Source organism: Neodiprion virginianus, chromosome 6, assembly GCF_021901495.1.
Source record: "Neodiprion virginianus isolate iyNeoVirg1 chromosome 6, iyNeoVirg1.1, whole genome shotgun sequence".
Classification (NCBI taxonomy): Eukaryota; Metazoa; Arthropoda; class Insecta; order Hymenoptera; family Diprionidae; genus Neodiprion; species Neodiprion virginianus.
In genome coordinates this window covers 7130404-7701655 of record NC_060882.1, presented here as the reverse complement: position 1 = coordinate 7701655, position 571252 = coordinate 7130404, and the positions used below count along the sequence as shown (strand labels likewise).

Below are 571252 nucleotides of genomic sequence, written 5' to 3'. Positions count from 1 at the left end.
ATTTTTATTTATTTATTTATTTGTTTATTTTAATTTTTTTTTCTCTCTTTCTTTCTTTCTCACAAAGTCAATCGAGTAAACGGAAGAGGCCGCAGATCCTTAGAATGTAAACGGACCGTAAGTTTCCTTTTGATCTCCGTCCTCCGAGTACAAGGTAGGTAGAATAATTTGAAAGTGAAAGTGAGGAAGAGAATAAAAAAAAAAAAAAAAAAATTCAAAGGCGACACGATAAGGTATACATATATCGGAACTGATTTTATCCCTCTTTTCCAGATCTTGGTTTATGAAAAATTTCCTTTTCCGTGACCCTTCCGAGAAATCGATCGCTTTATCGTAATATTCCGATAGATCAGGTTAACTAACCAGGCCGAAAGCCTGAAAAAATAGCGCACAGTTTACTGTCAGTCACTTGGAAACTCCGAAATTACTTGCACGAATAAAGCTAGTAAATTCCATGCTAAAAGTACATCAAACAATTTCCGAGTAGAGAATTATCCAATAATAGAGATCATTAGTTGAGCGCGCATATATTCAGGGGGTGATTAAATTACTAGGGGTGGGAATGGGGAAAAGTTTCGGGGCTTCTCGCAGCTGCGCGAACTCGGTCTCGGTCTCGTTTCAAAAGTTTTCTTCTCAAAACGAATTCGAAATTCACGGCCCTATATACAGGATTATAAAGTTGTCGGCTATACCCGCGTTTCTAATTCGAGGGAATAAAACGCGGTCGTTCAAAATTGAAGTCGAGTGAGTTTTACTGCGAGGTGATAATTACTGAACGGAATTAATCCCGAGTTGGTTTTTTTAAGTCATGCATCATTGTCGTTATGAAATTTCTACATTACAGAGCATAACGACATATATACGATTATATATCGAAATATTGTCACACCGTTATTTTAACATTTGAATAAATATGTTTTTTTTTTGTTTTAAACATGAAAATAATAGAAATAAACTCATCATTTGTTATTTTTTTCAGCTTTGAAAGATGGATATTTTCTCGACGAACATGCAACAAATACGATCACGCACAGTAGGAAAGAAAGGCAATTCTAGGTTTGTTGTACGCAACTAGAAGATACAGTCCGCTGTGAAATAATACAATAACAAAGAAACCAAACGGACGATGCCGGCGTCAAGTCCACCAGGCCAAGTTGATGAATAATAAACAGACGAGAAATGGCGGGGAAATAGAACAACCGCTTCCATTCCTGATATAACTTAATACCGTGGTATGCAAAAGCAGGCAGAGCCGCGCTGAATTCGCACAAGAAATCTGACAGTTTCGCAAATTCGTGCCGCACGCTTCGAGCAGCCGACAAACACGCGAGATTAACTGAGGATGATAGAGTCCCGATGGTCTGAAAACCGTACCGTTCGTTCTTTTCCGTGCTTGGAAGCTACGTAAAATAGTGTGGCATGCCTTTCGAAATAACCATACAGAAGTCAGACGCAGGTTTAAAGTACAGGGTAAACTCTCCCATCGGTAGATAACTTCACCCTTTTAACCCTATGAATCGCACATTATTGTGCTGTGATAACTTTTACAACAAGATAGTATTCTACGGTTTTTGGGGTCGCTGATTACGAATCTGAAATCAGATTTAAATAGTTCAAGATGGTGGACGGAAATTTCAAATTTGATCGAATACGGTCGAAAAACTCTGCGCAGGGGTTTTCAGGGTCGCTGATTAGTTTCGCCGTAATGATTTTTCAAAATTTGATTTGAGATTAGTAATCAGCGATCCGAAAAACCCTTGGACAGAGTTTTTTTCTTCAGATTTGATCGAATTTGAAATTTTCGTCTGCCGAAGAAAGATGGAAATTAACACTGAAAGTCTGCGCGATGTGCGAAAAACTGGATGGAGAAAATCGTATACCAATTTTTAAAACATCCGAATTTACGATTTCGCGTGACTAATGCCAAAAGGGCGTACTACAGCAGTTAGATAGGGATCCATGCCAAAAGGGCGTATAAAAAAATTTTTTTTTGCCATTCGACTTAAAATCACTCGAAACGTAAAGATCTGCAAAAAAAAATTTTTCGATGTTCTAACGCCAAAAGGGCGTATCTCAAGATATACGCCCTTTTGGCTTTAGGAAATTGCCGGCCTAAAGCCAAAAGGGCGTATAAAAAAAATCAAGATTTTTCAAAATTTTGAATAAAAATTGCATATTATTGAGTAAGGAATAAATTAGAAATTATTATCAAAAAAATAATACGCCCTTTTGGCTTTATAACTTGAGATATACGCCCTTTTGGCTTTGAAATTTTTTTTTTCATTTTTAGGCTTAGAATATATTGACAAAACGATTGGCACAAAAAAAAAAATTATACGCCCTTTTGGTTTTGAAAAGCCAAAAGGGCGTACAATTTTTATACGCCCTTTTGGCATTAGTCACGCGATTTGTTTTGCGTTCTTTACAGTTGTTCTTGTTTACATGCACTAAATGCAACAAATTTACCCAGTTTATTTACTCGCCGTAATCGTGCATTAGTCACGTGAAAGAATTGCTAATGTGATACGAATCAGCTATTTCTGTCAACAATTTGATCAATGATTACGGGTGTATGGGACGTACAGTAAGGTCGAAAGTGTGTCATAAGAAAAATATGACAGAACAAAGACTTGGAACGCACGATTGAAACTATATTTTTTTGAAAACATTGAATTCCTACTGTAATAAATAAACAAGCTTGTCGTTAACAAAGTCAAAAAATTTACACTAGTATAAAAAAAATTTACCGAACAATCGATGAAGTTTGTTCGAAATCCTAATGAAAGATAACAACTTTTTCATTTGTAAATGATTTTACCACAATTTATTTTATGTTTAGGAAATCTAGTTATTTAGAAAGTTTTTCCTATATCACGGTCATTTATATCTTATCGATAGTTCGATATAATAAGATTAGATTAAGGGAGATTTTTTGAACCACTGGTTCCTCAAGTTTCTGTTTAAACAATTTTTTTACCTGACTGTACGTTTCATACACGATCCTCAATAGTAAAATTACGTCAAGTATATAAACTGCAAAAAATAAAATACCGTAAAAGGTGGCATTGTAGTCTATCAACAAGTATACTCCCAAAGTTTCCAAGTATATTCTCGAAATCGTTCGTATTTAAATTGATGTGAAAATTCTAGTGAAATAAAAAAAAAAAAACCAAGTGGCTAATTTGGCCGACCTTAATGAACTAGCCAAGAACTTCCAACCGGGATGCGTTTCGAGCCTATAACATATTAAAAAATGAATTTTCTGTTGTTACTCAAATAACTAAAAAATCGCATGACTGATAAAATCCAAAATTTAGTCAGTTATGAGATAAAAAAAAGCCACGATAATATAATTAAGATTAAAATTAAAAAAAACCTTCGATCCACTTCGAGATATTTTTTTTTCGTGTTCTTAATCGAACGACTCGACAGCTGTTCAAGCGATGGTATCCAAAATCTAATCAGTACCGAGTCGAGCAAATCTCCGGTGACCGAGGCCGTAATCACCCAAATCCTTCGATTCGTTCTCCAGATATATTTCGACAAAAAGCGTATCAGACAGACAGACAGGCACACACACCACTGACATCGAATGAAAATTGAGCTTTTCATTTCCCGAGGATGATTATAATAACTTTCCTCGTTCCGAGTCTCGTCTTCCCTCGCAAGTTAAAAAAAAGAGCTAAAAACAAGTTCTATACCCTCAGGGGGATTTCCTCGAGACGTTTTACATCATCAGTATCAGGCAGGCAGGCGGGCAAAGAGGGTCTGAACTTTTCCTCCGCAGTCAGAAACGGAGCGAGTTCTGGTTCGGGGTCGTCGAACTTTAGCTGCAGGAAAAAGGATCCCGTCAGGAGCCGATGCGGAAAGGTGGAATAGTGGATCACGTACGTCACGACTAGGCGACTATACCCCGTGCGGCGAAAATATCGGCGGGGAGCCAAGAGGATGCCGGAAAAGCCCGAAGGATCCCGAATTCCAAACACGGCTGAGCAATGCCTGTTCATCAGCCTTATATAGTTGCACCCTGTTGGATGGCAGCTGAGGATCACGGGAAATCTCGAGAGACCCGCCAAGATTCTGCGGAGATATGCTGACGCGAAGGGCGCCGATCTCTCTCTCTCTCTCTCCTTTTTCTTCCCCCTTTTTCTATCTCTTCGAAACATTGTCCGACTGAGATCTCGAAAGAAAAGAAACCGGTATGGACAAGAAGTCGAGGTGGCGTTGAAATTCCGAATTTGATATGTTCGGAAAGCGTCAAGTTCCAAAATATTTGGCGGCGAAACTTGAAATAAAATAATCAAACTTTTGTGAAACATCGAAGTATAATTTTTAGAATCTCGCATTTCGGAACTTTGAGCCGAAACTTTGTTGTTTCTTCAAAGTTTGATTTCTTTACTTCAAGTTTCGCCACCAAATAATTCGAAATCCGGCGCATCGGGAACTTTTCAAATTCGGAACTTCAAACCCCGCCCCAACGATCCGAAAAAACCGCTTAGCCAACGCATCGCAGTTTTTGAGGAGCAAGAAAAAAAACCCCGGATCCGTTTCACCGGTATCTCGTTATGATCGATCGTTTCCCTCGACGAACAAACGGTGGGGGGGATGAAGGACTCGGTTAACGGCGTGGTCAAACGCAAATTCGGTTGGTCTGAGGGGCCGCTGCAGGGTTATCTCTGAAATTCAGCTCAAGATTTTTCCCAGGCACGTCCGAACCGACACATCGAGATTTCGTGGTAGCTGAGTAAAGATGAGGTTGCAACCCCTCGAAGCAGAGATACTCGTAGGATAGTCGGATACTGTCTTTTGGGGAGAGAATTAGGCGCGGAACGTTTCTCGAGCGACGTTTTCGAAATACCTAATCGAACTTCGATCCTTCTCTCCGGCATCGTCGAAGGATCTGCGAAATTGGGTTTCTGGATCGATGATCATGCAGGCGAATTTTAACGCGGATCACCTTGCTTCCAGTGATTGTGATAGCACATCCGGTTCAACGTACATATATTATGAACCGATGTTCAAGTATCGCAGGGGAGAGATCGGATGGAAGCCACTCTGACTTGCAGATTCCAAGGGCCAAGGCGGGATTCGCAATTGGCATGAAATTAGAGGCGACGATTATAGGTTGCGGATGTCTCCAGATACCCTCGTCCTCTTACCCTCGAGCAGACTCCTTTTCTCAGTTTCCCGAATCCGTTTCACCACTCGCTTATAGGTAATCGTGCAAACCGAAAACGACGTAGTCTTCCTTTCCATCCCCAATTCCCAGCTTTGCCTCTTGTTGTAACAACGGCGCATTTTCCTACCGAATCGGAAATTACGACTGACGAAATTGACGAGCTTCTCCCGCAGTTTTCGACTCGCGATATAAAAACCGTTGGGAAATTTTCGAACGGTCGTCGTCTCTCGAGTCGCGAAATTTCGATAAAAGAAGAAGAAGAGGAAGAAAACGATAAATAAGAAACCACCGAACGAAAACGAAAAAAGACAACTAACTTGACTCGCGAGATTCGTAAAATTTTTCTCACACCTTTTGAATAACAATTGCTGTTCTCGCTCTATTTTACACGATCCGATTCGATGAGAAACAGCGAAAACACCGTAATATACAAACCTAAAACTTCCGGGGTGAATATAAACCAAAAGTATATCGAACGACGGATCGCGAAATAAAATGCATAGAAGTAGAATTTGAAACGGTTGAAACGGGGGTGAGAATGTTGCGTAACAGGAACAAAGGGGATGGATAGATTCGCGACAGGGGTCGCGAAAACGGCGGTAATATCGAATTGCTGGCTCCTTCGGTGTCCTGGCTCAACGCCATTTGACCCAGCTTATACCTCATACATTGACTGCAGACGTCGGTCGAAGAGGAGCTCGAGATTCTCAAAATCCCGGACCGTTCTCAAATCCGGCATACGTGTAATAAATAGCGACGTTTACATTACACCGATACGCGTGAGAAAGATCATTTCACCCTATCTAAACATCCACAAATGTTACATATTTCGAATCACGTACCGCAATTTTTTTTTCTCAAATTATGTGTCAATTTCTTTATCACCCGTCAAGAATTGACCTGCTGTGTATACAATGTATTTTTTTTCTTCGTTTTGGAGGTTTACTTACGTTTCTGGATCGCACTGCGATTAAAGGTGTAAGTTTGATCATGAGATTGGAATTGTTTCTTACCTGAAACATAAAAGGAAGGTATTTTTAGGTAAATTTTTTAGGAAGGTAAATTTTATTTGCCTCATTAGAAGTATTCAGGTAATTTCAGATTCATGAAAAACTGGATAAAGAGAATGAATTTCTGACGGTATTGAAATTTCAGATTAATCAAGACGACGCTTTGATCATCTTCGCGGTACTGAATCTCAAGTTAAAATACGTCAACCATGCTTCTCGCGTTCTCTTCTCAGCATACCGATAAAGATATTTATTAGAAACGGCTGGTTTACAATCCGAGTTGGAATTAGTATTCGATTAAAATCTGTCGTGACGAAATTATCGTACCTCGAGTAATCGCAAGTGACTCTTAGGTCCTAGAAAGTCGAGGACCGCAATTTTCCAGGATTCTTTATCATAAAAAATTTCATAAAATCTGAAAGGATTGTACAGCAGTATTTCAGGAACTTGGAGAGATTCTGCGTAGGTATGGAATAATTTCTATGGACGAGGATTTCTCGGGTCGCATGGTGTAAAGATTCGCCATGCCTGTTCAACGTATAAACTGAATTTGAAATAGGCATGCGAGTATGTATAACATTCGTTCGGGTTATCCGGGCTCAACGAGATCCCCGGGGCACCATTCTCAAATATTATCAAACCCTACCGAGCGACGGACCGAAACCGCAGATCGCAGATTAAGTCCACCGTGAAGAAAGAGATGTACGATACAAATTGGGAAGAGAGAAAACGCCGTTTCAAAAAATATGCGAATCTGAAGAAGTTTCAACAACACTGGCTAAGGATATCAACGATTATTTTGAAAAAAGATTAGAAACAATTTTATAACAAAAACCCTCAAAATGATTTAAAAACTCACATTTTTCCTCACTGAATAAATTCCCCGTAAAATGTCTGGATTTTACGTCAGAGTAAACGAATATGCGTATTTATTGAATGTTGAGATAACGATTCGTGACATTAACTTTTTCAAAAGCTCCTCTCAACCCGTCGTTTTCTCACATTGTCATTCGAAATTGCACGCAACGTAAGATCAGAGAGTTTTCGTGAATGACGAGGATATGTAATTTGGAAACAGTAGCTGCTGCCGGCTGCGGGTGAAATTTCATATATTTAATTACTCGGAGGGTTGTAGGGTGGCGGGGAGCGCAGGCGGCAGGTAGGAAATGGCGAAATATCCGGTAGCCTGCAACAGGATATTACCTTGCAGGAGAGCATGGAGCAGAGACCCAGTAGCTGCGGGAACGAGGACGCGTGCAGCTTTAAACGTAAAAACCGTAAAAACATGCCCCGTCTCTCCGTGAACTTTAAGGTGGGATGATTTGGAAGAAAAGTGTTTCGTCCGTCCAGCTTCTGCGACTTTCCCTGCGTGAAATGCGTAAAAAATTCAAAAACCGGAACTGCGGGTTGTGCAGGAAGAGTTCACAGAAGCTGGTGGATGTTTCGCTTGAACCTCGCGATGTTGCATATTTTTCTCCTTTTATTAGCCTGTACGTACCGCGTGCGTGACGAAGAAGGAGATAAACAAACGAGCCTTTCGCCTAAAAGAATTCTGCGGTACGATTTGCGAGTTTCAGTGATCGCCGAAGGACCTCGTCTTTTTTATTTATAAAAAAGCGGGGATTCGTTCCGGTGCAAAGAGTGCTGGAAGCGGATAGCGAGGAAATACGCAACCGAAACACCTACAAGAAAGGACAACCCGTCATCTTATGAATATAACAGTAAGTCCGGGAGTCGTTTTGCAGTGTAGAAAATCCCGTAGTCCGTACCAATTTACCCTCTTTATCGCACCCTGGAAATTCTCTCTTCTCTGCGAGTATATAACAACGCTCGCCGTTGCCGGGGGAACAGAATATAAAAACTTTCGTTCTCTTGCCTCTCTTCGGGCCGAGTCTGATTGCGAAGAGAGCTAGCTCCGTGCCATTAAGAATTCTCGAAATGACGAGCAGCGTTTGGGTTAAATAATTCGTCCGCGTCTGTTAACCTCTGGATTGGCGGAAAGTCGTACGTTATATAATTATATATAAATATTTTTGAGACCTCCTAAGGTGAATAAAGCTCTCAAAATCCCGGCAGTCCAAAGATTAAAGACCGCGTGAATTTTTACATCATTTCATTATCAGCTCCTCGTGTACGTTTTTGCTACGATGAATGTAGAAATTGAATTTCTCGATCCTTGAGCTCGGAATTTAACGAAAGCTTTGCCAAATTAGACGTTCTTAATTCGTGCTCGAGAAAACCGCGGCCGAAGAAAAGAATCGTCGACGATATTCGATCTCGTCATTAGCTCTCTGGCTTTGCCAGGCCACGAAATCTGAGCAGTTTACGTCGCACGGCTGCCTTCGCTCTTGGCTCTAGAAATTATCTGCAGTCACGAAGGACGCGAGGAGCGGTGGCTTCTGGTTCCTCCGTACCTACTTCGTGCATAATTACTCGTAAACAACGTCAAATCGGCCAGGGAGAATTGGGATCGGATTTCACCGTCTGGCGAACATTTCTCACGATTCAACATCGCGGCCAGAATTCTGTCGTATTGTTTAATTAATCGAAACGTGAGATTTCTGTTTTGCGATCCAAAAAGTCGAGAATTAAAAGCAGTCGAGTAGCATTCTTTCTGAAAAAGAAAATAAAAAAATTTCCATCTATAATTCTAAAAGAATCTTTGTTCTCACCCAGCATTATTACACGAAAATTTTAAAGTAAAGCAGATCCAGGAAACTGAGACAATTTTATAAAACCGTTATACGTTAACGGATCTCGTGTTCATCCAGGCGTGGGTACAACTATTATATTGATCAGCGTGCCGATTCCGTGAAAAATAAATGATTAAATAAGTGGTAAAAATACACCTGCTTGAAATAGATCTCTATCCGGAACGTGGGTTAAAAAAAATGTTAGAAATATATTTTACAGTGGTTGCCGAGTCAAGAATCAATTCTTTGCTGGTCATTTTGCTACAAGGAAGTCGTACGTTCGTTAATTATTCATCAATTTTGTGTATTCGTAAGCTACAAAAATTTCCCTGAAAACCCAGGAGAAAGTATTGTAATAAAATTATGAACAACTGCTAATTTGATACCAGTTTTTTTTTTCTTTTTTCTTTTTTCTCAACTCGTTTGCAAATGGTGAAAAAAAAATCCAGCGTATTCGTTTGTATAAACTCTGCAGCGAATGGTTTTATTCCGAAAACTATGCTCTACAGTTCCACAGTGACGCTTTTTTCATCACGGTTAGTATTGGAAAATATTCAATTAGTCAATGTCAAACTATGAAATCTACTGATTTTTACTGCACCGATATTAATTGTAAAAGAGTACCGAAGAACCGACGTTTTAGAAAAAATTAGCTTCGTTGAATTTGTGAAATAAATAAATAAATAAGTAATCCGGTATCGTGTAGTGAAATCCAACGGATCTGCTATATTTTTCACAATTTTGAACAGACCTTAAATGGAAAACCAATCGACAACATCCAAGCTCTCGTTCGTGAGAATTCGGTATTTGCTTTCTCTTTCATAAGCATACTGATCAAATAAAGGAAAAATACTGATTTCGAGAATGTAATACAATACAAATCCGATATGAGAATTTACACGCATCCCCTCGAACAATGATCCCAACTTCCGTAGACAATTCCGCAGCTTCTTTTCGATCGACGAGAATCACCCCTACAGCCTGTAGAGCCGTGAGAACGAAATTTATGGCCAATCGGAAACTCGTCTCCTCGTCGTCGATTTTTCCTACCCTGCAGCGAATGTTTTCACGGTTAAACCATGACCGTCTTTGTCAATGTCGGCATTCTTATCGTAATTTTTCTGTACCTGCAACTCCGCGAGGATCGATTCCTCCTGCAAGTATCGGATGGAATTGTGCAAATAATACACATTCTCGGTAAAGATTGTTAAACACGGTACCTACCAGTGCTACACGATTAATCGATTAATCGTTTTTCCGAACTACGGATATTTCAATTAATCGATTAATCCCAGCTTTCGATTAACCATCTTTCCGATCAATCGCTTAATCGACGTTGCCTCGTAATAATTCTACAGATTAATCGGAAAAGCGATTAATCGATCAATCGCACAGCACTGGCACCTACATGGATGTACTTAAAAACAGCGTTACGGAAAACGTTACCTTATACCGCAATTTTCCACTCGACTTACAAAGACTACAGCAGAAACTCGCCAATACGTCGAAACAACGTCAGGTCATTTCTTCCCCGGCAATCAAGGTCGCTCTTTTTACCCTTGGTATCAATTTTATCCATGTGTTTTACACTTATGTGCATACAATTATACATACACATATGTATTCATATACATTATATTTACTGCACGCGCAGCTGCAGCAGAGATGACTTGCACAACGAAAAACAAACTGCAAAACTCAGCTCGACTCCGCTTCAAGTTCATTTATTTTTCAACTGTGTGTTCAGCTTGTCGAACTTGTCGCAGCTACACAATGTACGTATAAAATACGATGATGAATCGGATCTGCGTAGTTGTCGGAGAAAATTAGGCCGTCCAACGAATGTCGCTTCGGTTTTGAGAAAGACGACACTTGTACGTAATATATAATATAAGTATACACGGATAGGCGAATACGAAAATCGTATTCTACAGTAAAATTATCGTCGGGCTGACTCGACGATTTCAGATGATATACGTAATTATGCATGAAATATGCGCCGGAAGTGAGAGAGAGAGAGATGTTAATAAATTGCTTCATCCCCACGGGGATGATGAAACTCTTCGAGAGTTCCGAAATTATGCTGACTGAAGTATTCTCGAGCGGAAAGTTCGAAGGCTTGATTTCCCTGCACTTTGGTACATGCGGAAAATAGTCGGAGTGATAATTGTCGAATATACGCTTCGAGACGATCTGCGGATGATTGACTGAAGACGATTTGAGACGATATTCCGATAAAAAAATTTGTACGCGACTATTTGAGAGAATTCATGGCGGGATTGATATTCCGAATTTGAAAAGCTCCGAAAGCACCAAAATCTGAATTTTTTGCTAGCCAAACTTGAAGTAAAGAAATGAAACTTTAACGAAACGTCAAAGTTTCGAATGCTCTGAAACCCGACGCTCAAAGTTTCGAAAGAATTAAAAACTGATAGACCGAAATTCTGAATGAGACAATATTTTCAGTTCCGTGAATTTCTGACTTGGAGAAATTTCACCACCAATTTGATCTTTCTTTGTTTTAGATTTTCCACGTTTTTACGTCCGGTATCCTCGTCATTTCGGTTTTCGGTTTTTCTGATTTTTTACACCCACTCTGTAAGTAAGCAACGCTGAGTGAGGATACTTTAACTTTTGGAATTTTACTCACCCCAAACTTTATTTTTCGGTGTTTTGCTCTATCGGAACTTTTCGGAACTTTGTTCTATCGTAACTCGAATTTTCGTAATCCTGCGTTTCCAAATTTCGAGCCATCGGGTTTCCGACCATCCGCAACTCCGTTGTTTCGTCAAAGTTTCATTTCTTTGCTTCAATTTTCAAATTAGGAACTTCAACTCGGCCCCGAAAACTGAGCCGATGAATGTGGGGGATAGAAATTTTTTTTATCCGTCTTGCTTTCGCGTATAATCGGTAAGTGAAGGAGCATCGGAAGAGAAGAAGAGACCCTTCGAGTTTTATCGTTTCAATTAGAAACTTGACAAGGTCCTTTGTCTCGGATTACTTTATAGAAATTTAATTCTCTTCAACACAAGGTGAAACAACCTCTTGTATAATTTCCCAAACGTATAGCCAAAGTTACACTTCGCGCAGAAAAGCTGAATTATCAAGCCCGTGAAAAGACCCCTCGAGTTCTCAATAATATCACGAAGAATATCCTCTTCCTCCTCATTTTCCTCTTCGCGATCACTAGATCTCGGAACGACATAGTTGATCACGAATCGCTAATTGCGCGGTAAAAAAAAAGGAGGAACATCGATACTTGGAGAAGAAACTTTACGTGACAAAGAAAAAAAAAAAAAACATAACGATTCGCGAATAAATGAGTTGAGCTAGTTATTCGTCGAATTCATAAAATGGTAACGGAAGTTAGTTGTACAATTTTAACTAACCAGAATAATTTCTACGTGTGAACTTCTTTCTTACAATTCTTTGTTGCTCCATCGATTTTCCGAATAGTAACTGTCATATATTAAAAAATAACTAAATAATAAAAAGCTTGAGCGAAGAAAAAATTCAGTAATTCAAACTAGTCCGTTTGATTAAATATAAAAACCGAGACGTAATCTATCGCGTTTTTGCATTCCTCGCGATGCATGTGTGAAATGCTTTTGAAATCGACCTGAATCACGCACGTCGTACACGATAACACGGCGTACAACATACCGTCTATACGCATAGTACGGAATTTACCGTAACGCAAACCGAGAGAGAAAAGAAAACCCAACGAACCGTAACGAACAACTTCGTCACGTGTAGTCCCCACTTTTCATCGGCGTAATACAAATGCGCCAGTAATTTTATACGCCTGTACTTTTGTGTGGACAGAACGTCGTCATCGGTAAAAGCACGAGGATAAAACAGCCAGAGCAGTTCTCTCCTGGCCGTAGAAGTCATCGGTTCGCAATAAGACGTATCCGATTCAGCCGAGCCAAAACAATGCAGCCTCTTCGGATTCATTTACGAACATTTTGCTCCGTCGTTTTTATGACGAGTTTGGCTGTCGCCTCATCAGGTGAGAGAGACGCTGACTATACAACATAGTTTCATTGTGCTGTGCGTACGATATTACATTTTTTTCTGTGAGGTTGAAGATCGCAAAGTTATTATTGCAAGTATTCAGTTTTAAGGAAATTTGTTAACTATTGTCTAAACTTTAATCGAGCATTAATAAAAAGTCATACTGGGTAAATTTACCTCCAGTAAAGTTTTTTTATTATCAAATTGCAACAAAGTAAAATGACGATTCTTTCAACGTTTCGTTTCAGTCAACCTTCAATTTATCTAATCATCGACCTGTCGCGTTTCATACTTTATGTATGTATACTTGTTTGTTATCAATTCGACTCTATTAGAATTTATACCGCAACATGAGTGCCTCATACAATTTCTTGCTTTCGTCTACACGCACAGCAATATCATCTGATACGCGATTATAATGTTATTTACGCGAGATTTCATTCGAGTTCAACGTTACGACTCTTGCTACGATAATCGTTGTTTAAAAAAACGATCAGGAATAATTTTTTTTTTCGATACCCACTCGCAAATGTCTGAAAAATTTTCCTTTCCACATTCAATCCTCACCCCGAATCGAACTTACAGTTTAGCAACCAAGCACGATGCAAAAAAAAAAAAAAATGTAATCCGATTCGTGTTACTTGCAACATATCGCGAATAAAAGTATTTGTAATTCCAGTGTACGAGAAGAAATGCAACGATTCGAGAGAGTGCGCGGTCTATCCGAAAATCATCCAGGGTCCAGACACAAATTGGATACCGTTTTTCTGCAACGAGAATAATTTATGCGTATGTCCAAACGGATGGATGCCGGAATTGAATCGGAGCATTTGCATCTCTCGAATATCAGGTTAGCATACAGATTTCCAGCAGCTGCAATTATCTGTAATACGTGTACATGAGGAGGGGGGGGGGGGGGGTTGGGCTGGATACCCATGGATTCAGTAAATGCCGCTGCAGTGGGTGTATAAAACATTATACGTACGTGCATAACGCGTAAGATAACCTGAAAGGTGAAATATTCCGTTTCATCCCCCCCCCCTCCCCCACAACCCTTTACGCCGCGCGAATTCTTCTCCGTGTATAATTTTTTCTTTTTCTTACATCGCACCGCAGGTTCATTGACAGCAGATACGTGCGCTGCTTACGTCTGGACGATCAGCCTGCTAATCTTCACTCTCCTAGCCCTCATCACCTACAGTTTCGTTTCTCTATTTTCTTGCAGAACTCCCGTTTCACCGAAATATAACAATCTTACCGAACCGATGAAATATTACCGAAATTTCACCATCGCCGACGAGTTTTTAGAGAAATTTTAAAATTTCTGATAAATTTCCGACGAGTTGTACGCATTTCAAGCTTTTTCTTGGCTCTCGTTCACCTTCCGTTCTTTCTTTTTTTTTTTCTTTTTCCTTTTTCTTTTCTTTTCTTTTTTCACAATTTTTTTACAGGAAACGAGAGTTTTATTGGAAAGGCCACGAGCGAAAGTATTTATACAACTTCTCGGTACAATAGAGACGATATGTTTGTAAAATAATACCGTTAAACTGTATTCTGGAGGAGAAAAAAAATTTGGTGTAAGCTTATGGTTAATAAGAATATTCATGTATATAATACGTGTGCCTATATAGGTATAATATGCATCCATGTTAGTAATATCAAGCAATGTACCTGTACTAGTTATGTGATAATATATTTGTCTGTATAATATTTTAGTCGGTTCGTAAGAAGTAAGCCTTGGTGTACCAATAAACGAATGAACAAGAATAAACATTTGTTCGTCGGGAAAAATAATCCCAGTAATAATGTGCGCCAATAAACGATAGTCTGCAGTGTTAGACTAGAATACGATGTCGAATTTCGCTATATCTCTCAAAAAATGATATCAAATTATGCAATTGGCTTGTTGCAAAATCATTCGTGCAAAATTGCCAGATACTTTGTGGTTCTGAAGTTGCGTTGATATTTTTAGAACAAATATCTGTACAAACATAAGATACTTTACGAAAAAATGAAATACATTGAATCGTAAAATCGGGCCATAAAGTGACGTTTTGTACAGATATCGGTGTTTATTTGCTTATTCAGAAAATCATTTTCCGCGGACTTCCCACGTACGAAATATTTGCGAAATTTCGTGCAACACGCACGTAGCCTTCCTCTCGTCTAAAGGGCGTCGATTCTCTAAGGCTTCGTCGAGTGCACGGAGCGAGAGTCGACGAGGGTGTCTGGCGAAGGGGAAAAAAGAAGGTAAAAAATCGGTACCAATTACGTAACGACACGTTGAGATTACACGCGGGCAGCGACTGCGCCAGTAACAAAAAAAAAAATGAAAAAAAAAATTAAAATTATGTCTCGCTGCCCAGTGGCCGAGTTTGGCTTCTCTGACACCCTATAACCCAGCTAAATTGTACCTATATAATATACCTGCAGTGGACGGACGATAATGTTGAAGAAATTTTCGTGAGGATCTCAAATTTCTCTCACCGAAGGATGAGAGATATATTTAACTTCCCACATTTTTCCTAATCTGGATATAAAAATCTTTAGAAACACGTTTAGGCGTACACGCAGAAAAGAAAAAGAGTAAATCTGACTGAAAACTGCAGGAAATAAAAGGGTTTTTTGGTAAAATATACCCATGTCAACTATCTTTTATACTATAAATGTATCGGATATTATTTTGACACAATGATTTTTACCATTTCTAGAGTATATTCCACATTTTACGATGCATATATATTACCAAGAAATCCTGACGTGTCCCTCTTATTTCCCGCAGCTCTGAAAAAGTCGTTTTTTTCTTCTATTCTCTCCGTACGTAGAGGCGAAAAAAATTACCGCATAGCCGGGAAAATTCGTGTCAACTTTTTTGGGATCTTACATAAGGTCCGACGAGAAATTACGGGTGGGGGTGGTTTTGAAACCATGAAAAAACGAATTTAGTCACGTGCGTCGTTGCCGTCTACATTATAGGTAGCGTGAAGAAAACGGGTTTGCTGCTATATATATATACATATATATACTGCAGGCAAATTTACGAATCACGACGTGGAAACGTAATCGTAAATCGTTGCCCATTTTCTGCTTGCGGTAATACTTGCCGAGGGTCTACCACATGTATAACATGGTATGTACACATTCGTACATCTATGTAGAAACCGTGACCAAGCCGTATATGGAAGAAACTGAAAAGGAGAACTTTACCCTCGGAAATTACGAGAGGGTCAAGAGAAATTACGTATTACGCGATGTGTGTTACGCGTGTGTAACACGAATGAAAGTTAGACGTATCGTAAAAGGTGAGATATATATGTGCGTGTGTGTACTTGGGTGGGAATATTGCGTTTATATGTATTATATATATATATTTCGTAAAAAAATGTTCGCACCTTTTATCTTTCGCACGGATAAAGCGCTTGCAAGAAAAACTCGAGCAGCTAAAGCGAAGATTGAATGAATAGGGGAGAAATGTAAAGAGGAAGAAAATGCTGAAAAGATTTGGCAATGTTGTCGCTGAGGTTTTGACTCTCCGAGCTTTGGTAAGCCTCGACCCCGTTGAAGAAACGCAGCGAAAGGCAAGCATGGAAATACCGTGTGTGTACCAACCACATGGTAAAAAGTTCCTTTGAATTAGAAAAACACATTCAAGCCCCGAGTGGTTGGTTGGGAGGCGAGTGTGGCACACTTTGCGTATGAAAGAGGGCTTCGGAGCGTTTTTTAAAATAGCTGCCGTTGGTTTTTCCATGCGACGATGCGAGATGTTGAAAATGTTGAGTGCACAAAAACAGCCTCATCATCGTGCTGCACCGTGGTTTGAGGCGCGAATTTACTACTGCAAGAAAATCTCTCTCTCTCTCTCTTTTTCTATACACTGAAACTTTTACCACACGCCGTTATTATAAGCTTCGGCAATCAAAGCCTTTTACAATGTTGGAAAAATGTAAGATTGCAACTGTCAAGTTTCGAGATAAAGTTTTCGTTGAAAGGCTCGATACGATGCGATGCAATTTCAAAATTGACGCGTAACTTGGTCAAGCAATATTAACACAAGTCTGAAGTGTAAGGGTGGAGGATGATGGGCGTAATTAATCAACTCAGTCGCGCAAAAGCTGCAATGATAAAATCAACTTATCGTCGATCGTTCGCGTATTGATCCGATACAGACAACGAGCATAAGAGCGTGTAAAAATATTTTCAAACATGATTACCTTACCGTAAGATATAAGGAAGCTATTTAATTATTAAACGCTGAAACGTCCGGAGACCTCGCGCTAATGAATTCACTCCGAGCTTGCCGGTGCTTTGTTGTGGCTTTTTCTCTTTGTTTCCCGGGGTGACACATTATGCGCGTCGGGAAACGACGCGTAAGTCGGTGGGTGGGAAACAGATAACGTGCAAGGCGGGGCCCCCATTTTCTCTGATGAGAGAAAGAGAGAGAGAGAGAGAGACGACGCCTCTCGAGACACGCGGCATCAGCAGAAATGCGCTTTGCACCTTTGTAACTTTCCGAAATTTAATATACCGTTGTAAAGAAAATATACACTGATTCTGAAAAACCAACTATCCTTGAAAGTCGTCAGAAAATTGGCCAATGATGATTTTTCTTTCCTGACGCATCGTTACGATGACGTTACTAACTTCAGCCTCGTGCTTTACGCCGTTTAAACATCCGTCATCTATGGCTTGCCTAGCAAATTTCGAATGACGATGATGATCGTGGCTTTCCAAAATCTAAGCAAATTTCGATCATTTGTTACAGTTTTTTTTACGCGAGTTTTGACGATACTCAAGTTACGAAATATCAATTTTTCCTCCATTGACATAACCAACTACAATGTCGTTGAAAATTTGACCTTTGCTAATTGTAAGATAAATTAAGCCAAACCTGTTCACCGAGTTTCAACCAAATCAGTCTCACTGTTTTCGAGTTTTATCCGACAAAAAAGTTACATGTTTGCAGATAACTCAGAGACGACTAGACCAATTTTGCTAAAAATTTAACCAGTTCCTAATTGAATAAAACCGAACCAATCGACTAATTTTTAACAAAATCGTTTTATCCGTTCTCGAGTTTTCGCAACTAGAAGTTAAGTTGTTGGGAATAAGTGTGCCGGTTTCATTCAAAAACTAAATAAGTCCTGAGTTAAAAAGATTCACATCGTTTCGTACCAAGATTCATTCGATTTGCTAATTTTCAAAAAATTCCGGCCGTGATTTGAATGAGAATAAAATGTAAAAAAGAAGTTCGTACGAAAATTTCGAATTCCTCATATAACTATAACTATTTTCGTACGAAGATGAGTATCTCCTTAGTTTTTATGAACCAGGAGACCATCAAATTTGGCCGATAACAACCGGATAACGTGACTCTCCCCGCGGCGAAGATAAGCCGAATTAATCCCTCTCCGATTCGTAAACTTATCGCCTATATTATATAGGTATGTACATACGTCGCGATGCATCTGGCCGATGTGTTATTTCAGCCTCAATTCGTTACTTTGTGTAAGTATGTACGTCTATAAATACACCGCAAACACGTTTTGTCTCTTATCTTTCGCTAACGGCTATTTATATCCCCGATATACGTACAATATTGATTATCATTTTTATCTGTCACGCAAAATTCGGTTCTTCTCCTTCTGTGTACGTATAACTATATGAAAATCGATGTCCGTTGAAGCGATAATTTCCGTTCCTTGTTCCAATCGCATGATTACACACATAATTCCTTCGACTGTTTCGCATCTAGACCATGATCAAGCGGACGTTTAAACGTTTTGAAGTCACACGTTATTGCGCTGAGTCAACTTTTATACCAAGACAGTATTCTATGGTCTTTGGGATCACTGATTACAAATCTGAAATCAGATTTAAAAAATTTTAAATGGTGGATCTAATATGGTGGATGAAAATTTCAAAGTTGATCGAATACGGATATTGAAAAAACTCCATACCAGGGTTTTTGAAGTCGCTGATTGGATTCGCCGTACTGAATTATAATCAGCGACTCCAAAAACCCGTGGACAGAGTTTTTTTATGCGGATTCGATCAAACATGAAATTTTCATCATGTTGGATCCGGTATCTTAAATTTTTTAAATCCGATTTTAGATTGGTAATCAGCGATCTAAAAAACTTATAATCTATGTAAAACATGTATATGTTTAGAGGAGTAACTTTCTCGGAAATGAATTATTGCTTCAGTTCTCACGATTTTTTTCAAACAATTTGTTTCTAACGATAATAATTTACATTATATCGCAATAATTACTCTCGAGTACTGAAAACCCATTAGTATACTATCAAAAACAGTAAAAAACTGCAAAGAAATATATTGAAAAGTTCTCTAAATGTACAAAAAAAAAAAAAAAAAAGGAATTGAAAATAGGTGATAAGAATACTTACTACTATGACTCAAAGGGTTAAACAGGCGGTATAATTTTCAATAGATCAGAAACACGTGATTGCTGCGGGAATTATTGTTGGTACCCGTTGGAAAAAACCTATGATTCCAGCATCCCTTTATTTTTATTTTATCTCTTTTACAGATTACAAGCGTAAACATGAAACGTTTAGCTTCCTAACCGCACGGGACAATTTCCCACCCAGCTGTGATTTACGCGTTTAAACATGTTTAAACATTATTGTAGGATCGTGCAGAAAAAAAACGAACATTAAAAAAAAAAAACCTACACGGAGCGGTTGAGATAAAAAAAAAGTATACCGAGGTTAATTAAAGTCGAACGTGACTTTGAGCGGGACATCTCTTAACCCCTATAATTCTCTACGTGCGTTATACAACGACTTTTTCCGATCTTAAAAGACTCTCAAATATCAGGCGTGCGTCACTATTCGCTGTGACAAAGATCGTTGCACGCTGAGGAGCCATTACAACTGCAAACATACTTCGTCCCAAGAGACTAAAGCGAGCCTTATATAGTTACATAGTGTCAAAAGTGAAAGGACAGAGATTCTGTCATCGCTTCTTTTCTCCTACGTTACATCGTTTCTCTTCTCATTTTTATTTCTCTCGATCTAAAAATATTTCAGAGTAACCACGCTGAGAAAAATTTCATTTGTTACAGTAACTAGAAAAATCGAGTAAAACAGGTATGGTTAAAAAAAAAACTGAAATATTGTTGGAATTACGAAAAACTAGGTACGCCTAACCATTTTGCGCTATTGTCGATCCTTTTTTGGTAATTGCAACGCTAAATCAATACTTTTTTAGTTAAACAAGGCTTTAACATCGATTTATCGTTGCACGAGCATTAAATTTTCCCAACAGTTGCGAGAAAATATAGTAAGAGTGATCGTAATGAGAAAGAATAGTAACGGATACTAGACTTTCCGGTAACAGCTAGAAGAGTAATTTTCATTTTCTACCTAAAACTATATTTTTCGATTGTGGTAAAAAATGAAAATAGTTAATAACTGAACGGTTACCGGAAATGAAATTTTCTCTCGGTGCACACCGGTTACAAAAGGAAAAGAAAATATTCCAGTCCTTTTTTCCTCTGGTTTCATTGAATAAAAATCGATAATTTACCTGGTCAGTACAACAAGAAATCAGAACAGATACCAACAACGAAGTTGAAACATTTTCAAATTGTCGATATCTCAGCTTACGCGATTAGAATTTCTCTTTTTTCTTTCTTCCATCTTTCGACTCGAAAAAAAAAACAAAAAGGAGCATATCAACGAGTAGAAAATCTTGATTAAAAAATGAAGGGTAAAAAGTATTAAAAAAAAAGAAAATAAATAATTAAAAGCTAACAAACTACATCCAGAGCCAGCCGAGCGCTTCCGTATTCCAAAGTTTGATACATTGGGACTCGACTCGGGCGTATCCAGCCATCAAGGCGATAACTTGGAAAAGTTGTAATCGAAGTTGCAACGGGCGGCCGACTCTGTTCGTGTTGCACGTCGACGTTCCCGAGGTTCGTGCAAATTGACCGTCGACACGCCGGGCGCGCAATTCCTCGCATAGCTTTCGGCTTCCTCCGCTTAGCCTTGCAGATCCCTTATACACTCCGTGCTCCGATATATAACCGATGCCGCCGCACGTACCAGCCTCTGATAAGAACGTGCGAGTGCCCGTTAAACTCCGCGAGCGATGATCGAAAGGGGCGTGTATCAACCCCGATTTGGCAAATTTGCATTGCCCGAAAATCGGCGATTTTTGATAGACATTTATTTCCGGTATCGAGAAAATTATTCGGGAATCTATTTAGAGCAGGCTCGATTCGGACGTTCCGAAGACGTTTTCAAAGCCGTAAACACGCGTTCAAACATTCGTAACGACTCGCTTGCGAGGATTGAATTTTTTATTCAACATTTTGCAGTTATCAGCAAGAGGAAAAATGTCGAACAATTGAATAAAAAGGAAATTGTTCTCTTCGAGTAAATCCGAATGTCCGGATTACGGGATTATATAATTATATGATTCCTTGTCGCCTCTTGGATTTTGCGGCCCGCATTAGGGCGTGATAAATAAAGAACCCTGTATTATCAATCGCGTTCTTTTTATTTATACCAGTAATACGAGAGTTTAGAATTTTATCAAATCCAACCAAATTGTCGAGCACATTTTTTGGGTCCGAAAATATGCAATTTTACAGATAATCAAACAATAATTATCTGTTTTCAAGGATTGAAAATACTTGACCGACTTCTTTTCGTAATTTTGATTTTGAAGTAGAGTTCCACCAGGTAGCGGACCTGGAGCGCAGGAACCAGGAGGTAGAGAACCCGGTACTCGAAATTCGCGGAGAGCGATTTTCTGTTTCCAGACTGAGGAATTCGGCTGGCTGATTTTCCTCGTCGACGATTACTATAGATCGATGACGTCGAGAAAAAAAAATTTTGGGTCACGTCACTTTCTGAACATCCAAACTTTGGGTTCGAACTTTAATACTATGTAATATGATGCGTGATGTATGATGTAAGATGTATGATATTCCTGATCTAAACGCGACCAATTCTCGGCCCCTCTTCGAACTTCACGAAAATTAATCTGCGGTTTGAGAACCGCGAAACCGCTAATTCCTCAAGCAATCAGATTCCATCCGACGATCGGACAATCGGATAAATTACGGAGAAATAAAACACGAGTGTATGTCAGAAATGTTTTAGGTACGAAAATTATTCAATTGGCTTGAAATTTAGGGGATTATACATGTTTGTTTCTTGGTATATTTATTTATTTTTTTTCATTACTCGACGTTCGATAATTTCTGGATTAACAATCGATCGATCGAAATTTCGATGATTCACCGGAACTTTCTGATTCTATCTGAAATTCGTCATTTTTCACGAATATATGACACTGCAATGTACAGCGATTTAAACCGAACCACTGCCAGCTACCATTAACAATATTGGCAGTCCAGCTCTGCAGATGTAGAAAAAATCGTATCAGACTGCATGAAAAATGCGCATTGCTAGTAACGTATCGAGTATAACACGTATTTCCGCATTCGCATAAAGCAGCCGGGAACTCCCGATGCATCAAAGGTCCGATGCCTCGCAGAAAATGCGGCACTGGTCGTAAAATCATATACCTGTACAATATCTAGATATATACGCATATGCATTTCTGAAAATTAGTTGCAGGTATGATACCTCGTCCGATTGCACCGATCTTTTATATTCAAACACGCACGGTACGTTCCACGATTTTGAAAAATATCGTATCACGGATGTAAAGTTGAATGGGACGAAAAAAGAAAAAGAAATAATACGTAATATTCAATAAATATAATAAAAAATAGAGATTAAACTATAATAATGCAGCCGTGAAGAATGTATGGCGTGTATCGATTTCAATAAACCGGTGAAATATTTATAATTACGATTTATTTGGTTCTTCCGATACGTGATTTAATAATATAAATTGTACACGTGTAAATGTACAATTTCACCGCATTTACAGAGAGAAAAATTGTTATGTCGATCGAACATTGACAGTGATAATTTTGGTCAGTTTTAAAGAATGGCCTGCATTTTTGAAACGACACCGAAGAAGAAGAAGAAGAAGAAGAATTACGGATCATTTTAAATTCCCGGCTTCTTACCTCGATCTGTTATCCAGTGTAGTAAAGTGTACTGGAATTCAAACCCGCAGCCTGTAGCCTCAAGCCTGCCGTACACTTTCGCAAATATTTTTCACTTTCACCTGCACCGTAAAACCCGAGGCACGAAACCTGAACAACGATATCGAAGGTAGGCAAGTCGCTCACCGCGGTTAAAGTATAATCGCAGGTTTATCCATCGATTCTGCCGCATCCAGCCTGACGACGATGACTCCGAGACGCCGCCGAATTTCCGATTAGAAAAATTCACCAATTATTCCCGATCACTGTTGCAAATTTTCACAAATTTTTTTACCTCGCTTTTCACGCGATTGGAGTGATGGGGGTTTATTTATAATTATACTGGCGAAGTTTCCGTTCAAACGAATTGCTTCGAGAACTCGACTGAGACGGACGATTTTGAGTGAAAATTTGTAAGGAAAAAAAAAAATAAATAAAAATACGCGTCATCGAGAAGTTGTATAACGTGAAAGTGTGACGTGAAGGAGAATTTTCCTCGCTTTATGCGAGAAATAACGAGACGAGAGGTTGTGTATTATACATTATCCACAACGCGGATTAAAGTAGATGATTGAACCGAGAATTGAGAGAGGCAATTTTCCCAGGACATTATAGGTATATGCATAAGCTCCTTTGAGTATCACAAAGGCTGTGAGGAGGTTTATTAGATTTCATGGATACAGGATGAATTTCCAAAAGCAATTACACCTTTCCTCTTACCCATCGCGAATTTCGCTTCTTCGGAGATGAAACTTTACGTTAATTATACATATAAATTATACCTCTCACGTATAACATACAAATAAATCTGTAAAAGTAACCGTCGCGATAAATTATTACATTGTAAATTGTAGCACGAGAATGTTGCACGAAACTCGTTCAAAATAATAACCCGGTTATAAACATGACGTATATAACGCACATAGATTTACCGCACTTTATAACGACTTAGGAAAACTCTCACTCACTCACTCATTCACTCACTCACTCACTCACTCACTCACTGATTCGATATATTCCCTCTATAAGTCCAGTTACGTTTGTAAGAATTTCTCTCTCTCTCTCGCACGTCAGGTTTCCGCATGCGGTTGACAATTGGCGATGCGAAATCCCGTGCAATTAATCCGGGTGATTCGGGTCACACCCGAATTGCACTTGTTCGTCAAATATACGTGTGCGGTATGCAATTTGTAGGCGAATAATTTCGCGGTTGCAAAAACAATTCCGCACTGTATTCGAATGTCGCTACTTCTTTCGCCGTTTTGACAAAATCCTGCGTGCTGCTTGAAAATAAAAAAAAAAAAACAACGAAGAAGAAGAAGGAGAAATTTCAGGGCGGTGTTCAGCGCGGTTTCCGATACGGCCGCCTTCGCGCGACTGAACTAACTCGAGGAAGCAGCAGAAAACGACACGCGACAATCGAGTTCCTGGAGCTCGGGGCCGCTTTCTGCGCATGCCGCAACCCCCAGAGAGCGAGGGAGAAGGGAGATCGAATTGGAGAACGAGAGAGAAAGAGAGATACGTGAATTATCAGCCCCGGCTTGGCTGAAGTCTCGTATTGCACGAATATACGCGGTTACAGATTAATTAAAATTGTTGTTGTTTCACGGATTTTCAACGATTTTTTATTGTTGATTTATTATTTTTTTGCTTCGTCACTTCGTCATCAGGTCGCAAATTTTTCCCGAAAGATAAGTATCACGTAAATCTGTAAAATGTGATTCTACTGTTTTAGGGATAATCGTCTAAGAAAAATGTGCAGAAAATATGCGAATTAATCTGGCAATGATTTACTTTTTCGGAGAACAGAATACTTTTGTTTATTCGTTGTTTTTTTTTCTGGACAGAAGATTTCACATTTTTTTTTTTTTTTTAGATAAGTGTAAGGTGTAGATCCGGTTTTTAATTATTCTTTGAAATATGGTTATTGCCGAAAATTTGGCACGCTTCTTCGGCGAAAATGTACGATTTTTATTCAGACTCTACGGATTTATACTGCAATATTATAGATGTACAATTGGCACGTGGCTCGGATCTTTTGTTGAAACTGCCGTCAGATGCTGCTGCTGAGGGAAGAAAAATAAAGCGACGTAACAACGGTTTCTTACACTCGTCGAAATCGAAGTGTTTGGGGATTTATGGGATCGAGTGTAGAGAAGAAAAAAAAACTGTAAAGGGACGAAAACTGTTATCGAATTCAATGTCAAGTGAAATTTTATCCTGACAAATGCCAGCTTTGAAAACCTGGAATCTGACGTTGGTATTTTACCGTGAAAAAAGAAAAAAAATGAAAAATTCAGAACTCTGATAGTTTCAAATGAATATTCATTTTGTTTATATAAATAAATTCACTACAAATCGCGTCATATAAATTGTTGCTCAAATCCAAAATAATTTTACAACAAAGAGATTCTTTGTGTAATTTTTTTACGCCTGCGCATGTAATTAATGAACTAACATACTTATTTCAGATTTTGTAAATTTAAACATTTAAACTAAAAATCTAAAAAGCGTTTAATCTAAATACGATGTTCAATCGCATTGCTGTTTTATTCCCTCACTGTGAAAAAGTATTTTCTTCGTGCGTGTAACACGTTACCTTGCGTACAGAGGATATCCCCGCGAATATACCATAGAGGGGAGGAAAAGTTTTTAGGGCGTGGAAAAAGTTATGACGCGAAGAATTCAATCGTTGAAGAAAAAGCGATGAGTTGAAAAGTCGGCGAGGCGGCGTGTAACCAGCTATACAGAGGGATCGGTTTTCCTGAATACAAAAAAATTACGGGGATAAAATCCAGACACAGAAAGCGAGCGCGAAAAAACGAGGGAGTGGCAAAGACGCATCAATCTTCGAATCTCCGACCCAGGATCGAGTAAAATTCCTTTTCCGTCATCGAGAGAATTTTGTTTGAAAACCAAAAGAAATGTCTAGCCGTAATTTCAGCAATATTCCACCGCTTAACGTTACCTATAAGCAAGAAACAAAAAAATTGATTTTTCACAATGAAACGAAGCGATATTAAGTATTGAGCTTCTATCGTTGAAACGAGGAAATATTGGAACCGGTAACGAGGACTCGATTATAGCCGGGATCGCTTCGCTCCCTCGGGATTAGCAAGCAGCAGTGAGGTAAGTGTAAATTCTGTATCGTCGTTAACGGCTTCTCTGGTGCAGGTAAGTAGGCAATAAGTATTGCTCAACGAGAATCCCGTCTTAGGTTACACACACACACACACACAATGAACGCGATTCCAATTTGCATAAGCCAATAACTGCACCGGAATTAGTTCGTTCTTATCACCCTGGCGAGATTCGAAACCGCGTTTATTTCAACAGCCACACGTATTCGACCCTCAGCTGCGCGCGATGCGTTACAAATGGATAATTAGGAAAATAGTAAACGCCCAATCGCCGTGTCTCGATAAGTGTGCAATGGCTCCGTATTTCGATGAATTGTAAAACAAGATGAAAAAGAAAAACATGCATCACGCATACAACGATCGTAGTATTTGCAGAATTATAACGAAGGGTTTTAGATTCAAGAACCCCTCTGGGTATAAGAAATAACTTCAAGTTCGCAGATTGTAAAACGGCGACAATTTTTCCTCTGCGTGGATCAAAAAGATGTGTCTAAAAGCGGATTTAAAACCTGAGCATAGATTAGGATTGGAATATAGATATAAGGATGCTAGCCGAGAAATATCCTTAAAGTAAAAGTGAAGTGACAAAATTCTGTATTATATTGCACGTTGAATTTACACACACGTAACTACATACATATATAACCGATCAAATCGAGAATTATGTAAATTTGCAAACGGTTCGAATTGCGACAAAATAATTTATACTCGTGCATAATAATATATTTAGGTATATCTATAGATATACAACTTTAGGAAAAATCATATTATACACATTTAAACATACATACGTATATACATGTATATGTATATGTATGAAGCGATCACCCGACATTAAGAGTAATTTATTGCACAAAAGGAACGAAAAGGAATAAAGGATCCGCGATATAATATCGAGAAGATATTTTTATTTCACACATGTAATACACACATTGATGTAACACAGCGGTTATGCTGGCCGTTGAGCTTATGTTAATTATCCCATCGGTCGAGGCTGCGAAATATTCTTCCCGGATTCTTCATTAACCGATCGAGAAACTCGCAAGCTGGGAAAATTATCTCGCCTATATTATAACGCCTTTCGCGGTACGATTAATTATAGTTGAATTACAGTTTTTCCCGTACTGTTATTTTACCTGTGTACCATTTACCGAACACTCTACGCGAATTATCCACGCGAAAAATAATTTCAAGCTTTTTTCCGCGTCCGTAAATCTATTCAAAAAAAAAAAAAAAACATCTACTCGGTCTCGTACAAACGAGCAGCAATAACCCAACGCCTCATTGATCTTCGGGTATCTGTCTTATCGATTATCACGATCTCTCTCTCTCTCTCTCTCTCTCTCACTCTCTCGCACGCGCCTAATCGGGTGAAAAAATACTGTCAGATAAAAGAAGAATACAGGAAAAAAAAAAAAAAAAAAACACGAATACGCGCGGGTCGCGACGAAGAGGTGAGTAGCTGAGAAAAACGGCTGACCAGGCGAAGGTATGGCCGTTTTTATACATATTCCTTATCTCTCGAAGCCGTTCTTCGCAATCATCCAAGAAGCTGACCGCCCCTCCCCCCCCCCTGCCCCGCCCTCGAAAAGGGGTCAACGAGATAATAAATGCAGTCAATGTGCAAAAAAATTGTATGGAAAAACTTGCAATATATGTACATATTAATATACAGCTGCAAAACTTGAGACGACAGCGACGAAACTGAAGAAAAAATGTATAATGCGCTGACAAAAAATAAAAGAAAAAAAAAGAAAAGTGACGAAAATTTGTCGACATATTTTTGATTATTGATCGGACGGAGGTTGGAAATGCGAGTGGCGACATCAAAGTGAACGGAAAAAGACGCCGCCGAATCGTAGAAAAATTCTGTGGCTTACCAGACTAGGATTTAGAGGCAACGGTATCCGTCGAGAGTCTAGACGTTATAAAATCCGCAGGTCAAGTTCCAGGACACGCCGCCATATACGTCCTGCAGGACGTTCGAACGCGTTATACGTATAAGTTCATGGCTGCTGGACCTTATTTCTTCGTTCGATTCGATTTCCGTTTAGTCTCTGCTCGCGACTGCAGCCGGCCGATAAATCTCTGCACTGCAGTCTTATAAGCAGCACGGAAAAGATCCCTCTTCTCTTCTTCTATCTTATTCCAATACTTCCGACGTATCGAATTACCGTTTATAGTGGAATAAAGCGAGGAGGTGGAACCGAAGAAGCCGATTCGACGGTGATCGGTAAAGAGAATCCCTTCGTCCTGATCCTGATGCACATTCCTCGAGCCCAACTTCGCTTCCTTGATCCCTTCAGTTTCTATCCAGTTTCAAACTCGATCCGTACGATCGAACAAAACGCGAACACTTGGATGCCTCGGATATAGAGAAGTCGACAGACGTTGTGGGACATCTAATCCTGCATTCAATTGAGGACGCACAAAGTGCCGGTCAACGTTTTCCCTTTCATTATTTCTCAAGGGAACAGCTCTATGTGACAGCGAAACTCCAAAGTGTTTCGATTTATGTGATATTGATTAACCTGTTTCGCGAGACAAGTGTTAGATAAGTTTCTGCGGGTTAGTAGTCGAAGTAACGTCCAAGATTGGTGGGCTTGAGTTACCGGTTATGATGTCAAGGTCAATCGGAGAGAAAGAGGTTCAAATTTCCCTGACATTCAGATGGCGTGTCTAATGGTATAAGGACGTATGCGCCATTGTACGAATTTTCGCCACGCCTAAGGGTAAGAAGGCGTATTTTTTCCCCTTTTATATTGACGCGAAAAATATGAGGATACATTGGAAAACGTTGAAATTGAAAAATGGATAAATAAACGGTAAAAGGTCGTAAGTACTGACGGTTTTGCCCTTTTATCGCAAACTTTATGAAAAATAATCACGTACACTTATGGTGCATGTGACCTTGACGTCCTTATACCATCAGACAGGCGATGCAACACCACTCGTAAAGAGACGAAATTTCTCCGAGTATCAATCCGTTCGAGAGAATTTTCCCTGATCCGGTCCCTCGCTTGATAAGAATTAGAACTAATGACGCATCGAACTAATCAATGGTCCGTGAGTCTCTCCTATCAAGGGGATATTTTGTCCGATCGAGGCATTCGTTCGCTGAAAAGAGGATCGAAGGTCGACCTGTCCGAAGTTTAGAGTGGGCTCGAGGTTCAGCCACCCGAATGGAATCCGACCCGGCTAACCGTTAGCTAATACCTAACCCTAATGGTAGGTGTAGTCGGTGGGCACTGGTTATAAAAGGAGTATCGACGGTTACCTCTCTTTCCTGCCGCAGGGTCTGACCGCGTCGTAGCGGACGCTGAGCTTCCTTGCGTGATCCTTGGGCGTCCGAGATCCCTCGGCTCTTGTCTGAATGTGCAGATCCTTGAGGAGATTGGTTGGCCAACAATCGACGATGTTCGGTCATTTTATTTCAGTCGTTATGAAATTCTTATATTCGTAAGGTACGTTGAGAAAAATTTCATTTGTTACATTAAGAAAACTGTTTGAATATCGTTGGAATTACGAGAAACGAGTTACGCCTAACCATTTTGCGCTATTGTCGATCCTTTTTTGGTTATTGCAACGCAAAATCAGTTTCTGAGGTTTACTCTACTTTTTTAGTTACGCAAGGCTTTAACATCGATTTATTCCTGCACAATCGTTAAATTTTCGCAACAGTTGTAAGAAAATACAGCAACGGTGATCGGAATGAGAAAGAATAGCAACGGCTGCTAGACTTTCCGGTAACAGCTAGAAAACTAATTTTCATTTTCTACCTGGAACAATATTTTTCCATTGTGGTAAAATATGAAAATAGTTAAGGACTGAGCGGTAACTGCAACTTAAAATTTCTCTCAGTGTAAGGTTTTAAAGGTTTGTTTGAAAATACGAAAATAGAAGGTATAGGTACTGGAATTGTAAACGAAAGCTTGGATGTCGTTGCTTCATTTCGGATAACTTCAAAGTTCATAAAAATCTAGTAGATTCGTTCAACTTCGCTCTGCGATAGCTAGTGTCATTCTGTAATAGACTATTTATTGCAAGTTCACTGAAGCATGTTTTTTCATGTTAATGTTACAAAATTAGAAAAAAAAAATCTGTTTCGGTAACATTGCAAAATGAGTCATGGTATAAATTCTCATGATTTCTAAGATTTCATATAATTTCTTAAGATTACAAAGAGATTCCTGTAATCCTATATGATTTTTCATAACTACCAATGAATACCTTGATGATTACTAATGCGGAATTTTATTTTAACACTACTGATTTAAATATAACTACGAAGATTACGATATGAAACACCCCTTGATAGATTAAGAACGAACCAGATTAACTAGATTCTTAACAACTTTGAAGGGATTTGGAACGAAGCATAAATATCTAATTATAAACTTTCGTTTATCGTAATTTCAGTACTTTCTATCTTTTGACGTTCGATTCTCGTGTCTTTGGAAGCCAACAATTTGATCAATACTCAGTGCAAGACTATGTGGGAATAAAATTGATGACACGCATCGATATTTGGCCGACCAACCTCCTTAGCTTCGAGGGGTTCGTACGACTTGAAGAAGAATTCGTTTCCACCGACCCTTCGACGACTTCCAAGGCACTCGCAGCACCGCGGCATCCTGATCCTGATGTCTAATTACGTATTATCGCTAAGCACAGCACAGTTTCCGTCCCCTTTTCCGTCTCTCAACCGATCATCATCCACCAGCAGATGTTGTTGCAGACATTTCGAAGTTCGTACACGTTCTCGGGAAAAATAACTGCCACGTTACTCACGAGAATTCGGCTCCGTCCTTCGGCCACAGCCTTAGATATATAGCTATAATAATTCACCAGCTCGAAACGCTGGGGTGTTTGCTTCGAGTAAACGTCTCTCTCTCTCCTTCTCTCTCGCTCTCTTTTCCCGATCACGAATCGATCTTTGGCAAATTGGCAAACACTCTCTATTCCTTTTTCTTTTCTCGAATTGCTCCTATCGCGGAATCAAATTGTTGACCGTCTGTTCGGAAAATGTAATAATATATTGACAATGACATGTACTAATTCTCTCCGTCAATCCAGCCGTTCACTTTCTTCGTCAACACACATCGGCTTCCGGCTTTGTAAGAATCTCCAATAAGCTTTACGGAGTTGTTTATCAAGTCAACGAAGACCCTTCAACGGAATCATAATAAGTTGAACTCCAATTTGTGAGGAAGGAAATTTTGTATCTTCGACAATTGCAATATTCTCGTCTCTCGTACGGTTCAGTTTCTGACAGTTTCCCGAGTAACTCCCAACTCCGGATGACAAGATCGATTACCTATTAGCGATGTAAAAAGCTCGTACACAAAAATCAAGCTCAACTCGGCTACTGCAAACTTCACACTTCACAATATCGCCAATTACTCCTCAGCAATGACCTTCGAAACCGTGCAACAATAAATTGTCCGCACGAACGATTTCGCCGGTTCGAATTACCCGCGTTCCAATTCGGAAGTTAAATGGAACAAATTCGTTAGTTTCAGACAGTAACAGGGTCGCGTCATCCACAAAATTGATGAGAATCTTCACCGCAACCGGATGTACCCAGAGGGTATATTATAATAAACAGAAGGATCTCCCCCCTGTCTGCAGTGACTTGACTTTCCAAGACCAGATCCAAAGTGCTACTGAAAGGGTTTCTGCTCAAGTACCGAGGAGTCTGCTACACGTGTCACGTCGTTCTGTCCTTCTCGTAAAATGGTCTTCTTCCTCTTCTTCTTCCTCTTGTTCGTCTTCTTCTTCTTCGTCTCGATGAATGTTACATAGAATTTAACGTGCAGTCTGTACACCGTACGCCCTAAGAAACCAACTTGAGTGCTAACGGATAAGTCAACAATTACTATTCACCAACAAATATGCCCCGTTTTATTTATGAAACCGGTTGTCTTTACGCGGCTTCATACGATGTAAATACATCGCATTGAATGTGCTGGGAAAAAAAAAAAAAACTACGGACGAAAAATCGGAATGGCAATGGTAATTAAAATTGTCAATTTCTTATTCTCTATTTGTTGCGAAGTGGGATTTGAATACAGCAAATTTTGAATAAATATCCAGGAAATTAGAAGTGTTGGTAAATTTTCGTGAGTAAAATCTCACTCGTGTCTAGAAAATTGTGAATTTTTCATTTTTATTCTTAGATAAAATCTGTGAGTAGTTTTGTCCTAAAAAAAAAAAAAAGTATCATTTCAGTCCAAATAATTTCGAGAGTATCGTACGTTTGCGACGTCTTTGTCAATTCCCATTTTACTTCGAAATAGCGACGCTTGGCGGTAGCGATATTTGAGAAACGTTATTAATCAACATCGTAATAAAAGCACGAAAGCGTCTGGGATAAGATTAGTTATAGAAACTTGGGCCTTATCGTGGGTCCCGAGTGCTGTTCCGATACGCGGAGGAAGAGCGAAGATCAACAACCCAAGAGTGTATTTCTTATCTCCGGATGCGGCGGCGGCTGCTGTTGCTGCGTATAATAGGATATAAGTGGAGAAGACGCGGCGCCCCGAGATATTCGCTAATATGAACAATGTTGAGCGTACATCTTTGAGTAACGGAAAAGCGTCTCGAACAATGTGTGGAATAATGAAAATTTGGATAATCCCGAATTGCGAAATATGTAAGCAGCAGCAGCAGCAGCAAAGCTCGCTCTCGGTACACGCTCGTTAAAAATGGTCACGTATATTAAACTCCTCGTTCTCGTCGGCGTCGATGAGAGGAGATGCAGCGATGCCTGCCGTTTCAACCGCGTGCAGACGTTAAAATTAGTTTTTGCCAGGATGCTGCAGCAACGGCTGCGGATCGTCGGGCGCCTCGGCCGTCTGCATACTTCCAGTGAAATCTTTTATACTTTTTCTCACTGCTGTATGTTCAGTCAGAGATATGCCTCGCGAATGTGCGTTATACTCCGTAAATAAAACGGAATTTATACACGCATGCATGTAGGTACGTGTAATGTACCTAAATTTGTAGCTTGCTTCGCATCTTTATTGGATGATGGCTTATGGATCACTGCAAGGATTATCGGATGGCTGTTGTTCTAATATTCATACTGCGGTTGGGTTCGTAAAAATTTTTATACAAATATCTTGCGTCAAACTTAAAAGTGACTACTTTGATCCTACACTGTGAACAACAACTTTCCGGTTCTATCAGCTTGAGAATGTATACAGAGACGTATAACAGTGGGAAAACAAAAATATGGCAAACCGAAGCTTGAACAAAAAAGATTCAATTGAATTTGATTGAAAAATTCCTCGTACAAATTCCGATAAAAATGTTTAAACATCGTCACGGAAATGACATTCTTATGTTGTTTTTTTTTCACCGATACAATATATGAGGCGTTCCACCCCAAACCGATCTACGTCTGGCCCTGTCCGTCGACAATTTTATTTATTTTTAAATATGATGTAAAGAGTAGAAAAAAATCATCTGTCACTGAGTTGGGGCTTTTTGTGAACCACGGGTTTGATTTTTACTGCTCCCAAAACCTCGAAAACCTAATTCCCCAACGAATAGCCCCCAATCGATTGGCTTTGAATGTTTCTCATGAATTCCTTGTTGAATAACAAAACGACAATTTTCAGACCAAGGTGGAATCGCTGCGGGAAAGCTTTCGGTTTAAAAGCTACATTAAAAACCAGTCACAATCGAATCTAATAACAATTTAAACACTACAATTATTCATATTCAATCCGATTTTTCTCACTTTTTAATTACTGTACTCGTAGTTACATCGCTGAATTAGAATTTCAAAGAACATTGTTCCGGATAATGACTACACCTAAGCGTATCCGTCATTGCATGCATATACATCCGAAACGCACAATGCGTATGCAGCTTCGCGTGCGCAATATCGAAAGCACGATTCATGCATAGTTAGAACACATCGCGAGGTATGCATAGGTAGGCGCATACGTATATAATAAGGTATCCTCGCACCGGAACTCCCGCAACGGAACATCTGTTTATCATTGTTAACGGGTTAAGTATAATGTCAGTGCATGCGGCAAGACGGACGATCCCTGTTAAGAGTTCCGGGTTTAAAGACCCCCCGGGGTTACAACTTACACCGGTGCCCTGCACCCTTTCCGCTTATCGCTGCAACGTCGACAATTAACGCACTGCACGCGCCCCGGTGTAATTACAGGCATTACAATCCCGACTGCGTCGCAGCTGGGCATTTGGTCTTGTCCGTACGTTGTAACGATTCGAATATCCCCGCTTCGAACCGAAACAAGTATCTACTCCGTTGAAATTGACCCTGATTGTAGGTCACGTGGTGTAGGCCTTCATTGTTGGAACACCGCGTGTAAAATTGATTATCCCGATATGTATCTGTTAGTTTATGTTTCTTGGAGAAGAGTTCAACTTCTATAACGAATGAAATAATTTATCGATCTGAAGATTCCGTTTCACGTTATCAAATCAGATTTGTAAAACATCGAATATACGAGGTATCTTCGACTATATAATTACACGGATACGCGCTTGAACCAACCTGACACCGTCATTGGTAACATCGATTGAACTGCTCTGCTGATAATAAATGATTAGTGAATAAAAATACTCGAAAATGAATGAAGATAAAGAGAGTATTTGAAAAGGAATAAAGAAAAGTTAGCGAAACAATTTTAATGAAAGAAAAACGATTTCTATTTACGATATTAACCAATCGGTGATACTTGAAACTATAACGATGGTAAATTTAGACTAACTCGTAGAAAGAAACAGGAGCATTGACAGAAGACAGTGTAATCGTTGGAAGAAAAAATTATTATCACTCAATTCAATTAATCAAAAACCAGCAGTTCTCAAGATTTTGCCGCTAATTTTTATAACTGCGAAACGATGATGGAAAGAAATGTGCCTGAAGTTTCGAAGGTTCGTTCGAACGAAAACACGTAAGCCACTTATTATACCAAATGAGTTTTCGTCGTTGAAGTTTTGCACGAGTAAAATGATAAATTTATATATAAATTCGTACGTTAGTTTTTGAGAAAACTTGTGTATATACTAACAACGACTATGTGATCATGTTGTATAAAACCATGTTGAGGGAAAAAGTCATCATTTTGCGACTTTAGTATTGTCTAAAATTCGGTAAACCGTAAAAAAATTTAAACAATCTCTGTATAAAAATAACAAATCGTCGTTTAGAATTGATTCCAATAGCCGATAAGAAACAATTGGAACTGTAAATAATTATTCCACCTGCCGATGCAAACTTTGTTAAATTCAACAGATTATTCTTTCTCTGTGCAATTGTTTATTTAAACGCGTGCGTTACAAGACATTTGCGTACATTACGCAGCATCCTCATAACTATGCGGGAAAAGGACGACTACTCTCTTACACGTAGAGACCGGAGAGCCCGGAAAGCCAGAGAATCATTCCGCTGAGTGGTTTTCTGGTTTTTAAACGTTGAACGACTGCAGCAGCATCAGAAATACGAGATAAAATCTTATATTTACATTCCCCAGCGATCTTTGGCCATATTTTTTACAGATAGACACGATTTGTTTATGCCGCGGTCGAGAGATCGCGAATTATTCTCCCGACATCCCCTAAAATCGAGGATCCGAACCTCGATCTTCGTACTTTCCTTTTTCGCAGACGCTCCGTGAATTCGGCATACGGAATGCGCCGAGTTTTCGCGGGGAAAAAGTGAGGGAATAAATAAGCAAAAATTTATTCCGTATCGCGAATACTAAGCACCGCGTTTTCGCAGATTTAAGTCTTGCATGCATGGCCAAGAAAATTAAGAGGCACAACTTTTGATCGCCTGCACGAATCCTGCGAGACAGATCGTTACCTTTAATCCTGATGACCAATTTTTAATTTAAAGAATTGGGAGAAGGATTCAGTTACAAAGGTACACTCACAACATGATTCGAGTCCAATAAATCATGTAATTGGTTTCGGAAAACTGGTGACATTTTTTCAACAATAAACCTAATCAGCGAGTATCGTGCAATTTTTGTTGAGGAAATCCCTATTAGAGATTTTACCGTTTTCAGCTCAGCAATCAGAGATAAACATGGTTAAATCTACCGGAAAATGAAGGGATGAAAAAAATCCGCGCTTCTGCAATTCTATAATTCCGCGGCGTAATTCGCACGATATATTGTTTTCTCCGTTTTTCCAATCAGCTTACTGAGCCAGAGGTAGAAATATTTCGATATATGCTGCGCCTGAATCAACGAAGGTATTATAGCTCTATATGTGCATATTGAATGTATACCTATACTCATAGTACGTGTACAAAATATAATTCACAAAGAATATTTATAAGTATAACAGATACACATAATTCTCAGAATAAAATACAAACCACAAATTCACCTTAATAAACATAAAAAGCAATAAGGAAAAAAATGTACAAATAATGAAAGAAAAATCATCCAAAAAAACGATATTTTCAGCAATTAATTTGAAGAAACAACGAGGTTGAAAAATCGATCAAGACTCGCGCGATTCTCAATTTACGTTCATGCAAATCAGCTATAACGATTCAGCTGAATGGATAACTTCCGGCTGATTATTGTCCACGACAGAAATTCCAGAGATGGTTAATCTTTGGCCATATGCGTAGAAGATTGAGAATGATGGAAAAAAAAATTAGACAATTTTCCCGACGCGAAAGCAAAAAAAGTAGAGAAAAAAAAGGCACATGTCAGGCAGAATCGTACGCTGTGATGCGTCGATTAGCATTGGAAATCTCGTTACGGACGACCAGCAGGCCGTAGTGACTAGTCGAACAATGCCTTTTTTTTGGGGGGAGTTTTCCCAATTCCGACGGAATTGTCATTGATTTTCGGTAAAGAATTAATTACAGTCATTTAATATGCATGTTAGTTATATCAATGACTGAACATCGAAAAACGTAAGTCAAAATCGGTCATTTTATAAGCCACATATTCTTTTCTTTCAAATCCTTCTTCTTCTTGTCATATTTGAAATTTTCTATAATATATAATATATATATATATATATATATAGTATTGTATATACTTCATAAAAATTTGGTTAAGGGGGGATTCCGGTGAAATTTCGATAACATCGAATTTGTCGTTTTACAAATTGACTGAAAAAAAATGTGATCTGAAATTCCTTCCAGCAAAATGTAGATTCTGGTAGTACGTGTTCGGAAAAAAAATTTCATCGCGGAAGATTGGAATTTCTTTTAGAATGTGAATTTTTTATCCTATCTTTTACAGTCATTTAAAAAATGAAAAACACGATATGATAAAAAGTTTCACCGGATTCCCCTCTTAATGAGAGTCCGTACTACGAAAGTTTCCATGGTGTATAAAATCATTTTTTACTTTCTATATATTCTCAAGTTTCTTTTAGGGCCTTTCACATGTATCATTATTATTATCATCATAATTAATTTTTTTTTTTTTGCAACAAACCCAGTAGGTTTAACTGGGTCCACAGAAATAATGCCCATGTTGATAGAACTCTGTTTAAACCCGACGACACAGTTTCATATTTTTCTAATTTGTAATGCCAACTTCAATTTCCATTTCTATTATTATCAACTTACTGCTTCCTTCAATGCACACCTTTACTCATTACGGAAGCAATTCGAATCAACATAGATTCAGTAGTTATAAACAAGTTCTGAAAACTGGTAGAGAAACGAAACACATAAAAAAAACAAAAAGAAAAAATTGAAAAACCTCTACGAATAAATCATTTACGGAATAAGTTTAACGAACTTTTTCCGTACAGGTATGGTTAATTTAAAATTCAGAACACGGCGTGGGATATCCGTGGAAGGACACAGTATTTCATCGCTGGTAGTACGTATCAGCTGCCGCTGCTGCTGGTTTTACCGATGCTGGATGTAATTTCAGGCAGCAATTGCAGCAGCTGCATCGCCTCTGAAACGGGGATAGTCGATATGGTCATTGACACTCGTTTTCCTTCTTCACTGAACTTCGCGCTCGCGCTGCACAAGCGATTCTTGGATGTAATTGCCGTACGGACCCGACGTACGCTGTCACATGCGTATATAATAGGGCATTCCGTCAGCTAACTCGGCCGGAACGTAACGTTATTGTCCCAAAACTCTTGAAATTTTTTTTCTCGAAATACGATTCGTTTGTAAATTCTACCGTTTAGCTGAAAAATCTACGTTTGTTTAAATATTTATTTATTTACTTTGTATTTTTCTCGTGCTTAATTTTAGGTACCTAACGACTGTACGATTTATCCAACGATTTCCAAAGTTAAGAATAATATTTTATTCGATTATTCCATGCAAAGTTTCGTTCGTGTGTAATAAATTCAATACGCACTACCTACAATAAGCCCATAAAATTTTGCAACGTGCATGATTCATTAATGCTATTTAATGATCAGTATTTGTGGTAAGAATTTGACAAAATAAAAAGAAACCAAAAAAAAAAAAAGCAAGAAACAATCGTAATACATAAAACAGAATAAGACTGCGAAGTTGAATGAAACTAGCGTGGAATATCCCATATTTAACTATACATATGCTTAAGTTATGAGATATTTCAACTGAACAACTTTTATTTCCCTTGCGATCTGCGAATGCTTCTATTGCTCGTGTACTAAAAATCCAATTACACGCGGAAATTAAAAAAAAAAATCATGATAATAAAATATACCATGTACGCGACTACATAATCTGATCTAGAAATGCGAAGGGACGTGTTCGTTTTTAACAAAAAAAAAAAAAAAAATTAAAATAAGAAGGCTGCATTAATCAAAATTCAAACCGTCTTTCCGTGCAGTCCGTTGTATATAATCTGCCGGTATAATTACGAAATTATACGCCGTTGGCAAGGACAGCCACTTCGTTACGTCTGTGTGCGAATATTCTTGCACACAACTCGTAAACTTTAACTATAAACATAACATATATATGTATATAATATATGTATACATATACATATACATATACACGTGCATCGGCCGCGTTAATTATTCCTTCCCAGGAGAATATAACTAAAAAAAAAACAAAAAATAAAATGAAATAAAAAAAAATCCAAAAGCACGAACGGTCAAAAGAATTTGACTCACACTCGAGCGTCTACCTACACCTACCTAAACCTACACTCATCTATCGATGTAAATTATGCAATTTGCAAAAGATGGGACATGTCACCTGCCCGGAGATTTTGCAAGGGTATTTTCAACATCCACAATAATAGTACCTGAGTGAATCATCGAAATTGCGTGAAAGAAAAATGTTTTTGCTCTATGAAATTCTATTCGACCATTTTTTTTTTTGCATGGATTATACAGGGATCTACGGATAAAAGGAATGAAAAATCAATGTCGGGTGTTTTGAACACCAAGATAAACTGTCCTCGAATCTAGAATTACTGTGTTACACGATTACACAACGACCGCATCTCTTTTGTACACACGATTATAAAATAACGTAACGAAATTCATAACGTATCTTCGATTTAGCGCACATCCGGTTCGCGTAATGGCATTGATCCTACACGGAAATACTTGTTATTCGTCACCTTTCGATGGTCAATGGCTCTAACAAAAACGGACGAAATTAACATAACAAGCCGATTTTATCGACTGTTTCCGACCTTATCCGAGACAAGATAGGATTTTAGACCATCTTGAGTCCGGATATCGATTTACGATAATCGCTGCGAAAAATAATTATCTATATTTCTCAATGTGTATAAGATGTAAATTGAATCATTAATCGCAGGATATCCGAGATGTTAACAAGTATTGTTTTCGTTTTATTTAAACACGAAAGGATTTCGTACAATACATCGCATGGTTCGACAAATTTACAACTGATTTTTGCGAAAATTGGTCAAACTTTTTATCCAGAATAAATTATACCATAACTTTCCCTGATTTGATCTTCGAGCGGGAAGTTTTGAAACGTCTTAAAGTCAGCTGATGAAATGTGATTTTTCGTAAAGGAGAATAGCGAAAGAGAGTCTTTCGAGGCTGAGAATCGGTCGAGAATAAAATTATTCAATTAATGCGTTGATGAAAGGCGATGGATGGAAGAAGCCGAGAGACGTATTATTTACAGAGTATAATATTTAACGTACTCGCTGAGAGAACGAGAATATTACACATGCGCGATTTCGCGGGAATTCGCGATACGTATCAAAGAGGCGTCAGGATGCCGGGTACATAAAAGAAGTCGTTTTCAACTTTTTACACATCTTCTATTTTCAAAGCGATATCGCAGGAAGTTTACGCACAGTGATACACGGTGTGTATACGTATACATATAAACGAGCGGAAGTTCGCTTGACGCGATGAATTTAAAATGCGTGCTGCTGCTGCAGCGATATAATTATAACTTGAATAAAAACTAGCGAACAAGTGGATGACTGTTACAAAAAGATGGCACAGGCAGGAAATAGATTTTAACGCCGATTCGCAAAATAAATACTTGTATTTTTGATCACAAAAGATAACAAAAAAAAAAAAAAGAGAACCTCCCATCCTTGCAGAGTGACGCGGAGGTGCAAAATAACGGGAGTTGATTCTCTATAAGCTTAAATTGTATATGACCTGTAACATCTCAAGCTTTTCCGAGTTTTTTATGCGTACATCTTCTTATATTAAATTTCTCTAGACGAAAGCACACAGAGAGAAGAAGTTCGCATCGTGCGATATAGATAGAAATAAAATTTACAACAAGGAAAGTTTGGTAATTTTGAATGCGCGGCATTATTGTGTAATAACAAGATTCTTTCAAAGTGGATTATACAAAGCGGCTCTCTGTGTGGTGCGGTGCCAGCCTATTTACGTTTCGCGTTGTATGCCCAACACTATAATAACGAGGCATAGAGCATTGTACCTGCAGACATCCGTGCTGCAAATAAGAAAAGACGATGATGAAAGAGATGAAGGGATATGACGGAACCAGCTCTTGCGGAATATCCGCGAAACACAGAAGAGAGATAAGCGTTGCGCGACTTTTTCTGATGCCGCAAGCTAGGGCGTTGAATCATTCTCGGAATTCACATCTCATCGTCATCGGATCGTCGTTTCTTCACAATTTTTTATCACATGCAAACGAATCATGCCCGGCACCGACGCAGAAATTACACGCAAGATTGAAACATTGAACAAGTATAACGCTGTATCGACTTACACGACCTTTCACCAAGCGTAAAGGTAAAAAGGCGTATTTTTTCCCCTTTTGTAGTTACGCGAAAAATATAAGGATGCAGTCAGAAACGTTGAGATTGAAAAATGGATCCATCAACGACGAAAGGTTGTAAGTACCGATGGTTATGCCCTTTTATCGCGAACTTTATGAAAAATAATCAGGTATATTTATGGTGTAAGATCGCATGTGCCCACATACGACCTTGCACCGTTACGTTTCATGTTACTTTTTGAGAAGATAAACAATTTTCAACATTTTTCCTAAAATCGCCGAATCCTTACGTTTCAAAGGTTATTAAAACGTTTGCGACAAAGAAATTGGCGGATACGACCCTTTACTCTTACGTTCGATATCATTTTTTGAAGAAATATAAAAAAAATTTCGATTCTTGCCGAAATTGATAAATCTTGATGGTTCGAAGGTTTCCGCATCGTTTACGATAAAAACATGAAAATGGCGAATGCGACTTTATATCATTTATAAACGCGACGAATAAAGATATATTTTGGTGCTGAAAAGGCGTATCCACCAAACGTAAGACCTTTTATCTTCATTTGGTTTTTCGGCTAATTTTAGTATAGATACGCGTTCTGAGTGCTTTCCTAGCGAATGTCGCGAAAAAAAAAAATTTTACGCCCACTTGCCACCAATTTCGCCTTCTCAGCGAATACGTCTTTATACCATTAGACACACGACGCATAAACGACTATTTAGCAACTTCGGAGATGAGGATGAAATTAGTAAAGTTACTGTAACTGCGAGTTCATGAAAAATCTTTACTTCGCACCTTCGGGAACATCTAAAATTTCGTGAACCATGACAAATAATATATACTCATATTTTTCAAAAACAACTCGTTGAAAATCATTCTAAAATTGCGCTATAACGATTTTTTCCTGATGTTTCGTTACGTTAACGTTATACTGATTTCCGACTCCGAGTATAACCTTCGGAGAGAAGACCTTCCTTTATTGCAAGGCTTGCTGAACTTTGATTACAAATTTCGTTTTCCCCTAAAAGTCCACGGTTACATTTAACTACACTGCAGTGTCCAAATTTGGCAACGATTGTCTTACCGAAAACTTTTCTCACAATTATTTGATGTTACAAGTTAACCAACTTGACGGCGTGGGTGCCTAAAAAGTATTTGTATGAAGGCCAGTAGGTTGCTGAGAAGCAACCCACGCATAACGTTCAATTCAAAGAGAAGAGATAACACGGCCCATACATGCATACGTACGAGGATCGTGGTTTTTCTTATCCATTCGTTTTCTCGTTCCCGTCGTTCCTCTCTCTCTCTCTCTCTCTCGCACTCTCTCTCTCTCTCTCTCTCTCTCTCTCTCTCTCTCTCTCTCTCTCACGACGAGCCTACACACAACATTCCAAAGAGGGCGGACACTCACCTCGGCCTTCTTACAGCGTTGCATCTTCCGCTCTCATCCCCGGGATCGAGTGGGTACGATACTCTCTACTCGGTCCGTTCCATTCAAATTGTTATGGGTGCGCGTCCCTCCGACAACCTGCAACGTGGAATGCGGAGGATTTGAGCGTAAGGAGAGCCGATTTCAAAGTCGGTGTCACATTGATGTTACGGAAAATCCGAGAGAAGAAATCAACGTTCTCCTAGTGTTTGATGATTTGGCCAGAATTCAATCGGTAATATACGCATTTTTAGGTATAACTATTTTATTATTGAGATTTACTGATTTGGATATGCAATCCTAGAATCGCGAAACAACGATTTTTCACATAGGTACGCATCGCGTTACGAAATTCATGATCATTCAAAAAGTGCACTAAAAAATTCGGATGAAATTTTTTCTATACAAACTCCGGCGTCCAGAATGCGATTTAAAAATTTATACATCAATTAGGCGGTGTACATTTCAGTTGTAGAAAAATAATTTATTACCTCAACGATATGATAACGAAAATTGAAGACTCGATTCAGTTGAATTTTAGTGTAAAGAAATATCTCTTCATTAAACTTGGGAAAACTCGATCGCGTTATAAGGTCTAATTTTTTTTTCAATAGTCATATCGTATAGTTTGTACAATATCAGTAAATCAAGATTTATTTCGATTATATTTGAATCTATTCACTAGAAATCGTCTAAAATTGTAATAAACAATCAAGTTGGCTTTTTCAATTAAAATTCACAGATTTAAAATTGTTTCTCAGCTACCCTAAAAAGATGATTCGCTTCTGGCTATCTTCACGATCTTATTTCATTCGGTATATTCTTTCTTCCCGAAAAATTCCCAATTCTTTTAAAACTGGAGAGTAGATTTTCTTCCCGCGTGACGTTTCGAAGCCTCGATTATCGGACTGAGTATAAACCTCTTTACTATGTTTATTTTTAACAAGTACGCGGGGGAATGCGGGCGAACGAGAGGCAAGAAGGATAACGCCCACGTACTCGCCATGTGTGTTGCTGATCGGAGAACGAGAAAGAGAATAAGAATGAGAAAGCGAATGAGAATGAGAATGAGTCAGTCAACGTCAGTCGACGAGCCTCGCCGTCGCCGGGAGTTTATAAGCTTTGTCGCTTTGCGTTGCCGGACCTTTTCAACCTCTCCGACAACTCGAACCCAACGAAAACCTATCATCGAACATATTTAAATATACCCAAAGACACGCGGTACAATATTATCCATCATGCGATAAAGTAGTACAGCCTTTTGTTTTGTACAGCAATCGAACTCTTACTGCTTCAAATTTTGGACGAATCGACTCTACAGGTTGAAGAAAAAAAACCTCGCATTCGTTTTTTATCTCCTTCTCTCGTCGGATCATTGGTAAAAGCTCAATTTTTACGTCGATTCGAAAAAGAAACCAAGTGTTGCAGTAGGTACAGGTACGCGTAAGGGGAACAAAAACCGGATTTCGAGGCAGTAATTGTATGTCATTAGAAACCGGAAGTCAAGAATAACAACGAAAAACGTACACCAGCCAGTGAAATGTAGTAGGTATGTTCTAACTCACCATAAATAGATAGAAGCGAAGCGGCGTCTTACTAACGAAGATAGCCAAGCGAGAGGAGTTTGGTCAACACGACACGCCCGGCACACTGTTCGAATCACTCTCAATATAAACAAACATTGAACCACATCATCACCGTAATCGAATCACAAACATCATCATCACACGTTGAATATAAATAACCATATACATCGGCGTATCCTGGACGATTATCGTCGAGTTTCTTCTGGTATGATACGTAAGACGAACTATGAAACACTGAAGAAAACCACGAGACGTTCAACGGCTTTAACACACCGCGTATAGATTTACGGGAACAAAGAGGATAACGAGAAAGGATGTGGAAAGAAAAGAAATAAGGGGGGATAGGTGAAAACAGTCGAATACGCGTACTCCTTCCGCTTTATAACGAAAATAAATGAGATAACCTAGGCGGTGGTTGTTGCAGAGCGAGGAAAAACCGACGCGCCGCTCCTCGTAAGCCGAAGACGCCGAAACGGCGTTTGAGACCGGAAAACTGAGATAAACTACTCGGCGCGTTCAACCTTGCACGGGATAAATTATCCTCGAAAAACACCTGCAGCTATCGGTGTAGCATGGCTGCTGCTGCCGCGGCGATACTGGATGCGAGAATAGGCAACAGGTTCGTCGGAGGGGGGAGAGAGAAGAGAAGAGAAGAGAAGAGAAGCGGCGGTGGTCAGCGGCTCGGCAGGTAGATCGCCCGCCATCATGCCTTCAGTTCCTGCCCCAGCATCCAGCAACAGGTTGGCGGGGAAAGAAGAGGCGAGGAGGGCGAGGGATCACGGAATGAACAGAGGACTCGCCTGTAAGCCGGGCTCCTAATCCATATCCGACAATATTACACTGCAGCGTGCGTCACAGGACGGTTGTCGAAGGGCTTCGTTTACGATCACGCCGCGCAGCTGTCGTTATTACACTATTTCTCAACTTATTTACTGATTCTTACGCCGAGTATGTAATGGCAGGCGTCGCCTCCTTCGATTTTTCGCTGGGAAACAAATGAACGCTTACCGACTCGTATCTTATTCAGCTACGTTCAGGCGTTCGATTGCCTACGTCACAGCGACGATTTTCAATTGTTCGTAACGCTTTTGTATACCGATATCCGTTTGTTAACATTGCATCGTAATTTTTCCCCGCATGGAATATGAGTCATGAGGACTAATTTATTAAATCATCGGACGAACAACGATACTCGAATTAGCCATCGTGTCCGATTGATCTAGTAATACACTCGCTTCGAGGAGCACGACTTTGATGCGACATCCAGATTCCTAATGTATTTAGAAATTCTTACCAATTTGTACTCTGAACTTGTCGATTCCGTGTGGCAAGGAGACGTGGATGTTCTGTAATTTCATCACAGGCTATGAAGGAAGTTTTCCATTCACAGCTAATCCCTCATTGATCGTAAAGAGTTTCAGCACCTTCTTCAGCGTTTATCAGCACTGAAAACCAACGCAACAAGTGCCGCGCGACGTGAAGTTCGAAGCGGAACAGGATGCCGAAAATTCGCGAACATCTCGCAACTAGTGCCACCTGCACGTCAAAATGTAAAAGCGAAGTGAAAACAGATAGTGGCGTTGTCTAGCGTCGAAGAATAAAACAGTTTTCGCTCAGTATCGTCATCCTGTTTGCTCTGCGGTTTCTTGACTAACTTCGTCTCGCTTGAGATATAAAAACGAGGGGGAAAAAGATATACCAGGCGACGTCTTGTGCCGTTCGTTGGGAGCTGTCAATTTTGACAAAGCACGGAACGAGATGTCTGACGTTTGTAGATAACAGTTTAAAATTGCAACAGTTGACTGATTTTCTCAAGCGTGAAGATGTGCGATTCGAGTAATAAAAAGCGATGACGCTTCTACTTCGCGGTAGATAAAAAAAAAAGAGAAGAAAATGCACGGTGCAACGAGGTTTTGTTTGTTCGCGAAAAAGATATTGCTACTGTTGCTGTTCGTCGTCGTGCGATAGAAACTGGCTTCATTCCCTTCTCTACGCTCACCGTTCTTCCAACGAGCTCGGAGGGATTATTTGAGTCACTTTGTTTAACAGGCACGCCTAACCTTCGCGTGACTTACAAACTCGTTAACGAGGTTTCTTCTGTTACCCGAGAAATCGGAACGCGGCTGTGATCGAAAATGGCATGTGTACTGCTCAATCAGGACAATGTTCGCATAAAAATACCGTCCTCGGAGACGATCGAGAACGTGACCTACTACGAGATTGAAGTTATGGTGTCGTCGATCAAATGGACTCTGAGGCACAGATACAACGATTTCGCCGAACTCCACGAGACCCTCGTGGCCGAGCACTGCGTCGAGAAGGATATTCTGCCCCCGAAAAAGTTGATCGGCAACAAGAGCGAAGGGTTTATAGAGAAGCGGAGAATCGCCCTCGAGACCTATCTCAACTCGGTCTACACCTACCTGAAAAAAGCTATGCCGAGGGAGCTCGCTTTGTTCCTTGAATTTCACGTATACGACATATTTTTTCTACTGCAGAACATGGCGCTTCGATTCTTCAACGAAGGTGTTACCATCCTTGAAAATTCACAGTTTCACACCTTTGATCTAGTCCAGGTATTGTAATTTCTCTCTTGATTCTGCTACTCGCGAGCCAAGATATGGAGCAATCTTGAAATTATTAGAATTTGTGCACAATCCGCTTAATTATGAGAGCATTGTTATTCATTTAATGGAACTCACCTCCTTTCATCCTGATTCCGCATTTTTTATTGCAGCTCTACGCCATCAGCAAAAGACTGAAGCAGCCTCGTTCTCCCCTCGAAGTTGTCGATCGAAAGTTCGACTTTAGCCATGTCTTGGACTTCAATTCGCACTTAAGAAGCCTCGTGGTTGAAGGGAGCAGCGCTCCTTACGGTACAAGCAACATTGTGCCGTGTACTCTTCCAGTGGAATTTTCTACGTTTAGGAGCGTCGAGAATCTCACGATCGATGGGTATTCTGTGAACAGGATTTACAACATGGGAAATCTACGAGACACTGTGAAGGTTTTAAAGGTCCACAATACCTCGTTGAAGAACATCGTCGAACTTGCGATGTGCGAAGAGGTTCACAGGCACATTGCTAATGCGAACGATTCTCACCTTTGGTTAAAAGTCACGCAGTTGGATTTAAGCAGAAATAGAATCGAGACTATCGACGAAGCGATTAGACTTCTGCCCCACATCGAATCTCTGACTTTAAACAACAATGCGTTGTCCGAAATATCGAATGTTACCCTGCTCCCAAGATTGTCCGAGCTTCACTTAGCATCCAACAATTTTACGTCGTTACCTGACAATCTGCATACCAAGTTGGGGAACATTGTTTTTATTGACCTTTCGCAGAACAAATTGAGCTCCTTGTCCGCCTTCGCAAAATTGTATTCATTAGAGGGATTGGACATTAGTTGCAACCACATCGAGGACATTGAGGAGATAAAATACGTCGGGTGTTTGCCCTGTTTGGAGAATTTGATGCTCACAGGGAATCCGGTTTCGACTATTGTTGATTACAGAGTCAAAGTATTACAGCCGTTTGGCAAAAGAGCAGCTGAAATTTGCTTGGATAATGAAAGACCAAACCAAAAGGAATTGGACACTGTTTCTATTTTACAAGCGCTCAGAATAGCGCGAGAAGGTAAACCTGTTGTCTTTAATGCCAATGACGAAGCTTTGTTCTCAGCGCAAGTTCCGAGCAGTTAGATTAAGCGTTACTTCGAAGTTAAGTGCACATGCAACACGCACTTGTTGTAAAAGTGTCCAAAAAGAAGGAAAAAAGCTAAAGAAAAGAAAGAAATGCTTCGTCACTCAAAATTAGACAATATTCAGTGCAAAGAGACGACTTTCGTATGTTGTAGTTGGTAGATTGGTCGAAAGTTAGATTTTTAAGTATTTTTAATAACGATGAGCAATTAGCATTTTTACCAATTTCGACATGATCAAAGGCACTTTGTCCAGGTTTGTACCTTTTCATGACCCATTTTCTAATTCGTACCAACGTTAAGGTTGTATTCAACGACAGGAAACTTTCCCCAGAATCCTGCATTAGTATTCTGCATAACTGTCAGGTTAGTCTAGTCGCAGCTGATTTTTAAACTACTCGTTACCAAAGGTTAGGAACCAAGTTTGCGAAGTGTATCAGACTTCTGATAAACATTGCAGAACTTATAAAATGATAAATAAAGTTCTTTGCGAGGCTCAGTCCACTTAGTATTTATTAGGGTATTTTCATTCTGTGTTTAGCGAGGATTTCCTTCTCTCTGACTCACCGCATCCCATCTAAAGTAAATATTAATAATTGTTTATTACATTGAATATTGAACACGATCAATTTTCGCATGTATGTACATAGTGAGAGATGTGCATTGAAAAGTTTTGTTTCTTTACGCCAACTACTTACAACAAGCAGGTCATAACTTAGTAATGTAAAATCTGATACAATAATCCATCAGTATGGGTACAATGTTATTTTTCTGACCTTGCAGTCAATTTTAATTAGATCGATAGTTTGCACGAAGTTATTCTATTTTATTGATTTATTTAATTTTTCTTTCAATACAATTCGGTGATATCTATTCAGTATGCTATACCAAAACTCAGTAGATAATAAGAATGAAACAGGAAAAGAAAACCATTGAAAATAAAGAATTAAATGGATATCGTTTTTACGACTACAAAGCTTCGGCTGTGTAGACTGAATTATATTACTCACATACAATATCCACATATAGTCACGTATACGATATTTACACGCAGTCGGTTATAGTTAGCCAGGGTAGGTTTGTAGCAGGCATTCGAAACAATTCACGGTAAACTCCCATAACACTGTTCTCCATTATTCTTTTTATACTCAATACTAAGACTAGAATTAATCTCCAATATGTATATTTACCACAAATTTGATATTAATGATGTCTGAAGTCGTTGTAATCACACAATGGAAAAACAAGAACGGAGACTAAAGACGAATCGAATATAATATATTATTTTAAAATTGAAATTCTAAAGAGGAAGATAGTCGAAATGAGATATAGTGTAAGATGAATTACTGTACATGAATATTTTTATTAATATATGTGTACCTATATATATATTATATATATGTATAAATAATCTGAATCTATACATGCGTCACTATTATTCTGTACATAAAACGAATCACTATTTTGTCAATAAAGTGAAAATCTGTGATATAAAACGGCCTGACTTTTATCGTAGGGATCAACACGCGAATAGAATATTGGTATAACAACGATATCGCGCATGTAACACCGATATTTCATGATGCTATTGTGGCGTATATAAATGTAAGTACTATGACCGATGAAAATTAAATTCTGAATATGCCGTGACGATTTTATTCTTCGCCTTGAAAATAAGGACAGAAAACAAAAAAACATAATAAATTATAGATCACCGTCGTTTTATCTTAAACACCAATTGACAATCAGTAATTAATATCGTAATTGTACAGCGTTTAGCGGATTTTGTGGAAACAAATGGAAGAAGCATGCATATCCATAGACATGTATTATACGCATGTAACGATTTTCGGTAGAAGCACTAATCGGCGATACGACCGAAAACTCTCATCAGTAACATGACATTCCACAAATAACTTCTTTCTTCTCTTGCATATTTCGCCGAAGCAGAAACAGATAACGATTAATCGTAAAACTAGGTAATAAATGATGTTAATATACGTGTACACGACTAGAAAAAAAAAAAGATTTACAGTTGTTTCGTTTGAACTCTAATTTTATTCTTCGTATATGTATATATATATATATATATGCCATTTTGAAAGTATTAAAATATTCATAAATAATATTAATAATGATATAATCGTATAATCTGTTTACATATAGATATACATTTACTAGGCACTGTTGTTTTTTTTTTTCTTACATTTTCTCGTTTATTAGTCTTTTGAGTTACACCTACACTATATAACACGTGTGTGGTTGTGTGTGAATATATAAATTACACTTTCGTAAATAAAATTCTTTCAACTCGTCAACACGTATATAAAGAGGATTGCCAATCGTTATGCTGCAGTTGTTATTACAGTTTCCTCTGGTCACGATAATTAATCAAACAGATAATTAATTATGCGTCGGAACTTTCTTTTCGAGTATAGCCGTTCAGTTGTCGTCCTGTGAGTGTATGCAGACAATTTCTCATCTATAATGTTATATGTATCGCAAATTATCCATACCGAAAAACCCGACGATATTCCGAATCTTGTTTTTTTATGAGACGCGATTATGCATCGAGAATGTACCATGTACTATACTCGAAACTAAATATTTGCGATTCCCTCTGGCTCTGCTCATCGACAATTAGCTATACTTCGTTTCTATTACACATATGCATAGGAGTATAATACAGTTGAACAGATATTCAAAAGCAATCCTGTAATATTTAATTGCACATAGCGTGACGCTTAATATCAAATTATTACTATTATTATTATTTTTTATTTATTTCTACCATTTCAAGCACAGGGTCAATAATAACGCAACGATTTCATTCAATTATATCCAAATTTTTTTATTCTCTTGTTTGCAGTTAATCTTGTGTATATAGTCTTGTCGAAAATTATCAACGAGTTTAAATTCACCTCTGCGGGAGGAAAAAATTTCGATAACATTTATGCGATTCACCTCCAAACATGTACATATATAATATTACAAATAAAGGGGGAAAAAAAAGTAATATCTTTTTATTTTTATTTTTATTCTTTTATTTAAACAAATATTCAATTTTTAACGATCTATGAAAACTTGAAACAATAAATACTTTTTTGAGTCATTCGGCTTTCTGTTTAATTTTCCCTCTTCTTCTTTTTGTGCGAAAAATTTAATTTAATTTTTCGTCTTTCCGAAACCTACGTTTTTCTTTTGCCTTTTTCATCTTCTTTCTTTGAAGCACGATATTACAATGTATCAATATTTCACCGTGCAACAAACCGAAACGTTATGTAAATAAATATCGAATACGCCGAAATAAATTTTAATCGTTACACCGGATTGACATTATACTAAGTGTGAAAAAAAGTTTTATAATATCGCCGGTAGTCAGCAGGTGGGGTGAAAAAGGAAATTTATAGGCATATATCAGGAAAGGTTGACAGGAACGCTACTGCGACGCAGCGTGTCAGGATAGGATAATGAAGAGGAGAGGGAGGAGGAGGAAGAGGAGGAAGAGGAGGAAGTGGATTTATATAATCGTTAAATAAAATAATATACGTAAATAAATATATGGATATTTATTTATGCGCAATCGGGATGAGTGTTTCTCCTGATCCTAAGGGCAGAGGTGCTTCGACCGTTAGAACACCATCTTTGCTCAGCGATGACTTGATGCTTTCCGGATTGGTGCCTTTGGGCAGCAAGAACTCCCGGTTGTATTCCCTGTAGACAGATTTGCTCTCGGATTTTTCCTCGTGTTTAGCGTGAACCTGAAACAATCGAATAATAACCATCGTTTTAACATCATTTCTGCATCGTTACATACTTCACGATTATATATTTATACAGGAACAAATTATGAGCTGAATGTATTTCTACTGTACGACATAGCAAATCGAACAGACATACCAGTTGAGTGAAAAATTGGGAATTGTAAGACCAGAGTATGAAGAATATGAAGAATAACGTTGCTCGACTCAAACCGTTGGAAGATAACAAATATTCGGATTTTTAATTTAAATATTAATGTTCAAGTATAAGAATTGCGCTGACACTTTTCTGCTTCGACTGTACTTCGTACACATCGTTAATTAACAACGTGTAAGCGTCTGCCTCTTTCGGATGCGTCTACACTCAGGCCGTATCGCAGAACGTCATCGAAGCGTATAAACTATAATATAATACAATCTTGTGGGTTTTGTGCTTGTTATATATGTACACATACCTCTTCACCCACACGACGTCTATGCGTATAACAACGCTTACAAATACAAGCATATAAGCTGAGTTTACCTATGAAGCTGGAAAAGAAGACGCCTGTTAAAATATATGCTCGAGAAAAAGAGATAAAAAGAAATACGTATCTCCTTCTGTATTTGCCTACGCATAGGTATACGCTTATACGGCTTATAAGTGTGCGAGCGTTGGGCCGCGCAGTTCTCACCGTCTAACCAAACGCCCCTCAGGCTATAACGCACACCGAATGACGGAATTTCTATAAATACATACTATCCCGTTGTCCTGCTGCATCAGCAGCAACAGAACCGCGGTTGCTGTCGATATTCAATTTTGTAGTAACGCTCGAAAAATCGTACGAATCAATGATAACGAAGCAGCATTAATCGCGGCTGTAGGCGTTTCATTTATCTATCAATCGATGAACAACGATATCAAAAATCCGAACACAAGAGATGAATTCCTCTCGTTACTGTTCTCCATTATTTTCTTACAACACGTATAATGCGCACAGAGATAAAGAAAACGGCCTTGAATATAATTGTAATTACAATTACACAATATCTGTAATGTAAGTTTTCGTGCCGAGAATTGCTAAAAATTTTCACACGTCTGTGGTACACCTGTGCAAATAAACGGCAATGCCGATGGTAACGACGTTTAAGAGAACCTGATCCTCCGTGTCGCTCGGGGCTCGAGTTGAAATTCGTCATCGCTTGACCCTAGGACATAACGACAATGACTAGAGTATGGCTAAAGTCTGGCGTTTGACATTCTCCTGTGACTAATTCATCTAGTTCCAGTCGCCTGTACATGGATCGTATAAGAGAATATCCGAAAGTCTTTAACGGTACTTTTTAGAAGGAGAAGTGTTCGAATTCAAACAAGTGTAACTTCACTTCAAGACTGATTCGAGAGTCGAGGAAAAAAATGATCGAGCGATTAGCTCGTAATCTCTAAACTTTAAATCGGGCATGAATAAGGATTTCTGGATCACGTCTCGATGCTCAAGCTCGAAACTGCGCACGCGATGCACGCGAGCTGCAATGTCGACGTCGGCAAACGTGACGTGACGTTAACTTGTCCCGGGACTCGATTAAACGCTTGACAAGTGGCGTGAGAAGTAACGGAGCAAAACGGAAGGCCTTACAACGATATCGAAAATCAATTTGCGAATCCCAAAAAAGACACGTTAAGCGTGTGTCCTACAACCGGTAGCTTATTTTACTCGGTCGTACGGGAAATCGCGAGAAACTGGAACAGCATCGATTTATCATCGAGGGTAGTTTTTCGCGAAGACGAGGGCAGCCGGACAAACAACGTCGGCGTCAACGAGGCTGACGCCAGAGCTCCTGCTCTATATAGAGGTATAAGGACCTCTGTATACCTATATGCACGAGAGACGTCCTGGAAGATCGATACACGCCACCAGAATGGACTCTCTTACATTGAACGTCCCACCGTCGTATCTACTACCCCAGTTTCGAAAAACAATCTCCGAATTGAAGGTATTACACGATTGTTTCTGCTGAATAATAAATTTAAATGCCACCTGGGATATTGCAATAATTAATCGGTAGTTTGAAATACCAGTGTTTGAAATTAGTTCAATTGTCTGATTAGTAGCGGTGTAATAAATTGTACGTTTTATAAACAGCAGAAGCTGAGGAAACCCGGTGGTCCAAAATTCCGAATTGCAAGATTCCGAAAATTCAAGTTTCGGTAGAGTAAAACTCCGAAAGTTAAAATACAATCGGAGAGCATAGTTTATCCAACAGAAAAACCTAAAACCAAAATGACCAGGATTCCGAACGTAAAAATATCGAAAATCCAAAACAAAGAAAGACCAAAGTGGTGAAATTTCACCAAGACAAATATTCAAAGAATTGAAAATCTGGATGATTTGGAATTTCAATTTTCAGATATTTAAAGTTTCTTATTTTTGCACTTTCGGAACTCTGACTTTTCGAAGTTATGCCCCCTCAGAATTTTGTCCTTTCGGAACTTTGAACGTCGGGTTTCGTTCTATCCGAAATTTTCATATTTCGTAAAAGTTTGATTTCTTTGCTTCAAACTTCGCCATAAAAAAATTCGGAATTTCAACCCCGCCTCGAAATTCCGTGGCTAATCGTGCGAGAAAAAAATGACGTACGTAACATGTGAACAGGTTGAAGATTCTCTAGCAGATATTATTATTTAACGGACGATGGACACGCGATGGTGTTGTTTAACCGTATGACGTTTTAGCCTCGGTTAGCGCAAAGCGTCCGTGTAGGTATGATGTAAATGACAAGCGTCTGTCAGCTTTAACGAGTCTCGTGTGTACATATGTGCGTGTATATAGTCGATTCGGGCCAGCTCAACTTATGTGACGCTGTTCCACACGTGCTAATTATCTGGTTGGTCAATCCTTGCCACTAATGAGTTAACGTTGTTAACCACGTTTCGACGAGCGTTTGACACTCTCTTAAACTCATACTGTATCGGTGTATTATGCATAAATCGGTTCGGCCAATGTCCCTTAATGATGAATGTTTAAGTTTAAAATATATGTCCAGCACTGATATTTTCGCCAACGACGTTAACAGGAATAAATCCAAGCAGATTCGTGTAACAGAAGCTAAGATGTCGAAAATTTGACGAAAGGTTTCATGATTAGAACACGTTCAAATCGACTAATTATAGACTCTGGCATTTTAGATCAGATTTCAATGCTTTTTGTCTCATTTTCGTCGCTGTCCGAAAAATGATCAATATAACACAGTTTGAAATTGTTACAACTTTTCGGAACGATTGTTTTTTATTTTATAATTATTTATCCAGATAACGCGGCGACTAATTCTCTGTGATTTTCACCGTCAATCGAAACTGTTCAACGAGTGCGCAAAAAAGAAAAAAAGAAAAAAAGAATAAAAACGCGGCAAAATTTCAAAGTAAAACGAAAATTTCTCACGATTGAAACTTGACACGTACATTGGTAACATGCAGGTTGTATCTTCTGCCCAGAGTCTAGGGAGCTGAGAAACTGGTATTAAAAGGTTATAGACGACGAAGGGAAGTGGATTTTTGGACAATGTCCAAAGAAATGGATGCTGTGCTTCTGTTTGCTTGTTTTATCTATTTCTACGTACATTGCGTCAGGTTATGCATGTTCGAGGCAATCCCGCTGTTTCTCTTTTCTAATACAGAAAAGAGAGGAAGAAGGAAAAATAAATTTACCGCGTATTCGATCACCGGTTAAAAAAGCTCATTCTTCGCCCTCGTCTGTGGTGACAATAAATTCAATATTCCGTTCAATTTTGCAGCTCAGTTGCGAAATTATACATTACACAATCTGACGGGTGAAATTTTCATGGGATTTCGTAATGGACCCGACGGATATCATTTTCATACATATCTACGTACAATTGAGCATCTCGCACGAATCGAAACGATAGTAAAGAAGAAGAAGAAGAAAAACACGTTAGCGATATAAACGCGGAGCAGCAACTAGTTCGCGTATTATTTCTGGAAATTCTGTATTGCCGTCAGCTTGGCAACGGTGAATTACACAACTTATAACAGGAGAGTTCTACTTGCTTCTTCTTCTTCCTCTTCTTCTAGTTTCTCTGTCGCCTTTACATTACATATATTTGTTGTGTAAAAATTTTGGATCCCAATGAGAGATTTTGCCGATCGAAATGGATATCCGAAATCATTGATTGATTTTACACGATGCAAATTAAGACGATCGCAAAATTTTACAAGTGGAATCGAGTTGTTCCATCGCGAATTCGTCGAATTAGAACTATCGACAAGTATCTGAAACCGCGAACGCTACTTAATAATCAATTTATTACGGTCGAAAGATTTATATCACAGGATGATTCATCGACTCATGGCTGAATGGGGATCGTTATTTTCGGTCACCTTTAACAAATGACGAAAATAAATTGGGACAAAAACGATTGACATACAGAGTTTCAGGACTCCCGATGTTGAATACCTACGCCTCGTTTTTATTCGTTCGTCATCGAGCTTTATGGTGTAATAAAGATGTCTACAACTTTTCAGCAAGGTATAAAATACGCATTTTTTTTCTACATCGATTTTTGGAGAAGTTTCTACATTATTCGATCAACAATACCAAAGTTTGATACCTGCATATCTATTTATACCGAGAAATATTTGATTCCCTGCGTCGGAATAACCTGCATAAAAACCGAAATAGATAAATCGTATACTTCAACTCCTAGCCTACTAAAAAACAAATTTTCTTATCAGGCAATAATATTCCGTATTTTCCATAGGTGTCAAAATTGCCCACGCGTATTATAAAATAAATAACCAGGATCGATCGGTATCAAATGTTTTTCTATTCCTCTTGTCACAGTCCAGTCTTCGATTCTACCTTTCGAAATATTGCGGTTGAAAAAGTGATCCGAATAAAAATAACGTCGACCCGATCAAGCGTAAAGGAATTTGCATTAGCGAGGTGGTGGAGACCGTAATATTACGTACAACGGGCAAGTCTGTCGGTTAACAGAGGAACCTGATACGACAGGAGAGGAGAGAAGAGGAGAGGAGAGAATTGGCGAAGGCGTGCAATGCGGAGCGTAAAAAAATCCGTGGGCCGCACCCTGAAAAAGTAGGAAGGAGCGAAGCTTGCAAACTCTGCAGTTATTATACATATACAGAGAACATAGCCTAGTTGGCGTGATAGTAAGTGGGCAGGTGGGTGGGTGGGTAAAGCGTACAATATCGATCTCTCGGTCTTTCTATAAAAGGCAAAGCACCTCGGAACTCGTCACTTCGTCATTCTACACCCACGCGTCCTACTCGTCGAAGAACGTCGCGTCGTCTCGTTTCCTCGCGTGTCGGTAATTCGATGCATTTCTGTGCAGAAGCCCGTATAAGGAATCCGGGGGTACCGAAACCGGCATGTAAATTTTAAATTAAAACGGGTTGCCGAGTCGGCGCGGAATTAACACTCGCCGAAAATTATTCAAGTATAATTTATCCCTCGCTACCGACAATTTTTATAAACTCATGCTAATTCGTCGGCATTTCAATAATTTTTCATAATTGACTGCAACTGTTTATGAAATTTTAATAAAATTCTGTATCCTGCAGCTGACGGGATTTTCTGAATTCTCTTTGCTTCCTGTTTTTATTCTGCAAAAAAATCCAATTTCAGAACGATCGTGTAACTGTTATAAAATCCATTGAAAAAAGATTGTCGAAAATTCGCAAAAAATTGAAAAGAAATCATACTAGACCATACATGTAAATATACAATGTCCAAACGTGCAAAGCGCGAAAATTTGTTCGCATGGCACTGCGTGACGTTGAATTCGCGTTGGCTTGAAATATGTACGTGTAATGTAGACGCGGCGTAACTCCGCAGGTCCGTACGTCCGTTTCTCGTGCGATGAGTCATTCGCTAAATATAAAGCCTTACTCTTTCAAACGATATTCAAGATATTTCACCAGCTTGTTCCGTCGAGAGAGTTTTACCAGTGATTTCGATTATGTATACGTACATATTCGCGTATGATGATACAGTTCCGAGGTTACTTTTTATCTATGTGCAAATGTTCGGTTCACTTACCCTTCCGAGATTCGGATGATAAAAATAATTTTTACATCACGTTGTACAGTCTTTTAAAAGAATTTTTTAATTTATTATTCCATCTCGTATCAAGCTATTTACTCATTATTCTAATTATCGGTACAACGAACGCGAATTTTATTTCTACATCGACCTTCGAATCATCGAAATTTTGAGATTAAGTTAAAATCGAGTTAAAAATAGTGGAAATGAATCGAGGATGAAAGATCGTTGTGTTTATAAACCGTAAACCTCGATGTAAATTTGAGATCAAGCCAGTCTTTCATAATCGACTCCGATGCGCGTCGTTGAATTTAGGACTGTTTAAAAAAAAATTCAACAAACAAATGAATCGAATTAGGAGAAATTTTTGCGAGGAATGTAAAAGACTCGGTATCAGTGGCGAATTGGCCTTAATTGTATTACGCGACGTAGAGGCGAGAAGTCGGTTGTAAAACGAAATTGCTCGCGTGCTTAAGGACTGAATATATTTTCTGGCCCTTTTATACGAGGACAACGGACCAGTTGTACCTGACCCTAATTCGGTCAACCTTCACCACGATATCTACAATCTTTTGTGTACTTTAATACACCAACGCGTGACAACTGAACAATTAATACCGTATTTACTCGGTAAAATTTCAACAATTTCCGCTAATTTAGCTAATAATCCAATTATAACAACAGGATAGAAAAGTCTGGTCTCAATTTTCTTTTACTTTTTCAACAAGCCCCTTAGAACTAGAATCAAATTTCTAACCTCATACAATAAAACTGTTCATTTTTCACCATATTTATTTGGGACACGAAGAATAAGGATTAGGCTGATGGAAAAAAAATAAATAAAATGCGACACGTCGAAATCTAGAATGAAATATAAAAAAGTAATAGAAGGAAATATATGTAAAAACCACGAGAACGTTACAAACAAATGATTACACTACGAGGGTTTGTGTATCTTTGAAATTCCTCGAAGTTGGAAAACTAGTCCATATCCTAGGTAAACTTTCCCCCCATCCAACCAATCTCATACAACTTTTCGAGGTAAAAAAAAAAAGTCTGTTCAAAACCGATATCGAGATAGATTGAAAAAGCAATGAAAAAAAAAATGTCACCTCGTTAGGACTCTCATAGACAGCATTTCGTTTCACGCATTGTCCGATAGTTCAACATTACACATTCTATACGCGAAATATATTCGTGCGACAAAACAATTTCTTTGACACACCTTTATAATATATATATATATATATATATATTGTACCTAGGCGCGAGCGCAACGCGGAGAATTACATGCAAGGCACATCCGACTCTGCAATAGTGTAGGTAAAATTGTAAACGTGACTTCTGCCTTTTTTCTCCTTCCTCTCTGCCGGTACGGTGGCAACAACCTCGTAAGCTCGTATACACGCAGAATTCATCCATTAAACAAATTTTGTGAGCTGACCTCCCTCGCAACTCGCCGATTGCACAACGGGATTTCAAAGATAACAAAAGATTAGCAAAAAAAAAAAGAAGAAAGGCAAATTACGTTACGCAGAGAACGCGGCAAGACTCTCTAACGGTTATCGTGATTTAATTAAACCGGAAGCGATGTGAAATTCTCGCTAAAGATGAAAGATACTCCTTTTTATTCTTTACTTGTAATTTTTGTTTTTTTTTTTCGTCCAATTCACCCGCAGCAGCACGATTTTTCTCATCACTCGGCCCGGCCCGATTGTAGAATTCGAAGATTATATTCCGGGACGGAATGATGGCAGTGCGACGAGGCCCGTCGTTACGATATATTTTTGGAACGAGTTATTTCGGAGTCCCCCGCTCTGCTTTTCTCCTCACGTCGACGTCTTTTAAGACGTCTTATACACTACGCGGTTGCAGGAAATCAGATGAAAGGAAAGATCGTATCCTTTGAGAGAGACGCGGCTTTTCCTTCATGCCCCGAAGATTTTCACGCGCATCGACACGTCGCAGACCTGGAACTCGCATTTTCAAACTTTCCCGATTGTAGTAGCGACGAGTAATTATCCCCCGCCGAAAAAAAAACAAAAACAATTCGTTTAATTTTTTACTCGCTTATCTCCCCTCGTCAGGGAAAATTATGTTAATAAAAATTGGGCCATAACCCAGAATGATAATTAATTATACCGTGTATTATCGAAATGGCTTCTGTTGTGAATTTCGTGAATTTCACAACGTTTAAAACGTAACAAAACCGTCGACATCATAGACAGGCCAGCCGGGATCAGCGGGATGTATTATTCGCGAGTTATTTTAGTGTGGGCTCGTCGTTAACCGGGCAAAATCGCGTGGCAGCGACGGAAGTTACGTCAGAGACGCGCGGTTATAAACACCTTTGGCAAAGCCGGAACGTCATCGCGTTGCGTTGGAAATTTTCAGCACGAAGAGAGATTCAAAGCTTGCGTATAATACGGAGTGAGAAAACGGTGCATCGAATCAACGAAAAATTAAAAAAAATTAATAAAAATTGATACTCGTCGACTGATTTTTAATATACCTATGTAACTAACATCTTACCAGCAGTTTGTTGTCGACGGTTTTAACGACGATTTCCTCTGGCGTGTATTTCGATACGTCGAAACGGAGCTTCAGCGATTTGTTGCCACCTTCGTCCTGGATCAGGGGACTGTCGAGACCGTCCAGCCATGTGTTAGAGTCGTGATGCGGTGTCAGCGAGCTGTTCTGTGATTGTTCTTGCGTCGTTTTGCTGAAACGAGAGAATTTCTCATAGTTATATACTGCCGGAGTCGCGGGGATTTCTTTCTTTTTTTATTTTTATTTTTTTCTTCTTTTCTTTTTTTACTCCTACACACCGAAGAATATTACACAAGTATACCTCTACATTATCTGTACGTGACATAAGTATTGGCAAAAATCGCAAAATTCTGGGAGATCTTTCAGCGATTCTAAAATCGCGAACAGCGCTCTATACTAAATAATCTACGTATAATGCGGTGTTGTATATACAAGTAATTAAACTATATTGCGTGTAAGAAAAAAAGTTGCGCTCTAAAGTTCAAAATCTCGTTGTTTTTTTTTTGTTACAGTTGTGTAGCAGAAAAATTCTACATACGAATAAAATCGGAGATTTGTTTCAACTTTTCGGATTATGTGATCGGTACAAAGAAACGATTTGTGATTCATAGTACGAACGATCCAAGTTATACACGTTTATTACACAATCAGCGACGCAGAAGAAGAAAAAAAAAACAGAATTTAATCCTAACGTGCCTGTAAATAGGAAGACGATTACAGGTATAACTTGTTGTATTTCCTCCGTAATGTAGAACGAGAAATCGAAAGTATATAAGGCGAGTTTCGACACTTGTACGACAAACAAAGCTGAAACTACATGAATATTATTATATGTAGAAGGCACGATGCAAAGGCGAGCAGAGAAGCAGCTGTCATGCGAAGAAGAGACTTCGGTCGGAATTAGTTATTAGAGGGTCATGCGTGGCGAGTTAGCGAATAATATGCGGTAAAAAATCATGCGAGAGATGCGTGAATATCACGAATATCGAATACAGTGCAGACAACGTTGTTGCAAGTGAGCGGCAAAGTCCGAGAGAGTTGAATGATTTTTCACTTTCAAAGCGTTAGTCATTTTGAATATTCGGTATTTCCGCTTCCTTTGGTGACGCGATAAGCGTCGCCGTTGTAACGTACAACTATAGTCACAGCAAGAAGTATTTGGTACGACAACAATTTTTATTACGGGTACGCGTTTGAAAGAACCGTCGAGGTGAAGATAAATAGAAAAAAATCATTCAACACAGATATATAATATAATATAATATGATGTGATATGATATAATATAATAACGATAACGATGATGATAAATAAAACGATTAACTGATCTGACGGAGAAAAAAAAGAAATAAAAAATAAGTAGCCAAGTACAAGAATTTTGAAAAATAAAGCACGACTATGTAATAATAAATTTGCTTGCGGTTAGGGCGGGGTTGAAGTTCCAAAATCACCTAATTTCAAATTATTTTCCGGCGAAACTTGAAGCAAAGAATTCAAACTTTAACGAAACAACGAAGTTTCGAACGGTCGGAGAGTCGACGGCTCAAAGTTCCGAAAGTTAAAATATAGTCAGACAGCGTGGTTTATTCGACGATTGGTTGTAAAAAACAAAGAAATAACAAAGTGGTGAAATATCGCCAAGCAAAAAATTCAGACAACTGAAAATCTTGGATCATTCGGAATTTCGATGTTTCAGATTTAAAAATTTTCACATTTTCGCACCGTCAGAACTCCGAGTTGTCGGAGCGATGTCCTTTCGGAACTTTGAGCGTCGGGTTTCGGATGATTCGAAACTGTGATATATCGTAAAAGTTTGATTTCGGAATCAGGCGCTTTCGAAAATTTTCAAATCCCTAATTTCAACCCCGCCCCTTGCGGTTCGACTGCAGTCAGTAACGTATACGTACGTCCACGTAGACGCGACAGCAACAGACGTACGTATGCGACGTGTAACGTGGAAGCGACGCTTAGTCAAGCATTTGTGTTGATTATTTGTTCGTTTGTCACCTGGAGAAGGTATCGAATGCAGACTTTGTTGTCGGCGCGGCGCTATCCAGGCTCTCCCAATCACCGGTTGTGGACTTCGAGGTTCGGTGCTCGCTTGTCATGTGGTGCGTACTTCGAGGTTAGTCACCGTATGCAGTAAGACGCCAATTGCCAATCAGCCCGCGATTCGCGAGATAGGGATGCGAGTGGGGTTAACGTCAACACGTGTTAATGTTAGTCCATTACGCATACTTTCGATGTACGTTAGGGTCGTGATTCTCATTTTGAACTTTCGCAAAATTTTTATTCATTCCAAATAAATAAGTAATCGCTATCTTTTTCGCAAGTCTCAACTTTGCATTTAAAATGTACCTGTACACATTTTTACTCAACTTTTAATAAACCTATATTTTATCGTGTGACTATATATTGGGGAGAAAAAAAAATAAAAATATCAGCATCGTTGATGCAAGATTTCATGTCAATCGTTTGATATTAAACTCACAAAAACTTAAAATTCTATAGATATTGGAATGAATGCTCACTGATTTCTCACAGCGACAGATTGCTTTTTTTTTTTTGCAAAGGATATTTTTATTCATTTATTTATCTGGAACGAATTTGGAGGACGGCCAATTTAATATTCTGAAAAGTCCAAAATAAAAACCACCCTAGTACACGTACAATACATACGTATTACATGTAATAAGTATAATCATTGTAATCGGCTGGTATTATACTTTTATCTAGACACGAAATTTGCATTGCATAACTACCCTGGCACAGAAATGAAATTACACTGCATTTAGATAAAAGTTTATTTATCCACGGATCGGATTTCATATTACATGTGTACGATTCCTCAGATTCATCGGTTTCTTTCTTATATCAAAACAGAGATGAGAGGAAAATTATAAGAACAACCAGCGGAAATCGCAGATTAGGCTTCGTCACCGAGCATATTGTAAAATTGTTGTAGAATTATTTCGCTTTATCTTCCAACTAAAAAAAGAGTTGTGCATGTCAGTGCCGGTGGCTTCTGACAAGTATAAAAAAAAAATGCGAAAGACTTTATAACAAGAATGTTAATTATTTCAAGTCGTTGCATAAACGAAGAATACTGAAATACCAGTTTTCGTAAATGTTATTTTATGTCCGTGTACAGGGTACGCGTATTGCAAAGATCGTATCTAAAAATACAGGATTACATGAGAACGAGTTTTTTTCCTCAAGCAGCTTGTGTTTTTCTCATCTTTATTCTTTTCCTCGTTTTTGAAAGATGGATAAATTGTTTTCGCCTCGCCTCTTATGTGATCCTGTAAATTTTACGTCAGATTCTTTTTTGTATGCGAATCCACCTTACACCTTTACATTATACACCGTAGCGTGCCGTATAACATATATGTATAAGTATGTAACGAGGCGCAATCCGATCGTCATTTTCTTCGCAATAACCCTAATTTACAAAATAAGAAAACAACAAATTGAACACCGTATTAAACGTGTAATTATTACAAATTAAGTGTATACGTACAAAGGTTTTTGGAGTAGAAAATGCGCGATCAAACGGAGCCGTTTGTTTTTTGTCTTACTGTTAGCATACGTGTATAAATATTCGGATAGAGCAAAATTAAAAAGATAGAAAAATTACAGAAAGAGAAGAAAAGAAAAACCGTAAACGATAGTAAACAGGATAATGCAAATATACAGTGTAAATAAAAACCAAGAAAGCCACTTTACCAGCAACAAAATTGTAGATATAATAATATAATAACACAACATTAAAGAGAAGTCGCATAATTGTTGTAAAAAAATAAAAAAAATAAAAAAAATTGTAAATAAACGTTGGTTACGCTTAAAATGTTAAACCTAAATCAAAGTTAAAAAAAATCATATGAAAAATCGTTAATAACAATTAGCGATCACTGTGCGCAAGATGTTTGGGAGTTGTTAGTAATTTGGCCACTTAACAAAACAACGATACTTTGTGTAAAAATTCGATGGCGCGAAAAAACGGGAAGAAATTTTTCATCGACCGCGTATAAGGTACCAGGTATACAATGTATGCGTACAGAATAATATATTCATGTATACACACGCGTTCGTAAAATTTATCGCTATTCAGGTGTTGGCAAACCCTCGCTCAGCTGATCCTTCGTGGCGTGTCAATTGGCAATAGAAACTCGCAGACTTTTACATACTTTCATATACTTTCATGTATGTAAAATGATGTATAAATATGCTCCGAAGTGTCTCGGCATAAATCAAGACGCTACTAGACCGGAAATTACATCGTCTTAGGGATTGATAGACGATCGTCTGCCGTGGTGTATAAACTCGGTTCAATAACCCTTCGCATATAATACTTGACAAACGTCATCGAGATATCGCTGCTATCGTAACTACACTGACAATGGGAGACGTTTCAATCCATAAAAATATGATTGTTGTAGAAAATGATATTGTTACATTAAGTAAGTTCCAATTAGAAAAAGCAGTCAAGGCATAAGGTAAAAATTATTGTTGCATTACACTTTTATCCGTCATCTCGAATCGTGGAGCTAGCTACCTTTGCAAAAAGCGATGGTTCGTAAATTCGACTTGGAAAGATCGTAGAAATTATTCAACGGCGAATTGCAAATACCTCGCCTTCTCCGCTACGTGATATTCTCAAAATTATTCGGCGATGAGAAGAGAAATAAAAACCTCTTCAGGAAGAATTCAATCCCGATGATCTTCGACCTCTGCCGAACAGTTCTCCGATCAGATCGAAGGTTGCAGAATCTATCTTCGAACGTAGAAATGTGTTACGTGCTAGGAGAAGGAAAGCTCGAGACGCTTACTGGCGAGTCGAGAAGAATATAAATGCAGCCAACCGTGGCCGCGAGGATCAGCAACCCTGGGGATTTATCCGATGACGATCGTTACTCGATCCAACGGAATAACGACCTTTGCCGGTGAGCCAATGTGCGGGACCCCGATTCGTTCCCATGAAATAAGGCACGGCATTGTTGTCTGCCCCGGATAAATCCACTCCCCCCATACTACTTTTTACTCCTAGCCATTAATTCTTTCCTTCGATACCGCTGCATTGCTCTATTTTTTACAGTGTCCGAGTTGTCACGGATTTTCATGAAATAAATTTGTAACACCGATTGAAAGAAGAAGATTTTAAAATGCGTTACAGAGTTTTCGAATTCGCGGTTAAACTCGATATAGAAATTTAATAACAGTTGTTTACGCATTTTCATTTTGTATTTTTCATTCAAATCTTATGACATTACGATCTAGCGATAGGTTTCTACAACGAGAATGAAAGGGAGAAAAATGAGAAGATTGAAAAAAAAATATATGCCTATATACAAGACTTGGAAAATTAATGCCACTAATGAATTAAGGTCGATGACGGGGTTGAAACTAATAAATCGATGTGGTAAATCTGTAATCTTTTACAACGATCCAATTTTTTGCCACACCTCTGATAACCGGATGTTTAATACTTTGACAGGTATGGATCTAATTTCCATACTGCACGCAGGTAACGCGAACTGTAAAAAACCTGCAAGGTGGAAAATTCGATTGATTTACACGCTGAAATAAGGGATTTGCAAAGATCTTGAAAAGTAATGGAAATAAAAAAAGAAAAAGAAAAAAAAACAAGCTATTTGTAAAATGCAAATTTTCGAACCGATTATCCCTTCTCTCTTAGTCTGCATTCGCATAGCGAAGGATAAACGCGGTGTTCACTTGTTGTGGCTACGATTAATTGTTTCCATATATGGTTCACCCGCTGACACTGACACAGAAACGAGGCGCGAATTGTTATTATTTTTGTCCGTTATGGTGCAAAGAAAGGGGGGGGGGGGGGGGGGGGGACGGAAGGTGAAGAGAAAATGAGAGCGAAACGCACAGGGAGAAAAAACCCTGAGCCAATTCTTCATTTCACGTTTTTCGACCTCACACAGAGAGACGACACCAAAAATGGTTTGGATATATGTGGGTTAAATCGAACCGCCTTTTAGGTCGTCATGGTGACCATGGAGCGAGTTACTCATCGATTCTGTGCAGGACGCGTTCAATCTTGGATGGTTCAATCCCCCCCCAACAGAAAACGGAAATAATGGATTTGGAACGTCAGCGTAAAATTAAAATTTTCCCTCTTCTCTTTTCTCAAATATACAAAAGGAACACGATGTTTGTAACCAGACGCTTGTATCGTTTAATTCGAATATATTCCATGAGATATTTTTGTCAAAAATTTGTGCGACCTACATTCCGATCGATCGTAAATAGGTAAAAACTACGCTCCAGACGCGAGATTCAACCTCGTACCGTAGAAGATCTCAATCTCGTTCGAGACTAGGACACCGGAAGTGGCGCCAATTACAATATACCGGAAGTTATACTCCAGCCGACCGTCTACTCCATTAACTCTTTGTTTTAAATGAAACCTAGGATCTACATCGCACGGTGCGCGTTTATAGCTGCAGCGTATAACTGACTCGGCCATGCAGCAAAGTAGCACGGATTCTAATATTAGCCAGCCAGCAGCTCCGTGCGAGCATTAGACGTTCATAATTTGTGAAAGATCCACGCGTTCTCCTATGGGAGTAATAATTATTTTACCGACATAACCGGGGATCTTCGAGGATTCGAAAAAAGCTCGTCACTTCATCGAAGATTAAAAGAAACTAACCCCTGGCTAATAATGTTTCAAAGATTCTTGTGAATAAAATTGCTCCGAAGGACGAGATACGATCCTTCCGTGACTCGTTCGTTTTTCTAATCGAGGTGAAAATACGGAAAGCTTCGACTATCGGCCGATGGATTTAGCGATAAGTAATTCACTTAGTTGATTTCAAGGAGAAACTTTGGTCCAATATATATCGACGAAGCACGCAGAGCAGGAAACTAGCATCGCGGTAACGACACTCGATCGTGCCGAGCAGTTTCCGCTTCGTTAAAGGCACCAACTTCAAATGGAATTAGGTATAATCCTAGAGCTGGAAATTAGCGTCTACGATATCCAATCGTCGATTTAACGACGTCTAATCAGTCACTAATGTGTAACGACAAGTTAACATACTTTTTTCAGAACCAGGAACCAGTTCTTGTTCCTTGCTTATATAGACTCTGTTAGTAATTCGAGATCAGAAACGGTCTGAAATTCGGCGGACAAACCGAGCGGAAAAATGAAATACGTACCAGAACCGGATGACAGTTTGGTGGTGACCGGGAAATACTTCATTGTCGAGTGTCATTTTGGCAAGGAATGTTTTTTGTCGTTCAGAAAACTTGTCTCGCAAACACTTTTTCGCACCGTTTGTTACAGAACGCGATGAAATCAGGATCGATAATCGTGGAACAACGGCGAGTTGAAGAGGATTAAAAAAAAGCACTCCGTACACGTGGAGATATCGAGTGTCGGACGATTGACCACCGAGTCGCGAAATCTCGGCTATCTAGGCATATATATATACTCGCCGAATCGACAAGGACGAAGAAGTCGAAGGTGGGCGTAGAAAGATGGAGATAGATTTGAGTAGAAGGGGGAGTAGATCTTGTACAATGTACATATTATGAGTCACATTACTTCGCATGTATGGAGAAGCTGTGTCATCGCGGTCTTTGCGACCTCAGTTCGTGTGCCTTGGGTTAAGTTTCGTTCGAGAGCGATGTATTTTTTTTTCACCTCTCCCACCTGAAAAAAAGATCGCCTCCGAAGGATATCTCTTTTTAACTTTTTTGCTCTCGGTATTCGAGTATTTCCATTCAAATAACGTGGAAAATGTGTCAATTGTTTTCTTAATCGTTGAAAAATTTCATCAATTAGTGTAAATTGCGGGAAATTCGTTTGTACATCTTCTGATGTCTCGAGTGGGCAAATTATTAAATCAACGATTCGTTAGTTTGTTTCTTTGTTTTTGGCTATAGGTATGACGACTAGGTATGAGAAGAGAAAATATTGCTTCCAACCTAAACGTCCTACAATATATTACACAGCTGCACCGACTAAATCAGACGCTCTTTTCCCCTAACGATTTTTCAAAATCCGTGTAATTATCTCCGCAGAGCAGAATCCAAATATGGATCACATCGTCGATTCGCCGCGTTCGTCTTCTTCGGTCATTCCGAAAATTCAGTTTCAGCTCCCCGGCGGCGGTGCAGCTGGGACGCGGAGCAATTTCGAGTACATTAATTTTCATCGCCCTCATCCCGGGGGATAACAGGAAGTCAAAGCTGGAGCGTCGAGATGGGATTCTGCAACAACCCCCGTGCACATGGCGCTCGGTAATGCCGCGTTTCCCTTGTGCGTTATGGGTTTGAAAATGAATTAACGTAGCCGAAATTCTCGCCGCTACAGTAAGAAGAAAAATATGTACCGAACCAAGCAGTTAATTTATTTGACCACCAGTTTATTTGATTCGAACAATTTTTACTCGGATCATATCCACTTTTCACTTGAAATCTGATTTGGATTATTTAATATTTGTTAAATCTAATTACTTTCTTTTTCTCGGTACGTAGAGCCATTTTCTTCTCCGCGGCACGAGATAAAAAGATTCAACACCAAGAGCTGGGTGGTCAAATATAATTAGTGATACCGTTTCGTGTAAAAATGAGTATTGAGATCGATTAGGCGAAAGAAAATTTCATATCAAAACTTAAGAAACACTTAGAATGTCGCACAGTTCTCGGCATTGAGACAAGATAATTCATTTACGACGCATATGTTTACGTACATTCGATTCGTCGCTAGCTGTGAAAAAATTGAATCTGAAAATTTTATTTCATTTGAAACGAATACGATAAACTTACTTTTGTGGTTAGAGCAGGTAAAAATTCTTATTCACTGATTCAAGTGCAACATATACGGTGCATTAATGACAAACGAGTATCCCGCTTGGCGCAAAAACAAGCTATTCAACAAATTCAAATTCCTTTACAAATGGATGATCTTCTCGACGCGGAGGTGTGAAAAATAAATAATTAGACTCATATTTCATCGTCGCATGGCATTGTGTAATTTTTTAGCTCGTATAATAGAGACAGAAACAAACGTATAAGCCAAGGTTTAAAAAACGAAACTACACATCCTCTTTTCAAACCCACAATGCACAATTTAATATTCACAGTGGCAATTCTCACCTACGCGAGCAAACTAGCTGATCGATAGTAGGTACGTACGTATAAACGGTAAAATAATCGACGACTCGTTCACGTCGTGTTTTCTACAAGCCACGAGTTACATAATACAAGCGATTAATTTTTACATAAGGTAAAAGCTCTCAGGCTTAGGTACACCAGGTATGCACAGCCTAGACGTGAAAGGAAGCTGTCTGCTTCATTTTTACAAGTTTCTAAAGGCGCTCGGCCAAGAGAAGAGAGCGAAGGATTCATCTCGTTTCCAACGATGAGTGAACGTGTTCCCAACTTTCTGAACAGTTGCTACCCGCCTGCAGGAACGATCGCAAAGTTTCACGTCTCTGCTGATGCTTGGGTATTTGACTTCGCATAAAGTAATATTTGAATTGTTTTGTGTGTAAAAATAAAAAAAAGCAATTAAATATTAAAACCACAAGTTCTCTCGACACCGGCAGCTTATAGCGGCGGCGGCGGAGCGAAGAAGAAGACCGGCCAACGCGTCCTCGAATTCAGGACGTGAAAAATTAAAATTAGGCACTTCTCGCTGCCGTGAAGCAAATAATGAATACGTCCTTCGCTTACTGCGACACGATTTGTTTGTGCGTTACGACACATCTCGGTGTTTGTACAACGGCAATTTTTATTTTCTTTTTTCGTCAGAACGAAGAGAAAACTCGACGACAAATTCGTCTATCGAAATATGTATACCAAAAATATGTGAATTGGTAATTATTATGCATAAATTAAGAAGTTGAGAAAACAAAAAAAAATATATATATATATATATATGTATATAATCATCGCTTTTAACGAGTTTCGCTAGAGTTAAAGAGGTGAATGTAATCTATTCTTTGAGATAACTGCGGAAATCGCACGTGCATAAATCATTTCGAAGACAACACGAGGTGAATAACAATTATACAAATTATACCTAAATTTTTCCGCAACAAGGAAAAACCGCCGCATCCTCGCAACGTTTTAAACGAAGCGCACGATGCATATACATCGGGCTTTCATTATCCTCCTGCAATTCTTATCTCCCTGATACTCGTATTTTCTTGTATCCGAGTCGCTCGCGCGCGCTTCGAATTTAATATTTGCGCGGTTGAAGAGCCTGCGGTATCTGTACCGGTTCGAAAGAACCGCAAAACTCTTTTCCTCCTCTCTCAAATACACGTTACCGCTATGCGACTGACTGACTGACCGAACCTCTATAAATAGCCTCAGACTAACCAAAATACATACAACACGCCGATTATTCAATAAGGAAGAAACCTAATCAGCTCTCCTTCGTCTATTATTCGCAGATATATTATACAACATCTCGGATCACTCGAATCGTCTGAAATAACCTCAACAATCCCACGGCTGAATTCTAACTCCCGATCCCTCCCAATGTTTTAATTTTTTTATTATTATTTTTTTTTTTAAAGCCATTTCGTTCGATGCTGTCTATCAAAAACGTAGTTTCGTTACCGTGTTATTTCACCGAGAGTTAGAAAAAATAGAGCAGAAATGAGAAGAAGCCGGTCGCCGGCGCACACGGGTTTCATAAATCAATTTTATTTCTCTCATTTTCTCCATCCAGTTACACGGCACACGGGGATCGATGTATAAATAAAATAGAAAAAAAAGGAAAAAAAAGCCAGGCTTAGACTCGAACAACGTCGGAACGCGAATAGCCTCTCACGAATTTCAAAAAATTTATGCGACGTAGCCATGGAGGAGGATCGATCTGTCGCTGCTTGTGGTGGAAAACGACGGAAACATTCGCCGGGTCTAGACTCACTCTGCCTGATTCTCCTTCTTCGGCACGCGACGTATGAACTTCTATTCTACCGTCGAACCACGTTAAAATATAATATGTAGAAAATGATCGAACCGGTATATGACACAAAAGTTGAACGGCAAAAGTTGTAACGGAAATTCTGTGCCGAGATTGATTCGATTCGTTGCTTTCGGATGAAAATTTGGTTTTCGTTTGTCACTGAAAGACACAGACGTAGAAATTTGGCGAGTTTAAACTTGGAAACTATTGAAACCGTGTATAGTTTCAAAGTTGAATGTGTTTCAAAGTTGTACGTGTGAAATTTTATGCGATATCGAATCCATTTTTGCCGATGAATAAATTCAATTCGAATGGAGGAATAAAACTGCACGCACTTTTTACGAGTGTAATTAAGAGTGGAATTAAAAAAATGTCGCTAGAGTCCGCAACGAAAAATCTTAAAAGACGGAGAAAAACTGTTTTTCTTCTCTGAATAGTTATTTATGGCTTGAATTTGTTTTTTGAAACAAAATGGCACTAAAAGCCGCTTTCGATTCTCCTTTTCGATTATAAAACGCTTCTGATTACTGCGAAAAGTACAGATCAAACGCCTCGCGCAATCCGATCGCCTTGGGTCTGATCAAAGTCTGAGTGCTCCGGTTCGACGATATCAATACTTTCAAGATCTATCGCTTATCGGTCAATTCTATATATCAATGTCCTCTTATCCGACGCAACATGCAGGGGAAAATCGTTGCTTTTAGCTGCGCGAACCGCATCTGATTATTTCTGATAATCAGAATCGAGTGTTACATTGTAGCAACTGGATATTCCAGCGTTTGCAAAATTAAATTCACCTAATATTTCATTTCATCATTGGCCTGCGGCTGTTTGCCGAGGACCTTTTGGACCTTCCGCCACCGAGGAGTTGCCAACCCTTGATTAATCGATACAACTCCGGTTAATGGTGGAGAATATATAAAACCGCGACCTGCAAGTCTGCACGCGACATTTTTAAGCCCGCTTCTACCTGCCGGATCAAGCTGTATATGATACAAGAAATTTCGTTCGTTCGTATACAATCTAGAATTTACTAAATATCATCGGGTTGTAGTTTGTGACGTTGTTGTAACGGTGTATTTTTAGAAAAAAACTCGTTCTTTCGCAACTTTAGAATTTTCTGGAATTCAGTGTACCGCAATACGGCACGAACAAACTCAGGTTTGGTAAATTCAACTCCTTCGGTTATTTTCCTCGACTGCAAAATGACGACTTTCATCTCAACGTTTCGTTACTTTAATGTTACTAATCTCAGTCTCATAGAATTTTAGGATCGTATGCGCGAAACACGAGGAAAACATCAAAACTTTCGACAAACAGTTTCGTTAACATTGTGGATGTCTTTAAACTCTCCGGTCACTCTAACATTTCTGTAACTCTGATCTTTCATTGTCAATTACATTTGATTTGCACATTAACTGTGTGTACAGTCATAAGCTATCCGCCGCAATTAGAAACGCATAAAACGCGCCATTGCGTATATATAACGTCTACGTCTGTCTTGTCGAGAACAATCAAGGGGAATCAAAAAGAATTATAAAGGATTTCGAGAACAATAACTACTCACTTCTTTTATTCCTCGACAAAGTTTGAGTATCGTAATGATATTGACTAGATCAATACAATTGTAGAAAAATATATGTATAAATTCATGTTCAAACTCGAGCTATTTCTTACATGTAAAACATGGTAAAAATAAACTTCTCCGTTCGGTAAACGAAAATTTTTGCAAATTTAGTTTTTTTCATACTTCCCGCTTCACGATGTTCAACCAGTCACTTCCCCCCTCTCGCAATTATTTATCAATCGCTATTGGGCCAGCAAAATGATTGATTACCGATCGATCTTCCCAAATCACATTAAATATGTAACTTGCAACCAACGGAAAATCGGTCTCAGACACTCGCCAAACTAGTTTCGCGATCGAGACAAGAGATGAAGGGAGTGGGGAGGTATAAATCGTATTTTAAACACGACACGCCGGTTTGAATAAGGAAAAATAGAAAAAGGTAGAAGCCATCAAAAGACGTAAGAGCAAGACAAAAAAAAAGCGCGCGACTCGAAGATCAAAGATTGTTATCAAACACCGCGTAACAGGTGAAGTTAGGTTAGGTTAGGTTAGGTTAGGTTGAGGCCGTCAGGTAGATAATAACCGGGGGATAAGATAGGAACGAACGAGGAATGAATGTAAAAGAAACGAAGGAACGAGCGTCTACCTGGTGGTGCTCTTGAAGAAGTTGTTGCTCTCGCGATCCATGAGCTTGCTGCGGAACTTGGACATCTCGTCCTCCATTTTCCGCATCTCGGCGTCGAACCTTTCACGAATATTCGCAAACTCGGTATCGATAACGCTGAACTCGCCTAGCTTGATGGGAATGTCGCGCCTAATACCACCGTCGGCCATCTTGAGATCGTCGGATGTCTTCTGTTTTTACCCCGCTTCTCAAATACTCGAAACAACAATTTCGCACTCGCAGTATTATCGAGTACCGACGAATATAACGTGTTACCGTAACGCGTCGATATATCAAAGTTTCCAAATCTTTCACTCACTCAAACTCACTGATAATATAACTCAGCAATGCCAATGCCAGTGACAATAATAATAATAATAATAATAACAATATTATTATTATTATAATAACAATAATAATTGCTTATGCGTTTCTCGCCTATCTGGATCCTCGCGCTCCGACCTCTCGTCTAGCAGTTATAAACGCGGGTCGCGTGCAACGCTTTAAATACCGCCGGTGACTCCGACCGCTTCGGTAATCCTCGGCCATCGTCGGTCGTCTCCGCGAACGCCAAGCGTCGCCGAATGTTCAGGAACGATCCCTCTCATCCTCCCCCGCCCCGCCAAAGACCGCGCATTTTCAATTTGCGGGGGCGACGCAGCTACGCTGGATGCTGCCTTGCCGATGCGCCGATGATCCGATTAGCCCGGTGGCTGGGTACAAAAAAGAAGACCTGAAATTGCAGTCTATCGATACCTACCGCTATTTTCTTTTTCTAATTGTCGCGGGAACTTGTGTAAATCCAGAATTTCTAACAGATTCTGCGGTAGCTTTGACCGCCGTAATGAATTCGTCGTTCAAGTCGGAAAATATCGATGGTGGATACAAAATTGTCGTAGCCGTAGTCGTAGAGAGTTAAAGATTAGTCATTACCATTTTTAGTCAATAGTTGAAAATGGGAACGTTATTTGACGAACACAAAATTCACCATAAATTCAAGATGGCGGCAGAAGCTACCGTAAAATCTGGTCGAAACTCCGGACTTGGAATTTAAAAGTGATATCGAAAAATTGCTATTTCGTGTGCTCAACATTCCGACTGGAATAGATCCACGGATCCATCGCAGGCTTGGATTGAATGACGGACACTTGTTTCCGGAAATCGTAACTGCGGTGACGCGACTTGCCGTTCGTTTCGATGCTTCGTAATCTCGTCAGATCTAGACACACCGCAATACCTTATTCAGCGATGATCTAGAACCTGTGAATTTCTATTTAACTGAGTTTAATGAGTAGGGATGAATAGGTGTAATGCTATGCCAGCGATTAGTAATCGAATCGTCACGATTTTTTTTCTTGCATTTCGATACTTGTAGTATAAATATTTAATTCCTTAAGAATATCTGCAGAGTTAATAATTATATGATCAATTTCGATATGCGGTTTCTTAGCCTGTAACTTTATTGTACGGAATGGTGAAGGAATTAGATAAGTGTACTTTGGAGCCGGAAAATAAATTGAGAAGTGGAAGTCTGTGATTACAGCGCAATGCGAACTTCAGACATTACAGTTTCAATTCACAATAGTAACTTTCGTGTCAAATTTTCGTCGTCTAAGAGGAAATTCATTAATGTCGAAATTGCTGATTCGAATAGTGTTGGGAAATTTGAAATTTACAATTCTCAGACGTAGCAAAACACTTCGTCAGGTGTAAAAACATGAGGGTATTTATTTTTGATGATACTACTGCGTCAAAAATACCAGTGCTATCATTGTGGACATACTTATTTTGCTCGAGGTGTTTTCTATAAGAACTTTGAATATTTATATACGTTACGAAGAATACATATATTCTGAAAGATTAAAAACAAAAGTGGAAATAACGCAACCGGTAATGTAGCCGCAAAAAATAAAGTCTGCGCATTTAAAATAACAGAAATCCTGAACTCGCGACGATTGAAAGGTATCGGCGAGAAAAAGTGCGACGTCAGCTTCTTTTTGCGTTACAGCAATATCAATTGGCGGAAATAATTCGACGATAAAGTTCCGTCGTGCAATAATTTAAAATACAACAGCCGAGCAAGCCTTACATCCGTGAACGATGAGTGTACGTATTACGTGGTCTCGTTTAAATCGAGCAATTGATTAATTGGAAAATTAATTGTATCAGCGAAACTGCCGCAGGTTTCAAGACACGAAGAATTGAAATCGAGGCGAACAGGCGCGTTATATCACACAACACGTACGATAGGAAGGCCGGCATCTTACGAACAGATGAATTTACGAGTTCAAAACCTTCTAACGAGGTGTGTCCCGTTTTCGGTGTGTTAATTGGTTAATTAGCGTGTAAGCAACGGCCCGCGGTAGAAACTAAGGCGATTCCTCCTCGTCACGTCTCGTTACGGTCCGCTTCATATCATAGGTGAACCTGCACGTACGTTTCAACGTTGAAGGATGGAAAATAGGCTCTTTTCTCACGGGTTAAGATTTACGAATTTATTGGTGTGGTAATTTAATCACCGTGAATGATATCGCTCTCAAGGTGCGTCGAAGGTCAGGAACGATATCTTGATAGCTGCACTGAGAAAAATTTCATTCGTTGTAGTAACTAGGAAAATTGAGTAAAACAGGTATCGTTGAAAAAACTGTTTGAATATTGCTGGAATTACGAAAAACGAGGTACGCCTAACCATTTTGCGCTGTCGTCGATCCTTTTTTGGTAATTGCAGCGCAAAGTAAGTTTGTTCGGTTTACTCTACTTTTTTAGTTAAATAATTTAACATCGATTTATCGTTGTACAAGCATTAAATTTTCGCAACAGTTGCAAGAAAATGTTGCGAAGCTAAATTTCAGCCGGTAACAGCTAAAAAACTAATTTTCATTTCGTACCTTGGAACTATATTTTTCGATTGTGGTAAAAAACGAAAATAGTTAAAGACTGAGCGGTAACCGGAAAAAAAATTTCTCTCATTGTCAGTGTGCTTATTCTGACTGATCTTTCCTTGCTAGGAGATGAAAAATCATGAAAAAAAAAAAATAAAAATCCACCTGCATCGCGAAACTTTATACCTACGTGCAAAGAATGCGCATGGACAGGTTTTCGTCTAACACAGCTCTTGTTACTATCGCGAAAATCAGACGCGTTTCGAGTTTCATCTCGACGCTAAGAACACCGTCAGGCTTATTACAGTGTAAGCTATTATACGTGGTGCATTACGAGAAACCAAGGTTAACTTCTGGAACAATTGATACGTGCCTCTTTGGTTACGTGTTTCGAAAAGTCGTGGGAGGCGTACGTCAAGTGATGGCATCGATCGTATAAATAAGGCTCGTTGCTATCAATAAACATATGACGTATTAGTATACTGTGGGCATGTTTACATCCCGCACTATTTCCGTTCGTGCCGCGTTGAAACAATCATAGACAGGTAGGTAGGTTTATACATATAACAGGTGCAAAGGCGGAACTGCGATTTTTCCGAAACAAACAACACTGCAATTACGTGTCGTCTATTTTTGAAGAAATTTTCAAACCGTGACTGCTAATATACGTATTCTTTGGTACATCGTCAAAACTGTATTATCATGAATCATTTCGCTAAGATTTGCCAAATTTTGTTGTTTTCTTTTCATTTTTCTTCCCCTCCCCCCAACAATATTGTACTCTTGGAGTGGACTGTAAGGTTTGAACCCCTTCAACGTACATTTTTATTTGTTTAGTTCAACTTAATTACTATTACCTACAGTACAACCGTTTTAGGCAAAATTGTTTGAATTTTAATGAATAAAAAAAAAAAATCCTGCTAGCCTTATTAGAATCTGAGATATTTGACATTAATTTCCACTGGGTATTGTTTACAGTAATTGCCACGAAAGGTACAAGGTTTGGATGCTTGCCCGTCAGGGATTAAACGAGCGCTGATACTTAGAAATGTGTTCAATCCTTGATCAGTCAATTTCTTGGACTTTGAACGACCGAAATTTTGAACTCTTGCCAATGGCGCCGCGACACGGGTGACAAAATTCGGTTGAATAGTATAAATAAATGCGATCACAATCGAGTCCCAGAAATATATTAGGTTTTCCATTTTTGAGCTTAAAAAAATTTTAGTAGCGCTACCCCGAATTCGATAAATTTTTAAGCAGTACGCGTCTTACTGTCCGAGGTTTGAAAATTTGCGAAAGGTTCGAGAAACCTGGTGTTTCAGCTCTCACTCTTTTCCTGTGAAAAAAATTGAGCCCCATGTAGGGAAATCGACCGAATGACGTGTATTTCCGTCGGATTGAAAAATCGCGAGAAGCCGGTTATGAGAGAAGTCTAAAACGTCGGAACGGGACTTGAATGAATGACGTCACGGAGTGACGAGACTTTTTTTGTCTTCTCATTGTTCCAAAATAGTCCTGCGGGGGCTTGTCGAGTGGGCGGCACGAGATTCTGGATCCCCTGGGCGAGAAACACATGCTCGAATTAACATTATCACACCGTCTTATTAATATGCATCGTAGACCAGATGAATCAACGTTGACCACAGCCAAGCGGGTCGTACTTCAAGTCCGTAAAAGACCCGATGGCCGTGCTTTACACCTTTCGTAGTGTGCGTGTGCGTGCAATGCGAGTAAATAGTATCAGAGGCTCGAAGATTATTATAATAATGCAAGATAAACAAGAGTTTTGCCAAATATGATTCGACCGCGGTTTCGCGATCAGAGCCGAGAGCAAAGTTCTCTTTACCATTCGTTTGTGTTCCACGTAAAATGTAAATCATTATCCATCCACGCGGTAGGTTATATATTTATAAAGTATTGGAGGAACAATTCGAACGCCATTAAACATGCATCACGGTGTCGATACTGTGGGCGAAACGCTTCGGGGATCTAAACTCCGAGGTTAAACTCTCGGCATTCTGTGACGACTAATTTGTGCGTGACCTCAGCTACGATTCACGTCGACGATCGTGACGTCACATCCAACAACTACCAACGCGGCAGACGTTGGATCCGAAATAGTCTTGGTCGTCTTGGAGGCACGCCGATCGATCTTCGCTTCCAAAACCGTTTTGTCGGGCAAATTTTGTCGGAGTTGTTCTTTGCAGTCGCTCTGTTGCATCGATAACTAAACTACAGTCACAGACGATGATAAGAATATGAAAATTTTGCGAAGTAAACATTTCACATTGTGCGTTGATTCTCGTTTTAATTGTCATTGAATAATGGGGCGCGAGATTTTAATCCAGTCTTGAGGAAATCCGTAAAATTGGTAAAAAAATATTCTTTCTCATAACAAAGTCAAGAGTCATCCAAATATAATTAAATTCGTTAAAAAACTGTGAGATAGATATTTTCGTATATTCTTTCGTACAATTCGTGATTATCTAATCAGTTTGTGATAAACTAAAATAAAAACAAAAAAAAAAAAACCAGAGCCGTGGAGTGCAGCTGCAACAAGATTTCAAAAACTGGTCAAAAATATGGACCAAAATTAGAAAGAGCGAATAAAACAGCGACGGGTTGCGAATTACGTGGGAGAATTCTCGGGCCGTTCGTGATATCGCGTGTTGCGAGTTGAAAGCGACGGAGAACGGAATCCGAACTGCGGAGGCGTTATCAAGGAGCCCGGAGACCCTTATAAGGATCTGGGCCGTTTGATTTACTTGCGGAATATCTTGTTCGTCGCACTTTTTTAATTCGCTGTGTAGATCGCGCCTAACGGATTCGAACGTAAAGTTTGCAGAGGCGTACGAAGAGAGAAGATATTTTGCGATCCATCAGTGGCGGAATTTTGTAAAAATTAAGGGGACTGGCTGGCTGAAAGTATAAAATTTGAATTGATTTTATTACGAGATAGTCATGCGTCGAGTACTTATCAAATCATTATAATATTCCGAACTACGAAGAATTTTATAGGAAAGCTTGGATATCGATGCATCGTTTAAAATCACATTAATATTGGTGAAAATCTGATAGAAGTTTATTTGATTTCGATATACGACGATTCGTTTTATTCGGGAGACTAGTTTGTACTGTAAATTCTTGAAGTTCATTATATTTTTTTTTATTTTTTAGCCAATTTAATTGAGTATTGCCACTCGCTAATTTTAATGAACATTGGTACAATGTCACGAAATTAAATATTCAACGATGCGAATGTGATAGAAAAAGTGTCTATTGAATTTTTGGAAAATAGTGTTCCGAATAAAATGAGCCATCGTAAAATGAAATCACACGAACAACATACAATCCTAGGGTAAAAAAAATACGTCCGCGAGGGTAAATTCTACCAACGTCGCGTCTTTGGCCCGAGTTAACCCGCGATGAAGTCGAACAAAGGGCGAAAGTCCGAAAACGCGATCAATCAAACGGAGCAAAATTGGCGGACGGTAATTTCGGGGAGATTGATCGACCGCGTGGTTGTAAAAGGTGAAAATTATCACCTCGGCAGGTAGAATTATCCCGCCCGTATCCTCGGCATCCTCGTTACCCTGTATTCGGTTCTTAATTAAGATTCAAGTTACGATCGGTATCTCGCCTCAAAATCGTGCCAAAAATTCCTGAGACCCGGCTGCCGGTGCAGCCTCGCGACCTTAGCCTTCGACTCAATTTTTATTCGTCCTCGCCGGCGCAGCCAGAGGCCAGAATTCTAGCGCAGCTTTAAATGTTGCGGCATCATTTTCCGGCCAATATATCCGGCCCGATCGGAAACTGCGAGATATACCGACGAGAGAATTCCGCGATGGAATTTCAGCCGCGACCAGACGATCTTTTGCCAAATTTCCGCCGATGGAGAGAAAAATTCGCGATCGAGTGGCGTCCGATCTGATTCAAAATTTTTTTTCTATTCGCTTTTTGTCTCCTTCAAGGCGATTCGAAATGGGACACCGGCGTTTGGCATGTGCGGGAAAATAAGAACCAAACCGACTCGGGCATCGTGCAACTGCTGTATCCTCGCTGCCGCGGCTATTATTAGCTAAAGAAAATTTCAAACATCCACGAATCCGAGGCCTCGGATCAGTGCCACGTGACTTTGGTCACTTTGTACGAAGTGCGTTTCTAGGTACCATGTACTCGAGAAAAATATGTAGGTAACCATGTATCACGTAGTGCACACGAAAATAGTTGTGCGTACATAGTTTCACATGTTGCAATCTGCAGTTTGCTGATTAACCGCAGATGATGAATCCGTCTTTCATCTCTGAGATTATTTATACTTTGCTCAGACTTGTGAGAAAAAAACTAGGACTTTCACAGTAATTAATCAAAGATAATTATTCCGACCGATTGTCGATTATTGTTAGTACAATTGTGATGATTTTTGATCGATTTGGAGAAATTCCTGTCGATCGATAACGTTCAACGATAGCCGAAATTCTTTCTTGCAGAATATTGAGTTCGTTTTTCCACACGTATTCGACGTAACGCGACAAGTAATTATACAGTGATTTTACGAGTTTGAAAGTGTGCGCGAAGAATAGAACGAATAAGAAAGAAAAAAATATCTGTGACAGATGTATCGCAAACAACGTGGGTGTGAAGTTTGTCCGGTAATGCGATACACCTGAAAGCACCATATTGCACAACCCGTCCGCATCCTGAATATCTCGTGTTTGGAGCGGAGAACGTGTCATTGGATTACGTATTGAATTTATTTGCATCTGATGACATTGACCAGCCCGCATGTGTAACCCTTGCATGTATACACAGACGGACATCATATATAACGTAAAAGCGTAGCTGTTATACATTGCTGTTACACATTGCTCGCCGATTCTGTCGGTACGATCTATTGTGCTTCGTTCTGCGCAGAGCTAACGCGATGATTTACAACGTTCTTTATTGTAAATAGGCCAGCGCGATTCTCTCGAAAGAGATTTTTTACAATGCGAGTAAAGATCTTCGCGGATCTTCGAGAGGTCAAGTCTGAGGACAAACTGCGCAAATAGAATGGCGCGATATAATTGAACGATAGTTACGTACGTACGAATGCTCGGAAAGACTGTCTAGATCCTAGTTTCGGAGTTTTTTTATTTTTTATACATTGGACTTACCTACTCAGAATTTTCAGTTTGACTTCAGGACGAATTATTCGAATTATTCGAACGAATGAATTCAAAATGTGGATACCAATTCAGAGCACGCCAGAAGGTATAAATTAGCAAGGCTGCAATAGTGCAACAGTTATACGGATGACTCATGGTCAGGAAGGTTCGGTGGCGATAGTCCAACAAAAATTTAACCCACCAAATATATAATGCACATACTCCTACCTACTTTCTTACAATTGGCGCTACTTGTGTGGGATCTCAGATTTGATTACCCGAGTTGCACATCGTTAGGCGAGAACTGTTGCTCCTTGGTTTTGCGAATTGATTTGTTGATTTGCTTCATAACTTTATAGATAGCGCGTGAACAACGCTAATACCTCCGAAACGCATTTCCTCATAAGTTTTTTTGTGTATTTTTGAACGATACTGGATCGTGTATAGCCGATTAATAAGTCAATGACAACGCGTTCAGAGGTAACGAATAAGATGTTCATTGATTTCAAGGAACCGCGTTTATTTCGCGCGCTGATGGCGTGGTTTGGAAAAAGCGGTTTTAACATGGTCCTCACCTTACAGCTTCGTTTAGTGCGCCGTGTGCTAAACGACTTGTTAAACATCGTACACGCGTGTAACTACAGTTGCGTGTAACGAGTCGTGCGAGTTGGAATAAAATATAGGCAAATTTAATAAAGAGTAGATTCACAGGTTTGTATTATTTTTATATGTAAACTAATCGGTAAAACAATGTAAAATTCATTCTCATTTCTCGCATGACACCTTTCAGAACTGAATACCTTGGGGACTATTTTTTTTTTATCCAATACCACAGGTTAGTTTAATCCCAAGTCGAATGATATAAGATATTGGAAAATTATTAAAGTCGATATCGTTACGCAAGTGCAAAAGCTTTTCCTGTGGAAAGCTGCATGATAAAATTGTGATACTTACTTCAATCACAGCTGATACGGGACGTAATTAGCTTAATACCTATCCTTTTGTCAAAATTATAATTTGTTCGCGGCAGAAGAGGTTTTGTTGGATATCTACTTTTCGGAAGTAACAGGTCACTTTTAATTTGTTACTTTCGAAATTCCTGGGATTGATTGTCCGTCCGATACCGATGATCTAGTTTCACAGTCCTAATACTTGTATCACTATATGTTACGACACACTTTTTCATTCGCTCATACGCTACTGCGATATAACCGACGTCGTTCGCTACTTACTTATGCTAATGTGTAAGCTATCAATCAACTGTTTCACTGAGCTCGAAGCCAAGCTGATTTGACGCCTGCTAACATCCCGATTTTACCAGTCATTTTATGATTACAGCGTTTAACTCGCTTGAATTCGCGAAAATTTACGTGAAATATGTGAAATAATTGAAAGAATTCGAACTCACTTTATAAGACAGTGATTGATCCAGGATTTGTAAGAGGATTAGCATCACTGCGTATTAGTGCCTCGAGGGTTTGTAACGATTCTGCATAATTTCGGTTTTCACCCGAGTCTTAATAACCGTAACAAAGACTTGGGCTCGGGAGCTCGTTTCAGCCGATCAAAAACAGCTAGACTGTTAATATTTATTCTTGCTTGGTTAAGTATATACATATTCCCCTGACATCCATTTATTAATCGAAATCCCGTGAAAATTAAATGTTCGCTTTCTTAATTAACCTTATGTAACCGACATATGTATTTACGTGTAGGATTGTCGTTTATTTACTCTAAAGCCAATCTTAATGTATTGGACCAGGCAAAAAAAAAATCTTCTTGAATAATAATATTATTTTAGATCAATTCTTTCGATGAATTCAACAAATTATTACTTTCTGTGCATTCTACTGAATTTGTTATTGTTATTACGTAGGTATACGAGTTTAGATTGTTTTTTTATTACCACAAGGCCTCGCAACATTTGTCTCGTACAGTACAATTCTTTACCGTAAAGTGAACAACTATTTGTCAAATTCTGAACCAACAACTTTGCTTCGAATGAGAGGCATTATTATTAGGAATTGGTTCATTACTCCAAGTTGAGGTGTATCTAGTTCCTTTAAAGACAGTCGTTACCCACAAGCACGCAAGCCTTCAGATATACTTGTTGCCTCTCCTACTCGACGAAAAAGGGAGGCTAGAATGGCTTCAGGATAAAAGTTATTATTAAGTAGGTTTGAATTTTATGAAGTTTGGTACTGCCATGTGTGTCCATCTGACAAGTTTTCCCTATCAGCGCTGGTCTCATTGAGTATGATAAGTATATCCTTATTCCTAACAATAATAAAACAATGAATTTGGTTGAAAATGAAACGAATAACCGAATTACCCTTCAAACTTGATTCGTATCTTCTCCCAACCCGAGGGGCGGAGTCTTTCACCTAGATCCAAAAATCGTTGCAGCTTGGTATTGACGAAATCGACAACCATCGAGAGTTTCATCCCGTAGTAAATGAAAGATCTGAAATAACGAGAAATGTGAATTCAGGTACGGTGACTTGTGATGTCGATAAAGATGACTCTCATTTTCATTCTGTGGTTCTGTAGAGAGAAAATGATGGATTGAAAAAATTGGAGCTCACTTCATAAGACAGTGGTTGATCCATGCTTTGTAAGATAGCGACGAGTAGAGCCGCGGCATTTTCAGATCAAGAATTTCGCAAACGAAAAGAACGGAAGTTTCGAAGCTGATGTACGGAACAATGAATCCGAAACCATCGAATACACATCTCGTCATGTGCTCCCACTCAGGGGTCACTTCTCGCAAATTAGGCTTCACCCAAACATCGAGAAAATCATGACTCAATTGTTGAATTTCGTGGAGAGTGCCACGACAAAAGTTGTACCTAAAAAATAAGTTGCTGGCTTACCATTGCTGACGATAAAACGCGAACAGTGCATCATGTACATTTTTGCTCGACTCACTCATCTTCCGCTCCCAGCTGGTAGCCGATGCTTCTCCACAAATGACAATAAGCGTCAAGATCTTCTTCCGTCGCGTCATGAATTCCGAAATACTGAGGGTAGCAGATGACCAATCCAACAAGTTGCCATTGCGTGAACGACATTTCAAACTGATTGAAACCCTTGGGTCGATCAGGATCGTTCGGCTTCACCAGAAAAGGACACTGACCGACCGCAGGGGTTTCACAAGCCTCGGAAAAATCTTTCAGCAACATGTCACGCGACGGACACGACAGGTTTGGAATTTTTACCGCATTGTCCGTTTCTTCGGTTGTGGAAGCATCCACCATGTGTTTTACGGCAGCGTGGGACGCTCTAACAGCCAAAATATCCTTCCAAGCTTTAGTTCCTTCGGACCAGGGATCGTAACAGTACCAGTGATGAAACCGTATCGCCGCGGATGCCCACCTTGAATTTTTCCAGAAACGGGAATTAATATTATCGACATGACTTTTTTCTTCTTTTTTAACAAGCTTTTCAGCGACAGCGTTGACTGAAGAAACGCTGACAGTATTTACAGGCGGTAACTAGGAGTACCTTTTCATGGCCGTAAAACGTGTGCTGGTCTTTCCAGTCAGAATCATCAGCTTAAGTGTGTCCTGAAAGGTGTACGTGCACATCAGGGACAGCATCTCGGCAAGGTATAGTGAGAAATTGTGGTCCCGAGCAAATTTCTGACCGCGCCGTAGCTTTTCCATGTCAAGCCAGTCGGGCTTCCGGTCAGCGGGTCTTCCGCAGTCTCCGGGACGAGACATTCCCGTCATCATGTGCAGTAGTCCGTCCGGTATTGCCTTCAAAAATTCTCGCAACTCTTCGACAACCGATTCCAGGCGTTCGTCTTCGGACTTCTCGAACGTCTTCATCTCCGAAGTCTCGATCTTCGCCTGCGCTTCTCTGGCGCTGTTCAAAAGATATTTTCTCAAGCACTTGTCACCTGCGAGCTTGCGGAGTATCGCCTCTCTGTCGTACGTTTTGGTTTCCGATGACGATTTCATCGCGTCAATCCCGTTCGTCTTTTCTTTATCGTTAGGTGTCAGAGTGTCGCGATAATCTTCTAATTTCCGAGACGTCTCCGAAATGTCGCTCTCCTTCACGCCACCAGAAATCGACATTGCATCGCTTTCGAGCGACGATCTTGAATGTGCAAGAATTCGTTTCACGTAGCCGTCCTCTTCAGTATCCAAAAATTCGTTCTGCACTTCACAGTTCATAATTGACTCTTTATCCCCCTTCATGATTCTTGTTATCCTTTGACGGCTAGAAATTGAAAGCGTTTAGATAAATAATCTGTCACAGACGACTATCTATGGGCCAGTTTTTACCAGTGGTTTATAGCTTTTCTCTATTCAGCGAAACGACTTACCAATCACATTCACTGGTCGAGTTCTGTCCCAGTTTTGACGGTTTATTGTTCACAACCAGCAGTGATAATAGGCAGAGTACAAAAATTCATGCGAAGCAATATAAAGTGGGGCTGAATTTATGTATAAACTAATGTAACAGTCTTCTTGACCTTAGGCATTTCCTGTCGCTGACCCCACGGAACAAACTTCAAACTTGCGCAGCAGTCAACGCCAATTGGACAGACTTACCGTGGCTCATTCTGGTTCGTGAATTCATAATTCTGATTTATACACGTATACGTATACCAACTCGTTAGACTTGGGAGAATTAACAAATGAGCAGAGTACTAATTTATAATAATTGACGTTTTCTGGACACATGTTCTATGCTTCTTTTTCATTTCAGATACCTATTCAAATGCGCCTCTGAAATGGGAGCAATGAAAATACGTGCAACACAAGAATATATCTCCATGTAAATCAAGCACACCACACTTATTCAATTCTGCTAGGAGCACCACAACTACACTAAAGAAAGACTATAGCTAGAGGAGGGGGTTAATCAGAATCAACGTATAAATACTGTACATACATTATGGTTCTGACTTAAGCTATTCGGTGAAATACACATGACAAAACAAGACAAAGGAATTTTGAAGGGGTCAGCATTTTCTAGCCACCATTGCGTGAGCGTGACTTTTGAGTCTAATTTTTGCTGATTACCGTAAGCCCCCGCAGCATTCGTTTCATTGAGCGCAATCCTTCGTACAAAGTAACACCTTTCTCGTAATTCCGGACCACAAACCTTGCTTCACTTAAGGTATTATCACTAATCCTCAAACGATGCACTTCATTCGAACGTATATACTTGCTACACAGGTACGAATTGGGATTTTGTTATTTTATTCACATATTGTAATATATTTATCATCCGGCTACGCGAAGGCAAATAAAAATCAGCTTATGCGTGACGTATACTTGAGGGAATCGACGTATTTAAAGTAGTGCGCAATGGTACGAAGTCGCACCAGTGTACCGTTTGAGCTTTAACAATTTACTCATCGTTCCAAGTTGTGGTGTGTATAACGCTAGCAAAGCAGAGTCACTATCCAGTTGCTTCTCCTTCTCCAGAAAAAAGGGAAAGTAGCTATAAAAATTTACATCACGAACGACGCAATAGTTCGTTATGTAACAAGGGAATGGTCGACTTTTATTACCGTATTACATGTGGAACTTTTTGCCCAACTCGACTCTGGCTACATTATTGACTTAAAAAATGTAAAGGTGTGGAAGCGGGTCCAGGGCTGTAGTCCCCGGTGGGGTTGAACACAGATTTTTTTTTAACATTACTACTCTTACAATAAAATATATGCTGAAAATGTGTCCGAAGCACATGTATTTTAAATACCTTCTTGTCCCTTCTCTTTCGTTCTTTTTCTCCTCTCAAACGTTACGAAAATGTTGATGTTCGCCGTGCTTCCTGACACGCTGCAGCAAAATCGCCAATTCTAAGCCACATCGAGGAATCGTTGCAGTTAATTGAATAAATTGAATAGTGCGGGCTTCTTCCTGCTTCCTCTTGTACATTTCCGTCACATTCACGCAATTAGTCTCACCAAGTGCCATATACCGAGAGGCGAGAGCTAAGATGTTACATGAACTTCCGGAAAATATGCGCTAACATGGAATAACATGCTACTTTCGTCCCGCTCTTCTGATAAAAACAAATTAACGTTATGGTTGAGTCGGATATAAATTTTTTTAAAAATACGATTCACTCTTGTGTTGGTTTTGATTTTATTAATTTGGATATCGTCGCGTGTGCCCATCATAAACCCTTCCGTTACCCCAGCCTTGATACCATAGATTATAATAATAATACCCTTACACCCTTATATTAATAAAATGATCAACTTCTTTCAAAATTTAGCATGTAACTCCCAAACTATCCCTCAAGCTTAATTCGTATCTTCTCCCAACTCGAGGGACGGAGTCTTTCGCCATGATCCAAAGTTCGTTGCAACTTGGTATTGACGAAATCGACAACCATTGGGAGTTTCATTCCGTAGTAAAACAAAGACCTGAAATAAAGAGAAAAGTACGTTAGGATATGGTGACTCGTGAAATCGGTAAAGATGACTTTAATTTTCATTCTGATCTGTGTTTTCTGTAGATAGAAAATGATGGATTGAAAAAATTGGAGCTCACTTCATAAGACAGTGGTTGATCCATGCTTTGTAAGATAGCGACGAGTAGAGCCGCGGCATTTTCAGATCAAGAATTTCGCAAACGAAGAGAAGGGAAGTTTCGAAGCTGATGTACGGCAAAGCGAGTTTGAAACCATCGAATATGCATCTCATCATGTGCTCCCACTCAGGGATCACTTCTCGCAAATGAGGCTTCACCCACATCTCAATAAAATCGTGACCACATTGTCGAATTTCGTCGAGAGAGCCGCGGCAAAAATTGTACCTGAAAAAAATTGTGGGTTCAATATTGTCGACGCGAAAAAACGATCGATACGTCGCACACATTTTCGATTAACTTACTCATCTTCCACTCCCAATTGGTAGCCGATACTTCTCCACAAATGACAATAAGCTTCGAGGTCTTCTTCCTTAGCGTTATGAATTCCGAAATGCTGAGGGTAGCAGATCGCCAGCCAGACAAATTGCCATTGCGCAAACGACACTTCAAATTGATTGAAACTCTTGGGTCGGTCAGGATCGGTCGGCCTCACGAGAAAAGGACACTGACCGACCGCAGGGGTTTCACAAGCCTCGGAAAAATCTTTCAGCAACATGTCATGCGACGGACACGACATGTTTGAAATTTTTGCTGCATTGTCTATTTCTTCGTTTGTGGAAGCGTCCAATTTACGTTTCGCAGCAACGTGCAAAGCTCTTACAGTCAACATGTCCGTCCAACCTTTTGTTCCTTTGGACCAGGTATCGTCGCAGTACCAGTGTTGAACCTTCAACGCCACGGACGTGTACCTTGGGGTTTAAAAAAAAAAAAAACAGGAATCAATATTATGAACACGATTTTTTTCTGCTTTCTTAACAAAACTTTTCAGTGACAGTGCTTACAGGCGATGATTAAGAGTATAATTTACCTTTTGAAGGCCGTAAACGGCGTGCTGGACTTTCCAGTCAGAATCATCAGCTTGAGTGTGTCCCGAAAGGTGTATGCACACATTACGGAGACCATCTCGGCAAGGTATAGTGAGAAATTGTGTTCCCGAGCAAATTTCTGACCGCGCCGTAGCTTTTCCATGTCGAGCCAGTCGGGCTTCCGGTCAGCGGGTCTTCCGCAGTCTCCGGGACGAGACATTCCCGTCATCATGTGCAGTAGTCCGTCCGGTATTGCCTTCAAAAATTCTCGCAACTCTTCGACAACCGATTCCAGGCGTTCGTCTTCGGACTCCTCGAACGCCTTCGTCTCCGGAGTCTCGATCTTCGCCTGCGATTCTCTGGCGCTGTTCAGAAGATATTTTCTCATGCAATTGTCACCTGCGAGCTTGCGGAGTATCGCCTCTCTGTCGTACGTTTTGGTTGCCGATGACGATTTCATCGCGTCAATCCCGTTCGTCTTTTCTTTATCGTTAGGTGTCAGAGTGTCGCGATAATCTTCTAATTTCCGAGACGTCTCCGAAATGTCGCTCTCCTTCACGCCACCAGAAATCGACATTGCATCGCTTTCGAGCGACGATCTTGAATGAGAAAGAATTCGTTCCACGTAGCCGTCCTCTTCAGCACCCGAAAATTCGTTCTGCACTTCACAGTTCATAATTGACTCTTTATCCCCCTTCATGATTCTTGTTATCCGCTGTCGGTTAGAATTTGAAAGCGTTTAGATAAATAATCTGTCACGGACGACCATCTATGGGCCAGTTTTCACCAGTGATTTATAGCTTTTCTCTATTCAACGAAACGACTTACCAATCACATTCACTGGTCGAGTTTCGTCCAAGTTCTGATGTTTCACTGTTCACAACCATCGGTGACAATTGTCGACACACAAAGGCTTAAGCGAAAAAATGTTAAATGTGACTTAATTTATGTGCAAGTTAATTCAACAGCCTCCCTGACCTGAGGCATTTCCTTTCGGTGATTTCACAAAACAAACGTCAAACTTGCACAGCACTCAACGCCAGTTGAAGAGACTTACTAGTAGCTCATTGCAGGTTCATAAATACGATCGCTTGGAGCTACATTTAAAAATATAAATTGCATTAAAAAATATTGGCACGTCGTGGTTGCAGTTTTTTAATAGTTGACCAAATTTGAAAACAATAAATATTATTCATGCACGTATACGTATATCGACTCGTTACACTTGGAAAATTGAATAATTTGGCCGAGAACTGATTTATAATGATTAACTTTTTTTCTCGTATGTTTTTTCCTTGGTTCTTTCGCATTCCAGTTAACTGCTCAAATGCAGCTTTGAAACGTAACTACACATCACAAATTCGTATAATATAAGAATATTCGTAAATGATATACGCTGTAACGTTAAACTGCTCTTACCCTCAGTTGAGGGCGTACCGTTGACAGTTTGCCGCAATTCTCTAGCTAGCCTGAATTCAAATAAACAATAATAAAAGATACTCGTTGGGCGCCAGACGCTTCAGCGTCAATTTTTAGACAAAGGTACGGTACGATATAATAATAATTAGAAAATCTGCCGGTTAGGCTTACAATTAGGTATGGTAAAAGAAAGTGGTAGAGTGACGGTATTTAAAGGCAGCTAGCGATAGTTAGATAAATAAACAAATAAACTGAAATCAAAGAAAAGAACAGGTCAATCAGTCGTACAATGTCGATTGGGTTTACAAGTTTCGAGGCAGCCAAGTCAGCTTACAAAAGTTAACGATAATCCACTTGGTCTTATTTAACAAGTCAACATCAATTAATATATCGAACAATAGAATTTCGCAGGATTTGCGGGAGAATAAAGTCAAACGATAACTTTTAGCAAAGGATGACAGTTAGCAGAGAAAATTGCGCGCGTAGGTCGAATTACGGAATTTTTGTTTCTGTTTGAAAATGGGCAAAATTTACGAGGAGCAACATATTGAATTATGAAAATACCAAGAGTCAAAAAGTCGAATTTTTCAAATGTCAGACTCGTGCCTTTTTTGAAAATTTACGAACCCGAATTTATCAACAACGACAGACCAAAGCCTCGAAAGGTCGAAATTCCGAAACTCACTAACGTAAGACAGAATGGACAAAATACCGAAAGGTTGCAAGACGTGAGAAACACGTTTATTCTTTCCAAGTTGCAGCTAATAAACGGCTTTACGCGTTTGTAAAGTGACACGAGGGCGCTGTCGTGATTACGGAACGCGGTTTAATTACTGTAATAACGTCTTGAATAAATTGAACGTACGAGAAAAAAGATATACCGTGTTATTAAAAATATAATGCCTGTTCCTTTGCGTTCTTTTTTTCGTTCATGACACGGACGATTGTCAAATACAATGAGATAATCTTGATAAAACTAGCATCGAGTTGACGAATTTCACAAATTCCGAAGTCTCAGGCGATTCGGTATTTCGTCATTTTGCAGATCAAGATTTTGCTCATTCTGAAGTTTAATTTCCGACAAACAATATTTTCGTTTTTCGGCAGTTCGAAGTATTAGCTCCTCTCAATTTTTAATTTCGGAACTTTCATTATCGATATATTGACATTACCACATTCTGTGCTTTGTTCATTCGGAATGATGCCGTTAGTTCTGAAAATCCTTTTTCGGATAAAAGAGCGTTACCTTAAATGAACATTCGTGAAAACAGTTATTCTACTGGGTGATTCATCGAAATTCGGTACACTGATCATTGGTTATTTTAAAATACGTATCTCGATAACTGCTACTGGAACGATAGATACGAATGGTAGATGAATGATAGGTGAACGGTAGGTGCTTTTGAAGGCGGAGCAGAGCTTGCACATCAGGTAGTCGGTAAATGAGGCCATCGGGAGAATAAATCGTCATCAGAGTTGTCACCCTGGTACCTTGTTTGCTTGCGCCGAAGTGCGAAACACAGAGTTTATAAAGAAAGAATTGGTTACTAGTAATTTATCGTCTAGTTTGCATTCAGTTCGCTCGGAGTAACTCGCCAAGGAAAAGTAGAAATCCTATATATTGTATACGTGATTATTCTGGGTCAATCTATTCGGTGAACTCAACACTGTACAACATGACAGCGAAGTTTTAGCGGAGTCATTTTCTGTTTGTCAGTCGTTTATTAATTACGAATAACGATTCGTTCCTGTTCTTCAAATACCTGCGTTCACATTATTCTGCGATTTTATATATTGTATTGATTAATTATTTTCTGTTGATTTACAATCCTTGCTAATTATATCACAGTTTTACATTGCTTACTTTGATTCAAGTTTATGATTCATCGTTTCAGTTATCACGCTATACTATATAATACAATTTGTCTTAACCTTATTAAATATTTGTGTATTAAGTGTATCATACTTTTTTACAACTATGCGTTATGTAATTTACCGGAGTAACGCCCAGCGTGAAGAATACTTTTTTTGTAATAAAGATCCATCAGTGCTCTGCAGGATTAATATGACTCGTATTCCAAGCTCAAAACGAAATCAATGATCTTACTAAATTTCCTATAATATGTTCGCGCATCGCGGTTACAATTTGATTTGTCACATGTCAAGAATTAGTAGCGATCGGATTCTCCGCCGTTTCTACATCTGGAAACCCAGGAAAATTGGAGAGCTTGATTCTTATTGCTTCGATGTCCTCGCTCGTGTATTTTTCGGCTCGATCTAAAATTCGGTTCAACAGAACATTGAACAAACTCTTCATTCCCGGCAGTTTGATCGTGCAGTAGAAGAGAGATCTGCAACAAACCGAGTGTACGATCAGAATATGCGTTCTTTCATGAACAAAAACAGATGCTGCGGGGAAATTTGAGGGAGAATTTGTAGGGAGGAAATTGGTTCATAAACGGTTTATAAAATGTGATGAAAACTTTAAAATCCGTACTAAGAATTCGTAACTCATGACGCCGAGGGTCCCAGAAAAGAAAACAATCAACGTCTTTTGAATGGAATATTGAAATGAGTTTTCATTTCCAAAGAACTTTTTGTAAAATTTATGTGGTTTCACATACAATACATCGCAGTGGAGCTTTCGATATCGATTCAATTCCAGCGGAAAATATATTCTCTTATCTCGAGGCGATTGAAATACTGAACGTACTTGTTGAGGTTGAAGTTGATCCAATCTTTGTACGACAGCGAAGCGTATAGCCGTGGCATCTGGAGATCGAGAATTTCGGTGAGGTAAAGAAGAGAAGTTTCGTAAGTGGCACCGGGTAGATAAACGCTGACCCCGGTAAATATGCACCTCATCATGTGTTCCCACTCGGGAGTGATGATCCGTAAATTAGGCTTGACCCAACTCTCGAGAAAATCGCTACTCCGTTGTCGAATTTCTTCCAAAGTTCCACGGCAGAAGTTGTACCTGCAGTGACAAAAAAGGTCGTATTAAAAACGCCGCGCTGTGACATCTGGTGGCAAAACGACGCATCGTTCAAAATGCACCATATTTAATTTTAAAACATATTTTTTCACGTATTTTCCGCAGTCTATCGATTTCACGTTCAAAAACTGAAACACAGACAACTTGCACCGAGTTGTATCTACTTTCGTATACACGTAATCGGCGTAAAACGATCCGCTCGTAGATCATTTCTCGCCGCCATGTTGCTTAAGGGGACTTTATTGCGGTCTAGCGGGTGAGAATTTCACTGCCTTTGAAACAATTTTTTTTCAATGAAAGAAATGAACAATGTTATTTAAATTTTGCAGGTATGTCTTATTACTTATAAATTTTACAAAATTGGAAATTAAAGAAAAAAGAATAATTTTTTATTATTTAAAGAATGGCGCTGAAGTCGTCCCTTCGAAAAAAGTTGACCTTGCTGCTGTTAATCGATTTGGTTTTTCCGTTTATCTGAAATCAAAAAATTAAAAACGACCCTTAATTATTATGAGTATATCTATCGCAGGAACTGAAATGAAAGAAAAAAACAAATGACAAAATGGCGTATTGTCAAAATTAGAAGTCGGAAAACAGCCTGATTTTAACAATGTTTTGTTTATAAAAAAAATTATAAATATTTGATGGAAAATTTTCGTTTTAGCCCCTGCGATAGCTGCCAGTGTACTTAATAACATATTATAGTTTCGGGATAAGCGCGTTTAAAATTTCAAATAAGTATTTTCTCAAAAAAATTAGATTTAAACCTGTACTTACATTAATCTACAATTCCAGCACCATACAACATCCCTTCAGTCTTCTCATACTTTTCTCTCATATTTTCACTACAACTCAGGTAGCAGCTGCTTTTCTACGAACAATAAAACTATTCACCGAGTGGATCGACCCTTCTACTTACTTTGGCGCCGACCTTCAATGGGCTGTAAAACTTGAAATACTGTGAATATCATTACCAAATTTTCACAGTATATTCTTAAGATACTATACTTTCGAAATGTTGAAAAAAAAAATAGATTTTTCGAAAATTCTAGACCGCATGATCCCCCCAAACCACGTTTGCCGCCAACTTCGCGCCGAAGAACGAATAACGCGGCAAATCACGGAATCTTTCGCTACTTACTCGTCCTCCATTCCCAGCTGGTACCCGATGCTTCTCCACAAGTGACAGAAGGCTTCGAGGTCCTCGTCGGTCGCGTAATGAACGCCCAGGCACTTGGGGTAGGAAACTATCAGGCCAACAAAGCCCCATTGCGTCAAGGCCATTTCGGTCTGGTTTATGCCCTTCGGTCGATCAGGGCTGTTCTTCTCGATCAAGTAAGGACACTGGCCGATCACGGGGGCCTCGCAAGTCTCGGCGAAGTCCTTCAGCAGCATTTCCCTTGTCGGGCACCACGCGTTTGGAATTTTCGCCGCCGCGTCTATCTCCGCGTTCGTAGAAGCGTCCAGTCTCCGTTTTGCGGCACCGTGCATCACCCTCACTGTCAAAATGTCCTTCCTGGCGGCTGATCCCTTCGCCCAAAGGTCCTCCGTGTACCAATGCCGAACCCGCAGTCCAGTCGACAGGTACCTGAAATTTTTTAACGTCGAAAACCCGGTTCAAACGATTTTTAGTCAGAATTTTTGTTCATTATTACTGTTCATTATCGCCGCAAATTTTACAAATTATTTATAATCACATGTTTTTTTCTGCTCCATATAGTTTACAGATTTACTTTTCACTTGTCCGTGATTCTCTTACCCAAACTTGACTAATTTTCAAGTAGAATGTTTCCATCTTTTAGAGATCAAAGATAATGTACACCGTGAAAAATTTACGGTGTCAAATATTTGACCAGATGTGGCCGTTGTGGACTACTATAGAAAAATTTGTATGACCAATTCGGAACTTGATCGTCGAGCAGCGTTAGATTGACGTGAAATTGTGTTGGATCAGCACCAAAAAATATTCTCTAAAAGTTCGCATCGAAGTTTTTTTACAGTGTACTATTCGAAACATTTATTATTCATTTATTACGTCAGAAATTTACCATCAAATTAGAATTTATCGAAGGAGAGATTTTTTTCTCCTTGACACGTATCATGTGGTAGACTATGAAACTGAAAATGCTGAAACCGAGTTGATCCATTCGTTTGATTCAGCTACATTATTCTTGCAATTCAAATAAGATTTGGTCAAACTCAATCAATTGGCACAGGCCAGAGAACTTTTAATATATTCAATTGAATATTCGATTTCAACTTATACAAACGCAACCATAACCATATATATATATGTACATATTTAGGTCAGGCTCCGAGCGATTTCAATTTTTGGTCAAATTAGAGATAGATTTGACGGAACCTCCCAACGCACGAACATACAAACTTGCAAAATTTTTTATAAATTGCTTTACGATATTGAATAGTGACTAACATTGAAAGGAACTGCGTTTATAAGGTAATTCTGACAAAGTTTTTCGGCACAATGTCATACTTATCCTACAGCCTACAGAAAGAGTCTCAGACTCTGCGACACTTTTTCGTAGCTTCGACAAGCTTATTGCACTATCTGCGTATAAACAGAGGTAAAATAGCATATAAAAAAAAAAAAAAATTATTCAACGATTATTTTATCACCTTTTGAAAGCTGTGAACGGGGTGCTGGACCTCCCAGTAATAATGAGCGGTTTTAGTCCGTCCTCGAAGCTGAAGAGAGCGAAGAGGGAGAGCATCTCGGAGAAGAATATCGAAAACATGTGATCCTGAGCAAACTTCTGCCCTCTTCTGATTTTCTCCATGTCCAGCCATTCGGGTTTGAAGTCAGAGGGTCGGCCGCAATCGCCGGGCCGATTCCAGCCGGTCAGCAAGTGCAGCATCGAGTCCGGAATAGCTTTCGTCGCCTCGCGCAGCTTCTCGATCATCGATTCCCGGCATTCCTGGCTCAAAGTTGAAGCGTCGTACTCGAAATTGTCGGGAAAATCGGCGTATATATCTGAGGCCGATTTCACACCGCCATTTTTCATCCGCTCGACGGCCGCGATAAATCTGGCTTCCCGCGGATGGCTGGAACTCACCAACTCGTACAGGATCGCATCCCTGTCGTAGGGGCCGCTTCCGCTCGTCTCGGCGCAAGGCACTTCCGGTGTTACGGTGTCGAGGCGGTCCAATGATCCCTGGGAAACTCCCACGAACCCGCTGTCGTTGTCGCTGTCGTCGATCTCCGTTCGTTCGCCATCCGACGATGAGAATATCCTCTTTGTCGACGCGACGTCTCCGAGCTCCTCGAAGTCCGAGGATTCACTCTCCGCCTTCGAGTCCTCGGACGGGTTTCTTTCCACCTTCATTGTGCTCTTGATTTTTCGAATATTCCTCTCGTCGACGATTTATCAACGCTCTCGTTAACCATAGATCGGTAGATCGGATGATCGGTAGAAAATTTGACACCGAATGTCAATTCTGAAACACGTGCAGAGAAAATTTTTCATCACGGATTAATATTTTAGCTTCGAACAAGCTTCGAAGAAAATAATCACACCGAAGAGGTCACGTTTTTAGTTGCTTGAAGATATAAAATCCTGCCGTACTTTTATCCTTCCGTCAAATTTATTTAACAAAATCATAGATTCAACTTTTTCTTTGGTGAAAATTTTATCGTTATATTCTTATAGTTTTAGTAGTTTTTCGTATAGTAACATTAACCAGGGCTTTGCCCCCACTCATTGTCAGAGCAATGCATCGCACGCCTCACTGTCAGATATTAAAATTCAAAATCTGTTCAAAATGGAACAATGAGCCTCGGGGTGAAAGACTTGATCTGTCATTTTCTATAGTTACAAGTTGCCATAGTATTCACTTTTATTTAACAACGATCGGTATTTATCAACACGTAGAACTATGCAATTAATCGTTTTATCTATTAATCGATTTATCAACTTTTTTAGGTCAACGTTTTTTTTTTTTTATTAATTGACTCGCTGCCCATTTCAATTGATTGTTCTTTAAACTGATGAGTAAATGTTTTTTAAATTTTACGAAAGATTAATAAAACCTGATTCATTAAATGCCATAATTGTATAATGAGGTTTAAGAAAATTTATGTGAAAATGAAGTCGAGGTAGATCCGAATTTTCGTATCCTTGTATAGATGTAACGATCGACCTCATCAAAGCATGTAATAACAACGATAATTATCGTAATAATAAGATCCGGATACCACTAAAAGTGTGAATATTAAATAAACCTGATATTTCTCACTCGCTATTCCTATTCACGTCAATTAATATTTCTATGCACGATCAAGTTATACGATGTATTTTCTTTTTCTGCTAACAAATGAATTCTCGTCGCGTTAATCGCGCAGAACGGTTAACGCGACTCTCATAGCGCGAGCAAAACTGACTGTCGTTTTACTTTTGGCGAATCAAAGCCTAGCATAACTCCCGTTCCTCGCCGACTAGACACGTCGACGTTTATCTCGGAGGAAGAGATTGCGATGGATTAGGGCAGCACCTAACCGCAGATCGTTAATCGCGTTCCATGGGATTAAAATCGGGGAAAGGGTTCAAAGATCAGCTATTGATCAACCGTCGAGACCTTCCTAATTGAGAAAGAAAAAATTTAGGATCAACGAACGTCTCCATAGTTAATTGATTGGCCGATTTTCAATCGCAAGAATCGCTCTGTTTCAGCGGATCAGCTGAGATGTCATTGCTAGCAGTATCAGCTTAAAATACAATTAGCTCGTTACTTTATCTGCGCAAAGTGAGATGAGCGCGTGAAAAACATTGACACTTATAATTTCGCACGGACGATCATTTTTAGGGATTTCAAATTACCGGTCGCGATCTTCATCGAATTACGATTTCATCGGAAGTTTGAAAAAAAAAAAAATTGAAATATACGATTAAATCCTGGACTCCCGAGACATCGATCGTCCAAAAGTGGAGCTAAGACTAAATGATTTGTTACTTTTTTTTTTTTTCGTCTTGACACACTTTGATTGCGCGAGTTCTACGCTAATGCGTAGATTTACACAGAAACGAGTTTTTGGCTAGAGCGAGACGCCAAAAGGAGTGGCGGTGACCGTTCGTCGTTTGTCTTAAAAAAAAAAAAAAAAGAACAAGAAGAAGAAGGAGAAGAAGAAGGACAAAAAGAGGAAGAAAAAATCCGCATAAAATCAGCGACGCACAGAACGGATCGAAACTTTACCGTGTCAATTTCAAATGAATTTTTGAAAGTTCTTAGAGACTTTCTCAATGGCTGCACACTTGTCACGATCTTGGGCACTTGACCGATAATGAATCAAACGATGCTTACGTAGATATCATGCAAGTGTGCGCTGAGACATTGCGCAGTCTCGTTGAAATCAACAAATTATAAATCCAAACACTGAATTAATACGCATCACGGGGAACAGATTATAGTCGGTGATAATTTTTCACCTCAGGTTACTACTTGTGCATGGATTATACATCTATACACGTATTCATACACATGAATATTAATCTTCTCGTCAGACGGCCATCCCAAACTAGAAATAACGCACCGGCAGGTTGTTGGATAAAATTTTGAATACCTGATGAACCGGAAAAACCCTGAACGGATAAAAAGGGTCACAAGGCCAATGAAGTATATTGGAATGCTTCGGTGTGTGAAACCGACATAAGCGTAACTAAACTAAACCGCCTTGGATACGATTCGGTGTATAACATAACGATTCTAGAGCGTAAAGGTCAACAGAATTAGCAGCAAAAACAGTTAGCGGCGATACGAAGGAACTGAAAATAAGAGGATCAAAAACGCGTTCAATAAAACATCTCGCAGGAGGGAAAACTGGGACAAAGCGAACAAGGTGATGTGTTAACTGTTATTAACACTTCAGCTTAGTGGAAGCGAGGGGTCCGATGCAGAGGAAAAGGAAGACGGAGTATCGGATGGCAAAAGTAAATGAAACTTGGAAAACCGCGAGTCGTGACAACGACTTAAGCTAGTATGAGTACAAAGAACGCGCGGGGGTAAAAAACGGAGACGTCAGAGTACACAAGTCGGCGCTGGAAACTATACGCCATTATCGTCAGTCGTATTAAAAAATTCGTCATTATTCTACGCGGTTTGAGCCTCCATTTCCTCGAGCCCTGCAAACCTAGAAATTGTCAATTATTGAGAAACCGGAAGCCGCAGCTCCTCCTTATTTAAAGAGTATAATTAAAAGGGGCTGTAAGTGCCGGCAAAAATAAAAATTGAAAAAGAAAATGGAGGAGGACAAGTTTTTTTTCATTCTAATCGCTGGAATTCATCTCTGAAAATTGTTTTGTTCAAGATAAAGAAAAATTGAATTCACAGCCTTTAGTCCTCCTCTTAATTTTCAATATTCTTCGACACAATTGTCTCACCGCGGAAGATGATAGAGAATTGTTTTGTGATCTAGCCGAAAACTGGGTCGCGACTTTTTCCCTCCTTACTACCGTAGCGCGGTTTACGCGGTTTCGTGCCGCTGGTCCCGTTTCCGCGTTATTATACGCAGCTCGTCGAGCACCATTACGCTCACAGAAAACGCGGATCGCCGTGCGGCGTCGAGGCGGAAAATCTGTACGAAAATGACAAATCGGACTGTGTTCTCCAAAGATAATTATTGGCAAGGGGGGATAAATTTTGGAAAGACTCACGGTACTCGTGTAACGGCTACCTATCGCGGATGAAACTTGGAAGATACAAACTCTGGCCGTGTGGTCGAACTCACCGAACAGAAGTTCACCTCAGACTAGCATGCGAGGAACAAACGGATCCGGTTGAGGCTCTGACGGTCAGAAACTACGGACATCAGCCTCGCCGAAGGTTAGCAACTCGCAGAGACTGACATCGGGCGAGATATGTATCACGAATCAGAAGGCGATATCGGCAACTCAATGAATTGATAGACGAGTCTTGCGTGATTTTATTTCCTTCTTATTTTTCCCCCCTCCCCCTCACTTTTCTTTCTTCTTCTCGTCACGGTTTACACCCGGCAATTTTCGCCATTCGCATAACGCCGCTCGACGTATGTGGTGGTCGGTACCTAATGTAATATCTACTTGTACACAGTTTTTCCATTTTTTTTTTCTGTACAAACCGTCGGCGGTAATTTGTATGATTTACTACGCGGTTGGATAAGCCACGGATAACGAGTCGAGTCTGCAAGCTATTGCGAAGTCGATAACTGTGCAAGTGAAAAATTCACGAGTAAAAGAAGAAACGAATAAAAAATAAAAAATAAAAAGTTAGTCGCGATCCGTATCGACGCATCTGCATTGATACTCCTAGTTTTTCGCAAAACTTGATTCTTCACAGATCGTGAGATCGAGCAATGACTTCGTAAATTATGTAACTTTGTCCAATTCATGGGAGTCAGGAACGACCTTCCTGCGTAATGTAAAAGGTACAATAACATTCTTAATCCAGCGATGCTACGAGGTTCGAGTTGTTGCAAACAAGATATTACACCGTGTCTGATTGTGCCAGATACGCGATAGTCTTCGTGTAGATACACGAACCACGTGCGTGACGTTGGTGTCACGTAAAAACAATACTGCGTAATCTAATGACTGCGTCCTAGTGAGGAATGTCAATTAGAGCTGCGGATGTGTTTACGCAGAACGTGAAACTAGGAAAATTTTATTTCGGTTGAACAGGCAAGCGATCATGCGACCCGCACTTTGGATAGGCAGGTACGTCAACATTATCACACATACGCAGAAACCGGTTGCTGAGCCGCGACAGTGTTGTGTGAACTTAGAGTCGTGTAGTAAAAAAAACTGGATTTTATTACGCGGAATAGTTGCTAATTGCCGAGCTGACCTTCGCTTATGGATACCGCCAACACGGCGGTCAAGAGTTTTAAGACTTACAAATTACTCAGGCAAATAATAATATTTGCTCAGCCTGCTAATGGTAAAATTGAGGTCTAATTTTTCGCGGATAGGAAGGATCGATACATCGAATTTACCATTCGCTGTTAGGGTACTTTTAATCATATCGCAATTGCGAGCAGCAAAACTTCTGCGAACGGTAAAGTAGTTTTTTTTTTTTCCATTTTTTGTCATTTCATCTTCTTTCTCTTCCGTCACAGCAGGAACGCAACCGATTCAATGATTCGATTGCGAAATGAATCGCACGCAAGAATTTATACGTACAAGTGCTTCGGAAATGACAGCGGCTTCGTCTTGGAATTATTGCATTACGTAACGCGAACTGATAGCCTTGGATCGTGTGACAGGTGCTAATTCCAAACCGATTTTATGATTATGCGAGCGTTGGGTGATGAGTCCGTTGGAACATGACGAGATCACCTTTCTACAATTCGGATTCGATCTCGCATCGATTAAAGTAATCGTTCGTTGAATCGCAGTGCGATAAAGTAATCCGAGTGAATTCGCGCGTCTCACGCTCTCGCAGATCGACAAGAATTTTTAAGAACCGCGGGTATCGGTACCAGTGAAGAAAAAACCGTCCACTCGGAGTTGAAATTTGAATGTCGAGATTTTGCCGAAACGGACGAGTGTGTACCTTGTAGCTGGTACTCCGGTGAAGGACGCGTGCGTATTTTCTCTCAGCTGCATTAAGTTTTAGATTGAAATTTGTTTTTATGTTTACACAAATATTAAGTGCCCCGAACACACGCTTTTAACTCTAGACGATGATTGAATATTTCAAATTTATCACGTCACAGATCAAATATTCATTTATTTATTCGTTTCAGGTGTAACCGCTGTGTTGTGCAATTACTTTTTATTATTCATTGGAGACCGTTGTCAACAATTACGGAATTTTTGGAAAGTAAAGAACATCCGAGATTTCACGTGAAGGCAGAATCTAGGATTTTTACTCACAATCAGCTTTGTTGCAGGCAAATCATCGTTGAAATACAAACGGCAATACGTTATAACACGAACAATTCTATACCTTGGAATATTATATATGTAATATGTACACATCTTTTTGCGCAGTCGTTGACTCGACTCGGCGTGTCACTGCAAAGTCAACAAATGACAAAGAGATTTATTTCGCATTACGCACTAAGGTAGTAACAGCTGCGATCTAGATTAAAATAACACCGACGAATAGAAAAATGTCCGAGCTCTGCGAACTTCGGTGAATTATTGAAAGGGAACTTCTGACTTGAAATTTTCCATACATTTAACACTCCGACACTGCAAATATTAAGCACCACGTCCTCCTCTTCGTATTTCACGCTCATCCGTTTCAACGTTCATCCGTGAAGATTAACTTCGTAATTTCAATTTCAGTGGTTCGACATTTTCTCGGATTGTCTTGTCCGCTTTTACGAGTATCACAATGTTTAAATCGACGTAAAGTACAGCGCACGATGACAGGTTATAACGCAAGTTGAGACTAGACTTTCATCTAGCGTTATTGTATACAAGATTCGAGTAATAATTACGGGCGAGCGATAGCGGTATCGCTTATTCAGACACAATATCGCCGTAACTACTGCGTATATTATATTTTATACCTACCGGTTAACCGCGCGGAGCTTTCACAGCAGTTCGACTTCCGGTCAAAGTAGCCAATCACTTCTTGTACGACTTCCGGTCCTCCTCGATTCCTTCTTCAGTGACATTTACAAGCGAACGACGAACGCGAGATAAGAGATGGGCAAAAGCTCAGAGCCAGGTTTCGGAAAGCACTGAATCACCGTCGTGGAATCCAACGAAACGACGGAACGTATCGCGTCAAATTGACGGAAGCTAACGAGTCCGTCGACGCAGCGTCGCGTCGTTAATGCTGCTGCAACGGATCGAAACCGAATCGCACTGCAGCCAACGAAGGAGTTGAGATTGAACTATTCCGTGCCCATGCCGTGGAGAGGCGGCGCGGCGACTGGGGCGGAAAATGTATGCATGAAAGGTAACGAGAGAGAAAAGAGGGAAAAAAGGCTCGGCGAATGAACGAAGGGAAAAAGCGAATATTACAGACGGACGTGCTGCCGGATGCTGGTGCGAAGCGACACTGCAGCCTCTGGCAAGGCGATCACCGTTTTTCACTCCGTCCTCCGTCAGGTCAGAAGGGATTCCACATTGCCAGCGTTAGAATCGACCGACCCTCGTCTACTCGACGACGGCACATGACCCAGAGCATGCGCCCTGTCGGCCGAACAACAAAATTAGACTCGCCTTAAGCCTTAAATAATTCACTATGTGCTTGTGTATCCGGCACGTCTCAATACATGCATTCTACACGAGTTCCGTGTCGCAAGACCACGTGTACTCCGATTTTGTGACACCGGATTTGTACGCTTTTGTGTTCCCATTTTCTTCTCTCGTTTGGAACTAACAACGAGTTTGGTATAATTATGTTCTCTGTGATGGAATACGATCCGTCGTGTCGTAAACTGTTCCCAATCTTCTTCGATATCTGTTAAGTCGTTAAGGTTGATGGGACATATTCGTCTAGATCAATTAATGACGTTCGGCCGTATGTTTTAAGAATTTTCCACTTTGATGTATATTTTTTTTTTTTTTTGTCGCTTTACTCTCGTTAAGAAAGAGGTTCCGAGTACACGTTTGCATTTCGAACTTCGGATAGAAAGGCGAAATTTCATTAACCAACGTATCACTTACGTAGTACTTTCGTTAAATGTAAAGAAATATTGTCAAATTTTATAACCTTATGCATAGATATCCGTCGTTGACTAAGAGTTTGGAAACAGTGACAAGCAATGATCGTGTTCATCAAGAAGTGGCCACAAATCACTCGGGACAAGAAGTTATTTGTTCTGACCGGGGTAAATGCTGTCCATTTTTATCCGTATGACTTCCAGTTCATCGGGAGTGAAGTTCTCGGCGCGCTTCGTGGCTTTGTTCACGAACTTATTGAACCAGCCAGCCATTCCTGGAAGCTTTAGCGTGTAGGAAAAGTGAAACCTGTAACGAACAGAAACCGATGGTTTAAAAGCTGACTGCGAAGCAGTAACCTGAAATATCGATGAAATGAATAATTCTAATTGGTCGTTACGGAGAAACGTTTGTCCTTTCCCTGTTTCACACTGGTTCTGAAATCTTCGCTCGACTTTATCCTCTTTGGTTTATCGAATAAAATTATTCAAATCTAAGCCCCTTATAATTTGGTAAAGAATGAAACTCACTTCCTGATCTTGTGCCGGCACCATTCCGTGTAAGACAACGAAGCGTACAGTCGTGGCATCGGGAGGTCCAGCATCTCGGTAAGGAAGAGGAGGACATTTTCGTACGCGATATCCGAGACGACGGCATTAAGCCCACTCACGACGCACCTCGTCATGTGTTCCCATTCGGGACTGACGTTTCGTAGATTGGGCTTGACCCACGATTCGAGATAATCGTTAGTGCGACTCCGAATGTCCTCAAGAGTTCCACGGCAGAAGTTGTACCTTTAATTTTAAAGCAAGCAATTTTTCGCAACAACAGGACAATCGAGAATCAAGGAGAACCCGACTCACTCGTCCTCCACTCCCAGCTGGTACCCGATGCTTCTCCATAGGTGGCAATAGGCCTCGAGATCCTCGTCGGATGCGTAATGGACCCCAAAGGACGTCGGGAAGGAGACGAGCAAACCGACAAAGCACCACTGCGTCAGCGCCATTTCAGTCTGATTAATGCTCTTGGGTCGATCAAGGCTGCTCGGCTCCACGACGTAGGGACACTGGTCGATCTTTGGGGCCTCACAAGCCTCGGAAAAATCCCTGATAAGAGTTTCCCGCATGGGGCACCAAGGGTTGCCAATTTTCGTCGCGGCATTTATTTCCTCGGTAGTTGAAGTTTCCAGTCTCCGTCTCACCGCCGCGTGCATCACCCTCACCGTCGAAATGTCCCTGTTAGCTACGGACCCCTTTGTCCACAGGTCACCGGTTATCCAGCGCCGAATCCGCAGCCCCGTTGACAGGTACCTTGAATTTAGAATTGATTAATTATCGGCGAACGTGGGAACGGCGAGAATGAAAACGGCGTCAGGTCCGTTTACCAACCAGTTTTTGCATTTGTACGTTCGTATCAATCGGAGTTACGTTGGGGGTCTGGTTACCTTTTGAACGCGGTGTACGGCGTGCTCGATTTTCCGGTGATGATTAACGGTTTGAGCGAATCCTCGATGCTGAAGATAACGAACAAGGTAAGCGCGTTCTGGAAGAATACGGCGTACATGTAATTCTCTGCGAACTTCTGCCCTCGTCGCAGCTTTTCCATGTCGAGCCAATCGGGTTTCTGATCGGCGGATCGTCCGCAGTCCCCGGAACGTGTCCATCCGGTCATCAAGTGCAGGACCGAGTCCGGCACAGCTTGCAAAGCTTCTTGTAACAATTCTACCAGTGATTCCAAACTTTCTTTGGAAGGATCGACAGGTTTCGAACGCTTCGAAAATAATCCTTTGGCTTCCGAAAGAGAGGATTGGTTTTTCATCCGTTCAAAGTTACGCAGAATTCTAGTTTCGCCACGACGTTCAATCTCGGCCAATCTACGTAAGACTGCCTCTCTTTGGTACGTTTCATCAATTACTTCCGACTCTGGATTCACTTCGGCCAAACCTCCGTCGTCGCTTTCATCGGTCTTCGCTAGTATCCTCGAATTGTTCTTCAGTTTTGAGTCCAGTTTACGTTTTTCGTCAGCTATCGTCCTCTTCGTAATGCTTTGACAAAATTGTTCAGTCTCTTACGTACAAAAGTCGGGTCCGTAATTTTTATTCGGCAAAATGAAAGATACGCGCAATTTTCACGTTACGTAGTGAAGAAAACTCGTCAACAACCCCCTCCACCCTCTCCGGGAAGTAAAAAAATGACATTTTATGCATTTGATGTTTTTTCTCACGACTCGATTCACGGATTCTTACGAAACTTTTTTTACGGGTAGCTGTTACCAAAAGATCTTTTATGTAAATTAATTCGGGCGCGAGGAGCTGCTCCCAAAGTTTCGAAAAAAATTCATAAAAGTTATAAATCGTTATATTTCGAAAGACTATTTCGATGCTTGTAGACGGTACATAAAACCGAAACATTTCGATTACAGATGTTGAAAATAATTGAATTCGACACGCGTGCGAATCGCGGCAATTGTGCGAAGGCTCGTCTTTGGCGTGCCTTAATTTAGTCAGATCATAGGGAAATAATTCAAGATGCAAATCGAGAACTTAGAAACTATACCTATACACTCGTAGAAAATCGCTTCCTGCAAGTCAATGAAAGTGTAATTTTTCAGGGCCATTGGGAACGCCAGAAATGGATATAGATCGTCATGACTGTAAAAAATCTGGCCAAGTGTGACTAGTAATTAGCAGGTAAACACAAATTGTTACATGTGACGATGTCATATTCATACTTGTACAAAACATTTAACACCACCAGGTGTGAACAACACGGTAATACTTTGACATCTGCGGTGTGAGATTTCAAGCTATTAGCTATCAACCGATACAGCGGAAACGCATGTGTGCAAATTTCGTTAATGATTCACGCTCCGAAAATTTGAAGCGAACCACTGCAGCGGTAATACTTGAAAATACATGAGAACGAAATTGTAATTTTTTAAGAATTTCCAAAAAGAGCATTCCTCCTCCATTAAATTTATTCTTTAAAGCACTTACCGAGTCTTCCAATTTTGAGTTTCGAAGCTGTCAGCGACTTCGTAGCATTTTGATCTGGGAATTTCCAAGGTTCCAGAATTTCTGACCAGCGCTGTTAAGAATTTGAGATTACAAGCAACCGGTAAATCTGATAAAAAATATCCAATATGCAGAAAAACAAATTCAAATTCTGCGTACATTCCAATGCGTTTTTCTTCTTTTTATTCAAATCTGTAACGAATATAAAACAAATTAAGTTTTTATTAAGTCCGATAATAATTTTGCAAAATATCACTGACTTATTACCAAAATTCACGTCACCGAACCGCTCCAATGGCTCGAACACGTTGCGTCTGACGTTATGCAACACGACATTCACTCCCACACTCCTGATGCCGAGCATTAGGGGAGACCTGCATAAAAAAAGCCGAAGCGAATCGATGTCAACGACCTATTCAACTCATACGTAACAATAAACATACCATCCGGTCATTTAGTTCATTTATTTTACGGTAGCAATTCACGAATGGAATACATTTCCAACCAAAAACAATTCTTTTAAACTCTTCTCAGCCTCATTGTTCCTGAATAATTCTTAATTTTGTCGACGAAGGGATCTTGATCTTTAGCGGTTGAGTTATTGAGCAGGAGGTAAAAATTGAACGAATTTCGATAAAACCGTAAAACATTCTCACCCGATGCAACTACCCTCATGAACATACAATTACGTGCGAAATTCCATTACTTATATTTGTATTTAACGAGCAATTTGAGATAATTATAAGCGGGTACCTACCCAAGTCGTGCAACTGACTCGCCGCACTGGCGCAAATTGTTTTTGCAAAGCTTGTACATACCGTTCTGAATCGGCGGACCATCAATGGCTCAATATTTCGACGATACATCTTTCATATTTACTATACGCCTGCGTGAATATTATGTACATAAATTATCATACTGATTCCCCGGAACGGGTAACCGTATTTACGCGAGTGTGTAATTAATCTTTTGGTAATCGCTTGCGCTGTGTCATTAAACTCGTCCCCCGACACGTATATTACAGTTTCCAAATAATAGTTATTACACGAGAAATGCGAATGCAAAGAAAACAAATTAATCTTCTGTACCTGGGAAAAAGTGTGTTAATTTACTTCATACGTACCTAAAGCAGTAGGAAACATTTTACGAGTACACACTGAAATTGATTGCCTCAATTCACGCCGGTCCGATAGACAAATTACCGGGGATAACTGATCGTAATTATTTCATTGGTGAACTGGCGAGAAATTCTTGCCACGTACCTGGCTCCGAATTTTCCCGATGTCTTCACAACAATACCACAAATATTGCGGTTCAATTAATTACACCCTTGTTTTCTACTCTATTATCAAGTATTCAACACCGATCATTTTCATCTTCTCATCAGAAGAATTATACCGACAAAAATAAAATTGATAAAAAAACAAAACGGATTAGGACAGGACGAGAGAAATTTGCGAGGTGAACTGTTGCAGAGCAAAAGTAACGTACTTGGCGCATTAATGCGTGGCACCTAACTTGTGTACACGGTGTATACAAAGAAAGTCTTCCATCCATGGACGCGTTTGTATTTTCGCGTTCGAATGCCTATGTTACGGTTAGTCATTCGGTGAACTCGGTTGACTCTCTCAGTGTCTCGTTCCCACGCTAATTCGTTGCAATAATTCCTCATAAATCTTCCTGGTGTCGTATACAGTGAAATATATAGGTATATATATGTACGTTAGAAGCAGCCGGGAAGATAACAGTTCAGCTATGAATTCTGGCTGCAGATCCGCGTGTCCACGAATTACTTTTCCACATACGTATCGTAGATGTAAAATGGAACGGTGACCACAGGTTCGAACGCTTGTTTATGCAGCGAATGTACTTTTCTCACAGAATTTCTTTTCACAAACGAGCGGTGCAAACTCGTTGTGTACACAACCAAAGTCACCGTTTTCACATGCTGGACTTCAGGGTGCGTGAATACGTGATAATTAGCTGTAAAACTGCATGGGAATGCGAAACCGGCGATTCTGAGGATAAAATGCGTTTTAAACGTGAACTACGTTTTGGTAAAGCTGTTGTAAACGTTACTTTTGTTATAAGCCAGGAAATCGTCTAATTTGTCGTTTACTTCCACCGCACGCTTCTATTCTTCAATCAACACCTCGATTTTCTTTGTTCTTACAACACTGCGCCGCTTTCACCGAACCAGCTCAAGCCTATAATCCTATGTTAAGTGCATGCAGCGGTTCCTAAAAGCGCATACAACTGTACAAATAAGACGGAAAATACGCAGTGAAAAACTACCCTCTCTTCCAGCGTCTAAAAGAAAAAAAAATCGCAAAAACGTTGAAAATAAATACCTGACCGTGACAGTTGCTAGAACAGAAGATGACCCTCCTGATATGTTCGAGCGTATCAACGACGCGATAAGTGTACCCAAACTCGTTGTCGCGCAAAGCTACTCACTCCATCAGATTGTCATTAAGAACGAGCCCCGCCTTCGAGTCAAAAACGGCCGAGGTGATGCTGCAATTATAGCGTCCACGAAGACGAGGTCGTCCCGTACCCTGAACGATATCGCCGTAATGACGTTCCTTCAGCATCCCCCGTCCGCAAGGGGATGATTTTCCAGCCGGCGCCTTGGCCACGGCGCCGATACTTTTCACTCTGACCATCACCTGTCGGCTGTGTGGCTGTGATGACCCGAATGGCGGTGGCCATACTCTCGACTATGGAAAATTTACGGGGGATGACCTGGAGAGCAACGGGTCGACACTACTGGCTGTTTGTAACGCGGACTTCTCTCGACTTAGCAATCGGCGCAATGCAATTCGTCGTTCAGGAGGCAGAGGACACCACGCACTTGCTCTTCCGCTCGTACGAATTGTGATTAACAGCGTAGGCGAACGTCGGAGCGTCGCTCGATGGTGCCGTGATTATCGCAGGCCTGGCGCCACCCTGAATGTTCAGACTGGCGCCCTTCATGGCGAAAGCCTCCGACCCCTTGGCCACTAAGTAGATCCGACGCTTGCCCCAGTTTATCCGTTTCGGATCCTTCTCATGGAACATATAAATTCGCCACGACGTGGAGGAGAATGTGTTTCGATGCTTAGCGAGCCGCTTTGAACGTTTTTGTATCAAGCCAATCCAAAAAGGATTGATAATGATTCTCCGCTGCGTACGGTGACAGCGTAAAGTTCTGATAAAAAACCTGTGACACTGGTGTACGGAAATCTCTGACGATCACTTGCGACGTCATCCGGATATCTACCGTCGGTGGAATCGTGCTTGAAGAGGTAAACCATGAGCGCTGGATTCTGTCTGTAGAATCATTGATTTGTCCGATTTGAATGCCCTGTCTGACAGGTACGGGTGTGCAAGACGTTTCTTCATTGAGAGAATTTTTTATTTCCCGTTACCGCTCAGTCTTTAACTATTTTCGTTTTTTACCAAAATCGAAAAATATAGTTCCAAGGTACGAAATGAAAATTAGTTTTCCAGCTGTTACCGGAAAGTCTGTTATCCGTTACTATTCTTTCTCATTACGATCAATGTTGCTATATTTTCTTGTAAGTGTTGCAAAAATTTAATGCTTGTGCAGCAATAAATTGATGTTGAAGCCTTGTTTAACTAAAAAAGTAGAGTAAACCGAAGAAACTGATTTTTCGTTGCAATTACCAAAAAAGGATCGACAATAGTGCAAAAACGATACCTGTTTTACCGAATTTTTCCAGTTACTATGACAAATGAAATTTTTCTCCGTGTTTCAATCCGGTCAAAGCCCTTTCTGCGAACGGTGACCATTTCGGAAAGAAGATATGTTAATCAATGGAACCTTGCCGCTCTGACGTATGCGCGGTAACCGAAGGTGGCAGATCCGCCATCGCGACCCCGTTAACGTCATCCCCAATTAGGTGCGTGTCACCATGGGCAAAAGCCGACTGGCGCCAAGAGGAGGTAACGATCGTTGCAAGGGACCTGAAGTTAATCACTCGAGGCGTGAGCCCGTAATTTTTTCATAAATAAAACCAGCTCACGTTCGGTGGTCAGAGCAAGAGTCTGCCGTATGGCAGTTGAGTCTGCGAGTGTGCGAGAAGTGATTTAAAAATGCCGCAAGGCGTGGGTGGAGGTCTACCTGTGTGCATGGGAACGTTCACCGCTGCCTTGCCGTTTGTACTGCATTCTACATCTCAGCTGGCTCTTAACTTTTATCCCCGACTATCTACTCTTGCAGAGGCTTGGGAATGAACTGCACGATACAGTTGCCTCGTCCTGTTGTACCGTGCACGGTGTGCATATAATACTACTCGCAGTATTATCTCCGTGCCTTTCCAAACGCGGTTTTCTTACGCTTCCGGATACCCTTCCTTTACCCTCAGAGACCGATAGGTGAGACGGCTTTTCAGGATTTCGATGATAACTCGTAACGTCGCTTCTCATTTTCGTCGAATTCGTTCGAGCTTGTTGTACATTTTCGTACAAGTGATCGGTCACGATCCTAACCGAAGGGTAAGTGTATGTGGCAACTACGAGAGCTGCAGAAATCAGTTTACACTTCACTTATCTCGACGCATCACTGTTGGCCTCAGCTCGAGATAGAAAATTTATTAGACTCCAGGGATCGTGACGGACTCTGGGTGATAAGTTTTCAGAACGATTGGAAGCAGGTGGAAAATCCGTTGGAGTGAAACGGCTCGTTGGTACGAAAGATTGACACGCTTCACGTGCATGCATGTGCAACTGTGGCGCGTGCTTGATATTTTGCAGTAATAAAAGTGGCCCAACATCTCTAGATCGCGGACCGCAGCTGGAGGGATGACTTTCGTCTCGAGGGCCACATGCCGCTGGAGTTCCCATACCTGGACTCCTCGATATACGCTGACGGCAAGTCGGGGGACAGGTGTATCAGGAGGCGTAAATTCCGTCTCTGTTCAAGCCAGCCGTCTCCGAAAGTGGAGATCCCATCGGTTATGGCGAGTGGTAGGCGGCGCAGAAACCACTGAGGATAAAACGGTTATTAAAATATCCTTAGAGCCGCGGATTTAGGCCCTTGTAATACCGTGCTATCGCGCTGAATCCTTCGAATGATCGTTAAATAAAAGACACTGTGCACGCCAGGAGCTCGACGCGATCTCGGCCCAGAGTCGAGTTCTCACGCGGCGTCGCTGCCACTTTGGATAGGTCAAGGTATGCCTGACCTGCTCAATTTACTTCGATTACCTCCGTGCACTACGTACCGTAAATTGAACAACCTGGCGCGTGTCATCCCATACTCGCCGCCTTGCCTTGCAATCACGTTGCTTAACTCGCTTCGAGCAGACGCCGATGGTCGCTTCTCGTGAAAGGACCAAAACCACGCAGGAACCACATCACTGTGACCTCGTTAAGCGGACGACGCTTATCCCTGTACCGATCATAGTCCAAGATCGAAAGTGGGATTCCGTTTTTCAATCCTTCTGTACTGCGGTAGATCACGTCTTCTACACCAGCCGTGCAACCAAGCATCGATCAAAAAATCTGGAACTCCGTCCTGTCTCTTTCCAAGTTCCAGCGATTCGGTGACATTTTTTTAGGGTGTCAGGCTCGTCTCTAGGTGGGCAAAACATAGTCGATAATACCAAGGGTTGGTATTCGAGGAGAAAGGGCTTTGGCGAAGGTGGGGGTATCGGGATATCCACGTGACCATCGACCGCGTGCTCCGAGCTGCAGCCATGGAAAATCGGCTCTACAGAGTGCCTTCATTTCACTCACCACGCGGTTGTCGACGGTGTCGCACGGCAGTGAACCCGGTGCAATTTATTTTTGAACTCAAACCATGGCGCTGAGAAATATCGCTTGAATTTTTGCCCATAAGACCGCGTGACTTGTCCGATTTCATTTCTTCGGTGAAGAGTTCGAGTGAATATGTGCAGGCTTTGAAGGCTTCCGGGGTAAACCGGATGTTGAGTGTTCGCCATTCCGTCGACGTTTAAACAGCAATCACGAAGAGCCAATGTCCGATTCGTCCCAATCTAGAGGTAACCGTTGTCTTCTCAAGCCGTGAGAAGCGTCTTCGTCTCCGGTCCTCATCTCGCCCCGAAGATCCTGACCTCCGGTTCTGTTAGGACTGCGTTTTCTCCGGTACCATTCGGGAAAGAAAGATCCAAATTCAACCGCAAAACCGGTGTCTGTCATTCCACGCCAAAGTGCAGTGCCTGTGGTCTTGATACTGTCGTCAGTTGGATAAGGAGACAGAGACTTTTTTGAATCTTGTGGATCTTGCCGTGATCATTCCACGTCTGAGGGTAAAATGTTCGTCGAAAATAATCGACTGGCCATCGCTTTTGCACTGGTGGTTTGCTTGCTGGCAGCGTTATTGCAGGTGAGTCATTTTATCGACGATAATTAAATCAGTCTCGTTATAGGCAGATTACCCCGACTAAATTGGGTTCAAAAGTGAAGTAAGAAATAGTCGGGAAAACAAGAGTCTCGTACGAATCTGTTCGTTAGCCGGGTGATCGTGATTGTCTTGAATTCCCATGCTCTCGGCGATTCGTCAGCCCTCACTTCCTGTCTCGAAGCGAAGGATACTACGGGAAATTGGTCCGTTTATCGATTACTTAAATCGACCCTTTAAAGGCGCACGAGCGTCTTAAGAAGGATCTTGACGATCTGAGCCTCACGGCTAAAAAAATTGTTGCGGCGCGAGTTCGTAAGGTGAAGGAAAAAGATTTTGAAACAAAAATGAGAAGTGTATAAAAGTTTTTGTCCCGCAAGGTTTTTTTTTTGCCGCATGCTAAACGTTACGAAGTACAATTTAAACGTTGAGAAATAAGCGAAATAACAAACGTTTAACGAAAAATTACTCTCGGCATTTCACGTGAGACTACCAGAGTTATCAGAATTGCCAATTTTGGCCAGCTGTAACGATCGCACGATCTGTGATTCGTGATTGTCAGAAGCGTTCTCCTTGGGGATTAGCGGCTTGTACGGTGTATACAACGTAGGTATGAAAACAAGATTCGATTACCGATTCCAATTACGTTTACCCAAATAATTCGAATCGACGGCAGGGGATCGCAACGGTGGAAATTTGAAAGCCCCCGCGGAACTCGATGGCACGAATTGCGTACCTTGCAGGTAATTCTGACGGTACTTCATGCGGACAGGCAAGCAAGCAGGCATTATTGCTTTGCCGTACAGCGTTTAATCAGCTGATACGCTTCGCCTGGCATGGTAAATAACGCAATATACACAATCGGTTTTTACGAAGGAAATGATTTTTTCCTCTCTTCTCTTTTTTTTTTTATTCATTAACTCAAGGCCCGGTAACTCCGTTGTTCGGCGTGATTCGGCCGCGGGAATTAACTCGAGCGTAGAATTTCCCCCTCAATATACTTTGAACGATAACCAATCGGATGCAGGTGAATTAAAATCGTCGTATAATCGATGGATTTAAAACAATGGTATAATAATAATAACCTGAGGAAGAGAGAAAATCGAGCCGTGCGGAATGAACGCTTCTCGTCAACCGGTTGATGGCATGGCACAGCCAATTATTTCATCCAACTAGAAAATAGCTGGCATGGTGACGTTCGTTTATTGTTATTAATCTATCTGTTGGACTACATGACAGGAAGAATTGCGCAATAACGTAATTACCGTCGCTTCGTTATAGCCACTAGTTGCTGTAAGGAGATAAGATAGCCTTGTATAGTTTCATTGCTTCATTACGCCTCATGCCTTACCCGAAAATCTGTAGATTTCGCTTTCGGAAATAATTTGCGCAAATTAATAATTTTTGGACTGAAAATTTACGATCCGATGAATACCGATCTCGCATTTCGTATATACGTATTGTATGCATCTATGTCAATTGCTATCACAATTTTGAGTGATACGTCATTTTATTTACTTAGAACAGAAAATTCATTTTCTCTAACAATTCCGCAATAAAAAAAAAAGGAAAACCACGTTAAAAAATACATGCAATCATCGCAAAGGCAAGAAACCGTACCTGCCGTAATTTTTAGAATAAATTTCAGTTTAAAGTATCAATTTTCAAATAAAACGTCCGACAATGAGTAAGGCACTTAAAAAAATTTTACGTCTAAGAATGATGGAAATATTTTTATTGCCGACAGTTTCTTACGGCAAAAACTGAACTTGGTTTGGAAAAGCTGCAGATCCACGTGATCTATAATTTTCACGTTGAAACAACACTTCCGTCGCGCGTTAATCTAAACGCATTTTATATAAAAGCGGCAAATTTCACCGCCCATTTCCGCCAGTGCTTGTTTCTCTCCCTGTCGGCGGGGAGACAGAGATAGAAAGAGAGCGAGCTCGAAGGCAACAAGGAGATAATGGAAAAGGTAAGGTCCCACGATTAGCCACGGCAGTCGAGCAGTCCGGTAAATAGGCTGCATTCATTATTTCATTAATAATTCATGAGAGAGGAGAGCGACGAATTGTTTTACAGGAGATATAACACCTGCCAGTAAAGTAATTATAATTATAATGGTGAGGCGAACAGGTGAAATATTTTGAAGCGAAAAATTGGAACGACCGTCGATTTTAGCAGGGCTTCGATGATCGTTTTCAGAAGTTTGTTTGCCCAAAAAACAATTTTATTAGGAGAGAATTTTATTTTGAATATTTCTAAAATCGACATATTTGTGAGCTGCAAAAGTACAACTTACTGGAATCATAACAAAAAGCTGGACAGCTTGATTTCATATCGCTAAAAAATTTTTACAAAACCTAACAGATTCGTTCGATTTCAATTATTACGATGACTCATTTTATTGAGAAGACTATTTTCTACCAATTCGTTGGAACATTTTTTTTTTTCTTTTCTTTTTTGACAAATATAATAATTTGAAAAATTATTACTCAATGTGCGATTAACTCGTAACGAAATTCAGAATATGTACTAATTTTTTCTGAACCAACCTGCCGAACAAGTCAATTCAACTATTCCCGGATTATTCGCATCATATTTTAGGAATCAAGCAAACGATTGTACGACTATTATACATGCACGCGTGCAGAGATTTTCTCGTAGAACTTTTTTACCGCACTTTATTCTTCGTTTCCGCGTCCGCAGGGCAATTCAGACGCTCTCGACTTCCTCTCCAAGGGTGCAGTTCCCTACAAGCCCCGGAGTCGGAAGTGGTAATAATTTCACCGCGCAATTAATTGGAGGAGATCTTTAACCGCGATCTCAAGTCCCTCAGTCTAGTTCCCACCTGGCTGCATTTACCGCCATGCACGCAGCAAGGTTGTTAATTTTTTCGGCAAAGTTTAAGAGGTGAGCGCATATGAGATCCAGAAATCCGCATGTGCAACGCGATGTGTAAGAAAAAAACATTTTTACCTTTGATTAAGCATGCATAATTCATTAGGTTCAAAGTACTCGGCGGATCTGCAGAATTTGATATTCCAATTTAGTTAAATATATATTATTAACGAGTTTGAGCTAAAGTGCAAATTGCCGCAGAGTCGAATTGTTGAAAAGCCGAAAATTAAATTAGAAATAACGAAATCGTTTGTGAGAATTCAACCTCTAATTAAATTAATCGTTAATCGGTAGACGCGTGCAGATCGAGTTACGTGCTCTGTTCTATTCCAGTAGAATGTAACGAAATATCATGAAAGTAGGTAAAACGACCGAGGTGTAGAAATGGAAAAGGGATGGGCAGCTGTTTCAAGCGACTTCCGTTGTCGGGGGAAGGGAAGTCGGAAGTGGAGGAATGTACACGTGTATAATGTACGTGTATGTATTTAAATAATTTCAGGGTTGTGGCTTCACTCGACCCCCGATGACAGATGGAGAAAATACATACCCAGATACGTTGTACCTATAATACCTGCAGGAAAACGACAACTCGACGTTGCCTGCAATTATGCACGTGCGCTGACCGCGGTCATCCGGATTCCGGAAGCTTAAACGTGCCGGATATTGTTGCAGGCCGATGACGTAATGCACCTTCAAAACGGCATTGAAAAAAAAAAAATTGGGTAGTGAAAAGCGAATGAACCCGGATTTTTCAAAAGCGAAGTTTCATTGGAAAAAATTTTCATACCCGCAAAAAGTAGAATATTTAAACACAACACCGGTCAACGCGAATTTTGAGTCTGGATTCTAGATGTCAAATTTTCATTTCTCCCACGTAACTAACAAAAGAATAAATAGTTTTCTTAAATTAAGTTTACTTTTGTACGAAGAATTATATATATGTACTTAAAAAAATATTTATCATAAATAACAATTAAAAAAACTTCAGTTTCGCATTTGAAAAACTTTTATTCAAAATTTTAAATACAGTACCTGTATCAAACCTGTTGTATTTCCTTCAACTTTGTTTCAAATCTGAAAAGAGAACACCAAGTACACGAGCAACTTATTTTTCCCTTTACCACTGAAATATGAGATTAAAAAAAAAGTCCCAGGTTATATTTGTTTGTAAGTGCATTGTAGCGGCAGTTTGTCCGTGGAAATTTTCGCAAATATCGCGAGCGCAATTCCAACGCTTTGTCTAGACTCGAGTCGTACCTGTTGCACTTGCCGGTAGACCGCAACGCGGATTTATCGATCGATGGATCCCGCGGGTAGAAGCGTTAAAAGGATTTACGGCTCCGCTGGATCCTTCGGCTTCACAAACCGTCGTAAAATACCTCCGAGAAGGCGCTGCGGTGTCGGAGAAAAACGCAATTCGCGATTGCGCGTTCCGACTTGTTGTTATAGGTTTATTCGCCAGGTTCGAACTCTAGGCAGGAAAAAAAGAAAAAAACTGTAATTCTGGTGTAAAACGCGGCCGCGTCTACGCACTTCGGAATCAGCTGCAGGTCTGCAACTGCAGGTAAAAAGTGTAAAGGTGCAAGGGTGTCTCGGCATCAACTTTCCGAGAGTTTCGGAGCAGCAAGGTGTTCCTGCGCATCTGCGTCTCGGAGCGATCCAGGGATCGTCGATCGATCGTCGATTCATTGCGTTAATATACTTGAACGAGACGAGACGTATGATACGTGCAACTTTTCGAAAGACAAGAATTTCAAATCACGTCAAATAATATCTCTTATTAATTGTTGATTCGGCTAGCCAACGTTTGGTAAATATCTATTTTATGTGATATCTAATAAAATTTCTTCGAATCGATACATTTATACGATTTTCGACTGTATATACAGTTTTCTGAACGACTTTTACCAGTTACTATACTCGAATAAGTCATGTTTTTTCATAATCTACAAACACAAGTTATTCCTCAAATTGAACAATCAAACGTATGAAAAAATAATTCATTCTATTCGAGAAATTCATATAAATCTAACAGAAGTCGAATCATTCAGTTCGTTTGCGGGAAAAAATATTCGGCAAAATCAAACGACGCAACTGCAGTGTTGACTTGAAGAAAGTACAATACCTATATTTGGTTGCACCGATTAAGTCTAATAGGTAGTTATTTTTAACGATCTACCGGCAATGTAGTCTTATCTATATTATCTATATATATATATGTATATATAGATAATATAGATAAGACTACATTGCCGGTGTATGTATATATATATATATATGTATACACATACGTTGAAGTCCAGGTGAAAAGCACGATGGGCGGAGGAGAGGAGGAGGTCGAGAGGCCCGGTGCTAATTTACTTGACATCTGGCCCGCAGCTCCCGAAGTCCCGAATCGTTAAGATCGGTGGCGCGTGCCCACTGAAAACCGCTTTGACCAGCTGCCCGTTAAACCTGAGAAGTCGCTTAATTGGCACCGTAATTGACCGACGAGAAGTCTTGGATCTCCTCGACGACACACGCGCCGTATATAATAACAATAACAATAATAATAATAATAATAATAATAATAATGATAATAATGATCGATTACGAATTCCATGTGAAATAACGGAAACTTGGAATTCGATTCTTTGGGTAGGTTCAAAATTTTTGTTAAATCGTACGAAACACGCGCTCTCAAAGTGGGTGGGAAATGGAAGACGAGACTTTGAGAATAGCGTTGATTTCAATACCGAAAGGAATTGCAACATTTACACAAATTATACAGTCAACGGTTTAAGGTAGTGGAGAAGGGCTCGTTTGAAATCAAGTCCGAGCTGCTTCGTTCCTCGTTGCTACTTTACTGTGTATATAATTGACTTTTTTAAACTATGGTAAATTATGGTAATAAATAAGAAGGCACGTCGCGACCCGATGACTTATTTCCGCGTTAGTTACGCGTAGTGTCACGAATTGATCTGTGTACAGCATTGTTGAAATCGAACAGTAGCGTATTTACGCAAGGTCCGTGTCGATTTCTTATGCAATTGTGCGTGAAAAAAATTTTCTCCACGTCAGCGTTGAGGGGCTTCGAACGCACGCGTGAAAATTGGTCCGTATTCGTTTTTCGGATCAACGGTTCTATCTAGTATCATCAGATCGAGGATCAGATACCATGCGGGTATGTCGTGTTACGGGTATCCCATTTATTTTTTTATCTTTTTTCACATACACCGAGCAACACCCGGCCTTATTCTATCCCTGTATGGATAAAGCGTCAGCTGCAAACCCTCTCGTGCCTTCGGGGCTCGATACCTTTGTAGCGATGCAGCTTCGTTAAACTCTCGACGAACGTTATACCGAGACGACAGATGCTGCTTGTATTCAACGAATATAATTCCCGTGTTTACAAACTGTCGGTACTACGTATGATAATATGATTATTTAAACGACGATAATAATTTCTCATTTACGTCTGTGCGGCGAAGGTGAGGAAAGAACTTTCAAATCGGAATACGCAGCGATCGAGCATTTTTTTTATTCCCCTCAGGGTGCGACGAAAATTTCTTCGTCGAAAAGAATGATTAGCTTGTCAATGAAACCGAGGATAATTTTCAGGTACTCGATCCTCCTGGCGATCGTTTAACCAATTTTTCTCAAATATATTTCCACCGATTGTAAGGTACGCTGTAGGCCTCAGGTATTTCGAATTACAAAACTCGCGGCGCCGAGTTCCACCTGTTGCACCGTCGCCACGCACCTGGCTTTCATAAATAAATTTATCCGATCACCGAAAGTTCCTTACAGTAAGCTTAGCCACAAAAGCTCCGCTGGAAAAAATGCCGATATTTTAATCGTATCGGTGTGAAAAGTTTGAAAATTGACCGATTAATTCTTTTCTTGCAGTTATCGGACTGCCGGCCGCACATTCGTCATCACCGAGGCGATTCTCGGTGCAGACGTTGCGAGCCAGGATGGGGGATGACGTCGCGATGCTCGAAGGGCCGAGACACGGAATGTGGAAAATGCACGAAGGGCACTTACAGCCCTCACCACAGCGTCCACCCCTGCTGGATATGCTCGAGATGCGGTCCAGGACTCTACGAGGCTCATCCTTGCACGAGCCGCGCCGACACGGTCTGCGACTCTTGTCACCGGGGCCCGGACGAGGCCTCGGAGAACCCCGACTTCCGCCGGAAGTGCAAGGGCCTCAACTTCTTCCTGGCTCCCGAGGACGCCGCCAACACCGGGGAACAGAGCGTCCTGGTTAACGAGCCCGAGGAGAGGTTCGACATGGATGGCAGGGAAATTATACTCCGAGAGGACGTCGAGGCTGCCGCCGGTGCTCAATTGCGGAATATCAATTATTGACGGAACAGCTGCTGAGTGAGAAACTCGGCGTTTTTGATAAAAAAAAAAAAAAAGAAAAAGGAAAAACAAAAAGCGTGTACGTCGTGGCGTTACGTGACATGTATACCAAATACAATTTATAATATTATCAAATATGCGAGAACAGATCGTCGGTGCTATAATAGAGTATAAAATCGCGAGTTTGAAGAATCATATTATCTTCCCTCCGATGTTTCACGATCAGTTTTAAATTATTCGCAACAACAACAACAAGAACAACAACACAAGTAATACCTGCAGCGAACTGAATCTTATAACTATGCAGACGTTTCGTTATTACAGGATCACTTTTTGTCTACAATTTTTGATTTTAATCCTTTACTGGAATAAGAAATAAGTACGAAAAAAGATACGAAGAGCAAAGAACATGGATTTTATTTCGTACGTAAAACTAGTCAATAATATAACGTTAGATAAGTATGGTTCAAGCCGCGATAGCATTTTTTTTTATTCCTTTATTCTTCTATCATTATGTTTCTCTTTTTCTTCACTACAATCATTTCGATTCGCAGCATACCGAATATAACGAGTAATAATCGAATCTTGAGAAGAATGAACGACGACAAGCATTAAACAGCAGTGTACATGTTTATTTAATTATTGATTACACTTTACGGTTAAGGTGATAATAATGTTTATATTATATATACATATACGTGAATGTATATCGTATATACGATACGAAATATAGCACACGATACTGGCTGTACGTTCATATAACAATATTATAATCAATCAGTGTTTCTCTCAACTTATGTCTGCATTTTTGTGTGTGTCTATAATTGATGGTTCCTACAATACTATAAATAATTTCCAACTAAGCTACATAATGCATACGCGTATGTATATTACATACTCATTTTTATAGTAAATAATATTCTACAATTTACCCATTATTCGTAAATTAGTTACTTTTTTTCTTCCAATCGTGTGTACAGAAACATGCCATATAGCTCCCGATTATACATACAAATAATATTTATCTACATTCAAAGGAGACGTTGTTTACCTAGATAAAACAACGTTCTAGGCTCCTAGAGGTACATATATAGAGGTATTTATAGGGGCAGCACACTGTCGCAGTTATAATATTTATAATAGTAATTAGCTGGCAGGTTTCACGTAACTGATTATACAGGAATGCTATAAAATGAATGCTGCGAAAAATCTGTATCAGGTTGATTTGCACACATATTAACGAGTGCGAAAATGTATTGTAATAATGTCGAGTACATGTACAAAATCGATGACGTTGTTTTTTTTTTTTGCCGTTTCTTCGTTTTCACCAACGGTTTTGAAGAAAATCTACAACCGAATAACGCATATGTAAATTAATTTGCAACTATTCAGCGTATCGGGTCGGAAATATTCGTCAACTGTCTAAAGAGTAAGGATACATGATTTTCTTACAAGCGAGAATTCAAATTGCAGGGAAAAAAATCACACTATTAACTCGTCGGCGATTACAAGTGCTAGAATAAATGCTTGAATTTAATCGAATAATTCTTAGCATTATACAATTATTAATTAATACCAATATATTACTGCTTAAATTTTATTCATATAGGTATACCAATTTAATTCGTCGTTTATTTGACTCTGTATATTTATATATTATATATTTTAATTACATCGTAACATTTTATACAGATTTGGTATTACCTGTGTTGTATACTGTTGTAGGTATACGTATTATTATTATAAGTATACACGAGTGGTAAAAAATTGAAATTAAAACTGTTGTACATAAATATCCACAGATTTCACTGAATTCACGTTGTTTTTGAACACTCAATTCATATGAATAAATTTATGTATGTCAAGCTTCAGGATCTCACCGTAAATATGTAAAGGCATATATATATATATATATATATGATATTGAAAGTCGTAGATATAGGCAAATTTGAAAGACAGATAATAACTGATAACGCGTTCTAATGGGCGAATCAATTTTTGAACAGAAATAATAATCCTCAAAGCTCAATGAGGCGAAATCCTCAAGCTTCAAACTTTCAACGACACGAGAACTCGTTTCTTTCACATCGTGCGACACCGCAGCAACGTACAGCAAAAGATTGTGTCTGTTCTAATACAATATAACATAGCTAATTACAAACGAGCCTCTACACCCGTTAATTTATGCCCAGCATGTTACAACGTAATATAACATAATATATATTCGTAATATTAAACATTTCTTGCTGTTTATAAATATGCCATAATTAATAGTTATAAATTCACGCTGTTTTTCTTTTTTTTTTTCTTTTGTCTTTGTTTCTTTCGCACTTCACACCTATCTCGGTTTTATCATTTCTTTTAGGTACACTCATTCTTCGAAACATAGAATGGCCTATCGGGTATCCATATGGAATTACTTTCATTGCATTTTTAGTTCGTAAATTAATTATACGTATGTAGTACCTAATATACAGAAGCAGGTAATGAGTATTATAGATTTCTAGTCTACTGTATTACTTCCGCGAAACTAAATTTCTTCAATTTTACTTCGGGCTTTTCTGGTCTTTAATTTATTTTGTATTTCATGGTACATTTGTTTTTTTTTTTCGACTATGTAGACTATCAATATGACATATTTTAATAACAATCCGCTGCATCTGTTATAAAAATTTGCCACTACTTAGTTCCGACGTAGACAGAGAGAGATTACAATGAGCGTGTTTTTCTTATAAATAGGGTACAAGTAACTCACTATCGTTGACAACATTTGTTCAATGCATGGACCCAATTTAACCCACTTGCTTTTTCAACTACAGCGAAATATAACGTCACAATTCGACCACCGATATTACATTTACGTATATAATCTAATTGTGAAGATATTTATATTGTCCTCTCAACATTATGGATTCAATGCGAGCAGATAAATTATATTTACTCGTTATTTTACTTGATTCGTTACGTTTTAAACGATAAACACACAGCAACACTTTTTTATACATTGATTTATAGAAATATCAAGATGACGGAGGAGTGATATTGAAATGAGATTAGAGTAAGTAAGCTCGATATGATTCTGATGGATAAGTTGATATCTGTGAGCACTGAATCCATGTCTTTTAAAACAAAGCAAGAAAATATAACAAAATTAATCAAATACACACATTGTACGAGATGTTATATTGTTTAATAATATATAAATCAATGATGTCTTACAAACATGTATATAGATCTAAACAATACAAAATAATTCGAATATTACAAAAGAAATAAACGTCTGCAAAGTTAATTCTAGATCGGGGCCGATCATTGTTATTATCTTAGAATATAAAAATCAACTTTGCAGTGTTCACAAAATAACATGCTAATATGATTGACGCTGATGTAATATAATAATAATAATAATTAGGATTAATAACATAGGACCACAATGTATATGACTGTGACCGAGGTACGTAACTATTAAATTAATTAGCTATGTTTACAGATACACTTTTTTTGTACAATAAACGTGTACAAACTAGTAAGGAATAAATGGCGTTTTTTTTTCAACTTTCTTGTAAAATTATTTGATACCGTAATTTCTTAGAAATCCATTAACGGTGTTGAGGAATTTGTGACCCAAGTATACAGTCACAATGCGATATCGTACCTATTGTCGGCAATAATTCAAAAAACATTTTGCATTGATAAAGTGTACCAACGGCGAATAGGAGAAAAAAATAAATACTGAATAATAGCGCATCGTAGATCATCTGAGATTCATTATTCCCTATCTTCTACCCAGCCAGAGACGGATCCGTGCGCCATTGATCGATTAAAAAGATTTTTTCGCGTTCTAGGAATCCGTACTTTGTTGTTTTACGTGCCGAGATGAGTGCAATTTTGTCTCATTTTAGATGGGAGAAAATTCAACGTTACAACAAATTCTCCATCGTAGCGTCTGATCAAGTAGCAGCTTTGGAAATTATATACACAATTATTACTGACAACGCGTCTCTAAAAATGAGTTTTAAACATTTCAGTGGTGTGACCATATACCTGACCACACAACCAAACCGAGTATTTAATGGACATGAAATAAGAAAAAACAGAAGCACAAAAGAAAGGGAAGAAAGTAGAGTGAAAATTTACACTACCGTACATTCAAGGGAAAAGAAAATATACATCTTGATAAACATATATTCAGTTTCTAACTAAGAAATAAAAAGCTAAGGTAACAAGATCATATAGAACAGAGTTGCAATTATGGATAAGATTAGAGTTCTTATGGCTGAAAGTACCGCAATCTTGTCTCTTCTTTGGCTGATCTTGTGTTGGAAGCTAGTTAATCCAAAAACTTATTTACAATTCAATTAGATTTTACACTTTGTTTTTGTTTTTTCTAGTTTTTTTTTAAACTCATTTTCCACCTACTACACAGTAAATGTCGACTGTCGGTTATGCACTGCAGCATATCTGCATTGATATTATTCCAGAGAAAAATAGTAATAATAATAAAAGTAGTATTAATAACAATATTAAACAAGTAAGAATCTATTTTGCTGATGCCTATTACCTCTGAAATGTTATAAAGAATTTTCCTCGCGCCGGATGCTTCTTGCAGTTACCCGCTAACCATTAGTATTACCTATATTATGGTTCTAGTGGAAACGTTACTTTTGGCGACGACACAATAATTTAAAAAGAAACCTCGCGTTTAATCATTACTGATTAAAAATTTTTCGATTATTGACTAGGAGCCAATACGTAGTTATTAACCAACACTTTTTACATTGTTATATCTTGGGCAAAGAAAACTGATCGAATATCAGTATTAAATGTCGTATTTCTTTTAAGCTGAATATCTGCGAATTTCAAACGTGATACTCGTACTAAATTGGACAACACGTTATTTTTGTCACTTTGTGAGTAGAACTTGAAATAAGATTTTAATCAATGATTTTGGGTAAAGAACAGAAAAAAAATATTCTATTATGTCTAGAACATATTTCTTGCACATACAACGTCGAATTAATTTACGAAACCACTCTCGTAACTAAAGTAAATCATTTTGCAATCGTTTAATAAATTCAATTTACGATTTGTCCTAGATTACCAGCCATGGATCCACCCATTAACATTCTTCAGTTGAAACACGGGTTGGCAAAAAAAAAAGGACAATCAATTCGAAGCAGCAAGTTACAAGAAATCGTTTGAGCGTTCTTAAAGATGCATTGATGTGAATAATATCATACAGCTAAGATTGCTCACAAAGCCACACTCGCCAATTACTCGGGATTAAGCAATATGATTGAAAAGCGCAATCATTAAATAAACGATCAACGTCATATGAATTTTAATCGAAATCGATTTACCATTAGTTGTAAATCATTTGTAATGTACAAGATTCATCACGCGTGATGTATTCTTGGTGCGCAGAATTTAAATCTTATATCTTGCTTCGCGAAGGATAAATATTTTTGGAATGAAATGCTGAGTAGGAACAGTGGGACGAACTTGAGCAGGTATTTTTTCATTTATTTTTTCCCAAAATAGAAAATTTACGATAGAGCTTAGTATTTCGTCAAACATATTTTTTGATATCGTCTTTAAAAAAGAAAAAGGTACATGTATATTTTTAAATGTTTCCTTAAGGTCAGGGGTTAATACTGTCAATTAAAAGTCAACCGGTACGTAGTTTCCTTCATTGTTTTTAGCTTTCTTTACACAAAACTCTGTGGCAATACGAGTGGGACAGGCTCGTGATAAATTAGCGAGTGTGAAACTGAGAACAATGCAATCTTGTACAAATAATTAATATTGACCAAACAACAGAAAATGACCTCTAGATCAAACGAAACATCAGTGAATAATGAGTAAAGATCGAAGTGGCCTTCTTTTGCTGCTCTGCCTCTGTAAATATGTAAGATATACAAGCCTGACGTATGATCACTTAGAATTGATCCACCAGCAGGTTGCAGACCTCTATAGACATTGATTCTTTGCTAGAACGCACCGTTAATCGGAACATCTGAAAACACGGCAATGCCTATAATATCATTCACATATGAATTCCTACATATTGTCAAAGATTTGCAAATTTACCTGAGCTTGTTTATTCGGTTCAAGACGCAAAAGACACCCAATTTGTTGTGCCCGCATGTGCACGATTCCCGCACACACAAAGTTATCGGGATTCGGATCAATCCCGTCAAGCAGTTGCATTCCGAAGCCTTGCAACTTTGTGCGGACCTGTGCCAAGTCCATTGGTTGTTGAGCCTTAAATATTTTCTGCGAACGTTGCTGATTTGCCCTGAAAATCAACGTAGTTGTTACAAATTCTTAAACGAATTTTTAATTTGCTTGAAGACATTCCACGTTGTTGTTGTGACACTACTTACCCCCCAAGATTCTTCCACCTCGCAAAGAACGACTCGCCGTTCATTTCAGTAGGTTCAAAGAATTTGTTAATGGTAAGTGGTAATTTCATTGTTATTTTCTGAGGCACGTTGTTATACGAAAAACAAATTACCATGCTCGGCGCATCTGGAATGAAAAAATTGAAAAAAAAAAAAAAGTAAGTTAGAACTGACCATGAGTTAGCAAGTTTTCAGCAAAAAGCGGTTCAATTAAATCACCATTATAATCGTCGATGCATTCAGCATTAATCATCTGTTGAATTTGCGCTCCTGCTTCTAAGACCAAATCTACCGGCTTAACTTGAACAGATAGTTTAGCCTCGTCCTCCTCCGACCAGGATAATTGTGGGTGAAAGTTGTGTAACACAAATTGCGTCTTATTTCCGTAAAATAATCCAATGCGTCCAAGATTTTGTCTGAACTCAGACTTAACTCCGATTTGAATCAGATCATTTTCGAATAGCACTCCATTGTTTTTACATACAAATCTATACAGATAAATAGACGTATTATGAAAAAAAACAAAACGCGAAAATCGATACTGATAAATGATAATCAAAGTTTCAAAGTCTGTACTAACTTCTTAGGGTTATAAGTGTTTTGTGCACCATTCGTAGCACCGACATTGTTTGGTGTTCCACTATATATATCACCAAGAACGTCCAAAAGAACACCAGTGTTGCTTGTCGGCTGGGAAGATGGGGGAGTAGAGAGGCCTAATAAATCTGCCGAATTATTATTGCTGACAGTTGCAGCTGATATTGCCGAAGGGGCTTCAGTGTGATGATTCGAATTGGGTGCTGGACTTTTGCTTTCCCTAATTTCATTCTCTGGAACTCGACCTGGTTTCTTTTTTTTCAGCACAGCCAAAATGGACGACTCTCGTTCTGGGAAAGCTGGCATTTCTTCTAGAACGGTAGCCTGACGTAGATGGATCAATTCACATATTAATATTCGATAATTAATAATGTCCAGTACACGTTGTATTGTTATCACTTACAAGGACATCAGTGGAGGCAATAATGCTCAGCTGTAAGTACTCAGAAGCTCGTTGCTGTAATTCTGCGTCAGCACTGCGTAGGTTGCTGTGTTGCTTGAAAACCTCTTGAATTTGAACACGAATTTCAGGGAATAAATTGACAAATTTGATGTAAGTCGAAAGCAGCAGTGCCCTTGTCATCGGGGAGCACAAGTGATACTGTAACAAAGAAGGTGAGGCAAATATAATGAGTGTAAAAATAATCTGGATATTCATACGGCATCACACTCACTTTGGAATGTAAAAGTTGAAACTGTACTAGAGGAGACGACCGTTGATCACCGGCGATAAGATTCCCAAATTCACCCAAAATGTAGCCACCAACTTTGACCATATTTTCGTGACATGCCGGAGCCTGTAAAGCCTGTTACACATAGAGAAGATAATTAGTACAATCACAGCAGTGTTTTGCCAACTATAATGAAGACAATTTTCCAATATAGAATTCTTACCTCGAACACAGTTTTAGCAGCATAACCCTGAACGTCATCTCGATTGATAACAATTTGAATAACCCTGTACCAGACCTCCTCAGAGACATAATCACCAGCTATCCTGATTAAATTTAGGATCACATCGACATACCACGTGTAATCAGTTGCATATTTTTCAGCTAGTATAGCTACTTTTAATACCATTTCTTCTCGGATCGAATAATCCGCAGTTTCTAGGTAATTCAGCATTTCTTGGACAATTTCTTCGGCATTGCTTTTGTCGCACATCGCGTAAAGTAGATCAACGGCTTGCTGTCTCACGGAAACGTCTTTTTCCATTTTCATTGAAAGTATCACAACTTCTTGATGCTTTTTCACAGCTTCGTGAGAAAATTCGGAAGTAGCAAGATGACACATTGATTCGAGTGCTAAGTACCGTAGATTAGTCTCACGATTTGATAAAAATTGACCAAGCTGATTGCAAGCACGAACCAACAAGTTTGGCTCGCTATCGTTATGAATAATCAAACTTATCGCCTCAAAAAGAACTGCATTTTTTGCATTAGAATGCTGTACTTTCTTCGATTTTGGTGCCTCCTGAGCTTTGTTCAATATGGTTTCAAGACATTCGTTCAGTCTTCCACGTACTCCTGGATCCTCGGCTACAGAAAGTAAGTATAGATATCAAACGTTGGTTGAGTAACGTTTTAAATTAATACACTTATATTTTTTAAACTGTCACAGTTTCTTACCAGGTGGAGTATAATTTTGCAGCAAACGAAGAAGTTTAACAGAGAGCCAAGGCGCAGGTACAAAGTAGTAGGTATAGTCCTGCAAATCTGTGTAGCTAGCCGTTACAATCTATGCAAGAAAAACTCGTAATTAGAGAATAATAGCAGAGTGGTCCTCATTCACTTATAATTACAGAGTGCCCAATGAAAAAACTCGAAGTAATTACAACATTAAAACAGGTTTTCCATGAAAATTTACCCGGCTCAATCTTGAAACAGCAAGACTGACGCAGCCCTTATATTCGTCTGGATTTCGTTTAACTAACGCATCAATCAGCGATGCAGCTGCTGTGACAACACCGAGGTGTTGGTCATTCAGAAGATGAACTATGCGAGAAGTCCACTCTCCACCTGGAACCACCTCTGGTGCTGTCCTCAATAATCTCAAGAGGCAAAGGGCTGCGCTCTGTTTCACAACGTCCATAGTGTCTCTGTGGATTTACGATTTTCCCTCAAAAATTGCAGTACAATTTACTAAAATTACTTTTGTCATAATAAAGTTACAAAATCATCTTCACTGTGTTGGTGGGATTTGGATAGCGGAGTTCAATTAATACAACCGTAAATAAACAGGAAATTTGTAAGATCAATGCGTTGATATACAAAATTAAAAAGTATATTTGTTCTAGGGTACACTTTATCAAAGCATGTGCACAACAACTTAAAAAAATATCTTGATTTGACATCTACATTGGAATTGCGACTGCTGGTGTAACAATGATAGGCAGTAAATTTATCTACCGAAATAAATCCCTGAGCCAGAATTAGCGATTTACCACTAATCGACTAATGTAGCAGCAAAAAATTCATTGACCGACATTAGAATTGGAAACGAGTATGTCAATTATGGCAGAAGCGAATTCCAAGACTGTAACAAGAATTTTACATCACCTAATATCCAGTCGCCTAGATCCATTGAGCAATTTAGGGATTATGTAAAACCGTGAGAATAGTGTAGAGAATGGTGAATTGTGCTGCATCTAGACAACTTACCCTGACACAAGCAGTTTTGGAATTTCGTTGCCAAACGCTTCTGCCATTTCCTTGCTGCCAATGTTGGCGATACATTGTAAAGCAAGATTTACGTGAATTGGATTTCTTGATGCAAGATCATTCTTGATACTTTGAATAATTAATTTAATAAGATCGCTGTTTGTATTTACTAGTACAGATATGAATAGATATCCCTGAAATGAGAAATTTCAATAAATACTTCTTTGCAGAAGCAAATGAAATTAATTTTTACAGTTCAACATAAAACTAGAGTAGAAAATAATGACTTACAATTTGTTTTTCTGAGTATTTGTTCGACGAAAGAAGGTTTACAGCTTCCATATGACCAAAATCAATATCATGTCCAAGTAGAAATATGAACAGTAACTTGCAAACATATTTTTTCTTCTGATAACCATCCAGCGTTTTATCGCCTTTAAACTTACTACGGATGTTTGCTAGCTCCTTGTTTATTCTCTTGATCTCTGCCTCCTTGCTCTTGCCTGTCAATTAGATGGTAATAAAGTATTCAAAGCTGAATTGATTCAAATTGAAATATACCTAAGCAGGCACTTATCCTGTGAACAAGAGATACGTTGATGTGTGATGTAAGAGAAAAAAGAAACAGGTATGACCACAGAACAGATTTTGATACTAATTTTCAGCATCAATTGCTGTAAATTTTCTTAAAACTGAACTAAGAATTACCATCCTTATTCCTGAAGTAAGTAAATATCCCTTTTTAGGTGAAAACATACTTTATCAAAAAGTATTCAAAGCTTAATTATAGACCAGCTATGAATGGAACGATATAACGTTAATTTACTCAGACATTTTTTTTCTTTTTCTAATTCGTACAAGACAGCTATAATTATGGCTACTTCCTTCAGCTTCATATGTGAGATATATAATTGAATAGATTTCTGATAAATCTCACGTGCAGGAATAATAACAGTTTTTTGTTGTTGTTACATGATACTGGGATATATTTTATGCAAAAAATGGATTACGAAATTTTCACGCTAAATCACAAGAATACATTATTCTAATGTCCGGTTATATACCTATTTGAAAATCTCTAGTATGGTCAATGACACATCTAGATGGCTCTTGGCCAATTGGCATAGTAGATTACAAATATTGATTCATTTTCCATCAAAGCAACTTCCTCGAGGAATTCACTTTATTTGTAGCAGGGAAAACTGCTGTAAAAAGCAGCACTAACGAACGATTCAAACCGGAAAAGATCCTAAAATCCAATTCTTACAGAACCAAGAGGCCATAATTTTTCGTACTGGTTAATAAGAATTTTCGTACGAATTTTACCAAGGTAAGGAAAGCAATAAAACTTAATTAAAATATAGTAAAAAAACATTAGGTGTACATCGAAAGATAAATATGCGAGGATACGCAAACCGACGTTATAAATTTATGGAGTAAATATAAATATACTTTTGTTAAAAATTATTAATTTTTCTCAGATAGCTCAATGCCATTAATAACATGATTATTCTCGGCAGAGATGTTGAATGTATATCACAAAATACATATCACAGTAGGTGTTATATGTTTGTGGCATGAAGCTACCGGACTATCACATATGGGGCAGTATCACAGAACCGCCCCCATTCCCCCATTCCACAAAAGACTATCATGTATCTCCTTCAGTCTCAATGGCACATTATCATTTCATCGACAGAAGAAACGTAATAGCAATTGCGATAAGCGTGTATTCCGGTCTGCGAATGCAGTCTGGTCGTTGCGAATTTCAAAAAAAAAATGCCGGAGCAATAATATAGAGAGATTTGATGCATGCCCATATTAGTGATTAAATTTTTAGTGAACCTGAGGCTTCAAAGATTTAGTGAATGAGTTTAAATAACAATGAAACTCACAATTTCTGATGTCTGAAATGAACACGGCGAGACCACGCATGCCATCTCCTCGCACGGCTGGCATCTTTGCCTCCTATTGCTCAGACGACCTAGGATAAAGGTAAACTAGTCATTATTAAGTAGATTGGGCAAGTAGATTGGAAAGAAAAGGCTGATATCTGATATAGCACTGATAAAAGTGTTGCATTATTAGAACTTGAGGTTGATTTGTAGTTCATAATCGATAATTTGCTGCCTAGAATGCTGTGTGACAAAAATTTTTGATACGTAACAATTTTTATTTATTCGCAAAAGAAAACCGACAAATTAATCTTGCCTGACAAATGTAGGTCTAAGAAAAATAAGAAATCACTTGGATTAGTTAATGCAAACTCAATCAATCTTTCAACGCATAAATTGATTTGCAATTAATCTATACTCAGATATACTGAGCTGCTTCTGGCGGAGCTAGATTACTAATACATATACGATTCTTACATGTAACGCAAGAAGTGTTTCAGACACGCATGCAGGCACGTTGAGTCAATGGCAATGAAAATATTTATGCATTGTTATCAGCTGACGAAAGGAGAAAAAAAAAAAAAAAAATTAAGAACAGTGTTAGGGCTGAATTTAAAAACCACCTTGCGCAAAAATCTGTCAACGGCTACTCAAAGTTGTAATAACAATTGGCAATGGTGCCAACGACATAAATAGCGTACCAGATGGTTGCACAACGAAAACTAATGGGCCAAAATATTCCATTTGTTGTTCGTATGCGGTGATTTACTCTAATTGTGATAACAAGCGAGGATTTTGACAGCGGACTGATTAGCCCCCATTTTGCACACCCCTGGAAATCAAAGATCGGACTTATCTGGTAACTAAACAATTCTTGGAAGAGCCTTATTACGGTATAAGTGATAAGTTAGACAAGAAGGCGATGCGGTGCGATAATATTGACCGGATAATTTCTTCCGCGGGAGGGGGCGTAGTTTTGACGAATAAATAGTAAAATATTTCGATGAAACTTCGGCCCGATAGGCAGGCCCACCTCCCTTCGCTAATCGCTAATAACATTATTAAATTAACCGGATCACTTACGGTTATATAAATTGATTGCTATGGTTCTACTCACCAATATAACCGAGGGATAACCGTGCGGGTGGCGGAGTCACAGATATATTTACGACGAGAATTATACGCGAATCTGTGACAGGGATTTCGTGGCTGTCGCCATTTGCAACCGCTAAGCTGACGGCTCTATATTCTACGCTTGCTGCTCGGCCCTCGTATTTCGCTGCGCGGCTCGTGCGCCATTTTATCGTAACCAGCGCCATCCCGTGGACCGCCAAATTTCAAATAATATTACAAGATTCCGTTTTATTAGCTCCCTAATTATTCAAGCCACAGTCTGGGAGTTCTCGCAATACGTGGGACTGAATTCTGAGAGATCCGTTTCGGCGTTTTCGACAAAACACTCAAACTTTCTTTTGATTAATTCTTCGTTGATTCAAATTATTCACATGTCTTTCAGAGATTTTTATTTTTTATCCCATTATTTTATTGTTACACAAAAAATTATTAATTACACAACAATGGGCGGATATTTACAGTATGAATGAGTTTTGTAGATTTAGGACGATCAACGTCGTGATTCATTCAACTAGTTTGTTGAATCTTTTCCAGTAACATCTCAAGCCTATCTTTCATAACGGGTTGACCTTTTTTCGTTTTCTTCGACAACTTTTTGTACTTTAATGCTTTTTCTTCCCTATATTTTCTCAAGGCTTCGATCTTTTCTTCTTTTTTACGTTGAGCTTCTTCCCTTCTGTTCTTTTTTTCATCCTTTTTCTTCAAATATTCAATCTTAGCCGCATGGAAGGCATTTCCTTTGGGTTGCGGATTGCTGAAATAAGACGGAACAGTGCACATTGTGTGAATATCAAGCTTTCAATATGAAAGAAAATTGAAACAAATTATGTAAAAACTATACCTAGTCTCTGTGTCGTTATCTTTTGACTCTGTCTTTAAATGTGCTGCATTTTTTTGACCTTTTTGCAGATCTTTGTAGTACTGTCTGAGAACAGCCTTCTTTCTGCGATCCTCCCATTGGTCAACTGAAATATCATTAAATATTTAACCCAGGCATATAGGTATGTCGCTATCAGAGATATTGTTTCAAGTCACCTTTGTACTTGTTGCTATACTTTTTCAACCTGTAAGTTTTTTTGTCGAACGGTTTCTTAGTTTGCTCGTTATTATCGCCCTTCTTAATTTTCAATGCTTTATTTCTACCCAAATCTTTCCTGTTGTTCTGCATTATTCACAATTAATCGATCACCGACGGTTGACAACAACAATCAATTCTAATAGGTTAGAAAACCACTATACGTGAAACGAGTGAAATGTGAAATGCGTACACGAGGATTCTGCTTGAAAGTTAAACATAGAGTGCAGCACTATCGGGATTCACGAAATCGAACAGAGTTGAAATGTGGTTGAAATACCCTCAAAATACCGGGATGTAAATATACATCATTACGGTCATGCAGATTTACTTGCCATCTTGCAGACGACAATTTGTTGTGTTAACCTTTGATTCAGCGATGAAAATTTACGGGGCGCGGTGAATTCTCAGAAAGTAGAACAAGATAAGATAGATCTTGAACGAATTACGTTGTGCGATGGATGAAGTATAAGTACTCATACAACAAATATGTGTGTGTATTTGGTATTTGACTGTTACATTGATCCAAACAAAAAGCGCGATGTTTCATATGCAGCTGCACCTTACATTTAAACATCAGAAAATATAAAATTATTCAGGAATAATTGAATATTGAGTATATTTTTAATAAATTTTAATTCTCCGGACAATACGAATAAATTACGTGTATCCATTTTATTCTTCAGGTCCATTTATCTTACACGAATAAATATTGTATGATAGTTACAATATGATATGCATATGCGAATAATATAGTCGGCGACTAATTTTAATTAACGTGCCAGATTTAAATTTAGCTTGAGGTAAACTGCCAAAATTAAGCGTTGCTAATACCTAAGAGGCCATAGCGTTACAAAACAAACAAGACATTGAGTCGCGAGCAACAGCGATTAGGTACTCGTTTAAAAACTCTCGGAATGTATATTCGCCGTTGTGCCATGCGGCACGTCCGACGTTGGTAAACACGTGTTTTTATAGCCATAAGAGTAGTAAACTACATAGCGTAGTGAACGTTTACGCGATTTCCGGTTTCGTATTCAGAACGTCAAAATACGGGGTCGCGAAAGTATCTACAATTTAGGATGCATGCTTTTTATAATTTGTAGATAAACAGAATCATTTCGACGATATCTATCTCGACCAGAACGAATAACAAGCAATGAATAATCTAATCACGACTAATCGTTCGTCATGAGCACCGAGATGTGGCTCCATTCCATCTTTGCGCGGTGATTGGCGTAGATTTCTGTCATTCTATATGCTGTAGCCTAGGTGTTAAACGTGCCAAAGTTAGTAGATCAGCGATTCAGGCAGTTTTCGTCTGCGAAGTGGAGTTATAACACCGTATACATAGACGAGGAAACACATGCAGCCCAAAGTGCAGTTTGACCCGTTTGACCCGTATGAATTTTGACGTATACTTTAAAAGATGTTGAACGCTTTGGGTCCGGTGAAATTTATCTAGTTTTTCAGTTTACGAGAATTATAATTCTCCGGATAGGTATAAATTTACACGTTACAATCGGTTCTATAATGCCCGCAAGTCGTTTGGATGCGGTGTACAGGAGTCTTTTGCTCACAAAATTTTTCACCAAGGGCTGGGGAAAACCGGAAAATTTGAGGAGGTAAATATATTAAAACTACCTGAAATCTACTCAACCTACTTTCTATTATGTTCTCTTTATAATCTCTTTCGTTTTTACTCACAGGATATTTGAGTTTCGTAAAATTGTTGCAAATCGAGAAGCTTGCTACAATCTTATACCCACCAATTATCCCGTAACGATAACGAAGGTGACGTGTTACTATGTTTACAATTTTTTATCTCATACTTTACCGAAAACCGCTTTTATAAGTATTGAATGTTCTCATTGGAAAAAACTTTCATCGACTTCAAAATGGAACAAGAGATGAAACGAATTCTGCATTCACCAATGTTAACCTTTAAAATATAACCTTAAATAATCAGGATGAAGAATGGTCAGACTGTCACATTTTGGAGGGCTCATTTCAGTCGCCTTTTGACCAAAATCTGCCAGGCCTCATGCCGGAAGAGACGCGAACTGCTTACTTCCAGGTTGTTTTGCCACGCAAGTGGGAATCCCAGCGAGTCAAACCCATTTGCTTGCATTTGGCCGGAACAGGGGATCACGTAAGTTTAACTGAACAGCGTGGCAGCAGTTGGGAGAACTCTTTAGTAACTTTTAAATTTGTCTGTCAAGTTCTATTGGCGCCGTCGAAATCTGATTGCTCGCCCTCTGCTCAAGGAAGCTGGGATCGGGGCTATTCTACTTGAAAATCCATTCTACGGTCTCAGAAAGCCCAAGGATCAGATGTAAGAACCTCCTGTGAAATTTGTACACATAACTTTTATTTATAAATACGTTATCTGTTGATAGACGTTCGAGCTTGCATAATGTCTCAGACATTTTTGTAATGGGTGGTTGTTTAATAATGGAATCTATAGTTCTGTTAAACTGGTGCGAACAGCAAGGCTTTGGACCATTAGGGCTTACCGGACTATCAATGGGTGGTCACGTTAGTAGTTTACATGTATTTATAAAATTTTTCAATGCTTTTTGAGAGATTTTATTAATTTTTATCACCTCAGTATCACGCTTGCTATTACTATCAAACATTGTTTATCAACCTTTTCAGTGCATAGTAAAACGTATAAAAGACGGCGAAGCAATCAGAAACAAAAATATTGTACTCACTCAGGATGTACCACGGCAAAATAAAGTTTCCATCGAGATGGTTGATAGATTATGATGAAACTTTTTTGAAATAACATCTTTACCGTATCCCAGTAAATGCTTAAAACATGAAAGCATTGGGTGGCTAGTATTTATTTCTAACAGATGATGGAAAAATGTATAGATGGCCTCTCTAGCAGCAACAAATTGGCCGAAGCCAATTCCTCTGGTTCCCTGCCTTTCATGGTCTACCGCATCACCTGTTTTCACTGAAGGAGTCATGAGCGCATCCATTAATTGGCACCTCCTTGAGTCCCAGTACTTTGCAGACGAAGTCTACCAGAACGATTTAGCAAAAATGGTCAAGGTCGTCACACAGGACGTAAGCTTCGATTCTTCTCAAATCATTTTCTTAATAGTTTTTCATGCAAAATTCAAACCAACGTTTTATAAGCTAAAGTAGTTGTTATGGAATGCAAAATAAAGTGGAGCCAATAATGATTTAAGAAATGCTTGTTATAGGACGCCTTCTTGGCGGGACAACACTTCGCGAAACATTATCCAGAGAGTATGAACAGGATGAACAAATTGAAGAAGGAGTCAATTGACTCCGATCGAGTCGTAACTGCCGATTCGAAATCAGAACAAAAGATGTCAGGTGATAAGCTGTCACGAGGAGCACACAGTCTCACCGACGTTCAAAACAACAAAAACAGTACTGACCTCAGTATCGACAATAATAATGATCATTTTAAAGATAATACAGACAATAGTAAAGATAAGACTAAAGATACTGTTGTCGACCAGGCAAGAATCGATATGGAGAAAGCGGATGCATTAGTGTTTCCCTTTAACCTTATTACTAGCAAATTGAAACTCACTGACAATGATGTTTTGAAAGGTGAGTTGGGTAATTTCTATGCATTTGTAGTCAGGCATCCCATTCCGCCATCCTCTGTGCATCTGCTGAAACAATTACTCAACCCCTAGGTAAGCCTGATCATAATAATAAATGTTGACTCTTTTTTTACTTGGAAGACAAAAACTTGACAAGAACAGACAATTCGTCGTGAATATTTTTCAATTAATTCTCGCTACTTTTGTCTTATACTTTACGTTATCTCAGCATATCTTGTGCAAAGAAAAACTAACAATTCCAAGCTAATTAAACTTCTGTCACCTCCTGCATTTATGTATTACTACCTGTTATTTCCCATCCTGCCTGGCAAATGTTGATTTTCGATTGCTCTGAGCCAATCCGAGGATGAGAATATTTATAAATAACAACTCCGTTTTAGCTTGTATTGAATTGCGAATTTCCTGTACAACTTCCTCGGGCTGAATCAGCTAAGCAAGAATTAGCAAACGCGTCTATCAAGGTAGTGTTGAATCAGTGTTGTGTGACGTTAATGGGGGCCTTTTTGGAGCAGGAGTGTGCGCGTTACCCGTCACAAAACATCCCCTACTTTCAGACAGCAAGTGGAGGGAACGAGAAGCCTTGCAGTTCATGCGTGGCGTGATGGACGAATGTACTCATCTCAAGAATTTTGAGGTTCCAGTTGATACGGAACTTATAATCTCGGTATGTGCTCGAGATGATGCATATGTGCCTCGAGAAGGCTGTATGGGCCTTGAACAAATCTGGCCAGGAGCCGAAATACGGTTCATTGATGCTGGTCACGTTTCAGCATATCTTCTTCACCAGAAACTATTCAGGTACTTGATCTGAAATGGGATAGTATTTATTTTCTATCCGGGGACTTCACTCTTTAAGTCTTTGATAGTAAATTAGGAATATACATTTTTCGATCTGTTTTCTCTTACGCTTATTTCACGTAGGAAATTGTGGTAATCTTACAGGAAGATTCTTTGTTTGTCAATTTGTGCATTGTTTTTTTGGACTTTTTTTCAATAAATAGTGAAATTTGGGCTGCTTTACAAAGTAACTATATATATGATAATTGAAAACATACAAAATTACCATTGAAGAAGAAAGAAATTACATATATATTTATTTCATATACAAGATCAATTAATATTTGAATAATTATAAATAAATCTATTGTCCGATGGTTATTCAACTTACGTTTTCATCGGTTTTTTTTTTGTAGGTCAACAATCGTCGAGGCGTTCACAAGATACATGAAAAAATATCCAGTAAACAATAGCTGACAAGAGTCATATGAGTAAAAGAGGAACGCAGCCTACTCAGTGGTTCTGCGCTTCATTCTCATGTGCCCCATTAATTAGATTTAGTTAATTGTTTAAATATAGAGGTTTCGAAGCTTCGACATGCCTCATGATTACAATTTATCAATCGTTGACATCATAGCAATAAATTCTTGTTGTTTAATTCCGAATGTTTGTCAGCTTATGAAATTCACTAAGCAATGATATAATATGTCCAAATGAATTGTCTAACAATTTATTCTGTAAATAAGAATCGTCTGAACGCATTGATAATAATGTATTATAATCCATTTGGAAGTTTGAGAGTCTGACTAGTGATTTTAAACAGAAAATACTTGCACTTGTTTTAGCTGTTGTGTTGTATATAATACACAAAGCAAGAGGTTATTATCGTCTTCTCATATTTAACGATCTCTGTAACACATGTATACAGATACTGTACAATATTTATACACAATTTACAGAATTGCAAACACATATACATATTTTTCTATAAAATCGTTGTACAATTTATCGGTCTATACAATACATGTATTATATATTATAAAATACTATGCACGTGTACTTATTTATATGTGTGTACATAGTATAATATATATACAAATAAACTTACGTTATGCATATATACGTATAAGTATATATGACATGGATATGTGTGTGTATATAAATAGATATGCATGTCATATATTTATCATACAACTTACACAACCGTCTGAATAAATGCGTTGCACATCGATAAGAAAAAACGAAATAACTTTGCAATCTACGTTCATACCCATTCGAAATTTGCGCGAAGGCTTCTGCCAAGCCACGTAGCGCCTCTAGCGGAATTCATCGGGAGAATTTTGATTGTCTACTTGAAAAGTTGGCAGGAAGAACGTGGCGATGGTAGCGCCCAGAAGTTGCGGTATTACCGGCCGCCGGTTGAACCAATATGCACAGCCTTCTAGTATCTGGAATAATTATTTCAGCTCGCTCAAAGGCCAAGATTCAGCGTCGGCCACATGTGTTTGTGCTGTTTGTGGTTCAGCGTTCGTAGTAAAGGAGGATTTTAAAATGTACCGTGTTCTCTTAATCTGCAAGGATACGACAAAATTTCTGGAGAGATAAAAATTGTCGGAAGTAAAAATTAGCGGACAATACAATTTGACGAAGTGCGCGTTTTTTTTTCACTCGATATAAAATCATCTCCGCGGTACAAGGTGCTGTCTGCTAGCCAGGGCTTGCAGCTAAAGTCGGAAAAGGATATACAATACCGTTGAGGGACATTCAAATATCACGGCCAACACGAGCTTTTCTTAATTTACAGCTTAGGCGGCGACGAACGTTCGATCGTCCGACTATCTCATGGTGATATCAGACCGTGAGTTTCACCCTTGAAAATTGACCAGTGCATCGATATTTGCCAAGTCAGCGCCGCGTGCTAGCTGGAGAGCAACCGCGAGTCCCGCATGCGGCCAGCCACGCGCTCGTTCTCTCGCCTGCGTTAAACATGGACTGAGTGCGACGCATATCCGATAATTGGCTGAATAAACTCGTCTCTGAATCCGACCCGCTGAAATTCCTCGTCGATCTCAATTCACCGTAAGTGACCAGATGTCTCATATTTAATGGTTGAATGAATTGTGGAGCGGAAAGTATCGTCCGCCTCGTGTTTTTATATCGCCGAGTGATCCAATATGGCGGCAAAGGTGGCTCCGAGCATGCAAGGCGGCAGCGGCGGGGCGAGAGAGACGAACGAGGGCCAAGGCATCTCTTACGCCAGTGTACTCAACCCAAAAAACAACGACAACAATAAGGAGAACATAAACGATGCGCCCCGGGCCGCTGGGAAAGACCGGATGTCCGCCGAACCCTCATCGGCGGTCGTCCAACGCGGTAAATCGTACCAGAAATCGACGAGGAGATACAGTTCGCACTACGGTAGGTCGGAGAGGAATTTTCAGAACCCGTCCTCCAGGTCGAATCAGAACGCAGTCGAGGTTGCTTCGGAGGCGGAGGAAGCCAAGCCTCTGAACAATGGGGAGGCGGAGAGCGACAGCGAGTTTCAAACCGTCGCTCCAAAGAGCGCCCGCAGAAAAGAAAAACACAGGGAGCATCGAGAGCACCATGATCATAGAGATCGGTATCATCACAGAGAGAGGTATCATTCCAGGACTCAGCACAGCGACGCTGTCGACGAGCGAGGACACAAGGAGAGAGGCGAGCGGAACGAAAAGAGCGCCGCCGAACACTCTCTCGCCAAAGATGTCCCCAAAGATAAAGACGATGCTGGTACTGAGCCAGAAACTGATACAGAGCCGGTCAAGTACGTCGAGGCTCCTATACCGGTTGTCAATCCGTGGATGAAGAGCAAAGGCAGCGGCGGCAATCGACCTCAGCCATCCTTACCTCAGGCTGCAATCGTCTCTGCGCCGATTCCTACAGAAAAGCCGGTCGAGAAGCCGGTGGTTGCGGAGAGAGAAAAAAGGGTCCTTCAGCCGCAGCAGCAGAGAGGAAAAATTGGTAAGTTGTGCATATTATTTTTCCAGGATAACGCCAATTGAAATCGTTCAGTTTCAATGAAACAGGAATCTCTTGATAGATTTTAAACGTTGGTTTCACGTTAAAGGGATATTGTTTCAATGAAAATCAACTTGACCAATTCTACTTACATATCGAAAACTTCGATTCTCGCTTTCTTTGTTCAAACATTTCTTGAACGGCTTCTGCATCTGAGTTTCGAAGATTCGAGGAGCTACGATAGCTCCTCTCACAAAGTCCAGACATGGGTGCTTTGACTGTTTGCAATACTGCTGCATCATTTGTTTACTATTCAATACTATGTGCCATTCATGAATCAGCTTGTGCAGTCGCTGCATTTTAGACCCAATGAACCGTCGATAGTATGTTTGATTGGCAAAAATTTTATCTCTTACTACTCCATATATTCTCGATGATAGGATTCAAGGTTTTCTCCACCCCAATGTTTTCTAATGATCCCTAAAGTACTGGAAATGTTCTAGAAATTAAAATATTTTCTTTATTATTCAACTTTGTGCTTCCATAAAAACCTACCTTGATTTCTTTTTTCAAACTCATTAATAATTCCTGCTTACAAAGAAACATAAATAATCGAAACAAAAAAACGTAGCCAAAGAATAAAAATCAGTTTTCTGCTTTATTGAATGAAAAATTAGATACTAGATATATGCGTACATGTATAGTAAATCTAACTGGTTGAACACGTGGCAAAAGTCACGAGTTCTGATCTAGGTATATAAATTTGGATGATTCATTAGCATTAGCGGTGTGTTGAACAACCTGTTGACACTTATTACCTAACACCGTTTACTCGTCGTCGTCGTCGTCCTTTTTTTTTTTTTGACCATTGAAAAATATCATTACTCCAGCATAATATAAAAACCGGAACGATACTGTATTTTTCTTGGTTGTTCACATTTTTCCTTATTCTCATTAATTAGCTGGAAATTGCAGTGGCATTTGTCCTCGATAATTACGTTGCTACGTCAAATCGATCTATAACTACTGCCAATCATGGGTGGGTGGTGGTTACACTTCATATCTCTCCCAACTTCGCTGTTGTATGGAACAGGTTTTCCTCCAACTCTCACTTTCGGACGATATCACTTCGTGCTCGAATCCCCCCGTCCTTCCTTCTAACATGCTTACTTACTTACGCAGGTTTACCAATTACGTGGTTTAAAAGAATCGGTATCTTACGCAGAGCGTATTTTCATTACTATACACCTTGTACGCGTCATATACGCTACAATAATCAGCGTTTAACGTATTCTCGCTTAATTCATCTCTTTAAAGTGATTCGCCTTGTTGTAAAATTAGTTTTCGTTTTCACCATTGTCTTTTTACGCACACGCGAGCGAAATTAATGTACGAGCTTATACGTTTAATGATGCTCGGCGTGTGCGTTTGTTGTTGATACGCTGCCGGATCTAGATATACAGGCTAATATATAACGCTTCAGGAATTTCAATAGCAAGTGATGTAAAATGATATTTTATTCGATGTATAAAATTTATGCTTATATACATAACGATAATAATAATAATAATAATTTATGATAATAATACGGATAGGAAGGATATCGGGTACAGGCGAGAAGAACGAAGTTATTTTACCGTCGTCTTTTTCTGTTGGAAAAATACGGACCGATGATATTTATCTTATTGCTATTATTATTATCATTATTGTTATATTTCCTTCACCAAGATTAATTTGTCCCGAATTTATATCTCGACAACGGCCTTTCCTCTCTTTATCGACAATCTAGATCAATTAATTAATCATAAAATAAAAATCTAACAGATGAAAAACGTCAAAAGTTGCGATTAAAGAACGGTTCTTCGTCTCGTTATTGTCGTCGTTTTCAATGTAAAAGAAAATGAACGTTTTAACGCAGTAACGTTTAAATTGTTGTTACTTTCACAGCTGTGTGATTGTTCGAAGTTTATTAACCGTAAGCCGGTCATGTATTGAGAACCCAATTCTTTCGAAATCATTCTAAAATCGTAAGGTAATGATTTTTCATACCAATGTCTCGTTATTCGTCAGCCTTACTAACTCGGACCTCGTTTAACAACGAGGCAGGAGTTAGTAACGTTAACGTAACGAAACAATGACTATTCTGTAAGTTTATAACGACTTTGATGTAGTCAAGATTTCAAAATATGAAAATTGTAATTTACTGAATTTCAGAAATTCTTGCAATTGTGAAGTAACGATTTTCCGAAACGTTAATCACTCGTTACAATAACGTTACTAACTTCAATCTCATGTATGAAACTCGCGGACTTGATGCTAGCCCCGTTTTATTTACACAGTGCCGAAAGTAGGCATCTTTCCGCATCTGCACTCTTCTCCTGTAATAAGTAAAACAGCAGTCGAGAATCTCCGTCTCGAATGTCGTTGCCCTCCTCGTCATCTTCGTCACCTGTTGCATGGTTCTGTTACTGCATCTGCATACGTATTATCGCTTAATCAGTCCAATGCATGACACGCAACGTGCGTTGAATGATGCGACGAAGTATGTATAACGTAAATTATGTACGTTTGTAGTTCCGATTATGCCTCTGCGCGTATAATTAATTCGTAATCTCCGTGCGGTCCGATACGCGATCAATTTATAAACGAACGCGGAAATTTTTCTATTTTCTAAATCCCGCTTCCACACCTTTTTTTTTTTTTTTTGGATTATAATACTCGTAAGAATTGATCTGTTATCAACATGACCGATTGCGATAAGTAATACGACGCACACGTGTTTGCACCAAATATCGCGTTATACGATTATAATACATAATACGTCCAAAGCTGCAGGTTGACGTTTTATATCACCGCCCGGCAATTAATTAACTTACGCCAATTTGAATTCGAACGGTATATTACCGTAAATTTTTTTCACTCTCTTTCCTTCTCGACTTGCTACCGATAGGTAGATTAAATTTTCAATCAAATTTAATTCGTCGATTATACGTCTCGCGCTGCCTGATCGTAATAATATTCTCCGAGTGATTTTTTTTTTTTTTTATTTGTCATTGAAATTTCTTGTCGCTTTCTATCGTTTCATTTTCCCCGAGATATCGTCTCTCCATCTATCTCTCATTTATTTTTATTTTCTTTTTTTTTTCAAAAACAATTATACACGGGGGAGATTATTTGGCAAACGGAAATGGTAAACAATGTTGTTTACGTGTCCCACTGAGGGGACGAACGCCGACACATTTCTTTCTTATTCTCCGCCGTACGCACGCTCGCCTCATCCTATTTCGACGAGACCTTCTGCGTGTTGTTGCTTCTCTCGGCTCTCTTACGTGTACTTACGTAATTCGCAATCAACGCCAGCCGTGTCGATACCAACACGCTGCCTGCCGTCTATCCACAGAACGATATATCGTAAACATCGGTACAAACGACGACTGTATTTCGCATCGGAGTTTCTATATTCAAAATGATATCGTTATCCTTTTTTTTCCCCGTACTGAAAAAATTTACCGAAGACGATCAAATTCTCATTGTCAATTTTTATCCACTCCTTTGAAGAGAAAAAATCTGCCAACTTTTCGCACGGGTCAATGATTTACCCGTATGACTGAATTTTAAATGACTAAAATCCTTCAGGATTGATATTTTAGTAGCGTAAATATGCCGCCTGTGTTAGGATTGATATAAAAAAAGCAGTTGCGTACGATCGTTAATTCTTCGATTCAATTTACTCACGTCAGCTTTGTAAACGTAAGAGAGAGAGAGAGAGAGAGAGAGAAAGAGAAGTCACGGCATACAGCGAAGAACACACCGCCGTTACTAGCTGCTGTTGTTTTGGTTGAATTATATATTAACTTGCGTATTTGAATTAGGTACACAGAAATGTATACATGTATGTGCAAAATTCGCGCCAACGATTAAGAAGAAATAAATAATTTCTGCACTACCTCATTATGTACTCTACATGCGCGTAGTTATCGCTCTTAATATATTTAAAATTATACAATTTCCTAGTAGGTTTATACAAATGAATCGTCAACGATGCGGTAAGTATTCAACGTCACTTCTATACCTACAATATTGTACGTATATACAACATACGTAGACACGCAGTGTATTTAACCACCATAGAATAATAGTAACGACGACAACAATAATAATAATGTAGTATAAGAAATTAATTTCAAACGGTGCTAACCACCTAAACCTACACCTTCTCCTTCTCTCGTGTTATATATTGTACGTTTATGTATCTTTTTTTTTCTCACTTGTCCTCAACCTCTACATCGATTAAGCATTGCGGTGTTATAACAGGTGTCGTTATAATAAGGCGAATACCGATGTGCGTAATCGGGATAAAAGCATTTAATCTCTATTCGATTATCGCATATTTACATGCCTGCAAGTAAAATACGAGCTTGATAAAAGGACGGGAATGTCGGTACGACGGTGGTTAAAATCATCTATTCTCTGTGTAATATAAAGTATAGGAGTAATGAAGAAATTGGACACTCTTGTGAGGACTTGTATAATAAACTCGTCAATGATCGTCGTCGATTTATTCCTTTTACTAAATTACAATAAATCATCGTTGTAACATGCGCGCAGTACAAGTATAACGTACACGATCTTCCTTTCTTAACTTACTACTTCCGGTCGGCCGGAACAAAGCAACAACTCGCGATAAACGTCGAGCATCGTTGTATCTTACAGTTTTGTCAATGACCCGTTATATATATTCTTATTCGACTTTTGAGAACGTCGAAATTGTTCCCTATCGATTGAATTTAAATTTTATTTTTCTCTTCGATAAATTGATACATAAATTACATCATTTATTATTTTTACATCACCCGTGGAGCCTCATTTATATTATATTAGCGCTCACACGTGGATCGAAGCTGTCTGGATATTCGGATATCCGAATCACTCGGTAAAACTATCCTGACACGAAATTTGTAGTAATGTTTTTTCACGTGCCAAAAAACGGCATTGTCGGGAGATTGCGAGGTAACGCGAAAAAATATAATAATAATAATGATGATGATGACGATGACGATGATAGTTAAAAACCGCCCGAAAGTGCAGGTGGTAAAAATGTATAAATGATCGTCGTCTGCACAACTGTATAACAAATACGCGACCAAAAATTAAAAAAAAAAACTTGCAATGTATGTACCGTGACATTATTGTTCTTTTCGATATTTTGAGATGAAAAGAAAAAGGAGAAAAAAATCAATCAATGTCAAGATTGTGCGACATTTATCGTAATATTATTGCCGATAGTAATTAGGTTTGTACGTAATTCACTCACGTACTCATATTATTATACACTTTTTAGCTACAGCATAGCAAAGGGACTTATCCACGTTTTCATTCTCTTATCTTTGAAATCGGCGTGTTGCAGATATGATTATATCTTGTACCTGTACTGTAGAGCGGTATTTTATGTATATATACGCGATTCACAACGTTGTATATTATATACATATAATCAGGCTTTGATTGAAAAATTGTTCGAATTTCCAATTTCTTTTCAATAGTGCGAATCACGAATCTAAAAAAAAAAGTAATTAAAAAATATATGTATTCAATAATCTTCAAACTACCTATAATAAAACACAATATTGCAAGGCGGTTATAATATTCACCGTAGTACGGTTTATCACTTGATCACGTTTTGTTGTTTGACGTAATTTGCCTCCCGTGTTCAGGCCATTGTAGTTCAAGATATGGAGCGAGCTTATCTCGTTTTATAGGCATATGCGTGTACCTGTAACTTACAAGTTTCTGCGTGCGTGTTAAATAAAATTGATTCCATCCTGGTCATTTATTTTCTTCGAGTCTTGCTTATTTTCTTCTACATTCTGCACGTGCACGTTTTCACCTGCTGTTGCATGAGTAATTAATCATTTTACTGCCGCCTTGTCCGGAACGAGAAACGATATAAACGAGAAAAAATATATATATGTGTGTATGTATGTATGTATTTAATAAAAATATGATATAAAAAGTCACGCGTTAAAAATTATAAGTGCACGAATTGTTCGTCTGTCTCTTCTATTATCTACAAGCGTGTCGAATCTAGCCTTAAAACTTGGTCAGCTACCGGTTTTATTACACGACGAGGTATAGTTTTAGTCTTCTATTCCTCAAGGCAAGTCAACGGTGCAGTAGAATTATTGCGAGTCAGTTCAGACTTTGAGTTTTTGCCAAGAATTTAGTGCCTCGTGCAGCAGCAACCGTAGGAGAGATGATTATTATTTAGATTATTATTACATATACGATAGTTTATCGTCAGCTTCGATCCTTTTATTTTTTTTTTTATTTTTTTTTATTTGCATATTTCTAGTTGCAGCTGAACAAACGTTACGTACGCGTAACGTATTATCGTGAAGTAAACGCACGTAAATAGTTTGGAAAAAAAGAAGAAAAGAAAAAATGGAAACGCTTACCTGCAATGAGACATGTTTTAAGAAAAAAAAAAAATAAAATAAAATAAATAAAACTAGAAGAAAAAATGGAACGGTGGTTATAAGAGACGGGAAGAGAATAATAATTTATTGAATCTCGCCGGAAATGTTAAAAATCTGCAATCAGTTGATCAAGGGGGACAGAAATTCATAGATTAGATTTAGATAAATTATCAATTATTTGCACAAATGCCGAGCCACCGCTGCACATTCTCTGGGACGCGAATTAGCCAAGCGTGACTGACTTAGGTATGCGTTATATTATGTGCATGTAGAAAAATTTATTTTTTCTCATTTTTCTTATATTATATATATATATAAGTAATAAAAAATTGTACAAGATAAATGGGTATCGTTTTCACGACGTTTCAAAATCATCGTTCTGGAATTGCAATAATACGTGATACAAAACATTAAACATTATGTTTCAATAGGGTGTTTCAGAAAAAAGAATATAATTTTCCACCGCGCCACCCTCTAAAAAGTTTGCGTAGGTGAAAAGAAAAATTTTACTACAAATGAGCCCTCTACGTTGTGAGGAAAATCGCGCTCATGTGAGTTTACATTTATTTCACATTTCTTTAGATTTGCGAAGAAACACGCTCTAGCACTTCAATTATTACTTCTTTCCTGACATTTATATTCAACCCAAAGATCACGATCCGTAACACAACGATATATCACCCGGGAATCTTATTCTTCTAAACTAAAACTTCGTATCGAATTATGACTATTTCACGAGATTGGATTAATAATGAAAACGTCGTCAGATACGCTTTTCAAACATCAACTGGAGACTTGGTATTACGAGCGTGGGTCTTGTTTGTGACGTGAATTGATATTGCGATTGATATAAGCGACAGAAAAAAATATCATTCGCGATACTTGATGAATTTCAAAAAATGTATAAAATTGAAAAATCAACTGAGCGCAATCTTCCACGTAACTAAGCTTTCTTTTAACTCGAACAAACTTTTTAAGGGTTGTCGTGATGGAAAGTCGCGATTTATTTTTTTCTAAAACATCCTAACGTACGTGTATACGACATCCTTGTTACGTCTTATACCTGTGCCTGTGAACTTGCGGCTGCAATCTGGCAGGCGAACAAGGAAAGACGAGGCGAGGTTCGCAGAGTCGACGTCGTCGTCTTCATCGTAATTTTACACGTCGACTCACTTTCGAGCTCTCAGTACAACGCTGGGCTCGCATGGCAACGGATGACGCCAAGTCTGATCTGAGACACATACAGAATATTTCGAGTTATTTTGCTTTTCCCTTCTTTTTTCAAAAAGCAATTTTTTTTTTTTTTTCTTTTTTCTTCCCCCCATTATTATTATCATTCATTTTTTTTCAATCACTAATGCCAATTCGGCATTACGTAACTGTATTTTATTTTTCACACTATCGTCTCTTACAGCTGCCGTGTGAAGCTTACCGCATATTTTCATTAATTCATATTGTAAACGTTACAGAAGCATGTAAATTATATCCTTGAACTTTCAAATAGTTTGAAATTATTTTTTAGAACCGGTCGACAAAAGTAAGGAATAAATTAACGAAGACGATGTGCTTTTGAAGATTGATATTTTTGATACCGTCGTCGTCGCGGTTTAAATATCGTATATTGTTGTATTTACGGCAATTAGAGTTCACAATTTAAGCCTGTGTGCTACGACCGAGATATTTCAGTGAAGGAATATCCGTAATAAACACAGTTGATAATTTTGTGTGGCAAATACCTGCGGTGTGTGTATGTGCGTGCAGACATTATTTGAACAGTGTTCTACTGAATAAAAGTGAAAATAACGGATTATGTTATTGGAATACGAGGCATAATGAAATTTAACGAGAACGACGTCGCGCCTGCACGTGAGTTTTCGCATTTGATGTGATACAAATCTATCCTCTTTTCCTTCTTTTCCTCAAAAACATGTCGCGCGGTAATACAGAAGAAAACTAGTACATATGTTAATTTTTATGTATATACATTATTTCGGTTCACGAATATTAATCAGTACTATTCGTGTGTTAGTGACAAAAAAATCTATCTTATTAAATTATTTACCACATTATATACGTATACGGTATATTTTTTTTTTTATTTTAGAAAAAAAATAACTTGCGATTTTCCACCATGATGCGACCTCTGAAAAATTTGTTTAGGGTAAAACAACGGTTCTGTCAAAACGTGAGCGTTCCGAGTTACGTGGAATGATATATTTTTTCTATTGCTTATATCAATCGTAATAATATCAACTTACGTCACAAAGACCCACGCTTGTTATATCAAGTCTCCAGTTGTTGTTTGAGACGCGTATTTGACGACTTTTTCATTATTAATTCAATCTCATAAAATAGTTTTACTTCGATATGAACTTCTAATTTAGGAGAATAAGATTCCCGGGTGATATATCGTTGTGTTACGGATCGTGATCTTTGGGTTGAATATAAATGTCAGGAAAGAAATAATAATTGAAGCGCCATGGCGTGTTTGTTCACGAATTGAAAAAAATGTGAAAAAAAGTAAAAAATCAAACTAGCACGATTTTCCACACAACGCAGAACACTCGTCTTTTCGCAATGCTTTTCAATGGTTTCTGCAATGCTTTACGAATTATACATCGATCATTTCGATCAAATTCGCCTTGCGACAAGTATATCGGCAATGTTCGCCGGTACGTACTTCATGTTTCCGGTTTACAATTAGTCTCTTATTATGACAAACTGTAGCGATATCATTTATCGATCAAATCATTTTATTACAACGTGCAGTTGCAGTTTTAATGCTTAGGTATATTAAAGTACATACCGTGTGTACGTCGACGAACGAAAGTATACGCTGTAGAGAAAATGTTTTCGATTACGTTCGGTTATACGCGCACGTCGAGTATAGTTGAAATTTATTATACGTACAACTGAATGAATTTTTTTTTTTTTCATACACAAATGGCTGTATATGAGAATCTTGTAGGTAAATTATAATGGTAAGATAAAATTTATCTCGGTTACTTCTGTCACCACTAGTTATAATTGTATGGAAGATCTTTTAATTGTCATCCGTATTTTTTTGATTTTATTTTTGCGAATCATTTGAAATATGGAATAACGTAAGTATGTATATAATATAATCATTACATGTCACATCAGCTGCAGCGATGCGCTTTTACTTTCTTTGAGTTATATAAACGTATATATGTATATTACGTACGCAGAACATCTAAATGTCAAATAATTATTACCGCGATTCTCTTACGAATCCTGACATTCGTCTGTAACGATATTCAAGTCTTATTTCTTTGTCTCTCTTTTCCTAAAAGCCGTCGAAATCGTACCAATAAAACCCGTGAGTTATTTACTTAATCAGTTTAAAAAATTCGTCCAAGTAAAAGTAAAATCAGCTCGTAAATTTTTATGGATATGCAGGCGTCGTTATTTTTCTAGCTTTATTTATATAATTCGAAATTTATACATGTTACTGCACTATTATGCGTACAGGTAAGAGTATATTAAAAAAAAAAATAAAATAAAAGAAATCAGCTAATCGCCGCCTGTGCTAATCAGTTATGTTATTAGTTATGCGATTTCTATAACAAGGATATAATCCGAATCTGCTGCAAGATTTATCATTGTTAATAAAGATAGTTCAACGACCGAACTCCGACGTGAGGTGTACAGATTAGTTAGTTGGTATGTCGGTTATTACGTGGAGACCTAATTTCAAAGTCATCCCAGACTTTGGCACTTTCTCAAAACTCTGCCCGCTGCACACACACACACACATATGTATTAACTATAGCTTGGTCGTTGTTGTCTTTATCTTTATCTTTAGAGTTTAGACTGGGCTGAAAATAAGTTTTATACGCAACGCTGGTGCTTTTCTACCATATATTCTAGATAAAATGGGGGCAAAATTATGCGTATACAATGTATAATGCGTGTACGGATTCATCACTAAAAATTTTTATTTTTTCACCTCCGAAACACCGTTCACTTTTCTTTTCTTTTCTTTTATTTTTTTTTTTTATTTTTATTGAGACTAGAAAAGAGAGATCAAATCTTAGCGATTCGAGAAAAGATTTTTATTTTTTGGGAATCGTGATTTTTATGTCTTGTTGACCTTTAAAAATTGACGATACAGTTGTTCAGAAATATAATGAATAAATTAGAATTTTTACGCTCAATTTGAGACTGTAAAGTTGGTCTTGTTCCAATTCTTAGGTTCTTTAACTCTCACAGACGCGGAAAATTTGTACAAGGAGAAATTCTTTTATTAGATTGAGATTGTTGTTTCTTCTAATCAGCGACTCTCCGAATCATCGTTTACGATAATTGAATATTTCTTGTACTTAGTCGCGAACGTTCATTCTTTGGCTCGATATTCGTCATTTATTGAATCAACCAAAAAGTACAATAACATCGTGTCGCTGTGTTACACATCGAGTTAAGTAATCGCAAAAACTTTTATCGCTATATCGAGTTTGAACAGGTGGTAATGAATCGACGTCGAACTTCTTTCCGACATATTTTCACGCAGGCTTATTCATTCGCACACTTTTCGACGATAACGCCTCCGCAAAATCGGCGGCTTTGCCGTTTCCGTCTTCTTCAAGGTTCCGAGCTTCTATATTATATGTATACGTATAAAATTATACGAAACGAACACATGGTGAATAATAAATCAATCGTTACGTACACGTATAATATAATATTACGTGCGGTGTCGTGTATTTAATGTGTATGTATGTGACTCGACTCACTAATCGTTATAAATTTACAACAATAATTATAAGATACCAGTCAATATGTTCAATAGCCACGGCTTATGTCGTTTTTGCAATACTATGTCCAATTTCATTCTGCGGCTTGTGTAAATTTTCATTTCGTCTTTGTTAGATGAAATTCGTGTCCCTGATTAAACATTTTTTAAAAAATTTGATTGGTTCAGCGGAACTTTTTTCCTTCAAGAGGAAACTTTATTTTATTCATTAGTGAATTGGTCGAAGATTGAGTATAATATAGATCACGATTCGTGTCAGTGTCAATTCTGACTTATCCTAAACGTACCTACGTCACACGATACACGATCCAACAATCGATTTGCCATTTGGAAATGACGACGGCTACTCGTAAAAGAGGATTTGAACCTTTGCGAACCGAACCGGTTCCCCTGATCTTTGTAAAAACGAGAAGCAGAAGCCTCGTGGCGTTGCGTGCTGATGCGAAAACTTCTCGATGGCCACCCTGTGCAGATGTTCGGCCGGATATTGACGCCTGAATTCTGGTGATACTAAAATCTTTGATTCGATCTGTATTATACGTGTATATCCATACGTATAGACGGACGCATCTAATTTATACGCAAATCTGGCTTTGAAGGTTTTTGTTCATTGCTTTACTCGCCGAAACTTGTCTCGGGGGGGGGTTTTTTTTTTTTATATCCTTCCATCATCTCGTTTGTCCTTGGAATTACTGCGGAACGTCGGAAAGAATTTTGAGAGAATTTTCACATAGGAACCGATGTTGGATATAGCGAAAGACATATTTAAAAAAAAATTTTGAAAGTATAATTATGTTGTGTTAAAAGTCTTATCACATAACTGCTGCTGAGTGAGTGGGATTCACGCTTTATATAGTTGGGAATTGTAACATCGTTTTTCCTCGTTAATCAACGTATACGTTTTACATAGTTTCTTAGTCATTTTTGTTATCACGTATGTATGTATATATATGTGTGTGTGTGTGTGTAGTTCTTTAGAAATACAAGTTAAACGTCAACTATATCGTAACGAAACACCGGAAATACGTAAAAGTTCACATTTACAATACAGTTACTGTCATTTGACGCACACAGGGATAACATCCCATACAAATATACGCTTACAATATATAGACTTCCGTAACTGTACGGTGATAAATCATGGTTTTGATAAAACAACGAAATCTTTTCTCTGCTCGTGAAGAGAAAAAAAGGAGTTGTTGTTGACTGCCAAGCACAATTATTAATGTTTGTTTAATTTAAATATAAATCAAATTCGATTCAATTAATAAAAGTAAATAAATAACAATTGCAATGTTATCACCAAGTAAAAGCACAGTTATTTCAATCAGAGAATCATTAATTTGTTATTTACGTACAAAGGGCAAACTTGAGGATTCGTAGTGGTCTTTGTTCACGTGTGCTTTATATTTTCTCGCTTTCTATGACTCGCTAACAACAATCACGACAACAATAATACACGTGAGCATAATGAAACAATGACAAATAATTGTCTCTGATCAGCGGTCGATTTATAATTGCCTCCTCCCGTCAATTTCAACGGGCAGGTTGACTTTGCACCATGCTTATTTTATGTCGCAGCAAGTAACGTTATCGCAACGGTTCATGTTGAAGAAAAACCGTAATTTCGCAATTTTGAAAGTGGTTGAAATTCGTTAAACCGCAATGAAACAAATTATACTTATATTTTGTAAAACTAAGGAAATAGTGGACTTTCTCCCAATGTTTCGTCAAGATAACGTTACTAACTTCAACCTCGTCTTTCTTTGTAATCGAACATTCTCTCTATTTCGGGCTCACAAACCTATTAAGTAAGTCACCGCTGCATTGTGTCGCATTGCATTCGTGGGTATTTTAAGGCGCACGTAGGTAACTTGTATTATGTTTGAAAAGTTGAAAAATTTAAATAAATATAAATAAATAAAAATAAATAAAAATAAAAATCATCCTTTACCGCATTTACGTTTGAATACATAATCCCTATAATCAGATTCACTTTTCGTTAGAAAAATTTAAAAGTCACCATTCGTTTTTTTTTTTTTTTTTAATTCTAATTGGTACAGGTTGAAACTTGGACTGAGGCGTTCTTTCGTTCCGTCGTGTCCACCTGGTCATTCGATTGACATTATAAGCGGTTGAAATTAATCAACCAGTTGCCTGAGGCCAGGGCTGGCTGGCTGACTTGTTAAAGGTTTTCTTGCTTTCACCTTATGTTCCGGATTCGAATTTGTTTGTCGCCCTGAACCTCGCCCGAATATTCTGCCTGGCATTTCGTTTCCTTTCTCTCTCTCTCTCTGTTTCTGTATTTCTTTCTTTTTCTCTTACAACATTCGAAAGTCTCAGCTGCTGCTGATAATTTCTTTTTCGTTTTTTTTTCTGCTCCCCTTCGACGAAGTTACATATTGAGACATTTTATTACATATGTATCATGTGAAGTTGAACCACCAGCAGGCAATACTACGAGTATTATTATACGCTTGGATATATTTGACAATTATTTCAAATTGGGTGACGATAGAATTTAAACGTGTTATTTGATTTTTTTGACTTTTTTTTTTTATTATTCTACTTTCAAATTAACATTTTTTAATCTCTATTTTTGAACTCTGCTATTTTCAAAAACTCGAGTTCAATTTCAAAACAACTGTACAAACGCTTATCGTATGTTTTTTATTATCACACGTAGTGGCGATTTACCCCGCTACACGTGCACAATGAACTGAGAATGTTGGTTACGTAATCGCCCGAGGTTTAACGTTGAATTCATATCTAATCTCGATATATGACTTTAACAACTAGGAATAAATGGTTTGGGAAGCTGATCTTGAGTATCGTCGAAAAATTTCCACTATTCGTATAATGTGATACGATTTGCCTTTTAAATATATATATAAATTATATAAGAAAATTGAATTATTTTGTAAAAATTATGAAAGATTTTAAATAGATGCAGTTGCAATGGCGGTTGATAATAATTGTAGAAGAGAATTAAGAAAGGCTGCAAATTCCATTGTTTTTTTTTCTTGAAAAAAAGAAAAAAAACAAAAAGAAAAACAAAAATAATACCACAGCCGAATTCAAAGAATAAATAACCATGCAGCAAAGAAAAAACAGTTTTTCTCTCTTCTTAATTTTTTTTTCTCGAATTTCTGGCTTCAAATACTCCTCTAAAGTTCTTCTCGAACGTTTCACCGAAAGCCTATTTCATTCAGTGAATCGTGAATGCTTCGTTGTAGTCCTGATCCTTATACCTGCAGGAACAGCAGATGGGCACTGGGGATAGTAACTGTAAATTTTCCTTGTCCTCGGTTTTCCTTGAAAATAAAAATGGAGAGAGAATGTTCTTGACATTAGGATCCGAGAAGAGAAAAAAGCAAATGATGTATAACGCATGTGTCGGTAACCTTGAGTTAATTTTTTTTTTTATTTTATTTTTTTTACGAGATTTGATATTTTTCAAACTACAAAATTTTGCACCACAGTGCAGATATTCGACATTTTTCTGTACATGCATGTACATATATCTATATATTGTCGGACGCTTTTTATAAATTAATTATAAATCGCGTGAAAAAAATCAACGTACTTTATATTTGAAAAGTGATTATTATATTCTCGTTTCCAGAATATATTAAGGCAAATATATATAACATCAGGGTTCGTACGCACAGGGAAAACCGAGAAAATTTAGAAAGTTTCTTACAGCAGAGAAAAATCAGGGAAAGTCAGGGAATTTCGAAAATAAGACGGGAATTTAAAGTTTCTTGAAGAAATAAACTCGTTCTCATACGTACATTACTTGATATCGAACCTCCTTTCGTTTTTTTTCTTACTGAAAATCTTTGGCTGTTGTTTGTAAATTAGTAGTCGGACAGTAAATTAATTACTAGGTATGCAAAAAAATTGTCATCAATCAGCGGCATATTTCTTGGAAGGTTACTGAGAAAAATCCTATTTTCAGGCTGGAACACCTGGAAAAGTCAGGGAATTTCGGGTACCAAAAAGCGTACGAACCCTGAATATATTCGTACAGAAAGCACGTGTGCACTTGCATATGTTGAGTTAATAGTTTAAATTTTGATCGCTTTGGTTAACCTGTAAACCAGAGACAAGCAACGATACGCACGGCTGCCAAGGTTTTCCCTATCGGATTGCTCCGGACTGCAGACTAAAAATATCGTCAACCAACGACGATATCGAAAATTATTATAACACTTCCCTGGGAATTAATTCGTATATACACTATACGTTACGTTGATTACATACCTCATATTTATTTACGAGGAATTTTTTTTAGTACAAATCCTCAATCAACAAATAATCAATACTCTTGGGCTTTTTTGTTCAATTAATTGATTTTTTATTTGTTTTTACGGCTTATTTTAAAAATCAATATACATTACATGTATATATATATATATATATATATATATATATATATATATATATATATATATATATATATATATATATATATATATATTGATTTTATTCGTTGTTATTGTGATTTTTTCGTGGAAACAAATATCAGTACGTTTATCAGCTATTTTATTTTATAATCAAGTCTCCTGATTGGTACATGATCAGAAACAAAATTCGAACACTATATGTATATTTTTATATATATGTATAATATGTACACCTGATTTGATAAAATAGAAATTGATTGATAGGTTTAATTGTTTGACAATACAGGCTTGATTAATAAATAATCTTATTTACATTTACTTCTTACAGACAAGTTTCAAATTTTTTTTTTTTTCATTCATCCTTTCCAAGGTAACTCTTTACTGAATAAACAAGAGTTGATATATGTATCGAAATAATTCGTTAGGGCTTTGTATAAATTTAACGAATGTTAAAATTAAATTTATACAAATGGGTATATGGTCGGACATCACGATCCGAATAAACAGTCACTCGCTTTCGTCGCATCTTTGCTACATATTGTGTTACATTCGTTGCTGAGGGGAATTTTTATTTTTTTTTTTTATCCTTAACCATCGTACGATTACACACGTTCAGTATTCGCATTGCGAAATCTGTGCACGATAACAATTTGACGACGTTTGGCCAATGAATTTAATTGGATAAACATCCTTATTCAGTTCAATTCATGCATTGTGTATTTCTTTACATGCTCACGCTTACTTGGCAGAGTAAACTAATCAGGTTAAATCTCTCTGTGTGGTGATAATACCTGTTTTAATGCAAGACTAGTACAGTTATAGGCAACGGGTATATGCTTTTTCATATTTCAAATGATTTACTTATTATAATCATTTTCAGATTCAATTATTACGGCTTTTGGTATTCTCGAAATGATTCGATAGTATGAAGCCTAACGTTTGACGTTTTTCCAATTTCATATTTATCCAAATTTTTTTCCTATCTTTCAATCTTTCGAAGCAAATAATATTTTTCACCGATGTATTTGGCGCGAGGCCTGAATCAACTGGGAACGTTCGTATATTTTCGTATTTATAACAAAAATAAATATATAGCGTAATGTAACGTTAACGTAACGTAACAACGCGAAAAGATGCTGCGGCTGTTGCTTTTCGATCTTATTGTTCTCACTTGTGAAAATAATAATTATTTGCTCTGTGGGCAAGTATATATAACGTACATACGCATTATTTAAGTAACGAAAATACTTTAAATGTGTGATAATACGTGTGTAATTGGAAATGAGGGGGTGTAATACGCGAAATTAAACTCATACTATCGGGAGATGAAATATCCGTATTCTGCGTTCTTTTTTTTTTTTTTTTTAACTCTGTGCAACGCGATTGCCTCTTTTTCTGTTAAAAATATCCTATTTTTTTCTCTAGTAAGTAAAGTTACAAATGAGACGATAGTTTCTTACGGTTGGATAAGAAGAGCGTAGAATAATTTGAATCGCGTACGTTCGTATTCGTACAATAAGTAGATAGTCTGAGTTTGCTTTGCTGTCTCCGTTGAAAACTAATTATGTTCAATTAACTAGCGGTGAAGAAATATCCATGTTTGCGAAATATGAGAATTAATGCTTACTTTTCACCTATTCCAACTATTATATTATGTCGTAATTGACGAACTTGCGGCATATTTAGTATTCAACCGGAAATTCGGTGAAAAATTACTTAGCATTTCTTATTGACACTGTTGCTGATTGTACAGGTTGAATTGCGCACGTATAGTTATAAGAATGAGAATGAAAATTGAACAGACCGTTCAATTCTGCCATTGCATTTGATTTCATGCTATAATTTATTTGTACGAGTGTTACGCGATTATCTTCAAGGTTAAGCAATCGGAGTTGATAACGAGCGACTCTTTCTTAATCAATACATTATACACATAATGTCTATTCATGTTTTTTTTTAACTTATCGAATGTTTGTTGCAATATTTATTTTTATTACCAGTATTACGTTATTTATTGGTCATTAAGTATACTTGTTGTTACAAATGTTTATTCTTGTTTGCAGAAAATGGTTCTTCAACCGGTGTGCAGCCAACAATTGTCAAAGCGCCAAAAGACAGAAGAAAAATCAATCAAAAGGTAAGATTTTCATTAGAATCATTGATTATTCCAGTCTAATAGATTCCACAGGTCTTTGCAAAATTTTTGACTACATCGGTTGGGAAATTTAAAATATAATATCTTGAGTTACTGTACCAGTTCTGTGTTCGATTGAGTGAATTTTCCCGATTGCTACTCTTTTGATAAATTGATCGGATCACGATCCTGGTTTCGCTACGTGGTGATTTATTCTCAGATTTCACTCAACGCTTCAGAAACTATCTGCGGTGATAATCATTTTTAGTAAATCTATTTATAAACTACTCACCGTGTCCCAGAGTTTTTACTACTCATACTCGGTTTGGAAATTTCCATAATACCTTGGCAGTGTTTGTATAGTTACGTGTTTAATAAATTTGCCCGAGTATTGTTAGACTCAACATTTCTTTAACTCGTTTGTCATCGCAGCAAATCACCATTCCCGCTTCTATACCGTATTTGCTAACTTCTATGACTTATCACTGTTTAAATTATCTTTATGTTAGTATTAACATATACGTTTTACAATATTTCAGGCCAGTGATTTTACCGATATTGGAGACTGGCCATCTCTTGGGGCTCAAGGAGAGGTGGGTTTCGTATTTTCCTGAATTTTACCTACCATTATTTAATTTAGAAAACAGACAGTAAAATTCAATCTCAACATGAGTATCAGTGTACCTATATCAAACCTGCAAAAGCTAGAGCGTACAGATTTCCATGAAAATCTGTAGGTGTAGAACTTTTGCCAGATTAATACCGAACACCTTTATCTAAAACATGTGCCGACGCTGTATTATAATTGTCTTGGTACCAAATGTGTTCTTACATGCTTCTAAAAATCCGCTATGATTTCATTGTCTTGAATATTTCCCATGCCAGTTAGAAATGTATTACTATCGGCTTTCGTGCAAATTAAAGGAAAAAAAAAACAAGAAAACTGTTAAATGATTAGCAAATCATAATTGTGAAAAGTTTATACCATAATTGAAATCACTCCATTCATTAATTTTGACATCTTATCGATAAGTCGATAAGCAGTACGTAATCTGTTATATCATTTGGTGATCATGATATCTTATTGATAATCAGCCGTACAGTTTATGTCATTTTGGTTTAGAAGAAGCCCACAATAGCAACCCAAAAACAAAACGGCGTCATCGAACCAAACCAAACAAAGGACAACTATGCTGGTCCAGCCAGCGAAGGCAAAGGCAAGGAAAACAAAGAACAAAATCACTTCCAAGATGATAGCGACGAACACACGGACGGCAGTGATAAAAAGAAAAAAGGTAACTCTACGTTAGAAATTCCTCGGTGACTCGTGAAAGAGAAGAAAGAAAAAAAAGAAAGAGTGTTCAATTACGTTGATTGACTAAAATACAAATACGCTAGCATTTTTCTCTCGAGCTTGTGACACATTCCTACGCTCTTCACTGCTTATACAATCCATCAAGTTATTGAATAGTTCCTGATATCAAATTTCAGTCACAAAGCAGAAATGGGTTCCCCTAGACATAGATTTGGCAAAGAACAGAGGGAAGCGAGAAAGATCCCCGAAAACTCATGGACCGCGTGAGAGAAATGGAGAAGGTAAAAACTCTCGATTAATTGAGTCTTCCGTTCATTTTCGAAGAATTTTAGTATTCATCTCAACTTACCAAAACAAATTTCATTTTGCTAACTGTCAGAGGAGGAAAATTGGCGTGACAGAGATTACGACAGATCGAGGTATAGCTATAGAGGCGCACGAGGAGGCGGTAGTACTCGATACAGAGGGAGAGGTGGTAGAGGCACTCGTGGTACTAGCCGCAGTGGTTTTAAGCCTAGGCATGATCCTGAATATCCAGACTATCCTACGGACTACACGCAGGTATGTGACGTTTGTTATATGTTTGGGAGTCAATTTTTTGTTCCCTTCATTATTGAGATTAGACGATTAATTAATTTACAATTTTGCACTTGTAGTCGGAGTGAAACTCATCACAATTCTGCCACATCTAGCTGTTAATACGAATTGACAGATGTTATTAACTGTATATATTGAAATTTGGCATAAAACTTGGAAAAATTTAACTGAATGGTATTAATTGAGCCTGATATGAAGTTAACAGAGTTGAATTGCAGGTGAATAAGTTTGGCGGATCTGATGCCTCATTTATGATGCCATATATGGGTACTTTCTACTTCAACAATTCGAGCTACATCAATTTGGATATGACAACGCTTAAAGATTACATTAAGAAACAAATGTAAGTCTGATTTAATAATGCAGGCATTAATATGATTTTTATTCAGTTCCTAGTTCATTACGTATATGATGATATTACATTATTTTGTCTTCTTTTCCCGACTTAGAAAAGAAATTCGACATGCTGATAAAACTATGTCTGAAGAATAATTTGGTTTTTTATACAGAATCAAGGATTTTTCTATAACCCAAATACTAAGGCAGTATGTATTTTCTATATTCCAGCGAGTACTACTTTAGCGAAGAAAATCTGATGAGGGATTTCTTTCTACGTCGTAAAATGGATGCTGAAGGTTTTCTTCCTATTACTCTTATAGCTTCGTTCCATCGAGTACAAGCGCTTACCACTGACGTAGCTTTGGTCGTCGAGGCTATTAAAGAGTCTGACAAACTTGAACTCGTTAATGGATTCCAGGTTAGAATGTTCGATATTTTGATTTTTTTTCACATCTGCAAGGCACATTATCATCGAATTATTCGGCTAGATTCTTGATACTAGTTTAATGACGATATTGTGCCAGATGAAAGTTGAAGGATTCGCTAACACCACAAGGACCAAAAATCCAATGAGTGGGGTTTGATAGTAGACCTTCGCACAACTGTTTACGGCTTCTCTCCTCATGCTATTCGATAATTTAATGCACTCTTAATCCACCCATTTATGGAATGTAGATTTATAAATTTTAAACTCTCGACTTTCAGGTTAGAACAAAGACTGAGCCTCTGAAATGGCCGATATTAGATGCAGCTGGAAATCCCGTTTATCCTCAGGCGCATCATCATCATCAGATTCCTTCGCAACTGTCGTCGTCGCCTTCACATCCCAGTTTCTTTCCCGTCGCCGAACCCTTGACTGCTATTCCTCCACCACCAATCCCTCTAAGCTTACGTGTACGCAATAATTCTAATTCTGTACATGGGAGACTTAGCGAATCAGATAGCGTATCTTCTTCAATAGGTGATAGTCTGAACCCTGACGTACCAGAGTTTGTGCCCGTTATAGTAAACAAGGGAATTGAGTCCTTTAATAATGACAAAGAAAATGTTCGATCCAAGAAAGAAGAAGAACGTCGAAAACAGAGCAGCTCCTTACCAGATACCGGTGTTAAACCTGTAAAAATATCATCCAATTCAGTGCGATCGTCAACCTTTCAAGTAAACGGAGATGATCAGCCGTCCATGGATGACGTTTGGAGAGAAGTAAGTATGTGACGCAGTTTTAGTCGTGAAGGAAATAATTTTATAGATTCCATCATAAGCTCAATTTGATAATTCGGATATTCATTTTGTGGTAGTCGGATGATTTGAATTGCGCAAGAGTATTTTGTGAGGATTCGCTAACACCACAAGGATTATCATCCGATGAGTGGGGTTTGATAGTAGACCTCTCTACACACGCTCTTAGCAGTGTATTAACAATCTAGTAACGATACTTACCAATAATGCTGCAGACACAGTATGATATTGGGCCTCGACCGATTTTGAAAAATTGTATGCATGGCTTATAACTTCGTTTGGATTGTGCAGGTGAGAAGAAGAGTGAAACAACCACCAAAAGATAAATCTGAAGACAGAGGAAAATTAGCAGATAACAAAGAAGAAGAACGTGAAGAACTAGACTTTCAGTTTGACGAAGAATTGGATACACCTCCACCAACAGGCCGACACAATGCATTTTCCGAATGGTAAGCACCTGCAATAAAATATATGACAATTATTCAAACACTCTAAAACATGATGATTTAATCAAATTTTGTCTTCTTTTCCCGACTTAGGAAAAATATGCTGATATATTTGCATCTGACAATGAGACTGAATTTTTTTTATGTAATCCTACCTCAAAACTTGCCAATAATAAGGAATGTCTACACTTCACAGGTCTGAGGATGACGATGATTATGAGCTTTCGGATCGTGACATTAACAAACTTTTGATTGTAACACAGTCGAATCCCCAGGCAATCGCCATTACGACAAGAATTCCTAAACACGAAGGACATGATCGTACAGGTGATTGGATGACTCGTGTCAAGATGTCGCAAGATCTTGAGCAGGCTATTAACGACGGACTCTATTATTATGAAGAAGATTTATGGACTGAAGACAGACAAAGGGTAAACAACCTTTTGCATGTCTTATGGAAGTCTTAAGTCAGCAAATTTCAAGCAACTTGCCAATATTTTAGATTGGATCTGTATCTTCGACCGGAAGTTACAAAACTGTAAATTTGATTAGTCAAGAAGCTTTTGAAAAAATGGCACCTAAAGCTCCAAGAAAAACCAACCCTGAAGTTCCGCCGCCGCCACCTACCACCAGTGAAGATGAAATGGAAGTTGCTCACTCGTTGCCCACACAGGTATTTAATATCTGTCATTGATTAATTTTCGTTCGAAATTGCACTGATGCGGTTGCGAATACAGCGTTCAAATGGTTGCTTCCAATATTCAGGTTCCAAATACATCTGAAGGACGTGGCAAGCGTGAACGAGGTGGTGATAGAAGTCAAGGCAACGATGTACAAAGATCTGCTCAGACAAGCAGAGGCAGCAGAAGAGGTGGAGCATCTCGTTTCTTTGCCGTAGTGAAAGACGAGGCAGCTGTGGATCCTAGAACACCACGCAAACGTAAAACGCGTCACAGTAGTAATCCTCCCGTCGAGCATCACGTTGGTTGGATTATGGACGTCAGAGAACATCGTCCTAGAACTTATTCGACCGGGTAATTATATCAGGATATCATATATTTTCCAAAGTTCCCAAAACTTTACATTATAAATCAATAGGCGTATCTAATATCTTTCTTTTTTTTTTTCGCTTTGAACCTTGTAATATTTAGAAGCAGCGCAGGCACAAGCCCAAGCGAAAGCTACTTGGCAAGCAGCTACGGCAGTGCACCGCAGTCTTTACCAACGTTCCAACATCCAAGTCATTCACTCCTCAAAGAAAATGGTTTCACTCAACAAGTTTATCACAAGTACCATTCTCGATGTTTGAAAGGTATGAAATTCTTGAGGCTGCATGAGTAGTAAATTAATTCTATCTTTTTCTGGCTGTTTACACATGTGCAACTTTTGTTTTCACAGAACGCAAAAGATTGGGAATTGGGCAGTCTCAGGAAATGAACACGCTATTCCGTTTCTGGTCATTCTTCCTCAGAGAGAACTTCAACCGCACCATGTACGAAGAATTTAAATCCTTGGCTTTAGAAGATGCTGCTGAAGGATACCGCTACGGTTTGGAATGTCTTTTCCGTTTTTACAGTTACGGTTTGGAAAGAAAGTTCAGGCCTCAACTTTACAAAGATTTTCAAACCGAGACGATACGAGATTACGAAATTGGTGAGTCCGTATTTGAGGACGAATTTGATAAATGATTATAGTATAGATCTTATATATTTACGTATCCGATTTTTATTTGTTAATTTATTATTCATTTTTCATTTTTTAGGCCAATTATATGGATTAGAAAAGTTTTGGGCATTCATGAAATATTATAAGCATGCTGAAAAACTCTACGTTGAATCCAAACTACAGGAGTATGTTTCAAAGTTCAAAAGTATTGAGGATTTCAGAGTAGTTGAGGTGAGTCAAATTTTTATTGATCCGCCTGTATAATATATTCTTGATGAAATCTAGCATTGGGGGATACCCCAATGTTGTTGAAGTATGTATTCGAACCTCTTTCACGTTTGATATTGCGGTTGACACGTTTGTTTTGATTTTTATTGTGTATGCGAGAAAGAGGTAAATAAAGACGACTACACTTTGTTACGGTTCAGGACCGACTACCTTTATTGCCTGCCTTCTCACATTCTATACTATCGTTATAGATACACACATTCGTACACATTCGTACATCACATATCTTACACCCTTCCCCGTTTTATTCAGTTATCAAAGTTGATAGACATTATCTCCTCCTTCCTTAAATTTTATTATACAGTTTCTTGGAGGTGATTTCCTAACAATTTTGGCTTCCGACATTTTCGGGTGATGTTTTCGAAAATCCTTTGCCATTATTACGTCGCCTTCTTCAAAGTTTTCTTTTCTACTACCTTTGAAGTGCTTTTTTTGCATATATTGCTTTGATTCAACGTGATATCTCGTTTCTGGCCGTAATAATAACAAAGGAGTTTTCAGTTCTCTTTTAAACAACAAGTTGGCCGGAGTTTCATTCGTTGTTGCATGTTTTGTTGTTCTGTATGAGAACAAAAACATTTGTATAGCAGTTCTCACATCTACTTTCGAGCTTTGTACAATCGCTTTGAGTTTACGCTTAAATGTTTTTACAAGATTTTCCGCAGCTCCATTTGTCGCTGGGTGTTTCGGCGCTGAAAAATCTTGTTTTATTCCTAATTGCTTGAGAAACTTTTTGTATTCGTCGCTCGTAAACTGCGTTCCTGAATCAGTTACAATATGGTTCGGTAGCCCATGCGTTGTAAACATTTCTCGGAATTTTTCTATCGTTGCTTCTGCTGATATATTTTTCATAATGAAAATTTCAGGCCACTTAGAATAGGCATCGATGACTAAAAGGTAAGTTTGCCCCAAATATGGCCCCGCAAAGTCTGCATGAAGTCTTTGCCAAGGTTGGCTTGGCCATGGCCATGGAGTTAATTCCATTCTAATTGGATTGTCTTTAGATTCAACACACCATTTGCAATATTTAGATTTATCTTCTAAATTTTTATCTATATTAGGCCACCAAACCACCGACCTTGCCAAACTCTTCATTTTAACTATCCCAAAGTGACTTTCGTGCAATTTTTCGATTACCTTTTCTCTTAATTTAGGTGGGACGATAACTCTCTGTCCCCACATTAAACATTCTTTTTCGACGTGAATTTCGTCTTTACGCAGTGCATATGGTTGCAACTCATTAGGCCAACTTTTAAGACTACAGTCAGGCCATCCTTCTATTACCATCCGCTTCACGATGGATAGAGTCTCGTTTTTAGCAGTTTCGCGTGCTACTGCTTTGAAATTTAAACATGTTATGTTTGTTGAATATACATAGTGTAAATACGTAAATCGGCCTTCAGTTTCTAAAACATCATTATTTTCTACATAATTTATCGGTAATCTTGATAAAGTATCAGCCACAATATTATCTCTTGTACTAATGTACTCTATTTCATAATCAAATGCCGATAGAAAGTAACTCGAATTTTGCAATCTACTCGTAGCCATTTTTGGTATACCCTTTTCAGGAGAAAAGATCCTAGATAACGGTTTATTATCCGTTTTTAAAAGAAATTTACGTCCGAATAAATAATCATAAAACTTGGTTACTCCAAATATTATCGCAGCTGCTTCTTTATCAATTTGCGAGTAATTTTCTTGCGCGGCTGTCAACCTCGTTGATGCAAACGCTATTGGTCTATCGCCGTCTTCATAAGACTGGCTGATATATGCACCCAGCCCTTTTGGGGACGCATCACATGTTAATTTTAATGGTAAAGATGGATTGTAGTTTACGAGCACACTTTTTAATTCTATTTTCGCTCTTTTAAACGCTTCTTTGCAATTTTGATCCCACTTAAAAATTCTCGAATTACTGCAATTATATAATGGTGCTAGAATTTTAGTACGATCTTTAAATAACCTGCCATAATAATTGATTTTACCTAATAATAACTGTAATTCTTTGTGATTTTCCGGTTCTATGCGTACAAACTCTAGTAGTGTGACCTTTATCACCGCACGTATGGCATACTACATTTTCCCTATACATACAATCCTTCACGAAGTGTCTTGAATCCCCGCAACGGTAACAAGCAGAGCCTCCCGGTATTTGTTGTGCTCGCGCCGTTCCTCGAGCCCGGCCGAATGTTCTTCCCCTTCTAGTCCATGTACGTTGTCCCTGTCTACGATCTCTCTCATGTTGCTTTCGCCAAAACTTTCCACGACTTAGCATGTGTACCTCTTGAATTTCCGCATTTGTTTCTTGCAATTTTTCTGCGCCTTTACTAGCTGCCTCTGATGCTATAGCTTTTTTTAATGCTGTTTCCAGATCGGGTTTCTCTAGTTTTAATAATTCCGCCGTTATTGCTTTACTTTTTAAGCCACAAATCATTTGATCGAGTACTTGCTCGTCTTCGTTCATAAATTTACATTTGTCTATCATAACTCATATTCATATCTATATATGTACAAGGTATGATGCTGGCGGTTTCAAATAATCTTTGACCTTTGTTACAGTGAAACCTGGTTAATTGAGATTTCAAGGGACCATAGATTTTACACCATTTGAAGAGGTTTTCATTTATCAAGTTTTCCAATTAGACAGGTTTAAAATACTAGTTATCTCATTTACAGAGGCCCCCGCTTATAGAGGTCGAAATTTACAGTTATTCCAAATATAAAGGTGGAAATATTAATTGTAAATAAGTATGAGTATTTTTAATGTTTTGAGTTATATAATTAAATAGATTTTTTATATGAATAATAAATGAAACTAAGTGTAAGAATTTATTTATTCATTATAAAAAATAAATATATGTAGTACAGTACAGTAAAGTTTATGACTTAAAGTAATCGGTTATATTGGTTTGTATTTGATGGCTAGTTGCTAAAACCTGTTTCTCGATGGCATAAATTTGATCAAAAATTCTTTGATCGTCAATATTTGACATCTCAAAATACTTATGCAAAGTCTAAAGCTTCCATTGCCTCACGCTTTGAAATGTTTACTGAAGTTTCTTCATAAACTTCTTCTATTTCTGCTTCAGTCTCCAAAGAAGAATACGTAGAAACGATTTCGTCATCAGTAAGATCTTCTGAAATTATTACATCATCGTCCATAGAAACGAAATCCTGAAAACTCGGCTGCTGGTCATTTTCGTTGTTCCTACAGGTGAAAATTAGTTTGTTCCATTCTGGAAATCTTGCAATGGTCTCTACCTCTTCTTGTAGGTTCTCAGGTTCAGATACATTCGTCACTTTGAATCCAGCTTTTTTGTAACCATTACTTATTGTGGTTTTGCTAACTGAAAACCAAGCTTCTCTTGCAAACCTCATGGCCTGAAGTATGTTGATTTCAGGGCTTTTATCATCTTCTATAGACTTTAGAACATATTGCACAACTTCCTTTCTGTAGTACACTTTGAAGTTGTTGATAATACCCTGATCCATGGGCTGCAATTTACTTGTTGTATTAGCGGGTAAATACAATAATTTAACGTACTCCAATTTTGGCATATTGTTGTGAGCTGTGCAATTGTCGACAAACATCACTATCTTTCGTTTTTGGGCCCTCATATCGGCGTTCACTTTTTTTAACCAATCTACAAATAAATCTGAAGTCATCCAGGCCTTTTTATTATTTTGATAATTAACAGGCAACGTCTTGATACCCTTGAAGCATCTTGGGCTCTTAGATTTTCCAATTAAGAGAAGTGGCAGTTTTTCATTTCCGGACATATTTGCACACACAAGTACAGTAACCCGATCTTTACTCAATTTGCCACCATGGCAAGGCTGACCTTTGAACGTAAACGTTTTATCCGGTAGACACTTGTAGAATAAGCCTGCTTCATCGGCGTTGAATACGTCATCGGGAGTATAATCGTGTAATAAAACTGGAAGGTTTTTAATCCACTCACTACATTCATTGTTGTCCACAGAATTGCTCTCACCACAAATATTTTTAAATGCTATATCGTTTCTTTTCTTAAACCCCTCTAACCATCCATTACTGCCAGAAAAATTGATATGGAGCTTATTTGCAAATTCTTCAGCTTTTTTTTTAATCATTGGTCCGCTTATTGGAATGTTATTATTCCGTACCTGCTTCATCCACGTCGAAAGACATTTTTCGAGTTCAGGATGCTCTGCTGATCTTATTCGTTTAAGCTTCCCTTTTCCATCAATATACTGAGACCGAATATTCTCGTTGTTTTTAATAATTCTACACAAGGTCGATTTTGGTACATTATACTCCGCACACAGTTTATCACGCGACTTTCCACAATCATAGTCTGATAGAAGCTTTAATTTTTCAGATACTGTTAATGTGTTATGCTTACGTTTGGACATTTTGTACACTTTTATTCTTATGTTTGCACGTCAAAACTTGAGATAGTACTGACAAAAGAGCATGTACGTGCGAACGATGCGAAAGAAATTCAAATGTTTGTAAACAGTTTAATTGTTCATTTATACTATCTGGATCAACTATTTCGAACGTTTTTTTATCCACTATATCTGCTATCCGTATTAATTTTTGCTGGCCACACTCAGTCTTTTCTTTCACAAATTCTCGAAATTTTCTTCGTAACTCATTAATATTATCGTCTTCACCATCAATATTATTTAATTCACACAACTTTTGCAATTGGACTTTTGTTAAATTCTGGATCCATGCAGTCCCTTTTATTTCAATCAGCATTCCAACACTTTAATTTGGTTTTATTTCGTCATATGCCGACGAAGTTTCTAGAACAATGCTTTTGTCTTTGTCGCCAGTTATTGTGTATGCGAGGAAGAGGTAAATAAAGACGACTACACTCTGTTACGGTTCAGGACCGACTACCTTTATTGCCTGCCTTCTCACATTCTATACTATCGTTATAGATACACACATTCGTACACATTCGTACATCACATATCTTACAATTTTCATCGCTTCCAATCTACTGTATAATGATATGTATGTCTTTGTAGGTTTTCAGTTTATTTGCCACGGTTTCGGTGCTTAATTTATTCAAAATCAACATGTATTTCAAGACATCAAAAATGTTCAGATTTCTATTGGCACCCGATAGAAACATGCGTTCGACAATCTTGGTTGGTATAAAACAGTAACTTGAAACTGTCTGATAATTTACAGCCGCAAATAAACGAGATGCTCCAAGGATTTAGTGGAAATCTACGAAGCCAAGCTATGAAAAGGAGAAACAGAAGCGTGTCTGAAAGCGCTGGTGGCGGAGAAGCATCCCCTACTAGTCGAGTACGACGTTTATCCGGTGGTTCGAGTACTGTGACACTTTCTACCAATTCTAGTAATACTAACAATCACAAACGGTCAGATTCCGTAAATCTGTCGCAGTATCGAAATAGGGCAGAATCTTTTGGTTCGGGTAGATTGGGTCGTACCAAAAGACGAAACGATTCTGCATCTAACAGTCAACGTGATCTCACCAAGCAGCAACAACCCAGGAGTCGACACAATTCTGGCTCTTTTACTAGACCCCAAGAAGTAGCTAAAGTTCAGTCAAGATTATCCGTTAAATCTGAGCAACCTAAGCCTAGTGTTTCTAAACCTGAGACAGCGTCAGTCAGTCAAAAATAAATAAATTATCAAGGGGCCGGAGAACGGCAGAAGGAGAAAATTAGATACTAGGGACTGAGGAACTTTTATTGTCCAAACAATTACATAGTAATTTTATTGTCTTTTGTTTGCAGAATAAAACGTAGTCAGTCAAAAATGAATAAATTATCAAGGGGCCGGAGAACAGCAGAAGGAGAAAATTAGATACTAGGGCCTGAGAAACTTTTATTGTCCAAACAATTACATAGTAATTTTATTGTCTTTTGTTTGCAGAATAAAACGTTTTACTACAAAACCCATATTATACCAGTTTGAATCGGAATTACAATTGGCAAAAATTAATAGTGATTATTGTATAACTTGTTTACGTACGTAGTAGGGAATAGTCTGAGGTACTTTATCTGATAAAGTTTATCTCGATTTGAAAATCGTTGTATAGGTAGGTATGACTTATACTGCATAACATACCCTATTATTTTTATTTATCATTTTGTCGAAAAGGTAAAAAATGGTTTATAATTTTTATCAATAACGTGAGATAAACAGTCCATTGATATTTATACATTTTATGTTTTGATCCGGATATTCTGCCTTTAAACTTTTTAATACAATTATTAACACATTTGGGCAACAATAATAATGTTATTACGAAAAATAATAGATATTTAAGGGGGAAATACAAAAGAAAAATAAAAAAACTCAAAGTATAGTGCTATGAATAATTATAGATCTAATTCAATAGACGTTTTACGTAAATCAATTCTACAGATGAATGAATGGGTAAATATAATTGAAACTAAAAATAATGTATAAATGCATTACGCGCACTGATGTTAAAGTAGCGGAACGAGAATATTATTATTTTTCGGGCTTCCGATATTGCCTGCAACCGTATTTGCTGGCAAAAATAACTTTATTTTTTGTTACTGACGCTGTCTAGTGCCACGTGTTCGGCGTGTACTGTATAATAGAGAACTTTGCACATACTTAAGTATTTAATACATCTGCACTATAACATATTGCAATCTTTGAAATCCATGCTTAATTATCGTTTTGCAACGATTTGAGTCGATGATAATTGTAACTTAGTCAATCCTGTCTTGTTTTTAGAATCCCGTACGAGAAAGCTACGATCGTACTGTTGGAACAAAAACAGTTACTTTATACAAACTTTGTCTCTTAACCCAGCTGTGTTCCATATAATATATTACTCCATAAATCAGTACGATCCGGTGTAAATTTCATAATATTATGGTAGGCACATCCGAAAGAATTTTAACATTGAATTGTGTAAAATAGAAATGCAGGAATTAGGAAAAAACCACCACGACACAACAAATTAAGTTAAATCTGAGTCGTCCAAGTCGTCTCAAATTGTTAGTTTATGATTACCCACTCGTATAAAAATTATTGACATCCCCGAGATCAAGGAAAAATTTTTTTTTAAATTTGCGTCAGACAGTTTCGGAATACTGTAATGATGACTGCTGGTTTTGAAAAATTTCCTCCAAGACCGTCGTAAATCGTAATTGATAGGAAAAAAAAAAGAAAATACAGAAAACATTTCAAAACAAGAAAGAATATTTAAGTAGTAACTACACACCTAGCCATTGATCAGTGGCAAAGAAACGAGGTGTGCATGATATAATATAATTACTACTACTAAAGTATAGAATTAATTTAAACATATATGTTATACACTATATCTAAAATATAGAGCAAGAAGAAAAGAAAAAAAAAACAAAAAAAAAAAAAAATACAAATGAATTAGAACGGTTAGGTTTTCGTGTGTATACAACGGGTCTATTTTCTGTTATTGAAAGGTGTGATCCCTCTGCCCACAGGCTGTAATATATTATTGCTAAAAGAAAGGGAAGAAAAAAAAACATAACATCAAGCAAATAGCATGTTTTTTTTTTTTTTTTGTGTTTTGTTTTGTTTTATTCCTATGTTAGGGTATAGAGACAATAATGATATAATATCGTATACAATTATTAAACCATTTTTTTGCATATTCGAATATTAATTATCACTATATCTGACCATGATGTAAGGCGAGGTACTTGGAAGCGTTGCAACATACTCTTAATGTTACCCAAATATTGTTTGCATTCGGCACTTGTAAAGAATTGGCACAAAAACTACTCAAATCATTTTTCGGGTGGGAAATCTTTTAGCAATTTGCTAAAAATCCTTCAATTTATTCTACATTGCTTAATTTGTAGCAATTTTTTTTCTCGTCACATATCCAAGGATCTCAGATCACACATTTACATCCCTCGTTATAACTGAAAAATTCAAATTACAGTTTAGTTGTTTGTCTAGTTTTTTTCAAATTGTGTTTTTTTTTTATATATAAACTCATTATACGTCGACTTCTGAAAGATTTCAATTATTGTATTGACAGCCTCGTCACGCACTCGGTAACTCGATCCATAATCTGATTTTTTTAAACTCTATATCGTGAGTAATCCATGTATTTATTATTGCAGAAAAGTAACTTATTGTGCTATTTATTATGCATGAGAACGCACAAAAAATTGACTTTCATGTTTTTCTAATTCTTCTTACTACTTTTAAATTAAGTCATTTTAAAGACGTTTCATGCTAATTCTTGTATTGAACACGAGGGTAACATCGCGGCCAAGACCGTTTTAACAATAGTTCATAAGAGAAGAAATAATTTAGACAGTTCCTATGATAGTCCGTCAAATCAATAGGCATCAAATATGAAGTTTCCAAGATATTTAACAAACAGTAATGAAAAATCGAATCAGGCAAACGAATGAATAATATTCGTTTTAAATGAGATAGCGTTTTTGGTTCAAATTTATATTTTAATATGTACATTAGTCACTGTTTTAGTCACGTCACACTCGGTTCAGTGTAATCTATCTATAAGTCTATAACTTGAGTTGGCTTCGAACATCCTATTCTTTTTATGGAAATCCACGTCTTACTAAAAATTGGGTTTGTTAAGAACGGGTTATAGTCACGAAAGATATTGGTGATTGAAAATTGAAAACGTATTTGTAAGCTGACTGGAATGGGTAGGATGAAGAAGGTAATTTGTCTGCGAATAACGCGCGCATCCAGAGATCACGATATTACAGTGGTGCGAAATGGAATGATTGATAAAATTTCAAAGTAAAGCGTGACGGAGAAAGGTAGAGTATAATATTGTGCTGGCAACGAATCGGACAGCCATAAGCATTGTCACGTTTGAAAATAGTTGATAGCGCTTGAACGACTTTGCTCAGTCTTGTAAATAGAAACTAACTGCTTTGTTGGCAGCTTAGGATTAACTAGTTTTAAGCGAGTGACTACCGCATAATATCATATTATATACCCTATTGATAATATTAATGCTGTTAATTATAGACTCATAGATTCATAACTATTTGATAAGAATATATTATATGATGAAAATGCAAAATTATTAAAGTACGTCGTGGCACGTTTAGGGTAACGCAGTGTGCAAGATCCAATCTTGTTATCACTCTGGAAATTTGCAATAATTGACACCTTTCACTTCCGACTTATTATTCCGATCGACTTGATCGAGGACAAAAACGCTTTGACGTTGAAACAGGGTATTCCTTAAATGTAATAGATATTAGTTACCGTCTGTTTTTATGAAAAAACGGGAGGAAAAAAAGAAGAACATAACTTGCTGCCAGTATTCGATAAACCTTATTTTTTCACAACGTTTACAGGGTGGCCACCCGTCTGGAAAACCGGGAAAACCGGGAAATGTCAGGGAATTTTGTACGTCAGGGAAAAGTCAGGGAAATGTCAGGGAATATTTTGGTTGGTCAGGGACTTTTTATAGAACTCACGGATTTCAAAAGCCTTGTCCATAAAATTGAGATACTATCACCGCATCGTGCTGTATTAAATATCAATTTAAAAATTTGTATAAATGGTGGTGTATTCTTAACACTTAAAAGAAAAATGTCCCGTTGGAAAAAAAATTTTAAGTTTATTTTTCAAAAAGTTACACATTCGTTAATTAGTCATAATTCTTCGAACCTCGATTTTCATTGCAAACAGCATAAATGTTCAAATAATAGCTCTAAAAATATTTCGCTTCTTGGAGCCCCTTCTTAAATATATACTTAACAAGACCAAGCAAATGGAAATTTTCATTTTTTGTCAACTTTCAAAAATCACAATGAACGGAATGAACAACTTTTAAAAACTTTTACAACTTTCATATATTTGGCCATACTTTACCTAGGTTACTATAGTTGTTAGTGATTTCTGCACAAATTGTGCATCAAAATGTTAGGGAAAAATAGTGATTTTAGTCAGGGAAAACCGGGAAATGTCAGGGAATTCCGTGATCGGAATTGAGTGGCCACCCTGGTTTAGCTATACTTGCGAGGGGAGTTATGTGTAGAAACTAAAGATTGTTAATTATTGTAAAATCAGACGTGATACAGTATATTATGTATCCTACATAGAGCGTGCTTCGAAGCGTTTAAAATTTTTTTGCTTGTATAAATATACATAACTATTAATTGTAATCTACTCACACTGCTATAATCTTTAATATTAAAATTAGGGCTTATTATAACGGGTGGGGTTATAATGTTAGTAAGAACACAACAAAAAAAAAAATGAATAAATAAAAATGAAAAAATGAAAAAAACGCAAATAAAGAAAAACGTTGAAAAAAATTACCTTGCACTCGTTGAAACTGTGAAAAGGAATGAAGAAAATCAACTGTTACCAGGGATTATGATTTATCGATCATCCTGCTTTGAAGAAAAGTAACGTATGGAGATTATCTTTTTTTATTGAGCCAACATCCTTTCAGGGGGCACGCATGTGATCCCGTCTTTCGCTTACACGATGCTTAAAACTGCCAATGTAAAGCGAAATATTGAGGAACACGGTATGTTTGAAATCAACGATCGTTGCCTATCTATACAAAACATTATTACGATGAATAGGAATTCTCGACCTCGTATATAATCTATTATAGAATCTTGGTGATCGGTCAATTAAGTAAACGTATTTTTAGTTAACGTTTCGACCCGGGTATGGGCCCTCCTCAGAACGATTTCAGGGTGGCCACCCGTCTGGAAAACCGGGAAAACCGGGAAATGTCAGGGAATTTTGTATGTCAGGGAAAAGTCAGGGAAATGTCAGGGAATTTTTTGGTTGGTCAGGGACTTTTTATAGAACTCACGGATTTCAAAAGCTTTGTCCATAAAATTGAGATGCTATCACCGCATCGTCACAATTTTTCTTCTCTTCTTATCAACGATTATAAGCTTAGTTGTTGATTGTCACATGAATTCAGTAGTACGAGCAGACATCGGTTTGATTTATCTATGACCGTCGCTGCGTGTGGAGACGCAAGTTCACCGACGCCTAATAGTCTAGAAAAATCGAAGCCTCAGGTTTTTGGCAGTAACTCAAAAAGTAAAAGCGCTAGCCAAAATTTTAAAAAGATTATTAAAGAGGAGGAAATTTCCAATAAAAAAGTACAAGCACCCGGAATTCTAACTTCAGTATTAGTAATTTTAATTTAACGCTGAACGTAGGGCTCTGCGCAACTGTGACGGCACAGACGCGCCGCGTCTAGACAGTACACCGCATAAAATAATTGTTTTGCTGTATTAAATATCAATTTAAAAATTTGGATAAATTGTGGTGTATTCTTAACGCTTAAAAGAAAAATTTCCCGTTGGAAAAAAATTTTTAAGTTTATTTTTCATAATTCTTCGAACCTCGATTTTCATTGCAAACAGCATAAATGTTCAAATAATAGCTCTAAAAATATTTCGCTTCTTGGAGCCCCTTCTTAAATATATACTTAACAAGACCAAGCAAATGGAAATTTTCATTTTTTGTCAACTTTCAAAAATCACAATGAACGGAATGAACAACTTTTATAACTTTAATATATTTGGCCATACTTTACCTAGGTTACTATAGTTGTTAGTGATTTCTGCACAAATTGTGCATCAAAATGTTAGGGAAAAATATTGATTTTAGTCAGGGAAAACCGGGAAATGTCAGGGAATTCCGTGATCGGAATTGAGTGGCCACCCTGGATTTATTTATCTAATTGTCAAGAACAACAAAAAATTTTTTTAAAAATAATACTTGAAGTACAATCGGACATTAAATATTGTAGATGTAATACTCTTAGGGCTATTATATATTATTGGTTAGTGAGAACAATTTGATTAATTGAAAAAAGAAAGGCTTAGAGTGTTGCTTACCTTTTTTTTATAAAAGTAAGCGGACCAAGATGCAGTCGAATTCACAATTTACAATTTGTGGAGACAATGTTCTTTGGGTGACGGTAGTCATTGTCACTCTTCTAGTTATTTTACATGTTGGAGTCAAGTGTTGGAAGTCATTAAAAAGATTAAAGAACTATGTTTCTTCACAGTCTGTATGTCATTGTATTAAAAGGTTTTAAAGAAGGTCTTTTTAGCAGTAAAATTAGTTTGCAAAGTGTCCAAGAAGTGGAGCTAGGCTCTTTATGACTATTTTCCCATGTCTAACAAAAATTATTATTGGTCGAACCGATTGGGTCAACGGGTGAATAGCGACTGATGGGAGAAACAAATATGATCCAGAGTGAAGGTGAACCTAATATAAACAATTATACAGAAAAACAGAAAAATATTTTGTGAAAAAAAAATTATGTAGAAAAACTGTGCTATGGAGACAAAATTTTTTTATGTATCTAGTTAAGGTTAAACAATATTTGTTGTGTGGGCGGAGATTAGAGGTTTGTAAATATTACTTAAATGTTCAACATCTTGTCTAAGATTAACCGAATTGGTGTGTCCTACAATGTTGCAATGTTTTTTTTCCCAAAGTACCCCAGAAACAATAACAATAATTCAGTCACTGACAAAAAAATTCGTGATACCATGATTTTAAAAAAAAACAACCCTAATATTATGTTTTTAAAAGCGGATAAAGGCAATGCGTCTGTAGCTATGCATAGAGACTCTTACAATAACAAAATGAGGCAACAGGTTTCGGACACTAATACCTACGGAATTGCTAAATATGACCTGTGCAACTCCCTACAAACTAGGGTGAATAAACTCACGTTTAATTGGTTTAACTCCAAATTAATAAACAAAAACTTACACAGAAGCATTTCTACCTACAATAGTGTCCCCCCACGTGCATATGGGCTACCTAAAATTCACAAAGAGGAAGTCCCATTAAGAATTATTGTCTCATTTGTCAATAGCCCGACTTATGCCTTATCCAAGATAATTAATTCATGGCTCACCACTAATATCACACCTCCCACCTCTAGAGTTAAAGATAGCTTTTCCTTAGTTGACACAATAAAAACATTGATTATTCCAGACAACTATACTTTAATATCGCTAGATGTAATATCTCTTTTTACCAACGTTCCGACAGATCTTGCATTGCGCGCAGTAAACAACCGTTGGGCTTCTCTTGAAAATAAGATCCCAATTCCTCTTATTGAACTAGATAAAGCTTTAAAAATATGTTTTGATTCTGCAATATTCAAATTTAACAATGATACGTATGCACAACAATTCGGGTTGCCCATGGGATCTCCTCTCTCTCCAATCTTGTCAGACCTTGTCATGGAAGACTTGGAAAGGTCTTGCATTACCAATCTTGATTTTGATTTACCGTTCTATTTTCGGTATGTTGATGATATTCTTACTGCTGCTCCTAAAGAAAAAATAGATTACACTCTTAATATTTTTAACCGATATCATCCACGATTACAATTTACTATTGAAATAGAAGAAAATAACGCCATCAATTTCTTAGATGTATTGTTGATACACAACAACAATAATATCAAAACAGATTGGTTCCACAAAAAAACCTGGTCTCAAAGGTATTTGAATTTTAATTCTCACCACCCAATGTCCTACAAAATAGGCACCATCATTAACCTAGTTGACCGAGCCATCAAACTTTCAAGTACAGAATTCCACGTAAAAAATCTGTCACTCATATACAATATACTAAGATGGAATGATTATCCTCATGGCCTATTACATAAACATATAAATAAGAGACGCACCTACATCAGCAACTTACCTGACAATAGTATTGACTCTGCTCCCACAGATGATAACAATAGACCTGCTAATACATATATTCCCATCCCATATGTATCTGGTCTCTTTGAGTCATTGAACCGTCTATTTACCAAACATAATGTCAAGTTTGTTGGAAAAAATTCAAACGATTTACAATTAGTCTTTGACACGGGAAAAGATAAGATCCCCATCGGCAAACGATCCAATGTTGTGTATAAAATACCTTGCAATGATTACAACCAAGTTTATATCGGACAAACCGGCCGCCACCTTAACACCAGAATCAAAGAACATCAACGCAATGTACATGAGATTGAAGAACGTCACACCGCTTTAACAAAACATAGTATCAATAAACAACATACTTTTAACTACGACAATACAAACATCCTTTGTGAAGAACCCAATTATTATAAAAGACTATTACTAGAAATGTGCAACATTGTAGGTCACACCAATTCGGTTAATCTTAGACAAGATGTTGAACATTTAAGTAATATTTACAAACCTCTAATCTCCGCCCACACAACAAATATTGTTTAACCTTAACTAGATACATAACAAATTTTTGTCTCCATAGCACAGTTTTTCTACATAATTTTTTTTTCACAAAATATTTTTCTGTTTTTCTGTATAATTGTTTATATTAGGTTCACCTTCACTCTGGATCATATTTGTTTCTCCCATCAGTCGCTATTCACCCGTTGACCCAATCGGTTCAACCAATAATAATTTTTGTTAGACATGGGGAACATAGTCATAAAGAGCCTAGCTCCACTTCTTGGACACTTTGCAAACTAATTTTACTGCTAAAAAGACCCTCTTTAAAACCTTTTAATACAATGACATATGGACTGTGAAGAAACATAGTTCTTTAATCTTTTTAATTAATGACTTCCAACACTTGACTCCTACATGTAAAATAACTAGAAGAGTGACAATGACTACCGTCACCCAAAGAACATTGTCTCCACAAATTGTAAATTGTGAATTCGACTGCATCTTGGTCCGCTTACTTTTATAAAAAAAAGGTAAGCAACACTCTAAGCCTTTCTTTTTTCAATTAATCAAATTGTTCTCACTAACCAATAATATATAATAGCCCTAAGAGTATTACATCTACAATATTTTATGTCCGATTGTACTTCTAGTATTATTTTTAAAAAAATTTTTTGTTGTTCTTGACAGTTAAATAAATAAATCGTTCTGAGGAGGGCCCATATCCGGGTCGAAACGTTAACTAAAAATACGTTTACTTAATTGACCGATCACCAAGATTCTATAATAGATTATATACGAGGTCGAGAATTCCTATTCATCATATTATTACCCTGCTGGAGTTTGCTTCACTCTTAAAAAAAAAGAACCTTTTCCAATGTGCTTACAGAGCAATAAGCTTCAATTTCGGTAGACTCGGTGATTTTATATGATACGTGGCCAAAAGTAAAGTTGGATGCTTGCGAGTTTTATTCTATTCGTGAAATTCTATTTGTAGCTATGGGAATTGTTATCGTTACACGATACCTTGCACCGTGAATTGCTGGCGTTACTTACCCCTGTGATTTACAAATATACATAACCGAATGGTAAAACCGATGGTGATATGCAAAATATATATTTTTAGAAACACGATGAAAACAATCTCTCTTACTGCATAACGGCAGATAGATAATAACAAATATTTTAGTATCTATTATTTCTCCAACTGACAACTACTTCTAGTAGTTAACGATTTATGTCTTCGTCATTCTCAATTCCGATCGGCTCTTATCGAAGAACTACCGCAATTTTCACTTCAAATTTTGATCACCGTATTATCATTATAAGTCAATACATGACCCGATTTTTTTTAAATAATCAAATACATTTGTTCAGGCCTCAACTTTACAAAGATTTTCAAACCGAGACGATACGAGATTACGAAATTGGTGAGTCCGTATTTGAGGACGAATTTGATAAATGATTATAGTATAGATCTTATATATTTACGTATCCGATTTTTATTTGTTAATTTATTATTCATTTTTCATTTTTTAGGCCAATTATATGGATTAGAAAAGTTTTGGGCATTCATGAAATATTATAAGCATGCTGAAAAACTCTACGTTGAATCCAAACTACAGGAGTATGTTTCAAAGTTCAAAAGTATTGAGGATTTCAGAGTAGTTGAGGTGAGTCAAATTTTTATTGATCCGCCTGTATAATATATTCTTGATGAAATCTAGCATTGGGGGATACCCCAATGTTGTTGAAGTATGTATTCGAACCTCTTTCACGTTTGATATTGCGGTTCACACGTTTCTTTTGATTTTCATCGCTTCCAATCTACTGTATAATGATATGCATGTCTTTGTAGGTTTTCAGTTTATTTGCCACGGTTTCGGTGCTTAATTTATTCAAAATCAACATGTATTTCAAGACATCAAAAACGTTCAGATTTCTATTGGCACCCGATAGAAACATGCGTTTGACAATCTTGGTCGGTATAAAAGAGTAACTTGAAACTGTCTGATAATTTACAGCCGCAAATAAACGAGATGCTCCAAGGATTTAGTGGAAATCTACGAAGCCAAGCTATGAAAAGGAGAAACAGAAGCGTGTCTGAAAGCGCTGGTGGCGGAGAAGCATCCCCTACTAGTCGAGTACGACGTTTATCCGGTGGTTCGAGTACTGTGACACTTTCTACCAATTCTAGTAATACTAACAATCACAAACGGTCAGATTCCGTAAATCTGTCGCAGTATCGAAATAGGGCAGAATCTTTTGGTTCGGGTAGATTGGGTCGTACCAAAAGACGAAACGATTCTGCATCTAACAGTCAACGTGATCTCACCAAGCAGCAACAACCCAGGAGTCGACACAATTCTGGCTCTTTTACTAGACCCCAAGAAGTAGCTAAAGTTCAGTCAAGATTATCCGTTAAATCTGAGCAACCTAAGCCCAGTGTTTCTAAACCTGAGACAGCGTCAGTCAGTCAAAAATAAATAAATTATCAAGGGGCCGGAGAACGGCAGAAGGAGAAAATTAGATACTAGGGACTGAGGAACTTTTATTGGCAAAAACAATTACATAGTAATTTTATTGTCTTTTGTTTGCAGAATAAAACGTAGTCAGTCAAAAATGAATAAATTATCAAGGGGCCGGAGAACAGCAGAAGGAGAAAATTAGATACTAGGGACTGAGAAACTTTTATTGTCCAAACAATTACATAGTAATTTTATTGCCTTTGGTTTGCGGGATAAAACGTTTTACAACAAAACCCATATTATACTAGTTTGAATCGGAATTACAATTGGCAAAAATTAATAGTCATTATTGTATAACTTGTTTACGTACGTAGTAGGGAGTATTCTGAGGTACTTTATCTGATAAAGTTTATCTCGATTTGAAAATCGTTGTATAGGTAGGTATGACTTATACTGCATAACATACCCTATTATTTTTATTTATCATTTTGTCGAAAAGGTAAAAAATGGTTTATAATTTTTATCAATAACGTGAGATAAACAGTCCATTGATATTTATACATTTTATGTTTTGATCCGGATATTCTGCCTTTAAACTTTTTAATACAATTATTAACACATTTGGGCAACAATAATAATGTTATTACGAAAGATAATAGATATTTAAGGGGGAAATACAAAAGAAAAATAAAAAAACTCAAAGTATAGTGCTATGAATAATTATAGATCTAATTCAATAGACGTTTTACGTAAATCAATTCTACAGATGAATGAATGGGTAAATATAATTGAAACTAAAAATAATGTATAAATGCATTACGCGCACTGATGTTAAAGGAGCGGAACGAGAATATTATTATTTTTCGGGCTTCCGATATTGCCTGCAACCGTATTTGCTGGCAAAAATAACTTTATTTTTTGTTACTGACGCTGTCTAGTGCCACGTGTTCGGCGTGTACTGTATAATAGAGAACTTTGCACATACTTAAGTATTTAATACATCTGCACTATAACATATTGCAATCTTTGAAATCCATGCTTAATTATCGTTTTGCAACGATTTGAGTCGATGATAATTGTAACTTAGTCAATCCCGTCTTGTTTTTAGAATCCCGTACGAGAAAGCTACGATCGTACTGTTGGAACAAAAACAGTTACTTTATACAAACTTTGTCTCTTAACCCAGCTGTGTTCCATATAATATATTACTCCATAAATCAGTACGATCCGGTGTAAATTTCATAATATTATGGTAGGCACATCCGAAAGAATTTTAACATTGAATTGTGTAAAATAGAAATGCAGGAATTAGGAAAAAACCACCACGAGACAACAAATTAAGTTAAATCTGAGTCGTCCAAGTCGTCTCAAATTGTTAGTTTATGATTACCCACTCGTATAAAAATTATTGACATCCCCGAGATCAAGGAAAAATTTTTTTTTAAATTTGCGTCAGACAGTTTCGGAATACTGTAATGATGACTGCTGGTTTTGAAAAATTTCCTCCAAGACCGTCGTAAATCGTAATTGATAGGAAAAAAAAAAGAAAATACAGAAAACATTTCAAAACAAGAAAGAATATTTAAGTAGTAACTACACACCTAGCCATTGATCAGTGGCAAAGAAACGAGGTGTGCATGATATAATATAATTACTACTACTAAAGTATAGAATTAATTTAAACATATATGTTATATACTATATCTAAAATATAGAACTAGAAGAAAAGAAAAAAAAAAAATACAAATGAATGAAAAACAAAACTTAATACATTATTACAAATGAATTAGAACGGTTAGGTTTTCGCGCGTATACAACGGGTCTATTTTCTGTTATTGAAAGGTGTGATCCCTCTGCCCACAGGCTGTAATATATTATTGTTAAAAGAAAGGGAAGAAAAAAAAAACATAACATCAAGCAAATAGCTTTTTTTTTTTTTTTTTTTTTTTTTTGTGGCGTCGCAATGTTACCCAAATATTGTTTGCATTCGGCACTTGTAAAGAATTGGCACAAAAACTACTCAAATCATTTTTCGGGTGGGAAATCTTTTAGCAATTTGCTAAAAATCCTTCAATTTATTCTACATTGCTTAATTTGTAGCAATTTTTTTTCTCGTCACATATCCAAGGATCTCAGATCACACATTTACATCCCTCGTTACAACTGAAAAATTGAAATTACAGTTTAGTTGTTTGTCTAGTTTTTTTCAAATTGTCTTTTTTTTTTATATATAAACTCATTATACGTCGACTTCTGAAAGATTTCAATTATTGTATTGACAGCCTCGTCACGCACTCGGTAACTCGATCCATAATCTGATTTTTTTAAACTCTATATCGTGAGTAATCCATGTATTTATTATTGCAGAAAAGTAACTTATTGTGCTATTTATTTAAATATACATAACTATTAATTATAATCTACTCACACTGCTATAATCTTTAATATTAAAATTAGGGCTTATTATAACGGGTGGGGTTATAATGTTAGTAAGAACAAAAAAAAAAAAAAAAAATGAATAAATAAAAATGAAAAAATGAAAAAAACACATATAAAGAAAAATGTTGAAAAAAATACGGGTTACAATACATATTATTACAGAAATGAAACACTTTTGATTCATACAAGGAAATATCGATTCGTGAATTTGTTTTAAACTTCAGTGCCTATGCTCATTCTATTCAGATCGATTATTACTATTACGCGAAGTACAGTATAATTGATGGATAAAAGAATTTTCGGGGCCTATCAAGCAGTTTGAAATTGTACGATAGACATGTAAGCGATGATTTGTGTTAAATTTAACCTTCGTTTAATTATACGTGTACTTATAATAAATTTGAACTACCACTTGTATAAATATAGCATATTAAAACGGGATATAAACGACAGGAAAAGAAATTTTACCCATATAAATATACAGACAAATATATTTATCGACGAGTAAAGCGAAGCTGCGTTTGGATTTAACGTGATAAATAACTGAATAATCGATGATATGTACGATATACATTTTATGTAGATACAGACCAAAAATTTATAATCCCATATTATTTATCATATAGTAAACAATAGATCATTATACAGATTTGTGAAACGTAGTAACATAGCTTATTCTGAGTAACTGTTACAACGTTGCACTTAATTGGATGCGATTAACGATACTATACAATGTAAATATTATTATGTGAGTAGCAAACGTATACATTCATGTGTATATATATGCATGTGCATTGTGCATTAGACCTGTCCTTAATAAGGGTAAAATCGAATTTTAATGGTCTCACCCCCCAAATTGGTTCGAAATAATGCAAAAAAATGTCGGATTTTTAAAAAAATTTCGAAAAAAACAAGAAAGAAAAGGAACTAAGGAAAAAAAAAGCCGAAAAAATTTGCATTTTAGATAAAATTCTCGTAGTGTATACTTAAGTGATAAATAGCAAGGTATTATATGATGGGTAAATCACACGCCTATTAATGCATCTGGCTCTGTTCTCTCGATACGTTTTGAGCTTATACATACATAGCATTTGTTAATATAAAATTAATGGTAATAATAATAATAATAATGATGATACAATAAAAACCAAAAAACCGAGACTAAGGTGAGGAGATATCTCATTTTTTCATGGTTATATCAAAGCGATATTAACGGACGTTAATACTGTGGAACCATGGGACGTGTACCAGAAAATTATAATTCCGTAATATACGTCATGGAGATATGGTGTACGATGCAGGTTAACGCAGATAATAACATTGCGAGACCGAGTTTTAAACGAAAAAACTATTATCTTCCTGAGCCCACGGTTTAAAATAAGATCGAGCTTAAAATAATAAATACACCGTATAAGACATCTGGCGTATAATATGGTGTACACCCCCGATCCCGCAGGTATGACTATAATATACGTATGTACAATGTGTACGAAGTCGTTGGAAGCTTTATGGTCGCTTCAACTTCCGCTATGTAGCGTTCCCTCGAAGCTCAAACTTCTCTCAAAATTAGGACTACAGTGCATTCCGAGAAAACTTGGGGATTATTTGGTCCGGTCTCAAGATATTGCCCGAAATTTCTGTTCCACGCTAATTCGTTGTTCCGGTTTAATAATACGATAAATAAAAAAAGAGGAGAGGCGGTAGATAACTGAAAAAACAAAAAAAATGCCAAATAAATCGGTTCATCTTCCAACTATTCCAGGTTCCAAATATCGGCGAGAAATATGCAATAAACGGCGAAATTTAACGCAAAGCAAATTCGTGGGTAGTCGCTGTAAATTCACGAAGCAGGGGGAGAAACGCGTCGTAACAACTCAAGGCTCGAATAAATAAATATTGAGCTGTAAAGTATAAAGTTAAGACTTGAAATAGTAGCGAGCGCGGGGCGTGTGGCTGCCTCCTGGTATCTGTTCGTGTTGGTGATTCGTGTTTTACGGTTATGACTCGCGCCCAAAACACATGGCCACATGGCCCACTACTGCACCATGCAGTTCCGGTCCATGGATCATTTCCTACACTTTTTTTTTTTTTTTCTCTCCATTTTTTTCTTATTCCCCTTAATCCTTTCGTCATTTTCTCACTTTCATCCGCTATTTCACGTATAACAGTTTGACATTTTTTTCTTTTACCCGTGCTTGGAAAGATTTCATCAAGTTTTAAGGAATTATAGTAAAAAAATAAATTCTTGATAAAAGTTTATTATCCATAAGAGATGAGCTACATACATATATATTTATAAGTACATATTTACTTGGGTTACACAAGTCACGTTCTGTACGGACGTATTTATATTTCGTTTGTGAAGTGTGTAAAATGGTTGTTTTTTTTTTTTCTTCTGTCTTTTCTTTCTTTCAATTTTCTATTGCAATATCGCGTTTAATTATACATCGTAGAGGTTGTCATACAGGTACTTAATACGGCTAATATACAGTATAATCGTGTAATATACCATTTAATTATCGTAATTATATCAATCAATGTAAATTTATGTAACAACGGAAGTGGGCGAATGCAGGAATCCCTGGACGTGTCGACGGACCTAGACCTTCTGGAAAAGTGCTCGAAGCTCGCGACCGAGACGCGGCGAAGGTGCGAAAGGAAGACGGCGTCCAAGACGCGGCGCGAAAGGTGGAGAACGCTGCTCCATGTCGTCCTGATTCCCGTCCTGGTCGCCGACCAGCGAATTGAACCCGTAATTCTCGCCCAATTCCCTTCCCAATCTCGGTGTGAAGACCTGCAGAGCGTGACGTTTTCCTCCTGAGAAAATACAAAGTACAGCGGGAACTCGTATCACGCATCGCAACCGATCGGTTAAAGGGCGAGCGCAAGTTCACCTGGGATGGAAACCAAGGCCCAGGGCGCACCGTTTATCACGTCGGCTATGGCGTTCGTCTCCTCCGGATCCATCTCCAGCCTCTCGTCGGATCTTCGCCTGCGGCCGAGACGCGGCCCGAACCACATTGAGCCAGCAGCACCGTTCAGGGGACTTCGCTTTGCGCAGCTGGTTCCCGAGCACATGCTGTTCTCTTCCGGCAATCGGCCGCCATTTAATTCGGTTTCCCTGGTGTCTGGAAAATTTTTACCGAGGTAGGTACGTTACACGGCTTGCGAATTGCGGCAAATCAATATAAGGAATTAGTGGCTTGACAGTGGGGAGAATTTTTTTCGGAATTAGTAACGTCGTCGCAGAGACTGATATCCGTGGCTAAGGAGGTGCTAAAATTGAAAAGAAAAAACACGCGACTCTTGGTTCATTTTAGTGATAATAGGTATAGAGACTGAAATTTTTATGTCGCTGTACGGTAAAATTCATTCGGTAAAGCAGTTAAGAAGACCGCGTCTTTTATTTTGTTAAAAAAAGAAAGAAAACAAACATTTAGCATTCAAAAATTCTTGTATACAATTTTCAAGCGAGTCTACTAAATTACTTGAAATTTTCACAGTGACTTTATGATACTGAAATATTGCGGAGTGATCTTTTTCAATTACAAATCGTTACAATTTAATATTCTCCTTCTTGTGGGGAATCTCTTTTCGTGTCATCGGATGGAAGTTTTGTTTCAAATCAACGTCAGTTAACACGAGGTTTTATTTACTTTATACAGGTCTCAAGCTCCTCGACGATTCGCATGGTTTAAAATCACCCAAAATTCTAGAGCAGAGCATCAAATCCTTGTAAAAGATTTGAAATCCGTTACCTATGGATGTCTCATTGTCAAATCAATACCTCCAACCATCTGTACGATTCACTGCTTTAGCGAATTGCATCAATAGCCGTCCATTTGAGAAAGGAAATAACTATGCAAAGTTCAACTAAGTCCAAAAGTCACAGGTTTTCAACGAGGAGCTTAATTGCTTAATCAGGCTGAAATTGAATCGCCACACGATTTAACATCGTTAAACAAGATTGGAGTTACATTTCGTTAACAATGAGCACGACTCCGCGCCCTCAAGTACAAATCACGAAGCCGAGCCTGTAATTCTCGTAAGACTGATTTTCACTGCAAGAAATGATGCATGTGCAACATGTAATAAGGTTGCAAATGTGTGTAAGAGTGTCGTCGACTTGGGACTTACCGTATTCGGCCGTGACGCAGGTGACGAGGAGAGCAATGCTCGTACAGACAGAGAAATGCTTGGTGAAGAGGATCATGCTGCTGTACACTGGATTGAACCTCTTAGTCGAGTGGTGTTCGGTAAAACGAAATCCTCAGGTTATATAGGAGGCGCAATCCCACGGGGAGGATGGCCGAGGCGCCGCTTACGGGGGCAGGAAAACCACCCCGCTGACAACACCCTTCCCCCTACATCGACAATCTCGACTCAATGGTAATTTGTCTCCATTTGATCGGGACTCCGCGTCGCCCATACGGAATTAGACGCACCGAGTTTAGAACGAACCTGTCCGATAATACACCTTCGCATCACCATTCACGGACCACTCGATACCGACGAGCTGTTTTCCCCCGATACTAATCATTTTTAAAGTCAAATCGAGAGGCTTGCTTCTTCTCCTCGTTTCATAAACTAGCATTGTTTACCTTTTACACCGTACATCGCCGCGTAGCTGATAGTCAGAGGGTGAAAGGTGACTCGGCGAATCTGTGAATGTAAACTAACGTAAGTGTTTGTGACTCTGCTCCGAAACGCGTAGAATTTCATCAATAACACCGGGTTTCATTTACCGCTGATCCTTCTCGGCATCCGTTTGTACGTTGGCTTGTCTCAAAGCCCATTCATTCTACAATTCTAATCGTAACAGTTGAACGAGTGTGTGGTGCGAGTGTGTAGACAATGACGAGGTTTCGTATTAGAATCGAGGTTGCATCGAGAGCTTTTCAACTTTTGTCAACAATTTTGCGCAGTAAGGCAGAACGAACTGTTTGAAATTCACAGTGCATAGTGTTAAATGTGAACTACGAGGGAACAGAGCGTTGTAGCAAGACAGAAAGTGGATTTCTCAACATTCGGTGAGTTGTACAGACATTTTATACACACGCATTTTGTATGCTCTGTGAAAATGATCACCGTACCGACTTTCGATCGTCAGAAAATCGTACCTATTGCGTTTTGCAACTTTCAAAGGAGGAACAAAATACACCTGAAAATGGGATTGTGCTTGGGAGACGGGTGATAACGGAAACAATTGAAAGTCGGCGACGTGGATTTCTCGACGTATTCGCGTACCCCATACGGCGTAACGAATGAACAGATTTAACGTCGAGCTTCGCGCGAGGCGTCGAATTTATGCGTAACGCTTTCCCCGGCTATCAGTCGCGGGTTAAACTTGTCAATTATCCAATTCAATCTGAGGATCAACCAATCAACCCCTTACGCTATAAATACCCTTTCGATTCTCCTCGCTTGACCATTGGGTCTTGGCAGCTCGCGGAGTAAGGACGCGACGAGCGAGCTTTTTCAATACAATTCTTAAACTCTGGTCGAAGCTTCGTGCACGACTCATGTTTTTTTTTTACTCACGGTATTATTGTCTCTGCGTCATAAATTTATCGAAAATTCACTCCTAATTGTTTAATAACACGTAATTAACTTTGATGATAATCGTGGAAGACTGTTATGAGGATCAAGTTTGTAAAATAGTCGCCACAAAACGTAACCAAAAAATTACGTTGTATCGACTATTTCGACTACTCGTTTAGGAGATGCTGTAAATATGTTTAAAAAAAAAAACACAAAAAATAAAAACCAATGAGCAAATTGCTTTATGCGGTGGCAAAATTATTTTCCTGCATATTAGTCACGGTATTAACGTCAGACTGACGTGAGTTGGATTTCCCATGCAGACGGAATAAGGGATGCTGAATGTATGTCGTTATTTTGATTCGTGGGCGTAGCCGAGGGTAGGAATAAGAAGACAACCGGTATGCCGATGCAAGTGAAAATAAATGGAGATTAACGCTTTTACCAATTACGGGATGAACTTGTAGACAAGTATAGAAGCGTGAGACACGAATTCCCACCTTCGGTATTTCGGCCGGGCTTCAAAAGATCCCAGGTACCGCCCGCCGATGAAAAACTACCCCTAATTACGCGAGCAATTAAAATAACGGGAACGCGTATCCAGCGTCGAATAATCAGTATAAGGGTGGCGGTAACCCGACGACAGGAAAAACGTTACTTCTTTATCTAATAATAGCGTGCCTCGCATAGTGTCGCCCGTTTGGAATGCAGATTTATATCTCAACCCGGTATTTGAACCTCGAAGTTGAGGGTGCAGGGGTGGCCGCGATGGGATGAAGAAAAATTTCCGTCTTTTTTCCGGCCTGGAGTCTTCGATTCGAATCGTTGATGAAAACGAAAGTGCAAGGGAACAGTGAAACCGCCGTAATAATTCTCATACACTCGGAACGCCTTTTTTAACGTTCACGTTTATTTCACACACATACGCTATGTAACAATGTATACATACACATGACGCTGTTTACGCAATAAATATCAAAATAGCCATAAATGAATAATAATTGTGGAAAATAAGTTAAATAATTCTATAAATATGTATATATTATCCGCGAATATTATCACTTTTTACCGCTCAACTCTTTGCTTAAAAATTTATTAACCGTAGAGCTCCAAGTCCACGATGATATTCGGCGGGTTTCGTGCGAATTCTAGTGCCTGTATAACACATTGGTGTAAGACTTAATTGCCACTAAAGACAGATAGCTAACAATGTACATATGCGGGTGAATTTTAGTCACTAGATATTTATTGCTATCGGCATATATTACCGTATATGCAGCAGTTATACTTTAAACCAGGCGTGTCCTGGCTCTGCTTGTCGATAAAAATAACTTATAATACTTGCATAATTATATGTAATATCTATCTGCGTGTATTATATTATAACTTTACACATATTACGTAGTATTTGAAAATTAACAAAGAACGAAGAAAAATGAACTGGTGATTCCACCTTTTCCGACTCGGCACCTTCGAGAATGCATTTTATATATATATATTTTTTTTTAATTATTCTCGATGGTGATTTGTTGCTCATGCGACCGATTTTGGTTTATTATTTGGCATTTCAATAAACAGCATCGTCGAATTTTTCCTTTGATAATGTCTAACGTATTGCAATAAAATGCCAAAATATATTTAGCTTCCTAATTATTTTACCTCAGAACCGCGTGATTCCAATTCTTATTGAATAATCGTCCGGCGAGCTGATTTTTGTTATTCCAATTTTGCGAAAGTTTATTATTTTTATTCGAGCAAGATTAAATTCTATTCCGTATCAGAATTCTGCAAAAGTTCAACTAGCGAGCAATGTTCATCACGAGAAGGAGGAAGATATCAATATTTATTATAACGATAGAGATTTTTTTTTATTGCATTAAGCTTGGAAATAGCTGTATATTTGTTACTTTATACTGTAAACGATCACGAAGCTGTATAAAAGTTTATTGGAAACCGATAAATTAAACCTGAATAAATATGCTATCCATATTTGTGTATCGATAATATGGTTTTAGTATGCGACATGGTAATAAATACTGGCTTCACCATACAGTAATAAATTGTCCTCTCAGTGTTGAGCCAAAATATAATCGAAGAAATAGAATTCAGATAAAAATTTAGTTGAAGAAACGATGGAAATTAGAACATTACGTAACCCGCGGTAAAAAGTTTCGTCAAACAGTTTCAGGTGAGAAGTCTGTTTGTTGAATTTACAAAAAGCGAGCTACATATGTTTATTGCTTTTTTTAAAAGCTGAATTATTGGCACACTAAAAATTTTCATGCATGCAAATTTCCGATTCGCGTTAATTAAAACCTACAGCTGCCGTCAGCGGTGAGTCGATGAATCATTTGAGCAAAACTATACACTAAATCATGACTTGGAACGTTGCGAGACTTTTGGCGCCGTAATTACGACTCGGAGATATCGAATTTACCAGAACCCGCGCGTAATTGATGTCTCGTTGAAAAAGTGAAGAAGAAAAAGTGACTCACAGGATTTAAACCTCGCGGTATCGGGTGTCTTGCATCACCATAAACTCTGTCCCCTTCGTTAATAGTAATATTTCAAAACAGAAAGTACGCTTTACTATCGTAATAAGCAACGATTTCACGACCAATTTCAACTTGATATCCGCACACTTTTCAAATTGATGCACAGTGAAGCGGACCTGCTTGAACATCCGTCCGCTCACTTTACGAGCTTTTCTTTAATCTTCAAACCAATCGTTTGTTTTAGTTGATTTCGAGCTCGCTTTTCCGCGGTGTCTATTTTTCCCAAGCGACGCTTGCGTCGAGATACCCGCGGAAAAAGGGATTCCCTGGACCACCTAACGTTGATTCGTAATTTATGTCGCACTCGCGCTCGCCAGAGATATTTATGAAGGAAAATTCAATGACAAATGTTTCCCCGTATAATTCAACCAGCTGCCCGCGATTTCTTTTGCCACGCCGCGGTACAGTGCATTATAATTTTTCCGGACGATTCGAGTGGAAGGATCGATGGAAAATAAAAAATTATTGAACCAGCCGGGTGAACGTGAAATTTATGTATCTTCCTCCGTGAAACGCGACCTCATTGCAAAAGCTGTTCGTTTTTCAAAACTTGAGACAAGTAATAAAAATTCCTACGTCGTGACGTTGTTAAAAATCCTGGGTACAACGAAATTATAGCAAATCTTAGGACGATTGAAACTGCTCGTAAAAGTTGAAATATAATAACGACTTATAAAAAATTGTAGGCACTATGATTTTGTTGGGAATATTTTTTTTACGGTAGGTATATCGATTGAGGTCGAATTAGCTGATCTTTTTTCCCAAATTCTGCAGGGTAGAAAATTACTGACGAAACATATATGAAGTTGAAGAAAACAATTATTCTTCGAAGTGATGCTTCTGAACAAAGACAAATTTAAGAAAAAAATATGTATCAGCTTCGTGGTCGTGCTTGTTGATTTTAAATGATCGTTCGTTTCTCGTGAGAACGATTTATATTCTCCAAAAAATGGCACTCTCAGAACCGAGGCGAAAGCGTGAATGCTCTCTCATTTTTGTGACATGTCCGCACTTATCTATCACGCCACCTTGTTTGTCACATACCCAGTTCGTATAAAGTAGGATGAATCTCAGGCTGTTCGTGGTAATTAGGCTATAATCCCGGAGGCTGTTCTTGCTTTAATTCCAAGGCCCAGACGTGCTGAGGCCATCCCGTTCTTCCTTTCGTACGCCTCGTTTCCTCAACAGGTTCTTGAGATATCGCTTCCTGACTTTGATCAACCTGCAACGAGACGCATACTTTGAACTGATATTTATACGATTGGCATTTTTTTCGTTTACTCGTGTTTCAGCGTTTGACGACGAAAATAATTAATGACTTAATTTAACCCTTACGCTGCACACCTCCTGTGTATAACACTGGTGTCACACCGGGGTCGCCGGAGACCCCACGTCACGAATCAATAAGTAAAAAACGGTGATATCGATTCGGATAACTTAAAAAAATGTAGGGACACTCTTTAACTATTATATTTTGAGGAAAATTAGTTATGTTCAGCGTAATGAAATTTTAAAAATGAAAACAATTCCTTGAACAACGAAATACCGGGAAATCGATTAGTCGACTCAAAAAATCATGACTCGTTGAATTTTCAATATTTTCAGCTGAGAACTGATTGAGTAACTCTCGAGACACAGGGATTTAAAAAAAAAAAAACATGGAGATAATGCGCGATGAAAAATACATATTTATATGATTGAGTGAAGTTGAATTTTTGGAGAGAGAATGAATTAACGATTTTTACGATATTTCATTATTTCTCAAGCATCATATCAAACTGTTTTGGATGTTTTTCATGTGGAATTTACGGTGAACACGCATCGGGGTAATTTTGACCCCGGTGTGCAGCGTAAGGTTTAACTGTGATGAAAAATAATTTCTCCAAAAATTAGCTTCTAATATATATATATTGAAGTCAGAAGACCTACGATTACAAAAAATTCTATGATATGAAAGGATTTTGACGACATTCCGAGAGTTTCGCGGCAATTTGAAATTACAAAACGCTTTCTAAGAATAGTGAATAAGAATAGTAGTTTTTTTTGTTGGTATTTTACGAAACAAACAAACAATTATATATGTATAATTATTTATACATCCCCTTATTTAAGGGCCGTAAAATTTTTCATTGGGACGGCCCCCTGATCTGTTCCAAATCAATGAAAAAATAAAATCAGTGCAAAGTTTCAAGCATCTACGTCAACTGGAACACGTGCCTCTAAGCTCCGAAAGATTTAAATGTAAAATACATGTGGTTTTGAAATTTTTAGGGTTTGTTCCTATCATTATAAGCAATAACTCTGCTAAGTTTCAAATCGGTCCCTTGATTTATACCTCGCTTTACACCAAATTCATGCAAAACGTAATAACTGGTTATAACACGTAGTTTACGTTAAAAATTATCGGGGCTTAGAGGCACGTGTTTCATTTGTCATAGAGGCTTGAAACTTTACACTTATTTTATTTTTTGAATGATTTGGAACAAATCTGAGGGGCGTCCGAATGAAAATTTGTCCAACACCCAAACAGGGACCACTATAATACATATATATATATATATATACATATATATAATAATGAAAAATGTGAAAAGAAGCGTCTAGCTGAAACAACCTCGGTTTGCGCTATTTATAAATTCGTTAAACACTATCTAAAGGGTGTGGATAAAGTATATAGCGCGAGATATGCAACGCTAAAATAATATACTATATAAGGTAGTAATAAAGACGCCACATGCATTGAGTGGTTTTTCAGTGAGATCTAAGTGCGCGACTTCAATACTTATCAAAGCAAACAAACGGTTGGTTCATACTTTTTTTCCATATAGCTTAAACACGTATTTGAAATAAGTGTCGAGCTTCTCGTAGAGCCCAAGACGAATCAAGCCTCACAGCTGCCTCGGTTCGCTTCAACCTTACACTCCGTTCCCACGTTTTAATTTGAATATACGCACACGTCCATTTTCCGACTTTTTTCCTTCTTCCTATCAGGATCATCATTTATTTTTTACCATCTAATGTCTACGCGAATGATTCTCAGCTGATTGGCACGCTGTGTAGATATGTACGTTTATTTTACTCTGTTCATACGTACAGTTTGTATTTTCGAACATTCTTCGAAGATGGATCTTATCTTTTGAATCAGTCTTACTGCGTCGTATAATTGTTTTGCATTTGGAGCATTATTGAGCTGCTTCATATTCTTGAATGCAAAAATCGTTGCGTCCTCAACAGAGAAAACCACCCACGTTCCGAATGTTGGCAAAATTAATTGGATATACTTTATACACGTCTGCTTATACATGCGGTCACGTGCAACGGGGTGAAATAACAGACGTGGAAAATATTTCAATAGGGATGTATGCTACTTCCGCCGTGCGTTGGTGGCCTCTAACGACGTTTTAAGAGTAGCGTTGAACAGACCCCGCGGTATACCCTAATTTAACAACTCGAAATGACTGTACCGAATAATCAGTGTAATTTTCAAGCTGTCAGCAAACCAGCTACCATTTTCTTTCTTTTTTTTCACCCTTGTTTGACCGACGTTCATGGTCCCACTATTATCCTCTCTTCCGTTATTACCTACTTTGTAAAAGCGTACATAAACGATTTCGAGCGAACGGTGTTCATTTTTTTCTCTCCCTTCAGAGAACATCATTGAAAAATATCAAACCGGACGTGAAATGTAAAATTAAGACAATTGACATCGTAGGTACGAATAGCGGGAATTGATTTGGCAATGATACGAATTGATAAAACTGAAACATATCGCTGCAGCAATTAATTATAGAATTTATACTACCCAGCACATGGACAAATTTACGAAAGCTTTCACGAACCTAACGTGTACTTATGTACCATGAGTAACTGCTCCGCTTTCTTCTGCCAAGCTGCGGTCATAGATCAGACGATGTCTTTTCAATCAGAGCAATTATGGCGCTGGAGATGGCTAGTGATTCTGGACCGAGATATCGGTACAGCCATTGTGCGATGCGTTGAGATCGGTCAAAAGATAAGGGATAATTGTATTTGATTAGAAAACAAGATAAGATGATATTCCGGTAGTGAGTGACTCCGGCCTTCCGAATTTCGTGACATATTGCGATTTTAGGGGACATGCTGCGGTCCCAAGGGATGGAGATATTACCCTGCACCAATGAAGAGTAATCAAGAGTGCTTTTATCCATCTCTCTTCTCGTCCCTGCACGGTGTAGGGTGTTAATTGAATTATCACCTACTCGATGTTGACTTATTTCTCATGGAAGGTTCGCGGACAATACAAGAGGTACAAAAAGAAACAATTTCAACCCGGTCGTTTGACTGCGACTCAAACAATTCCCAACAATAGTACTGCATGCTGACAAGATTCTCCAAAATCATGCAAAATATGCCCCTTCGGTTACATTCGGAACAGCGCATAGCTCTATAAACTTGGGTCACGTGACACGAAACTTCAACATCCCATTGAAATTTAGGTCAATGAATTGGACCCAATCTGAATCCGATTTCAGTATTTATCTATCGTAAGTGGTGTACTTCAGGAAGTGCCAATATAGTTTTAAAACGATTCAAAGAAAAAATTGTGCTTCATTGGGTTAAATTTTTGTATGAATCCTGACTCGAGGAAAAATTTGATACTTAGAGATTACGATGCACCATCGAAAGATCTACTCAGTGAATGAATTGTGTAGTCCAGTCAGCGCGCAGGGTGATCCGCACTTTAGTTGTCTCGACCTGGTTCCACTTACCTCGCATCGCTTCTTCTCGCAATGTCATTCGTACTAATTCCAATTTCAAATTTTACAGTTCAACTCACCCCGGATTGCTTGGACCGCCTGCTGCCGGGTACGAGTTCCGCCCTGAAGGTGGCCGGAGGTTCGTCGCTGTCCAGGACCGCTGTGAGGTAGCCGATGTAGGAGCAAGCGAGCCTCAGAGTTTTGATCTTGGACAATTTGGTGTCGGCCGGGACGTTGGGAATGCAATCTCTGAGGTCGGCGAAAGCGTTGTTTATACTCTGCGTGCGTCGTCTCTCCTTTTTGTTGGCAGTGTTCCTCCTCTTGACCGGTCTCACCGGGGTCCCGAGGCTGAAGGACGAACCCTGACCCGCCGATGTTGAGCAGGGGGCGTAGTCCTCCCGGATTTGACCATCGACGACCTGGTCGTGGTACCCGACGCCGTAATGATTGTGCGAGGCTACGACGTGGCTCTGGTTGTGATAGGTGTGGAGGTGAAACGCCGCCGGGGGATCCGTTATCCCGAGCTCCTCCAGGCACGGTGGAGTGTCCGAAGTGCCCGGACTTCCGGAGCCGGAACTGCCCCCGGATATTCCCGTCGCGTCCATCGGACTCCAGTAAGAACTATCGGGAACGGCGTGACAGTCCATGGCTGGAACAACGGCGCTTCCACCTGCAACGGATCAGCCCAGGGTGTCTTTCTACGAGTCGAAGAATCGTGAGGATCGGGCCCGATCGAAGAGGGTTGGAGAATCGACCCTCGGACCTCGCATCTTTACGCTATCGCAACGGGGTTTCAACGCCGTTCGAACGGCTGATTTACAACGCCTCGTGTCGTGCAACTCTTACCGAGGTTAAACTCCGACTGGGATGATGATCGTGGCGATGTGCGAGCCGAACGTCGCTATCATGCGAAGTAAGTATGCTATACCCTACGCGTATGTATGCGGGATGGACGAGCTGATGAAGATTGGTGAGTAGGTAGGTTTAGTCAGGCCTCGACGTACGGGAGAACCGTATCTACTTCTGGCCTAAGAATAACGCTACGAAGGTGCTGGAAATCTAGCGTGTTTATACCACTACCCCGTGCAGCGAGGAAACGATAGGTGTTCTGGCCTCCGTCACTCCGAGAGTTTACAAAGCTCACCGCGCGGCTAGATATCCTACGGTAGGTATTCCGGCTGCTTTAACACCCTCGAGTTGCCTCGTGACGCGTGCCCGCGATACTAGGGGAACCGACTTTTTCTTCGTTCCGTACCTACTTCGATTGCTGGTGCAAGGAGAACGCGTCGCGAGTTCACAGCCGTAACCCCTGCTCATTTTTATTTATTTGTATATTTTTTTGTTTTGTTTCTTTTCCAGTATTTCCGTTTTTTGCCTCGCCGCGATGTAAACGAAAATTTTCAACGCTATGTGGATTACGCGATAATTCGGAATGTTAAACCTCGTTCCGACACGAGTCCACGTTCCGCGATGTCAAGTGTGAGGTATGAATTATTATTTCATGTTTTGGCGGGGAAATTGGGCTAATGACTTTCGCAAAATTTCCTTTTACTCGAATGGAAATATGTGCAGAGTATCGATTGCAAATTATTATAATATTTTCTAAACTTTATTGCAAATGTACTGTACATTCTCGTTGACGTTTGAACATCCTTCTTCTTGCTATATAATTCGCAATTCGAGCATGAAGTAAAGTTTTCATTTGACTGAAGTTCATTTGAACTGCTGTTGGCACGCGATGTACAAAATTTTGAGAACGGTATTTGACTCGACGTTTTTACGTTTATGTTAGTTACAATATCCCCAAACACTTAGCATCGATTCACCGTACTGTAAAAAAAATTATTCTGAATATCTGAACGTTCATCAAAGTTTAATAGATTTATTATCGTGAACTTTCTACGCAACGCTACCTTCAGATAACTTCGTTAATTGACCGCTATGACATTATATACACGATCTTAGGCACGTATCAGGTTTAAAATCTCTTCAATTCGTTTGAATAACACTGCTACGAATAATTTGATATCACTGTTAGGGTTTGCCTTCGTAAATTCCGACAAAACTTGGCATGAAATTTCTTGCTTCTATCCTGTACGTCACTGAAAACCGAGATATGCTTTTTTCGAATCACCCTGAAGATCGGCACCTCCCAGATTCAAGTATATTACCATCACCTTTTCTAAAACGACATTGCTAATTTATGAAAAACCAAATCACCTGCGATTTTTCATCAAAGTTGAAATTTGTTTTTCGGATATAAAAGACTCCGGGATATCGACGACAGGGTGGGGAAAAAAACCTGAACTCTCGCAATCCAACTTATCGCTTTGTACTAACCTTGGCGATGCGCAGGTACGGTATAAGCGTTTGGTTGAAAACACTGATTATGGGCGTAATAATTATCGAGCTGGTTAACGTATCCGTCCAACATGGCAGCCATTATGGTACACGCCTTTGTTCAAGAACGATCAATTACCCGGCGGCACTTGCGGGTGTCTAAAAGCGGTGCACACTGTAAAGTCACCGCAAATTCAACAGTCGTAGAGAAAAGCTGTTCGACAACGAGTACAATGGGTTCAAGTTGACCGACGGTTCTTGACCGCTGTTGCAAAGCCCAATTTATCTTCCGCTGGTCTTCCCAGACTAATGGATTCGCATATTTTGACACTTTTAACCGGAACACACACCAATCGCGCCTTTGGCGACTTGCCCGCTCGACGAGCGACGGTGACGGAAAATTAACGATACTTTAACGATTCGACTGTACCGTCGTATGCACATACGCCCGATGGCCGGAATGACAAATGAATATCCTCCGGCCGCGACCATCTGCGATGACTTTCCTGCGACACCCACACCGCGAGGTGCTGTACGCGGCTTCATTCTCAGCTCCGGCTCGTCCGCGTGCGCTTCGGAAGCTCCGCCTTTTCCCTTTATTCCTCCATATCTCTCGCCCCCTCTCTGAACATCAATTTATAGGATTAACCTTCTCCCCCCGTCTCTCCCCACCCGGGGTTCCCTCTCTCCCATGACATTCTCTCTTTGTCTTCGGTCACGCGGTCCATAATGGGTCATAACTCTCCTCCGACTACCACCCCCTGCATACCACCTGCGTATATACGATTGAGGTACCAACGATCGTAATACGCGTCGCTTCCGATGAACGGAGGGGCGAAGAACGCGACGTTTTTCAGTCGAGCTTGCGGCACGTTGGCACCAAAAGTCACATAACTTATCCCAACCGGCGACGCGGAGTTGTCGCATTAGTGTCAAATATCTTCAGAACCGTCCGCTTGCGGAACGGAAAACTAGCCATGGTCAAGAGTCCGATACTCAAGGGGTGGTTCCCTGACCGATCCGGTCAGCCCCGGAACAACTGGAGCAGAGAGAGAGAGAGAGAGAGAGAGAGAGAGGACGAAGAAGAAACGTGCATCTTCGTCGTTGACAAATAGGGACTCTTTCCGGGCTGCTGCCTTCCCGCGGGCGGGAGTGTCAGCTTTGTAATTGCCGATGTAAACTTTCCGGCCCCCTTCTCGACGATCCGAAGCCGATCGGGTTCCTCGATGAAACCGTTGACGGACCAGCGCCGATATAGGCAGGTAGTTTCGGTCTCTTGTTTGTGCCAGGGTTAAACATTCGCACGGTGAAGAAGAGCTCAAAGTCGCGATCGAATCGACTCATCGGTAAACAAATTAAAATAAAATCATGATATTATACTCTCAGGGCATTAATTGGAGACTGACAAATGCGGTCACGCGGTTCCCTAATTACTTTGTGTCTCATAGAGGATCGTTTATATGCCCTCGTACACTGTGTCGAGTATGCACACCTATATGATACATACGTAGCGCGATGTGCGACACGCTCTATAGTCTATGGTATGTATATGGCAAGACACGCGATGAGGTTTGATATATTTGGATTGGTAAGGACCGCTATCGACGACGCTCTGAAAGTTCTGCGTCAAATATTTACTCACTCCTCTGATCATGCGAGTTTTGTACGTTGGCAGGGTCGAATTCTTATCCCCCCCTCCTCCTCCCCCAACACTTTTTAAGTTCTTTTTTATTTTAACCAGTGGCACCGTCGCGTCGTCGCGTTACATCTACGTTGGTCATTTCGGTCCCCGTTATAATACCGAGGCTCGATCTTCTCAACAGTTCGTGATTCGTTCAAATGACGAGTGATTTTATTTAAATAGATCTAGTTGCCGAGCGATTAAACGGCAGTTAATCCGCAACATTCCATCTCTAAATGAGATTGTAGACTTTTTATTTTTATTCCCTGCTTGTGTTATTTGTTCTCCTCTTCTATTTGGCGAACCTTCAAAGCTGCACACACTTACGTTTCTCAGATAGTTTGGGGGAGAGAAAAATGTGCGCGCTCACACTTGTGTACGGTCCGAAAGGAAACAAAATTTCGACAGGCGCCCTTCTGCAATTGATACCCTCAATTGTCCCTTTGCGTCCGTCGGTTTTGGGTTACGTCAGAATTCTGGCGCCAGGCCATGCGCCGCAGCATGACACGAAATAGGCGTCCTAAAAAATCTCTCCTATATGCTTTCCACTCATCCCCTGACCTATAGTTCCAGTTCTCGTATTTATTCCTTACCCTTGTCTGTGAAGAACTTAGTTTTCGGTGCAATTATAGTCGCAGCCGGATTTTGTAAAATTTTGTCTAATTTTCCGCCTAGACGAAAGTCTTTTTATTCGTACATAATTTTCAAACACAACGAGCTTACTGTGTTTATCTATTTATTACCGTGACATCCAAGCCTCGAAAGCACCTTGATTTGTTACACGATGTTTACTGTACTTACATCGCGTTAATCATTTTCAGACACCTGTTAAATCTCGCCTAACTTGACGTTTCTTCAACGATTCTTCTGCAAGGTTCAGAATTCTTGATGTTAAGGTATAAACTATTATGGGAAAGAAAACGGCCGATAAACAGGGTATTTCAAATGACTTACTCACATTCGTATTAGTCTTCACTCAATAATGTATTTTTATTTGTTTTCATTTTATTTTTCTTCTGGTTTTATTTTTTTATACAAAATTTTACAAATACGTAACTCTCGAAAATTATACTCCCTTAACTCTATGCACAATCGAATCATATACAGTAATACTCTTTGGTAGGTAAAAGAATAATTCAGAGAAGAAGATAAAATGCACGGAATGAAAAAAATCGATCCAATTAACTTCTTATTTACATACATACATGTACACGAGAGCAGTAATATACAATCGGTATTATTTACAGGTACGATTACTTTTTTTCTTTTTTTTTTCTTAATTTCTTGTGATACACAGTTCGTCACGTGTCGCAAAAATTCTCTTGTTCCCGATCAATCAACTCCTCGACTCTTTCTCTGCGGCGTCTTTCAGTCAGGCCTGAGGTTCCTGCTTCAGTTCCAAGGCCCACATATGCTGTGGCCATCCAGTTCTACCCTTACCCTTGGGGCCTTCTTCTTGCACCAAGGAAGTGCTCTGACCGGAAGTCTCGATCTGTAAGACAGTTGCAAAAAACAGCAAGTTTAGCGTCTTTACGAATCGAAATAATTCACGGTTTGCCATTGAACTTTAATTTTCATGCCGAAAAAAATTTCAGGAGACGTGGGTCTGTATGTCTGTAACGCGGGTGGGCAAATCGTTGGAAATTACCAAGAGAAACCTTAAAAACGTGCTCAACAGGCTTAATCTGTCTAGCTAGGATGAGGAATTGTTACGGAAGCGGTCTGACCGTCAGGTGAAAAACACGGAAGCTAATCGCCCCCCTCCGAAGACCTCCCATGTCGCGAAACTAACCTTGCTAACAGAAAAGAGGTCCAAATTTCTGACGCGTTTATACCCATTTCTGCCGACAAATCATTCGACCGCACAAGGCGATCGTAATTTGCGATGATGCGACTTTCGAAATAAGATGCTGCGGATATATAATTCCTGACATTATCTTCATTCTGTCCTTCTCACTGGCTAGAAAACTGGATACCGTAAAACAAAAAGCTCTTCGTTAAACGAAAATCATCAACCTTTAGGCTTTGAGGCAAGGAAATTATCGTAAAATCTTGAAAGAGATTAATCGCGGAATATCGGAATTTGTGATTATTGCACGTCTAGGCACGCTTTTCGTGTTTCGTAAAACGTTATACAAAATACAGGACCGCTCCCATTTTGCATCTTTGTCAGGAATAAAAAAAAGGTTTTAGATTTATCGCGTCGAGTAGACAATCCGTCTTGAGTGCTGGTAAAATATATTTTTTGTAGCATAGATTTTTGTACAAGAGTTTATACTTTCGTTTCGAATCGAACATTCTCTTAAATTTCTTGATTCGTTCAGCATTTTTTTTTTTTTTTTTTATGTTATGTTTTCAAACTTTCGGCTTGAACTTTGAGTTGAAACATAAAGTGAACAAATGATTGAAAATTTAAATCCTGATAACGTCGTTTGTGAGACAGATGTTTCTGACAGAGCGGCGATATGGGGAATTACAAATTCGTGTTCATAAGTACGTAAGCGAGGTATTCCGTCGCACTCGTAGACAAATACTCGTGGATGAAACAGCTCGAGTCAGGCTGCGGTTCGTGTTTACTTTCGGCCAGTGTACTGCGAACGCTAGCAGCTTTATTAAGTTGTTGTAAACAGTGAAAAAAGCAAGAGGGTCACACTACTCGAGCTCGATACTTTGTTGGGTGAAGTGTTAACCAACCTTTCGTCGAATCTCGGGACAATTTTCATCTCAAATCAATCAACGCGGTTTACCGCGACAAGCACGATGCCAGAGATGTAGATAAATTTTTTTAATTACAACACGCGTCCGTCGGAATGTGGCGGTTGATCTACGCGTTTAGGCTGTATCAATAAATAATCGGCATTGTGACATAATTTTACCGACTGTAATCATCCGCAGATGGCTTTATTCTTTCTTTCCTTTTTTTCTTTTTTTTTTTTAATCACATTACACCTTTGAGCGTAAACGCGATTTACGTTATATTTCACCTTGAACGTATTTATGTTAGCCAATCGCAATCGCCGGTTTGTTTTTGAATGATTTTAACGCAATTATCTGGAAGCTTGCGCCATTTTTTACACTCGTTTGGAACAAAAACAAATTTAACGCAGCATGACGAAAGCTTCGCGATATGAACTTCTGGGCGAGAAAAAGAGCCTCACATTGCGGACATTTGCGACTTGTTATGACCCTAAGATTTTTTTTCTAAATGCGCTTTTAGATCGGAATCTTGCAGAGCATAGAGATAAAGCTGCCGTTTTATTCAACCCAGTTTATGAAATTACGTTGAAACCCAAGTCTCGTCACTTATTCATTGCCGAACTCTGATCTCGTACGCGGTATGAAGATGAGAAAAAATTTCGACGTGCTACCGAGCAGCAAGCGAGTCGAGGCGATGAGTTTTCAACTGGTTTGATTGAGGAAACGGGTAAAAAAAAAGAAACGTAGATTCTTAGCACGTTTCGACATTTTGACGCTTGGGCATTTAGAATTACAAGTTCACCGACGTCAATCCTCGGCTCTTCAATATTCTTGTGGTTTTCACATTTTGATTCTAATCTACCGAGCTGGGACAAGCTTAAATAATAAATCGTCTCGGAACGATACTACAACGTAAATTTTATCTCCTCTTCATTTCTTGAGATTTTTCGAAACTTTGTAAAGTACAAGAGTGGCGCGCTTTCTTCGCGCACCGCGTAAATCACCATTTCAACTAATCTCTTGCAACAATTATTAATTTGCGTATAAACAATGGCAGACTAATGTCTCAGATATACCCTCGGATGTTTGTTTTCACGTAATACATGCCCGTGTCAACCACTTTACTCGCTTTATCTACTACGACTACAATTTATGTTCTACTTGTCAACGCGTTAACCCATTAACACTGACGAAAAAAAAAAACTGCGTAAAGATCGGTTTCTCGTCCTAGTTTAGTGTCTAAACGTTGCCCCGTTGGCACGGCTGAATGTTAAAAATCGTGACGACGCACGTAGAGCCGAAAAGTTGATGGCAAAAAGAATTCGCCGGAAGACAAAATTACCGTGTGCACGAAATCTCCCTTGGTCTTCATCCCCCATTGACAAACTTTCGAGCCCCGTAAAAAACGTTGGATAAAATGGACTCACCGCGTTTTGTTGAGACTTGTTACGCCTGCTACTGGACAAAATTTCTGCCTTAAAACTCTGCGGTTCCTCTCCCTCGTCGCTGTCGAGAACCGCCATTAAGTACCCAATGTAGGAAGCCGCGAGCCTGAGTGTTTTTATCTTGGAAAGTTTCGTGTCGGTCGGTACGTTCGGTATGCAGTCCCTGAGATCGGCGAAGGCGTTGTTGATGCTCTGGGTGCGTCTTCTCTCCTTTTTATTCGCGGTGTTCCTCCGTTTCGGCCTTACGACCATCCCTTCCCTGACGTCGTGGACGCGTTGAAGGTGGTCGGAGGGCTGCAACGAGCCCCCAAGAAATTCGCTCTGCCTAGTCGCAGACTCGGTCTGACAAGCCTGGTACATCAAACCGGGATAAGATTGGTGCCCCGAGCCACTCGTCATCTGATGGGCGTTGTACTGTTGGTGATGATGATGATGATGGTGATTGTGATGGTGGTGGTTCGTCGTCGTCGTCGTCGTCGTTGATTTCGAGTAGTGCGAGGAATGCGACGAAGGGGAATAGTGCGACGGTTCCTGGACTCCGATCTCTTCGATCAACGGCGGCGTCGAGGCCGCCGGACTTCCGGCCCCCGAACTGCCCCCGGATATTCCGGAATCCGCCGCTGCCCAATACGTCGAATGAACCTCGACCGGGTCCGGAATTCCGACGGGTCCTGAAACGCGTACGAAATACGATGGGAATGAGCGGCGTTGCACGAATTCGAAATTCGATTAAAGATAAGTCAAACACTTGTGTCGTGAAAATTGTATGGAAAACTCACCGTAGGGCAGCTGGGTCATGTAGTTGTACGGCTGATGCCATTGAGGGTAATATTCTGCCTGAGCCTCGTAGCCTCCCAACATTTTTAACGTTCGAGGCACGTCACTGTGGCTCAAACGCGAGAACGAAGATGATTCCGCGGGGGTTGTAACCTCCCCGGGTTACCGAATACGAAGAAATTTCTTATAGCGGAACTTACGGTCCTTGAAAGCACAGTTGCAGAAAAAAAAAGTAACAAATATATGACTAAAAATTAACGAAAACTAAAAGAACAAATGTGGAGGGTGATTATCGTCACACACGTGTCAAACGGAGGCTGACGTTGCGGGATTTTTCGTTATTAATCTCGGTGAATTTTTCTACCAAAAGGACGCGTGCGCGGCGTGACTGAGAAAACGGTTGGAATGATACTGACGTTAGAATCGGGGATTAACGTCTCCGTTGCTCAGGCTCAACCCGGCTTTTTACCGACGTTGAGAGCTTGCGGCGTGGGTGGATACCTTTGAAGCTCCGCCTGCGGAGGCGGGATCTCGACTCCCACGCAACGGCGTCCCGGTGCCAGGCGTCGACGTATCGGCTGAACGATTCAATTAGTAAATTGGATCGCGTATAGCGTATACGTATATCCGTGTATACTATGTGTGTATGTCGAGTTGTTGTGCCCCCCAACGACGGGCTGCAGTCGAGTAATGCTAGAGTTGTTTTACTTTACGAGCTCGCCATCGTCATATTGTTTTCAGAAACGAGCCACCGATAATGTATTATTTTAATCCTGAAATATAACTATTATTTCACCACATACATTAGGCAATTTTAAACCTGTTAAATGGATTTTAATCAGGGGATAGCAGAGGCGAGGAAGGGCAGAAAGAAAGTCCAACTACGATTTTGGTTTAGTATGCCAGCAACAATTTTCAACACTTATCAACGTACGTTTTAACGCAACGTCACAGAAATCACTGCCCGAAGGGGCTGACGCACAGCAAATCTAATAATAAATAATTTACCTCAATTGATGTACTCGATTATCGTGATTCTTTACCTTAGTTTCAAACGGAACGATTAAGGAAATGCTCGGTTTAGCTCGAGTCCGTTCTGTCGTAGGTTTTCTTTTCTTTTAGTGAAATTTACTTATGTACTCAATCCTAAGTCTCGTTACTCTCGCCTTCGCACATACATGCATACATACCGTACGTAATTCTACGGTACGACATGCGGATTTACTCGCTATTACGCGCACAAGTTATCAGAACCATCAGGGAAAAGTACAGCGACGAATGTAAACCGCTGTATTTTAAAGTAAATAAATGAAACTGCGAGTTCTATGAAATTTTCAAACTTCACGAAGGTCAGTCATTTCAGTGAAAATTTGTTATTCGTACATTCCTACTCGGTCACTAAAACGATTGCTGATTACACATATGAAACCAATATGAACATTGATTGATTACATGGCTAATTTTATTTTTACGACCGCGAAATTAAGTCACGGATAATACTTTCAAAGCGCGCTATAAATTTGTTTATCCATTTTCACCGTTGATTAATTAACCCTGAAAATCAACTCAGACTGCGATATAATTTTCCGAGTCTCCGCGGAGAAAGTAAATTATAACGATCATGAAACATTATGAGTACGGTTTAATTTCGGGTATCCTTGAAAGTGGGTGAAGCTTGAGCGGATTTATACAAATTTGTTCGTATTACCGAGGGTTCAAAACAGGACGGGAATCTAGCGTCCCCGTAAGTAGTCACGTGTTTCCTCCGAGGGTTAAAACCAGTGTAAAAAGTGAGAGTTCGAGACCGACAAAGCTTCGCGGCAAACGGTAGCGTGAATAAAATTAGTTGGGGAAAAAAAGGCCAAACAACAAGCAAAACGGCGTGACTCGTCCAGGCGGTACAACTCGGCTTCATCCCCCCGGGGAATTAAATACCCCGTCCTGAACCTGTTCGCATAAATAAATTTCTTTCGAGAACCGAACGCGCGTCCGTTTTCTTTTTTTCCCACCACCGTTTGCAGCAAGGTTCACCCCTCGCTTCCTTTTACCTGTTTTGACGAGACTACGCGGGGTGGAATATAAGAAGAATTCGAAAAAAACTTGAAACCACCGCACAAGAAGAGACCTTCCACTTCACCGCGTGTTTTATAAGGGGACGAAATGATAAATCAGATTATGCGACGGCGTCATAAAACGTCAGAGGTTTACAATTAACGTACGTGCAGGAGTGATGAATGTAAAGACTGCAATTAGCGATAAGACGAACGAACGGCGATGCATGCCGGGCGTGTAATCAGCCAAGAAAGTAGAAACGTCTGGTATTTCGGATCGGACGTTGCCCAGGCCAGATGCCATCATCTGTAATTAATGGATTCGACGATCGTCTCTCTGAGTTTCTGCAACTTGCGTCGCGATCCTTACCTTGATCCCGGAGTTTCCTATCAGGTACTACGCATGAGACAAATAGATAGCTGGTATTGTGGTATTTATTGAGGTTCCGGGGTCAAAAGCTTCTAAGAACCGCAAAAGAGTACGGTCGGTACAACGGTGGCAATATAAATTATTCTGCATAAGGAAGAAGATTACAGAATTGCAGATAATTTAGAAAGTGGAGTAGGAATAGAAGCGAAGTAAGTTAGAGTGGGCGGAAAGATAATTGGACCGCAAAGTCCTCGAGGGTGTCGGCGTGAAAAATTCTTTTACGACCTTTTCCCATGGTGTAACAAATAAAAACTCACCACTGGCGCCTCATCCATCCAAATTCCACTCCGTTCCGTTTCTTGCGGGCTGGCTCATGGAATCTAAAACTCGCAGGTGTAGCTCCAAGGCGAGTTCAAGTCCTTTAAGATGAAACCGTCGATCTTGTTCTCCGCGAACCAATTACCCATCCCTTGACTTTCGCGATCGAATCCCCTTCGGTAATGCAGATTTCTTAGGTCGATTTTAACGGGGTGGTAAAAATGGACAAAAATCCCGAACCGCAGACGGGGAATTCGGTGGGAAGTTTTGAGTTCCAGAGGTTCTTGAAAGCCGGGATTCTCGGAGCTTTCATTCTATCCTTTGACATTTCGGCAGATGCGAGCGAAAGTGAAGTGGCTGTACGTATACGAGGTCGCAGGGTGGCAGGTACCTACACCCCGGAGAAAAGCTCTCCCTCTCTCTGTCTCTCTTCTTCTCTCGGTGTGCCTGTGTCAGCATGGATTATGTGGAGGGAGGCCGCGCAGGCGAGGGAGAAAGGTAGAGAAGAAGCTAGATATATATTCCTCGGGTAGAAAGTAGGCAGACGTGGAAACTGGGGTGTGGGAGGCGACGCGCTTCATCTCTTATCAAAGACGAAAGCCGCCTAGCTCCGTCAATAAAGACGTTTCGAGGAGCACAGCACACTTACACCGACTAATTTTTTCACTCTTTGATCTTTGCGCCTGCACGCCGTCGACTCGGAGGTGCGGCTTATAAGCGCGGTTAAATTCACATTATTAGAACTCCGATTAGGAGGCTGGTGGTCTCGCGTGTCTCCCGCTCATCTCCAAAAGAGAGAGTGAGAGAGAGAGAAAAAAGCGGGACATCTCATTAATCGTTAAGCCGTTGAATCAACGTTCGGTTCCGTTCGCTATTCTACGACAATCCCTCTACGATTGCAGGGATTTAACCATAAAAATAAAATGTCGACTATTTGTCCATAGAAATAATTGTTATACCCATCGAGACCGCTAGTAATAATAACGAAAAACAAACCATTGAAAGTAGAGTCGAGAAATTCGAGTGACAATATTTTTATACCCAAGTTATAACCGATGTTTTACCCAGGGTGAAGATGTCGCGTTCCGTTTCGATACGAGCCCGGTGTTCTGGTCCCGATGTCTGATCTGGTCCAGGGTGAGGAATGCGGCGGTGTCCTGGTGCCTCGGCACCGTGAGGATGGGGCGGGGGGAGGAGGCTTGATAACCGGCGACTATATCTCGAGTCCCCTGGGGGCCCGGTATATCTATTATGAAATAATCGCGATAACTAAGTGAACCAGGGGGCCTGCTGGAACTTTGGTATAATGTATAAGGGATGATGCAGAGGGTGCCTTCATCGAAGTGCGCGGCAAGCCGACGCGACGCAACCCAGAACACCGTGCCTTATACATACACACCGAAAACGCATCTGGACGCTACACGTTATTTGTCGGGAAAACTCTCTCCCCGCAATCAGCGAATATTATCGCGCGTTCGCTTGAATATTGCCGGAAAGCTTTACAGATGAGGCTTGTAATCGGTACCAAAGTCACAAGGTTAGATGAACCGGTTTTGGTCATTCTTACAGCGATATATTCGTCCTACGTGTGTCTATGGTTTACACGGTCATAAATTGTACAAAACGGAAAGAGTTTTTTTGCAAAATAGAAATTGTGTGATGTATGAAAAACTTAGACGTCTGAAACCGTTTAAACCGCAAAATTGAATTTTGGCAACGAAGGGAGTAATTGGATTTGATTGATTGGTCAAGTTAACTGAAAACAGTTATTCGGTAGATTCGGGGGTGACATTTTCTCAGATAAGATGACGCTCGGTCGATTATTATTACGCCCATGGTCGAATTAGCTTATCACAGCTGATATTTTGATTCCTGCTCGTTTTTCTTCTAACAATAAAAAGAAGAGAAATTGGATGTATAATATATTCCATCCGCTGCTGCGGTAGCATCACTTCTGCACATGCGGGGACGTAAACAAAAATTTTGTCACGGTGATCTGGGCTAGCTCCATCGCCGAAGAGCTTTATGAAAATTTATTTATTTTCTCAAAACGACGACACGCTTTCTTTACTCAGAGACTTTCTTCGCCCTCTAAAGCCATAGAGCTGTGTCCTTAACCCCTGCATAGTGTAACAGACCGACGATAAACCGTCGAGTAGATACACGTTGTTCCGTGTTCTTTCATTCATAATCTTCGCCACGGCTTCATTGCGAGGCCATTCGTATAGCTAAGTCGTACCTACAATTTTTACACCGAATCGCGGTCTCGCTTGTTTTCAGGCTTGTTCGTAGATTCGGAAATTAATCTACGTCGGTTGAGTATTTTCCTTTTTATCTAGCTGCTAATTTCACGCGTTGTTACTGTTACATACATATACACATTATCGTTTTGCTGATAATGGAAACAGAAAAAATTTGGTCGCAGAGGGCTCGTAAAATCGTAGCTCCTTCCTGTCTCCTTTCCGTAAAAACAGTCGTGAAGAAGAAAAGAAAAAAGAAAACACCTTCGTCAACCCTAAAAGGGTGAGAAAATATCACAGAGCTTTGTAAGATTAATCGCGATCACTCCGCGTTTGAGAAGACGACTTCCGCATTCGCGCAGTTTTCAATTCCGCGATTGATCGAGCTTAATGACAGGGACGAATATCGTACAGTCATAGAAATGAAATTTAAGGCGTAGGCGATTTATTCTCACGTACCGTTCGCAGCTGTAGCCCAGATTTCGGGGTCGAATGCCCGGAATCTTGTTGCGGGTTAGTTTCATTGAAACGGGAATTTGGCTCTTATGATTTTATGAATGAAACCCGCGACGCTGTTGAGTAGGAATAGTAAATGTGCGTTACGTGTATATGTATACGAATATACGTGCACACATGTATAGAGACGTGTAAATACGCTGTGCGCGTGCGTATATATAAGATGATTATAAAATAGAGGAGACACGTGTCCAGACAAGGTGTTTACGTTAATGTCTCGAGAAGCGAACGAGGCTGAAACCTATCCTATATGTGCATTCGTACTGCGAGGAACAGAAGCCCAGCACACGCCACCCACGCCATCCGCAGGCAACCGCTGCACCTGCCATAAATGCTTCCTTCCTGTCGTTCCGTTTCTACTCCTCCTCCTCCTTCTCATTCTCATACTTTTCAAAAGGTTGCCGATGCTGGGTTGAACGAGAAAACGAGACAAAAAACGGCAATTACCCTAACTAGCGTTTAACGATCCGTGTGTTCAAAGCGATAACCGTTTCGATCTCGAACACGGATGGATAATTTTTACAGTGCAAATAGTTGCACCGTATTTTGATAAGAATGCAGTCGGATTATAGGCACTCGATTCTTTTTTTCACGCGTGATTCGATACAGTGACATAAATTAATAAGGTAATCGGCTCTTCGTGACTAATGATTTTGGGATAAGCTACAAGCTTACAAAAAAATTCTTAATCCTGCAAAAAAGAAACGATCGAATGTAAACATTTTCATTTTTGCAAAGTTATATTTTAGATATTTGAAACATTTTCAAAAATCATGATTTTTATTATAGTAATAGCCTTGCCAAGTTGAGTTTGTGAAAGAAAAATTTCATCATGCTGATTTGACAGTTGAAGGCGCTGACAATTGGGATCTTGAAACGGAATGAAAGTATAATTCATTCAAGTTTAAACGACCGTAATTATTTACTGATTTTTTTATTGAATGCGAAATAACGAAAAAGTAATATTTTATTAAAAATAATTTTGTATTTTGCAAGTAATTGTAAATTTCAGTTTATACTTCGACCGGTTCAAACTCTACCCAGACAAACTGAGTGATAATTTTTCTCACAACTTGTTCCATAACTGTCACTTAAACGCAGTTACCACCTCGTGGCAGGCGATTCGTTGAGGAAGAGGCTAGTTATTGGGTGTTACAACTGCACATTTGTCATTAAGTTTATGCGTTTCTGAGCACGTTCTAGGTTGACGGGTACTCGAAGTTTCCTCCGAGTGGAGAGAAAAACGGTAGTAAAACGCTTGGAATCTTAAGGTGTGAAAAAGCCGGTTCCGTGCCTGTGTATTTGATCGTGATATTCGCAGCGCAGGTATTGCGGTTTATCTGAAATTCCAGCGCAACCAAAATCTTCGATAATCTTATTTTCCGTTTCGTTTTTCGAGTGAAAGACTAAAACTTGTTTCTGCTCGTAGAATGCAGAGTAGGTACGAGACGCAAGCCGTAAGTTTGGACTCGCGTTGGATCCGGAGTTCCATTAATACTTGGTAACGCAATAAACTATTTTTATATACGACGGGGTTTGCACGCCTGCGCGTATCCAGCCTTAGCTTTTCGTGGTATATGATTTGATATCTCATCCGAAAGCCACATGGCCCCCTCGATTTGCTTCCAACACATCCGTACGCCGCTGCACCGTTTACCACTCTAACAAAATGCTCCTGCATCAGCTTCCGAGTAAAGTGCCAAAAATTACCCTTCTACGTTTCGTTTGAGAACGGAACGAGAGTCGGGAAAAGTCCAGGTTCAATTTACCTGGATGCATTTCATTATCTTACGTATAACGAGTCGTAAAATAATTGCGACGCCTAACGATCAGCTCGACGTTTTCTGCAGTATTGAAGTTTTTTTTTTTTAAACCGGCGAACATGATTTCCACATACTTGGGTAAATGTTTATAATCATTTTCACAAATTTACGTTAGTTTGTTTTTTCACACTCTACGTAGAATCAAAGTCGCAGATCCCCTGTTACGCAGATGCACACTCACATTTTCGAGAAGAATAAATTCTGGACGCATCTTATTGTTACAGGGGCTCGGGCCGAAGTAGCGAGGTAACGCGTACGGGGATCTGAGATTTTGTAGAAACGGTGTAAAGGAGGTATGAAAAAAAAAAAGAAGAATACCTCGAAGCTTTGGGAAAGTCGTATTTCACTCTCGGAACAATAAACACTAACCCTTTTTGTTCGAGCGGTTCGTCTTTTCCACATAAGCCACACAGTGGGCCGTTGTTGAAAAATCATTCCTGATCTAGGTTAATAAAATTTAAGACGTATTAGGTTTCACGCGAGGCGCCGACGGGCTTAGACATCGTATACTCCTACTCTGTGAACCGAGACGCGTGTATCTATACGCCGAGCTTAACGCGCGCGTCGGTAGAAAACAGTGTATTGTAAAAAAAAACAATATTTTTCTTAATTTTCGACCTCTCTTACATCGGCAATGAGCCGCATGCGTACAAATAAATTTTTACTCACAAACGTAGGATTTTTAATTAACAACCGCGACACGCTACGTCTCGAAATAAAAAATTCCTCAAATGAGGCTGCTCGTCGCGTGCGGTAAGAACCCGTGGGTTGATATTGTGCTCCCGAACCCAGCGAAACGTTCCGATTTGAAACAAAGTCCTGGATATATATCCGATTTGCTTCCAAGTCAAATTAGCTTAGATTCTGAAGTGGGTTTATCTCGGCTTTTCCCACGGTAGCGCTCGAGCCACTCAAGTACCTTAAGCTCAGCTAGCAAAAACTTCAACATAATAAATGTACGCGTGTATCAAATGGCGCAACGACACAAGCCTGCATCAATATAGAGATATCCGTATCGGGACATCAGGCGACATGAGCGAAAATTTTCCTCCACCAAACATATTTTCCTCCATTCGTATTATTTCCAACCATTCGATTCGTCTGCCTTGGCATTTCTCGATTGGATATGTATTCGGAAATTCAAATTCCTGATGAGAACAGGAGGAAGAGACGTCGGGAAAAAAATGTAACGAAAAGCCGGGAAGCGATGGTCGACGTCGACGAACCGCTTTCGTTTTGGTCCAGCAAATCCCTGATGGGCGGAACCCACGTCACGGAGATCTCTTTACTCGCAAGCGTAATTCGATCTCGTGTTTTGTTTGCAGAGCTCACGTTTAATGCGATCCCATTAACGCTGTTTAACCGCCACCGTTCTTCGTTTAGTTGCGTATGTTGTACAGGTTTGTAACTCGTTACATGTCGCAAAAAGTCCACAAAGCAAAGTTCCTGACCGATTTTACGGTATAAAATTGAAGTGCCTGATTTAAGTTTAGATCGGGACGAACCACTTGATCCGTTCAACAGGCCCGACGATAAAGATAAGAATCTTTGAAGGGCCGTTGTAGTAGCTGATTTTCTCGTTGCCGTACTGCGCGAATAAACTCGAGTTGAATGTTCGTGCAATACCGGTGTTCATTTACCTACAAAAGATTAGCGAAAAGTTTTTACTGAGAATTCGTCCGTTCGTAGAATCGTGATTACAGAGGAACGGAATGTGCGAGTGAAGAACAATTTTAAGATTAGTAAACGATTTGCCAAACAAATTACCGCGAACGTTAATTGCAATTTTTGATGAGAAACCCTCGATGTAATTTACTCCCGTTATCATTACCTACGATGGCAATGTGAGCGAGTTTTATGATTACGATGTGTGCGAAAAGTCCCGAACAGCGAAGACACCGCAATCAGGAAGTACCCTGAAAAATTGAGAAAGAACAACGCGAAAGTATAAATAAAGAGGAAAGTGCTCGGGGTTCGATAAATCTGTCAGCAAGATATTTCTGCGTCGGTCTCTTCGACTTTGTTTCTCGTTCGAGAGTCGGGACTTTTCAGGGATAAACGGGTCTTGCCTCTCCCGCCGCAGGGATAGACACTCGGGAGTCCCGAAACATTGGCACACTTGACTCTGCTCTCACTTTGTTAGCTTATTCCCAATCCGTGAGCAGCTTTCCTGGCCTCGGTTTTCTCCGAGGATATTAGGAGTTCTTTGCTGCGTGGCGCCAGGCTTGCAGGGATTTACGAGTCTTCCTACCGCAGCATCCCTCCACCTTTTTCACGGCTTATTCTTGTGCGAAGATATCCCCGTGTTCGTGGATTCGTCTCGACGTCACGACGACCAAGACCATTTTCAACCACACGCACGACTTGACCCTCGTATCACGTGCAACCACTTGAACATCTCGCTCTCCCTTCTCGTCGTCTTTCACACCGCTTTCTTACATGCTCCACGCTCACCCGTCACCCTCGATCTCTCTACTTGTCATCTCGCGATCACCTCGCTTCATGGCGGGCTTACTTTTTCGGACAATTGTCTTGCAAAAAATCACTGTCAATAATGCAGTGGCTGCGAGGTTGGAGAAGCTTTGCCGAAAAAACATCACGGCCACGCATTCTTTATTCTTTTATCTTCGTCAATTAGATTCCGACGATCAGGCTTCGATATGATTTCGGCATCCTAAAGCTGAACAAGTTTCAAGGGAAGATTCTTATTCTGTTGTTAAATCTTTGGCGTCGCTGACTACGAGTCGCAGGTCTTAATTACACAGTTTATCCCAAATGGTGGAATAAATTTGACGAACAATTGGAGCACATGTAGCCAAAGTTTATTTTTTTAAACATTCATCCATTCATTCGAGATCCGTTGTTCCAAATCTCACGATCTTGAGCTTGCACCTATACGTTTATAATCGGTGGTTCGATTCCGATAAAATTCTCCCTGTATTTGTTTTAACGTTATTCCCATCCATCTAACTCCTATCCATAAAAATCTATAATAGATGATACAATAATTGATTCCTTTTTTCAACGCCATATTGCTCAGCCACTCTCATATGTCGTATACCACAAGCCCGACTGAGATCGTCACAGAAAATAATCCCGAACAAACGCTGTTTATTATGCATCTAAGGTGAATGCAATCAGATCAATAAATAAATATTCGAGGGTTCGAATCGTCAGAGCGAGCACGGGCAATTAAGCAAATGTGTTTTCCGGTTCCGGAGGCGCGTATCATCAGATGCACACGGGGGAGGGAGCGGAGTTGCGGTGAAGGCGACGATTCAATTTCCCTAAATACAAATCCAGTCTCCATTATTCGATCTACTCCCTCATTGCGCAAATTAAGGGTTGCTCTCTGGTCTCGACCGCGTGCACATGCCTCGACACCCCGTCGCGCCAGACAAACGCATGGATTGTATTTACGGGTGGGACCTTCGAGGTTCGACCGACATGTGCGACACCCCGTTCATCCTGGACCCCTCAAAGTCATAACGCAACAATATTCGGGGGGAAGGGAAATGAAGGGCAGAGTCGGGGGCTGAAACCGGCGGCATCGATGTCGGAACGCCGTCTTTGCCGATCTTGCTCCAGATCGGCATGTGCGTTTAAAAATATAGTTGTTGTGTTCGTTTTTCTTGCCTGGTGCAGCCTTTCGGAGGGTCAAAGGTGGCACGTTTTACGATACTTTCGACGGAGGTCTCCTTGGCGCCAACCTCCCTAGGACACCATCCGGGGTCGAACTATTGTCACCGAGTATTCGAGGGTGGCTGCCGACGCGTGCATGGATGACCGATTTTTCGAATGTTAGCGAGTCCTCGTTTGTCTTCCTGACCGTAATAAACTGTAACCGGAGATCATACGGACGCGGCGACACACGGCAAAAGGAATCCTGTGCTTCGCATTCGCGATATGGTAAGAGAGAAAAAAAACAGTTTATCATTGCGCTGTGTTGTGATGTATGCGAGCACTTTTCGTTACCGATTTGTCATCCCAAAACGGATGTGTTGAGGAAAAATCGCCCCGAATCTTTTGTAGCAGGTCTGGAATTGTTTTTTTATTCATCACATACGTAGTGTCCAGGAAAATTGGCAGCTCGTTATATTCTTGAAATATTGTGTTTCAATGTTCCGTCGACCAGTAAGGTTGAACATTCATAAAAATTGTAATTGCTTTTAAAAACGAGAAACATAAAATACCGAGTACCGCGATAAATTTTTTAATTAAGCACAAAAAAAATCTGCAGCTAACTTTAGACGTTACAAATATTTGTTTAAAATTATTTTAAAAGTTGAACTATGGAAATTTACTTGCTAAAGAGCTTGAAGAAAAGATTTACAAAGTATTCATTACTATTTGAAATTTTCGGAACTCTTGAAGTAATACCTAAAAATTTCTACGTTTACATTCCATCATATTTCGCAGGGTCGACAACAGGGGTAAACAAAAAGGACAATGTCAAGAGTGACTAAGTGAGTACTGAAAAATCGTGTCATCTCCAAGAGGGTATGCACGAGTGTTTGATTTATAAAATTTCTTCCTTGAATTTTAACATTGCGTGGAATACGAAAAAGAGGAACCGTGGTATAAATATTTACAATATCTGAGATCGAAATCCTTGACTTAGTAAAGTTATTTCATGCTATTCTCTCACTGCCCGAATAGTATAAACAACCCGTGTGTCACACTCGAGTGTCTGCGGATGTTTGAAACTCGACATTTTTCGCATTCGCTTCGAGGAAAAGGAAATGGAAAAGAAGTCGACGGGAAAGAAGTCCTCTTTTCGTATCCTCCGAATATTCTAAATCACACAACCCTGCACCGGTCTGATTTATGCCGCTACGTTACAATTATATATTATACACAGGGTTGCACTATAATATACCCAACAGGATAACCCCTTGCGAATCGTCACGCCTCGAAAGATGCGACACAACACAGAAGCGCTAGTCCAAGTTACTTCAACGATTGCAAAACCGTACCCTGGAACTTAGCCAATTCCCACGCATTTATTCAACACCATCGCCGTTGCAATTGCGGTTCACAATCGGACGCGTCCCTCAGGAGTCGTAAGGACACGCGCCTCTCGTCCCAGAGATTCCCTGAGCGAAGTTAAACGGCTCCATTAGCCGTTAACCCTGCCAGCAAGTGCTTTTCACTTATGTATTAGGGTAATATTTGCGGAGGATTTTTTTTTTTTTTCATCGTCCAAATACATTGACCGTCAACTTACAGTTAACGATCGACTTGGAGTGATTCTTTCTTATAAGCAAACGATATTCTTCTGAATCGTTATTGCTTGGTGAGAAAAATGGCATTAAAGGCAACCACAAATCTACTTGGAGTTGACTGATCGTATGCTGTTTCAAAGCTGGTCCAGGTCGATGTTTATGCAGGTTCGGTTCTCAAAGGGATATTTTAACACCTCTTTGTCACTTTTGGCTGACGTTTCAGAAGTGAATTGTAGTAGATGGGTATAGGCTGCTAGGGGCGGTTAAGGGCTTCACGCTAGCTCGGAAGAAGAGTTGCTACCGAGTGACAATGCGGACTCTGTCCCGTACGTGGAAGTAACCGATACCTCTGCTCATTCTTGAGTGAGATGTGTTTCACCATACAGGAACGAAAAGTTTGACAGTTCCTTGACCACGAGTATATTGTGCGTAAAATACTTGTACCATTCGTAGAATTTTCCAGCCTGAAAAGAGTCGAGATGGCAAGTAGTTGAGAGAGTGTAAAAATCACATGTGCGGGAAATAAAAATTAAAACAGTTTATTCGTTTGTTTGATAATATAAAAAAAAAATACACGTTGAGACAATCAAACAAAAATACTCAGCCTCACGCTGACAACTGCATGCCTGGATATAATTGGACGTATATGGATGAAAAACATCTTACGTAAGAAAGTACGAACTGCAATAACTATCTAGAATTTAACCCGGAAATCTTTCGCTAAATAGCTACAATTGGGTAATACTTCTATTTCTCTTTTAAACCACCGTATAATAGTCATATTTTATCGATCACTCAGTGCGGTATACTTGGTTAAATTTCGCGTAATTGAAACGCTAGGTACGTTATAGCATAAATAAAATCTCTGACTCTCTGCTTGAAGAATTGCTAAAAGCTCTAAAAAAAAAAAAAAAAAAAATTAATAAACTGTCGTACGAGATTTCACGTGCAGTAATTAATAACAGTTTTACAGTATAAACTATGTACACTCCTCTGCAGCGGTGTCGCCGATTTCGCTGTTCGATTTACGACCGCAAGTTTCGACCCGTCACCGCGATTACTGCTGAGCTTGCAAAGCGCACCAACTTCGCTCAAAATTCTGTGTATCCGGTCGACCCCGATTATCGTCAGACCTGATACGCCCTGTTGTCAACTCCCGTCGTCTGCTGGGTGCCTATGCTTTCGGTGAAATTGACGATATCGTCCGAGGAATCGAAGCGACCTTCCGCGGAGTTGGTCGCCCGGTTCGTTGGCACGTCGTACCTTCTTTCGGACCGTGGAGTACCGATTTGCGATCCGACTATGTAGGTGTAAACGTTCTCGGGTTTAGACGATCTGTCCACCTGGTCAACGTAGTAGCCGTTGCTCGGGTCAAAGTTCGTCACGTAGGATCCACCCACGGATTTCGCTATGCCAGCAACGTCCGTGTATATCTGCGACACCGACGACAGCGAGCCTTTGATCGATTTGTAAATTTCTTCAGTGTTTTCCAGCTTGGCAGGATCCGGCAAATTCGCCCTCGTGTCCGCCTGCCGACCCTTGATCTTCCACAGAACTCGGTCCAGCGTCATAAACGGCATCTCGAAGACCAGGCTTATCACCGTCGACAATCCCAGGACGAGGACCAAGTTGCCCAAGAAGTCGTGAACCTGTAATTTTAAGGCAGTGAAAGATCAGTGTCGCGCTTCGGTCCGGTATGAAAATCGAGGTGAAGGAGAAAGCCGCTCACCACAGTGTAGGGCGTCACGTTTCCGGGTGCTCGGGCGATTCCGGAATTGTAGAGTAGCACTATGAAGTGAGACAGATAAGCGCTGTACGTCAATCTGCTCAACGGCAGCCATCCAGTCCAAGCCAGAAGCCCGTTAATCGGACCTAGGATGAAACGGATTATCTTTGAAATCGTATCATCTGCATAAATTTCTTGAACGTTATCAACATCCCACCTGCTTTTCCGTTTACGCACGCGAATATTATCCAGGAAATTGCCAGTGCGAAAGCTGGCCTGTGAAATCCCGCGTAAAAACTCGCCTCCAGTCTGTTGTAAACGTGATCGGAGTAGTACATTCCTCGTGGTCCGAATACCGTTGTCCCTAATAGTACCGCTGTAACGATCCATCCGATTATCGCGTATGCCTGAGAAATAACGAAACGATGGTCGAGTTGCAGATCAGGATGCGATGCGTCGTACCAAATCAAAGATAGAACATTGTCGCCAACGAAGGAAATATGCCCAGGGTATGAATTATAGTTTACCTTCGGTATTTGGATGGATAGAGATTTTGATTTTGCGAGAAAGTATCCAATCCCTATTCCAATCAAGTAAGATCCGGCCCTGGCGTACGTTTTCGTGTAGATTTCCAAAAAGACATTGGCCACGTCAGTTTGGCTGATAGAAGCAACAAACGTTAAGAAAACAAATTCCTATGGAAATGTCACACGGCTACTGAGTCGGATTGCTTACTCTTTGTAGTACAGCATTGTCCCCGTGAGTTCCATCGCGTAAGTTATGCTAAAAGGAACGACAATCGCGACGGCCAAACCGATCCCAAGAACAACCCAGAAGATGGTGCCCCGACTGAACTTGAGCATCGGGTAAAGGAATATCGGTGAAAGCCAAAGTAGCTGCATGTCGACCGCCAGATACCATGACTGCGTTATACACTGAAGAGAGAGGTGAAAGATGTATTTTTAGCGAGATAACGGAAGTCTACTACTTACTATGTCTTCGACGGTGACCATGTTGTTGACGTAGAGCAAGTTGGCCCACCAATTTGCCTGGCAAGATTCTTTGGCCGCGGTGATCACAACGTCCCATTCGGGTCCGGAACCAAACTTGTTGTAGATCGTTGAGCAGAAACCAATCACCATTGCGTAAACGGGTGTTAACCTGACAAAGATAAGGAGAAAATAAACACCTGCAAAAGCCAGGGCAACGATCTGTTTTCGGGTCACCGCTCACCTCACGTAGCGATGAAGGTACAGCTCGAACAGATTTAAGGAGGAACTTCGGTTTCTTTGCTTCTGAGAATATTTTGTGTATGCTAGAAGCAGACCGCTTAAGAGGAAAAACGTGTCAGTTACGATGTTGCCGTTCAGCACCAAGAGCGTACTCCAATTCTCATGCATCTGCAGATTGATTTCACAAAATTATAGACACCCACTTTTCCTTCTGAAAATCACCGTCTTACTATCAGCGTAAACGTGGTGCGCCGGAAGTATGTACGAAAGAAAAATTTACAACGATCGAAACCGCCTCGGGTATTCACGGTACTGTTATTGCCATATACTTTGACGAACTTTGAATAGAGTAGTTATTTTTTTACTCTGATAATTTTTCGTAAAACGCCGGCCTTTCACGATTCCAACAATATTTGTGAAAATTGAGTGTTTAGTAATGTCATAAATGAACTCACGATATGTACGTTGCTGACATCCAATTGGACACCGACGATCGTGTGGTAATGCGTGTGACCGTAAATGATCCAGCATATACTGATGAATCTCAATCCGTCCAAGCACCCAATTGAATCACCGTTTCTTTTGGTGTTCAGCAAAGTCTTGCCATTTGTGTAAAACGAGAAGGAAGTGAGAACGACCTGTTTCACATCTGATACCGTGCAGAGAATTATGTAGTGCTTAAAGTAAAACGTGCGATAGGAAGGTGTGCTTTGTTTTATTACTGTAATATTTCACCTTTCCGGTTCCCCTCGTACTTGTTTCTCGTAATCAGATCAAAGGCTGTGCTGGATATTGCAATCACTGCGAATAATATCAGGAGAGTACTGTAAACCAGAAGTTGTTATTAGGGGTTACTTGTTTTCATCTTCTTTACACTCAGTTCTTACCAGTGGCGTGGTAAAAATTTAGACAAAGCGTTCCAAAGTATGTGCGTCACTGGGAGTTCACTTACACGTAAATCCAATCAGCTGTATCCAATTTCCTTATGGCGGTTTCAGCGGTGTGGCAGGAATTCTCTGTCATACTGACCTCCAGGTCAACTCTACCCTCCACCCTCAGAGGATCGAGAGACGTGTCGATCTTCTCTCGAATCTCTGCGTATGTGCAACTCGACGGAACGCACAAAGTCCATTCATATTTACTTGTAGTGCCTCCGATCCAGTCTGTCATCCCCTAAAAATCGGGACATGTCTGTAATAAGACGGTTATTTGGATCCTCGTTTCGAGCATTGGATAATCAAATTGAATGCCGTACGTACAGATGCCCGTGCGACGTTGATGAGAAGGTCCCCCAAGTCAGTTTCGTTGGAAGAATTGGCTCCGCGAAAAATCTCAAAACTAACCACAGCTGTGCAAGCCTGGCCGACGAATCCATTGGCATTTTTGACCCGAAGACACTCATCGTAGTTACCTAATTGCTTCACATTCCCGGTAATCAATCCCGATGGTATCTTCACCGAGGCGTCGTACACTGGGGACGAAACGTGGGAGTTTAACGATAATCGAGTTATATATATGACGTCAATATTTGAAGAGAAAACGCAGGCAATTAGAACAAAACGGGAACAACGTCCCGTGAGTTGTGCGATCCTACGAGTGGTGTATCTGAAAATAGAATTGTCATTACTGAGTTTCCGCGATATCGTTAATTTCTTGGCGATTCGTAGAAGAAGAAGTAAGACGGATGATATTAGATAAGGGAATCGGGAACTTCCCGTCTTTCTTTCGACGTATTTTTTTTTCCCCTATTCTTTTCTTATTATTACTACGATCTACTTCCAAGGCATTTTTAATCCGTGCACCACGAGCGAGTGCATTGACCGATAAGACATGTAACGTTTATCCAATCGCAATTGCCTTTCGTATTTCCTAAGCATATTTAGTTGGGTCGAGAAGCACAGATTTGCTAAATATGCTCGACCTTTGAAGCATGGTCAACTTGACAAGCTGAGCCAAGAATATTTTTCCATTTCGTTAATATAATAACATCATTGCGAATCAAGGGTCACATATTTTACTCAATGAGATCACGGTGCGCGTTATTTACTTTTATACAATTTATTATATATCTCAATAAATTATATACACTATAAAAATCTATAATTATTGAATAGATAGATTCTACAAGACTTTTTTCCTATTCGAAAACTGGTAATTACGAAAGTACGTGGTTTGATTTTAAATTGAGGTTGAAATACAATTTCACGCTAGAAGAAATCGACCGAATTTCAAACAGGTAAGAGCTACTTATTTAGGGTTTAATAAATATTTGCAATCGGGAATTTAAACCTGACATAAAATCACCATCAATGATAAGAGCATTCGAACGATAAGCTACGATAAAAGGTTTCCGCAGCACCTCGGCATATTATCTTGACTCCGTAATTATTTATATATATTTTTGTACTAGGAAATTGCCCGATTAGTTAGTTTTGATTTCTGTCGGATCCACCGAGATTCTCACGGCGTGTATGTACAGACAATTATTCACGGTCACACTTGAGTTTAATAAAAATGTCAAATTAAAAAATTAATAAATTTCTGTCACTATCGGCGGCTGAATGAGAGATAAAATCGACTTTCGGATTTGAACATATGTGTCTCCATATGTCCACCAAACGAATTCCAAAGTAAATTTGCTTTATTTTTTCTTTTCCCTTTTTTAGTAGGTACAGAAATTTCACGGTTCAACTTTATCTCCCTTCATCGCTAATTATTAACTCCGCTGCACCCTTAAAAAAAAAAATTTCCCGCGAGTTGCGACACTGGCAGAGCAGCAAAGTCGAGGATCGTCAAAGATGTGCATTACCACGCGTTGCTTCGAGATATCAACAGTCACAAAATAAATCGGATTACAAATACTACAATATGAGTAATTCTATCGCCACGCTTCCCAAAGCGAGATAATGTCTTCAGTGTATATGCACTGTATGATTTATATGTATGTTCGTAGCGATCTTTTATTCGATAAACATTTCCGACACGACGATATTGTGTACAGTTAGAGCAGTTACGTCAGTCATGTAGCTCTGATATTGCAACGTTGATCGGAGACGTCATGAATATCTGTGATTGATGGCCTTACAGCGGCAGAAGTATCTGCGTATGAAGAAAAAAAGAAAAAAAACAAATTAAATCTCTCTTACTAGAATGTGAAAGTTGGATACGAATTATTTTCCTGTAGGGCTATTACAAACCTGCCTTGACCGCACAACGTCATTCAAGTAACCTTTTCAAGCATGAATCCGGTGGAATTTAGGACTAGTCAGAATTTTTCAACACGCGATGTAGCCCGTCAATAGCATATTTCGACGGTTGCATAGAATAACCGGCTATCCGAGTCAGGCTTGAAAAATTGGCTATATCGAGTCAGGTTTCAAAAACCGGATATTTCGAGGATCGTTTACAAAACCGGCTATCTCGAATGTCATTACCAATTTAATGTCAATGCCAATTTAATGTCATTATACCGAAATGATAATCTTTCATTTCATCTCAACGTACTCTATCTATTATAGAGTCTTGGTGATCGGTCAATTAAGTAAACGTATTTTTAGTTAACGTTTCGACCCGGATATGGGCCCTCCTCAGAACGATTTATTTTTTTAAAACTGTCAAGAATAACAATATCCGGGTCGAAACGTTAATTAAAAATACGTTTTCTTAATTGACCGATCACCAAGACTCTATAATAGATTACATACGAGGTCGAGAATTCTTATTCATCATCTCAACGTACGCCTGATGCTTTATAATTTGATTTCTTCATTATAATTATGTAGATAACCATACAATACGTACATTCGCAAAACGGAACATGTTATGAATTTTGTGAGGCGCTGGCGAATTTCGTATTACGAACTTAATTTGCGGCCAAAAAATTTCAAAACGCGAAATAGCCGGTTTTTGAACTTTACTCGAAATAGCTGGTTACTCAAGCCTGACTCGAGATAGCCGGTTATTCTACGTAACCGTCGATTTCAAAGACTCGTTGCGAAATGTATTAGCATGGTAAACTTTTATCGATAATTGCCCGATGAGAGTCAAACGGAAATCGTGAACTTGCTCTGGTCAACTATTTACAAGAGTACACATTTGCTTCGGAAATTTCGAATTTTTCTATCCAGAGTGGTGTTTATATTATATTAATAAACGATATCGCGATCAAAGATCGTGCATCGGAAACGCATAAGCTTTAGGACGGCGAAAAATTGTTACGTACAACAGATCCAATTTATCCGGTTCACGGAGAAGGTCACTTTGTGTCGTGCGATGAGGGAAAATTTTTTCGAACAATCCAACAAATCTAGGCCAAGATCTGCGTTAATGCATAACCACACGCGATTCAAATTTAATGCGACACGTTCTTACACGGCTGATGATAAGTAGAAGCTCGTTTATAATATTCTCTGTGTTTTTTATATGCTCTCTTATTGCAGCTGACGTTTCTTCAGCCGTCACTTGGCTTATCGATGATTCGTTATTACGATGAATTCAGTTTTTCATTTACTGTAACTATAAACTCTATTGAAAAGCTAGCTCATTATATGAACACTTCATCGGACCGCGACCTACAATTTAATGATCCAACTCATTAAATCTGGTATTGAATGGCATATCGTCAAAAACAGATTCCCGGTTTCAGCTACTGTAGTGTTGCTTAATTAATTAAGAATGCCAGTATGTGTTCAGTTTTAGTTTGAAAAATGGCAGAAAGTGCAAAGTCCGTCACGCTATTGTTTTGGGTGAAACTATAATCAACGTTAACGTGTTTAACCAACAGAATCAATCGCTTGATCCGAGATCACGCGACTTCATTATATTCATTCTGATTATTCCATATTTTCAATCATACCCAATAGATAAGTAATTAATTATGCGAAATCGATATGTGGTTAGCACTCCGTATATTCTATAGGTGTTTTAAAAATGTCTTCAGCCTTGGGTGTTATGCAATTACAGAAATATCCTCACCGTCCAGAGTACGCGTAACAAATTACAATGGTCAACAAAATTTCATAACATGGAAGATGCTTACTAATTTTTAAATACCTATCTACCCTCATTATAATAACCATATTTATTTCGATTCGATCAGGTCTAGTTTTTTTGTTACAGCTATTACCAGTAAAATTGAATGTTTATTGTTTTGACTGATCTTTTTTGATTCAGGGTATTCTATTATTTACAATAAATAGCAGTTAGTTGGTTATAGTAAATAACGATACACCCTGAATCAAAAAAGGTCAGTGAAAACGATAATCGTTCAATTTTACTGATAATAGCTGTGACATAAAAACTAGACCCCATCGAATCAAAATGAATATGATTTGATAACTAGGGTAACTAAGTATTTAAAAATTAGTAAGCACCTTCCATGTTAAACCTAATTTTTGTTCACAAGAACTGTACTTTTGTAAACTCTAAAAAAATCATGTCACCATAAAAATATTCGTATCTAAAATATTATAATATCAATTCTGTTAAACTAAACCTTATTCCTAACATAATCAGTTAAAATCGTTCATGTTACACACGGAAAGTAAAATTTTGTTGACCAGTGTTACTATAGCTCTGTATCGCGACGTTATAACAGGCAATTATTTCCTCAAAGTATATGAATCTAGGAGTTGTTTCTTTTTTCGGGAAACACACGCCGCCAAGGCTGACTTCTAAAACCTTCGACATTATATTCGCGTCGGTGCGCAAACCGAACCAAGGAAATATATCGGTGCAGCGATCCGTTTATTATTTTTTTCCCTCCTCCTCAGCATACCACATGGCTTTTACAATCAAACACGGACTTTTTCCCGTCCTGGTACAATCCGCGTCTGTACCTGCACAGTTTCATTTTCATCGATCATGACGTCGAAACGGTATCGCAATATCTCAAAGTGCGCCACGCGGTTGCTGATCCGTAACCCGAATGACCCGCGACATGATTTAAACCAGCAAATGTTAAAAAAAAAAAAAAGTCAACCGGACACCGAGGACACGGTCATACGCCAATGGAACGAATGCCATGGTAGTTGATGCAAACCAGGGATAAACCCGGCGTTAGAGAAACCATCGAACCAACTCACTCTGCAAAGCCCACGGTGTGTAATTTCCCAATGATGTAATGTAAACGGCACTGTCCCTGAGACATTCGGCCGATGCTGCATCGGTCGGAACAAGAGGTTGCGCCACGACATCGAGCAGCGTCACTTCCGGACGAATTCCGTTTCCTGCACAAGACTTTGTCAGGTAAGTAAAAATCATCACGTATGCGGCGAGTATCGTCGTCGATTTAACGTGGCTCAAACGGCTGTTCGCGCCGCGTATCAATTTTCGGGTCATTTTTCGACCTCGGTACTCTTCTTTCACTTAATTTTCAAGAGGCGAGCTCTTTCATCCGTTTCCGCCTCTTTTTAGCCCACTGTATATCGATCGATTGTTCGCACGGCGTTGACCAAATATTAACGAACTTCCAACCGAACGTTCTTATTGTACTGTTCCGCGGGACAATCGGCACTGCTTATATATCGTCGACGGGACCGCGATTGCATAGACGGGGGTTTTTCATTCGTACGTTCATCGACGTTACTGGACACCAGCCTTCCAGTCGGAACGACTTCGGCAAACGCTAACGCTTATCTGGACTGAATGACTTCCCAGAGCTCATGACATCGCCGAGGATCCCAATCACGGCTTTCCACCTGCGTAAATAACTTGCCGCTAAATTATATTTGGCGCGCCGCTGTACTTGAGTTTTCTTTCTTTCGTTTTTTCTTTTTTTTTGTTGATTTTTTTTTTTTTTTTTTATGTGTTTGACGCTGTCATAACGATGGATAAGTCGGTAAACTGTAAGCCTATATTTGGATCAGCTTTGCGAATCGGCCTTTACACCCCCTTACTGTCAGTATCTCTCTCCCATTTCCGTCGATTTGTTTTAATTTTTTTTTTTTCAACGATACAGTAGACGAAAAACTAACAGTAGCTATTACTAACGTTTGACGTCAAAGTACATTGTCCAGCCTTTGGTGACAGGTCAGTGTGAAATGAACTTACACGTCATATTTCGCGGAATTTTATTACGTTGAAGACTATTATTTTATTCTTTCGAAAACGCGGTTTCATCCTTCGTGCAGCGCGGTAAATGTGTGAGTGTGTTATTCTTACAAGACAGCGGAAGTCTTGGATTAATATTGCTAAACATTTTATTTATAGACGTTTAATAATCACCCGCATATGTGGAATCTAAGCGAAATTTCAATGTGATAAATTCGTCGAACAGTTTACCGTTTTCCAAAAATGTATAATTGTCAATAGGAAGTATTAGAAAACTGGGTTAGACTCACCTAGAGCGATGTGTCAGTTCCATCGTTAACGAAGGTGCGACGTCTTGGTGAGAAGACGTTTGCAATACACAATGAATTCGACTTGTAAGAACACGGCCGGTATCCGCTCATAACATGCATGCATTAATTACGTTCGTTAATTTTAACGTGAAAAAAAACGGATGTCGAAGAGCTTCAATGCCCGAACGCTGTAGCATATTGCCTCAAGTGGACGGCTTTCAAGTTTGACAATGAGTGAAAAGAAAATATTTTCGGCACACTTCTGGAATGCTTATTCAATTGCTATAATAACCCGCTTATAGGTCACCTTGCGTTCACAGCCGATACTTTCCAAGCATGATAGCATGTGATCTCATGTTCGTTTATTTTATACAGCAACATATAATCATACATATTTTTCATATATTTATTAATCTAATTGTTTCTTATACTCGATGTTTCTTAATCACACTGTTATGATCATATTCAATTTACAACATATAAACTTTTTGTTGTAAAAGTATGCGGATGTCACGAATATCTAGCAATTCAGTAGAATAAATCAATATATCTATATTTAATCTTTACGTATATTGTGATAATATAAGAATGTTTACAATTTTATTGATAAATAACAGTTGCTGCTTACGGATAACAGGTACAATGAAAAGTGATAAAAGCGAGAGAATTTTTTTTTTTTCCCAAGAAAATCGTTATCGTTTAAGAAAATAGCAGATTCCCTCGGAACCTGTATGCCAGGGAAATATGTGCAATAAATGATTATTAGTGTTTTCGGATTCGGCTGATAATTAAACACGAAACACAGTTTCTTTATCGTTCACATATTCCGGAAAGCTTATCTTGCTTGGTATATACGGTTTCGTGGATTTTTTTTTTAATGTACGCTATTGTACTATAGTCATTTTTTACGTGGTGCTGCAGTGCGGATGTAAACGCAATTGTACTATTCACGATTAGTTGTAATTCTTTTTTGTATATAGTCGCAGGTTATTCAGGCTTGGAGTTTATGAACGGTGACTTTAAGACCGGACATTTATTGTTGAGAAATATCGTGTTTCTGTAAACGTTGCAGGTCTATGACCTCACGAACGTCTCACCACTCGCCTTCAAAGTATAGAACAAAAATATTTTTCATATGACCCGTTTGCAAATAGTACTGTATAATCGGTAATACCGTTTTAACAATTTATGCAAGTCACAGGCTTTGTGAAAATTTTCTCAGTATTCGTGAAAATTGTCTCAAATACCTACAACTTCTGCACCTATATAAGATATCTTCTCCTGGAAGTCAGTATGACTATAATTGTAAGTCTCGTAATTGTTGGGCCACCGACATGAAAAAAGTATAGACCATCAGATAACTTTCCATGTCTGCGATTTTTAAGAGACAGATTCCAGATTGAAACACCATCATGGAAATATCAGGTAAGTGAGATAAAATACTCAGCAACGAGAATTTATGACGATATGATCGTGAACATTTTTTACCTACGCAAGTTCCAATTCGACAAGAGTTCGCAAACTGGTTAAATGCCATTGTTCGTTTCATTTTATCGATATAATAGACGTAAATCAATAAACAACTGCCGTTCTACTTTTAGTTCATTTTGAACTATCAGGTAATTTGGTGAACCGTTAAATGTCATCCGAAGACAATGCACGCTAATTGCTCGACCGGTTCATTTCTCTTTGTTAATTTCTACAACAGAATCATTGTTATTCGATTTTCGGTGATGACAGATGATACTTGCCTAACAACGAATAGGGCCGTGTATCTCATTATCGAAACCGAATCTAGGCCGATTACGCCATTGCTGCCGATGATCACTTATCAGAATTATCAGTTGATAACCGATCCCTCCTTGGGATTTTAATTTTTTTTTCTGAAGCGTCGTGTAATCGACGTTGAAGTGAATGCCCTGTCATTGACTTGAACACTTGTCTCCGCGAAGAGGGTCTTGTAGTTTCTCTAAATTGATACTTTTATCTGTATAGAATATCGAGTCTGTGATTAAAATTTATACTCGATTATTTCGATAATTGTGTTTCGAAGGTTCGTCGACCGATACCACCAATAATTCTTGCGTGTTACTTGTTATTGCGGATTAGAACTGCATGTGGGGATAATCACCGAGGTGACGAGGTCGATCTCTTCCTTGTCTCATATGCGGAGGTGAACAACTCGGGTGACACAGCAATAACCCTTGGCTGTAGACATGAGAATCAACGCGATTCGCGAAACTCTCTCGAAAAGGAAAAAAAAACAGCAATTTATGTTTTGCTACAAGATGAAGTTACATCAGTTCGTAGAATTCAATAAAGTACCATGTTCAGTTTACGATTAAACGTATACGTTGAATCAATCACAGTTGATGAAATTTTAGCACTTAACAAAATACCGGAAAAAAGTACCGAAGAATTTAAGATCAACAATGCATTAGCTTAAACATTGAGCGTCGAGATGTCATTTGAAAAATGAAATCGGTATTGGAAATATATCAAAACCAAATATTTTCTGTTCACTGATAAATGCAACTCTGCTGTGTTTCAAATGGAAAAAAAGAATTAATTGATTATTTCATTATATGATTATATTATATACTGAGAAAGAGAATTGAAAACTGTCGAGTGTAAAACGATTATAAAAACAATTATTGGCTTCGAGAGATTTTATGTAAAATACCGACGGGAAAAAATGTGTTATTTGAATCACAAGACATCTAGAGATCTCTTAGTTTCTCTAAACGGTGAGGGATGACGCTACTTTCTTTGCCGGCGAGACAACACCGAGTTTTCAAGGGCGCAGTAGAACCGACACACATATTACGAAATTTCTGATATCGCTAAGGCCTCGCGTTTTAAAATAGAACAAGATCAAGATATCCAATCTAGAGCAAACATAGTTTTCACAAATGAAGTGCCTCCAGTCTAGAATTTTATGTAATGAAAAATCCAAATAGAAAATATCTTTGTTAAATAAAAAATGACTAAAACAATGATCTATTCGTTAATTTTTCTGATTTTCTATTAATAATGATATATCGACTCTCCGGTTAAAGTAGCTTTATTACAGGTGAAATACTAGTCGTACATATTATGTGTTCAAACACAAATAGTGGGCAAATTCTTTCTGCAGACCGCATATAATGCAAGGCTGGCAGTTCGTTGCATTTACATTTCATTCTAAATGAAATTGATTACACGATCGCATTACATATTCTATATATAATCATCAATGACAGTTACTAACATTGTTATTACGCAACAAGAGTATCCTGCTATATTTAATGAAACTTTTTCTACTTCTAGCATTGTACATAAATCATAAGTCATACAGCATGGTTCATCCTCCAAGATTTGATAGCGGAATGCTAACTAGATCTGCACAGCTTTGTGTATATATATAATATTAAATAATACAATGATTGGATAAATTCATTAATCTAAGCCATAATATTCAAGCGTAGTTAAATGCACTCAGGCACACAGGTGTGTATCATCATAGTTGATTAAAATTGCACCAATGTGGATTATCAGTTAGCGGCTGGTTAATGTTGAAGCCTTGCCAAGACTTTTTGAACATCCTCGAATACCTGATCCGCAGCTTTGTTGGCATCTATCTTATAGGCGAGTCCTTGGGCTTCGTAGTGCTTAATTATGGGAATAGTTGAGTTCTGGTAAGTCTGAAACCGTTTTTTCAGCGTTTCTTCGTTGTCGTCGCTGCGACCGCTGCCGGATGCCCCTCTCAACAAGCAGCGGTTGATGCAAACCTGCTCCGAACAATCGAAGAACAGTACGCCAAGGAAGTTGACCTTGTCGGACATGGCCTCGTTCCACCCGTCAAGATTGTTGGTGTTGCGAGGAAATCCATCGATCAGGAAACGGTTTGAGCCTGATTGTTCCATCGCCTGAGCCAGCAGGCTGCAGGTTATCTGGACGGGTACTATCGTTCCATTTACCATGTGGCCTTGGATCAACTCGCCGTATTTAGATCCTGGTTTGAGCTGTTCCTCGCGGAGGAGCTCGCCGGCCGAAAGATGAACATAACCGTATTTGTTTACTATGTTCGTACACTGGGTGCCTTTTCCTGCTCCTGGACCACCCAGGACGAAGATAACTTCGGGCTTCGATACGGCCGACATGACAAACTTACGTAAACTGATAAGTAGCCCCGGATGACAGAGCATGGAAAACTTAATTATCAACGATATCTGGTATGCACAATTTCCGGAATGAACACCACATGATGTCGACGAGCCTAATCTATCGAATAATACGACAGGTATTGGCGGGCCGCTTCGTTCCATATCGCATCTGTCCTCCACTCTGTCGAGATACAATCGCGTATTTACCGCTCTTCGTACGAATAACCTTAAATACATGCTTGACATATTCCTCAAAGTTGGCAAGTCGGCATTATGTTTGTCACCTCGGACAAGTGACAGCCGCTGACATCTCTTCGAATCATAATTAATTCATAATATAATTCAAGTCCCCCCCGTTCGACGGCCGCCAGTTAGTGCTTTGGAACTTGCTTACTTTGATCTTCGATAGTCGATACCATGAATATTTTCTCATTACATCGATATGCTCGAAATATTCTAATTCACCGAATATCCAGGAGAGGACGCCAAAGTATGTTAAGATCACGACTCGCAGTGCCGTCAATGAGGTGGTCAACGAGTAACTCGAAATTATGGAGAATGTGTCGGGATAACCTTGAAAATATTCTACAAAAACAACTAATTATGTAACTAATAAAGTGCACACGTTTACTCTTCGTTGCATTTCAATCGTACGATACAGATAGGTAAATTATTTCATAATAACATCATATCGCTTGTATCGTCGATGCTGCAATTGTTAGAGGTTATGTCGATCAATGATAGACCAATTAAGTTCATATATTGGACTTAATGTTTATTCAAAACTGATTTTCAAGTAAATAAATGATTACTTAACGCTGTTTACGTTGCAGATCCGGATTTGAGATGTTAGTACCTGGAAGGTGTCGTGTTGTACCTAGTCTAACTCGCCTTTTGAGATGCTCTGTTCGATCTAGTCACAAAAATTGGTTTAAATTACAGGCCGTTAGTTACTGCCCCTGCCAACAGATACACACGTCATACTTTTTGAACATTAAAAAAGAGTATAAAAAATTGTACAAACAAAATGTCAATCAGTTAAGAGTAACACCTGTACAAAATATAACTAACTGTTTACCTCCTAGTGATAATGATATCTTACAAGCGAAAAGAAGAGTGAGCTTAGCCGCTACGCTGGTAAATAAATCTCCAGTTTCAATACAGCCTTATATGAGGCTTATGAGAATAGACAAACCCATAGGTAATTAATTTATATAAAGATTCATATTTATTCAGCGAACATTTACAGCATTTTTCTTCATACTATCAGAATTAATCTGATCACAAAATTATCCGAAAAATAGGATCTTGGTTGTTATTCTGGCCTTGTGGATGGAGCATAGCACTGAGTGCACTACCTGGTATGATTCCTGACCCACAAATGCTAGCATTATTTGGGCTTGGAGCATTTATCATGCGTGGCGCTGGCTGTACGATAAATGACATGTGGGACAGAGATATAGACAGAAAAGTACGTTTGAATTTCTTTAGGGTCTGCTTTGAAATACATAGGACATTCTTAAACAAAGAAAGTTAAAACGAACAAAGGTAGCAGCAGTATTCACATCTAATCAATTGTTACTTTCAGGTAGCCAGAACGAAAGACAGGCCCTTAGTTAGCGGAGAAGTAACTCAGTTGGAAGCACTAGTTTTTCTCTCTGGTCAGCTCGGTGTGGGTCTTTTAGTTCTTTTGCAACTAAATTGGTATAGCATTCTCCTCGGTGCTAGTTCATTGGGTATGTATCATTACATCGCAAATTTGATTAATTATTTATGTATTGTTTTTTATTTATTGTTTTTATTAGTTCCAGTGCTAAAACTTTGTACTTGACTTTCAAACTACATTACAGGTCTTGTTGTCATTTACCCATTGATGAAAAGAATTACTCATTGGCCTCAACTTATTTTGGGTATGACCTTTAACTGGGGAGCATTATTGGGATGGTCTGCTGTACAAGGTACCTGCGACTGGTCAGTTTGTCTACCCCTTTACATAGCAGGTGTTTGTTGGACAATTTTGTATGACACAATTTATGCCCATCAGGTATGTTAAGTGATCACATGATTTCTGATTCATTTGTATTGACAAAAAATTTGTAGAAACACGAGAAGCTTGCCTTTAATACCAATTTCGAATGCACCAATGCTATTACGTATGAGTGTAATTTTTCTTTTTAATTAGGACAAAGTTGACGACATTTTGTTAGGAATAAAGTCAACAGCGTTGAAGTTTGGAGATAATACAAAAGTCTGGCTATCTTGCTTTGGAACTTCTATGATCAGCAGCTTACTCACATCTGGAATTATGGTGGATCAAACGTGGCCATATTATGTAGCTGTTGGAGTCGTCGGCAGCCACCTTGCCAATCAGGTAATTAATCAACAAAACTGTATTTTTCTAATCAGTAAATGAATTCCCTCCACCCACAATTTCATGCAATAAATTGGAAATTGACAGTAACCATTCGTTACTGAAAATGCTAATATTTGCTGAAGAGAAATTGATTTTGTATTCAATGTTCGTATTTTCAGATATACACCTTAAACATCGACAACCCTACAGACTGTGCAAACAAGTTTGTGTCCAACCACAGGGTCGGATTTGTACTATTCACTGGTATAGTATTAGGTAATTTATTGAGAAGTAAAAAAAAAGAAACAGAAAAGCGTCCAGATGAAACTCAGTATGCGATAAAAGAAAGTATATAATGTCAGGATATAATCTCTATCAGCCTGAGTCTAAGTCTCCGATCAACGATTAATTAATAGCACGTGCCATCGTAGCTTATAAAATAGTATCCAAAGCAGGGTAATGCTTACGAGAGGTAAGTGTCTAATTTTATTTCAACTCGGCCATGTATTTCGAAATCATACTATTCAATGAAAGGATTTATTGTCATATTATTCTTTGCATTATTGCAAAGTATTTTTTCTGGCTAACATTAGCTGTGATTCTGTTGCACGCACGAATGTAAGTGAATCCAAAGATGATAACTTAGGGTAGACATAGCATTATATATAATACAGTGTAAAATAAAAAAGAAAATAATACATGGAAATATTCCGATCTATTTATTATAGAAGAATTAGTTTATTGTATGGATTGTATGAACGTGTGGATCTTGTGATTGAAAACAGATAATAAAGGAAATTGACTCTTGCCTATTATTATTCAACATGATAAATCGTATTAATAGAAAATTATAAATCAGAATGTTCCTAATAAGTAATACTCAAGTGCCAACCATCTATACAAGTCTACAAGGTCACTTATTGGTTGCTGAACGTTGATCCTTGAATGAGAGGTAAAATTACTGCTTCCGTCGCAATAATGTTCAACAATGAATAAATGAGTGTATGTGTATTGATAATTCATAAGATAGAGAACACAGCTACACAAATTATTGCTTAAAACCCATTCAGATGACATGAAAGAAATTGAATTGATGAACGGAGGCAATCTGCCATATTACTAAGAACTAAATTTTTAAAGAAATTTTTTCGGATCAGTAAGTCATTGAACTCTAGATATAACAGCTGCGCATGAATTTTACAAATTTCCTGATGTATTCAATTTGTTTTTTGAAATTTGAGTTTTGAAGATTACCTAACATTGTGCAATTTGAAGGAGAGGAAATAGATTTATGTACAAGAAGTTTCATTCTTTCATCACGTAGCTGTTTGTCTTATGGCCATCTTGGCATTGTACCTTTCTTGGGATAGTAATTCTGTTGTTAATATTTCAAATCGATTAATATTGGGTAAAGCAATTGCAAGATACCCTCCTCTGTGTGGTGGCTCAAACAAGAGCTCTGGTTTTTTCAGCAGTGCGTCATTGATCTCCATTAATTTTCCAGTCATGTTACATTTGACAGAATAATTTCCACCATGCTCACACTCTATTGAACAAATGGTAGAAGAAGGTTGCAGGGGCTGTGCACCATGTTTACTTTTACCTGATACCTTATTCGATGCCCGATCCAACTTTTCAGTGACTTTGAAATTGATACACTTAATATTTTTCTGCATTTTAATAATATCATGACTTGGTGCTAAACTAATCAAACAAATACGATTACTGTGAACCCAAATACAAGTATCGTCACCTGGTGATTCTTCATTCACATAATAATATGGGGTCAAGTAACGTTCCGTAACATTGGGAAATGCAGGTGTCGGCTTAAAACTGTTCAAAATATGTAACTCTTTTCTATTCTCTATCGCTTCTGAATCTTCAATAGGAATTGATCGTTTTTCCTCAGTTTCTCTCACTGCATGTTCTAATGATTGAGCTTTATTCATTTCGGACACCTTTCTCCTTTTAACTTCAGGTTCCGGGCTATCAGTGGGCAGTTCATGATTCATTATATTTCGTCTTCCTGTTCGCGTAACCTTGCTTGAATCCTGGCGTGCAATACTTTGGATTGTTTCAAATTTTCAGCCTGCTTGATGCGCCTCTGTGAAAAAGATCACCGGCTCAGTTTGTATTTTCGGTATTGTGATGAAATCGGTTACAGATCCAATCAAATACATTGGCTTTTTACCTGAGATTTCAAGCACTTCCTCAGAGCGTTGTGAAGGGTTGTGCAGTAGCCGAAAAATTTGCCGACCGAGTGCTGCGGTAATAAACAAAAGTGTAGGTTATGTTTCGGTTGTAAATTGATATGATTCTAACAATACCTCTGCTTGACATTCTTGAAACTCTGCGAATATATCATTACACGCGGCATTGTGAGGGGCTAATTCACGCGGCATCGTAATAATCTGTTCGCAAATTAAGTCTATTACGCAATTATCTGAATGGAAATCTAACCTCACTCTTTTCGATGTGTTTCAAATTTCGGAAATATTCACGCATCAGTATAAACCCAGGCAAACCAAGCGAGATATCGACAACAGAGGGCGAGCATTTGTGTGAATTTCAAATGTCCATGGCAAAAGCGGTGACGGTCAAGTTACGGGTGGAGAAAACGCGGAGAAACGTAACTTGAATGAAGACAGATGGAAAGATAAAGTCACTATTGCTTCAATGATATTTTATACATTGTAGGCATGATTTTAAAACGATTAAACTCAGGTATTATTACTTTCGGTCCAGTTTTGCAAAGAAGTAATTTTGTATGGAGCCAGCGACAGAGCTGATGGTGCCTCTTGTCTCGATACATTTAACCAACCGTTTGCAAGCCTATTAGCAATATTTCCTGTATATATGGAGTTAACGATAAACCTCACATCTAAAGAGAAGGGCCTGTCAGCGATACAAGAAATTACTAATGAGAACAAATTTCTTTCGAAATTCGTAGCAAAACAGTGATTTAATTAAAGTATAAGTAACCGAGAGAAGAATGTATACTTAAATCATAAATAATAGTAGATCAGATGTAATAATAATGCAGAGAGTAAAAAGTATATATGCATGTGCGGTCCATGTATGATATTAATAAATATGATCCATTTATGGTTAATATGTGATGCATAATATAATGATTTTCCAAAAGACAAACTAGATTATCTACAATAATTGGCTATAACATGAAAATAGACGAATTATTCATTTGGAATTGGGATTCTATTCGACACGCGCTCGATGTATTTCATAACATTGACATTCAAAATTATTCCAACAAATTTTCGTTTGCTCTCTCAATCTTGAATTTTCGTAGGCATAGAATCGAAGCCTGTTTTAGCTGGTCGTAAGTGAAGTATCTACGTTGGGTAGAGAAGCAGAATTGTTTTTCGAAAAGTGTTCGTATGGAAAAAAATTCAGAGTAACTGTCTTACATCATGGATGCGCTAATTTTGATCGAGATGAAATGGATGCTCCGTATATGAGACGGTATTTAACGCAGTGTACGGATTTAAAGATCTAAAAAGGTGATTGTAGGCGATTTTTTTTTTTTTTGTTTTGATAGGAAGAGATAGAACGAAACTTGTTAAAACTTCCAGTGTAGTCGAACACATTTGAAAGGTATGAGTAAAAATTTTTATCATGCAACTGTCGCAGAACGGCAGCCTTATTAGCTAACCCGTTAGCTGAAGAATACATCTTTAGTCATCTGACCATCGAAGGGCCTAACCGCTTGAGTCGAGAACCGGCAAGAAAGATAAAGTGCGTATTTCTTGTCCGAAATGTGAAAACTAAAATCATTAAACATCATACATCATGATACATCATACATCATCATATCATACATAGCATTGAATTCCTAAACCAAAGTTTGGATATTCGGTTGTTCAGAAAGTGACGTCCCCCAAATTTTTTTTCTCTTGACGTCATCGATCTAGAATCAGCTAACCGAAATCTTCAGTTTGCAAACAACCGCGCAGTAGAGCGGACGGATGAGAGTCGCGCTCCGCAAATTTCGAGTACCGGGTTCTCAACCTCCTGGATCCTGCGCTCGGGGTCCGGTACCTGGTGAAAATCGACTTTCAGGACATGCGCTTCGTGGTTCCTGCGCTCCAGGTCCGCTATCTGGTGCAGCTCGACTTCTAGGACAAGAGATCCGGGGTTCCTGTTTCATGTTAACAATGAATTATTTCAATTCATTATTAGCGCAAGCCCAAATTCAGTAGCTGTCAGTGTGATAATAAGATTTCTACAATTTCTTATAATTTTCTCATGATCTTCTAGATGAAATGAGTTGATACAAAAATAATACTAATCCTTACACAATATATTTGAAGTGTTCTAATACTGAAAATATCTATTAGTGTTCGCGGTATAACCCGAGATCGTTATCGGTGGTTGTTGGAGGTGGTTGGCGGTGATTGGAGGTGTTCGGAGGTGGACGAGGAGAAGGACGAGGAAGACGAAGAGAATAAGGTGGACGAGGATTTGTGCACGGTGAGTAAAACATTTTCATAATATTTTGTGGCGTTTGTAATTGTATTTTATCTAAAATATTTCAAACTTTTCATGTTTACAATGAGTTATTTCAATTCATTTTTCGCACAAGCACAAACTCAATAGCTATAAATGCGCTAATGATATTTACTATATTATTAATCAATTAATTATTTATATTAATCCTTACATAATGTTTTTGATGTGTTCTTATACTGAGAATATTTATTACAAATCCAGGTATAACCCGAGGTGGTTAGCGGTGGTTGTTGGAGGAGGTTGGCGGTGGTTGGAGGTGGTTGGAGGTGGTCGGAGGTGGATGAGGAGGAGGACGAGAATTTCTACATAGTGGGTATAACATTTTTATGATATTTAATGGCTACTGGAATTATATTTTATCTGACATTTTTTGAAACTTGTCATGTTTACAACAAATTATTTCAATCCATTTTTCGCGCAAGCACATGTTCAGTAGCTTCAAATGCGGTAGTAAAATTTATTATATTATTAATTAATTAATTAATTATATTAATCCGTGAACAATATTTTTGATGTGTTCTTATACTAAAAATATTCATTACTATTCAAGGTATAACCCGAGGTAGTTCGCGGTGGTTGCGGGTGATCGAGGTGGGCGAGGAGGAGGACGAGGATGACGAGGACTTGTACACTGTGAGTATAACATTTTTATTATATTCATTAGAGTAGGAGTAGGATCAGGAATAGGAGTAGAATCAGGAGTAGAAGTAGGAGTAGGATCAGGAGTGGGAGTAGTAGGAGTAGAAGTAGAAGTGGTAGAAGTCGGAGTAGGAATAGGAGTAGTCGTAGTAGTAGGAGTTGGAGTAGAGTAGGAGTAGAAGTAGATGTATGTGGGGAGGGGATATTATCATATCAAGTTGTCAGTAATAAGCAATTGCGGGTAAAATATTAGCTTACTTTTGTAAGTATTTATGAATATAGCCTCTATGAATATTCATTGTTGGTACGTAAGGTCTGGCAACGTACCTACTTTCTGCAAGAGATGTTGAAAATTTTTAACATAATTATGTTTCAGATCTGTGCCCCACCTAGTGATCCACTAGTACATATCCTCCGACGTGACATCGCTGTGCTACGTATAAAGAAGAAAAGATTTATTAAGATGCAGATTGCTCCTCTCTTCTTGCCATTGTGCTTTCAGCCATTGTTGTGCTGTGTGTTTAAAATTTAGGACAGTGTATAATATAGAATAACAGGTACAGCTACGAATACAGCACTGCAATAAATCTTATAGAAATGAGCTCACATTGAGATTTCTCTGTATTTATAACTCGACGCGAGAAGGCAAAAATCAATGTAATACCATCTGTAAGGTAATTGAACTCGTATTTGCACTACGAGAACTCGTTGGGCATTTTGCGGTGAAATTTGAAAAATTGTTGTACAAGAAATTAAATAACTATAAAATTGGATAAAAAATATTATCTCTAATAGTGAATGTAGCTAATACAGCTTTAACCATAGATTGATTATGTTAATGATCTATTGTGACAAGATCGGAATTAGATAAGCTCTCTAAATACTCTTTTCCAGACTATTAATTTATATTATATATATGTAAATGTATATTTCTTCAGTTTATACAATCACTGCACTAGGATTACCCTTGCCACGTTTTATGGTGCGCTTGTGTAATTTGTATATTATTAACCTTACGTTTTACTCTATTTGCGACAAGTTGCGAGTGTTCCTAATTTCTTGGCAATTATTTATGTACATGTATGTGTGTATGTGTATACGTATACTTATGCATGTGTATATACATATATACACATGTTTAAAACTAGATTTTTACAATAAACACAGAGGTTTTAGTATATTCACATACGGATTTCTGTGTATAGGTATACTTGACTAAAATATCCTTATCTCTAATACGGAGTTCTTCGTAATTCGTATTTGTTCTTGTAACCCAATGTCCTACATACAATGGCAAAAATCAAGATCCAACTTGACTGAGTCTCAAAGCCCTGTTGACATAAAAGCAGCTATTCGATAGAAATTATAGTTTATAGTTTACACAGCCCATTGCATGATATTTCATTATAAATACATATGTTTCGATGTATTTAGGAATAATTTATCAAATGTACAGAGGTCATGTGCAAATAATAAATGAATTGATTCGACCGCAGTTTGATGTATTCATTAGAGCTTTAACAATAAATTTAAGCTTTGTTACTTCTTTTATTTTATTATGGATAATCAAAAATATTTCCGACTATTCGTGCTGTGGAAGCATGGGGATTAAACCAAATGTAGCGAAAGATTAGAAACAGTGTATGTAGAGTACGGGTATTTTTCTAATAATGAATATAGAATAGAATACCACGCCTTGCGAATTAGCTTTCCAGACAGAGATGAATGATGAATTTTAAGGACTGCATTATCATTGTTGAATACTCTATGCCTCATGGGAAAAGAAAATCTGTAACGATAAAATTATGCACCGGATCATCGTCGACTTTAACTTTCGAAATGTCCTACCATTTTCGAACACCTCCTATACTACCTCCCCCTGCCGCCTCCTACCATCAATGGCCACTTTCGACCACCCCCTATCACCTTCTGCCAGCGCCGACCACCTCCTACCATTTCCGAACACCTCCAACCATCCTATTTACCTATATTACTAGATTATCTATGATACGAAAAGAGAAGAATTATTCATTTCGGAATGGGATTCTATTCGACGCGCGCTCGATGTATTCCATAACATTAGTATTCATAATTATTCCAACAACTTTTCATTTGCTCCCTCGATCTTGAATTTTCATAGGCATAGAATCGAAACGTTGTTTTAGCTGGTCGCAAGTGAAGTATCTGCGTTGGGTAGAGAAGCAGAATTGTTTTTCGAAAAGTATTCGGATGGAAAAAAATTCAGAGTAACTGTAATACATCACGGATGCGCTAATTTTGAAGGAGATGAAATGGATGCTTCGTATATGAGACAGTATTTAACGCTGCGTAGTGATTTGAAGACCTAGAAAGGTGAAAGGGAGAGAAAGAACGACGCTTCTTAACACTTCGAGTGTATTTTAACACACATTTGAAAGATACGAGCGAAATCTTTCATCATCCAACTGTCGCAGAACGGCAGCGTTATTAGCCGACCCGTTCACTGAAGAATATATCTTCAGTCAACGGCTGACCATCGAAGGGCCTGGCCGCTTGAGTCTGGAATCGGCAGGAGAGACGAAGTGTGTATTTCTTGTATGAAACGTGAAAACTAAAAGCATTACACATCATATCATATCATCATACATCATACATCATACATCGTACATCATACATCATACATCGTACATCATACATCATCATACATAGTATCAAAGTTCGAAACCATAGTTTGGATGTCGGATGTTCGGAAAGTGACGTCAACAATTCAAAATCAGCTAGCCGAATTCCTCAGTCGGGAAACAACCGCGCAGTAGAGCGGACGTATGAGAGTCGCGCTCCGCAAATTTCGAGTACCGGGTTCTCAACCTCCGGGATCCCGCGCTTCGGGTCCGCTACGCGGTGAAACTCGACTTCCAGGATAAGCGCTCCGTGGTTCCTGGTTCATGTTTACAATAAATTATTTCAATTCGTTTTTCGCGCAACCCCAAATTCGGTACCTGTCAGTCCGCTAATAAAATTTCTCGACTTCCAAAACAAGCGCTCCGTGGTTCCTGGTTCATGTTTACAATAAATTATTTCAATTCGTTTTTCGCGCAACCCCAAATTCGGTAACTGTCAGTCCGCTAATAAAATTTCTCGACTTCAAGGAAAAGCGCTCCGTGGTTCCTGGTTCATGTTTACAATAAATTATTTCAATTCGTTTTTCGCGCAACCCCAAATTCGGTAACTGTCAGTCCGCTAATAAAATTTCTCGACTTCCAGGATAAGCGATCCGTGGTTCCTGGTTCATGTTTACAATAAATTATTTCAATTCGTTTTTCGCGCAACCCCAAATTCGGTAACTGTCAGTCCGCTAATAAAATTTCTCGACTTCAAGGAAAAGCGCTCCGTGGTTCCTGGTTCATGTTTACAATAAATTATTTCAATTCGTTTTTCGCGCAAGCCCAAATTCGGTACCTGTCAGTCCGCTAATAAAATTTCTCGACTTCCAAGACAAGCGCTCCGTGGTTCCTGGTTCATGTTTACAATAAATTATTTCAATTCGTTTTTCGCGCAACCCCAAATTCGGTAGCTGTCAGTCCGCTAATAAAATTTCTCGACTTCCAGGACAAGCGCTCCGTGGTTCCTGGTTCACGTTTACAATAAATTATTTCAATTCGTTTTTCGCGCAAGCCCAAATTCGGTAACTGTCAGTCCGCTAATAAAATTTCTCGACTTCCAGGACAAGCGCTCCGTGGTTCCTGGTTCATGTTTAAAATAAATTATTTCAATTCGTTTTTCGCGCAACCCCAAATTCGGTAACTGTCAGTCCGCTAATAAAATTTCTCGACTTCAAGGAAAAGCGCTCCGTGGTTCCTGGTTCATGTTTACAATAAATTATTTCAATTCGTTTTTCGCGCAAGCCCAAATTCGGTAACTGTCAGTCCGCTAATAAAATTTCTCGACTTCCAGGACAAGCGCTCCGTGGTTCCTGGTTCATGTTTAAAATAAATTATTTCAATTCGTTTTTCGCGCAACCCCAAATTCGGTAACTGTCAGTCCGCTAATAAAATTTCTCGACTTCAAGGAAAAGCGCTCCGTGGTTCCTGGTTCATGTTTACAATAGATTATTTCAATTCGATTTCGCGCAACCCCAAATTCGGTAACTGTCAGTCCGCTAATAAAATTTCTCGACTTCCAGGATAAGCGATCCGTGGTTCCTGGTTCACGTTTACAATAAATTATTTCAATTCGTTTTTCGCGCAACCCCAAATTCGGTGGCTGTCAGTACGCTAATAAAATTTCTCGACTTCCAAGACAAGCGCTCCGTGGTTCCTGGTTCATGTTTACAATAAATTATTTCAATTCGTTTTTCGCGCAACCCCAAATTCGGTGGCTGTCAGTACGCTAATAAAATTTCTTTAACTTTATCATCTTCTCATAATCTTTCTGGTAGATTATATCGATAAAAAAATTATAATAAACCTTACACATTATTTTTGATTTGTTCTCATGCTGAAAATATTTATTACTATTCAAGGTATAACCTGAGGTGGTTGAAGGTTGTCGGAGGTGGACGAGGATTTGTGCTGGGTGAGTAAAACACTTTTATAATATTTGATGGCAATTGTAATTATATTTCATCTGAAATATTACAAACTTGTCACATTTACAATAAATTATTTCAATTCATTTTTCGTGCAAGCACATATTCAGTAGCTATGAATAATCTTATACAATTTATTATATTATTAATTAATTGATTAATTACATTAATCCTTACACAATATTTTTGATGTATTCCTATACTAAAATTATTCATTACTATTCCAGGTATTACCCGAGGTGGTCGGAGGTGGACGAGGAGGAGGACCAGGTGGACGAGGAGGAGGACCAGGTGGACGAGGAGGAGGCGGGGTGGGTCGTGGGAGAGGACCTCTCCTCTCCTCAGAGGAGTGGAGGGGGAGGGGCAGGGAAGGGGGAGAGGCGGGCGGGGAGGGGAAAGGGAAGGGATGGGAAGGGATGGGAAGGGGAGAGGGGCGGGGAGGGAAGGGTGGTGGGGTTAGGGGGGGGGGGGTTGGGGGGGGAGGAAGGGCGGGTGGGCGGGAGGGAGGGCGGGAGGGAGGGAGGGAGGGAGGGCGGGAGGGAGGGCGGGAGGGAGGGCGGGAGGGTGGGCGGGCGCGGGGGGGGGGGGGGGGGGGGGGGCGTGTACTGCTCTATTAACTATAACAGGCTCGCATCGACATCCGTCCTCCACTCTCTCCCTCCCTCCCTCCCGCCCACCCTCGCGCCCGCCCTCCCTCCCGCCCTCCCTCCCTCCCTCCCACCCCCTCCCCACTCCCTCCCCCTCCCCCCTCCCCGCCCCGTCCCTTCCCTTCCCTTCCCTTCCCTTCCCCCTACCCGCCCACCTCTCCCCCTTCCCTGCCCCTCCCCCTCCCCCTCCCCTCCTCTGAGGAGAGGAGTGGTCCTCTCCCACGACCCACCCCGCCTCCTCCTCGTCCACCTGGTCCTCCTCCTCGTCCAGCTCGTCCTCCTCCTCGTCCACCTCCGACCACCTCGGGTAATACCTGGAACAGTAATGAATACTTTTAGTATAGGAACACATCAAAAATATTGTGTAAGGATTAATGTAATTAATCAATTAATTAATAATATAATGAATTGTATAAGATTATTCATAGCTACTGAATATGTGCTTGCACGAAAAATGAATTGAAATAATTTATTGTAAACGTGACAAGTTTGTAATATTTCAGATGAAATATAATTACAATTGCCATCAAATATTATAAAAGTGTTTTACTCACCCAGCACAAATCCTCGTCCACCTCCGACCACCTTCAACCACCTCAGGTTATACCTTGAATAGTAATAAATATTTTCAGCATGAGAACAAATCAAAAATAATGTGTAAGGTTTATTATAATTTTTTTATCGATATAATCTACCAGAAAGATTATGAGGAGATGATAAAGTTATAGAAATTTTATTAGCGTACTGACAGCCACCGAATTTGGGGTTGCGCGAAAACCGAATTGAAATAATTTATTGTAAACGTGAACCAGGAACCACGGAGCGCTTATCCTGGAAGTCGAGAAATTTTATTAGCGGACTGACAGCTACCGAATTTGCGGTTGCGCGAAAAACGAATTGAAATAATTTATTGTAAACGTGAACCAGGAACCACGGAGCGCTTATCCTGGAAGTCGAGAAATTTTATTAGCGGACTGACAGCTACCGAATTTGGGGTTGCGCGAAAAACGAATTGAAATAATTTATTGTAAACGTGAACCAGTAACCACGGAGCGCTTATCCTGGAAGTCGAGAAATTTTATTAGCGGACTGACAGCTACCGAATTTGCGGTTGCGCGAAAAACGAATTGAAATAATTTATTGTCAACGTGAACCAGGAACCACGAAGCGCTTATCCTGGAAGTCGAGAAATTTTATTAGCGGACTGACAGCTACCGAATTTGCGGTTGCGCGAAAAACGAATTGAAATAATTTATTGTAAACGTGAACCAGGAACCACGGAGCGCTTATCCTGGAAGTCGAGAAATTTTATTAGCGGACTGACAGCTACCGAATTTGCGGTTGCGCGAAAAACGAATTGAAATAATTTATTGTAAACGTGAACCAGGAACCACGGAGCGCTTATCCTGGAAGTCGAGAAATTTTATTAGCGGACTGACAGCTACCGAATTTGCGGTTGCGCGAAAAACGAATTGAAATAATTTATTGTAAACGTGAACCAGGAACCACGAAGCGCTTATCCTGGAAGTCGAGAAATTTTATTAGCGGACTGACAGCTACCGAATTTGCGGTTGCGCGAAAAACGAATTGAAATAATTTATTGTAAACGTGAACCAGGAACCACGGAGCGCTTATCCTGGAAGTCGAGAAATTTTATTAGCGGACTGACAGCTACCGAATTTGCGGTTGCGCGAAAAACGAATTGAAATAATTTATTGTAAACGTGAACCAGGAACCACGGAGCGCTTATCCTGGAAGTCGAGAAATTTTATTAGCGGACCGACAGCTACCGAATTTGCGGTTGCGCGAAAAACGAATTGAAATAATTTATTGTAAACGTGAACCAGGAACCACGGAGCGCTTATCCTGGAAGTCGAGAAATTTTATTAGCGGTCTGACAGCTACCGAATTTGCGGTTGCGCGAAAACCGAATTGAAATAATTTATTGTAAACGTGAACCAGGAACCACGGAGCGCTTATCCTGGAAGTCGAGAAATTTTATTAGCGGACTGACAGCTACCGAATTTGCGGTTGCGCGAAAAACGAATTGAAATAATTTATTGTAAACGTGAACCAGGAACCACGGAGCGCTTATCCTGGAAGTCGAGAAATTTTATTAGCGGACTGACAGCTACCGAATTTGCGGTTGCGCGAAAAACGAATTGAAATAATTTATTGTAAACGTGAACCAGGAACCACGGAGCGCTTATCCTGGAAGTCGAGAAATTTTATTAGCGGACCGACAGCTACCGAATTTGCGGTTGCGCGAAAAACGAATTGAAATAATTTATTGTAAACGTGAACCAGGAACCACGGAGCGCTTATCCTGGAAGTCGAGAAATTTTATTAGCGGTCTGACAGCTACCGAATTTGCGGTTGCGCGAAAACCGAATTGAAATAATTTATTGTAAACGTGAACCAGGAACCACGGAGCGCTTATCCTGGAAGTCGAGAAATTTTATTAGCGGACTGACAGCTACCGAATTTGCGGTTGCGCGAAAAACGAATTGAAATAATTTATTGTAAACGTGAACCAGGAACCACGGAGCGCTTATCCTGGAAGTCGAGAAATTTTATTAGCGGACTGACAGCTACCGAATTTGCGGTTGCGCGAAAAACGAATTGAAATAATTTATTGTAAACGTGAACCAGGAACCACGGAGCGCTTATCCTGGAAGTCGAGAAATTTTATTAGCGGACTGACAGCTACCGAATTTGCGGTTGCGCGAAAAACGAATTGAAATAATTTATTGTAAACGTGAACCAGGAACCACGGAGCGCTTATCCTGGAAGTCGAGAAATTTTATTAGCGGACTGACAGCTACCGAATTTGCGGTTGCGCGAAAAACGAATTGAAATAATTTATTGTAAACGTGAACCAGGAACCACGGAGCGCTTATCCTGGAAGTCGAGAAATTTTATTAGCGGACTGACAGCTACCGAATTTGCGGTTGCGCGAAAAACGAATTGAAATAATTTATTGTAAACGTGAACCAGGAACCACGGAGCGCTTATCCTGGAAGTCGAGAAATTTTATTAGCGGACTGACAGCTACCGAATTTGCGGTTGCGCGAAAAACGAATTGAAATAATTTATTGTAAACGTGAACCAGGAACCACGGAGCGCTTATCCTGGAAGTCGAGAAATTTTATTAGCGGACTGACAGCTACCGAATTTGCGGTTGCGCGAAAAACGAATTGAAATAATTTATTGTAAACGTGAACCAGGAACCACGGAGCGCTTATCCTGGAAGTCGAGAAATTTTATTAGCGGACTGACAGCTACCGAATTTGCGGTTGCGCGAAAAACGAATTGAAATAATTTATTGTAAACGTGAACCAGTAACCACGGAGCGCTTATCCTGGAAGTCGAGAAATTTTATTAGCGGACTGACAGCTACCGAATTTGCGGTTGCGCGAAAAACGAATTGAAATAATTTATTGTAAACGTGAACCAGGAACCACGGAGCGCTTATCCTGGAAGTTGAGTTTCACCGCGTAGCGGACCCGAAGCGCGGGATCCGGGAGGTTGAGAACCCGGTACTCGAAATTTGCGGAGCGCGACTCTCATACGTCCGCTCTACTGCGCGGTTGTTTCCCGACTGAGGAATTTGGCTAGCTGATTTTGAATTGGTGACGTCACTTTCCGAACATCCGACATCCAAACTATGGTTTCGAACTTTGATACTATGTATGATGATGTATGATGTACGATGTATGATGTATGATGATATGATATGATGTATAATGCTTTTAGTTTTCACGTTTCATACAAGAAATACACACTTCGTCTCTCCTGCCGATTCCAGACTCAAGCGGCCAGGCCCTTCGATGGTCAGCCGTTGTCTGAAGATATATTCTTCAGTGAACGGGTCGGCTAATAACGCTGCCGTTCTGCGACAATTGGATGATGAAAGATTTCGCTCGTATCTTTCAAATGTGTGTTAAAATACACTTGAAGTGTTAAGAAGCGTCGTTCTTTCTCTCCCTATCACCTTTCTAGGTCTTTAAACCACTACGCAGCGTTAAATACTGTCTCATATACGAAGCATCCATTTCATCTTGTTCAAAATTAGCGCATCCGTGATGTATTACAGTTACTCTGAATTTTTTTCCATCCGAATACTTTTCGAAAAACGATTCTGCTCCTCCACTCAACGCAGATACTTCACTTGCGACCAGCTAAAACAGCGTTTCGATTCTATGCCTATGAAAATTCAAGATCGATAGAGCAAATGAAAAGTTGTTGGAATAATTATGAATAGTAATGTTATGGAATACATCGAGCGCGCGTCGAATAGAATCCCATTTCGAAATGAATAATTCTTCTCTTTTCATGTAATAGCTAATCTAGTAATATCGGTAAATAGTATGGTTGGAGGTGTTCGGAAATGGTAGGACATTTCGAAATGTAAAGTCGACGATGATCCGGTGCATCAATTTTATCGTTACAGATTTTCTTTTCCCATGAGGCATAGAGTATTCAACAACGATAATGCAGTCCTTAAAATTCATCATTCATCTCTGTCTGGAAAGCTAATTCGCAAGGCGTGGTATTCTAGATATGTCAAAACTAAGCTAGCGGCACGTGTTTGCATTGTTAGAAAAATACCCGTACTCTACATACACTGTTTCTAATCTTTTGCTACATTTGGTTTAATCCCCATGCTTCCACAGCACGAATAGTCGGAAATGTTTTTGATTATCCATAATAAAATAAAAGAAGTAACAAAGCTTAAATTTATTCTTAAAGCTCTAATGAATACATCAAACTGCGGTCGAATCAATTCATTTATTATCTGCACATGACCTCTGTACATTTGATAAATTATTCCTAAATACATCGAAACATATGTATTTATAATGAAATATCATGCAATGGGCTGTGTAAACTATAAACTATAATTTCTATCGAATAGCTGCTTTTATGTCAACAGGGCTTTGAGACTCAGTTCAGTTCGTCCTCCTCCTCGTCCACCTCCGACCACCTCCAACAATCGCCAACCACCTCGAACAACCACCGATAACCACCTCGGGTTGTACCTGGAATAGCAATATATATTTTCAGTATAAGAACACATCAAAAACATTACGTAAGGATTCATATAATTAATTAAGTGATTGACAATATTAATAATTTCATTAGCGCATTTATTGCTACTGAATTTGTGCTTGCGCGAAAAATGAATTGAAATAATTTATTGTCAACATGACAAGTTTAAAAAATTTCAGATAAATTAAAATCAACATTGTCATTAAATATTATAAAAATGTTGCACTCATCGTGCACAAATCCTCGTCCGATAAGCCCCACCTTGTCCTCCTCCTCATCTACCACGATCATATCAGAATAACTAGTTTCAAAACACTTGCTCGCTAAAGCCCGCTCCGAGTCGGATGCCTAGTATAACTGGTTTTTGTGCTCGTGTGCTCGTTTACTCGTCGTCAGTGTGTTACCAGATAACATGTTCGTCAGGGAGACTGGGGCACGATGACTCGGCAGAAAATTCTGGTATTTGCTTTAGAGTCTACAGAATGAACACTGTCTTTGTGCATGTGACGCTAACCGAATCTGCCTGTAAGATTTTTTCCACATAATGTTACGAATCACGTTTAAACACGCATGTAAGTATAACTTATTGTGATTTTATGACAATAAATTTCGTCAAAAAATACCACAGAACAATCAGCTAAGTGCTGACAGTTTCGAAACACTACGCACGGCCAGCGCTGAATTTACCTATAGGCCCGAGAGGCCCGGGCCTAGAGCGGCATTTTCTAGGGGCGGAAAAAATGAGAGCTGGAAATTCAATTTTTTTAGTAAATCAAAATCATATGCAACTTGTAGAATCGATTTTTTGAAGTGAAACTTCTATAGCGGTGTTGGAGAATTTTGGATGGGAGTGAAATCATGAGTAGCCCTTCAAACCGCAACACTAGTATGGGGAAAAGTCATTATTATTCCAATATTATTATTATATGTATGCAGCTATATCGAAAAATATTGAATAAAATGACTGCTGATGAGCATGTGTGATACAAGTTATCAAATATTGATCGATCCTGATTGAAAAAATCCCATTGGTGAACAGATCACTAGTTAGCGGCGGGGGGGGGGGGGGGGGGGGGCGGCGGCGGCAAATAAGGCTGCAGGCGGCTTCGAGTTAAATTTGGCGCTGCGCACGGCAATTTCAGTTCTACCCAAACGACTTTATTGTCACGTATTCCTATGTATACTATGCCAACCACTCAACAAACGCAATTTGTTGATCCTGGTCGTTCGGTTTTTTTTCCTATTCAAAATCTTATCTGAAGCATGCACATTGGTTTGATAGTACAAAACATGACGTTTTCAATAATCACACTTGTAAACTTGAAAATTAGGCCGGAAGGTCAAAAATCACCAGGTCGAAAACCTGGACAGCCAGAACTACGGAGCGCTTCTCCCTGAAGTTGAATTTCACCAGGTAGTGGACCTTGAACGCAGAAATTACGGAGCGCTTGTCCTGGAAGTCGGGTTTCACCAGGTAGCGGGCCTGGAGCGCAGGAACCATGGAGCGCCACGAAAAACTGGAAAACTACGGAAAATTAGTCCTGAAGGTCAAAAGTCACCAGGTCAAGGACCTGGACAGCCAGAACTACGGAACGCTTGTCCTGGAAGTCGAGTTTCACCAGGTAGCGGACCTGGAGCGTAGGAACTACTGAGCGCTTGTCCTGGAAGTCGAGTTTCACCAGATCGCGGACCCGAAGCACAGAATCCAGGAGGTTGAGAACTCGGTACTCGAAATCTGCAGAGCGCGATTCTCATCCGTCCGCTCTACTGCGCGGTTGTTTCCAGACTGAGGAATTCGGCTAGCTGATTCTAGATCGATGACGTCAAGAAAAAAAAAATTTTGTGTGACGTCACTTTAATACTATGTACGATGTATAATGTATAATGTATTATGATGTATGATGTATAATGATTTTAGTTATCACATTTCAGACAAGAAATACGCACTTTATCTTTCCTGCCGATCCCAGACTCAAGCGGCTAGACCTCTCGATGGTCAGCCGTTGACTAAAGATGTATTCTTCAGTTAACGAGTTAGCTAATGATGCTGCCGTTTTGCGACAGTTGGATGATAACAATATTTGCTCGTACCTTTCAAATGTGTGTTAAAATACACTCGAAGTCTTATGAAGCTTTGTTCTATCACTTCCCATTAAAAAAAAAATCGACGACAATTACCTTTTGAGTCACCCAACGTAGGTGTTTGGCGGTGTTTGGCAGCGATCGGAGGAGGTCGAGGTGGACGATGACGACGTGGTCGACGAGGGGCTGATGGAGGAGGAGCAGGGTGACGAGGTGGTCGAGGAGGACGAAGGTGGTCGGTGATGGTCGGGGGTGGTCGACGGCGGCTGGTGGTGCTCGGTGGTAGTTGAGGGTGGCTAGCGGTGGACGCGGTTACGCGACTCAATCTCAAGCTTTGATACCAACACTACTCTAGCTGCTACAAATGTCGGTGCAAGCTCGTTTAGTGGAGTCGATAGAGCAAAACCCTCCTACGCTTTGAGGCCCACCTGGGCCCACTTGCCCGCCGAAAACTGGTCATAAAAATTTACCTAGGGGTATCCGTCTTTATGTTCTTCAGTCAACGTATTGTACATTAACAGTATGCCAAACAATGCCAAATACTACTTGCGAAAGACAGAAAGAAATGCGAGAGCGTGATTGACCCAGATCACTGACATGAGGTCCAATTGACCCCAAGACCATCTTTCACGTACAAATTTGAAGTCAGCGTGCTTGGATAAGGGTTGTTTGTGCAAATAAAATAAAGAACGATTGAAAATACGTTGAGGTCTCAGAGACCCTCTGAATGTAGTGCATATCATTTGACTTTTATTGCATCAAGAATTTCTCCCGTATGCTCCATCATTTTTTGCTAAAACTGAGATAAGAATGTATTTCTGATTTGTTAAATGCTGACTCGGAATCTTTTTCAAATCCTGACTGTGCATAACGTGATGTTATATACAGTAATAATAACGTTCCAATTTGGCTGGGGTTTGAATAACCCCGTGTAAGTAATCTGGGTGACTGTGGTTGGATATGACTTCAAAAATCTAACTATTATACGCAACAATGGTAAAGTGTAAACGTATAATCTTTTCTTTCTGCGTATAATACTCAATGAGATAGCTGCATTTTGTCCGTTGCTACATTGAAACAGTGCCTTAATTCCAACCATTTTCATGCGAACTGCTGAGGCTCTCTACAGCTCTCTGGTATAATGGAGGAAATATACCTACGTCCGTGCATTGACTCAATCCTGTATCAAGCACGGCACATGTTCGAACACGTTTTGTTTATTGCATTATAAACATTTGAAATGCCTGGATCGAATTTGGAACCATTTCAGCAGAGAGCTGCAGCTGCGGTAATGTAAATCCTCGACTTGTCGTAATTAAATATTGTCAAATTGTACTGAATTTCGATGGTAGTTTTATATTTCTATAATGATCTGTATGATTTGCTTCTAAGGAACTGGAAATTGTCAAATTAAAAGAAGAGATTAAATTATTACAAGGTTTCTCTAATTCGAATATTGATAATGAGGAATTGGAGAAGTTACAGACGGAAAACGTCAAGTTGAAACATCGTCTTGCCATTCTGAAACGGGTTTGTTCAATCTAACCTAACTTAACCTCTTTCCGACTTTACATTTCATTTTTGCCAATCAGAATATTTAAATGTACGTTACAAACTTACTTTGTATTTATTGTTTCTAGGCTGTCGAAAGTGAAAAATCCATTGCATCTGGAAGTTCATGCCAGAATCCTACTGCTATGTTGAGTATTATTGAAACCCTGTACAACCTGTTTGAAAAAGCCATTGGCGACGCTTATCCTGATCTAGTGGATCCCCCAGTAATTATAGCTTTGGGTGGTAATGACCCTAAATTCGGAGACTATCAATGCAACAGTGCTTTACCTCTTGCAAAACTGCTTAAAGCGCAAGGTATTTAAAAAGGATCGTATAGTATAAGTTTGTCCTTTCAACCTAATACCATCTGGAATTCATTGTTCCGGTACTCTGTTGTGACATCATTTTGCAGGAGTCAAGGCTTCTCCACGGGACATCGCCAATAACATAGTCTCTAGTGTAAAGCAAAGTCCACTAGTGGAAAAGCTCGAAGTTGCAGGAGTTGGATTTATAAACATTTTCTTAAAACGTGATTTTGCAATTTCTACCCTGGCAACTTTACTGACAACGGGGCATGTCCCACCACCTTGTACAAAGAGACAGAGAGTTGTTGTTGATTTTTCAAGCCCAAATATTGCCAAGGAAATGCATGTTGGACATCTGCGATCGACCATTATTGGCGACAGTATCAGCAGGCTACTAGAATACTTGGGTCATGATGTACTTAGATTGAATCACATTGGCGATTGGGGAACACAGTTTGGAATGCTTGTAGCACATTTGCAAGACAGATTCCCCGATTACTTGACTGTGTCCCCACCAATTTCAGATCTTCAGGTAAATTATCTAGAAGAATTTTATTCTATTGCATGATTCTAAATTTCAAACTATTATAAAAGTGTAATTGAAATTTTGTGGAGTTGATGCCATAATTATGACATTACTTTGAATTGTTCTCATCAGGAATTCTATAAAGAATCGAAAGAAAGATTTGACAAGGATTCAGAATTTAAAAAACGAGCGTATGAGTGCGTTGTAAAGCTCCAGTCATTTCACCCTGAGGTCACTAAAGCTTGGGAGATGATTTGTGATGTATCGAGAAAAGGTTATCTTTTCATATTTTTCCCCATACATTATCTCTTTAGAGAAAAAATTTTCTTTTTACGTCAACATTTGAAATTCTCCCATCATCCTATTATTAAACACATGTGTCTTGTTCTCGACAGAAATTCAGCAGGTTTATGATCGGTTGGATATAAAACTGATTGAAAGAGGTGAATCCTTTTATCAGTCCCGAATGGAAAAGATAGTCAAGGAGTTAGAAGCTCAAGGATATCTCGATGAAGACGATGGCAGAAAAATTATGTGGGGTAATGAACCAGGCAATGGTATCCCATTAACAATAGTGAAATCTGATGGAGGATTTACTTATGACACATCAGATATGGCTGCTATAAAGCAACGCATTGAAGAGGAAAAAGCTGATTGGGTATTGTATTTTCTTGAATTTGTGCCAAGCAATTTTAATGTATATATGCTTTCTATGTAGCGATTACGATAATACTTATTCTATTTAATATTTGAACACCTCCAGTTGATATATGTGACTGACGCTGGCCAAGCCGTCCACTTTCAAATAATCGAAAAGTGTGCAAGGCGGGCTGAAATCCTGACTAACAAACATAGAATGGATCATGTCGGTTTTGGCGTTGTGCTTGGAGAGGATAAGAAAAAATTCAAAACAAGGTCCGGCGATACTGTTAAACTCACAGAGTTATTAGATGAAGGTAATAACTTAACTATATAGGCTAGGATTTACAAGTAATACTTGTTTGAGTAAATTAACTTGCATATTCTAAAGCTATTGTATCAAAACCGTTTTGTGTAATTACAGGTCTAAAACGGGCTTTAGACAAACTGAAGGAAAAAGAACGTGATAAGGTACTGACTGAAGAAGAGTTGCTCGTTGCGCAAGAGTCTATAGCTTATGGTTGCATCAAGTATGCGGATCTTTCACATAATCGAAATCACGAGTACGTCTTTTCGTTTGATAAAATGTTGGAAGACAAGGGAAATACAGCCGTGTACCTCCTTTATGCTTTAACAAGAATACGATCGATTGCTAGAAACGCGAATGTTACTCGAGAACAACTGCGAGTAGCAGCTGCAACCACTTCAGTGTCATTATCACACGAGAAGGAATGGAAGCTAGCGAAAGTCTTACTCAAATTTCCGGACGTTTTGCTGAAGATTACGAAAGATCTGTGCCTTCATCAATTATGCGAATTTTGCTACGAAATTTCGACTGCATTTACAGAATTTTATGACAACTGTTGGTGCGTTGAAAAAAATCAGTTTGGTGAAATTGTGAAAGTCAACATCGATCGACTGCTGTTAACAGAAGCGACTGCCATCATCATGGAACAAATTTTTCTTTTGCTTGGTTTAAAGCCAGTTTCAAAAATGTAACGAAACTACATTAAGTTATTTGCAAGAGTTATAAATATAACCAATAGTTGAGCTAATGTGCAACTAACAATGAAGAACTTGAATATCTGAATTTTAAATATTTATTTGGTGTATTACTACTACAAATCCATTACTGCGTTGATAAGTTGGTGAGAGAAATTCTTCATCAATCTAAAGTAAGACTGATAGAAGGAGATCGTTAAGTGGTGCAACTTTTATAGCCGTCGTTTTCAAGATTTCAAAGGTTTATCTATATCGTCATAATCAGATCATACAAGGTAAACTTGGCGGTAAAAAGGAATATAAAAATATGGATGGATTGATTGCAAAACAGTTTCAATATCGCCTGGTAAAGTAAAGATTACCAAATTCTCAATACATTTTTCATCACGGTAATATTAGAACTCTTAGACAGCTGAGTCACAAAAAAAAAGCTTTGGAGGTATGTAATATAGGTATACAAGGGTTGCCTGATTCCGACAATTGAGGTTCTCATTTGAGAAGTAGTTAGAATCCCGCAACCCAAGTATACTTCCTGAATGCATTCGGTACACTCAGCGCTGTGTAATAAACAGAAGAGCTAGCAGAACACCTAATACTAGCAACATACTTAATAGTTGAATTACGTACGAATTGGTCCCTGATATTTTTTTTCCTAACACTACAATAGGTTTAAGTAAAGCGGTTATAATTAAAATCTCAATGATACATACAATTTTATTAATCTATCACTCGTATACCTATACATATAAACAAATCTTTATAAATTATTTAATGACGACGAGTATTGGGTAAAACAATTCTCACAAGTTAACGGTTAATTATACATTTAATAATTATGGTATCTATATTTCGATCCTATATACTGTAATATATTACGTTATTCGTGTATACATAATAGTTATCTGGAATAGTCGATGCGATGGCTGCACCTTGAATACACCGTAGTAAATCTTTCGCGATTAACACGAAACACCTCTAAACTTGGAAATACTCAGGTACGTCTGATCTTGAGCATATGTAAGTTCGGGTGCCATGGCACTTTTCTAAAAGTAGATGTAGGCCCTTCATCTGGCGACGGATTCTCTTCACTGGCCTCAGGTATCGCTCTGTTCACTTCCGGCCTGATCCCAGTTACGTCATTATTGAAGCTGAAAACACGTCGGCGTTTCCACTCACGGTGAAGGCCACTACTCCACGCTCTGATGCCCGGATCACTAACAACTCTCCGATGCGTTCTGTGATGGTGATGTGAACGCTGTTGCTGTTGCTGTTGCTGCTGCTGCTGGTGATGATGGTGATGATGGTGATGATGATGAGCAGATTTTCTCCGAGGTGGAGGCATCGCGTACTCTAAATTCTGAGGATGCATCACAGGGGAGGTTAAGTGGAGCACTGGTGTCGAATCCAGGTATAACCAGCTTGCGCTATCAATATACGGGCGTAAATAGGTCGCGGATTCAACAACCCCTGGTTCAATTGGAGGTTCGGACCTCTTGCATCCCCTCGACCATGCAATCGGTGCCGAATCTTCATCCCGGCCCTCGAGGTCGAGGGTCACTCTTCTTCGACAGTACGGGTGATGCGAGCGAGCATGCTTTCTGAAGAGAAAAAATTATCTAGTTCGATTGAAAAAATTGAACTCCTCCCACCAAGTAATCGGAACAAACATTCAAACGCGACTACTAACCCGGTGCGCAGGACGTGGTGAGTGGTCCTATGCTGTCAGTTGAGGGGATGTTCACCTCTCGGTATTCTGTAGCACTTATTCCAGGCTTCGAGCAGTAAAACGCAGCTGTGAAATCGGTAAAATACGAGAAGAGGTAGTCCAATTCTCGAGATAACACCCCACGCAAGAACCCCGAAGAACCTAAGTTGAAGTTCCTGTGACAGCCAGCTCTGAGTGACGACAGTATCAAAAGCCCACAAAACTGCATTGCTGAACAGCAGGAAGGTGATCACCTGCCTCGCAGGTTTAGCCATCATCTGAAAACGAGTTATACACGATCTCTTTGACGCCTCAGCGATCAGGGTACTCTGGGCGCAGCACTGGACCAGCTGCAGGATCGAGACCCCCAACAGGACGATGTATCTGCCCCTCGGGTTCTCGGACTTTTCGTCCATCGTCGCCAGCGAGCATGCGGCCACAACCATCGTGAATACCGAGTAGATCTGGACCCCGAACAAGGCCACGGTTGACAGAAGTCCGTCAAGGGCAGCCGGAGCTCTGGTGACCACAGACATTTGTCTGACCTGAACGAGGCCGCTGGCGGTCATGAGTCCACTCAATGCCAATATCCCGATTGGAGTGCCACATGTCAGCCAGGCCAGAGTCTCCGTTGGGAAATTCTTGTCGTCTTTAACGACGAGGAATATTATGATCACGACTATGCCGGCGACCATGCAGAGGATACCGAGGAATAGGCCCTTGCTGGAACCGTCACATCCGATCCTCGTGTCGTTGGTCAGATCCTTGCTCACGTGGAACTTCTGCTTGTGCGACAGACGGTTACGGCCAACGTTCTGACCCATCACGTAAGTTACGGCTGCAGCAATAAGGCTGAAATTTGAAAATTCAAGACAAAAATGGTCATGCATGCATGTATGATTATTTACTAGTGATATTTCAACCAGTTCGCTCCGGCGGCGGAAAGTTTCTATAAATACCTGAATTGCACGATGAACGGGTAAAGAAAAGGCACGCTTGATGTCCAGAGTCGACCCAGTGTGTTTGTATTCAGACAATCGTGGAGATCTACGACCTGGGATATCTGTTCGTCAGAAATTGGCTGGTAGGGGTTCAGGATACTGTTGCTTGGCACTGATTCATCTGCGAGATGTTGAAATAAATCTTACGCTATTATAACTTCAATTACAGACCATGTTTATACGCGTCCTCGTACCTATAAACTCTGTTTACAACTTGTAGGTACCATTTGTTATAGAATATGATTTCTGCTATTAATCACAGCAAATTAATAATCTTTGGGTTGTTCCTAGACACTGCGAGGAAGCCGTTATAATGGCCATGTATAATGCAAATGTGTGGCGATGAAAATGAACAGCAGAGATCAGTGTCACAATTAGCAGTGAATTTAATGGAATTCCATTTGAACCAGTCAAATCACTTGTATGATTATGCAAAATAATCTATCTTATCATGAAACAATATACACTATGCATACATATAAGGGACTGAGAATGCAATGGTTCAGAATGACGTTGGAAAACGTGACGGGTGGTCATCTAATACTAGAGCGAAATACGATTACAATGTAATTGATTACCCTGCAGTAAATCGCGAACGTGTCTAGTGATTGATCCAGGGAATCCACGAAGGTTTAGGGGTGACGTTTCGGCTTCGGGTCCCTGCTGGGCAAGATAAACTAGGTAGGTCCATTCCTGAGCAGAATCCCAAATGACGAGCCTTGCCCAAACAGCGATGTTAGTAGCTGCAAGATGCGTGAATCCGAATCTGGCGACTAGACCAAAGCGTTCGACTAAGACCTGAGAGTTTACGAAGAGAAAGTGCATCTGAAGGAAGGTGAAGAGGCCGTGGAGAACCGGATGTACGAAGACGATTTCGTTGTGGCATTTATCCCCTTGCATCATCGAGTGCATCGCCATTTCCAGACCGTTGAAGACGAGCGTTGCGAGTCCGAAAACTGGAATGAAACCGATATTGATCATTTTGTTCAGAGCTGTGAAACGATCGAAAATCGCTCGAAACTTACGCAGAGCCCCAACCCGGATATAGAAACTAGTCGGTGCTGTTCTCGTCCGAGAGATATGGGCTCGCTTTAGCGAACCAAATCTCGTTAAAGAAGCACCCCCTAATTCTGCGTCATCGACGCCACCCCCGCTCCCCATACTACTGCAGCTGTCGATAAGGACCCACAGGTAAATACTAATGATCACCGCGATGCTGCCCACGTAGAGATACATCAGAAAAACTCCCTGGAAGAGAAGAAGAAATTTTCATTTTAATCCGCATTTCATATTTAACCTTTGGATTTTCGTCCGAATAAGATTTAGGAAAAACAGTAATAAATTCGTAGAACCCTCAAGGCCTAATAAAAATGCAGCTTGCATATTCTGTAGAGTTCTCGTTGTAACGAAGATATCGAATTATAGCCGCCTGAGATACATAAAACTATGGCGAGGTCGCGGATCGGCCATGACTCGTATTCCATTTTTCAGTATAGAGTACCATAAGTTAATCTCATCCATCCATTATTTAATACACCGCGAGAGAAAAAGAAAGCGAAAATGAATGGTGATACAGTTCTGCGATCAGAACGTGTGTATTTCTACCTGATATGTATCAAGAACATTCCAATAATCAAATACAGTGTATGCCGAACGTTAAGACAATCGATATGGAAGTGGTCGTCGGAGGTATTTTCGAATCGCAAATTTAATTCATCATTTTATTTGGCACATTACATAGATATAGGTATACTGATAACGTAGTAAGTGACCAGCTGGAAGTTGGGTACCAATTGCAATCGCTTTTATGTCAGTCCTTGCATTTTTCTCACGTGTAAAACTGGCACCATTCAACATAGTCGTAAACAAATGAATCGTTAATTATACGTAGAAATTTTCCGAACAACAAAGTATCGAGTAGCTACTCTACTATACATATCAAGAAAGCAAATTGAGTAAATTATATCGTACCTAAGTTAATATTGCGAGTAGACCTAAGTGGGTATCTCATTCGAATACATACGGTACAATTGTCGAACCGCGTGACGCTAGTGTTATAAATATATTTGCATCTAATTTGAAGGGTATTACAGCCGAGGTGTAAATCGTTTTGATTGATGACTCTGCTCAAGTTAATCCTGCAAATGAATTTATTACGTACAAGCGTTTTACGCATACGATGCCCAAGTTATATGTGAACTTAAGACTAAGAAGACAGAGTTTTGATCGGGTACGTCGTAAATTGGCAATTTAAAAAATATTGATGATACTACTTTGAACCGTTCCGTAGAAGAGTAATCAATAAACGATAATAGATGAAAACGTGAACTCGTGACGAAGAGACGGGTAAACCAAGCGAGAAACAAATAGTAATCCCGTTCTAAGCAATTTCATTTTGATTTTGACGGATACGAAAGTTTCTAACACTCGTCTGATGTTACGTAATGCACAGATGTATTATACCGACGCTAACACCAGGAGGTTAACGATAAGCATATCACCCAAATTAATAACAAAACTTGGGAGTACGGACTTCTAACCGCGCTGTCATAAATTATATGAAATGAAAAATGTTAATCACGTTATTTTAAACGGGCACAGTTAAAATCGATACTCAATCAGAGGAGTAGTTGAAAATACATTGAAGCGGTTAAGGTCAAACACGTTAGAATCATGCGTGCTCACAGTTAAATAAATTGCCTCGTAGTACATGAAAAAGATAAATGAACGAGAGGATTAATCGGACAATCTATATTATAGGTATGCACACGTGCGTGTGTACGCTTCGCATGCATGAAAGATATTCGTGACTTGGTTTCCGACACTTAGAGAATGAATTTATTCTCAGCTTTTCGTGCCATCATTGTGAGTTCGTCGCGACTCTCCACGTGTGACGCGCTTCGATGATTCCGACGGTAGCAGGGAACCGGGGATCTCACTTTTCCTTCCACCAACAAACATGCGATACTCCTGTTACTTTTGATGCGAGTGAGAGAATAAAAAGCATCCAACTACGTTGTACAATTCAAGCGTCGGCGATTTCACTTGTACTCTTTTGTACTTCTAGAATAGGGAATATGAGATGTAAGCTGTACATTGTATACAGCCAACTATACTATATATAAATTCTATCACTCATTCCCGTTTGATTTTAGTTTGATATACGGACAGCATTTTATGCACGCCAGAGCACCGGATACCGTAAGCTCACATGAAACGCAATTGACTTACAGCAAAGGATAGAAGAATCATTCCTTTTAGTCATTTCACGTTATTATCCGATGGAATTTATGCGTATATGTATTTCAATCGCATGATCGTCGGAATTCTATCGTTATGGATCAGCCGTGCCTATTACGGTGAGTAATAACATCTTCTGCATCAAGACCCTATTACCCTTCATGATACTTCTTCTTCTTCTACCTACGAATGCAGTTTATGCCGTTCCTCGGCGATCGAGTTCGCGATCGGTGAAGCTACAGGTTGCAGCGGGCCCTTCCAAATAAGACTATTATAGTTGTCAGGGTCAAGGACCTGAACTGTACAGACTACACGGAAGAGTTTGATGAAAGTTTGAAACTACGGACAAACGATCATGAAAGAATACCAAGTTATATTCCCTCCTCTAATCCTCTAATAAATTGTTGCAGGACAAGCGTACGTCTTTTTGCACGGATTCAAACACTCAATTGTAATCAAGTTTTAAAACTTGAAACAATAATATAAATTGTTCGTCATCGTACGTATATGTATAGATGAATTAAAAAATTATTTTCTTGAAATACTCGAGTAAATGTATATATTTTCTACCAACTTATAATCAATAATGATTTTCGTATAAAGAATGATTTAAGCTTCTTGGATGGAAATTCATATAATAGCGTTTGCGTAAAATGGTTATCACGAAATTTTTAACGCTGAGCAAGTTCACCTCAACTAGAAAAACATCTCGAACTTCGATTATTTTCAAAATACGGTACCGCCGCACGTTCAAAAGCATAGATCGTATGAATGGCAGGATGCATTTGTGTGACGGGTGCGTCAAGTAATATGCATAAATGCATAGTAAGCAAGCTAGTGTGCGTTTTACGTTATACGGTACGGTAACTCTGGGAGAGTGGGAGAATCGAATATCGCGGAGCTCGGCGTCGACGCCCAGAGGATGACGTCAGATGAGTGGCGAGTTCTGGAACCGAACGAATGCTGCAGGCAATACGCAACCGTAGAGAAACTATAGGCAGAAACACAGGAGTTGCGGCCGAGCGTGCGCCTCAGTCGGGGCGTTAACCATGCGTTCTTAGCGCGAGTTTACAAAGTTTGTTTGCAATTTAAAAGCGATTCGAGAACAATAAAAATGGCAAGTTCTAACGCGTTTATAGCCGCGTTGGTGACGGTGCTGTTTGTAGCGAGGGGTGAGTGCTAAACGGATTAATAAATCAAACGGATGTAAAGTTGACGTGAAACGGTAACGAGTAACGTTGTTACGGGCGTTTACGTATTGCGATGATTTTGAGAAATGAAAACGTCGCTACGCCTATGCGTATCAACGATAAAACAAAAAGATTCCGTTAGTAACGCGGGACGTGAACGCGGGTGATAAGATCGATCTGACAAACATCGGGCCAAAATGAAAGCAGCGAGATGTTCATTTATTTTGATGCAACTGGCGTACATAACCTAGAAAGGTTCGCAAAGTATGCCATTCGAAAGTCGACGTGCGCGTATGTTATGCTGGCCGACATTTTATCTCACGTGATGTACCGTTGCATTCTGGGTAGATTGGGCGGGTCTTTCGTTGGTCGTTTCGTCAAAACTATTCGCGAATCCACAAAGAATTTTTAGATGAATGACGCAGTGTATTCCGCCTGGCTGTAGGCAACTCGAGTTTCTTTTTCGTAACGCAGTTTGCTATCCCAAAGGCGTCTCCGTGTTACTTGGGCGAAAAGAATTTGCCAAATTAGATTACATTTATTTACGTTAACTTGGAATGAAATGCCGACTTGAAAGTTTTAAATTTGAAAATTGCCGTTTTATTTTCAGGTTCCGAGGCTGTTAGATGCTACCAATGCAGTTCTGACCAAGATGGCAAGGGGGAGGACAATTGCGGGGCTTACAAAACATTTAACACAGAACAAAACATCGCCATCGAATGCAATAGCGAGGAATCGCACATGCCTGGTTCATTTTGTGTCAAATTAGTACAGCAGTCGCCGAGGGGTTTCATATGTAAGACAAATTATAAATTTTCCAAAATTCAAAAGTTTCACAAAGCAAAAAGAAAAAAAAATCGTTTAAATAAATTTGTAATAATCGTATAAATTGGAATGCATAGAATGAATTAATTTCGTTCCCAGCATATCTGGTATTATGTAATGAGTCATCTGAACCCAAAGTTTAAAACCGTAATATCACACTTGTCCTGATTACTTTTAGATCAAGAAAACGATAATGCATTCTTAACGTAAACAAAAATTGATAATGAAAGAATCGAATTCTTATTCGCGATTAATTTTCAGGGGATGGAAGATGGCGTCAAGTGATTCGACGGTGCGCATCGATCTCGAGTACAGGTGTAACAGGGGTGTGCAATTGGGGGGTTTACGAGAATGGAATTTATTGGGAAGAGTGTTACTGCTCCGAAGACTCGTGCAACTCGGCACCAAACGTACAAATATCAGCTGCGATCATTGGAGTCACTGTAATAGCATTGATTTCCATTTTGAAGTAGCATTTAGGGTATATTGAGAGATATACTTTGAACCCTTAACTCCATTTGCTTATTATGTACCTTTTAGCGCTTTTTACCTTTTACTAATGGTAGTATCTTTTACGTGTAATTACATCGTATGTAACGATAGATATTATCCACATTCCGTCCAATGGCATCATACGAGTACATAAAGAGTTTTTTGTTTTTCATTTTTCAAGTTTTTATATTGCATAGATACGTAAGTATAAAATTTTAACTGTTTATATTAAGAGGACCTGAGCATAGCTATTCTTTTATCGGCATTAAATGTCTATTTATCTAATTTATGATCTTAGATCACATGAAAAATGAAATTTATACATCTATATTTACCTTCATGGTATATGCCTTTAATTTAATTTTACAAATAATATATTTCTTACTTTCCATTTACACATATTATATTTTGACCATTATTGTAACGTATTCCGTCCACGAACATATGGTAACAAAGAGAAGAGACATGAAAATTTTATACATGTATATATATATATATATATACACACACATATATACACAGTCTTTTAAGAGAAAAATAAATAAATAAGCTCAATTCCTATCGTATCATTCTTTATACCTAAATCATAGTTTTATAAATAAACGTTCCAAATACAGAAAATATCCTCGCACTATATTTATGTACATTTACATGAAACTTACCCATAGTGTTTTACAGTCTTTTATATTTTTTTCCGTAAATTTTTACGGTAAAACAAAGCTTCGAACAGATTTTTATGGGTGGAACAAGTTTAAAAACTCACCTGCAGGCTATGCAAAGGGACCGGCGTGTCCATCACCTCGGCCAGACAAAAAGCCAGCATGATCACCACGACCAACTCTCCATAAACGTTCGATAAAACAACCCATAATTGAGAGCTGAAACGTGAATAAGAATTGTTTATTTCATGTTATTTTCGAAAATTTGTTACCCTACGAAAATTTTGTTTATCAATTTGTTATTGATTCGTTTGAAAACAATTGATACTGCGAACATATCGACAATAATTGCAATTCTATCTAAGTATTACGATCTATTGAAGTTGTATGAAATACAAAAATGAAAATATACGCCGAAATATTCCTTAGAGTACAATTTATTCCCTCGTAATTTATTTCCAAACTTGCGGGAGAAGACAGAACTGTACGTACAATAATAATAAACAAGTATATATGTATGCATGTGTACTCTGTAATATGCATGGTTTCTAGGAAAATAAATCGTGAAGCATATTACCCCGTAGAATTTTCTTACACAAAGCCGCAACAGCGAGATGTGAAACCTATATCAGCTACGTGAATAAGCTGGTATATAAAATACAGAAAATATGGATATGTGTGTATATACCTATTTTTATACCTATTTCTAATTTGTGAATACGCGTTATCTAGTGTGAGGTGTGCTGTTATACGTAAGCATAGATGTGAGCATTCTCGATGCGTATAATCGTATGTTTTTCAGACCGATTGTTTAAACCGCAAACTGCTGACCTTGCAGTTCTTCGTGCAAGTTTGATTTTTTTCTCAAACCGTTTGCCTGTCGTACGGTTTGCAAAAAGTACTGCGCAATATACAGCGAAACAGAATAAAAAAAGTGACGTGTACAGCAAGTTTGAGGGTCCAGAAAGAAGAGAGTAGGTATGGGACATTCCACGCTAATTAGTTCAGGTTCTGATACCCGACCTCCCAGATTTGGTACGCGATTTTTTATACGGTTGTTCCGACTATAAAAAGCACGGGTATTTGTTTAAAATTTTTTAGGGTAAATTTGTTTTCGTTTAACTATGAAAAATCTTGTGTCGGATATAGAAATTTTTAAGCTTAGACCCAGAATATCAACCGTCGGCATTGGCTAATACTCTCTTTTGAACTTTTTAAAGAAACAAAGTGCAAGAAGCAATTTTCAGTCTTTTGTGGATTGCTGCTCAAACATTTTTATAGATCACTCAGTATTTTTGCGACATTTTCCACATCTTCAAATTACGTTCAAAGATATGTTGGTTTTCGACAATCATAACTAAAGCTTTACTCCAAAAGCCTAAAAAATAAATTTTAGTACTTTTTAGAGTTGGAAATCCAAGAGGTCGAGGGTTAGACTCTGGGCGATTCGGCGTGGAATGCCCCCTATATATTACATAATATTATTCGAAACTTCGTTAGTTTTTCAAATACAGCCAAGTGGAGGTAGAAAACGCGGTGTTGACCTTTGTGGTATAAAAAAAAAGAAAAAAAAAAAGAAAACAAGTATAACTAGTTTCTGAGGATGTTACGTGCGCTTTTTTCGACGATATTTAACGGGTTTTGCACTTTGCGTCGGTCGCACTACAGTTCGTCGTCGGCCGCAAGACGTTGTAAATCCTAATCACAAGTGAAATTTTCCTGTAAAATACATTCACGGTTGATATTGACATTGCAAACAAAAAATATATAAAATGCAAAAGTCACCGTTTCCTATTCCGAGATTTACAAAAAAAGAAAATAATAAAATGATGACACGAGAAACTTGTTATAATTCAACAATCGTGTAAAAAGTGTCAGATAATTGATATTCACTGAATGACAATAATTAAAGTGATTATACATATATATATATATATATATATAATTTGCCAAGAGAGAATATTGACTCATACTATAGATAGATATTAATACCTTGCAGAAATATTCAAACAGGTGTTTACTCGATTCGAGTACATTTTTTTCACACCATCTCACACTGTAGTCGTCAAAATACGAAGGCACCGGGCATAACTCACATTGCATAAACAATGCTCGTTTTTTTGCAACGCTCCATATAGGAAGTGCCTCTGTACATAATGTTTAATAATATCAATAAACGATCGGTCGATTCAGTCGCAGGTGAAAAAATGAATAAAACCGTCAGCAATGAGGGGCTTGGCCTCATCGCACTGCAGTTAAACCCCTGTACATTACACGAAACGATGAATACGTGTACATGATGCATCATAACCGCATCGAAGCGCAGCAATAAGAAACGAAGTGTCCGTAACGACATAAACAGTGATCATTGCCGCTGGTCAATGCTCCTGAATCTGGAATATAGCTGCATGCAGCATACACGTATATGTATGTATGCTAAAAAGATGATGCTCAAAGCGAGTTTCACTTCCATTGCTGCGCACGCGATATTATACGCGGCGTGTCCGATCACAAATAACAACATCTCGATCCCGTAGGTATTATAACAAGAAATACGTGCGTGCGTCTAACGCAATGAAAATTTTCTCGCGATGCAATTCATATATGGATATAAGTGTACGTATACCTATACAAGGATATTAGGGTGGCTCATGATAAAAAATCGGCCACTTTATGAAACCATACTTAATAACATAATATTGTACCTCCTGGAGTGAAAACGTTGTGGGATTTTTTCCTAGAGGTCTCGCATCGACGTTTTCTACTCGCCATTTGTTTTTCTGATTGATCAGATTATCATTTCCTTATATTATACAACGAACGGAACTTTACATGGTAGCGTTTTGCAACTGATTTGGTTTCCATAAAATCCAGACGTCGTAGAATATTTCAAGTCCTACGATCTTCGAGGTATTCAACATGGTGTAAAACGCATTTTTTTTTTGTTTATTACCTTTTGAAAAATCGCTACCTAGGATAAACTCCCGGCTTCCTCGAACGAGCCGTAGTAAAATGTTGAATAATACATGTCAAATACATGGCAAGGAGTTTTTGGGTTTTTTTTTTTTTTTTGTAGGTACCCTGAAGTAAAATAATCGACTCTCTTCAATTACAAACGGTGCAGGGTTAAAAAGGGGAGCGAGAAACGAACCAGTAATTGTGTCACAGACATCGTCGATGGTACTCACAAGGGTTCGGCGTGGTCCAGGAGGTCGTGGGGCGATCGAGCTCCCGCCAAAATTCGCGACACCAAGGACCTGGGGGGCGGCGAGGCGGAAGCGGCGGATTGCGAAAGAGGATCGCGCTTTCCGCCGCCTCCCGAAGGATTGCCACTCGGATGCCCCTCCACGGCGCCCCCCGTGTTGCTCACCGCCTCGTTCAGGCTATCCTTGTCCTGGTGTTCATTGTTCGCTGAAACAAAAAGCATAGATTTATCGGTAGGTATAACATGCAAGCTTATCGGGAAATTAGCTTTCCCTTTTTTACACCATTTAATTTTTTCCACGAGCGTAGTTATTGGTTGTAACGTTTTTTAGGCCTTGTTAATTTACACGGGTGAAATTAAATACGTTTTGCTGATCCAGTAGTATTAAAATAGGATTGCAAATCGCTATTTAAAATTAAAATCAAGTTTGCGGTTTGCGGGTCGCCCCGACGTGTGTTTTATAAAAACAACATTGTAATTTGGGACGAAAACGGCACGGTTAAGAAAAAGCAATTTAATTTCTCCATTTCGAATGTATCGTCAAATTAGCAAATACGTCTGTATGCGATGAAAGACAAGACGTCTTGATTCACTGTAGCGGGTTGATGCTAATTGATTTGTGTCGTCTGAAAGAAACACGAAATTTCGCCGAAGAGACGATATTTCATCGACCTGCGCTGGTTCCCTTTCAGCCTGGAAATTTTACACCGCTTAATCAATCTCATTGCCGATGCATTTATTCAACATCTTTTCGAACGGCGCGCGCTTGTCTCGTGAAATTCCAAATTGTTTTCTTCCATTTTTAACAAAATTAAAATACGAGTACTAGGTTCTACGAAAACTGATTGTAAAAATGTCGTAAAACGGCGCGACTGTGTTCCTTGATAGTCACACAGATACGGATTGATGGCCATTCATAATCATGAGCTCAGTTCTATGTGACGAGTGGCAAAGAACGGAATTGTCGCCAATATATTTTCGTCGATACTGTCGGTTGAATGAAGCAATTAAAGACATATACAGTCCTATAAAATTTGACAAAAATTTACAATTTATGCGCATTCCAATTGATTATCAGATAATTAATAAGCTTTGATATAATCCATAAAAATGTGACACGTATTTTTCCGGCAAACTGTAATAATCCATTTTTGAATTTGTCAAATTACTCATATTTCATTTTACCAGAACAATGGCCTTTCGAATAGTAAATTTATTATTTATAATTTCACTTTTCTTCTTTCCCAAACTCGATAATTTCAAAAGATTCTGCACAAGATGCCGTGTACTAATAATTCATCTTATCCCTCTACTTCCCATTTTATCCTATACTTTTCCCTGACACGACTCGACTACCTGACCAAGAGCAAAAGTATCTGCAATACTGCATTCTGTTTAAATTTCAATTTGGCAAATTAGTTAACAAATATGAGCGTTTTTATTTCAGCTGATAAGCTGAAGCAAGATATAAAGAGGAGAATTAAAAATGGCTGTAAGTACCTGCAGCTAAAAATTTTGAAAAAACGAATAAAAACTGTTTCATCTTCAAATATTCCCGGTACACAGCGCAACGCCACAACTTGACTCGTGCGGAGGTGAAATTGAAGTATGTCAGTGCCGTGCACCTCACATTTAAAGTTCCCGTGCGAGTTCACAAAATTTTTTTCGTTCTCGTCTGTTGGCTCGTAGGAATGATGGGCGCTTAGAAATTACGCTTCTTCTTCCGCTCGCGCAGGCTACCACAATTTGTTTCAACGAATTCTAACGGTCAACTAGATACACGAAACGCTCAGCTACGTCGGTCCGATATTTGGAGCCGAATGAGTCGACAAAAATACCGCGAGCAAATTCTTGTTCATCATTCGTCCTTTACGCGCGATTCCACCTTTTCTATTCCGTCAAATAACCGCGTTACGTTCATGGAATCGAAAAAAATTTGAAACTCGAACAGCAACGAGAGAAAAAATGATACGGATTTTTGAAATGACAGGCAATTTTAATAAAAAAATGCAAAATTTCATCACACGAAACAAAATGCGAGTTAGCAATCTTCCTACATTAAAGATGCAATGGTGTACTAAATTTTCTACAGTTCCCCGGTCGAAGATGAACAATATCGGTCGCGTTTGATATCAAAAATAACACACAAGCTATCAGAAATATGTGTAATATTGTAAACTCTCCAGGTTCTAAATATTTAATAATGATATGGGGATTACAGCATTTGGATTAAGCCGCAGTCTCGTGAGAAAAAATGTTCAGAGAATAAACTCATTGCTTCGTTTTACACGATAACTTATAAACATAGATACAATAATGATGCTACCTGAGAAAGGAGGAAGTGAATCTTTAACTTTCCAATATGATCAAACGTACGTTCGTTCGCGGTATGATTTTGCATAAAGAATTTTGTTATTCACGCTGCATAGAATATTTGCATACGACAATTTTACATCTATAGATCTATACACATATATGCAGCTTTGTATATAGAGACTGAAACAAATATTGTATCTGTCGATCTTTTGAACTATAACCGCCAGTGTAGTATGTAGAGAAAAAAACTTGACCGTCGAATCATTTACTCAGATCAAATATTATCTCGTGTATTACGTTTGGCACAAGCTCCTTCAGAAGCGACCGCCTCGACGGCTCTCAGAATGTTAATCAAGTGTCGGGTTGGAGCATCGGCGGCATCCCACAAATCACTACAGCTGATGTTGCGGCTTACCGCGGGTGTCAAAATCGTGACAAACTGCAGTAACCGGTTGATCGTGCAGGCGATATAAAAATTACTCGGTCGGTTGGTTTATTCTTCCGTTCGGATCGTCGCGCGAAATATACCAGAGGTATACAAGGAAGTGTAAACGGACTTTCAAATTCATAAATTATACGGTTAACGATTTCCTGGTAAGATCAACGCCGCTTTAAAACTGATCCCTTGTAAAGTGAAAAGCGATAAAGTTATGGACAGGGTAATTTGAATCGACATAAAATGTTTTTTCACCTGACGATGGGGGGGAAAAACGCGTAGCGAAAAAAGGAGACACTATCGACTCGCAAGTAAAGAATGTACGATCTTTTAACACCAACTCCCGTAGCTCAGTTTTCAGTGATACACAGACAGATACACTCATTCTCATCGTAAGGATGTGAAGCAGACATTCGTACGTCCACCGTATGTGCCGAAAACCGAGTTTGTAACATATGCCAACGAAAGTAACGTTTGCGATGTAAAAACATTGAGACTGCAGGAGGTTGATGATGTTGGTGGTAATCAAACCGTGAAATTAGAAACGTTACAATTAGCAAAAGCTTCGGTTTATTACTTATATAGAAGAAGATGCGGTAAGCAGGTCTGGAGTCGAATTGCAAATCGGGTAAATACGTTTGTCTTACAATATGTAATAAGTGAAGAAGGTACTCCACGTGAGCATCTCGACCAAGCGACAGCTAAATTATATGCGAATGTCGAGTCGTGGGAGAATGAATAACGATCACGCCGCAAGGAGTAAAAATGCGACAGTCACGATGCACGAACGAAAGGTTTAATTTGCTTTCAGGTAAAAAAGCCATAGATACTTATTGTTAGGTACTTGATGGAAGTAAGATTATTTCGTCGAAGAATTGAAACTGATTTGGTAGAAATTGGCTGCGTCTAATTAGTCGTTACGTAAGGTATGTATCGCTGATTGGCTTCAAGAAATGCAATAGGAATAATTTCCTATTGCATTCCACGGAAGGCGCTTTGACCCTGGATTTTCACCGAATGATTAATTAATACTTACCTCTACTATAGAATAATGAAGAGTTAAAAATTCATATAGAAAATAAGAGAGAAACTATCACTTAGTCGTTCTAATTTCCGTAGCGAATTTCTTTCGCGCTACTTTATGGATAGAAGAATTTTAGGGAACAATAAGTTCACGTATGCGCAGAATCGATTAGAGTATCAACTTTCCTATATAGAATTAGCATGTTCAACTTCTATTGAAAATTGTGTGCAGATTTCAAACTATTCACAAATTTCGTCAAGAAAATCAGACATCGATAGGTATAAAATTTAGACAACGACTGGACCAATTCCAACAGTTACCCATCTTGAAATGTCTTTAAATCGAGCTTTTCCAGACGACTAAATTTTCTCAAAAATGCGCCCTAAAGTCCGGCATAACAACTACCGTTCAATTATTCTTTTTTAAACTTGACACACGATGAAAAAACATTTATGAAAATCAAAAAAAAGAAACAGAACACGTCTGCCTGTTCAACGTGCCAATTTAACATGAATTGTTGCAAAATATCGGCAGATGCGAGACGGTCAGCGATACAATTAGGGAAGCGAGTATAACCGCGTGCAACTTGGTAAATCGAATCTTTAGCAGGCCAATCACGAACGAGCAATAAACCCACATGGCACCGTATAGCGCCGTTATCTTGCGGCGATCGAAACGAACCGGAGCCTCTGTAGGTACCCATACCATCTTTGTACCGAACCACATCAGCGGTGTCGATGATCGTTCCATCGGCATCCCGTAACGCATACTATCCTCCGATCGCTGCAATGCGAGCAGTTCGTTCCTTCAAGCATCGTCGGCGGCAAAAAGTGTCACGTCCAGATCCAATCGAGAGGGAAAAAGCGTTAAAAATCCATTATGCATTACGCCCGGTATACCAAACTGAAATTAATTTCACCAGGATTACCGATCCAGCCTGCAGTTCGATCACGTTTTCATCGCGATGTCGCGAGTACCAAGCGCAAAAAATTGAACTTCGTAAGTTCCGCGTTAAAAGGTGAGCTGATGACGGATAATCATTCCCGAATATCGGAGAGCAAATATCAAGCATCGTTCATTCCTTATGCGCGTAATTTGCGGTTGTTCGACAGAAAAGAGGATAAGAGGTACGTACGTTATACTCGCGTAAAGTTGGTGAAAATGAAAAAAACCGGTTACAGTGTAATACACCTCACGGACCACACATGCGATATGCTCATGCCTTCGTTTATTTGAGAAAATTTTACCTGGTTCGTAGAGACTGTCGACGGTAAATCCATAAGCAGTGGCTTGGCGTCTCGCCGTGGTAAATCTACAGTTCGCAGTGATGCGGCGATAAAATCTGCGCACCTTAGCGAGGCTCGAGGCGTTCGATGGCGGTGATTTTCCCTCTATGTGTATCTCGGCTTTCCAACCTCACGTTCAATTATTATATTATTATAAATTGTATATCGCACCGTGTTTCTCTCGCGGTATACTTTTTTTTCTCTTATACACAATCCACAAAATAAGTTAAAAGAGAAGGAATTCGTTTCTCAATTTCTACGGGCTTACGGGAAAGCTCCAAGTGCCTCTCGAATCATAGTGTATACGAGCCGACAATTTTCTTTTATTTTGATAAAAATCTAACGGCTGCTGTCAGTTGTTGTAAGCACAGTGTGTATCCGCGCTGAGTGCACGGGACTCTTGAGCAAATATGTAAATATGTATAACATACACACGAGTATAGAATATGATGGATGACTGACAATGAGATACACACTGGTACGTTGAAGCAGCGTATGGATAAGAGAAAACTAACACGTTTCGAAGATATCGACGCTGTGCAAAGAGCCTTGGCGGAACTGGTACTAAGACTCACAGAAATTCACTACCGGGGGTACTGCTTAAGCGAGAAAGAAACCACTACGGTGGTTCTGTAACGCCACGTAGAAAACGACTACTGTGTACGTAGATCCATGTTCTCGAAACGGAACGATCTCCCTCTCTCGCTTGTCTCGTTAATACCGGCTTAGGAAGTTTGTATACGTATGGTTGAAGAGAGAAAAACACAGCTAGAGCCTGTGCCATGCACAGGAGTGTGTAAACACGAAATTCAGAAGGGGGTCAAGCGACAAGGAACGGTCTTCGGATCGTCTAATTACGCGTGGAGTGGATGCTCTTCATCCCAACCAAAGAGGAGGATTATCGTTGATCCCGCTTTGAGATGTATATCCACGGCACACGGAAACGCGCGTTTTTAATCTAGCCGAGATGAAGATATCCGCGATTAACAATGCTTCGAAACGGAATGCCGTGCCGTGCCGCGAGCGTCGAGTTGCCGCGGAGTTACTCTGATCATCTGGCCACGATGATCATCGCAACAGGAAAGACGACCACCGAGTTTTACGGTGGTGGCGATGGTGGTGGTGGTGGATCGCCGCTTAGCCTCAATTCCATTTTTCAGCTTCTTTACTAGCGGCCCAGAATTCAGGCCTTACAATTCTCAAGATGGCTCACCACCACACCATCTGCGTATCAATATCTCCGCCAATTACACGGCTTCGTCGCACGCGAAGGCAGCTCAAGATCTATATTCTAATGCCGATGATCGTTCGTTGGCATCGGTGGCCATTCGATCGGACGCGTTTTATAGGCTCGTGTCAAATAAATTCACAGAGAATCCGGGTTTCGATCGACGCGGAATTCTTCAACACATCATAGAAGTTCGGGGCTATTCAATTAATTATAGTGACGATGCGAAAATGGAGTCGCGATGATTTCTAACGAGATCGATATCGCGGATCCAGTTTCACCGATCATCGATCAGTCGGAATCGCGTCAAGTTTCAAATTATTCTTCTCCATAATTCTTCAATTTTAACGCCGAGTGAATAACATTTCACTCTATGGTTACGGAGTATCTATATTTTCTATAACGCGTTTCACGAATTTATCGTGACTATTGTTATTTGTTTAAAGTATAACGCGCCATTCGAGTGCACGATGCGGGGCACTCGGCTGAACGAAAACACGGGAAGACCGCAACTAACGAAAGTTTATACAGTGGAACTGCTGCATAAATGGGTGTAAGCACAACTTTAATTACACGCCTGCTAGCGCGCCGGATGCTCGTTAATATTAAAACTGAGATTCAATATAATATTTGACTACAGTGGGTATTATATCGCAGTCTTAATTATGCATTCAATTACCTTCTACAACCGGCTCAGCTACTTTTCGAGTAGGAAAATCGATTAATCTTTGTCGAGCCATCCTTATAGTCTTAATAGTTCTTCAAGCATAATTTTGCGTTGTATAAATATACATCAAGCGCTTGCAAGGCGAAGTATTAGGAAATAATCTGAGAAAAAAATCACAACATCGATTTTTTACTTTCACATCAGTCTTCGCGATGACAAACGTATGAGTAGTCACTTTTCATCACTGAATATTATAAAAAAAAGGATAAAATAAAAAACATGAAGTTTGCTATTCCGCACTTGCGGAGGCTGCAGTAAATCTGCTCCCAGAAATCCGGATAAATTTTCGTTGTGCGAAATAACATGACAGTGGATTTTGCCAAAGTGACCATCACGAGTCCCGATTATCGCTACACGTGGAAACATTTCCGCGTTTGTAGTAACGGTGACAGCATACAACGCGTCAGATGCACCAGATCTGTGCAAAGTCGGCCAATGAGGGGGATGGCAGTAAGGATTGGGAAGTAAGGAACGAGATGCAGGCACATAAAAAGTGAGTAAAACGTAATAGTCGAAAACCGCTCGCTGCTTACAGTGATAGGAATGTCTAGCCGTGTAACCTAGACCCGTTCATAGGTACGTACCTACTTCATGCGCTCTCCAGACTCGGACGATATTCGAGTTCAAGTCGGCTAATGCCTGAAACGAACGGCCGAGGAAGACTACTTCGAATACAGAACAGCGCAGCGAGGAAATGGCTACCAGTTACATACATACCTGTATATATATACGATACGCGCTGTACTTTGAAAGAATTTGGCGTCGTTGAATGAAGGATGAAACAGAAGTGAAATAAAAAATACACCAAAAACCAATCAAACCAATCAAACCAAGCACGAGCTACCGGGAATACGTTCCGCTCGATGGGAAAAACGTATGCTTTGAAACGTAGCATGAAATGAGACGTACGCGAAACGTTTGCGTAGAAAAGTCAGGATGGTAATTAGGCGAGTAAAATACTTCCGCTAAATTTCTCGGTCATTTCATAACGTACCGAATGCAGCAGGTAAATACCGGCGCCTGTGGAGCGAAAAAGGAGAGTTCACGGTTTACTTTAATTATTGTTCACGCCTGCTGCAGATACTATCTTTGTACGAACATTGCCGCGTTCATTGTGGATGAGCCAGACTATGCTAGCTATCCGTGTCCGATCGGAGGACGGCCTACATACCTGCCGACCATTGCCAAAATACTTTCTTCTCTTAAACAGTTTCGGTCCTGGAGTATTGCGATAATTATTGCTTCTCGTATAATTGAATTTTGCTTCCGTTCTGCGTTGCGTACTAGTTAGTTTGATGCAAATACGAATACGAGTATGACTTACCTAGTCGTTGTGTCATCTAGCTTGTTAAACGATCAGCGGACAGCAGTGGGAAGCGAAAAAAAAAGTACACCTGGGGGATATAAATGAACACCTTCAACGCGGAAATCTACTTTCTCTAGTATACATGTACCATTGGTATAAAGTATCGTTGAAGCATTCAGCTCTTGTCAAGATCGTTCCCACAGAGCGAAAACCATGAACGTACTTACGTGTAATTTATACTCAAAATCCCAAAGAAGAGACTGACACGCACGTCTGACCTTAAAGAATGCGCTATAATAGATACGCCGAGAATTTTCATAGCAGCTAATTAATCGCTGTTAATCAACACGCACCGCGGCGGTTAAACAGTAGCTGTAATATCGTTCATGCTCGTACCGTGTCTAGATCCAGTTAATCAACCGTTGTCGATATACTTAATAGTTTTCGGAAGCTGGTCTCGTCCGTTGCTCCGTTAATCAGATACACGCAACAAATCAAGTCGTGATGGTACATATTTCTAGACCGATTTATATTCAATCTTTGATTTTGTCGTTATAATTTATATTATCGCCTCGTACTTGATACTCCGATAAACAGAGAAATTGACGAATTGAAGAAGCTACGAACTGGTTCTACAGAAGTTTATTCTACAAAGTGCGACCCTAGATAAAGAATGGGAATCCTACAGAGTTCGTTCCTGCAGAAAAATTATGTAAATAAGTTGAGAACTACGCGTCTGGAACCGCATTCGAGTGATTCGTGGCACCTTAAAGATTATAATTATAAGTTAGGCCATATGCCCAACCGCGACACACAGTTCCCTGATAAGAACGCAGACGGTGACTGTATCACCTCTAGAGCTGGAATAAGTAAGGCTTCACTCTTTGTAGAAGTGAACTATTTAGGATCACATTCTGTTGAATTTTCGTTCTGTATAGTTTAAAAGTACTCTGTAGGATAAAACTTTTGTAGAAAAAGTCCTGTAGGATATCTTTTTAGGACTCCTATACTATACGACAGATTTCTGTAGAACGGGAAGCCTCTCGTCCAAGATCAGTCGATTTAAGACGACGTTCTCATAATCACGTAACGTATGTTGAGTTTTGAAGAACCTCCGTTTCTGTTTTTACTTATTGAATAGGTATTTTGAGATTATCAATATACCTATACCGCCAGAGGCAAAAATTGGAAAACAAAGTTTAATCTTCTTACAAAGTACGAACCAGTACTAGAAAAATGTTCACTCTGAGATTGTCGAAATGTGATTACCCGAAAGGTAAGATGACGTTATATAATTGACCAAGCTGACCTTTGACGGGTGCAGAAACAGTGGAGGCGCCATCGGGAACGTCAACAGCCCGTTCTTGGTTCCCCGGCAATATCATGGACATCTTATTGGCTGCGGGATCACTTTCGCGAAGTTTCCAGTTCTCCCTGCCGGGAGAAACGGGCGGCGAAGATTCCCTCTCCTTCCATCCAACATCTCGCAAATGTCCGTCGTTATTTTTGGCCTCATCGACGAGATCCTCAGAGTCCTTCCAGGCGTCCGGATCAGGAAGATCGGGAACAAGGGTCTCCTCGTCGTCGTCCCTTATCCTCCACTTGGCCCTTTGATGGGGCTCGTTTTTGATCGACTTCGCGTCTTCCTTAGCCGCGATTTCGCTCACCGAGTCAACGACGTCCTCGACGAGTTCCTCCTCCCTGAGGATGTACTCCCTGCGTTCGTTGGGATCGGGATAAACCCTATAGGGCCCAACGAGGCCCACGATACCCCTGGGAATTCCAGCCACCGGAGGATTAGCTCGTGTCCCGGCATCTCTCTGCCAGTCGTAATCGAACTTGGGTTCACCGTCCGTCGAGTACATTTCGGGGTTTGGTCCCGTCTGCCGAGAGGCCGTCTGAAGCCACCGATTTAGCTCCTGCTGTCGGTTCAGGACCTCGGAGTCCTCCTCCTGCTGTCGTATCTTCGGCGGTTTCCTGACGACGCTGTAGATGGCTTCCTCCTCCTCTTCAAGGGGTTCGACTATCTCCGCTGTCTCGTTGGGAAGCCAGACGTAGGGAGATTCTTTCTGGTGAACACTCGTGGCGTCGGAAAACTTCCTACCCTTAACCGCTCCGTTCACCGCGCTGATCACAACCTGGACCGCATTTTCGTTGAGCGTTGACGGCGGCGATGTTGCCGGTGTAGCGGAGTCCGTGTTGCTGTCCAAAACGCTGTAGACTGGCTCGCGGGTCGCCGTCTGTATCCACCGGGGTCTTGGCCTTCTGCCGTTGCTGGTACCCGCACTTTTCTGCTCCGTGATCGCGGCAGAAATGCCGGACAGTTCAGCCACCATATTAATTCCCGGTCAGAGGCACAACGGGTATTTGGTTTACGATGTCAGGCGGCCGGAAGTCACGCCTTGGTCAATCCGAACATGTCGAGGTCCGGACACGCCGGATTTTTTCACGTATCAGTGTCGCGTTATCGCCGAATTCCTCCGCCTGGACGTCACGTGGGGTTTGAAGTGGCGCTTCTTTTGGCTTACCACCACTACAATCTACTCCGCGCTGACGATGAGAACCAGAAGAACCAGCGGCAGAGCCGCGATAAAATTCGTCAAGTACCTACGTGGCTAAAATCGCGGATATAATGTGACAACCGGGATTGCCGGCGGTTCGAAGTACGGCCAAAAAACCGGCGAACCAAGTCAGAAGAGGCAGTCGTAATATGTAAGTTAATGTGATCGCGAAACGGTACCGCAGTCAGAGTAAACAACGTTTTCCATTTTTTTTCCTAGCAGCCAAGAACCCGATTCACGTTCGACATTCCCAGATTATTACACTTGTTTTTTCCTTCCCTTCCGATCGAATGTTCAAACGACTGGTGAATAATATCAGGATCCAGTTACCCGCGAAACGATCAGCCGCACGCTACACACTTTAACCGTCGTCTTCCCGAACCAAACTCGATGATCCACAAATGGTAAATGACGTCGAAAAACCTTTTGCGCACAAACGGTTTTGTTGTATATCCTGCAAGAGTGCGTTCAGCGGTTGGAGGTGGGCACAGGTCGATGGGATGGATCTAGCTCACCCGTGACTAGCTTGACAAAGATACAGAGTTTCACATTCCTTCAACGCCAAGCCTTCCGCCTTCCCATCAATTATTATTCAATGCGTTTTTCAAGCTCCCCCCCGCCCCTGCGGTCGCATGTGGGAATCGCGTTTCCCTCAAACATCTGCAGTACGAACCTCTGCGGATGATCTTATCTCTCACAGTGTCAGATTGCAAGCCGGCTATAATCCTGCATCAGCTGAATCTGGGAAGAGTAAATTAGTCGTAATTGTTTTTACGATGATGATGTTGTATCCCACGAACAACCATATTTGGTTCCTCTAGGCGACGGAGAGTTATGACCATTTAACGTGACATTCCATACCTTGTCATGGGTCATTGGACACGCTTGAATACTCAATTTGCATATCGAGATATATGTACTTACTCGAGGAGAGTCTCGAGTCAAATTTGATTAGCAAGAGCAAGCTGGCTGAGCTATAACCGAGATTCTTGGGGATATTACATTTTCAGCAAAGTGCTGCCTTGAGCACTAAGAAAGCACTCAAAGAACTAGCTTACTTCAACCGTCGCAAACCAATCAAAATTGATTGACATATTTTTGCGAAGAGACGTGGTATTTTTCCGTCACGTATTTCACGGTGAATTCAACGGATATTTACCCAACAAATATCTCCAAACGTTATACCATGATAAGTGGATAAATAGTTAGACTTGTTGGTGTCACGAGAGTTGACGCCATGTCCAAAAGTTTTTCGTACGCGTGTAGCCGTTCTCTTGTAAATCGATCGATGATCCATCTCCTTCCTGCCTTCCTCTCGCTATCACTGGTGAGTTTGAGATCGCACCACTTCAATTTTCAACAAAAATGGGTTTCTATTTTTTTTTTTATTATGGCCCGAAAAGAGCCGGACGATTGAGAACTTAGGTTCTCTGACTCTTTTGGTGGTGAGTATACATGGTTTCATTATTTAAACCCACAAATTAATGTCACTGTGATTGTATGGCTAACCTATCATCATTCTAGATGACGACTTTGATCGCTGAAGGATACGAATTACTTATTTGGATATAATTTTTATTCCTTTTAATATTTAATTTAAATTATTGATTAATCTAATGTGGCGACTTTTCGCACGCTTCTCTTACGTATATAATTGTAAGTAACATTTCGACTTAGTTTTGTGAAAACTTTGCTTTACCAGTGAGTTCCCGTTAGATTCGAAACCCGACCTTTTCCTTTCTTACGTTTTTTCTCAAGTTTCATCTTATCTTTACGAATAATTTCATTTACGTGTTTGTGAATAAATATATCTGAGGAGGGCCGCTCTCAAAGGGCCGAAACGTCAACAACTGACCGTTATTCTGACCTTTGACACCGAGAAACGTGTTCCCATATACATTGATAAAGTCGAGCAACCCTACCTGCGTAACATGATACAGTCATAATAGACAAACAACCGTCGTATGCTTATAACAGGTACAGCATGTTACAGTTTCGAGTGACTGATACGCGGAGATAAACAGTGGACAATGGAAAGCCTGCGATTTGAGAAATGGAAGTCGCTACGTGACAGGTGCTCCCCATAATAATGGGCAAGTCATCAGGCTGCAAGAGACGCCGGTGCAGTTTTACAATTGATTTATCCTCTGCTCCGCATTATACGGTTTACAATCGTTACGGTGAATCTGAAATTGTCTACCGCAGTCAAGATTGAAAAGGTTCCGAAGCGATTCACGAGAGTCGCATACCCGTATAAGCGTCTTGCACGCCTTAAGCATCCCGCAATCAAGGAGCCCGGACCCGCAGGTCGCACACCTATCCTTACCGGTAAACTTTTAGTGTCGGTTGCATGCGGTATTCCTAATTGCTAGTCGAGGTTAGTTAGGTGCATCGCTGCACGCCCGATGGTCCGCAGGATTATCATATGGCACCGTAAAGGATCAGCGAGAATAAGCGCCGACAGGTGGTTGAAGCGGAGGCGTAACAGGTGGAGGCATCGACCTGGGAATGATCGTCGCTCAACGAAATGATGACGGAAAGGAAATAGAAACTAAAAAATCATCCGTTAGTTTTTACGTCGCTTTTGACGTAGGAACAAAGGTCGTTATGAGCGCATAAACCGAATGCCGTGGAGGCATAAGCTGGAAGCATCGACTCGAGGATGCGCGTCGCTCAACGAAATGACGACAGAAAGAAACAGGAAGTTAAAAAATCATTTGCTTAGCTTTTGACGTCGGAGCAAAGGTCGTTACGAGCGCATAAGCCGAATGTTGCGTATCATCGAGATGCCAAAATTTGAGCTGCATCGTTAATCATTCGTTGCTACTATGCCTGAACTTTTGTAAATCTTTTTTTTTATCACGATTTTGGTTAGTATTTGAGTGACGCAACTGATACGGAGTTTTTTTTTTTTTTTTTTTTAACGTAGAAAAAAGGAATAAATGTTGCAATTGTGAGGCTGATGCTGCAGATATATAAATGACTCGTCTAATGGAGATGTTTATCGGTAATAATTCAGGGTTTACGTTTGTTCGAATGTGGTAGTTTTGGAAAAGACAGCATTCGCAAAAGGCTACAAACAACAGTTCAGCCAGTTCGAAGTACTTGGCTTCGGTTTAAGCGGCCAATTTCTGCTTCCCATGAGAAAGTAAAAATCCGGATAGGTAATAAACGTGAGTGTTACAGCTTGCGCACCTTACATTACAAGGCTACAAGTATGCAGGTAATGCAGGTGACTCGGCGCATCCGTCCTATATTACACGCCGTTGTCCTGGATCCATACGAAAGTCTAAAGCGACGGCTGGAATAAAGAGTTGACGTTCGTTTAAAAGCCCTACTCTCAATACAGTCGAGAATCAGTATAGAGATTACTAGATATTGTATTGGCAATAAATAGTAAATTGTATGGTTACGATGACAGCCCCTCATTACTTCCTTTGTTTTCTGGCTGCAAGAAATATGGCAGACTAAGGTCAAATTCTGCAATTCCAAGTTACCTCGGCGAATAGGATTTATACGATTTTATAAGAATTTTCAGAGAAATTCGAACATTTCGTACAATATTGTACAAGAAATTGTTTTCGCACAAAATTGTAGTGTCTTGTAAAGTTTTTACTGAAAAAATACAAATTTTCATGAAAATCTATAAGTTTTTATGAGACATTATGCAGAAAATATTGGATTCGTACAAAATAGTGAATACTCATAATTTCTTATAAAAACTTGTAGATTTACATGAAAATTTTTGTTTTTCATTAGTAAACAATCTACAACACACTACAATTCTGTAAGAAAATGAACATTTCTTTATGAAAAACTACTCATAATTCTATAAGAAATGATACGAAATGTTCCTATTTCTGTAAAAATTCGAGGTCATAGAAATGTTCGCCATCAGGGTAGCTTAAATAAAACTGGTATGCCATTTCTCGAACAGCATAAGGCAAAAATTCGTCGGTATTTCATCCAGACAAACGGTACTTAATGTCAATGAATCCAAATGATAGGATCAAATCTCATCGGTATTACAAAACTCTCCAAGCAGCAATAATGGACGAGTAAGCATTGAACTTGCGGAGGTGAAAAACTGCGGATGAATGCATTTATATCTAATCGTATGAACGTACGTCCGTTTACTGTAAATTTCTTAAAATACATGCCGCGTGCTAGACGGCGAGTGAGAATTGAGTATCGTGTGGATATTATTCCGCGCGGAAGGTGGGATGCAATTTCACATGGTCAAAGGTTAATTCCTCAACAATCAATAATACCTATCATTGCCAAGTCAAGTACCTATGCAGGCAATCAGACGCGATTCACGTAGGTATAGTACAATTCTCCAACGTTCATGCGAAACGACCGATAAGCTGTTGTCATTTTACCGTAAAACCATAATGGTATTTTACAACAACAAATGACGATCATTGCCAGATGTTTCGTTTATATTTTTTCAGCGTTACCTTAATACCTACTCACAGACTGCATCCAAGCGGTCGTTGTTCACTATGAAAAGCTAAAAAAAAAAAAGATTCAAACAAGCAAGATTCGTACGGAAAGTTATGTACGATAAACCTGCGTACATAAGCCGATCGTACACGATGCAATTACAAATTGCAAATGTGAAACAGATAACGGTGAAACGGGAGAATTACTTTTTTATCGCGAAATTTCCTTCTCCCTAACCAATTCCGTTGCTGCAACTGTACGTGTTGAAGATTTGACGAATTTTCAAAATTTATTATTCTCTTCCGTCGATCAGACGAGATCATTCGCGTCACATTTGTACTATCACTGTAATACATTGTGTAATCTCAGGTACAAGAGGTGTGCGACCATGCTTCAATGTACCGCGTCAATTGTGCTTTAAATAAATTTTTTGTGTAGATTGAAACGATCAAGTAGACCACTTCATCTTCTTGGTTCCAATTAACCGCGTTGCGTGAGTGACGTGGATGTCGTCGTGCTTTTATGGAAAACAACTAATTGGTAGCAAAACATCGCCGCGTGTAAACCAGCATCTAACAAACGTGTACCAAACATGCCTGAAGGAAGATTTTCCGAGTAACATACCTCGGTTATAACGGCACGTTATTCGCCGCAGGTGCATATGTGCTTGTATGCAATTAAACGTGTAAGTGTAGACGGAATTTCTTTGAAACCACTCGTCAAAGATCTGGTTTGAATTACAGAAGCTTATAACAACGCTACACCGTACCCGCGGTAAAACAAATCAGCAACTACTCTACAATTGTGAAAAGTAAAAGTTTCATACAAATATCGCGTTTAATTATATTTAATTATACATATGCAGATCAGAATCTCGAGCTGCCGATAGCAAAAAAATATCTGTGAACAATAAGTATAGTCCAAACGACGAAGAAGCACAAGGTATAACGAAGTTAGAAGCTTTCGCAATTTTTCATCACCTCCAGCTATCACTGTCGGTAATTAGGTAAATACGTGAGTCAATTTTAAATATAATTGATTGTCGAGTATGCGAACGCGTTTCGACTAGCATGGGGTAAAAGGTATATTATGTACGTGAATCGTTAAAACTACTGCCGCAGTTTCACGTGGAATAATGACTGCAAGAATTTTCCCAGGTGTAAAATATTTACATCCTACACCTATCTGGTAATCACAGGATACATATGGTATATATTTTACTACTCGAGAGATTGGAATCACCATTTTTTCCTCATTTGTCTATTAAATTTCATTCATATCAAATAATTACATTAACAGCAGATGGTGTACCGGCATTAAAAAATTATTAATCAACTTAATACAGTTATCGTCCTTAGCAGTAATTCCGTTATCTTATACGTCATTAAACACCATAATCACACTCGTCATTATACCGCGAATCAATAATATAAAGAAAGGTATAAAGAATGTAAGGTGTATGTGTAGAGAAGGTATTAGATTATCTACCGTGAATGAAAAGACAGTTCAGCCAAATTGTGCAATGATCTAAGTTACGCTTTTTTCATACATTCTCTCCCCTGGAATAATGTACAACAGTTTTTGACCGATAACAAGGAAACTTAATTTCTGATTAAAGAAAATGACGCGCTGCTGCGGCTCGATCGCTTTACACAAATATTACACATCTGCTCGTATAATGCGTGGAACCCGATCTGAAGTGCATCCGATTGTGACTTGTGAGTTAACCGTAACTGCAGCAGTAGTGCCCCTGTACTATACTTACATCCGCTGTGGAATCTCGAAGCGTCGAGAAGCGCAATGAAGTGTACGAGTGTAAGGTACACACTGCAGAGGTTACACGTAGAAATATCCTACCCGGTTTGCAATTATACCGCAAATTCCAACGTGTTGTCCGTCGTACGCGCCGACGACTACCAGCTCCAGAGTTTCGAAGTGGATGCAAATGCATCTCGGTTTTATCTCCTTACGCGTACCGGTACTGTAGCAAGTATTTACACAATTACCGAACAACAAAACAGCAGCATCGATGTAACGATAGTTACGCTGCCAGCGATATTTTACAAACGGTTGTTATACCGTGAGATACAATCTCTCTCCTAAAATATAAAAGTACCGGGGTTCGTAACTCTATAATACATCCTACGCTCGGAATCGTATACTGCAAAGTGTAGAAAATGACTCCAATTGTGTTGCACGAGGATACGTCAAGGGTATTAGAAGTTACGATGGTGGAAAGATTGTGGAAAAATTGTTTAACTGGCATACCGCAATTTCGGACTAATTTACTTTCGTGCGATTATTTGAAGGAAAGAAGGAGAAAGAAAAAGAAAGAAAACTATTTGACTACTACAGAAACCATCCTGTCTTTATATTCGTGCTAAACAACTAGATTCTCATATAATAAGTAGAAACGTGTTGAAATTAAATGAATCGCTTTGACGTTGGACCGAAGAAAAAAATAAATAAATAAATGATAAAAAAAAAATACGTATGTAACCCGACTTCCGCCAGCGAGAGACGGCTCAAGTATGTGACTGGCGTGCGAATGACGTTACACATTTTCAAACTCGTCTATAATAACAGGGTATATAGGGTAACCGAATAACGCAATCCTACTCTCATCAGCTGTTAACACGGATCCACATCGAATGTGAATCTGCGATGGCTATTGACACTTTCGAGTTTCGTTCGTTTCAATGGATGACAATAATGTGCGGAGCAGAGATCGTCGTAACGTACGATTTCTATTTTTACATTGTACAATTAGCGTTATTGCTAACAGTATGATTTCTCTGCACTCGTATCGACGTATTCATATATAGGTTATTGTGTCGGGATCTCGTTTAATTCTCTCCTCTATAACGAATCGTGTGCTCGATAATGCAATTTTTTTCTTCTTGCTCATTTCTATTTTTTTATTTTATTTTTTTTTATTTTTTTATGTTTTCGTTACTTTGTTTTTTGTTTTTCTTTCGCATTCAACCAGCAGCTGTACAAGCGGAGAACACGTAGTTTTAAAAAGTCCGTGTGCACATATTAATTCTAAATATATGTATTATAGGTGTATGTAAGCCGTATGTTTGCACGGAGATGATTGAAATGAGAGTCGGGAATTTTTTATTGTCCGCTTCCCGAATGACGCGTTACATCGGTAAGTACGTGATATACACGTATGAAGGCATATACATGTATATACAATACATACGCACATTGCACATACACAAGGCGCATACGTGCGCATCTACACGGGTTGATTTCTATTTGATATTCGCAATGTATCCGGCTTTAATCCAGCGCATTCAATGCTCTTAAGTTAGTTTATTTTTTATTTTATCGTTTTATGTTTTCGCGCCATAACTTTCAGCATGCATGAGAGTCCGGAATTCCCAGTTTTCGAAATCAAATACGATTCAAATGTTAAATGACTAGATTTGACACAATTTTACCGTATTATTATTGTTGTTGCTCTTATGTGTCATGTTGACACGATAAAACTGAATATCGAACACACGGTGCGATACGAAAATTGAAAAGTGAAATACGAATGAGCCTCGCAACGTGAATTATGATTAACAGTTAATAGTTGCCACACGTTGTGTATATACTAACGATAAGTTTACGTGTAACCCACGCAAAACTGCGCGTTCAATCTCGCGGACATACCTGTAACGGGTCGACTTAACGTCTTTCCAATTTCAACGGGACTGGATAATGATTTCAAAGTGTCAAATTTACCGTGCATCGGCATCGGTGTATACAAAATACAGCGAATGATCTACTTACAGAGCATCCGTCTAATACACGCCCTGAAGTTGCTCAAGATCGACTCCAGAGTAACACGCGTAAACAGGTTCAAGATTTAATAGGCCGATTAACGGTAATATGCACGGTGATCTATTTACCAAGACCGATTGGGATCGAAGCGGCACGTTGATCGCTGAAAGTACAAATTGCGTCGTTTCAAAAACGAATTTTTACTTTTTTTTTTCTTCATACTGTACGAGAGGGGAAAATTTAGAAAATCCCTAAGCTTGTCCTCGTTTTATATGCAACGCGGATATACCGAAGTCGATATCTATACACATGTAAAAGTAATCTCGGAGATATGAATGGTACTTTTTAATGACACGGATCATTAGCCCACTTATCTCAAGCAGATCGTTTAATTTTCGTCATATTTCATACGCTTTGAAATTTTAATGGTAGAAAATATTTATAGCAGAGCTATGAAAGAAAAACCGAGGTATAAAGTATACGACTGCAAAATTAGGTTTTATTTGTTTATTTATTTATTTTGTAAGCGATAATTGTACGTGTTCCGACGAAAAGTAAGGTATAACTTCGTTTTTATTACATCGTCTCGACAGTGAAGTACAACAATTGCATCCTAGAATTTCACGACAACGATCTAATTTTTTTTGTCAAAATACGATATTACGTTGTAACAATACCTATATGTAATATAAATAAACATCAAATTTGACCGAGATCTCTGAATTCTTCTTCTTTCTTAATTGGTATGTTTATAGTTCAAGTGTTCTTCTTAATTTTTTTTTCATTTTGGCTTCTCATTCAAATTCCAGTTTTGGCTACTCCCCTCCCTCCCCCCATCGTGCACGAGATTCTGTATCCACATACCGACATTCCTAGAGGAACTATGGATCGTGGTATACGCTTACAGTTCTAGCTGATTCTAGAAATATTATATTACGTATTACTTCCGTGAACGGAATATAAAGACTACATTATACCTTTGTCACAGAAAATATTATCCCTCGCGGCTGTACGTATGCGTTACCATATTTTTCCACTGAGGTCTGCGCATTGTGCAGCACGAAACTCAGCTAAAGTACCTACAAAGATATTTCATTCCGCAGATATTATTATATTTCCGCGAACGATAAGACATCGCGCATCGGCCGACGTTGACAGACCGACATTTTTTTTCGCAAACTTTGTTAGGTAAATATTATACCGAGGTACAAAAGAGCCAATTTCCTTTACCGTTCTTCTTCCCGACGCACAGCAGCTTCATTTTTATATATTCGCGTTGTACCGCTTCACTTCTACACTGTTCTAATATACCGTTATAAACGTATGTAGATATGTTATATACGTCTGACAGTGATTGAAAAACAAATCAACGTCAAAGAAACGATATTTTTTCCTTCGACGGAGAGAAAGAGATAGGTAAATAGATAGACGGATAAAATTTGTTGCATGTACGTTGTGTTGTGAAATAATTTACAAAGGTGAGATGATGGTAGGATAGAACGAGAGAAGCAGAGAGAGAGAGAGAGAGACGCGTTGAGAAATAAATGACGCACGACTCGACTCGTAATGATTAAAATCATACAATAATATAGACTTGATCTTGAATATTCACTTGACCCAAATCGTATGCCGACAGTTGCAATTGGTGAATTCTTAAACGATTGGTAATTGAGTCCGTGATTTTTTTTCCCAGCAATATCTTAACGCGTTCGTTAATCAGCTTATTTTATGATTATGGCAAAAAATTTATCTTGCGTATCAACTATTGATTTCAAACCCGCATTAACCGTTTCCGCATTATTCGGATATTAAAAATCCACGTGTCGTTAGTCAATTGATCGACAAGCAGCTACTTAAACACTTTACTCTAATAATTAAATTTCACCTCTGAACTGTATGAATAATAACAAGATTACATGTTTCGATGTAAAAAAAAAAAAAACATCGTTAAAAAAACGCCACACAAATAAATGTTGTACACAGATCGAATAATTTTTTGAACAAAAATTAACGCCGTGTAAAAATGACGGATAAATATTCGTGTTCGAATGAAAATATATCGGATATACGATATTGCAGCAATGCCACGTAGGTCAGGATCCAAAGTTCACGACGCGCGTATAATATAAATATTCAGCCACACACTCGGATCTTGGAACATGAATTTCATTTCAGTTAATTGCAAGATAAGCGGTTGGGTTAAACGACGGACTAACCAGCTACACATGTTACAGCTGTAAAGCGGATAGACCGGTTTATGTCGTGCAACAGTGGTCAATATGACGATCAGCGATGGATTGATTCGGTCCATTTTCATCTCCGCGATATTCAGCCTGTCGTATTCTGTCACGTTAAACGAACGGTAGGTAAAATCATTGATACGCGTGTTGCGAATTTTTCCGAAAATAACTGATTGTTGATGTATAAGAAAATCTCCAGCTGTTCCTTTTCCACCGATCACCCGCGCACTGCAGAATTTCCCTTTTTCTGTTCTCCTTATTGATAATCAAATCTCTAATATATAACCTACATAGGGGTGTAAGGTGGCTAGCACTGGGGGATGAAATAACGGAGGATCAACGGCGGATGGAAAATATGAAAATAGTGAGATACAATACGAACTACCCGATATCGACTACGTCCGAAATTTTCTACAGTACGAAAAACGACATGAGGATAAATTACATCGTTGTAGCGGCGTCTGCGATGAAGGGATTCGTTAGTGTGGAGAAGGGGGGAATTGGCCAGAAATGGGTGACGATAAAATACACGAGCGAAAACGGATCTCAAGACCAGTTGGAGGTCTTAATCGAGTCTTACAAAAGCGAGCCAAGTTTGATCGTCAAAGACAACTCGGCAAAGACTTTGACAACCGTGATCGTTATGGACGAAATCAGGAATTGGACCGAACAAATTTTACGATAAGTTGCAGAAAATTCTAATACGATCGATGAATACCCGTGAATTATCATTATATGTATACAGCGCAAGACGTAAAAAGATCACGATGCCTATCGATATTGATCTCTGCAATTATTATTGTTATCAATGAATTTCTTATTTATTATTTAATTAACGTGTTCTGTATCGTATACTTTAATGCCAACGAACCAATTTCTGTACAATATATCTATAGTTGAGATGATCAGAATGTTATACTTCGGCAATAATAGTTTTTGTATATCAATGGAGAATTACACTTTCTATTTAGCACATGAACAATAATTATCGTGTTAATTATCCCGTAACCGGAAATCCTAATCTGGCAAAGTTACGTCTTTTTCACTTTTCTCAATAAAAAAAACGCAACTTCCTCCCAGCCGTAGGATAGAAGAAATGAATCATAATATTCGGGAGGCTCGCGTGTTTTCCTTTCTATACGCATATGCAAGAATATGGGAATGAAATTATATCGAAAGAATAACAATTAGGAGAAGTTGACCGAGTTTCAATAATATTTCGCCCTAGTTACGAGCCTACGATAATAACTCAAACCGTTGTACATAAGTATACACCAGTGTTCCTAATTACGAAAATCAAGATCAAAGTATACGAAAGCAACCAAACTCACCGACCATTCCCTCAATTATCCAAATACGATAATATTATCGTACGATTATGATTAAGACGTTCGGTGAAAATTGTAAATCCAGACGATTATGACCAATGTAAAAACCACTGCGTAAAGCGTGTGCAGAATCAGCGCATTGCGCGCGGTTGTATCTGACGCACCGATGTCACGTTCCAAAGAAAATCCTGCGTCAAGCTCACGCATACGAGAACGATCCTTATTCTCCTCTGCACTTCAACGCACCGGCATCCAAGATGCACATCGGAGAACCAAGATTAGATATAATTGCATGGCTGGCATAGCGAGGAAGGTGAGGTTTATATATAATAATGCGGGAACAGTGAATACGGACGAAAAAATGTCGCGTCAAGCTTCAATCGTCGGACGTAAACTGACAAATGTAGAAATAGACAACAGAACGGTATTTCAATCAAGAATAATTCATTATAATACACTTGGCGACGATGTTTCTCTCTTTGTTGTTTGACTGCTTGACATTTTTTTCTTTTCACCACCTTAAGCTAGCTTGCGGGAATATCGTGCCTCATTCAATGATGATAAGAAAAATCATCGGGATATTATCGAAGAACGTTATGTTTACACAGATATAAGTATCGTCTGATGTTATACTGTACGATAGAAGAACAGAGATCGCGTACAGTGAGGATAGTCCAGCAGCTAGCTGCATCGGTCAATTTCACAGCATTAAAGCGCGTAGCTCGTCGCGTTAAGAATTCGTCCCGCGTCTGCACCAAAGCCAACTTGTAGTACAGCTATACGTATACCATACCATGGCTGTTATTCAGATTTATTTGTTAATACGAATATCATATTGAGAGTAGGCTTGAATAAATTTTTTTTTTTTTATCGTAATTCATTTGTCACGAATATATTTCACACGTCGCATTTAATTGTATACATATAATGTATGTTTTGGAAACTTTTGCTACTGGATATAAAATATACCTATATAATATTGACGCAGACGATTCCCTCTTTTTGTTTAAAAATCGTCGACATCCGCGTAAATCATGCGAAAGTCGTAAAAATGAGTGAAAACTTAGCTCGAATCACACGTTTCTTCGAAAGTAGAAAGCTCTCATCTCTCACATGATGGGCGCGTGTATAGTAACCACCGGTTTTCGCGCGTAAATGAATCCCGTCTAGATACAAATACGAACACACACACAAATAAATTTGTGGCATGGTAAGGAACGTACATTACATAGAAACGCTTGGAATATATCGGTAAAACGATAATGTGCAAACCAACTCGTATTCTACATATATGCAAAAAGAGAAGAATTTCACGACCAAGGACCAAATAATCAAACTAGAAATCAAAGAAAGCTACTTCTGCGCTATTTTGTCTAGTGAAATTGAAACGTTGTTATACAAATATGCAAAAACGGCAGAGCGGATGTTTTAAGAATAGTTTGACCCGGAATGTTTTGTACCCTTTGAGTTAGGTACACATTATTGTGCTGGGTTAAATTTTATAACAAGGCGGTATTCTACGATTTTTCGGGTCGCTGGTTACAAATCTAAAATCAACTTCCAACAATTCAAAATGGCCGATCCAATACGGCAGACGAAAATTTCGTTTTTGATCGAATACGATCTAAAAACTCTATGCAGAGGTTTTCGGGGTCGCTGATTGGGTTCGCCATACTAAATTTTCAAAATCTGATTTCAGATTCGTAATAAGCGACCCCAAAAACTTGTAATTTATGTAATACACGTTCATGTTTAGAGGCGTAACTTTCTCGGAAATGAATTATTCCTTCAATTTTCACAATTTTTTGTAAATCAATTTGTTTCTAACAGTAATAATTTACATTATATCGCAATAATTACCCTCGAATATTGAAAACCTATTAGTATACTGTCAGAAATAGCAAAAAAGAAACCGCAAAAAAATATGCTCAAAAGTTCTCTAAATATACAAAGAACGCATATAAAATAGGTGGTAAGAATACTAAAGGGTTCAAATTAAGTACTCCAAATAGCTACCGACGATTCTTTGATTTTGCTATCGCAACAGAACATTTCGGATTGTGGTGTCAAAGTTTTTTTTTCAACAAACAATGAAAGAACATAATATTTTCTGGTCATAAAATGATTCGGTTAAGTTTCTTCTTTATCTTTCTTTTGGTTGCATCGTCGAAACGTTTAATGAATTTTATTCCAGGTACTGTTCGTTTACAGATAAAATAACAATCGATTTAAAACGATTTCAAAGTATGTCAAATCGTTCAAGCGGTTTGAAAATTATTCCAAGATGTTTGAAACCGATTTTAATGAGTTTCAAACGATTCTTAAATGATGTCAAATGCTTTCAAAATAATTACGATTGATTTCAAACCATTTTCAAGTAATTCCAAACGTACTCAAAGTGGTTTTAAGCGGTCTCAAACGGTTTCAAACTATTTTATGCCATGTCTAAGCAATCTTGACGATGCAATTCTGACTGTCAAAATTAAAAAAATTTTCTGGCATGATCTTCGCGTGAAACGGCATAAAAGCAAGAAAAAGCAAAAGGTCCCCAATGCGGGAATCCGTTGCAAAAGTTTCTCCGTCATCGTATATAAGCGATCCAGGTTAACACACGAACACGCCGACCGGTGCTATAAAACGAGCGTCATCGCGCGTACATATTCCGCGTCGAATTCGCGCTGCGGCAAGTTTTTACAATCCACCGCATCCCGATCTCACCCCCTTCGCAAATTTCCTCATTTCTCACGTCGTATTTTCACTCAGGATCATAATTTATTTGCACAGTTCAAATGGGGATACACGGAGAGATCGAGAAACCTGCTGCATGAAGAAGCACGGCTCAAATAATTTACCGTGCGCGGTTTCGTCGTCGCTGCAGCACACACTGCACGTGAATGAACGAATGAATGGACGAGCGATCTACGGAAAGATTTATCGTCTTCGCTGCAACGTGATTTTTCTACGCGTTATGAAAGAAAGAGAAAGAGAGAGAGAAAAGGAAGAACGCGGTGATACCATCTCTTGTCGAATCGAACGGAATATCAAAATCATCGAATGTCAATATGATTATTTTAGATTTTAAAGAGAAATTCTGATCTTATCACCGTGTTCATCGTGTAAATCTTTGGCTGCATAAGCCCCGTAAAGACAGTAAGCGGCACGTATATTTCCATCTCACAAGCTCGAGTCCCGAGCAAAATAATCGGCATTGCAATTTTTGCTTCGTGATTCCCATGTAAGTGTCTTTCTTGTCCGTAATTTCCTACATAATCCACGATATACCGAACGATTAAGAAATCACGCCGTTCCAACAGCCGCAAAAAGTCAACTGTGTTTATATATATATATATACTTAAGTGTAAAAAATGCTGTGCAAAAATACTGCAACTACTTTGCATATATTGCAATAACGATTACAGATCACGGAGCGAAATTTCGGCCGTAAGCACGAAAGTTTATTTTACATCAAGAGCATAGAGATAAACTCTGACATAATTGAATCTTTCTTCCTCTCTCTCTCTCTCTCTCTCTCGCTATGTAATTACGATATCCGATACGAGGATAAAAAAGGTGCACAGTCAACGATACAATAATTGATTATAAAATTGTGCGGAAGTGAATATATTACATAGTAACTTCCTATAATATATATCTATATGTATATACATGTATAAATAAAAGCGAAAGCGAGTTGTTGAACCGTCCGCAATTGATAATGATGGAGCGTCGATTACCTGTATAATTGATGTTTATTATAAACTTTCGACTTTCCCACAAATAATATTATTTTATTTCTGTGAGAAAGGATAAAAAAAAAAAAAAAATTCACAAAGGTTGGCGAAATTTTCAGATTCGTACTGCATAATGCAAACGCGGTATGAATAATGATAATAAAATGAAATAATCTTTGTAGAAAGTCGGAATTGAATCGACGGTACGATATGTACGGAAAAAGAAAAGAAACTTTAACACGCCGTTAAGATCATAAGACGAAAAGTAGTGAAAGAAGTCGGGGAAGAACGATATGATAAATTTATTCCAACTCACGAACAGATAACGAAGTATTTTGGATTTTCGGTTAACGGCAGGCGACCGAACGAGTCGATATATTTAGCGCATAATTATGACCTTATACAGCATCTACATCGACGCATCATAATGCTGTGGATTCGTGTACAAGCGATCGACAGGAATCAGCATCGATCTTCAGTTTCTAACAAATGGATGTAGATAAATAAGGCGATGAGTTTCGCTGCTCGATAAATACCCAATTACCTACATCCAATGGCAGTGAGTATGCGAGAAATGTCAAAAAAAACCTGCTTAGCTCGACTACTTTATCTTAGGCTTTTAAAGGATTAGTCGGTTACCTATTAGTCGATAAACGTGATTGAAAAAATACATCTCTACACATATAAATACATAGAGAAGATTCCATAAATTTATATATAATATCTCTGTCGTCAAATATATCTTACTAATTTGTATAATATTCGCATCTTCTGACTGGGACGAAATACTGAAACTACCTACATATTTCTTTTTCGTTATCCTGGATTAGAAAATTTGGGGACAGTCAGACTGAGTGTAAACTTTTTCTGGATGTAAACAAATTAACAATCAATATATAGAACGTTGCAACGATGAGATGAATTATGGAAGAAAGTTGCATTACGATATGTACCAAGTAATCGTAAAAATCCTCGTCGGTTTTACAATTTAGAGAATTGATGTGATTGAATTCCAGTCATGTCGAAAGGATCGAAAAAATCTAACACACTGACCCAAAGAGGAAGAAGGGAAATCTCGACACCCCGTTAAATAGTCTCAGTAGTGCTGTACGTTAGTTACGGGTAAGAATTATAATTATTGAATACACAAACGAAGCCAGGTGTTTGACGAACGACCGTAAAAAAAAAAAAGAAAAAAAATGCATACTGAGCTTAATAACGCGACGACTCGAAATCGAACGAATGTTACGAGCGGAGACATGTGATGAGATTACGAATTTAAAAAAGATACGGTTTATATACCTAGATTGATCCCATATGAAATTACCAGGCCATTTTAATGAATCTTTGAAACGACTTTCGCCGTGACGGTCGGTGATTTACGAAAGTATAAAATCGATGCCAAAAAAACTCTTTTCGCATAGTTTATAGTATCTTATAAATAATATCGATCGGGATTTTTCGGCGATACCGTAAGATTAATAAATACTTGAATTTCACTTCGGTCTTAGATACATTGCACATATAATTCTTTGCAGAAGTCCGACAGAATCTATCGGATATGTGATAGAAAAATGTACAAGCTTTTCTACACACGCTGCCTGCAGTAATATCAGTATGATGAGCGAGCCTGTGTTACGAAGAAAATGAAAAAAGGCGCCAAGTTATGGAAAAAATTGACTAGACTATGAGCAGACGCACTTCCGACTAGAAACTAATAGGATTATCATGTTTCCTTGAGAAGTGCAGGTACAGGCTGTACCTTGTTCTAGGATGCACATAATACTCATTCAGCGAACGAGAGACTTGACCGAAATATAATATGGATATTGAACATCGTCTTGTAACGACTATGGATTTCTTTTTTTTAAACATATTTATTTTTTCTTGTTTTTAAGTATACTCATATAGTTGAGAAATCAACGGGTCATCTTCGGGTATGTTGAGAGAGAAAGAGAGAGAGAGAGAGAGGCATTAGATATTAGTCTAGAATTCGGTTATATTCGTGTGAATGCCGTTCGATTTATAGACGGTAAATTATACGTCGTAAAAAAGGCTTTTTCCTAATAGCCTGCATTCGGTGAATACGAGGCTTGCGGTATTAATATTTCATTTTTTTTATCCCCAAACGCTAATTAACCTTTCGTTTAAAGCTTGGAATGAATTCGGTTACAATGAGCAACGTCAGATTGTACAGCCGCAGATGAGTTTTTAATTAGAAATAAATGCAAATTATCAAAACAACATCTCCCGGTTGTTCCACCGACAATCAGACGAACAGTCCTGCGGGGCATGGTGTTAGCCGAAAACTAATTGTCAGTCAACGTCAAGCTTACTCGTCATTGATGATAGATGCCACTACGTCATTATATCGATAGTTAGTTAAGCATTTCATCCTTTTTTTCTACCCAAGAAGCGCTAATGCTCGGATCTACGCAGCTGATTATACGCTTGAAAAGTCATTGGCGGAACCGGTAACGGACGAAATTTTCCAATGAAAATAAAAGTGCAATGCCTGTGGCTCAGTGTGTAATTTTTTAAATCTTGACCAACGCGACTCTGGCTGTGGCGATAATTAGATTCGATGCCGAAAGAGTTTTCACTTCATCTTCAATCCGGAATCAGAGACTTTATTTTGGACCTCGTACAACTGCTAGACGCTCTACCGATTTTTGCAATTTTTGCAAGTCTGCGCACATTGCTGGCGATCAATTTCGATCTAATACGTCCGTGGTACAATATATGCTACATTAAATTGTAATATATACTCACTCGCTTTCGAAGTATTCGATTCCGCGATGGGCTGGAGGGTCGATGTCCTTGGCATGTTCTTCTCGTTCGGTGGGTCGTCAAGGTTGTCGAAGCAATTACGGACGGAAAAGTCAGTTGATATGGGATTAACACGATAGAGAACTCGCGCGACGTCTTTCATTCACAAGTTTCAGATACAGTAATGAAATACAACAGCTTTGTCGTTGCGAGTATACACATCTGTTCCTCAATCAAAGAGCACGCAACACATACATATATACACTGACAGCGTGTTATTGTAATACAAGGAAACAAACGAGCGCTGCGAATATGACTTCCTCACGCACGGATAACGCGCAACTTCACACTGGATTAATCCTCAGCTAACGTTTTAAAAAAAATCGGCGAAGAATCACTCCAAATTACGCCGAAATATCCAATGTGATGTTTCTCACTCACCGAACCTCTAAGGCGACGATAAATACCGCTCACACCACCCAATTGTTATTGTTGACGCTCAATTATCATCGGCAAAATGTTCGATCAACCGTGTTCCGTGTTTCCTATCGCATGCCATCGTCTTTTGTTCTCACCCTTCGCGAGGACAGTTTCGATATGATTGCAGATGTGTTTTCGACGATGTTAACCACTTGCTCCTTTCCCGAACGAATATGCTGTCGCGTCGCCCAAACGGTTTGTCGACGATTCAGAACACCTGCGCACGGCGGATCCTAACCGACTGACGATGAGTTGGGATCTAAGATCGCAGGCCCTCGGTGAACCTGCTTCACAGGTCACGTCGAATAGAAGAACACGGGCGACGACGTCGTCGGGACGAAGGAGGCAGCAGACGCGAGAGAAACGGCTCTGCGAGCTGTCTGAACTTGGCTAGACGACGATCTTAGTCCCGCTTCGCGAGCGTACATTCCGCAACTAGATGCGATATATCCTCAACTCTCACCCTCTCCTATCTCCCGCGCACACACACCGAAGCGCAAACACTTTCGTTTCATAACGATAATTCCGATTTTAACTGCCGTATTAATACAACTTCGCCACTTCGCGTGCAAAGTAGGTAATAATCGAGAGATTTTTCTCCTGTACGCGACTAGAGAGGAAAAAGTCTGGCTTCCAGTATCGGACTACACGGAGTAACAATCGCGAAGCGTGTACCATGCTGCAATTGTTTTTTCGTCCACGAAAATATGTATTGCTACGCCGTCTACCTGCACCTTCGCGAACGTTTACGTAAAAGTAGGGCGAATTCGAATTTCGAAACAAGAGCGATTCTTTTTTTTTAATAAAATATCAGATACTGATGAGCAGTTTTTACTGCCATACTATTTCGATAGATGAATATCGGTAACTAGGACGTCCAGATTTTGAATTACTCACATAGTTAAACTTACATATCGAATTCAAAGCCAACTTTGCGTTGCTTAGGTTAATAGCTGAAAGCTCTTCAGGAACTGATTTCATAATGAATCATTGATCTAAATTGCGGTCAAAACTTCAACTGACGATATCTATGTATCTTGTAAGTAATTATAATATGTCAACCAGTTAGGCATATGAGTCGCGGGGTAGTAAAGCAACGATATTTCAAAAAGTGAGATTTTTCTCTAAAAGATCAAGCTAACGGTTGTCGCCGACTAAACTCACCTAATAGTACACCTATTAACATTTTTATTTCTATACATACCATTACTTATTGATACCAATACATACCACGCAAGGCATATCTCGCATGCCGTATATGTGTGTGTGTGTGTGTGTGTGCGTGTGCGCGCGCGCGCGCACATACACACATATCCGGGACCAAGATTCATTAATATGTGCACAAATATGGAAATTTTAGTTCGTCTTCGTAATTTCTAATGCCACATATCTCATAAGTGTATAAGAATTTAGAATATATATAAAATAAGTTCAAACGTCAATGAATTTTATTATTATCAATTGTGAATTAACATTGAAAGGACACCGACAAAATATTCCAACCAATTATTAACTGTGCATTGTAAAAGCCAATATGACTTAATTTTTTACATGCGTGTTATGTCAACAGATATAAATCATCCAACAATACTGAATGGTACCAGTAACAAAACAGACGGAAAGTAATTAAGGATATTTTCAAGAAATGCCCAAGACATTCGAGAGTAAGAAAAAGACGACTGTATCATCAATTGTAAAAGATAATTTGAGTAAAAAGTTTGTTGGCAGCATCGATAGATTGGAAATGGGCAGTAACTATAAAGGCATAAACGAGAGTTTGCAAATGTACTGTGGGAGAGCCATGAAAAATTCCAGTCTGCCCTCTTACACTAGTTTTTTAGCATCAAATGGTGCAAATTCAAAGTCAACGTCATCGTCCTTAACTGCTCTGAAAAAGCAACAGTCGCAAAAAACTACTAGTAACGAAAATTCGATATGGTTATTTGCAAAGAACGAGAAAAGTAAGATCTACAACAAATCTAATTACAGTAATGCAATTTCAAGAATGTTTTCAGATGGCCTAAGTGACTCGGATGATTCTACACAAGAATTAAGCCATTTTACTGAGTTACCTAAACTCGGAAACTATTCATTACCTTCTCATGCGAAGGTCGCTCTGTCAGAAAGTGCTAGTGATAATCGAACAAAAAAAGAAAATTTTGTACCAGCATTGATAGAACGTAAAATTGAACGCGTGAAGAAAAATACAAGTAAAAATAAATTCATAGAAAATGAACCTGGTTTAATGCCAAGTCTGACTAATCATAAATCCACCTTTTATAAAAGTGCCAAAATAAATCAAAGTGAAGATGAGAATCTCAAACTTTGTGATTTATTCAAGAATATTGAGAAAAATTCTGTTACCAAATCTGCAGAGGTGGATAATGTCAGATGTACAAGTTTTCACTTGTACAAGCCACCTAATGAATCGTTAAGCACTGACTCAGAACACATCGGGTCCCAGCTGTCTAACATCAGTTCTATTTCACTTACTTCTATTGAATTTGATATCAAATCATCTAAAAATTCCACAACGAGTTTTGAACAGGAGAGTCAGCCTTTCACGGAAGTTAAGGACTCTAGTTTTGAGATCACACAGGCCATGTATTTGCGATCACACAGAAAGCGTTCCTTGATTCGAAAGAAAGATGAAAATACAATGAAATTTTCATCCAGGATCTGCAACTCGGTTATAAAAGAGCAAAAATCAGAACTAGAAAACAGGTCACCTGTTAAGTTGAACTATACCTACAGTCCTAAGTACGAATCTAAAAATTTTGTCGGTGAAAAAAAACACCTAGGCAATTTTTACTTGCCGAAGCAACCTGCAATACTTGAAGATATTGCTGCATTCAGCTTAACAAAGCAACCTCTTCAGCGACCCTATGTTTCTGATCAAAATCAGAATTTTACTGACACAGAAGTGATCAGAGCTTGTAACACATCTGAAGAAAAGTGTCAAGCATCTACAACGATTAACATACCTCAAAATAGTTTCCCAAAAATCCAGCATTTATCGATAGATCCATTTCCTGAAACAAGTGACTGTAACTCAAATATTTCAGACCACAGTACCAGCAGATTTTCTGCCACCAACAGTTTTTCAAGTGTTTCGAAAAATGTACAAGCATTTGTGAGAGAATGGTTAGATAATCAAGATAAAATAGATGCTACGACTGGCAACGACTATCTAGGTACCAATGAAATACCGCGAAAACGTAGACGTCATGATATAAACAGTGAAACATGGGTAGAAAAGACTTTAAGTCCAGAAAAAATGTTGTACAATTATTCTTGCGAATATGACAAAGTTTATAAGGTGAAAGCTTTCCATCCCAATTAAAACTAATGTGGCAGTATGTTTGATATTCAATCAAAATCTTAATCTTTGTTTTTTCATATCCTCATTTGCTTTATAACAGGTTAACTTCTTCATGTAAAATTATTATTCACTTACTTTCATTTTGTTAAATATCATTAATTTGTATTTATTCTATATTTTCACTGTACGGTATACTTTCTAGTGAAACACGTTTTATGAATTAATTTGTTACCGACAATGTTCACTGCAAATAAAATTATAATACGTACATTTGATAAATGTTGCTTCTTTCTCGCAGTTCATACCTCCGAAAATATACGACATGCAGTTATTCATATATCTGTTATTTAATTTTTTAATTAAGACGAATACGAATAATTCACTTCATGAGAAATTATAGTTTGTAATTAATGTAATTTACCTGGTCAAACAAACGCAGATTTTCATCCTATGAGCATCCAACAGAAACATGACAATTGAGTTATCACAATTGCACTTGAAGATGTCAAACTCATCTTAGTCGTCCGTGTACACTTTGGGAACATGTTCATTACACGCGCGTCAAGTAGAGAATGAAACATATCAATTTCACTATTTTTATCTCACTTTTTTTTTGAGCCAAAGCCAGAAAATCCCATAACTGCAGCCATTTCATCAGAAGGTCCTGCGTCGTCCTCATTGGCCTCGTCTAACTTCCGCTTCCGATCTTTCCTCTTCTCTTTTCGATATTCCTTGATTTTTTCTTCCTGAGAACAAACATAATCGGTTATTGACCGATAACGACTTTTTCAAAACAATAATTACCTCTTCTTTCAATTCCTTTACTCTCTGTTCAAGATCGTAATCTTTCTTTTTTTCTTCCAATTTCTTTTTGTTGTGAGCAAACCTCGCTTTAACTTGATCCAATGATGAGCGTTCAATTTTCATGGACATTCCCAAGTTACGTTGATCTGTAAGTGGGAGTTACATTATTAGTTACGCATGAAGGGAAATAAGATGGAATAATGGACATATGTTGATTAAAATGCAGGTCGACAAATTGAGAAGATCTTTTATCATAATAAATGAAAATTTGTAAACTTACGTTTCGTGCCATTAATGTGATCCAAAAAGTTGATGGAGTCTTTAACGACACAGTCGCAGACATTGCAATAATATCTATAAAAAGGAAAAAGCATGTTAAGAACTAAAAATATTTACTGTGATAAATCGCCAAAAGTTTTCAAATAGAATTGAAAAATTTACCCTCCAGTCTGCGATGATGGTGTATTTTTATTGATGACAACACTTTTTCCAAGTTTTGATTCAAGATCAACCTTGTAATCACGCTGTTTGAGCAGCTCTCTTTTAACCGCTGGCTGTTTAGGAATACCCAAGTCCTCTTCGGCAATCTCATCTTGAAGCCTTTGTAGCGCTATACGTTCGTATTCCTCCCTATTCCACTTCCGACGATGATCGTCAGGACGCTGAAATAAAAAAATTATGGAACATTCCATGAAGCGATATACTACATCAAAATACAGTAAAGTTCACAATTTTAACAAACTATCATACCCTTCGTAGGTTGTTTGTCGAATTTTGAGGTTACGATCATTCATTATAAGAGAATACCATCAAAAATGTGTGTACGATTCATTTTCTGCGTTTTATTATTAAATATTTGTATTTTACTCACCGTAGAGGACATTGTGACGATAAGTGCTGAACGTTTATTACGCACGTAAATAATCCTGCAGCGAAGCCTCCTACCCAAACTTCTGTTCACTTATGTTTGTTGTTTCCTCACTTTCCACTAGTATAGCTAAAGCCAATTTAGTTGTAACGCCATCTACAGAACGAGAGATAAACTCATAACTGCGTTGATAAAAGAAAAACACCAAGTGATATACCCCCGTAGAGCACGAGGTATGTACCACGGAATTATTACCGACTGATACACAGGCAATTAATTTAAAAATGAAGTCAAAAATTTTTAAATTAACTAGGTCTATTTATTTTGTTAGATGAAAGTTCAAATAGCTTTGAAGAGATTCCAATTTTGTATTGTATATTTATTGTAGTAAATGGGCCGGTATTGAACCTGGAAAGGTTACGCCAACTCTAGTAACGATCATGCTTGCTACTTTACAGCCCAATTTCAAGCATGCCTTTGGACTACGTCCAACTAAAGCACCGAGCAGAAAACCAGCCACCAATGAGTCACCCGCACCTGTTGTATCCAGTACAGGGTTTTCAGGAATTTCGGGTAGAACCTGAAACGTTATCTAGATATTAAACTCAAGCTGTATTCATTTACCTGTAATTTCACTATTCTAAGATTGAAATTTATTACATCGCTATTGCAAATTCTTTCATTTATCATTCAGGATTAAAATCCTCAATTTGTACCTGTGCAGATTCACCCTCTCCCCAAACGACGATGGCAGGAGATTTTCCACCTTGAGTCATCACAATGATACCCTCATCTGACAACCAGTTGCCATCATTCTTACTAGATGCACCAACTGTGACCCTTTTCAAATTATTTAGAAGGAATGGGATCTCCTGAACATTGTTGAACTGGAGATTTAATACGCGAGCCAAAGCTGTCATCTCTCTGGCATTACCAAATACAATTCCGGACAAACCAACCATATCACAAATGGCAACTTGATGCTCCTGAAAGAATATAGAAGTTTGAATGTCTTGAGAATAGTATATACTATATTTTTTGTAATTTTATATCAGTACAAAACTCTTTACAACAAGTTCCAAGTTAATTTAGGCTTTGTCGAAAAGATTTCCAATGGAATAAAATGTATTGTTAGTAGGTTAGCAACAAAATTAATAGAATTTTTCACATTATTCAAGTATAGAAACGTAACCTGGAAGATATATTCGCCACTGATATTGAATGCTACAGTAATACCCTTATCTCGAGCCAATTTCACCAACTCCAAAGCAACGTCGAAACTATGCGTTATAAAGAATCCTTCGATATAAATTATTTTCAGTGAATTTAACGGCAAATCATGCTGCGCCAGATTTTCCAAAGTATACACACTAGCAGCACCTAAATTTGCTACGAGGCTCCGCCATGGTCTCTTTACCATTGATACGCAAACACCAGTTGGTAGATCAGGGTGAATTGCATAGCTAGGAGGAAATTAAGAATCAGGCATTAGAACCTTAGTATAAATCAGACTGTTAGATGTATTCTGCAATTCATAAATTTAAGTCTGGTCGTATGCCATAGATAAAAAAAATACCGAGCATCAATTCCTATTGCTCGAACCATGTCTTGGAGTATTTTCCCCCGAGAATCATTTCCAAGTCCTCCACAGAACAATCCCACTTGCGGTCCACTCTGTCCACCACACAACCATTGAATAACTCTGATTGTATTCTGAGCACAGCCTCCAGGACTGATATTTTGCTCTGATCTGTAATTTAATAATTAAATACTGAATATTCGAAGAGTTATTTCTATGTGGTTATTTCACGTAAATGATTTGAATGTTAGACATTACATCGAACAATTGAAAAATAGTTCATTTCGTACTCATTTCACTGTTTTGGCCTTGAAAACTAAAAGAGCACGAGTATTCATACTACTAGGGTGAAAGATATGTGAGTAATGAAAATGAAAGAAATTGAGTGCAGATGCTGTATGTGTCTGTTTATTTTTCATTTATTTCGTATTGAGATAGTCATTAACTCTGAAGGAAGTTCATTGATAAGTTGTTGTATTTTGTCTGCGGGTAGTTCTTCCTCTCCGTCGACTTTTAGACTATATTTATTCAACATATCATCGCTGTTCAATGTTACAAATATGTCCAACAACGGATTGCCGAAGCCTGCGATAGCCGGGGTTTTCAAAGATCGAATGGCCTCGGCCAGTAATCGTTCGTCACTCATTTGTAATAATTTACAGTAAATCAACGGGTACACTGCAAGCAGGACACGTAATGCGATTAGGATTGCTAGGGTGAGGTTAGGTCGAATGATACTTTAACAGATTCAGCAGTCAGTTTAGCCCAACCTAACCTCTAGCTGTACCCTAGCTTTACCTAAACTGACGTGACTGTGTGTGCAAATAGAAATGATATTCCTGGTTTCCTGCGATAACCGTACGATGATATTTGACGTTTGTACCGACCATTCGTCAGTTCCTGTATGTTGCTCAAGCGGCTGCTTTCAGGATAACAAATAGAGTATTAATCACCGATCGTGAAAGAAAATAATCGGAAGAAAACAGAAGAATGAATGAGAGTGATCGTTGTGAACGAGTAGGGGACAAACAAGAATCGAGAATGATATGAATGACGACGATTAAAATATTCTCAACAGAAGAAACAATCATGGCGGATTCGTAAAAATAGTAGCGAGACGCAGAGGCGATACGACAATCCATTATTTCCACTTAAAATTATAATCGAACGAAGGATTCGAGATTTCGAAAGTTTAAATGTACCGAAACCTGTATAGGTGTATTGAGTCGAAGATATTACGGGTAAAACGAATATGTAAGTATTACTTTATCGTCCCACCTTTTTTTATCACCCACGTATGCCTGTCTACATGTGCGTAGATATTTATGCATATTTCCTTAGTTTCGTAAGTAGGACAACCATAGTCGGGAAAAAAATCCATCAATTATTTAACCAACAAAGCATGCAAGCCTCACATCAGGTTTATATATCCCACTTCAGGCAGCACTTAGAGGTCTGAAAACCAGCTGTCATGCTTCTGAGTTGAAATGGGAATTTAATCGGCGTGATGAGTTGGTTGAGAAACAGTCCTCTGAGGACTAACTTCAGCAGGCAGCGATCAAGGGATTCTCCCCCAAAGGATGCTGATCCTACAGCTTGTTACGACAGTTTTCGCAAACACTGGCAACAGACTCATGACATAATTTTACAGACAAAGGTAAGCTAGGAATAAGATTAAAACAATCGTAGTATAGATGTGAGAAAATTTAACAACTCCCTCTCTTTGTTTTAGTTAGTTACATCATGTTTCGTTTTGCAGCCACCCACTGGAATCCCGAGTCATGATGATGTTCGCGGAGTTGTCAATCATGTCGATCAGATGGTCACACTTTTGCTGCTCGAACTTCGCAATGCCACTCCACCTAACGAACACAGACGCACAGCTACTCCTACACATTCACCATGCCTTGAACATCTGCTGAACGAAAACTTACTTGATAAGCTTTACGAGTGGAGTTTGCACACAGGAAGGTAGACATACTTATGAGAGATTCATAGAACTATAAATTCGTTGCTTCTATGTTTTTGGTATTTTGTTTTTCTTCATTAGATTCAACAATGCAGTTTGGCTAGAGCAACTTAAGCTTTATGAGCTACTGGTATCGCACAGTGGAGCACTTTTGGCACACGAGCCTGTGGCAAGACCATTATTACGATTGTTGGAACAATGTGCAGATGATGTGATGCTGCCGGAAGTAGAAAAAAAATTAGTAGTATTATTGAACCAATTATGCATAGCGCTGATGCAAAATATGGCATTACTAGATCTTTTCTTTCATCCATCTTCCAATGGAAAAAGCAAGTGAGTAAAAAACTTAAAAAAATTCTATTTCATTACGCTTGATTTCAAACTTCGCTAATCATTACAATGCAGTCATATAATGGACTGTTACAAACTCCCCAAATTCAATTTCATCGATGTGGTATTATTTCTTATCAGCTAATTGATGTTGCAGAACAGGAAAAATTGATTAAACTGATATGGACTCAAAATATGATAAATATAATATAAGGCAGTATTTTGCTCATTAATTCTCACATCAACCTTAATTTTCAGATTCATCATTTTTACACTACTAATCCCACACATTCATAAGGAAGGTGGTGTTGGTCAACAGGCAAGAGATGCAATGTTACTCTGTATGTCTCTTTCCAAGAAGAATGATGAAGTGGGATTCTACATTGCCGATCACTCTAATGTCTGTCCTGTGAGTTGTTTAAAAAACTGTGATAACTTTGCAATAACAATAGCATAAAACTGTTCACTAAAATCATGCCCAACCATTATATTTGATAATTGTCCTTGATGTTAACAAGCAGTGACGATGATACATGTAGTTGACACCATTACTGGGCATACATTACAAATACAACTCATTGTCGTTTGTCAAGGTAACAGGTGGTCACGTGCACTTATCTTTTTAATGCAGTTATCTGAAACCATGTCGCTAGGTGTAAGAGATACAGACGCGAAAATAATACGGGTATTATGCAAAATATGTGTTCAAGCCTAAACTTCATGACAATTACTATCCAAGACCATGAGAAAATTCAAAGCAACGTTGAACGGAAATATTTTCTTTACGTGAATAAATCTGTATACTATAAAGAAATTTCTTTCCTGTAACATGATCAATTTCTGTTAATATCATTATATTTTTAATTTTATAGGTACTGGCCACAGGGTTGAGTGGTTTATATTCATTGTTACCCAGAAAATTGGATATCGAGACTGAGGATTGGCACAGACTAACACCAGACGATGTTAATGATATGCCAGCATTGATGCAGCTGATGAATTCGTTAGAATTTTGCAATGCTGTCGCACAAGTAGCTCACCCCGTAGTACAGAAACAAATACTTGAATTCCTTTACCAAGGATTCCTTCTACCTGTAATGGGGCCAGCGTTACTGCAGGTACGCATATAATAGTGCATTTCCAAGTTGAAAAAATAAATCAGTTCTGTAAATTCTACATGCACAACAGTAATCATTGTGCTCAAATGTTTGCACTTGTTGTCTCAATAAAATTTATGTGAATTGCAGTCATCAGATCCATAGAGGACTTCAAAGCTGAACTAACTGGTTTCAGATATTACAAGCTTTGTAAATATTATGATAATGCTTTCTAACATTATTAAAGTAACTGTAAATTCTTTGCATTGAAGAACCGCAGCCAATCTTTGTGGTAAAAGAAGACAATAACGAATATCGAAGCTTGTATGAAATTAAAATCGCATTGCATTGAAACCTGGCATTTTTTCACACGCTTGAAAGTCCTCGTAGCTGCCATAAACCACAAAGTAGTTTGAAAGCACCACTACTGTTGTATGTCGTTATTTATTTATATATACGATATATATATATATCCAACGGAAACGAAAATAAATATGCTGAGAATTTTGTGATATTGAATCTGTCACCAAACATAATAGTGATTGTGGTGGTGGAGGTGCGTGCGTTGTAAATAGTAAATAGTGGACGGTACTTTTAATAAATGCTTAGAATGGTGAATTAATTCATGTATTGGCTTGTGATTGTCGGTGGCTATCTGGTGACTCTTATTTGGGTGCTCATAGGAATCTCTCGGCTTGACCATAGAACAGCTAGATGCACCGCAACACTGGGTTAGTACCAACAACTCACTTCGAACACTAAATCACCTATGCTTTTTGCCCTTAAGTACCAGTGACTAAACTTACAATTCGCAATCACATGTACCTAATACATCATGTTGATTTGTTCAAAGATATTACAGTTGTAACTATACTCGATTATTAACACTTGATGTATCACATGCTTTGCTTTTACACTATGAGTTCTTGCACGTTCTTTTATGTGATGTATTTACTATTCCGTATGTAATGAAATTTTTAAAAATGTCACATCCATTTTTATTACTGTGCTGCTTGTAAGTAGAATATTTGCAGTAAGATGAATGAATTTCATTTGCGTAACTGAAGCTAGCTGCGAGACTTGGCAGCCTAATGTGCTAATGTTGATACAAATGAGGCAGTGGAGCCCAACGATCAAGATTTTGTGAAATCTCGTTTCCGAGAATCTAATACTTTTACTGAATCATAGACTTGAAACTATACTGTATGTAAAACTACTTCCTATTGCATAGAAGTTTTTCATATTTGCGTGCCCATTCAGGCTGCTAAATTCAGTTTCATGTTTGATTCCATTCATTCACTTATTTATTCCTTCAGTTCTAGTTAGTAACAAGACGTGTTTATAATACACTCATCTCATACACCCATAAAAAATGTACTTTCACATCATAATTCTAGAGCTTTAGAGGCACAAATTGTTTCCTTATTGTTTTGTCCGAATGCTGTTTGTGCTTTTACAATTTGTGTACCACATAAGAGTTATTGCGTGGTAAACATATCAATGATCAGAATTTTGTATCAAGTTTTGTATGTGAGTTCTTCGCAACCCTTCTTTTACCACATAAATTCCAAAGCTTTTTCTAAATGAAAATATTTTGAAAATCCTATTTCACATCAGTTTCCAAAATACGAAATGATGAGTGGATTGTGATATACTTTTATATTTTTACTGAGGTTCATTGTATAGTTCCCAAAACATTCAACTAATAACTAATAATAAAAATTTACTGTAAAGATTCTTGAAGAAAAATTACTTTGCATGTAAATGTAATATGTTATTTTTATAGACTGCTGTGGATGAACTGGTTGCAGCAACAGCTTACTTTGATTTATTTTTACGATCAGTCACTGAACCAGGTTTACTGCGGTCTTTGATCAGATTTTTACTGGAAGATAATTATGATGAATGTCGAATATTAGATAGTCTGATTCAAAGGATATCTTCAAGATCACGGGTAAGAGTTGCAATCAGTAACGTTTAAACAATGCCACTGTTGCCACGAATTTGATCAACTTACATACACTGTAATCGCAAAAATGAAAAAAAAATAACTATTTTACATATGACATTTCTATTTTACAGCTGTGCATAGTCACTTTGGCTCTATTTGAAACATTGGTTGAGCTGAATTGCGAAGACGTTATGCTAGAATTGTGCCTTGGAGCGCTAACTCCATGTTCTCACATAATGATATCACAACGAAGAAGATTAAGAGATATAGATCCATTTGGTCGAGCAGCAGAAAAATTTCTGAGTCTCACACCAAATTGTTGTACCACAGGTAGCGCTACATCTTCATCTCCAAATTCCTTACCCAATGTAGCAGGAATCTCTCACCTAAATAATTCAACCTCCGGTCCAGAGAGTTTTAAATCTTTGCCAGTACCAATTAATTATGGAGCCAGATTGTCAGAGAGCTTATATGGAAACTATCACGCTTATTTATGTGATGCTAGACAGAAAATAGCCAATTGTCAGAGAGCATGCTCTAATTGGTCGTCGCAATATGATGGGGAAACTTTAAATGAGAGTAATACCAGTAGTGCAACAATTTTACCTGAGGAAAACACTCTAATCGAACGAACAGTTGAACGAATTGAAAGTAATCAAGAATTGCCAGTGGATTCGGTTGAGAATACGACAGTACAAAGCAACATATGCAAAGATTCTTCAGTTCAAATTATTTTAGATCATATTGAATCACTGCTCACTGGAGAAGATGTCACTGTATGCAAAGAAGATATTAGTGAACCGACTATTGAAGAGAAACTCGATAATGTTAATTTAACACTTTCGTTTGAAGAACAAGCTAAACTGGATGCTGATATTGCCGAGTTATTAAATGAGGATGTTGGAATGATTGAAGAACATACTGACGATACATTACAGTTGGACAAAAAAGGTTCAGATAGTGGAATTGATGAGTCAAATACCGCAATGAACTCACTTTTATCTTTAGGTGAAAGCAGTGGTTACGAAAGCTTTGCATTTAAAGGTTCCTCAGAATCAACACCAGACAATGAACCTAGTGAAGACAGGATAAGTGAACATGAAGAAATTGAAACCATATCGAGCATAGAACCTTCTGTACAGCTGCACGGCATAACAAATATAAACCATGTAACTAACGAGGGATCAATTTCAAGCAAACAAAGTAAGGATAGCTCAACATATCACCAGGATATTTTTAATGGGCAACCAAACGTTGGAATATTCTTGGACGTCGTTTTACGAAAACTAGAATGCATGACAAATAACAGTGTATACGTAAATTTACATTTAACTGGGCTTCTGAGCAGGCTCGCAATTTATCCACAGCCATTGTTACGTTCTTTCTTACTGAATCACTCCCTTGTATTCCAGCCTAGTATTCGATCATTATTACAGGTTTGTAGCTACTTTCATTTTGATGTAGCCATTGATATTCCTCAGAGAACTGTAAAGGTATTTCAAATTCCAGGTTCTTGCAACACTGAAACATAAAATTGACCAGTTTCTCTCTCGCTACCACGATATTCACCAATTGGTTGAGCAAGCTCGAACATTTTTAATTGGACGAGAAGACAGATTGGTGAATGCTCGAAAGAATGCGTTGGAAGCCTCTGCTCAGGCTCCTATTCCTAGACGAAACTCCTTTGCGAGTGAACCATTCACACGAGGTTAGATTTTTCAAGCATTCCATTCGCATTTCGGAAATAATTAGTTCTGAATTTGCATGTTGTTCATTTTCTATAAAATATTTTGTATTGTCATATGTAAGTCTTCAAATGTATGTAAATTAGTTTGCACGATACTTCTACAAGCTTTACTCAAGCATCAGGTCATGATTGATGATAAAAATGTAACCACCCATATCTCTATTAAAAAATAGGATAAGAAATAAATATTTGATTTATTTATCTTCAAAAGGTGAACCAAAACGGAGGAGTTTGACCTTATCCTTGTCACAAATATTCAAACGTTCAAGTGGCAATTCTGGACCGAGTAGTTTATCTGGTTCTATCAGTCAGCCATCTAGCATTTCAGAGGACCAATTGGAAATTTCCGGTGACAACTCTGGGCCCAGGTATGTTATGAGATAATCATTATATTTGGTACATAAAAGGTAAAAAATAAGTCATGCTGAATCTACGTGCGGTAAAAATGTTATTTTCTATATTCACTATCAGTCACAAATGAAAGTATGAAATTCATTATTCTTTTCTCTGCAGATACCATACAAAGATATCATGGGAGTCGCCGAAAGACATAAGTCCAGTACAGAATATTGTTCTGTGTGCAGTGATACTAGACGAGTGGCTAAAAGAGTTAGCAGCAATTACTCAGGAGCATGCAATAGCTTCTTTAACCAATGGTCCAGAGTTCAGGCTATGAAATGATTAACTTGAACTATAACTCAAGCTCCATATTCTGATAACGATGCAATAACGATACATGCTCATTACATATATTTTTTTTTCTCACGAACAGGGTTACGGTATACTTGTATGTATGTGACGCACTGATTATTTAAAAGTAATTTAAGATCGAATTTTCACGTCGAACATAATCGCGTTACTCTATGGTGTGGGTGTAAAGCTTATTGCTCTGATTCCTAAGTATCGGAAATGCTCCAAATCGTATATTTAATTGTTTTCCCTGTAGAAAGTAAGCACCTAAAATAGGTGATAATAGTATAAATGAATTTCCTGTTACGATCTGTTCAGCCAAATGTGGATGCAACTGATACATTGCATGAGCCATAGCTACTGATAATGTTTATAGACGAAATTGTGGAATCATTTAGTACAGAAATTCACTCGAAAAATGCAAGCAGTAAATTTTTTCATTTGAACCAATTTTCCGGAAAGTACAGAAAAACTGTTTTTTTTTGTATATTTTATTCACGAACGGATCACAACAGAGAATTCATAAAACTAAAGAGCCAAATTCAAGCCACTATATCTAATATTTTTAGTCGAAAACCATATCACCTAAGCAGAATCACTTTTATAATATTACAGTTTTCAGTAGTGACAGCGTGATCGTTACTAAAAAATCTACTTTGATGTACCTATTAACGATTCTTGCCATTTATCGCGATATTTTTCGACCATATCTGGGGAATGTAACGCAAATATAGAACAGTTTTTGTTGATTTTATTCGGAATAAATTTTCAGGAAAATTTTTTGTTGTGCATTGCAACGAAAATCATTCAGAACCTAATTAACAATTATCCGTCTACATACACTTATAGAAGATAATGTGCACATACAACTTTGAAACCATGCTGCTGGTTCGTTTGATTTCGTTTATTTTGTTTCCACGCACGTGCAAGGGGTGTGAGATATATTGTTCCAACACTGTTTGTTGTTATTCAAATATTTGTACTTATAGTTTGCAGAGTGTACTAGGTTTTGTCTATAGCTGATAATAATAGTTTTTTAGCCATTAATTGTGTGATGTGTGAATAGAGGCCGATGGTACGCATTATAAACCGCTATTAACACTAGACAGTATATAGAAAAAATATTCAGAAGTGCAACGGATCAAACTATATGACAACCATCACGAATGTAATTAATTACGAAAGTTTGAAACATGAACACGTGTCTGTATAATTCATATTTTGAACTACTGATCATAGTAGTTTTGTAAAAAAAAAAAGAGTTTATCGTGTGGGTATCAATTCAGAGATACCAGCAGTAGAGCTAAACAAGGTACATTGGTGAAATTTTGATTCTATCTGTGTACCAGTTGGTGATTGCGTAGCAAAGTTCATTGAGTAGTTGAAAACCAAACAAGAAAGTTATATTTAGTAAAGCAAGAATAAACACACGTGGCCAAGATAATCTAATAGATCCTAAAAATGAGACTTAGTCGTTGAGTTTGAACATTACAATTAAAAGAGATTCAATGCTTTTTTTAGATACATGAAAATTGTAGGGCTGATATATCTACGATATTGATTGGGCAATTCATGAGTCTATGTGCATCATGACCTGTGGTGTGTGAAATTTGAAAAACATGGTCTTAGTTTTAAATTTACTTTGATGATATCAAAGCCATATTTTTGGAACGCTTTTATCTCTCGCATTTTATTATTATAATTACACACATGTAACGTTTCTCAATGTGATATTATTAAGGTTGCACATTTTAATAGTAATTAATTATTGAATTCATTTATTATTGATTTGAATATACGTTTATTTCTAATTTTCTCTACTCCTAATTTATTACTTTTGATTCTTTTAATTTTCACGCTATTGGAAAATATTCTCACTTTTTAATTTACCTCATCATTTAATATGCGCACACAATTTCATATTAATTTGATAACTATAGTACACATATATATTTATATAGCGAGTTGTAGATAACAAATTTGGAGATATCCCTGAACATTGTAGATTCTATTAATTTCAACTTTTCTTTTATATTATTATTTCAACGTAATTGTTATTGCTATTTAATTTGTTGGTGCGAGAATGAATGAATAGTCAATAGAATTCTCTATCGAAACCGAGCCAGGTAAAAAAAAAAATGAAAAAATATGTGCAATTTTTTGAAAATTGTAAAATTATATTGTCATCCATATTGTAAATTATTTGTAATATAGAATAGAGGTTTATTATTATACATATAGATCTAATTATCCGTCTAAAAGACTTTCGAATAAATTTTAAAATTTACCCAACTCTAGGTTCTGGTTTATCAATTTCCTCCTTCCCGTGCCATATTTATCATTAGCTGTATTTCAATACTCACCAACGGTCCGTGTAGAACTGCTTCCTGCTGCTCTGTTTAAATTACATTTCACCATGCAGCTACGCGTGGGCCTTTTTTTCTTAGGGTTTGGTAGGAATGATAAATTCCCATGGAACAATGACTTTTCCCAGAAGTCTCTTGAGTACTCTTTACCTTGGGGTGGAGTTGACGGGTGACGTTTGTTGTCAATTTTTTCAACTGTGACAAATTATTGTGAAGGTATGTCTTAAAATTTGTGAAATATCAAATAAAAAATTTCACACACCTGACACTGGCTTGTCTTTAATCACGTTAACCAAATGATTATTTCCCACTTTTATTTCCTCGTTTGATTACTCATCTCATAAATATAACCTCGACAACAAAGAGGACATTCACTGATCTTCCCAAGAGTAAACAGAACTCGTCTGTTAAACAATTCGACTGTATTTCAAACTTGCTATTAAAAAATACAATAATCTCTACGTTCTACCTAAATTTTATGTAGTCTACTTTTCCGAAATTGTATGTGCGCAATCTTTAGCTGCAATCTTTACACATATTAAATCCTTCGATTTGACGCTTTACACCTATTTTATAATTCAATTTTAGACTATAGCAAAACACAGCAATGGCTACCGATAAGGTAACATTGGCTGATGCTTTATCAAATGTTGATGTACTCGACGAATTTACCCTGCCTGATGAGCAGCCTTGCATTGAAGCCCAACCGTGCTCCGTTGTTTATCAAGCTAATTTTGATACAAATTTTGAAGATAGAAATGGGTTTGTCACTGGTATTGCCAAGTACATTGAAGAGGCAACTGTACACGCTAGTTTGGTAAATTTATTCAGTTGACATTATGATCAACCCTATAATAGTTGGATAATTACTGTTATTTTCTTTATTTTTTACCTACAGAACGAACTACTCGAAGAAGGTCTAGAGCATGCGGTAATGTTATATACCTGGAGATGTTGTTCTCGAGCAATTCCTCAACCAAAATCCAATGAGCAACCAAATCGTGTTGAAATATATGAGAAAACAGTTGAGGTCTTAGCACCTGAAGTGAACAAGTTGCTGAACTTTATGTATTTTCAAGTGGGTGATTTTTTGTCCTAAGTAAAATACAGAAGCTACAAATTTAATATACATAATAAATGAAAATGGAAAATAGTTATAATCATATTTCTCTTTGTTAAATCAGAGAAAAGCTATTGAAAGGTTTTCTGCTGAAGTTAAGCGCTTGTGTCACCATGAGAAGCGAAAGGATTTTGTCTCTGAAGCATACCTACTAACTCTTGGAAAATTCATTAATATGTTTGCTGTTCTCGATGAATTAAAAAATATGAAATCGAGTGTTAAGAATGATTATTCAACGTACAGAAGGTATGGGTATATATACTTTAAGCAAAAGTAAACAGTTAAAAGTTGAGAACAATCTCTAATCAATATTAACAATTTATTTGTATCACCAACTACATTATTTTATTTCAGAGCTGCTCAGTTTTTGAAAGTAATGACTGATTCGCAAACTCTTCAAGAGTCTCAGAATTTGTCATTGTTTCTGGCAACGCAAAATAAAATTCGTGACACCGTAAAAGAAAATCTAGAGAAAATTGCTGGGTATGAAGAGCTTCTAGCAGATGTAGTTAATATTTGTGTACACATGTTCGAAACGAAGATGTATTTAACACCAAATGAAAAGCACATGCTTGTTAAGGTCATGGGCTTTGGGTTATTTTTGATGGACAGTGACTTGTGTAACATTAATAAGTTGGATCAAAAAAAGAAGTTGAAACTAGACAGGATTGACAGAATATTTAAAAACTTGGAGGTCGTACCACTGTTTGGAGATATGCAAATTGCTCCCTTCAATTACATCAAACGGTCGAAGCACTTCGACTCTTCAAAATGGCCACTTTCATCTTCTTCTAACAGTATGAGTCCACAAGCAGATCTTATGGTACACCTTCCTCAAATCAGAGAAGATCACGTCAAATACATCAGCGAATTGGCAAGGTATTACTCATAATATCAACACTGAACATACACGATTATTCAATTTTGGAAAGTCTTCATACTTACGTTTGTATTTATAATAATCCATTTAACTTTCTGTTCAGGTACAGTAATGAAGTAACAACAACGTATAAGGAGTGTGGAAGTGATGGGGAAAATAGAGAAACAGCTGAATTGGCATTGCGAGGATTACAACTGTTATCGCAGTGGACCAGCGTTGTTACAGAACTGTATAGCTGGAAATTACTTCATCCTACGGACCATCACATGAATAAAGAATGTCCGCAAGAAGCTGAAGAGTATGAACGGGTTGGTAAAGTTCTAAAATTAAATTGATAATATGTTTCACATTCTTAGCCAACCGTCGTATTAATAATTAATCGACTACCTGCAATCCAAGCAAGGTCAATGAATAACAAGTTCAATTTCTGTAGGCAACCCGATACAATTACACAGATGAAGAAAAGTTTGCTCTGATTGAAGTTATAGCTATGATCAAGGGCCTGCAAGTTCTGATGGCTCGCATGGAAACTGTCTTTATCGATGCTATACGCAGAAACATTTACGCTGAACTACAGGACTTTGTACAATTGATTTTAAGAGAACCACTCAGAAAGGCTACCAAGAATAAAAAAGATTTGATTCGAAGTATAATTGTATCGGTCCGAGAGACTTGTGCAGATTGGCAAAAAGGCGTTGAACCTGTAGCTGACCCAGCTTTAAAGGGCAAAAAAGATCCAGACAATGGTTTTGTCATTAAAGTTCCAAGAAGAAATGTTGGTAAGTTTGGTTCACACATTTTTTTGCAATTATAAATATTACTAGGATATTGATTCATGGCCATTGTACATCTAATGAGATTTATTCCGAATTGTTTGAAGGTCCATCATCGACTCAATTGTACATGGTACGTACGATGTTGGAGTCACTAATTGCAGATAAGAGCGGAGGTAAGAGAACGCTGAGAAAGGATATAGATGGGCAATATCTCGTGCAGATTGATCAATTTCATAAAACAAGTTTTTACTGGAATTACTTGCTTAGTTTTAGCGGTAAGTCACTCGTATGTACAATGCTGTAACATTTCATATTTTGAACTACAAAACGTATATTGTTATCATTTTACCTTTTTACTGTCAATTAATAACTCTTATTCCAGAGTCATTGCAGAACTGCTGTGATCTATCACAACTCTGGTACCGTGAATTCTATCTTGAGATGACCATGGGCCGGAGGATTCAGGTAAACATAAATATTAGAAAACTACTATATAACAAGACCTAATAATTAATCACGCGAAAGCCGACGTGTCATAATTGACTATTTTTAACGAGTCAGTCACCATGCTGTTTAATTATAGTTGATAAAATACTGGTATCGATTCACTAGACCTACACAATATATTCAATGTTAGTAGATGTTCATGACCTTCACAATATCAGAAAAATAGAACCGTGTGTAATTGATTTCATGAATAGAAATGCCAAGTGCGTCATCAGCATAATGAAGAATGCAGCGACTTGATCACCATGGAGAAACGCATTCAGGTACACACCAAGTAACCACCATCTGTTGTAGCTACGTTATTGTTATTGTTGCGTTCGTTTTCTAGTACCGTTTTTTGTTGGAATTGCACGCCTCACTGGGAAATACCATAAGTAATAGTAATTTAATTTGAATAAACCAATTATTATACCTCTGACTCAAAATGGGTGATTGCTTGATCAAATTTTCTGCTTCGTACATGCGTTCATGGTATCTTATTTCTATTGACAAAAGTTTACTGCAAGAAGAATTATCCAAACAAGTAATGTGATTGTTATGCTATTTGAGGTAATAGTAGGTATAACGAAGTGGATGACTTTAAAAATAGATTAATTTGAATACTCATCTGCAACTCCGTATACATACATTAAATATTATAATGTACAGTGATTTTAAATGAAATGATAATACGTACTGTGCCAAGGCTCTACACAATAATTCTTGGACGTAGATCTTGATTTTTTAGCTTGCATCATTTCGTGTTGGTTGCTGTGCTGTCTTTGCCACTATAAATTAATCTTTCTTTTATTTTGTGTGCAAAATGTTACTAACATTGGATTAGAAACACCATTTAAAGTTAAATTAAATGAATTTTTATGTTCCAGTTCCCGATTGAAATGTCGATGCCATGGATCCTGACTGACCATATTCTTAGAAGCAAAGAACCTTCAATGATGGAGTGAGTGAGATTACTATAAAATTTCCAGTAGATTTTGTCTTTGAAATTAATCATTGACCTACGTCAACTGTTCATGCTTTTAAATTCCAGATTCGTATTGTACCCTTTGGATCTGTACAACGACAGTGCATTATACGCGTTAACAATATTTCGAAAGCAATTCCTTTATGATGAAGTTGAGGCAGAAGTAAACCTATGCTTTGACCAATTCGTCTACAAGCTAAGTGAACAAATTTTCGCTCATTACAAGCAATTGGCAGCCAGCATTTTGCTTGATAAGAGATTTCGCGTTGAATGCGTTGCTCTTGGGGCTTACTTACTGCCATATCCTCGAGCAAACAGATATGAAACATTATTAAAACAACGGCATGTACAACTGTTAGGAAGAAGCATTGATCTCAATAAGTTGATCACACAACGAATCAATGCTGACATGCAAAAATCTTTGGATTTGGCTGTTAGCAAATTCGAATCTGGTGATATTACAGGTGTTGTGGTAAGCCAAAGTTTTGCGAGTCAATTATCACATTTTTCTAGCTGATCGACTGCTCTTAATACCAAACTTTTTATTGTGTAGGAATTAGAAGGTTTGCTACAAGTCAACCGCCTCACTCATAAACTTTTGAGCAAATGGTTGGCATTGGATGAATATGATGCAATGTTCAGAGAAGCTAATCACAACGTTCTTGCCCCATATGGTAGAATTACTCTTCACGTATTTTGGGAGCTAAATTATGACTTCTTGCCAAATTACTGTTACAATGCTGCCACAAATAGGTATATTCATATCAATGTTGCGAATATTACCTTACGAACATGTTGTCATTATTTCGTATTTCATTCAACAGATTTGTCAAATGTCGAGGTCTTCAATTTGCACAACCGGTGCACAGAGATAAGCCACCTATGATGTCTTACCATTATTTATGGGGCAGTAAACAATTAAATCTTGCATATAGCACTCAGTATGGTCAATACACAGGCTTTGTTGGCTCATACCACTTCCGTACAATGTGCAAACTTCTTGGATATCAAGGGATTGCTGTAGTCATGGAAGAATTATTAAAAATAGTGAAATCTCTCATCCAAGGAAACCTCCTGCAGTTTACTAAGACCCTAATGGAAGCAATGCCAAAAGTGTGTAAACTCCCAAGATATGATTACGGATCTCCAGGTGTTTTAGGCTACTACCATGCCCAGTTGAACGACATTGTTCAGTATCCTGATGCAAAGACTGAACTGTTTCACAACTTCCGCGAATTCGGCAACACTATATTATTCTGTCTATTAATGGAGCAAGCTTTGTCACAAGAAGAAGTTTGCGACTTGCTCCATGCAGCACCATTTCAGAACATATTACCTCGCCCTTATTGCAAAGGTAGAGTATATATGTTTGAATCTGATTTTTAAGGACTAATAGTAAATGTGTATTGTAAACTCCATTTGCTCACGTCTGATTTTTTTCTCACGTTATTTCAGATGGTGAAAAACCAGAAACTAAACAAAAACGTTTGGAAGCAAAGTATGCAGCTTTACAAATTGTCCCTAACGTTGAAGAGCTTGGAACTGCTAAGGTTCGAACATACTTGTATCTTTAGTAAAGAAACGTAAACTCGTGTACAGCGGATAATAAACTAGTATTTTGAGTGGCTTACTTTAACATGCATCTGCAGACAGTTGCTAACGTAACCAAAGACAATAGCCATGAAAGGTAACTCTATCTTTTAATATTACAGCAAGCGATGATTGCGAAAGAAGGGGATTTACTAACAAGGGAGCGACTTTGCTGCGGTTTGTCAATTTTTGAGGTGGTTCTTAGTCGACTACGCAGCTTTCTGGATGATCCTATTTGGGTAGGACCTCCACCTGCAAACGGAGTGATGAATGTAGATGAATGTACTGAATTCCACAGACTTTGGAGTGCCTTACAGTTTGTGTACTGCATTCCAGTTGGAGAAACAGAATTTACAGTGGAGTACGTAGCAGTTGAAAATCTAAAAATATGCAAAGAATTTAAAGATCTATTCTTTCGACATAATTGTAGTAAACAGAGATATTTGCAAATTATAAATAGTTAGGCCTACCTGAACTATCCAAATTCATGAATGATTAATTGCGCAGGGAACTCTTCGGGGAAGGTTTACACTGGGCTGGATGTGCTATGATAATCCTTCTAGGTCAACAAAGGAGATTTGAAGCTTTAGATTTCTGCTACCATATTCTACGAGTTCAACGTGTCGACGGGAAAGATGAAAATGTCAAGGGCATTGTGAGTATTTTGTTGGCATCTGTAATTTTTAAGTGAAATTTCAAACTTTTACATACTCTAAATCCAATATTACACTGGCAATCAAATTAGAATATAAAAACGAAGGTACTTTACTATCATATTGACATCGACTGTCTTTTGCAGCACTTGAAGAGAATGGTGGATCGCATCAGACGGTTTCAAGTATTGAACTCTCAAATTTTCGCAGTGCTAAATAAGTACCTTAAGAGTGGTGACAGTGACGCAACTAGTGTAGAACATGTCCGATGCTTTCCACCACCGATACATCCATCCCTTGCACATACCCAGCAACATTATCATGCCCCGGAATATTTACGCCAGATGAATCACCAGTAATATACCGTCTGAATGATATAAGAAAATCATCCACAAAAATCTACTTTTATCTAGATGTGGTATTATTATATAACTAATATAAAATATTTTAATTTAGTATTACTGGTTTAGAAAATGAATTCCATTAGCTAAACTATCATCAACCACAGTTGATGCACAAAGAAAAAATTGCAAAGATTATGTAGCTCGTCAAATAGCAGATTATTACGCTGTGCCGTTATAATTTAAGATGAATAATTTAACCCACCATACGGACCACCACAAAGCAATTGAGTTATCATATAGCGACCAATAAATGTAGCAGATGTATAAGTCTCTAGATATATGGAATATTTGATTAACATAAAACAGTTTGCGTCAGTTTACTCAGCACAGAATCAAGAAACCTCGAAAGCTGCAGCTTACTTCAATTTATTCCGCATGACTGCGTATGAGTACCCTAAATCTGAGTTGCAAGATTTAATCGTAATGTTAGAAAAATATCTTTAAAATATAATAAAAATTACTGTTGGAAAATCTAGCTAAATTAGCATATTAAACTATTATATAAATCCAAAAACAAATTGGTACATTGATTATGGCTGATTTACTTGATGTTGCAAATACTTAGATGTTGATTGTCACTAATTCAATGTCTCGAAAAGACCGGTAAAATATCGAGTTCCGAATATGTTGCATTAAAATAATCGTATGAAGGATGTTTTCGATATCCTGTCATTTATATTTATTTATATTATGGTTTATACACGTTCAACTTTGCATTTGAGTTTTTGTACATTGAGTCGTTCATTTTCAGTCTACAAATCAGTACATATTTTTTCATTAATTTATGTTCTGAATTCATATTGTACAAGATTTGTGAAAATATTACAGACGACTTTGATGCTATCTGAGCTGACAATTAAAGAAAATAATTGATGTTAATTACGTAATTGAGTTTTAAATATTTTTATAAAATAGAAATTTCCAATAATTAGGATATCAGAAATTTTTAATAAAAGAAGTAGCCCATTATATTGAAAACGATAGTAGCTTGGCAAACATTTTTACAATATTATAAACGTATACACAAGTACATAATAAAATGATCATAAGAATATATTTTGACTACTTTTCATTTAAGAGATATGTGAAGGAAAAATCATTGAATACCTTTTCTCGAAACTCCGTTGATATTAACAGATTCAACACAAGCCAGAAAAAAAGTCTGATGCATTATTGACTTTACTGCTTGGTAAATTATGCTTTAATTGTTTTTTTCCACTGCCTTTCTTTGACACTTCATTATTTAATGTTTCGAAGTACTCGACATTCCAAAACTTAACATCATTGTCATATGAGGTAGATGCGATGAGTGTTCCATCGTTACTTATATCTGTTCCCTCCACAGACATACTGTGTTGTCCGACAATTCCCAAATGATGATAAGGAAACAAATTCGTCGCTCTAGTAATTGAACATTAAATAATGTAACGTCTATTGCATTAATTACATAATCAGTAGATTCCTTATGTTTATAATAATTGTAAGTATCCATCTTCATATTTTCAATTCTAGAATTATGTTTACTTTTCAATCTTACTAACCTGAGTATGCCATCTTCACCAGCAGTGACAACAATGTTTTCAGTCAAGGGAACCATGCAGTTCATTGACTTTTTAGTCACACTAGGAAACTCGTCTGAGTGCAGTCCAAACTCACCCCACTTGAATACATACATTCTGCCTTTACTGTCGCCAGCCAGCAACTTAGTCTCTGATTTAAACAGACCAAGACATGTTAGCTCCTGCTCATACTCTTCGGACTAGAATCAAAAGCATTGTGATGCGTTATTTTACTTATTTATAAAATAGATGGTAATTCAAACAGCAATTTTAGATAAATTTGTAATGAACTGAAACATTTTCTGTACCTGAACATGCATTCTCCTAGCGGTCATATTCAGTGTCGTCAGGGAACCATCTCCGCTAGCACAAGCAAGATACTTTTTTTCGCTAGTTGTAACCATGGCGCTGACATAATCTTCCATTTCCTTTAAGGAAAATAATGGCAAATCCCCTTTTTGCCTCATATCCCATACTTGAAAATCGGGTTAGATAAATAAGCAAATTTGATAAGTACAAAGAAACATGCTAAGTTTCATTAAAATGAGTAAATAATTATGTCTACATTTTACTGTCCCATTATCATCACCAGTGGCAAATAGATTCTCATCAATTACAGTCAATGTGGACACGGGATCCCTAGAATACAATTGAACTCTATTATTAGAATCCTGTGATATACAATATTTACAGTTACAAATGAATAACTAAAGTAAAAAGTTTCTAATCAACATACTCGTGGCTATTTTCGTAAAGCCTGGTAAGATTTTCAGTTTCTACATCTGTGAGGAGGATAGATTTATCTTTTGCAGTAGACAGGAGAATTTTACCATCCTCACTGAACTCAACATCGCGGCAAGCCTTTATATGTAATTCCAATGTAGAGACTAAATCAGTAGCTTCGTTAGTATATCTATACCTACAAATCAGAAATAAATTCGTAAGTTTAAATGTGCCAATGAAGTGATAAAACTTAAACTTTTTCCTGCTAAGAATCTCAAAATTTGTAAGTATTGAAGTAAATTACGAACAGAAGTACATCACCCGACATGCAAGCTAATGCTATCAAGTTGTTTGCAGGATGAAAAGATATGTCAGCAATGAAATCCTCCAGCCTTATGTCTGGAGGATGATCTTTATTTGGCTGTCTAGATCTTAATATAGCTTTGACAACTTCATCTTCTTCGTCATCCTCGTTCAATGCCAGGACGTCTCCGCTTCCACCTATAAGAAGTAGTCTTGTACTCTTCTGTTTTAGATAAGTATTGCAAAATATTCCATTCGTTATATGTATTTCCTTTACCCGGTATATTAACAGATGCACTTGGTCCTGCATCATTTGCTTCGTCGTTTGAATCAGAATCGTCGAGATCAAACCCACTGTTGTCGCTGCTATCATCCATATCGCTGAAGCTACTGTCACTGTCATCGCTGTTACTCTCATCACCACCCAGAAAATCATCTGCATAAAATACATTAAGTCAGCTTTCTGCTAAGACATTTTATCGGATTGAGCACGCTTTACTATTATTTTCCAGATGAGGTTAGAAATCATAACTTCGAAACGATAGTTTCACACTATTGTCATAAATTCAGTACTTCACTCACCTTTAAGTCGGCCCATTTTGAGAATCATACTTCGAAATTAGTTACTCTTGAGTGTTCGTAAAAAGTTTAGAATAAATCCAGATTCTGTCGGTTATTCTGATGCTATGCACGAGTTCGCACATAACCTCAACATGAGCAAACACGATTCGATAGATTGGCGAATGGAGGAATGGCTTACCCGCACGTCTCGAATATGTTTCGAAGTGTGAAATGGCCCGCAACGTCAGTGGGTTTGTCGTGCTAGCTACACTTTCTATACTTTTCACATCTTCGTGTGAGTATATTGTGAAACTGCAGAAAGTATAGCTTGCACGAACCAAGCAAATGTAACAATTCCTGTCAGACAGATCGGAAGACGAGTAAAATATGTAAGGTACATACATGTAATATGTAACGAAGGGCAAATAGCTGGGGAAACGTTCTTTCTAGCTAGACTTTATTTAAAATTTGTTTGAAAAATACATCAATCAATAATGAAAATATGGAATTATTAAGAAAGTGAATGATACTTATAATGTTTACAAGTACAGCAATTGTGTTTATATATGTGCCAAAGAAATATAATCAACCAATCAATTATTTTTCACTAAATGCAATTAATTCATATGTTCAGCATAAGAATGATACATCTAGAATTGGAATACGTAAAATTGAGCAGTGGGCAACCAGATAAAGATGATCCTTTGTTTGAGTCTCTTGTAAATGAATATTAAAGTCGACACATAGGGAATACAGTACGAAATTTACAAATAATCATTTGAATTTTAATTCTCATAGTCTTTGATGAATTTAAGTCAGGTTCAAGCCTTTAAATAGCAAAAATAGGCTAAACACATTCAGGCTAGGTGATATAATATAATAATTAGCTGATAGTTACTAAAAATCTATACATAAACGTTAAATTTACATGTATATAAGATAATGAAATGTTTATGGCAGTCAATATATTGATTCAGCACAATTCAATAGAATAAATATTTCGATGAAACCATTGTAACAATAACTCATCGTCATAATTGCAGTGGTGATTCACAGCTAATGTAATTCTTGTACAAATATAATATTGGGCTCAATTATTTTATAGATCTTCAAGATTTTAATACAGACGGTACTAAAAATTTATTATAACATTTCAAGAGTTAAAAGTATCACAGTATAACCTGAGACTATCATAAGATTTAGAATAAAAATTTAGCTAGAAATTAGGATCACCACTGCCATGGTGAAAATAATTTTTCATCTGCTTTATGAAGGTGAAAGACGTTCATTGTTCATTAAAACAACAACATTCACATCACACCCGTTCGTAATAATCAGACTCAACTTACAGGAATTCAGAACCGTCATTTTTGTCACAAATGGCTATGAAATTTGCCTGAGTGTGATATTAAGGTGAATTTTGTCTCACTGTGATCTAAAAATTTATTGCACCAATACCAGCGGTGTCATAAAAAAAGATTCATTGACAAGTAGATCATTTCACATATTTTTAAATTCACCGGTACCATTCGCATTAAGCATGAGAATATTTGGATTTTCTTTCTCAAACGCTGTGGCGTCCCTACCACCAGGTCTTTCTTCTTGCCCCCACTCTCCTAGAACGCCACGCATCACGTCTGGTTGCCCGCGCAGCTTCTCTTCTTCCTTCTGTAACATTACTAATAGTTTAAGGTCAAAAGTAAGGTGCTACTCTTTCAGGTTTTGAATGTTATTGCCTGCCTTCACCATAAAAATTTCATGTACGACGCTTTAGGAAGAAACAGCTGTAATGCCTGCACGTAATTTCTTACTAACCTGCTTGTCCTGCAGAGCAAACTTGTCAAACATATTTGCATAAATTTTCTTCTCCCTGGCTAGTTGTTCTTTGTGCAGTTTCTTACATGCTATTATTTGATTGGCAGCAGCTGTGTTCTTTGGATTGATTTTCAGAACTTCTTCAAAGTCTTTCAGTGCAAGTTCAGGAGCAGCAAGTAAAATGTTTGCTTGACCTCTTCTAAACAGTGCCTTTTCATTATTTGGATTAATCGCTAAAGCTTCTGTGCAGGCATCTCTGGCTTCTATACTTTTGTTCGATTTTAGATAGCACAAAGCAAGATTCAAGTTTACTGACAAACGGAGATCTTTTGCCTCAGTTTCCTCTTCTTCCTCATCACTGCTGGGAGAGTCTTTAAAAGCAGTAATAATCTTGTTGTAGAATTTTATGGCAAGTCCAAGTTTCCCTTCTTTAAAGTAGGCAGTTCCCTTTTCTTTAAACAGTGTCAACTGCTTTATCTGGTCTGGACCAGGTATCATCCAGCTTTCAGAAGCCTTTAAGCCAAATACAATAGTTAAATATAATCGACTTTGCATATGCAATTAAGGGAATTAACACGTGGAAATAATATTTAAAAATATAATTATCAGAAAAATTTAATAATATACCTTCTCAAAGTTCTTCAACTCAACAGTATACTCTAGGTCTGCATTTGGCGGAATTCCGAACTTCGGCTCACCAATGTTTTTGTACGCATGTTTACTCTTTATTTTCAGTCTTGATTTTTCACCCATTTTGAAAGTTCTTAAGGCTATTTCAACTCCATCAATAATACCCACATCTTCTCCTTCACCTAAATTGAACTGAACATCCTTTTCTTCAAATACTTTACCGTCATAAGAGCCAACCAAATGTACTGAAATAAAATACGAACAAATTTTACATTACAACAACAAATGAAGTTTGTTGGATTGTAACAGATATTTTTTTTGCTGATTAGGGTACCTGGAGCAATTTCTGAAAAGTTATTTTTCCACTACTATCTGAATACAAAATAAAATTACAGAATAGGACAAGCGATGAAGTAAGTGGCATTTTGCCTGTCACGCTGAAATGCAGTCAAAGTAATGATAACTATTAAAAACATTAAAAAGTTTTGAATGATATAAGATAAACCAATTTTAATTTTGCATTCAAATTCATATTCTCAGAAAATATTCGCATATATGTGGGAGATAATCTATCGTGTACTCTTGAAAGAAGTAAAATTTGTACATTAAAATTCTCCTGTGATGCACTTATTACATGCATAAAATTCCTGATGATGCAGCACTTACCATCAACCAGAGCTCCTTCATTTGGAGTAATATATCCAGATCCAGTGACTATTTGGAATTTCTCAATGCTATTGTCTTGTTCTGGGCTTAAATCTGCCCCTTTCCAGTCAATCATTTCAATCTATTAATAAAGTATGTTCTGATTATCATGGCATTTTATAAACAAAATATTCTATGGCAAGGAAAATAAATACTGTACTTAAGCGCTATACCTCAAACTTTAATGTGGCATTTGGAGGGATCGTGGGAGGGCTACCAGCAGCACGATAGGCATAGTCAGGTGCACAAGTCAAAATAGCAACTTCTCCACGCTTCATGGTAGCAACACCAATGTCCCAAGCCTTGATAACACTCTTTTTACCCAAGTCAAACTCAAATGGTTCATTTCGATCTTTGCTTGAGTCGAACTTTGTGCCATCCATAAGAGTTCCGGTATAATGTACTTTGACTTTGCATCCTGCAGCTGGAGTTTCCTCACCAATTCCTTCCTTGATGATCTCTTTCAATACTCCACCATCCTTCTTTGGGGAAATATCAACTGCAGCCATTCTTAACAGAAAATAAAGTTTTATACCAATGAGGGAAAATATTGAGCACCTTAATCGAATTAACTTTGCCTTAATCTATCTCATTAAGGTGACTAGCTGTTGGAAAGCTTAGAAGGCATACAATGAAAGAAATGGAATGCAGTTTGTGTGTGAATTAAAAAAGAATACGTACGTTGAGAATATATTAAACTAGAATGATATAGTAATTTATGTCAACGTTTATGTATTCGATTTGGGGTTTTTAGAATCGCTAAAGGCAACAAAACTTGTATATAATTATTTTGAAATTATAACGGAAGGATAACCGTAAAAAAAATACGTTAGTCCTCACAGCCCAAATAAAAAATTCAAACATCCGTCAATAATTATAGGTTATTGGAACTTACATTGGTATCTATAAATGGATAATAACGTTGAATTGAAAAAGAAAATTAAGCGTTGAGATATCACGGATCGTTTCGAGAGCTGAATGTACTAACTTTCGCTTATATGTCAAGTATTCCTTTATAACTACTATGAGTTCAATCGATTCCGTAGAATTTGCTAGAACGTTTTGCAGCCAGCGTCCAAAAGATCATGCAAATTTCATCCAAGAACTTGGGGCATGAAAAAGCTTATACCTAGATGGACAAGTGCTGTTATCTCTAGCGCTTCCTGAACGTTTACTGTACAATTTCAATCGTCTAACGGAATGTGAGCATTAAATTTTATAATTTGATTTAAATTCTTAGCATTGATTGAAGTGCAATATCATATAAGTCGCCGTATCTATTACGTGCTATGTAAAATGCAATACCTGCATATTATAAATTCGAATTGATCGAGTTGTCTATTCCTCGATTGAATCTTCTAGGGAATTTGTAATGGCAGTGGTAGAAGAAAGTATGTAGACGCTGTCGCCATATCCCAGTTCAACATCCCTTATATTACGAAAGTGCAAAACGGTTGCCTAGGCAGCCCAGGTAACGGGGAATTTGTACGTGATGTAAACAAATCCATTTTGTAATAATTTGACAGCCACGGTTAGTCGTTCTTATAATAAATAAAAAAAAATACATTAAAAATGACATCTTTAGATCTGAGACAACAGAAACTCGAGCAACAGGTTAGCAAGACCAACAATTATTTATTATATGTTAACGAAAATGAATGTTTGGGCGTTGAACGTTGAGTTGAGTCTAACCTTTTTAATTATCGGACCTTTTAATACTTAATTCGTTTCATACATCAGCGTAGTCTCCCAGAATACACGTGTTGATACTTATCTTACACTATCATTGCGCGACGAGTGCACGTTACATGTAATTATAGGTATTCGCTCTCTTTAAATTAGAATTTAGATTCATTGCTTGAATTAAACAATTTTTTTCGGCATTTTATTTCTTCTCAACCTATGATGGCTAGGTCCAACATTATTTCCCAATCAAATATTTGCTCCTAACGCTTGAGTAATTCATCATGCGTATATCATCTAATATTCCAGAGGCAAATAATAGCGCAGAAAATGAAACAGAAACGACAAAGCGGCGCTGGCGGCATGGTACAGGCATCAAATATCTCTAGTTCGCAATATAGCAGCCATTCTACAAAATGGTTAAATCCAAACAGAGAGCTTCATGGTAAAGTGGTGTGACTGCCTCTACATTCTTATCATCTGATATAATATAATCAATAACCTCATAATGAATCAGCCATAAAATATCTTGAACTCTTTCATTGAAATTCACATATTATTCTCAAATATTAGAATACTATTCTTGGATTTCAGTTTTAATTATTTTTATTTAATCAACTCAGATCAATAAAGTTTCTTCACTTTTGCTTTAATTCTGAGGTAGGCTATGACGGACCTATGCAGTTCACAATGTCACCCAGTAATCCTGACATGGGAGTATCACAGGAAAATAAAACTATAGAGTCAGAAGTAACAGGTAACCAGAATTTCGATGGATATCAAATGCAATCTGTTACGATTATGAATGAATTTCGTTGAAACATTTAGTCATTTTTCTTCCAGACATCAGAACAGAAAGTGGATTTTATGATGGGACTGAACGTGGTGACGGCGCAGATGAAGAATCATCCCCGGTGGATTTGAGATCACCATCTGAAGCAATTCACAGTCAATCACCTCTTAGAGTAGCTCCTGTTGATGGGTCAATTAATGCGATCAATGGCGAAAATCATTCCTCGGTAACTGTAATTTGAGTAAACATTTACATGTATAAATGACATTCCATTGTTTCAGTTCAATAATTAGCCAAATTCACATGATACAGATGTGCAAACAAATTACTAATCATTATTCATTTGCAGAGCCCGGAATTGGAGGGAAATGTTGAGGGTAATATAGAACAATTTGTTCTGCAACCAGCCAATAAAAAAATGCATTATAAGTGTAGAATAACACGTGATAGAAAAGGCATGGATCGTGGTTTATATCCAACTTACTTTTTGCATCTAGAACGTGACTATGGAAAAAAGGTTCGCTCAAATTCTCTTAGTTGAACTTGAATCTCTTTATAATTATTCAGTTGATAATAATCAGTTTCCTATTCGGAAAGGTTTTTTTACTAGCTGGACGGAAACGAAAAAAGAGCACTACAAGTAATTATTTAATTTCGTCTGACCCAACTGATCTTTCAAGAGGAGCCGAATCTTATGTTGGAAAATTAAGATCTAATCTATTGGGCACTCAGTTTACCGTATATGATAATGGATATTCCTTGATGAAGAGTGAAAAGAGAGAAGAGCGAACTAATCCCAGGCAAGAACTAGCCGCAGTTGTTTACGATACTAATGTTTTGGGTTTCAAAGGGCCACGAAAAATGACTGTAATCATACCTGGAATGACTTCAGATCAGCAAAGAGTACAGATTTGTCCTCGAGATGATACAGAAACATTGTTAGGTGGGTAAACTAGTAATTGATTTTTTGAGTCTTCGGTTATCGCTTGTAAATTGCTATATTTTTTTTAATGATTAATGCGTTTACTTTAGTTCAATGTAAGGTCTGAATTACAGAGTGTTGGAAAATGAAGAATATGGATAACTTGATAGAATTGCATAACAAAACACCAGCTTGGAACGATGACACACAGTCCTATGTACTAAATTTCCATGGACGTGTTACACAGGCTTCAGTGAAAAATTTCCAAGTTGTTCACGACAGTGATGGTAATCACAATTTACATACCTATATATAATCACATTATTGTAAATCAAAAATCCAAAGTTAATTTGCATGCAATTTTTTGATTTTACGATGAAACGATTTTAAACATGGTTACCGTTTTCACAGTGCTAAACCTTTCGAATTAATAATTGATTATATTATCTGTGTATATTGCAGTGGATTACGTTGTGATGCAATTTGGTCGCGTAGCTGAGGACGTTTTCACAATGGATTACCGTTTTCCACTATGCGCACTCCAAGCTTTTGCAATTGCATTAAGCAGTTTTGATAACAAATTAGCCTGTGAGTGATTTGTTTGTACGTATAAATTATAGGAACTGTATATTGCAATGCCACTGCTCACATATAATCAAAAGGCTAGGAAACGGACAATCAATTCCAATTTAAGTATAAAACGATTTACTGAGTAATGAGATGAAATTTTTAGAATGTTCACTCTCGTAAAACCTTAGAGCCACAATAATAACTATAATAATATGTGTTCACATTCCAATAGAGATAATATTTACATAATTCCTATCTTTAGTATAAACTTTTAGAAAGCTGAGACGGATAAGTTTCAGACTCGTGTACGTTCTGTAAAAATCGATTATTTATCTTTCATTCCGAGTGCTTTACAAAATTTGATGAAGTTTTCGAAAAAAAAAAAATGCCAGCCGGATGTTACTGCAGTTATACGCATACTACCATGTTGAATGATAATTTTTAGATTATTGTAGAATGCATTTTGATACACGTATCAAATTGCTAACATTCATCAAGTTTGTCAAGTTTGAACTAGTAATTGCACGTCAGATTTTGGATTAGACTTCAATGTTACATGATGCGAAATAAAATTGCAGCTACAATTATATGTATATGAAAAAAAAAAAAAACAACACTCATATCAAAGTCTGTTAAGTATCGTACGCATGTAATCAGGTGAAAAAAAAGATTATGAATTCCGTACGAAAAAGCTAATGAAAACAATTGTTAGTGTCTCGTTTCATAACTTTTACACTGTTTTCATTATCTGAGCAGGCAATTCTTGTCCGGAGTTGGAATTATAGGGACCCAGTGTAAATATTTTTCAGCGTGTATCGATCTATTTAATGATTGAAATTATCCTCATGAGAGACTATTAATTATTATATTGTACTTATTGGTGCGCATATTATATTATAAGGAAGCGAGTAACTTATTGTATAAAAGTCAAAATAATGTTAGCATAGATTAAAACAGGGTCTGAATAAAGATTTATCGAAAAACTGCCCGTATAATAGTTTGCAGAGTTGTATAGAATTTCAGTTGAAAGTAAGGAGTCTTACGAAAGATGAATTTATTATTATCGTTTAGGATAGAGATTTCTAGTTATATTATTTTACTAACATTCTTATAGAGTTAATGTAACATTTTTTTATTTCTAACGATTACTTTAGTTCTCATATTTTATACTTGCACCAAGATCTAGCTATCAATTTTCGGACTGATTTTTTGTAGGTAATTATAGTATGAAATGTAAGGTTCGGCACATTTGTTACGGTAATACAGTATGTTCATTAACACTGGTCAAAAAGGACAAGTGAAACCTGCTTGCCTTGATGTACTGTGGGATCAAGTAACCAAATATTGTCCTGGATTATGAAGAGTTGAAATCATGATAAGGGCATCTGAGGAATTTCTATTAATTGTATGAATTATTTGAACCCAAGGTTGAAGTATAATCCGTGTCTCTAGATGATTTTAATATGTGCCTTTGTGAAGGACTTTCATGTACTTTGTATTAAATATTTAAATATTCATAACATCGGTGGCTTGTATAATTATCTTGACGAACCTGTTTTAAGAGGCTAATTTGTCTCACAATTGAAGATTTCACGATATATTTATTACTATGCCTTGATGGTTGTACAACAATATATATGTGTATGTATGTTTTAAATATATTTCAGCAAGTTGTACAGGCGTATAGAATTTTCTATCGAAGTATAATTTATTGTAGATCTATTTGTATTGTATGCACTCGTCTTCTGCATGTATGCTGTAGTATACCTAATAATAATCAAACCAAGGGTGCTTTAGGATAATGTACACCATAATTCAACTTTAAAACTAAATGATATACTTTTTTTTTATGAATATAGGTAATCGAAAAATATATAATATCTCAACGATTCTATGTCTGTATTAAGTAGTGTGTTATGTACATGATTTCCTTACACATGACATACCTATGTATTCACTGCAGGTATTCATTTACTGAATATTTTTCATAACATATTTGTTTCGGGATAGACTATAACGATACATTGTCTACTTTTTGTGCCCACATTAGAAAAGTGGATACTATGAATACGGTAATAAATGTAGGATGCAATACAAACAGACTACAAATATGTTGCGTGGATTGTAAATTTTCACCAAACTAAGTTTCAAGATTCTAAAACTAAATCATTGTGACATTCTGAAATAACATTTATCGTAAATGAGGTATCAATAACTTTGTACCTGTTGAAATATCAATTAATAAAAGGAATATCATACGCATCACTTTCTTTGACAAGAAACTCTTCACTGAGTGAACAATTATTTAAAGAATGTGATTTTTATTACTTATATTTGTTATACTATTCCTTGAGCTAAAGTGTTTCCATTACTTGCATGAATTACTTGTGTAATGAAAAATAACTGTATACAAAAATTTCCTAAGCAGTTGACCTACAGTCATTCATTCGTTGCTGAGTGCGAAACTCGAGGAAGGGAAAGCCGCGTATGCAGGCGCTGGGTCAAAAAGCTGCGCCAGCTACACTCTTGTTCAGCAATGCATAAATGACCCTGCATGTGTCAAACTAATTCTACTATTGATAAGCTGATTATTCTGTACATTTCAATTGATAAATACACAGTATAGATACATACAACAGGCTGTTTGATCACGTGTGAATATAAGTATAATGGTTCATTCTACACTCCACAACTTAATATAAAGTTTCCAAAAGGTATTACTTTAAATATACTTACTTTCCATAAAGAATATTGTCTAGTCTACCGTCGTGTTAGTTTTCATGTTCACTATAGTGACTGGAAATGTCAATGTATCGACCTTATATCCTAAGTAAAAAATAAAGAAATTGTGTTGGAGAATATCTTCACTACCTATGTTTTCACATCAAACAGAATGAAAAGCGATAATTTAATTTTTTTTCTAACTTTTGGCACAGTAATTGATTTCATTTACAACATACAGAAGTACTGTGATATGTGTAGCCTACGATGTATCGGAATTATATTATTTTACCATAACTATAGCTAAAGGCAGAAAAATACTTCTAATAGTGATTTGTAATTTGTCATTGTCACGTAATTTGCAAGTTATTTAGCATTTTCACTATGCCATCATTAGGAATATCAAGCAGATATGTATTTGAATTGCAAGACGTTTGAAAAGTGATGGTGATTAATCAGTCAGTAGAAATCATGATAATAATTTATAATATAATTATAATATTTGTATATTGAAACAATATTTTTCGCACAATAAATGGCAGTAGTTAGTAGTGTACACATAATTATATAAATACACCATTCTTGGTAATAATTATATACCTAGGAGTAAGTCTTGATGAAATACAGCTGAAGGCACTCAAGGTAAAGAGCATAGTACAACAGTATTAGTAAACGGTGTATAAAAAGTTTTAACACGGATGAGTGTTATATATATTGAACTAAACGTACGTACAATTCCATCCACCTATAATTTGAAGGAGTACAAAATTATCAATAATGTTAGCAGTTTTATACGAATAACATATTAAATATTCGCTAAATAACATACAGTAACAAGAATGCGTTCATTGACAATTATTCAATGGAAAAAATAAAATCTGTTGGGTTTGAATTCTAGTGGTACTCTGGAAAAGCACTTTTTATAACACATACTAATCATGATATTTCGAATACGACTAAAAATTAAAGAATAGAGAAATCAAACTTAAAATCCTTTATAGTAGTACCAATTGACCAACATAAGTTGCTTTTCCTCATTATTTAAAGGCTCACCCAATTACTTCGATATTAGCTAATTTTATTTATTTATTTATTTCATTCTCAAAATCTCAGAATATAAGGCTGTGATGAACAATTTTTTACTGTTCAATATTAACAAAAAGAACCAGTATAGCTAAAATTATTTTTTATAGTTTACACAACCTAACACGATATTTCTATTATCATTTGAATTTAAACTGCACAAATTATAAGCTGTAAAGAGTTGAATAAGCTGTTCACTGAATTTTTTAATGATGCGTATGCTGAGTGTGATTTCGGGATGACGCCACAAATGGACGGACACATAAATATGACATAACAATTGATATATAAACAAGCAAAGAAATTGCTTTAATATTTTCAATACCACCGTTATTATGGTTTCAGTCTTTTTATTTTGACACGTATAGATTCGGATTCACAAGTTTCGTTTTATATAATTTTTGAGCCTAGAGAAGAACTTTATAAAAAATTTACAAATTCGAGAGACACATACTAGTGCAAAACCTTCGAAATTATTATTATAAGTTTTTTTTATGACAATTATTTTCCAGTGATATTATTGTTTACTTTACTATTTGTGAAGTGTGAATTCTTTGTGTGAAAACTTTCTGTGAATTCAGTTTGTAGGGAAAATACATATCAAAATTTTTTTACATCATTTGAATCTAGTCTACCTGTAAATAACTCGATGGTAAAATTCAATATTCGAACTATTGTGAGAGTTCAGCCAGATTTGATAATATCTGTATTCAAATGCTTTTAAAATAGTAACGAAATAATGGTCTCTAGTGCACTTGGGTAATACTCTTATATCGGTTGGTTGTGACCACTACATAATTTAATTGAATATCTTTTAAGACTACATGTCAAATTCTAATATATTAACGATGCATTATCGAAATGACAATACCTAATTCCAATTTATTTACAATAATTTCAGATCCAATAAGTTCTCATTAGTTTCGAATATATATATTTATAATCGGAAGTTGATATGAAATTTGAATGGTTAATTTTCTTGAGACAGTGTTCAAATTGAAAAAAAAAAATAAATAAAAATACTAATGATATTTATTGCAGGTAATCAAAAAATGAGCGAACGTGGTTCGTTACAGTAACGAGCATTGATATTTCAGAATAATTTTTAATACTGACTTATAATTCAAGTTATAGCTATATGATACTGATGAGAACTGCAGCAAGAATTGTATATACATATTACGTAGTATAATATAAAATAACTATCAAGCATCGAGATTAAGTCACCTCTGTTTAGCGGAAGTTTATTACAATATTGTATTTACAACACAAGTGTATTGTAATATTGTTCAGCATCAAATGACTCTACGAACATCCTTTCTTCCACTCTGTCTGATTATTTGCATAACTTGGTCGAGAAAATCTTGGCGCTGGAATACGCGATGCTGGACGTGGTATTCCACTTCCAACGGTAGATGTTCTGTTAGGGGCACCCCAATTAGTCGGGGCTCTTAACCTTGTTTTATTTTCTATTGCTGCATGTTTCATTGGCCTAACCAGCATCTGAAATGGGGTTACAAATTGATTGGTCGATAGATATGTAATTCGAAGTTGGAGGTAGAAGACCTAATTTTGAATATACAATATATTGAGTCAACAGTTCGTAATAAAAACCTACATTGTACTAAGAGAATTATATGGCTCACCTCTGGTTTTTTTGATAAATTATTTTGTCCTTGATATGTTGTAACACATGGTACATCGTTGATATGATTTTCTGAGGAAAGCAGGACAGAAAACGAATGAGCAAAGCATGGAAAGCAAGCGCCTCTAAAGATGCCTACCAGTTTACATGCATTAAACTCACCACTTGTTCCTATTGCTTCGAGTGATGAACCAACAGACTCCAACAATGGGGAACTATTTTTAACGGCACAAGTTACGGTTTGTGAGGAGCTGTGCTCATTTTCCTGACATGCACCCTTCAATATTGGAGAAGGTAAGTCTTTTTCGGCCTCCATCCAATTATTTTCCAATACTCTTCTGTTCGGTTTTGGTGTCGATATTTGCTTTAAGCCTAGAAAAATCATGTGCTTTATTTAAAGAAATTCAGACGTAAACGAAATTGATGAGTATTTATTTGAGATTTCATTCTAAAGACTAATCATAAGCAATTTCAATATCAGATTACTTACTTTGCTCTTGCAACCCAGCAATGTAATGTAATTGCGCAGAATTTATGAGCTGCAAATTATAAGAAGTATGACTGCTATCAGAACAGATGCTTAGTCGGTCATCAAGATCGGGAGCGCTGTGAGCACTTTGCGTACTCTCAATGCTTTCAGTGGATCCGGAAGCACCTTTGCTTCGGAATTCCTTTACATTTCCACCTACTTCCAGCAATCTTTGTTCTGATCCACTTTTCAATCTGCCCAAAGGCATTAATTTATTTACCAGAGATCCCTCGACGTTTCTTGGAATACTTGGTTGATATGGTCTTGCGTACTTTGAATTTGGTACGTTAGAATATCTATGCATATCAAAAGTTCTCATACTATTTGTAGCCAAGTTTGGATTTGATTTTTGAAACAATTGTGGTAGTTTTGATAAGACTCGAGGAGCTTGTAATTTTTTTTGGTAATTTGAAATTGGAGGTTTAGCAAACGTACTGTCCAACCTTTCGGGGGATGGTTCATTTTCAATTTTTGCTTTTAAATCAGCCATATTCGTCTTTTTAGTGAAGGTGTAATATTTTTTGTCACTATTTTGGCGAGTGGGTATATCCGGACTTGCTGATTCATTTTGGCTTACACGAAGTTTGGGAGATTTTTTTCTGTAGGTGTTGTTATGATTAATAGCAGATATATCTTCGCTAGGAACTTCTGTGATGTGGCTGTATGTAGAATCTAAATTCTGCTCGGCACTACGATGAACTTGTTCTAATAGTTCTCTTCTTAAATCAGTTGGTCCATTAAATGTTGAATTTATTGTTCCCAGAGATAATGCTCTGTTGCAATGGATATTATCATCCGACGAAAAATCACTCCTTAAATCTTGATCACCACTGGACGTATGATTGGTAAAATCATGGTTTAAATTAAGGGTAATATTAACCGTTTCTAACGTTTGTTTTTGAGACAAAAAAGTACTGTTCAATCCATTTGGCAATTTACTATCATGACTTTGAATGTTGGTCAACGTTTCGTCCAAATCAATATTCTCAACGGGTGATGACGTGAAAATTGTATTTATTGTCTGTTTGTTTATTTCTATAGGTAACGAATGCCTAGGTAACGATGTTGCAGATCTTCGTGTAAATGTGTTGAATAAACTTTTTTCGTTTTCTTTTTCCAGTGATTGGTAGTTGGTGGTAAAAGTATTGTCTCCACATGCATTACGATTTTTTATCGTGACATTGTTCTCGAATTCTTTTAAAAATGTTTCATCATTAAAATCATTTATATCCGATATGTCGCCAAACATGCTTGTCTTCATCATTGAATTCGTCAGTATCTGTGAATCTACAATACTTTCTTGGTGTGATAGAGATTCTTTCGACATGTTCATCAGGGAACAGCCCAATTCAGAAGGCTGCGACACATTCATCAATGGATCCGCAAACTCTGGTTCGGTTAAATTTATGAACGAATCAATTCCTTTAGATTGTGACAAATTCAGGAATGCTTCCATACTTTCTTGTCCAGATGAACCAAGGATACCTGATCTAACTTGGCTTGATGTTGGATTTAACATAGCTGGTACGGATTCCTTTTCGCTATTTGTCAAACTGATTTCTTTGTTCATCTATTTCAAAATTTTATAATATCTCAGGTGTGAATACTTTTCGTGAGTTCACAATTTTAAAATAGCAAAAGGTCGGTGTTAACGTAGCATTAAAAACTAGTAACTGGTTCAAGGAGAAGCCTATCGAAATTTGTGTCAAGTCTATTTAAGTGTGATTTCCAAAGAATACTTACATTGACATTAGTGCCTGCTAGTGCTGGAGACCTCTTCCATACATTGGAAGCTGGTGGCGACAATGCTTCTATTATAGATTCAAAACTCAGTCTGTTGTTACGCTTTTTGTGTCTTGTGAACGTTCTCGTATCGATAGAGCGCCTTGTGCCTGAAAGAACATAAAAATCACAAAACTCGTTAAAGTTCAAGAAAAAAAAATAGAAAAAATGAAAGATGATACCTTACATTATTCAACAAGTGAAACCAGCAGAATAGTCAGACTGGTGTTTAATTTATCAGACTATATTAGGAAATACATAAATGGTTATGTATGAAAAGGCAATTATATTGCTTCACCTCATAAAATGAGATCATCTTTCCTACTATAAGGTTTAACCGGGAACTGTGTGCGTGGGTAAGTAGGAATGAAAAAAAGACAAACCATTCAGAGCTTCATTTTCCTCTAAATCCAATTCCGATCCATCTCTTAACCAGCTGTATAGATCTTGGACATTGCCCTCCGCCGAACAATTTGCACATACATGAAGCCTGAAACAAGGTGTTATTTATAGTATCCGTAACAAAAAGCATAAAACCTATAAGTCTTCATAAATGTTTTGTTATAATAGTCAGACACTGGGACAGTTATGATCAGTTTCTAATCAGAAAAACCTTTTTGTTTAAACAACTGTACTTTAGTTAGGCGTAAGATGCCATTGATTTTCAAACTTGTGTAAACAGTAAATATACAATAATACACAAGCTGTGAGTCATTGACAGAAATGAGTATACACATCAGTGATGAGGTGATTCAACTAGCATGTACACATACATACGTTCTGTTTCGTAAAAGCGAAAGATGGAATAACCTGTTTACTACGCTTAATTTGATAATGATGTTGATGTATTTTGTTGGGTTTTTATAAACGGGATATGGTGTTCGAGAACCAAAAAGTTGTTAACAACAGGGATTAATAAACTTACCATCTCTCATCGTCCGAGAAGTCAAAGGCCGAAACATCGATGATATCGCTTACATCAAGAGGTTGCACTTCATCGACACAATAAGAGTTCGACATATTTTCTGCCGTATTAATCTGTCGCTCCGACATGTACGTTTAACGTTTTAATAACACGTAGATACAAGACACTTCATTCTACCGTTGTAAATGATACATAAGCGATACGACGGATGGTGTGAAGCCCCGAATGGAATGTGTCTGCGGGCACTCGCGCACAAAATGATCAACAAAACCTTCAATTGACAATTATTATCTGTTTATTAATAAAGTCTTTGATGCCTTTGAAAAGAGATTCCGAGGAAACGATACAAAAGACAAAAAACATAACCACGGGCGGGATATAAAGAAATAATTCCACCAACACAACAGAACCTTGCACCCTGTTAAGTAAATAAAGAAAACTGTCCAACGTGAAATTGGAAATCTTAAGTCTTAACCAGTAATACCAATCTACTTATTTCGCGGATCCATTCACAAAGTACCCACAGTAGACAAAGATAACAAAAATCTTTCTTTTTAACGACATCTTCAGGCTATACAGGGAAATATAGAAATTCAGTTCTCAAAGTGGTTCTCAACCGTCGCCATTGACATTTTTACGTGAGTGTCGGACACGCTGCAATATAACCTCACAAAGGTTTCTCTCTGCTCACAATATAAACAGTCATATGAAAGAATGTGGACGTCTTAAAGATATTACAGATTGAGATTGTTTATGAGATTAACGTCTTTGATTTCATTGAAATTTACTTAATTCAGCTGCTTCTATTATACTTGGACAGTCATATCAACCACTATGCAGAAATCAGATCGTGGTGAGGAATTTGTTGTTAAATTAATTAATTTTTTTTTGTATATTAATCGATTAAAATTAACTAAATTGCCCCGATTAATATTCCTAATACTCGATCTATCAATTCCAGGTAATGGACGAGAAAAAAAATTATCCTGGGCTTATCGGAACAAAAAAAGAATTTTGAAAAACAAACGTGCTGAAGAAGCTCCTGAGGATTCCACAAACGTACAGGTCCAAAATAAAAAGGCTCGAATTGTGCTTCGTAATCTTCCATTCAAGGTAAAACTTTCTTTGGTAAAGTTTTTTTCATTTAAGATCAAAAAGTCATCAATGTGTAATAACTTATCACTAAATTGATATTTTCAGGTTACTGAGGATGACATTAAAAAACATTATGCACCGTATGGTGAAATTGAAGAAATAAATCTACTACGTCACCCAGGTGGTAAACTGGTGGGTTGTGGTTTCGTTCAATTTAAAAAAGTAGAACAAGCTTCAAAGGCGATATTCAACACAAATAAAAAAGAATTGCTCGGTAAGACTGAACAAAAAAAAGGACAGTGTTTTTCTGGTTTCATTGTTCAGTAAATTTAAGTCCTCCAACCAATTGCACTATCAATGAATATGAATTGTACATTTACATTATTTTTAATCAAATTTTAGGAAGAATCATCACTTCAGATTGGGCAATACCAAAATACAAATTTGCCGAAGGTATTAAGGACGATGTTGACAAGACTGAGGATCTAACTGATAAAACAGAAAGCAACATAGAAGTTGATACCCAAAATGAAGAGTCTACCTGTCTGTCAAAAACCCAGTTGAAAAAAAATCTAAAGAAGAGAAAAAAAGACAAAGATAGGCTGAAACACATTCAGAAACGAGCAAGGATTATAGTTCGAAATCTATCATTTAATGTGAGGATGAAAATATACTCTTATTTGATTTTAATGATTGTTAGGAAGACATTTTCGTATTAAGTCTTAATGAAATTTCATGATTTTAGATAACTGATGATTTATTGAAAGAACACTTTGCACCGTTTGGCAATGTAGAAGAAGTCACGATCCTAACTAGACCAGATGGAAAACTTGTTGGTTGTGGATTTGTTCAATACAATAATGTTCAGAGTGCAGCTAAGGCGATACATCATTTAAATTTAAAACCTCTGTTGGGTCGACCAATAGTGGTTGATTGGGCTGTACCAAAAACAAAGTTTGGTAAGGCCGAAGAACAGAAGGACCCAAATGAAGCGGCAATAGAAGAAGTTGAATTAAAAAAGGAAGAACCCGATGAAGATGATTCAGGCTTGGATGAAGACCCAGACCAAAGTGACTCATCTTTGAAACTGGAAGAGGATCAATCTAATGACAGGCAAGTTCAAGCTTTTATTAATAATGACCAAGTTCCATTAATCATATCTTTTTTTTTTTGCAGGGAGAGTAAGGATGAAAAACCTATTGGTGCAAGTATCGAGGATGAAATTGATGACAAAGAAGATGAAGATGATGATGAGGACGAAGACGAATATGAGGATAAAGTGGAAGTTAAGATCTCACCAGATGAAGTCAAGGATGAAAAATTTGACGAGAATGAGGCTTCTCGACCACGCCGGATTTCGAATGACGTTAACGAGGGAAAAACAGTATTCCTTAAAAATATTCCCTTTTCTGCGACCAATGACGATCTTAGGAAATGCATGGAACAGTTTGGTCCAGTCTATTATGCTCTTGTTTGTATGGACCCCCTTACAGAGCATTCAAAAGGAACAGCATTTGTTAAATTTCAAGTAAGTTGTACACTGTAATATTTTATTAAGTGATGAAAATTGATGTTCATAAATAAACCGTTTTAATACCGTTTACAGCACGTGGAGGATGCAGAGAAATGTTTATCCGCTGGAACCGAGCTACGTATACATGATCAAACTCTAGATCCTCATAAAGCACTGAACAGAAATGAAGTGCAAGATAAATCAGAGCTGAAAAAACAAAAAGCAACTGATTCTAGAAACTTGTACCTTGTCAAAGAAGGAGGTAAGATAATATGAAATTTATATAGATTGGATTGTTGTGCTACATGGTCATTCATTTGTTATTTGGTTTGTGCGTAACAACACGTGAACGATGGATTAATTCCTTACAGTGATACTGGCTGGTAGTCCAGCTGCAGTAGGAGTATCTGCAGGGGACATGGCTCGTCGTTTGCAATTAGAACAATGGAAATCGCAAATGCTACGAAATTTAAATATGTTCGTTTCAAGGGTCCGTCTGGTTGTGCATAATTTACCCGTTTCAGTGGATGACAAAAAGCTGCGAGAAATTTTCCAGAACCATTCTGGGCCAAAAGCAGTTATAAGAGAGGTTATACACTTTTCGGTCAGGAATTAATTTTAAATATCTCTATTTACTTATGACGCATGTTCATATTGGTTTCATTTCTTTCAGGCCCGAGTGATGCGGGATTTACGAAACATTGAGGCCAATGGAATTGGCAGGTCTAAAGAATACGGTTTCATTGCCTTTACAAGCCACGAAGATGCGCTGAAAGCGTTGAGAAGTATAAATAACAATCCAAAAATCTTCGGCACCACCAAGGTAATTAATTTATATCTGACAGGATCTTGAATAAATAATTATCCAAACTTCTTATTTTCAGAGGCCTATTGTCGCGTTTTCAATCGAAAACAGAGTGATGGTGAATGCCATTAAAAAACGAGTAGAAAAAAGTCGAGAGCGCAATCCTCTGTGGACAGGAAGTAATCTAAAAGCTAAGAATGACCGGCCCATGACAAATAAGAGAAAACACGAAGATGGCAAATATTCGGATGACAAGAAAACGAACAGTATTGGTAGGCTGACTGTCAATAATAGAAACAAGGATCGTCGGCCTGCGAAGCATCCTAGATTGGAAAATGGTAATGACGAGGGTGATGTTCAGCCATATTCTGGTGTAACGAGTAAACCAGGAGAGAGAAAAATGCGATCAAGATTCAATCTCAAGTCTCAAGCTATTTTACATAAACAAACTATGAAACGAGAATTAAAAAATAAAAAGTCTAAAGCGAAAATTCAGCAGACGAAAAAGGAACAACGGATCTCTCAAAAAGAAATAAGGGTAAGTCTTAATTATACTTCCCCATTCACATAAAATTTGTGACTTTGTTTTTTAAACGACCTTATTAGATTGATCGTTGGCTAACTCTAATTTTATTAATTTCATCAACAGCCGAAACAGGGTTCAAAGAAAAAAGTGAACAAAGAAGATATAAATTTCAGCAAATTGGTGAACAATTATAAGAATAAATTAATGGCAACGTCTAAGGAAAAATCCAAGTGGTACGAAACATAATAACATATATTTGAAAAATTAGGATTGCGCCATGTATATAAAGTATTTTTTTTTTTGCGTTAGACTTTGAATTGTAAATTTTTTTTAAATTGAAAATTAAAGACTTTTATTTCACGGAAGTGTATTGTGCTTATGTAATTAATTCGACAACCTTGACGCTCCCAAACAACAATTATATAGATCAATAATACCGCTTATTTATGTAAAATAATCCAATTGCCCAGCCAAATTAATGATCCAGCGCGCCTTATTACGGACAATCTACTTTTCATTTTTCATGTTCACGGCGCCGCGCCAGTTTGAATTTACTGTATTTAAAACGCCAGGAAATGATCGCCTTTGATTCGTAGGTGACAGATTTTTTCCCTTAAAACGTCACAATAAATTAGAACCATTATAATATTTGGTGTACGCGTACCAGTATTTACTTGTTCAAATTTTTATACGTTAAAAAGCAAACATTATCTTGAGCCTTTTTATTCTATGACATCTGAAATCGCCGCCGCGTAAGCCCCATTATTACGGATACTAGAGTCAAACCATTGTTTAAGAAGTGATAACAAATGAACGAAAAAAATCCTCGAATGTTCCGTTAACAGAATCTATAACCGAACTAATAAAAACTAAATAAAAGAAATCTTTGCGAAAGGTCAAAAATTCATTCGAAGTCCGGGTTCATAATACTGTTGCGTTGTAACTGGTTAGGAGAATTAGGACATCCAGTTTGAGAGTCGAGAAAGGGGTTTCGAATAACCAGAGGTGAACTTAATCGGACGTATGCATGCGAATATTTTAAACTGGATTGGGCAGTGAGAAAATCACTGGTGAAAAAATGTCTAGTAATGAGATGAGGGAGCGCGGACAAGGGGGGATCAGATAAGACGGAACACGGCTCTAGGCAGATGAATTCCGAAAGTCGGTTCGACTGACGGCGATGATAGTCTCGATGCCGCTTTTTGCAGTCTCGTCAAAAACCCGGAATAAAATTCACACGCTTTATGCTACGAAGCCGCGGCCGTTTTAGTCGTCAAGGAGCACCAGTTTTAAAGGTCAATGGTCAAACATGCGAGAGATTGTAGGTACAGGTGGGTTACGTCAATAACCGGTATAAAAATAAAATGTATAAGAGCGGATGTGAGAATACATATATCTGTCTAGTAGCATCCTTGAGTGGAAATAGCCACGCCAATTAGTTTACTTACTTCGGTGAATATCAACGTGAAACTTAGGCACCGCCAATAAATATGATCGCCCGGTTACAGGAATCGGCATATAAGACGACGCCGAGCGCTCGAATAATACTGATGTGCCGAACGGCATAGATTTACTTGCAAAGTAGCCATGACCAACGGAGATGCGAATGACAAGAGGATCGGTTGCAAAAATCCCAGAACTAGTTTCTGCGATCGTATAACGTGGGCGCTGCACAGGTTGAGCGACTTGCGATGTTGGTAAATTGCCTTAGCAACTCATTGTGCAACAATGAAATGATAAAAAGTTACCATTCCACTCGCTATGCCGCATCCTTCTTTTTCCTTCCCTTATTTCTTATCCACTTAGTAAAGGGTCACAATTTCCCCAGTTATGTAAGGAAAATGAACCTGTAGTAGAGAAATTGGAGCATTTTATTTACGAGCGATAATATACGACCTTTTATCATGTAAAAAGTTGAATGATCGTATACTTTCTTTGACTTTCTGTTTACACAACTTCACATCATCAAATATCTAAATACCACATATTTCTGCGCGACCGAAACACTACAATAGCTTTAAATTTCGCTACACGTCTCGTCGCATGACCGATAAGGGTCGCTGCATATATAATTCTAAAGCTACGCTTGATGGCCGCGTATGTTTTATAAAAGTGGTCCCGAGTTCCAAAACCCCTTCTATCGCTATCCCCATGTAGCTTCCTCGGTCACGATCGAGGGTCTCGAGTACAACTCCTGCCTAATATCGCATTCAGTGTACTGTCTGTATGGATACGAAACAGAATCGCGCTGACAACAAGAAAGATTTTTGTTATTCCTCCCGTGATAAAATACTCAATTTTCGAGCATTTTATTTGCAATTTAATTTAGAAAATTGAAACAGTGGAGTGAGGTATTTTCGGACAAAATTCAGTGATTCATTCGTACTTTGAGTAGCAGCCGTGTTATTAATCAGCAGGTGATTTTTCACTCTACAGGTTTTGTGAAATAAAAATTAAATCCTGTCTTGAAGATGAATGCTTGACTTGTACCGCACAACTTTGGGTAAATATTTCACCATTGAATTTTTCACACCTACGTTATAGTTTCGCAACTTCAAATATGATGGTAATAAATCATGTGGGATAGTATTGTAATAATTTTGAGTTGCGTGGGATGCGAGAGAATAGAAACACACGTGCCTTCAGGGATAAGTGGGTTACGGAGCCTAAGTTGTATCCTAAGCCGTTCCTTAATCTCCGATGGACCAAATTTCGCCTGCAGCCTATAGCTATACCCATAGAGTAATTTAAGGCTCTCCATAACTTTCGCTTTTTGACATGACGTGAGCCGTTGATATTAATTCGATTCACATCGCTAAGGACGGGACAATCAAATAATGAAGTCGTGACATTTTGAACTTTGGATACAGCCCCATCATGTTCCAGAACTAAAAACTCCAATGTTCAACGAACTAAAAAAAAAAAAAAAAAAATCGTTGTGATAAACTTGAAATAAACATCTCTGGACGACATTCATTCAGTGTGAGTTTGTACAATAGCTGACAGCGTAACTTGCTTTTCATAATAACGAAATTCACTTCCTGTCGACTATATGTATACCTGTAAAGTACGCTGACATTATGTCGCTAAAAAAAAAAAAAATGTCAGACAATCGCAGATGCGTTACGTGGAACGATATGTAAAAAATATAGAACACGGAGTACAAAGTACACACAAGGAGACAAGGGTAATTACGGGAATTATAACATGGTGACCATCCTCTGCGGAATTGAATGGCGCAAAATAAATTGAGAGATGAAATTTTTCTGGACAGATTGATACTGCGTACGGTAGAGTGTGAACTGTTATGCATCACATGTATACAGATACAGATGCTACAGGCTGACCGATATTTTTCGTAGTAGGTGAAACTGCGATGGCATACTTGAGGCATGGTGGAATATTTGGTGTGTCGAAAATTCTATGTAGATTTTCGACAGAAGCAACCCAAATCCTTACCAGATCGTTAGAAAATTTTGCGGATGTTACGCCAGACTTTGAATGGAACGATGCCAAGCCTTACACGGAAATTCCTGGGCCAAAGCCTGTGCCGTTTCTTGGCAATACATGGCGATTTTTACCTTACATAGGTGAGTGATGGTGTAGCTGTAATTAATATTAGAATTAATTTTGGAAAGTCGTTTTAAATAATGCTGGAGGTTGAGTTGAACGATTAAGCGAGTGGCGATATATATATATATTTCACTAATAATGAACAGTGAAATAGAGAGAGATATGAAAAATAGTTGGAAGAAATCCCCCGGGCTTTCCCTTACCAAATTGCAATTATTCACTAACTAAAATCCGGATTCATAGTGTCGATTCGATCATCTAATGAGTAAAGCTCCGAATCAATATCTATATTCAAAAATACGCTTATGATTTATTTGACGGTCATGGAAACGAGGACGTGAATAAAAATTACTCTTATAATTTCAGTGTCTCGCGAGGGACAATTTATACTTTCTCTTTCCATATAGCCACAAGATTAAATGACTTTTCTCTGACTTCCCGGGTTTTCCTTGACCTCTGGCCACCATGTAAAACCACTGACAACTACACTTTGGGAAAGATACCGCAGTGTATTGGTATGGTTGACAATAATAAAATAACTTATTGTGTTATAATACTGAGAATCGCTCACTATGGTGAAATACCATTTTTTTTCATACGTCAATAGTGTTTTTTAATTTCATCAACAGTAAATGACGCATTAATATGTTGATCGGAAGAAATGATCGATTCAACTTTTAGTCCTTCTAAATCTCTGCATGAATCGTCCCTTGTTCCCCGCATCATAATACCCAACACAAGAGAAAAACAATCAGCTGCGATTTTAACCAATTTAGAAACACTCTTTTTTTTTAAAAAAAAAAAGCAGTGCTCCAAAGTAAACGGAATAAACGAAAACGAAAAAACGATCAAACTAAATTAATGTACTTATATTGACTGTAAGTTTGATAACTGTAACAAAAAAAAGTATCTTCAGCTGAATACTTTAAAAGCAAAGGTATAAACCCAATTCTATCAATCGACAAACATCGATTTAGCATCCTTTTGCGTTGTAAACCGATCGTGGCCGCACGGAAGCCGTAAAAATATGTTCGAAATCGTGAGGTATCACCGAGTGAGGAAGAGATGCTTCTTTTTGACAGTTTTTGTTTTCGCATATTTTACATGAAAATGAAAGTTTTTCAAAACGTTTTTGATACTAAGTTATATAATCCAGAGTTCAAGGAATATTCACAACCAAGTTTATGCTCTTATACAAATTGTTAAAAATGTTACGATATTCTTCCAATAAATGCATCTTATCTTAATACTTTACCCTAATTAAGGTACAATAATCATGCACGGAAATTTATGTACTTGACGTAGATACCCGAATTTAGAGTATCTAGATAGTTACCTACTTTCACTCCGGCAGTGCAGTGAATTTCTTCGACCAAGCGGAATCGCAAAATCATTAATAACGCATGTATTTTGGGCCCCGCAGGCGATTTCAAAATCGAGGAGGTCGACAAGGTTTCGAAACGCCTGCACAAAAAATACGGTAATGTGGTAAAAATCGGGGGTCTTCTGGGTCGTCCGGACATGGTTTTTTTGTACGACGCTGATGAAATTGAGCGGGTTTTTCGCAGCGAGGAAAAAATGCCTCATCGCCCGTCCATGCCTTCCTTAAACTACTACAAACACGTCTTGCGCAAGGATTTCTTCGGCGAAGATGCCGGGGTCATTGCAGTGTGAGCAAGAAACTTTCCTTCGATTATACTCGAGAGTGTCATTTCACCTGTATTCTGAGGTTCGATGCAATAACGCGGAGCACTTTCCGCTTCGCGAACATTAATTAGACTCCTCCCAACCGCAACTAATGATTTCGCAGCGACGTTCAGGATAAGTGGCCGGTGTTTTCTCTGATCTTTTGTTCTACTTTCAATGTCATTTCATCACGCGTGTCCTGCATGGAGTATAAACGGAAAATTACTGATTCGATTCAAAGCTTGATTCTAGACAATAATAGATTAAAGAACACGAGGGGTGAAATTGCGTATTTCACCGATGTATCGAACTGAGGTAATATGAAAGCTTCGAAATTATTCTAGAGCAACTGGTTCACTGTGGCTTTTGAACTACCGCATTTACCACACGTACTTTCTCAGCTAAAAATTAGTGCGGTCATATATGTGTACGAGATTGTTACTGATACATATAATTATAACGGGTTCTTGTGACGTTCTTTACGGAGAGAGTGCACGAATAGAAGCTAACCCATCGATGTTGAAACTCTTCTTTGTGTCTTTTGAAATTAGACACAATTCCACGGTTGAATCTTCGGCGGCTGTCTCAACGAACTTGAGATCCGAACAATTTGCCAACGGTATTCAATTCTCCTTCACATACACAACAATCATTTCGAATGATTAGAAAGTTTTATAGCTCAATTTACGATTTTATCACATTTCCGATTACACGTATCATTCGAAAGTCTGCATTACGTATTCGTATTCATAATGATACACACCTAGGCAGGATTTGTTATACTGTGACTACGAATTCAGTTAATTCAAATTGATTGCAGACACAGTTAAGATTTTAGAAACATTCGAATATATTACGCTGAAGACATTCGAACGGCCACGATTCCCCGGCAAGGTCGGCCGAATCAGGATGACTAATTTAACTACCTTGCAAATTATGACCTGAATTAAAAAATTCGTGAATTAATGTATCCATAACGTTTCAGGCACGGCGAGAGTTGGTATAATTTTCGGAGCAAGGTGCAGCAGGTGATGCTACAGCCGCGAACTGCTAAACTTTACATCGGTGCAGTCCAAGAAGCAAGCGAAGCTTTTGTTCAAAGGTTCAATCCCGACCGTACCAATTATTCAAAAACATCAAGGAATTATAAATCATATTTTCTATCCCCTTTCAGAGTGAAAAAAGTACGAAATTACAAGGATGAAACGCCCGACCATTTTCTAAACGAAATTCACAAATGGTCCTTGGAGTGTGAGTATTGGATTATTATAACTCGAGGGAATGTCGCATGACTTTCATTTATTACGTATGCTAGGGCATATTCATTGTCGTGAATTTTTTGGAAATCTCAATAACTTTATTCGTTGCAGCTATAGCTCGTGTGGCTTTGGACGTAAGATTGGGGTGCCTGGACGACGACGCGCCCTTGGAGACGCAGGAGCTGATCGACGCGGTGAATGTATTTTTCAAAAACCTCGGTGTCCTCGAGCTGAAGGTCCCATTTTGGAAACTATTCAACACTCCTACCTGGCTAAAATACGTAAAAGCCCTGGATACGATAGTCGAGTGCGAAACATTAACATCCCCATTCGATTCCTTTTCCGCAACCGAATAAAATTTTAAACTGAGATACTCTTTTTTGTCACGAATATAAATTTGTTTCTTCAAACCTTCGAGAATTCATCGTGTTTCCATGTTACAGAATTACCTCGAAGCACACCAATGCCGCGCTGGCAAGAACGAAAACGAAAGAAATCACGGGGGATGTGGGAAGTGAACCTTCGTTACTGGAAAGATTGCTGGCCATGGATACGGGGGTTAAAATCGCGACCATTCTAGCTCTGGATCTATTCTTAGTAGGAATAGACACAGTGAGTCGTTTTGATGATAGGTCGTGAAGTCGGACTCTGGTAGCCTGACTTTTCCTAACCAGTAATTTTTATACCATTAGTTTGAAAAAAAAATTAAAAAGTCAATTCATACATCGTAACTGTAATGAGAAACGCTAACGATCACCCGACGTTTCTTCGCAGACTTCAAACGCGGTCGCATCCGTTATTTACCAGCTCGCATTACACCCGGAGAAGCAGAGAAAACTTTATGAAGAAGTTTCAACGGTTCTGCCTCCCCCGGGAAAATCAATTGAGGCTAAACACGTGGAAGAGATGAAATACCTGAAGGCCTGCATCAAAGAAACCCTGAGGTATACGCATATCATAGGAATAATCCTGTCGATGTAATTTTCTTACGGTGATTGGAAATCACCTTCTTCTTAATAATGGATGTACGATTGTACAGATAATTTCGCAAAGGATCTAAATAATTGTAATACTATTTTTCAGAATGTATCCAGTTGTTATCGGGAACGGACGATGCATGACAAAAGATACCGTGATCGGGGGTTACCAAATACCAGAAGGTGTAAGTTTACATAAATTCGAGCGCTGTATTTATGGTCTCGATCCAATTCGGATAGATATCTGTGTTACGCATTCCATGAATGCATTCCATGAATGCGTAAGATCGATATCGATCCTTAATATCGGTCCGCCACCGTTGCAATCCGAAGTTCGTACCTAACACACATAATGACGACTCATTAAATAAACGATTCGCCCAACATCCCAGACTCGACAGTTACCGTATTGGTATACTTTCAGGTCCAAATAGTATTTCAACATTACGTGATCAGCAATCAGGATAAATATTTTCCCGGAAGTGAAGAATTTCTTCCTGAGAGATGGATGACAGGACGTGATTTTAATCACGGAGTAAAACACGCCTTCGCTTCTTTGCCGTTTGGTTACGGACGTCGAATGTGTTTGGGAAGGCGATTTGCGGAGTTGGAAATGATTATTGTTCTTGCTAAGGTGCGTAAAAAAAGTTTCATTCTCAATATTTAATAGGAAATATAGTTAGAATTTCTCGAATGAAACTTTGGCACCCGAGTATAAATTTAAATCCAATTTTTTCTTCCAGGTCATACAATCATTCAAGCTTGAATACCACTACGATAAACTAGATTATCATATTGATCCAATGTACACACCGAACGGGCCACTTAGAATTAAGATGATCGACAGGTAATCAATAAATTATGCCTGTACTAAGTAGGTAGCGTTCAACCTACTTTGAACGAAAAAAGTGCGGCTATACATGTATAGAAAGTTGAAATTTCCTACTGATTAAGAGTTCAACAAAGAATAGAGTTTTTGTATTTGGAACACATTTAGTTATTTAAATGACAAGTTGTAGATTAAGGGTGTTCACTGCAGTGGAAAATAAAGTGAGATTAAATAGGAGTGATTCTTTACTGGTACAACGTTTAGATAATCGTCGAGATTAATAATGATCTCGTTATTTATATGTACAAATTAAATATAAAACATTAATTTCGCCTATGAATACTGGAAATTCATTTGACTTTGTATGGGATCCAGTCCAGCCCTTTAAATCACCCGCATCGTTCTATCTCTTCAGCATCTTGAACTTGAGTTCACCATCAGGTGCGTACATAAAGGTTACTTTGTACTTCAAAGGCTCGTGATGATACTCTAATTTATAAGAGCGAATAAGCTGGAAGATAAAACGAGTATGAAGTGTTAATTTTATAAGTGTTTATGCTGTAACCATTTTTCGCTTGGATTTCAATTATCTGTGAGAACAATAAATATGGATATGTCCGTAGAATTTTTTCAGCAAGTTGCTCGTATTAGAAAATTAATCACAGGATAAATATTATGATAATCACCGGGAACAATTCTGATGTTTCTCTGGAAATCGAAAAAGTATTTCGTGGCTTCTCGGGCAATGACCTCGCTGATTTACATATTTTAACATATAGACGTTTTTGTAGTCTCTCAACGAATGTTAAGTAACTTCTGCCGAAATTTCCTAGAAAACGAGAGACGTTTGACGAATTCAACATACCTTCGTTAGAAGAACCTGCATTTCCAAGTCAGCAAATCTTCTTCCGAGACACATGCGAGCCCCGTAACCGTAGGGAAGCGACGCGAATGGGTGCAATTTTTCAGTAGCGGATTCCTTCAGCCATCTTTCAGGTTTGAACGATTTTGCGTCAGCCACATATTCCTCCATGTTGCCCGTGACCAGAGTGGGAAATACTACTTGAACCTGGACGAGGAGCAGGGAAAATATTTCCGAATATTTTATTCGTCGATATTCTTCAAACTTGTTTTATTCAAAAACTTTTGGAGGTAAAACTCACCCCCTTGGGTACTTTGTAACCGCAGATCACAGTGTCGTTTTGGAGTGTTCTTCCGTTTCCAATCACTGTAGAATAAACTCTGTAACAAGGAAGCCGACAAACTTGCATATGATTCCTTAAATTGTAAACGAGCACATTTTACCCTTGCTGTCGATCTTCAACTCACCGAAACACTTCACGGATGAATGCCTTCATGTAGACAGCCTGGTCCAGATGTTGAGTAGTGATGGGTACATTAGGATCCGGCAGGATTTTCAACAGTTCTTGATACATTTTTTCCTGTATTTCAGGTCTCGTCGCTAGTTGATAGAGAATCGAGCAAACTGCCATCGAGATCTGGATTATGAAACATCCCATAGTATTTAAAAATCTGTCAAGCGGTGTTTCCATCCTTTACGTTTAAGAACGTACCGTATCAATGCCGACTAGAATAAGATCCAAGGCAAGAATATACGCCATTTTCGGATCAGTTTCTTTGGCCAAGATTCTTTCCACTAGTGACAAGTCGGTCTCGCTAACAGATGTTTTAGTTTTCAGCCTTTCCATTGCTTCGTCGATGTGCTTCATGCATATCCTGATGGGACGAAAAGACTTTACGTTACTTTCGTGGTTGCAAGTGTGGTTCACTTATAGTCCCACGTACCCATACGGTATCGGTTAATGATTATGGACGGTTTATGACAATGCTTACTTTATGAAATAGTCCATGTTACGAACATAGCGAGTCCAGAGCGGAGTTGGAATGTACCTCCAGAAGGGTGCTTTCAACTCCAAGACAGCCACATTCCTCAGCGCATATTTAGCTGCGTCAATTATTTTTTGAGGCTCGGAATCGGGCGCCAAATTTGCTCCAAGGCAGCCCAACCTTACGTCAAGGGCAACTCTCCCGATGCCTATAGACGAGGAAGATCAATGTGAAGAAATGCGGTATTCAAAGAGCCAAACGAATTCGCAATGTTTTTTTTTTGAAAGCTATACCTACATTCAAGAGCCCATTTGTGAATTTCATTATCGAAGTCAGCTGGTAATTCTCCATCGTCTCTCTTGATTTCATCCATTCTGAAATGTGAGCGTGATTAGATTATTGCTCTTGCTTCGTATAGACTTCAGTTTCGTTTACTGCATTGTATAGCGCATAGGGCCGTCTACCTCTGGATGAAGTCATCAGTCACGACTCCAATGGGTTGAATGTACTTTCTGACCGTTAAGGGTTGTAAAACTGGCTTCTGCACACGTGTGCGAAATTCTCTCCAAGGTTCACCATGTCTTCAATATCAGAATAAAAATCCGTTAGTTTACAATCTCATGATTTTCCCAAGATTTTTGACACTTAAGTTTAATTTATAACGATATTGATCGATGATTCAAGGAGTTCGTACCAATTTTATCGATATCGTAAAACGCCTGTAAACGAATGTCAATGCCGAAGGAATACAAATTCAACTGTGGCAGTTATATAAGTGGGTGTAATTCGGCGTAATTTACGTAACGATTACGTAGTTATTGATCAAGAAAGCTGTTCCTTACACGCCAACGACTCCTGGTAAGTCACCAAAGAATTCCTTGCGTACGGTGCCCTTATAGTGGACGAGACAGGGCATGGAGGGTCTGAAGGGAGTCGGTCCCTCGTGGCGATAGACTTTTTCTATCTCATCAGCGTCGTAGACGAAAAGAAGATCCGGTCTCCCAATGAGGCCAGTCAGCCTCACAATCTTTCCGTAATGTTGGTGAAATAATTCGGAAATTTTTGCAACGTCCGATATTTTGTACTGGCCGATAACTGGTAAGAGTCTCCATGTGTTTCCGAGTATTGGCAGCGGCTTGGGTCCCGGAATTGTCTCGTAAGGTAAAGCATCGCTTATATCCGGAGATTGGGATGCTGCGACAGTTTTGCTAATGCTGGTTGCGTCGGTGCATAACGTTCGAAGAACCATCGGCTTCCATCTGAAGAGCCTTCCCATATCGAGTGCGGCTAATAAAAAATGAAAACTGATCATTGTATATTGCATTTAACGAGAAGTACGATGAAGCAGATTGCGGAGTGAGTGAAAGTATTACATCGTATGGCATTGTGTATCAGTCGATCTTTGACATTACGGTAAATTTGATGTCATGAATCATTGTGACCTAGCAGCATGTTCCTTACGAATTATTAGTATTAGCTAATGGCCAAAAAAGCACGAATTCCATACTACGTGGAGAATCAGACATGAGACCAGTGCTCAAAATGAGTCGGATCAATCCTAACAATCCTAACTATGTCAACGGTTGCGTCGGCTACCGCGAGATGATACGCGAGCTACTTTCACTTCAAACGGACACTTGACTGTGACAATCTCGTTGCAGAACTGTTTTTTCACAATTTCCGTCACAGGAGACGTACCCTGCCGGGTATACGCAAAACAGTTCACGCAAATGTACTATAATATCATGAAACTAAGTCAGTTGTGAAGCACCGTACGGAATGTTACACTGCGATTCTTTACATGCTACAGGTAAAATTATGATTGCCAAAGTCATTAGAATTCTATACCCGTAATTTGACGTACTTTTTTTAAAGATCAGCGTATAATGATGAGTTAAAATAACGGATAGTAATCAAGTCAGCTTTGCCTAATCTTCATACGTTTAATAATTTACTGTTATAATTCACGGATGAATCTTTTTAGCGAATACACTGACCTAAGCTGACACACTGGGTTTAAAACTGGCACTTCGAAGTAGCAGACACTACGTGTATAAGCTCGACGATCAAGCTCTCTCCTGTTTCGCGGTTGGTCTCCCACTCAGGACTCGACGGAAGTAGCACGATTACTCGCAGCAAAGAATGTCTTCCACCTCCAGTAAAACACTGTTCACATTACGTGAATCCGAACGTATCTATAGCCAACTGTAAATGTTTGTACACATATCACATCCTGCACAACTCTGCGTACAACTATGATACGAACGAATCCATTGATCGATCACGCAGTAGCCTGAGGAACATATTCTACATTCTTCGTTTTTTGCATTATTACATTTTCGTATGTTTTGAGATCGTTGATTGATTGAGAAATGATTTTGATTGACTGAAGAATAGTGAAAGATCAAAGATACGTATCTACACGTAAACTGAAACGTATCGACCGATTCGAATACTTTGAAGACAGCTGCAACTAGGAAAAAGAATAATTTTTCCTCAGAATGAATTTCTCTCAAACGACATAATCCTGAAACCCTCGAACCGATAACGTATTTTTCGATTATAGCGCAAATATGTATATTGTACGCTTCGTCCTTTGAACGTAAAAAATTTGAATCCAACGTTGTTATAATGACTAGTTGTCGTATATTTTCAAAATCGAAAAACCAATGTTTCTATTACAACCGTGTCAGTTTTTTTTCCTACAGAATTATTCCCAAACGTCAGGGTCACGTAAAAATAACAAAAGGAGCTTTGCAAAAATTAGCCTGTCTACGGTCGATTTTATATTGAAATTCGATACGCAGAGGTAATTATGCAAAACGACATCTCGACGGAATTGAAATTACGTGTAATGCGAAATTGCGGATGCCGAAAATAGAAAAGAATATACTCAATTTCGAAGTCGTCGGTAGGAACGCTCTGAACAATCGCGGATTCCGTCTATCCAAGTGGAAATTCTTTTTCAATATAAAATATACCTACTGCGAATTTTCGTGGATGCGCACCGTGAGGTCCACTCTGAGCAACTTCGCTATTAATTCGTTAGCACGCGGCTGATGCGAAACTCGGAGGTGCTCGGAGTGGAATTGTATCATGAATTGCCTATACTTAGGGGTCACCTGTTGCGCATCCATGAAAACGCATGCTATAAGGTATACACTAGCCGCTATCTGAAGCGTAAACGATGCGACACATCTCTGGGGGGTAGGAGGTTCAGCCGAACAGATTTGAAAAGATCAACTTGACTACTGAATACACTCGTTGACTGAAGAAGAGTTTGTCAACGGTTGAAGGGTTAATGAAGATTAGTAAAGACAATATCATAGGCTTATAAAGTATAAGTTGTCTGTGGTCATGATTCTTCTTTTGAATCAGACATACCTATGTAGCTCGATTCACCGTTGACTGAATGACTGATTCAGTGGCCGAAGATATACATATACTTTAGAGCATAGTTGTATTTTAAGAGTCAACGTCGACACTACCGCCCCCTTGTTTAGTAATTAAATCACCATCAGCGGCTTCGGCGCAGTTTTTTATTGTTATTGTTGCTCCGTTATCGTGTATATAGTGAAGGCTCTGACAATTCTTTCCCGAGAGTTCGTTTGTACAAACGTTTTGAACTTTAGTACCATTTGGCGGAGGAATGACAGTTACAAAATCTAAGAAAGTGTGAAAGCGATTCGAGCTAAAAGATGGCTCAAGACGTAACTTGGGTTATGACTGAAGCCAAGGATCTGATGCTTTCCGAATATAAAGAAATAACAACGCTCTTACAAAAACCCATCAAGGATAAAAGACGTATAAAGGTATAAAAAAAGACATTAAACTTTTGATTGTATCTATGCTCAATACTATTTGACAACTTTCTGAAAATTGACTCACTATTAATTTCTGTTGTCATTAATTACAGTACACATGCTTTGACGTCTCATCAAACTTTATCGCGCTTGGCTCGACCAGCGGAAGCATATACTTGTTTGCCAGAGACACCTGCATTTTTCAGCAGCTCATACCCCTCTCAGTACGTATACATGCGCTCCCTGAATGTGTATAGAAAAAATAACATGAACATGTTCCAAAATTAAGCTTCATGTTAGAAACCAATGTTAAACTTTATCTTTGTACAAAACAGAATGGAGCTGTAGCTCACATCCTAATATCACCAGATCAAAAGGTAGTAGCACTATCAACTGTAGATGGAAATGTCTGCCTTATAGTTTTAAAACCCACTGTGAAAGAGGCTATGATATCAACAAAAAGTGAACGGAATGGTGAATGCGTTACGGCATTATGTTGGAATGACAACAGCACTGAGTTGTACATCGGGGATGAAAATGGGACGGTTCATGTTATGGGTCTATCTATGTTTACTGTAAGTAATATATCAGCAAAGTTCACGCTTTCAGCAAAGATATAAATTTTATATTCACACTTGATTTAAACTGTACGAACAGGTCAAGAGAGGAATCTTCCAAGATCCTGCTTGTCCTATTATGGGATTGAATTATAAAATTGTTCAAATGGACTTTTGTTCGCCGCTTCTTCTCATATCGACAATATCAAACTGCTACATATGCGACACTCTTGAAGGACAGTACGAGAAAGTTGGATTGAGAACAAGACAGGGAGAATTTGGTGCTTGTTTTTATAATCCAAGTACCATAAGAGAAGCAGATGTTTCAGCAACGCAACAGAAGCATTCACCTTCCACCAATAAGGAGTTCAAAAGCACGAAGATTGACAAAAAGAATCAACAGTATCCAAAAATTTATTGCGCTAGACCTGGCTCGAGGTTGTGGGAGGCAGAGTCAAATGGGAAGATTGTTAAAACTCATAACTTTAAAGAGGCTTTAGCTATCCCCCCATCTACTGTACACAAGTCGATCGGATCAAAGATGACTTGTGCAGAATCATCCAACTGTGATTGGTCACCTCAATCGCTGAAATTTTCACCTCTTCATATCATAGCCAGCAAATATTTACTCACATATAATTCGAATGCTCTCTATATTTTCGACCCTGTAAATTCCGCGGTTATTTTATGGTGTAATGAGTACACAGATGTTGCTGCAGCAAATGTTGTAGATAATCAGATTTATGTCATGACAAATTCTGGTGATTTTCACTGCCTAGAACTTACGCCAACTCCTTCGTCCATGTCAAATCAAATTGAAAAAGGCAGTAAATTAGATTCGGGTATAGTAGTTGTGAATAATAAAAACTCTAAGCTTCTGAAATATACAAAAAATGAAGAAATATCTGAAGTAGAGAAGAAATGTGATAGCAACAATAAACTGCCAGTTGAGTTTAGGAAGGAGTTGAACAAATGTGAATTAAGTGTTTTGAATAGTCAGAATCTCATAGCACGCAATACGAAAGAAGATCAAAAAAATAAATTTAACGACATAGTAAGGCTCGATGCAGAGTACATAGATATCGATAAGGAACTCAAAAATGATCCGTCACAAAAACATGTAGGAGTTGAAGAAACAATGAATATAGAAGAAAATCTAAGCACTACCAAAGATGAAATTAGAAATTTAATGGATGATGTGCAAGTTATTTACTCACTAGTAAACAGTTTAGATAGCATAATGTCTGATGATGAAATTGATAAAATTTTATGCACAGTACGAGAAAGTATAAAGTGCGTAAAGGAATCGTGTGAGAAATTAACTGAGCCAAAACCAAGTGTTTTGAAAGCAATTAACACTGTTGAGCAGTATTATAGACATATTTTTTTATCAAGACTGAACAAAGACCGATTAATTGAGACTAAAAATGAAAATATACTCAATGAAGCGATGAGTTCCTTCTTAGAAATTAATGTATTACATCAGGTAGAATGCGAGTGTGGCTTTCCCTACCTGACCAAGCAGCCAGAAGAGCCAAAATTTTTTAAGATAGGAATTGTTATTTTGCAAAAATACTCCGAGATCAGCAAAGAGACTTGCATTAATTTATGCAAAAAGGTGCCTTATATGTGGCGGCCTTATGTGAAAATTTATTCTAAGCAAGAGGATTTTTTTGAAGAAACAACATTTGTTCATTGTTTACAAACGCGAGATGATCTAGTTCTTTCGTTTCTATTACTATCACTAAATGGAGAACAATGGAAGTTTGCAATGAAAGCTATCAGTAATCTGCAATTGAAAAAGTGCCTCGGTTGCAATGGGCCTATTACTGCAACAAACACGCAGAATGATTTGTCTATAAATTGGAATAACATAGCTCATGAAATAATGAAGAGAGAAGGACCTGACGTCAGTGTTAATTTTTTGACAACAATAGCAACAATATTACCGTCTGTCTCATTCAGTAGAAAGTATGAAAAGTTAATTTTCACGTATTCAGAGAGAAGATTAAGACAGTTGATAACTAATTTTATTTACTCCGTTTGCAGTTTATTTCAATCTCTCATCTTTACGAAAATTTTGAAACATCATGAATTCGAACAGCCTATGGACTTCGATCAGATACTCAATGAAACTCCTTATGACCCATATAGTTTGCTGTGTTGTCCAAAGGTAAATGTATAATTGATCCTTTGGCATTTTGACTTCATTTAATTTTCGAGCATCGTGAAATATTTTTAGTGCTGTAAGAATAGCTGTAATTTTCATCCCTGATTACCCATTATTTAAATTATAACTGATTCGCAGGTACGATTCGTAATTTTACATGCTGTGATGAATTTCATTTTGTTTAGATCCAAACGCAATTACTACATACCCTGCAGAAAGACCTCCAGAGGCCAATGGATAGGCACGTGTTTGGAACTCAGGCTCATCACTGGGGAATGCACCATAAGCCAGCTAAATCAATATGTCCCTGCTGTACCTTGCCTCTAAAAACCCCAGTACTTCTAGACAATAACGGCTTATCGCTGTTTCCATGTGGTCATTCTTATCATGTCAACTGCTTGATACAGAAAAGAGTCCTGAAATGTAATTTGCATAATAATTGATCATTGTTAGGATTAAGTAAAGTCAATTATTTTTTTTTAAATGATTCCGTAACGACGGTAATTGTGACGATCATATAAATTTCGATGGAGATAATGAGCAAATTGAATTAAACTCAAAATCCTGAAAAGAACAATATTGAATGTAAGATATAAGGAAATGTTTTTGATATTATACGCGAACTAATGCACGGTGGATAATCACTAATTTTAAGATAAAAATTTGCTGATCAGATTTATAGATAGGCTTTAAACTATAAACGAATACCTATGTTAATAATGTATGTTGAACATCTTTAATTATCATATTTATTATGAATTTTACAGTAGTTTTATCACAGCTAGTTTTCAAGTGTTTGAGCATTTCGAAATAATAAATAAAAATCTATTTAATATAAAGATGATTCGTTTTAATTTCTCCTTCTTACCTCAAGATTTACAAAAGGGAATACAGTAACTGCCTTCACATTTTTTTTCTTCTCTTCAAATTTATAAGAGTAATGGAATTTTTAGATGATTGCTTTCAACAAAAGCTTCCCTGTTTAAAATCCACAAATAAGAACTCAATTGTAGTAATAGGTTCAAAGAAATCGAATACTAATTACAGAATTACAGTTCCTAAAATTATAGAGCAAGTTTGTCAACATCGTCTCCACTTAGAGGGTTGCAAATTTCATGTGCATGTAAAAATTTTACGGCTGATTAGTATCATCACATGGTATAGTGTTGAAATGAAATTGAGAAGGAAAAGAATAGTGATATTCCCTTTCATGAATCTCAGTAGTTTCGTTAGAAAATTATACATGCTAAATTAGCATGAATATTGCGCGGGATAAAAATAAAATATTCTATGATGTTATGATATTGGCGAAAAATAGATGAGTTAGCAACTATGGTCAATATTGCAGAAAGTGCTTCAAATTCTTATGAGTAGGTTCCAGTCTTCGTAAGAATGATGCCTAATATGAGACAATCGTCTTAGAATAGCACATTTAGGGCTAATGGATTAAAAATCATCTATCGCTTCCAATATTTTTAACAGCTGGCCATGTGTAGTGTGTACAATTAAGGTTTGGTAACGGATAATTTTGTATTTACGAATATTTGAATAGGCCATTTGTATATGAACTTGTTTTCAATTATAACGTGCAGCTATGTATGCATGTTTTGTGTTCATTGTGTAGCATTGTATATCCACCAGTGAGCCTGGAGATTTCGAAATAAAATGAACATCTCTAAAATAATACAATTGAGTTACTTCAAGTATAATAGACGCGATTTTATGTAAAATAAATTTGATTTAACAAGTATATTTCAGACCCAGGGTAAATGAGAGTTTATAGCTATCACATTTCTCTAGTATGGTGCAACGCAAGTAAACTTGTTTGTGGAACCTTCCAAGAATTATTTCTTGCTACTGAGTTTTCTTACTAAATTATCTTACACGGAGATGTGTGATACTCTGACTTGGTACATATGCAGGAATGTAGCTGCAATTTGATTACAACAGCTTATTATACTCACACTCACCTTACACCATGCACATTATATTGTAACAGTTTCAGATCTAAGATTGATAAAAGCCTGATGATCAAGTTTATGATAGTAAAAATATAAAAGTAAGAAAATATGACAAAAAACTAAAAGGTCGTTGTTAGTCCCTTACCCTCTATATTCGAAACATTAAATTCGTTTGAATAGTATGCCTCAAAGTATCCTTAAAATTACTATCACAGACCAAGCGCTGTTTAGCAGATCGTTTACTTTTGATAGATAGCTAAAGGGCATTTTCGAATTGTCAGAGCTTGCATTAGATTTAATGACACATAAAATATTTATACAATACTTAACGGTATAATGAAATTATATATAGGCAGGCAAGATTATGGCCTAATATTATGTAGCTCAGTTTAAGCTAAAAATGAAAATTGTACTTCTGTTGCCGCATGAGTTTCATAGTTTAGCACCTCTGTTAATACTGTTTTAGATCTAAGGTCGTTGAAGACTGATAAATTGTAACGTTTACAGTTAAAAGAGAAATTCTGTAAGTAAATACTGAACTCATTTTTAAATGTAATACAAAAGAAAGGCGAACAATAAGCAATAGAAATTTAGTATGGTATGGTCGTTAAAAAACTTATCTAATGAAATACTTTAAAAAATACGGCTCAAAAAAAAAAAAACCTAGAAAACATGAGATGAGCAGCATGCAAGCTTACATAAGTAGAACAACAGTCACTGTTTCATTGATGTGCTGGGAATATCGATCAAAATTGTACCTTTGCATCCCTAGGTTTAACGTTGGAATGTTTCAATTTGATACAAAAACATGAATTGTATTACAAAACACATGTTCCCATTGTTATTGTTACTTTTTTGAAATACGAATAATTCGTGGTTTAACTTTGGTACAGTTAAACAAACGTTTGCTGAGAATTTGTACACGTAGTTATTGCATATGTTAACTGTTCTTATTGAAAAATGTCTGTTTCATTTGATGGAGTTCATTATTTTTAACGAAAGTTTGTAATAAATAAAAATTGAAGTGAAAATATTAATGACTACCTATTTGATTTGTGTGAGCACTTTTGCACGTTTAATAGTTTTAGATGCTTTAGCCAGATGATGAACAAAGAAAAATCAACAAATTCATGAATAACTTTGGATGTGATATAGATTTCTGAATATTAAATTAAATAATTGTTTACAAGTGTGAGAATCCGTGCGATAAACATGCATACTGAGGCGACATATAATGTTGATGTTTCACACAATGTTAAATATTGATCATTTTTGCCATTTAATTGATATGTCCGATGTGTTTTTTCTCATCAAATGCATAAATAATAGTTGCAAATACACTATTTTAAAAAGATATATCAGTATGTTTGATACTGTAAGGAATAATTGCAATTTCTTATTGATATTTACATGCGAATGTTAACTTTAAAATCAGCTGCATGAAAAAGAATAACATTTGAGCAAAATTATTCGCATTACTTAACTATTACTCAATTCAATTCTTTGGCACTGTAGGCTTAGTTTTTTGCGTAAATTATTAGAAATAATAATTTACAATAACATGTAAGTTGATTATTTGGCCGATTATCTATTCACATCGTTTACAAACTACCATATAAGTACATTACTGCTATACATGTAAATATAGCTGTGTATTATGAACACTTACCCTGTAAAATCACATGATTATGTCCAAGACATAGTTTGCGCAATACTTCAGTAATCAGGTAATACGTATGACGCAAAGTAAATTAAATAAATTAAAATTCCTTTAAAATTATTAATTATTTATAATGTAATAAACTAAACGCCAAATAGAATGAAAATGATAAAAAAAAATCAAATTAAACTAGTTTTTATGACTACTGCAAACGAACGCTGTTTTGTTGAAGACTTTTTAAAATTTTAACTCGTGTTCTTCCACCCAAGTTAGTTACTTGTAAAGCCTTATGATACGGGTAAAATTACGATATTTATCAGTTGTAAAATTAAAATAAAGATCAACGAATCTTTGAAAATAGTATCAAAGACGAAATCACTGACTAGTAAAATTCATTCACTCATACAAAAGATCACCAGCTATAACGTAAATTGTTTATATACTTTGTAAAATCTTCATCCTAAGTTAAAATATGTAATAATTTACGCCAGTATGATGATTCTACGAATTCTCTTATAATTAATTTTTAGTTGGCAGTTAAAATGGAATATTAGAGGAGGCGATGATTGCACAGATAATTTGTATTTACACATGATGCCACCTCTCATAACCAGTAGCAAAAATCGCGAGTTATATTTTTTGATTCAATGTACTAAGTCATTACTTTTCATTTGTGCTAATCTGTTGCACTGGTAATTAATTCTTTGAAATAACAAAGGGCTTGTCGCATTGGTGGCGCTTTGAAAAAATCTAAACACTGTTAGATAACTTTGGCTTAAATAATATTATCAGTTTAACATTAACTGAAAAAGTTGAGAAATCACGAGTTTGCAAAAATTAAGTTTACTGTGACTTTGGTATATTCATGAATTCTGTACCTTACGTTGTCAAATTCATGTTGATCAAACCCTATCGTCGATGTACAAAAAAAACTTATAATTATATTCCCAATCAGCTTGTGATATTTGGGTCACTTCCATTATGACAGTCTAATACTTGGATTGGTGAGCGTCGAATCCCAAGATAAGGTAATGGAAATATCAAATATGACTGTAACAAAAATTCTATCAGGTACTTGAAATATACAGCTGTTTAAAAAACAGATACCATATCGAAGGTAAAATTATTTACAATCAGAGATAGATTGCTTTCTATTCGTGTCACCATCTCATTAAAGAAATTATTTCTCTGATGCTCTCTTTAAAGTGATTTGAAAGATCGATCATTTTCATCTCAAACTGAGATATTTGTAGAATATTTCAATGATTAGCATATCCATAATTCATACATATATGGTACGAAATGTGCTGTTAGACGGTAATGTATGTCGTACAGCTCAAAGGTAACCAATTTGTTTGACAATATGTTTTTACAAAAAAGCAGATATGTAAGTCTTGGGGCATTCATATAAAAACATGGTGAGTAGGAATTTTGAAGTAATATGCTTGTAGCCTAACGCTGTGCTGATGAATATCTTTTGACAGTGTACGGTACCAATAGAAGCTATTCATGCATATGTATAGTTATCGGAAATCAACTGTGCAGTACAGTGAGCAAGTAACTGGTGAACTGAGACATTGAAATAGAACAATAACTATGAAGCGTAAAAATATTCCGATAAACTTTCCATTTTTTTTTTTGTTTTTTGAATAATGAATAACACTTTAGACGTTTTTTACATTTCGTTCACCAACAATTGTATTACCATGAAGATAACTAGTGTCTTGTAACAGACTATCATAGTAGAAAGTAAGTACGATTCAAAGAATACCGGGATATATCTTTAAGTTCTTATGAACCAGTAATTTCTTTGTGAAATTTATATGTGAACATAGAACTACCATGCAATCAATAATTTACACTTAAAGTAAACGTAAAATATAAGTGTCAAGGTATTTTGGAGTTTCTAAAGGATTACTCTGTGAAGTACAGATGTAGTAAAAGTTTGCAAGGGAGAATTATTAGGTAGAACTTAAGCTTGGGATTTACGATAGTACTCCTACACCATTTGAGAATATGCATAATAATGCTACGTTAATATATTCAAATAAAAATATTCCCAATTTGGAGTAAATGAAATCAAAACATGTATATGAATTTTAATTAGGAACGTATTAGGCATAAATTAAAGAATGAAGTACTTCGCACAGCTCAGTTTATCGCTCAATATTATTTTACACGCGATTTAATTTCAGGAACACTCAAATTGAGTTTATGATGGTTATTGCTGGCTAGTCTCCCATTGGCGAATTTTAAAGTCATATTAGAGAATTGTTTGCTTGGTCGACTACAATTTCGTTTTGTAAAAAAATGTGATATTTTTGAAGTCTCGAATTCATTACATAAATTCTTTCCACCAGTTAATTCTCGCCGAGGCATCAACTTGGGGAAAAAATAATTCATTCACATAAAATTGAACTAAGATCTCTCTTAAAAATTGTTTTCAATCATGTACTTGTTTACTGTTATTTCATCAAATTTTTTATCAATGTCAACAATATTTCATACCTACAATCAAACGTATACAAAACAAGATTGCGCGATTTACTGTTTTCAAATAGGTGATAACTCAAACTTTGATCAAAACTTTGATGAAAACAACAGTTCGAAGTCATTTCAGAGTACATCGAAACACTTTATGCACAGGCACATGTATCGCCATGCGAATTTCAATTGAAATGCAGTATTACAGTGAACAATGATTGTAACATTAGGAAAGATGTTTAACTCTAGGTCTAATTTTGGAATTATTGAATGTTTCAAGTGAAAATGACTTCACCGTACTAAACATTGGGACTAAACTATTAATTTATACTAATCGATTGACTGAATGAAATAAAATTTCATATCTATTAAAGTAAATTAACAATTCAAGGATATTGTGTTGCACAGATGAATAAAGTAAAATCATGTTTTACATGTATATTTTGAAAGCGAATATTTGTATTAGATTAAGATACAATCTTGGCATCGTTGTGGAGGTATGATGATTGTTGAATTTTGTATAGATGTCTTCATTCCTCTTGAATACGTTGTAATATCCGTTATTGTGATTGTTCGTTTTCAAGATTCTTCAAGTATTTAATCCATATTCGTTTCTTCGTCATATTTCTGTCTTAATTACTATTAGTTACAGCAAAAGTCAAAAACAGTGTGTCGTTTTACATGAACATTACTTTAGAAACTAACATTTGTACCTACTCTATAAGTGTCAGCATATTCAAACAAGTAAAATCTTCTTAATTACGATTATGCTGTTTACATATGTGTATGAATATACCTACGCTATCGTTACACAATATTTATATGTTAGGAAACATTGAAATGTGGAAATGTTAGTTAACTCTATAGAATGTGTTTACATTGTAAAACCAACTAGCATGAAAGAGCGTATGCTATCAACATATTTTTTGTACCGGTTATAAGAATCGATTCATGATTAAAAAAAAAAAAGAAAAAAAAAAAGAAAATATTGTATCAATCTGCCACAACTTTATCACTCGATTGCATCTGTAATTATTCTTTATGTTAAACACCCAGTCATAAAATCCTATGGAGAGTAAAAGGAAGTATGTCCATGATAATGATAAGCATCAACTCGAAGAAGATGAAGAAGACGAACTGGACGACGACGGTCTGCATAGTATTGCAGATGTCAATCTGGTACATCGGTGTGTCCCGAGGTTATTCAATGTCTTGAACGATGTGAAGAGTCGCCTCTCTCGTCGCGCCGATCCCGTTCCCGTTCTCTCTCGCGTTCACGTTCCGGCTCTCGTTCACGCTCCGCCGGTCTTCTGCTCGATTCTCGTTCTCGCTCCCTTTCACGTTCACCACGTTCTCTGTAGCGATCGTCATAATACCTACGCAGTAGATATCAGCCAATTGTCTCACTTTGATATGAATTTATACGCATAACGAATTTAACCACAATTGCTGTATTCTGAACAAACTAATTCAAATTATCAATGATATGCGTATTTTATACGGTTTCTTCATTTTAAAAACCATTTTAAGTTGTTCCTATTTTATACAACAGAAAAATTTCCCATTGTACTTAGTAGTCAATTAGTTTCATTTCATCTTAGTAAAAATTCATGATTATATAAGTATATAAGAACAATATAGTGGCATCTTACATAAGTAGTAATTGATGCATTCGGTTTAGACTCGTTCGCATGTAACATAAATGAATAGACTGACCAATCAAAGTCCTGATCACAACCCTGTTCCACCTACTCACGTTTCCTTATAATGTACAAAAGTAAATTACCTAGACGACTTGGATGATGGTACAGGCGCCGCCTCTGGAGGTTCTTCCTTAACTCGCGGCCTGGCTGCCTGACGTGTTGTACTAATGAAAAATGGACGGATTGTTACATGACTTACCGGTTTTAATACTTCCAAGTTAATTAGATACAAAAATCATTTCTTTAGGACCAGGTCTGTTTGTAACCGAATTTACAAGCAGTTTGCACGAAACTAATAGAAAACATAAAATCTAAGAGATAGCTCAATGTGATTCAGGTATATAGATTCTGAAAATATATTGGAAGCCAATATACAAATGCAGTAGCATAAAGAAATGTGCTAAGATTTTTTACAAATTATATTCATACTTTCTCTTAGTTCCTCATTTTCATTCAATTTTGTTAAGTATGTGTGAGCCAATTTCGTATGTTTTGGTTTCTAAATTTTAGTTGAAACATGAAACATCTATACATTAGTCCCATTAATACGTGCCTAATGGTACAAACTACACCTATGTCCTAATTATTTGTCACTGATTCATGATTGAATTCCGATGCACCAATTGAAGCTTCTAAAACTGATCTGTACATTCATTTAATTACATTACTATGACTTTGATAAACTGTTGCAGAGAAAATTTTCATCCGTACTTCAATGCGAGACTGTTGGCGATTGCGCAATAAAACTGTCGATCACTTATCCTTTTTTTGAAAAAATAAGCAACTAACTATGAAATACATCTGGACACAGATTCAAGCTCTTTGTTTGCATTCTCATAATGCATAGAATAATTTGGTATTGTACATTGGATATTTACATTACAAAATTGCACGTTAATGTGACATTAGAATTTCCCAAATTTAACCATAAGAATACAGTGTAAACGTAGAATCAGCCTAAACCATTTAGAGTACGTGTTATTCCGCAATATCGAGTTAATAAATTCACCGTATACACAGAATAGAAATACAAATAAAATACCGATAGAATTTTGAATTATATAAAAAAATAAAAAAATACTAATGTGCAGTGCACGTGCATGCTTGTGCCTAAAATTTACAATGAGTCGATGTGATCATTGAGGCCAATTTCGTGGACATTTTAATTTTCCAATTCTTCATCTATACTTCATGATTTGGTTAACATTTGACATACAAACGCCGTTTATGACTTCAAAGTCAAACTTTGAAACATGAGCATTTTTGATTTTCTCCAATTCTGATTTAAAGTTGCATAATTATAGCAAACCAGCTTCATGCAAGAAGTTAATATTCTGCTCACCTTTCTTCTCTGCTACGTTCCCTGTATTCACGTTCTCGTTCACGTTCACGCTCTCTCTCCCTGCTGCGTGATCTCTCTCTAGGATAAGGTTCGCTGTAGTAGCGTTCCCTGTCACGATCACGATCACGTTCCCTTTCACGGTCACGTTCCCTATCTCTGTCCCGGTCTCTGTCCCTGCTACGCTCTCTATATTCTCTATCGCGACTCCTTGAACGATCTCTTCGCCTTCGGTGGCTCCTTTCGCGGTCACGCGAGCGTGACCGTTCTGGAACAAAAAGATGATTTTGTTGACCAAAGTTTTGAAAAGTGTTAATGCATTGATACGCACTAGTGTATCAAACAGATCACGACATAGTCGTATAAAAATAAATTATTCACCTCTGCGTGCGGATCCATAGCTTTTCGTCTCCACCCCACGTAGAGTGTCTTGCAGTGAACTTATCAAAATCTTGCAACGATCATCAGCTGCTACTTTTGATTGTTTTATGAGGGATATAGCCGTAACCAAGGTTTCAATGGCACTAGCATATTCTCCTGCAGCTGCATCTGATACAGCACGAGCTATCGCCGAAGATGATACCGTGCGATTTCGACCCATGATTTCTTCAAATTCTTGTTCAGTGAGTGGCGGTGGTCCTTCAGGCCTGTGATCCGGACCTGGAGCTCCATATGGAGGCTGAAAAACAAATTTTAATTTATCACAATATGAGAATAAGTAGTTGTTTTCCTTGTTGTTAAGTAGCCAAATTTATATGGACCCATTTTGTCGGTACTCTATAAAATAATTGCAGCAATCTCCAATTACCCAAGTATGTGTAATTAATTTTTAGAAGGTAATCAAATTGACATTATATCACGTAATAAACAGAGAGAAATACCTAGTGTATAGTTTGGTTAAGAATTTTATAGACACCAGTATGCGCAACAATCTTTTGAAGATGGTATTACAATTTGCTCATATACGAAAAAAAATATGTAAAATTTAATCTATTGGCGTAAAACAGAGTACTTGCAAAAAAAAAAAAAAAAAAAAAAAACATTTAGTTGCTATCAAGAGACTTAAAATCTAGCCAATTCGATCGTTAGTCATTCATAAAGAATTTGTAAATCCAGCTATATTAGAAATTCCTCACATGACTCGTAAACATGTTTCATGTACTTATAGGTCAATACCTCACTGTAAGGTATAAATTGTGATGTGACCTTCTCTGAATAATCGATCAAACTTTGATATTCAACAGAAAGTAGCAAAAATCAGCGAAGTAATGAATCCACGATGAAAAACTTAGATGGTATATAGCTTCAAAAAAATACGTTTTTTAAATCATATACCTGTACAGCAGGTGGTCCATAGGGATGCGGAGGTACATGTGGAGGTCCATGGGGTTGATTATGCGGTGGACCATGAGGTGGGCCATGCGGAGGTCCGTGTGGTGGTCCGTGAGGTGGCCCATGAGGTGGACCAGGAGGTCCCGGGGGCCCACCAGGATGCTGTCCGGGATGTTGATGTGGCGGACCTTGCGGAAAGAATGCTGGATTCACGTGAGGAGCGGGTCCCCCTGGCGGACCTTGTGGTGGCCCTTGAGGTGGCCCACCATGTCCTGGTGGAGGTCCACCTGGACCTGGTAACATTGCTGATCATTTTTCACATTAGGATACACAGTCAAATTTGCGGTCTGGTATTTTACATAGATCCCAATAGTAGAAACATTATTATCAGGACATATTTTCGAATTGGATAGATTTTTCAGTTACTGGCCATGTTTCGCAGATTCTCCTATCTGTCTTGTAAGAGAACATTCTAGTCTTAATTTTTGTCAGAAATATACAGTTAATTGGAGTAGTTATCAACTTATCAAAATCTATATTTGCAGTAAATCTCATTAAGCTTCATATTCCCATAAAAATTACATGTCTGCACCCACATGTGTGAAGAAATATTTACTACGAACGTGTTTTATTGACTCATCAGAAATTAAAGTACTGTCGAGCTATATGTACCTACATTGGTATTTAGAAAACAATATTTTTTATGTTCGCAAAAACGCGACGCTAATCAATGTATTAAATCTCTCACCACCCATTGAACCTGGAGGAGGTCCTCTTTGCGGGGGGCCTTGACCTGGCTGCGGACCTTGCATGTGTTGATGTTGAGGGAAACCTGGTGGTCCCTGAGGTCCATGATGCATCCCTATGCACAATGAATACTCTCCTTAGTAGCTATATTGACAGAAAGAGAAAAGAACAATGTAAATCAATACTTACCCGGAGGTCTATTCCAGTCTGGACGAGGTGGGGCTCCTCTAGGATCACCAGGCGGTCCTCCAGGATGACCAGGTGGTCCACGAGGCGGCCCTTGTCCCGGAGGTCCAGGTGGTCCGCCGTGAAATTGCTGTGCATTGACAAAGTTATGGTTTATAAAGTAGAAAGTTAAGTAAAATTGAGACAGTGTAAAATGAAAGTTCACGAGGATTTGTCTAAGTAGGTACATGCAAGTACCATTCCGGGCGGCCGATGTTGCGGTCCAGGTCCTGATCCTGGTGGTCCTTGCTGTGGAGGGCCACCAGGTCCGCCAGGCCCTCGCGGTGGTCCGGGTGGACCATTGGGTCTTGGTCCGTTCCAAGGACCTTGCTGATAGCCTGGTGGTGGTGGACCCTGATTAGGATGACCAGGTAAAGGATGGTGAGGCCCACCAGGGCCCATGGGTGGCCCGTGCATTCTCGGAGGGCCCTGTTGTCCAGGTCCTCCAGGCCCAGGAGGTCCCATGCCAGGCAAAGGCATACGTTGATTCCGCACGCCTTGCGGCGGTCCCATCATCATTCTGGGGCCGTGGTTTTGTTGCGGGTGTTGAGGATGTTGGGGATGTGGTGAATGCTGGGGATGTTGTTGATGAGGAGGTAAGGATGTTTGATGCTGATGAGGATTGTGTGGGCGTTGATTTTGACTTTGTTGAGGAGCTGGAGCTGGTCGAGTCTTACATTGAGACTCAAACTAAGGACAAATACCGTTACTTAACTCATGAAGATTTCAATGTGTGTTGCGATCAAAAAATCACAAAAATTCCAAACATATATATCTTCACAAATTTCTTGGCGAGAGAATTCAAAGATGTTTTAAATATCAGTGCAGATAGGGCGATAACGGTTGTTGTCTTAGTGATCTGAAATTTTTTAATTCCCAAGACCGGAATAATTACTGTTACTTTTAATATCATCAAAATAATGTGTTACCTGATTAAGTGCCTGCTTGGTTGGAAATGTCACAACTGGGCTCTGTCCATGCAGTTCTTTCTTAGGAAGCCGTTCCATGCATATTCTCATACTTTGTTCAGAACCGAGGGATATGACACAGAAGCCTTTTGACTGTCCGTTAGCACGATTTTCAAAAAATTTCACTTCAACAAAATCAGGAACACCGATACTTTGAACCGCATCAGTTATATCCTGATCACTCGTCCACTAGAAAATAACATCAGTCGATAAATTAATATTTATACAGATCCTCGTCAATTTTATCTAAGACAGTTGAAAAATCTCCTTGAATGGCTTCGTTGCAACATTATCCAAACACAATTCGATTATTTTAATTAGTATCAAGCGGCAAAAAATTCCAAACACTTGAGTGTTTCATTGTTATGCATATTATTACCGGTACTTGAATTAATTATTTTTGTTCATGCATTATGTAAAGTACAATTTATGATGGAGAATCAGTGTGCTTCATGTCAAACACACTCTGTGTTTCAATTGCGTATGTTACTAAAGTACAGAATAAGAAAGCATTCCCTAAAAAAAAATTGATAAATAAAACTGTGTAGTGACTCAGAGGGAGTATCGTATTCATCTTCAAAAATTTTACACAGATACATTAAAACCACGTGAGTGTAGCAATCACTAAAGCTTTTGTCTTTTTAAAGCCTTATTAATTTATTTCAGAGATACTAAAAACTTATGCAAAATATTTAGTCATCACTTTTTTCTCATAAGACAAGGATACCGTAAGTACATCAAGTATACGTATGTTTCTGACAGTACAGAAAAGCATAATACAGTACATGACATTTATTGGGAGGGGACCGACAAAAAATGTAATAATAGTGAACAATTGATTCATATGTTACCTGTAATGAAACACCGAGAACAGATGTTTTAAATAAAAAGTCTGTGAAGAATCACAGTTCACTTCTGTGAGCGAGCTAAGTGGTCTATTGAAGTAAGCCTCTGATAAATTTTCTGTGAATACTGAATTCGATTACTAGTGTAATAATTAAATTTTCAAAGAGTCAACAAATTTTTGGAATTAACAACCTAACACATGACTTATAGGCAGCCATTAGTTGGAACAATTTATGTTTTAATAAAACAGGCAATGTTAAAATATATTGATGAATTATTTAAAATCTACAAAAATAATGAGAACAGATGTGTAACACGAATTGGCAAAGCACTAAAAACTTTGGCATGCTAACTTTCAAACTTGAATGTAAGCTAAAGCTGGAGCTTGATTGAAGTTTGTATTGAGCCTTAGGATAAGAAGCAATTTGTCATGATCAATTGAATCACTGTGCAAAGCTAACTCGACGAATTGGACTCGGACTCCAATCAGCGTAGATGAGCAAAGAATGGCTCGAACAAATAATTGTCATAATTATGCTTTACCCAGGTCAAGTTTCCCACGTAAAGTTGGTGGCGTCTTCCAATTTGGTTGGGCTGAATGTTGTTGCCCAATTGATGATAAGGAGCGCTACCGTTAGTCTCCTCGTTGGTTGAGGTTGTATCGCCATCGCCTGCTCCGCCACCAGAATTTGCCCCTCCACTATTCCCACCTGGAGGTGCTGCGATCACGTCGTCGTACAGGTCAACACCTTCTCCAGCAAATTCGTCCTGGTTTGTAAAATGAGTATGCATAGTAGTTTACACGTGAATCGGGGTAAATCTACAGATAATTTGATAGTGCTTAGGTATCGAATAATACACGATCGTTATCCGGACCATGACGCCGGAAGCGAATAGAACATTCTCCTGGCCAAATACTAGGCCGGATACAGAGTTTTTGAGAGATTTAGGTAAAGCAATTACGCGGGGGACGACGTCTAGGGATTTCGATGACAATTCGACTTACCTGTGCGAAATCTTGCTCGAGATCGTCGGCGTACAAATCAATGTCACCGTCAGCCATTTTACAGAACACCGACGCTGGCTTCGGCCGACACAGGACCCACGCCAACTTTCCGACTATCGTATTGTAGATAGCCGACTATCCGCCATTACTGACGCTCTGACTGTAGTACCGCTTTTCGGAATCTGGACTTGACGGCGTTCAGTGATGGCGCTAGTAGCCGCGCAATACATGTATATGTATATGGGAATGTCGTAAGATTCAATTGTTTCCGTTTTCGATTTATCGCATTTCATGTTCCGGTTTATACATTGTATGTTCGATACTTTGACTCGACGATGCAAATTAAAGTTTAACGGTTCGTTTTAATCAGTTGTGGCGATCAAAGGAACGTTTTAGCGATTAGAGGAGCATGTTTCAAGTAGATACGTTTAATCATTAATTATTCATGTACAAAGACAAAATCATTTCTATAAAAGAGATGACAATAATCGGTGATCGGTATGACGTTAGCAGCTATGAGAAGTTAGCTTCGGATCATAGAGGTCCGAACGTAAAACCGGCATTTGCGGACGTTTCGCGAGTGCAACTCAACGGAATTGAGGAAAAAATCAGTTGGTATAATTACGCAGTTTGGCAGTTCTCCGCCATTGGCATAATAATTGGAGTGTAAATTTGTATTCATTAATCATTAGTTTAACATATAAATCGGGTCGACAAACTTTTCGGATGATTTCAAAAGAATTTTTTTCTGAAACAGTTAGTAGCTATTCATCATCAATTTTTTGCCAACGGATTTTGGCGGGGGGCGGTGGTGGCCGCGTAGCATAAACAATCGACAAACAACCGAGGCGCTACCATCTAAACAATTGAATGTTAATTTAACGGTCGAATCTTCGTGTGCTATAATCGTTGAAGTGACATCGCGAAGGTGTTTGAGCGAATAAAATCCATCGGTTAAAGTTTCGCTTCTTACGACCCTGAGCTCGAGTAAAATTTAATCAGTAATTTCGAAATGGAGTTCTACCGGATATCAACGCTGAGCTGATTGTCACGATGCAGCGTTACTAAGTCGCACGATTTTCATCAAGAGTGCCCGGGAAAAATGGACCCCCTAAGGAAATATACCTCCTAGGTCTGCAATATACGATTTTTTATTAATTTTTCACGCAGAAAACAGTTTGATGGAAATTTACTGGGCCACGAGTAGTCATTTGCCTAAAATCCGGGGAAAAATGGAGCGCATGAAAAAATGTCGTATTTACGTTTATTTTTCTTTTCTTCTTGTCCTAAGACCTTGGTAGGCTTACCTCGCTAAGTTAAGGTAGGATTAGCAGATTATTTGAAAAAAATCGGTTTTATTTCACATATTGAAACAGGTCAAATTGACAATTCATTAAAGCAATTGCAAGATTACGATGATAGACATCTCGGTATCAAGTTTCAGCATTGTGTGTTCACACTTTGTACACTGAAGTTTGAAATATAATTTTATAAATATTCCTAAGGTGCTCTATATCCGATCTGGTCTCCTACTACAGGTGCGTTCCGATATTATCTCCCAGTGATGTCAGCAATCTTTTATCTCTTTTGCGCTACCAAGTTCGGAATTAGCTCTGCCTCTGTACTAGGGAGTTCTTAGCGCTGCCACCTAATTTCGGAACACACCTTGTATCAAAGGTCCATTTTGCCCGAGCGGGTTATTTTGGCCCGGTTTTCGACTATTTGAACGGCGGTCCATTTTTGCGCGATGGTTCACTTTGCCCCAGGTTCCCCTATATATTTCACTAAGGTCCGCATATCAGAAAAATTGAATAGCGATTTATCAACGTCAGTACGATGAGTCAGTTTTTCTGCATTTGGTAGTGTCATCATCGTCAACTGACATACCGACTCTGTATACTCTGTCACTCTCGTCTTTCCATGTTTGCGACGCGTTAAAAAAGGATAGAGAACGCAGCACTACCGAGTAATCATCGATCAATATTTTCACTTACCCGTCGGCGATCGGAAATTGGAACAATATCGACTAGAGAAGATGTCTCAATGACTGACACAACGAGACCAAATAAAAATACTGTTATTCTTCATGGTTATAAATTATTAATAATAATTTAAAAGCAATTTAATCATTCATGGAAGCAGGAAGTGTAAGGAATATAAAACGATTCATTTCTCACAGTTTCGTGCAGTGTTCAAAGTGTCTGTGAAAATAAATACGCAATTGGGATGAGACTGCCTTCTGGATTAGCCCGAACTGGTTGCTGAATTTTATCAGGTATGTAACATATTCCTGTGATTATTTTTTAAATTCCCACTGAAACACACGACCCTACGTGCCTGACTAGTCCCTCCATTCGTAATCTCACTTGACATACCTGGCATCACGATCGCGGACATAGAAAATTTCCTTTCACGGAATAGTATTCATTCCCCCCATTCTTACAATTGGACCGTGCAAAATGCTGCCGCAATATTTTGCTGCCCGTGATAATCTAGCCCGATGCGAAACTCGGATCTGAGTGGTCTTGTGCTCTGAATTGCTTACGATTAAGGACGCTCTGGTGGCGTAAAGTCGACTGTTGCATCCTCCGAATGATTATTATCTCTCAATTTCAATATAAGTCATCTAAAGTATAGACCAAACGAGCCTAATAGTTCAAAACAAATGAAGCTGTTGTTAGGGTGGGATGTTAGATGTCATATTATTTTATTCCAATGATTCAGTGAAATCGTTTAATTTGATCAGTTATGACAATATAATAACGTAATGTACTGAGAACTTATTGATAGGTGAACCTGAGTATTATAGGTATAGCCAATGAACATGCTATTCGTCAACATATTCATAACGAACCTGATATGTGATGAAAAATAGCTTGGTACTCACCTTTTTACGTTCTAATTGGCAATAATTCGATACGATACTTTCTAAATACACAGAATTGTGAATTACAACACCATCACCCGTATTCATAGTCCTTCCTCGAGGAACAAGGATTCCTTGTTCATGAAACGTGAAATGAGAACAAGGAATCCTTGTTCCTCAAGGAAGGACTATGTATACGGGTGTAAGACTTTGGGTATAATCCGCCTAAGTGTAGGCAACCGTATTCACAATTCTATCCGAACGGGCTTGTAAATTGCGCAATGATAAGTTTATAAAAGTTTTTAGTTAAAAGTAACAATCGATACTTTCGGAAAACTAACGTTCAGGGAGTTAAATTTGGTCTGGACGAGCTGAATTTAAAGTTTACAGTAATCTAGTAGTTAAGGGCATAATATAAAAAATTTTAAACCAACGCCATGTCGAATCAACTGCAGTAGAGCGACAAAATATGGTGATTTTCTCTTTTCTTCAACGATCTGTTCACGTAGTCGTGTGCAATATTGTTAAAAATGTGGAATTGCCTCAATTTCCATCAAACGGATGGAGCAGCATAATTGAGACACTGCTAAAAAGTTCGCAATGAAAGAGCAGTTAATCTCCATATTGATACATGCTGGATATGGTTCAATTCATAGAGACAGTTTTGAATGTCGAAACTTTTCAATTTGCATTGCCTAACCACCTGTATTCACGTGTTACAAATTACTGGTTGTAATACTCGTAGGGTGACCTATTTGATAAGAACAGATAGTATTTTAATGGAATATGTATATATAGTTCGGTCACACCAATCCAATTGACTGAAAACGATGATAAATTACATTCTCATGAGTTCGGAAGCAGTTTGATAATTATAATACAGATCGAGGGTACAGCGAGGATGGAAATTTTTTTCAATCAGTTTCACAGCCTAATTTGGAGACTAGCTAGTTTTATTTAAATTTGTTCACGGGACCGAAGTAGAATAACGGACAAAAAGTTTTCCCATTACGTTTTCAACTTTATTTTCTTTAGTCTAAGAGCTCCTCGTTGATTTTACATTAAAGACAAAAATATGATCTAATATTTACAAATTAGGTGTGTAACATAAGCTTAATCGTAACTCTGCAAAAATCAGTTGCTGGATGTTAATTGCAAATACGTACAGAAGAGAGAGGCATGTCATTTAAATATTACATTTTTTTTTTTTTATTGTTTGCCTGGTGACATTATAGATTAGATATTCAGGTTTAGCGAAAAATAACTTATATTAGATGAACCGTGTTATTGAAATCCTCCATCCATGGCGTCGAATGACATTTCAAAAAAAGGGCTCAAAGTCAATGCTAAGAACGTAAAATACGTATTGTTATACAGGAATTTTTATTTAACAAAAACTAGGCCAGTGGCAGTGAAATGCAGCAATAGTTCAAGGAAATCTGTTGTCACTGTAATTACTGATAGGCGGACGAAGTTGATGTCAATTGTTGTTTATCCGGCATTGTAACAATAAACGAACTGGTAACTACTGGTTACCCTGCGATTACTTCGAATATATTAACGAGCATTTACTATAAAATTTGAGGCAATGGTAACAATCCACTAGTCTTAATAAATAAGGGAACATTTCAAAGATAACTTAACAAACTGTAGTTTCGCATATTTCGTCATTCAACGAAACGTGTACCCCGTATAAACAAGTGGGTATAAATCGTAGAAAAAAAATGTAAAATAGAGGAAACCATGCACGAATTTGGCAAACAAACATCAATGGCCTCAAATACTCGATCAACGTATTTAGCAATCGGAGCCAGTTTGATGGACTAGCAAAACCTAGTTATCACCTCTTTTGTTCGTATTTGCAATAAACTAATTTCATTTACTTGCATACCGTGTTGAAAATAATAACAAACAAATTGGTTTATTGTTATTTTGGAATTGATAGTTTCCTTGAAAATATTCTAAAACATTTACTATTACTTGAAATATCAATTGTTCTATTTACAGATGAATATTATCTAAAATCTAGTAGCATTGAGAAACATAATGTATGTATATTGTAGGAATTAAGAAACATATACTTTTTTCATAGAAATTATTAATGATTTCATATTATTCTAAACAAAATAATGTAATATGAAAGCAGAATAATTTTCGTAGTGGATTTATAGTTATTATCATTATTATTATTCTTAATATTTTTATTTTACTTTTAAAATTTTTAAAATTTCACTAACGCGTTTCCAAAGAAGATAATTTTAAAAAATTATTCATACCTATGCACAATCACCTAACAATATATATTCATATAATCTGATACAATATTCATTATTTTATAATCTCTTCATCGAATAACTATTTTCACCATGGACAATTCTTATTTTTGTGTATTTTTAATTACGCCTCGAGTAGTTCATAGTATTGTATAGTTTCATGATACATTAATTATTTTTCTACACACATGCGATATAATGTTTTCTAAGTCTGTACTTAAAATGGCTAGAGTGTAGGCCATGCTACAAATTTTCATAAAATCATATTTGAAAAAAAAGAACCCTTCTTTCAAATGACGATGATAACAGTAATAATTAGGCTTTTCTAAAATATGCTTACGTTCATCTGTAATTTATGAATATCTATATTTTTATCAATTATCTTTGTAAATGCTCAAGATCAATGCACAAAATTTTGCTATCCAATAATTTACATCAACATTCCAACTGAATTAACTTATTCAAATGATTTCAATATTATTCCTGAGGTAAGGGTGTCATTTCGAATCACTGCAGAATTTGGAACAAGCCAAGGGATAAGCAACGCACACCTTCTGCTATGTTCGTTACCATTCACAAAAATCTGAGACTACGTAAGATATTGTTTCGCATTCTTACCATTTAGCATTTAAACATTTAAATGCTCTACAATCCAATTGATATGTAGTCGCGTTAATTTTGCCAAAAATTTTGAGCTATTTACAAGATCGTTCAGCGTTCGTGGGCATCGATATAGGTCGTTCACAAAATTTTGCTTCATAAAAAAATATCATCGAATGGAGAAGATAACGGAAAAAAAAAGAACCAATATTTTATTCCGATTTTATTGTACAATAAGATCAAGCACAACTTAGCTGTATATGCTGAAATGATTTGACATTAATTTAACTATTCGTAACTGACTCGTCGAATGATTTATGAAACGGTACAATATTCTATATTACAGAATTCTTAAAGCTCAGATGTCATTCTACGCTAGCACCATTACTGACATAAGTTCAAATAGCATGGAATGAATAAGCTTGCCATTACAACGTGTTTCGTAGTCCCGATATATATATGTATATATATCAATCAATCATTTCACTTCAGAGTCACTTATTTTGCTAATAACGAATGATTATTTATTCTCTTTGTAGTAGTTGCAGTTATCGAGAGTCTCTTAGCACTTTCTGCATAATTTTTTCATAAAATAGTTGCTAGTCAACGAAATCAAATGGCATCTGCAGAATGTCAAAATTCGTCGTAAGCCTCTGTAATCGTTGTTATTCGTAACTAGATTAAACATTGAATCTCTATTTTCGCGTGTTCAATTCGTGAACGACCTTAAATTATAACGATATAATCAAAAAAATATAGAGAACAAAAAAACAAAAAAAGAGGAAAAGAAAACGTGTACAAGAAATCGATTAAGGCTATTTTATTAATATGTAACATTAATTTAATTATGCAAATAATCAAACATCCAATATCTTCGACATTAATTAAACATATTTTACAACCAGAGTAAGTAGCGGAACTGTGCTCGTAATATGTCAAATATTGTTGCTCTCTTGAATATTATTATGCTACGTCGAGTTAAATAAAAACGAACAAAGATAAAAAAAAAAAAAAAAAACATTTCACCTGCGTCGCGTAGTCTGGGTATAACAAGCTCGACGATCATCTCCTAACATCTGTTAAAAAAACCAATAATAATAATAATAATAACAAGCATCATTGATGTACTTGCATCCAGAATAGACGACTACATTCAAAAATGTATCCTAATTTTTAGTACAAGTTACAATACTTCAAATTAACTCGAAAAACAAATTTAAGTAATAAAAGAATTCTTCTTACAGAATTAGTAGTTTCATTAACATCCAAATCGTTTCAGAATCGCAATATTTAAGATTTGTTGCTTCTGCCAAAATTAGGGCTAAAGTATGAAATACAATGACATATGGAATTAGTTAACAATTCGTGTTTACTAGCAAATGTATGAGGCTATTTTACGTTTTTTGCTGCTACACATTGATTCTGATAAAAACTTTGAAAGCCAGGTCAGGAAATAAAATGAACTGAATCACCATTGCACACAGGCTTAGGTAATTTACCGGAGCAATGAATTATATAGGTGTTTTAAGTAAAGCGACACGACAGAAATAAAAAAAAAAAAAAAATTAGATCTAATTTATGTCGATAACTGTTACAGGATTGGCAAAGTTTACTTTGAGCATCAAAGAAATTATGCGGAATAAATAAAATACAATGAGCATCAATTGATCTAATTCTTGAGCAGCTACAATTATTAAGAATTTAACAGGAAGAAGCAATAAAAACAAGAACGAAGAAAAAGAAAAATTCAATACAATAATAAAACGAACGAAATTCAGACTAAATAAATAACTGTCGTGAACACAGGGTGGTGACCACGCATGTGTCAGACTACTCTAAGAGTCTTGTAGAACCAATGTAATAATTGTAGCCAGGGTTTGTAGCCGAGTCGTTCATAAGTCACAATCATTGAATTTAATTAAAAAAATAATTGATAACTGCACGATTGTGCTCTATGAAGAACTGCACTGGACCCTTGTGTTTGAAGCAAAAACTAATTGAATCCTTCGAAAGGATTCCATTTTTCAAACAATTACACACGTAACGTTGAATACGGTATTATAGGAAAGCGTTTCGATCTGAACAATTCGGGAATGGATACGATCCGTAAGATATTTGACTAACAAACTGATCAATAAACGATTAGTCAGGTAATTGAGATAACTCGTTAATTAAACACTACGACACTTTAACAACGTTATATAGCATTTCGGTTACAAACTCTGTACTTATTCCATATGCGATGAGACTGCTAAATTTTGTTGATTAATATTAATTCATCTCGATTATGTTTTTTTTTTTTTTCTTTCTTTCTTCCTTTCTTTCTTTCTTTAATACATAAAGTCAATTTTTGTTCAACATACATGCGACGAAGAATGTCGATATTTCAAACTTTCGATTTACACATTTTCCTTATGTAAAGCTGGAGTGTACTTGAATTTCTCTTTACATAATTAAATTTCATAAAATTATGAGCGATTAGTGTTGAGCGTTTAATGTAAATCAATAGATAGGTCATGGTGCAGTGGCGGTAATTTCTAAATTCAACGGGTACTAATTATTATAGGGTGTAATACATATGATACGGCGTATGTAATGAATTTAAATAAAGGATGACGACTGGACTGAGTTTTGATATGAAACAATGCTGTCCATAATCGTGAAATTTTGATGAATTTTCCTTTGTGTCGCGACACGTTTTTTTTTTTTTTTCTCTCTCTCTTTTCTCACTACACAAGAAGACAATATATATATATACACATTGTTATGTATCGTTTAAGAATCGTAATACAGTACAGTACAGTTAGTATAGGTAGAGTATGTATAGAATAGGGCTACAACATATTATTACGGTTTCGTTGGACCTAACTATAATAATTATTCTATTTATGTGTGGGTTTGAACCCGTAGCACTGGGTCATCGGATCTAGGATTTAGACTAAGGGCCCTTTAACGATCTTCGTGTAAGGGCAGGAGCAAACAGAGAATATATTTGATTTTGTTTGACAATTTTAATTTTTTATTCCGGTTTATTTTTCCATCACTTTTTTTCTTTTTTTCTTTTTTTTTTTCTTTTAACCTCGTTATCCCGTTCCGTCAAAACTACCGTTAAGTAGAGATCCAAGGTTGTCTCGTAATCTTAAATTGTGGATACTAAACTCTCAAAGTGGCGTCGTAATATTATCGTTATTATTAATAATATTATTATTATTTTAAATTTGTGATAATAAAGTCTATGGTATGAGAGTTTCAACTCTGGGTCAACTCTTCTCATACTGTTTTTCATACGTATACATATATTTATGTACATATATATTTCTCTTTTTCACCTTGCTTTCACACGCGTGTATATAATATATATATATACATACACAAATACATGAGAACATATTATATATATCCATATATGTATATATAATATATAATTTTAATAATAGTATGTATATATAATAATATATTCACTACCTGCATTATCACAACATAAATTTTTTACTCCCTTTCGCATTTGCTCAAACATAAACAGTCACTCGAGTTAATCATTATATATATCATTCGCACACTTATTCTCCGTCTATGAAATTTAAACGCTGCGGTGGTGTAAGATAGTGGTTGAGCTTCAAAGCACAGTAGCGTCGGCTCAAAATACTTGATGTAATCTTGACTCGGGGTTGGGTTTTGCGTAAGCAATTAATATGCCCACCCTCCGCTTCTGTTATTACCACCTTTTCTGAATCCTGCTTATACAAATGGTAAAATTGAGTCGGCACAGATTACGGTTCGGCTTTAACTCTGGCTGGTAAATTTTATTTTAAACGTAGCGATACCGGCGAGTGTGAGAAAATTCATAGCGAAGATCGTCTTGCTCCAGTTACACAATTGAGACTGTTAAGAAATAAAATGAAACAATAATACCAAATTGTAATATACACAAACACCGTATCTGTTCTTTTTTTTTTTGTTTCTTTCTTTCTTTCTTTCCTTATAGCGGTAAATAAAAGGTTGATTATATTTCATTAAAATCATTAACAATCGTTGCGTGTAACCATTCTTACTACACTACGCTGCTTGCGAACTCAGCCACTAACAATTATACATCAGCATAAAACCTTAGAAACCATGGCCCAGCCTGGATGTAGCGTCGGCTCGCTTCAAGCAGCCCTTATATCCAGGGTAGCCAATATTTAAAGTATGCAACAGGAGGCTGAGCAGCAACTGCTTCCGCCGCCTTTACTCTTTTGTCTCTGGTCTGTAACAGAAGCATTTTATTCAACCACTGCTGGGCGTATAATATAACTTACGCATACGATAATATTATAACTATGATACACACAAACATACAATAATAATTACAACTCTGATTAACTTCACGTTCAAATGCAGTTCAATTCGTGTAAACTTGGAGGGCTTTCTTTATTATTGAAGGTATAAAGGAATACAAAACGTGAATTTATAATAATGTATGAAAAACAGTGAGATTGTCCTCGATCAAAAGTAGATTATTGTACGTTACAGGCATTACAATAGACTTGTATAACTCGTGATTTCATGGCCGTCTAACAGCGGGCTGTCCGCTTTTCGATGCGGCTGAAGACCTACGAATACATTGAGTAAGGTGAAGCAGCACGTGATGTGTGGAAATGATTAGTTGCACCGGGTATTACGCTTGTCGAGAAGGAAGGAAGGAAAAAATATACATACACATGTTTACGAAGTAAGACGTTGTTGCACGATAGGAGAGTGAAAGTTTAGAATCATCAATTACTGACAATATGTACCGTATGTATCATGATAATTACAAGTGGTGAAACACGTGGAAACTTCCATATCAACGCATCAATTACGCAGCAAAAGAATTTTCAAGGATAACGATATCCGTGCAGTTTTACAATCTCGCGGTGTTTCGCATATATAATTTGAACCCGAAATACGAAATACGAGTAATGAGTAGATGTTGTGTCAACATATACTTTGAGACTTTTGAAATATCTCGCCAAGTGCGACTGACAAAGATTAAAGGGAAAGAGAAAAAGAAAAAGATACAGATAGGAGAAAAAGTCCAAGATACGTTGCAAGTTGGAATTTCAATGGAATACACCTAACGTAGGGAAAGCGATGAATCGAAGAGAACTTACTTTTGCCTATTTATCGCGATAAGAACTTGGTTATCTATCTTCGTTATAGCTTATATCAACATCGTCTTGTTGTACGAACATGTATTCGCCGTTAGGAAGAATGCCTGAAAGGATGGAGAAGGGGATGGGGGTAGGAAACGATCATGACATTCACGTATTTTGCACAATTGTCAATTGAATTAGAAATACGACATTGTCCTAGACAGGATACGGAGGCATTCGGACTAAATTATGCAATCGTTGAGCGCATTGATCATCAGAGCATGACCAACAGGAGCGACAGCATCACAAACCGCGAACGACCGTGAATTGAAAAAGAAACAAGATATTCTCGGTTGAATTCACCGTTGCAGATATAACATTATTTCCTTCATAACTTATACGTGTATTTTCATTAAATGTATTTTATCAAGTATACCTAAGGTAAGTGTACCAGTTACCGACACGTCTAGACCCAATTATCGAACCTTTTATTTTTTATTTTCCAGAATTATAAACTGACGGCGCAAATTATGAATTTCTCGGTTACCAAGACCAATTGCTAGAGAGTTTAGACACTATAAATACATTTTTTTGGTACACTTATAACTAAGGATCAAACAGATTAAACCAAAAAAGGTCAATGATTGGTACACTCACCTTCCACAGGTACAATATTACCGTCAATTAATACTTGTACAATCGTAACAAAAATATCGATAAGGAGTAATTGAATTCACATCGATTAAACTCACCTTGAGAATTAGGCTCGGGGAGGTTCTCGCGTGGGACAAGATGCATTACTATTGTTTTACCGAAGGGGAGACCGAGCGCACCTAAGGTAACGTTGCTGTGTAGAAAACGACCCTGGTAAATTAGTCGTAAAATTTCCGCCTTCGCGACCGCTTCTTCCGCCCAATCTGAAATCAATCCATCGTTGAGTTTTTCGCTTTATCTTCTACCTATACTACGCTGACACGGTATATACCGTTGATTAAAATTACCGTATATTCAAATTGCTTTCACCGTTCCGGACGACTTTTTTTTTACGAAACTTTTCTTCGACCTCTTGCGTACGGATACAGAGAGTGAGAGAGAGAAAGGGACGAGAAAAAAAAAGAGAATAAAAATTCATCGATCTGTATTCATGCGGGCTAGAAATGTGTGTCATGTGTAAAAATTTCTCACCTTCGGGCCAGTTTTCAAACACATGGTGTGCTATGTCACCAGCAGAATCGCTCGGACTAAATAGGAACTCTTTTGTTTTACCGCTGACAAGTATTAGGCGTAGGTTTATCTGTAACAAAGTAAAAAATTGAAAATATTATAAAAAAGCGACTGCAGTGTACAAGGCACGTGTATTACACAAATGTGTGAAATTTTCAATCGACGATGCGAAAGGCGGTGAAATTTATATTACACGTGTTCCGCCGTGGAGTTTGTGCGTCGTTACACCGATCCGTGATTTCGAAAAATGTCGAAAAATAAGAGGGTCAACGATAGCGGTAAGATACGCGGGGAACCTTGTAACGCCAGAGCGAGTGATTCTTACCTTGACTTCGCTAATACGCGCTCTAAATAGCCTTGCTATAGTATAGCTAACCAGGTTACCAGGGCAGAAACCAGGACAAACTAGGCATATGTGCGTACAGCGGGCACATCCAGATATTCTGGCATAATCATCGTCATCATCGTCATCATCGTCATAGTCATCAGCCAGAAGCAAATAGGGGCTACCGCTGCATGACGTTAAAGTTACTCCGTCGGAGTTTTCGAGGCGAGAATAGAGAAGACAGGTGCACGTGTCAGAGTAGTCAGAGACGTACTTACGATCCTTGGTTGAAAGGAGAGTTTAAACGTCTTATCGCACTCCTCTATTAACACGAGGCAATGATAATTATTGACGACTTTGGCGCAAGAGAATTTCAATGACGTCTGCCTGCACGTGCTTGCCGCGGTGAAATTAAAAAAAAACCCATTATTATAGGATGGAATTGTAATTAATATTGAAACGTCGTGGCGTTTCAACGATTTATGTAGAGCGAACATGCGTGGGTATAAATAGTACAAGTGTAATGTGATGACATGAGAGGCACGAGTAGTATAATAGCGATTAAATCTAATATGTATTCAGTCTATCCGCGGCACTTACGATTAATTGAATCTACCTACTTAATGGGTGAACTTTGGTAAACGATAAAAACACGGACTCGCTCGTTGGTGGGTTAAAAAAAAAAAAAAAAAACCCACCATTTTTTGTTAACACAACGTCTTAGAACGATAAAACAAATCATTCACGTAGATCCGGCTCTTCCGCTAAATGATTTCTGAAACTCGTTTTTACTCACTATTATGTAATCACCGTCAGAAATTATTGATCAAGAATATAGTTTCGTTGAAATTAACAAACGACTCAGCATATTTAGATATAGTTTATATTCAGATGTTTGCCGAAAATAAACTTTTATATGCTATCCTAGACAAGAAAATTAAGTTTATTTTCAAGAAAAACAGAATCCTGCTGCAATTTTTACTTCGTCGTATACAATGCATAGAGCTTATTTTCTAGCAACTACCAACAAACTAATCCAAGATTAACAAAGCTTGAGACTTTGTTTATACCTATCGGTGATCTGATTTGTGCGTCTCGCGAAACAATTTAGTTTTTGAAAAAAACAAATAATTGCTGCACGACTGAATATTTTCTACATTCTACTTTTTCCCCAATTTTTGCAATATTCAAACCCGTGCGAGTATCTTCGATATTGAAATTCTGAGACAACTGATGTACACAAAACTCCGAGACCTGCGTATCTCATACAGAGCGTGGGAGATAAATCGAAAACCTCTGATGCGAAAATGGGTGCGTATAAGCATTGCTCATATTTTTCCCGGAGATATCCCACGATATTATATACATATACGCAAATAATAAATAGGAAAAATGGCAGTAAGACTGAAAGACGCGCTGTATGATAATTTATGTGATTTGCGGTTCGCGATTTATTGCCTCAAACGTATACAAATACGAAAGGCGAGGTGATAAACAGTAATGTCATCGATTTTCACGTCCTGCACCGAAGCGAAGCGACGCTGCAAGATTTTCTAGGGCGTTAAATCATGCGATAGCAATTTGCTATCGAATATCACACCGGATCTTATTGCAGTCTAGTGTCTCACACACACCCTTGGCTCTCGAGACTCGCCTACAACCCTACTCCTCGTCTTTCGTATTACATTGCATTACATTACGTGTATATATATATATAATAAATAATAATAATTAACATAAGAAATGATGATTCGCAATAGCGCCAAGCATAATGTCTTACAAAGTTGATTGATTGGCATTGGGCGAAGAATAATCCATGTGCAATATAAATTATCATAGGCTGTATAAATCCTGCGTTGGAACAGTGACGCAATATACTCACCCCCGACTCGTTGACGGGGTTTTATACACGTATCGAGATAATTAGTCTTCCGCAGCTACGTAGTAAACTATCGTAATACACCTATAATAAACGTTTGAAAGTTTTATGACGTACAGTATATGTTGCGTACAGTCGACTCGCGTGCATCGTGCAAAACAGTCTCTTTCGTGATTAACAAAAAGTAATAATACACAAGCCAACTCACAAGTGCGCATATTTTGATACGCCGTTGGTATTAGGATATAAGGTGGCTACGAAATTGCGACCCTGTAGCGTAGTATAAAAGTAACGAAGAATCGCAAAGAAACGAAACGTCGACGAGACTCAGATTCGTTTTATCAATGGGGTAGATGCGTTGTGAAAAAATATTTCTTCGACACGTACCGCGAACGGTATTGATAAACGTGCAGATTTCTTGATTCCACGAAATGAATTCGTTCTATTTGGCGACTGAAAAATCTTTTCAAACCGAGTACTAATTTTAAACAAATGGGAATAACATTTTTTCTCTATATAAAATCGTACCGTGACGTTAATAACCGTACATATACATACAGTGACGGCCCATATGCTACGCCGACATGAAGTATCGCTTCGGAGTAATTTGAACGAGGCGAAGAATGAGAAGCTGAGGCGTCGGTGGGTCGGGTCTCAGGTATAGAGAGAAGAAAAATAAATAAATAAAGGTCGGAAGGTGGAGGAGAGCATTATAGAGAAGAGAAGAAGCCGGGAGCTGGGCGTGTATTCAAAATCGCACTTTTGGGGTTCTTCCTTTCCAAGACGCTTCGCATCGGTTCGCTTCGGTTCGCTTAGCTTCTCCGCTTCTTCGCTTCTTCTCTTTGCCGTACAGCTATAGGTATGTAATAACACGCAAGTTGCCTTCCCGAAGTCCTGCAAGTTTCATTGTTGGAACCTCGTGTGGTAGAGCGGATGGTAAGCGGCGGACGAGAAACTGAGAACATCTCATCGCAGACCCGGCCCGCGTTCTTCCACCTTCTCTCTCTCTCTCTCTTAGCTCCTCTCCTTTTTTTTTTTATTTACTTTCTTTTTTGCCGTCTTTCCTTCACCGCAACGTGTATAATAATGCCTTTTGCTCGACCACCGGCACGGCCGGCTTGGCACGGCGCCGCCGTTCTGCAGTGCAGATATCATACTGTAACCTCATACATGCAGCACCGTGTTGGAGTCAGTAACGTTATAGTAACGTTTCATGCTGAGGAAAAACCGTTACTTTGTGATTTTGGAATCGTTTGATAGTACGGTACACCGAACGATGCTTATCAAATTTTGAAATCTTCGTTAATTCAAAATCGTTGTAGAAATAAGAAAACAGTGATCTTTTTCCATGAATGCTCCGTTACGATAACGTCTTACCGACTTCAATCTCGTATGTAACGTACCTACTGAAGCTTGATGTTGAAAACAAAAATTTATCACACGCATCAAACTACACGCGTTTTACGTCACGTGGTTCGATCCCTCATTTTTAGTCAGATTCAGGTATTTTTGCAATTGTTTTTTGTTTATTTTTTTTTTTCGATGGACAAACTTTTTGTCTCGGAATTGGTGTGTAGCCACCTCTCTCGACTAATTTGACTTTCAGAACTTGAAAAAATACAGCCCGAACATCACAGTATCAACAGCTAGAAAAACACAACAATTATCCACATTTATTCAAGTGATATCTTTCGAAGAATCGACAATATCGACTCGATACTAATTGCAATCGTTTTAAAAGGATAAAATTTTTTGATTAAAAAATCGAAGAATCATTTCGTATACTCAGCAGAATCTTTCGTAGATTTAAAAACTATGAGAATGCCTATTGTGGAAAATAATTCGAGTAGTTTCTTTGGTTGCGTCGACATGCAACGTTCACTTGGGTGAGTCGTGTATATTAACCTTAAAATTTACCCACGGTAACGAAACTTTGGTCGTAAAAACTAAACATTATACCGAGTGTACACCCAGACGGATAATTGGCAGGCATTTAGGGCACAAGCGATGTGTAATTTGGGGATTCTCGTGTCACGTCGCAGGCTTTTATTATATGTATATATAGATATTTTACCCTGGGATCATTACTCCATTAGTTGCCAATGAACGTAGTATTTGCGCAAGAAACGGGCTGCAAACGATGTACAAAGTCGAATTTTGAAATAAAGAAAATTGTATTCCGTTTGTCATACGTGTGCGCTGACGACAAAAAAAATTTTTTACGTTAAAACGACTTTATTACACAAAAACAAAACATAAAAAATCACCACAATTTCGAGCGTTTGTACACATAAGTCATAGAAAAGCGAGCAAGGCGAGACGGCAAGAGAGAAAGAGAGGGAGACACAGAGAAGTGATGAGTAATCAAAATTTATTTTACACAGAATATTTGAATTACGGAATGTAGAAAGGTATAAATAAAGTATAGAAAACCAAAACATGGAATCGTCAGAATATTTCTGACGTTTCTATAGGGTGGTGGTAAAAATGTGGGAAGATTGAGAGACAGAAGGATCAGATTATCGAACTGTATTAAATAGTCGATAATTTATGTTAAACAATTTTCAAATTACAGATTGTCAAAATATAGTAAAGATAAAATTTAGAAAGTTGTAACAAAGTACAGAAAAACAAAACAGAATCGTCGAGATTCTGCTACATCTGGTTAAGCCATTCCGACGTTTCTGTGCTACGCCTTTCTATACTTCGACCTTTCTACAGTTTGAATTTTTTATGCTTCGACTTTCTCCATTTTAAGAATTCTATATATTATGACCCTTCTATTTTCTGATCTGTCATCATTTTTACATCCATCCATGTCTATATTACGACTTTCTACAACTTTGACTCTTCTATTATTATACCTACCTCGACTTTGCAAACATGTCAAAAGTTGTGTAAAATAAAAAAAAAAAAAAAAAAAAAAATCTTCGCGTCCTTGAGAATCGATCGTTATCGCGTACTGTTTTCCGATCTTTTCACATCTCTCCCCCCATTTGTTCCCTACTGGAAAGGGAAACAGATAAGTTTGCGTATACATAGTTACAATTCGGGGGGGTTGGCGCTGCATGTTTGGAATTACGTGCGTACATAGGCGCGCGATGATGTCAAAGATCCATAGATCGCAGGCTGGTGCGGCGGACTGAAGCCTGACGATGAGTAGTAGTTTCTATTCCTGCGCCAGTTATTTACGGTTCTTAATTCTCATACGGTTCTTCTAGCCGGCATAGGCAGCGGTTAGGCAAGGCTTACGCCCGGCAAGCAGTGGCCGCAGAACTTCCGACATTTATAGTCATATCCAGCATATCTCCGTGTATATATATATACATACATACCCACGCCAAGATTACCGGAGAGCGGCGTTCCACTATCCCCGAGTCCTGTTAGCCGCGTTTTTGCCTCTATTTCCTACAACGTCGGTGTACCTAATACGGTGCAGGCATGTTGGGTGTACGATACCAGAGGGATGGATGGAGGCACGGCTCTGCCCACGTGTGTTGTATATTGCACTTACATGCGGTGCGGCACTAACAGTAACTCGTCTCCGTATGTATACTTCAATTACCGGTGTGTGGTGGAAACGTGGGGGGTGGTGGTGGTGGTGGTGCAGGCCGGGAAGATGTATAGATACGTGTATGGCGGGTATGTAGGCGCATTACTCTCGAGGCAAGAAAATGGCATGACGTGTATGATCGATGACACCCACCCAAGTTGACCGGTGACGTTATTCCGGCCTCTTCGAAACGTCAAAAAATTATTATCGATGTACGTACCGGAGGCCATGAGTAGATATATCAACTTTAATTCTAGCGAGATTCGTGAATTATAAAAATTTCAACTATTTTTACTACGAATATTGTCAAATATCAGAACAAGAAGAAGAAAAACACTAGTATTTAATACATATAATACCTGAATCGTACTATTTAAGCTCGATAATACTCGGTACATGTTGGTTATTTGCCAACGAAAATCCTTTCACGATTTTTCCTGAACATCGTGCGATGTGAAATACCTTATTTTTAGTTTGCTTATTCATTTATTTATTCTAGTCAGACTTGTCTGTGAAAATTTCTGACCGAACGTACTTTAACGTAACGGATGCACTATAGCAGTGTTTTCAATTCAAACTTTCCGATGGTTAACTATACGACGACGAAACATTGTTTTGCGAGTTGTTTTGACATATTTCGATCGGTCCGTTGAACACAAGGCACGAATTTAGGAACCGAAACGAGTAGAATCCAGGATCAATCGCTGAATTATGATTATAAATTACACTTCGAGTCGCTTTATATACATTGTCTTAATTATAATTTCACCATTGAATATTTGAATAACAACATTGGATATGTCAACAAATATGAGCTGAGTCGAATAATAGACGAGTTGACTCATCAATATTTAGCTCAACCTATATAAATTTGCTAATTATAAATGAATGATCCATTTCGCCATATTAAAATGAACGTTTTTAACTGTAAATAAACCCTTCTCTCAGTGTACGAGATTCACTTTCTTAGCGACGATACAATTGTCACACGACTAAGTAAGCGCTCGATAGGAAACGCAGAAACTGCAACAGCAGATTGAAATTCCAAAATTTTTTGTTGAGCACGTCTCGAGCCTCCGGAGGTTATTTCAGCTGTTTCCACCTCCATTTGGTGCGAGAACATCGCATCGAGCGTTCAGCGACATTCGATGACCAACCGTCTGTTGTATCACTGGTAAAACTGATATGTTGCACGTTTATAAACGATAAAATAACAGGAACTCCGACATCCGCGTCCAGGGCTGCTATAAAAATGTTCATTTTTATTTAACGTTCCCGTCGTCATCGCCGTTGTAAAAGATATTTATAAATCGCACGATAAAGCAATACCTAAGGCGCAAAGTTTAAAAAATGTATAACGAGTACAACCTTTATATTATATACTTACAGGATTCACAGTGTTCAAGCCAACTTATTTTAGGGGAAAGTTTTGTGAAAATAGCCGAGTATTAGGGATCAAATATTTTTTTTATAGTAGTGACCAAATAGAGGAAAATTAGAAACACATTACGGTGTCCCTTATTTTGGTCGTATTGAATTTTTTTCGATTGCATTCCAAATTTTCTTCGTATTGTAGGAAAAAGCAATTCCCTGTCAGTATAAAAATTTGTATTCTTTTGTTCCTACGTTAAATTGAAAGTATAAACATTGTTCTGAAGAATGGAATTGGCTTTTTCAGTCCGTTTCAAGTTATGAAAAAAAAAGTAACTGACTGGAAAAAATACTTAGGGAGGTTTAAGGAGAAAATTAACTGCTTAAGGGTACATTTAGGGGCAAGTTTCAGTTTTAGAGTGCTTATAGGGAAACAACAAAGTAAAGTACTTCCGGTAAAATAGGGGAGCCACTGTGTAGCCTGCATGTAAGAAATTCCAAACTTCCCGGAAAAGTTCTCGACTTTTTCCAGTTTTCTAATCTGTCCAGATAAGTCTGCACGAGGAACCCTGGACGCATATATCTAACTATAAACACGTGTATCCAACAGTGCATTCACATCTAGAGTGCAATAACTTGTCTCGACAAAGTATCTTGACAGTATTAATTTTCATCTTATTGTTAGTTGAAGACCGCACGTCGCAGTGATGGTGGTGACAATTAGTCCAATTATGAACTGACCCCACGGGTTAAATAGCAGACGTCTTATTTTTATCATCCTCCTACTGATGCTATTAAGCATACCAACGGCATACGTATACGTATACACAAACGTACAGTGCTTATTTAAACCGCCCACACGACGGGTGTCGATAAACTGAAATAGAAAATTTATCCAATCCAAGAAAACGATTAATTTTTCGTGCATCAGAGATTACACGTAAGATATTTCATTGATATCGAATAAATTCTCACTCATCCGAATATAGGTATAGTATATTATACTACATACACGTACGGCGTAGAATCGAGTAACCTTTATTTGCGTAATGTAAATGCTACATAAATTTGACATCCAATTCATTGCATTATGCATATTATACATAGGTATATAATATACATGTATAATATTATAACCAGCCAATAGTCATGGCGATCGCTTACTTGGAGATGAAAAAAATTATTTGTTTTTCACTCTAGGTATACGTTCGCATACCGCAGTATATGAAATGCACACGGTGCTTGAGTAGTTGTGTTATATGTATAATGTATAACGCAACCTCCTGCAGATATTAGTAAATACCCATATACGGTGTATGTGTGTGTGTCTGTCGTGTGTGAACGTCTAAGCAGATTCCTGCGCTGCGCCTATACGCGATGTGAATTTTCATGGTACAAGCTGGAAGGCGAGAAAAGACGACGCGACGGACGGCAATACGTGACTTCCGAGTGCAAAGATTCGCCGGAGGATTTATCTACAGACAGGATGTTCGAACGTAGAGCATGGCGATCGGGTGGATGCGGGGTGGAAAGAAGAAGAGGCTGGACTTGGGGGGGAGAAAAGCTCGATACCGGTCGTCGCTGTTCGGAAAGAGAAAGAGACTTTTGCAAGGAGGCAAGTGTGCATGCTCTTCGAGCGAAGGAGGAGGAGGAGGAGGAGGAGGAGGAGGAGGAGGAGGGAGAAGACAAGACAGCCATGGGTCTCCGGTAGTAATGGCCGCACGTCGTATTCCGATGTAAATTAAAGTTGAGAATTTCTTCCCTTTGTACGTTACACCGGCGCATAATATGCGCGAGGTTCGAGAATAATTAAATTCCGAATTAATTAAAGTTCCGGACATTATCAGGCGTTACATATGCACATGTGTACACGTACATAAGACGATGGTCACGCGTGTGCCGATATATGCGCGAGTCCTTCTTGATTGGCATAATGCAAGTGCAGACGCATGATGTACTTTCGATCCTGCCGCTCGCTGCGTTACTATTCGAATAAAGTATAAATGCAACGAATCACGCAGCAGCTACGTGAAAACATAGAAGGGAAAGAAAATGCTAATTAAAACAACAACAATAATAATAATAATAATGATTATGATACATGAAGAAACAATGCGTTCGAGTGTAAAAAGGTGAGAACGAGATTACAGCCGCCTGTTTTGTATAACAAACAAAAAGATCGCCTTGTAAGTGTATATTTTCGATGATTATCTTCGCTGGCCGGAAATGGGCGACACATGATCTTAATGTTGAAAAAAATGCTGCAGTGTCTCTAGATGCGGGAGAAAGCAAAAGGCTTACGTAACTCGAGTGTGTATATATATATACAGGTATCACTATATATAGCGGTACATAGGTATATGCATGCACTCCGTATATCTGTATATGTATATATATATATATATGATGTCGAAGCCACGGAAGTGCATCGGAACTCGATAATATATGAACTGTATTTAATAGTTTAATTGGATTGGTCGGTACACATATAATTTACAGACTGCGATGGTACGTACAGTGTAAATTTACTGCGTTAGGGTGTTTCAGAAAAAAATAATCAGCGATTTTCCACCGTGGCACCGCCTGAAAAGTTTTTTTTTAGGTCGAAAGAAAGATTCTGTCAAAATACAAGCGTTCTACGTTACGTGTGAAAGATCGGGCTCATTTGATTTTTTCACATTTTCGTGTAACATGTCACTGGTGGTTAAAAAAAAAAAAAATCTAAAAAAAAAATTCCGAGACCGTTTTGGGCTGGTTGCAACGTGAAACTAATAAATTATCAAAATCGAAGGAGGTGAGGTACATGGGTTGCAAATTTGACGCGGAATGCCCCGTAGAGATTTATTCCAAGAGTTGAAAGATTTTTATCGGCGTACATACAACTGATACGTCGAATCAATATTGGCCGGGTCGAAGGGAGAGAAAAGCTGGTCCAACGAAACGAGGGTCAAGGCTGCTTGCTGCATCCGAAGCGAGTGATATGAGGGAAAAAAAGTGCAAGCCGCAACTCTGCAAGCTGCTGCTGCTGCTGCTCCTGAAATCACTTTGCTGACCTAGTTGAACGGAATCCCTCCCCCTCCTTCTTTCTCCGGCAACCGACTAAATTCTCGTACCGAACTATACGTATATCCACTTTGTTCTAAATCCTCGATTATCGGTTCTTCGGAGGAATGGAGCACGAATGAACGAACAAGCGAGCGATTCTCCCGAGAGATTTGCATCATATCGAGTGCAGCGTGTTATGTGCAATCCGAATGTATAGTTATACAATATTGTACAAGGAACGAATCTGCAGTGCGCGAGTTGTTTCCTGCTGAAATTTATCCGACGCAAGTACGTAACGTCGAAATATGTTATTAATATTACATATAAAGCATTGCCTGCAGGTAGACGAACGAAAAATAGTACGGAGTTAAGTATCGTGCTTTACAAATTACAAAACACATCCGCCGTCATGTCAGTATGATACGGAAATTATTTCAAAACTAGTCGCTTATATACTTGCGGAGAATATTGTGCCGGTACGTACAACATTCGATCTCGTCTCGTCTGCGACAGACAAAAATATCTCCTCTTTTCAACTCTCGATAGAAGCCTACGTCTACTAAAGTCAAACTTTACTTTTGTTACGCCCTCCTGTTTTTCCTAAGTAGGTAATATAATATATAATTGTACTTTTAGTCGTTGTTTGACTCTTTTGTGTTACGTGAAAACACACAAGTCCGTTTGTTAATGGCGGAAAATAAGTACAATCATTTATACTCGTTCTCACGCGAAAATCTATTGTTATATTCGGTCCATGGCATATTTCGAATTAGCAAGGTTCTACTGTACGTAAAAAACGGCAACTGCGTGCAATCGCATTGCGACCTGTATTATTACAATATACCAGAGAAAGTTTCGTATCTCACCGAGATCAGAGATTACTTCTGTGCACCTACGTCACGCCTCAAGGTCGGTCTGCTTTGCTAACGAAGAAGCTCATTTGGCAACTCGCCTTTATATTTCCTATCCCGATCTCGTATTCGCGTTTCAAGCCAACTTTTCGCACGAGGTATATTCTGAGAAAAATTATTCATCGCAATGTGTGTATATATGTGTATATGACGAAGATGATGATGTACAAATGCAGATTTGCAGAAAATTCGGCAGTTTTATACAAATCGTTTATAATACATGTATACCACCTACCTATATAATATACATATAATACATTTTTAACGGCACTTTGCGAAGCCTAACTTTTTCAGAATATACGTCATAACACCGATGTTCTACATAGATATAATATAAAAGCCCGGGTGTACACGATGAGAAAAAAAATTAACGAGTGAAGAATGTTTCCGAGTAAATGCACCGAAAATTTTTAAAAACGAACTAATGGAGCGGATAATGCATGAAAAATTGTTGAGACGAGGTAAAAGAGAAAACATTTTTTTTTCAATCTAGGAAAAGTTCCTTTATACCGTATACATCACGATTTAAAGGCGGAAATGAAAATATTTTTATCAATTAACAACATCACACGAATATATTATCGCTTACAGAAATAATGATCAATTGTTGAAATTGAATTTAATTAAAAATCCTCGCGTCGAGTCATATACAATACTATAAACGTACAGTGTACAATGTAATTCAAAAACAGAAAGTAAAGAAATCCAGAACGAAAGTAATTCCTTTTCTCAATTCGCACAAACTTACCCTTATTATTAACATCGCAAATCGTTAAAAGTTACGATAACATATCCATTAAAAAAAAAAACAAAAAAAACTGATCCGATACAAGCGATTCGATATATTAAGAGTAAATTTGAAAAGACGGTGTGAAGAAAGTATGCGAAACGAAAAAAAAAACATATTTTAAATCTACAAAAGTTCAGGGGCACGTAATCCGAACGCACACATCCGTTAATCCGGCGTTAATCCAGTGCACCCAGGCATTAATACCCCATGCGTACAACGTACATGCAGCAACGGACGCGATATTGCGGGGGTGGATATATGCGGGGGTTTCGGCGTAGTAGGAGGTGGGAGGATTCGAGGTCGGGCGTACACCCCTCGCATCTCCGTCCTTCCTTGCTTTCGCATCTATCAGCGAGAGAGGAGCACCTCTACAGGGGTGCGCGCGTATGCATACGTACACCTACGTATGCAGGCATAGGCGTGTGTGTAGTTATACATATGTAGTATAGGTATACCCGTGGTGCCTGCCTAGGAGTAGATGTACGTGTAGAGGGAGCGTCGTCGTCGTCGACGTCCATTCAGTGCGCGGGTGCCGGGAACAGTCGGGACTCTCTCGAGTCCTACAGGGCGAGGGATCGATCGATCGGTCTACGGGGAGTAACTCGCTGATGCCTCGTCCCCCTCCCGCCCCACATTTCTCCCTCTTCCTCTCTCCCTCTCTCTCTCTCTCTCTCTCGCTCTTTCTGAGCCGCATGCACCGCGCTTCGTTCGTTGGGTCGTCTGGCCGAAGAGGAGGCAGCGAGACTCCGGACCGCGGAGGCTGATGGTGAGGCGATGAGGATAACCTTGTCATTCGCCATTCGGTACCCGGCCGCTGACGAGGGATGAGAGAGGAAGAGGGCAGCACGGGAAGAAAGATGCCGAATCCGACTCTACCTCGCTTCTCATCTCTAGACACCGGATCTCGGTTCTTATTCGTTCCTGTCGATGAGAGCGAATCTGCCGAGCGGGGATTTGTTTGTTTCTTTGTTTTTATTTTATTCTATTATTTATTTCTTTTTTTTATATGGGATTCGGGAATCTGTCTGATTGCAGACTTGTATACAGACACGGAGAGAATCGAATTTCGGATCTCGTTCGATACGGGGATTCGAGGAGGATAGAATTTCGGAATTTATTATTCCCCGTTTACACCGCGATGTTTTGTTTTACTTCCGCGGAGATGCGTGACCCATTTTTTTTTTTTATATCATGGAATATTGTTATACGTACGCCGGGTGAAACCGAATATTACCGAGGGTAGAGATCAGGGAATTTTCTTTTCTCTTTTCTTTCTTACGCGGGGTACAGGGACTTTTGCCTTTCGAGGACAAAAAGTATCTGTACGTAATTTATAGGTGCGTGTAGTACGTATACACTCGCTCAGGCAACTCGTAAACTTCGCACTGGGGTTTAACCGAAAGTTACAATTTTCAGGTTATACGTTAGGTTATTCTTCTCGCACTCGTACGAATGTGTAATAGTACATAAAACCAAACAAACATGCGTGTATGCGTAGATTTATTTTTTCTTTACCCTCCGGGAAGAGAGAATTATTTCAACGGAATAAAGTTCGTTTTTAAATCCGTGTAAGATTTTGAGATAAATGTTGGAAAAACACTCACGGAATAATCGAGAAAAGTTTTCTTTCTTTTTTTTTCTTTCTTTATATACCAATTCAATGAAAATTTCATTCACGATTAAATAAACTTTGTTCGAATGAGCGAACCAAACTTTTTCCCGAGTCAAGTGTCGACAGATACACTCTCGACTGACGTCGATTTTTATAGATAAATGATTGTTCGATTCAACGTATGGGAAAAAGAAATGATAAAGCGACGATGAAAAATGATACCCTGCAGAATTTCTTAGACATATTTACCGCATATCAATTTTGAAAATGTGAGAAAGTCGGGAATATTCATTTCGAGATTTACAAGTCGTACCCGGCGACGGTTTCCTGTAAAATTTTCTGTTTCGAAACACCCTAAGCATGTATACCGTATAATGGAATATTTATAATATTATAGAGATAAACTGCGCAGTCCTACGTCACGCCATTAGCGTTCGTTTCGTATCTACTGTATACGCAATACAGATGTAGGTGTAGGTATCATACAGTTATACAGTTGTACATGCATCTAGTCGATGTGTGCTCTGTACGTATATGTACACACGTATAACGCGCCTGTTACATTAAAACTGAAAACTTTCACCGTACTGTCGCTGAGCTTCGGGATCTCCGCGCGAGGATGAACGCAAAACACGCATGCTGCACTGCAGGTCGATCCGTATATACTATATATGAGACCGGTGTATATACCTAGCGATATTTTACGAGGCTTACGAGAAGTTAGTCACGTTAAAGTAATGAAAAATTACTATTTTTCAAGTTTATAGTGACTTTGAAGCTCGTGTTTTCATCGTATTCAAGTTGGTAAGGTTGTCGTAACGATTCGTGCTCAGGAAAAACCTTTATTTTCCGATTTTGGAATTGTCTAAAATTCACTAAACCGTAATAAAAGGAACCATACTTATATCTCAAGAACGTAGTTTCTTCAAAGTCATTGTAAAATAAGGAAAATTGTGATTTCTTTCCCAATGTTTCTGCCTTATTACGATTCACTGAATTTTTATTTTCTAATTACCGCAATTGCGAAACAACGGTTTGTCCGAACCGTTAATCATCACGATAGGGTCGCTAACTTTAGCCTCATGATATTTTAGAGAAGTTTAACCAGCTGCATGAGACTGAGGTTAGAAGCGTTATTGTGATTATTAACATATGAAAAAAATCATTATTTCACAATTGCAGGAATGTTTAAAATTCGGTAATATCATACTAAGGCACATGTATTCATATTTTGAAAACTCAACCACATCAGTCACTACAAACTTGCAAAATAGTGATTTCTCCTCGCAATGACGTTTCGTTACGTTAACGTTACCAACTTCCACCTCATCCGGTCGCAGGGTACGTACTACACGTCCTTCTAACGTATTCGATTGCCAAAATCAATAGTCGAAAATCGACATTTTATGAAAGTTTGAACGTGTAACTTTGTCTGATAATTAAATAATTGCGTACACCGTCCAAATACCTATTATATGTATATGTATATAATAAACAGTAAAACTGAATGATGAGATTTCGTTAAATGTGAACAAGTGTAAAAACGTATGCAATATAGTTGGGATTACAATGTATTATGTACTATACGCGTAGACATTTTTCACGTAAACCGTGTCATCCCACATTTCCTTATCACACTTTCCGTGCAATGGTTAGCCTTCTTGAAATCGTTGAGTTTTTTTTTAAAAGGATATCAACCTCGTACATCGGCGATATCCTATGCGATCTGCGGGATACGGCGTTTTTTCCCTTTTTCTTACGCACGTGATACAAAAAGTCAAGGAAGATAAACGTTCCATTGTCTTCTTTCTTCCTGCAGTTTATCGGCATGCATATATGTATGCAATATACGTACATACCGAGAGAGTCAATCGCGTCGCGTTACGTTGCGCGTTGTTATTACAGACGTACGGTGGAATTGCTTTGTTACACGTACATTTGCGCGTGTAAATTTGTAACGAACAGCGACGACGATCCCCGTTTTCGCAATTCTGATTTCCGAGATAGGCTTCACGAGAGGGAGGAGAAGGAGGAGGATTGCAGTCCGAGGTGGTGTTGAAAATTTCATCACGCTCGCGTATATATGGGGCCATTTTTAGTCTACTCTAAGTTTATGGCATTAAACCGTACCTGCCTACTTGTATACACACATCTAATTAGCAGTCGACTCGGGTGAAAATTTCGCAACCGAAACTCTATTCCTTCTCTCTCGCTCTGTTGGTACAACACAATAAAAGTTCTACATTATACGCTAATGCCGGGGGGGGGGGGATATATATATATATATATTTCACAACGCTATAATATTTACCTTGAAGTAAGGAATGGAAATTACAAGGAAAATTAAGTAGGTACACGGAATTCGTCGATGATCAGAAAAATATAAAGTAATTGTTACAGTCGCTGAAGGTGGAAAAAGGAAGCGGTCGAGAACGGATAAAATAAAATTAACGACGCATGTATATCGACCGAAACAAAGGCGAATAAAGAACGCAACGTCAATCTTTATATCGTGTACAAATATTACATATGGAATACTACAAAATAAATAATAACAATAATTCGCTGACGATGTTGATTTTTTTTTTTTCAAAGTGATAACGTATACGTAGCCCTTGTTTCAAAGGCCTTATCCATCCGCCCATCATCCGTTCAGTGAATCACAATTGAACGATTTCACGCTGTTTTGCCGATTCTAACGGGAAACAATAGATCTTAATCGTATAATACACATGTCACGGTGGATACGTGAACGGTATTTTTACGAGGAGGGCAGCAGCAGCAGCAGCAGCTCGTACAGAGATTGATGATATTCTTCTCCTCGTTTCCGTCATTGCGGATTTCATTATGGTGTTTGCCATACGTACATACGCACACATATATTCGCATATATGTATATACATATACATGCGTTTAGATAGCATAAATGCTGCCTCGAATCGAGCGAACGTAATTCAATACGCATGTATTAACACGATCTGCTCAACAAGTTTGTTTATGACGTGTGTCTCGGAATTACGTACAGCCGCCTGAACCAGAACGGGGGAGAGTTTATAATTGAAACTTTAATGAAACGAGTTGACACGATAATAATATTAATTAACGCCTCGCCCATCTGTTGAGAATTTTTTATTTTTTTTTTTTTCGATATTTATTCATTTATTTTTTCTTTGTATTACGCACTTATTATTATTAACGGTATTATTGTTCGTGTTTACGAGTTTCAATCAAACCAAATTACACGCAGATATATGAATATTTCGAGAATGCGTTAAACTAATTGTAAGAGAGATCTGATGAGAAACGTGGGGTAAAATCGTTTCTCAATGGTACGACGAGTGATAATACAGAGTGTGGAAAAGTTATCACCGTCGCGCGCGTTATTGGAAATATTTTCCAATAGGTATACGTATTTATTATACGTGTATATAAGTAACGCGTAATCGAAGCGTGGTCTCGATCAAAGATGCATATAGGTGCGATAAAAACCACCGACCGAGGTTATTGGTTTCTTGTATTCCGCTATATCTTTTCGTCATATGCAGACGACGACCACGGATATTCGTATGAATTTATTCAACCAACTAATATTGTTAATCTCGTGGTCCAGCTTGACATGTTTGTTGTGTATATTATGCAGAACGGTATTATGCAACATATGTATACGCGCATAGAGTTGAAGGAGGAAAGAACAACAACGGCAACAATGCGAAGAAGAAAATCTGCGGTAGAAGAGAAAATAGGGGAAGAAAGAGAGAAAAAAAAAAGAAAGAGAGCATCGAGATAACCGAGTAACAAAAAGCGTAAAAGGCAACAACGAGAGTAGACGCAGCTAATTGTAGTCTAGCGGATAAGTCGAGTGACTCTTTTCTCTTTCTCTCTTTCTCTCCGGAGTCCTCGGGTCTCCTCATTTAAACTCGGTTAGCCGGTGCGGGCGTTTCTTGCCTCGTCCCGAAGTCACGCAATTAAGAAAATTAAAGCGACGAGTCTCTGTTTACGGGAACGCCGCCCCGTCGTCGAGTATAAGGTACCTGCACGTTTTTTTTCCCCCCTCGAATGCTCTCGCTTTTACAGAAATTCGACCTCACGTGTCTGGAACCGCCGGTATGTACACGATATATACAGAGAGAGAGAGAAAGATATACATATGCGTGTCTTTACACGCGTGGAATAATAAATCGAGAGACTCGTCACTTCCGGCCCCTGAAACTTATCGTGTAATCAACCGGGCGCCAAAAGTGAATTTAGATTTCACAATAAGAAGAGAACAACAACCGACGATTAGCCTCCGCTAGGAAATAGGAGGCGACTTTCTCTCACGTTATTGTAGCTGGGTTATAGACAACAGTACCCGCGATACTGCGGATGTTAATCTAAACTCCGTTAACGAAGCTGCAATCGTCGCTGTTTCACTGAGAAAATAAATTCGTTAGATTTCGAGAAATAGTTGACCATTGAAATTTATTATTTTACTTGATTTCACGTGACTTATAGTACACTTCGAACCAAGGATGCACGATGGCGAAATATTTTCGCATCGTAACTACAAAATAGTGTATAATAATTCATATTTATTTAATTTCACGAAATGTTATAAATTTTAAAATAAGGAGGCTTATTTTATTTTACGAATAGTATTTTTTACGCTAATCGTAACTACGGGATAAAAAATTATTTGGTACAATTAGAAATGAAAAAATTGAGAAACGAATTATAATTGCAGTTTGTTAACGTAACATTTCATAGGAAATGAATCGTAAATTTAGTGGAACGAAATGTAATTTACTTGAAACAATGAACGTTTATTGAAACTAGGTGAATTATATAATTCTGTGAATTCAACGTACATAATAATATAACAAGGCAAAACGGACTAAATATTAAATTGACAGCCCGTAATGAATATAATTCATTTCATTATACCGACTCAAATATTCCTAATGAATAAATTTTCGTTTCATACGGTACAAAATGCAAGTAAAGATACCAAATAATTTCTATTAAATAAAATTTTCATGAAAGTGGAGATCGTATCGTCGTTGAATCCGGTACCCGAATACAATATACGAATTTATAAGCGAAGTAAGATTTGTTATTCTCAGCGTGTGAATTTAAAAGCCATTTCCGCGACCCGGAAGCGATTCGGTGCGAAAACCTTCTCTTTTTTTAATTCCGTTTTTTTATTCAATTACCTTGAAGCCCCGAGATTCGCTTCAACGAAGCTTAGCTCGGGTTGCTCGACGGTCGACTTTTAATCACGGAATGATTGCTCCTGAAATTAACCGCGCAAACTGACCTGCAAAGGAACCGCTCTCTGAATTTTATGCGGCTTCTTTTTAAGAGGCCACGCGGATTAGCACGCCGTTGGATCAGTCGAAACGACGTATCGAGTATCGAGCGTCACCGATCAAATAATTCTTTCCTTTCCCTGCGAGCCGCTCCGCGGAAATTTATCGCCTCCCTCCGTCCGTAGGAAAAAGGAAGTCGCTGGCGGGGTTGAAAGATTGACTTCTTTCATTTCCTTAATTTCGGTTACCTGCAGACTGCTCGCCTCGAGGTGTAACCTTATGTACGTACATGTACCTGTGTTATGTACTTGGGAGAGGAAGAAATATATAGGAGTGTAATAAAATCGGGGAGGATTTAAATCCTGCGGGAAGAAAATTCGGAGTCTCCGCACGTTCTCTGCGTCATCAAATATTTATCTCCATCTATTTTGTCGCTTTACGAAGAAAAAATTTTCCCTACATTATTAATAGTCGTATAGACGAATCAGTCGATGACGCAAATTGCGTGTTGATCTCAGACTGCGAAATAACGAGCTCTAATTTTTGCCTTTTCAATAATTAAGTGGCACGTAAAACGGGACTCGATCCGATCGAATTATCGTCCCTGATGATAATGATGATGATGATGATGATGATGGTCTAAAATTCAAATTGGCCCGCAAATCGTTCTTTCAATTCGTTCGTCGTTGTAACACTACGAGCACGGTTTTTTCAAATTGCGAGACTTTTGTTGCTGAGTTAACTATGGGATTTCGTAATTACGAACGTTTATATACCGACTGCACACAAAAGTTCCTGGGCGGCATTGCGGTATATAAGGTACAAATCGAGCAGAGATTGCGTAAGATACAGTTTAGCGGTGCGGCGCTTCTACGTAAACGGGTTAGATTGCTGATTGATCGTCGAGTTTTGAGAAATTGCACGGATGTTTAAAACAACAACAATTCCGCTTTGATGTCTAATTGAAATTCGGAGCGTAATTAGACGGGGAGAGATGAAAATTATACGGCCAGTCCGTAAGGTCTGTATGGCCCTTGCATGAATCTACGAATTAAAATTCCGATAATAAACGGCCAGCTTCTAATTGAAATACACATATATATAAGTAGGTAAGAAAAATCATCGCTATATGCCACCAATAAATATAAATCCGTGAAAACAACAAGATTACAAGTTTCGGTTTCCAGATTCTTTAGCCATTACCACTCTGTACAATCTATTTTGCCGGCTTCTACTCACTTCTTATATTCTGCTGTACTCTGCTTGTTTCTTGTTTTGTATTATTTTAATTTATTTTATATGACTATACATATTATACTTTTTCTCTTTTCTGTTTTTATTGGTCGGCTTTGACATTTGTATAGATCTATCTCGTACTTTCAGACTTGGACTACTCGAATGCTTTCCTTACACGTGTCTTATTAATACGACTTCTGTTACGCTCTCTCTCTCTCTCTCTCCTTCCTTCTCATTGCCCTTTGGCCCATCTCCAAACCATTGTATAATAAAAGATATTCTATTCTATTCTCATATTTTTAGCAACATTGCGGAAACGTTTTCCGCTAGTTTTTGGCAGCGACAATATTATGTTGTTCACGTGAAATAAAAATTGTCTATAAGTTAGAATAATTGACTAAATGGTGGGAAAAATGCAAAAGGTTACGGTTCAATGTATACATTTAAACTTATTCTATGAGAATACAAATAATTCAGTAGAACGGTGATATGGAAATAAAGAGGAGCTTTTATTCGCATTATTTATTTCGAAGGTATTTACATTTTTTCTCGCACAGTTCATCCGGTTAACAAATTATTCTCTGTACGGTAGCGTTCTTTTCAATCGAATAACAGCACGTACCTTTGAACAAGCGGTATGAATAATTCATTATCGATATGGTTTTCCGAATTTGTTGTTATTGCAGTAAACTCGAATCTGATCGTAACTTAATGAATTTACGATAATGAAAATAAACAGGATTAACGTTCGCCGCCGTAGAAATTTACGATATATAAGTTCCTTGGCACGATGATTAATCAAATCTTTATTCAACGCGGAATGGTGGAATCACTTTCCGTGGTGATGTTCAAGTTCAAGTTAGTAACTTAGTTAGTTTGAATATTCCGGTTTACTGAACTGCAGACGGTTCTGAAGTTGCGACATAACGGATTTTTGCCAAAAACGTGTAACGTTGCAATAACACATTTTACTTAAAAATCAAAACTACCTGCTCGTCAATTCACAGAGAATTTGTTTTCATCAGCGCAGGTATTCACACGATTTAACGTGTAACTAATTATAGCGATAGATAGCTGCGGGATCCCAGCTTTCTATTTTATATTAGTGTAATACCGTATAGCAAAATAATAAAAAAAAAAACAGGCAGGAGAAAAAGAAAAGACACATCTACTCGTGGTTTCTCTACCACGTATCACGTAGCAAAAAAATCATCATTATTTTTCGTTTTTCCTCTTAAGGACCGACTATCGGTTCACGCAGATGTATTATAATATTTATTTATAATTCCTCGATGACTTTCACCGAATAAATGGATCCTATTTCTTTCTTTTTTTTCTTTTTTCATTGTCTCTAAGCACAGTTTCACGGGTAACCGCTGCCTTTACACTGCTGATTTACGTACCTTAAAACACATGTACGTACACGAAAAAGAAAGAAAAACCTAGCTCTGCAAAGATGCTCGCGAATAAAATGGATTATCAAATATCTGAAATTCGTCTACGGAACAACGTCGCGACGTTCCTAGTGAACGGTGTTTTCATTTTTCTTGGTCTATATTTTTATGTCGCTCCTTTCCCCAAAGCGATTTCTCTCTTCGATTTAAATGGAAAAGGCCAACTTTCAGCAGAAAGCGATTCCTGCGGTTTAAATGAATAAGATACCCATCGAGTATGATACAACGTTTCGCACGTTGGCTTTTGTTTGACAATGAAACAATCATCGACACACCGTCCAATATTTTAATAGAACAATGCATAATTTCTGAGGGTATAGATCGACGCTTCGTCGTTAAGTGAGTATGTATAAATTCCGTGTAGGTGATATAATTGTTGTGAATTATTTGCGATAATTGCGACGGTATAACGCGGGGCAAAGACGGTATGATTATTAATCGAAGTTATACCAGCGAGGAACCTGGATGTCAAGTTCGCACGACATGTCGTACGGTATATAAAGGTGATAAAATATTAAGGGAAGCGACAGAAGTGAAGATGACTGGGTGGCTAACTAGGTCGGGGGGAAACAAGGAGGCGAGATGGAATCGAAGAAGGGTGCGGTAGACGTATTACGAACGGGTAGAGAAAAAAGCTATAAAAAAAAAAAGAAACCGACGAAAGAATAGAGCGAGAAAGAGGAAAGAGAGAGAGAGAGAGAGAGAGAGAGAGAAAGAGGGAGGGAGAGAGAAAGCGGTGGAAAGGAAAGGTGAGGTGAGGAAAGAAAAGAAAGTCGGGTGAAGAAAAATTGACGAGACTCACCTTGTCTGAGGGAATATTTCTCGAACTCATTGTAACCGATGAGAAAATCGTAAATAAAATCCGGAGGCTGCGCGTGATATGAGCCAACACCAATAACTCGATAGCACAGAATAACAGAGCGTGTGACAGCAGTTAAAACTAGTGTTGAAACACTCGATGAAAACACACGCACGCACAACTCCACTACACCATTTCGGCCAGATTATACTGATACCCGGATTACACCACCCGCGCAACCCGTTCTCGATTAACGTTACTTACTCATGTCGGGGATTAAGTATTTGAGCAACATTTTGCGAATAACGTTATATACTTCGCCAGATTTTCTCACCACCCCACGCACCACTTCCACTCTACCTGCGTCAGAGCCAAACACATAAAATGGCGATGTCAATCCTCGCACTGCATCCTGGGAAACTTGATCCGTGATCTCTCTCCTCGATTAGTTAGGCTGACCTCCGCTTGGTGCCGACACTTCTCAGCCACCTTGACGTCACGCCCGCGAACACGCCCCCCTCTCCCTAACCTGCGCGATTAAGGCATATTGACAAAGACGACAAAGACGACGCTATCGCCTAAGGGCCGTGTTCGACTGTTGCGATGGCCTGAGATTACTGGAGTTTCCTACCTTCGTTGGGCGTGGGTGAACCAATAGAAGTTACGTATTCTCTTGGCGCGCGAGTTTTGCATCCTGTGTGAACTGCAGTGAACAGTGTGAACATAAATATCGATTCTTATTCAAATTCGTGGTGCAACCACTACGGAATGTGTTTGACGCGGCTTATGGGTTTTACGGTGTGTTTAAGTTTTTGAATCGTTGAACTGTTTTGTCAGTAACTTATTCGGCTGTTGTGAGTAGACATGATTGTTGTTTAATCCGTCGATGTACAGGGAAGCAACGACAGCGTATCGTGAGGTTGTAACGTATTATTACAAGGTTAATCGGTTAATGTTTCAGTTTCAATATTTGTTACGCAGTTACGTCGTTATTATTTTTGTAAATACGATATAAATGTATCTTATGTCATATACCAGTATATCTCCCTTTTTTACTAAATAAACCTATTCGTTGGCGAGATAGAGTGTTCAACCGTTTTTTCAAGATATAAAGTAAACAATTAAGTCAACCTCGGAGGTTAATAATCCCTGAACCATAGCGATATACGCAGTAAATCAGATTATTTTTATCTTCCAGATGGAACAGTGTGGTGAAATAATATTTATGTCGCTGCATGTCGCAGTTCATGATCAGGCAAAAAGCTGCGATGATCGCCTTCCTGACAACCTGCAAGCTTTCAGCTATGGGTGAGTCTCTTCATTGCTGTGTATTTTTTCAACGCTTTGCTATTTAGCTTCGTGAATAATGACGTGGTTGACGATGCAAAGTGAAAGTTGTGTGTGTACTATAGGTGGCCACAGATATCTCAGATCGAAATAAAATGAATCTCGAACAATTACTACACGCATTTGATTTTAGGGTAAAAATGACGGCTTTTGCTCAACACCTTTATGCGCTTGCTATAAAAACGATACTTTAAAATAGGTATTATCATTTTTTATCTTCATCCAAACTATTGCACCCAAAATTGTGTTTCAAGTCTCACCGCGCATTTTGAGCGTGGACTTGCTACTTCCTTATTCCGAGGATACACGTGTCTCATAATTTTCATCACAAGCTGTAACTCTCGAATATGTGTACTCTTCGCCTTTCTCTAGATTTGTTGTAACCATCGTTGACTTTTAGGAATCGATCTCGCTGACAGTTCCGTCCGTGTGGTACCAGTTTTGATGTTATCCATAACCTCGAATTCATATTATTTGGTAGATTTCAAGCAACAGGAAGTAATCTAATCTAAAACTGGTTCAATGTTTCATATGCATTGCTGAGTACATTGAAGGACATGGGTTGGCTAATTTTTATGAATGAATAAATGAAAATAAATAATGTCCGAAATTATCGATGAAAAAGTCGTTGCGGGGGCGAAAAGTCCGGCTGCTGTCAAGGAAGATCCCATCGTCGTTTTGACAGTAAATATCCCATAAATTTTTAAGCTTTAATATCCACTAACGCATCCGGATTACCTTCGGTTAACGGAACACCAAAAATATCTTTTGACACGTAACTTCTGTATACAAACGAGTCAACTACCAATTCTGACAAGTCGTTTTTCCTTCTCCTTCAGGAACGAGTACAATCGCTTTACTTATTCAGAGACCATTACTTCGTTAACAACTCAATCGATCGTGCCGTTGAAAAGAGTGGCGATGTTGAAAAAGAGATGAAAAATGCTCTGAGTAAGTTTGACGATTATAAAGGTTATGAAATCGACGGGGCTCGGGCCAAATATTACTACCTCAAAGGACGATGTCTGAATGTGGTAGATCGCTTTATGCCTCAGGCCGAAGAGTTATTGAGTAAAGCGGTTAAACTGGAGCCAAAATTGGTTGAAGCTTGGAATGAGCTTGGCGAGTGCTACTGGAAAAATGACGACATTCAACAAGCTAAAAATTGTTTCATCGGCGCTCTACCTCACGTGCGTTTCAATTCGATCTAGTATTATAGAAATGGGTTACATAGTTGAAGTATAAACGATTCGTTCACAGGGAAGAAATAAAATATCGCTTCGCAATTTGTCCATGGTTCTAAGACAAGAACCTACCTCCAGTTACGAGCAGAGAATAAACAACGTACAGCTAGGCTTGGAATATGCAAAAGAAGCCGTTAGCTTAGATACTTCAGACGGTACTTCGTGGGCAATTCTTGGAAATGCACACCTCTCTTCGTTCTTTGCAATCAATCAAAATCCAAAAACTCTCCGGCAATGTATGTCCGCTTATTCGCAAGCCGTAAGTGAACTCATTGTTGTTTGATACTTTTGAGTTGAGATTGTTCAGTTTTCTGGTTTCCATTATTTTATGATTGATAGAATTTTGGCTCCTTGACAGGGAATAAAAAAGATTGTTGGGTGATTTACTTTTTTTCTCCAGGAAAAAGATATTATTGCGAGAAGCAACCCTGATTTATTTTACAACAAAGCAATTGTGAGTATTAGTGTACAAATTGAATCGTAAAAAGTTTTGTTGGTTACTCAATCCCGTCTCGTTGATCAGGCTCTAAAGTACGAGGAGGAATACAAACTAGCTTTGGAAGCATTTAATCAATCAATGCTGTTAGATCCAATTTGGGAAACTCCTCGTATTAAGCAGCAACAACTTTTGAAGTATCTCAAGGATGTACAAGACTTGACTACCACCAAGGGCCGATTAAAAGCCAAAAAACTTCATCAGCTTGTGCAGGTATAAAGCATTTACAAAATTGATACGTTACGTGCTCAATAAAAAATCTAATACAATTAGATCACATCGATCAAGTATCGCTTATTCCAGTGTTTCTGAGAAAGATCCAGTATCGCTTCTACTCAACTCTTTGTATTTATTGCTCAGGGTCTGGATACGAAACATTTGGGTCCATACAAGGGTGGCTCCTATACCTTAGGGGATAAATCAGTGAAACTGGATTTAGTTTCGATGAAAGATCTGACACCTGGTGTGAATGTAGAAAAAGTCGTTTATGGGAAAGTTGTTTGCTGGATCCAAGATCCAGACTGCGTACCTTTGTAAGTTACGCGCAATCAAGTCGACTTGCGTATTTGTAAAGAATATCATTCTTCATAACCAAATGTTGTTTTTCAAATAGTACTTTTTGCTTGATGGATGCTGACAAAAGCTGTTATTCTGTCACCGTATATAATTTGGCAAGAGGGCGGGGCGTTACTGTTGCTGATACGGTCGTTATTCCAGAACCCTTTTTGACGCATCACAATTTCTCTTTCCTCGAAAACGTTAGTTACCCATACTTCTTATTGAAATATTATTTGTTCCGAATTGGTGGCTGTAACTAGTTAATGTGTAACTTTTTTTCTGTGTCCTTGTAGAATTTTGATTTTAAATCAATACGAGTCGAAACACCTATCATATTAGTCGTCAATGGGAAGAAATTGGGCCGTGACCAGCAAGCTAGTGCAAAATTATCAACGTTTAAGAAGACGGATTAGGTATTCCATTCAATCTTCATAAAAGGGAATCGCGAAGATTTCCATTCCACTTTTTGTTTGTGTCGAATAAGCAATCTCCACTTCTAATGCGAATTTATCTTTTATCTTTATACATGATATTCAATCATGTCGAGGTTCTTTATGTAAGAAATGCGTCCATACATTGAAACATCTATTCATAAATTACCATATTACCACATCGCTTGCAAGTAACCCGTCACTGTTTCAATGTAAGTCCTTGACATAAATTTTGTCGAGATTATCAACAAGATTTTTTTCTTACCCAAACGCCATGGGCATACCGAATTATTTTCACCTCAAAAATGTATTTGCAATCTCACTTGCATTTTTGTGTCATACATATTATGCATCGCTTCATAGAGACTCACGTGGTAATAGTATACGTTTTTTTTTTTACCACTATCACATTTAGCATGTGGATTTTCTGTTACACAATGATTGCCGATATTTGGAAACAGGTATTCTTATAACGGAACTGCCTACAGCATTATAGTCTAATTTCTATCGATTCAGACAATCTGATCATGCTATTCAAGTCGGGTTCTCATTACTCGGCTTTTTTTGAAATATCAAGCCTGTTCCATTATACCCAAGAATAAAATTATTCTTGAGAAAAATTGAACGGGGTTAAGAACAAGGCAGAAGAAATTCAGTTCACTTTTAATTATTTCCACAGGAGAAATATTAAAATTTCATTCGTACGTAAATTTGATGTACGATTGGTTGCATCACAGAATAACTAATATACCGCTGGCGGCAGCCTATTGCCATAATATTATACGATAGATGAAAGCATTGATTTGTTAATAGAAGTGAAATGTTTATTTCAACCGTAATGCTTGGTTACTAATTAATACTCAATTAGTGTATAACATTGTTTTCACTCTTTTTCACCTAATAACATCACATAATTGTTCTTTTTTATACTCACCGTGTTCCGATTGCGAAATATATTCCGTCGTGTCACCTATGTACGCATCGTTTTAGGTCTTACACTAAATTGAACGAATCATACCGTAGTGGAAGGAATTTGCGGCGCACATCGATTGTGCTTGCATATATGTAGCACGCATACGTAATACGTACTGTGACTATCATTGTTAATTTTTGACAATAACGATGTTGATGGGTCCTTGGCATAGATATGACTGATTAATTCTTACGACGCCGAAAAATCACAATATTATTGTTAGGCCTGTAGTGAAAATTTATACCGCTGCCTATTGTAATATTATTACCACTCAATTTGAAAAGCCGAGAAGTGTAAATATTTAGTATAATTCCAACCCAAATAGAAATTTTCCCAATTGTTCCGGGTGTCTCGAATTCGTATAGTGAGAATATTCTAGTTGTATAGAGCACCTGAAAATATATGGATTAAAAAAAGAAAATATTATAAAAATTTTGCCTAAATGAATGAAAATGATATTTGTAGAATCCACGGTTTTCTATCGAGCTAAATCTCAAAACAAATACCTCTTGCCAGGCATTCAAATAAAATTTCCTAGATAAAAATCCTCCAAAAAATCTATACACTCGAGTTGCGCATGTGCCAAATATTTTGTCCAGCTGTCTTATTGAACCTCAGTGTAAACTCTGAATATTGGTAATTGCGTCAGGTTACCATTAAATGGTTTAAATTTGTCTAATCTCACAACTGAGCGTAACTTCACACTGTGAAAGAGAAATTTAATAGAAATAAATAATGGCAACGGCAATATCATGATTTAACAAATCCTGACCAATGATCAAAATAGTTATTTAACGAAGTAGAATCATAATTCAAATAATGCAGTGAGGTCCTCGTTAAGTGGTAACAGGCCGAAGACTGTGAGTTTATTGGTACAACAAGACTAATAAGAGACACGAATGGTATATATTCCATATCGACCGACACGAATCACTTGAAGAATCAACAGGAAGGAATTCTATCCGAAAAGTGTGGAAATCGTTACAAGTGCAGCTAATTTTTGACTTGATACTTGATTTGCGAATTGTATCGATGGTTCTGCCGACCAATCGTGCGCTGCAACCAGCAACAAGATAGAATTACGGGCGTTTACAATTTGAAACGATCGTGTGCCTCCTTCGTACCATTGGTACGAATATTGTTCGCTTATCAATATTTAATAACGATGTCTCTCTTATTAAGCTTGTTCTCAGCACTTGACTGCTCATATGCAATGTAAGTAAACAGATCACGATTCGGCTTTATTCAATTGCTAATTTTACCAATGATCAGCATTTGTTCATCGTCAATATTACCGTCGCATCGTTTCTTACACGTTGCGTCAATATACTCTATTCCGAGATCGAATTTTATTACAAAGTCTTTTGGAAAAATTCGAAAGACTTTTTAATGGGCAACCTGGCTTGACGAATCAACGTTCGCTTACGGACGTACAGTTTCATGAAACTGTCACGATCACAGTAGACTGATTTCAATTTTTATTAATGCCTCTTCTTTTTGTAATGCTAAAGAAATACCGGAATTGAATTGTTCGTCAGTAATATCGACCGGTATCTTCTTCCAAGGTCACCGAATCGTATACCGTATATCTAGGCTAATAGAACAGTGAGAATAATGCCGGTGACATAGGTAGAATATAAAAAAAAAAAAAAACAAATTAAAAAAAAAAAACGATAATTAAAAAAATAAAAAGAAGCGTTTGTATAAAATGTTTTTGTATTAACTATTATATAATAAATACTTATTTATAACAATAACAGTGATTATATTTCGTGTTTTCAGTATATGCATATGCATACGTGTAATGTGTATTCATATACATACGTATACCTCTTCGCTTAGGTTGACAAATGCGTGTGTATAAATAATTAATCAGTCTGTTTTTAAATGTGAACGATCTCACGATCGCGAGGAACGTTATACAGCGGTTATTAACGCAATAGTCAATTCAAGATCACTTTTCAGCACCTATGTATGTATACACACGTTGTTGCTTGTTTTTTCAGTTTCTTTTTCTCAAATTCATATCAATCGTACGTACATACGTGTAAATCTGATATAGATGGTATACATATTTATTAGGGTGGTTCACAAAAAAAAAAATTATATTTTTTCTGCGCTGCTTCTTCATAAAACTGTTGTTTATTATGAAAAACAAATCCCTTGCAAATTTGAGCTCGATTAGATAATATTTAGGAGTCGCGATTTTAAGTTTTCGTATTTACATTGAAATGACACGTAAAAAAAAGCTCGACTCCACTCACCGTCGATATCGCGTGAAAATATAGACGAAAATGAAAAATATCAAGAGACCTTTTTTGTAGGCAACAATATTTGGTACAAAAAACGCATCTACGTAGATATTTTATTCGATTAAAATGAAAAAAAAAACGAATAATGAAAAATAATCGTATTAAATTGAAAGAAAATAAAAGTTTTTATTATTTTTCGTTTTCGTCGAATATTTTCAGCTAAGCAGTTTTTTACGTGTTATTTTAATATATAAAAACGAAAGCTCGAAAGCGGGACCTCTAAATCTTATCCGATCGAGCTCAAATTTGCAAGGAGTTTGTTTTTCATCATAAACAACAGTTTTCTGATAAAACAAAAAATTAATTTTCTCGGGTGAAGCACCCTAATAAATATGTATACTTATAAAAGTTATTATACGCGGAAAGTTGAACATGTTCATATCACGATGCACCGAAGATGGTTACATATCTCAATCGCGTCGTTGAAACGACCGATTTTCCAAAAAAGAAACGAAAATGACCATTTCTTATAGAAACTGTACAGTACATTGTATAATATAATACGTGTATAATGAAACATCGCAAAAGGCACTTGACGGTCTTGACGTCGATTTCTGTCCGTACATACATACGTGTGCGTACGTACGTACATCGCCAACGTTCTTTACGGATCATCTCTCTATCCGTATCGTACATACAAAGTTTACATCACTGTCTTCCCTACATATCATGTTATCATGTCGTAATTCGATTGATCTAGAAAATCTCTCTGTTCACACGTTCACTTCGCAGAGTTTGAAAAAATTGTCAATTATTTCGCGAAACCACGCGAGTCGCGCCGGATGATTCTTGAAGAGTGGCTCCAGGGTCCGGAGCTGAAGCTGAAGCAGGGCCTCGTTGCCGAGGAGGGAATCCAGCTGACGTAGCAGCGGCACGTCGCCGTGAAGTTTCAACAAACTCGCGTAGGTGAATATGTAGTATTGCACTCGCAGTCGGTCGACCGCCCACGCCTCGACAGATCTGTTTCCACTGGCCGATTGTATGGCCCCCATGTGCTCCGCGTACCATGGCGAAAAGAAATTGTTCAGCTCGGACGTGGAGAGTTCACCAACGCCACGGGACTTCAGTCTTCCTTTTATACGCGAATACACCTGCGGCGTGTACACGAACACCTGAAACAATGCACGTGGCCTTAATTAGAGACAACAGAACCGATATGATTTCTCGGCTACCGCGTGGCGGCATAATTGACGAGGAATTTTATCCATTCAAACGTACGCAATTACATGCTCCACTACGATCGTCGCGCTACACACGTGTACCTTGTTATAGTTTTGGCTGGTTCGTATTCGGCGATAAACGTCTGCTGGTAAAATCGCGAGAGCGTGTGACTTGGTGAAAAATTGGTATACGAAAGGGCAGAAGGCCGCTAAGGTCGGTCACTGGTCTCACCTCGTTGCGGTAGGTACGTTATTTATTGTATACGCGTGTATTGAAACTCGACAAGAAAAGAGAAACGCCTGAGGATATTACTCCTTCGACGATAATGCGCTACTTGCCTGATAGAGTGAATTTCCCGTCACGTAGGACGACACGTAGTGCGATCCGAAGTTTCTCACGAATCTAATTACGCTTCCGTAATCCCCGATCGTGACGTTTTCGACTTCCCGCGCTATCGCCTCGTCGAGATTGAGAGAATCCACGGGTGCGTTGAGCCGCTGGCTTTCCCTGAATCTGGCAACGCGAACGAGGACGTAACAATGGTCCCCGGTCGCGAACGACGCGTTTATACCAAGGTGCCTGGCTATCGCCGTCCTCGACCAACTCGCGGTGAAGGCTCGCCAGGGTCTGTCCAGTCTCTCGAACGTAAAGTCCCTGAAGTAGGCCTGGAGTAGCTGTCTTATGTTGTCGCAAAACTCCATGTGAAAGTCGCCCTTAAGCACCGCGTTTTTGTCCTGCGGACGCGGCGGCGCCGCAACCGGGTTCAGGAAGACGTCCAACGTCGGCTCGCGGAATATCCAACTCTCCGTGTCGTTCCTCGGCACCACCCTCATGCTTATGCTCAGGTAACCGTACCTGCTGAAGACGTTCACGGCTCCACCAAGGTGCGGCGACTGCGCCGATACAAGGTGCGTCCTCAACACCATCCACGCCAGTACCGCCACCACTCGTCCTAGCACTCGCATCCTGGACGCGGAAGGTACCTGAAAGCATATTCCATACGTCGTACGATCCAACGATACGATAATAAAATTCAAGGACATCGTTTCCAGGACCATTGGATACCGTGAATACCCCTCACGACGCGAGCCAAGGTTCGCGGACCTTCGGACAATCCTGCGGCTAAACGCGCGACGACGTTACATTCGCTGTCTGCGGTACTCGTATCATATCTCGATCGAACCGTGCAGTGCTTGCATAGTTTTGTAAGAATTCCTTTTATGTAGGTCTAGGTACCGGTCCCCTGCTACTGCTCTTGATACCGCATCTGTCTCTCTACTTTACACACTTTACATCACGGCCTGGTGTGTGGTCCATGGCCTTCGCCCCGCTGTTCGCGAGACACGCGTTAAGGTAATACTGGCTTCTCGATCATCGTCGAGATGCTAAATGCAAACGCTCAAACCGTGACCATAAATCGTGGATCGTTGGACGATCTCAAAAGCCTTCGGATGGTTATACAAACGATCAATGCGACTGGAACGGGCATACGTATCTGGGATGGGTTCGGAGGATTATTCTCTCAATATCTTTCTCGCGTGGAATCTATTCGATGAATTTTAAAAACTAACGCCGACTGTAAATACACTGATTTCTATTAAAACGATCACGGAGTCTTTTTCCAAACATTTTACCCTCGGGACTCGGAGATCTGTTAAAAATGGAGAATCGATGATCGAGAAGAGAGAGGCAATGACTGTCGCTGCTGCAGAAAACGAGCGATCAAACGTGTAACGTTAATTAAGGAGCGGCGAAAGAAAAAGAAACCGATTTACGGAATAGGGCACGAATGGAATCGGAATTCTGACACTCCCGCTATTCGGTTGCTCAAGTGACCCGATGCGATGGCGATCCTTGCATTCCAGGACGCACCCCTTAACCGATGTATATTTTTGTTTGACCTTTGCGGGTTCCTTTCAACGTTTGCAGTGGTGCACTCTTATCCTTTGTTTAACATTTGCAGTGCCTGTTGAGCGATACGTGAGTGCGCAGGTTGCGAGATTGCCGATGAAGAATGGCGCACGTGACATAAGTGCACGTATATTTAAAGTGCAAGTCAAATTACACCGCAATCGTGATTTCACGTCGTGTATATATAACAGAGATACGTACACGTACACCTATATAGGTGTATATAATTCTGCGGTCATTAGAGAACAACGTTGTCGCTTCGGATGAAAGACTTTGAGTCGTGATTCTTGGCGCGGTTTTCCTCGCGTCATCAAACTGCAATGCTGAATTTCTTTTCAATCTGGTATTAATTTTGCACAAATTTTTTCCCGCGGTAAGAAAATCACTAGCAATAGCGAATACGGGGAACTTTTAACGGGCGTGTGAAATTCTTCGCGGAAGTGGTTTTGGAATTCGGTTATTTACAATGCCGACCGCCACATCACGCCTTGCCACCTCGCTTTGGGTAAATTAACATGGATTTCAGGTTTCGAGTTGATAAGTAGGAAGTGGAGAAATTGCGGTTTTACTTCCTGAATCAAATCGAAATCGTGTACAGGTTTTATTATTAACATACACACGCGGTACACGCGAAATGTTTAATTCTTTCACAAGTGTTCGCGGAATTTTTAGTGCTCGTTATATGTGTTTACACAGCAGTAAGCGTAAAGTTACGTACTCTTGAAATTAACCGAGGGACGCACACGTGCTATATATATATATGTATATAATTGCGATTGTTATATAAATAAATCAATGGAATATGAATGTTCGGGTTTTACCTTAGTCGGAAATTTCTCAACAATACCTTTTGTTACCAGTAATCGAAAACACGCGGCCGTCGTCGATAAAACGTATATATATATATATATATATATACATAATAAAAGTAATTTACGCTAAACAATCTACTATAGTATAATCGCGGTGATATTTGGAATCCCCCGCACTTTCTCTGACCTTGCGATTCGTCTTTGAGTTTATTGAAAGAATGTTAATCACAGTCGTTACTAAGTGGAAAAAAAATGATAAAAAAAAAAAAAAAAATAAGAAATACAAAGAACCGTGACGTTTTTGGGGAATTGAAACGAAGCGGATAGATCCTCGAGATTAGGCTTGGAAATTAACTACGGCAATAATCCACGGTGCTCTAAATTTAAGCTGCACGCTCCGCAGCCCCGATACATTATAAACAGATCAAATCGTTTCGCACCGAATCACTACTTTGCATTCCGAGTATACCACCGTTGTGCAATCGGTGTCACACACAACCGAACACTTGTACGTTATCCGCGGTTACGAAACCGTTCCAAAAGTGGGATGCTGATTGTACACAATACTTTCACGCCGTGTCGTGCGGCCGGTGAAGATGCTGCGGCGACACGGGTACTCGTTTTATCCCAGAGAAGAATAGACTAGGGAAGGAAAGTCGAATTTTCACCCCATTCGGAAGACCAGCTGAACGATCCGATTTTTCATTACCTTCCCGCAGGTTATACAAATTCACCAAGTGACGAGTATGGGACTTTATAAAAAAGATTGACCATTTTTGATTGAAAACTCAAGTTGAAAAAATTGTACGAAATGACGAAAAAAAGATACTGTTCAAGTTTCGGCTCTTAATATTAATATTTAGAGTCATTTCGACTTTCTATGTCCCATTTAAATAATATGGGAGAATTTTGTTTTAAACTTTGCAATTTTATAACTCGTCAACGCATTAGTGTACTGATAAGATCAGAAAGTATTTCTGCAGGGAATTGAACGCGCTGCAAAAGAGATCTCTCATCGTTTTATGATAAATCTACTCTTTCAAAAGTTATTCAAGGTCAAAAGTCAACAAAGGACCTTGAATAAAGAGTAGATTTATCGTAAAACGATGAGAGATCTCTTTTGTAGAACGTTCAGTTACCTATAAAAATATCTTCTGACCTTAGCAGTACACTAATGCGTTGACGAGTTATAAAATTGCAAAGTTTAAAACAAAGTTATTTAAATGGGAAATAGAAAATCGCGACGATGCATCTCTAAATATTATTATTAAGAGCTCAAACTTGAACATCATTCTTGTTTCGCCGGTTGAAACAATATTTTCGACTTGAATTTTGGAAAAAAAAAAAATTAGTCGATTTCTTTCCGATACAGTCTAATACGTATAAATTCGTACAAAACTGGCGAGAACAAGAAACTCATACTAACAGTAGGTCGGTACTGCGCGTATTTCTTCCGATGCAGAAAATTTGCAACGATCGAGAGTTTGACAAAAAGACGATTTGTATAAATCCGTTAGTCGTTGAAGGAAGCGGTTGGCACAAACGGGAATCCACTTTCGCCGATTGGTTTACAAGTGTATCTATTCCCGGCTCTGTAATGCGACGTACGCGACAGCTTCATTCAGCTGGGATTGCAGCCTGCAGGTGACTTCGTACGTACGCACATGCGTGTAACGTAAATGCGTACGTACTACGCAACGCCTCTAACGTACACGACATGTATTTATCTACACCTTATACTACCGTTAGGCACAATCGGCACGTGTTACGTGTCTCTGATATTCGCGCGCATTTTGTACAGGGTTACAGACGTCGTTTCACCCGCTATAAGAATTCGAATTCCCCATATTTTTACGTGACATTTTTTTTATAGATAGAGAACTTGTGAGCTCGAATACTAAACTATCGAGGAAACATTTTCACGAGTCTGAATACTTTTCGGTAATTTTATTACGAGATAGTCGCACGTTGAATATTTATCAAACTGATACATTATAATGTAGTCTGAGTATAATGATTTTCAATACGAAAATCGAGGCGAAAAGTATAATTTCATAACTAAACTTATTAAATCACTTTCACGAAATTGTAAAAAACTTAAATGACGCCCTCAATTTTACTCCATGATGCATTGTTATAAATTCGGTAAAACACATTTTGGGTGTACTTCCGTTTAGAACATACCTCCGATCGATCTGAAATTTGGTATACTTATGTATTTTGATGCGCTGATCAAGAATATCATACTCAAAACACCCGCAAATTCGATTTTCAAGGTCAAATCGATAAAAAATCGATTTTTTAAATGTTTTTCACATTTATTGCAACAAATATAAGGAAAAACCCAAACCCAAATCTAAACAAACCCACACATACATACACACACACACACACACACACATACAAAAAAAAAAAATTGATTTGACCTTGAAAATCGAATTTGCGGGTATTTGGAGTTTGATATTCTTGATCAGCGCATCAAAATACATAAGTATACCAAACACACACACACACACACACACACACACACACACACAAACAAACAAACAAAAAAAAAATGATTTGACCTTGAAAATCGAATTTGCGGGTATTTTGAGTATGATATTCTTGATCAGCGCATCAAAATACATAAGTATACCAAATACACACACACACACGCATACAAAAAAAAAAAAAAATTGATTTGACCTTGAAAATCGAATTTGCGGGTATTTTGAGTATGATATTCTTGATCAGCGCATCAAAATACATAAGTATACCAAATACACACACACACACGCATACAAAAAAAAAAAAAAATTGATTTGACCTTGAAAATCGAATTTGCGGGTATTTTGAGTTTGATATTCTTGATCAGCGCATCAAAATATACATAAGTATACCAAATACACACACACACACACATACAAAAAAAAAAAAAAAATTGATTTTACCTTGAAAATCGAATTTGCGGGTGTTTTGAGTATGATATTCTTGATCAGCGCATCAAAATACATAAGTATACCAAATTTCGCATTGATCGGAGGTATGTTCTAAACGGAAGTTTATCCCACATTTTTTTCTCAATATCAAATTCAACGTTGTACGCATGTTTTTATCAAAGTCAATGTCGATGCTATCTTATAAAATTACTAGTTAACGATATCAACGTGATGGAAAAAAAATAGCGTGATAGGTTTTGACGGTGATGGAAAATGGTCTTGAATAAAATAAACCGTCGTAGCGTGAAACGAATATTCTACGTCTTTGATGATTTTTAAGCAATTTGAAATTCAACATCCATACCCTGTACAAGCTATTGCTTAGAATTTTACAATTTCACTTTGTTTTTTTTTCGGAGAAAAATCATCACGTCATATTCCAGGAGTACAATAATTTAATAAATGCTCTCAAAGGGCGAAAAATTCTTAATAAACTGAACGAAAAAATATCGAGTCCTTGATTCACCCGGAATATCCTCGATTATTTGTGGCTTTGGGATTTGCCCATATTGCATCATGTATCGTACGTACATACCTGATCGACAATTTGTTCAACGGTTCGTGCGGACGAGGGAAAATATTCTTTTCAAGGATAAATCGCGTGCAGGCGTTGAAGAAAAAAACAAAACTCGACGCGTCAGCAACCCAGTTTCGTATTCTAAATCAAACGTACTTAAATAATTTGTTTATTACATATGTTATTCCCTTTTTTCTTATTTCGCACTCGTGGCAAATTTTATACCTATTTGTTGGTTCGTTAAATTCCTCTTGGTTATAGATTCTCGACGACGATCGATCGCGTGACAGTTGCGTTAGGTACTCGTTTATTTTCCCAACGTTCACTTTTTATAACATGTATTTAACGTACAAACCGATTACAGATAGGTAAGGTGTGTTTTAACACGTGTGCCGGTGGTGCTGGTGCTGGTGCTGCCGTTTCGGTAATTATTAAACAAACTGAAGCATGAGTCAACTTTGACTAATTAGGAAATACAAATTCAGTCACATTGCGATTATTTTCTGGGAAATCGTCAAAAATTTTAGCTCTGCCAAATAGATTTCGGTTCTTAGAAATAATTCTGTCAAACTATAACCAAGTGACAAAGGTTAGTTTTATTTTTCGAAGAGATGCATATTAATAATAATAATAATAATAGTAATAATAATAACAGTTATACTGATAATAATAAAAATAAACCGTTGAATTTAAACAAAATGAATTTCGTGGAGTCGGAATCATGAGCTTCGCGTCGATATCTTACACTTTTTTTTTCGCCGGTCTAGATACCCGAGTTTTTTCATAAAAAAATAATCACAACTTATCATCCCACGCCACGTAATCACGGTAGCAACAGAAATATAAAGGGGGACGTGGGACTGGTTTTAAAAATAATTTTACCCCAAGCCACACGTCCGTGTTTCTTTAGGGCTAAAACCTCGAGGGAAAAAATACTCCCCCAAAAATAACACGCCAGTGTTTTTTTTTTGTTTTTTTTTTTTTTTGCTTGCGGTTAACAGCGTAGATTTAAAACTTGTGCGCAATAAATGTGAGAGAGTATACATATTTATAATATCAAATGCATTTTCGTTCTGGACTAAATGAGAATAATAATATCAACATTAATCGAGATAAGTTAATGGAGGAAAAATAAAATGTAGAGCGATTTACGCGCGGTTAAATGACGTTCACCCGCTTAATACCGTAATAGCGATACGTGAAATTATCTCACCTAACACTCCTGTGGATATGCATGAATGTCGCAGTAGTATAGTACGTGTAACCCTCGTAAGGCACACAGTGCTCCATTATCGGTCTATGAACCGTTGTGACAGTCAGTAGCAAAGGTCGCAGCCTCCACTGAGATTCAGAGCTTTTATAATAATAATCAGAATGGGGCACGTGGTGCACGGTGCGATATACATAACGTATACAAGTTGCGTAGATTTATCCCCCACGCGGTAGATTCAAAATCGCTTCTCGTATTATATATTATTAAGTATTTACGTTACGCCTGTTTCAATTCCCCGGCCGATTGTCGTCGGGATAATCGCTCGTCGAAAAGCTCGGGACAGTGCCAGTGACCGATTGAAGAAGACGGAAGCTTAACTCGGCTGATCCATTATCGAGTCAATAATACATTCCGTTATTTCCGTGTTTTTATTTATCTTGTTCTATTATTATTTTACCTTTTAACGTTCCCCCGAATCGGCTCTTTGCCCTCACAAACGGGGGTTCTTTTTTTATCCACCGTCGAAGTGTGGGCTAAATTTATACACCCGGGAAATGTCTGTCTGCTTTCGAGAACCGGAAGACCGTCGAACAACTGTTAGAAGACGTACGACAGACACAGACGTTCCACACTTTGATGCAAACGAATCGAGATATCAGAGAATACGGGAAAGTAAACCGTTTCGTATCAATCCAGCCGCAGAAGCTGGGCACAGCTTTCGTACAACGATATACATTTCAGAATCACGTCTGTAAGTTTTTTCCTCCCGAGATGATTTGAGAACTTATCGTTCCACGATACCGTTCCACCATTAGTCAACAGGGTCAAGGCTTTGCCAAGAATCTTGTGATTTATTTCTTAAATATATGCTTATTATACGTATTTACACATAATACGTTGTATCGTTTCGCAAGAAATCAGAATCAGAGAAATTCACTGAAAAATTATAATCTTGTAATTATCGTACGATATAATTGAATGTTTCGAGGAAAAAATATCGCTATCGTCGCTCTTTCTATCCGTGCAATTATCCGTACACCGGCGCTTCAAGTTACACGCCCGGATCACAAACGAAGGATAAGGATCGTCGACGTTCGCTAAAACGCGGATAAAACGTGACGGCAAATCTCTCGCTGCCTGAATACTCGGATGATATCGCTCGAATTTACAAACTCGGTATAAGCGTGCTCGCACATGCGCACGTTGTGTACATACGAGAAACGCAAATGCGTTACGTATCCGCGAAATTACTGCCTGCGACGTCTTTTGCCGAGGAATTTATGTACGACGTGTATACATACACAAGTGTTACAGTCAGGCGTGTGTTAGCTTTTACCGACGTCTCGAATCTCGCGTACATTACGCACGTCTCTATTACATGTAGGTATATATCTATATGTCACGGTGCGGAACAAGTTTATTCGGCTGGTTTAGTTTTTACAAACAGGATGTGCCTGCCGGATTTCGTTCACGTACGGCGAGGATCACGACCCGGGTTTCGGGGCAGAGATCGGACAAAATTCTAGTCCAAACTGCCATAGGTCCCAGATTTCAATCTCTGTACATCCTCCGCCACGTGTGGCCGACTTATAAGTGCCTGATACAAAATTAATCCGTTGCCCTGAAAGAATGGAGCACGATTCGAACCGCGCCGGCTGATAACGATGAATAACGACCCCGACGATTGATCGTGCGGTTCAAAGAAAGTTTCGGTCGGCTCCGCAGTTGCGCCGTACCGGAATCGCCACTTCATTGCATTTCCGTTGTAATACCGTCTGATCAGGTTCCCCCTTGCGTGTAAAACAAAACGCTTCGAATCTTCTCCCCCATATAACAAATCACGCGGCGCGTATGTACCATCGAGCAAAGGTCACTGACTCAAAGATTGCCGGGTAATTTAAATCTAACAGAGGATAATAACATGCGGTGATAAGAATTGATCAGCTTGTGCAGAGTTAACGTCCCATTATCTTCGCCGTTTCTGAAGTGACAGGTGCCGAAGAACAAATTTAAACTTGAACGTACTTGCCTATAAAATCGAGAGGAAAGTAAAGGATGCGGTAAACGATCTGTGAACTTGAACTCTTGTACTCTTGTACTCTTGTTTCGTCTTTACTGAGGAATGCAACCGTTTCTTACAAGGTATTGATATGGTATTCCATTTGCGACACCGTGGCGTTGTTTATCCGCCAGCGTCGTGTTGGATTTTTCGTTTACGAAAATATTTACACAGCTTTGTCGCGGTAAGTGATCCGACGGTAAGATTATTTTTTACTCTTTGGCCTGGTGAGACGTGCAGTGCAGGGAAATTACGCGAGTGAAGCCTTATTAATAACACGCGCGTTTATGGCTACGGACAGTATTTTCATATGTACATGGGGTAATTGAAATGAACGTGAACAAGGTTTGATCCCGACCCCCATCGAATTAGTCACCGATTTAACTGTGCGTTTTGGGAAAAAGTTGTGTTTTTTTCTGAATTTGTTGAAAGTAATTTTTCAGGGTTTTCTAGAAATCGTAAGTACAAAAATCGTAACTACAAAAATCGATTTTCTCAAAAACTACGTTCTCGAAAGATTTGAAACTTTTTTTGAACTTTCTTTGACTAAAAAGAAACCTTTTTTACGTGTATACGTAAATTTGATGTATATAAAATTTCTGGTAATGTCGGAGTCTCGTCGTTTAGCGTCTGTTGTTGTCGGTCCGCTTGTGCGCGATAGATGTATCAAAAACGATCACGATCAAGGAAGAACCCGTCCGGTGACTTTTCCTCGACTTCGTTTGACCGCTTCGGCTTTACACATTAACCATTATAGATCCGATACTCAACCGCCGTGTGGATCCCTCGTCGAGTCGTATATAACACACGAAAGTGCGGTTTAGCGTATCCCGAGTTGGCAGAAAGTATTTTAAACGATTGAAAGAATCAACCGAATCAATGGCGGATGTAACGTCGTAATAAATGCGGCAGACTGAAAATAACAGTAGCTAGACGAAATACCGAAGGCGAGGTGAGATATAAAGTGAACTGTGAAAGGTACACGTACAATCCATTTGTGCGTCTGTTAGGTAAGCATCGTGTGTCTGTAATGACGCGCTGAACGGCTTCAGATGTGATTTTCTCTTATGCACATTACGCCTGCAACGGTATAATAATAATGTAATAATAAAGACATACATGTAAGAAAATCTCCCGTTGAAGCGGGATATTTTGCCTTTCTTCGTGGGTTGTATAATCACTCGGCTATCGTTGTAATTGCTGTAAGCGTTGTAAACGTGACACGGTCAGATTAATTTAACAGAAATATATATCAAGGTGCCGTTTCGGTCGTTTTCAATTTACTAGAAATCTTTGTACTTGACAGAGAAGAGGGGAAGTTATCGAGAATGTCACCGCACCGAAAGTATAAATTTCAGAGCTTTCACTTGTGTCTCGAAGTCTTGAGACCCGGGGAATCATCTCTGATCAATTTTTTCAACCAACTGATTTTTGCTACGCTCATCTCAATTGACGCGTTTCTCCATGAACTCAGAGTTGAGTAGATTTTTATCGAGATGAACGAAGCTGTTCCTGTATGAAATAATTAAAAAATTGATGAACCGATTCGGATAGAATTTGATCCATATTTATTTCCTCTTCATTCAACTTACAAGAACAGATCAGATAATTCGACATTCGGTTAAATCGGCCGAAGTTGCGTCTCTGAGTATTTTCCGCAAATGTAAATATTGTTTTGTAAAATTCTTATTTACGCAAAGACGAAAAAACGGGATTAGCGGGAAATTCCAGTGCCTGTTCTTTTAGGCCAGTCGATTTTTAGTCAGAGTACAACTCGCGACGGAGATTCCATCATCCGTTTTAAACGTGCCTTCAGCTGCGTGCCGTGATTACTGCCTGCTAAGAGCTGGTTTACGAAGTACCGCTGCATCGATTTTTAGCCCTGTTAATTACCGTTGTCGGAAAATCAGGCTAATCGGGGGAAACTCGGTGTCGCATCACGAGCATCGTAGTATCGTGGTCATTCGGTTACGGTACGGAATTAATTGTTCACCGGGATGTCACCTGGTCGTCAGTCGCGATAAAATACAACGTAAACGCATCCGATCCTGAACCGTGCTCAAGTATAGTGGTGCAAGTATTGGGGGTGTGCAAAGTTCTCGGCGTTTTTTTGTTTTTTTTTCTTTTTATAGAGAATCTTTACCGGTTTTTAAAATACAAAACAGTTATTCTTTTTGAAAATATTGTCCATGGACACGTATTACTTTCATTCACGGCAGATTCTCCATGTGCAGAATAAATTAATATTTTTGCTTCCACAGCTGTTTTACCGAGATTAAATTGGAACAACATTCAACGTCGAATATGCACTTTGTCGATTTCCATTTTTTTGCACAAACTTTCACGACAAGAACAAGCTATTCAGAATTATACAATACAGAAATGCTTGAGATAGAAAAGCAAAGTCTCGATTAGAATCAACGTTAGATATCGTCGTTTACGTGCAACGCCGAGAACTTTGGCACACCCCTACATAAAACGTGCATATCGAAATGCGGATCGTAAAGTATACCCGAACGTACAGCTCGTAGCTGATTAGAGAAAATTAATCAGCTCTTGACCGTCCACCAGCGACACCGCGACGGTCGTCTGTGTAAAGCCGGCTTCGGAGAGGACGTCGCGTAGGTGATAAAGCGATAAATTGTTACTCGCGGAAGCGATGCGGAGGGGTTTAGTTTAGTCCCATTTACGTTACACGGCGATCGCGTGGGGCTGAGGGAAATGTGTTTCGAACCGTGAGGCATTGAACCTGAAGTGCTGACGGCGCACAATCCACTGGAGTACCTACCTACCTACACTGTACAAGTTGTCATGCAATCCAGGCTAACTTTAAAGCCGGCTCCTCGAGTCTCGGGGAATTCCATTGTGTCTTCCTCCACGCTGCCGCTGCTTCTGTTGCAGCGGTGCGCAAGGATCGGGCACGTGTGTCTCTATTGCCGTAACCGATGTGCGGCCGTAAGCACATGCCTACATACGTACGTGTATGCCGGTGCGGTTAGATTAGTTAAAGAGCCGTTTTCTCTCTATATCGTAACACATCGGCATCCGTCAGCAAAGAGTCTATAAGGATGCAGACATCGAATTTACAGCACGCTCTGTGCATACGTTATCAACTCTTTTTAATCGTTCTTTATGTCGCCAGTCGGGTTAATCGTCGAGTGTAAGGTGGAACAACGAGACGAGAAGGGTATAAACTGTTATGGATAGAACCTTAATGTTCACCTTGTGTAAGCTTGGTCGAAGGAATGTTTCGGTAAGAAATGTTTAATGGTCGTCACCTTTGTATAGTTTTCCTTTAACGGTTAAGCGTGGGTGAAAAACGACAAATTTTAATTCCATCGAAGTCGAAAGACGCGACGCGCGACCAAATCTTCACCTTCGATTGCATCGGTGCTTCGTTACAGACCGTCGGTTATGTCCGTACGACACGTGCACACGTCAGGGGTGTTGCAGTATGCAGGGCGAAAGTTTTACTTATAGATGCGCGCGTGACCGTTGTGTAAATTAGAATTTTTACCGTCGAAAATATCTAATTGGAAGTACCTACTGTTCGATAAATACGCTGTAGGTGTAGTTAAGGCCACCTGTTGCTACACACTACAGGCAGGTATCGCGATGCCGCGCTCGTTAATCTTTGCCTTAATTCTTGTGATACCGATCGTTAATAGTTTTGAAAGTGAACGTCACCTGCCGCGCTGTTCTGATATTCAAATTTACGTGCATCATCTTTTCCACTTCGTTCATTCACTTTGCATTAAATGTTACATGTTTTCCTCCTGTTACTGAAATTGTGAAACGACGGTAGTGTGTTCGCGACCGTATAATTGGATTCAATAGACATATACCAGCATATAATGAAAAATACGACAGCCTTTATCCAGGTTATAAAATTTAATGGAAAATATTGGAAGAAAGAGATCAAACACTCCGGCAATTTGCTCCTGCGTTTGAATATCGCTATTCAACCTGTACTTTATACTCGTTACGAGTAGGTACATTACATATATGTATATATATATATTATATATATATATACATGTGTACAACGTTCTCTGTTCCCGGCGAGATTTGCCAACGATAAGAGATATCTCGTCGGCCTCTGCGAAAGCACCGACATCTCGTGAGATATCCCGCAAGGGACTTGCATAATTCGCCAAGGTTTCTCTGGCACAGTGCATGGACGGCAGGTGATACCGACCGTCTGCAGGACTGGCAACGATTATCCATTTGCAGGTCGGAGGCTCCTCCGCGTGCAGGCTTAGGAATAACGCAATGAGCTCAAGGCTGCGGAGTGCGGAGTAGTGCGCAACCCAACTTTCAGCCGGCCGGAGTTCATCTCTTAGTTTGGCGCTATGATCCCTGCTAATTTGGTTATTTCTCGCTTTCGTCTTACGTCCAGTTCGCGGATTCGTTATTTCTTATCTTTTTACATTACATTCACAGCACTTTTACAAAATTCAAGACAAAATGTGATTATTCGCGACAGTTTTCGATACTATTCGACGTTAATCATGTTCAATGTTATATTGGCACGTTGTTTTTGTCGCTGCGTTTCGACGCTTTAAAAATCTTCTCGCCGAAAGGTGTTGTTGAGCTTACCCGATTGCTACAATGAATACGGGAACAAATGCGTAATTATTACGAATTGTAGGAGAAATTTTGCAACGTTATTCCCTAATTGCAGGGTATAATATGACGGTAATTTATTAGCTTGTGCTTCTTTTGAATAATTCGAGAAATGTGTCTTGCAACGTTATTCGAGCCGACGTGTTACGACTATATTACACTTCACGCATCGCGACTGCCCTTTTCCTTGTTTGATTACGCTATCGCGGTTTCATTCCAACCGTCACAAATCTCGCGACACATTTCTGTTCGTTCCAGTTGTAATCGTTCGCCTTGGTTTTCTCAATAAAATCTACATCAGAGAATTTCCTTAATGAGAAAAGATTTTAATTCTTACCGCAGACGTTTACTGTGCCGAAAACTATCCTCGTGTATTTTCTAATGTACACCGATCGTCTTACTGACCCAGAATATATTTCGCTTGTAGAAGATAATAACGCAGTACATGCAACGCGTGTTGATCATGCGAAATGTGAATTCTCTGATTACTTCATGATAATGCCAAGGGAAGAGAGACGAAGATAGAGCGAGACAGAGAGAGAGAGAGAGAGAGAGAGAAAAGGCGTTTGCCGTTAGTCAACCGGTGTAACGACGCAAACTTTTGTTTCTCTGTGCAATCTGCACTACTGTTTCCTTTCACAAAATATCACTCTGGCTGCTGTGGCAGTAATCGTCGTATAGGCATAAAGTATATGTATAATAAAGCGCGTTACAAAATACGATACGACATAATTAGAGATTATAAGTTATATATGTATATGTATTGCAGAAATGTTCCCTCGCAGCTGATCGATCAGGATCGTATGGGACGCGTTATAATATTGCGCGATCGTCGCCCGTGTAAGATTTTTCAAATTGCGAAAAACGTCTCGCGGTTTCACTGTGAACTGATGTAATCCTTCGAATGGCGAAAATTTCGACTTTCTTATTCATTATTCATAAAATTTAATTGACTTGGTATTAGTTTTCCCTTTTACGTATTCCAATGATCGAATTATATCGTAAATAAGATCGAGCACTGTTTTCTCACAAGCTGATATTATTATCACACGGTATTATTACATCGATCTACCGATGTATCTTACACTGTGTGTGCACATTACGTAAATTCAGAGATCGAGTTACAGCCGCGAGTTGCGAAAGAAAATCCATCGGCTCATGCACATGGTATAGCTGCATCACCGCGAGGAGATAAAATTCATACCGTCATACGATGCCCGAAATAATACGGTCAATTACAAGTAATTCATCGTCCTAGAAATGACATAACGTTAATTGGGATGCGGTGGATGATCGTGTGTGATTTCAATGCAATTACGTACACGATCTAACAATAACCGTTGAATATTCATGTGAAATTTAATTTCAAACGCAATTATATTATCTCTGACTATTTTTGTTTTTCGTTTTTTCCTCCTTGTTTCATTACCGAAGATTAAACTCGACGTAAGCTATCCTCTTCCCATGATGATTTCAAATTCCCAATTGTGTTGTCGGTCACTTTTATCTTCTTCGACGTCACACGTTCGCCTCACTCATAATTATTTTCACTTTATTAAATTGACTGTCACGATCGGTAACGGAAAAATGAATAGGTATGAAAGAAAATCGTTGAATCGAAATGAATTTTTAGTCGAAGAAAAAGAGAGAGAGAGAGAGAGAGACTTGCAATTAAACCATCAGCGACTGACACTGCACGTGAGGTGAGTAATGGTACACATATAACCATTCAGTGCGATTTATCGGCGGGTTCGCGACTTCGACTTACCGAGCTAGCCAGACCGGCTACGACTGCATAGCACGAGCGACTCGAAACTACAAGAAGTCTCCCGCGCCACTCGCCATTGACGTGAATGTGCTGGCTTATAAGCTTGTGTAAGTACCTATACGCCGTATGTAATCGACGAGAGGACCTCGGTCTGTACGCGCCGCGATCGTTTGTATCGCGCGGCATGTATGCATATAGGTATATATACATATATACATGTATGTATATACATATGCAGGTGAGCTCAAACAGTCGAGTTGTTTTCCGTAAGTGAGTGGTGGGGAGTTTTTGAGTGCGTGGGAGTTCTTTTTTTCCGAACTTGAGATACACGCGAGATAAGAATTATTGTTGTTGCATGCCGGTTACATCCCATACTTGCGTGCACGTTGGCACATACATGCCGACTTTGTATGCACGCGTCGTATACCGTAGGTATATTAAGGTGTTGCGCACATCCCCGTTTTACCCCCTTCTCATGCGGGGATACCTTATACACCTTTTACCTTGTTTACACAAATGCAACGATATTGACAAAGTCAGCAGTCAGGTACATATATTAGGCACGTTTTTAATACGCTTAATGTTTGATAAATAATAATATGTTTTAGGACAGAATTGTTATGAGGGGACAAACTGCATGTGAGGGCTGGCATTGTGTCGAGTTTCTTACTTTCACGAACCTTCTTCTTCGTCATTTTTGTAGAAGTATATTGTCGCTCGAGTCATTAATCGTTTGTTGTTGCTGCCTGTTGGATCGTTCGATCAGCTGCGAAGTTTCGTTCCTATTTTTAATTTTCCTGCTTACGATTAGATAAGAAGAATAAGGAAATACACGTTTTGACGAATTTCCGACTTACATTCCTTGCACACCTTGCACACGGACAATATGGCTAATTCGAAGCCAATAAATTGTACGATAATTTTTGCTTGGTTTTCTATCTCCCGTAACAAAGAAACTGCAAACGACTACGTACCTACAGTTATTCAAGTTTCCTCACCGTTGTTGTAAAACGGATCTGGAACAAGTTCGGTCAGCGTATAATAATATAATATATGAGACATTTCGTAAACTTGTTCGAACGATTAACTCTTTCAATTTAGAAGGTCATTTTGTGGTAGCGAGTTCATTAATGCTTACGGCAGCGTGTTAGTGAGTCCTTTTTAAATCACACTTCCACAGCAATAACTCTGATTGTGAGAGAGAAATGGCTGTCCGGTGCTCGTGTAAAATACTGCAATAATACGATCATGCAGATGAAAAATCACACGACGTCGACATCGGCGACCTTTGGATCCTGCAAAATCGTGATCCCTGCCGTACAACGCGATGCTGTCATAGGTAAATTATAGATTTCAAGGCCGAATACTTGTAGGCCAGGCATCGTGCGTTATACCTGTACTCGTATGGCAAAACTTACAAAGACCTTGGCACGGCGTCGGTCCGACACTGAGAACGTTGTTCACCCGTAGCGATCATTGGCCAACACATTCGGCAGTAAAGTACTTCCCGGGCTGACTATCGTCCGTGTTGGTTGTAAGCAGGATGCGGGCGCCTTCCTTATAGCGAGGCCCCGCGATGCATTTAAATTACGAAGCGACCCAATCTGTGCAGAGATTTGCCGCTGCATCCTTGTTACCGTACCTGCATAGCACGCACACAATTTTTTCGGATCGCGTATACGGGCGTCGGTATTTTTGAGCGTTGTGCCGTTGCCGCTGGAACAGGAATAATCGGTGCAAAGTTCGGCCCACGGTAATTTAGACTCGGCGTAACGTCGCCTTTGACTCGGACGACTTCATCTTATGCATGCGTGGAACGAGACGCCGGAAACCCGTTCAGCGAGTCCGTATGCCACCTCAAAAATCAGGTTTACAATCATACAGAATTACATGTGTGTTATCCTACAAGGTACAACGAATCAACGGTCCGTATGGCATGGTTCCAAATTGCAGGAAAATTTTGCAGATGACGAAATCGTCACGAATATCACCGAGCAGTTGATAGATGGAACGTTAACGCTTCTGGTACTGGTACGATATCGTACCGTAAGTACCCCAGTGACTCGATGTTTTATGCTTTACAGAGCCGTGTCCGTGACCGTTGACCCTTCGCCGTGCGCAACAGCACGCCGTCGAAAACAGCGCTATTATTATTCGGAACGATCTCGCTGTAGGTTCGACATTTTCGAACCAGCAGTGACCTGTTAATTCGAGATCGGATGAGGCGAGGTGAGAATTTATTTGGCCGGCTGAGGAGTGGCGGATTTGAACATTGCTACAGAGCTCGATTCGGAAGAATAGAATCGCCGGGACAATCGATTAATCGGTATTCGTAAGGTCATTCGTAAGGCGCCGTTTGAAAGTTTGAACTTTTCGAAATCACTTATACATACTCGGTCGAACACTGGCACATTCAGAGCGAATTATTTGAAAGTCACGGGTGAAGAACGTCACTGTAAGAAAACTGGAAGTTACGCCGAAGTTGTCCACCTTAGCCAAACGTTTTCCAAGGACTAATTTGTGTCAGGGAGCCAGGAACGAATATGTTACGAATATGACATGCGTCGAAACATCTGGAATCTAAAAGAAACCGCACTTTATCGAAATTAACGCACACGCAACGATATTTCCAATTCCGAGTTACGATTACAGTCTCGGGTAAAGGCTTTGGTACATCGCTTTACCGTGACTCCAAGATGAATAGCTCTGACAATGAGTTGTATTCTCGTGTAGTGACTTGACGATAAATTGATATAATTGCTAGGTGACTCGAAGATAATTTAGCAGTGACTCGTCGATTAGTCTTGTACTGACTTCGTTACAATTCAATAGTGAATCCAATGTAAGTTCCGAAGTGGAGTCGCTTATCTTGGAGTCTAGTTCATGCACTGCAGTGGCTCTAAGATGAGTTGATTTCGCTCTAAATCAATAGGCGACAAAATTTCCATGGCATGAACTCACTTACGAACTTGTGTTCCGAACTTCAAGACAATTCCTCAAGCCATCTGATAAGAGAATGAAGCCGAGAAGAAGAAGACAGTTAATACCTCTGAAATCCTGATTGCACCGACATTGATCCTCTGCGTACACAGAGCAGAATCGCAAGGATTAAGTTTCCCACTTCTGTGAAACTCACCAAAGAATATGACTTATACTTGCATTAACATGCCCTCATCAAAGAGGTGCAGTTTATTATCCCTGGTGAGATTTCGGCTGGATTAAAATCTGTTGAAAGTCACAATTGACACATAAATTGTTTAAACAACTTTCAAAGTATAAGCAAACAGCGAATGTTGAAGTTCACAATTGCGGATTAACCGCGTACAGTGATGTAATCTTCAACGCGGAAACTTGTATACGTAGCTACAGCAGTTTGGTTCTCAGGAACGTAAAGGAGATCCCTCTTATTCAAGCCACGTGAAATGATAGTGAAGTAACTATGACATTTGAAGGTATGCGTAATGTTTTCATCGCCTCGTCCATGTAATAAGAGAAAAAACGTTCAAGGCAACGTTTGCACAAACGTTTGAAAGGATTCCGGTGAAGATTATAGTCCTGGAGTACAGGAGGAGGAATACATCGACGCGATCAGAATCTTGGATCACCGATTTAAGTCTGTGAGTAGGTATTACACACATATGAAGTTCGTGGAATCCTGTACTTCCCACAAGAATTGAGTGCCGGAAATCAATTAGAAATAAATTATACTCCGCAACTCTTTACCGCTGATTGTAACACAGTTTGTATTTCATACTTGAAGACACAGTGCGAGCACCGTTTCAGGTTTATAAAAACTACGAAAATTTTATTATCCTCCGGCAATAATTAACCAGGTGAATCACTGGCGAATTCTTCGGTGCAATAAAGAGTTCATAATGGATATTTTAAAGTCGTACGTACGTTCGTACCGTGCAAGGTTGGTTCTTTTCTGCAATTGCGAGAGGAGGAGTAAGGCACTACTAACTGTGCCAAATTTTTTCAGCTGCAAGAGAGTTGACACTTGCATTGAAGTGGCGATACGATAACCTGCGAGATAAAAATAATGCAAGGTGCGAGTTTCTTGCGGTGAATACCGACCGCCTGCAGCACTGTCAATAAATTGGTCACCCATAAAAGAATTGGCGCACGTTTTATAAACGACCTTGAAATTTTATCCTCACCCACGAAGGTTATCGATGATTTTAATAGTAGGCATGCACGTCTACCCGCCAGCATATGACCACCGTACAAATTGATTTGTTTGCCTCTGTGTGCAGAGCCGTCGAGTGATGAGTATTTCGTAATAAATTGAAAGTCTTCGGCCGCAGGCTATAACACGTATACTTTGGACGGTAGCGCTTGCTAAGTTACGGTAGATATTCACCTACCTTATACATGAATATTATCCGTACCTTCGTTCATTTGCGGGGCTGTGGTTGGGCTTTTTATGAGAGGGTATCGGTCCTACACTAATTCGTCCTAGAAGTGAACAGTTCTACAGGTTTGTTAACCCTGGAAGTTCTTTTGCACGGTAATGTTCGTTAATGCTTTCCTCCTTTCGGCTACCTTGCTTGCGGTCCGAAACGAAATGCGAGTCTCGAGTCTATACGAATTTTGTAACAATGACTGGCGACGGGTGTCGTTGTCACATAATTCGTAGAGAATGGAGAATATTATTTTGTTTCGGATCGAAAACAAAGTAGCCGAAAGAGGAAGGTATTTATGAACATTACTGTACGCGTGAAAATAAAAAGAAAAACACATGAGACGACAAAGGTTAGTTTTTTATATTATGTGGTTATAGCAGTGGTGTATATTAAGGAGGACTTATTGTTAATTATAACAAATTAGTCGTTTTCAAATTCTGCGAACGTAGTGATAAATCTTTAAGCATAGTCGGATACTCCTGAGGTTTCTCTAAACGGGTTGGATCTGGCATATGAATATACTAGAATCCTCAGAAACCGATGCCAATTGTACAATGCTACCTAAACTTCGTACTTTCTATTCGTCATCACGTTTCTCAGATCTGTCAATTCTTAAACCGACTTCTTAAACGCATCTTGGAATCGCTGGTAGTCCACGAGAAAATTAGTAAGAAAATTTCTTATTTCCGGCCGACTTACCATCGACACACTCGCTCTGTTCGTTGTTTCAAAGGGTACGAGAGTCGCGGTTTAGACGTTGACGAGTCGAAGACAATGAAGCTCGCGATCGGGTCGGAAGCGAAGTTGAATTCAGCCAGCGGTAAATTATTTACCCTGCCTTCGTTTTCACCCATCATGATCGGCTGTTTACATCGTCAAGGAATCGAGGATACATCCTTATCGCTAGAGCAATGTTCGTCAGCGAGCCCAAAGCTAGGATCGTCAGCTCGCCTGTTGCGATAAAAAAATCATTACTTACTGTAAAAATTTATGACAAACTAGGGCTCAGAACTAATATGCTTTTTGCGGGAAAACCTCGTTTTTCAAAACAGAGAAAAAGGGTTCGTGGATCCAGGAATACGTATGCGAGCATTGAATCGTTCATTGAGCTCCAAACGTAGAAATCGAAATATGTTTCAAGTCCTACCGGAGTACTCAAAGAACGTTTTGCTAGCTTTGCTATATCATTGTACGTTTCATGATCATCGGAAACGAAACAACAAAGTTGTTACGAAATGTCGATCGGTCCAACTGTTCGTCAGAGACATTTGTTTATATCTGAAATAGATACAGATAACAGAGATCTGATATTTGAGGTTATCAAGCGAGGTGAAGACCTCTGATTCTTTATTTCGACAACCATTAACTTATTTTCGATATAACCAGAAGTTGGATTGAATCAAGAATGGAAATAACATTCATAAAAGATAAGTTGAGAAATAATGATTGGTATACAGGTCATTTTTGCTCGTACTTTAAAATAGAAATGGTGAACATCGGTAGTACCTCGATTATCAATTTATTACCCAGCATGATGACGATGCAGGGAAGGTATCATTAAATTATTCAATCGATGTGAATACAAGGAATTCGATATTCACATCAGAAATGATCATGCACGAATTATTTTACGATTCGATGATTACTCTGAACGTGCGTTGTGTCGCAAACACAGTCTGTAGAACAATATTCCCGTAGAATCGATCCTCCTTCTTCGAAACGAACTTGTAAAATCGCTGCTTGTAGGAACCAACCCCTCGCGAACGAATCTGGAAAAATCAGCTTTTAGAACCACTACTTGTTGGAACGAACTTGTAGAACTGACTGTAGAAAGACTGATACTCTCGTATAGAACCGATCCTCCCCCGTTTTGAGCCAATATGTATTTCGTATACCAGACGTACAATTCTTAAATTTATTCTGCGGATACGCAGCCCGAGTGCAGTTCTTTAACGCATGGACGAAATCATGGTGCAAGGAAACAAGGTTTGCTCTAAACGAAGATGTGCAGTAGCAAAGTCACGTAATTGACATTGAAAAAGTATAACGATAATCATTTTTCAATTCTCTCTATAATAACTCAATGCATGTAAATCGGTAGAGATGGAGAGACGAAGAAAAAAACTCTATCGTCTTATCGTTGCCATTCCACTTTGTATTCGGAAAAACCTGCAGAACCTGTAGTGCTGCGTTGACTGAAGAATATATCAGTCAAGGACGCTGAAGTGGTATGAGATCATTTTTTTTTCTCGTTTGTAGTTAATCTAATTCTTTGTAAAAACTATGTACTTTCGGAATTTCTACATCACTCGAACGAAATTTGGATGTTTCTATTTTTCTCTATCCCAAACGGTGCCAAAACTTTTCCGAAACGGCATTGTCTCTCTTAATTTTGAAACCGTTTTTTCCGCTCCAGATTTTAGTCTATGTAATCAATTAAAATGTGAAATCTTTATTTTTGATACGTATTAAGCCTTGTGTAAATTTGACACGAATCTTATTCTATACACTTTGGTCATGATCGTGACTTTTTTTTTCGGTTATCCCCGTTCTACTTTCCATCTCTTTTTCGCTGAATTCGTTCAGAAATAATGATTTACTCGATCCGCAAGGCAGCCTGATCTGCATACGCTTTCTACCGTATAGCTAACGGCCGTCACGATCATTATCATTATACTATCTGTGGGTAAAAGGTTTTCTGTTTCTGTATCAAATTTTTCTTTCACTTCAGTTTGATTCAATAATCCTAAAACTATCGGAGAACCCGGAACCGCGTGATTTCAACATTGTTACTCCAAGAAACGCTGCAAAGTGAGAAAATTTTTATTGGATCGCGGCTCTGTGTGTGTACATACATATATTTTGAAAGAAAATATCAAGTACGTTATGAATAATAATAATAGCGTAACTAAAAATAATTTATTGTTACGCATGACTAGGAGGCGATCTCATTGAAGAGTTTATTGCTCCTGGAATTCGAAGTTAACAATATGAGTCTTACCAACAAACGGTAAAGAAATTCTGTCAGTGTAAATCTTACCTCACTGACAACTCATACGGAGATTTGATGCTTGTACCGGTTGCCTGTTTATCATCCGGTGCTAGTCAACGCAGGATGTTGTTGGTAAGACAGAAAACGGCAAGAATGTTTGAGTCTGGAAGATGATGTGCAGTTGCCTTTCTTTTTTGCAAAAATTAGAAGAAAAAAAAAACAATGTTTTCAACCATCAGTGGGCGGATGGATGGTGATGTTGAAAAAAATCCACATTATCACTTCAATTTGAATTATGTGGCCTTGTAAGTTACGAACTTGGGCAGTTTTGACCGTCCAGTAGCGTACCCTGACGGAAGTTTATTGTTACATACACTTGAGTTCCAACTTCTCTTCCAAATTACAAGTTTTTTGGAGTAGCGAGGGGGTGGGGGGCGTAAGCTTGGATGGTCTCAAATCATGCTTACTTTTACGAGTTTTTTTGTAAAGAAAATAAAAACATTCGGAGCATTTTCCGTTTGAGGGCTTTATTATTTATAGTTGCAAGAACATTGTACAATTTTTTTAATTGAAATTTATAGCAAAATGGCTCCGTGGCGCATACAAGTAGCAAACGACTTCGTACTCGAGGGCTTTTGCGATGCCGCATCTCCTGACATCACTGTTCAACTTGTAATAGATAGTAAAAATTTTTCGACTTAAAAACACCTTTTCGGGTTTGACTTCGTAGTCCAAATGTTAAACACAAATTTTTTCTTCGAATATAGACGATTATGAACAAAAACTTTCATTTTTCAACCGTGAAACGGTTGACAAAAGTTGTATTAATAAATTTTGGGACTGAAATTCAAAAGTCTAACCACGAACTCGAATCGATAAACAAGTTTTAGAGTTTGTGTCAAAATTTCAAGTCGAGCAGATAAAAATTGACCGCGGATCTTGTACCACCGGTTTGAAAATCTTATCGTTCGCTACTTGTAAGCGCCATGCTACCATTTTGTTATTTATTTCAATTGAAGAATCCCAAAATGTTCTTGAAACTATAAAAAATAAAGCCCTCGAACTCAAATTGTTTTAAATGTTTGCATTTTTTTTTTTTTTTCAAACTCCTAAAAATAGGTACAATATTATTGTAGACCATCCAAGCTGCGTCCCCCGTCTTAGACAATTTGACGTTGGGTGGAAAGCCATCCCATTTTTGACAAAAATTCGTATAGTTTTTTTAGACGCGAAAGACGTGTAAAGAGCGGAAACATCATTGATTGTGTATCGGCGAAAACGCACAACAGTAATCGTTATCTTTTCTCGACTTGTTGACGCGACCGTGAGTATATACATAGGTGTATACCAGTCCTAGTCATGAATGAAATACGCTCATTGTCAGGTGCCTGCAACGACGTCTACAAGGTGCAGCAGCCCAGACACGCCTTCGCTTTACGACTCAATAACTATAACAAATATGTATACACAGAGCATAGTACATGCATTATACACCTACCGTAAAGAATAACAAAGCGGTTTCCACTTTACTTTTGGGCACTTGAGCGCCGAGAGTTTGAATGAGCTGCGTGCATAATGCAATAAAGAGACCCGGGGACGAATCCCGAGGAGACTTTAGTCGAACCCCAGCTGGCCGTGGCGAATTCGCCGCGGCCGCACCGCCGCCGCCTTCCTTTCGCGTTCGGATGCTGAATTATACCCCGCAGTGCGAAACTAAACACTGCGTATAGTCGATCATAGGCGAAGCCTGGAACCCTCCCCTGCTCCGGTTCATACGTCGTGTTATGACCGTTATTATAATAATTATTAGCCAGGGGGATACAAGTTGCCCGATGTTGTACATCACGCATACATGTAGGTACCTAATGTGATCCGGTGTCGAGGGGGTTGCCGATCTGCCGTCGCCGCTGCTGCGGGGCAAACGTGACATTGCGTGAACCTCGCCTCGTTGCTCTCGACGTCGACACAATGCGATACCGCGTGTCGCGCTTGCATCTGGCGGATCGTATTCATTTCGCATTATGCAATGCAACGCGTAACGCGCGCGTCTGTGTGCTTATGTGCGTACGTACTATGACGACAAACCGAAAGCCCGCATGCGATGTTTCGACGCTCCCACGTACGTAACTGATTGATCGCGTCACGTCATTCGACTTCAATGACGCCAATTTTGCATAGGTATTGTGCAAGGTGTACCGAAGGATACCTACATCGGTGTGGGTGCTGTGCGAATACTGATTATTGCTGAAGAGAATTTGTTGCGTATAATATAATAATAATTCTTACGCAGTGCATAGTTTTTTAAGACACAAGATTCTGCTAATTCTGTAGAAACTGCGTGACTTTTCGCACTGTGTTAGGCTTGTTCGTTCCATCTATTTCTTCTGGTCGAGAACGTAACATTCTTTGTTTTTTAGTTAATTTTATTGACGGTTGTTATGTTCTCTAGTAAATATCTGAAACGCTTGGAGATTTCTTTTTCTTTTACAATTACTCCGCTTGATCGTCGTGACCTGAGCAGCTCGGGATGTTGCAAGAATACATTTCTGCGTCCGTTATAATCCCATCTTTGATTTCGAATTGGTCTTTGTAGAAATCATCGAAGCGTGCTGGTGCGATATTCGAATGCCTAGTGTATAGGATACACATATCGTCGAGTTATATGTACCATAGCTAGAAAGGCGGAGATTACAATTAAGTTATTAGAAGTGCACGCGTGATGATATATCACGGTAAGTCATTAGAAGAGATAGATAATTTATACCGTTAACTCAACGGTAATGAATATGATTGGCCAATGTCTTTTTGCATCAACACTTCCATACGTCACGTTAAGAGCTAACCGCTCCGTTCACGGTAGATCGCATCGGTTTTACCGCATCGACTCGGGGACGGTATAAGCCATGGAAATATCAAAACCAGCATCGACTGTATAATACAATAAAGAAACTCTGCAAAGTGAAAGATGTCGCAAGAGACGGGATTATTAGCGTCGAGCGGCTACGATCATTAGTCGACGTTTCTCCCACCAGATGAACCACCTGGACTCCCGCGATTTAGGTACCTGTCGTACGTTTTCAAGAAAGGTAAAAAGTTATCGGGAATTCTCAGACTGTATCTATGATGTTGGGTGTATACTTGGAGTGTGTCGCGAGTAACTGCGGTGGGATCTTCCCTCGGTGCGTTTACCGATTCATCGTGACATCGACATGCCTCATTTGGCCCGGTCAATGGAGTCAAAGGAGGCCGTATAGTTACGGGTCGTTATCCGTAACCGAGCGAATCCCCAGCGGATGCGGAGGACCCCGTTTATCGAGCTTACACGCCTAGGAGTTTTGGCGCTCCACAGGTCCTCGAAATATGGGCTTCTTCTAGTCAATTGCGATCCTCGATCAACGCAATTCGCATCAAACGCGCAATAAACTCGACTTAGAGCCCCTCGGCGATTTTATTTCCTCTCTCTCTCTTTCTCTCCGCATCGACGTACGTATACGAACATCAGGATCGCGTCAGCGTTTTTGGCAACAGGTAAGAGTCCATGGGTGTAGGTACCCCAGGGTGTGGAAAAAAAAATAAAAAAATTTAGTTTTTTTCAAACGCGCATCAAAATTTTTATAGACCATCTCAAATAGAATATCTCATCCACGTATCTATGAGCTCTTAATATTGATATTTAGAGATGCCTATTTTATTTTTTCCATTTTCCATTTGAATAACACGTAAAGAGAGTCGGAAAATATTTGAATTATCTTCTCGGTAACGGTTTGACTTATAAACTATCTAAATACAGATTATTATTGGAAATTTCGCGCTCTGTAAAAAAGTACTGAGATGGAATTTTCCCAACTCTAGAGAAATGTTCTAAGAGACATTCGCCTATAAACGTTGAGTCATCTTGAATACCTCTTGATCGGTGAGAGTTAAGAAAATTCTACCTTAGTACTTTTTTGACGATGAAATATTCTACTCGAGACGCTCTACCGAAATTTTGATGCGCGTTTGATGAAAAAAAAAACTTCTTTTTTTTGTGGCACGCCCCAAGGTACCCACTAACCCACCTTCGTTATTTATACCTATAAAGATGTTTCGTTTTCCGGTGCGAGAACTCAATGCAGCCATTGAGGAATCGAACCTCCTCTCCTTGTTCGCATCACGAGGTGCAACCGTATTGATGCTGCGAAAGGGAAGAGCGTGCCACAGTTCATACAGACAATGAGGATGACCCTTGGAGAAGTGCTAGAGTCTCCTGACAACAACCGTCGCTCCCTATTCCTGGGGAATTTCGATTCGAAATTATAGACGTACGTACGTAGTGTGGAGGCGCAGCGAACGCCGAATCTGCAACTTCTCAATGGACAAACTCGGACAATCAGTGCTTCCGCATTATGCTTTACACTGTTCATCGTGTGCCGGTCAATAACGATCGTGGCTTCGGTTACATGCATTTACCAACACCGCGACAGAGCGTGTAAGGTACAGAGAAATGCGTACCTTATATACCTGAGCATCGATCGCCGACAAACAGGTATATAATATGTGTAGTAGACAATACACGTATTGCAAATATAGACAAGTGTACGGGATCTCAAAAATCTTGCCATTCTTGTCAAAGGCAAATTTTCACTCTCTTACTTTGCCGAGTCACACAGTTCAAGCCGCGTATTATATCTACACCCTACATTTAGACTCAATTTGTAACCCAGAGTATTAAGAAATTTGTCTCTAAATAAGCATAGTGTAAAGTTGTTGTACACTTTGGCAATAGTTTGACTTGTCTCAATTGTCTGTTTTCCTTTCTTTTTTTAACATCACTTTCCTTGTACTTTAAGAACGAGAAGAAGGGATCGAACGCCTTGGAACAGTTTTGATACCGGTTACACGGGTACGCTGCGGAGATAAAATGTAACAAACGGCCAGTGTCACGATGGCCGAGTGAAGATATCCGGCCGATCCTCCGGGTCGCCGTAGCTCGGAATATAATCCGTTCCTTAAGTTTCCGCCAGCTCATGAAACGGCAATCCGTTACCGGTCGGCGCTTTTGTATAATAATATCGAAGGCCAGGAATTGATAGAGAGGGATCTTTGTTCGTCGCGCGATCTAGCCGCCAGATGTGACAAACCCGTAATGAGTATTGATGCTGCGATCCTTATAATTCTCGTATCCGATACCTCGGACAGTCATCCCACGGCTCTCTTCAACCGCAATCATGCACCCATGGTGCAAGGAGACAAGGTGTGCTCTGAACGGAGATGCGCGGTAGCAAACTCACCCGAACCCCACATGACGAAAATTCCGTTTCTGTTGCAAAGAGCACAACGTAACCTCTGCAATCAATTGTTTGACACTCGAATGTCATTTCTCCATCAAATAAGCTTCGGTGGACGTAAGAATGACCGGCTGTTTTATAGCTTTTGAAAACAGTGCTCAAAACGACGTCATGTACCTAGCCGGTCTCTGGTGAATCCATAATTGTACGTAGAATTTTCTCATTCTTTTCGTCTTTATCCACGAAAAACTAGAGCGATATTTTCTGTAATAGTACAAGCAAAACTTTCACTCCAACCTTGCCCTTCTTTTATATATTCATCTTCTTGTTTTGCTTCGTTCTTCATTTTTAACATCGGAGTCGCATCGAAGGGTTCTGAGGGTTAAGGGACGGCGGGTACGGATCAAGTGGCGTTTTCACAGCGGTCCGCGTATTATATGTATATAAATCGTATCGACAAAAAGGAGGCCTGCAGCCTCTTTAAATTGGTCTGCCGCGTGTGGGTGAGAGAGAACGGTCCACGCGTAGCGCTAGCCAACCTACCGCGAGATGACGGCGGCGGAGTTCAAAGGCGAATGGCATCTATCAAACCGCCGCCTCAATGCCGAGAGAGAGCCTACGAATCGTGCACCCTTCTTCTCGATATCCTCATCCTCTGGTTTGCAGGCGCTGTACTCTTTACCAACATTAGAGGCTGACGTTTGGTACATCATCCGTGTATCAAGTACTTTGCCGTGTAATGTGGAGGGGTCATTCGAACGCTGCACTAATGAGGGAAGATTTAAACGTTTTTAACAATATCACACCTGCGTGTAAGGTAGTTTTGTAAGAATAATTATGCGCGCACAGAACGAGTTACGCCTTTTTCCTTGCCATTTCATGCGGTAGATGAATAAATAATTAAATAATAATATTCATTTATTTTTAAATTCTATGAGAGAACGGTATTTGGAAATTATTCACAAAAACAGTAAGTTTTCTGGAGTAACTTAATCATCGAAAATTAACATCCGTCTACAATTTGGGAGTCGAATATTCAGCATAACCATTTGATCTGAAACTAAGGTGCGATGAAATTCTGATAACCAACCAAATTCACCAACCAAAGAATTGCAAATTAGGAAGAGATATGAAAAAAAATCTAAGACCTGAGGAGAATCTGCTTCCATTATTTATTCTGTTATCACGTCCGTACTTCGTTGAAAATATGTATTAATTGCAGCAGTTCTAAAATTTTCGTTCGTCTGAAATCGGACGAACAATTTGATTCCCTTTTACGGATAAGAAGAAGAAGAAGATTTTTAAGAAAAAATTAATAATCCCAAAATTTTGGACCACCCTACACGTCGAGTACACCGTGTATAATGAGGAAGCAAGATCGCGTCTTGAGGGCAGCGCGGGCGATCATTACGCGTCTTTTTTTCAATTGGTTACGCAGGGTCTCGTGTACCACACAAGTGTAATAATAAACCGCCGAACCGGAGCCCTAGAAGGCGCGATCATCCACAGAATCCTTTTGACTCGCACCCGCGACACCGCTGCACTTATGCAGGTCCATGTCCCTCCGCATGCGCGCGGTCTGCCTTGTGCTCTTTGATTTTCTCTCTCTCTCTCTCTCTCTCTCTCTCTCTCTCTCTCTCTCTCTCTTTCTCTCCTTTTACCGGTGAATAAGGACGTAGTGACCCCAGAATCGTTAAAGTTAACTTTAATTGGGCTATGACTAGGCTAACATTGATTGCATTGATGCTCTGACTTTCATCTCTAATCCCCCTGGTGAAGCTTTGCGTGTCGCCGCTTGCCGCTGCAAAGCACCCCGGCACTCTTGGCATCCGTAAGATAGGATGGGTGGTAGCTGGAATCAAGGAGGGAGGAATTATTTTTAATTAATGCGACCTTAAAGGACTCGCGGCAACTCGCGAAACAAACTTCCCATGCCGCAAATCGCATCTTCGTAATTTACGTTCGTTCGTTACTGTAAGCTTTTCACTTTCCCTTTGGTGCTTGGTATTGTTCGTTACGCTTGTTTGTTTCTTTTCTTTTCTTCTCTTTCTTTTCTCCGCAAACAAGATCAAACGGGGCCATGATCTTTGTTTCGAAAGGACCGCGCTCGGATCTATTGTAACAACTTTTCCTCATTGTACTTCTGAAGCGTTTCGCCATTCTTCGTTGTATTCCTAAGAACCGACACCTTAGACTCCTTAGAGCTCCTTCTCGAAATGCAACGGTCAGTCGGTGAGATTCGAATTGGTCAAAGAAGATTATACGTATCCAAATATCCAAATCCAGAATTTAACGAGGGTAAAAGCAGGCGCCCGGACCCAAGTGTCGATCATTCCCTTTCAGCTTATGGATCTTTCCTGCCTCGGGCCCCCGCCTTGTATAACCAATGCAAACAACACTCGGACCTCTACTCTTGACCCTGGATTCATTACACTTAACAAGGACTTATTACTAGAAAAGGATTACTCCGACTCAGCCTGTATTTGAAGTGTTTATCCGGAGGTATGCTACTGTTCGTCGTGAACCCGGAACTTTTCTCGAAACCAACCTGCTCTCTGCGCATCTCTGCTGCAGGTAGACGAAGAAGAAGCGGAAGATTCACAAATTCTATAATTGGCTGAAAACATACTTTTGGACTTTGGAAAATTTTTCATGCGATATTCAACAGCGTGGTATAAACGGTTTATTTAAAAAATTATCCGACTTTTTCCGTTACATATACATATACTAAACTGTTTGTTGGGTAAAATTGACAATTTTTCCAGCTCTCGATCACCCAATTGTAAAATCCAGTTACAGCGGATGGAGTCAAGCTTTGATTTACCGTTTCTCAGATGTGTAAAAAGCGTAAAGTGTACCCAAGTATAGAAAATTTTAATACCGTAGAAGAAACGTAACTTGAAAAATCTTTCTTTGGTTTTACAACAGGTTATTATTTTTTCAGTAAAACATGACCGCGCGCTGAAAAAAAACTAAGTTTTTAAGTTGGAATATATTCGGAAATTTCGTAGATCTGAATGCAAAGAATTACGGAAAGAACGGGTCGTAAAACATGACTTTTAATAAGCGTTGAAAAAAGAACAACTACAATCCAGCAAATTGAGAATAACTCTGAAATAGTCGAGCTTGTGGAATAAGAACATAACGTTTTGCTTGATTACACTCCACAGAATTTCAGAAATTCATTGCCGTTGATAAATAACGATTTTTTCTAAAAAATGTCAATCAATAATTTCTCGCAAGCTTATTGTTAGCCGCAATAAACAAAATGACGATAGAATCAACGACGTTAGCTTACCAGAAGTGTAACCGTTTTCCTGAAAATACATTTCAAATTTCTCTCAGCCTTGACTGTAACAGATAAAGCGAAGTCACAAGAGGGGTGATAATCCGTCGACGATAAGGTACGACTACTTTGAAAAGTGAAAGGTTAGGTCAGGGACAAATATCTAAGGGGGTTGACGCTAAGACGAGCCGGCCATAATTACCTCACAGGGATTTCAGGTTATACCTCAGCTAGTGACGTCTACCTACCTGCGGTCCTCGGCGCGATCTTCCGGAGCACGTGCCAAGTCCGTCACCCCCGACGCGTCGATTCATCCCGTAGCGTGTGTGAATCGCCCCCCTACACCCCACTTTACCCCCCCCCCCCCCCCCAGCATCGCTCGTCCCTTTCGCGCTCTGCCCTGCGGGCACAATCGACTTGTTACTCTGGTCATGCAATTATATTTACGCGCACACAGGTCTTGCCCCACAAAGTGCCGGCCCTGGGCTTAGGACGTGGTCCTAATTAGGCTATTCAGAAATTATCAACCGGTAATTATTTCGCGGATATGATCGTTACACGTCCACACGTCTATATGTATCTATATGTATTCCTGTGTGTACCGTGTATGTTATATGCACATAACGTCCGTTCCGATGTCCGAGATTATTTACACGCGCGGCTATTGCCTTTGTACGGGGCTATCATAGGTGGTATAACCACTCTACGCGATACCTGTGTGTATGATACGTATGCAGTCGACGGACATCGTCTAATTATACGTATATGTACGGTAACTTCAATCAGAGATTGTTCAATTATACAGGAGTGTCTGTAACACAGTGCCTACGTACCTACGTGTAATCAATTTGCCACTCTGTACTCGGACACGCGAGTATCTCAATCATGTACGGCGACCACTGCAATTATATGGACCCTGCGGGAAGATCGCGTTGGTCTGCAGAATGCAAGCTTGTAATCATCGGCGTGTTATTAATTGTGCGTTTGCTAGATGGATTTTTTATTGTAAAATATTTGAGAAAAAAAAGAAAAAACTCGGTATTTATAAACGCACTGAGGTCACGTGCCAGGTTTCAATTTATATCTGAAAACGTAACTGGACGTCGGAATTTTCTTTAAATTGGCAGTCTTCGGATCATTCACGGTGTACGTGTATAATTGTACGTGCTAAATTAATCCATTCTTTGCTGGCTGTCTTTAGATTCGATTCGCTGCCGCATTGCAGAATTCGCCAAGTATTATCTTGTCTGTGTAAACAATGATCCGCAAATGGGAAAGTATAACGGCAAGAAAAAAAAAAAAAACTCATCTCACACACGTGTTTGAAGTAGATTATTCAAAGATAATCGAGTTGCGTTTCTTTCTCTCCGTTAAAACTGAATTCCACCGTTTATAATATCCCCTAACATCCTACAGTTCGACGTACGTGTATATAAAAAGTGTATTTTTCAAATCCGTTGTACGGAGAAGCTTTAAAATATCTCCCTCACGAATGAAAAGAAAGAATACGAACAAAACAAATCCGTCGCGAAACTTTCCAATAATTATCGCATCGTATGTGGCGAGTATAAAATCCTGAGAACAAATTAAACCCGCAGCAGCTTAATTTCTCCACCCCGATTCGGTTTCGCGAATCATCGACGTACCTACGGCATAACGATCGCAGGTACATAGCGAAAATTTCTCTCTCGTTTCGTCGTAACGCCATAGATCGCGATCGATAAAACTCGATACGATCCATCAAGATCGGGAGCATCGTCGCCGTTCCACTCGCCAATTTGGCATCGGCATCTCCGGGTGTAGAATCGCGATCGAACGCCTCGGCCGGCGGTGATGATGGATGAGGGGGCGGTCAGTTTACCGGAGTCGGACATGATCGGCGACGGACGGGGTGGTCCGCTCATCCTCGAGGAACTCTCTCCTACGGCGTATATCGCGCGCTGCGCCAACCCCTGTCACCGGTTGACCGATCAGCTTGTCATCCGCCCCGGACGCGGACGAACGAAGACTCTCGGCACCGTCGTTCTCCGTCCCTATCCCCTGAAACACCCGAAGTCTCCGTTGCACGGGCCGACAGCCGCTGTGTTTCAACTTTGGAGAAGAGCGCGTCTCTCTCTCGGCGACGATGTACGTGTCGCTGATTTTTTTTTTTTTTTCTTTTATTCATTTTTATTTTTCCTTTATTTCGATCTCTTCTCGTAAAGTGTGGCAAGTCGGATTGATAAACGATCGAGGAACCGAATAAACTGAACGTGCGGGAAAATTATTGTATTATAGTACGTGGATAATTGATAGTTCGAGATTTTTTCTTTTTTTTTTTTTTTTCTTTTTGTAAACTTTCGGGGATTTTATCGCGAATGACGGTATAGGAGCCGTTTTTGCCACTTTCGAGGCGGAAACATGGAACATCTGGAATAGTCGCGAAGATTTTGAGGTCTTTTGTCGAGGTTCTGGAATGATTGTTATTTGAAATTGTTAAGTTTTGTACTCGTTCGGATGTATCACAGTTTGTTAGCGAGACACTTGGCGTGTCTCGCTACATCTGTTCATAAGGCGTGATTCAATTTTTAATGAAAGGCTTAAATATCGTGAAAAGTCTGAAACTGATAAGAGTTGGCAGCCAAGTGTAAAAGTTTTGAAAGAAAGATTTGAAAGAAAATTGTTGAAAAACAAAAATGTATAAATTAACAAAAAAAAAAAAAAAAACATTTAAACCGGGCAAAATATAATCGTACATTCGGAAAAAGTATATGTTTGTCGGTAAAACATTTGAAATCGATTTATTTTCGGTTGTACCGGAAGTTCAAATTGAACTAGACATGGCAGATTTCATCCGCATCGCATTTCGCGTTGTAAAATCTTGGTAAGTTTTACAAATTGTATCATCGAGCTGTTTCCGAGATCATCGCGGGAGTTTATCGGACAAACCTATAGACCGAGATTATTCTAAAAACCTGTTTTTCGGATTCTCGAATACGCGCGAATACGTGGGAATTCGTTAAAATTAGAAAAAGTAATTTTCCACCGAAACCAATACTTTTCATCCATCACCAGAGGCGATGAAAAGTAAAAAGTCACAAAGTCGACGCATTTCTACGACGATACGTTCGCCTTTTCATCGGAGAATACATACCGCGCGTCACGCGTAATATTCCTACAAAAGATCAAATGCACAAGAAATCGTATCTAGCACGGGGCGTGCAGTGGAATCTTTTATACCTATACACCCGTCCGTATACGTACATGCATATGTACAACGTATACGAGAATTCCTCACCGCTGCAGGTGTCATTGTCGAAACGATTCAATCGACTTGGAAGCAGCGAAGCGACTGGGGTAGTTTTGGGGGCGGGGGTGTTTAGCGATGACTCTCCCATCCAGTTTCGAGTTCGCTCGAGCCGTGTAATTTGATACGCAACACGGTGTGGGATTCCTTTCGTTTCAATTCCAGCCTCCTCGGACTGAGAGGCATGAAAAAAAAGTTATGATACCACGTAGAAAAACAATAGAACTGAATGAAAAAAAAAAAAAAAACCTGGAACAACAATAAAGACGCGGTCATCGCGTGGCATCGCCGAGGATGATCCTTCTGGTCCAAGTTTCGAAGTTGGCGCGAATCTTCTTCAAGGGTTTCGGTGCATCTTCGAAGCTGCCGCAAACGCAGCAGGTAAAAACCAACGCCGCACGGACACACGCTGGGCGGCTGTCCGTTATTTGGATGACTTTCGTAACCCGTAAGACAGCGCCGCTGATTTGAAAAGAGAACGGTAGCTAGCCGCACCGCGGAGCGGGCTTCTTGTACCTTCTGTATTGTATGTACCTTTTAACGCGCGCTTGTGTGTGTGTGTGTGTGCGTGTGTTGGGCCAAGGCTCCATCCAGACTCCCGATCGTTCGTTCGCCTCCTCCGGGAGATTATACCAGATCAACGGCGTCTATCCAGCTCGCGTTGAACATCATTCCGTAGGACGTTCGGAGTGTGACGTTTGGAATGCTTTGCGGCGAGTATCCCGCTGCGAAACAACCGCCCGCGCATCGCCGCACGCCGCGGCATCCCCGTCGGCACAACATAGCATGCGTATTGGGCAACGCGCCTGATTTTATTTGATTGCATACAAATTTCTGGCATCAGATCGTCGAATAGTTTTGTATCATTACTCGATTAATTAGTTTTCAGATATTGGAATGCACAGAATGTTCTTTTCATCGAGTTTTATGGAGATATCCGTTTAAAGTTTATCACTCTTTTGACGAATGTAAGAACAACAAGGAAATACGATACGTTTCTTTGGGCAAATATTTATTTCTGTTTCGTTACACAATGTTATAGATGCGAGTACAGTTTGCAGACTCTTCGAATTCGATAATGAACCTATGATGTACGAAAAATGATGGACGTACGACATGAGAATGCGGTGCATTGAAGGGGTGATTGAATTTACAGCAAAATTTAAACTTCGAGAAATTTCTAGAGGTACCTCGTTTCATAATTCTGCCACCGCGTATATTTTCCGTCATTGTCCCAGGCTCTGGTATGTTTTACCTTTTTAACTGTCACTTGTTCCTCGGTGATCGCCCTCGTTTATGGTGTTCGTCGCTTCTTCGTTTCTGCGTTTTTCTTACCTACACACGATCCTTAATTAAGATCGTTTTCACGAATATTTATCCGAGGTAAAATGTATAAGTTTTCTTCAAACGGGCTTCCGTTGTGTATTCCTTCGGTTTCTCGAATGATTTCTATGCCGTTAGGTACAAGCTAAAGCTAATAGCTCTCCGAGATCGGAAGAAAAAACGCAACGTTACGAGCAAACGATGGACCGATATATGGCGCGTATAATAAAAGCACGGACCGCGTACAAACAAATCGTATACAACAAACTGTATAATAAGAAATGGGTAATTGAAAAGATTCCAAACAAACAGACAGTGGACTGCGGCAGGGAAGGAGGGAGGGTGGGTTTAAAAGCCAAATTCATTCGAGTATAAAGTTTAAATTAGTCGTCTCGGTTACTCAAAGATCAGGATTTCAATGGGGCGGTGATGCAGTCTGCAGGAAGGTGTACTGTACAGGTATACGTGTAGCTGTATAATAAGAAGATGCAGGGCGGGTGCCGCTTCGGTTTATACATAAAGATAGATATAGATATAGATATAGATATAGACGTAGATACGTATGTATACATATACCTATATATCCCAGAGGCGGCGTACTAGTCGGCGGCTCGTAGAAAGGTGATCTCTCAAGACGGTAGCCAGCTTTTGCCTAGGGGATGACACCGTTGTCAAGGATTTTTCTTTGTGGCCGGAAAGCCGCATGCTATAGACTTTACGCATACATGGATGTATATGCGTGTAACGTGTATTATACAGATGAACTTTTGTACGTTTGTAATACGTTATACGCACGCCAAGGATTCTTGCTTCTCCAAACTCTTCGCAGCGGTGTTTGTATTATACTCTGTATACGCATCGTAATCAAGATTTTGTGGAAATTTTTCGAAACGCGGATTAATTTATATACAAGCTTTTATTTGCAATTGTAGCGATTCTTCTGGGTTGGACTTTGATGAGGAAAGTTTGAAATTTAAAATGGTGGTAGGTACGATGCGGCATCCATTCGCGATTGATGATTCAATTTCCGAATGACTTCTTTCTTTGAGTATGTTGGTCTGCGTTATATGTGGTCTTACTTGGGTAATTGTTTTCGGATTATAAGCAAGGAAGATTTTATGTAAATGAATTCCTGTTATTATCTACCAATGATCAATCAATCTTGTATTATTCGTTCGAGAATGAATAGCAGTTGATTAAGCTCATTTTTCAGCAGCATGAAGTGAAGTTTTCGCTAGATGGAAAACAATGCCGTGAAGTAAATTATTCGAAAAATCAATCCACAATGTTTCGATATCTTTATACCGAAGTATACGATTAATTTGAAATCTCAGTTTTTTCCAGTCCTTTAGAATATCCATCAAAGTGTTTTAAAAAAAATTTACTTTGGTACAAAATATCGACGCAAATTAATTTACGTATTTGCGAAATATATAATTATTCGGTGTATCGAATTTCGACTAATTCTCAGACAGTTAATTCTAAATTCAGAATACGAAAGAGAAACCCTCTTCTTCAAAACGCGAGTTAAACCGCACGTGATTAAAGTAAAAATGGAATCATATTTTGATTTCAGCTCCATTTTTGGGCCGTCTGTCACACACTTCATCGACCGTCGAAATGCAAACCAGCAACAGCAGCAGCAACATTCGAGGGACAAAATTTTGCCATCCAGAGATCGTCCTCGTTGCCGTTGCTGTTGCCGTTGCTGCGGCAGCAGCGGGCTTCGCAGGATTGTCGGAACTCCTGGTTTACCACGGCCGGTTGCGATGGTTGCGTCCGATAGGAGTCCGCTATAAGCCGACTAGGAATGCGACCACCGTCTAACCCGAGAGGAGACGAGGAGAGGAGAGGAGAGGAGAGGAGAGGAGACGCACACACCCATCAGTATACTCGGATGATGTGGAGATGACGAGACGACCTCGCGGACTGAAGTGGAACCAGATTTCCACGGGTCGCGGTGCCCTTTGTCACCGTCATCCGCGGCGCCCACCGTCGTCGCGACGCCTCTGACGCCCTCAGGTATAGGCTGCGGGTTACCGCACCACGCGAGTCTTGTTCTAATCTCTTCATGCTACGGGAAAATGAGCAACACAATTATTAGACGTATCTTTAACATGTATACAGTTTACATACTAAAGAATATTATCGTAATTAGATACGATACATGTATTAATATGATGGTATGGAGCGGTGTGATGCAAAAATCGCCGTGCAAACGGGAAAGAATCGGTAACTGCGAATGAGAAGCGTGAAAATTCGCTGTTAAAAATATTGACAATCTTTGTACGATTGAAATAACGGTGGCATTACAGGTTTTACGATGATATGCGATTCGAACACTTTTCGACAATATTATTGTATCGTAACATTTTATAACTATGACGGCAGTTTTCGGAAAAACGCTCACATCTGTTGTCTGAAAGAAGATTCTTCAATTTTTCGTAATTTTACCGCGGTATTAAATATAAGTTAGTTATTCGACACTTCAGTAAATCATTGCAATATTTCGAATCCACGATTCAATTCGGCTCGTACGTTTTACAGCATCGAGTACCGAGACAAAATCGAGAGGCGTATCTGCAAAAGTGAGATACGCATCGTACGTTCCTCTATTCTCTGTGCGAAAGCGACGAGGGAAAGATTTGCTTTGAAAATCGTGCGTATCGTCGCGTAGCGAGTGGAGTGCAGTCGGCAAAGCGGAAAGGTGTATATCGTACAGGTATACGTATAAGATCAAAGGCAGGCGACATAATCCTGGCAAATTGTGTCGGCAAACAGTTTCATTGTTGATTCGGCTAAACGGCGTATAGCCGGTATATACGGTGAGTTTTTCAATTTACGTGACGCCGCCTTTTCTGAAAAGTAACGTACACCGTTGAGTGCGAGGACGCGACGACGGCATTGTAACGCTGTGCGGTGACCGTCCGTAAGACGCTACGCGGACGTTGCGTTTTGGCTGCATCCGGGTATTGTGCGCGATCGGACCTTGGCGGCGTCGAGGACAATCTTCAATGCAATTCTACCACCAATAGCTTCAATAATATCGGGGATGGATACAACCTTGCCGCGGCCCGCAATCTTTTCGCCAAGTAAGCGCGTTATTCGGAGCGCCAACGCAAGCGAAAACGGTGTCGTTGCTTCTTAGGCGAGGGATTAGGGCTGTAAGGCTGCTCTGCCCGCCTTTGCTTTTATTTTGCCGGCGCTGCAACAGTCCGGCTATACGCACGTATACATATATCTATGGTATATTCACCATAGGCACACGCACCCATACCGCATCCACCTATATCTCTTATACCTAGGTATGCTGGGTGTATTCCTTGCGGTGCTCTTTGCTTTCGAGAAAGTGCCGGTTTCAGTTTAGAGAACTACCCCGTAGGACCAACCCCTCCCCATCTCCCCCCCTGCCTTGCTGGCTTACACCGCCACAATACCTGCAATTTGTCCAATGAACGCGCCGAGCGTTCATCCCCTAACCTTTGTGCATGGCCGGCGTTCGGCTCTTTCTCCATAGGAGAGTATAGACATGCAGCGGTATCACCGACTCGCATTCTTTGGGATAAGACTTTCGGGGGCGGGGTTGGAGTTCGGAAAGCGCCTAATTCCGAATTATTTGCCGGCGGAACTTGAAGTAAAGAAATCAAAATAAAGAAGAAACGACAAGGTTTCGATGAGTCGGAAAGCCGACGGCTCGATGTTCCGGAATGCAAGATTCCGAAAATTCATGTTAAAAAATATAGCATAAAAAAATTAGGAAAACCTAAAGTCAGCATGATCAGAATTCCGAACGTAAAAATATTGAGAATGCAAAACAAAGAAAGATCAAAGTGGTGAAATTTCAAATCAGAAATTCACGGAACTGAAAATCTTGGATCATTCAAAATTTCGATGTTTCAGATTTTCAAATTTTCTCATTTTCGCACCTTCGGAGCCTTGTCTTTCCGGATTTTCACCCTTTCGGAACTTTGAGCGTCGGGTTTCGAATCGTTCGAAACTTCGATGTTTCGTGAGTTTGATTTGTTAACTTCAAGTTTCGCCACCAAAGAATTCTGAATTCGCGCTTTCGGAACTTTTCAAGTTCGGAGTTTCAACCATGTCCCGAATTGGCGCAGCGATGAGTACATGGTTTGTAATTTATATTGAATCCGTGTTTGTCCGTATGCATCCATGCAATATAATAATTATGGTTTTGTCTTTCTCATATCTGCACGACTTTAAGTTTCACGCATCGTGTCATTTTGTCAAACAATCCAGCTTCGAATCCCAGTGAAAACTACCGAAATTCAAATAAAAGATAATGTCGAACGAAATATTGGCTGAAACAGAATAAATTATTTATTAAACTTTTTTTAAGCACTCTTTCATGAAACAAACGCAATTTTTATTTCAAGCATATCAGGTATAGTAAACAAAAAATTTCTTCCAACGTAACGAATCTTTATTAAATTGTACGGCAATACAAAAGTTTGCTTGATTCCAATCGATGAAACTTTTCTCCGAATGATTTAAAATGTAATTCATTTTCATGCCAACGATTCATTTCAATACAATTACAGCAGAGATCGAGATTTTATTATGCATGCTGTATATAAAAATGGATGTCACTAGTATCTATTATAGCTATCTTTAGTTGAAAAGTATCCTCTTCACTGTAGGTAATACATTCCAAGCAAAAGCACCAAAATATACATTATGCTGCGAGAATCATGCGGTGCAAGGGAAGCTTAGTTTTCAAATATCTTACATGGGATACATAAATTTCGCAAGCATTGTAAGATGACGTCTACAGTGATTAATCCAGTTGGGGCTGATCCGAAGAACGGCTCATCACTGCCAACTTTCTAAATCATTCGTTTAAAACTATTCCGGATTTCTGAGTACTGACTATCATACACTTAGTTTTTATACGTAAATGCATTCCCCGACATCGAATTTTAATTACGAAAGTCTACTCATCCGTCAAAATTGAAAGAAAGCTGCTGCCACAGTCCGCAGACGTCGTACATGCATCACGTCTTACAAACTCGTGGCAGTAGTTCAAGCAGCGTACAGGTCAGCCACGCAGTCCTACACGTGAAGTATAAGCGAACAACGCGGCTGATCCCAAAGCTGAGAAATTTGACGTCATTCCACTCGGCATAGAATAATTAGCCAGAATAAGTGAAAAGGTTCAAGATACTTGCCAACAGCGGTGCGTATCTAATTATTACATTTTTTGAGCTCTGACTGGTTAAGAGGGTCGTCTAGCACGAAGGCTGTTTTTTTAGGTATTTTTTACAGACAAACCATGGAAATAAAATTTCTCATAATTTTCACATTATATTTATCGACATTTAAACAAACTTTGTAAACTTCCATGTTACCGAGAAGCTATATTTTCGCGCAGTGTGATCTAGTATGTGTTTTTTACTCTTGGTTTTGGGGAGAATGAAGAGTGTGCAATGAGCTGATGACACGGGGAATAGATGGAGAGCGGTTTGGGAGAACAAGCGCGATTATACCAGTCTGGGTACACCACCTGGACTAATGCCTGATGTCGAGAGGTGGGGGGGTGATCATTCGAAATCGGCGACCCGCGAAATGCGACCGCTGCAAGCGGGGTTGGCTCCGGTTTGGGCTAGGTTAGTGGTCCTTCGCATCTACACCGAGGATGCGGTATAACTATACGTGTCCCTATAATACGAAACCTACTCTTAGGTGTAAAACCGTGCTTATAAAAGGCACCCCGGGCATAATGAGCCTCTCCTCGCCGATCCTTCAGGCTCCTCCTATTCATTATATTGTAATGCACGCTGCGCGCGGTGCCGAATGGAACAAGATCTGCATCCTACGTTGTATATATTTATATGCGTATGTATACGTATACGCATGTACAAGTTTCGGTGGCCATTTTGGATGTTGTTAATACGGAGCGTTATGTGCATTACACGTTATACGTGAATCGTAAAGCTGAGGAAATCAGTTCATTGACCGTGATTATTTGATTTCGCGAAATAGTTTTCCTTCCCTTGGGCGCAGAGAAATTTCTTGCTACGTTTTTTTTCTGTTACAATGTGTGGTAAATAATTTTTAACAATCTATATTATACTATGTCGAAACTGTAACCATTGTGAGATATTTCATTTACGAGTAAGATAAAATTTTTTCCGGAAAATGAAACTGCACGGAAAGAAGAATATTATAGATTTTACATCTCCTGTCGCGTATGTATGGACAGTCCGTTTTTCGAGTTAAATTTACAGCAATTTTGGCAAGATTTACAAATCCGATAATAATAGTTACAAAACCAAATAATAAGTGTTAAAATATGTTCAGGCAGATCTACCAAAATTGATGTATATTTGGCTCCAAAAAAGTATCGTTCAGTATAGGTATATATTCACCCCACAGATGTAAACTTTCCATTACGTTTTTTATCGTGTCTAAATGTTTCATAGAATCAAAGAATCTGAAGCTTACACCGCATACATAATACAGGAACTAGAGAAGGTGGCTTTCACCCTGTCACACCCACACTAATTACCTCGGTTTCAAGTCGCGTAAAAATCGTGTGCTATTTTCCATACGTTCAAACTCATAAACAACCGCATTCTCGCCACAGTGATGAATTATACTTAGGTATACCTACTCAAGGAAGAAGCAACGTTGTGGCGATACGAAAAAGAGGGGGGGGGGGGGGGGAAAAAAACACCAAATCAAACCAAACAAGCAAAACCACCAAGAAAAAAATGATTCGCAGTGCAAGCGTATTCTATTCCATACCGACGCTCTCTCACGCATCCCCCGTTCCGTCTATCGTCTCGTCACACACACACACACACACACACACGCACACGTTGTCGATCCACGCGCATGCTACATACTTATAACCTATGGTACACAGCGGAGCAAAGAAGCGGGAAGGGAGTGCATAAAGTGCGTTTAATCCGTGGGGGCTGGGAGAGGCGCGTTGTTGCGGCGCTAGGAGAGGAGGGCGATTGCGGTACCCACTGGTTGCGGCATTGATCAGAGGCGGTACGCTCGCCAGGCCTCCCTCAAGTATTTTTCCGCCACTTTTTGCCCCGCGTAGGGTATCGTATGCATTGTGTACGTACACACATACACGAGTATTCTATAATGTTTTATGTACTTTGTGCAACGAGCGGCGGTCGAAAGCCGCGTACCGAAATATACGCGCAAGCTTCGTGCGATATACCTACCGACACACCTTATTGTGCCGCAGGCTGCGCGGCGTTGCATCTTTAAACTTGTGTTGGAGAACGGTAGCGGATCTTAGATGTGTTTTGTGTATCAGATACATCGCATTCTGTTAAACGTGCAATATTCTTGTACGATGTATATGTACACGCTTACCGAATAAACGGCCGCGGTAACGCAGGGGGAATATCTCTCTGTTGAAATTATTACGACGGAAAATCACACAAAGATATGTTGCATGCGGAAAGAATAATGAGAACGCGGTGCAACAAGAAACCGCCGCCAAGCTGCTGCTTCTTGCAGCTGATTTGAAGTTTCTTTATTGTAATATCTCGTACGCGTAACGCGTACGTAATTATTTTACATATAATTACTGCACCGTTAATTTTCACCCTGTGTAGGATAACTGACGGTGTTTACGTATGTCGATTCAGCGCAATGCTCGTTTCAATTCGTAAGGTGATGTAACAGTCCTACCCTTAACGACCGAGACAACTTGTCATTCTTTTTTCTACATTAAATAAACATGCCAACGGAAAGGGTTCAAATTTTAACGTAAATCGTCAAAATAATGTGTGGTTTTTTGACACGTGTTACTGTTTCTACGTTTCCCGAATTTCAGGGATCAAAAAATGCGTAGCTTGGATACTTTCCGAAATTCCGTAAAAAATGAGAAGTAAAACGTGCCACGATCGTGAGACTGTTTTCATGCAATACCAAGGTCGTTAAACGAACGCTAGTAAATAAAATAATTGCGTAAATAAAATATGCTTTTAAAACGAAGCAGGTTAACAATTTTGTCTTATTAGATGTTGCGGACATCTTTTGAGATACGAAACGACAAATGACTTGTATTATACAGACGCAATACCTGCTATTGAAACGGCGTTGAATACATCTGAAAAAGTCATTCAAAATAAGAAGAGGATGAAAAAAGCCGTGGGCATTATACGTAAAACTGCAACAAACGGAGAAACGGCTTTGAAGTGAAACGAAAAGGGCGTAAACGGAGTCGGCTGGGATCAGAGGCCGAGTCGAGGAATAGTCGGGTGTTTTCAATTATATTGCATCTCTCTTTCGGTGTCTGATTACACCGAGATGTCGGGCATCCCGGCGCTCTGCGCCGTTTCTCCCTGCGTGCACTTGCCGCTTTGCGCCTCGACTCTTATACGTCGGTTGGCATCTCTATGGGTCACGTATATTTTTTCTACAGGTATGTGTATATGCATACCTCCTACTGTCCGCACGTATAATATGTGTACGCGGATGACTTGCTCGTCTCAGAACAACTCTCGACTCACGTATACGTACAGCAATAAGTATATGCACATATGTATTTAATGTAGTTCCCTACGTTTCCGGTTGAAATCAGAAAAATATAGTAGAACCTGCACTTACGTAATATGGGTACAGACCTCACTCGGGTTAAAATATTTTATTATACTTTCGCATTATGTGTTTTAGGATACATTTTACTTCTAACACATCGTTATTAATTTATTATTTATATTGCGCTGTAGGAAAATATGAATGAAAAAATATATCGTTACTTGGCCAATGCGGAAGATCAATTGCTGTTATATGCGTTTGTAATTTTAAACGCCAAATTTTACATTATTTTTAATACACTTTTTTGGTAAATTAAAAAACCCGAAACGCGGTCAATTATAGATAAATGTATATATATATGTATATATACTTATGTAATCTAAAATTTCTCATGCGTCAAGTTATCTACTACATTATCGTTACAGGTACATATACCTATGTGCTTATACGAACTTGATACGCGTGAAACGATGTTGCTGGGAATTACTTACATGGAATGGTGTAAGCTAATTGTATATACAACATGAGCTGTTGTTATATTCATCAAGAATAGTTGTCATGTGTACGCTGTATTTAAGTATACATACAATAATTGGAATGTGATCGCCCTAATCCCATGCCTTACAATCGCACGAACCTTGACGCTGTTAAAATTGATTGTGAATTTACTACACGTTTACTGTACAAAAGGCTTGTCAATTTACGAAATCAGGTTAAAAATTTACAAATTCGGTACTGCGACGTAAGTTATTATATTATGTATTTGTCTTAAGTTGACAATGAAAATTTTTGGTTTACTAAAATTTATTGGAAAAACACAAAAAAAACGTAATTCGAATTTATTTAGTTGCGTCGTTAATTTATTGTATTTGTAAATAGAAAAAACAATTAATGTACGGTGAATTCACTGTTCTGTTTACGAATAAAACTTACAATACAGTGTAGGAAGTTTCATACCGAAATTTTTAAAACACTGAAAATAAGAGAGGCAATCCCACGTGATAAAAATTGAGCCCTGGAAGAATGAAGCCCAGCGCGTTTTAGATATGCTACGAAAAGAATTGAGAGAAAAAAAAGACAAAGTTATAACCTGAAAGCTGCAAAATAAAAACTTAAATTTATTACGTCATTACGTAATTCGGTGATATTTTACACACGAATGATAATTCGCGGGAATTCGATCGTCAACTGATTTCCCTGCACAATAATTATCCGAATTAGCTCGCCTTGAATCTACAGATGCTATTTGATCCGTACTTACCATGCACGGGTGGTCTTATATAGGGCGTTCCGGGAGGCAATCGACCGTAATTCATGCGAGCATCGCTGTGACTTTGGCCCGAAATTCGAATACAAGCAAGCTGCACCTAAATCATACAGGTAATACAAATACATGTGTGCGTTGCACAGAATATCCGATTTATTGGTCGACCGCGTTCATACGCATAAACCTACCCATGTGTGTAACAACATAGATATAATATAAATTTATAAGTGTGGCTGGAAAGTGGGTATTTAAATATCACCGCATTGCGTACATAATGTACACCTATGCGATGCACGTAGATGAGTTACACACGCGGTATGTAAATTTGTAGGGCGCGTAGCTAACACACACGATGTTAGAAAGGTGGTGTAGGGATCAACCGACTTATACGACTGAAATAAATAAATGAGAAATGTCACTCAAACGTCGGGATGTAATTAGGTGAACATCTATCTACGCGGGCAGTTCTAATCTGGTTATCTTGCAGGATCAGTTTCCCGGCGGGGCCCGATCATCTTCAGACCCCAGTGCAGTTCGGCCCGCCGAGTCCTCTAGCCTAGTCCAGGGTAAAGGCCGATGCCTTGTTTCGAGCCTAGCTGCGCAGCTGTATCCTCTTCTCGCATTCGAACCGCCTCCAAACCCTGAACTCCGCTAATCGCTGTATATACATGCGGGCTGCAGGGTCTACCTACGTTTGACATTGTACTTGTAGATTACCCGAACCACCTTACTCTAAGCAGGTAAATCATCGTATGACCGTGGCTTTGTTTCACACGCACAAAAGGACTCGAAAATTGTGCTACTGATCTTGTCACGTATTAGGTATACAATACGGACTGTGACCGACCGAGATTATTATTATTATTATTATTATTGGTATTAACGGGTAGACAGGTACTTTTCTTACCTCTGTAATATACGGAATGAAGATGTCGTTATTAATCGAGATGCTGGAAATTTCACGTATAACAATTTACATTCTTATTAACGCGATTCTGAGCCGTTGAGGTTTACGTATCGTTTTATCCAGATACTCTACGCCGAAGTAAAATTGATAGAAAGTTAGACTGTCGAAGTAGAGCCGAAGTATAACAGCTGTGAGACAAATATAAGGTGACAAGTTGACATCGGCGATGATCGGTTAACGTACAATGAATACCCGCGGCACGAATCGCACATTTCTCCGCACGTAGGTACAATGAAAAGCTTTCCGGCAACGTTTCTATATTACAACCGTACGCGAGCTGGTTTACTTTTTATTTTCATTAACGGCGATTGCAGGTCGACGTAAGCCGCGACGCTTGTATTACTAGACGAGTATAACCTGCGTATGATAATATGGCGTACATCCGCGCGTTACACACGCGCAGATAGCGGCTAATGGTGTTGTCATTTCGATGATTGACAGCGCACTTCGATACTGTTAGACTTTACGGGGCTGATTGTAAAGCGCGGTGGTCGACCCGGCACGTATTGCGAGACACCGATAATGCCTAATGGCTTCTCGAAACGGACCCGGACGCTCTTGCGGTAATATTAGGTACAGGCGACAATGGAGCGCAAGACGTGACGCTGGATTATGCTCTCGATTATCCTCTTCGGGCACAACGCCCCGTATAATATATGCATAAATTTACGCGTGCTATTTGATATCCGTATGTGTTATATGCGCACCTATACGAGGCATAATCGGAAGACGGACTGAATATTGAATATAACCAATGAAATTATCTTACACGTGTAACTGTAATATAGTAATTATACATGATTTCTATAGGAGAGCATGTGATCGTGTAGATCGAAGAGAGTTCCGGGTGCGATAGATATAATGGGGGCGTATACGGAACAACATAATTAGACGGAGCGGAACATTTTTGTGTCTTTACTAAAGTTTCTCGCGAATGTAAGAGAAATGACAAATAGGATGAAAGTCGCGATGATTGATCGTATATGAAGAAAGTCGGAAGTTATTTGAGGCGAAGAACGCGACATGTTTTGCTTTTAACTTTTGAATTCCGTGTTATCTGTACTTACAATTGAGACCTGATTAAAACAAACTGATTTGGTTTAATTAACGCGTTGTGGAATTATAATTTTTCGGACAGATATTTTGATTTAGGATAACGAAAGATGCGCAGGTATCGAATTCGCGAAACGTTTAGCTTCTCTGTGATTCGATGAAAATTTGGAGTCTAATTTTCACGATGTCTTGCGCAAGTCCTGCAGGTTATTATACAACGGTACACTTTAATTTGTCATACATGTTCACTATACGACTGCACATAATCGTAAGCGTGAAAGTAGCCATGGAGATGTACGAAAAATGACAAGAAACGTTGTGCAACGTACTGTCATCGAAACCGCGACGATTGTCGTAAAAATAAGTACAACGCACGACAAAGGATACGAATAACACATCATATCCGTAAGAGAAAATCACAAGATCGACGCTTACCTTAAAGATAGAAGCTGAGAACGTCGACGGCGACATCGAAGAAGGATAGATAAAATATCAGGCGTTCAAAAGATACGCCGACGGATCGTCGGTTCCCGCGCGTCTCGGATCGTATTTCCCGTCGTCGAGTAGATACGGAATATTGAAAATCGTCGCGGCGTCCGCAGCAAGTATGCGGATGTAGTGCGCCGGGCGTCGAGACGCCGGGCGTCGCGTCGACGCGCAGCGACGCCGATAAACCCGCGCCTTTTCACGCGACGTTAACAATGGCGTCGCGCACGTTTCGCCAACCGCCTCTCGTCTCCTCTCCTCGCGCCGCCCCGCGCCTGCTCCGACGCGATCACCAAGCCCCGCCCCCCCCCCCCCCCCCCCCCCCCGAGGCCCCGCCCACCCCCACCCCCGAACCTTCGGCATCCCTTTCGGCGGGAGGCGGCTGCGGGCTCTGGGCCTGGCCGACCGGCCGACCGGCCGGGGGTGGGGGACCCGTTTCCGAAACAGTCGAAGAACGCCGCGGAGGATCAGCCGCCCGCAGGAAGAAGGCTCAAGGCAGGCAGACTGGAGCGGTCAATCGGGCGCCGCGCACCACGGAGCAACGCGCGTCACTTCACTCCGTTTACCCTGCACGTGCTCGAGGGATCGGAATTGCCTCTCGCCTTGCCGCGTCTTGCCGCGCCTCGCCGCGTCTTGCCGCGCCGCGCCTCGCCTCGCGCCGGTCATCGAGCAATCAGGTGTGAGAGGAGGCCACCGCCACCCGCCGTTACCGAAACACCGATATTGTTAAGACGGTGATAATATAACGGGGGCAAATACGCGTGGATACTGGAAACGTACTAGTGCCGCCGCGATTCAGTGATTCGGTTCGATTTGTTACGTCGTCAAGCCGACGTCGTTGTTTTACCGTCGCCGAGAGCGGACGCGATACGGTCGCGGACGTTGCACGTGTGTTCAGTGAAAATTTTATCTGGAATTTTACGTATTTTTCGTGTTTTTTGTTTTTTTATTTTTACTTTCATTCGTTTTGTTCTTACTTTTTTTTTGTTTTACTTCACATTGGTTCCTGTTTCTGCATTCGATTGGATCAATAATTTGGTATATCTTGTGCACCTAGCCTTGTTTATTGGTTTTTTATAATTGTGATACAAACCAAAACATATTACCACCACGTTATCGTTATTCGTGATTGTAACAAACGGATCAAGAGTTGACTTGTGATTTTCGCTGGTTGTAGTTCCGGCTTTACAACGGCAATTCTCGACTCGGTAAGTTTTACGATTTTATCCTTAAATCTTCTGTGTTTTTTTTTTTTTTTTTTATTTCAACGTTTACGTACTTTGTGGTGTACACGGTTTTTTTTTCATCAAACCCTGTAATAATTTTTCCGTCAGCTGAGCTGGCAAATAGAATCAAGGTTGCAATATGTTTGAATTTATTCGTAACGTCGGGTACGGTTTGGTATCGTTCTCAAATACAATTACATCATGGATCGCACACGATCTGAAAACATATATCGTCACAACTAATCACGCAGTTCAACTGCACAGCAATAATTATTTTCTTACAATCGTTACTCCATTTTCTGATTGATTCAGCGATTGATTGTACTTGAGATATTTATACCTTATTAGAGATTTCGGGATAGCCATCTTTTTCATTGTCTCATTTTGTGCAGATCAGTGCGGTTGAAATAAACTTTTGCGTTTGTGCGTTGAATCGCGATATTCGCAATGTTTTGCAAGTCTTCGTTTTAAATTTTCCATTAGCGAAACACCATCACTATTTACATTATAGATTAATCGTTGTAGGAAACATTGTGGAAGATCGCGGATTGTTTGAAATTTTCATTTTTACCCCTTTGTTAAATTAAATCGACCCACACTATTCTACACATATATTTGTTACGCTTCGAGGCTAATATTTGTAGCAGATGAATTCCACGATTATTACAGTTTTGTGTCTCTATATATAAATACCGATACTATAACGTACGGTGAAACACGTATAATAATTATATCTTCTCGAATAATTTATATAATAATGTGAAGTTTCGATTTACAATCAAACTGAATTAAACTTCCATTTTCGAAGAAAGAGTTAGATTGGGGTTTTGCAAAGTTCAACAATAATTCGTGCAGCGGGTATAAACAGCTATGACCTTACCTTAATTGACATACGGCTTGTAGTTTTTCGTTATAAAAACATGCAATACCTCGTTAACAATAAACTTCCCAGTGTCTCATGTATAACTTGAACAGTTGTATAACGCTCCATAATCATACGATTCTTAATTCAGTTTTGACTATACATAAATGATCAGCGAGCCGGTTTCCCTCGATTTCGGATACGTGTCCTCATCCAATCGGAAGATTTTATTACGGTGTTTTCTAGGATTTCCGCTCGGCCGAATGCTTCCTATATGTGTATATGTATATATATATATATATGTGTGTGTAGGTATACAGACAAACACACACGTACAACATGTAATTGATTGCGTTTGGCCTGCAGCGTTACAGTTATACTCCGATCGTGTTTAGTAGGCTGTACCCACGTACTGCAGGACGCGTTTGTACGCTAGAAAAATCGGGGATCCAACCCTCCGAGGGATAGATAATAATGAATATATGCTGCCAGATTGCACGCGCCCGTTTACATTTTCCGCAATCGACGGCCGTCGTTCCGCTGCACAGCCTCCGTCGAGTGGCGACAGTTGGTTAAGTAATTGTAAAAGTGGAGTACATTGTGAAAACATCGAGTGAAACACCGACTGTAATGTGTAAATTGCAATTTCAATCTTGACTACATTCCCAATTAACTTATAAATTAATTGTTTTATTTGATACACGGTTCTTCGTCGACGTCTAAACCTCATTTTTATATCCTCGATCGAATTATGCGACAGACTGTTATCTTAGTTACAAATCCAATCTCAAATACCGTCAATCATACGTCTTTACTTTGTATTCAAAAATTTTTCTTACCGCATAGCTTTCTTTACCTACATTTATACCTTATACTTTTTGTCAATTCATCGTCGCTTGTCTCTCCCTCGATCTGCAGCGGATGATGGATAGAATAAATAAATATAAAAAAAAAAAAATGAAAAAAAAACGAAAGTGACCAAGAATGTTTCGGTCGTTTTGTATTTTTGAGAATGAAAAGAAATAAAGAAGTGTTTTGAAGTTCTTTACCGAGATCTTACCTTCCAGATTGTAGTACCTCGAGTGCTGTATAACCGATCTTCTTTTTTTTTATACCTTAACTCGAAAGATTCGAAAACGTGATTGGCGATGTGGTACTTACGTGCATTTCTACGTCGAATTAGGGGCTTTGTACACGCAGCACACGCGTTATTATATATCTGTTTTTTTTTTTCGTTTTTTGTTGGGGAGAAATTTACACACCGCTGCGTAGATCCGTCAAGTTTTTCATTCATCGCGTGCATCTGTCTCCGTGGATTTACGCAACTATCATTCGTAAGAAAAACGATTTCTTGGATCGAATTAAATGTGGAGAATTTTTTTACGAGGAAAGCAATTAATCAAGAACATCAACTTCTCACTCATACGATCACTCGTCGATTTTGCAATATAATTATTACGCACATACCTTATACCTGCAATGGAAATCAAAAGGGAGGCGAATGATGTTTGGACTCGGTTAAAAATACAATCGTCGGTAAATTTTCATCACACACATACATGTAACTATATCGGAATAATTTTATTCGACAATTTTTTTTCCCCCTGCATCGTTGGATCGTTTTTTTTTTTTAAACTTCCCATGCACGGCAGCTGAGCCAAGAATTCAACCTAATACATCGTACAACATCCGTCGCATGTATTCTAACATCCTTTTACGTGCACCAAATTATCTTTTACATCTCACGTATATAACGTGGTATATAAATTTCGATTCATTTCGTCCATACGAATATCACAGTTATCGGTCACAAAATATTTAAAAAACAACAACAAAAAAAAAAAAAAAAACAAAGTCACACCCGCGATCGGGTTTCGAAATATTACACCTACACGCTTGCACGGTATTATACGGTATTATTCATTCGTTTTACACATTCATTCAACAACGACACGCATACGCTTATACCCACCATATGTATAACTGTGACATCGGTCTTGTAAAATTGATATACATAATAACTTTGACGCGATGTCAGCGGGTTGTCGAGAGCGAGTGACTGAATAGCGGACACACACTAATGTGTTTATAATATACGTATACGCGCTTCTAAAGTGCGTGCTCAACGAGCGTTGAAGCGTTATGCAGTTATGTACTATATACATATGTATACACATACACATATGTTATACATATCAGTCAGTCATGCACTTACGTACGCTTCGCTTCATCTATATTCCTCGCTACATGCATATTAGGTACATACATTCCGTCATTAAACCTTAGCGCGATGTGTAATATTCTCGTGTAATATCATAATAACTATATTATATTACACGAAACATACCGATCTCCCGATTCAAACAGCAAACAATCGACGATTATTTATTTCTTTAATTTATACTCATCCTCATCCGACGGTTGTATCAAATAATAAATGTTCGCTCGTTAAAATAGCTCCTAAATCGGTGCGTAATAGAACCTAGTTTGAGTATGTAAAATTGCAGCAGTTTCACTTTTCCTATTGCACATTTGTAATGCGCGTATCGCTGGGCGAATTGTCTCATGCGAATGTAATGCGACGGTATGCAGAGCCAGGTATACGTGAGAAACAATAAATTACGCTGTCATTTCAGCCAAGCATCTCAATCTCTGGTAATTTTCAGCACTGTGTTAGCGTGGCCGGCGGCGGCGGTGGTCGACTTAGCCTGCAGTTACGTTCGTGCGGTTCCGGAAGCGGGGGCGCCGGCGACGGCGTCTCGGAATATCCACCAGGTTCCGCGGCAGCCAGAAGTCGGGAGGCCGCTGCGGCGGCGTTGCACGCGGCCAGGACGCTGTTGGGGGCGGGGGTGGCCAACCCTTGCTCTCCCACCCCCGAACCACCCTTCTGGAAGATGCCCCATAAAGGTCAGTAAACAGGCATTTTTTAAATTATCGGCTAAACGGACAAATTTTAACGTTGCGAATAACGTTTTAAAGATTTTTTCAAATACCAGATATTAAAAATTTTATTTGTGCAAGTCACAATTAATTAGTCTGATTATACTTCTCAATGTCTGTGTATAAACAAATGTTATTAAGCGGAGATGTATTTATACGGAAAAAAAGTAATCGAACGTTAGAACTAATATACGTGCGAAAGAAGTTACAATATACACTGAGAGAAATTTTTATTTCCGGTTACCGCTCAGTCCTTAACTATTTTCATTCTTCACCACAACCGAAAAATATAGTTGTAGGTAGAAAATAAAAATTAGTTTTCTAGCTGTTACCGGAAAGTCTAGTATCAGTTACTATTCTTTCACATTACGATCGCCGTTACTATATTTTCTTGTAACTGTTGCGATAATTTAAGGCTTGTGCAACGATAAATCGATGTTAAAGCCTTATTTAACTAAAAAAGTAGTGTAAACTTCAGAAACTGATTTTTCATTGCAATTATCAAAAAAGGATCGACGATAGCGCAAAATGGTTAGGCGTACCTCGTTGTTTTTTCAAACAGTTTTTTTAACGATACCTGTTTTACTGAATTTTTCTAGTTACCATAGCAAATGAAATTTTCTCTCATCGTACATATGTGTAAAATTAATCGGATTTCACTCGTAAATATTTGTCGTCAAATATCGGTGTAATTATAATATTTCACGAATAAAATTCTTCGGCCGATCGCTTTATGCACTCTCAATATTAACATATCGAGGCATGTTAATTATTATCGCTTGTAACGCATCGCGCACCGTATCCCGTCCATAAACGTGCCGCGTGGGTGGACGGACGGACATATTCCGATCATGGCCCGGCTCTCGTTCCGACGCGACGTCGTCGGACAGCCGCGATATCTCGCTTCGGATTCCATTTATTACGGGGGAATTATACGGCGACGCGACGCCAGCCGTCGGCTCTGGACGCGTCGGTGTTGGTCCGATAGAATCAACATGGCCGCTCGCTTTTCCTTCCGTCGTCGTTCGTACAACGCAACCTGCAGACCCGGCGATCAAACTACCCGTTGAATAGGAGAGTTAAAAAAGGTTCTATAAAGTGCCTGGGGCTAAAAATTTGAAAAAAAATTAAAAATACGGCACATTCTTATTTCTTTGATTATCGCTTGAAGTCGTCGGTGGAATTTTTTTGAAAAGCTTACAGCCTTTTTTAACTTTTTTAACTTTTTCAATTATCGTATTATATGTAACGTATGTGTATAACCCGAGTTCCAAGTACGAGTACCATATCTTCAAGTGCGAAGATAACAGGGCGTTGTTTCGAGTCGAATATAGACGTTATGGCGATGTCTATAACGAATCTGCAAAATAGGATTGACCAAGAGCTAACGCCAGACGTAAATAATGTGAATGTATTGTCTGTTATATATTAGCAGGTAACTAAACAGCCGCTGTAAGCTTATGCGATGAAAAATGTATTTGCGGAATACCTCCGTTGCAAATGTTCCGCTTTGTTCCATAATATCTCAAATTATACAATAATTGTTGAATATTACATTAAAGTGATATCTCGTTTTATATTGCTTATACATTACGTGCTGCACAAGCATCGATAGGTACGCGAACTAAGAAATAGAGAACAAGCAACGATGTTACCTGTAATATACATTTTCGGAAGATTTCAAGAACGGGAAAACTTTCGTCGTTCGACGCATAGCGGTTACTTTCAATCGGTTCAAATTTCAGGCCGCGCTAGACGCGAGAAAAGAAGTTGTGACGTTTATAGATAAAAAGATACGAAAATACATTGGATTCAATTATACGCCGTATTAAAAACAGAAGTCTGTAAAAACGTAGTCAAGTAACAACTTTCCACCCGACAGACGACGATAAAAGAAAACTCGGAACGAGCTTAGCTCGATTATGACTGCACCCAAACGTATACCTACGTATAATAATTGAAATTGGATGACGGGTATAGCCGTCTACTTATGGCACCTACGTAAGAGCGCGGGAAAGGCTTCGGTTTAAGAGGTATAACGTCAAATCGGACAAGCGAGTCGAATGCCCTGCGGCGTTGCAGGTATAATAACATAGCTTCCATAGGCATAAGGCACAGCGGGTTGAGGCGGGGTTGAGGCGAGGTTGCGGTTAGCCCTTGTCGACCCTACACACGCCTTTGCTAGGCTTCTGTAGGGCGACAGCCCCTGTCTCACTGTCGGCGGCAGCCCTTAACGACACCTCGCCAACTATAGACAGACCAACGGGTTCAGGTACAGGTGACGTATGCCGATGCATGCACCTATGACTTATCCTATATCCTATATGTGTGTGTGTGTATATGTAAGCACAAGGTATGAGTATACGAGCTTAGAGCTTAGGGTAGCTGCAGCGTGTCTACCGTGCGTTACTCGTGCGCGGTTTATATTTGGAAAAAATTTTACTAATTATATCGTGTAAACGACGCTCCGGAATTATTTTATACACGTATATATACGTATACATATGTATGTTGTATACACGTTTTATGTTACGTAAATATACCAGGCGAACGTATTAGAATAATCACTTCACTTGGAGATTTTCGAAATAAAATCAGCGTCGTTTCTTACAGGATAGAGATTTTAAACAAGCAGATTTTTTCATATATATGCGTATCGCGTTTTGTCACCCGTTTGGATAACATTCAATGCACGTGTTTGTCCAATGGGGCATTCCGTATGAACTCGACCAAGTCCTAATTCTCAGTAACAGTTGTTTCTGAAATATTTTGTGGGTGTAGTAGGACTGCAAAAACATGTAAATTTATTTACTGAAAAATTTCGGGAATAACTAATGGTAATGTGAGGCTTGTAGGGCGTGTTTATTCGGCATGGAATGCCCCATGCGCATCGACGTTATTAGCTTGAAAGTGTGAAATCTCCAATTACTTGATACTGTAAATAGCGGATTATACGGTACATAAACGATTATCTTGTATCGTGCTGGTAAATGGCGTCCGCTGTACGTACGTATAATATCGCTGTATGCGTATACATAGATCGGAGATTATGGAAACGCAAAAATCAGTGGACTAGGTATAAGATTTTTTGACAACCTGTCAAGATTAGGTGAATGATCATCCGCCCCGAAACTCTTCTATTTCCTAACTTTATACTTATTTGAACGTTGTTAATTTATTGCTACAAATTAGAGAGAGAGAGAAGCATTTATTCAACATAAAATGTAAACAATTATGAAATACAACAAAAGCGACGGCAAAATTGAGACCAAGGTTGAAAAAGATGAACAAAGAAATGATAAAACTAGATGAAAGTAAATAAATCAAAAACAATGAGTATTAAAAAAAGATAAAATAAATGAACAAACAAACGGATGAAAACAATTGGTTTTCAAAAGAGAGAGGGAGAAAAAAAGAAAAACAACACTGCAACTGGCTTCTTACCTCGACACAATACGTCTAACCCGCATTGAAGATCCGTACATACGTATATAATATAAAAGTTGACCCCGACGGTGACGCCTGCACCCTCTCGAAGACCTCTGGGACCTGCATCGCCTCTCCGCGGTAATCCGAGAGCGCACGGGCCCGTTGGAAACGTCAGGGACGAGGGCGGGCGAATTCAGCCGATGGCCCGGAGGCCCTTCCTCTTGTGCCCTGTATTCTATACTTGTTATTGGAATCAAATACGAAGGGAATTTTTGGCAACACGCGTGTGTGCGATGTACGTGATATATCCCGTGTATAAAGTGCAGCCCCACCAGGCCCTCGGGGAAGAGGCTTAAGCCAGTTTTAAGACGCGGATTCTCAAACACCAGCTACGTTACGTATCGAATCGTGCAGGTCCAGCCCTCACGGTGGGCTTATTTTATACACACATGCAGGGAATAACGCGGACAGCTTATTTAATCCGCATGCCGAAAGTTGGAATAAAGCCCGTATACATAAGTGTCATGCGATTCCCCGCAAATATTTTGCTTGACCAATGATTTCGCCTCCACGTGGTGAATTATTTACAGGGTTGAATTATCTCCCCCACCACCCCCTCTATCAACGTCTGAATAAAAAGTTGCTAAAAATAGGAGGAACTTTTTCAATGATATCGAACAATTTTACTGCACGGTGAATACCAATGAAACAATATCGCTGCTGTGCGAAATGAGATGAATCTGAAAAAAAACCAATAACGCAAGTTAAGATATTGACAAGTCGAGAAAAAATGTTTCTATAATTATAGTCTCAAAGTTATTGAAATTTGCTGTTTTTCGTCTGATTCTATGTAACGATTTTCGGCTTACTTTCTTCAGTGTGGAAAGATATCGAAAGGTTGAAAATTTTGCAAATTATTATCTATCTAGAGTGGATGAAAATAGTTTTTTTCTGCAATTACGGTACAACAAATAGCTCGTCCACAATTTTTCATTTGCCCTTTATTATAATATTACCGTAACACAAACTGTTTCTGGAACGTTTTTTAGACAAATCGTGGAGATCTGGTCGGCGAGCAAAACATACTTAAAACTGTCAGAATCGGATTAAAAAATGCCCCCGTGTTCTCTAATTGCTGATATTTTATCGTTACTGATATTTATCATATACTCATTTCTATCACATTTAGATGATACTGTTTCATTCGAGCTAGCCATCGCTGGCGCAAATAACGTTCCCGAAAATTTTTTAAAGGTTTCTTTTCTCCTTTCTTAATTTTTCTCACCTACGAGTCAAATGTTTGCACAATATTTTCCTGCATCTCGTGATAAATTTTAATGCTCGTGTATCTCTTTTATAACCTCGGATATTATTTATGTACATGATATTACGTTTACAAAGGCGTGATTCGTATCTTCGGCTAAAGAGGAAATTCAGTCGCGTTGATGTCTGTATAAAAGCTAGATTTAATTTCGGAGCTCCTGCATCGAAAAACTTTATACGATCTGTATCGATAATTATTCTCATTATTCGTTATTCGATCTATAAATTAAGCATAAAATGCACGTGAATTGTAAAAGGAATGAATCATTATTCATACAGGAACCTAATCTGAGAAACTTGAAAAACCTTGAGCACGATCGCGTTCGAACAAATCTAACAATTCACATAAAAAAAAAAAGTAATATGAGAGAAAATGTGTATTGAAAAAAATTTGATTACATTTCATCACTGACACGAATATTATTATATTCTCAAATATAACAATGAACTAGCAATATGGCGACACTTCATTTTGTTCAAATTCGTTCCACCAGAGCGGGGCGGAAGTCAATTCATGGTCGAGATTTGTAGCTTTAGATGTATAATATAGATGTAAAATTATAGTTAACTCTTTTCCAGAGTTTATAAGGTGGCGGCGTTTAATTAATTACCGGTGTTTCAACACGTATACGCTTATGTATGTACGTGTGCATTATATGAACGTGTGGCGACCAACGCAAGGTTTAATCTAGCTTCAGCAAATATATGCGCGTCGGTACGTTGCGTTGAGTTGTGTCAAACGTAACATAGTAATTAGATTTCAGGGATGTATGCGTGCATGCCCGATTCAAGGACCAATTCAATCCAAACCAATTCACCTGGATCGTGTCAATATATGCTTTACTGATAATTTCGTTTACCTCCGCACTCACCTTTATAATCATGTAATTCGCGTTGTAAGAAAAAAAAAAACGAAGTTACTTTACCGAGGACTGTTGAACGGCTACATATTGACCTTCTTTTTAAAAAAATTCGTTATTCGTGAATTCGGTAAATCGTAGTAATACAGCTTCAACAAATTCACGTGTATTCTACCGATCCAACTTCAAGTTACATATGATTCTGAAATTTCAGATCGTGGTTTTTTCTCTTCCAACTTTTCGTCTCGTCAACTTTGCAAATAACTTCGGCCTTACCGAACACTGCGGTGAATTTGACACGCGTCACGACGTATAGGTATACATACCTATATATTTTCTTCTGTGAATCTGTGTAAAATATAGTTATCACATGTAGAGAGCACAAGCACCGCAGTAAACGTGAAAGACGTAGTAGTGGCTCGATGCGCGATGTTGTGCGTTAGGTACGCGTTATACGGGGGATGACAATTAATCTTGAGCTTTCACGGGCAGAAGTTGGTACCTTTGCCGCTGTAGGAACGTACCTACGTTATACCTACAGGTAGGTTAAAGGGTGCAGGCGTCGGGACGCGTCGCGGAATCTGTGTCGTCGGGGGTTGTTTGGCGCTTCGCGAAATCTGTAGCTGGTGTAGCCGATGCTCGAGTGCCGGGAGCGTCGCGTCGCCTCGCGTCGAGACGCGGCTAGGATGGGATTTAATCTGTGTCCCGTTTCACGCTCAGCGAAGCGGAACCTTTTTACCCCGGTTTGCGGCGCGAGTCGCAGGACTTTTCGAGCCATTCGTACCTGTATGTATACGTATACGCTGCGGCGTTCGTTATCGTTCCTTTTGGCTTATTATAACGGATACGCGGTGCAGTTAACGCGCGATACCTTAAACTGCACCGTCAGTCTCGTGGTGTAAAGGCGTGACGTGACGTGATGCATGTCGTGTGTCCTACGTAGAACGCGTATCGCGGGACCGTGCAGCGTGTTTAATTCCTCAGCGTTTACTCGCCGATCTGTGCACGTACCTCATGGGAGTACAGGTGTCTACGCAACACGGGAGGACGTGCAGTACGCGAACCCAGCGTGCCTTTTGACTCGATGATATCTCTTTACACCCTGAGGATTCACCGTCGTCGCGCAGGCGAGGTGCCGTTGCAATTTTATTCAAAGGCGTGTTCTTCACGCTTCGGCGAGTCTTGTAAAAGCCATTCAAATTTACATTCCTCCCGCTATTTCTTCTTCCGCACTTCGGCTCGCACGTACGCAGCGCCAGGGAAAGTGGGGATCAATTAAATTTTGTCAATTGCAAGTTGCGTTTAACGACTTCTGTCTTTCACTTAACAAACTCTTCCTCTAGCTTCTTCTTTTTTTTTTCTTTTTTTTTTATTAATTCTGCCGGATACGTGTTCTCCGGATTACAAGCATCGCGTTCCTAATTATACATGTAGATGTAACGTATAAAATTATGAACAGTACTCAACAAATGTTTTCATCATGAAAAATTATCACACCGACTCTTGATAAAATTAGGTAATACCGCGTGTGCTGGATAAATTGTAAAAACTGTGAAGCTTATACGGAACAATCATCGCAACATTTAGAAAATAGGATTTCAGTCGCTACGACAAAGAAATATAAGTCAATTTCTGCCTAAACTCGACGAAAATTCTCCTTCAATAATCTTCCTTTGTCACGAATTCTATATTAGACGGTTTAGCGTATGTATAGATCGTACTTTAGTAAAATAATAAAGTTTACCACCGCATGTGGTAACGGTTAACCGCACTCATTTCTTAACTGCAGCTGCATACCATTCGAGACAAATCAATCGATCATTTTGAATTTAAGTAAAAAATTGCGTTAGTTTGTTAAGTTAGGTGCAGAGAATCTAGCGGTGCTCCTCTTTTCCGAACCGGGATACTCGGTCAATTTGCGTGGTTTTATATCCACTACTTGGATTTTTAACGTATTTTAATCGCAGCGTTTAATTGCTGCATACTTGGGCACGAATCGAGACAAACTCTCGCCAGCCTGAAATCTTATTCCTAAAACACGTTTCTACCCATGTTTTCCAGAAGAGGACCTGATGCACGGCGGGGGTGGCGGTCTGGGGGGCGGCTCGATGGTCGGACAGAACTCGATCTTTGGATGTTCAGCGGCGGGTCACAGCGGAGTGAATCAACTCGGCGGCGTCTATGTAAACGGAAGGCCCCTGCCCGATTCGACGAGACAGAAGATCGTAGAGTTGGCCCATAGCGGTGCTCGGCCCTGCGACATATCGCGGATTCTCCAGGTCAGCAATGGCTGCGTATCGAAGATACTTGGAAGGTGAGATAATATCTTCGCTCGTTCGCCAGGTAGAATAGCTTTTATCTAGGAAGATCTTTCACTGACAAGCGAGGTTCAAAACCTCGGACATTGCGATTGACGGAACGATGAATATCTGACGACATATCGTTAGGCCTGCTGTGATACCTGCAATGTCAGAATTTTTCATTGGCTTATTTCAAGGCTCTCAAATTCCCGCACATATTTAGAATTCGTTACGTAGACTTATTTTGAAACTGAATAATGAAGAAAAGAATTCTTAAAACCAAAAGGGCGCATAAATTTTCGTGTTCACCAACGAGTTTATAGAATGATTTTTAGCCTAAAGTGGACTTATGATAAGATGAATTACTCTCGAACGAAATTTTTTGCAAAAGAAAAATTTTCATTTCAATTTCTTCACGGAAATGTATTATAAATTATTTTTTTTTCTTTTTAGAGTCAACGTTACATTACATTTTTCTAAATCTTTCGAAATGATTTTACAAAGCGTAAATCGAGATGAACAAATTTATTCAAAGTGGTTTAAATAACAAATTTCCGGGAGTAAATTGGAATAAAAATTTTTGGTCCGGAGTATTTCATATCATTATACATCCATGTTAGGCTGAAAATCAATCTATGAATTGATTGGTAATAAAAAAAATATTATACGCCCGTTTGGCTTTACAAATTTTTTTTTCCAATATTCAGCTTGAAAATGAGTTTACGGAACGATTGGCAATGAAAAAACGAATTATACGCCCCTTTGGCTTTAGATAGCTCTCTAAAGCTAAAAGAGCGTACGAAATTATGAGCCCTTTTGGCATTAGCACCGCGATATTAAGTACCGAGCTTGTCCAACTATACGTAGATCAGTGAGAGTAAAAAAAAATTGAATGCCCTTTAGTCGGATTTAAATACAGTATAAGAAAATAAGACAGATATCTTGACCGAGAAATTTTTACTTCCGGTTACCGCTCAGTCCTTGACTATTTTCATTTTTATTACCACAATTGAAAAATATAGTTTTAGGTACAAAGTGAAAATTAGTTTTGTTGCTGTTACCAGAAAGTCTAGTATCCGTTGCTATTCATTCTCATTACGACCACTGTTACTATATTTTCTCGTAACTGTTGCGAAAATTAAATGCTCGTGCAACAATAAATTGATGTTAAAGCCTTATTTAACTAAAAAAGTAGATTAAACCGAACAAAACTAATTTTGCGTTGCAATTACCAAAAAAGGATCGACAATGGCGTAAAATAGTTGCGTGTACCTCGTTTTTCGTATTACCAACAATATTCAAACAGTTTTTTCAACGATACCTGTTTAACTCAATTTTTCTAGTTACTGTAAGAAATGAAATTTTTCTCGTTCATCCTACTTGTAACTTTCTTCCGAAATATTGTCTGATTCGTGCATGTCTCCAATAATTTTTCAGGTACTACGAGACCGGTTCAATAAAGCCGCGGGCTATCGGCGGAAGTAAACCCAGGGTGGCCACTACGCCAGTTGTCAATAAGATCGCCGATTACAAGCGCGAGTGCCCCTCCATTTTCGCATGGGAGATTCGGGACCGGCTACTACAGGAAGGCGTCTGCAACAACGACAACATACCCAGTGTGAGTATCCTCGACGTATCACTTGTCATCTGTAAGATAGGCAAAGTTATTATTGAATTACAATTAGCTGCCGAGATATGAGCATCGGCAAGAGGATCAGCCTCGGAGTCTGCGATTCGCTGCACGGCGAATCGATCATTGGCCACGTGACAAAAGGCACTGTTTATTGCACAACGGTCTCTCCGAGTCTCCCGACAACGAACGTTCCGCACAGTTTACCGACTTGAACCTCCGCGCGCCATGCTACAAGGTAATATAATCTCGACACCCGGGACGTGCATCGGACGTTGATGGGCGCCACGCGGTTTATTACGCGCTCCTGGATCCCGAAGAGGGACAGCGACGTGCAGGGTGTAGGTATCCCGGGGATGAGAGAGGGAGCAGCAGCAGAAGGAGGAGGGAGCTCGAAGCGTACCTACTTGTCTATCGGATCCAGCCACTCGACTCGACCCTAATCAAAGTCTCGTCAATACGATCGGCCGGGGAAATCCTCCGCTCCTGCAACAGTGGGCAGGGTAATCGGTCCATTACTCGGACCTCGCATTGTCCACTCGGTCCCAAACCTGCGCAGCGTCTCCTCCTCGCCAATTCGTTCAATCTGTTTCAGTCCGTGAAACGCGGGGCGACGAACCCCACCGCGGCGCAAACAATCGCGTCCTTCTTCCTGCGACTGCGAGTCTTTCCTCGACGAAGACTGCAGCGCGGGTGTATTCCTTCGTTATTCGGAGGAAATCGGGGGCTCTCTCGTCGTTATCTCCCTTCGGGACCGATCAATCAGCCAGTCTCCCGCAGCACGCACCGCGGTAATACGCGATCGGTGCCGCTGCACAATTCCTCGACAAGTCTGCAATGGAAAGTCCTCCTACCGCTAGCAGCCACTCGATCTGCCGTCGGTTTCCTCCCTTCTCTTCACCCCCGCGTCGGCCCTGCCGGCGGTGCCGGAATCGGGCTGAATGGGACCAGTTAAGCGTGTTGTACAATTATTCGTGACCAGCCGTCCGCGTAATGGTCTGCATGGATGCTCTGCGGGCGTTGTGTATGTCGGCGGCGGTCGAGCTCGCTCGATTTTCCTCTCTTTTCTCTTCGGCTCTTCGTCGATCGCCGTTTTCCCGGCAACCCCCGACGATGCTTCCTGGCGCCATTACGTACTGTGGATTCAAATCATTCCCGATACTCTCTCCGCACGCACGCACACGCGTACGGATCGACCGCTGGCTGTACAGGTACTCGTTGACGTTCTCGATCGACGGTGAGCGACGCTCGCCACTCGCCGATCGTTCAAAACCCTTCACCGCTTCGTAATTAAGACGTGGTTCGTACCGAGAGGTTCTCTTGAAAGGACCTGCTCGTAGCGCGCGCGATTCGACTTGCTTAATTTTGATTGGTCGGTATCCGTGTTAGAATCCTGAAGCAAACCTTCGTTGACTAGAACAAGTTCCCTAAAACGATTGGTTGAATAGTGACAGTCAACCGTAACATGTTGCTTATTATTCACGTAGGGATTTGGGATAGATTAACGAAAACATTTTATTCGATAACTTTTCTATGTAGAACACACTGCGGAGAAAGTGGAATTAGGTGAAAACTGTTGTCGTTCCCGTGTAAAACCTAACGGAAATAATTTTTAACATTTTTTCGAAGATTCTTAGAAGCGGTAACTTTTTTTTCTCCAGCATCTTGGTATTCAACTCGTATTTGCAAGGCTCAGATTTCCTCTAATACTGTTTCAAATTGCAATGTGAAAAAAGTTTATTTACTGTACAAACGTGTATTTGTACGTGGGAATAATAAAGGTTTCGTTAGGTACTATTATCAAATTTTAGTTGAGCCAATTATAACTAGTTAAAAAATTTCTATCGATCGTTATTTGACTCGATTGAAATTTGACAATAATAACAAAACATTTGTTTCACCATATCCAAATATACTTTTGTCGACAGTGAATACAAATTCTCTTCTCAGTGTGGCGTGAATAAAACGAGATCAGAGTTAAGAGAAAGAAAAGAAAGTCCTCAAAAAAAAAATGAAAGACGAAAATATACATTATTTTACAAGCACGTCGTGATCAGGTTTGTTTCGCCTTTGACGCAGGTCTCGTCGATCAACAGGGTGCTGCGCAACCTCGCATCCCAAAAGGAGCAGCAAGCGGCGGCGGTCCAGGCCCACCAAGGTGCGGAGAGCGTTTACGACAAGCTGAGAATGTTCAACGGACAAGCCGCTGGCTGGCCGCCGGCTTGGTACTCCGCCACGCCGCCTCATCATCCCCTGGCACCCGGACTTCCATCCTCCGCCGCTCCCGGATCCGGTCAGTCCCTACTGCCCGGAGGTCAGCTCCACGGACGGGACGATTCCCTGCTAAAACGTACCGGTGAGTAAGACTTTTCGTAACGGTCAAGTGCGCACGAAGCGGGGATGAAAGCTCGGAATTCGGTAAGCGTAAGGTAAAAAAACGTGCGTAAAACCGTGCTTTAAATCCCCCGGAAAAAAATTTCGCATTCTTTAATTAAAAACCTATTCAGCGCGTCTTCACCTCCGGCATACGCTGGGTATGCGTTAATTATTCAGGCACGCATTCTGAAGTTCAACTAAAATCTGGACCACTTTTTGTCCCGCTAAATAATAACGACGAGGGATAACTTGGCCCGTGTGTTTGCAAGTCTCTGCATCTCTCTTACTAACTGCAAATAGGATGAACAAAAGTTGGTCATGCGGGTCGGATCTCTCCGAAGGTGATCGTTTATCCAGATGCGATCTTTTTCGATTACCTACTGCATAACGTGTGTATAGGTGTAGGTATATACCTAAGAACCTCACATCTCTCTCACGCAGTGCGCTTATGGAACTAAGCACGGTTTTCTTTCTATCGTTACGCACAATCAGTCAGAGGATTGAGAATTCCTCGTGTATAATTATCACCATAATTCAGGCATCGGAAAGACTAAGATTAATTCAAGAAATCACAGGTATCAGCACCTGGTGCAATTGATTTGTTTTCGAGGCACGTCGTTGCCTTTGAATTGTTACATCGTTCATATTAAATAACATGATATCAATACCGGTATAGTTAGATTATTTTTTCCATTCTTCCAACTAGTTTAAAGAAATAATTTTAAGTAAAATTACACTGCAAGAAAGGAATTATTAAATATTCTAACAAGATTTTCTCCACGATTAGGCGTAGGTATACACGATTCTTAAAGTTATTGTGCGAGTTCCTTTATATGTTTTATAAAAAAAATCAGTTGCAAATTCATATCGAGGCCCGATTCGACATCGTCAGGACGCAACACCTCCGCACTCCAAGCACTTTATTACCTCGCGGTACACAATAAATTCCCGTAATGAAGCGGCGCGTGTGTCACCCGCGCAGTGAAAATCTTTGAGGATATATTTCCCATAGCTTTTTCCGAAACTGTGTAAACCGGAACACGGTTCCACCGCGTAGATGCGTATCTGCACCCTGCCGGGCGGCCAGAGGGGATGATTTTGGAGTCGGCTCAGGGGGCGGCCGGCGCTCGGTTAGGCGGTAAGCAGCTGACGATCGGCGTCGGGACGTCGTGGGCCTGCAGAAAGGCCTGCAGATCCGACAAAGGGGCGCCACCCTGCAAGAGGGTTCGGTGCGCGGAGGCGGAAGGTAATCGCGACGGGCCTGCCTGCCTGGGGTCGGGGGTTGACAGGCGCTCGGGGGCGCCTCTATATCTATATTTATCTATACATATATACATATACATGGAAAGAGAGGCATGTACATCTATATATATAAATGTGCTATATATGTTTCGGGTACAGGAACGGTGCGTCAAGGAACCCCCAACAAACCTACGTCATCTGCGAGCCCACCTAAATAATTCAATAATATGTCTATCTAACAACAACCCGCGCCCTGCTTTTTTGATAACCATACACATTCGGAATACATACTTATACTATATAAATAAAAAAGTATATCTGGGGACAGTGGGAACCGCAAAAATGCTTTTGTTATTACTGCGTTTATTTTAATTAAGCGCGTTATTCAAATTCATTCGTCATATATATATATATATATATGTATACGATAGTGGGAATTTTTGCGGTGGAGGTCGGACGCCCGGTCAATAGGCAACCAAAGTTACGTCCGAGGTAAGCTTGCTAAGCGTAAGATGTAACTTCGGTTGCCTGTCTGCTGGCGGAATATCGTTGGCGGTGGGATCCGGTGCCAAAAATTATCGGTATATTTTTGGTATTTAACTGATTTTACAATTATTCTTTGTTACGGTATAAACGAATGTTAGTAATCAGTTTCCGAAAATGTTGCCTCAAGTTTTTCGTCAAACGTTTTTACGTTCGTGAAAAAAGTTTTTTTTTTCAAGTATTGATATACATAAATACAGGTGAAACAATTGCGGACGGTGATAATATGATTTGTTTTTAAAATTGATTTCTCTATTTATATCGAAACAAATTCTTTGGCCTTACAGGCCTGATTTGAGATCTTGTAAAATTCGAAACGAAATAACACTCAGCAATTAATTTCGGCGTAATTATAATACACGAGAAAAATCGATTCGCGGACCTTAATTGAAGATCAAGATACCAAAAGTGGGTACCATGCAGACACAAATTGGGCGCTCGTCGTTTCCGCTGATGAAAATGTGTGGGAATGAGTGCAATCACCCCCTGAGATTCCTGCACATAGAATCATTCGGGATTACATCCGTTGGTTAAGCACTCAGTCGTCTGTGAACATTTACTAGATGTCGGACAAATGTATGATAAATGTAACACGGTGGCATTATACGTACATTACTTACGCACACTGATTGATCCAGAATATTTATATAATTAATAAATATTTATATAATATTAATCGGTAGGTGTAAATCGCGATGTCAAACAAATATTGCTGCAATCGTCAGGACGTATAAGGTTTGGTTTACAATTTCAATGTCGCAGAATTATTTTTGTGCGAATCTAAGTTACAATCATTGGTTATTTTATGGATAATTTCACTCGGTTCAAGTTTTCGCACTCAATGAGACTCGTCGTCTTTGATTATTACTGCAAATCACCGTAATTGTCAGTCAAATCGTCATTCGAAATTTTTAATTGGATTTCACGGAACGGTCGGAAAAATTGTACGCAACTTTGGGCGGTTTGATTTATACGGTTTTGTAAGTACCTCGTATTAAATATATTATTATACCGCCTCGTTCATCTTGCGTATACCTTATTCTTTTTCATTCCTTCGATGTCTTGTTTTTCGAATTTTGACGTATTTCGATCAGCCAACGGACTATATAATGCGATTTGACTCGCGTATAGGACGCGACATTCGAGGAGCAAAGATGAAACTTGAAACGCGCTTAGATTGAGGTCGGCCGAAAAATAAATGTGAAATAAAAATTGTGTGCGGAGAGAAAAGAGAGCCTTCTTACAGCGCAGTAGACACATAATGTATATTACGCTGGACTTTTATTCATTTTTTGTATCTTTTTTTTTTCCAATACTTAATGTATTTTACCGATGGTTATAGTGAAAAAGACTGTCAGATTTTGTACAACGAACAATACTTACGTCGTGCTCTACAATTATTCGTATATACAATATTATACATATCTATAAAGTAACGTTCGCAGTTTACAATCACGTCATAGTTTCCTTCGTGTATAATATAATTTTAACCGACTGATATTTAAGTCTCGGTTAAACAGAACAACACTGTGTAAAATAGTTCTTTACATTGTCCATATTTAATTGGGACTGTTATAATTGCCTTCCGAGATCGTGTATACGTATGTACGGGTATAATCGAGCCATGCGAAAAGCTTGCGGTTTGCATAGTCAGCCTTCGCGCATTATGCTCGCTGCGCTAGATACACGCCGCGGAGGTTTGGGCAATACGCATAAAACGTGTATAACTTGTATTAGATGGGTATATAGTACGCCTAGTGGATGGACAATAGACACGGCTTTGCCCGTCAAAAACATGTCCCGTGTACGGGCGTTCTGTAAAACTAGGTGTATAGGCGTACGCGGGGTGTGTCGTTTTATTGACTTTCGCATTACGCGCGTTTCAACGTCCGGTTTACCCTGCAATGCCTATACGTGCGTTGGTCGATGCTGCAACGACGAAATATCGTTTAAAACGGTGCCGAATTATTTACCGTCAAAATATCTCCATTATACACGTGCGTTAATCGGAAAAGAGTTTCAACGGTAAATAGTATGTAGCGAGAATCGAGGGTAAAAATTTCTTTTCTACTTGTTAATCCTCTTTTCACAAATTTCGTTACGTATATATAGTTTAGGAATCTTTTTCTTATATACTCGATGAAACGAAGTGAAAACACCGGTTCTTCACGGTTTGTTCACAGATACCGGATCGCTACTCTCTCATCAGCAGGAAAGCACTTCCGACGGTAACTCGGAGCACAATTCATCCGGAGACGAAGACTCCCAGCTAAGGTTAAGGTTAAAAAGGAAGCTACAACGCAACAGGACATCTTTCAGCAACGAGCAAATAGACAGTCTTGAAAAAGGTAACAATACTCTGAGAACCTATCGTTATATAAGCGTACAGTTTACCGGGAAGATTTTATATAATTGTACCGTTAAATTCACCTCTACCTATTCTCATAATTATCGTACCTGAGTTTATTTTGTTGGTATATACCATGTATCTGATATTTTCCTTGATACTATCAGCATATTCAAGTTTTAATATTGAACTTGGCAAAGAGTTGTTGAAACTTTCACACTCAACTGTCAATAGTTTGGCTATCAACGTTTTCACCCCACGTTTCTTTTTTCAATGATTTTCACGCACCTCTTCAAACGGCACTCAAGGATCCCGAATTTTTCCGTCCGTTTCAGAATTCGAGAGGACGCATTACCCGGACGTTTTTGCGCGGGAGCGTCTCGCCGAGAAGATTGGTTTGCCCGAGGCACGTATCCAGGTGAGTGTGTGCTGTGTGTGAGAGCGCAGAGAAGTCAGAGCGAACACCGCGCGAATAGTTATTTTCACCCCTATAGGCAAAGGCAGATTATACGATCCTTGCACAGCATCGGCGCACGCTGTTATCAACGCGTAGGATTTCGCCACTGTCAAATTTACTTTTTACTCCGGACTCGCGTGCGTTGCGAAGCCGACGATTTCAAGTTCCGGGTTACCCGCAAACCTGCCCAACCGAATTACATTGCGCGCGATACCCAAAAGCGTTCTCCAAAATCGTGTACGCGAAAGGGTCCGTTTTATTTCGGTCTTAAAAATCTGGAAGCAGCGGAAACGCCATTATTTAACAGCGATTGTTAACTGTTTATTTATCAAGTAGTGCAAAAATTTTAAGTCGAAACAAGAGGCTGCAAGCATTCGTCGCTCGGTCATCGCCAAATTAATCGTTAAAGATGCGCGACGTCTCAGGTCAGGCTGGCTGTGCCCGGTGTACCTTGCGCCTTCGGGCATAATTTACACGTCTCGTCGGTCAGGCTGTAAGGGTTTCGAAACGGTGTTTGACGCGTGGAGAAGGTAATATGGAAGCAGCGACCGGGTTCGGAGGGTCCGCGTTATGGGTTATGCTATGGGGTACGTAGACTCGGAGGGTACGAGGATCGCGACGCTGTATGCGGCGAGCAAACACGGCACAGAGCGAGTAAGAAGGGCGGAGGGGGGGGGGGGGGGGCGGGGGAGGGAGGAGGAGGTAGGCGGGCAAACAAACAAACAGTGCCAAGACCCTGTTGACGCGTGTTTTCAAGCTTCGTTGGCTGTTATTGATCTTGCTAAGTGTAGGCAGCACAGCCTGAAGGATAGAGAGGAGGCTCGAGAGTTGCGCCAGAGAGTAAAGGAGGCATGCTCCTCGCGTCGAGGAGGAATGGCGGGAAAGAGGGACGGCTTCGAGCCGTGTCGAGGGCGGCGAAGGGAGAGGGAGAGGGAGAGGGAGAGGGAGATATGGCTCGGGCTTGGGCTCGCGGTGAGAGGAATCGAGCAAAGCCTAAGAGGGTTCGGACGCAACCATGGCAACCGGCCTGGCATCCCACGGGACCCGCTACTCCGATTGGCCTTTGCTCGGCCTGGTTTCCACCTATATCTCATGGTTATACTGATTTCGCGACGCGCACGTTATCTCCTACAAATCTCTCCCCTTGCTCTATAGTTCGAACGCGGCTCTTCTCTTTTCTCTCACGCAATGGCCGGCTTTGGCGCCGATAAACACGATTATAATTTCGAGACTCCGTGGCTCTCTCTCTCTCTCTCTCTCTCTCTCTCTCCTTCTCTCTCTCTCTCATCTCTTTCATCACCCCCCTTTAATACTCTACCCCGCGTTTTCCCACCTAAGTGTCTCTAAGTAAGCGGACGCCAACCGCTTTTACACGGTTATGATAGACATACCATCGCGTTATTACGTTACGTATATACTATGTATATATACGTGTATAGATATTTGGCCTAAAGGTCTTAATATTGTCGTCATTGTTATTACTATTATCATTATCGGTATCATCCAGCGGAGGATATAAAACTTGTGTGTAAGATTTAAAATTTTTTCCCCGATACATTCCGTACATCGGTTTGCGTCAGTGTTCCGACACATTTTATTCGGCAACAACGTAGATTTTTCGAGATTTTATAGAAAAAACCGCGTTACGGTTGAAATATATCACCTGGAAGAGCAGGTCGTTACTCGGTGAACATTGAAAATCGAAATCCGTTAAAGCTATTTAATTATTATAGGTATACGAAATAGTAGAATTAAATATTTTGATCATACTGAAATTGGATAGCTTTCAAACATTGTTTGAAATGTGAGACACAGCTCCCAGCCCGAGTAGACGGAAATTATAACAGCCGTTTTGGGAATATCGACACCGTGTATTAGCCGCGGCTAGCTAATTTTGGGCGACAATGGGTTGGCCGAAGAGTGAATGTGATTGGGATGGCATGATGGTTGGGTACGAATGTACGCTCACAGGTATAACAAGGCGTCGTTCGAGTATTGCGTAACGCACCAAGTCTATACGTGTACTATCTACGGTCATCGATTTTATATCATAACGTAACGTAACGCACTTACCTAGCTGCACGATATCTTAGCTAATAACATACAGCGCACTCTCTCAATAGGCCCACAACAGTACAAGAGGAAAAGCGATTTTCCAGAAATCTGAGGTCTCGTTAGGGCCGGTCTCTCGTGCAGGCGCGGATACGTTGTTTACATTGGTTATACTCCCATTTCGTTTTATTTCAACGTGGAAATATATTTGCGTGTCAATTTATTTAACAACGTATTCCTTTTTTTTTCGTGCATAATTATTCGTGTAAACGTTTTACACGATAAATTGTATGTTGAAATAGGAATAAGTTTGTTCCTGTGGTTAAAAAAAATGACAGAATCATCGCATTTGCTAAGCAGTCGTGTTGAGAGAATACTGCTTCAAAGATAAACCCCTGTCGAGAGAGTGCACTGTATCACATGTATGTTTACGTCGTTTGTTAATTACCGGAAATGAGCACGTGGTAGTATATTCGGTATAGAGAGCGTAGGAACGTTGCGTAGAGTTACTATGGGCGAAAGGGAGGGTCCCGTAAAGATAAAAAAAAAAATGGCGGTACGCGATACCTGAACGATGCTTTATATGTTACAAGGCTGTCCTGCAGGCACGAAAGATGCGATCGCCCGGTCATGCAGAGAGTATATGTATGCGTATGTGTAACGAGATTATAATTAATCGAAAATTTATTAACGTTACCGTTCCGTTTTCGGGTTTTCTTGCAGGTATGGTTCAGCAATCGTAGGGCAAAGTGGCGACGGGAAGAGAAACTTCGTAACCAAAGGAGAGCGGCGGTAGACCAGGTTGTCGGCGGTGGTAACGGGGGTGGTATCAACGGATCCGCGCCACCCGCAGCCACCCCCGCAACCCCGAGACTCCCCCTCAACGCCGGCTTCAACGCCATGTACTCATCCATACCCCAACCGATCGCTACGATGCCCGACACTTACAGGTTTCTATATTTTTCAACAATTTTCTTACGAGTATTTTACGAATTATACGCAATTCAACCGTCGTGCGCACCTCTGATTCCGCTAGAGTGAAACGGAATCGATGGAAATTAAAGTTGTTCGTGTGTTATTAATTCGATCATTTTCACAAAATATTAACATCGTTAAAGTTCCTCAAGTTAGGTTGGGGAAAAAAGAAAATCGAGTCGTTCTTCTTTGACTCAGTTCAAGCCAGCCTCGGCTACCTGTATCGGAACTTGTTGCAACGAATATTGAAAGTTTCCGATTTTTAACAAAATTATCCTGAAGTTCATTTCACAATTACGAGTCTCTTTTATTTAATAATTTTTCATGAGAAGAAGAGAAAAAACACAAATAGGCAATTAGTCACAGAAATTGTGAAAATTTGTAACGCCTTTTCACCCGACATACCGCAAATCCTTTTTAATATTATCATTTCGTATTCCCGTATCTCCGCAGCTCGATGTCCGGAAGTCTGGGCGGGTCGATGGGCGGAAGTTGCCTCCAGCAAAGAGCGGAGGGTTACCCGGCGTACGTGTTCCACGAGCCACTTCACTCCCTAACGCAATCCTATTCGCACGCACATTCCGCGGCGGCCCACTCGCAACCGCATCGCGGAATACCGACCTCCCATGGGGGAACGCCGACCACTCCCGGGGGACAGCCGGCTGGTCCCGGAGGCGCGACGTATCAGCCGACGACATCGACGGCGACCGGTAAGTCTGAGAACACCCTTTTCCGTTCTTCGTTACGTTCGTGTGAAGTCAGTGATCGTTGCACGCAACAGTTACACGTCTGTACGAAAGAATCGGAAGATGACGGCTCCGCATCTTCTCGCATGCGTGCGCGCGTGCCGTGCGGAAGGGAACGAGATTGCGGAGACTATGCGGAGGGAGGTGGCGGAAAAAATGAAAGGAGGAAATACGGCAACGACAATGGCTCGGCGTTTGATTTTTTCCTCCTTTTGTCATCCCTCGGCCCCTTTTTTTTTTTTTGTTTCCTTCTTTTTATTTTCTTTGTTTACACCAACCCTCCTCCGTATTATTGATCTCGGAGTAAACTGCGGGCATTTTCCACTTCGGAAATGCGGTTTACCGTTCGTTGCGCTGGCTATCGTTGTAAAATTGTCTGACTCAACTTAACCTGGATAACACCGCTGCTGCTGCTGCTGATGCTGTTCCTGCTGCTGTGGTGCAGGCTCGGTATAATACGTACCGAGGGAGCGAAAAGAATGAGAGAGAGAGAATGGGGCCTTCCACACTCCAATTAACAATCCACTTTCTACCTCCTTCTGTGGTGCACGGCCGTTCAGAATACCAGAAATTTTAACGATCGCCGCGAGAGCAATTGCGAACCATCCATCCATCCTTTTATCCCCGTCTCAGCTGCCGCTGCCATCCACCTCTTGTGGACCTACCCGATAAATAACGATCAATTAAAGTGGTCGAATCGCCGCTAAACATCCGCCTATATTGTATGTATTATACCTAACGGGAAAAAATGACCGGTGTATAGTAACGCGTAACGCCTACGAGACGCGGCTTGATTTTCAACTACATATTTCATTAGTAACATTCGCATAGATGCACGTTCTACACGTACGAATGCGCTTTACCGGGTGATCAATCAATCGCCGGCTGAAGAGCGATGTAATACCGTGTAACGATTATTCGATTCGTACTCTAGTCTCTTTTTTATCCTCTCTATCTGCGCCTCTTCTCGTATATCGCAATTCTACCGACACGATTCGAATTTTGTTCGCGGGATGAAAGTTTAATCGATCGCCGTGTTACAACAATGGCGTACCGAGAGGATAAAAGCTCCTACAGCGTTATAATTACGCGTCGCGTTGTATCGGCCTAGTTATGCGGAATGATGTATACGGCATAATTAGTTTAATTGCGACGAAGGAATAATGTGGCGGTTGTGCCAAAGTTAATATAATATAATAACCCTGTGTGCGGTTGGTAATATAAGCATGTATAGGTATGTGTAAAACGTTTATTACTTTCCTTTTGTTTCGCACGCTTGTATTCTTTTGAATTCATAATTTGTATAACCTGACGCCTGCGCTTGGAAAGCCTGCAGGCTGCATATTGTGTTCCGTGCGGATCTATAATAAACGCGTCTATGGTTATACAGCTATTTTACGCATCGCTGCATGCAACTCAAACTCCTCCTCTTCATTCCTCTCCATCCCGCAGTTCTGTGCCGTTGCTCACCTTCGTGCTTGCACCCTCATGCTTGCACTTGCAAATTGTGAGTAACTCATGGCTCACGAACAGGTGGGTCATTATTATCTTGGTAGGTAGGCGGATATAAGGTAGATGGGTTTAAGGTACTTGTTGCCTGCGCAGCGCGATTTGTCTCTCGTGCACGTAGTTTAGGAGTGTGAAAATTCGATAAAAAACGTGGGGGCAAGTCCATTCTCGGCGATAAATATCGCTCGTGTGACATTACGAACATGTACTTGCATAATTGCGCAAAAATATGATCACGCGTCGTGATTATGTGGATTGAAATTAGTCAAAGACGTAAATCTGATAACGATTGATTACGTTATGTTCAAACGACGATTTATAATATTGTACAAATGTAACATATAGGGATGGCTGCTTTTTAATTAATGTACCAAAAATTTGAAAAAACAAAATATTAAACTAAAAAAGTAGTTATGCGCGCGTGAAGTTAATTCCAGTCATTCCACTGCGAGGCGGATCGTTGATTCTGCGCCGGCACGTTGATTCTAGATTGATAGGAAGTGAGGATAAAACAGAATGACGGGAGCGGGTAATCACTCGGAATTCTTTACACGTTTAGAAAGCCAGCTGCAGCTGATGCGGAGAGTGAAAAATACGTGTAAATTGTACGCATGGTTGATATATTCATCATATAACCTACGGTTTCTAGTGAAACACGAGGAAACGAAATTGACGAAAGTAGAAAATCGCTCTCTCGAAATTTACCTCCGGATGTGGGGGAGGGTATACCGCAAAGGTATAAAGCAAAAAACAATCTAAACGCGGAATTGATTTTATATTTCGTTTTCAATCTTAGCTCAAACCTCGAAGTGTTTCCGATTATTGCTTGTAGCTTTTATCATCACGGAATAGCTATTAACGAGGTATCAAGAGTAAGAATTTTATAACGACGCAACGTTACAATTTTCCATCGAAGTACTCGAGTACCTACTACACCTACGCGTAGCGGCAAGTTTTTTAGACGATTGTATCTTACAAACGTAAAAAGATGAACAAAAAAAAAACAAGCAGCTTCACGGATGAAGGGATTATAGCGCGTCTAGCCGCGTTAGTAGTCAAGTTATATGTTTCGCCCAATCTGTACATAGGGCACGTACATATTATACACATAGAGGGGGGATATTATAAAAGCAAAAGTGTATAATAACTGTGGGAGAAACGCGGCCTGGTTAAGACTAAAAATGCGAAGGTACCTACGTAGTTACAGACATGCCGCGTGCAAAGAAATTATATCATATAACTTTTTTTTTTTTTTTTTAAACACACCCGCACACAGACACGTGTATATGTACAGAGAGAATCGCGGCGGCGTATATAAGGACGCGAATTGTATAAAAGGATTTTAAAACAAATCTCGCGGAGCCGGTGGGGCGGAGAGGCAGATGGGGGGAAGGAGAGGGCGGGAGAGGGGGGCGGGGGAGGGAAGAGGGGTTGCCGCCGCAGGCTGAATCGCAGAATGGGATGTTCGCTGGTTTTCTCCCCCCAACGGTGAAGCTTCGCGCGGGGCGGGAGTTTTCCATTTTCTATTTTCACTCTTTGTGTGTCACTCCCCCTATCCGCAATATCGTCCCCTGCCCTCCCTTGTTCCTCCTCCCCGCCACCCCGCCGTTCTCGCACCCTCTCGCGGCCTCCGCACGCCGCCAGCTCCGTTTAGCGAAAGCCGCGCACCGGCGAAGAGGAGAGGAACCCTAGGCTCCGTCCTCCGGTGGAACCTCGGGTTGGGTTGGAGTTGGGTTGGAGTTGGGTTGGGTCTCGGCCTCTCGCCTGGGCGAGCGCTCAATAACGTGCGAAGCCAAAGGAGGGGGCGGGAGGAAGAGGGCACACGCTGTACATGCACCCTGCACACCCTCCCTCTACTCTCGTACATATGTACAACCATCGTTATGTACGCGCTGGTTCCCACCTATACCTATGTAAGGCGAACACGCGTATGTAATACATAACCATCTACCAAATATCCAACCACCCCCATCGAACAGATATTCCCTAGCTCGGCTCTGCAGACGGAGAGCGACGGCCGATACAAAGTCTCTGGTCGTCTGTTCGACGTTTGTTAGAGCCATCCGTGTCTTCTTCTTTTTACATTCCCCTTTTTTTCAACGTTGATATACGTATGTACGTACCTACGTAGGGTAGTTACTTATTTCAGGGGTTCGACTTCCCGTCCGGGACCGTTCCTCCACTTGGCTTGATCGTCCTTTCTTGGCATTTCTTCACTTATATCTGTACATGTGTATAGGGATAGGCAATATCTGCGTTGTGTACGTATACGTTCTCTGGAAAGTACAAGCGTGATTGCGATCCGGGATGGAAAAAGAGACGCCAATTTTGCGAAAAAATATATCGCCACTTTTTCATCTCGAGGATGCGCGTACCTTTTTATACGTATCGGGTATACCTATGTTATGTGCACTTATTAAGTTCTGTCTTTTTTTTTATTCGGGTCAGGCGAATTCCACGAAACCGAATGTGTAAAGGGTTTTGTTATTTCAACTCCGGTTCGCTTACGTTGGAATGAACACACTCCTCGACTTTGATTACGATTCGGTTGCGCTTGAGGTAATTATCCGGTTTACTCGTTACGTGTACCTCCCTCGGTACCTGATAATATTTTCATTTTATACCGGCGTTACTAAAACACTGCTTGTTTTCATTGGACACACTTTACGCCGTTGTTGCGGAAGTTTTTATTTCGTTCAAATTTATCTTGCATTATTTAATAGGTTTGTTTTAACGAACACATTCGATTTCGAGGATTTCTCCTCACGCAATCTTTCCACCAAGCTTTCTTCTTCATCGACAGGTTCCCATTGCACGTGTAATCTTTTTGTTTACGGTATAACTCTCAAGGTACGTTTTCACCATTGAAATAGAGTTGGTGATATTTGCGATCGATGTATGACACCCGGGAGAGGGAATCTACCGATGCGATTTCGCAAGAAAATTTACGATCAATTTTGTAAATTCGTTTTGTGAAACTTGGCAACTTTTACTTTCAAACGCCAGTTGAAACGGGGGAAAAGTAACGAGATTAACGAATTGCTTTCGATCCAATTCTTACGGTGAATTAAACGTTGATCAAAATTTCGGTAGAGCATTTCAAACATAATATTTCAGTCAAACATGAGCTCTTAATATTGATATTTAGAGATGCCTATATTTTACGCTTTCCATTTTCCATTTAAATAACACTCAAAAATCGAAAAATTTGCCATTGTCTTTCTCGTAAACGGCTTGGCTTACAAACTATCCGAATACAGATTCTTATAGGAAATACCACGCTCTATAAAGAAATACTGAGATAGAATTTTTCTAACTCTAATCGATTTCCGAACTCTAAATATCAGTATAAAGAGCTCATATTTGGCCGAGATATTACATTTAAGATGCTCTACCGAAATTTTGATCCACATTTGAAATTTTTTTTTTTTTTTGTTACACCCTAACGCGCATAGTGTCGGAAATCAACGTTTTATCCACCGTAAGAATCGAATCGAAAGCAATTTGTTAATCTCGTAATTCCCCCCCCCCCCCCCTCCCCCCCCCCCCCCCCTCAATCGGCGATTGAAACCAAAACCCGCAAAGTTGTGAGAAAACCAGCCTATGTAACACGTACGGAACGTAAGTATTCGATTACTGTATTCTACAGGTTATTACTGAAGCAATTGTTCTATACACATAACACGGCAAATGTTACGTATAAATGCAGAGGAAACGGACGAATTAATGGATTGAATAGATATTTATACGGTAAGCTACGAGTATTACATGTATACGTATAGAGAGATCTGTGGTAAGTGCAACCCTTCGCATAGTTTCGGTCGTTCGAGTATCAACGGTTATTACTTATATTACGGTGACAACATCCCCTCGTAATAACATCCCCGTTCGTACACACTAATATATTATATAATATGAAGTCGCAAATACTTGTCGAGCTGGACCATTGCCTCGCAACAATGACACACTAGGGGTATACATATACGACGTGTCCCACTCTCATGTGTTCTTAGTTACGCCTTTACGTAACGCTACGTGCCGGCAGTGATCAATCATTTTTCAACCCTTGTATCGTCTCCGTCAAATGAGAGAGAGAGAGAGAGAGAGAGAGAGACAGAGAGTTATACAGTCACGGAGTGTCACCCAGCCCACACCCTCATTCTACACTTTGTACACGCAGCGTATTAGCCATGCGAAGGGTGCGACTCAAAAAGGGGAAAAGAAAAAGAAAAAAGAAAATTGCACGTCGCCCACGTGTGATAAACTGCCGCACTTGTACGCGCAGCGGTATCTGTGTATGCCGATGAATGTTCACGGAATATAAAAAAACAAGAAATCCGTGGATGGATCGCTTGTCTATACATTATACATATATGTATGCGAAATTTTCGCAAACAGATAGAAACGAGGAAAAGTCGAAACTCGGAGATATTTTGCAGTTCGTTCCAGAGTATGAGAGAAGGTAATTTGAAGTGTGACAGAAATGAAGATTGTACAATTGAATATCGTCGAAACCCTGCATTGTCAACGTTGTATAAAAAATGATGTGTCTATAGTTTGAAGTTTCGTTTGATTAACACAAGTACGATCGCAAAATGTTTTTAACGATGTAGCACGAATATTTCGTTACACAAACTATCAATTGTGCCTAACTTTAACAGGATTCGTTAATTCCACGACTTCGATCCAGCTTGATCGATATGCCAAATATAATTCCGGTGTATAAAAACTCGATATTGTTGTTGCTGTTGTTGTCGTCGTCGTTGCTGTAATACCGCCAACTCTGGATATCGTTGTACCTTGGCTTCGTAATTGTCTAATTCCAGGCGTGATATCGGCGGGAGTCTCGGTACCGGTTCAGATACCCTCGCAGACTCCGGACCTCGCCGGCAACTACTGGCCACGGCTCCAGTGATCACAGCTCTTCGGGTTCCCGGCGACGAGTCTCCTCGTCGGCCAGGAGAGCCCGCCGCCACATCCTCCAGCTGCCCCAGTCCCACGACCGCTGCTCGCAACCCTTGGCCTCGCCGGGCAGCACCCCCAGCACCATCCTCAGCACCACCCTCAGCACTCCCAGCACCCTCAGCATCAGCCAAGTCCGCCGGCGACTACCTCGACGCACACGTCCGACGGTAGCGAGTGAGAAACGGAGCCGCGACTAGGACCTCCGACATTCGCGAGAGGCCCGGGTCAACCTGCAGGGTAAACCAAATAATATTTTAAATACCTACATCTATACTCGACGTTTTTTTTAACGACTCGTAAACGTTACGTTTTACTTCCAGCGATCGACGTGCGCGGTGAAATCGGCAAGTTTTTTTTACAAATATATATATATATATATATATATATATATGTGTGTGTGTGAGTATTTTAGTTCTCATCGCCATTGGCAATGTAAGGAAAGCTAGAATTGGTTTCGGTCGGAAATCACTTTTTCGAACCTCTGGAATCCGAAAAACAAGACTTTTAGAAAAAAGTCCGTCTGTCGGTTGTCCCGAAAAATTCTCGCGATAATCTCGGAAGCGGCTGAATGAAAACATCCGAAACTTACGGAATTTTACAACGAAACGATGGGCATGAAAAATTGCCATACCTCGTTTAATTTGAACTTCCGGTTCTACCGGAAATAAATCTATTTTCAATGCTTTACCGACAAACGTATACTTTATCCTTCTTATTAATTTTCCCAAATAAACGAGTATGTTTTTCCCAGTTTACGTATTTATTTAAAACAAGATTTATAAATTTTTCTTCAGTTAGAAATATTTTTTAAAAACTTTTTCAGTCGGCTGCCGCGTTCTATCAGTTTTGCATTTTTTGATCGTCCGTTTTCGAAGTCATCGCGGAAGTTTGTCGAACAGATCGACGGATTCTTCCCTTTCCATGCCGATAGAAAGTATCGCCAAAAAATTGTTTCTCCGGCTTGTTTTTCTCCGGACACAAACGGTAAGCATTTTTATTTAATAATCGCACAAAAACCACGATGCAGGATCGATTTTGCTACGTTATTTACAGTCAGTTATATACAACGACATATTTTTTTCTTTTTTTGCAACAAACAGACTCGAACAGATAATTTTTGCTGCAGGATACTTCGATAAATCTTCAATGATCTCAGAACGATGGTTTATGGTTATTGCTTTGGATCCCAAAGCAATTTTTGACGTACCATTCTTGCCGGTATATTTTTTTGTAGCCGTCGATCGTTGGTTGTCAATTTAAAAAAAAAATTTTTTTAGTTCGGCTTGTTTTTTTTTTTTAAATGAGACAAAGAGAAATAATATCAGAGGAAAAAAAGAAAAATTGAAAAAAAAAATTGATAAGTAAAGGGAAACGAGAACAGCAAAAAAAACCGTTTGTCTTCAGTTACAGATTGTATAATAATAATATGACATAGCATTTGTTACCTTTGGTTTAGTCGATATATTATAGTGTATATGATTATAATTATATAGTTAACATTGCCATTGTATATATATATATATATATTTAAATAATAGTACCTTATATACCGAATGCCAGTTATTACATATAATATACAGTTCCCAAGATTTACAACCTCTTCGGCTGAATCGAAGGTCGTCTTCACACGAAGAAAAGACAAATACTTAGGGGGAAAGAATAATTTCACCTACAGTAAACTTGTAGTCTATAATCTAGGTAATATTCAGTGTATTTTCTTTCCCATGATGCAATCGAAGAAAAATTGATAACGAATCCAAGGAAATAATAATTTCGATAGATCTTACACGAATACAGTTCTTTGTTGCAATAAAAACAAACCCGAGTCAAATCGATTTTTTCATCTTATGAAATATACATATAATCTTTCAAGGAATGTTGAAACGTATGATTTCTTGGACTTGACAATATTATTATTTTTTCTTCGTTGTGATAATCTAACGCGTGGCTCGATTCGATAAAATTCGATTCACCATTATATATAACGTACGTTTTTACCTATACCTCTGCAACGTCTACCTAAATATGCATAAGTTCGAACGGTCCGAGTCTGAATCTATTAGTACAAATGTCGTTTTTCGTTTTATTAATTTTTAACATCGCTTCGTATCAGTTATACTTTCGCGATTGATTTTCCGGTAGCGATATTCGACTGGATTTTTTTTTATTTTCTCATTCTTGAAATGAATTTCGCCGGTGTTAACGCCTCGTGGATTGCAATTCCCTGGGTATCGTGAGTTTTATTACCCCTCAATTTTTGCGAGCTGAGAGAGAGTCGTGTGATAAATTCGTGTAGGGGACGATCAGCTCTGTGCGAATTTAGGTGACGTTACTTACCTGTCTACCTAACTACCTTACCTTACCCGTAACTACTACCAATCAATAGATAATCAGAAAAGCAGAAACAGTAAATCGTTGTGTTTTATTATAATTATAATTATCGAAATATCATAGAGTGTGTCAAAATCATGCGTGCATAAAACACGTGACAGTACAGCGAAGCAATTGATGATTATTCTAATACCCACAGGAGCTACTTACATTGACATTATTTACGGTCAGTTAATTAACCGATGCAATTTCTTTGAAAACACAATTTTCGCATTATTATTATACTATACGTACAGTAGATGAACGAAGAAGAGGAACAAGAAGAAAAACAAAGACGATGAAAAATAATAAAATAAAAGTAAAGTAAAATAATGTACATTAGTCTTAAATTTATATTTTTGGAGAAAAGAAAACGTAATAATTAACGAATAACAAAGTTAAAGTTCTAATTGGAAACAGACTTTGGCTGCATATTCGTATATAATAAAAAAAGAAACAGATAATTCTATATGCAGCGTCGCTTTCGGTTCGGCATTCTGATACTTCGATCATTCCAGTCGATTATGTCAAATTGTAACACACACAAACACACACACACACACACATCTTGCATAATACTTCCGTGTTAAACAGGGATCCCTTCGACAATCTTGACGCATAGCCGTCCTGAACCAACTTAATGCGTGACACGTGTCAGACACATGAAACCACTTTAACCTGTTGCTAATTACTCGATGTACGAGCGAAATGGTAAGCATGCAGTGCAACCTACGTACATACGCTTGTGATAACGATGCCTAATTGTCCTCTAAATTGTGCTCATTCAGCCTTAGATTAAAACAAACACTGACGCGAGTAATTATCGAGAGTAAAATTCGAATGAAACTGATAAATTGTTACTGTGTAAAATGCGCGCCAATATTTTTCCTTCTCTTTTATCCTGAAAACTTTTCTTCATATGGAGGATTTCCAATTAACAGATTCATATGCCTCGACTATATTCTTCAATTACGGGCTCGCAGATTTATCAAATGTCGCAGTAGTTTACAGTGATTCTGTGAAAATTCTTGGCTGTGTCAACAATAACTTCAATATTTATTTCATTTACGATTCATGAACGTATTAGTGAGAAATATTGACGCAATGTATATGAAATTTTTTTATTAATACTTGAATCAAATCAAGAGTGCGTAATTTGAAGAGTATTATCATCGTTTTTAAGGAGAAGATTGACTGGGACGTTTTGCGTATGATACTGTTCAATGTATAACATGGAAGTGATATGCAAAAATTCACTTACGAACTATAAATAAAGTGTAATAAATAAATTGATAAAAAGCAAAGTGACAAAAAAACAAAAAAAAAAAAAGCAAAAACATACGATTAATAAATAAATTTATTAAACGAGAATGGATAATATATATAAATATACATATTATATATATATATTATTATTGCGGCAGTAATCTATGTAAGTGTTGTGAATATTGAGATAATATTGTTGCTGTGATTACCCATAAGAGAATTGTAATTAGTAGCGAATAGAAACCATTATTAGGTGTCACTGTCTCGATTCAATAAATGTTATTAATTCATTTTAACACCGTTATGATGATATAATCTGTAATCGTTGACGCGAAAAGATGCAGACTATCCACACAGACCTTTCCACGTTCCAAACTCTACGATCCAACTTTACAAGTTTAAAAAATATAAAACCTTGAAGCTTTTGAAACTCATATCAATTGAGAGTTGAAATTTTTTCTCATTCAAATGAAATAAGAAACATCAGGATTCCGATGTGAATTTAATATCTCATTATTTACAGGGTCAATACAGGATTGATGTCCGAATAGATACGGCTGCTGATTTTTCGCAAATTTACAAAAATCATAGACATTGGTTTTCGGCCTGCAGCGTAAATAAACGCCTATGAGAAATGTTTGAAAATCCTGTGCGCAGGGCACCAACTCGAGAAGGCGTACACCGAAGAGTATAAAGGCCCGTGTGCACTTATGAAAAGGTCTTTTCTAATCCCGTTTCATGCCGGCGTGAGCCCCCAAGGATCTTTTCGAGGATAATCACTCGCCGCGGTGGCATCCTCTTTTCCACGAGGCGAAACGTTTTACTAAAACGGGGTTCGCCGGCTCCGGACGACTCGCACGAGGAGATGAGGGGGCTTCCCGCTTTTCACCCCCGGGGGAACCATCCAAGTCATTGTTATAGTCGGCACAATACAAGACGTGTTAACGGCGGCGGTGGGATCATACCGCACGAAACAACTCGCCTGCACTCTGTGTATGTACATGTATAGGCGTAGGAAAAAAGGGTGCGCGATTCACTCACACGGCCGAGTTATATACGTGCTCGAAAACGGAATTTAAAAGGTAAAAAGAAACTAGAGAAGAGAGAGAGAGAGATGGCGAGAGGGGGAAATACGCCCGGGGGCAGGGGGCGAGAAATAGGCTAAACGCAAACACTTTAGCCACAATGAAAGCACTTTTGAGATAACATCTCGTACAGCCCTCTGCGTACCTCTATGGGATCAACGAGTATTATTTATGGTATAGGTGCTTCGGTGCAATGTTGAAGAGTTTTGGCGAGGAGTCGGGATGCAGGATTTCGTTGGATCGGGGAGAAGGATGAGCCGCGTTTCACGATTTAATGAGAAAACTGATTATCGAGTAATTTAACGTGTGTATATTGTATAAAATATAATATAACACAAGTTTCTTTTCGGCTCTTTCGATGGAAAGTGTCTCGATTTGTTGTATTAACTGACATAGTTAGGTATATGTATATATATATATATACGCGAATGTGTGCGCTTACTTGATACTTATATAATAATTATCGCCTTTCGGTAACTCGTCGAGTTACTGATGTTTCGAGCATAATCTGTTTAGCAAAAAAGTAACTCTGGACGATCGGGGTAAGATATATCAAGTCAGGTCATGTCAAGTATGTCTGGGAGACTCTTTGCGCCCTCTGACTGCTTTTAGAATACCGCTGTACCACTTTCTGTCCGGCGAATAGAAGACGTCGTCGTCGTCGTCGTCCCGCAGCGTCACTACGGGGATCCTGGATTCAACTAGCAACGGCGTTCGTTCCGTGACTAGAATCCGGCTTCCCTGCAAGCTGGACATCCCCGGGGGAAACGGTGGCTTTCCGCGATTTTGATAGAGCTGAACGCAAAAACCAGCTATCGCTAATGTTGCCCAGAAAAGCGTCAGGCATATGTCTGGAAACGGTAAATGAAAAACGGCAATAACATTTGAATATTGTTGAGTGATTATTTTTTACACAGTCGAAACTTGACGACGGAAGATAGAACGGTGTCTATATTATTTTTTACCTTTGAATTGATAAGGTGGATGAACGACGGCGAGATTGAAGCCGGGCGAAGTGGCCCGTCTCATGACGTTGATGACGATGTATTTGAGGTTCGAACCCGCGTAGTGATCGATCGAAATAACCACCGCGTACGATCCAAGGATCACACAAGAGACGATGGTCGCGCTCTTCATCACCGTGCTCAGTATCAACGGCACGCACAGGACTATCAGGGTGAAGATCAGCCAGAAGCTCGTATCATTTTCCAGGTAAGGATCTCCGGCTAAAAGTTCAGAAAACTGTCAAGCATTTTGATACATTTTCAAAAAAAAAAAAAAAAACTGGTCATCTTGTCTCTTTGAATAAGGTGCAACTAAATCACTCTGTGCTTGTGATATGTACTTCAAATTTTTACTCGATTGTAATTTGCACCGCCCTGGAGTCGCGGTAGAAAAAAAAAAAAACTATCGGAAGAGTTGCAACCGAGAATTTTCGAATCGCTGTATATCGTGAAGATTTCGGAACGTATCAAAGTGCTGGGAGAAAAAGCGATACCAGGGTACCAGGACACAGCCATTCAAGATCTAGATCAGAGATCAGATCTCGGTTTATCCGTAATGCTGCCGGCGGCAGGTATAGAATATCTCGATGTCACAAGTTGGACTTAAAAAACATATGCAGGGTTCTGCAGCGAAGAGAATGTCAAAAAGGAACGCGAAAGTGTTTTACCAGGTAAAAGCGAAGCGGTAGATCCACCGAATGATCGTTGAAATTATGCTGTTGATTTTAGCAATGAAAAAGTGAGAGAGGAGTGGGAATCGCGTGGTGGTTCTGCAGCAGGGCGTAATAATCAGGGGCAGTTCATATTACACGTGTATAAAGGCATGTAGCCCAAATAGATTCAGCGCTAAATAAACACGGGGACACAATTAGGTAAATGTGAATCTCCCAAGCTGGTTACAATATTCCATGGGACCCCAGGCGGCCTGCGTCCTGCGGGAGAGGGTTTGGCTCCAGCCGAGAAGGGTGATTTTATTTAAGGGGGGTGGCGGAGGGCGAATTGGAAGGCGAGGTTTCCGCATGAGTGAACAACATTGATAGAGAAGGCGCTCTCTCGCTCTCTGCTCACGCATGTACCTATAGGTATATAATGCATGCGTGTGTAAATGTGGCATCGAAGTCCTGCGGGTGTTGAGCAAAAGGGAACGCGTTTTCCTCTCCGTGCATAAACCCGGTGTACCAACTTTAGCGGAAACTTTATTATCTTGTACCCGTGGATTTTTTCGTTATTTTGCTAATGCGTCTAGAAAAATTTATAAAGATGATAGTACACGCAAATTCAACGTATTACGTAATTTGGTACACACCTGGTGAACTGAAGTATGCGATGCTCGACACGATGAATCCCAGAGTCAAGGTGGCCAGCATGATTGGTAAAATCGGTATTGCGTAGAGCCACCAAACTCCGAGCCACGCGAATCCCAATAAGCATCCCACGAATACTGGTATTCCAATATTCCCTAAAACATTAGTTTGATTTGTTGTTCATTTCAGACTTTTAAAATACACAAAATTAAGTCTCTGTAAGTACTTTGAAGGGTTTTGGCAAGTATCTGACTTCGAGAGTTTACTTCGTGTTGATAAATTAATTAGTCAATATCAATCGACGAATTCATTTGGTCCACCGAGATTAATTTTAGCCGTGAAGCTTTTGTGACGAGAACGAAGCTATCGGATACAAAACAAGAAAAAAAACTCGTTCAAATCTACAGCGTCGTTTCAATTCACCAAAAATCTAGAAAAAAAATTGCTTCCGAATCACCGTAACGCGGACAAGTAACGAGTAAAGCGAGAAAAAGAATGAAAGAGAAAAACGAATGGCCAACATTAAAAGTCGCTAAGGGAAAAACTTCTGTGTTACGGAAATCGATTCATGGGCTCGTGAAGAGGTTTTCCGTTTCTTTTACATCGGCCTTCGCCGATACACTAGAGTTTCAAGATTGCAATATTGTCCACTGAAGTGTCCTGAGGGTCGTGCGACCCCTTCACAGCCCCTGTTACAGGCTCCGATCGTTGTACGCCGACAGCTACAGTGGTATCATTTTCTACTTTGTCGAGCACGTACATAAAGCTATGTATACGCTACGTTATACCGCGAGTATGAAAACGAATGGCTTCTCAAAAATTTTATTTCACGCGGTCAGGCGTCGATTTTTGTCTGCTGAAAAAATTAAATTAAAGGTAAAATCCTCAAAAAAACTCTACGTAGTCTTACGGCAGGCGACCTTGATGTGCACTAACGCCCGCATTTGGCTAATCGAATTATACTGAGGAAAATCGAGCGGAGAGTAGAGATATCTGTGGGTTTAAATATGAGGATGAAGTTAGCAATGTTACGGTAAGGGTGCATGTTCAGGAAAAATCGTTACTTCGCAACGTTAGGAATGTCGGAAATTTAGTAAACCGTGATAAATAAAATATACTTATGATTTGCAAAGCTAATTCCTTGAACGTCGTTCTGAAATTATGCATTAATGAATTTTTCTAACTAATTTCAGCCTCGTGTTCCAATCAGTTTTCGTGTTAGACAGAGTGGCTATTATGTAGGATTTCAGCGAAAGAAACTTTAATTTAAAAAGAAATGACTTTTTCCTGTTTGAAATTTTCTTATTTTTGTACAAATGTTTGCGAAATAATTAAACTCAGAGAGAAAAATCAAGGGAGGATAATGCAAAAGCAACGATAATAGTTTGGTTAATAAACTAATGTCCTTCGACATGTCTGAATAATTTGAATGAATTTCGTATATCACGAGAGTATTTCTACAATAGTATATTAATTACCTGCGAGTCGGTAGTTTCCAAAAATGGCTACGATTATATAGCTAACGATTCCTCCCGACAAAAATCCCAGCAAGAACATTTCGGTCTTGAACCATTTGTGTCCGAAAAAGGTGGTGAAGAATCCGAGAAATAGGGTGAGTGCGCATAGGACCTTAGAAAAGGACGAGGCTGCAATGCGAATAATACAGTGACGTTAGCTGCGACTCGTGTTAAAACCGGCGTTGGAAAATAGTAAATAATAAATAATTATCACGTGCGTCTCTGTTGGATGAAAGTATTCATGATATCATGCAGAGCGGTTTGACGTACTTAAAACTTGACACGTGTCTGTCCAGTACAGGGGACTACAAGCGTACGTGAACGCCGGTACGTAAGCAGCAGCAGTGTCGTTGTCGATAATGGCAATTGCCGCGTAGAGTGACCCTGTACCTGGATAAGCACTGTAAGTGCGTCTCATTTTTGACCCACTCGTAGAAGACGGAATCTAGCATATGAGAGTGGCGGTGTAGGGGGTAAATAAAATAAGAGATGGCTTCTAGAGAGAAGCTAGAGAGCGCCTTATCGTTTTTCCTCTGCGTGTCAGACGCGCAGCGGGTAAGAAAATAAAAGTAATAATACGGTAATAAAAAGAGGCACCGATCCGTATGATCAATTCGTTCCGACTTCGTACCTTTCTGCCGTTTTCTCTGATTCCCTCGACGGTCAAGACAGCTCGGACCGCGTCGAAGTATGTAACGCTGCTGAAATCTTGCTCCGGTAAAAACATCATGTACATTTCGTGGAGCACAGCGTTTCTCTCGCAAGGTACCCGCAACCCTTCGAATTTCGGGCTTGCGGCCTGCTGCATGGCCACTTTTACCGACGACTCGCTTATCGTCAGTTTTTGGTAAGGCGCTATTTCCGTTTCAAATTCCATATTGCAGCCTCCAGGCACTGGCGCTGCATCGGAAAAATATTCATTTGCCAAACATCTGTACAATAGGATGCATAAATGTTCTGGATCGGGACTTTTTTAATTACTATTTCATATATCAACAAAAAAAAAAAAAAATTAACAGAAAAGGAGACAATTGGCGTCTTTGAATCAAGTGCAGTATATTTTCGGGAACTCTGTACGATCGCATCCTCGAGTCTTCTTAGTCTTTGACACAATTTTTATTTCTATTTCTTTAGTAAAAAAGAAAGAAATCAACGAATCGGTGTGAGAAAGGAGTAACGAACGTTTCGCGTTACGCAATTCCATAAAATATGACCGTGTCATACTCACCGGCATCGGTATAAGCCACCACTGCTACCATCGCTTCGACATCCACCACGTTCTCGTTTTTGACATAAGTGCTGGCGGTATTTTGACCGCCAATTAGATCAATAACAAGACCGAGATTTGTACCAGAGGTGTATCTTCTCGGTGAGAAATTTTTGTCGTAGGCCAAACTGATATTGTACTGGTAAGTGTGAATTTGAACGACTAAAAACGATACGACGTCTGGAATTTGAACGACTTCGATCGTCTGTACGACTGTTTTTTCCGCGAGAATGATAAGCTCGGTAAATGCCTGTTCATTCCTGTAAAATTTGTCGTAATTCTCCAAAGATATCGTCACCGTTTTCGTATCTGAAAAATTGGTTCAACACTCGTGTCACATGGGTCATTTAATTTTTCTAAACCTCAATTGAACGGCTGTTGCAACTTTTTCTGACCACCAATTGCGGAGTTGTAAACAAGTTTGAAAAAATCGATTTGTCACTGTTATTGCGATATTTTTCAGTCAAACTTTCTTTGTGTGTACCTATAATTTTATTGATAATACTCAGGCTGTAGTTTTTATTTAGAAATGGCCGACAAATATATTTTTCTTATAATTTCAGAACTGTATTTATTTAGCTGTGAATTTTGTATTTATTTGAATTTTCAAGAAAGTGTGGATAAGCCTACAGAACATTTTCCAAAATTGCGGTGTGCTATTTTCGGATTAAAAAAAAATTGAAACAAATACAAAACTGTTACAGAGGGATTAAATGATTAAAAACATATTTTTTCGAAAAATTGTACGTGGCAATTTTGAAGATATACCTACACAGTAGTGTTTATTCTGTTACAGATCCATGGAGTAAATAAATGAGACGAATTAAAAGTCGCGGGAAATATATTTTTCACTGTTTATCTTTTCCATGGATGTGTTTATAGTTCGCAGTTTTGTGTTTTTTTTTTTATCTTTTGACCACTAGAAAATGATCGAAACAATATATTCACGTTATTCAGACATTGTTTTCGCGTCGGTAGGTATAAAAAAATAAAATTATCTCCGAAACAGAACGTGTATAGTGCATTATTATTATTCTCGTTGAAATCACGTCAAGACTACTCGAGTTAAAATTTCCCTGAGTTTTGACTACGAGTAAAATTAATTAATAAAAAAAAAGAAAAAAAGAACAACTAGCGTTTCGAATTGTTTCCCGAAAGCCATTAAAGCCTCGCTCATTTCGTCAGCCAGACTTAAATAATCGAATGAATACCGCGAAGCGTGATTCACAGCTGTTTGAGAGAAAGACGACACGACGACGAGGCGCGATGCGGAGCGTAGAAAAAAAGTGGAGATTGAGTAACATTAGTCCACGTTGAGCGAACAGCACGTCGTGTTTGTCCTCCCGTATATAAAATTGGAGGTTATCTACTTACTGATCGGCTTGGCACTGCTCGGGTCGGCGTTGTTGCTCGTGACCGACGAAGTTGCCGCGATCAGGAAGAGGAGCAAGAGAGCGGCGGCAGAACCGCGGCTCATCGCCTCCGAGAGTCGGTAAAAATCCTCGAGACGAAAGGTAGGGAATAATTGCACGACCTTGCAGCGTGAGAGAGCGCTCGCTTTGACGAAACGTAAACAAGTCAGAGGGGCAGGCGTGCGGCAATCGTAGCTGTCACCTGTCACTTCGTCTCGAAACGCGAACGTCAGATGTTTCCTTAGTTAGCCTCGGCGACGTAAGAGAGCGCCACCGGCGGCAGTCTGTTCCAATATGGCGGTGTTGGATCAATGAAATTTGAGTTAACGTAGTAAAACGGAATAAACGATACACAAGTGCGCGTATACAGTGGGTGATTCAGTGTAAATGGGCCATGGGCAAGGACCAGGAGCTGTTGGAAGCAGCTCGAGGAGGCAATGTCACCGTCGTCGAGAAGATATTGGGACAGCGAGCAAAGAGGAGTGGTCCGCTAGCAAGGTGGGTGTCTCAGTCTCCTATCGCCTAACACTCGTCAACGCTGCTCTCTTCCCGGCATCCCGCACCTACTCGGGATTCTGGCCAATTCATTTTTACTAAGATTTTTCTGCGATATTCGGCCCCCTTCTACCTGATTATCAAGCCCCTCGGCATCCCGAATTGCCCGCTTTCTACAGCCAGACAGAATCCCCTGCCCACTTGTTCGTTCTCTGTCACTGATCCGCTGGAGAAAATACCCGTTTTTTTAAAACCTAATTCCGAATTCGAATTGATGACCTATTGCATCACTTGCGAGGAATTTATCTCTGCGAAAAGTTCTGCTCGACAGCAATAATTTTACTGTACGCAGGTCGTCGTTGGGGTCTCGGGTCACTCTGGAAAATTTAGGAGTTATTGTTCGTCGTTACTGGAAATTAGGAAAATTTATTGAGCAGATTATCGCTGTGCTACTTTATATTCTAGTCATTTTACAGCTTCGATCGATGATGAGGCTACAAGTTCTTGATTTACGATGTTACGAGTTAAATTTTTCTCTCATATACAGTTCATCGTTCGTCTGGTGATATCTTTGTCTATCTTCGTTCGTATCTTATCTGGTAGAACTAAATATTTACCTACCTAGCATTCAACATTCCTCGGTCGTAAACAATTTCTATGCCGTATCCTCCCTGTTAGAGAACTGGGAATATTCAAAGAAATGCAGCGCCAGGTTCAACTTATTGTTTTAATGATTGAATATTTTCATATAGTTTTTTTTAGTGTGCAGTTCCAAGTCCAGAGCACTCGTGATCACATGACGCGTGATTTAATCTATTGCTCCACTTACAATCAGGGATTCCCTGTGGAGTGTCACCGAGCGTTTAAAGTGAGTCATGTTTATCTGTCGCTTGGAAACTTCCTGAACTTATGACTTACAGGTTTGAAAGAGATGGAAGCTTTGTTTTATCAAAGTAAAGAACACACGATGCGATGCTGATTGTGTTAAAAAACTGGTTGTCTTTTGCTATGAATTATAATCCAGCCTAACCCCGCCAGTTTTCAGTGCAAACTTGCTATGCAGCATCTATTCTTGTAGAGCGAGATAACCGGGTCTAATTTTATAACCGTGTGCCTAATTTCACCCCAGATAATGTCTCTGAGACCTTTTTAGTGCCTCGTAACAACAGCTTTAATTACATCGACGTTTTTATGATTCTAAAACGATGGTCGCTGTAATATGTCATTTTCGTTATTTCATACAAGGTATTTCTCGTTCTACGAGTTTCATTCTAGCAGTTCGTTAGCTCATTTTTAGCAGTCGCCTCTCTTCTTTTCTTTACCGGATAAAGATAGATAGAAATGAAGAGATAGATTCTTATCTGTGAAAGTGAGTGTTTAAATGAGATACTAACTATTTAAAATTTTGGGTTTTTTTTTATATCAATTGCTCAGTTACTGTGCGCCCAACTTATAAACATTTCATATCAATAATTTCCTCGCATTTTCTCCACCCCCCATTATACAATCATACCAATATTCTGATACGAACGAAAAGTGGAGTTTCAATTTACTTGTATGAAAAACGACAAACCAGTCTCAAAGCAATTAAAAATTTCACTCTGGCCTGATTGAGTTCTACAGCTTAAAAATGCTTTGCGGGAACTCGGTTTTATTTTTTTTTTTTATTTATTATTTCCTTTCATTCTCGTATACACCCATTGTTCCGACAAACGGTAGCTAACGTCCGCAGTATAATAAACTTCTTTTTACCTGCAGCGAGAAAATTATTAATCGTAATAATAATGATAATAATAATAACAATAATGCGACTCGCACGCTACACATCATCAAAGAAAAATGCAACGCGTGTGGCAATGTCGTTTACGCACATACTTAGGTATGTTTACACATGACTCGAAATCCACCAACGCACCGCAACGATGTAAAGCGAGCGAGAATAATTCTTTTGCAATTATCCGGTTGTTGCAAACTGCACACCGCTGCAACGACACTTGGCGCAACGGTTTGTATAGCAGGCGGCACACGAGGCGACTTAAAAGGAACAAGAATGGGGGAGATGGGGGACGCTGAGTGCATCGCGACAAGCGGGTTCTCTTTTCAACAAATTGCTCTTTACCCTGTTTGTTGTACGTACACGTTGTACCCGTGTGCACGTAGGGTGTACGAAACTTTCGTGTATAGGTAGGTGAGCACCTACCCTAAAAAACCTGCACCAGAAAAACTGGCTGCTTGCTGCTTCGCGCGGAAAGTTTGACGCGAGGAGCTTTTCTTCCATTGTTCTCATCTTGTTTTCGTTTCTTACGTATACACACGTATTTTTATGCATGTGCGTATGTATGTATTATTCAACAGTGAGCTTTTCTCGCGCGAGGGGAAAAAGAAAAGAGAAATTTTGTATACGTATATATACATATTATACACGAACTCTTGGGAAGCATTAAGAAAATGAGTTTTTGTTGTTATCATCATCATTATTGCATTTATTTTCCTCCTCTCGTCTTTCACCTTTTTCCCTTTCAGTTTAGAATCCTTTCTCCCTTGGTTGTTTTAACTTGTTTTTTTTTTTTTTTTTTTCCTGACTTTGCTAAAGATTATATACTCAATTTAGCCTTGTGTTTTTATATCAAGGAACGTTTTGGACGTTTTACTCCGCGTTTTACGTGTCAAGGATCGGGAAAAGTTTCATTTTCGTTTTCAGTCACATGATTTTTTTTTTTAGTTTCATCTTTTTTACCAAACGAAGAAATGGAAATTTAACTGATTTCATTTTCACCACCATCGCACTTACTCACTTTAACGCAATCTATACTATAGTAAAAAACACGTATATATACCTACGTAGAGGCGAAGAATTAGGTCAGTCAGTGCGCTTTCTTCCCCGTGCTATGCTGTGTAGATATAATTATACCTGTAAATCGTCCTGCTTAAAAGTTTCTTGTACACTCGCTGTGGCAAAAAGTTTCAAACTAATGAAGGGGCGCAAAAAAGAAAACCAAATTTTTAAATATGTAGCTCTATTCAATATACTCCTATCCTATATTCACACTATACTTCAGTGTAAATAATAAAGCCAAAAAACTGGAACCAATATTCGTCGACGAAACTCTCTAATTGTAAATATCCGAGATGAACTTCCGACTGATCCTTGTAGTCGGTGAAATTAAACACCAAAAATATGTAGAAGAATAATGGCGTGCGTGGCAAATAGTGAAACGGTAATTAGTAACCACAGATTTACGTGTACAGCCCCATTTTAACCGCAATTATGAACAAAAACAGTAGAATAAATTGTCAATTAACGCAGAAATAAAAAAATGGCATGGATCCTACAAAATCGCACTAAATAAATTCGTAAAATTCATATTATTTATTTATTTCGGCGTCAATTGAATTGCGGTTAGAATAGGGTTGCTTGACCCTTTTTGCGTTTGAGAAACGTGAGCAATACTCATATATCTCCAAATATATACATACGTCGACGGCGAAATCGATCAGGGCACCCACTCAACGTTGAAACAATTTCTCCCGTAGAGTTTTGGGGTCCAGGGTACAAGACTAGGCCGGGCCTTTCGGCACGCGATCCTCGTATAATAGCAGCGGGAGTGGAACATCGTCGAAAGCCAACAATATTACACCTGATGCACGAGAGGGTGTGGCAACCTTAATTAATTACCGAATATAACTTCTTACGTCTGCGCCAGTCCTTTCGGTATTTCCTTTATCACTTTTCGAAATTCGTAGTACCACTCGAGTGTGATCGCAACCATTGTTTCCTTGACATTGGCACATTTATGAACGTTTTTTTTTTACATCAGCTATCTTCCTCTTCAAACGAGAGTAAAATTTTATGCACTCGGCAGATTTTCCTTAATTGACTTCGTTGCTTAAATTGTTATCCTTTCGACAATCGAGGCCCTTTTGTACCTGATATACAAGTAACCTAATCGCGAAACCGTTATCGAATATCTTAATTGCAGGATTAAGCAAATTAAATCTGTATGCGAAAACAAATGAGGAAACGATTCTTCGGTCACAGGTCGTCGTGCCTGGAAGAAGGATCAATTTTCTCCTTTCTCTGCTCTCCTCTCTCTCGCGCTCTCTCAGAGGAGGGCGGAAGCTATCGATTGACGCCTGAACACCCTCTCCGTATCTCAACCCCTCGCACCATCTCGGCCTCGAGTCATTTCTATCTAGTTTCAAGGGTAACGTTTTCCTTGCCCGTGTTGCATATTTAACGGAAAAATTGCATAACGATCCGAGGAAAAAATGATACTACGTAACATGATGTTAGGAATTACACGTATCTATTATGCCGTCGCATTTTAAAACGGGGGAAATAAAATTGTACCGAATATGGTGACCACTGTGTGGTTTCATTCCGTTGACATTCAGCAAACGGATTTCAATCATGCCTACTTCGCGCCGACAGTATACCTCTTCCACTCTAGATTGATTATGAGTGTCACAATATGGAAGGGCTTCGGGTTTTCCACGAATGTTAGGATTGTATGGTTGCGCAGCGGTTTACCGCAAACCGCTATACCAGCTGATGCTAACCGTTTTCTCTTGTAGAGGTTTTCACTCCGTTCAGAACGCGTGTGCTCTACGAATAATGTGTAGTGTAGATATATAACAGAGCTGTGAAACCAACTATTCTTAGACTAGTATAATCACACTGTAGCCAACTCGCGTGGATCACGGCGATTGGTCAATCAGCCCACTAATTGATTGTTTTTACGGAGCACGATGTCTCGATTAGATCTTTCTGGTAATTTAATTTCTACATGTAGGTACGTAACGTAACAGGTATTAGGATACTTCGTTTGAACGTGTAATTCGGTTAGTTTTGTAACCGATTAGAGGTTCTTTTCGGATACAGACTTTGAACAAAAATGAAAGTATTTTACACGGCCATGACGGTTATACGATGCCTCTGTGTTCACAATGAAAATACCTCCCTTGTACCGTGTAGAAAACAGACGCGAAATCGGTAATCGCAAGTGAGCGGCGAAATTAACTTCGAAGACTGCCGTCTCTCATTTTCCCTCATCCCGATGAAATGAAACGAAAATAGTGCAGTAGAGCGGTCTAACGAACGGTTATGGGAATAGTCGGAAGTTTCGCTGCAGGGTGAATTAGGGTAGCTGTTGATGCTGGGTGGATATATACAGTAAAGGTGAAATATATATCTCATTCCGCAGTTACCGTCGTTGACGGTGTCGTCGTTATGGAGGCCAAGTGCCTTACGAGTCCCGGTCGAAAAAGGGCGACAGTAAGAGGTGCACGGGGTGGTTGAATTAGAAGGGGGCCAAGAGGGGGCTGACGGCATTGCCCTTTTTGCAGACAATCTTCCCAGTTTAATTAAGGAAGTTAGGCAGGCGAACTCGAATGAATGGGATGAATGAAAGAGGAGGACGCCTCTCTCTCTCTCTCCCTCTTTCGCGTGCGCGTATACCTATAACGCAAGTGTATATACATATACCACGATACACCGCATCACTCTTGCCGTCTCTTCGCCTGACGACGACTTACGTATATACGACTCCATCCATCCATCCATCCATCCATCCATCCATCCATCCATCCATTCATCCATCCGCACATACATAGAGTTGACACGACTCGGGGACCAGGCGCACATATGTTCTCCAAGCACCCTGCACACTCCTAATATGTACCGTGTAACGTAGTTACGCCCTGAAGTACGCCGCAGTGACGTGCCAACCGAGCTTTCACCCGCCCTGCAGGATATGCCGGCTCTCCTGTCTTCTCCTCTCCTCCCTCGACGACGATCATCTCGTTCTCGGGTGGTCCAGGGGCAAAGCTGCGGAGATGAAGGCAGTTGGATTCAGGAGTATACGAGCACCGGGGATCGCAGGGGTTGGGGTTGTTGGTTCAAAAACAAACGCCGCACCGAAGGTGGCTCCCTCTCTCTTTTTCTCTCTCGCCTTCCTTTCCCAGTCTTCTCTTTCTCATCCTCCCCCGCTTTTACTCCTCCACTCGAACGTTTTTTTCACCGCTGTTTGAAAACCCCCACTCGTTCGTTTCCCTACTCTCGTCGCACTTTTGCCCTCTTGTTCTTTATATTACAGGTAGTGTATAGGTATATAGGTAGGTAGGCACCTACGTGTTGTGTAACCCGCCGATGCCTCGGTGTACAACAAACGCTCATTTCTAACGTCACAACGTAAAGAAAGAGGAAAAAAATAATAATAAAAATAATGATAATGACGATAATCTTGAAGCGCCAAGTGTCTATGGATTACACCATATAGTTACCGTGTTCCCGGTTTCAGTCTCGGGGACTCATCCGCCAACACGGCTTCTCTGCTTTGATCAGACTAGCAGACCCTTCCACTTATGTTTTTCGACAGACGAGCCGACACGCGGCAGTTAGAAAGACACGCGGTGGTTGATTGGTTTGACAGTATTGGTTTCTTCACGATATCAAAATATAAAAGTTCACAGCCAAACATGACTCAGAATTGTTTTTCGAGAAAAATTCCTACTCGTCATCAGTGATCACACGGTGTACACGCGCCATTGTCATTTTTAAATTCTCACGGTGCACAAAATCTTTCCATACCCATTTTGACCCGCTTCGTATACATATAAAGTTGCGATAAAGCCGGGAACAGATTAAAAACATACCGAACAAATACGAATTCATAAATTCGATGAATTTACAGAATACTTTTCGTCACCGATTAATGTAAATTCGATGCAACGATTTGTCGCAATTAATTAATTAGTACTGATGCAGTTTGATAATTAATAAGTCGTGGCAATGAATGCGTTCTCGTATGTGTAACGTTATCTATCTCAAGACCCTGTTATCGCAGAGCTATACATACATATACGTATGTCTATAAATATCCACTATCAAGTGCAGCATGTGCAGGAGAGAGAGACAGAGAGAGAGAGAGAGAGAGAGAGAGAGAGAGTATGACTGCAAGTTTGTTTACTCGTCAAGCAGATTATACCATGCTGGTGACGAGGAGGACGTGGACGATGGACGAGGGAGCAAAATATTAAGTAATGTTAGCCTTCTCTCGCCTGTCATATAATACCTGCGTCGCGGGACAATTTGATGATGGCAAATATTATGCGATCACTTCGCCGTCTCTCCCCCTACATATATATTTTTTTTATTATATAACCTCGCGTCTTGTTATGTATTTGGGAAGAACCGAAAACGGGGGGGCATCGGCTGAGAGTAGAGCTAACAAATTTTTTTTCCTCTTTCGCACGTTATTTACACAACAACATAATAATATAGTATGTTGTATATGCACAATATATATATATATATATATATATGTATGTATTGTTTATTGATTAGCAACCGGCGAGCTGGATATTTATTACATCGCGGCAATTTTAGCCTCTATACTCGTTAATCGAGGGAATCTTATTTGAGGAGGTCTTGAGGTCCGGGTCGATAGACCCTAAATGTAGTATATAACAGTTTGCTTCAGCGTGGCGTAATTGCTAGTTACCCACATGTCTCGTCGTATTTTTTTCATTGTCTCAGACTCTCAGCGATCGTCTCCGTCGCCTCCTTAAGGGACCCGGTATTGCAGTTAATTTTGACATATGGTGATTTAGAAGACGCTGCAGGTTCGGAACTCGTTGTATGACTCTTTATCATCTCTTGAAAGTCTGATAATTTCTTTTACATTTTTTTTTTATTTTTTCTCATCCACCAGCAAAAATTAATTATCACTGCACGCGATGCGAATTATTGCTTGAAATGCACTGATCATCCCGAAATTTACACGAGAATTGTTACACCGAAATTCATTTTACATGTAATTCAATCATGTTTATTGTTGGCTTGTTCTGTAATGAAAATCAGTCACGTGTCTTGCCATTTCCGAAGTCACCTAGTATCGTTATAATGAATTGCAAATTGATTCTGATTTCGATTCTGGTATTAAACATAAACGATTTGATTCTGGGCGCTGAATGGATGTGTGTTACATATATACATATATATGTAAAAAATTCATTTCATCTGAAACGATTTGACGTTGACACGAAGAGTCTTTGCGGATCGATTTTACGTGTTGACGATATCGTGAGGTAGGTTATCGATACTCGTATAGTTTCGTCTATAATAGATGCCTACATTGTTATCCCTCGCAAACGAGCTTCAAGAGGATCAAAAGTTATGAGCAAACAGGTTGGTTGGTTATACGGTTGTATTCCCGCGGGGTAAACGCGTTTGTAAGAACTGCATAGATAGAATCGGGGGTATGGATGCAATGTTTGCCCGTTATGCATGGACTTCTGTTTGCTGTGTGCGTCGGTCTTGTTTGTTTGCACATATTACGCCTAGTCGCATTTATAAGAGGTGCTGCCGCTGCTGCTAAGAGAGATCGACGAACGACGCAACAATGCTCGGTAACGAGAGGAGAGAGAATAACATGTGCTGAACGGAAGGACTCTGATTATGAGCTCTTCGTTATGTCGCCCCTGCAGCTTCTGTAATTCTTACGCGTACTATTATATATATATTGCGCGTGTCTGCAATGTCGGTATTATGACATGCGAAGTGTTGCAGGATCATCTTACTTTCTTTGTGAATACGAGCGAAACTCGGCAATTGTATAATAATTGATTAATTTCGATTTATATAACAAATTTTTGATTGTATAATGCAGCAGTTTAGCCATTTGACACTGTTGTATTATCTGATCTTTTATTTATTTCAACAAGCTAGATCAGGTATACACACATATTTTTTAGTCGCATAAATAATTTTATCCTTACATCATAGTAATTGGGTTCAAATAAAAAAAAAAAAAGTTTCGAAAAGTTTGAAATCGTTGAATGCTCGGTGAAACGCTCCAGTTATCGGGGTAAATCAGTTCACTCGAGAGGTGTAAAGCTAAAAAAAAAGGAGAAAAACGTTCTTCTCGTCGTGGGTATCTGGAAACGAGAAAATAATTATGCGTGATATGTGTATACGTATACATGTGTGGTACAACATTAAACCATTACGGATATTTTACATATGTACGTACGTAATCATTTCAGTCCAGATCGATGGCGTGAAATTACTCGTGCGCGTCACTTACGTGACGTTACGTATATTTTTTTGTAATTGTGGATAACCGATACAGCAAACATTGTTACCAAAAGTCTCTCCGTGTGTGTATGGAACAATTAAACCGGTATTATGTGGCTGTCAGCTGGCGATAGTTGTAGTATACCTACATACGAGCAGAACGAACCGACGAGGCGATTACTTAATTGCGGAAATCAATCCTCGCGCGTACCTACTTCGCACTCGTCTACGCGAGAACTCTGATTCTGCGGAAGAGCGTGAGGAATAATTCCAAGCAGCAATAAGGATGACCAGCTCAAGTAACTCGCGCTGTGAATTTGGGTCGATTGAAGTTTCGCTTCCGCTGTGCCATCTCTCTATTTTTGTCCTTTGGTTTTCCTGTAATCTAAGCCAAGAACATTTCTTCGATCCTACTCACTCAACGAATGAAAATTCTCTTTTCAGCCTTCGACGGGGACCCGGTGCAAACGTTCAGGATGCCAGCGGTTATTCCGCGCTCCACCACGCCGCTCTCAACGGCCACAGGTCAGTTTATCGCTCTCTTGAATAGCACTCGCTGCTTCGTCAGCGGATGTTAACTTTTACCCACAACGTCAAATGCAAATCGCGCATTGTGTAATTGACTGTTTCAGGGACGTGGTTAAAATTCTACTACAATACGAGGCGTCCACCAACGTCGTCGACGCTAAGGGCTCGTCACCGTTGCATCTCGCCGCCTGGGCCGGGGATGCGGAAATCGTCAGGCTCATACTTTGCCAGGGACCGTCGGTGCCCAACGTTAATCTAGCGGTACGTTGTGACGGAGGGAGGAAAAAAAAAAGAAGACGTGAATTGAACTTGGCATTTTTCCACATTTTCATTATTTTCATCTTTGATTTTTCTCCCTATTATTTGCAGGAAGAATTTCATCCCGAAATTTAATCCTTTATACGGATATAATTTTCAGCTCTGAAAATTACATCTTCTTTCTAATCTTTCTATTCTATATATTCTACTTTACAGACCAAGGACAATGAGACTGCTCTTCACTGCGCGGCCCAATATGGCCACACGGAAGTTGTGACACAGTTATTGCAGCATGGCTGTGATCCCAGCATTCGCAACAGTCGTGGCGAATCTGCTCTTGATCTGGCCGCACAATATGGCAGGTAAATATACCGACGTTATTGCTTCTTACAAACATTGATTTTAAGATTAAACTAGTTTATCTTCTTTCTATTTCTAAGATACGAAAGAGGAAAAGTGAAAGACTTACCGGGTACTTTTAGTTTCGTGCCACGCGCAATGCATTTCGTTTCTCTTAATTATACCCCGTGTAACTTCTTTCACTTCTTTTCATTCATCTTTCTTTACATTTCACGGTGCCGCAGAGACACACGTCGCGCCATAAAATGTTTTATTAACCGAACTTGACGCCTATTTTTCTATGCAACACGAGCGTACATTTACGTATAGCTTCTTTGTATACTACCTCTCTTTATATATTATATACCGCAACGGAGAATAAATTTTTCGAGGCGGAAAGCTACTCAACCCAAGAGACTAAATGGAGGAAATTGAATTAGTCTTAATAATTTGATCAAATAAATTTATACGTCTGCGCGAATTGTGCTCGCTATAACAATGGAGCACGGGAGGAATTCACCGTTCGTGAATTCTTGGAACACATACACATATATTACTATCATTGCATCGGGCCAAAAGTAAACGGCAAATTTCATTTTTTGGGATGGTTTTATAAACTTTGTAAAATACTATCCGGATTTTTGGAGCGATGCATTTGTAACTTTTTTAATCGATTATGACATTAATCGATATTATTTTATTCTTCGTGAATTTGACATCACTTGTAGAAGAAAGAAATAATGAGAAAATAAGAAAGAACTTGAACTGAAAAGTACAGCATATGATGAAAAGTGGACGACTGTGGACAGATTTTTTTTTTTTACATACGACCGTCAGCGCGTTTCTCGAGTCCATGTGGTATTTCTTTTCCCACCGTTATCTGTCGATAATGAATATATGTATTTTTTTTCATATACATAGATTCTTCGCCTGCGGTACAATTTTTTTTTTTCTCCCAACTGGGACGATTCATTTCAACTCCGACAAACCACGACGCAGTAAACGCATCGTCAACTTTCTAGAATTAAGATAACGGGCATGTTTCAGAGTTCAGTTTAGATTAGTCGACAACTTCGGTACACTTATTCCCACACGTAAACTCGTTGCATCGTAATCATTGCGATACAAAAATGATTTATTAACGAAGGAAAAAGAAAAACTCGTTATCTTTTCACAGATTTTTCAATTAAATTACACTGGTGTAAACGTACGACTGAACAGTGAGAAAAATGGAAACTATCTAGTTCTCTAAGCATCTTTCGGTGAAAAAAAAATCTCACGCTCTGTTTCAGGCTGGAGACCGTCGAACTTCTGGTTCGGACGCATCCGGAGCTCATCGAGCCGCTGCGGAGTTCCTCGTCGTCTCTGATATTCCCTCACACGCCGCTTCACCTCGCATCGCGTAACGGTCACAGGTGAGATGATTAAAGTTTCGAGCGAATGTGGGGTGATTATAGAATGATTCTCTGCACTTAGCGATCATCGTTTCAACGATACTTGCATCCTCGATGCGCAACGGCTTACACGCTTTGCATAACTGCGGCCAACTTCGTGCCTCGTCGTCTAGTTTTTGACATTTTTTCGTGCTTGTACAAATTAAGTGTTACGATAACGATGCGGACATTTGGACTTGCTGACGTTTTTTCCCCTCAGCTACGGTTGACGATTGTTGTTTGTTTTTTGTTTTTTTTTTGGACGCGTGTGTGTACAAACACCGAAATATTTTCAGTGTAATGATAATTACCTGCTCGAGGGTCAGAATGCTGCTGACGCATTTGTCGCGCTGGTTAATTAGGACCAATTAGCACGAAGTAGAACTTACGCCAGTTGCAGACACGCCGTCGATTTTCCGGTTCAAAACCGGCACCCGTCGAACCGCGAATCGTTACGTCTATCTCGATTCCACGTTGCACGTATTCTAGGTATACGCGTCTATCCTGCGCTGTTATAGGCGACGCATCGCAATCTCGATTTTACCGTAATACCACGGACTCCATACAGCATTATCGCACTGTACTGATTCCCGATCACATCACGAATGCTCTATGCATGCCCGTACATAGGCGCGAATCCCTGCAGTTGAGCGTACCCTTCCGATTAGGAGAATCACATTAGTGCTTGAGAATCACAGTGTGTGCAGGCATCGATGCAGCGCGTTGCGTTGCATTGCATTGCATTCGATTGTCGGGGATTCCGTGAATCGTTTGTCAAGAGTGAGCGAATTTGTTGGTCTGCAGAAAAACTCGGTTCACATCCTGAAATTCCAAGACTCTTTTCATTGTCTTCTATATTTTTGAGCAAAGTTTTCGAGTTTGTCAAGTCGACCGTTTGAGTGATAAATTTGAAACCATATCTCGGAATTTCTGCTACTCGGTATTTTAAATAAAAATATTTTTTCCCTGAAACGTACGGACGTGGATATGGAAGCATTGGGATTGGTCGTAAAACGGACAGAGTGCATCGGGATGCGTGTGAAATCCGGGAATCCATAGCTAGCCGGATTGTGTAACGTGCTAGTCAATTTAGAGCGAGGGAGTTAAAACCGACTAATTCGGTTCGGAACAACTCGTTTGAAAATGGAATTGCGGTGTGGCGGCGCGGCGGCGCGTATAGTCGTCATGTATACGCGGTGTATAATCTCGGATAAACCGTGAAAATTATTGGTTTATAATATGAACAGGAATTCCGGAATTGGCTCCAACAACCGCACGTGGTCGCCGCGTTGTAATCGGGTAGGTATAACACGAGGTTTTTCTCGTCGAAATACGCGATCGTACGGTTATCCGTAATCGTTTCATCGACGCTTCGCTGGTAATAGGATCGTTCACGTCGCGATACCTCCGTTGCATCCCACGCCCGACGCATCGATGCAGGCACCGTTACCAAAACTGACGTATTTTATCGCTTCGATTTTGGCAAAATAAACCATCCGAAACCGGCTATTTCCATTTGGCGCCGAATGACGCAGTCGGCACGTCGTGAGTCCATCCGAGTGTTCTGGTAATGTCAATTATCGGATTCAATATCGTCGCGCTCGGTAAGCCAGGACAAACACACCACCCCCTGATCCTCGTCCTCATCCAGCCAACAATGCCGTCACACCCTGGCCGGGAATCCTGTTTGGTTACCCGGGTTTTACGTACACTGCACATTTGCAGGTTGGTATTGAAATTGCACACCATGCAGGCCGTCAAATTTACCTGTAAACCCGGATCCCGTTTGAAGAAGGATTTTTCAGGACTAGATTCTTTGGTTGTCCCGACACTTTTTGCTGTTATTTGGAAAATCTTCGAACTCGTGTTACAGGGCTGTCGTCGAGGTCCTTCTGGCTTCGGGAGTGGACGTGAACACCAGGACTTCCGCCGGAACCGCGATGCACGAGGCGGCTCTTTGCGGTAAGATGGAGGTTGTCAGGACCTTGTTGGACCGGGGCGTTGATCTCGGGATCAGGGACTCGCGGCAGAACACGGTCCTCGATTTACTGGGCCAGTTTCCGCCACATGTCACGCAGGACATCACCACTGTGATAAAGAGTACGTGGGATTGGTTTGTTTTTATTCGGCGAGAGCCGATCTCGAGTTTCCCCTTTTCCCTTTTCCTCAGGGCACAGATCTTCGTCCGGTGTCGAGAGTGACGCGGACAGCGAGAATTTGCCACCGATTCCTGTTCAGGGCAGCGGATCCCTCGGCAGTCCTTACGAGAACGTTCGTCCAGGGAACGATTTTTCACCGGCGGAAGGAACCTCGCCCACCCAATGGCAGTTCTATTTCAAACCTCGGGATGACGATAGACGCATTTCCGGAATGTCCGTCATGTCTTTGTGAGTATATTACGTACATCTATTCTATCGCACTCGATCGACGATTCGAGCGGTTGCTCTTTGACGTTGAATTGTGACGTGAATTTCGCTGGTCTGTGTTGGTATCTCTTTGTTTTTTTCTATTTGCTCTACTCATTCTACGGTCGGTCATTTTCCGGTTTGGATAGACAGATAATTGCAACGAACAACTAACTATCTGTAGCGTTGAAAGTCTTTGATACACCAGGTAAACGGCTGATGCGGTTTTGTCTACGGTCAACCATTTCTCGTCGTATCACGGTGATTGTTGTTCGTGGGAATATTTGCTTCGACCACAAGGATTATTTTCATTCGGTTAACGCGCTGATTCTGTTATTTTGCGCCTTCCGTTTATCAGCCGGGGTAATTCAAATCACCGCTGTAAAATCAGGGTAACTTATTAAATAATTTTGAAAGTATCGAAAATAATAAAGACTGTGGGGCAAAATAAGTTTTTAAAGAAAAGTACGTGATTAATATAAGTATTCGAATGAGATGTTTTCTATTTCTGTTTATTTATAACAATCAAAATACTTGAAAAATTTCCGCTTTCTGTCTCATGCGATTTGCGACCTGCATCATCGTGGCACCGGTCATTACCGAATCTATAACGAAGTGAGATTTAAAAATGGCGATTCTGTTCATGGCGATCGGGAAAGAAGTAGGGAAATTTTTGTACAGAAAAAAATGAAAGTGGCAACATTAGTCTCAGAAATATTCATTTCTCGCGTATACCCGGGTACACTCTATTATAAACGCATGTATAACTTGACGTCCAGTCCCGATTAAAATCTGAATTTCCAGTTTCCCTTGAGGCTATATTTGTTTTAGGATATTTATTTTCATCCCGCGATGGTATATAGGACTGATGGATATCGGTGTTTCCAGAGCGCAAAGTCGACTTTTTTTTTCTTTTTTTGTTATTTTCGCTATCGCAATTTTTTTTTTTCTTTGTTACAATGTATTTTATTTTATTTTTTGTTTCCCTTATTTGCAAAACACGAACAGATCACGTGTATACATATGTATACAAACATAACCATATATAGATGTGTGACTGAATAACATTTTTCGGAACTCAGCAGCGGTATTCACCTTTATTTAGCGACTCTGCTGCAGGATTATATTATATACTTATATATGTAGATGCGTAGGTGGAACACGCAGATATACGCGCAGTATATGGAACAGAAACTCTCCGGTTTAATATAGGAGATGTGAGCAAACAAAAGCACAGATATATAGAGAGATCAGAGTGAATGAGCGGGTGGTGAACGGCGCTGCTGCTGCTGCTGCTGCTGCTGCTGCTGCTACCACGACCGCCACCACCGGTGGTTCATTCGTCCTGGGGGGTTATAGGCGTGTGGCCCCAGCACGTTAGCCATCGCTTGGCTTGCTTTAATTTTCCTGATGTACGCAAGCGATGGTGGTGCAGGGTCCGTTCGCTTCGCTCGCTCGCTCGGTGCCTCGCTACCTTGCCCCGAAACCATCCTCCATCCCCCAGTTACAGCTAGACTCGACTCCGGTGAAACCCCTCGCCCCCACCGCCAATCTCGCCCCATTTTGACCAATGTTTGACGTCGGTGGAGCCGGGACTCGCCGATGGGTGCCCCGAACCAACTCTGACGAGAGATTCTCCTAGCTGCGGGATGAATCCATCGCGTTAAACAATGTAAATGTTTGCTGCTCTCAGCACAAAACTAATAACCACTTCCCTCATGGTTTCTGACTTGCGGTCGTCCCCGACCCTCGTCATCTACTCTGGGTAAATTGTACCATGATGCTGTAACATGCAGAGGAGATTCGATACGCGTTGTGACCTTGTCACTCCTCATTAAAAAGTCGCGACATGCTTGCCGGTGGTTTCTTTTTCTTCTTTTTTCTTAGCCTCGTCGTAAGTAATAATATACAAATATTGAATGTTGAGAGACATGTACCTGCAGAGAAAAGGAGTGCACATACGTTATGGTCAGCTCGAGTAATCAGTCCTGTGATCTCGGAGAATTACTTTGGACTAGCTAGCTATCCTACCTCGGTGACCGCGATAGTAGGTTATACGTACTACCTGCAGGGTCGTTTGTATGCGGCGAGCTTGATTGTCTCTGGTGAAGTTTTGAACGACCAACCTGTTGGTCCTTTCATCGGTTTAATGGCGACATTTAAGCGGTTCGTGCTGAAAGAGAGGATAGGGAGGGATTTTAGACTGTCGGGCGAATAGTTTTGGGCTTTCCGGCTGATCGTAGAGATTGGTTAACCGCTGACGTGCAAATTTTATTTATCGAAAGTTTACTTATCGAGCTTGTTTGGCCTAGGCTCTGTTTTTGCAGCAGCTCTCAGCTATGCTAAAGAGATCATGTGTTTTTGGTGAACGTGCAAAGTTGCCCTATGTCTAGGGAGGTGCATAGTAATTGTGGAGGCGTGATGTTCGCGGCTTTTAACTCTTGGGATTCAGCAAATTGCACGTTTTATAGCGAGGGAACGTTGCTGAACGACGAACCTGACAGTGATACAACGACCTCGAGGAACCTGCATCATCCCGCATGGACGGAAGATTCCGATCTCAGCTCGGTTTTCGATAGCGTCATTATGTCCATGTCCGACACTCTGAACTCTATAAACACACTCGAGAGCTCGGAACCGACACCCGAAGACAAACCATATAACACCAATATCACCAACACTATTCTTACTCCAGACATTCCACGGTATGATACATTGCACGCATTCAACATGTATTACACTCACAAACTGCCTACCTATACTTCTTTCTACTACAACATAATGAATGATACGATGTACAGTAAATCCACACTCAACCTTCAAACGAGGAAAAACACAACGAGCTCGCCTTGTGTACCAGATTAAGAATAATTTTCAACTCGCAGGGGATCCGACAACGGACTTTATCAGACACTCCCTGCTTCTCGGGGCTTGATGGACTCTAGTTTCATGTCCGAGGATCTGTCCCTGACTCTGCCGGGGTACGGGTGTGGCCGAGAGTCCGACCAGCTCAGTGTTTCCTCATCCTCGAGCGTCGGAGGACCCAGTCCTCGCGACAGACGGTGCTTGCCAGCCGATTCCAATGCCGCAGGGATTTACCTGCCCATGGCCCCTCTTTCCAGCTCCCTACACAGCCCAGCATCCAACAGCAAAGTTTCGGTAATTATGACTCACTTTTCTTCTTTTTTTGTTTGCTTATCTCTCTTACAGTCGCGGTTGACCTTCTTCATCCACCAGCGGATCACGTAGACTATTTGGGAGCATCTTGAGAATGGGGAACAAAATGTGTATTTTAGTCTATTTCTATCATCACGCCGTCTTGATTCATGCTCAGCTGTAGTCTCACAGGACAAACCACAGTCAGTTCCTGCGATTGGTATAATCGAATCCAATCAAACTCAAGTCTGCAATGTATAACGAGTAGATCTACTCGTGTTGTTTTCAGCCAGTGCGTATAAACTTGATGCGATGATCCAGCGGAAAGAAGAGTAAATTCATTTCGACATTCGGACCAAGTCATCTGCAAATCCCTGGGTTTTTCTTTCAACTGTGCAAAGTCCGTGGTTCTAATGTTACAGCCAACACCGCCGAAGAAGCCGCCGCGTAGGAACTTGTCGGTGTCGCCAACGCACTTGCAGACCCAGATGTCTCTGTCCGCGGATTGCACCCTGGGACCGAGTAACTACGAGTATTTGTTCCTGGCTCGAAGTGGAGCGCGAAGTCACGTCGATCTTGAACAGCTACAGTCTCGTCGTGAGCAGCTTCGGCACGTGGCTCGGAGCGTTGATCAGTACGTCGACATGAAGTCGCGATTCAGTTGCGCGGCAGGTGATAATCGTGACCCTGATTTCGAGCCCGTTGCCATAACCGCGATCTACGATAACAAGCAGATAAAGACCCAGAATCCGAGGCGGAAACTGCGCCGAAACTGCGATCGGGCTTACGAAAACTTTGACCTTGAAAACGCGGACAAGTCACCGTGCAGCGAAGGCAGCATCGCTGTTGACAACGGACAGACATTCGTCTCGAATGCGTTCATCACTTTGAAATCATCCCAGGAAAGTCTGCTCGACGATAAACGAGACGGATACTCGTCTCAAGGCGATCCTGAGACCCGCGGTGCCACCGACAAACGACTTCGACGCGTTCAAATGCTGCTGCCGACCAGCCCAACGCACTACGCTCAACCACCGACACCCGATCATCCTCCACCGTCTGCGCTGCAAGCCGAGAAGTCGATTCACGAACGGATACGACCGCTGAGTCAGGTGAGTCCAGCCGAAGACCATAATCGTTGATTTATTCTTGATCTGTAACCTATCTCTGAATCACGTGTGAAAATCTATGCACGAGTTCTTCACTGTATCCTTTCGATGTTTCTTGCATTATCCTGCTAACATAGAACCTTTTAATATCGACGAGTTAAAACGGGTTTGCAACTATTCATGTACATTGTCACGACCAGCTGAAAGTAGTGGGGGAGATTACACAGGATGCGAAACCACATTCTGACTTGTAATCGTGAGTTGCTGTTCAAATGTTTTTTCTCTACCTCCGTGATATTAGGTTAGTTGTTACAAAACTGTGTTACTTCTCGTGTGTTTTACGACGGACATTGTCGCCAATGTAAGAATCTTGGGCTGTATAAGTTGCAGTTGGTGATAGTTGTTCCAAGTAGTCATAAGATGTTTTGTTGACTTGGTCTCGGTGAGTTTTCTTGTCTTGAATTTAAGCCGTGCTCTGTGAAGAATCATAAACTTGATAAAGAAAAAGTTCTGTCCGTTCTCCTTCGTGTCTCTCACTTTCAGAATTTCGTAACGTCGTATTTTCCACGTTTAGTCAAAACTCGCGTCTAGAGTATCGAGTTGGTTAAACGGTGTTAAAATATCGCATTCGATAGTGCTCCGCTGAACTTAGGAGAAGTCATCAACGCGTTCTCCGACTCGCCACGCCCTGAACAGATCCGACCATCTTTGAGCAACAGTGATCACCACCGCAATGGTATTCATCGGAATATTAATCTCGTTAATGTAAGGATAGCAGCCCACCCGGCCAGTTGACCCTTCAAGTTTCCGTCTACATAAGTCAAACATCAGTGATGGCCGGGGATGGGCTGCAGGAATGGTGAGGTGGTGATGGAGGCGGAAGATGATGCGGAGAGAGAGAGAAGTCGAACGAACCGAGTCGAGGAGCGAACTCGACGTGAGGGCATAGAGAGTAGAAGAGGGTCGAGGTGGGAGGAATCCACCCTCACGGGTTACAGTTAATATATAAGCTCTGTTTGATCTGTGATGCGATTTCGAAGGAGGATACGGACGCCTAGCTCGCTAGGAGGGTGATGTCTTTTGCACGATACTATACGTAGGTACCTATCCTATCCTACCTACGTACCTGTGATCGTTCTCCTGTGAGAGTCAGTCAGTCAGTTAGTCAGTCAGTCAGTCAGTCAGTCAGTCGTCTGCTGGTGCTGCTGCTCACTTCCATCTCCTTGAGTAGATATCTGTAACGTCGGCAGCCAACCGTCTCATCTTTGCCAACGTGTCTCCCCCTCATATCTTCGTACACCCGAAATCCTACCGTCTCTCTTTCTTCAACTATCCATGAACCTGTCTGTCAGTCTCTATGTTTCCGGCTTAGAGACCTCTTCAATACGCAGTCTGTTGGTACGCGCTTCGGTTAACATTACTAAGGTGAATTCTTACACCATCTCGACTGCAATGCTTTTCGCTACACGTTTTTATTATTCCTCCGTTTTTAAGCTCTTTTCTCGATCGAAGTTTAAAATCAAAATTCATCCTTGGTTCGGGCAAACCTCACGATGACGTCTATCAAACGCACACTAATCGTTGCGGTGATGTAAAAAAACCTGAAGGAATTTCCTCCAGCGATAGGCGCAGTGTACTTCTTCGCTTATAACTATTGCTTCCAAGTGGAAATCTAATCGAGAGTGTAGTTCCTCTTTAATGATCGCCCGTGTTATGCATTTTTTAATTTGTCTAATTGACATTTTTTCAACGCAAAGATCGAAATCATTCTGCAAATTGTATATAGAAATGTTTCCGAATCACCACCTGCAACCGAGTATTCGCATATTATACACGTGCGAGTAGAACACGGGTAGGGACGAATTGTAGGTATTTTCAAACCTGTTTTTACCCCCATTCGACCCGCCTTCAACCTGCGAGTGTATATACCCGCTGTGAACGGGCCGCGAATCTTCAAAGGTAATTTTTGCATTAGCGGGCTTCACGGCCGCTTAAACTTATCGCCTTGTTACCCCCCATGAATTCCATTCGACGGTGTTGTCAACGGGCTCCGATTTTCCATTAAATCCCTCGTTAAAATCAGGTAATCGAGAACTGTCATTTTTCCGCTAAATTAAACCCAGTCATTTATTTCATTTCACCTTCCGGCCTCTCATCTCTCTCATCGATTCGCTGTATGTAGGTAGGTACTCTACCTACAAACCTCTTTCTTCTTCTGCTTCAATTCTGAACAAGATCGTTGTCAATTGTTATTACCACCAGATATAAAAAAAATCTACGCAAAGAACAATTAAATCTGTACATATTCTTTATTTCAATTATGCGACAAACCGCGGAATCCACCGCTCTCTCCTTGATATTTAAAGTACAAATACCAACTACCGGGTTTCAACGGCACGGTGGCGGGTGAAATGCGGTTACCGTTTCCAGCGGAGTGAAATTCAGAGATTCTTAGTGCCGGTTGGCGCCAGGGTGAAGGAAGAGGGCGGGTAGCTGGGTTAGGGGCCGGAATGGAAGGGCTCCAGTCGTCATCTTTCGTGGAATCAGCCAGGCGGCAATGCGGGAAACGTTGACACCCTTTGAATAATGAAGCTCTCGGGCTTTCGCAGATTCTCTTCTCCTCTCCTCTTCTCTCCTCTCCTCTCACTCACGGTCTCTCTATCTTCTCTGACGTTGCCCGCTCCACCGTTTCGCTCTCCTACTCGAGGTGTTTGTTGCACTGCTCTACAGAGAGACACGATGTTTTACATTACGTCACGTTAGGCACTCGGGTTACGTGATTCCTTTGAACGCGTACGAACCTCCGTACCATGCATGCACCATCCTTGGTAGAAATCCGACAATTTTTTGCACCGATGAAAAAAAGTACTTCGCAGACCAGCGGCGAGTCACTCTTTTTTCGGTTTAGGCCACTTTCTTCATACTTTTATGCCAATTTTCACTTTAGCGAGTGAACACGAGTCACCGATCACCGCGTTTAATGGACTCTTATATCCTTATTCGGAAACCCTGGTAGATCAAATGCGGAATATGGTTTTTCTTGTTGTATCTACCTACTCCAACGGTCGGCAAATGTTGGCTGCGTGGGCGAAATTACGGAATTGAGACCAATCCTGATTTCGGCGAATCTTTATTTCTCTATATCCTAATAAAATAACACTGCGCATAAATTAGCGAGAAAAGATAGTCACTCGCATACCCACGCGGCTGAATCATCGCACGAGGATCACGCGACTCGGGGCAATGATTTCTGCAGACCGATCGAGTCAGACTACGTGTCTCGCGTTTGTCTCGACAATTTTTAACGACTCGATAACTCAACGTTGGGAATTTCCTTACCGGGAAACATACGTCTGCATTGAATTTTAACAACATTTCCGTTCCCTTCACTGGTAACCGAAGCCGTCGCTTTGTCCCTTATTTTCGCCATTCCGCGTTGCTGTTAATCCTCTTCTTCTTTCACCCCAACGAACGCGCATCGCCACCTTACATCCACATTTACCGTCTCGATCTCAGGTCTACAAACGTCGTTCCCGCGACATGGAGACCGAAACGGACGAGGATATGCTCCAGTTTCCCCCGGGCGGTTCCCTGGACGCTTCGAGCGGCTCTTTATCCAGCGTATCACTTTCGGACAAGAGCGTTTCAACGGACAACGTCGAGGAGTTCTTCGGCGACGTGCCCTTTGCAGGTAAACAGCAACACAAGCTTGCAGGCTGCACCGCATGACGCTTTCCATCCTGTTATCCGTGTATTTTTAATTCCCCTAAATGAGCTACACACACACACACACACACACACACCTATATCACACACGTGTCGTTCACCGACTTGCCGTTAATCACAAACTCTCACAGTCATAAGATTGCAGTGTTTTCATTTCGTTTCGTTGTTTTTTCCCCGCGATTCGAGCGAATTGTGGTCCTGTTATTTTATTATTGGTTTGCAAATTCGAGTCCGTCGTTGTGCGAGAAATTTGGGATCGTTAAGGAAACCCGTATTTCTTTCCACCCGAATGTAAGGTACATCATCTCCTCTTTTACAATATTAGATGCAATGGCGTGGATATAGTTGCAATTTTACGCTTCACACGCCGGAACTATTCATTTTAGATCGTATTATATACCTATTAGACTAGATTTGGAGTTGAAGTTTTGTTTTCTTCAACTGTAGGTATGCATTATATGTTAAAGATCGCCATGTTTAATCAATCGCTGTTTTGTGATCGCCCCGTTTTTACCATCTCGAGTAGAGCGACGGAGGTTTTTATTCACCGGAACAACATTTTTCCGCACTTTTGTTATTCCTCTTTTAAACTATACATATGTATTCATGCCCCGTGTGCACATACGCATAGACTTATTGCACACCAAGTATTACTGTCGCGCAGTATTTCACAACATTGCAGGTATGCGGTGTTTTACGTTTATCGCGGCGGGTGTAAATCTTAATCTGTGATTCGTATGTTATGCAATATTAACGATGATACTCGCCATTTTTACAACAGACTTGCAGGCTAATCTATCGCGGTTTACCTCGACCAAATGTAGATGTTCTACATTACTACTAAATGTTACGCAAGATTAATTCAGTAACTCGGGATTTATTCGCATTTCTTTATTTTATATTTTTTACTCATAATGTAATTCTGGTTCTATATATACGGAGTGGAAATAGTCTGATATAACTAGCGTTCGCTATGTCGCGAATCGCGGATTATACCTGTTAAGAAAATTGATATTATTATATGTTATGTGTATCCTTCGATTGCCGGGATCGATTTTCTTACCCGTAATTCCAGTCGTTGCATCACCGCGTTATGTAATAGACACAGACCAAGTTTCAGGTATGTTACAAGACTAGAAAATCGCGAAATTTCAGGCAAGCTTTAGTGGAAATGTGAAATTTAAAATTCGAATTTCAAATTATCTCAAGTAACAGATCAGTTGGTATTATTTCGTCATTATATGGAGGAAAAGTCGAATTTTTAGAAATAAAATGTCGCAACTCATCTGCAATTCGATTCTTTATTTTAATCATTGTTTATCGGGACGATAAATTATACTCGTGCATCGTAAATTTAGGTATTATCTACACCAGATATATAAATTTAATACATACGTACACAAGTGCGTATGAATATATTCGTCTAATGGTTATTATATATAATCCTTAGAATACTATCCCAACTATAATGCGTATAATATATGAACACGTAGGTATTATCAATATACAATTATACATATATATTATATGCAGAGTTATACTATATATATATATACATATATACACGTATCTCGCAGTCTATTATTAAATTTAAGTATATAATACGTGATCAACCCGACTGCGCTACGCCAATACTTCAGTCTAAACTCTAAACCTTATTATTTAAATTATTTCTCAGGTGATGATTTTCTGAGTAACTAACGTATATTTATATTGTACACAGTAGCAATAAATCGGGTTTTCCATTTCCAACGATCGTATGTACAATCTTGAGGTGTACGATATTCAAATTTCGCGTATCATTTGCATTGCGTCATGAAATTTTTTTCTATCCGTCAAATGACGAGTGCTTAGGCACGCACTGTGCAAAACCACTTCGGCCTAAGTCTCTATAATCGTTTTCCGGGAATCTCGTAGCCGTCTAATTTCTATGCGTTTTGCAGCGCATGCCAAACGCCCGGCGATGTATATATATATGTATACCTATCAGCAGCTATAGTGCATTCTCACGGTATGTCATTATACCAATAGAAATCATCTCAGGAATTCAGCTGAAGTATTGGTGTCAAGTTCCAGCGGAGATCACCTGGTATGTATAGAGCGCATATAATTGTTATTATTATTATTTAATATTATTTTTCAGTAAGTCGTTGGTGAAAATTTTAGGATTCCTTGATTATCCATTTTTCTTTCGTATCGTTTTAGCTATTATAATTTTCATTTTATTGATCAACAAATTATTTCCGCTTTTACTGTTGTACACCGCTAACAGTATACATCTATAGATAAATGATAATTCAAAGGACGGATTTTATTTTTCAATTAGCTTGCATTTGTTATATATGTGTGGTACCTTATATTATACACACGGTTCGGTTTTTTTTTTTTTTTTATTTCAAGTTCAGTTTCGTTGTCATTGTACGTTGATTTTGTTGGTTTAATCGTTGTCTTGAATATTGATGCTTCACAGTTTTCTGTGTAATTTGAACGCCTGATATGAGAGAAAGAGAAAAAAAATAGAGTATGTTATGATTATTGTGTATATCTAAATAGTACGTGCGATAATTTTTACTGTAATGTTTAATAAGCAATTATATAGTGCATTATATACATATATATACATATACATATATATAATATTATTATTGAATTGCTAATAAATATTATGCTGTTATGTATGTATATTGTCTGAATTTATTTTGCGGCATTTTTGTCCGTCCCTTGATTATAATGCTTCGATGTGAGTTTTTCGTTTACTTTCATTCGGTTCAGATAAACCAAAGAAATTGTTTTTTTTCCCCATTTGTTTCATCATTGAATTTTTGTTTGGTTTTGTTTTAACTGTTTACCGTTGTAACTATACATACATATACCTAGGTTTATGCTGTTATGTATGTATATTGTCTGAATTTATTTTGCGGCATTTTTGTCCGTCCCTTGATTATAATGCTTCGATGTGAGTTTTTCGTTTACTTTCATTCGGTTCAGATAAACCAAAGAAATTGTTTTTTTTCCCCATTTGTTTCATCATTGAATTTTTGTTTGGTTTTGTTTTAACTGTTTACCGTTGTAACTATACATACATATACCTAGGCTGTATTATTATATTGCTTAGCTGTGACTAAACCGAGGAATGACTTATACGTGAACTTTAGATACACACATATATATATATAGGTATATAATACATTTCTACAGCAGTATTAAATCGTGTCGTTAAAACTTCACGACCAGATGGGCATCCACCTTATAGCACGAACGGAGCTCAGAAATCCGCAGACTTAATGTCTTCTTCGTGCATTCAAATAGTAATAATAGTAATAATAATGATATGAATAACAACAATGATAATCGCCGAGTATAGCGTCGTTTTGTCTCCAAGTCCTTACGTCGTGTATAAGTACATATTTAATATAATTCAACGTCTCTCTTGTAATTGTGATGAGTGATGAAAAAAGTAGTGACAAAAAGGATACGATATCAAGAGTTTAACCGACGCAATTAGTACCGTTAATTAAAGCAACAACTTGGCGACAAATTAAATGCTGTTTTTTTTTTTTTTTTGTTTTTGTTTTTAATTACAACATGTTTTACTTGCGGTAAATTGTAACACCGGGTATACACAGTCGTACGATGGATCGTAATAAAGTTTTGCTGCACAACAGCAGTTGTGGGGTATGATTATGTACAAATTGAACTTAATAAGCCTTTATGCTTAATCTGCCTTTTAGCAATTCTTTGTACGCGATTGCTGTAACAAAGTAAAGTATAGCGATTGTTGCCATAAAATTTTTTTTTTTTTGGTCAGTGCGTACACGAGAATATCTTTTTCGGTTTTTACCTGTCAGAGAATTTCGAGGCTTCCAAAGTCGTCTCGGGTTATCTGCAACGTCGAACCTCCGTATCGCATAACCATATCTGTGTACGGTTTTGACGGATGGGGATACTTTCACATTGCCGTTGGTATAGGTACCAACGCTGATTTCTTCATCTATACATGTGAATATTTATCAAGGGTATAGCGACGGGTCATTTCCAACCCTCGGCGAAAGAGCGGAAAGAGAGGAATGAGGAAAAGTGAGCTGGGGGAAAGAAAAGAGGAACCAAGATAAGATAACGAATCACTTAGCTGAATAATAATCGGAACTCCGCCCAACCGTCGCTCCGTTTTCTCAGATTTCTCGTGGAAAAAAGGAAACGGTGTTTAATAGATTAATATGATATTGGAAAAAGAAACCCACGGTCTGAACGGCGTAGCAGGTGACGTGAAATCGTTTTGGCGACGCTTCCACGATCGGTACGAATCGCCGACCGCGCCTCAATGATCAAAATACAAAGTATCAATAAGCGGAACGCCGCGTAACTTCTTACTCAGAATTAGTCTCACCTCTTGAGTGCGTCAAGTGTTTGGAAATAACGATGTTTACGCAACGTGACTGTTTGGCGATTCTCTCAAGACATTGATTTCAATTTCCTGATATAATAGTACAGTGTAAACATATCTTTGAAGGATAAAGATTATTAAATTGTGCTTCTAATACCGTGCCACGAATTAAACGAGCTATTCGGGGGTTGTTATTCGTCTTTGTCGGAGAATGCCAGAAACATATTCGCAGATAGATCACGTTAATAGACGGAATACTTGATCCATCCATTCGGTTGTTCGTCACAATTGAGTATAGTTCGTAAATATTTTCGATTAAATACCTTCAGTTCTTGTTTATCCTGAAAGTACATGTATTTTCAATGAAATTTCCCTGCACCAACTGTATCAATGCACCCTAAAACCTTTTTATAAGACAACGCGATTCTCTAGCCTTGGACGGTTGAAACGTAATCCTTAATTTTGTCGATGTTTTATTGAGAGTTCGCATGTCCCGAGAACAGGGCTTGTGCGTTTGGCGATGTTTGGCGACGTTTGGCTCTTAGCTCGTGAATCGAATGTTAATGTACCTAGCGGGTACGTCAGCGGGACGAGTAGTCGTATCGTGACATCCGGTGAGCACCGTCGCGTCTGTAGCCGGCGTCGTTGTCCACATAGCAAAATAACCTACCTACCACAACGGCTCGAGCTCAGTTGGCGTAATGACGTCCGGTTATCGGGAAGCTCCGCACTCCGTATCGCGGATTACCGTCGCTAATACGGCCAGTGGCGATTAAGAGGACACCATTTGCCGAGTGAAAATCGATCGATTTTAGTGATCGGCGTTGACGATCGTGCAACGATATTAACCAGTTCCACGCCATAAGTGCCTGTGACGAGTGATTAGTGATCGGGTCGTTTGTCAATCGGATACAAGAAAGAGCGGGTGGGCTTCGATTTCTGCCAAACGCGACGACGAGGATGATCGCGATAAGGTGAATACAGGTGAGTAATATCGTTTTCTCTCTCGTCGTTTACATTTTTCTCACGGGCATTGCCGGTGTCTCGTATTGTCGCGGCCTTCGCCACGAGCTTTCGGTCGGAAACGAAATTCGGCATAACTGTCTCTTTAACCGCGTATCTGGTTTTAACTTTTCAACGGTAGTGGATAGGATGTTATTCCGTGATCCAAGCAAACTGTGGTAGGCCGCAGGAGTCGTTTCTCCCTCTCGTACCTCGCCTGTGTTTGTGCAGCTTATCACAAAGCAAAGCCCTGCTTTCCCCGCTCCTCTCGCTTCTGGGAAGTTCGTTGCCGCCGTTTATCCGATACCTCGAAATATTCAAGATTTTCTTTAACCACGTACACGTGCGTCTCAACCTCCGGTCTGATCTTCGGGATCCACGTGCTTCGCCGTAGCATCTGCACCCGTCATTGAACATGACCAAAGTTTCCTCCTGAATCAGTTTCAAACGCACCGCGACGTGAAAACGAGCTTCAGAGCCGTCCGATATAGTTGCAGTGCAGAAAGAAAATTACCGAATTTTCTCCCATAATTAACTCCTCCTTTTCGAGACAGAAGCTGGATCTTAGTGAATCTTTAATGCGGTTTTATAATTCAACTTTCTGACGCCCGGAGGGCATGACATCACTTTGGAATGCGTGGACCGCCTTACGGGTCATGAGTCACTCAAGATCGTCGCCCGTTTCTGTATGGTCGAGGGCTATGCCAAACCGAGGTAGTATTCTTCTGTCGTATTGTGTATCGTATTTAAAAGCGCAACAACCAGTCCACCTTATATACCGATAATTGCACGGAAGCGATGCCGGGTACGCCGGTTTCAGTCAAGTGCATCGTTTGTTAACCGATAAGAAAATACCAATCGGTATACAGTTACGAGTTACGATGTATGTACAAGCAGCGGTGCGTCACGGGCGCAGATCAAATTGCAATGTTACATCGACGTCCGATTATTTATCTCACTCTCGTTACAACTGCCATACCGCGCGTTATTTCTCATTCCGACTTTCAATCGCTCAGAGTATATGGTTGTATTGCAATGTCCGTCTGCGTTTCCGCAAATTGTACTCGCAATGTTCTCAATTTCACCGTCACGCGTTAATGCCAGAATTGCAACGTTTGTATTTACGGCTTTGTGGCGAAACATATAATATCGGAATTACCCGTTGACATTACGCGATGTGTGACGCGTCATCATTCCTTCGTCGAATCTTCTCGCGTGCAAGGTATTTTCACATACCGAGATCACATACATTCTTATCTTTAAGGAATTGACTTTTATCCTGCTATACGTTCTTCAAACTGGGTTACTAACGTCAACGTAAATGTGTCATGACTGGTGTTTCGACGAACCTTCGTACACAAACTCCGTTCAAACAGCCTGAAAAACTATCATGTATAGAATTTTCTAGGTACGGTATCAAAAAAGTCTGTAGAATAAAGTCAGGACTGAATTTGCGCAAGTGCATTCAACGACGGTGGGTCCGATCGTCCCATAAAACGTCCGCTCGAGACTGCCGCAAATAAAAGCGAAAGCAGAGAAACGCGTAAACGGCGTCTTTCGTCACCTGTAATTAAAATCGTTTACTTTGATATAATATTCATAATCTATTATCAAGCGAACCGTGTACACATAACTGAACTTTCGAACGGTTCGAACTCCCGTCGGATCGTCATTGTGGGCTTACACGCACGTTGCATTGACGGGGAGTCAGTGACGCCTGATGGAGGGAGTGACATATAAACCGCTGTAAATTGTCTCGAATTAAACAAATACCAGCCACTATCATCGCACCGGACAAGTTGAGTTCCCAGTGGCTGGTGCAGCGGCGGTTCATTGTTAATCGTTTGATTGTAACATTGGGTCATTAAGCTATCGGCGTCTGTATGCGCAACGTGCAACGTGCAGCTTGCAGCTTGCAGCTCGCGCGCGTCGTGCGTGTGTTCCACAGTTTGTACAATGTGCATATAGTCGTATAGAGTGTGGTTTAGAGTACCTACCGATGCACACCGCGGTGTAATGCCGAGTATTATGCCCACGGGCAACGAAACGGTCATGCTTCGTCAGCTGGAATCGGCCCTGCATGCTAGCCACGCTATAGCTTCAGGCGGGCGTAACACAACAGTATTCATCAGCCGGTTCGTGTCCCCCCAATTCCGATGCGCATCGGCGTACGACATCGTTACGGCGCCCCGATTTCTCGCCTCTTAATAATAATATACGTGTCAAGCCTTGATTATACTGTTATAGAAATTTTATTACAAATTTCACGAGTGCCTTACCGTTCGATATCATTTCTCCGTATCGTTTGTGATTTTATCTACGTAATGTGCATGTGTGTGATAGATATGTGCATTTAATACCGACCGTCTGCGTTTTGCGTTTAGTAAATGATCGTCTTTTCATTGCCAGATCGGTATCATTCTTTCGGGCTTGAACGATGTTGAAATATCGTTAATATTCATCGAGTTGACTGTATGTAATTATAATCGTTCGTTTGTATAGTTATTTTACAGTCGAATGAAAATCAAACGAACGCATAAGCTTATTCGTTTAAACTTGGAGGTTTATGTTTTTAATTTTTTCTTTTGCGAGCTTGGATAAGCGTTGAAGCAAAACTTGCAAAATTTTTTATTCTTGCTACGGTGAATTGTCGAGTGTATAACTTCTGTGCGATTCGAGGAGTTCACCTTAATCGAGGTCTTCTTCTCGTCTGCAATGGTAAGACCTAGAAAATATTGACTCGAATGTTTAGCTGATCGCAAATCAGATTATCGTAACGTCGAGAGAAAAAACATTGAAACTAAAATAAGAAGATCGTTTAGCACAAGAAATATAAGTAAACAAAATAAAAAAAAAAAATAAATAAACAATGTCAAAGACGGCGGCGAGCATCGAGAAATAAAGTATCTTCAGCCGAGGTGTGTATAAATTAAATGAAACACCATTTACGCGCGAGTTAAATCGGCTGTCAAATCTCGCAGGAGTAGCGAGCCGCGTATAAACGCTATAAACGCAACGTAGCTGGGCAAAGAATAGAATTTATCAGCGCTGAGAGATTAGATCGAGAAGCGATCGCGAAGTGAGAAAGCACGTCGAACAAAGATAGCGCCGAATCGCGACTCCCGTGTAAACAAACAAAGCGTGCCGCCCGCGTCACGTTGGCGCGTAATCGAAAGTGAGAGGGGCGCGTTTGGGCCCGCATACGGCCCTGGGGTCATCCTCTCGGCTTACTACACCCAAGCGGAGCGCAAACGAGTCTCTTTGGCTAAACGAGAAACAGTTTACCGCGGGTGGCTGGCTGGTTGAGTGGTGCTAGTGCGCCGTCGGGACACCAGAGCCGAGGCTAAGTCGCTCTAATCTCGGGCTCTCGACGAGCCGCGTGTTCTATCCAGCCTCGATTCGACAGTCCGGCACTGACCCGGTCGCAACGAAGTCGGGAAACCCGGTCGCGGCTCTTCCGATTCTTCTCCGATTCTTCTCCGATTCTTCGCCGAGAGGACCTTTTCCACCGGTTCGGTTTATTTCCGTGCTCTTTCACTCCGGGAGGCTCAGCTGTCCGCTTGTAAGGCGACTTCCCACTTTCGCTCTCCAACTGGCGTTTTTCCTCCTTGGGGGATGGGGGCGAGCGAGGGGTGCCCGAGGGACAGGAAGGGAACGGTTACGGTCTCTAGGACGCCACGTGCACTCGAGAGGATCGCCTAGGCCTTGCGGCTTACGTTCGAGAGCTCTACAGGTCGCCGTGTAACACAGATCCGTCGACTCTTCGCCACCTCGAAGACAACGTCATCTTCGACTTCGTATCGTTACGTAAGGTATTTTAGCAGCTTAAACTAGTTCCAGTATAATAGCGGCATTCAAATTCTCAGCCCACTCTACTTTCCATTTATAATCCTCCGTGTTGCGTCTATCGGTCGTAGCTCGATTTTATACATCCAGAGATTACGACTTTGCTTTTACACTTCGTTGATCTCGCCTCCTGATTGACACTACGTTTGTTATTTTTACCAGCATAGCCACAGGCCGATGAGATTCAACGACGAGGTCGATACTATCGATTACCATCGACGATTGTTCTATCGCCCCGTGTTTAGTCTCTCGTTTTATCGTCAAAGTTTATCGCGTTATCTTCCTCGTTCGTCATTATTATTGCCACCGCAAGCCTGAGCTATCAAGTTTCCGTAACCCTGGAATGTTTAACATTGTTTTTCATCTATTGTTGCGGCGCCGAAACCGATAGTAAAAATGCACTTTGCAACAGCTGGTTCGCTTTTCGGGTCTCGTAATACTCGTTGTACTCGACGGGTTTAATTTACCGCTGGACATTCCGCAGCCTGTTTGTGAATCGACAATTCGTCGTTAACCTTGTTTATTGCCCCACCAAATCGCGGCTTTGTGGTCTTCACATTCAAGCCTCGCATGGCACTAATCACGAGTCTTAGAATGGGTCCGTATTTTCAATAACAAACACGTGTATCCTACTGACAAAAGGTGATCATCCCGTCTGTCGGGATGTTGCTTGAAAAGAGAACGAGAGACGGAAAGATACATCGGTGACAGAGAGAACCGAGAGCATTGCTATAACGTCGTGAATTTCTATGACATAGGTATGATTGTAATTAGACGGTTAATTAGCAATAATTAGTCTCTCGGTGTTACCGCTTGCGAAATAATATGTCCGTCCATTACACGGTTCGAGAGCTTCGAGTCACCGAGGATGAAAATATCCCATTGAATATCCAAGCGAGCAATGAATGATGTGTTATTTACCGCGTAAACATCGAAGACCGAGCGCCGCCTACGCACGACGACTATCCTGAAACGTTATTGCCTCTTATTCGAACTCTCCTCCAATTATTATATTTCTTGTTTTTCTTCTCTCTCTCTCTCTCTCTCTCTCTCTCTCTCTCTCTCTCTCTCTCTCTCTCTCTCTCTCTCTCTCTCTCTCTACGTGTTATGTGTTTACCCAAAGAAAAAAACAATGCGCTTAAAGTGTGTTGAGGTCAGGGATTCCAAATATAACACATCCCATCTCGTCGCAGTGTTTCGTGTTTCGTCCGAGGTATAATTATATACGAAATCCGTTACATTCAAGCGTCTGCTTTACCCGGTAGCACAGTTTTCAAACTCTCGCATACCGATCATTCCACCGACCGCCGGTTTTCGGGACTGGCTGCAGGTTTCGTCGACAGGTCTCGTCGATTTGTACTGTTCGACAAACTCACGGAAATATGAATCGTATTCAGAGAACAGTGCCGTTGTGCAACGAAGAAATCGATTTGAATTCTGCAGGGTATAACGATTCGTTTCTATAATCACGTAGATACAGGTATGTACAAGATTTTTTTTCGGTCAATGTTTTCCTCGCACCCTTTTCTCCATCTCGGATCTTCTCTCACTCTCGAGATAATGAATAGGAGAAAGTTCTCATCCGAATGTTACTCGTATACGTACAACAGGTACAACCTGGATAGACGTGTAATGCAATCGTTGTGAAACAGGGAGGGATCGGATGGGCGAAGAAGCTTCTTGGCACGCGTGTGTTTGTGTGTATAACGGGCATTCCTCCGTGCCTGCAGAATTATATCAGTTTCACCTTGAGGATGGATCCACGTTTTATACAGTATGTGTAACATACGCGTACATGCGAAGTACGATAATAAACGTCAAGTGTTTAATTGCGAGCAATTCGCGTAACTTAATATCCAGTCTCGACGATAATCATCCGCCTCACGCACGTATGTCCGTAGTAGAGTACGTTAGGGTTTTCCCGAGGGAATCCTTATTCCGCTCTTTCCTGCCGCATATTCACGCGGCTTACCTTTCACCGTTACGAATAAGCTACGCGCGCGAACTTGAGCATCCGATTTTACGTAAGTCGCGTAGCTGCGCCTTACACATACTTATAAGTATATTCGCGAGTGGATAGCTACTTGCAGCCCACTTTACGCTACGGGAAACTTGTTGTGCACAGGTCGTCTTGTTACACGGCTATGATATAATAATTTTCGCACAAGTTCACCGCGGCTGGTGCACCGCACGTGTAACACGTACGCCTCGAATAATTACTGTGCACAGTTTTGTCCCCCACACATGTGCGCGGCATCAGTTCCTCCACGCGAACACGAATTTGAACGACCGTGCCTACACGGGGGCCTGAAAAGAGCTGGGAGAGGGGGGTAGAGAGTGAGAGAGAGAGAAAAGAAGCGAGTCCGCCATCGCGAAGCGAAGCTTTAATTAAAGTTACGTGGGATTGCGGGCGCGAGGCGGTCGGACCTCTGTTTAGTATTTTTATGAGCTTTTCATTACGCCCATCTTTGAAGAGCGAGGGGTGAAACGTGCGCTCCCTCTCACCTTACTTACCGGTCATAACGTGCCCACTCTCAGTTCCCGCCGCGGGGCTCGTAACGCAGGCTAAATACATAACTAACGTACATTCGCTCATTCACTCACTCAACTCGCCCCGTGATTTTACATGAAAGAATTTCTTTTTTATTTCACCGTCCAGGGGAATTGTGCGTACGCGTGTATGTATGGGTGGATGGATGGATGTACGTGTGTACCTGCGTACGTGTCAGGTATACTATAACATTATACCGCAAGCTCGCAAATTGTCTACTTCCCCCGACGGTTCCACACTCAATTCAAGTAACGAAGAGACCCCGGTTCTCGCCTTTATTTAAACATACTAACGAGTTCTTTGCCAGCACAACGATGAAGCGATTCGCCTTTCACACCGTCGTGCGAACTAACGAAAATACAGTGACGTCGTCGTCGTCGTCAGCTTCGCGTACAGCTACGTAAGCGCATCGCGACGTTGGCGTTACGTCAAATTGTCTCGTCGGGATCAGAGGGAATCCTGGTAGTCGAGTTGCACCGCGCAAAGTTCATCGTCTTGCAGAACGTTGGCTAAACCGTGGTAAACGTTGAATTGCCAACAGGATTGCTGAAGGGTTCCGTCACGGCGGAAAGACCTCGGACCCTGTGCCGATTGCGGAACGTTTATGCGCCGGCGGCGGCCGCGATGGGCACGGGGGCCGACGGCGGCACCGGGGAACGACTCGAGGACGGCGAAATCGTGAGCTTCAGGGTGTCAGACCGCGACAGGGAGCGGGACGACAAGTCCCTCAGCATAATGAGTCCCTTCGACGAGCAGGAGGAGTGGGCCAAGATCAACGAGATAATGGCCTCATTCGGCACCGGCCTGGTCAGGGAATCGGTGTTCGTCACCGAACTCGAGAAGGAGTTCCAGACGAGACTAGGTAAATTGAATCCGTATCGGATGCCCCGGCGTTAAAAATGACTTCGGAATCCGACCAGGGTGGCGATTCGACCCCCCGAACACCACCTGCGTCCCCTACTTATGATACCCTTGATCGATTCCTTGGCCTAGGTTACAGCTTTAAACTCGGTTGTCCAGGTCTCAGCTCAGACAGTAGCAGCAGTCCCATAGTATCAACGTCTGTTGGTCAGTGGCTGTCCAGCCTCGGTCTCGCCGACTACGAGTCGCTCTTCCTCGCCCACGGATTCGACGACCTCGAATTTATCGTAAGTCCCCCCACGATTCACCTGCATGTTCATTCGACGATAAATGATATCCCATGTGTTCTTCTTTTTTTCCCTTCCTCTCTCTCTCTCTCTCTCTCTTCTTACTCCCGTATTAAGAACTCGGTACTCGACGAGGCCGACCTCAAAGAGATGGGCGTCACCAGCGACCAGGAGCGTACTGTCATCATGGAGGCCGCTGGGCTCCTCAGCAAGAGGGTCGAGAAACGCACCGGCACCTCCGAGCAGTCGGTCAATGAGTGGCTCAAGAGCATTCACCTGGAGTGCTACGCCGAGACCTTTAGAAAACACCTGTACTTGGACATGGATCGCGTCAGGAGGGTATGGGAGGTAGAGCTCGCAACCGTTCTCGAAATTCAGAAACCTGCTCATCGGAAGAGGATACTCACTTCGGTTAGCGGCATCAATCCTCGTGGTCCACCTCACAATGGCGGCGGACCGAACCTCGAGGATCTCAATAAGGACCTCAACACTTTGGTGAGTCGCATTTTCTACAAATTTTAATCGTTCCGCTTTCAATGATTCTCTGATCGTCGATGATCGCGATGCAATGACTTTCGAGTTTTAGCGTCGGTGATTATCGTATCCGTATTATACTTTTTTCACCTATGATGAGTTACGTGCATGTTAACCGAAACATGCTTCGTGAGAGATGGAAATTTTCTTCGTAATTTACTTTGGCAAAATGACAACAGATTTCCCCGAACTCGGTTACTTATTTTCGAACTTGAAAACTTTCGTGCCGCGCGGATGATGTTCTCAGATAGTCTTGACGATCTTCTCTGAAACTGCAGATACCGATTATTATACTTATGAAAATACTAACGAATTGCCATTTTTCCTTCATTTTAACAAAAATTCATTTGTAGAGTTTATCTGCAAGGTTGTACCAATTTCTTTGGCAAAATTGCACTTTCTAGGAATAACACTGTTTAGAAATTCGTCTATAACACTACGTGTTTCAGGAGAGCTTGATTTTTCATTCGCGTCGCTAATTTCGTCAGTAAGAAATAGAATTTCTTTACGACGATCGCAACTCTGAGGTACCACGTGTCTGTATTCACCTACCTCTTCGTCAAATGTGACTAGTACCGGTCTTCCAAACGTCGTAGTCTCTTCTTTGTCGAACTGTAATACATGGTATAATACCGTCGAATAAACTATGCGCCCTGGAATCTCTTCTATTCACACACGTCATACGCATGCATCGGTATAATTATATATCGCGTGTGCGGTAACGTAAGATTGAGATTATACCGGAGCATCTGGCACTTGTATCGTTTATTATTTCATTTAACACACACGCGCGTACGCGTGATGTTACTACGTGTGCACGTACGTCCGATACGTGGAAGTAGGTACTTGGCGCGCGTTGATAATAATTCCACCGGATGCTGCGCTCACTGGATGAGTGGCAGGAAATTATCTGCCAGGGTCAATAATTTCCACGTTCTGGTGTAACGATGCCTGTGTTATTAAAACCACGCGAACCAACGAGAACAGTTCGATGCTTTCGCGTTGTGGGAGGGGGGTAGGAAAAAAATGCGCGACGCGTTTTGCCTTGCGTTTTGCGTTATCGCCTTTTTTTCATCTTCAATTGGAAGAGAAGTGCAACGAGCGATCTAACAAGCGTAGGTATTAGGCGCGAGGATCTTGAAGAGTCGTGGTGTGATTCGACGACACAATGGTCGATTGTGGTGGAATTTGTGAAGTAGGAGGAAGAGGAGGAGGAGGAGGGTGGTTGGCTGTATTCTGCACTCGTGCAGAAGTCGGAGTGAAAGACTCTTGGCGAGGCGGCGTCGCCCCGACCCAATCATTTCGACTGTTTCATTGAATCGTTCGGTGCACCGCGTCGTAATGTATAAAATATCGTTGGCTAATTGGCGCTTGGGTTGTATTGTGTCGATGGAAAACACTCGAGTAACGAGTCTCTCAACGTATCACTTGCTGAAATATAATATCCCGCGACACCCACCTTGCGAGGCTTTCCAACGCGCTTCACTCACCCATCAGCGTTTTGTTCGCGCCTGCTTCAGCCCGCTCCCTTTTGTTGTGCATTTGCTTTTTAATTAGCTTATTAACTACGACCAATAGCTCTACACCGCGCATCACTGGCGACGACTCGCGATAATCCTGATAAATTGGATGCTTTCCTTTCACCAATGATCGCCGCACTTCCATCGCCGTTACAAAAATCCTCCCCGAGGACTCACCTCCTCTAGGATGATACAGCCGTTGACTACCAATCTCGAGAGCCAGTTGGAAGGCTCCTGTCCAACTTCTTTCAACCCAACAACCATCTTTCCGACAGTCGCTTATTCGTTTTGATCCTGATCGCGACCCCGCACTCCCGCGTTATACCCGCTTATCAACACCTTGCCTTACATGGTTCAATCGCTGACCCCCCGAAGAGTCGAAATCGGATTACAAACGTCGGGGATTATCGAGGTTGCGGTTGGGATGTAGGTCTCGACTCCCTTCTTCCAAGACAGACCTCCAGATCGACTCTCTCGATTCTTCCTAGAAAACGAACATCCAACAGCTGAAGGAGGACATCCGTGAAAAACTCCCAGAGCCGAGTTCTCAGGTAACCGTTCCAACCGTCACAACGACGACGACGACGACACCGGCAGCGGTGACGGCGACGACGACGGGAACGACATCGACGAACACCGGAACCCTGAGGCACCGGAAAAATCGGCCAGCTCCGCAGCCGCCCCAACGACCAAATTCCCACAACGGAACTCTTTCCGTTCCCGAGCAACTCGAGATTCGCGCACCTTCCGAGCTCCTCTTCGGGGTCCCGTCTACCCTTCAAACGCAGTGGAGGCACGAGCCGAAGGCCCTGGTAACCGGTGCCGTTACTTACGTCGCCAGCGTAAGTCTTTGTTTCCCCGGGGTAATGCGGCACTTACTTTGCCAGTAAACGGTTTGTGCCATCGAAGACCTTTCTCATTCTCTTTCGCAGTATCTCGGGTCGACCGTCGTCAAGGAACTCCGAGGCACCGAGTCCACCAAAAAGTCGATTCAGACCCTCAAGAAGACTCACAGGGAGCCACGCGTCACTCCGGATATTACTCTAGCAATATCCTACCGAGGTGTGCGCTTCCTGAACACGAGGACAAACGTAAGACCATCTCATTTTATTCTCACCTCTCGATCGCGTCTTTTTTTACTTCTATACTTGGTTGTCGTAGTTTTTGTATTTCGGTGTGATTGTAACCGAGGTTGGTTGAAACAGTTTTTAACCCGTTTTAGAGTTTCTTCCAACTCGATTTAAGTACGTATTTTTTGTCGTAATTTCTTACCCCATCGTGTCTCTTCACTACGAATACCTGCAGTTCAATTTCCCGACCATCGAAAATTGCGACAATCATCTCGCGTAGCAGTGGAATCGTGTTTCCCGACCTGCACGCCTTGCGCTTCACCATTTCCAGGAACCAATATGCGACCACGAGATACGAAACATACACTGCGCGTGCCAGGACGCCGACGATCTGACTCATTTCGCTTACATAACGAAAGACCATGCGAGCCGAAAGCACTTCTGCCACGTATTCTGCGTACCTACAATGGTGAGTAGACGATTCAGTCAGTTTCCCGACCGCTTGGTCCCCTGTCCTAGATGTCATTTGCCCCATTTCAACCAGGATCAGGCCACCGAGGTGATCCTGACCCTGGGCCAAGCGTTTGAAGTCGCCTACCAAATGGTACTGAGAGATCCGTTGAGCGCTCAGACGGTTCGCTCGCAGTCGGCTAACCAGCTGGCGAATCCTTCCATCATCTCGTCCTCGGTGACCTGCTGCAGGACCGCGACGCCGACGAAGACGACCGCGTCGATTACTCTGCCGTCGCAGACAACGACGGTGACGACGACGTCGACGGTAACCGGCAATCCGAGCGTCGTTAAACCCCTCGCAACTCACGGGAGGTCCCATTCCGTTAACGATATTAAAATAAATGGCAATCAATTGAAACTCGCGCCGATGCCCGTTGACGACATAAACATTGGCGTCAAGGACATGAAGGCAGGATCAAGGGCGCCGATCGCTCTTTCCGAAGAACTTTAGTCCCGTTTTGAGACGGCTCAGGATCAAGAAGGAAAGGTTTTTGTTACAGGGCTCGATCTGATTTATATTATTCGCGTATTTCGTTTATGGGTTCGGTTCTCCAGCTGATGATTTCTTTCGAGTCGTATTATTTATTTTCAATTTAACATTTTTTTTTTTTTTTTATCTATCGCGTCTTTGTTTCTCCGTTTTGGAAAGATCGTTCACTGCGGCAACTCGCAATAGATTTGACCAAAGAGACTGCACGGTGTAAAGTAATTTTTCATTTATACCGTTTGCGATATTATGAAGTGACCATATGTTTAGATAGGTATACTAGCGTGTAGGGATGTTGTGTATTTATTATAGCCAGCAATAAGTCTCTCTCTCTCTCTCTCTCTCCCTTTCTATCTCTCTCTGTCTCTGTCTCTCTTTCTCTTAACGTTATACGCCGTGGCGTGAATTAAAATAATATCCGTATGTAAGGGAATCTGCTGGCGACGGGCGAAGACAAATGAGAAGTTTACCACCGAATGACGTACAGGTGAGTGTATAAACAATGGAAGTAGTTATACACGAAGCAATGGGTATATAAACGATTAACTTATAAGTTATATTACCATATGTATACCTATATAGTATATATACTTCGGTGTAAATATAAGTGTATGAAAAGATTTCTTTAAAATAGATTATGGCAATATATATATATATATATCGATGGTCGACCGTTGAATCGTCGGGCTTCCTCAGGTTGCGAATATATTGCATGTTTGGAGTATTATAAACGTCTTATTGTCCTAGCGCGAAACTCGCGATGACGAAACAAAATTAATAAATATATTACATTATATGTAATTTCAGTGCGTGTGTGATGTTATTATTATATATACACGCGAAAAAATATCCGAAGACGCAGCTATAACGATAATTATACTGTACTATGTACGTATAGTTGAATGTAGGGTACAAATATGCAAAGAAAACACCACGTAAGAAAACGAACTATATACCTAATAATAATAATAGTAATTCTGACAAACGAAACAACGCACCTCGATTATACATTCGTACATATATTATATTATACGTATAAACCCACATCCCGATTTTACAGTGACAGAGTAAATTATGTAGAATCATACGAATACACGTGTGCACAGAAAACGTAATTACATCGCAATCGTATAAATTTATTACCTGTATGTATATACATATATATACATACGTACACGCTCAAATATGTTATGTATGTGTATATGTACGGTATACAATTTGAAGTTGTAGCAGAGTTCGATGTTATTTTCCGCCACGGGGCCTAAAGGTAAGAAACATTATATTGCCGAAGAAAAATAGAAAAAATAAACGACAAGTACCCGAATAATTCAATAAATAAATAAGTAAACATTTATAGTGATACTCGAGCCTAATTACGACTTAATTATAAAGAATCGGGCGCAGGTGAATTAAATTTTTTCGCATCGCGTATATACGTGAATTATGATACGTATAACAATTTAAATTTATAAGTATTTGTATTACTTAACGAACAATTAATTAATTACATTGACGAGTCTAGGATACCAAAGAAAATCGATGCGACTATGCGGCGCGTGAAGTCGGATTAATCTGTGCAACGACTGAAAATGAAAAAAATCATTTTCATTCATTCGAAAGAAAAGATAATGAGATGAAAGAGTGACAAGAAGAAATGAAATAAAGGAAATAAAAGCTGACACGAGGGGTTAAAAAATTAATTGCCTGGGCTGCGATAACTTTATTAAATGCGGGATAAAGATTGACCGAAGAATAAAAGGATGGAAAGAAAAAGAATCAATAAAACTGCCAAATAAACTTCTACGTACTATATTTGTGGCAATATATACGCACACACTTTGTATTATTAAATTTACAATGAATATACATAGTATATATGTGTATGTATCTCTACAATATTATTTAACAACGTATACTGTAATATTATTGTACGTTAAAAGATATTAATTAAAATTAAATATTTGGAAAAAAACGTAATCACGGTAATCAAACGTAACAAAATGTGACGTTGGTACGCGAGTGAATTTATTGTCGAAAATACTTGCGCATAACGTATTAATTATCACAGCTTGCAGCTGTAGTTGCTGTCTTATAATATACGGTAGATTATTATATTATACGTATCGCGTAGAGCATGTTTTTTCTCTATAATATTCTGGATTTACAATTACATGTAAAAAAAGGGTAAGGAAAAAAAAGTAAAAGAAAAGAAAAAAAAAAGCACGAACCGAAACGAATTCGATGTAACTATGATACTTCCGCTTATTTCCGTTGCTTACCCATTAGTCTGATGGTACATAAATGCCGATCACGGTTGTTATTATATTTACTAATCACGGAACGGGAACGATGTACAGCTATCTCTATAACATAAAGTGAAATTAGTAACGTTGGGAATTACACATGATTAGGCGAACACACGTACATGGAAAATAAATAAACAAATAAAGACGAAAGAAAACTCCGTACCTACCCCTTTAATTACGACGATAATAATAATATTCCTTGCTTTTGAAGGTTAAAAAAAAAAAAAAAAAAAACAAAGTAAAAAAAAATCAACCAATCGAGTGATAAAGACTTGTGTGTATATGATAATAAGGTAATATATGTATTAGTTGGCAATAGACATATACCGTGTGACGATAATCACTGAGTTAGTCGGTTCTACGGGAAAAAGGAAAATAAATAGAAAAAAGAAACAGAACGGCCGCGTCGAAATTACGCGCCTGCATAAACCGGCCTTCCTTCTTATCGTACTTTTTCTTTCTCTCACACTTTTCTTATCTCCCCTTCGAAATAACTGATTCGCAAAGTTTCTTCCGTCTCTTGCACACGTGCAATGCGGAACGACAATTGCGTTTACCGCGCCAAGTCTGAATAACTAGAATCTTGAAATTGAGGTTTGAATCCAACGCTACTGTAATATAAAACATCATACCTGGATCACGTATGCAAGCAACAACCGTCTGTAATAATAACTTATAGTACGTGAGACCTTTTTTTCATTGCTTTATCACGGAAACGATTGATCGGTTGAATTTGAGAAGGTTTTTCGTCCGTTACCGCGAGACTTTAATTACCCCAACGATTATATGGAACAAATTTTGAGTCACTTTTGAGAGAAACGTATCCCTAGCTCTTAACGAAGAGGAAAACTAGCACTTTCCTTCAGTGAATAAAATAGTAACACTGCCGATTATACCTACGTGTATGATATTATAACTATTATATACAAGAATATGATGACTCGTTCGATAGTGCGAGTATAATTTATACAAACCCCAAAAATATTTTGTGATTTCGATATTCTCAAAAACTTTCGTAATTCCGAACATGTGCGAGATTAATAATCAATCTCTCTCTCATGTTATTACAATAAAAATAATAATAATAACACTGGTCAACAGTGGTTTCGTTGCCCTTGATATTTCAGTGAATTTGGTAAGATTTGATGTCAATGACCCTAGGAGTATACGTAGTTTTTCCAAATTGGCTCTAATTATTGGTTTTATCGACATTTTCATGTATGACTTACGAAAGAAAAAGTTAGATGAAAAATTCGTTGTTTTTTTTTCTTCTATCTAAAGTTTATCAAAAAAATACTGCACAGTTAAACAAGCACAAAATTTCTTCTCGTTGCTCCGATTCTTTCCGTGAATTTTGGTATTTTTGAGAACGTAGAATCTATGAATAAAATCGTAATTATATTAGAACCCCTCCACCCTCAATACTATAATAACATAAAAACTAGCGCCAATCTAATGTAATCATGATTTTATTCGTAAATACTACTTTCTCAGTTACGAAAATCCACGGAAAAAACCAGGTCAACGAAAGAAAATTCCTTTTGTTAAATTCTTTTTTTGTTGAGCTGTGTAATCATATTTAATACGTAAGAATCACATGTATGCGTGTATGCGTACTGCACGCAACATGCATCATGCACACTTTATTCAACGCGTGAAAATTTACACGTCAAATCGCATTCGCATAATCTACAATACATGAACAATATATACGATGGTCATTCTTATTCGCGGTGTATGGCAGCTTAACGGGGTGTGGATTCCGTGTTATTGATTTTAGGCTTTGGGGGTTGAAAGCGTGCAACATCCCCTGGCCGTTGAAGATGTATAAAGAAAAGAAAGCCCATTCTCCATATCGAGAAACGTCAACATCTTCGTTTTACTGCAGTACGTATTCTATCAACCATTGACGACTTGGTTTATTTTCTTTCATACCGGATCGTCGATCAATCCAATTATCGTGTTGTTTAAAAAAAAAAAGCTTGAACTAGTTTCTCCGTGTTGTTTTATTATCATGAATAACGATGATGGTATAACGGGGTTCGCACGTGAGACGGTTGTGTATGTGAGATATAAATGGCATCGTAATATCCCGCGGAACAAGTCTGGTATAATTGTGGATAAAACGATCGAAAAAATGTTCTGCAGAAAATAGGTACAGAAAAAAAATTGGAAAAATTAATGAATCGGATCAGGAAAAACTTACGGCCAAGAACGAAATTTTACGATATATACTCACGGGTCGCACAAATATTATATTATATACACGATAATATTTCGTTTTCTTTCATTCATATTTTACATATATATAGTTGTATATGTATACTTATGTATTATTCACTGTACCAAATTTTTGATGCCACTTTTTCTTATACTCTATATTCTATAATATCGATTATACCTACGATACGTGCGTTTTATATGCAAGCTTACACGTGCGTAGTTTAAAAATATTAACTCTAACGTACGTCTTACGTATATAGATATATAATACGGCGATTAAAGGATATTAAAATGTATATATAGTTATATAGATTAGACGTATATTGACGAAAAGACAACTATAGGTAATGCAAAACGTGTATTGTATAATAACGTGTAAGGAATATTACGCAACATAAAATTCTCTCTACTCAATTTCGGTGTAATCTGCACAATCGCGTTAATCGCGTGTATATTTCTTTATTCAGAGCAAGGCACAACTATACTCTGTGTCTATTTATGGTGTATAATTGAAGAAAAAAAAAAAGAAGCATCATCCCTCTCGTTGTAAGACAAATAAGGGTAGAAATACGGGGGCGGTCGAGTGAGTATCGACGCCATTTTGGAACCGCCTCATTTAGCCGAGGGCAAACTTTGGATGTAATTCGAATGTATGAGGCATGTATGAGTATTCATACATACGAGTTTACGTAATGCCGCATACGCGTAGATATTACATACATACGTATATATATATATATATATATTTAAATAAACGATTAATTCGTGTATAATAGGAGCTGTGTTATAACTATCGTACGCCGTAATGTTAAATGTAATTATTATCTTTCGGTTGCTCTAAGGCTGTAGTATTATATTATTACGTTATTGATATTACACATATTACGTATATACATATATTTACGTACGTAACGTAACGGGAAGATATATGCATATGAATTAATATTCGCGCCGTACATACGCGTGTTTATGTACATGCCTACGATATACCTCGCCAGCAATCGTGCATAAAGATACACACCAATTTAGATACCAACACCGTACACGTCCTTTTTCAGTATTGACACATAAAATGCAATATTAGTAGGTATATTATGAAACTCTTACAGATAATAGCGATATTCGTTTTTCGACTCGAATTATACGTATTTAGGTATAGTTTAAACATTGCTCGACATATACAGTAGCTGTGTCTTGTTGTAAGGCCGTTCCTCCTTTCAGGGCAGCTGTTTCACTTTGAAATGGTAATGTCGCTAAATTTTGCAATACACCCATTTCTCATCCCCGCGACTGGTCTTATAACGAGTTTATACGGCTGTGAAATTATGTAGGTATAATCGCTTTTGAAGTGATCCTGAAAAGACGTATTATTATTATTATTATTGTTGTTGTTGTTGTTGTTATTATTACACGATAATCACAGATGTTGATTATTATACACAGGCTAAATGATAATGCGACATAACACGTGGGTGAAACTGAAATTACGGAATTCCTTATTATGTAATAATTATTATCCCTGTTTAAAGTTACGCGTATCATTTGTTATGCAACGGGGATTATACAAATTGACCTTTATTTTATAACGGGGATTATACCAATTGATACATATATATTTATGTCGCAGTGAAGGAATGGAAAATGTAAAAGGATCGCGTCGATGATCGATACAATTGATTTGCTCACGTTCGATAATAAATTGTTCAGTATCATTATTATGCGAATGATACGAATGAATAGGTACACGTGCGCACGTAACCGTATGTTTGTTTTTTCGTCTTTTTTTGAATTCTTCTTTAAATTTTATTTCTTTGTTTTGAGAAAAGAATATACAAGTTGCGTTTATTTCTGAAACGCAAATCAACCTCCAAATCGGATATTATATTAATTATGGACTTAATCATGCATGTATATTATATGGGGTTGGAGAAATTTTCCATATGATTTGTGCTTCGAATGAAAGTAAAATGGCATAAATCTGTAAGAAAAATATGAAATTTCATCACCGTTGTAATTAGTCACAGCTAAGATTTTCTGTGAAATATAAAAATGCCTACCCCTCTGAAATTCCTTGCAGTATACGTCCGTAATTTTATTGCCTGATTGTAATATGAGAATTAACACGCGGCGGGATGAAATCTTAGTCGGGGTGTAATAAATTCTTGCGAGTAAAAAGAGAAGAAGAAGAAAAAGTATGCGATGTTTTTGACAAGGTAATTTCACGAATATCTATAAGCAATAAAGCGGGATTAATGGGGCTGACAAGTATGACGCGAACAGAACTTCACGTGGGACGGTGACGCTGAGTGTAAGTGAAGGGTGGGTGGGGGTGACAGGTGGCACTTGAACGAGTTAAACATTAACCAAGTGTGCGTGTAACGTTGCTTGCAATACATAATACATTTTCCTCAATTTTAAAGGATAACGAGCGAACGCTTCGGTCTATGTACAAGCACCCTGATGAAAGACGTCTGCACGAGTTAATTTTCATCGTTTCAACTAATTCTCAGAAAATCATTGCGCAACAAATCTTGACATACAATGTATAAAGTTCGATTAATTCAAATTGAAATATCGAATTCACTCGAGTGCAATAAAACCATCAAATTGTAAAATTTGATTCAAGCACATTACATACACAAACCTCGGCGTAGAGATACAGATGTGATATCTGTGTATTATGTCGTGTATCATACGGATAACGCAGCTTCGATGTGCATAATGAGATGGGATTCGCTATTACTATATGGGTGGATATAATGTTAGAAATTTGAAACGAATATATAGGTACGTACGTAGCGGTCATTTAATCAAATTTAAAATAATGAAAATTATATGAATATTGTAAAGATTTCGAAAATAACCATGTTGATTGATCTAGGTTTATTATATATATATATATAAACCTAGAAGCGAAGCGAAACGAAACGAAACGATCAGTTGCGCGCTAAAGAAACGTTACGTTGGCTTCTTTCTGTAGTTGTATATTGTATTTAAGAGGATGAGAAGAGAAGAGAAAATAAAGAAAAGAAAAAAAAATATCATAGTTCGAAATAAAGAGTAAGGGTACGAAAAGAAATTATATGATCTTTGAAAAAATGCGCTAGTTAATTATCATCAGATCACATCGATAGATGCATTATGCTTATGCGGGTTTCAAAAAAACTGCAGGCAAACATTGCGCAGTCTCCTATCCTCCGTGTATACATAATTATTATAAGTATTTATCATTGTTCATGTTTCTTAGAATTATTATATTATATGACGATTGGAGAGACAATTATTCCCTGAATACCCTAATATACATACATTACGATTATAATAACGAATAAAATATTATGAGTAATACTTGTGCGAATTATTATATTCGTTATTGCAAATTTTATTCCACGCTTCTTATACATAGCTCAAAATTATTAGTTACATACGGTGAATTAATTTCTAACGAACCGAGGGGGCGGCTTATGCGAACGGTAGGTACCTAAATCAAAATCCAAGCGTTCTCGGTTGACTTCTAATTCTCAAAGTAACGCGCCGAGTGGGTAGAGAACATTGCGGAATCGCATCAAAGAAACCTTGTCACTCGTTTTTGCGGTGGTACGCGAATGCACGAATCGTCGGATCAAACGAAGACGCTGTGCCTCCGTATTTTTTCAGAATCGAAAGATTTCGGATTGAATTGAGAACGGGGACCGGCGGTCAATTCAAGTATACACAAGCACCCGAGCGATGTCTCTAACTCGAGGCTCGACTCTCGAGTTAATTAAAAAGGTCGAAATCCCGAAATTCAAAGAGATTGGCTTTCGCCTTCGGGTAATAAATACCACGCTCCTCGGCCCGGTATAACAATCGTCTTGTTTGTGTTTTGAATAATTCCTTCACCGACCCCTCGGCGACTCCTGCTGCTGTGCAGGTCCTCTTTTAGCGGCAGGCCCCGAGGTAAGCAGGTGTAGAGGGAACGCGGCAAAGATGCTAATTAACCAAGTTTTCGACTTGGTAAAGTTTTTCGATTAGTCCGTAGAACGACTCGCGGCAAAACTAAGGTCAAGGCGACCCTTCTAGCTTCCTCGTGAAAGCGCAGATGGTTCCTGTTAATATCGCGTCCTACCGGGAAAATGTATCATTATTATACCTGCATAATCTACCCCTCGTGAAATACCGACATTAATGCAAAATTCTTCTCCTCCCTTCCTTCGCTCAGCATTATTGTAGAATTACTCATTTTATAACAATTGGAAAGCAGTTTTTAGCACGGACATTTATTTACCTTGATACAGTTTTCAGACAAAAATTTTATCAAGATCATTTACTGTCAATCGTATTGATGTTGGAATTAATCATTCTATTATTATATTTGTTTTTCATCAATCTCACTTTTAGATCTCTCAATATTAGGGCCATTAGGCAATTGGTATCTGTGGGCACAAAAAGCAGCATAACTTTGGCTTTGTGACACGTATAGACGTATGTATGGGTATCTTGAAAGAAAGACTTGTTTATACTTTAGCGATTTCATTGTGCTCACATGTTTCTTAATCCGTTGTATCATTATCACCCACATCTAAAAAGCTTTTTGTCTGACACCGTGCTATAAGTAACACGAGGATCTTATTTTGGCCGAAATGCGAACGGGTTGAAATATACTTGCGATGTCACTACGATGTCAGAATAATTTTCTCGACTTAAACATCCACGATCCTTTACTTCCGCGAACAGACAAAATGAATAACAGAAACAGAATCTATACAGCCGTAGCTGCGTTGTTTTAGAAATAATTCTCCGACGAAAGATGGAGTTGACAGGAAAGTTTTCTCTGTCAATTTGTACGTTATAATTAGCTGACTGAGTTGAAAATGAAATCGGTAGGCATTGTAGCATCTGAATTCATTCAAGACTTCCGTAACGTACAAAACGCGAATGAAGTAGACTCGCGAAATTTCCGATCAAAGCAGGAAATTTGTAAAATTGGTGAAAACGATTCGAATCGACGTGTGAAATTACTCGAAAAGATTCTTTCGTGTACATACAACAAACGTTCTTTGTGCGAATCGGTAACTGCCGGGTCAGTCTTTGATCTGCCCTGATACCGTATTTCGGTAATTGGCAATAATGTCCGTTGGAGTACGGCATCGAAGACGACGTACTTATTTCCGAAACGATTTCTCCGAACCCGGAAGTGCGTAGGTACAGGGAATATCCTGATCCCGGCCGTCTGATCGTGAGAATCGAGGAGGGCGAGAGGGGTGGGTGGGGAGGCGGATGTATCCCGATCCGGCATAAACTGGCATGGCCGGTCGCGAGGAGATCCATCTCGGTCCGACGCGAGGCGACGCCGGGCGTCGCGAAACACCCCTGACTCCGGGGCGGAACAAAAGAAATAAACGAGCGCCCGGTATGTGCGTGACGTTGTTATATAAGCGGGCGCAAACAGCGGGGTGTGCGCCCCGTTTCTGCCAGCGGGTTCCATGCATGTGTGTGAGGATATCACCCTCCTCGCGGCGAGTTGCGGGGGCGTCGATTTGCACCCGGGTCGCGTACGGTTCCACCTTCCCGTCACCTTCCGCCATCCGCAGGAAAACCATGCGTCGAAAGCCGTCGTTTCTTCTTCGTCTTCTCCTTCTTCGTATTCTTCTTATTCGTCGCAACGTATCGGAGTTGAAATCCTGATCCTCGTTGATGGAGGTACGCGCGCATACGTGTAACGTAAGGTATGTATATCACGTCAAACGGCCTCCACCCGTCGTCGCAGACGATTCGACAGACAAATTGCGTCTTTCGTTCCAGTTGTTGTTTTCTTTTATTATTATTATTTTTTATTTTTCTTTGCTCTTTTTCTCGCACCCGTGTATTCTATGTTTTGTTTAGCCCACGTATGATCTTCGCTATCCGACCCCCTTCTTCTTGTTCTCTCTTTTTAACCCCATTTTTTTTTTCCTTGCACGCGGATTGGATACAATTTGTTTTTCTAGAACGTCGTCGACTCAAATCCCACCCCATCAATCATATACACCAACTCGCCGGAGATTCTTTTCCCGCTATTTATTCGAGAAGAAAAAATTATTTGTAAAAACGAAATATACTGTGCATCGGCACTTACGTGAGGAAAGTGTTCGAAATAAATACCGTTTTATCACGCGATTCGAGACGTACGTTGATCCAACCTCTCCAATATAATTATACATAACAACAAATTATTTCTGTAAATTTTCAGAATTCTTGAAGTTTATATTCTGAAACGGAATAGAGAGAATCTGTGTTTTCATCTCGACTCTCCGTCAAAAGCTAATCAACGATTCACCCCGAAAGGTGAACGATATGCCTATTTTGATGACTTAACGATGATCAAGGTATTTTTCCCAAAACCATACATCATTCGCGTCACTATAGGTATCGAAAACAGAGCAATTACAGTTGTCATAATTGATCGAGCGAGGGTGGAACAACTAACTACTAACCGGGGTGCAAAAATTATATTATTGAAAATGTCGTAGAAAAAGAAGAGAGAAAAAAAAATAATAATTGGAACTAACGGATAGATGAAATAAAAGAGGTAGAAGGAGACGAATCGGGAACAAAAACGTGGGATGCGGAACCTGCAGTGACGGGAAACAACAGGAAATATGGGGTGTAAGCGGGATGGTAAAAAAAAAAGTGAAAAAAAGGAAATAAATGATAAAAAGGAATCGCTATCGGGTCCCGCGGCGTCCCGATTGATAAATAGCGATGGTCGTTTGAATGAGACATTTCAATGAATATGAAAGTGACGCGGTGTAATCCTAGGTTGAATTTATCTGACCTCTGTCCCGCCCCAGGTCAACCCCTGTCGACCCCCGGCTAACCCGGGGCCAGATAACGTATCGAGGCTCTCGGACGGTCGAGATCGCCATTTGTTTCAGTTTCACACGCGTATATTACGCGCCTTGACCCGCGTTCGAAAACCTGATAAATAGAAGCGGCGCTTTCCCTCCGCCTTTTTACGGTAGATCGGCGGAAAAAAGACCCGGAAACTAATTGGTTTCATAATCCACTCGCATACGTTAGCCCAGATTTTCCGAGTAACGCGGAGGGTTAACCCGACGAACGCGGGACCGGAGCAGAAAAGCGATTAGGCAAATCGTTGGGAAGTTGGAAAGATTCTTCCGACCTATTTAAATTATGGTCTGCTAATAGCCGGCGTGCGTGCCTTCCGAGTTTTTGCCAAATTTCCCGAGTCGCTCCGCCGCCCCGACGATTGATCGACGCCGTTTAATCGATCCCCGCGAATATCTTCCACCCTCGATTACCGCTTCGTTAAAAATGAAAAAAAATGCGCGTCCCGTGCATTCGTCCTTTTATCTTCTCCGACGAGCTGTTTCCTAATGGTAATAAGAGTACCAGTCGGAGCTCGATGACCGGGCGGATTAGTCTCCCGTAGTTTTTGAGCCTCGTGTGCTTTCTCTTCTTCCTCTTGATCTACCGGTTCTCTCCGGGCTGCATCCTCGGAGAATCATTGATACTCCGTAAGCACGCAACGTGACAGCTGGAGACTTTGGTCCGCTGCTCGCTCCCTCTCTTTGCCTTTTTACCGATACGAATCTAGAGTGATTAGAGATTCTTATCGACTAAGTAGCCGGCAATGTCAAATTGATCCGACGAATGTCGAAAGTACGCTGAAAAGACCATCAGCCCCGATCAAACCCTGCACTCTTAGTAATTCAAGACCTCTTAAACATCCTATCACGTAGCATATACACATTGTGACCACTGGTCAGAGAATACCGAGAAGTCAGGGAATTTTGTGGCGGTATGGAACGAAATAGAATCAAACTTTCCTCACGAAATAACGAAATAACAAAAATAGAATAACAATTTTTTAATCACACGCCCGGTTCAATGGCCATTAACTCGATCATGAACGTGTTTTTGAATACCGATTGATTTCTCCATTTCGTACTATCGGTTCGAATTTTAGTGAAGTAAAAAATGATAATTTGCTGAGTAAAGATCAGGTAAAAGTCAAGGAATTTTTTCAACCACAGTCGGTGGCAACTATGCTGTATTTTCCAATGTTGGCTAAACGCTTTTATCGAGCTGCCGATGTAAAATTCCAGGCTTTATTACCTTGTAGACGAGACAGATACAAAATAATAGTAATAACAATAAAAAGAATAAAAAAAAAGAAAGAGATAGTACGGACGTCCTCGGGATCTCATTCGGTCCGTTTGCGTGTCCTTTTTGTTGATCCGAAGAGGGCAATACATTAATCGAAATTCGCTAGCTCGCGCATCTGCCGGGATCCTTTAATGGGACAAAGATGAGGCTGGGTCTGAATGTCTATTATCCGTGCAGAATGCAGGGGCCTCACTGCAGTAGCTCGAGGAGATGCGGTGTAGCGTATGTGTGGTGTATATATATATATATTTTTTTTTTTATTATCTTTTTCCTTTTTACACATCCTGCCCCAGAAGGGGCCTTCCTCGGCCGTGACAAATGCTCGTACAATCGCGTATAAATACTGTGTCCAGGATCTGTTACACCAACACCCGGGATCGGTGAATTGAGCTCGCGGTTGCCACGTGGCGGAGCCGGGCGAATTGTGTTTCACAGTACAAGCGTTTGGCCCGGGGGACGTCCGGGTCAATCCGGGAACGTCGGGAACGCCGGGAACGCCGTGGCGAGGGGGTTTGGGGGAGGCGGACGCCCCCTTCGGACCACCCGAAGCGAATGACACGGGGACACCCATGAACGCCTGCACAAAAACGTCACTCAAGCTTATCCCAGAGCACTCGAGATCTAGATCGTATCTTCGGGCGACGTTTTAGCTGGCCCGCGCAGGATTCCCGTTACCTAATTATTTTCACATGTAGGCCGGGGTGTGCGCGTGTACCATACGTGCACGTTATACTTGTGCATAGAAATGTATATACATACACGCCTTGATTTCGGATCGATCTACACCCGGCTTCAATTATCGTCTCTCGCATTTCCTATGCATACATTTCGTACCGCAATCCCATTCAAAAGCTCGACTCCTGACGTCTGACTCGGGGGACAAAAAATTCAACCATGAAACGCAGCCGGTAGGAGTCACGACGTTGTGGAATTCACGTAGAGTAGAAAGCCTTTATCATCAAAATCGAGGGATTGTTTTAGCGATGGTTTTATACCACGTTTCGATTTGGTCAGCGTCAAGAACCGTCGCAGAGAGAGCATTCCGAATGTTGCAAATCAGTCGTAATGCAATTTACGTGTTACTGTAAAATTGAGTTAGGCACGTTCAATTTGCTTCGTCAAGATCATTGATATACAATGTCAATTTTTTAAACAAAGGACATTGCTTAACATTGCAAGTGCCACTGTGCCAATTTTTGCATCGCACCGTTTGTTTATCTGTGTCTTGAGCGTCACTTATGTACGAACTATTTAGCGACCTTTACCGAAATGCTCTCTTCACATACGCGAATTCAAGTTTAATTCTGTATGTATTTTCTAGATGACAGTCAACTGGCGGTAGTAATTGCCAATATAAAATTGACTTTGGAGGATATTGATCAACACGTGACAACGGATTATCTAAACAATTTCACATATTACAGCCTGGACGAATTGTCTCGAAAGACAATCTACATATAAATACCACACCGAGGGCAGAAGCGAAAGGTAATTAAAACTCTCAGTCCCGAGCTAGTTGGCCTGGAATTGATATAAACGCGAACGCGGAATCATGCTCCATGTACCTACAAACTATCGGCTATATCCACTCCGGAGAAGTTGTAATATCGATATTGCGGGGATGCTCGATGGCTATCCACTTCTGGAACGTGCAAGCCGTATCCATCGGTCTCTGGGCCTCCAACTTCCTCCGCGCATCCTCGTCGTTATATTGGCATCGGTCCTCGGGTGAAACACACAAGCCTCGGCCGAGCTCCGGCAGCCAGGCTTCCGGATATCTATCCTATAATTAGCCGCTGATTACGTGGCGACCGTTCGAGCGGACAGCGGTGCCCTCACCCTCGGGATAGCCGACGGCCCTCTGCTCGCCTCCGCAGCGTCCGAGCATCCCCTCCAGGGCAGCCCGCACTTCCTGCATCTCGTTATTGACGCCGAATGCACCGGTGGCTCGGATGCATTATAGTCTGAACCTTGCCCGCCGATATGCAGGCCGTGTCTGGGCGGAGATGGCTCGGCAGGGATCCACGGCAACGCTCATCACCCTCCGACGTCAAACAACCTCGTTATCATTTGATTTCTGGTAATTGAGATACCGTCACCTGCCTCGTCCGTTCAACCTCGTCCAGCCGGGCTACCTGCAGCGATTTCGATTGCTCCACTACCGGGAGATTGTATCGCGATATCGAAATTATCAGCAGCGTTAACCGGCGGAGAGTGAACGATTATATTCCCGAGGAATCCTTGGGGACTCGATTTTCAAGTACTCCTTCTTTGCGTATTACATTTTTGCACGGTGATGTCGAATACTCGTGTAAAATGGTATTACGAAAAACTTTTATAATTTTTGAACGACGGGAACTGGGAATTACGGAATCCTTTCAATCAAGTCTGGTAAAAAGCTTGCCTAAAGACATCAAAGAAGAATCAAAGTTTTTGGATTTTCAAGTTCACTGGACACCTATTGCTACGGAAGAATATTGAATAATATTATGTTTATGTGTACCGAAGTTACAGCGCACTGGACGAAGAGGGCACGGTCAAGCTTGACGCAAGGATTCGGAATATCGCGATCTTGCGCGAAAAAAAAACTTGATCAAAAGTGCAAACTTATGAGGAATCTGCGTCACTGGTGCCGTAAACGAGATAAAGTAACAATGCAAGGTTTCCGCAAAACGGTCAATTCAGATTGCGGTTGGACACTGCATCCCTTTTCGATCACGAGAGATAATCTGGACAGTTTTCGATCAAGTTCCGCGGCTTCCCAGAGGCCATTGTGCGGAGAGGGATGATCGGCGACTCGGCGCGGGATCAATGCCGTCCGGAAACGGTATTCGAGAGGATCGGAGAGCGTGCAGGAGCCGGGTATTGTTCGAGTCGGCAGAAAGGCCAGGCGCAGATCGCGTGGCCAATAAAACAGTGGAAAGTCGGGAAGCAATTGAACCCCGGCGACGTCGAAGCCTCAGCAGCCGTCCTAAATTTGCGGAGAAACGGAGATATTTTATCGACCTTCGACCTTCCGGGGTGGAATCTCGCCGGAATACGCGATCGAGGATCCTCGCTAGGTCGGCAACCATCGCGATATCCCTCCACCCCCAGCCTCGACCCCGGCCTCCGTCCGCCTCTTAGCATACAGCTACTCCACTCCGCTGGGTTGGCTGGCATATCTTCCTCGAGAGCGGCGACTCGTTGGGGGAAGAAGACGAGTGCCTCGATGCACCATTGTCTCGACTTTTCGACGTAATTAAAGAGCAGAAAAGACAAATGGATCCGAACCGCACCGCCCGCTCGAATCTCTTGCGAGCATCGCCCTCTCGACCCCTCGACACTCGCAATCGGCATGAGCGGAACGCGCGGGAAGGTTGGAATAATCGAATTACCGCCAACCTGCTTTCGGTATCAGAAACGGTATAGATCACGTATATCGTCATCGGTCTATGTCTTTTTGCCCTGTGATGAAAGATCGTCTTGTCCGTTGTCGCAAGATGCGAGCTCGTTATTTTGTACGGAATAATTCGTTCCAGTATATATATGTACTTGAAGGGTTGAATAATACGCCGGGTGGTGAAGCTTTTCCAACTTAATTTCACCTACTCTGCGTATGTGGACATGAAAACATACGGACTACATAAAAAAAAAAAGGACGAAAAAATGTTTGCATAATAAATTCGATGTGTAATCAAAAAAGTTAATTGAATGTTTCCCGGTAGGTGCGGATGGAGGCTGGATGAGGGTGAAAACATGGGGAAAATCACCGAGTGTTTCTGGGTGCCGGCAAAACCGCGATGGGGTTGCCGGTCGCGGTTCCGTGGGCACTGGGCGCACAGACACAGCGCGTATGGGAGTTGCGGATAAGCGTGAAACGCCATGGCGCATGGATCGTGTGCATGCGAAAAGAGAGAGAGAGAGAGAAAGAGAGAGAGAGAGACAGAGAGAGAGAGAGAGAGAGAGAGAGAGTTGGAGAGGGAGAGGGCGATGCGGAGAAGCTGGCTGCAGAGCCCATTGAGTCATTCGGTGAAATAAAAACACAAGGGAAAATTGTGGGCGTGTGACGTCACTGGCAGAAGGCATTCAGATTGAAGAGTCCTCGATGACTCTACAGATTTGTATTGCCATTAATAACGAAGAGGGAGCCGAAAAGTGAACGCGCGCGGTACGCGTTAGGTACGACGACCCTGACTCAGGCCTCATGCCGCACATCCGCATCCCGTACCCAGCATCTACCTTGTCCTTTCCGTTCGCATCCACATCCCCACTGCACGACCTGCATAATACCATCATCATCCCCCGCCCCAGGCTGTGGTTCACGCTGAATCGGCGTAGTCGCAATAAGAATTCCCTCGTTTCGATAAATATCGTCTCTGCGGTGTTCGGGCTTCGTAGCCACGTACTGTGAAAAACAGTACCCGGTAGTTTTTCGTAGCCTTAACCGATGCGATGATATCCGATCGCGAGCGGAAAACCAGTTCATCTTCCAATATGGACGATGCAACGTGGCGCAACAACAACATCCTGTTTCTTTTTCCAGCTCTTATCCGGATTTCGGAGTGTGTGCCTCACACATTCTCGGGATCGTGTGTCGTGCAGGGCTGCAGGGTCGGTCCTCGAAGCCACCCAGCTAGGCGCGGGCACTCGCCGCAAATATAATTACTGCCGTTTAAGCCCCGTCTATTGTGTGCCGAAACGCTTGACTTGCCAGCGTCACGTACACCCGATGTAGTCGGCACGTTTCTCCTACGGTTATAGTATTGTTCGCGAAATCGATGCCATGTGTATCGCCCGCCTGGAGTCGGACGCCATGGGACCACCTCAATTGTGCCGCAATTATTGCCAAGAGCCAAGCTCCTCCGAGGATTGTTGTACTTTGTGCCGCGGTACGAGGAGGATTTTTTACTCTCCTCTCGTTTCTACTCCCCACGGGAAAAACGGTCTAATTAGAATCACGCGCTCTCATCGGCGATTCAATCGCTCCTCGAGTGTCTTTCGATTGCTACCAATTGTTCGCTGCGAGTTACGAGTACCGTGGCTTCTGCACGCGTACAATGGACTTTCTTGCTCCCAACAAGATCCGGAGTCCACGAACCGGACGGTGTATTTTCATTTCAGTTACTGTTTTTTCGAATTGCAGGTATTACAGGCGGATATAAAATGGAGGCGTAGCTGAACCCTGGGAAATCCAGAGGATAGGGTCAGAAACTCGAAGACCGAGGAGGTAGGCAGTAATAAATGGGTGCATAAATTTGTATGCAAATTAGAAAATGCCTTCCAAGTTCGCTTTCTTGAATACATTATACATATGTATGTATATACGCTGCTTGTTTGCGGTATATTTCGACCAAAAGCGAGCAGAGCCTGAAATAACATCGTTGCGTATTAAATTCATGATATTCCTTATATATGTCATGTATGTACATGTATATTATGTAGGTAGTACGTTATACATACGCGAAAAGGGAAGAAGAATAATGCGTTGCTAATTTTCGGACAATACCCGGTTATATGTACGCGTATAAATAAATATTATGCCCGCGCCAACGGCGTAACTTCGGGTAGGAGTAAATAACGTTTCGCCGTAACCATTTTCCACTGTTGTAAAATTTATTCAACCTTGTCTGTAACAACAACTCTGTTAATTCGCGCTAGCCGCACCGCGGTGAGAGTTTTGCAGAAATTAATTTTACCCCCTCGTCGTCGCTTCTGCAGCAGTAAAAAACAACCCGATTTGTTCCCGTGAGTTGTTGTTCTTTTAATTACTCGCGAGCGTAATTGTCTCAATTGTGGAATCATTTGTTTACGTGTTTCGTGCTATCCTTCGTACGCCGATGCCTTACTCTCCTTTTATTTATTCTTGCAATGCCTCTGGAATAGATGGTATATACCGTACAATAGGTATCGTGTACAGGGGTGGAAAAAGCCGAGGCGGCGACGAGTAGCCAGAGGAGTTCTCCCTCCGAGGAGAACCTGAAGTTTGCCTGTTTGTCGGAGGGCCGAGGGGGAGTCAAGTCAGGCAAGAAGAATGTTGGCATCTGCTCCTGTTTCCAGCTTTCTCATCCGCCTTATCGCTCCGCCATTATTTTGCTCCTTTTGTTTTAAAACTATGAACTTTCCTCTCGCCCGTCTCCTTCCGGCCAACCCGGCCCCAATCCTATCCACCCACTCACCCCGACTCAACTCCACCTCAGACCCAGCCGAACGATAGAACTGTATTCTCAAACTGTCTTGCGGAAAGATATTGATTTCTTACTTTTATTATAGATAGAGGAGGCGCGCAGCTTTCCTCGAACAGAGTGATCTATTCTTTCCACTCGCCTGCGAAGAGCTTCGGATAAAATTCTACGATCTTTTATTCTTTTCGAATACACAAACGACGGGACATTTCTATGGGAATTACTAAATTTCGATTTATTCATTTTACTCTGTACGTTTTGAAATTATTTATATTAAACAGTAGTCGGATTTCACTTCATTCGCGATCATACATTTTTTGCTCGTGCAACGAATCGTTCGTTGTATATTACTTTTACCGGTGTTATTTGTTTGTTTCTTTTTTCTTCATCAATTTCGGCTTCACCTACAGCCAGTGGCGCAAGCGTTGTTATTCACCCACTTCCGTATGTCGGGTTCGAAGAGGATTCTATAGTTTATTTCCGAGAAATTCTGTGTACCGGTAGCAATTTTTTGGTACCGTATCGTGAACGCCCACATTTCCCTACCTCTGATTTTCATCCCGCTGGTGAACTGCAGCGTCGTATCGTTCTGGGCAACGGTCACCTGGATAACGGAAATTTGGGTTAGGTCACCGTAAGCTTGGCCCAACGATTTTTTATACTCAAAGAATCTAACTTACCACATTTTTCTCGTTAAACGGCCTGCGACTGTTCCAGCAAATAATCGACAGCGGAGTTATGAGTGCCGTGAAGAGAATTCCGTCGGGAGAAAATGCCTGGATGGAAGCTTGACGGGAGTAGGTGTAATTGAATTTTTCGTACTTCACTCTTGAAGATGAAGTATATAATTTGCTATTCAATTGTCTCGTAGAAACGTAATACTGGCTGAGAGATGCCAGAGGCCTGTAAAACAACCGCGACGATTCGGCGAACCGTTTCTTCGGCTGTATTGCTAAAGAAAACAGCCCATCCGGTTGGTAGAATTCCTCCCCCAAGATTGTGAAATTTGTGTATTTTGGGTCCGGTGAAAAACTCGTATCGTTTAAACGCGCGAACCTTTCGCCATCCGATTCAACCAGTCCAAAACCTTCGACGTCCGCCATGAAAATCTGCCGTTGGACGTTAATTTCAAAAGAAAAAAAAACTTTCAGACTAGTTATTTACTAATTACATTCTCCAAATGATTCAAGGTGATGTCACCATTCCATTATATTCATCTTTTCCTTTATTCATCACCTTTCACCCTTCTACGGAAAATGTTTCAACGCTTGTCAGTTGATTTGAAAAATACGGATAACGATCAGCACCCGATTTTTACGTACCCGAGTCCTTTCGCATTGTGCTCCTTGTGTTTCGACCGCGATGGTGATAATTTGGCTGGATCCGTCTACTGGATTCCGCGCGTACTGTAACGGCACAGCGATCCTCTTGACGAGAGAATTGTCAGCCA

General features: G+C 39.3%; 43 protein-coding genes and 6 long non-coding RNA genes across 113 annotated transcripts in view; 21 read left to right on the top strand and 28 right to left on the bottom strand.

Moving 5' to 3' along the window:
• The first annotated feature begins 10741 nt into the window (after positions 1–10741).
• Positions 10742–14750, top strand: LOC124307642 (uncharacterized). Its single transcript, XR_006908841.1, has 4 exons — positions 10742–10756; positions 12708–12894; positions 13579–13749; positions 14016–14750. It is a non-coding gene; the product is annotated as an uncharacterized LOC124307642 (long non-coding RNA).
• A 30983-nt stretch (positions 14751–45733) lies between these two features.
• Positions 45734–49995, top strand: LOC124307631 (nischarin). The gene is made up of 2 exons (XM_046769535.1): positions 45734–46908; positions 47070–49995. The coding sequence occupies exons 1-2, from the start codon at positions 46468–46470 to the stop codon at positions 48033–48035; spliced, it is 1407 nt and encodes a 468-aa protein (XP_046625491.1). The 5' UTR covers positions 45734–46467; the 3' UTR covers positions 48036–49995.
• A 581-nt stretch (positions 49996–50576) lies between these two features.
• LOC124307636 (alpha-crystallin A chain) lies at positions 50577–73977 on the bottom strand. 2 transcript variants are annotated; one of them, XM_046769542.1, is made up of 4 exons: positions 73579–73977; positions 62410–62520; positions 60387–60576; positions 50577–51795 (listed from the first exon to the last, which is right to left on the bottom strand). In XM_046769542.1, exons 1-4 carry the CDS (start codon positions 73764–73766, stop codon positions 51604–51606), a joined length of 681 nt encoding a protein of 226 aa, XP_046625498.1. In that variant the 5' UTR covers positions 73767–73977; the 3' UTR covers positions 50577–51603. The 2 variants fall into 2 exon arrangements, with proteins under 2 accessions (XP_046625498.1, XP_046625499.1); XM_046769543.1 differs by lacking the exon at positions 62410–62520.
• Positions 73978–76967: 2990 nt separating this feature from the next.
• On the top strand, positions 76968–86456 carry LOC124307645 (uncharacterized). 2 transcript variants are annotated; one of them, XR_006908844.1, is made up of 3 exons: positions 76968–77023; positions 86114–86201; positions 86345–86456. It is a non-coding gene; the product is annotated as an uncharacterized LOC124307645 (long non-coding RNA). The 2 variants fall into 2 exon arrangements; XR_006908845.1 differs by lacking the exon at positions 76968–77023 and adding an exon at positions 78250–78852.
• LOC124307628 (uncharacterized) lies at positions 83226–87032 on the bottom strand. 2 transcript variants are annotated; one of them, XM_046769526.1, is made up of 5 exons: positions 86849–87032; positions 85133–85852; positions 84557–85003; positions 84214–84477; positions 83226–84092 (listed from the first exon to the last, which is right to left on the bottom strand). In XM_046769526.1, exons 2-5 carry the CDS (start codon positions 85828–85830, stop codon positions 83957–83959), a joined length of 1545 nt encoding a protein of 514 aa, XP_046625482.1. In that variant the 5' UTR covers positions 85831–85852; positions 86849–87032; the 3' UTR covers positions 83226–83956. The 2 variants fall into 2 exon arrangements, with proteins under 2 accessions (XP_046625482.1, XP_046625481.1); XM_046769525.1 differs by lacking the exon at positions 86849–87032 and adding an exon at positions 85959–86119.
• Positions 87033–87718: 686 nt separating this feature from the next.
• Positions 87719–92022, bottom strand: LOC124307627 (uncharacterized). Of its 2 annotated transcripts, XM_046769522.1 has the most exons (5): positions 89880–92022; positions 89054–89766; positions 88488–88934; positions 88147–88410; positions 87719–88019 (listed from the first exon to the last, which is right to left on the bottom strand). In XM_046769522.1, exons 2-5 carry the CDS (start codon positions 89749–89751, stop codon positions 87884–87886), a joined length of 1545 nt encoding a protein of 514 aa, XP_046625478.1. In that variant the 5' UTR covers positions 89752–89766; positions 89880–92022; the 3' UTR covers positions 87719–87883. The 2 variants fall into 2 exon arrangements, with proteins under 2 accessions (XP_046625478.1, XP_046625479.1); XM_046769523.1 differs by having other exon boundaries at positions 89054–92022.
• A 150-nt stretch (positions 92023–92172) lies between these two features.
• On the bottom strand, positions 92173–103427 carry LOC124307625 (uncharacterized). Of its 3 annotated transcripts, none has more exons than XM_046769519.1 (5): positions 102978–103427; positions 96103–96921; positions 94607–95053; positions 93184–93447; positions 92173–92821 (listed from the first exon to the last, which is right to left on the bottom strand). In XM_046769519.1, the coding sequence occupies exons 2-5, from the start codon at positions 96807–96809 to the stop codon at positions 92632–92634; spliced, it is 1608 nt and encodes a 535-aa protein (XP_046625475.1). In that variant the 5' UTR covers positions 96810–96921; positions 102978–103427; the 3' UTR covers positions 92173–92631. The 3 variants fall into 3 exon arrangements, with proteins under 3 accessions (XP_046625475.1, XP_046625477.1, XP_046625476.1); XM_046769521.1 differs by lacking the exon at positions 102978–103427 and adding an exon at positions 100205–100352; XM_046769520.1 differs by lacking the exon at positions 102978–103427 and adding an exon at positions 100131–100308.
• A 509-nt stretch (positions 103428–103936) lies between these two features.
• LOC124307623 (uncharacterized) lies at positions 103937–109612 on the bottom strand. The gene is made up of 8 exons (XM_046769515.1): positions 109546–109612; positions 107356–107462; positions 107248–107280; positions 107071–107161; positions 105520–106119; positions 104939–105385; positions 104606–104869; positions 103937–104384 (listed from the first exon to the last, which is right to left on the bottom strand). The coding sequence occupies exons 1-8, from the start codon at positions 109548–109550 to the stop codon at positions 104228–104230; spliced, it is 1704 nt and encodes a 567-aa protein (XP_046625471.1). The 5' UTR covers positions 109551–109612; the 3' UTR covers positions 103937–104227.
• Positions 109613–112838: 3226 nt separating this feature from the next.
• Positions 112839–120712, top strand: LOC124307638 (tumor necrosis factor receptor superfamily member 4-like). 2 transcript variants are annotated; one of them, XM_046769545.1, is made up of 2 exons: positions 112839–113440; positions 120245–120712. In XM_046769545.1, the coding sequence occupies exons 1-2, from the start codon at positions 113369–113371 to the stop codon at positions 120707–120709; spliced, it is 537 nt and encodes a 178-aa protein (XP_046625501.1). In that variant the 5' UTR covers positions 112839–113368; the 3' UTR covers positions 120710–120712. The 2 variants fall into 2 exon arrangements, with proteins under 2 accessions (XP_046625501.1, XP_046625502.1); XM_046769546.1 differs by lacking the exon at positions 112839–113440 and adding an exon at positions 119317–119519 and having other exon boundaries at positions 120245–120711.
• A 3547-nt stretch (positions 120713–124259) lies between these two features.
• LOC124307622 (AP-2 complex subunit alpha) lies at positions 124260–133526 on the bottom strand. Of its 2 annotated transcripts, none has more exons than XM_046769513.1 (14): positions 133380–133526; positions 132263–132351; positions 130659–130870; positions 130368–130561; positions 129574–129805; positions 129336–129444; positions 128602–129245; positions 128382–128513; positions 128111–128308; positions 127691–128031; positions 127330–127598; positions 127093–127237; positions 126797–127004; positions 124260–126740 (listed from the first exon to the last, which is right to left on the bottom strand). In XM_046769513.1, the coding sequence occupies exons 2-14, from the start codon at positions 132324–132326 to the stop codon at positions 126645–126647; spliced, it is 2844 nt and encodes a 947-aa protein (XP_046625469.1). In that variant the 5' UTR covers positions 132327–132351; positions 133380–133526; the 3' UTR covers positions 124260–126644. The 2 variants fall into 2 exon arrangements, with proteins under 2 accessions (XP_046625469.1, XP_046625470.1); XM_046769514.1 differs by having other exon boundaries at positions 124260–126722.
• On the top strand, positions 133048–139908 carry LOC124307629 (protein ABHD18). Of its 8 annotated transcripts, none has more exons than XM_046769528.1 (10): positions 133048–133121; positions 135973–136096; positions 136181–136265; positions 136441–136623; positions 136694–136806; positions 136871–137009; positions 137352–137549; positions 137690–138068; positions 138598–138883; positions 139279–139908. In XM_046769528.1, the coding sequence occupies exons 2-10, from the start codon at positions 136005–136007 to the stop codon at positions 139337–139339; spliced, it is 1536 nt and encodes a 511-aa protein (XP_046625484.1). In that variant the 5' UTR covers positions 133048–133121; positions 135973–136004; the 3' UTR covers positions 139340–139908. The 8 variants fall into 8 exon arrangements, with proteins under 8 accessions (XP_046625484.1, XP_046625485.1, XP_046625483.1 ...); XM_046769529.1 differs by lacking the exon at positions 133048–133121 and adding an exon at positions 134758–134870; XM_046769527.1 differs by lacking the exon at positions 133048–133121 and having other exon boundaries at positions 135005–136096.
• On the bottom strand, positions 133758–134704 carry LOC124307641 (rRNA-processing protein FYV7). Its single transcript, XM_046769548.1, has 3 exons — positions 134432–134704; positions 134238–134361; positions 133758–134150 (listed from the first exon to the last, which is right to left on the bottom strand). The coding sequence occupies exons 1-3, from the start codon at positions 134562–134564 to the stop codon at positions 133904–133906; spliced, it is 504 nt and encodes a 167-aa protein (XP_046625504.1). The 5' UTR covers positions 134565–134704; the 3' UTR covers positions 133758–133903.
• Positions 139909–140334: 426 nt separating the features above from the next.
• On the top strand, positions 140335–174762 carry LOC124307621 (la-related protein 1B-like). 6 transcript variants are annotated; one of them, XM_046769509.1, is made up of 18 exons: positions 140335–141862; positions 159582–159655; positions 160192–160245; positions 160776–160947; positions 161144–161248; positions 161347–161528; positions 161783–161907; positions 162132–162321; positions 162609–163106; positions 163434–163591; positions 163785–164019; positions 164091–164261; positions 164354–164622; positions 164740–164900; positions 164987–165241; positions 165351–165484; positions 170733–171111; positions 171447–174762. In XM_046769509.1, exons 1-18 carry the CDS (start codon positions 141037–141039, stop codon positions 171449–171451), a joined length of 3993 nt encoding a protein of 1330 aa, XP_046625465.1. In that variant the 5' UTR covers positions 140335–141036; the 3' UTR covers positions 171452–174762. The 6 variants fall into 6 exon arrangements, with proteins under 6 accessions (XP_046625465.1, XP_046625464.1, XP_046625463.1 ...); XM_046769508.1 differs by lacking the exon at positions 171447–174762 and having other exon boundaries at positions 140335–140941; positions 141049–141862; positions 170733–171311; XM_046769510.1 differs by lacking the exons at positions 140335–141862; positions 171447–174762 and adding exons at positions 149528–149591; positions 149858–150201 and having other exon boundaries at positions 170733–171311.
• Positions 172291–177711, bottom strand: LOC124307643 (uncharacterized). Its single transcript, XR_006908842.1, has 3 exons — positions 177413–177711; positions 175860–176040; positions 172291–173461 (listed from the first exon to the last, which is right to left on the bottom strand). It is a non-coding gene; the product is annotated as an uncharacterized LOC124307643 (long non-coding RNA).
• Positions 177712–179901: 2190 nt separating this feature from the next.
• Positions 179902–182300, top strand: LOC124307637 (la-related protein 1-like). The gene is made up of 4 exons (XM_046769544.1): positions 179902–180282; positions 181127–181179; positions 181289–181422; positions 181774–182300. The coding sequence occupies exons 3-4, from the start codon at positions 181324–181326 to the stop codon at positions 182233–182235; spliced, it is 561 nt and encodes a 186-aa protein (XP_046625500.1). The 5' UTR covers positions 179902–180282; positions 181127–181179; positions 181289–181323; the 3' UTR covers positions 182236–182300.
• Positions 182301–186978: 4678 nt separating this feature from the next.
• Positions 186979–189043, bottom strand: LOC124307640 (PBAN-type neuropeptides-like). Its single transcript, XM_046769547.1, has 3 exons — positions 188794–189043; positions 187551–187784; positions 186979–187473 (listed from the first exon to the last, which is right to left on the bottom strand). The coding sequence occupies exons 1-3, from the start codon at positions 188867–188869 to the stop codon at positions 187256–187258; spliced, it is 528 nt and encodes a 175-aa protein (XP_046625503.1). The 5' UTR covers positions 188870–189043; the 3' UTR covers positions 186979–187255.
• A 186-nt stretch (positions 189044–189229) lies between these two features.
• LOC124307635 (heart- and neural crest derivatives-expressed protein 2-like) lies at positions 189230–200320 on the bottom strand. 2 transcript variants are annotated; one of them, XM_046769541.1, is made up of 4 exons: positions 199829–200320; positions 197569–198158; positions 193797–193974; positions 189230–189318 (listed from the first exon to the last, which is right to left on the bottom strand). In XM_046769541.1, the coding sequence occupies exons 1-3, from the start codon at positions 199929–199931 to the stop codon at positions 193846–193848; spliced, it is 822 nt and encodes a 273-aa protein (XP_046625497.1). In that variant the 5' UTR covers positions 199932–200320; the 3' UTR covers positions 189230–189318; positions 193797–193845. The 2 variants fall into 2 exon arrangements, with proteins under 2 accessions (XP_046625497.1, XP_046625496.1); XM_046769540.1 differs by lacking the exon at positions 189230–189318 and having other exon boundaries at positions 191090–193974.
• A 2482-nt stretch (positions 200321–202802) lies between these two features.
• LOC124307634 (heart- and neural crest derivatives-expressed protein 1-like) lies at positions 202803–206845 on the bottom strand. Its single transcript, XM_046769539.1, has 3 exons — positions 206431–206845; positions 205634–206322; positions 202803–203001 (listed from the first exon to the last, which is right to left on the bottom strand). Exons 1-3 carry the CDS (start codon positions 206510–206512, stop codon positions 202882–202884), a joined length of 891 nt encoding a protein of 296 aa, XP_046625495.1. The 5' UTR covers positions 206513–206845; the 3' UTR covers positions 202803–202881.
• A 12689-nt stretch (positions 206846–219534) lies between these two features.
• On the bottom strand, positions 219535–229486 carry LOC124307004 (nose resistant to fluoxetine protein 6-like). Of its 3 annotated transcripts, XM_046768261.1 has the most exons (13): positions 229270–229486; positions 228013–228627; positions 223189–223400; positions 222882–223102; positions 222665–222753; positions 222385–222578; positions 221931–222097; positions 221690–221858; positions 221433–221632; positions 221225–221357; positions 220915–221104; positions 220701–220843; positions 219535–220620 (listed from the first exon to the last, which is right to left on the bottom strand). In XM_046768261.1, the coding sequence occupies exons 2-13, from the start codon at positions 228266–228268 to the stop codon at positions 220099–220101; spliced, it is 2496 nt and encodes an 831-aa protein (XP_046624217.1). In that variant the 5' UTR covers positions 228269–228627; positions 229270–229486; the 3' UTR covers positions 219535–220098. The 3 variants fall into 3 exon arrangements, with proteins under 3 accessions (XP_046624217.1, XP_046624219.1, XP_046624218.1); XM_046768263.1 differs by lacking the exon at positions 228013–228627 and having other exon boundaries at positions 222882–223120; positions 229270–229480; XM_046768262.1 differs by lacking the exon at positions 228013–228627 and having other exon boundaries at positions 229270–229478.
• A 2831-nt stretch (positions 229487–232317) lies between these two features.
• Positions 232318–233793, bottom strand: LOC124307013 (UMP-CMP kinase). Its single transcript, XM_046768287.1, has one exon. The coding sequence runs from the start codon at positions 233658–233660 to the stop codon at positions 232818–232820; it is 843 nt and encodes a 280-aa protein (XP_046624243.1). The 5' UTR covers positions 233661–233793; the 3' UTR covers positions 232318–232817.
• Positions 233794–233921: 128 nt separating this feature from the next.
• On the top strand, positions 233922–236485 carry LOC124307011 (4-hydroxybenzoate polyprenyltransferase, mitochondrial). Of its 6 annotated transcripts, none has more exons than XM_046768283.1 (8): positions 233922–234079; positions 234248–234262; positions 234500–234615; positions 234719–234885; positions 235003–235150; positions 235265–235458; positions 235597–235785; positions 235947–236485. In XM_046768283.1, the coding sequence occupies exons 3-8, from the start codon at positions 234585–234587 to the stop codon at positions 236121–236123; spliced, it is 906 nt and encodes a 301-aa protein (XP_046624239.1). In that variant the 5' UTR covers positions 233922–234079; positions 234248–234262; positions 234500–234584; the 3' UTR covers positions 236124–236485. The 6 variants fall into 6 exon arrangements, with proteins under 6 accessions (XP_046624239.1, XP_046624238.1, XP_046624237.1 ...); XM_046768282.1 differs by having other exon boundaries at positions 234248–234359; XM_046768281.1 differs by having other exon boundaries at positions 234248–234418.
• Positions 236464–238405, bottom strand: LOC124307014 (protein Abitram). Of its 2 annotated transcripts, none has more exons than XM_046768289.1 (3): positions 238095–238405; positions 237959–238030; positions 236464–237871 (listed from the first exon to the last, which is right to left on the bottom strand). In XM_046768289.1, exon 3 carries the CDS (start codon positions 237777–237779, stop codon positions 237084–237086), a length of 696 nt encoding a protein of 231 aa, XP_046624245.1. In that variant the 5' UTR covers positions 237780–237871; positions 237959–238030; positions 238095–238405; the 3' UTR covers positions 236464–237083. The 2 variants fall into 2 exon arrangements, with proteins under 2 accessions (XP_046624245.1, XP_046624246.1); XM_046768290.1 differs by having other exon boundaries at positions 238228–238405.
• Positions 238406–254409: 16004 nt separating this feature from the next.
• LOC124307007 (arginine--tRNA ligase, cytoplasmic) lies at positions 254410–257405 on the top strand. 2 transcript variants are annotated; one of them, XM_046768267.1, is made up of 8 exons: positions 254410–254572; positions 254677–254814; positions 254925–255153; positions 255251–255675; positions 255802–255943; positions 256065–256327; positions 256433–256625; positions 256733–257405. In XM_046768267.1, exons 1-8 carry the CDS (start codon positions 254525–254527, stop codon positions 257305–257307), a joined length of 2013 nt encoding a protein of 670 aa, XP_046624223.1. In that variant the 5' UTR covers positions 254410–254524; the 3' UTR covers positions 257308–257405. The 2 variants fall into 2 exon arrangements, with proteins under 2 accessions (XP_046624223.1, XP_046624224.1); XM_046768268.1 differs by lacking the exon at positions 254677–254814.
• Positions 257395–280904, bottom strand: LOC124307003 (proton channel OtopLc-like). The gene is made up of 8 exons (XM_046768259.1): positions 279260–280904; positions 269611–269833; positions 266527–266641; positions 261042–261264; positions 260595–260972; positions 259975–260137; positions 258998–259867; positions 257395–258908 (listed from the first exon to the last, which is right to left on the bottom strand). Exons 1-7 carry the CDS (start codon positions 280284–280286, stop codon positions 259033–259035), a joined length of 2964 nt encoding a protein of 987 aa, XP_046624215.1. The 5' UTR covers positions 280287–280904; the 3' UTR covers positions 257395–258908; positions 258998–259032.
• Positions 262887–263651, top strand: LOC124307018 (uncharacterized). The gene is made up of 3 exons (XR_006908733.1): positions 262887–263100; positions 263172–263375; positions 263452–263651. It is a non-coding gene; the product is annotated as an uncharacterized LOC124307018 (long non-coding RNA).
• On the top strand, positions 264230–266318 carry LOC124307017 (protein quiver-like). Its single transcript, XM_046768293.1, has 3 exons — positions 264230–264428; positions 265057–265242; positions 265533–266318. The coding sequence occupies exons 1-3, from the start codon at positions 264371–264373 to the stop codon at positions 265742–265744; spliced, it is 456 nt and encodes a 151-aa protein (XP_046624249.1). The 5' UTR covers positions 264230–264370; the 3' UTR covers positions 265745–266318.
• Positions 280905–290909: 10005 nt separating the features above from the next.
• LOC124307016 (uncharacterized) lies at positions 290910–292084 on the top strand. The gene is made up of 2 exons (XM_046768292.1): positions 290910–291096; positions 291269–292084. The coding sequence occupies exons 1-2, from the start codon at positions 291014–291016 to the stop codon at positions 291657–291659; spliced, it is 474 nt and encodes a 157-aa protein (XP_046624248.1). The 5' UTR covers positions 290910–291013; the 3' UTR covers positions 291660–292084.
• Positions 292085–302560: 10476 nt separating this feature from the next.
• LOC124307015 (zinc finger matrin-type protein 2) lies at positions 302561–304419 on the bottom strand. Its single transcript, XM_046768291.1, has 5 exons — positions 304280–304419; positions 303850–304070; positions 303689–303762; positions 303409–303554; positions 302561–303350 (listed from the first exon to the last, which is right to left on the bottom strand). The coding sequence occupies exons 1-5, from the start codon at positions 304289–304291 to the stop codon at positions 303207–303209; spliced, it is 597 nt and encodes a 198-aa protein (XP_046624247.1). The 5' UTR covers positions 304292–304419; the 3' UTR covers positions 302561–303206.
• Positions 304420–304440: 21 nt separating this feature from the next.
• On the bottom strand, positions 304441–307263 carry LOC124307012 (adenosine kinase-like). 3 transcript variants are annotated; one of them, XM_046768286.1, is made up of 5 exons: positions 307134–307263; positions 305853–306026; positions 305469–305739; positions 304993–305262; positions 304441–304868 (listed from the first exon to the last, which is right to left on the bottom strand). In XM_046768286.1, the coding sequence occupies exons 1-5, from the start codon at positions 307184–307186 to the stop codon at positions 304656–304658; spliced, it is 981 nt and encodes a 326-aa protein (XP_046624242.1). In that variant the 5' UTR covers positions 307187–307263; the 3' UTR covers positions 304441–304655. The 3 variants fall into 3 exon arrangements, with proteins under 3 accessions (XP_046624242.1, XP_046624240.1, XP_046624241.1); XM_046768284.1 differs by lacking the exon at positions 307134–307263 and adding an exon at positions 306302–306642; XM_046768285.1 differs by lacking the exon at positions 307134–307263 and adding an exon at positions 306302–306640 and having other exon boundaries at positions 304441–304856.
• Positions 306657–314933, top strand: LOC124307002 (FHIP family protein AAEL005291-like). 4 transcript variants are annotated; one of them, XM_046768256.1, is made up of 12 exons: positions 306657–307109; positions 307296–307512; positions 307615–307826; positions 307906–308157; positions 308413–308563; positions 309027–309272; positions 309935–309982; positions 311038–311205; positions 311334–312638; positions 312712–312910; positions 313161–313317; positions 313463–314933. In XM_046768256.1, exons 2-12 carry the CDS (start codon positions 307363–307365, stop codon positions 313623–313625), a joined length of 3051 nt encoding a protein of 1016 aa, XP_046624212.1. In that variant the 5' UTR covers positions 306657–307109; positions 307296–307362; the 3' UTR covers positions 313626–314933. The 4 variants fall into 4 exon arrangements, with proteins under 4 accessions (XP_046624212.1, XP_046624211.1, XP_046624213.1 ...); XM_046768255.1 differs by having other exon boundaries at positions 307588–307826; XM_046768257.1 differs by lacking the exon at positions 309935–309982 and having other exon boundaries at positions 307588–307826.
• A 1066-nt stretch (positions 314934–315999) lies between these two features.
• LOC124307001 (cytoplasmic FMR1-interacting protein) lies at positions 316000–324042 on the top strand. 2 transcript variants are annotated; one of them, XM_046768253.1, is made up of 18 exons: positions 316000–316221; positions 316594–316822; positions 316904–317083; positions 317190–317371; positions 317480–318004; positions 318109–318313; positions 318439–318784; positions 318886–319056; positions 319164–319246; positions 319483–319551; positions 320155–320228; positions 320319–320724; positions 320806–321005; positions 321077–321606; positions 321708–321802; positions 321965–322203; positions 322350–322497; positions 322642–324042. In XM_046768253.1, the coding sequence occupies exons 2-18, from the start codon at positions 316613–316615 to the stop codon at positions 322852–322854; spliced, it is 3876 nt and encodes a 1291-aa protein (XP_046624209.1). In that variant the 5' UTR covers positions 316000–316221; positions 316594–316612; the 3' UTR covers positions 322855–324042. The 2 variants fall into 2 exon arrangements, with proteins under 2 accessions (XP_046624209.1, XP_046624210.1); XM_046768254.1 differs by lacking the exon at positions 319483–319551.
• LOC124307009 (WD repeat-containing protein 55 homolog) lies at positions 323685–326383 on the bottom strand. Its single transcript, XM_046768273.1, has 8 exons — positions 326067–326383; positions 325762–325920; positions 325490–325682; positions 325195–325377; positions 325024–325097; positions 324767–324933; positions 324441–324658; positions 323685–324300 (listed from the first exon to the last, which is right to left on the bottom strand). The coding sequence occupies exons 1-8, from the start codon at positions 326092–326094 to the stop codon at positions 324039–324041; spliced, it is 1284 nt and encodes a 427-aa protein (XP_046624229.1). The 5' UTR covers positions 326095–326383; the 3' UTR covers positions 323685–324038.
• Positions 326384–326488: 105 nt separating this feature from the next.
• On the bottom strand, positions 326489–330315 carry LOC124307008 (FK506-binding protein 59). Of its 3 annotated transcripts, XM_046768270.1 has the most exons (7): positions 330184–330315; positions 330091–330098; positions 329369–329705; positions 329157–329277; positions 328488–328735; positions 327861–328373; positions 326489–327713 (listed from the first exon to the last, which is right to left on the bottom strand). In XM_046768270.1, exons 3-7 carry the CDS (start codon positions 329702–329704, stop codon positions 327546–327548), a joined length of 1386 nt encoding a protein of 461 aa, XP_046624226.1. In that variant the 5' UTR covers position 329705; positions 330091–330098; positions 330184–330315; the 3' UTR covers positions 326489–327545. The 3 variants fall into 3 exon arrangements, with proteins under 3 accessions (XP_046624226.1, XP_046624227.1, XP_046624228.1); XM_046768271.1 differs by lacking the exon at positions 330091–330098 and having other exon boundaries at positions 330184–330313; XM_046768272.1 differs by having other exon boundaries at positions 327571–327724; positions 330091–330295.
• A 272-nt stretch (positions 330316–330587) lies between these two features.
• On the top strand, positions 330588–333741 carry LOC124307010 (protein king tubby 1). Of its 3 annotated transcripts, none has more exons than XM_046768274.1 (8): positions 330588–330809; positions 331188–331323; positions 331543–331635; positions 331722–331897; positions 332021–332188; positions 332269–332614; positions 332728–332880; positions 333056–333741. In XM_046768274.1, exons 1-8 carry the CDS (start codon positions 330768–330770, stop codon positions 333187–333189), a joined length of 1248 nt encoding a protein of 415 aa, XP_046624230.1. In that variant the 5' UTR covers positions 330588–330767; the 3' UTR covers positions 333190–333741. The 3 variants fall into 3 exon arrangements, with proteins under 3 accessions (XP_046624230.1, XP_046624231.1, XP_046624232.1); XM_046768275.1 differs by lacking the exon at positions 330588–330809 and adding an exon at positions 330937–331015; XM_046768276.1 differs by lacking the exon at positions 330588–330809 and having other exon boundaries at positions 331222–331323; positions 331539–331635.
• LOC124307005 (uncharacterized) lies at positions 331782–342294 on the bottom strand. Of its 2 annotated transcripts, XM_046768264.1 has the most exons (7): positions 341849–342282; positions 341307–341413; positions 340885–341033; positions 339103–340711; positions 338775–338984; positions 338614–338684; positions 337288–338470 (listed from the first exon to the last, which is right to left on the bottom strand). In XM_046768264.1, the coding sequence occupies exons 1-7, from the start codon at positions 341974–341976 to the stop codon at positions 338273–338275; spliced, it is 2472 nt and encodes an 823-aa protein (XP_046624220.1). In that variant the 5' UTR covers positions 341977–342282; the 3' UTR covers positions 337288–338272. The 2 variants fall into 2 exon arrangements, with proteins under 2 accessions (XP_046624221.1, XP_046624220.1); XM_046768265.1 differs by lacking the exons at positions 337288–338470; positions 338614–338684 and adding an exon at positions 331782–331901 and having other exon boundaries at positions 341849–342294.
• A 120-nt stretch (positions 342295–342414) lies between these two features.
• On the top strand, positions 342415–346105 carry LOC124307006 (RNA-binding protein 28). Its single transcript, XM_046768266.1, has 11 exons — positions 342415–342701; positions 342810–342961; positions 343049–343217; positions 343346–343599; positions 343689–344056; positions 344120–344471; positions 344550–344718; positions 344828–345045; positions 345130–345279; positions 345341–345799; positions 345911–346105. Exons 1-11 carry the CDS (start codon positions 342683–342685, stop codon positions 346031–346033), a joined length of 2433 nt encoding a protein of 810 aa, XP_046624222.1. The 5' UTR covers positions 342415–342682; the 3' UTR covers positions 346034–346105.
• A 1879-nt stretch (positions 346106–347984) lies between these two features.
• On the top strand, positions 347985–354348 carry LOC124306679 (probable cytochrome P450 301a1, mitochondrial). Of its 4 annotated transcripts, XM_046767553.1 has the most exons (13): positions 347985–348138; positions 348224–348290; positions 349153–349377; positions 349768–349875; positions 350784–351030; positions 352032–352148; positions 352221–352297; positions 352417–352612; positions 352749–352917; positions 353080–353249; positions 353389–353467; positions 353707–353916; positions 354026–354348. In XM_046767553.1, the coding sequence occupies exons 2-13, from the start codon at positions 348263–348265 to the stop codon at positions 354131–354133; spliced, it is 1734 nt and encodes a 577-aa protein (XP_046623509.1). In that variant the 5' UTR covers positions 347985–348138; positions 348224–348262; the 3' UTR covers positions 354134–354348. The 4 variants fall into 4 exon arrangements, with proteins under 4 accessions (XP_046623509.1, XP_046623508.1, XP_046623511.1 ...); XM_046767552.1 differs by having other exon boundaries at positions 347985–348290; XM_046767555.1 differs by lacking the exon at positions 349768–349875 and having other exon boundaries at positions 347991–348290.
• On the bottom strand, positions 354334–359002 carry LOC124306680 (probable cytochrome P450 301a1, mitochondrial). 4 transcript variants are annotated; one of them, XM_046767560.1, is made up of 10 exons: positions 358945–359002; positions 356802–357246; positions 356424–356540; positions 356257–356333; positions 355966–356167; positions 355686–355848; positions 355441–355610; positions 355275–355353; positions 354977–355180; positions 354334–354622 (listed from the first exon to the last, which is right to left on the bottom strand). In XM_046767560.1, exons 2-10 carry the CDS (start codon positions 357233–357235, stop codon positions 354515–354517), a joined length of 1554 nt encoding a protein of 517 aa, XP_046623516.1. In that variant the 5' UTR covers positions 357236–357246; positions 358945–359002; the 3' UTR covers positions 354334–354514. The 4 variants fall into 4 exon arrangements, with proteins under 4 accessions (XP_046623516.1, XP_046623514.1, XP_046623513.1 ...); XM_046767558.1 differs by lacking the exon at positions 358945–359002 and adding an exon at positions 357957–358078; XM_046767557.1 differs by lacking the exon at positions 358945–359002 and adding an exon at positions 357824–358068.
• On the top strand, positions 355325–363328 carry LOC124306676 (Hermansky-Pudlak syndrome 5 protein homolog). Of its 3 annotated transcripts, XM_046767546.1 has the most exons (7): positions 355325–355328; positions 359697–359771; positions 359876–359986; positions 360098–360337; positions 360420–362290; positions 362369–362492; positions 362675–363328. In XM_046767546.1, the coding sequence occupies exons 2-7, from the start codon at positions 359703–359705 to the stop codon at positions 362930–362932; spliced, it is 2673 nt and encodes an 890-aa protein (XP_046623502.1). In that variant the 5' UTR covers positions 355325–355328; positions 359697–359702; the 3' UTR covers positions 362933–363328. The 3 variants fall into 3 exon arrangements, with proteins under 3 accessions (XP_046623502.1, XP_046623501.1, XP_046623503.1); XM_046767545.1 differs by lacking the exon at positions 355325–355328 and having other exon boundaries at positions 359288–359771; XM_046767547.1 differs by lacking the exons at positions 355325–355328; positions 359697–359771 and having other exon boundaries at positions 359883–359986; positions 360183–360337.
• A 4432-nt stretch (positions 363329–367760) lies between these two features.
• Positions 367761–376915, bottom strand: LOC124306677 (cleavage and polyadenylation specificity factor subunit 6). Of its 4 annotated transcripts, none has more exons than XM_046767548.1 (11): positions 376761–376915; positions 376298–376522; positions 374870–375097; positions 374139–374630; positions 373905–374031; positions 373717–373830; positions 372972–373273; positions 372018–372315; positions 371640–371904; positions 370381–370461; positions 367761–369970 (listed from the first exon to the last, which is right to left on the bottom strand). In XM_046767548.1, the coding sequence occupies exons 1-11, from the start codon at positions 376815–376817 to the stop codon at positions 369799–369801; spliced, it is 2361 nt and encodes a 786-aa protein (XP_046623504.1). In that variant the 5' UTR covers positions 376818–376915; the 3' UTR covers positions 367761–369798. The 4 variants fall into 4 exon arrangements, with proteins under 4 accessions (XP_046623504.1, XP_046623506.1, XP_046623505.1 ...); XM_046767550.1 differs by having other exon boundaries at positions 367761–369949; XM_046767549.1 differs by having other exon boundaries at positions 372972–373261.
• A 3711-nt stretch (positions 376916–380626) lies between these two features.
• Positions 380627–411507, bottom strand: LOC124307499 (ubiquitin-like protein 3). Of its 2 annotated transcripts, none has more exons than XM_046769203.1 (4): positions 411104–411504; positions 388799–388907; positions 388366–388530; positions 380627–386745 (listed from the first exon to the last, which is right to left on the bottom strand). In XM_046769203.1, the coding sequence occupies exons 1-4, from the start codon at positions 411131–411133 to the stop codon at positions 386681–386683; spliced, it is 369 nt and encodes a 122-aa protein (XP_046625159.1). In that variant the 5' UTR covers positions 411134–411504; the 3' UTR covers positions 380627–386680. The 2 variants fall into 2 exon arrangements, with proteins under 2 accessions (XP_046625159.1, XP_046625158.1); XM_046769202.1 differs by lacking the exon at positions 380627–386745 and adding an exon at positions 386891–387091 and having other exon boundaries at positions 411104–411507.
• A 791-nt stretch (positions 411508–412298) lies between these two features.
• On the top strand, positions 412299–504085 carry LOC124307494 (paired box protein Pax-6). Of its 3 annotated transcripts, XM_046769193.1 has the most exons (11): positions 412299–412408; positions 457646–458091; positions 473126–473366; positions 481073–481325; positions 482749–482929; positions 485021–485297; positions 489286–489450; positions 489785–489867; positions 492682–492908; positions 493387–493643; positions 500015–504085. In XM_046769193.1, the coding sequence occupies exons 3-11, from the start codon at positions 473354–473356 to the stop codon at positions 500101–500103; spliced, it is 1545 nt and encodes a 514-aa protein (XP_046625149.1). In that variant the 5' UTR covers positions 412299–412408; positions 457646–458091; positions 473126–473353; the 3' UTR covers positions 500104–504085. The 3 variants fall into 3 exon arrangements, with proteins under 3 accessions (XP_046625149.1, XP_046625150.1, XP_046625148.1); XM_046769194.1 differs by lacking the exons at positions 412299–412408; positions 457646–458091 and adding an exon at positions 468788–469579 and having other exon boundaries at positions 489785–489855; XM_046769192.1 differs by lacking the exons at positions 412299–412408; positions 457646–458091 and adding an exon at positions 468788–469579.
• On the top strand, positions 412841–417806 carry LOC124307495 (tetratricopeptide repeat protein 5-like). Its single transcript, XM_046769195.1, has 8 exons — positions 412841–413131; positions 413287–413637; positions 413708–413950; positions 414092–414145; positions 414215–414400; positions 414548–414720; positions 414801–414945; positions 415039–417806. The coding sequence occupies exons 1-8, from the start codon at positions 413048–413050 to the stop codon at positions 415156–415158; spliced, it is 1356 nt and encodes a 451-aa protein (XP_046625151.1). The 5' UTR covers positions 412841–413047; the 3' UTR covers positions 415159–417806.
• LOC124307498 (torso-like protein) lies at positions 417653–435569 on the bottom strand. 4 transcript variants are annotated; one of them, XM_046769199.1, is made up of 3 exons: positions 435510–435569; positions 419961–420605; positions 417653–419573 (listed from the first exon to the last, which is right to left on the bottom strand). In XM_046769199.1, the coding sequence occupies exons 2-3, from the start codon at positions 420585–420587 to the stop codon at positions 419175–419177; spliced, it is 1026 nt and encodes a 341-aa protein (XP_046625155.1). In that variant the 5' UTR covers positions 420588–420605; positions 435510–435569; the 3' UTR covers positions 417653–419174. The 4 variants fall into 4 exon arrangements, with proteins under 4 accessions (XP_046625155.1, XP_046625154.1, XP_046625156.1 ...); XM_046769198.1 differs by having other exon boundaries at positions 435171–435564; XM_046769200.1 differs by lacking the exon at positions 435510–435569 and adding an exon at positions 434079–434262.
• Positions 458058–468529, bottom strand: LOC124307500 (uncharacterized). Its single transcript, XR_006908831.1, has 3 exons — positions 468321–468529; positions 465860–465965; positions 458058–458143 (listed from the first exon to the last, which is right to left on the bottom strand). It is a non-coding gene; the product is annotated as an uncharacterized LOC124307500 (long non-coding RNA).
• Positions 504086–505164: 1079 nt separating the features above from the next.
• LOC124307493 (transmembrane 7 superfamily member 3-like) lies at positions 505165–511572 on the bottom strand. Of its 2 annotated transcripts, XM_046769190.1 has the most exons (8): positions 511341–511572; positions 509928–510275; positions 509331–509599; positions 508970–509144; positions 508661–508828; positions 507185–507337; positions 505840–506100; positions 505165–505725 (listed from the first exon to the last, which is right to left on the bottom strand). In XM_046769190.1, exons 1-8 carry the CDS (start codon positions 511441–511443, stop codon positions 505442–505444), a joined length of 1761 nt encoding a protein of 586 aa, XP_046625146.1. In that variant the 5' UTR covers positions 511444–511572; the 3' UTR covers positions 505165–505441. The 2 variants fall into 2 exon arrangements, with proteins under 2 accessions (XP_046625146.1, XP_046625147.1); XM_046769191.1 differs by lacking the exon at positions 509928–510275.
• Positions 511573–511613: 41 nt separating this feature from the next.
• Positions 511614–556001, top strand: LOC124307492 (ankyrin repeat and sterile alpha motif domain-containing protein 1B-like). Of its 6 annotated transcripts, none has more exons than XM_046769186.1 (18): positions 511614–511876; positions 521394–521474; positions 521582–521738; positions 521952–522097; positions 523367–523489; positions 525381–525607; positions 525678–525894; positions 528384–528617; positions 528798–529071; positions 529491–530180; positions 533694–533868; positions 546228–546548; positions 546707–546834; positions 546952–547329; positions 549377–549730; positions 549821–549979; positions 550290–550427; positions 550503–556001. In XM_046769186.1, exons 1-18 carry the CDS (start codon positions 511773–511775, stop codon positions 550920–550922), a joined length of 4326 nt encoding a protein of 1441 aa, XP_046625142.1. In that variant the 5' UTR covers positions 511614–511772; the 3' UTR covers positions 550923–556001. The 6 variants fall into 6 exon arrangements, with proteins under 6 accessions (XP_046625142.1, XP_046625140.1, XP_046625141.1 ...); XM_046769184.1 differs by having other exon boundaries at positions 546680–546834; XM_046769185.1 differs by having other exon boundaries at positions 529470–530180.
• LOC124307501 (uncharacterized) lies at positions 520608–523466 on the bottom strand. The gene is made up of 3 exons (XR_006908832.1): positions 523355–523466; positions 520906–523092; positions 520608–520810 (listed from the first exon to the last, which is right to left on the bottom strand). It is a non-coding gene; the product is annotated as an uncharacterized LOC124307501 (long non-coding RNA).
• Positions 556002–569961: 13960 nt separating the features above from the next.
• Positions 569962–571252, bottom strand: part of LOC124307497 (major royal jelly protein 1-like) — a 2601-nt gene continuing 1310 nt past the window's right edge. The window contains exons 3-5 of the mRNA XM_046769197.1: positions 571125–571252; positions 570483–570911; positions 569962–570406 (exon numbers count right to left, since the gene is read on the bottom strand). The exon at positions 571125–571252 is cut by the window's right edge and continues 88 nt beyond it. Coding sequence (XP_046625153.1) covers positions 570203–570406; positions 570483–570911; positions 571125–571252 — 761 coding nt within the window. The 3' untranslated portion in view covers positions 569962–570202. The remainder of the gene's footprint in view (positions 570407–570482; positions 570912–571124) is intronic.

What these genes read in the sequence shown, in the direction of transcription:
- LOC124307631 (XM_046769535.1), top strand. Translation starts at nt 46,468, where the DNA reads ATGGCATGTGTACTGCTCAATCAGGACAATGTTCGCATAAAAATACCG. An exon ending in ACACCTTTGATCTAGTCCAG is followed by an intron (nt 46,909 to 47,069) that starts GTATTGTAATTT and finishes TTTTTATTGCAG; the next exon opens with CTCTACGCCATCAGCAAAAG.
- LOC124307636 (XM_046769542.1), bottom strand. Translation starts at nt 73,766, where the DNA reads ATGGCCGACGGTGGTATTAGGCGCGACATTCCCATCAAGCTAGGCGAG. An exon ending in TTCTTCAAGAGCACCACCAG is followed by an intron (nt 62,521 to 73,578) that starts GTAGACGCTCGT and finishes CTAACCTCGAAG; the next exon opens with TACGCACCACATGACAAGCG. An exon ending in GCATTCGATACCTTCTCCAG is followed by an intron (nt 60,577 to 62,409) that starts GTGACAAACGAA and finishes CTCTCGTTTCAG; the next exon opens with CAAAACGACGCAAGAACAAT.
- LOC124307628 (XM_046769526.1), bottom strand. Translation starts at nt 85,830, where the DNA reads ATGAAGGGGGATAAAGAGTCAATTATGAACTGTGAAGTGCAGAACGAA. An exon ending in CGTTTTACGGCCATGAAAAG is followed by an intron (nt 85,004 to 85,132) that starts GTACTCCTAGTT and finishes GAAAAATTCAAG; the next exon opens with GTGGGCATCCGCGGCGATAC. An exon ending in CAGCTGGGAGCGGAAGATGA is followed by an intron (nt 84,478 to 84,556) that starts GTGAGTCGAGCA and finishes CTTATTTTTTAG; the next exon opens with GTACAACTTTTGTCGTGGCA.
- LOC124307627 (XM_046769523.1), bottom strand. Translation starts at nt 89,751, where the DNA reads ATGAAGGGGGATAAAGAGTCAATTATGAACTGTGAAGTGCAGAACGAA. An exon ending in CCGTTTACGGCCTTCAAAAG is followed by an intron (nt 88,935 to 89,053) that starts GTAAATTATACT and finishes TTAAACCCCAAG; the next exon opens with GTACACGTCCGTGGCGTTGA. An exon ending in CAATTGGGAGTGGAAGATGA is followed by an intron (nt 88,411 to 88,487) that starts GTAAGTTAATCG and finishes AATTTTTTTCAG; the next exon opens with GTACAATTTTTGCCGCGGCT.
- LOC124307625 (XM_046769519.1), bottom strand. Translation starts at nt 96,809, where the DNA reads ATGAAGGTGGAAAGAAACCCGTCCGAGGACTCGAAGGCGGAGAGTGAA. An exon ending in CCGTTCACAGCTTTCAAAAG is followed by an intron (nt 95,054 to 96,102) that starts GTGATAAAATAA and finishes AAAAAATTTCAG; the next exon opens with GTACCTGTCGACTGGACTGC. An exon ending in ATCAACTTCAACCTCAACAA is followed by an intron (nt 92,822 to 93,183) that starts GTACGTTCAGTA and finishes GGTTTGTTGCAG; the next exon opens with ATCTCTCTTCTACTGCACGA.
- LOC124307623 (XM_046769515.1), bottom strand. An exon ending in ACTCAAAATTGGAAGACTCG is followed by an intron (nt 106,120 to 107,070) that starts GTAAGTGCTTTA and finishes ATTTTGTCAAAG; the next exon opens with CATTACGAAGAGGACGATAG. An exon ending in CAGCTGGGAGTGGAGGACGA is followed by an intron (nt 104,870 to 104,938) that starts GTGAGTCGGGTT and finishes TTAAAATTAAAG; the next exon opens with GTACAACTTCTGCCGTGGAA.
- LOC124307638 (XM_046769545.1), top strand. Translation starts at nt 113,369, where the DNA reads ATGTTCGTCGAAAATAATCGACTGGCCATCGCTTTTGCACTGGTGGTT. An exon ending in TGCTGGCAGCGTTATTGCAG is followed by an intron (nt 113,441 to 120,244) that starts GTGAGTCATTTT and finishes CTTTTCTTGCAG; the next exon opens with TTATCGGACTGCCGGCCGCA.
- LOC124307622 (XM_046769513.1), bottom strand. Translation starts at nt 132,326, where the DNA reads ATGCCAGCCGTGCGAGGAGATGGCATGCGTGGTCTCGCCGTGTTCATT. An exon ending in ATGCATCGACGATTATAATG is followed by an intron (nt 127,238 to 127,329) that starts GTGATTTAATTG and finishes TTTTCATTCCAG; the next exon opens with ATGCGCCGAGCATGGTAATT. An exon ending in AGGTGGAAGAATCTTGGGGG is followed by an intron (nt 127,005 to 127,092) that starts GTAAGTAGTGTC and finishes GTTGATTTTCAG; the next exon opens with GGCAAATCAGCAACGTTCGC.
- LOC124307641 (XM_046769548.1), bottom strand. Translation starts at nt 134,564, where the DNA reads ATGCAGAACAACAGGAAAGATTTGGGTAGAAATAAAGCATTGAAAATT. An exon ending in GTATAGCAACAAGTACAAAG is followed by an intron (nt 134,362 to 134,431) that starts GTGACTTGAAAC and finishes ATGATATTTCAG; the next exon opens with TTGACCAATGGGAGGATCGC. An exon ending in GATAACGACACAGAGACTAG is followed by an intron (nt 134,151 to 134,237) that starts GTATAGTTTTTA and finishes GTCTTATTTCAG; the next exon opens with CAATCCGCAACCCAAAGGAA.
- LOC124307629 (XM_046769528.1), top strand. Translation starts at nt 136,005, where the DNA reads ATGCCCGCAAGTCGTTTGGATGCGGTGTACAGGAGTCTTTTGCTCACA. An exon ending in ATCCCGTAACGATAACGAAG is followed by an intron (nt 136,266 to 136,440) that starts GTGACGTGTTAC and finishes TTAAATAATCAG; the next exon opens with GATGAAGAATGGTCAGACTG. An exon ending in CTTCACCAGAAACTATTCAG is followed by an intron (nt 138,884 to 139,278) that starts GTACTTGATCTG and finishes TTTTTTTTGTAG; the next exon opens with GTCAACAATCGTCGAGGCGT.
- LOC124307621 (XM_046769506.1), top strand. Translation starts at nt 141,037, where the DNA reads ATGGCGGCAAAGGTGGCTCCGAGCATGCAAGGCGGCAGCGGCGGGGCG. An exon ending in CTCACTCGTTGCCCACACAG is followed by an intron (nt 164,262 to 164,353) that starts GTATTTAATATC and finishes TCCAATATTCAG; the next exon opens with GTTCCAAATACATCTGAAGG. An exon ending in GATACGAGATTACGAAATTG is followed by an intron (nt 165,242 to 165,350) that starts GTGAGTCCGTAT and finishes TTCATTTTTTAG; the next exon opens with GCCAATTATATGGATTAGAA.
- LOC124307637 (XM_046769544.1), top strand. Translation starts at nt 181,324, where the DNA reads ATGAAATATTATAAGCATGCTGAAAAACTCTACGTTGAATCCAAACTA. An exon ending in AGGATTTCAGAGTAGTTGAG is followed by an intron (nt 181,423 to 181,773) that starts GTGAGTCAAATT and finishes GATAATTTACAG; the next exon opens with CCGCAAATAAACGAGATGCT.
- LOC124307640 (XM_046769547.1), bottom strand. Translation starts at nt 188,869, where the DNA reads ATGATCCTCTTCACCAAGCATTTCTCTGTCTGTACGAGCATTGCTCTC. An exon ending in CTGCGTCACGGCCGAATACG is followed by an intron (nt 187,785 to 188,793) that starts GTAAGTCCCAAG and finishes AAAATTTTCCAG; the next exon opens with ACACCAGGGAAACCGAATTA. An exon ending in GGCCTTGGTTTCCATCCCAG is followed by an intron (nt 187,474 to 187,550) that starts GTGAACTTGCGC and finishes GTATTTTCTCAG; the next exon opens with GAGGAAAACGTCACGCTCTG.
- LOC124307635 (XM_046769541.1), bottom strand. Translation starts at nt 199,931, where the DNA reads ATGGCTGCCATGTTGGACGGATACGTTAACCAGCTCGATAATTATTAC. An exon ending in CGTACCTGCGCATCGCCAAG is followed by an intron (nt 198,159 to 199,828) that starts GTTAGTACAAAG and finishes GATCCGTTGCAG; the next exon opens with GTGGAAGCGCCGTTGTTCCA. An exon ending in GGCGGTCCAAGCAATCCGGG is followed by an intron (nt 193,975 to 197,568) that starts GTGAGTTGAACT and finishes GTCTCGTTGCAG; the next exon opens with GTTGATCAAAGTCAGGAAGC.
- LOC124307634 (XM_046769539.1), bottom strand. Translation starts at nt 206,512, where the DNA reads ATGTTGGGAGGCTACGAGGCTCAGGCAGAATATTACCCTCAATGGCAT. An exon ending in CATGACCCAGCTGCCCTACG is followed by an intron (nt 206,323 to 206,430) that starts GTGAGTTTTCCA and finishes TACGCGTTTCAG; the next exon opens with GACCCGTCGGAATTCCGGAC. An exon ending in ACAAGTCTCAACAAAACGCG is followed by an intron (nt 203,002 to 205,633) that starts GTGAGTCCATTT and finishes ACTGTCTTACAG; the next exon opens with ATCGAGACTTCCGGTCAGAG.
- LOC124307004 (XM_046768261.1), bottom strand. Translation starts at nt 228,268, where the DNA reads ATGACCCGAAAATTGATACGCGGCGCGAACAGCCGTTTGAGCCACGTT. An exon ending in TACCTTCATCGCTACGTGAG is followed by an intron (nt 221,859 to 221,930) that starts GTGAGCGGTGAC and finishes TATCTTTGTCAG; the next exon opens with GTTAACACCCGTTTACGCAA. An exon ending in TGGTCACCGTCGAAGACATA is followed by an intron (nt 221,633 to 221,689) that starts GTAAGTAGTAGA and finishes CTCTCTCTTCAG; the next exon opens with TGTATAACGCAGTCATGGTA.
- LOC124307013 (XM_046768287.1), bottom strand. Translation starts at nt 233,660, where the DNA reads ATGTCAAGCATGTATTTAAGGTTATTCGTACGAAGAGCGGTAAATACG.
- LOC124307011 (XM_046768277.1), top strand. Translation starts at nt 234,261, where the DNA reads ATGTTAGTACCTGGAAGGTGTCGTGTTGTACCTAGTCTAACTCGCCTT. An exon ending in GAGAATAGACAAACCCATAG is followed by an intron (nt 234,616 to 234,718) that starts GTAATTAATTTA and finishes TCCGAAAAATAG; the next exon opens with GATCTTGGTTGTTATTCTGG. An exon ending in ACAGAGATATAGACAGAAAA is followed by an intron (nt 234,886 to 235,002) that starts GTACGTTTGAAT and finishes TGTTACTTTCAG; the next exon opens with GTAGCCAGAACGAAAGACAG.
- LOC124307014 (XM_046768289.1), bottom strand. Translation starts at nt 237,779, where the DNA reads ATGAATCATGAACTGCCCACTGATAGCCCGGAACCTGAAGTTAAAAGG.
- LOC124307007 (XM_046768267.1), top strand. Translation starts at nt 254,525, where the DNA reads ATGCCTGGATCGAATTTGGAACCATTTCAGCAGAGAGCTGCAGCTGCG. An exon ending in AAAACTGCTTAAAGCGCAAG is followed by an intron (nt 255,154 to 255,250) that starts GTATTTAAAAAG and finishes ATCATTTTGCAG; the next exon opens with GAGTCAAGGCTTCTCCACGG. An exon ending in TTGTGATGTATCGAGAAAAG is followed by an intron (nt 255,944 to 256,064) that starts GTTATCTTTTCA and finishes TGTTCTCGACAG; the next exon opens with AAATTCAGCAGGTTTATGAT.
- LOC124307017 (XM_046768293.1), top strand. Translation starts at nt 264,371, where the DNA reads ATGGCAAGTTCTAACGCGTTTATAGCCGCGTTGGTGACGGTGCTGTTT. An exon ending in GGTGCTGTTTGTAGCGAGGG is followed by an intron (nt 264,429 to 265,056) that starts GTGAGTGCTAAA and finishes TTTTATTTTCAG; the next exon opens with GTTCCGAGGCTGTTAGATGC. An exon ending in GTCGCCGAGGGGTTTCATAT is followed by an intron (nt 265,243 to 265,532) that starts GTAAGACAAATT and finishes ATTAATTTTCAG; the next exon opens with GGGATGGAAGATGGCGTCAA.
- LOC124307003 (XM_046768259.1), bottom strand. Translation starts at nt 280,286, where the DNA reads ATGGTGGCTGAACTGTCCGGCATTTCTGCCGCGATCACGGAGCAGAAA. An exon ending in CTGGACCACGCCGAACCCTT is followed by an intron (nt 266,642 to 269,610) that starts GTGAGTACCATC and finishes TTCACGTTTCAG; the next exon opens with CTCTCAATTATGGGTTGTTT. An exon ending in CGTTCGCGATTTACTGCAGG is followed by an intron (nt 260,138 to 260,594) that starts GTAATCAATTAC and finishes AACATCTCGCAG; the next exon opens with ATGAATCAGTGCCAAGCAAC.
- LOC124307016 (XM_046768292.1), top strand. Translation starts at nt 291,014, where the DNA reads ATGACGATCAGCGATGGATTGATTCGGTCCATTTTCATCTCCGCGATA. An exon ending in TCTGTCACGTTAAACGAACG is followed by an intron (nt 291,097 to 291,268) that starts GTAGGTAAAATC and finishes TAACCTACATAG; the next exon opens with GGGTGTAAGGTGGCTAGCAC.
- LOC124307015 (XM_046768291.1), bottom strand. An exon ending in CCATCATCGCAGACTGGAGG is followed by an intron (nt 303,763 to 303,849) that starts GTAAATTTTTCA and finishes TCCTTTTTATAG; the next exon opens with ATATTATTGCAATGTCTGCG. An exon ending in TAAAGGAATTGAAAGAAGAG is followed by an intron (nt 303,351 to 303,408) that starts GTAATTATTGTT and finishes GTTTGTTCTCAG; the next exon opens with GAAGAAAAAATCAAGGAATA.
- LOC124307012 (XM_046768284.1), bottom strand. Translation starts at nt 306,501, where the DNA reads ATGAGTGACGAACGATTACTGGCCGAGGCCATTCGATCTTTGAAAACC. An exon ending in ATCAATGAACTTCCTTCAGA is followed by an intron (nt 306,027 to 306,301) that starts GTTAATGACTAT and finishes ATTAAATTACAG; the next exon opens with ATCAGAGCAAAATATCAGTC. An exon ending in GAGAGGGTGAATCTGCACAG is followed by an intron (nt 304,869 to 304,992) that starts GTACAAATTGAG and finishes TTTAATATCTAG; the next exon opens with ATAACGTTTCAGGTTCTACC.
- LOC124307002 (XM_046768255.1), top strand. Translation starts at nt 307,363, where the DNA reads ATGAGTTGGTTGAGAAACAGTCCTCTGAGGACTAACTTCAGCAGGCAG. An exon ending in TGGAGTTTGCACACAGGAAG is followed by an intron (nt 307,827 to 307,905) that starts GTAGACATACTT and finishes TTTCTTCATTAG; the next exon opens with ATTCAACAATGCAGTTTGGC. An exon ending in TAGATGCACCGCAACACTGG is followed by an intron (nt 309,983 to 311,037) that starts GTTAGTACCAAC and finishes TTATTTTTATAG; the next exon opens with ACTGCTGTGGATGAACTGGT.
- LOC124307001 (XM_046768253.1), top strand. Translation starts at nt 316,613, where the DNA reads ATGGCTACCGATAAGGTAACATTGGCTGATGCTTTATCAAATGTTGAT. An exon ending in TACATCAGCGAATTGGCAAG is followed by an intron (nt 318,005 to 318,108) that starts GTATTACTCATA and finishes CTTTCTGTTCAG; the next exon opens with GTACAGTAATGAAGTAACAA. An exon ending in ATGAAAATGTCAAGGGCATT is followed by an intron (nt 322,498 to 322,641) that starts GTGAGTATTTTG and finishes TGTCTTTTGCAG; the next exon opens with CACTTGAAGAGAATGGTGGA.
- LOC124307009 (XM_046768273.1), bottom strand. Translation starts at nt 326,094, where the DNA reads ATGATTCTCAAAATGGGCCGACTTAAAG. An exon ending in CAAAATGGGCCGACTTAAAG is followed by an intron (nt 325,921 to 326,066) that starts GTGAGTGAAGTA and finishes TATTTTATGCAG; the next exon opens with ATGATTTTCTGGGTGGTGAT. An exon ending in TGATAATGGGACAGTAAAAT is followed by an intron (nt 324,934 to 325,023) that starts GTAGACATAATT and finishes CCGATTTTCAAG; the next exon opens with TATGGGATATGAGGCAAAAA.
- LOC124307008 (XM_046768270.1), bottom strand. Translation starts at nt 329,704, where the DNA reads ATGGCTGCAGTTGATATTTCCCCAAAGAAGGATGGTGGAGTATTGAAA. An exon ending in AGTTGAAGAACTTTGAGAAG is followed by an intron (nt 328,374 to 328,487) that starts GTATATTATTAA and finishes TTTGGCTTAAAG; the next exon opens with GCTTCTGAAAGCTGGATGAT. An exon ending in TTGCTCTGCAGGACAAGCAG is followed by an intron (nt 327,714 to 327,860) that starts GTTAGTAAGAAA and finishes GTAATGTTACAG; the next exon opens with AAGGAAGAAGAGAAGCTGCG.
- LOC124307010 (XM_046768274.1), top strand. Translation starts at nt 330,768, where the DNA reads ATGACATCTTTAGATCTGAGACAACAGAAACTCGAGCAACAG. An exon ending in AACAGAAACTCGAGCAACAG is followed by an intron (nt 330,810 to 331,187) that starts GTTAGCAAGACC and finishes CTAATATTCCAG; the next exon opens with AGGCAAATAATAGCGCAGAA. An exon ending in ATGGCGAAAATCATTCCTCG is followed by an intron (nt 331,898 to 332,020) that starts GTAACTGTAATT and finishes ATTCATTTGCAG; the next exon opens with AGCCCGGAATTGGAGGGAAA.
- LOC124307005 (XM_046768264.1), bottom strand. Translation starts at nt 341,976, where the DNA reads ATGTCGGAGCGACAGATTAATACGGCAGAAAATATGTCGAACTCTTAT. An exon ending in TTCTCGGACGATGAGAGATG is followed by an intron (nt 341,414 to 341,848) that starts GTAAGTTTATTA and finishes ACCTTGTTTCAG; the next exon opens with GCTTCATGTATGTGCAAATT. An exon ending in CGAAGCAATAGGAACAAGTG is followed by an intron (nt 338,685 to 338,774) that starts GTGAGTTTAATG and finishes TGCTTTCCTCAG; the next exon opens with AAAATCATATCAACGATGTA.
- LOC124307006 (XM_046768266.1), top strand. An exon ending in AAATAAAAAAGAATTGCTCG is followed by an intron (nt 343,218 to 343,345) that starts GTAAGACTGAAC and finishes ATCAAATTTTAG; the next exon opens with GAAGAATCATCACTTCAGAT. An exon ending in GAGGATCAATCTAATGACAG is followed by an intron (nt 344,057 to 344,119) that starts GCAAGTTCAAGC and finishes TTTTTTTTGCAG; the next exon opens with GGAGAGTAAGGATGAAAAAC.
- LOC124306679 (XM_046767553.1), top strand. Translation starts at nt 348,263, where the DNA reads ATGCTTGACTTGTACCGCACAACTTTGG. An exon ending in CTTGTACCGCACAACTTTGG is followed by an intron (nt 348,291 to 349,152) that starts GTAAATATTTCA and finishes TTTTCGTAGTAG; the next exon opens with GTGAAACTGCGATGGCATAC. An exon ending in TGCATCAAAGAAACCCTGAG is followed by an intron (nt 353,250 to 353,388) that starts GTATACGCATAT and finishes ACTATTTTTCAG; the next exon opens with AATGTATCCAGTTGTTATCG.
- LOC124306680 (XM_046767560.1), bottom strand. Translation starts at nt 357,235, where the DNA reads ATGGGAAGGCTCTTCAGATGGAAGCCGATGGTTCTTCGAACGTTATGC. An exon ending in TTCTAGTCGGCATTGATACG is followed by an intron (nt 355,611 to 355,685) that starts GTACGTTCTTAA and finishes TTCATAATCCAG; the next exon opens with ATCTCGATGGCAGTTTGCTC. An exon ending in GTTACAAAGTACCCAAGGGG is followed by an intron (nt 355,181 to 355,274) that starts GTGAGTTTTACC and finishes CTCCTCGTCCAG; the next exon opens with GTTCAAGTAGTATTTCCCAC.
- LOC124306676 (XM_046767545.1), top strand. Translation starts at nt 359,658, where the DNA reads ATGGCTCAAGACGTAACTTGGGTTATGACTGAAGCCAAGGATCTGATG. An exon ending in AGCAGCTCATACCCCTCTCA is followed by an intron (nt 359,987 to 360,097) that starts GTACGTATACAT and finishes TGTACAAAACAG; the next exon opens with AATGGAGCTGTAGCTCACAT. An exon ending in TCTGTCTCATTCAGTAGAAA is followed by an intron (nt 362,291 to 362,368) that starts GTATGAAAAGTT and finishes CTCCGTTTGCAG; the next exon opens with TTTATTTCAATCTCTCATCT.
- LOC124306677 (XM_046767548.1), bottom strand. Translation starts at nt 376,817, where the DNA reads ATGGCTGACGGTGACATTGATTTGTACGCCGACGATCTCGAGCAAGAT. An exon ending in TCGAGCAAGATTTCGCACAG is followed by an intron (nt 376,523 to 376,760) that starts GTAAGTCGAATT and finishes TTTACAAACCAG; the next exon opens with GACGAATTTGCTGGAGAAGG. An exon ending in CCATCATCCAAGTCGTCTAG is followed by an intron (nt 369,971 to 370,380) that starts GTAATTTACTTT and finishes TCTACTGCGTAG; the next exon opens with GTATTATGACGATCGCTACA.
- LOC124307499 (XM_046769202.1), bottom strand. Translation starts at nt 411,133, where the DNA reads ATGAGTTCGAGAAATATTCCCTCAGACAAG. An exon ending in GTTTGAAAACTGGCCCGAAG is followed by an intron (nt 388,531 to 388,798) that starts GTGAGAAATTTT and finishes GATTGATTTCAG; the next exon opens with ATTGGGCGGAAGAAGCGGTC. An exon ending in CCCCGAGCCTAATTCTCAAG is followed by an intron (nt 387,092 to 388,365) that starts GTGAGTTTAATC and finishes ATGTATTCGTAG; the next exon opens with GTCTTCAGCCGCATCGAAAA.
- LOC124307495 (XM_046769195.1), top strand. Translation starts at nt 413,048, where the DNA reads ATGTCCGAAATTATCGATGAAAAAGTCGTTGCGGGGGCGAAAAGTCCG. An exon ending in AACTTCATCAGCTTGTGCAG is followed by an intron (nt 414,401 to 414,547) that starts GTATAAAGCATT and finishes TTTATTGCTCAG; the next exon opens with GGTCTGGATACGAAACATTT. An exon ending in ATTTCTCTTTCCTCGAAAAC is followed by an intron (nt 414,946 to 415,038) that starts GTTAGTTACCCA and finishes GTGTCCTTGTAG; the next exon opens with AATTTTGATTTTAAATCAAT.
- LOC124307498 (XM_046769199.1), bottom strand. Translation starts at nt 420,587, where the DNA reads ATGCGAGTGCTAGGACGAGTGGTGGCGGTACTGGCGTGGATGGTGTTG. An exon ending in CGGGAAATTCACTCTATCAG is followed by an intron (nt 419,574 to 419,960) that starts GCAAGTAGCGCA and finishes GCATTGTTTCAG; the next exon opens with GTGTTCGTGTACACGCCGCA.
- LOC124307494 (XM_046769193.1), top strand. An exon ending in GTATCGAAGATACTTGGAAG is followed by an intron (nt 481,326 to 482,748) that starts GTGAGATAATAT and finishes ATAATTTTTCAG; the next exon opens with GTACTACGAGACCGGTTCAA. An exon ending in AATAGACAGTCTTGAAAAAG is followed by an intron (nt 489,451 to 489,784) that starts GTAACAATACTC and finishes CGTCCGTTTCAG; the next exon opens with AATTCGAGAGGACGCATTAC.
- LOC124307493 (XM_046769190.1), bottom strand. Translation starts at nt 511,443, where the DNA reads ATGAGCCGCGGTTCTGCCGCCGCTCTCTTGCTCCTCTTCCTGATCGCG. An exon ending in GGTGGCTTATACCGATGCCG is followed by an intron (nt 509,600 to 509,927) that starts GTGAGTATGACA and finishes TTTCCGATGCAG; the next exon opens with CGCCAGTGCCTGGAGGCTGC. An exon ending in TCCACCTTATCAATTCAAAG is followed by an intron (nt 505,726 to 505,839) that starts GTAAAAAATAAT and finishes TACCGTTTCCAG; the next exon opens with ACATATGCCTGACGCTTTTC.
- LOC124307492 (XM_046769183.1), top strand. Translation starts at nt 511,773, where the DNA reads ATGGGCAAGGACCAGGAGCTGTTGGAAGCAGCTCGAGGAGGCAATGTC. An exon ending in CGGCGACGTGCCCTTTGCAG is followed by an intron (nt 533,869 to 546,227) that starts GTAAACAGCAAC and finishes AATTGCCAACAG; the next exon opens with GATTGCTGAAGGGTTCCGTC. An exon ending in TCCTGAACACGAGGACAAAC is followed by an intron (nt 549,980 to 550,289) that starts GTAAGACCATCT and finishes CACCATTTCCAG; the next exon opens with GAACCAATATGCGACCACGA.